This window comes from Emydura macquarii, unplaced genomic scaffold (genome assembly GCF_026122565.2).
Source record: "Emydura macquarii macquarii isolate MOO-44397 ecotype Brisbane River unplaced genomic scaffold, CSIRO-AGI_Emac_v2 contig_3062, whole genome shotgun sequence".
In the NCBI taxonomy this organism is placed as follows: Eukaryota; Metazoa; Chordata; order Testudines; family Chelidae; genus Emydura; species Emydura macquarii.
In genome coordinates this window covers 6154419-6709167 of record NW_027133199.1, presented here as the reverse complement: position 1 = coordinate 6709167, position 554749 = coordinate 6154419, and the positions used below count along the sequence as shown (strand labels likewise).

At 40.9% G+C, this 554749-nt stretch overlaps 5 protein-coding genes and 2 long non-coding RNA genes across 13 annotated transcripts; 4 read left to right on the top strand and 3 right to left on the bottom strand.

Moving 5' to 3' along the window:
- The first annotated feature begins 16658 nt into the window (after positions 1 to 16658).
- On the top strand, positions 16659 to 18705 carry DRD5 (dopamine receptor D5). The gene has a single exon (XM_067530308.1). It carries the CDS (start codon positions 16659 to 16661, stop codon positions 18126 to 18128), a length of 1470 nt encoding a protein of 489 aa, XP_067386409.1. The 3' UTR covers positions 18129 to 18705.
- A 61432-nt stretch (positions 18706 to 80137) lies between these two features.
- Positions 80138 to 303040, bottom strand: SLC2A9 (solute carrier family 2 member 9). 4 transcript variants are annotated; one of them, XM_067530346.1, is made up of 14 exons: positions 302990 to 303040; positions 302076 to 302134; positions 270381 to 270463; positions 261493 to 261591; positions 246981 to 247141; positions 230125 to 230249; positions 228080 to 228225; positions 204505 to 204637; positions 189758 to 189945; positions 180018 to 180128; positions 165449 to 165550; positions 162019 to 162094; positions 120492 to 120619; positions 80138 to 81806 (listed from the first exon to the last, which is right to left on the bottom strand). In XM_067530346.1, exons 3-14 carry the CDS (start codon positions 270441 to 270443, stop codon positions 81552 to 81554), a joined length of 1587 nt encoding a protein of 528 aa, XP_067386447.1. In that variant the 5' UTR covers positions 270444 to 270463; positions 302076 to 302134; positions 302990 to 303040; the 3' UTR covers positions 80138 to 81551. The 4 variants fall into 4 exon arrangements, with proteins under 4 accessions (XP_067386447.1, XP_067386448.1, XP_067386449.1 ...); XM_067530347.1 differs by lacking the exon at positions 302990 to 303040 and having other exon boundaries at positions 302076 to 302235; XM_067530348.1 differs by lacking the exons at positions 270381 to 270463; positions 302076 to 302134; positions 302990 to 303040 and adding an exon at positions 266021 to 266414.
- Positions 303041 to 332095: 29055 nt separating this feature from the next.
- Positions 332096 to 355293, bottom strand: WDR1 (WD repeat domain 1). 2 transcript variants are annotated; one of them, XM_067530366.1, is made up of 15 exons: positions 355259 to 355293; positions 354611 to 354732; positions 350136 to 350226; positions 347267 to 347414; positions 345211 to 345391; positions 342600 to 342677; positions 341649 to 341729; positions 341271 to 341504; positions 340318 to 340405; positions 339118 to 339274; positions 338129 to 338216; positions 336163 to 336273; positions 335517 to 335690; positions 333075 to 333219; positions 332096 to 332751 (listed from the first exon to the last, which is right to left on the bottom strand). In XM_067530366.1, exons 1-15 carry the CDS (start codon positions 355272 to 355274, stop codon positions 332642 to 332644), a joined length of 1824 nt encoding a protein of 607 aa, XP_067386467.1. In that variant the 5' UTR covers positions 355275 to 355293; the 3' UTR covers positions 332096 to 332641. The 2 variants fall into 2 exon arrangements, with proteins under 2 accessions (XP_067386467.1, XP_067386466.1); XM_067530365.1 differs by lacking the exons at positions 354611 to 354732; positions 355259 to 355293 and adding an exon at positions 352976 to 352994.
- A 964-nt stretch (positions 355294 to 356257) lies between these two features.
- Positions 356258 to 410210, top strand: LOC137141449 (uncharacterized). The gene is made up of 3 exons (XR_010916639.1): positions 356258 to 356354; positions 358586 to 358731; positions 410088 to 410210. It is a non-coding gene; the product is annotated as an uncharacterized lncRNA (long non-coding RNA).
- Positions 410211 to 432153: 21943 nt separating this feature from the next.
- ZNF518B (zinc finger protein 518B) lies at positions 432154 to 437834 on the top strand. The gene is made up of 2 exons (XM_067530333.1): positions 432154 to 435365; positions 435834 to 437834. Exons 1-2 carry the CDS (start codon positions 432273 to 432275, stop codon positions 435876 to 435878), a joined length of 3138 nt encoding a protein of 1045 aa, XP_067386434.1. The 5' UTR covers positions 432154 to 432272; the 3' UTR covers positions 435879 to 437834.
- A 1481-nt stretch (positions 437835 to 439315) lies between these two features.
- Positions 439316 to 481563, bottom strand: CLNK (cytokine dependent hematopoietic cell linker). Its single transcript, XM_067530336.1, has 12 exons — positions 481556 to 481563; positions 480613 to 480662; positions 476161 to 476201; positions 474555 to 474717; positions 470201 to 470304; positions 469658 to 469703; positions 460949 to 461018; positions 458750 to 458790; positions 454710 to 454843; positions 452954 to 453031; positions 442907 to 443062; positions 439316 to 439450 (listed from the first exon to the last, which is right to left on the bottom strand). Exons 1-12 carry the CDS (start codon positions 481561 to 481563, stop codon positions 439316 to 439318), a joined length of 1026 nt encoding a protein of 341 aa, XP_067386437.1.
- A 13809-nt stretch (positions 481564 to 495372) lies between these two features.
- LOC137141452 (uncharacterized) lies at positions 495373 to 548402 on the top strand. Of its 3 annotated transcripts, XR_010916641.1 has the most exons (4): positions 495373 to 495640; positions 499234 to 499353; positions 546005 to 546119; positions 547457 to 548402. It is a non-coding gene; the product is annotated as an uncharacterized lncRNA (long non-coding RNA). The 3 variants fall into 3 exon arrangements; XR_010916640.1 differs by lacking the exon at positions 499234 to 499353 and having other exon boundaries at positions 495545 to 495640; XR_010916642.1 differs by lacking the exons at positions 495373 to 495640; positions 499234 to 499353 and adding an exon at positions 544230 to 544442.
- The last annotated feature ends 6347 nt before the right edge of the window (positions 548403 to 554749 follow it).

The window sequence follows — 554749 nt, the reverse complement described above, 5'->3', positions numbered from 1 at the left end:
TTAGTCCAGTAGTTAAGGTACTCACCTGCAATGTGGGAGACCACCCAATTCCACTCCCAGGGTGGGAAGAAAAGGATTTGAGCCAGGAATCTGCCGCTTTCTAGGTGAGTGCTCTACCGCATGGGCTATGGGATATTCAGATAGAGGGCTCTCTCAGTCTCTCCTGTTGAAACAGTTCCACTGTGACTAAATCATGAAAGGGTAATTGGGTCAGAAAGCAAGAGTAAGCACAAGATTGACTCTGTCGCCTGGTGGTTAGTGCACTCCTGTGGGAGGTGAGAAACTCACAATCCAATCTCCCTGCTGCAATGATTTAGCACGCACCCTTTGGCTTGGTATCTCCCATGGGCTAATGTAGGTGAGGAGCTGCCTAACATGCTAGTTTTTGCAAGTCCCTTTTAGAAGCATCTCTCTCTTCCCATTCATTGTATAGGGAGGGTAGGCATCAAATGCAGGCATTATCAATCCCAGGGATTTCTAGATGCCCAAAAGTTACCTGTAGTGACACTCAACATCAACACATAATTTTCTTTGTTAATCTAGCACTATATATATTTTTTGCACCTTCCTCAGAAGCATCTGGTGCTGGCCATTGTTGGAGACAGGATACTGGACTAGATGGGCCACAGGTGTGATTGGGTCAAGTCCTTTGTTCTGCAAAATTCTTTTACTTGAACCACCAAAATGTACATGTTCTTAAAATGAGTCACCGCATGATCACATTGCTGTAACCTCTGTCCTTCCTTACCTCTCTGTCCTTCATCACATCTACATTTAAATTGTACGCTCTTCACGCCAGGGACCAAGCTTTTCTATTTCTTTCCTTTAAACATGTAACACACTTTTGGATGCTGTAAAAATAATCAATAATAACATGAACATTGTTTCATCCAGATAGGTTTCACATACAGTTACTTAGCCTTTTCTGCTTGCTGACAGTTGCTGTTGAAGTAAAAATGTTCCCACAGTCATAAATATAATTTTATGGTACTAAGGTTAAGTTTCTTCAGGAAAAGAAAATTAGGGGAACATTTTGCCATTAGTTATGTGCAACGCCCATTTAAATCAATGGGGTAAACACTGGTCTCAGTTATACTGGTGGAATTTAAATAACTTAAATGGGGATATTCTGGTGAAGCTGAGAGCAGAATTTGGCCTAAAAGGACCTGTGAGTCTCTGGTGCCAAGATCTGTTGTATTATTAATTATTTAATCCAGATACAAACTATCCCAAAGACTGGAGGTGAGAAGAGCAGAATTTTAATTTGGACCATTACAAAAATAGCAACCAGCCATGAAGTTTGGAAGAGTCACAGGTTTTAGATTGTATGGCCAGAAGTGGCCTTCAGATCATCTAGTCTGATGTGACCTTCATCTGCATGATCCACATCTAAACAGCCCTAAAGAACATTGTTTTTGGCCTCCTCTCTCTCTTTAATATAATTTTTATAATGGCAATTTAAAAAATTGGAATAAATGAAATAAAACTGAATAGAAGGGAAATTTGATACAGCACATGATCTTTCAGGTTTTTTTTTTTTTTAAAGTGAGCCAGATTACTTAAAGTTGCATGTTTGCCAGCTCAAGTGAAGATCTTATTTATGCTGTAGAAAACTGGAGCTGGAATTGTGGATGGTATGATGCTCAAGGTGCACAGCGTGGAGTGATAGTCATTATTAGAATTTCTAAAGCCCTGTAAAGGACATCTGTCCAGTTTGTCAAGGTTTGAGATCTGTGGACACTGTTTTTGATGTGTTACCATTGAACTTTTAAAGTCAGATACCAGTTCAATGACCAAGTATGTGATTTTTTTGGCCAATCCAAACAAGAAGTATTTGGTCTGGGAAGAGTCAGGAATTCTGAGAGGTGCATAAACTGTGAAATATTGCTGTTTAATTTTAATCTGAAAAACTGCCTAAAACTGTGATCATTTCTAGAAAGTCAGAGATGGACTCTGGTTAATTACTAAGAGTCAGTCTGAGTTCCCAGTTTCATACCAAATTGTTTGGCTGAGCAATTATTTGTTATTGTTAGTGGTTCCAGTGAAAGGTAAGTAATTTGGATCAGAGAGGGTTAAGACTGGTGAGATCTTCTACAGTATTTTAGACAAATTTTTAAAAATCTTATGAAGAAAATAATAAAAAAGCATGCAACCCGAATCCTTAATTGACCACCGTTTTGCCTCATTATTGCTGCTGAATTTACAAGAACGATGGGGACTATGTACAGTCTGAAAATTCAGTTGTTAAAAAAGACCATTTTTTAAAAAGAGATATAGAAAAATTATCAATTTAAAATCAGAGATATAAACATTCTTTGTAAAGGCAAAGAGTCAGATTCTGCAGTCAATCAAGTGCATAATTTTACTCACAGGAGCAGCTTGTTGATACCAGAGTACTCATGTGAATAAAGTTGCACATGTACTTAAGTGTTTGCAGGACCAGAGCTTAAAACAATGTCTTATCAGTAAGCTCTACAGATGCTGAAGAGCCCACAATTTTATGTGTTAAAAGGTGTCTTGCTTCTCCATAGTCAATAAATATTTGCCTTTTGTTATCTAATAAAAGCCAGCATAAAAATGCTTATTTTGCTCCTGTTTCTGTCATTTACTCCCTTAAATTTTCTCCATTTCCATCTTTCTCTATTACTGTCACTCACACCCGTAGTCTCCCTATCATCAGGCCTGCAATCTTCTCACTCTCCCGGCTTGCACCACACATCCAGGTCATGCCCAAATCCTGCTGCTTCTTCCCCCTCAGCATCCCCATGATCTGTCCCTTTCGTTGTAGCCCCATAGCCAAATCTCTCATTCAGACTCTCACTACAGCCTGCCTTAGCTTCTCTAGTATCCTCTTTTCTTGCCTCCATAACACACACACATTGCCCCCTTCAGCTTATTCAAAATGAAACCTTGAAACTCATTTTCCTTGCCTGTCCATTTGATCAGGTGAGCTCCCCCCAGGGTTGCATCAAATTAAAGCTTTTCGTAACTACCTTTGAAACTCTTCATAATTCTGCCCTCCCTACTCATCCTCCCTAGTCAAGTTTTGTGTTGCCCCACCCAAACCTACACTCCACCAGTGCTCCTACGCTTCTCCACCTGTCCCTCTATCCCTCCCCTTCTCTCCCCACATCCTTTGGGATGCCATGCTCCCACCCACAGGAGTTGTAAGGACAATCCCAACTGACTCTTATACAGGCTGCAGAAGAGTGAGTGACTCCTTTTTCTCCCCACTTGGAGCCCATGTAAGGGCCGAGCAAGATCTAGCTCTGCATGAAGGTATTGCCTGACACCTCATAAATTCAATTTTTTAACCAAAATTTATCAGAAGCCTGATCCTCCCTATTTTGCAGACCCAAAACTCCTTTTGCAGTTTCCCAGAACTTCAGGGGGGAGTTCTGGATGCATAACAAACGCAGAACTGAGCTTTGAGAAAGTTAGATAAATTCTCTCCTTCATCTTTGGAGAAATCCCTATATAGCTTGTCTTTTTATCTTAGGACATGTTCCTTTCTAAATCTTTCTCTTAGTCATATCTAAATAATACATCACCAACTTTAAAGAAAGTTCTGTTGGTGTTCTCAATAAAAGTGTTCTCTAATTACCCCACAGCTGTGGAAATTACTTTGAGCCAGAATTAACTATGGGATCTACACAAGTCACAGCAATTTTGCCTTGAAGAGCTCCTACATATTAATTCCCTGAGCTGAAAGGTTCATGTTCACTTTTGTTCTAATGTAGTTTTAGTGTCTGCCCATGCCCATCTGTTAGTAGATGTTCTAATATCTGCAATTTTTATAATGTTCCCTATAGCATTGTGAAATTAGAAATACATAAATAGCAGATCACATCTCTTTAATGGTATAATTTTACCAAGATTATGCCCCGTCAGGCTATGAAAAGTTTTTTGTGTGTGTAGATGTACATAACCTATTGGGAAGGATCTGACATCTTCACAGAGTCCTGCAGTGAATCACCATTACAAAGCAACTATTCTCTTGCAAATACAAGGGGCTAGATTTTTATATCTTTCCTCACATCACATAGTACTTCACTCCATAAGTAGCCCCACTGAGTTCTATGGAGAGCTATTTGGAGATAGGTACTATTGAACATGAGTAAAGATATCAGAATCTGGCACTAAGTAAAGGGCCCTGTATGGTTCACTTCCCTTTTAAAAGATTTTTGCCTTGGATTCATTCTGTTTATTTTGTAACCTTCTTTCTCAATTTTTAATCAAATGTGTGATAGTTCACATCTGTCCCATTCAATTGTATTCACTAGAAGCCACTGAAACCAAGACAGTGTTATTAGCTAAAACAACCAGGTCCTGATATTTCTCTCACCGGATATCAATAGCTCCCACTGAAGCCAATGGGAGTTTCTTGCATCAGCAAATAAACTTTCTTCACAGCATTCCTGGGTGTCACAGTTTTATTACTCTCAGAGCATGCAGGAAGAGTACTTCAAAACGGCTACCCCTCTGGAACAATTGAAATGATTGCAACTTAGATATACTACATATTATACACACCACCAGATTTCTCTCCTGCTCTCATTCTTAAGTGCAGACACACTCACTTGTCTCTCTATGCAGTTGTAAACATAGCTGAAAGCCACCAGAGGTAAGACACCCAGGGATACATTCCCCTCTCAGAGCAAATATAACTCCCATTAATTTAATGGGAGGTACGCAGCACATTTAGAGAAGACTTTACCGCTAGGCATCTATTTGAGCAAATGCAGTGCTGACAAGGAAAAGGAACAGCTCAGTTAGCGCCTATATTCCCCAGGCTAATATTGCAGTCCTGGAGTAAAGAGCTTTGCAGCGATTCTCTGAAGTTGTAACTAAGGAATCCATATACATTTTTGAAAATGTTACCTAATATTTCAGGGATGATTGAGCAAACATAGTTTACAAAATCCACAACCAAACAATATTGTCCAGCTTTGTCAGTATCACCAGGAGCAAGTTTATATACAGTTAATCTAGGAATACTTATTAACAAATTACAAGTAGTCTTTTTGAGTCTTGCTAAACTTGAATAAATCAGATTGAAATGTTTGGTTCATTCTCGCTCATTTCTTCACAGTCTTTTGGAAAACTTTTAAAAGACTGTAAAATTAGGAGGCAATATTCAGCTTTTAATAGGTCTCATGAGAAAGTTGGGAAAATATAACAAAGCAATTTTGTTTTTGTTCTTCAATATCAAGTTCCAAGATGGAAGAACATAGAAGACATCATTTAGAAATATTTAGAGATACCTGGTATTGTAGAATTGCTTAAGAGCTTTGCTGAATAGGCTGCTTTCCTAAATCATGGGCTTAAACTGTAAAGTCTTCTTGGACTCAGATTGTGAACTGTCAATGGGATTCATGAGCCTGAATCCTCCCACTACAACCCTTATTTGTTATTCTAGAGAAAATGTTGCTGGAGAACTATGGGGTTTGAGGTGTGCTTTGAAAATGGCCATTCTGTTAAGCACAGAGACATAGAGTTATTCGTGACAGTGGGGATAATGTGAGAGAAGCATCCACAAAAGCCCATTCTAAAGCATCCACAAAAGCCCATTCTACACTATAACTTAGAACGGAGTTTGTAACTAATTAGTGCTCTATGCATAGTTTGTGTCCACAAAAAACATGGCTAATACTGTTAGTAACTATAACAGCTCACTGTGCTTTCCTCTTGCCAGTAGCCTAGATGATTGTTTTACTCCGGCTTGTTCAGTATACTATTGTTTTGCTCTATGGATGTGTCCCTCTGTGATAGGGTGCACTCCCCACCCCAGCCCTGAGAGAGCTGAATGAAGCCAGGTGGGCCCAATCAGCCAATTAAGTAGCAAACAGAGAGAATTAGGCTAGGAGGAGGCCACTAATTGGAAGCAAGCTCACCTGTGAGGGAACAGGAACGGGATTGGGGGAGGGAGGGAGGGAAGCTTGCATAAAGCCAAGGGAGTGGTAACAGAAAAAGAGTTGTAGAGTGGTATTTGCTCTCCCTGAGGAAAGGAGGACTAGGAATCCCTGTGACCTAGCAGGCCCTGGAGGGGAACTCAGAGTAGAGGGCAGGCCTGGGTTCCCTTACCAACCCCTGTAGTGTGGCACTGTTTGGGGGCAGTGCAAGAGTGATTGGGTCAGGGTAGTGGGCATGAGGACTGCCTGATGCTATTTGAACAGAAGAGACTTTGAAGGATTTTCCCCTGAAAGGGAAACCACTTAGTGACCTGGCTGGAGGGCTGAGTCCTGAAGAGAAAGTTGCAGCTCCTGGAGGGCGGGGGCTGCAGTATGAATAAGAGACTCAGAGTGATGTAGTGCAGCTGTAGGATGGGACATCAGCAGATCACCAGAACTGTCAGGTGGAGGTGCAGTTTAGTGGTGAGTAGAAATGTGCCCTCTTTCTCCCCCCCCCCCCCCCCCCCCATCACACTGTGTAGCCAGTTTGGTGGGTTCTCCACCCTCTGAGGTCCCTGTGTGTCAGGACGTCTCAAAGTGTATTGCCTCATGTGCTGCTGGTACCATGCTATGTGCATGTCTTCAGGACGCTATCCTCCACTCAAGCCATAGGGTAGCAAAGTCAGACCCTGAAAAATCATGAGACTTGTTTAAGTGTCATATTATAGTCTTTAAATATAACTATGGTTTATTTGTTTTTATTGTATTTGCCTTCTTGTTTGAGTATTCAGAGTTTATCTTTCAAGCTTTCTCTTGCAACCTTGAAATCTAAAGCTTAAGTGGCAGCTGAGATTCTGATGGATTCACATGGCTCAAGGAACTGGGGATTTAAGACAAACACTAAAATTAGTGAGAGTTGTGAGTGAGAGTTGGCAACAACCAGGCTACAAAATCGTGGTGTACTTGCAGGGTAGCTGGGTCCAGATAGGGGGAAGAAAAAGACCTCTGGTATTTCAGCAGCATAAGGAACAGCTGGGGAACAGAAAGATTAGGTTAATGGATCTCTTGTAAACCCCTTCTTTTATAAATACTTCCTATTTTAAATTTACCTGTGTGACGATGATGGTAAGGTCAAGAAGACTAACAAATATTTCCTCCATAAACCTTCATCATATTCTATGTTAAAGCAGCTAAGCAAAGATGCAGATAGATGGCAATAGGTTTTCTTATCTTGACTAATCAGGCTAGAGATAATCAAAATGAACATTTGCCCTTGGATCATTTCCTTGCTGGAATTACTTCTCTAAGGATCTTGGCCTCATTCTACACATGCATGAATAAAACTAGATCTTAGTTTGTTAAAGCATCTGTGATTGTCACAAGGAATCTGAGGAAAAAAATGTGGTCGTGTCTACTGGACCTAAAGTCTGAATCCGATTTGAAGGTAATGGCAAAGTTCCCATTGACTAGACTGGTTCCTTATTTTTCTGTTATCTTGGCATGTCATTTTGTGGTAAAAATGATCCCCTGGTTCCCTTGATAATGCTACTTTGGTTTAAGATTAAAACAAATATTGCAGCTCCCTCTGAAATGCTTTCATACATTCCCCTGCCCATTGTATTGCATCTTCCGATCTTGTAAAAGCACTGAGATTTCGCCTTTGTATCAAGCGACTCTTAGTAAATCTCAATTTTTCCCAACTCACCTCTTCTAGTCCTCTGTTCTTGCCAGCAGAAAACAACCCATGATTCAGAATTAAGGATAAACGATTATATAAAGATGACTGTGATAGGTAAGGGTGCACTAAAGAACAGGAACATATTTCAGGAAAATAAATTGGCCTCCCCATCCTTCACTCACAACAACAAATGACTGCCTTCATGCCATCCTTCCTATCAAAAATAGCATAAAGAAATGAGCACTAATTGGTCATTTTCCAATAAATGATCATTAGAAGGTCCCTTCAGGAAATTTGGAACTAAACAGAAACACTTATAGATGGACTAACTCACGCCAGTAAATATTTAATCACCACCTTTAAGGAAAGTGGAATGAAGAATTGCTCATATCCACACAGATAAAGAAAGGGCCTAAGAATCTGTCAGTACATCAAGGATGCCTCTAGTTTCTTAGCCCCCTATATTTTTTCCAGAATAAAATACACGCTAGACATTATTGGAGTCCAGAATATTGGTTTAAAATACATTTAACAGTCCCCTGGAAAGTAACAACATTTTATACTTTTGCCGGAAAGTATGTAATCGCTGGAGCAATATCTTCAAAGGCCCTTCAGGTCTGAACAGACAGACAATATCACCAAGTCTGGGTATTAGGAGTGAAATTCTGGCCCTACTGAAAGCAATGGCAAAAATCTTATTCATTTCGAGTATGGCTAGGATTTCACCCTAGGCTCTTGGATTTCATTGGATAGTGTTAGCTTATTCAAAAATGACTCACACCACTTCCATTCTGTTAGCCAAAAGAGTCATTCCCATGAAAGGGAAAACAGGTTCTCCTCCTTCTGATGCATACTGCCTGAGCTAATTATCCACAATGGTGTGGGGGGAGGAGAGGAGAGGAGGACGACGATGACTATCTGGGGACATTCTAGGGAACTCCACTCTTATGTCCTTTCATCTCCATCAGAGACTGTCCCCTCGCTCCAAATTCTTAATTCTCAAATAGAAAAATGTTTCTCTGATATGTCTGGAAAGGCTCTTGAAATAATGAAGTGAGATCAGGGTCCGGTACCAAGGTCCTAATACAGCAAAATACTTAAGTATGTGACTTCAATGGGACTACTTATGCTTAAAATTAAGCATGTGCTTAAGTAGCTTGCTCAGCTGTGCCATGGGGTTACTTACTGAATATGGATTAAAACTGGTAGAAAATAGGCTTATTTGAAAACCACTAGATGGGGATATTACATTATTCAAAATAATTAAGTTAGTGGGACAGAGAAGATACAGCTAGCAGATTAAATAATTCAGGAAGGGTTTATGCCTTACTTCTGTATTATTCTGTCAGATAAAATGAATATTAAACATTTTCAGTATGATTAAGATTTGTACAATCCAGTAACCATTGTTTTTCTAAATCAGTGTTGAAACAGTCTGTCCTCTACTCATAAATATTTGTCCATAATGCTAAAATAAAGTTTGTGAACTGACAAGTAGTTATTTTTAGCTAATAAGTATATATGACAATAAAGTAACTAAGTTATTCTGAATCAAAAGGACATCAAGAGCTGGGTGGCATATATAATTGCTGCAATCAGAAGAGACTGTGTCACAAAGGATGACTTCACAAATACAGATGCTTTGATCTTCAATTGCCTTTTTTGCTAAATGCAGCTACACAATATGTGCATTGATAATGACTGGCTAAGATTTATGCAGCAAGTTTTATTCACCTGTGTTCACTCTCTCATCTGCTAGTCTGAGAACTAGCTAATCACATAGCCTATGTTGATCTGAAAAATGGAGTTGTCTAACATTAGATTAAAATTGGTTCATACCGTTTTCTGTATTGAAAGTCCATGGGTAAAAGTCTTTTTTTTTTTTTTTTTTTTTTTTTTTTTTATAATAGAATGTCTTGAAAAAGTCAATATTTTAGAGTCCAGTAAAGGCTCAGTTCTGCCATTGTACTGCAGTGAAAATTCTCACTCAATTAATTAGGGATCTTGTCTTCATAAAGATCATGGGGTCAGGAATTTAACTGGCAGCCTGTTCAGTAGTAGTCCCACTACTTAGGGCTCATTTGTGGCTTTTAAACAAAGCCCTTCTGTAAGGATAGTGCAAAGTCACACACAGATCTCGGATGTAAAGGGGAATGAATGTACATACCAGGAACACCACTTTGCTCCTTTGCAGTTCCACTGCACTCTTGGCTTGCTCTACTGGCTTGTACAGTGGCCCCACCTCTTCCCTGCTCATTCGCCTACAAGATGTGGCAAGGGCACCAAAGGTGGGTGGGTGTGGCTTGCACATCCAGACACACTGTTCAGTGAAATGCCCCAGCCTGCCTCTCTGCAGTACCCAAGTGGATATTCCTAACTCTAAATTACTACGCTGATGCTATTTTGGTGATGGCCAAGAGTATATGCATTAATTCTCCTTCATCACTTTAACACAATCGAATCCTGCCTTGCGGGGATGTCCAAAATCTTATGCCCAAAGTCCATCTTTTAAAAGAACAATTTGACTTGCATTCTGCTAGCAGTACTAAAAGAATTTCCTTAAATCAAAGTGGTGGCTGTCAAAGAATTTTCTAATCTGTTTTCATTCTGCTGTTTGAAGACAGACAAGCCCAGTTGATTTGAAAGGAACATTTGATTTTAAGTCTCAGTAGAGAGAGGTAAAGTAAAATGAAGAAACAGGAGTGTGATGCTGCTTGGTTTAGAGATGACAAGCCTGCTAATTCTTGAAACTAACCTTTTTTTTATTTGCAATGGGCTTAGAGTACAATAATACATCCTAAACTGTAAACTTTAATCCTGGAATAATCAGGCCCATGAAAAGTATAGCAACACTAAGGTAGCAGATCTAACTATTTAGACAATTATAAAAAGATTGTCACATTCTGATTCAGTACTCAAAACAGCCTAACTGCTCTAAATATGCCAGTTGCAAAGATATCATAGAGCAGCTGAAAATCAGGCAGAGCACTGTATGCTCTCTCCCCAACATCTTGCCCTCAATCTTGACTATGGCCTGCCTCTATCTTCGACAAGCTGCTGTGACCAAATGCACCCTGTATTCATACTCTACATATCATTGTAGTAATCTGTGTACAAAATATGCCTTGAAAACTAATAACTTGCTGGCTAATATCATAAAATGTATGTAGCAACATTATACTTAAAGTTATAAATGCCTCCAGAATGATTTTGGTAGCTCATAAAATATTAGAGTTGGAAGGGACCTGGAGATTATCAAATCCAACCCCTCCTTGTGCAGGACAAACTAGAGGTACTGGGGATTGAACCCAGAGCCCCATACGTGCAAAGCATGCTCTCAAACTACTGAGCTACGTTAAGGGTTAATATGCTTGAACCCATGTACCCCTGATTAAGCAGGAGTGGTTAAGCAAGTCTCTCTTTAACAAAGGAATGGATGTTTGTTTCAATTTACATTTTAACTAGTAAACAAGGTCCTTGAGATAGCAAGAAAACAAGGCAAACATGTATTTCAGCCTTCGGGGGAGAGGAGAGTGCAGGGGCATCTTTACTCTGTCTCCTGTTGCCTAATTTATAGTTTGAATAAACTTTTTGCTTTGAGGGATAATCCTCCAAAGAACCCACTTCAAAGGGGGACTGGATTATAGAAATGAGACAAAAACATCCCAGCTATTCTTTCTTTCTCTCTTGCTTTCTTTTTCACCTAAGACAAATGAAACCGGCCCTTTGGACTTTGGGGGCAGATCCTGACTTGAGAATTTGGTCAGCAATGTTGCAGGGAACGTGAGGTAAGGACTTCACCTTGAACCAAGTCTAATTAAAATTTTAGTACTAGAAAGCATTTTATCTTCTAACCATTTCTGACTTTAATGTCTTAGATTTGAAGTGAGAGCAAGTATCTCTTTGTAGTTAAACTTGTTTTATTTCTTAATCAAAACCAGTCCAGTATTGTAAATTGTTGGCTAACTCCAATTAAAGTAGCAAATGGTTGTATATGGTTCCATTACAGGGCAATGGACCTAAAATATCAGATGGTTAGACAGTGCAGAACACACGTTTGGGGGGGGGGGGGGGAAATTCAGGACTAAGTGTGTTGGGGGCCACCCTGTAAGTAGTAACTAAGACTGCTGAAAGCAGAGTGGCTAGTGTGCTGCTTACAGGCTGCTGTGGTCAGAGTTGCTGGACGAGGCTTGTGGCTATACAGATACTCGGGGCTTGTCTTTACTATGTGGCTCTGGTCAATGTAAGGTATGCAAGTTATGTTATGTAAGTACTGTAACTGAAGTTGACGTACCTTACATTGAGTAGCTATGCTGTCTCGCTACACTATATCGATGGGAGATGTTCTCTCATTGACACAGCTTACGCGTCTCGTTTTGCTGGAGTACCAGAGTCAATGGGAGAGTGCTCAGCAATTGACTGAGTGTCTTCGCCCCACCCGCTCAATCGATGCCACTGCATCGATGACTGCAGTGCCAACGGAGCAGCGTAGTGAAGACAAGCCCTCAGGGTGTGACCTGCAGGCTGGTTGTGAACAACCCAAGTTGGGAGTTACAACAGCGAAGCATTGTGAGGCACGAAAGGTTACAGGGCATGGGTAACAAAACACCTCACTGGTCTGGATTGCACCTCAGAATGCCCTGCTCCCTTCTTTGGAGGTGGTTATAAGGTATGGTGTAGAGCTGTCTATGTGGGCTTTATACCAACAAGGATTCTCCTTCACTGGGGTGATTCTTGACTGTCCCTTTAAGGCAACTTTATCTGCTCTGTGCTCCCGGAATAGTGCCAAGTGGCTGGACTGGGAACCAAGGACAGAGCCCATTGACTGCAAACTTAATAAAACATGGAACAATGAAGAGAACTTCCTTAAATCTCTGTAGTCTTCATTAAGACTTTATGAATCTTCAGTCTCTAGTCCATTTGTCCATGTTAAAAATTGAATCACTTCAGCTGTGTTTCAAATGTTTGTTACAAATATACATTCTAAACTGATTGCCTTCCATTATTCTTGGGAAATAGGGGGGGAAAATCAACACTGTTCTCACCTCTGAGATGGCACTTGTGCTGACACTGAAATAGAAGGCCCGGGGGAAGGAATATTTTATAGGGAGGTGAAGGGTTGTTTGCTTTGTTTGACATAGTCTGAGAAGTGGATGAACTAAACACTTACACTTGGGAACTCACATAAAATGACACTTCATCCTTCCTATCTTCTCCATTTCTATTAGACTAAGATCGTCAGACCATGAACTGTCTTCATTTTGTATCATGTACAGCCATTGGAGTAGATTGTTCATGAGATTCCATGAAGTCCACTAAGGACCTGGCATTGTGATACTAGGTGATGGGCTGCAGCATAAAACCCTCAGATCGATGAGAAATTGTTAGTGCACAAATAAAATAATTGTAATAGTCAGATTTTCACAGCTAATCTATGTAGTTCATTGTTATTTTATATATAGGGGATAGAAAGACCAATTAGGAAATTTAAGAGAATCTCTCTTCAAATTTGTGCCTAAGGGCAAATCCTTATCCTGGTGGAACCAGCAGCAAAACTTCCACTGAATTCTTTGAGATTTAGCTGTAAGTGTCTTTAATTTGTACACTGGTAAATGATTTGGTAACTGCCAAAATGTAAACTTTGAGAAACTTAGTACTAGAAACTTAAGTTTTTTGCTAGTCCTAGAATCTTTCCTAGTGACAAATGCTAATGTATGTCTGCCTGGGGTGTGGGCATGCACTTTGAGAGAAAAGTTAAATACATAATTCATTTAATACTCTTACCTCATTCTGCCTCAAGATTGATGAAAAGCTACAGAAAAGGAGTCAATCTCCATTCTTGTGCTATCTACACCATTCTAGTGCTTTTTTATAGAAAGCCAGTACACTGCATAGTAGTATAGAATTATAATAAGCAAAAACCAAGAACACCATTTTCTGGGAAATTCCATACTTACAAAAGCCATGTTCCCCTTTCTTATGGCTTCAACTGTTTCCTCCTCTGTTCCGTTACCATTATCCATTCTGTTCTCCATCTCATCTAGGATTCTATCCTGTGAGGGGCTGTGCTCCTCCTATGGACATTCTGGATAGTCAGCACTTAGTCTCCCATACGGAAATCACTCTCAGCTCATCAGAGGACCAGCAGCTTGCAGGAATCTGTCCTTTGGCTTTTATAAGCAATGACCATATTGGCTCATTTGTTTATAAAGTCATATGCACCTATGTCATAAATCCAATGCTGTACCAATGAAGTCAGTGAGTTTTGCCTTTTGCTTAAATTAGAGTAAGATCAGTCTCTATATGAATAACAAAACTCAAAGAAATCTCTTATGGTAGCAACAATAAACTAAAGACTTCACCTGCATCATAATCAACAGCTTTATGGAAGAGACCCCCATTACAGAATTAGGAATAAATGGAGATGCCAGGAGACACTTCTGTCTACTACAGTAAACTTAATTAAAGCTACTCCTCACAGGTCCAGGTCAGTACAAAATTAAATAGATTTTAAGGCCAATAGGGGACTGCTGTAAACATCTAGTGTCACATTCTGCATAACACTGGCCAAAGAATTTCATCCAGTAGTTCCTGCATCAAGGCTGTGTCTTGTGGTTGAGCTAAAGTACTTTTTTAGAAAGAAAACCAATCTTGATTTTTAAAAACTTCAGATGTAGATTCCACCACATCTCTAAGTAAGTTGTTTCAATGGCTAATTATCCTCACTGTTAAACTGCAAACATTTATCTCTAGACTGAATGTATTTAGCTTCAGTTTCCAGCCACTGGATCTTATCTTTGCTAGATTAAAGAGCCCTCTACTATTAAATCTTCTCCCTGTGTAGATACTTCAAGACTATGATCAAGTCTTAACCTTTTAACCTTCTCTTTGATAAACTAAAAAATTGAGCTTCCGAAATCTTGCTATAAGGCAGGTTTCCTCAGATCATTCCTGTAGCCGTTTTTTAATGTCCAGTTTTGAAGTGTGAAAAACAGAACTGGATGCAGTATTAAGGTACTTTTTTCACTCAGGCGTTTGAGAGGTAATATCACATCAACCACTCAATAGTCTCCTGCTTGCACATCCAAACGTGCTTTTGTCCATCCGTTTTCACTGACATGCTTTAGTGCTTTGAATCAATGGAATCTAAGAATATACTTAAAATTAAGCGTGTGCTTAAGTGCTATGCTGAAAAGAAGAAATGGATTTTAAGCATATGTTTAAATTAAGCACATGCCTAAAGGATTTGCTGAATTGGGGCCATAGACTAATGTACCATGACTCCCAACTGCTTTTCACCTTTTTTTCTTGCTTTGGAATGGATGCTAAAAAGTAAATCTCAAGCCTCTTATTCCTCAAGGGGAAGCAAAAAGGACTTCAAAAACATTTTTTCTATTGTCGGACAGCTCTAAAAATTCAGTGTGTTGAGTCACTGGTATTGGCTGAAAGTAAATGTATTGCAAAGCTCTAATCATGCCTTTAACCTTATTTCCTGTAATTATAATAGTAAATAAAATATTAGGAAGGGTGAAGTGCTAGGGCTAGATTGAGAAATGTATTTTTGGGTGATGTTTGATGGGTGATACCCTGTTTATGAATGCTGTTAGGAAGTTATGTAACTGGTTTTTTTTTTGTTTTTTTTCCCCAAAACATTCCAAAAAAGCAGAACTCTAGAAATCCCACGTGTGCATATGGCTAGAGCTATCAGCAGGGAAGAGTCACTTGAGATCAGCCAAAACATGTAGGGCAGAGGTCTTCCAGGGGATGCATCTGTTCACTTAGGTATTTGCCTAGTTTTACCACAAGCTACATAAAGAGCACTAGCGAAGTCAGTACCAACTAAAATGTCATACAATGATTCATTTATAAAGTTCTACATACTATAAACTGAAATGTAAGTACCACATTTATATTCCAGTTGATGTATTTTATAATATGGCAAAAATGAGGAAGTAAGCAATTGTTCAGCAGTAGTGTGCTGTGACACTTGTGTATCTTTGTCTGATTTTGTAAGCCAGTAGCTTGGGGTATACAAGACAAATCAGATTCCTGAAAGGGATACAGTTGTCTACTAAGGTTGAGTCATTGATGTAGGAATGATCCGTCCCATGTGTCTGTCAAAATATTTAGGGCTTGTCTGAATTAAGTCTCTTCCAACTAACTGTTCCTTGGCTCTGGAGACCCGAAATACAGATACCTGCAAAAGGGATATTGGTCACAGAGGGACTCCTATGCATTGTGCCAAACTCCTCTTTCTCCCCCCCCCCCCCCCCCCGTCTTCTGTTTCATGCCTTCACTCTGCATGCAACAGGGCACCGAGGGCAGATTTTCTCTTCCGCTCTTACCCATTGGCTTCCTAGAAGCCGCTAGCAGACGGGAGGCAGCCTGAACCCCACAGCCCCGCCTGGATGTGTTTAACCCACACCGGGTGCGTGTGCTGGGAAGAGGCTCCCGTGCACAGCGGCTGGCAGCCTTGCGTCTGACACAGGACCTGGCTCGTTCGGGCAGCGGGTGAGAATGTCCCGGACTAGCACCGCCCCGTGCAGGCAGCCGCACCGAGCCACGCCGGCCGAGGGGGCGCACAAGCCCCGGCCCCGTGCGCCCCCCTCGGAAAGATTTTTCTTTTTTGCCCCGTTTTGCTGAGGGGGCGCGGAGGCTCGGGACCGCGGCTCCCCTTGTTACTGAGCATGCTCCGCTCGCCGGAGCGCACGCAAGGTGGTGGGGAGTGAACGCGAGAGCGGCAGGACCCGCCGCTTGCCCACCGCAGGCGCGGAGCCCGGCAGCAGGCGCAGCGCGGCGGGGGGAGCGGGAGGGGACTGGCAGCTGCAGCAGGGGCAGTCCAAGCCCGGGTGCAGGAGGGGAGCCCGGCAGCCGCCCCAATGCGCCCGGGGCGATGCGGCAGCCGTCGCCACCTCGGAGCGGGATGCTAGCCGGAGGGAGCCCGGCCGCGCTCCGCGGCGCGCTGCGGCGGTGACTGGCTGGCGGAGTGAGCGCCCCCGAGGGGATCCAATGGGGCCGAGCGGCGGGCGCTCGGGAGCAGTGTCAGTGGCCCAGCGCGCGCCGGCGGGCCCGGAGGGAGAGACCCAGCCATGCTCCAGTCTGCAGGGGAGAACCGGACTCTGCTCTCCCAGCCTCTGTGGCAGCATCCTGGGCCGCCTGCAGTGGGCGCTGGGGACGGAGCAGAAGAGCCGCCTGTCGCCCCGGGGCCAGCGCGGGTAGTGGCTGGCAGCCTGCTGTCGCTGCTGATCCTCTGGACGCTGTTTGGCAACGTGCTGGTGTGTGTGGCCATCATCCGCTTCCGGCACCTGAGGAGCAAGGTCACCAACATCTTCATCGTGTCCTTGGCCGTCTCCGACCTCTTGGTGGCCCTGTTAGTGATGCCCTGGAAGGCAGTGGCCGAGGTGGCCGGCTACTGGCCCTTTGGGGCCTTCTGCAACATCTGGGTGGCCTTTGACATCATGTGCTCCACCGCCTCCATTCTGAACCTCTGTGTGATCAGCGTGGATCGGTACTGGGCCATCTCCAGCCCTTTCAGGTACGAGAGGAAGATGACCCAGAGGGTGGCTTTGGTGATGATCAGTGTGGCTTGGGCTTTGTCAGTACTCATCTCCTTCATCCCTGTCCAGCTAAATTGGCACAAAGGTGGGGATGCTGCTGCTCCTGGAGATGGACCTGGCACCAGCTGGGCAGCAGCAGGCACTGTCACCACCTGGGCAGAAGGGACTAACAACACCTGGACAGCAGTAATGAGACCCTCTGTGGGGACCCCCAGCAGCAATGAGACCCGTGAGGGAGAGGCAGAGAGCTGTGATTCCAGCCTCAACAGGACCTATGCAATCTCCTCCTCACTGATCAGCTTCTACATCCCTGTGGCCATCATGATAGTCACCTACACGCGGATCTACCGCATTGCCCAAGTGCAGATCCGCAGGATCTCCTCCCTGGAGAGGGCAGCTGAGCATGCACAGAGCTGCCGGAGTAACCGCACTGACTGCCGCCACCACACCAGCCTCAAGACTTCCATCAGAAAAGAGACCAAGGTCTTGAAGACACTCTCAGTTATCATGGGAGTCTTTGTCTGCTGCTGGCTGCCCTTCTTCATCCTTAACTGCATGGTTCCCTTCTGCGAAAGCCCCCCTAGTGATTCCCACTCTGGCCTTCCCTGTGTCAGCGAGACCACCTTTAATATATTTGTCTGGTTTGGCTGGGCTAACTCATCCCTCAATCCCATCATCTATGCTTTCAATGCGGACTTCAGGAAGGTTTTCTCCAACCTCTTGGGGTGCAGTGAGTTTTGCTCTAGCACTCCAGTGGAGACAGTCAATATAAGCAATGAACTCATATCCTACAATCAAGACACCCTTTTCCATAAGGAGATAGTGAGTGCTTATGTCAACATGATCCCTAATGTGGCTGATTGCGTGGATGATCCTTTTGACAGGATGTCCCAGATCTCCCCAGACCACGAGATCGCCACTGATTCTGTGTGTGAGCTGGACTGTGAGGGGGAGATCTCCCTAGACAAAATAACACCTTTCACCCCAAATGGTTTACATTAAATTGTATTGTGCCCTGTCTGCTTTTACTGGATGGTACAACAAATTACAAATACAGAATGAAAAGACTACTTGACTCTAAGCTGTAGTTTAGTCAGCCAGTTCACTTCAAATGTGTCTGTCTAGCACTTGCTGGGTTTAGAAATTGCCACACAGTTGTTAAAACAAACTTAATTCAATATCCTCAAAACTGAGAGAGGACCAGGAGGTGACTGGTTAGTGGAGGTTTAATTAGCCCTGGGGTGTGATACTGGGATATGATGACAATTAATGTTTGTGTATTTAAAAAAAAAAAAAAAAAAAAAAAAAGCTCCGAAGATGGAAATTACATTACACTTTGAGAGCATCAGACTTCTAAGAACAGGGACCAATGCTGAAATGACATGGGTTCTAAAAACAAAAATGCTTAGACTGCTCAGTTCTTGTGTGTTTGAATTTTATTTGGAGCTAAGGGTTGGGGTAGTGAATTGGGCAATTATTTAACTGTTTCCTTCAAAAGAGTTTCTCTGTAACGTTTTTTTCCCTAGGCAACGTTATTGCCTTTGATATCCTGCCTTGTCTTGAAGATAAATAAATGAGTTATTGATCAGGAGTTATTGTTCCTTTTATTAGCATGAATATTTACATGGTGTACTCAAACTTTAGCATTTCCATTTGAATGATTAGAGTAATTACAATATGCATTATTTCAAAAGCAAACTACAGTATGTGGAAATAGGATGTTTGAGTTGTTTTTCCTGTGTGCATGGCTTTATTTAAAATGATCTTTTTGATACTTCTACTCAGAGCTAGAATATTGCCCACAATTTTCATTCCCAGTTGTCACTGTTGCCCTTTATTAGTCATGATTTTCTGTAGCTAAAATAACATTTTGTAAGTATACATTAAATCTTAATTGTAAACCTTAATGGGCTTTTAAAATGATAGTGAGCAAAGAATAACCTCTTTTGATAGTATTAACTGTTTTTTCTACAATTTTAGAAAACTATAGCAATAACTAGTAATTCCTGGTGTTGCTGCTAGGTTTTATCGTTTACAGGGAGCTCACAAATGCCAAACTGCATGACAGTGCTGCTGTTGGATTTTAAACAAATCTCCTGTTTTGCTGGATCTCTAACTCAAACTTTTAAAATCTTAAAGGTATTTAAGATTTAGGATCTAGAAGATTTTAATACAGGTTTTGAAAAACATTACATTAAAGTGTTTTAAAGAAACATTAATTCTATTAAATCATTCAAAGTAAAAAGCAATGATAAGATTTTTAGAATATATTTAGGTATATTGTAGAAACATTTGAAAGCATTTCAGCTCAGAAAATGGAAGTGAATTATTACTTCCCAGGCAATTTATCAAAGGAAGTAAATGAAATATTAAAATGTGATTTTTTTTTTAAAGAGTTGGCTTTGTTTTATGAATAACTTTTGAGTTTTTTCTTTAAAAAAAAAAAAAAAAAAAAAAAAAGTCACTGCTCATTTACCAGCTCTTAAAATTAGAGCTGAAATAAGACTGAAATCAAATTATAAATGGCTTGATCCTGCAAACCTTATTCAGGCAGCACTTCCAATGAACACAGTAGGAGTTTTGATTAGTAAGGATCTAGTGATCAGACCTTATATATATGTGATAGTTTTTGCTGTACTGTTTGACATTCGATGGTTATGTAGATGTTTGTTTTCATTTTCTCCTTTGGTCACTGAAAGTGGATCTTCCTGTTGCTTTCAGGTTTCAATTCATATCCTCTATTGGCCTTTAGATTAAGGTATTGTGGATTTGATTTGGGACAGTTTTGGAAAGCGATGTTTTCTTGTGCATAATCAGGGTCAACCAACAGCTAGGTCCACCTTAAAAATCAAAGAATGCAATCAACAGGTCATGTTTGTAAGATAATACTTACCCAGAGTAAAATTCACTTTCTCCAACTAAGTCAGAGTAACTGGGTTTTCTGAGGATGGAATAGCCAGGATGTGGTGGTAGAGATAAGTATACTCCCAACTAGGAGCCAGTTCCCCATACCTTCTCAGCGGCTGCTGGAGTTCATGGACTTGCACAGTATTTGAGGGAGATTGGGTCAGCACAGATTAAGGAAAAAACAGGAATGTCTCTATACTCCCACATAATGATGGGGTCTCCACACAAGCCTTGCATAAATCAGTGGTGATGGGACAAGTAAAGAAGGGGGCCAAAACGTTCCTGTTTATGTGGATCCAATGTGGAGTTTGCATTGTGTCGAACCTCGTGCTGGCCCTTAACCCAGATGAATTTTTCTCTAAGGAAAGAGCTCCCTCGTGCTTATTTCCAGCCATTCCATCTCAAGCAAGTTTTATCTGTTTTCTCTATCAATCTTACTATTTCAAGGCAAACTTCAAAACATCAGCACACAAAATATGAACCCAAGGACCATAATAGTCTAAAATGCAGTGTAACAGTGACAATCCATCTGATTGTATATCTCACTGGTGCCTGCCAGACAGTGTTTGCCCACATCTCCAAATGCTCTGTCATGTGCCACCTTTGCTGGTTCCTCCATCCATTGATTTCTGCTTCATAAATAGCCCTGATTTCAATGGGAGTTAGACATCTAAATACCTGGGTCTTAGCCTTGCTGTGACTCCTCACTTAATTTGTACAATGAGGATAAATATTTTGCTACATCCCCAGGGTGGTATGAAGATAAATACAGGAATAGAAAATTAGGAATATAAGAATTGCCATTCTGGATCAAACCAGTAGTTCCTCTAGCCCACTATCCTATCTCCTGCCATGACTAGTATAAGCTACTTCAAATGAAGAAACCCTGCAGTGGGCAATTATGGGATAACCCACCTCAGAGAATGTTTCCTGATAGGTAGAGGTTGGCTTATTCTTCAAAACTTGAAGGTTTATATCCCTTCCAAAGCTTAGTAAGCTTTTAAAAAAATATACGGAACTCATTGCCACAAGTTATTGCTAAAGCCACAAGCTTAACAGGATTCCAAAAGGAATTGAGATTTATACAGATAATATCCAAAGTCTGAATCTTATCTGGACATATTATCTTTTATCAGTTTTGAATCTGCATCCCTTTATTCAATTGAAAGTGTTCTTATTATGAGAGAGTGATTGAAAGTTCTTAATCTCTGTGCTTTTTATATCTGTTAGTTCTCCTTATCCACTATCTTATTGACTTATTCAAAGAATTATAATAGATCAGTGCGGCTTGATATTCCTGTGCAGAAACTGTGCTGGTTAGTCCCTTTCATATTCTCTTCTAGGTGTTTTTTGTAACTTTAATTATGGTTGCAACCCATTTACTGGACTCTTTGGTCTGTAAGCAGTCACCTAATCACCCCAGTGCCTTTTTTAAATACTTGTGTGGTGCTAAAATACTATGGTAATGTGGGCCACAAAAATAGTTGTTAAAATAATCTCTCCGTTTTGCTTTTCAGCAAGGTGTCCATTTTTAGAGGGACAGCAGCTTTTATTTTTCATCTGATCATTTTCATATTAAGGGGAGGCTCTTTTGACCTTTAATACACTATGTGGAAGATGGGCATAATTTATGGTGATTCTACTTGAAACATTGAACTAAGTGTTTGTCTGGGAGTTGCTCACATGGACGTAATGTTCAGAGTTGATAGTTCTTATCAGAAACAAAATTCTACATCTTGCCTGTAACTATGAAAGTGACAGAGCAATTTGATCAGAACATTCCATAAAAGGGTTGGCTTAATTAGTTTCTCTCAGATGAACCTGCTGCCCTCCTATCAAGTGATCTTTTTTAGTTCTCCCAATTTTCCACCTGTGACAGTTTTACTGGAACAGCAAGTAAGGGGAGTGTTTCAGGCATGATATGATGCAATAATCAATCTCAAGAGTTTAGATCTTGTACCTATCAATATGATTATTCAGTGAACACCATCCTACCCTCATGTTTTTTGTTCCCTAATTAAATAGCAGACAGGGATAGCCTGATTCTGTTTTTAGCACTTTAAACATGGCTTTATGAAGTAATCTAAATGTATACTTTGGCTTTGAATCATTCTTGTTTACTAATCCCAGTTCAGTCTGACAGGTCAAGATCACAGGTTTATTTTCTGTTTCTATCTTATGTTATAGTTGTTTTGTAGAGTGGTAGTAAACCTTACATTGCAATATCTGTAGTAACTGTTAAATTATTAGTGCATCAGCTTCAATCAAGTGATCAGGCCTTCAATTATGGCCTGACCCAAAACCTAGTATGAGGTGCTCTTCAAAGCTGAGTAAATCCATCAGCAGTATAATTTCTGTTAATCTCCTTTAATTGAATTAAGACTATGCAAGGATCTCCTTGTTAATTTTTTTAAATTGTGTTTGAGGAGCAGTATAGGTGTGGAACATTTTATGTAAAAAATAGCAAACCACTGTAAACACTGCTTTAATATTCAAACCCCAAAAGAGCTGTTGCTAGTGTCAGTTTTTGTAATTGTTTCTTTTCTGAGAGCAAGAAACTCAGAAAACTTTCCTCAGGGTGGATGCAAACAGAATGCTTGTCAAAAGGGAGGAAAAGTGCTGTGATAAGTTCGGTGCTTTATCCTCAGCTTTTGTTGTGTTCTTTATTGTTGCTATCGAGCCACTTTCTACCCACCCGCATCTTGTGCATTCTTGTACTGAAAACTCTTGGTTAAAAAATTTAAACAATACTAAAAATTGCTTGGCTCCAAAATGGAGAGGGTCAATGATCACAATTACATACTTGGCATTTAGAGGGCTGAATCATGTATAAGCCCTGCATGCAAAAGGATGCAGAGTCTTAGAGCGCTGTCCAGAATACACACTACCAAATTGCAGATGCATAAGGGGAGCAAAATCCTTTCACTGTGTGCCTGCTTTTCTCTCGCCACTGTGGGTGAAATCCTGGCCCTGTGAAAGTTAATGGGAGTTTAGCCATTGACTTCAGTGGAGCCAGGATTTCAAATCCACCCCACAGTTTTAAGCTGTGATATGAAAGGGGGAGGGGGGGAAAAGGAGTGATTGTGGGAGTGATGATTGGGGGAAGGAGGTATGGAGTGTAGGGAGGTGTATGTGCAGTGGCTGTTCTGTTATTCCAGTAACTGCTGGAGTGTATGCTTTGGGCAGACAGTGCTGGGCAAGATACAACACAGTGCTGCTACTTGCTCTGATACATTTTTTTTCATTGTGCTCATGAGCACTTCTCTTCTCTGCATCCTGTTTTTTTACAAATGGCAGGATCTGGCCTCTTCATCTTCAGGACAATGTAAAAGCTTAACTGCTTAATCCTCATAACAGCCCTTTAAAGTGAGTAGAGGAGGAGAAAATGACTTTTTTTTTTTTTTTTTTTTTTAAAGGAAGCTCTTTAGATGGGCTGCGGGGGAGATAGGAAGGAGGTGGTTGAGGCTGAGAAGGGTAACGGGCTGTGGAATGGAGGGCAGATGGAGTGTTGAAGGGCTTCAGTGCTTATTCCATTTCTACTACTATTTATGGCTCAAAGTCCACAGCGTTTGTGGGGAATTCTGCATGATAATAAAATGTATCCGCACTGCCACGTACTATTCCCTGTATGCCTCCCCATCTGGATCCCCACTTCTCCTCCTGGCCCTGTGCAGAGCTGCACTCCTCTCCCATTTCCCTATTCTAATCCTCCAATTCTAATCCACACTGTGTGGAGTGCCACTGCTCTCCCTTCCATCTCATAATGCCTCCCATTTCTCTCCCATCTTCCATTACTTCTCTACCACACTCAGCTTTTAAGTAGGTTGCCATGTAGCAGTGTTGATAAATATCCGGTATCTTCTCCTCCTGTTCTTTAAATTGGTTCATAGGGACCTACAGAGGTGCATGCATCCATGCGCATGCAATCCAGGACCCACAGCATTTCTTCCCCAACCACGTCACAGGTCTTCACATAGATCTGTTTCAAAATGTGGGTTGTGTGCCCATTGTCCTGATAACTGCACACAGCAATACCTTATCGTGAGATTAAATGTTTCAGTAGACTCAGGCTCATATGGAAAACTTCATTTTTGGGAAAACTCCCAGATGCCTCATGTATGCATAAAGATCCCTATAAAGCAGGAGGACTTGCAAGGTATAAAGGGGCACTGTACTCATTATCTTTTGTTTTTAAGCAATGCAAAGACTGGTAGTGAGTACAATGAGATAATGGAATTATGGGATTAAAGGCTGGAAATATATATATCAACTCACTCAAGGCAGGTTGACTTCTAAATTCAGCAAAACCATATCAAGCTCTCCCAGGAGAGCTTAGTTTCCGTGGAGAATTTAATAGATAACATTATCTTGTAATCTACTTGGGTGGTAAATTTGATTATTAACTTGTATCACAGCCACCATGAAAATATTTGGGCAGATATACAAAACACATACATGTAACAAAAAAATAACATGTCCCTCCCACCCCTTACTACTTCCTGTCACTGACAAATATTCAACAATCTATTGTGCCAAATACCCTGAACTAAACAGATATGTCTTGTACTGTGTCCTAAAGATTGCCTGTTACTGCCCTGCTGGCTACCCTCAGGCTGTAAACTGTGTGGATAGAAGAGGTGAAATAGAACCATCCATATATGCGGTCTTTGATCAGATGCTTTCAATTTGGATCTTAAACTCATCATCTAGTCTAGTCTAAACCAGCCCATGCACGTCCAATGTGCCAATCTCTGCAATGTATATGCATGTGTCTCTAATGTTGGTGGGGTCCATCAATGTCTTCTACATCCCATCTCTCTTTTCAGTGGATGGGGAAGGGGTTTGGCTACCCAAGTTCATTCAAGATTGATAAGGGTCCCTCACAAAATAGAGCTGTTTGGGGAGAGGGGTAAAGAGTTAAAACGTTGGTAGCCATTTCTTGAAAATTTCCTCTTGGAATACTAAATGTATTCAGTTTTGAAACTGAAGAATTTCAACCAGCTCTCTAGGTGGTTAAAAAGTAAGCAAAAGTTCTGCAAATATTTGGTCAAACTTCCTGTTAATTGTTTTTGAACTTCAAAAATTAATTGAAATTTTGTATTTTAGAAAATTTAAACCAGGTTCACTTGCAAGTTTTTTTTACCCGAACAGCAATTGCTATAATCTTTTCTGCCTCTGGTGCTCCATTTATCTTCATTCAACCCCCTTTTTGATGCACTAGCATAGCTTTGGGTAACCTCACCTTGAGAGAGCTGCTCAGTTGTCATGAAGAGAAATACCTGGACTGAGTTTGGGCCCTGCATCTCTGCACCCATATCGTGCATATATTACTTATTTCTCTGAACTTGATGAAAAGGGCAACTGTAACACAAGTACTATAGTGTCTGATCCTCTTTTCTGACTCCTTTAGTCAGGCAAAACTCCTATGAAAGTAAAAAAAAAAAATAAATAAAATAAAATTAAGATGAAGACTCTATTTAGGTACTTATGGCCCCCATTGCTGTAGTATCTGAGCACATCACAATCTTAATTTAACCTCACAACACCTCTGAGATAGGGCAATACTATCATTTCTATTTTATAGTTTGTCTCTGTGCCTGTTCCCCAAGGTCCTCCAATGGGAGCTCCCATTGATTTCATGTTTGATCAGAGTTTAATAGTTTATCTCAGAACCCTCATTTAGACAGTTAAATCCTTTGAGGATCTGAGCCTAAAGGACTTGTACAGGGACACAGAGGAAGTCTCTGGCAGAGCAAGGGATTGAATTCAGTTCTCTTAAGTGGGCAGTGCCATAACCATTGGGTCATACTGCCACCCCAGAGATTTATGCAGTTAAAGGTCAAAATATGCCCTTCTTTTTCACCTGATTATGTCACAGTTGTGTCTTAATTAAAGCAGGGACCTTCCATGTCTGGATAATCTGAACTCTTCAGCAGTGAACACTCAGTGATCTGTATGGGTCTTGACCAATATGTGGAACTCTCATTGAGGTTATTGGCAAAGAACATGGCTATTAAATTGCTCAGAGGACATCCTAAATTGAAACTCTGCCTTTGGGACACATTGTACAACACTGTCTAGTAAATTTAGATTAGAGATGAGCTTAAACCAAAATCTAAATTCAAACACCTTCTTAGGACTCTGGGGAAGTTTGGATTTTGATGCAGACTCTGTCTATGCAGCTCAGGCCTATCTTCAGCCTAGACATGTAATTCCCATTACAAGTCCACTACTGCTCTGAAAAGTCATCTTTGTCTCAGGAGTAAAATATTAACGGCAAGGTTCAGAGTTCCCAGAATGGCATTTTGCTTTTACCCTTGGATCTCATTTTCCTGTCTGAAAGGTTTTTCTTAGTAAGAAATCAATATTTCTACCCTTTTGCTTTTTTGGTTACCTTACATGCTCATGTCTGCCAGGCATACAAGTTCACAGAAGGAGGCTAATTACAGGAAGTTATCTGGAAATATCTTGTCATGTGTAACCTAGTAGTCATTTAAACTACATTGTTTAAAAGATCCCCAAAGGATTGGCAGAAATAAAGTGTCAAAATTGATGCAGCCCTTTTTTTTTCTCACTCTTTGACATTTCACCAGGGACAAACTTCTTTAGAGAACAAGATTAAATAGCTAATTTCTTTGGGAGCACTTGGGAGTCTTGCTGGCATAAAGATAATGGTATTGGGAACATAACTGGCACTCAGATAAACTGTAAACCTACTTACTTAAGGCTCAGTTGTTGTCATGTCTTAAATTTGGTGTAACCACATCAAATGCAGAGTGGCCCTGATCCTAATTAGTGTGTCTAGGTACAATACAAATACAACCTGATTTATTCAAAGGAATTCTGAGGGAACAAGACCTGTATGCTCAAATCTTACAATTTTGCTAGTCTTGATCACAGAAATCAAAGACTATTACAGTCATCCCAAATACTTAAGAGCCTGTTATCAGTTAAGGACGGTAAATATTTGAAAATCCAAAAGTAGATTATTACATGACAGTGAAATGGAATACACAAAATTGTATTGCCCAATTTTCTTTCACTGGAAGAATTTTAGCAAGATTTGCCATGATCTTAAACTGTCCAGATTATTTTGAGACTTGCAAAAATGAAGCTAGATAATTTAGAAGCATCTTGTCTTTGAAAAATAAGTATTAGACAATATCAATGTCTTTCATATTCTGTTAAAAGAATCTGCAACCCCCTAGATAGGATACAATGAGGTTCTGTTTCATTGACAGACAATATGAATCCATCAGAGCTGACTTGGTGAGGGGGAACGAAATAAACCTTAGTAATGTCCTGCTTAACTTGATCTTTTAAATGTCTACCCATTTCTTACCTACAAACAGCCATGTTATCACATCAATACATAGCTCAGCTGCCTGGTTGGTTTTTGTCTTTGTTGAATACATTAAGCATCAGAGAAATACTGCCACATGCAGAGTTCATCATGGTAGTTGTACACTTATAAGACTACATGAAAGACTTAAGCTTTATTTTAGCAAATAAAGGCTGATGTAGAGGACAATCAGCTGTCAGCATCTTCAAGTGAACAGGAGATAGGGAAATCACTGGCTTAATATAAGCTGAGTTCTCTCTGGCCATTTTATGACTCACATGAAATACTTTAATTCTTTTAACTGATACTTTTCTCATAATGTTTAAGTGTAACTTAATGTTGGCATTATGACTGAATGTGCACTTTTAAATTTGTTTTAGGGGAATGTAGTTGTAAAACAGACCAAAAAAACCTATATGCTACAGACACTTACAGACTTAAAATTGGGGTGTTCCAGGGGTGGTTATTTCTTAGCTACTGTCTCTACTCCAAGAACTTTGCAATCTAAATGTAACAAACTATTGGTGGTCCTCCTCAGGACTGAATAATAGTGTCCATAGTACTAAAATTACACTAGGTGATAAACTTTACATAATTATTTTTTATGGCAATAGTGATTTGGCTTGGTATGGACTTATTTTTGTCAACAGCTAAAAATAGTATGTGTAAGTGTTGTGTACATAAACTGGATAACAACATAATTTAGACAGAAGTTATGATGGAGATCAAAATTAGAGTTTTATTTTTAAAAGCATCTTCAGAGCATGTGACTCATTAAACTGTTTACATAGATAACATCCTTGAATTGTGTGATATATTTAATTTGGCAGTTTTTCTATTTTAAAAAAGAAGCATTTAAAATGGCACAGCATGGTGCCATGTATAGTGACTGTCTCCACATCAAATCTGCCAGTATACAAAAATAGGTACACTTCTCCCCTCCCCACCCTACCCCAAACTGACAGCAATGCAAACTTGACCTGGAATCTCAAAATAAAGGTGTCTTCTGTCTTACGCATTTCCAGTAATAGAAATTCTGCAATCCAAATTTAATGATATTTTGGGAGGATGCATAAAATAGAATAGAATCTAGCTCACTCATCCATTTTTAGCTCTGCAGAGCCAGCAGGAGTAAAAAGTAACAACAATGTATGTTAGACCCCAACCCTGCACCAGCAGACCCTTGCATGCACCTGCACAGTCCCATTAGTCTGTAGGACCCACGTGGGTGGCAGTCTGCCCATGCGGAGCCAATTGCAGGATCAGAGCCTTAGTTGCTAGAGTAAGCATTACTACATCCATCCCATGCCAATGTAGGCACACGGCAGAAACTAGTCTCCTTTCCTTTAACAGTCTCAGAACTGGTAGGTAAGGGCCTATGGGAAGACAATCTAAGGGAAAAAGGAGTTCTGGAGGGTTGGCAGTTTCTTAAAGAGAAAATACTAAAGGCACAACAGCAAACTATCCAGATGTGAAGGAAAGACATGAAGAATAGTAAGAGGCCAAGATCGCTCCATCAGGAGCTCTTTAATGACCTGAAAATCAAAAAGGAATCCTACAAAAAGTAGAAACATGGACAAATTGCTAAAGATGAGTACAAATGAATAACACAAGCAGGTACAAACAAAATCAGAAAGGCTAATGCACAAAATGAGTTCTACCTAGTAAGGACATAAAAGGCACTAAGAGGTTTTATAAATACATTAGGAGCAAGAGAAAGATGAAGGAAAGTGTAGGTCCTCTCCTTAGTGGGAAGGAGAGCTGATAACATGACATCAAGAAGGCAGAGGTGTTTAATACCCATTTGCTTCAGTCTTCCTTAAAAAGGTTAAGGGTGACCTGATACTCAACACAATATTAACAAGAGGAAGGAAAGTAAGCCAAAATAAGAAAAACAGGCTAGAAATACTTAGATAAGTTAGATGTATTCAAGTCCATGTGGCCTGCTGAAATTCACCTTAGGGTACTTAAGGAAATAGCTGTAGCAATCTTGGAATGTTTGGAATGTTACTGATTATCTTGGAGAACTCCTGAAGGACTGTGGAGGTGTCCCAAAAGACTGGAGAAAGGCAAACATAGTACCTACCTTTTAAAAGGGGAACATAGAAGGCTTGGAGAAGTAGACGTATTCAGTCAGCCTAACATCCATACTTGGAAAGATACTGGAAAAAATGCTTATCAATTTGTAAGCACCTGGAGGATTATAGGGGTGTAAGAAGTAGCCAGCATGGATTTATCGAGAACAAATCATGCCAAGCCAAACCAATTTCATTCTTTGACTGTCCTACTGGATAGAGGGGTTACTGTCCTGCTGGATAGAGGGGAAGCAGTAGACATGATATATCTTGATTGTTAGTAAGGCTTCTAATGCAGTCCCACATGACATTCTCATAAGCAAACTGAGGAAAGTGGTCTAGATGAAATTACTATAAGATTGGTGCAAAACTGGTTGAAGACCATACTCAAAGAGCAGTCAGTGGTTCATTGTCAAACTTTGGGGAGGAGGGTAGGGATGTTATACTTGTAAAAGAAAGGACTAGCAGGATCTTATTCAGGGGGATAAGACAATATGCCACGTTTATTATACATATAAGAATATCAAAAGCAGTCTCTCACACATTCATAAAGTTCAGCAAGCTGGTGTGATATCATTACCAGTCCTTTTATGCATTGCTCGAGCCAGCCTAGGGACCAACTAGGCTGGGCACGAGGAGGGAGCCAGGCCTCTGTCAGATGCAAATCCAATGCTCCAAGATGACAATTGCAGAATGAGACCCAAAGTTTCCATGGTTTTACCCATCTTTTATACTTGCTGGCTTTCATGTAAGTTGATGGTCCTTGCTGTGTCATGCTGCCTCGTGGTTCAGTATAGTTGTTAATCATCAGCTAATTGAAAGCATGACTGTTCTCTTATTTCTGTACTTTTTGTTCCCAGGGTGGATCCTTCTGTACTTTAGGGTTGTTGATAGGTATTCTTCAGCCTTTCAGGATTAGGATGGCAGTTGGTATCTTTACTCCTCTTTCTGTTAAGCAGTTTAGGTTGATATCCTTTTATGCCCTGCACGTACACTCCTCACTCACGCAAAGAGAATTTTTTATGTTCAATAGTACAAGTTTTAGGGAAGAGCTTACTTCAAGGAACTAACAAGATGGAGTCCACGTATGCCACACTAAACAGTACTATACCATTCTCATAACAGTAAAGGAAAAAATTCTCTCTACCTTTATCTCACTTATACAATAAAACCGTCTACATCTGATTTGTTTGCACAACTCCTGGGGATGGCTCACAGGGAAGGATGTATCTAGTGAAGTTGCAGGGGGTATGTCCAAGGCCCAATACTAGTCAATATTTTCATTAATGACTTGGATAATGAAGTTGAGTGTGCTTATAAAATTTGCAGGTGACACAGCCTGAGAGGGGTTGCTACTGCTAATATTTTGGAGGACAGCATTAAAATTCACAATGACTATGATGAATTGGTCTGAACTTATCAAGATCAAATTCAACAAACATTAGTGAAGTACTTTTCACTTAAGAAGGAAAGGTCAAATACACAAGTACTAAATGGGGAATAACTGGGTAGGTGGTGGTACTGCTGAAAAGGATCTGAGGGTTATAGAGGGTCAGTAATGTGATGCAGCTGCAAAAAGGCTAATATCATTTTGGGGTGTATTAACGGGAGTGTCATATGTAAGATTTCCAGAGTCCGAAAGGTAAAAGGTGTTCTAAAGCCACTTTTGTCTCCATTTACCCTAGGCAGATAGTTTCATCTAACTGATTTTCTAATCTTTGAACTGGGGTTGTAATTCCTGGCTTGAAGACGTATACTCTCACTAGCTCTGGTCTAGCTAGCATGCTAAAAATAGAGTTGGAGGAAGGGACTAGCTGCCTTGAGTACATGCTGAGTGCCTTAGGTAGATACACAGGGTGCTTAGCTCCTTTCTTCACTGTTATACTATTTTTAATGTGTTAATTTAATCAGAGTTAGCATATATATGTCTCCTCGAGTTGGGAACCACCCCATCCCTCGGAAGTGTAGACTTTAAGAGGCACAGTACAAAAATCAAACCCTATGATCTGCTTTAAAATAAATGAAATATCTTTTGCAAAAGGTATAGTATGTAATTAAATAGTTCTAATACATCAGTGCTTTGTTTAAAAAAAAAGTGATTAATTTGGTGATGACATCAATACAGTCACTAACTTTAATACACCCATACAATTTGTTTATAGAAAAGATAATTTAAAAAGAGAGGAGTTTGTCACTGTAAAGTTGATACTTTTTGTTGGCTATTCTTTTCTGGTTCTTTCCAAGCATCTTGGATAAAGCATGAGAGAAAATCATTCACTATTTGATTAAACATAATGAACTATCCTATAAGTGTGTGAGATTCCCTTGAGGGAGTTTGTCCTATTCAGTGACTGAAGGGAGTCCTAGAGAGGAGCCACAATGGAATAACCTTTAATAAAATAGCTCAGATTGTGAATCTGCAACACTCAAAGATAACGACCCAAAACTGACATTACTTAGTCCCAGCTTGATCTCAGTTTTACTGCTTCTGCATCCAAACAAGCACCCAGAGGATCAAGATAGAGGAAAATAGCAAGCAATTATATTTAACCTGCTTGCAGGGGGGAAAAAGGATGTGAGAATCACTCTATAACACAATCAATTTCTACCATGTTTCTTTCTCCAGGTCTGTCTGCTATTAAAATCTTAATGTCTCTATAACCACATAACAATGAAACAGTTGGTCATATACATGTGCATGCACACGTGCTAGTTATTCAACGTGTGCTGTTTGGAGAGCTATGGCTATCCTATGTTTTTGCTGCACAACTGTGCAGTTTTGGCCATTTTTTTCCTATGGAAAATTTTAATTTTTGGCAGAAATTAAACCTGCAACGTTTCCAAAATCCAGCCAGGGAGCCTAGTCCATAGGGGAGATTGGAGACATGAGGCAACTGAACCACAACTCCCATGAGGCACTGTGGCAGCATTTCCATTTTACTTTTCAGTCATTTAATTTTTTCCTAGGGAGGGTGGGGGGCAGGAACGAGGCACTTTTTAAGAAAGATTTCACTTAATTGAAAACCACATTTTCTGTCAAACAATTTCAATGGAAAATTTTCAACCTGTTTTAGTGGGGCCTGATACCTCAGTGACTAACGTTTCTCGAAAGTAGATGCCTCATAGCCCTAGTGATCATGCAAAAGAACATGGATGGTTGAAATCCAATTTAAAATAACACATCTTGGTGATTTTCTGATGGAAATGTCAGATTTGGGATTTTTTCCTTGTACTCGGTGGTTGACAATGAATGATTGTACCGAGATGCAGTATTCTAGCTCTGCTGAAACATGGAAATTAATTGATCCTGATTACAAGTCAAGTTGTTCTATATACAGTTCAGGACCCAAGAAGGGATGGGGGTCAAAGATGGCATATCAACTTTGTAGTGTCTATCTTGGGGAGTCAATGTACATGCACGAGACTTGGGGCGAAGGGCTGACTCCACCCCCCACTAGAAGTTAAAATAGCCATCGTGTTCTGTTTGGGAGGATCTACTCAAACTGCATACAGAGTTAGGAGATTGCCCATTTACTTGGCAGTGTCATTTTGATATAGCATACTACACCAAATTGGTGACAAAACTGAGGAACTGTCTGAGAGTGGGGTGTCTGAGGAGGTTTAGGAACAAATTGATAAATTAAACAGTAAGTCACCAGGACCAGATGGTATTCACCCAAGAGTTCTGAAGAAACTAAAAAATGACACTGCAGAATTCTGTGGTATGTAAGCTATCACTTAAATCCGCCTCTGTACCAGATGACCAGAGGATAGCTTAATGTGATGCAGATCCTTTAAAAAGACTTCAGAGGCAATCCTGGCAATTACAAGCTGGTAAGCCTGACTTCAGTGCCAGGAAAATTTGGTTGAAACTATAGTAAAGAATAGAATTATCAGACACCTAGATGAACATAATACATTAGGGAAGATTGAACACAGCTATTGTAAAGAGAAATCATGCCTCACCAATATATTAAAATTGTTTGAGGGTTTCCACAAGCATAGGGACAAGGGTGGTCCAGTAGATATAGCATAGTTGGACTTTCAGAAAACCTTTGACAAGGTTCTTCACCAAATGCTCTGAAAGTAAGGAGTCATGGGGTAAGAGGGAATGTCCTCTTTTGGATCAATAACTGGTTGAAAGATACCAAGCAAAGGGTAGGAGGAATAAATGGCCAGTTTTCCACCATGGAGAGAGATGAATAGTGGGGGGACCTGCAGTGATCTGTATTGGGGCCTGTGCTGGTCAATGTTCATAAATGATTTGGAAAAGGGGATGAACACTGTGGTGGCAAAATTTGCAAATGATACAAAATTATTCAAGCTAGTTAAGTCTTAAACTGACTGTAAAGAATTAGGAAAGGATCTCACTAATCTGGGTGACAAAATAGAAGACGAAATTCTCTGCTAAGTGCAAAGTAATGCACATGGGGGGGGGGAAATAATCCCACCTATACATACAAATTGATGGGATCTAAATTAGCTGTTACTACTCAAAGAAATTTGGGGAAACATCATAGATAGTTCTCGAACATCTGCTCAGTGTGCAGGGGCAGTCAAAAAAGCTAACGATAGAAACCATACAGCATGGGACAGATAATAAAACAAAATATCATTGCCACTCTATGAATCCACTTACACCTGGGATATTGTATGCAATTCTGGTCGCCCCATCTAAAAAAAATCAGAATTGGAAAAAGTGCAGAAAAGGGCAATAAACATGATTAGGGGTAGGGAACAGCTTCCATACAAAGAGAGAATAAAAAGACGGACTTTTTCTTAGAAAAAAGATGACTATAAAGATATAATAGTGGTCTATAAAATCATAAATTGTATGGAGAAAAAGTGAATAGGGAAGTGTTATTTACCCCTTCACAATACAAGAATTAGGGGTCATTTGATGAAATTAATCGGCAACAGATTTAAAACAAACCAAGAAAGTACATCTCCACACAAATAGCAGTCAATGTGGAACTCAGTGCCAGGGGCTGCTGTGAAGTCCAAAAGTATAATTGGGTTCAAAAAAGAATTAGGTAAGTTCAAGGAGAATAGGTCCATTAATGGCTATTAGCCAAGATGGTCAGGGATGTCCCTAAACCTGCTAGAAGCTGGGACTGAACGATGGGGGATGGATCACTCTAAATTGCTTTGTTCTGTTCATGTCCTCTGAAATTTCTGGCACTGGAAGACAGGATAATGAGCTAGATGTACCATTGGTTTGACCCACTATGGCTGTTTCTATGCTCTTACCAGTCCTCCTGCAACTGTGTTGGCTTCTTGGTACAATTGGGTACAGTTTGCTTGGGTACAATTCCAGGCATTGAATTTGATCTATAAAGCTTTCTATTATGCCTCTCTTCCCAAGCATCATGACAGCTGCTGAATAGCAGTGGAGTGGCTCAGGGTAATAGTCCCCAGAGAGGACAGTGGCAGGATGTTCTCAGGGCAGAGCCCATGTCTTTGGAATTCACTTCCCCTGAGGTTTCAACATACAGAGTCAGACAATATTTAGGGTAGGGTAAAAAGCCAGTTTGTATCAGGCTTCTGGGTGTGGGATGGCTGGATTGTCTTTGACTGGGGAGAATTCTTGTTTTATTTGGACCCTTGATAGAAAAGACGTTCTGTACTTCTGAACAACTGAAACTGTTCCTTGTCTTGGAAGCTGGTTGTATACATGCTGGAAAGAATCCTATTGCTCAGGGACCTTTGAAGTAAAGCAGAAATACTTATTTTCACAATTTCTCTTTATCTGCCCAAGCAGTCAGCCTATAAACCCACCAGGGATTCACTTCTATAGGAGAGGGAGTAAAAAGAAATTGCTTTCAAAGATTTTAATGTGAATCTCCTGCTGTAAGGATTCCTTTTATTTGAATGGCCGTGGAATCAGAACCAGAGCTGTACTGCAACTTTGCTTCAAAATTATGGCCCAGAACCTGAGCTTTGGCTGAGGGGGGTTGCTATAGTTCAGGATGGGGACGTATGCAGAGGTGGTTTTAAGCCATCTTTGCTCCAGGATTGGAGGACCATGTCTGACTAGTCCATTGGCACACTTTATAGCAGCCTGAACATTATGCTAAGTTACAATAGCCTTAGGGAGCTTATGATACTGAGAGACTGCTGGAGCAAAAGGAAACTCCAGCTGTGTCCCCTTTCCTCCATTCATCCCTCCACATACAGGTGTGTGGTGAATGAGCTGCTATGGCAGACTGGATCCCTTGGCTTTAGGGCAGCCCACAGTATGGCCATATATTTGGCTACAATTTTTCAGTCCCCAGTTAACAGTTGTTCCTTTTCAAAGCAGATTAGTAAATGCAGAGCTATGGGATTACATGTCCTAGAATGCATTCTAGGATGACACTGCCATAACCTTCAGGGGAAAAAAAGTAAGTTTACCTGACCAGAAGTCTCCCAGGAGTGTATCCTAGAGTCAGGCAGCAGGAAGGATGCCAGCACAGCAAGCAGATCCCTCATTCTGGAAGACTGTACTGAAGGCACAGCAGTATAAAAAGTTGTTCTGGCTTGCTAGAAAACCCTAGGAATAAGTGAAGGGAAGCAATGGGAAATGGCAAAGGGATAGCATGAGAAGATTATGGAGCGGTGAGGCAATGGGGAAGTCATGGAATGCAGCAAAGTCAACCCGGAAGAACAGGAAATATGTAAAAAGTTAATGTGAGGAGAGGCATGAGGCTAGGTCAAAGAAAACGTGCGGGGAAGCAGGCAGGAGAGAAGAGAAAATGATCAGATGAAAAAGCAGAAGATACAAGTTGAAGGAGAAGAGAAAAGCTGGGTCAGCCATATGCACATGATCACATGAAGCCCCATTCTTTTAGAATCCCAGCATCCCATGAAACCCACATGCTGGCTACAGCTACATCCCCTCCCCCAGTAGCAAGATCAGAGCTGGAGGAATCAGCTCATTGATGGACCACAGTGAGGCAACTCTTGAGATAGTAATAAGCCAGCAGATGGCTGCTTGCACTTAGGCGCCAAGTCCTAACGGCTCAATGGTTTAGAGCAGGGGTTTTCACACAGGGGGTTGTGACCCCTCAAGGAGTTATGAGGTTATTATGGGGGGGGGGGGGGGCACGAGCTGTCAGCCCCTGCACATGCTGTGCATGGCTGACAGCCAGAACCCTGCAGAGATGCGTGGCCGCAGAGCAGCGGCTGCTGACCATAGAATCATAGAATATTAGAGTTGGAAGGGACCTCAGGAGGTCATCTAGTCCAACCCCCTGCTCAAAGCAGGACTAACCTCAGCTATATCATCCCAACCAGGGGCAGCACTGCCCCACTGCAGCAGTGCAGAAGTAAGAGTGGCATGGCATGGGGGGGATTGTCTTTTTTGGGGGGGTCATCACAACCTGAAATATTTTGGAAGGGAATCTCAGAAAAAAGTTTGAGAACCCCTGGTTTAGAGGGACAAGAAACCAGAGGAATTCAGGACAGTTGGGGGCTGGGAGTCATCTTGACAGGACTGAGTAGGTGGAGGGAGGAGGTGGACACATCGGGGAAAGGAAGGACTGTGTTGCTTTGGGTACAAGTGTGAGAGAGCCTGGGGAAAAGGACGGTGATGGAGACAGTTGGACTGAAACTGGGGGTGAGCATGCTGGACTTACACTCACGTGTGTCCTGTGGGAAGGTGAAGACTGAGCAGCAGCATCCACCAGGCCAGAGATCCAGACTGAGCAGTCACTGTGCAGCACATCTGACCAGGCTAGCACATCGCAGCTTTAGGATTAGAGGACTTGTGAGAGGTGGGGGCTAAAGATTTGGGGTATCTCCTGAGCTTGGGGAAGGAATTGTGCTATTGTTTTACTAGTGTTGATGAATTCCCTTAAATCCCATACCCTTTCAGCCCATTTGGTCTGTTCCCATTCCCTTGCTTAATACTCTTTTATATAGATGGTCAGAGAACTCCTCTGTGTGCAATTGGGCCTCTGGGTTAGGGGCTTCCAGATCCACATAAGCAAAGGGAGTCTATGTCTGACATGAAGAGAAATAGGTGCGCACACACTACCTTGGGAAATCTAACAGCACCTATGTGCAGCACAGGGAAGGGGTGGAGGTTTGGTACAATATGGTTCTCACCTCCAGCACTTTAGTCCCAAGATGACCTTATGATTTTCTGGCCTCCAAAGAATATATTTTTAAAAACAGGCTTAAATTGAAGTTTAACTCTATGCAAAGGGCCAGCCAAGTTAAGGCCTTCATAAAACTAGCCATGTGATTTTTGGCTTGCCTGATGGATTCCAAGAGTTGATCTGAGGAAGGGATAGTTTTGGATTGTTCAAAAATAGTGATTAAAAGCTTTAACAACTTTGTTTTACTTCCCCAGATTTTAAAATAGAGGGAGTCTTCAATGTGTTCTATGATCAATTACATGTAACTGTTTTATACTGTGTGCTTCACCACACTAGTCTCATTTTGCTGCTTGCCAATCAATACATCTTTAAAATCTTTTTATCTGAGATCTGAAAGGATTAGAGGCTTTAATGTTACTTACATTGCTACCCAACTTTATTTCAGAATCCAGAGGCTGCTTTATCGTTGCAGCGTCTCGCAAATATTTGGTACAGTACATTACTAAACATAATATAACCAGGGCACTGGATTACACAAAGCCTTTCCTTAGGTCACTAATTGGAATTCAGTCATGATTGGTAATGTCAAAATCAATGGTGACTGTTTGGTGACCTATGTGAGATGGAGTGTCACACTCAGCTGCCTCAAAACTCTAAACAATGGAGGGGAAATGGTGATGGTGATAGGACTGTGGAAAGGGACCTTTGGTTCCCTTGCAGAGCTGTCCTCAAACTATTCCTGTGCGGGCTGTTGGGGGTTAGATTTAATCACGTCTCTATAACACAAAGCTAAAGCTTAGTCCCTAAACCAAGATGACTGTAACCCATTCAAATGCTTTTTTAAAAAGGGTGCCTGGAATCTGCTGGGTCAGGGGTGAGGGGAAATAAAATGCTGCCAGGGTCTGCAAGAACAACTAGGCCATTAGAAATTTGAAACATAGAAACTGCCATCAGACCCAAGTCCATCTAGTGCAGTGTCCTGCTCTGAACAATGGCCAGCACCAGGTGCCCCAAATGAAGATGCAACCGTGGATAATCTGCCCCCATGAAAGGCTCATCCTAATCCTTAGGAGATAGATTTGATTCAACCCTGATGCAGGAAGTTTTATATCCCTTCCAATAATCTTTTTGTTAGCTTGACTATAACAATGCTGAATATTCCTGTTAACCATATAGATAGCCAGTCCCTCTTTGGATCTTGCTAAACTGCGTGTCTCAACATCCTGTGGTCTGGTCTAATCACATGTTGCATGAGAGAATTTTTCCTTTTATCAGTTTTGAATTTGATACTTGCCAATTTCATTGAACATCATCCCCTTGCTCTTGTTCTCCTGGCCCCATAACACAAAAGCTCCTGCTCTACCATCTCTTGACCGTTCATTATTTTGTACTCTTACTATGTGCCGTCTTGTCTGTCTCTTTTCTAAGGTAAACAATCCCAAGATTTTCAATCTCTCAAATTGAATTCTCATATGAGAATTTTCCTGTGATCCTACATGTTCTCATCAGGCCTCTCTGGATACTCTCTTTCTCAGTCTCTTTGAGATGGAGGGTTACTAGTGATTCACCCACTATTCTAGATGAGACTGTGCTGCTGATTTTTATATAATGGCACTTTGGCCCGATTTTACCACTACATTACTTCAATTTAACTCCATTGGTTTCAATAGAATCATACTGGTGTAAAATTGGAGTAACACAGCAGTGAATTACATTTGATACCTTAGTGGTAGAAACAAAGGTAAATGAAATCCAGGAACATTCTTCAGAAAGTGAGTTTGAATAGGTATTGAAATAGCCCTAAAAGCTACACAGCAATCCCTCCGTCATAACATGTCTTCCTCCAGGTATTTTCAGCAAGCTACTGGAAGTGCCTGCCCCAGATTAGCTGCTTATTCACATGCAAATTTTGGAACTTAATAAAGCTTTTTTCAGTTCTACAACTTAGTGTGGCAGGTTGGATAAAGAAAATACAGAAGTTTCACCTAATATTACTGTAGATCATTAACCAACTTGAGTTACAGCACTGTCACAGATAATACATTACTGGAAAGACCACATGAGTCACCATTCTTTCCTCCTGTGAAGGATAATAGTAATCATACATTAGATTTCACAAAAACATTAGGCTGGGTAGCAAATCAATTGCTCTGAAAAGAGAGAATGTTATTACTTCCTGATTATTATTATTAATAATTTGTATTATTGAAGTGCCTAGGGTCCTTATTCATGGACCATGACCCCATTGTGCTAGGTGCTGTACAAAAGCAGAACAAAAACTCTGCTGCAAGGGGCTTGCAATTTAAGTATAAGAGACAACCAATGGCTATAGACTGATGGGGGTGGTACAAGGAAACAATGAGACCATATTGGTCAGCATAATGGGCAGGGCTTGCTGCACACTACCAGCCTGATTGCTGTCAATTCTGTAATTTGTGGTGTGCAGGTGGACACTGTGCATGGGGGATTTCAGTGGGGCTTGTGCAGGGATGCAGCAGTCAGCTTGCGTGCAAAGAATTGCAGGACCACAGGCTTCGTTTTCTACCCCACAAATAAAAAGTGGAAATGTATATTTTTAATTTTAAAGCTTGAAAAATAAACCATAGCCATATTCTACACTAATATGCAAAACAAGTGGGATCTAAACTATGAGCTAACTCTGGAAGATGCAATGATTCTGAAGGATGAATTTCATTAACAAATTTAATGGTCTAGCATAGTGGGGTTGTTTAACATGGGTTTTTCTAGTAGCGTACAATTTTTTATGGTTAGAATAAGTTGGCGGGGTCTTTCCCCTAGTTCTTTAAATCATGGTATTTCTTGTGCTAGCTTAAAAATGTAAGTAATCTTCAGTACTTTCTAGCCTCTCCTCTCACTAATAGTCAGGGATGGCCTGCATAACCGAGCTATAAAAACCCAAAGGAAATCAGACTTGCTTTTTTTCCTAAGATAAGAAGCAGGTCTATGACTCAGATTGCTACAATTTTAAATCAGACCAAAACTAACCCTTATAAAAATCATTACAGATTTTCAGCAGCACAAGTCCCTTTGGGGTCTGCAAAATGGACAGGATGAGATGTACTCAGTTTACTTTGAAGATCAGAAACATGACATCTCACACAATAATAATAATAAAAAAAAAGTAGAGGAAAAAGAAACTCTCTTAGAAGGTTAATGCCAGGCCAGAAAAAAAAATTGTGGAATTTTTTTTTTAAGTTCATGTCCATCCTGCTGTAACTTTGCATCACCCATAATATTACTATAAGGGAGATCAAAATAAAATACAGGGAATTCATTATCCTTCTTTAATACTGAGTGAACACTGAAAAACTTTAATTACTCTTAAAAAGCATAACTGCACTTTACAGCTTATTCAGACAGTTACAGGGTCCTTCACACAAACAGATGCATATAAAAACTGACAGTTGATCTTTGGATGTTATTCCCTTGCCTCTACTTTGTGGGCTGAAGAGACCTCGGTGTGGTGGAAAGGGGTAGAGAGGCTATTTCTACACTGCAGGCAAAATTCGGCAGCAGTTGACGACAGATGTGCAAGCTACGTAGAGTAGCTTGTGTATCTCCCATTGACTTCCTACCTTTTACTTACCACAGCATCCTCACTACGCTGCGCTGATGGAAAATGCCCTACCGTCAACACAGTGATATTCTTCTGTGGCGGGGATGGATTAGCTGCGTCGACGTCCAGATCAATTTGAGCAGGTCTCCACTGCTGCTCAATCGATCCAGCAGCATTGACAGTGCCGCCGTCAATGTAGACATAGGCTTATGTGTGCTTTCAGCCACGAGGAGAGGCTGCTTTTTGCTGTGAGCACAAACATCCCCTGTCTATTTCAAAGTTAGAGGGGGTTCAGAGAAGGGTAATGAGAATGAACTTGGATGGCCCCCCACACTGTAAATATTTTGAGGTGCTCAGATACTAATATATATCCCCACAACACCCCTGTGAGGTAGGAAGTACTATTCCATTTTACAGATGGGGAACTGAGACAGAAGCTAAGTGACTTGCTTAGGTCACACAGGAAGTCTGTGGCAGAGCAGGAAATTAAATCTCCAAAGTCCCAAGCTAATGCCTTAACCACTGGACCGTTCTTCCTCTCAACCAGGGGTGTGTACCCCCCAAATCTTCATGTGTCCTTGCAGCCCAGGCAGCTGATCTCTTTCTCCTCACACCTCTACAACTGCAGCCTGCTGCTGGAGTCCCCTGGTGTCTTTGCCTCCACCCCCTGACTCACCAGCAGCAGGTAAGGAGAAGCAGCAGGCTGCAGCTGTAGGGGTGGGGGGAGGAGGAGCTCAGCCAGCTGCCCTGCTGCTTCCTCCCTTCCTGGGCTGCAGGGACACAGAACACCACTGTTAAGGTGAGCTGCTGCCTCCTTGCTGCTGGGTGTCCCCACCAGAGGTGTCCTGAGAAATCTGGGTGGGGTGGGGAAAGGTCACATGTATTTAATGTGTCCCTCCAAATATGTTCATGTTTAAATTCGTGGGCGCACTCCTGCTCTCAACCTACTTTGCTTCCTCCCTGCCTCTCATTGACCTTGTGTCGCTTAGTTTAGGCCTTCTGGCTCCGCACAGAGCAAGGGACACTAAAGTTTGTCTGTCTGTTACATATCAGTAGAGTTCCTTCTCTCTCTCTCCTGGGCTAAGGGTCGCTCAGATCCCCCTGATCATCTCTTTTTGCCTCTTCACTGGTTGGTGAAATGAGGACTCATCAGACAGGAAAACCTGCAGGAGGATCTGGTTTCTGGCTGGAGAATTGAAGGGAGTCAAGCTTTTCCTGCAAATAAGTGGAGCAGTAACATCTGATGGGAGAATAAAAATTGTCCAGTGGGGAATCTCGGTCAGCCTCTTTCCTCCTACAGGAAGGACTTGTCTACGTACAGAATATTGCCCCCATTTAGTTATGTTTAAATAAAAGTTGCATCAACTTAACTTCTGTCTGTTTTAGCTTACTCCCTTGAATGGGAGATCCTGCCACCGGCTTGTCCTTACCTACCCAGAGTCCAAGGGGAAACAGAATAGTCCTGTCAGTTCCCTGTACCCTCCTGGCACTTCATAGTGGGATGGGGAGGGTAGTTGAGAGCACCAGGAATGTTCCCCTATACAGTTCCACACCTGCTTTTGTTTGGTCACATATGGGTATGGGTGGGGCCATAAGCTCCTTTCAGATGCATTTATTCCATTGTCCCCATTGCATATGAGCACACCAGGTCTGATTGAGATCCAGAGACTATCACACTGATTTGTGGATGATTGTTATTGGATGTTCTGTATTCTGGCAGCATTGCCTGTTGCTTTTCTGGTTCTATCTCTTCTGCTGTTTTTCTTTTCATGTGATTGGGTAATTTGGATGCAGTTTGCATTTGCTGTAGAGGTTTTTTTGTTCTAGTATTGGATATTTTTCTCTAGTCCACGAAGCCCTGTTTCCTATTTTTTAGTTCTTACACAGCATCCAATTGAAATATGGCATCTGAGTGTTTTACCCTCAGCTGATTGTATTAGGTCTGAATGAGGAATTTTTTGCTGTTTCACAAAGCTAATTTTCATTTGCTCTCTAAATAATTCTGTAAACACTCATCTACATTTAACTGTGGGAGCACTTCTGTATATTTATCCTAGTACAACTTTTGGCTTAATCTTCATGCTTGAATTCAGTCACCATTTTCTAATGAGGCCTTACGTATCATTGATATTAGTAATGACTTTGAACAAGAATATTTACATTTTATTTAGCATGGAAGCTGGTGAGCCACATGTTCCTGTTAGAAGTTGACCTCTTGATGTTTGGTACTGTCTTCATAGGCAAACCATTTGTCTGTGGATTTCTGGGTGACAGAGTAATGTTTAGTGGCCATAAGGTTTACATGAAAGTGGGATTTAAATCATTTTTTCCACTGTCATCTTTTATTACAAAGGCTATTAGTCATCATGCTCAACAATAAACTGATCAGTTATGGGTAACACTGTTAAGCATTAGGGGAAAACTCCTTTGTAGCATTGGGGTAGGTTAATCTTGGAGGCAAACCAGGTTTGAAAGCTGGACCACTGATCTGTTAATGTAGGGAATTCTTATGCCTCTTGCATACCTGATCACTAGGTGGCAGTATGACAATATACATGACATTCCAGTGGCACCTTTCTATTTCCTCCAAATGGCAAAGAGAGAACAAGGACAATACACTTATGCACGGATTCAGAGTTAATGCTACAAGGGACCATTAGATCACCTAGCACAAGCCATTATATTTCACCCAGTTACCCCTGTATTGAATCCAGTAACTTGTATTTGGCTAAAGCGTAATATCCAGAAGGGCATCCAGTCTTGGTCAGAAGACATCAAGAGACAGAGAATGTGCTGCTTCCCTTGTCAGTTTGTTCCAGTAGCTAATCACCTTCACTGTTAAGTCTGTGCCTTATTTCCAGTTTCAATGTCTGGCTTCAGCGTCCAGCCATTGGTTCTTATGTCTTTCTTGGCTAGATTAAAAAGCTCGTTAGTACCCAGTGTATTTGCCCTGTGAAGGTACTCAAGTAATTTCTCCAGTCTTCTTTCAGATAAGCTAAACAGAGCTCTTTCAGTCTCTCACTCTAAGGCATTTTCTCCAGCCCTCAAGTCATTTTTGTGGCTCTTTTCTGCACCATCTCCAGTTTTTCAACATTCTTTTAAAATTGTTGTCATCAGAACTGCATGCAGTATTCCAGCATTGATGCCCCTATGCAGATATAAAATCACCTCCCTACTCCTACTCACTACTCCTGGTTTATACATCCAAGAATCACATTAGCTTTTTTTTTTTTTTGGACAAAATATCACCTTAGGAGCTTGTGCTCAGTTGCTTGTGCTCTGACCCCCTAGATCTTTATCAGTCACTGCTTTCCAGGATATACTCCTCCATTCTGTATGCATAGCCTGCGTGTAGAACTATGCATTTGGCTCCAATAATACCACCTAGCTCTCATACAGCCCTTTTCCTCAACAGATCTCCAAGGAGATAGGGCAATGAAGGCACAGAGAAGAGATGTTACATGCCCAAGTTCACAGAACAGGCTAATGGCTGAGCTGGGAATAGAATCTAGCTGCCCCCGGGTCCAGGTTGCTATCCATTAGGAAACACTGTCTTTGCCTGAATAGACCCAGGTTACTAAAAAACGCAGCTCTGTCTCTCATCATTATTGACCACCTAATCAATCTTTCTGGCACCTGCAAATTTTACCAGTAGTGCTTTTATATTTACTTCCATATCATTAAAAATTTTGAATTGCATCAGGCCTAGTACCAATCCCTGCAAAATCCCATGAGAAACACCCTCACTGAATGACTTCACCCTGACTGCTTTTCTAGATCTGTCAGCCAGTCCATAATCCATATAATCTATGCTTTTTGCTATTTTTTTTAAAAATCAGAAAGTCATGAAGTACACTTTTCTAAGATGTTTGACTTAGTAAGTATATTATGTCCACACACAGTTACCTTTACCAACCAAACTTGTAATCTAATTAAAAAATGAAATCAGGTCTGACAGTCATTTTGATTTCAATCCTTGAATTCTTATTGATTTAATCCTCCGGAGGACTAAGTCTTGATGGTAGCCTGTTCTGAGCAGGTATGGGGTATGTCAGGTACCGACACTTCCAGAAGGGGAAGATGGGCCAGATAGACCCATCACAAGTCTCGCATCAAATTTCCCATTTTTTTGCCCAGGATTGACATCAGGATAACCAGCCTATAGTTACCTGGGTCATCCCACTTGCCTTTTCTGTGAATATTGGCACAATGTTAGCACACTTGCAGTTTTCTAGAATTTTCATGATAGTCCAAGATTTAAAAAAAAAAAAAAAAAAAAAAGAAATCAGCTAGCCAGAGACCTTTTTGGCCAGTTCTTTTAGGACTCTTGGTTGCAAGTTGTATGGGCCTGCCGATTTAAAAGTGTTTGTTCCAAGTTGATGTTGCTTAACATCCTCCATGGTTACTAATGGACTGGAAAATATTTCATCATCATTATGCAATACAAGCATATCATTATGATTTTCATATAGGGATCTCAAAACACTTAAAAAGGCGAAGAATCATTATTATCCTTATTTTACAGGTGGTGAAACAGAGTGAAACGAAGTGTCTTACCCAGGATGACACATCAGATAAATGGCAAAGTTGGTAATAAAACCCAAGTCTCATGACTCCCCGTCAGATGCCCTATCGGCTGGACAGCACTAATATACAATTAATGGAAGATGGGAAAGTAACTGGAATAACACATTTGGATATTTGTAAAAACATGTAATAGATGATCTCACAAAATGTTATTTCCAGTCCGATGCCCTACATGCTGGAAATGCTGCCTCCCTATAGGCTACTCCAGTTCGGTAGGTTCAAAGAATGCAGCAGTGCAAGGACATTAGATTTCAATAAAGCAAATTTTTAGGAATAAATATTTTCAATAGGGTTGGGTGAGAGTGAAAACAGAGAAACAATAGAGTTCCAGAAAGGTTAAAATTAGGGACTTAGAGGTAATAGACAACAAATTCTTTGACAGTTAATGGCCTAGTGGATGAGGGGAAGCAGCAGAGGTGATCTGTCTTGATTTTAGTAAGGCTTTTGACAGTCACACATGATATTCTCATAAGCAAACTAGGGAAATATGGTCTAGATGAAATTCTGACATCACCCTTATCATAACATTAATATTAAACACTTTCAGTGAGCAGCACTCAAGCTACAGTAAATCTGCCCCAGAAACATATCTTCAATTGAAACGGAAGAGGGAATTTTGATTGGTAGGCTATATCTGAAATGTGGCCCCGAAACTGGCTAATAGTACTATTGGGTGTTCAATGACTCAACTGTTTATAGCCAGGGTTTTGCATCTCATCTGAAAGATAGCATCTCCAACAGCACAAAGGACTGGTTTAAAGTAAATAAGAGGATGGAGTAATACCCCTTAGATAGCTAAAAATTTTCAAGGTAGATGGTCTCTTGAACATCATATAAGATATAAAGAGAGAGACAAAAAGGATTAAAACAAGGAAAAAGAAGGCAATGCATGACATACAAGATGTCACAACACCAGATTAAATTGCAAGTCCTGATTTGGTCTTCCATGCCTTTTTTGATGCTAGTGCCTCCTCCACCATCATTCTAGGTTATAGATGCATCATAGACTCATTAGGAAGTTACACCAGCACCAATTTCTGCAGCAATTTCTGGGTTTCCCATCCAAATAGTGACTAGATCCAACCTTATTTAGCTAGCAAGATCGTAGCCAGTAGTAGCATAGTTGCATGCTAATGGTTAGAGGCATGCATTTGAAATGTCATGGACAAACATTTTCACCAGTTGCACACATTCTATTAAACCAGATCATTAGGTGGTGTAAACTGGCATAGATCCATTGAGTTCAGTGGAGCCTTGCTAATTTACACTGAGACTCTGGCCATTTATTTCTGTATTTGCTGACCTGTCAGAATAAAGTCAGAGGTACTGTATGTGAAGCTCATACATTAAAACATTGGTATTGATATAATATTGAAGGCAGAATATACTGTAATATCAATTACATATATGAAAGCTAATTTAATAATGGATTTATGGGATTTTGTTTAGATAGAAACTGGCTCAGCTACCTAATCAGTTTGCTGATCAGTTATTGATGCATATTATTTCAGGGCATATGGCTGGATGTATCTTAGCAATAAGGTGGGTGAGGTAATATCTATTATTGGACTAACTTCTATTGATGAAGAGACAAGCTTTCAAGCTACACAGCTCTTCAGATCTGGGAAAGGTATTCAGTGTCAAGGCTAAATAAAAGATGGAACATATTGACTAGCATAAGTAGTTTACATTTATTGTAAGAGCCTATTCAAGGTGAAGTGGCCAGTTATCACTCCTGCAGTCATAGGACAAAAAGGGGGAGAGTTGGGGTTGCAGATTGTTGTAATAAGCCATAAAGCCAGTGTTTTTATAAAGATCATGATTTTTAGTGTCTAGCAAAGTTATGAATTGAAGTTCCCAGGCTCATCTTCTGAAGGTTTAGTGCAGGTTTCTTTTGAGGATGAGGACTGAGAGGTCAGATCTGTAGTGATCACTTTCTGAAAGTGTTTTTCCATGGGGGATATGTTTTTGTCTTATTTTTCTGTGTGAGCTCATTCGAGTGGATAGCGGTTGTCTTGTTTCACCGCCATACTTGTTGTTGTGGCATTTAGTGCACAGGGTGAGGTACACCACATGGTGTGATAGGAATGTGTAGGACCCAGGGATCTTGAAAGGTATGTTCTGGGGAGTATTTATCACTGTGGCAGTGGAGATATGTCTTCAGGTTTTGCATCGGTTCTGGCAGAGTCTGGTGCCACTTTGAGTTGGTGTGTCCTGGTCTGTGGGGAAGCTTGCTTCTGATGAGCTTGGTGAGGTTGGTGCATTGTTTTAAAAGCCAGAAAAAGAGATTCTGGAAAGATTTTTCGGGAAGTACTCCCTATCAAGCATGGGTTGTAATTGTTTAATGATACCACACATTAGTTCCAGGGTGGGGTGATAGGTGACAACTAGAGTGTTGTGGTCAGAGGGCATTTTCCCCCCTGAATTGAATCAGGTTCTATCAGTGTTTGGACGGCCTGTTCCATGACGTGATCCACTTCTCTGGTGGAGTGTCCTTGTTTGGTGAAGGCAGTTTTAAGTGTGCTACAATGTGCATCCTGCACTTTGTCCATGGAGCATATTCTGTGGTATCTGAGTAACTGGCTGTAGATGAGAGATTTCTTGTTGTATTTAGAGTGGTTGCTGGATCTGTGAACGTGTACGGGTGGTGATCTGTGGGCTACTTGTGTATATAGCTGTCTGAAAGGTTCCATTGCTGAAGCTGATCATAGTGTCCAGGAAGGTTGGTGCTGGTGCGAGAGTGTTCTAGAGAGATTTTGATGGATGCGTAGTGGTTGTTGAAGTTGTGGTTGTGGTTTAGGTTGTCTGTACAGAGGATGAAGATATTATCCACGTGTCTCAGGTATATAATTAGTTTCATGGTGCATTTGTCCAGAAATTCTTCCTCAAGGTGGCCCATAAAGAGGCTGACACATTGGGGAGCCATCCTAGTACTCATGGCTGTTCCAATGGCTTGGACAAAGTGTTGCTGAATGTAAAATTGTTTGGGGTGGATATCTGAGTGTCCATTGTTTTTGTAGATATTTGAGGCAGGCAGCAATGCCAACATTGTGAGGGATAACAATGGGAGTTCTGTGGCATCTTAAAGACTAACACATTTATTTGGGCATAAGCTTTCATGGGTAGAAACCCGCTTTGTCAGATGCAACATTGTGAGGGATGTTGATTTTATAAGGATGGTGTTCTGAGGGAGGTTAAAGTTGTGGAGTTTCTAGAGGAAGTCAGTTGTCATGGAGGAAACTGACCCTTTGTGTGGTGAGTGGTTTGAGGATGGTTTCTAGGAGTCCTGATATTTCTTTGGTAAGAGTGCCATGGCCAGATGTGATGGGCCCACCTAGGTTCCTTTGTTTGTGTATCTTGGAAAGGATGTAGACAGTCCCTGGGATAAGCTCATAGGGGTGGCGCCGGGGAGGCGGGTAAGGTCATAGTTTCTCTTGGAGTTGTTTAGGGAAGGATTTAAGATCCTTAAATTCTTGGGTCAACTGTGGTCTGGGGTCTTCCCTGAGTTGTTTATAGGAGGTGGTGTCAGACTTCTCAGCTGGCCTTGTTAACTTAGTCATCATGGTTGAGAACTATGATGGCACTCCTTTGTCTGCTGCTTTGATCACTGTCTTGTGGATGGATTTCAGGGACTTCATAACTGTCCTCTCAGCAGAGGATATGATGTATGTTAAGGATTTCAGTCAATTTTTTTTCCTGAAGCAATCTTAGCATTTTTGTACATACTCTGTATTGTAAGAGGTTTTGGTGAATACCACTAAAATGCAATGATCATCAGGTTCTGTTATACTTGCTCAAGTGAAGAAAACTGTAAATGCTTCCTGTAACAAAGAGCTAATATTCATGTTTCAAATTTATCTTCCATTCATTGTTGGATAGGATAAAACAGGAATGACTGACTTAGAAAATAAAATACAAGTAAAACGAGGCCACTAAAGATTTTCTCAAACAGCAGAGTGAGAATAAAGATTATCATTTAAGAAATGTGTGTACCAGAGATGAATGCATTGAGAGGTGTATGTTAGTGACACTGATCCAATACATTTCAAAATCTGCATTGCACACTTTCAGCATTCAATTTGCTTACAAAACTTCCTTAACGAGGGAAATACCATGCGAGGACAAAACTCCCATTGATTCAGTGGTGCACAATCAGGTCATAGTATTCTCTGTAATGTATCATAGGCAATGTGAATCGGCACACCTTGAGCAGCCTAATGCAGTTAGCCCAGCCCAACACCTCTGTGATGGGCCTTTTCTAATTGGTGGGGTGCACTGGCTCCAGAGGGCAGCTTGCACTGTTGTAATGCCTCCCTCTCTCACACTCCCAATGGACTGGGCGCTAACGGGGGCCTGTGGTCTGCTAATGTAGGCATATTTGTTCCGATCAGTGTGGCTGTCAAGACAAAAAATCTCTGGCTTTAAAGAGAAACCTTAATTCCCTGCTAGTTTCATGCATCTTGTGCCACAAAGTGCAGGGAACTCAGTGAATTGAAACTCAAAATGTTTGTCTGTTCTGTTGGAAAAATCTTGCAGGGAAAATATAGAGCATTAATGATATTTCTGGGGCTTAGTACATATCCCTTTGGTTAGCATCTCCTATTGCCTAGCACAGGTGGGTCCCTGCATAGCCAACTGTCTTTTGTAAATCTCAATCTAAGAAGCCAATCTCTCCCCATTCATTATACAGGCACTTCAGTGCTTAACTGAGGCTTCGCAAATTGTTGAGATTTTCTGAACACCTAAAAGTTTGGCACTGTGATGTGCAGCATCACAACATCTAACTCGTGTGCATCCTGGCCTAAGTGCCTTGCCCAGGGTCACAGAGGAAGGCTGGGGCAGTGACACGAATTGAACCTAGATCCAAGTTCCAGCCCAGTAGTTTAATCACAAGACCACTTCTGTTAAAGTCACTATTTCTTCAGTAAATTTGTGTTTATATCATAACTTTAATCCCAAAGGTGCCCAATGTATATTAAGGGTATGTCTTCACTTACAGCGGCAAGTTGGTACAGCCAGATTAATTCCTCTGGAATCGATTGGGCAGAAGTGGAGACCCGTTCAATTGATCCGGAAGTCAACCGAATAAATCTACCCCCGGAAAAAGAGTAACGCTGCATCGATGGAAAGGCATTTCCTGTTGGCGCAGTGTAGTGGGGATGCCATGCTATTTAGAATTTAGGAAGTTGATGGGCGATACGCAAGCTACTCTATGTAGCTTGCGTATCTCCTGTCAACTGCCACCGAATTTCACGGTAAGTGTAGACCAGGCCTTAGTTATCCATAGAGGTAGAAATTACCTTGCCACTGAAAGAGAGCCAATTCTTGGTGTGGAAAGCAGCAACCAATTAGCAAAGACCTCAAGGCAGTCTGCCTGCACTTAGAAAGCACCATGTGCTCTGTAGTTTCCATGGAGAAATGGCAGGACCTAAATTCTAAAAGGTTCACCTTATTGCCTTCGGTTCCTGTGCCTGCTATCTCTCTTAGGCCATGATCTTGCAATCAGATCTCTGCAGGCAGATAGATGCTGGTGCTTTCACCCCCATTTATGTTTTTAACTGAAACCAGGAAAACTTTGATGGTTATAGCTGAGTTTTAGGGTTACTCGTGTGTCTGAGAACTAGTTTTTTCCCTCACTATGACTGCTGTCCTAGACTCTGAGACTCTCAGTTAACAGGGATTTAAACTGTTCCCTCCCACTTGTATTATTACACTAAATCTCTGACTGCTTTACCTAATCCAGAGTGTTGTAAAATGGCCACACTAGTTCTCTAAACTATGAATTAGTGCCTTAGGGGAATAATAAAGTTGGAGATTGTAAAGTACATGCTTTTATCATCTTGTGCCACAACTTTAAACTTATTTTACCATAGTTTTTCATTTTAGTTGAATTGGAAATAAAATTGTTGGATAGAAATATTACCTGGAGTTGCTTTGGAAATAGTTGAAAATAGCTTCAGAAATAAAGACAGTGTTTAATAGTGATGTTAGTCAAGCTCTTAAGTGATGGAGTAAAAAGATTTCTTTTTAAGACAATAACTGCTAATATGTGTGTCTCGCTGCAGGAGTGAAGATAATACAGACAAAAGACTTGATACACATTTGTAATGATCACAGATGGGGGAAGGGGGGAAGGAGAATATTATTTTAGATGTGAGCTATTCTAAAAGTTCAATTTCAGCAGGCACTCCAATCCTAACAGCAAATTAAATTCCTTAAGTCAATTTAAAGTTGTTCTATTTTTATTAGTGCTGCCAGAGAAGATGGAGCAACCAACAGTTCATAATCTGACTTTTCCAAGGCAAGTTTACTGGTGTAGAAGGCACTTTCCCAGTGACTATGGGATAATTTTAGAAGTGTTTATAGTGTAAATAATACACAGTACACTGGAACAGGGTTTGCCAGTACATTGACAAGTTACTGATTGGCTCAAACCTTACTCTAAAACAATGAGCATTCTCAGAAAGATGAAAACAAAGCTGCAGACTCAGACAAATCAGAGTTGTAACAAGAAGTATAATAAAAACATACCTGGTATGCTCATTCACAAATACGGGGACAGAAACCCAACCAAAACAAGTGCTTTTAGATGCTAGTTGTTTGGGGCCCAAGAAAAACCTATAGGACCGCGATACTGCAACTGAATTCTCATGGGTGGATTCCAGCACCTAGTCATATTTTCAGTCTGGGCTAGCCCGCCTGGCTGGTTGTGAAGGCTAGAGTCCAGGTTCTACTTTCACTCAAGCTGGTGACTCACCTGCTTTGCAGTTAGGACTCAAGCTAAGACACTCAAGTGCTGGTGGTCCTCCAGTGCCTTCCAACCATTCCTTCTGTGTGCTCAGCAGGACGGCTGAATTCTCCTACAATTCACTGGGAGAAAATTAGCATAAAGAACCATGGGATACGCTCTCAGAACCGCTAGTGATGTGGGAGGGGGACACAGTAACTCCGTGTGGACACAGTAACTCAGGTATGGCTTTGTAGTGTGTCTCCTCACACCTGGCCTAGGCTAACCCAGGTGCTGATCACCCAGGCTAAATTTGCAAGGAAGACCTGCCCCAAGAGAGAGCATGCATGATGCTGTGTGTTGCAGGGGACTGATGCTATATTCAGGAGTGATGAAGCCACACGTGAGAGATGCGGGTCATCTGACGCTGATGCAGATAAAAATGAGTTTGTGACTGGTCCCTATGCTGTAGTAGAGTAGAGAGAGAGAGTGGAGTCAGTGAGCTTTTTGCCTTCACATTCCCTATGCTCTTTTAGAAGCAGGGATTGGTACTTGCTAGTCAGTCACTACCTTGTAGTGCAAGCTACTCTAAAGAAGATGGGAAGGAAGTAGGACGATGGATCTACCCTCCCTCTGCACCAGCTAGCAAAGTTGGCCAGCTCCATATGAAAGAGTATACTGTAAGCATGTTTCCCACGTGCTCTAGGAAACTCTTAGGGGATGTCTACACTGCAATTAAAAACCCGTGGCTGGCCTGTGCCAACTGACTCAGGCTGGCGAGGCTCGGGCTGTGGGGCTGTTTCACTGAGGTGTAGCTGTTTTGAGTTCGGGGTGCAGCCCAAGCTCTGGGATCCTCCTAATCTGCAGGATCCCAAAGCTTACGCTGCAGTGCAAGCCTGAACAACTACACTGCAGTTAGACAGCCCTTAGCCTGAACCCTGTGAGCCCAAGTCAGCTGGCCTGGGTCAGCTGCAAGTTTTTAATTGCAGTGTAGACATCCCCTAAGAGGGTACTATACCTCCCAGTACTCCCCTTGACACAGTAAGGCTCTGTCCCACCCCAACTCCAGGCTAGAAGCCACAAGAGAGTCCAACACATTTAAACCATCACACCCCTTCCTCCTTGGGAGTCAGATTTCCTTCAGTAAATTATGAGAAGTCAATATTTCCCCTGACTTCTTTCTGCATAGTTGATCATTCTACATTCCTTTAAGTACTGCACTTATCTGAGAGAGCCACATTCAAGTCTCCTGTCTGCTTCCTTTAGCATTCAGATTTTTACAACAGAGACTGACAGTAACTAATTGCAAGACCTTCATCCTTAGGGAGAATTCCTGTCCCCAGTGCAAAGCCCAAATAACTAGGCTGTGCATTGAGGAAATCCTTGGGGATCTTCTTTAGTAATACCAAGGTCACAATGCTCTGCTTGTTCATGGAAGGCCTTTATAATGCCTTCCCAACTCTTTCTGGGTCTCCACATCCTTGCTTTAAAACACTCTCACTCTCTAGCAAAAAGGCTCAGATTTTTAAGAATGCCAGAACAATTCTTTTCTCCTTCCCCTGTGAGGCAAATGACTTGTATATATTTTCAGCTTCACTGCCCATTGCATAAGCTACTAAGCTAACCTGTACTTTGCCACTCTAAGAGTAAGCCTTGATGCAGCTGGGAATCTGATGAAGCTCTCTTTCCACTCAGCCTTATCAAACTGAAAGTCTTTAGGAGGGATGAACACTGACATTTTCTTTTCCTCTTATTTTTGTTAGCTCAAAATGAGTCATCTTCTGACTCCCCTGTCATTTGACAGTAACAATGAATTAGAGATTTATTTTCTTACAGTGAATAAGGCGTATACAGTGTTGCTGTAGTGTTGGTCCCAGGATATTAGAGAGATAAGGTGGGTGAGACAGTACCTCTTATTGGAACAATTTTCTGGTAAATAAAAAAAGTTGGTCCAATAAAAAATATATTACCTCATTCCCCTTGTCTCTGCAAATAAGGAGCTTTATTAGGAAACAAACAGTATTCACCTTAAAGCATCTCGCAAGGAGGGAGGGAATGTCTGCACTGCACACTCCTTCTGGTAGTGTGTGGAATAGATACTTTGTAGGCCACCCTAGCTCTGCTATAAATAGCAGTTTAGATGGTGAGGCATTGTTTAGGCATGTAAAGACACAACTTAACCCTGTGGACATGTACCCTACATGGCTCTCTACACACCCAAGTAGTGCCTCCCCTGTCTACACTACTATTTTTACCACTGTAGTGTCCTACTACTTCCCTGCTGACAAAGCCTTTCCCTGCTGCCTAACCCCTGCCAGGGCCTTTCATAGATACATGTAGCTACAAGCTACAATGTGGACGCAGATGGCTTTTCGCTGCAGTGTCTAGCTACACGTGCCCTGCATGCCATCACTAGTGGTGTACAGTGTAGATCAGTGGTTCCCAACCTTTTTGGCTCGAGGGCCACCAATATCGTTTTTACAACCCTGAGAGGTCACCAGTCTCTGTCAGCAGCTCCCTCCCCTGCAGCCAGACGGAAGGAGTTCAGTGAGGAGGCTGCCTCCTCGCTGATCTCCCATCCCCCTGGCTCCAGCAGGGACCCCAGGGCCTAGGGACCCAGGCAAAGCGCTTTGCCACGCTCCTTGTTACAGTCAGGGGAGAGGAGCGCTGATCTCCATCCCCTTGGCTGCAGCAAGGAGCCTGCACCGGTCTTGTAGCCCCAGGCCAACGCACTCCACCTGGGTCCTGAGGCAGCGGCTCCCTTCTGCAGCTAGCAGGAGGGGAGCAGCAGGCCACTTGGGACCCACTGGTGTAGTTGTACCCTGTCTTGCCTTCAGCTTTACTGGAAAGCTTTGTCTGGAACAGGGGCAGTCAATTTATTTTTTGTCACCGTCCAAATTTCTTTGTCACGGTGCAATCAAGGTCCAGATTCCAGAGAGAATAATTTTAAAAATTACAATGATAAAAAATTATGGGTTCCATTCAAGGGTCTGGATGTCCAGCTTTGGCCTGCGGTCTGCCTGTTGACTACCCCGGTCTAGAATCTTCCCCAACAGATTCACAGAAACACTAATATATCCCCTTATGGCAACACTTGACTGAGGACTAGACAGCATTTGCAGCCGTCCAGGGCCCCACTACTGCCAAATCTTAGCAAGCAGTTTCCAGTTAAACACAGACACCAAAAACGAGAGAGCTAAGATGTAATCAGGATGCATTACATCGCAACACTCCATCATGAGAGAGAGCGAATGTGGACTGAACTGGGATTGTCCCTGTTCAGGTACAGATGTGATCTACATTTGCAATCATCAAGATTAATCAGCATACTACCAGCAAATACTGCAGAGTGGGAGAATGCTAAAGCAGTAAAGGAGGGCTGGTCACGGATAGCACAGAGAAGGCAGGTGCTGTGGATTACACCCAGTGACAAGATAGAAATTTGGTTGAAAGATACAGTTTGGAAACCTTGGGGAACTTTATTCTCTTTCTAGTTAATATTAATCTATCACTAATTGACCCACAAGGAGTGGCATCAAACCAGGAGGGAATCAGATTCAAATACCTACCACCCTAGTGGAAATTCCAGCTGAAAAATTTCAGCTGGTTCTAACTGGCAACTAGGTTTGGAACAATTTAAAAGGGCCATTAGTTTACTGGTTCTTGTGGCAACTGGTCTTCCACTAGAAGTCAGTTGATTGATTCTAATGGAGCCTGTCAGAATTTCCACTGGGGGGAAACAGCCTGACCACAACTGTTCCAAATCGGAGTTAGACCAAGAAAAACACTGTGCCCCACTGACTGAGCCACTACAACAAAGTTTCACTAGTGTCAAGCCTCCGAAGAAGGCATATTAAACGCTTGAGTATTTATTAAGGATTTCTTACGTAACGGCTTAAGGCTTGGTCAGCTCTAGGGATTAAACCAGGGTCCCTCAGAGCTAAAAAGCAGGAGCTGCTATTGCTAAAGTTCCCAAGCTAAGATGTGTAGTAACTTCCCCCCTGCAGATCAGCACGGAGGGGGACCCAGTGCGTCCATTTAACCCATTGTCTAATATTGCAGCATGCAGGCCATGTAATGAAGTTGAATTTTGTTCTGTAGCAGTATAGTGACTCTAGGGATATATATCATGGGTGTGACACTTACTAGATGGTAGCTGTATGTTTTGGGAATTAAACTCAAGTCCTTTTTGAGTGAGAAGCCATGCAACCTGGTGCACATAGGGTTATGTAGCACAATGTATAATGCTTCTGTTTTTCTACCTCAGATCCTCAGCTGGTGTAACTGATATTGAACCATTGAGGGGAGTTGCGCTATGCCAGTTTACACCAGAGAAAACGTGTCCCAAAATCTCCCTGCATTCAAATATCTACTCACAGTATTACAGTATTGTCTCTTTACTATTGGTTATAGATTGGGAAAATGCTCATAACCAATGCTCACAATGGAAGACTAATTGTTCTAAGTGGAGAAAGGAACAATGATTATTTGTCAAATGATCTTAAAAGAACAATTTAATAGTGATCACAAAAAAGTACAATGATGAACCCCATACCTGCTAACTAGTCTGGTCCCTTTGTGCTGGTTGTGATGGTGATATAAATTCTAATACTAAATGTTCTTTTGGCACGCTGTATTACAAATTAGGAGAGAGATCTAGGAACAAAGAAATTAGATTCCCTACAGAGGCTGTAATTACTTGAAGAAAACGTCATTTTCATTTGTATTTTATCTAGTGTTTTTCATCCCGAAGGATTTCTAGACACTTCAGAAATTGAACACAGTGAATTTTCTAAACATGAGCTACAATCTAGCCTTGATATTTGCACATAATGTCCATTAACATGAGAGGAAACTGTGCACATGGATCAAGAGCACTTACACAGCATCTCAATTCACTGTACAAACACTAACTAAAGGTGAACTGCAAAGGGAGAAAGATTACGATTGTGCCCTTTTTCCAGTTTTGTGGTAACTCCACACTGTTAGCAATCCTCACAGGAAACATTTTGGTTAGCAAGCCCTAGAATGACACTTGAGAATCTGCAGCAGAGCATTCTCACTAGCAAGGATCATAGCTGTGGAATTTGGTCCCATTAGAATACATGAGAACTCCAATCCTGATTGTGTTGAGGACAAGATATGACGCATCCGTTTATATATAAATAGTACTAAGGACCCGCAACTACAGTCAGGGAGGGCTCTGTTATGTGAGTCACCTCTTTTTTTCAGGTTTATAAACACATCACTGAATGCAAAAAGCACAAGAGATGGATCCAACTCCAGCTCTGTCTAAAACTTCCCACTATTTAATTTATTGGATACTCTCTACGGCTTGGGTCTCTTCAAAGAAGTGGTGCTGAGTGTTGCAATTGGCTGAGTTACATCAATACAACCAATTCTGTCATGTTTAATTCTTTTTAAACAGTGTAGAATTCACCTTTATACCACAGCGGTGGACTGTATAAGCACTTGCAAAATACATAAATGTTTTCAGGTAGGGTGGATAATGACTAAGGAATCTTGGAACATAACTACTACGCTCCTGTTCTGCCCTCAGGGCTAATTACTGGTTTGTTGAACACTGATCATTTATTTGAGAAGTATGGCTGTAGGAAGCCCTCCTGCAATCAGATCTGCAACACAAGGAGCATAGTTTAGACAGGAGGAGTTGGATCCATCTCTTGTGCTTCTTGTTTATAATTAGGGCTGGTTTACACATAGTTTGTGGTGATTTAACTATAATGGTTAAATGGTTAATGGTTAAACAGATCTAGTTAAATCCATGCAACCTGCCATTGAAGATGCAGTTATACTGGTATAAAGGTCCTTATATAGGCGTAAGCCAAGGGGCCCTCCTCACCAGTTAGTGCCCCAAACAATAGTCTCAGCAACTGCAGGACTTCGCTCCCGTTTCTTCAGGGCTGAGTTTTACTTTTCCAAATCAAACAGTTCAGCATAAATCCACCACATAAATGAGGTTCTGTCCCAGTGTCTCCTGCAGGTCTCACTTAGCGCTCAGGCAGATGGCTGCGGAAGAAGGGCCTGTCTGCTCCCTTCCATCTCTCCCTGAATTGAGATGGCCCTCAATATCTTAGCAGGTCCAAGTCACAAACTTCTGACCCCAGGACTCATTCCCTTCACGTGGGGGAGGCTGGCTGAGTCTAATACAGGATGCAGCCATGCCCCAAGCCTTCTAGGGTATGTCTACACAGGGATTAAAAAAAAACCTGTGGCTGTCCCAGGTCAGCTGACTTGGGCTCACAGGACTCTGGGCTGAAAAATGGGTGTGTAGAAGTTCAGTCCTTGGGTGGACCATGCCCAGCCTGAGCCCAAACATCTACCCAGCAATTTTTCAGCCCTAGAGCCTGAGTCAGCTGCTGCAATGCCTCAAGTTTTTAGCCCTGTGTAAAGGCCATCTCATCCTGTGAAACTAAGTATAGCTTATTTCCATATGAACTATTTCAACATTTATACTGGCATAACTGCCTCCACATTGGAGACTTGCACCAATTTAATGATATTGGTTTCTAAACTGATATAGTTAAAAATCTGTGTTTACTCAAGTTCTCAGGAGCTCCTTTTATGAGTTTCCTTCCCAGTAGTGCTCAGTCTTTGCAAAGTTTCTTTATTTCACACCTTACCTTTGTGTGAAATTTACATTTCACTTTGTGAATTAGGAAGGGCTAGGTTCTCATCTCCGTTAGATTTGTGTAAATCCAGAACAACTGCATCCACAGTTGCATTGAAAATGATCTCTTCTTAGTCACTTACCTGACATTTCATGATAAATTATCTTCAACTCAAAGATCCACATCCTACCCCAGTAACCAGAAGATCTGGAATTCTAGGGGCTGTCCTCTTTTAGCAAGAAGGAGACTTATTTTCTATACGTCACTTCTGTGAGGATCTATGGGTTTACAGTAGCCACGTTTACTGGCTCCTGAGTGGCTACTGTGAGCCACACCACCAACTCGTGGAATAAGGAACAGCAACCTATGAGCCTGATAGGGTCCAGCACCACTAGATGTCTTGCCCACAGAGGTTCTGACGGGCAGAGCCTACTGTGTTCTTTGATTTGGCTCAGGCATGTTATTTAAGGCCTAGTGAAAACACCTGAAGGCTGACTGTGCCAACAGCTGGAACTCTGGCTTGCTGATGCAAACATCCTGCTTCACACTCCTGATATCTTGCCCTAATCCTGCTACCTGGCCTCATTCCTGGTCCCCTGCTCTGCTCCTGTCATCTCACCCTACCTCTGTTCCACTAACCCTACTTTGGCTCCTATGTGGTACAGCTCATTGACCTCATCTCTGACCTGAACCTGTGGTATGACACTGCTATGGACGGCTGCTTCTGACCTTGCTTTCCAGATTGAAGTTGGCCTATGTTCAAGTCCCCTCCAACCCAGGCCCTGGCCTTGACCCACATCCTGTAGCTGGGGTCCTGACAACTTATCATAGTATCTCAGTATCTTTTTTCGAACCACTCTGAAAATTACACCCATTTATCAACTGTGCAAACTGATCATCTTGGAATGAATGTGCTTAAAAACAGTAGTTCCAGCAATCATGATATTTCTGACAAGGGAGGCAATGTCAGAGAATAAAGGATGATTCTGCTGATGTATATCTTATGTCACATCTTCTATTTCATGTTAACTTGTTACATTAGGTAAGGTAGAAACGTTCTATTAGAGAAGAACTGAGTAGTTGAATGGAAATTTAAATGAGGTAATCTCAAGTTGAGGCCTTTAGATACTGCTGTAATATAAATAATACTAACAGCAACAGCTGACAATTGGAAGCAGGAGTAAGGATAATGGAGGAAGAAGAAAAACAAATCCTATAAATAAGACACATAAGCCAAATGTGTTATAGATGAAACCAGAATCCTTTACAGACTACTTTGGCTCAACTCTTACAGCATCTGGCACTTAATAGTGCACCTTCAGTAATGGATACATTAGCGACAGAGAATAGACTGTTTGTTTTATTTATTTTTAGTATGCCATTCAACACTCTGCTTTAGAGTGTGGTAGAGGTTTCTAAAATAATAAATCTACATAAATATATTGAAAACATACTGTAGTGCGTTAAATTAACACTTTAAATGTGTAAATATTTAGAGTAAAAATCCCTCTTCTGTTAGAAGTAAGTGTAAGACTCTTTAGTGAAGGGGACTACCTTAGCAAGTGAAAGTACATTCTGCAAACATGCAGCATATGCTTATTGTGGAGCAGATGTTAGGATTTGGAATGTATATATTGAACAACGTCCAGAAGAGATTTGTTTTCAGCATGCTGTTTGCTGCTTGAATCTACTACCATGACTTATTTAGGAAGATTAAATATGTGTCTATCAAATCACTAGCACACAGTGTGGTGCTTTCATAATTCTCAGAGGTTGATGGCTAGATTTCATGCATTCATTTTGCCAAGTTGACGTAATGAATAGCGGATTGACAGTACCCAGTGGTCCAATCCAGATAGAGGATTGGAAAGGAATTACAGATATCCATTCTAGAAAATCATCAAGGATTGTTTCTGCTACTAAGGGAATGAAATTATTCAGCAGTGCATTTTTGCCACGTTGCTTAATGTAAAGTTTTCACTTTAATTGAAATGCTGTAGATTTCAGATGTAATTACTGTCGGAGTTTCCAAATCAATGTTTGGCTTTTTATATTCTAGATGCTAATTAAGGGCCTGATCCTCTTCACATTGATTTCCATTGTGATTTTTTCCACTGAGGTTAGTAGCACAGTTGCTCATTCCACAGAGATAGGGCACAAGTTCCAGTCCAATTATCCACACTCTATGCATCACAAAATATAAGCAAATGCAACTGGCACAGTTGGTGTTTTCATCGCTTATTTTGTAATCCATGTTCCATGTTAAAATAAGTTTTAAAGCCTATATAATGATCATCATTTACTAGAGAAATAATGGTACCTCTTGTAGCAGACAAATAATTAGATTATTCAAAAAAAGGAGTCATTGATGGATGAAGTCACTAAAATTCAGGAATTTTCTGTTCCATCCTGTCCACAGAGAAAACTGCACCCAAAGGTCTTGATTAGTGTGGGATAAAAAATTAAGGCCCCTGCTTTGAGAAGGGGGTTGCACTGGATGACATCCTGAGGTCCCTTCCAACCCTAATCTTCTATGAAGGGAGTTGGAATGCAGGCTGTTCTTTCTGGAGAAAAATCTGTCTGGTATGTAGCTGGACTGTTCTTTGAAGTTTTTTTCTCTTCTAACCAGGGTTATTGGGATTCTGGGGTACATCAAGGGAATCTATATAGTCAAGGGAACAAAGAAGATGTTATTACATTGCACTGCTTGCTGCAGAATTCCAGGAACCCTGGTTGTTCACAATTGCATTGCTACATAGTTGGTTTTATCCTGACTTTATATTCTGTGCTCAAGGATTTACTCAGGAAATTTAGATGTGTGCACTGTTCCCATGTTATAGATGGGGAAACTGAGACAGTGAGAGGAAGTGACTTGCCCAAGATCACACAATAGTCAGTGTCAAAATCCGTAATAGAATCAAGCCCTTCTAAAAGGCTGGGTAGTGCCTTATCAAGAGTGTATAAAACTGGCTAACGGATAGGTCCCAAAATGTAATTGTAAATGGGGAATTATCAAAGGGGGTATGTTTCTGGGAGGTCCCGCAGGGATTAGTTCTTGGCCCTAGGCTATTTAATGTTTTATCAATGACCTGGATGAAAACATAAAATTATCATTAATAAAATATGCAGATGACCCAAGTTGGGGAGTGGTAAATAATGAAGAGTACAAGTCACTGATACAGAGCAATTTGGAATCCTTGGTAAGCTAAACGCAAGCAAATACACATTTTAATACGGCTAAATGTAAATGCATACATCTAGGAACAAAGAATCTAGGCCATATTTTCAGGATGGGGCAGTCTATTCTGGGAAGCAGTGACTTCAAAAAAGATGTAAGGGTCATGGTGAACAAACTGTTGAACATGAGTTCCCAGTGTGATGCTGTGGCCAAAAAGGCGAATGTGATTCTGGGATGCACAAAGGGGGGAAGTTTCAAGTAGGAGTAGAGAGGTTATTTTACCTCTGTATTTGGCACTAGTGCTACTCTGCTGGAATACTGTGTCCCATTCTGGCATGCACAGTTCAAAAAGGATGTTGTTAAATAGGAGAGGGTTCAGAGACGAGCCCTGAGAGTTATTAAAGTATTTGCAAACATGCCTTACACCATTAGATCGAAATAGTTCAATCAATTTAGCTCAAGAAACAGGCGATGGAGTGGCTCGATAAGTCTAGAAGTACCTACACGGGGAACAAATATTTGATAGTAGAGGGTTCTTCAGTCTAGCAGACAAAGGTATAACAAGTTCCAGTGGCTTGAAGTTGAAGCCAGACAAATTTAGACTGGAGATAAGGTGCAATTTTTTAACAGTGAAGGTAAGTAACCTTTGAAACAACTTACCAAAGGTTGTGATGGATTCTTCAACACTGGCAATTTTTTAAAATTAAGTTTAGATTAGAAATATGCTCTAGTTCAAACAGGAATTAATTCAGAGAAGTCGTGTAGCTTGTGTCCTACAGCAGGTCAGGCTAGATGATTATAGGCTTTATAAACATTTCATTATGCAAAAAATATTCAGTGTTAAAATATACTACAAAGCTCTACTTTAAATAAAGCTAGCATGACCTGAAGCGATAATGATCCATCCAGTGCTTGTTAGTCACCACATCATTTGACATTAAATGGTTTTTATTATGGACACAGACATTAGGATCAGACTAAATAACCACAAAATCCATTTTCACTTTGAACCGAAACTCAGTTCTCAAAGGTGTAATTATAGTGAAAATCTATTGTGCTACAATTTTTTTGCTTAAACAGGACATTAGTTTCAGATGTGTTGTATGCTCTTACTATACAGGTCAATTTGCATCTTATTGTGAACCCTAATGGATTTAACATCACGTTTTCTTGCTCATCAGATTTGAAACTTTTAAATCATAATTTGTATTGAGGTAGTATCTACAGACTGTGAAACTGGACAGCTGATTCCTCATTGCCTGGGAGTGGCTCTGTGGCACCCTTGCTTCACTTTTCCTGTCTGCTCAGAGCCCCTAAGAACTCCATACAATCCAAAAGGTATAAAACAAAATTCACCCTGCTGGGGTTTTACTTTAAATCCAAATAAATTCAGGTTAAGTCTCTTTTGCCCAGACTTCAGCTGGGCTCAGTTCCTCCTACCTGAGGACACCTTGTCTGTAGTTCTCCTCCTCCATCACTCCTCACCAAAGAATGTTAGTTTGTTCTCCCCCAAGTTGCGTTGATTGATATAGATTCCTGCTCTTGGATAGGAGCCTTCTTCACACCCAGCCTCAGGCTGGACCCGGTCCCAGCCCCTCCTCCCTGAGGAATTATCACTTCCTGCCTTGCCTTCTTTCTTTTCTCTGCGCCAGCTTCTGGGTGTCCCCTACTGGCTGTCCACAGGCCTGTTTTTCTTCTCCCAATCCCTGCAGCTTGGTTTAATCACATGAGTATAAGTCACATGACTTAATTCAGTCTCGCCACCTAGGGGGATGCAAATCAGCTGTGTCACAGGTGGGCTGATACCTAGCTCCTTTTAAAGGCCACTTGTGGTACATGGTGCTAGGTGCTATATAAAGACTTAGGAAAAAAATATGGTCTCCATCCTGAAATCCTTATAATTTCAAATAAGGTGAATACAACCAACAAATGGATGAAACACAAAATAACACAATACATGCAATTCCACCTCTCCAATGATTTCATGGTCATGGTCTCTTAGGATATGTCTACACTACAATAAAAAAAAAAACAACCCCACAGCAACGAGTCTCAGAACCCAGGACAACTTATTCAGGCTTGGGCAATGTAACTAAACATAACAGTGTAAATGTTCCTGCTCGGGTTGGAGCCTGAGCCCTGAAACCGTGCAAGGGGGGAGGGTCTCAGAGCCCAGACTCTGCCTGTGACCTGTCCGTGGCTAGAGTAGCCACCTGAAAATGCCAAGGTCATGGCAGGCTGTAAAAGGAGAGGAGATTCTCCCAGCACTGGTGGGTGACACCGAAGTCAGACTTCCCAACCAGTCACAAACAGTGTTTCTGATTCCCCCACAATAGTTATCAAGAAGCCAAAATACAAATATACACAACCCCTTTTACTGCATTTCAGTCTCTGGCTCCCAATTGGTCACTAGGTTCAGTACAGAGACCAGTTATTTAAAACTCTATGCTCTTTGGCAAAAAGGTTGCTCCTGACTCCAACGGGTCAGCCACAGCACCAGATCAATATAAGTTTAGATCTTACCCAAAATACTACGCTGCCAGCCAATCGTTTAGTAAATAAAACTAAAGGTTTATTATAAAAAGAAAGAAAGAAACAAACTATAAGAAATGTTAAAGGATTAAAGCAATCAGACACATACAATTGATTTGAAAGTCTATATATATCAGGTTTATAATAGAATTGTGGAGTTTGCAGGCTTGTATAGTCCCTCTGGTATACATCCAGTACTTGGATGGGTCTCATTCCTTTGTTTCACAGCTTCAGTTCAGTTGTAGATGAGTTGATCCAGAGGTATACTGAAGACAAAATGGATGTTGTGCAGCTGCTTTTTATGTCCTTTGGCCTTTGCCATGCTGCTGGTGGGAATCTTACAGGAATAAGATGGAGTCCAGGGTCATGTGAGTAAGTCCTGGTGACTCATCCGGTATATCCCTGGCTTCTCACCCTGGGCCCCCTGTACCTGTGAATTTCTTAATGGGCCATTAAGCAGGCTAGTGCTGCAGCCATCCTGTCTGGGGTGTTGCCCACACACAGCACAATTTGAAATGCAGATATATCAAACATATCCATAACTTCCATTACACACATAACACATGAACATAAGCATTATCATCTTACTTAGCACATTATAGCCTTTCTAATGGTATCTGACATGGCATATCGCACATGAATTATGATTTTGACATATTGATGTTAAATAATATAATACATGCCCGCCCCAATTCAGCCAGCATCACACCAACCATAGCCCGGGCATCTACACTGCTATTTTTAGCCCCACAGCTTAAGACCCAGGAACCCGAGTCAGTTGACGCAGGCTTAGAGACTCGCTGCTGAAGATTTAATTGCAGTGTAGACATTCTCTTATACTTCTAAAGAACTAAAGCATAATATAAAGCTAGTTTAAGATGTCACACTCAAGGTGGAAAAAAAGCTATAAAAATGCCTTATTCTTTAATGTAGGCTAAAGTCCTGTGGTGTTCTGGAAGAGGCCTTGTATGTAGGCTTGATTAATACACATCATCCTTCCATGCTAGTGCTTGTTAACGGTACCCTTAAAACTCTCTTTGTAGTAATGGGGCTGTTACTCATCAACTCACAGGCTACTGACCAGACACCAGATAAGAATGATATTTGGTCATTATAGGCCTGGATGCAGATTCAAACCTGGAAGTGCTTGTTTTGGAAGACTAGGTTACAAATCCTATTGCCATATCTAAGCCATCCAATTACATAGCTGGAAAGTTGGTGGTCAGCAACAAACCCCTAACCTGCACACCAGATTGTCCCTGGGTTCCTCCACCGCTAACATAGAGATCTTTATATAAAGGTCTTCCTAGTGTATATAAGGAGGTGCGGGAGTTAATAAAAATGAGAATTCCTTTCTATTCCACTGTCAGAATAAATCAGGTGCACTGCAGAAAGAACAATGCCAATTTAAATATAGAAGACATAAAAACTTATTCAGAGCTGTTAGTGAAGTTCTGTGAGAATATTTGAATATGTTTTATATACAATAATCCAGAGGATGTATAAGCAGATATAAAATAACTCATCTGGAATTCTTTCCAGTGCCTTTTTTTAAAATGGTGTTCTAAATATCAAGTTTGGAATAGTTACTCTTCCAGCTTGGACACAAAACACAAGTGTTTGGCCTTTTTGCTATGTGGTCCTTGATTTATGCAAACTGCTCTTGCAGAGAGTGAGTGGTATGCAAGTGGATTGAGGTTGATTACATAGTCCTTTGCATCAGTAACTGGGAATTCAGGTATAAACATGAGGGAATGATTGAACTCCCTTTCGTCAACCATGCACCATCATATTTTTAACTCACAGGAAGGAATCAATAGAGAAAAAAGAACGACACATTTCTTTAAGTACATATGAATAATTTAATATTAATAAACCTGAGGTGGGAAAAAGTGGGTCGGCTTATTAACGTAAATAATAAGGTAACGTCTAACCAAATACCTGAAAGCTGGTATAGCGTATTGGCTGGTTAGACTTTAGAGCCTGGCACTACTTTCATAAGTACAGACTTATAGAGCTCTAAGGGCCACAGTTTTAAAAATAAATGTTTAGACATATTGTATGTTCAAAATTTGTGCAACTAGGTTCCTCACCTGCACAAAATTCCAATGGTTATGTGAGCAATTCAGGTAACTGCATGCACATATGACTGGCTATTTCTATATTGCATTTACCATTTTTCTAGACACAATTTGCTACATATGCAAATTAGTCACATGTGCACCACTAACCCTATTACAGGCTGGGTTCTTACTGTTTTTGTCCAACACATGTATGTAGTACATGCACGTACAGAATGAGCCACATTTGAAAACAGCATGGCATTGGCTTTAATGAGGTTGCACAGGTCTCACGTGGTCTGAAGACAATGGAGTCTATCAGTCTAACTCAGAGGCCTGACTTGGCCTGTACAGAGGTGGGTTTTTTATTGATGTGTGAGGTGAGATGGACCCAGCTCCTCAGTCAGAGCCCTGAATGTGTGTGAGGGGCTGGCAGTTATAACTAAACAACATTGGACCTGCTTCATCTCTCATGTCGGTGCAAACCAGGAATAGTTCCACTGAGGCCACAGAGCCATTTTTGACAGTTCAGCCTATTGGGTTAGAACTGTACTTTGAATATCATGTTCACCAGCAGAGCTCCCACTGTTTTGAATGATCACTTAGGACACCTTAGACATGAGCATGCATGTGGGCGTGTGCATGGTTGGGGGGATGATGAGCTTGCTCAGTCTTAATACCTCGTATTGAATTTACTCAATATATAAAAAGTGTAGAAGCAGAGTATATATTCAGCATAGAATTCATTCCTATTTTTCCCACCAGTGCCTTTGAAATCATTATTAAGTCTTTCTGATCATGTTCCTGCTGTGTTGGGGCTACATAATACAGCATGGTTGCTTTGGGCAGGCTGTAGTTATTTATAATGTGGTTTTTGATAAATACGTTGCCAGAAAACCTCATTGAAAAGAGGTAATGCCCAGCTTTATAAATTCATTGAACCAGACTAGTGAAGAGAATTTTAATTTTTTGTTGGGGGGAGAGGAAAGCACTAGTTAGACCTCTCACTGCTTTTGGAGAAATGCCATTATAGCATTCAAATATTTAAGACTGGCAAAATCATTTCTATTTTATTAAAAATCTGAAGACTTTTTTCCCACAATTATGAATGTCCGGTCTTTCTGATAGCTTCCAAGGCAAGGCCGGGGGAATTGTCATTTTTCAAAACTTTCCTGGCAGAAGACCCTTGGACTCGCTTTCTCTAGCTCCCTCCTGCTGTGAGAATGGGATTCATATTTAGTTCCGTCCCTGGACATCTGTACCCCTTCACTCTGCCTCTCCTCACCATTCTATTTAGAAGCCTCTGCCCATTGTGGCATACCAGCATTCTGTATTTAAACCCCACAGAATTCAAAACATGTCCACATAGGATTCCAAGATTTAAATATTTTAGCGGGTGAGGCTAGATCTTCACTTCTAAAATAACTATACCACAGTAAAAGAACTATAAGACGACAGAATAGATGTACCCCTGTGTAGTAGCACAGCTGCCCTGCCATGTGGTTAGTACTTGCCAGTGAAGAGAGAGTGCAAAAACAAACGTCTTTTTTTTTTAAATAGATAAGCTACAGACAAAAATATGCAGGCACTTAAAGCAAATGCTGACCAGTGCTGGGGTCAATAACATTAAAAGGAAAATTGCCTTTGGGCAGTAGTTAAAGTAAACTAAAAATGAGAGAGCACAGTAGCCAAAAGAGAGGAGAAACTATAGGAGTGTAGGAATGTACTGTTCCTACAAGTGTACTTGTGGACTGGTTCTCAAGAGCGTTTCTAAAGAGAAACAAGTGAATACAAAAAACAAAGGGAATAAAAGAAGATGATGTAGTTGCTTCAGAACTTGACCTTGAGAAATGATGGGCTTTTGTTTGCTATATTGGCCTTTAAAAAAAATAAATATTAAAGGACTAAATGAAACTCTAACTTGTGCTGTTAGGGAAAAGGACAGTGAATGCTTGTGTGTGTGAGTCATTGAATAAATCCGTAGCCACCATAACTATATGGAGATACACAGTTTAACCTAATCAATTTGTCAGAAGGACACATTGGTATTGCATTGTTTTGAGTTGCAAATATGAGTCAGCGTGACGTTACTATGGAAATTAAAGAAATGGAATTCTATAGACAAAAGCCTTAGGCAAATCCTCTCATTGTACTAATTCCTGTAGAGTGGCTTTCTTAAAGTACAAAGGGAATGGTGGAGATGGGGCTAATTTACTCTGCTCAGGCGAGTGTTAACAATGTTCTGGTATCTTTAAAATAAACCCGCAAGATCTCACAAGAAGTGTTGGTAATTCATAGTGTGTAAAAGATTGGAATTGCAATTTGCTGATTAAGAGTTAAGTCCTGCATACTGATTTGACTAGCTTTTGCTGACCTGAGTAATCCCATGGGTGCTGACAGAACTCACATGACCGTGTGTAGGACTGGAACCTAAAGCTTCTGGGGAAATCCTGACCTCTACTGAAACTAATGGTAAAATTCCCCTAGACTTCAGGTGGGCTAGGATTTTACTCTATCATATCAGTATGATAACATAAAGTTCTTGTTTTTCACAAGAATAATCAAGATAGCAACTGCTATCTCACAGTATAATTTGTGACATATTTAAGGCTGTATTGAAGCTTTAGTTTGTTGTTGGAGCATTTTCTCTTTGCTTATGACCTGGAGGCAAATCTTCATAGATTCCAAATCCAGAAGGGACCACTGTGATCTCCTAGTCTGATCTCTTGTATAACACAGGCCATAGAACTTCCCCTAAATAATTCCTAGAGCATACGTTTTAGAAAAAAACATGAAATCTTGATTTAAAAATTGCCAGGGAAGGAGAATCTACCATGACCTTTGGTAAGTTGTTCCAATGGTTAATTACTTCCACTGTTAAAAATATGCCTTATTTCTAGTCTGAATTTGACTAGCTTCAACTTCCAGCCATTAGAACATGCTGTAACTTTCTCTGCTAGACTGAAGAGCTGATTGTCGAATATTTGTTCTCCAGAGGTACTCCCTTTAACCTTCTCCTTGTTAGAGTAAAGGAGCTCAGTCTATTTAGTTCATCACTATAAAGCACTTTTTCCAATCCTTTTTGTTCTCATGACACTTCTCTGAACTCTTTTCAATAACCTCTCTATTCCTATCAAGATGCCACAGTTAATGCATCCAAGGATCACACTAGTCCTTTTGGCTACAGTGTTGCACTCGGAGTTCATGTTCAGCTGTACATTTAGCTGTGTTAAAGCACATACTGTTTGCTTGTGCCCAGTTTACCGAGAGCTCCAGATCTCTCTCTATCAATGACCTGTCCTCTTCATTATTTACATTCCCCCCACCCCCCCAACTTTTTGGGTCATCTGCAAACTGTATCAGTTATAATTTTGTTTTCTTCCTGGTCTTTGATAAAAATGTTAAGTAACATAAGGCCAAGAACCTATCCCTGCAGAAACATACCTGCTTGATGAGTCCCCCTTTACAATTACATATCAGTTAGTCAGCTTTTAATCAATTTGTGTGCCATATTGATTTTGTATCATTCTAGTTTATTAATGAAAATGTCTTGTAGTGCCAATTCAAATGCCTTACAGAAGTTGAAGATAATATTGTTGATATAATATAATCAACCAAACTTGTAATCTCATCAAAAAATATTTAGTCTGAAATTATCTGTTTTCCATAAAACCTTGTTGACATTATTATATTGCCCTCCTTTAATTTTTTTAATCAAGTTCCAAATCAGCCACTCCAACATCTTGGCTGGGATCAATGTCACCTGGGTCATCCTGTTACCCAATATTGTCACAATCTTAGCTTTTTTCCCCCAGTCTTCTGGAACTTCCTCAGTGTCCCATGACTTATTGAAAAGCTTTTTAAAACCCCTGGATGCAAATTATCTGGACCTGCTGATTTTAAAAATGTCTAACTTTCTGTTTAACATTCTCCTGAGCTGTGGAATGGGAAGTGTTACATTATGACTACATCATCTGATTTCCCCGCCCCTTCCCCCCCCCCTGATACAGAACAGAAATATTTATTCTGCCTTTTTTAGGAATCATTATTGATAATTTTACCATTTCCACCTACTGAGGGACCAATACCACTGCTAGGATTATTTTTGTTCCTAATATACATAAAAATGCCTCCTTGACTTTGCTGGCTTTAGATTTATCCTAGTCCCTTTGCATCCCTTATCAATTTTCTAAATTCCTAGTTTCTGATTTATATTCATTACTATCAATTTCTCCTTTCTTCCATCTGTTATTTTTAATTTTTATAGCAGTCTTCACATCCCCTCTAAACCAGGTTGTTTTTAACCAATATAGCCTTCTTTGATTATGGGGTTGTTTTCTGGGCTTCTAGTAAAGTGTTCTTAAACAACTTCCTACCATTCACATTTTTCTAATTAAATTCCTCCTTGCACTTGATTTGGCTAATTGTTTTCAGCTTTGTGAAATTGGCCCTTTTAAAGCGCCAATATATATGTTACTTGACATTATAAATGTGATCAAGTCATGATCACTTGTACCTAAGCTACCATTACTTTTTAGTTCTGTGATCAGTTCCTCTTTCTCTGTCAAGATGAGGTCTAATATAGAATTCTCCCAGTGTTGGATGCACTGTCTTTTGAGTTAAGAAATTGTCATCTATAATATCTAGAAATTCCAGGGATGCTTTAGTACTAGAAGCATAAGACTTCCAGCACGTCACTGAAATTGAAGTCCTTCATGATCACGTAGCGTTTCCCCCCCCCACACACGATAGGTGTGTAACCCTTCTGCCAGACCCAGTCAGCTGCAGCAAGGGCCGGGTTCTATATATAAGGGTCACTGTAAACGATGCAACACCAACTGGCTCGAGCCCCCACCCAGTCACCTGGGAAATTACACACTACCCCCCTGGGCGCCCTCCAAAGAGCAATACTTCCCCTCTCGCAAGCACAGAGTCTGAGTGTGGAAAGAAACCTTTTAATAGCAAAACAGAGATAACACCGCACTGGTTTGGGAAACAGTGCGAACAGAGTTCATGAACTCAATGAGCCCAAACCCATCCCGGAGTACAGGGCGTGTCCTTCGCCTCTCCCTTCCTTCTTGCCCCTGTACTGACCGTTGTAGTTGCAATATCCACCTCTCAGGTGTGACTCCGCCCCATCAGCTGCAACGGTCCAACACAGGCCTGTCCAGGCCCCCACTGCCGCTGTCTCCTATCGCCTGTGGGCCTCACTGAGTCCCCCACCGCTGGCAACGACCACGCCGATCTCCCACCGACTGCTGGCTGGGCTGGCACCGACTGTGCCCGGCCCCTCCGCCGATCGCCTTGGGCTGGCACCGACTGTGCCTGGCCCCTCCGCCGACTGCCTTGGGCTGGCACCGACTGTGCCGGCCCCTCCGCCGACCACTGGCCGCCTTGGGCTGGCACCGACTGTGCCGGCTCCCCTTGTTGACTGGGCTGGCACCGACTGTGCTAGCCTCCCCCCAGAGTTGCCTGTTGCCCACTCAGCTCTGTTAGTGGTCAGGCAAGGTTCAGCTCTTAGTGATTTCAGCTCACAGGTAAACCTTCTACTGTCATACAGGAAATGTCCCTGCTTTCAAGAGACAAAAGACTCCAAGATGAGTCATTAAGTTTACCTTTTAACAATGGGAGGTGAGAGTCACTCCCTGCCTGGGTTAGCCCTCTCACTTGGCCCCTGCAATCTCAATAGGAGACTCCTCCACCTTTTTCAGGCTGAAACATCGGCCTGCCACCCTTGGGGAGCTCTGTTTAGTTTAGGGTGAAGTGTTCTATCATAATAGACTAAACCCAGTTTTGCTGACATCTGTTCATACAATTGCAGGACAACATTTCATTACCCCAGCAGTTAACACAAAGTGGTTTGTAACCCAAACCCAGCCATGCTAACCATTTCCCATTATGCTCCACACCTAGGTAAATTATGCTAAGTACTTAATTGTACTCATGCAGATACCAAGCCCATGCAAATGATGTGCCCCCCTTTATTCAGACACTCAGACCTTGCTTACAGGTGTATAAAGGCCAGTCAACCTATTCATTAGTGTGATCAGGTGGCCTGTAGGCCAGGGACCAATTACTTGCAGGTATCTTCCACAATTTCCATGTTGAGGACCTGATATCAATTAGCTGTATGGAATTCCTCCTGAGCCTCTTCTCCATGGTTGACGCATCCTGACCATCCTTGTCTGTCTCCAGCTACATAGAATGCTGCCATGACCTCTTGCCTTCGGTGATCCCATTTTATTGAAATAATTGGAGTTACACCAGAGATTAATTTGCCTCATATATCTATCATAGCTACAATATTTGATAGTATTTGCGAAGAACTATAGCCTGTAACTCCAAAGCAACACAGTTGTTCATGCTGTATCTATAGCAACATAATTTTGTTAGCATAAATTTGAAATACAGTGAGACATTTGTATAATTCAGTTCTAGATTGTATCTAGGATCGTAGTCAACATCCAACTGCTGCAGCTCAAATGCCTGTGCAAGGCCATGTATATCTGGAATATGGAAATCAAGTACATCTTTGATTGAATGTAGCCTTACAGCATGAGGCCCATAAGCTAACGTTCTGTACAGAGATCCAGAGGGGTAGCTATGTTAGGCTGTTTTTTAGCAAAACAGCGAGAGTTCTGTGGCACCTTAAAGACTAACAAATTTATTTGGGCATTAGCTTTGGTGGGCAGAAACCATGGATCCGACGATGTGGATTTCTGCCCATGAAAGCTTATGCTCAAATAAATTTGTTAGTCTTTAAGATGCCACAGAACTCTCGCTATTCTGTACAGAAGAGAATATTGCCAACATTGCAGAATCATCAGGAAACACCTTTTCATTTAATCTTATTTTTTTTAAAAAAGCAAAATTCTGGGTGGCATAATGACATTTAAAGAATCTATGATATTATAATTTTACATTTCCTCTAAATTCCTCTAAATATTCTAGAACTGTTAACAATTCTGCATTCAGAAGTGATCATCTCTCCATTACCACCCACATTCTCAGGTTAAAAATCAATTAATTTTTTTCCATTGACTACTTCTAATCCCCATTACTTTGCTTTACAAAGCTGAACTCACTTAGCAAGATGGTCTGAGACCATCTTAGTCACTGCTTAATATAATTTAAATAATATTAATTGTATCACTTCCAAGTTTTTCCCCTATGTAATGTACATGTAGATGTTGTCATATCTATAAACCCTTAATCTTTTCCTCTAAATTCTAAGTTCTTGATCTTAATGATATCTTGGGGCAATTAGTTCGAGGTTAATTAGGCATTTTGTATTTTAAAAAAATTCCTATCAATATTAAATTTGTTGCCTTCAATTCATTGCCTTGTTCATGTACCCTGAGAAAGGGTTAATAGCAGCACCCAGCTGACCTCTATTTATTGTTTTGTATACATCTAATGTCCCTTCTTATCTCTAACTCTCTCTACCGATGGAAATCATCTAATCATTTTCATTAACTGTCTGTAAATCTGCTCTATTTCTCTTTTATCCATTTTTTGAGATCGGGTAACCAGAACTGAGCCCAGTATTCCAGGTCACAGAATATCATTGAGTTATATAATGCCATAATAAATATTTTCTATGCCATTTATGCATCTTTACATTTTGTTTGCTTTTTTAACTGCCGTGGCATATTGAGCAGCAGTTCCAGTGACTTGTTCACGATACCTTGGTCTTCTCAATAAGTGATTGGTGTTAATTTAGAGTGAACCCAGCAGTATTCGAGTTGCACAAATTATTTATTACAAAAATACATAGTCTGAAACCATGAATTTCATCTGGCATCATGATGCTCACTCACCTAACTTTAGTAAGTCCTTCCAAAGTTCCTCAGTCGTCTTTGGATGATTTTTAATCACCTAATTGTTCACACCCTTCTCCAGATCACTGATAAACATATTAAAACACCTATCCATGACCAGACTTTGGGGAAACCAGTGTTACCATTTTGTCATCTTTAAAAGTATCCATTTATTCCTATTCTTTGTTTTGTAGCTCTTAGCCAATTTTAATCCACGACAGCACTTTACCTCTCACCCCATGAATACCAAGGCCATGTCTACACTGAAGAGTTTACAGCAGCACAGCTGTACCGATGAAGCTGAGCCTCTATAAGAATGCTTGTGCAACCTCTCTATACCAATGAGAGAGAGCTCTCCTGTTAGTTTTATTAGGCCATCTCCACGAGCATGGTAGCTATGACGGTGGGAGAAGCTCGCTCCAGCCAACATATTGCTATCCACACCAGCACGTCTGCTGGTGTAACTTATGTCGCTCAGGGGTGTGTTTTTTCACAGCCCCTAAGCGACATAAGGTTAAGATTGTGATGGTTTTTTAAGTAAAGTCAGGGATAGGTCATGGGCAATGAACAAAAATTCACAGAAGCCAGTGACCTGTCCCTGACATTTACTAAAAATAACAGTGACAAAATGGGGCTGACCCTTGCCGGGGAGGGAAATGAGGGGGATTCAGCATTCACTGCCACTGTGGCTGTCAGCTCTGGGACCCCCCTGTTGCCACAGACTAAGAGTTGTGGGTTTGTGGGGGCTCCTTGCAGCCTCTTGGAGCTCCAGGTCTGCGGGTGGGACTGCCAAGGGACCCCAGCTGCCCATGCCAACAGGGAGCTCTGGTATCTCCCCCTGCCGCCCCTAACAGCTCAGAGCTCTGGGGCTGGCTTGGGCCCCCTGTGGCAGCTGGGAGTGTAGGGTCTGTGGGGCTCCCCGTAGCAGCTGGGAGCTCCAGGTCGGCGGGGTTCCCCGCTGTCCACAGCAGCTGGGAGCTATGGTCCCCCGACCATCTGATAGCTCTGGCTCTGCCACCCCGGGGCTGAAGCAGAAAATGTCACTGAAGTCTCTGGAAGCCATTTGTGACATCCGTGCAACTTACGTCTACTCTAAGGATAAGATTATACCAACAAAAGTGGCAGTCCTTAGTTTCTATAGTAGCTTCTTGTTAAGAATTCCATTGCATGGGCATGCCTTTCCTTTACAGAAGCCCTGCTAGTTTGTCCTTGTCAAATTACAATCACCTATTTAAAAATTCTATTTAACGATAATGTCAACTAATTTACTTGGTACTGAATTAAGGCTCCCTACTTCATGCCCTAAACTATTTTTTTTGTGGGGGGGGGGAAAGATAAGTACAACATTTGCTACTCTCTAGTCCTCTGCTACGGTAGCTGACTTTAATGAGCAATTGCATATTTTTGTTAGCTACTTAATTCTTAAATTCCTTCCACGGAAAGCTTAGTGCTTTGCATAATCAGACCTTTAGTGGAAATAAATTCCTCTTCCAGCTCAGGGATGAAGGTTGAAATATAGTATGAATGCTACATGTACCATTCAAATTGCTCAAAGGTTTTTAAACATTTTAAAAATTTTTTGGTCACTTGAACGCTGGGGGGGTATGAGGGTTTTAAAGCAAAGATTTAAAAAAATGACTGGTAATTTTAGATGCCTCAACTTTTGGCTGCCCAACGTGCTGCGCCTTAAAGGGGCCTCATTGATAAGACCACCTGAGGATCACAGCCGCTCTAAAATTGAGGTCCCTCTGAGGTGTCCCAAGTTGCGGAACCAAATGTAAATCTGATGCCAGCTAAACAAAAAACAGATTTTTTTCGGTTGCTCGAAGACGTACACCCCTCCCACAAGCAAAAGATACCATTAAAGCTCACTCTTCTGATCATAAACTCTGCTTGATTCCTCTAAGTAAAATATAATCAAACCACTACCCTGACTAAAACTTCAAAAACTATTTTAATATCAGGAGGGGTAGTTATCCCTGAGAAAGCAAAATCTGATGGATTTTTTCCTATGATTTTGGATTAGTCATACCTGCTATTTACTTAGCATCAGACACCCCTTTTATCACTAAAAAGAAGCTGAAAAGGCTACATTTCAAACGTAGCTCTAAGGCAGGGGTGGCCAACCAGTCAGAGACTGAGAGTCAAAAAATAGATATTGCAAAGATCCAGGCGTCTCTTACCTTCCACCGAAATTTCACACTGATGCATCAATTTCGGCAGCAGCTGGTCAATTTCACTTAGTCTCAAAGAGACGCAAAGAGCCGCTTGTGGCTCGCGAGCTGCATTTATATAAGCCAAGAGCTTCATGCGGCTTACGAGCTGTGGGTTGGCCACCCCTGCTCTAAGATTTGGCCTTGAAAGGGATTAATCACTGCCATTAACACATCTTTGCAGATGTTGATTTTCAAAATAATTCATTTATCCACTTTTATATATCCTTTCACGTTTTTCCTCTAGCTAGCTGTTTTTTCACATTGCAAATAGGAAGATGATAGTTATTTATAAAATTGGGAAAAAGTGGAACAAATATGAGGAGCTCAGTATTGCACTTTCCTTGACTGGTCTTTAGAGAACAGAATTACTTTTTTCCCCCCTCTTTACATGGGCAATTGGCAACTTGTATGGCAATCTGCCTCATTCCACTTATAGTAATGTTGTCCTATCACACCCCAGAGCATTGTCAATTTGATCTGATAGGGATGTATTTAAGTTTTTGCCTTTGAGAATTATCTTTGCATAGGTTTCTTGAGGTCCCAGCTTTGTGTGTTTCCCTAGCACAGCAAACTGTTTGTTTGTTACTGCTTTCACTGCCTTTGTAACCTCTGACAACATGCATATTCTCTCATATTCAGCCTTGACAATATTGTTAATTCATTCTTTTATCTACCATCTAAAGAGGATATTGTTGGGTCAGTACAGGCCCCCTATACCTGGAACTCTTTCTGGTCCTGAGGGCCAAGGCCTCTACTCTCTCCATTTTTCTATGAGGAGACTAATAAAGCGTAGTCACAAAACAATATGTAAGTAACTCTTAAAATGTGTTCAGCAGGTGTGAGACTGTACTGACTATTGTTACAACCACTCTTGTCCTTCCCTCCCTCAAACCTACTCCCACTGAATTTGTCAACTCCTTCTGTAATTTCTTCTGGGCAGGGACTTCGGCTACGATTATATGGATTTATTGTACACTGTGTCTCCTCTTAAAAGTTCTGATCCAAAGTCTATTGAAGTCAATAGAAAACTCCCTTTGACTTCAATGGAATTTAGATCAAGGCCTCAAATGATTTGGGATCATCTGTTTTAAAATACAAATCCCTTCTTGAAAGAACACTGCTTTAGCAGAACTAGTAGCATAAATTTCTGGTCAATCAAATCTTATCCATTAAATTTACCTCTTATTATCTACCCTAATCCCCTAGTCTTTCCCTAGCCCCTTTTGCTTTTACTTCAAACAAATGAAATTACATCCAAAAATCCTGACATCCCTTCACAGCCAAGAATGCAAAATGGAACATCATATATAAATACTGCCTTGGGATTCACAATTGCACTTCTACAGCTGCTTTATAGTTTTGTGTCTAGACTGGGTCTCCAAAACCTATAGAGAACCTGTTTTCTAAAGCCAATCTAAAAGACACACACGATGAGGGGAATCCTACACAAACTCTGATTTTTATCCTCTCACCATTGTGCATACTAGTGGGGGTGGTCTAATAGCCATTGTTATAATTCAATTAAGTTGTGATAACTATTTTGTGTATGAAAGAGAACATGTTCTGTTATAAAATTAATCACAATGAAAAAGTTAAATGCAAACAATTTAAATTCAGAGTAATTTGCAAGACAAGTGGGGTGAATATTAAACATTTTTTCACTACACTATGGATCCTTCTAAATGAAAAGTGGCTTCAGAATTTTAAGTGTCACACTTAAGAATTTAAATTTGAGATAGCAAATTTTTGCACATCTTAGGTGAAGAAATAACCATTCAATTGAATTTCAGAGAAAGAAGAGAGTTAACAGCCAGAAAATAGCCCAAAACAATTTTTATGCAAAAATTTTTGGAAAAATTCTTAGTCTCACCCCTTGAGTGAATACCTATTTTTGAGCATTTATCTTCCATTAATGTATAGATTTATAGCTTTAATTCTAATCCAAACACATTTATTGACACTAAAAGTAGTGAAATCTCCACCATTCAGATTTGAGAAGCATATTGTAGCAAAGTAGGCAGTGTACAAACAAGTCCAAAAATGGCACACGGAGCGATGATGTTTGCAAAATGACAGACTATGCAGGCCTGACTGTACATAAAGACTTTAATCATAATACCCAGGTGGGTCACAACTGAAAACTGAGCAATTCAACCTTACATTCAGCTTTGGATAATCTCACATTATTTGCCAGAAATGAAACAGACCCTAGCATTGTGTTGGTTTAACTCTTACACTTTACCTGGCTCTCATCATGCATAGAAATCACTGATCAATCACACATTTAGTCCATTTTTAATATTCCTTTAAAAACAAAGAACTGTAGTCCAGCATTTCCCCATTTTTAATTCAGAATTTAGTCAAACAGAACATGGCACAAGTGGAACATTCATTGACAAATGTACAGGTGTGGCTGTGTAGACAGTTAAATACACCCAAAAAGAAAAATCAGTGGAAAAACTGTCAGAATATTACATTCCAGCCTTGGGTTGCTGAAGTTACTGCAGCATAAGAAGAGGAAAAAAATGTTGCTATACAACACTGAGAATGATTCAAAACCATCAGTGGGCTTGGCGATGCGGGAGTTATGCAGGTCCTGCCAATCTTCGGTGTTCCCAGAAACCAAGCTTGAATATACCATAACCACAGCCCCTCGCCAAGGAGTGGAACATTTGAACTAATTCTTGAATGCTGATGTAAGCTTTACTCTCTACCGCTCTCTTACAGAAATGTTTAGAACAAATCAGCTCGGAGCAAAATATGTGGGACAGGACCTGGGGGGGGAGGGGGGAGCAACACAAAGGGACTTTGCTCTTCTTATGTGCCATGGAGACTTTTCTATGATGTAACTGGCTGTGACAGTGCAGGTGTGCATATATAGGTTGTGGCAAGAGAAGAGCCAGTGGTGCCATATGTCACAGCATCTTCATATAGAAGGGTGTGTGGGGCTATTTAACTGTGATGTAGCTGCAACCTAACCTCTAGGATTCTTCCACTTTGCAGGGGCCTAGAGCCCAGGCTCCACCCAAGCCTGAACAGCTGCCCTGAAATTAAACAGCCCTTTAATCTAAGCCCAAGTCGGCTGTCAGGGGCCAGCTGCAGGTGTCTACGTGCCATGTAGATGTATCCTCTGCATACATTTCTCAGACCTGAAGAAGAGTTCTGAGTAAGCTAAAAAGCTCATGTCTCGCTCAGCAGATGTTGGTCAAATAAAAGACATTACCTCACTCATTTTGTCTCAAATATCCTGGGACCAACATGGCTACAACAACACAGCATACAGCAGTGGTCCCCAAACTGGGAGGGGAGGGGGCGCAGCAGGGCCCAGGCCAGCTCCTAGAGGGGGCAGAGAGGGAGCACTGCCCAGCCCTGCTCTGCCTGCACCTCTGCCCAGGCCCCAGCCCTGCCCTCATTCTCTTTCCTCCAGATTATCTCCAGGACTGCTAAATGCTTTAGATTTATTATTTTTATATAAAAGGATAGGATTTATTTTATTTAGAAAGTGCTTATAATACTGTACGTTGTTCCCTGATAATTCAAGGAAATCAACTGAAAAATACAAAAAGGTGAGCCCCACAACTTGCCTAGAACAATAAGAATCAGGAACAGTAAACACCAGAACCTATTGCTATTTTTCTATCATGAAATTAAATGGACATTGGATAACATTTTCAAAAGCACCTAAAAGACTTAGGAACCTCAGCCCTATTTTCAAAACTGATTTAGGCACTTCAGAGACATAGTCCCATAGACTTTCAGTAAGACTTAGACTCAAGTCACTTTTGGAAATTAGGTGCTTTTAAAAATGTTATTTTTAAAGTCTGGGCAGCTCACTGTTCGATTATTTTCCTTATGCTGTACTTATCCCCGCACCCCACTAATTCATATGTGGAGTTTTTGTTATCAAAACAATTGCTTTACCTGCTATTTGCTTTAAAAAATAGAAATGCAAGGCCAGCGACCCAGCCCTAGTGCTAGTTGGTCAATATTTGTGGGATGGAGGGAGACAGCATGTCAACAATTATGGAAACAAATTGCAGTTTGTCTTCTGGAGAGAGTGGGAGTGAGAGAGGTTCTTATAGAAGGAACAGCAGCTAAATGACAAAGGAAAAAATACCATGATAGTGTCCTTTTAACTCTTTCATATCAATGTGAAACTTTAATGGCATATTGGGAAAAGCTGAGAAATGAAACCAAGTGGTTCTCTCCTGTTGGCTCATCTCCTTCCCCTTCCTCTCCCCACTTGCCTCTCCTTCTCTTCCCTTCACCGCCACTGACTCACATATAATTTCTGCCACTAGCACATAGATCCACCTATGCCAGCTGGCATGCTGCTTCTGCTGCTGCATGAGGCTCAGTCCATCTCTGCTCAGATCCCTCCACCCAGGTCCCATTGCTAATCTAGTATCTTGCTCATATTCCTGGTCCCATCCACAGGGTCCCTGAAAACTTGGGGTTTTCTTCCCACCAGCTGCCACTATCCCTCATATGTCGGCTTCCCTCCAGAACTGTCCCAGCTGCCATTGATTTACCCTATGCTCATATTCCCTTGAATTAAAAAATCAAACTAACCAATCCTCCCCTCCCTCCACACAGGGATATTAATAACAGATACTGAACTGTTAGATCTATCACATCCAAACCAGAGGAGCATATGGGTATTTTTTTCTGTACAAAGAACATAGAAATTCCTAGACTATTCTGTTTTTAGTTTCAACATTGTCCAGTGTAGAAGAGAAGTTATGTTCATGTTCTTCACTTGATTTCATGTCTGATGAAACCTGGCTCATTTGCACTTCTAAAGTCACCTTATTCCTTTTGGCAAATGCCTGGCTGATTTCATTAATGGTCCTATTTTTTGTTTCGGGCAGGACAAAAAACAGGTAAATTGCTCCAGCAAGGCAGATGACAGCAAACACTAGGAAGCAAAATGTGTGCAGTCCAGCCTGTGAATAGAAAATAAAGGAAATCAGCATTACAGATATTAGAGGGGCAAGAATCTTATGAATAAGCGTAATAATTGCAAACGAGGTGCAGATGATGGAGTCACTCACATGACTTCAGTGGGACCTGAGTTTGTTCACCACCTCTCAGGCCAGTTATTTAGGTGCCTAAATATGTATTTAAACATCTAGGTTTGAAAATGTTGGTCAATATTTTAAGCAGCAACCATTTGTACTTAAGTTAGCACAGTATTAAGAATCTGTCACAGCCCAAAGGGAGTTGCATGAAAGTTTTCAGATTAAAAGCCCAACACAGATTTTTTTCCTGTTTCTTAAATTACAGGCGTATATAATATAGGAAAAGAAGTTACAATAAGATATACTTCTCTCATAAGGAAAGAGAGACTAGTGCAAGAATTACTAAGATTTAGTGATATGAAATACAATCCAAGTTTACATACTTCAGATTTTACTGCTGCAAATGGACTACTGTACAAAAAGTGACACACTAACTTTTAATAATTTATCATGAAAACGCTAGCTAGCTTGTAGGACTTGCATGTGACAATGATATGCAGAATGGCAGCGTTTCTATACTGCTGATTCTTAGGTAGTCAAACAAGGATCATTTAGGCTTTTATAACACAATTTTTCAAAATGTGCTGTAGTGTTTGATTCACAATTCACAAGGGACCGTTTCTTTAAATTGGGAACACAGATTGTGACATTCTGGCCGCATTGAAGTCAATGGCAAAACTGCCATTGGTACCATATGGTACCAAGAACAAATCTTTGACTTGGTTTTAAATTTTGCCCTGCTAATAAAAATAAGTCTTTGGTTGCAGACCTAGTAAAAGAACAGGTACACAAATATGGCAGTTTTTCCATGACATCTGTCATGAGTAGAAAATACAAGGGAAAACAGACATTTCACACTCTCTCTCTCTGCTTCTCAGTCTCCCAGCTCCCCAGTTGACGGTCAACACTCTAATCACCACACTTCAGAGTCATTCTCGCTCTTCAACAGAAGAAATGGAGGGAGCCCCACCTCAAAATATCCCATAGCTCAGTAGTTAGAACACTCTCCTGAGAGGTGGTAGATCCCTGTTCAAATCCTTTCCCGCCTGCTGAGAGGGTGCAATTGAAGCTGGGTCTCCCACATCCTAGTGCTCTAATCACGAAGCTAAAAGTTGTAAGATGGGCATCTCCTCCACCTGCTTTGTGGGGAGTGAGGCAGGTGCCTAACTCATTCTCAATAGATGTCTAAGCTGTCTGACTCCAGGAGAGGGGTTCCTGGTTGCGGATCACAAGCAGACTCTTCCCTGAAACCTGGTGTTAAGTGCCTGCCTCCTTTGGTGGGGTGGGGCTTAGTATGCACCCCTCTCGTCAGCATCTCCCATAGGCTGCTTTGAGTAGCTTGCTGCCTAGCCTGCTGGCTTTTGTGGATCAAATTAGGAGGTATCTATCCCTCGCCATTCAATGTAGAGAGAGCCTAGCCTAGCTTGGGCTTCCTGGATCACAATGATTCTTCTAGGCACCAAAAGTTAAGCATTGTGAAGCTCAGACTTCGCCTAAGTCCCATCTGTGTATCTGGGCCAAAGCCACTACCCTCTCTGCATTCAAATTCCTCCTAAAAAGTTATCTCTGATATGAAGCCTGCAAGAAGTGAGGTAACTAAGATCGCATGTTTGTATATATATGCACATACACATTTACAATTGCTATTAAGTGTACAGGAACTGATGAAAATGTTACACCATCTTTATGAAACCCTGACCTTCTCCAGCCTTGCAGGATATACTTTCCCTCGTTTGTTGGCTCATGTCTAAATTCTAGACTGCAAGCTCTTTGGGGCATAGGCCAGGTGTTTGTACAACGCCTAACACTATTTTATATGTCCTATTCAGTTACTCAATATTACATCAGCTAAATACGGGGTGTCACACCCGCTTCAAAACAAGACACACTCACTGGTGAAGGCTAAGTCCAATAAAAGAGATTTCCTACCTTGTCATTTTTAATATTGTGGCTGAATTACCAGTTTAGCTAATCCATAATTCAGCCACAATACTAAAAATGACAATATTTCCATGGATAATTTATCTGGCTAAGCCCTTTTATTCACTTGTAACACAAGGAAAGCTGGAAAGTGCATCCTCTCATATATTGACTAAGGAACCCTCAATGCATCAGCAATTTTCTCTCCAAATACAAATTAAATCCCAGCAGTTCAGTACACCTGAACAACCCAGCAATAACAAGCCAGTGTGCACATGCAATGAGGGAAAATGTTCTGGTAAGGAAGCAGATCTGGTTTTCAAGTTTATGAACAGACAAACGAATGGATTTAATAGCTATGAAAAATAACTTCACCGCGTCTCCATAAATTATCCTGTCATCTTGAGACCTGTTTAATAAGGTTCCAATTTTGTATTTGGCAGAGCCACCAGGTGGCCAGCCTAGGCAGAATGGAGTAGGGGCTGTCTAGCATGGAAACAGGCTTGGCTAGAGCAGCAAGAGGAGCAAAGGCTAACTGGAGCAGCAGCAGCAACGAGTTGAAGCTACTGGAAATGAGAGAGTGTCCAGCCAGGTAGTGATGTTGAGCAGGTTGGAGAGACTGCTTCTTTTAGGAGCCAGTATACCTTCCTTGGGATCACCTGGATCTTTGTCTGTGGATTGGCTAAATCCTGGTTGAATGGCATAGGGCCTATTACAAGACCTGCAGGTAATTGCCTCTGATGACTCATTGCACTTTGGCTCAGGGATGATTTATCAGGTTTAAGTAACCTGGGACTCAGAGGTAACTCAGGTTTAGGCAGGCTCAGGCTCCCAAGCATCACATAATTTACTCACCTATCATCCTCTTTTAAATCCCTTAATGAAACATACCTTTGCCATGGTGCCTACAAACTAATAATGTGTTGTGTTGATTAGGCTGGTAACCAAATACCTGGGACTAATTTCTACACATACTCTTCTTGCTACTGCTGCCTTGTCCTCTCACCCACATGCCTGCATTTGTTTATTCACCCATTGTGTATTGTTTAAATCTTAGACTGAGCTCTTTAGGGAAGGGACTGGCTTTGTGCTATTTGTTTACAGAAGGCCTACTACAATGGGGCCCTGATCCCTGACTGGAAACATCTAGCATTTTTGCAGCAGTAATAATGAGTACTATTTCATTGTTACATTTAATCATAATGGTTCTTTAAAACTAGCTGAACATTTAGGAAACACAGGATATATGAGAGTAATACCACTTTGTGAATATCTTAAATCTCATGTGATAGCTTGGCATTAAAAAAATGTTCTTATTTAAACGTCATGAAAACAAAAACCATTAATAGCTTCCGCGATACTGCAGAAGCTTTACTTAATATAATAGTATATCAAGTAGGAACTGAGTCCATTATAGTGAATTATAGTACTCATCTCAAGTATAAAACCATCCCTAGACTCTGCACTTTCATGGAGATATTTGGCAGAATACATTTCACAAACACTGTAATATATAAAGCAAGGGTCAAATTCTGAAATCCTTACTTAGGAAAACTCCCAAGGGGGACTTCAGGACTTGGCCCTAACTTTGTTTAATTAATTACCTAGTTTGTTTTTGTCTATTTCTGAAGCATGTGGTATTAGAATCATATCATCATAGAAATGTAGAGCTGGAACAAACTTCAAGAGGTCATCTAGTCTAGCCTCCTGCACTGAGGCAGGACCAAGTATATCTAGATCATCTCTCTCTCAAGGGGTTTGTATAACCGTTTCTCAAAAACCTCCAATGTTGGGGATTCCACAACCTCCCTTGGAAGCCTATTCCAGTGCTTAACGATTCTTAAAGTTAGAAAGTTTTTCCTAATATCTAACCTAAATCTCCCTTGCTGCAAATTAAACCCATTATTTCTTGTCCTTCCTTCAATGGACATAGAGAACAATTGATCACCATCGTCTTTATAACAGCTGTTAACATATCTGAAGACTTATCAAGTTTCCCCTATGTCTTCGTTTCATAAAAGATGGTTAGTAACCTTCTGTAACTTTTGTTCTTTGATGTGTTGCTCATGTCCATTCCAAGTAGGTATGTGCGTGCTGCGTGCATAGTTGCCGGAAGGTTTTTCCCTAGTGGTATCTGTAGGGTTGGCTCTGGAACCCCCTGGAGTCATGCTTTCATTGTGCCTTATATAGGGCTCTGCCAACCCCCCACCTCTTCAGTTCCTTCTTGCCGGCTTATTCCTACAGAGAGGTAGATGAACATATCTCAAAATGAACATATCTCAAAAAACAACAGTTACAGAAGGTTAGCAAACATCTTTTCTTCTTCAAGTGCTTGCTCATGTCAATTCCAAGTCGGTGACTCCCAAGCTGATCTGTAGGAGGAGAGGTTGGAAGTCATTGACCTGCAGATTTCAGTACCGGTCTACCATAGGCCGCATCATCTCTGGTTTGCTGAGTAATGGTGTAGTGTGCCATGAAGGTGTAGATAGACAACCATGTTGTGGCTCTATAATTGTCTTGGATCAGGGCCTGGATTAGAAACACTGCTGAGGACGCTTGTGCCCTTGTGGAATGAGCTGTCAGTGCTGGGGCCAGTATTTTCACCACATCATAACATGTCCTGATGCACGATGTGATCCAGTTTGAGATTCTTTGTGACGAAACCAAAAGGCCTTTCATCTTGTCTGCCATCACTACGAAGTGCTGTGTCGTTCTTCTAAAGGGTTTAGTCCCTTCAATATAGAAAGTCAGAGCCAGTCTAATGTCCAGCATCTGTAGCTTCTGTTCTTGGCTGTTGGCGTGCAGTTTTGAGTAGAAAACCAGAAGGAATATGTCCTGGTTTTAATGGAATTGTGATTTTACCTTTGGAAGGAAAGCCAGGTGAGGGCACAGCTGAACCTTATAGTTGAAAAAGACCATATAAGGAGGCTCAGATGTGAGGGCCTTGAGTTCTGAAACCCTCCTGGCAGAAGTTATGATCATTAGACAGGCTACCTTCCATGATAGGTAGAGGAGCGAGCATGTCACTATAGGTCTGAATGGAGGACCCTCAGTCTTGACAGTACAAGGTTAAGATCACGTTAGAATTGGCTGAGGCACTTGAGGGGATAGTCTGTCTAGACCTTTAAGGAAATGCCCCACCATAGGCTTGGCAAAGACTGAGCTGTTTGCCACGCAAGGGTGAAAAGTTGAGATTGCAGCCAGGTGGATCTTAAATCAATGATACCGACAGCCCCTATTGCTTGTTGATGTAACAAATAGTCCAAGATAAGAGGTATAGATGATAGCGTGAGTGGAGTACCTTTCTGCATTGACTAGGTAGAGTACTTAGCTAGATAAGTGGTCCTGGTGGAAGGTTTTCTGCTGCCAAGGAGGATCTCTGTGACCGGTTCTGAACATTCCAACTCCAGAGAGTTTAGCCATGCAGCTTCCACGCCGTGAGGTGGAGAGACTCTAGATTGGGGTGGTGAAGGTGGCCGTGATTCTGAGTGATTAAATCTGGCACCAATGGTAGACTGATAGGAGTTTCCACTGAGAGGTTGAGGAGCGTGATGTACCAGTGTTGGTGAGGCCATGCTGGAGCTACCAGAATTACAGAGGACTTTTCCTTCCTGATCTTGAGCAGGACCTTGTGAATTAGCAGGATTGGCGGAAACATGTAGAGCAAATGGTTTGTCCAAGGGATGAGGAATGCTTCTGCGATTAATCCCAGGCTGTGATTCTGGAAGGAGCAGAACTGTGTGCACTTCCTGTTGTGCCTCATCACAAACCAGGTTATTTGGGGAATTCCCCACCTTTGGAAGATGTCATTCACCACATTCAGGTGGAGAGACCACTCATGGTTGGAGAAAGACCTGCTGAGGTGGTCCGTCAACTTGTTCTGCGACCCAGGCAGATAGGATGCCTCTAGGTGAATCGAGTGGGCTATGCAGACGTCCCACAGTTCGAGGGCTTCCTGACACAGGAAAGAGGAGCGTGCTCCACCCTTTTTGCTTATACAGAACATCGCTATTGTATTGTCCATCCTTACTGATTTACATTGGTCTTCCAGGTGGGCTCAGTTCTCTCACATTGATATGGAGTGAGAACTCTGCCTGGGACCAGAAGCATTGGATCCTGAGACCTACATGAGCTCCCCAGTTCACCACTGAGGTGTCGCTGACCAGGAACAGTGAGGAGGAAGGTGTGGAAAAGGGGACTCCTGCGTAGATTGACCGTGGGTTCAGCTGCCAGTGGAGCATTTTTAACACAAGTGGGAGAGCAAGACTACCCTGTTGATGTGGTCTCGGGATGGATGATAAACTGAGGCTAGCCAAGCCTGTAATGATCTGAGATGTAGCCTGGCATGCTAGACAATGTATGTGTATGCAGCTAGGTGGCCCAGTAGTTTCAGGCAGTTTTGGGCCATGGTGGTGGGGAGTACTGCTTCCACTCTTCCATGATGGAGCATGTGGTCTGGAATCGAGTCCAGGAGATAGGCCCTGGCCTCGTTTGAATCTAGCATAGCTCCTATGAACTCTATTCTCTGAGTGGGGGCTCAAAGTCGATTTCCTGCATGTTGACCAGCAGACCCAACCTGGTGAAGGTTGACCTTATCAATTTTATGTCTGCTTCCATCTGTTCCCTGGATTGACTTTTTGATCAGTCAGTTGTCAAGGTATGGATAGACATGTACCTTCCGCTTTCTGTGGAATGTGGCTACGACTGCCATACACTTCGTAAAGACTCTGGAAGCCACCGAAAGGCCAAATGGAAGTACCGTGAACTGGTAATGGATCTGGTTGACCATGAACTGAAGAAATCTTCTGTGGCTTGGAATGATTGACACATGAAAATATGTCAATTCAAGTCGAGGGCAGAGTACCAATTTCCCAGATTCAAGGAGGGAATAATCAAGGCCAAAGAGACCACGCAGAACCCCATCTTCATGAATCTGTTGAGGTTTCATAAATCCAGAATGGGTCTGAGCGTGCCTTTGGCTTTCGGGATTAGGAAGTAGAAGGAGTAGAATCCCTTGCCCTTTAGCTCCCCAAGGAACCGCTTTCACCTCTTTAGGAGTGCCCGCACTTCTTGGACTAGAAGTTGTTCGTGAGAGGGGTCCCTGAAGGGGGATGTGGAGGGTGGGGGTGGGAGGGAGCTGAATTGGAGGGAGTATCCTAGTTTTACCGTGCGAAGCACCCAACGATCCGACATGCTTTGGGCCTACGCCTGGTAGAAGTGGGACTACTAACCTAAGAAGAATAGAGGTGGAGGATCCGACTCCTGGGTTGGTATGCCATACTCGTGCTCACCCTCAAAAGTTCTGCTTGGGGCTGAAGAATTGTCTTGCTGGAACCACCCTATAGCTGGTGGAAGGCTGAGTGGGTTTCCTTCTATAATTCCTGCCCCTCTTGCAGCTGTACTCCTGCCTCTGTTGGTAGGACTGAGGCTGGATCTGAGGTCTGAAATGCCTGCTTTGCGGTGCTGGAGTGTGGAGGCCTAGGGACTTGAGGGTGGCTTGAGAGTCCTTAATTTCGAGTCCATCTGCTCAGAAAACAAAGCTGGGCTTCAAAGGGGAGGTCCTGGATTGTTTGTTGGACCTTGTGGGGGAAGCCCGAGGCTTGTAGACATGAGCTCCACCGCTGAGGCCATTGTGCAGGCCACAGAAATTGCCAGATCCAGTGCCCCCTAAAGCGAGGCCCTTGCAACAGCTTTGCCTTTCTCAATCAAAGCTGTGAACTCGGTCCTGGAGTCTGTTGGAATAAAGTCCACGAACTTTGACATGGACTCCCAGGAGTTAAAGTTGTATCTATTCAACACTGCTTGCTGATTTGCAATGTGGAGTTGGAGCCCCCCAGAAGAATACACTTTCCTCCCAAAGAGGTCCAGTTTTTTTTGCATCTTTCACCCTATCCATGGGACTTTGCTGATCTTGCCTTTCATGCTCGTTGGCCACCACGAGAACAAGTGACCCTGGTGGGGGTGGCTATAAAGGTATTGGTGGTCCTTGGAAGGGACATATTTCCTTTCCACCCTTTTTGCAATTGGAGGCAGGGAGGCTGGACTTTGCCATAGTGATTTCGTCCTGTCCTGTATGATTTTTATTAGGGGCAATGCTACCCTGGATGGGCCTGCTCGGGCTAGGATGTCAACCATGGGGTTTGTATTGTCGGAGATTTCCTCGACCTGAAGCCCCAGGTTTTGTACCACTCTCCTTAAGTGCTCCTGGTGGGTCCTACTGTCCTCTGTGACTGCTGTCAGTGATGAACCTGTGACTGCCTCATCTGGAGATGATGATACTCTAACTGGAGTACTCTCTTGACCCTCAGTTCCCAGGGGGTCCTGTGGTGCTGGTTGTTCAAGGCTGGTGCCCTGGTTGAGGTCATACTCAGTGCCGAGTGGGGCACTGTATTCAGTGCCAGTGTTGGGGCCAAGCAGCAGCACATCCTCCGATTGGGGTGATTGGTATCTGCTCCCAGAGGCCAGTGACAATGATTGTCTCGATTGTGATCTCTGGGTTTGGTGGAATGCCTAAGAGGTCCAAAAAGGCCACTGGGCTGGCATTTGCCACTGTGGCGGCCAAGGCATGGGGAAGGGCTGAGCAGCCTTCAACCCCTGGTGTTACCTCCTTTCTTGGTGTTGGCTTTGCCTTAAGAAGTAGGACTCCGCCTCAGAGTTGGAGCCTGACAACTCGCTCCTCAAGGAGCGGGGTGGTGTGGGTCCCATCGGTGCCATTGACTGTGCTGGGGAGATGGTGGTTGAAGCATCATAGCTGGCTTCCCCTGGGATGGTACCAAACACTTCTTCAGCACTGGTGGTCTGGTGTCCAGAGCACTCTCACGCATTGCAGAGGATGAGAGTGTCGTGCTCGCAATAAGATCCCTGGCTGCCTCCAAGGTTTCTGGTGTGGAGGTGAGCTGCAAGTCTTCCTCGCAAATCTCCCTGGGCAGGGAGTCTAAAGGCACCAGACTTGACAAACCCCTTCCTGGGGCCATAGTCTCGGTACTGCAGCCGCAGGTGTGGCACTTGAGTGGCCTGATGTGGGTCACACTTTGCTTGAGCCCTTACACCCCACTGTTTTGGGCATTGGCAAGTGCCGCCTGTCCATCTTCTTCTGCTTCTTGTGTGGGACAAGGGAATGGGATCAATGCCATGCCTGCGAGGTGTCCCTCAGTGCCGGCGACCTGTGACGATGATGAAGGTCTCTAGTCACAGAGTCCTTCTTGGCACTCTCTCTCTCTCATGGACACCCGTGCACTCCACACTGAGACCAATGTACTTGGTACTGGCTCGGTCGGGCTCAGTGTTGGATGGAGAGCAGCCTCCATCACAATAAACTTTAGTCTTTGGCTCCTCTCTTTCTTCATCCTTGGGTGGAATTCCCTGCAGATCTTGCAGCGATCCCTCTGATGGATCTCCCCAAGACCCTTAAGATAAATGGTATGGGGATTGCTTCCGGGCATGGGCTTTTTACATGCCGCACAGGGTTTAAAACTGGGGAAACAAGGCATGCCCTGGCCCTGGAAAAAGGGGAAGGTGACCCTGATGGGGGTCCTACCTAACTAAACTAACAACTAACTCAGTGTATGTCTATGTTGACAGTGGCCCTGTCAGCGCCGCGGGATTGATTGAGCAGCAGTGGAGACCTGCTCAATCGATCCAGAAGTCAATGCTGTTAATCTATCCCTGCAAAAAGATTAATGCTGTGTTGACAGGAGGACATGTCCCATCAGCGCAGCATAGTGGGGTGTAACTCATTATGTGTCTTAGACGTTCTGATTTTTTTCCCTATATGTTTGTGCTAGTCTTTGTGTCACATAGTTTAAGGCCATAAGAAACCACTAGGTTTAGTCTGACTTCCTGTATATTACAAGACATCAACATTACCCAGCACCTACACACTAAACCCAAAAATCAAAGTTAGACCAAAGTATTATAGACCACAGGGGATTAGACTATTATGTGCCACAGGAAGCGAATAGGTGGGACCAAGGTACACTAGTGCTCAAGGTCCCTCACAATGGCAGGGAAATTACTGAAAGAGAGATACCCAGATAATCCTGGCAAGTTTCCCACAACCACATGCTGCAGAGGAAAGCAAAACAAACAAAAACAAAAAAACCAAAACCAACTCCTCCTCCTCTCCCCCCCAGCGCCAAGACCACTATCCACCGCCACCCAATCTAATCAAATGCTGAAAGAGACACTGAGTATTGATTTTTTGCCATTATCAAGTCATTTCTTTCAAATTGCAGCATCCACCCACATGGAACAAGTATTAGAGAGCTCATTTTCAAATCAAGAAAAGTGAATTGAGGTGAAAAAAGATCTGATATTAAAATAAATGTTGTTATGATTTTTGTATGTGCTGAAAGGTTTTTTTAAGTGTAAAGCTTTCAAAAGCTGTTAAAAAGAGGTATATCTACAGCTGTTTAGGTTAATAGGTTACATTCTGTAAGTACCCTAGCTTGGAAATGTGGAATTAGTTGAGTACAGTCCCTTGCTGGATCATTTAATAACGTGTCAATTGATTCCTTATTCAGTCCATTTTGCTGTAGGGCTCAGATACAAAGTGATGATGTGATAATTGTAAAGAGGATAAAACCACCACATGGCAGCAGGTATTCTCCGAACAGACTGAAGAATGAATGAAAGAATTGATTCCGGAGAGGTGCTTAAGAAATTTGAGCTTTTGAAATAGGCCTTTTAAAATAGTCTCATCTGGAAAAAGAAACTTTAATTATCTTGCTCTCTAATGTTGACCTGATGTTCTTTAACTGCTTTGTGAGCCTTTTTGAGATTATTCCCTACGGAAATGCAAACTAAGATGTACTTAGTATATTTTTATTTGCACCTGATCTGCCATCTCTAGAATAGCAATGTTGCATAATTATTATTGGATTACACCATTACTTGTTTGGGGAATTTTACCTGGAGACTGTTGCCCTTCTCCTCATTTTCTTAATCTGCTGTTGGATTTTACAGGGACAAAATTTATGACGTATAATCAAGACCCCATTTACTCTGCAACAACTGAAACTTATATTCACAGATTCATAGACTCCAAGGCCAAAACAGACCATTGTGATCATCTAATCTGGCCTCCTGTACAGCATAAACTTTAGAACTTCCGCACTATAATTCCAAGAGCAGATCTTTTAGAAAAACATCCAATCTTGATTTAAAAATGGCCAGTGATGGAGAATCTATCATGACACTTGGTAAACTGATCCAATGGTTAATTACTCTCACTGTTAAAAATCTACAGTTTATTTCCAGTCTGATTCTGTCTAGCTTCAATTTCCAGCCATTGGAACACGTTCTGCTTTTCTCTGCTAGAATGAAAAGACTGTTGTTAAATATTTGTTCCTCATGTAGGTAACTAATAGACCGATCAAGTCAGCCCTTAACTTTCTCTTTTTAAGCTAAATAGATTGAACTATTTGAGTCTATCCTAAGGCATGTTTTCTAATCCTTCAGCCATTCTTGTGGCTCTTCCCTGAACCCTCTCCAAATTCATCAACATTCTTCTTGAATTCTAGACACCAGAACTATGCAGTAGTTGCACCAGTGTCAAATACAGAGTTAAATAACCTCTGTATTCCACTTGAGATTTCCCAGTTTATGCATTCCCAGAATCACATTAGCTTTTCTAGCCACAGTGTCACACTGGAAGCTTATGTTCTGCTGATTAGCCATCACCAACCCCAAATCTTTTTCTAAGTCGCTGCTTCCCAGGATAGAGTCCACCATCCTGCAAATATGTCCTTTATTCTTTATTCCTACATGTATACATTTACAATTAGCTGTATTAAAAATGCCTATTGTTTGCTTGTACCTAGCTTACCAAGAGATCCAGATTGCTCTGTATCAGTACCCTGGCCGTCTTCATTATTTACAGTTCCCCCAACTTTTGTTTCACCTGGAAACTTTATCACAAATGATTTTATGTTTTCATCCAGGTCATTGATACAAACATTAAACAACATAGGGCAAGAACCAATCCCCAAGGGACTCAACTAGAAACATACCCACTTCACAATGAAATCTCAAAATGTAAATGCGAAATATCTCCATGTATCTCTTTGTTTCCCTTATCAATTTTCTATAATTCCTAGCTTCTGATTTATATTCATTACTATCAACTTTCCCTTGCTTTCTTTTGTTATAATTTTTTAAGTTCCCTTCACTTCACCTCTAAACAAACTTGTTTTTTTAACCAATATGACTTTCTTCCTTGATTGTGGGATATGGGTTTTTGGGCATCTCATAGTATTCTTAATTCCAAATGCTCATTCTTTTTTTTTTTTTTTTTTTTTTTCTGATTGAATTCTGTAGTAAGGCCCTTTGTTTTCTGAAACATTCACTGGAATATATCGGACATTCTGCTGCAGCTCCAGGTAGATTTAACAATTTGCTGAATTAAATATGAAAGTAACTAACACCATCAATGCAGTGTTCCTTTTGTTATTCAGATATTCAAATCATTTTAGTTTACTCTGCTCCTAAATTTGCACTTTTCAACGTCACAGATTTTGACTAGAGGTTGTGGTGGCTAAAGTTGAATCGGAGCTTCTAGTACATGAGAAGATATGTGACGAGATCTGATAAGCACACTGATAGGATGTTCCTACTAAAACGATCAGTAGTGAAATATGTACTCATTATGACATTTACATTTGTGCCTGTATGTTTCAGAGTCAACAACCAATGAATGCATTGGGGCAGAAACCTTGTAGAAACTCCTTGCATTTAACTTTAGACACCAGTAATGCTGTAGCTGCAGGAGGTTTAAAAAGGATAGTAAGTCTTCCAGTCTTGATTTAAAGACATCATGAGATGGAGAATCCACCACTTCCCCTTGGTAATTTGTTCCAGTAGTTAATCTCCTTCACTTCTTAGAAATTTGTCTGGCTTCAGCTTCCAGCCATTGGTTGTTGTTTTGCCTTTCTCAGCTAGACTACAAAGCCTATTAGTACTCAGTATTTTCTCCCCAGTCATCTCTAAGTCTTTTTGTTGATAAATAAAACAGATCGAATTCTTAAGTCTCCCACAAAAAGGTAATTTCTCCAGGGTAAGGCATTTTTGTGGCTTTTTTCTGCACCCTCTCCAATTTTCAATAGCCTTCTTAAAATGTGGACACCAGACCTATATGCAGTATTCCAGAAGAAACAGGGAGGAGATTCTGAAAGGCACAAATTGCAGTTAGATGCCTAACTCCCACTCATTTCATATTTCTCCCTTAATATATGTGATGCAGTGTTTTATTCTGTATGTGTAGTAGAATAGACCTAATGAGCTTTTCCTTGTCTAACCTTCACATAAGAAAATGAAAAGAAATGCTGATTACTGTTGTAAAAGATTTTGGTCATTTCTCTAACTACAAACATAATAATTTAAAGCACAATTTTAAATACCAAATACACTTATAAAAGCATAAAATAACTTGGTTGAGATAATGCCATTACATTTTGTCAGTACCCCTGTGACCCGTCCGTGCCTAGGGTAGCCACCTGAAAATGCCAAGGTCAGGGCAGGCTGTAAAAGGAGAGCAGATTCTCCCAACACTCGTGGGTGACACTGAAGTCAGACTTCCCAGCCAGCCACAAACAGTGCTTCTGATTCCCCACACTGGTTATCAAGAAGCCAAAATACAAATATACACAGCTCCCTTTACTGCATTTCAGTCTCTGGCTCCCAATCAGCCACTGGCTCCAGTAAAGAGATCAGTTATTTGAAACTCTATGCTATTTACCAAAAAGGTTTCTCCTGACCCCAATCCTTTAGTAACTAAAACTAAAGGTTTATTATAAAAAGAAAGAAACAAAATATAAGAGAAATGTTAAAGGATTAAAGCAATCACACACATCCAATTGATTTGAAAGTCCATATATATCAGGTTTCTAATAGAATTGTGGAGTTTGCAGGTTTGTATAGTCCCTCTGGTATACATCCAATAACTGGATGGGTCTCAGTCCTTTGTTTCACAACTTCAGTTTGGTTCAGTTGCAGATGAGATGATCCAGAGGTAGACGGTAGACTGAAGACAGACTAAAGACAAAATGCATGTGGGACAGCTGCCTTTTATGTCCTTTGGCCTTTGCCATGCTGCTTGTGGAAATTTACAGGAATAAAATGGAGTCCAGAGTCACATGAGTAAGTTCTGGTGACTCATCAGGTATATCCCTGGCTTCTCACCCTGGGCCCCTTGTAACTGTGAATTTCTAAATGGGCCATTAAGCAGGCTGTTGCTGCAGCCATCCTGTCTGGGCTGTCGCCCAGACACAGCACAATTTGAAATACAGAAATATCAACCATATCCATAACTTCCATTACACATATAACACATGAACATAAACATTATCATCTTACTTAGCACATTATAATGGTACCTGACATGGCCTACCTCATATGAATTACTATGATTTTGACATATTGATGTTAAACAACATAATACATTTCCCCCCCCCCTCCAAATCCAGCCAGCATGACAACCCCCCATTATTCAAATCATTGTACAGCATCACAGAAAAAAATTCAAAATGTATCATTACACATTTATGGAAATAATCAAAAGGATCCCTACTGAGTAAATGAATCCCAGGGACTAAAAAGGGGAATCTTGAGTGTAGAAAAACGAGGCAGAAACCATATGGAGGTGCATGCACAGTGCTAATGAAAAGTATAATGATGTGAAAGTGCCACTTCACCAGGAGAAGTTAAGACACACATGGGCTGAAAAGGGAAACAGAAGAAAATTAAACACATATCAAGCCTCACTGCATCTTAATAGCTGGAAGTCTGAACAGAATGACTAGCACTTCATGGTACAGGTAGTTTTTACTGTGCACTGATCCATCTGGATTATGATGTACAAAGCAGTTTTTTTTTTTTTAAAGACACTGCAGTGAATACCATGCTTAAAACTGGACAAAGAAATCAACATGTACCACATATTTCAGCATTCCAGCTAATACAGTAGTATCAGCAGGACAGTTGTTTCATCTACATTTATTTTTGTTTTTAATCAAAACGTCTTCGCCTTCCAGATCGAACCCTTGTACAAAGACCTAGGTATCCAAAGCACTAAACAAATATCATGCTGCCTCGGTCTTGCTGCAAGGGATGGTGTTAGGGAATCTGAGTAATCATTGAGGACAGGGATGTGCACAGGCCATGAAAGGTAGAAGGAAGGCTTCTCCCACTCCCTAACTGGCCCAGACTAATTAAACTTCACTTTTGCTCCACTGTTTTTCTAAGAACCTATAGCAAAAACCTCATTATCATGTATCAACATAATCCAGGGATACAGAAATTCAGAGGAGTGGGGTGGAGCTGCGTGAAACCGCAAAACAGTGTTTATGATCAGCCATACTGGGTCAGACCAACAATCCATCTAGCCCAGTATCCTGTCTTCCGACAGTGGCCAGTGCCAGGTGCTTCCATCCCATCACACATTCCCAACCTCTGGCAAACAGAAATCCCTGCCTAACTTGGCTAATAGCCATTGATGGACCTATCCTCCATGAACTTTCCTAGTTCTTTTTTGAACCCTGTTATAGTTTTGGTCTTCACAACATCCTCTGGCAAGGAGTTCCACAGGTTTACTGTGCATTGTGTGAAAAAATACTTCCTTTTGTTTGTTTTAAACCTGCTGCCTATTAATTTCATTTGAGGAGAGTGAGAAACATTTGCTTTTAAAAAGAGGTGTATTTCACTATATGATTCAATGCTGTGAGTGCACTAACAACCATGCCTCTGTTTATTGTTTCTTGTGCTTCTGCAGATGTGGCCTTCACAGTTCTCTCTCTTCTCAACAAACGTATTGTGTGTGTTGTAAATTGGTATTTAATAAAAACATACTCTCTGAAAGATAATCAATCTTTGTCTCCTACACACAGTGGTTGCTGCTGCAATTAATACATGGTGGCAACAGGGTCATTTGCTGACTACAAATCATGGTCAGGAATCATCAAAATTTTCATGCAAGGTGGCAAGTTAAAGCATGGCAGAGTGCTGTATAGAAAGACACACTACTGGAGCTCATTCTCAAGATGGTGCATCAAGGCTTTCCTGATTTCAAGATGGTCAGGGAAGGTGCATGAGGCACACATCTTCTGGAACACTGGCCTGTATAGAAAGCTGCAAGCAGGGACTTTCTTTCCAGACCAGTAGATTCCAATGGGGGATGCTGAAATGCCTGTAGTGATCCTGGGAGGCCCAGCGTACCCCTTACTCCCAGGGCTCATGAAACCTTATATGGAAAACCAAGAAAGCACCAAGGAGCGATTCAACAATAGGCTGAGCAGATGCAGAATGACTGTAGAAAACTCCTCCTTCAGTAGCCTCCTCAAGGGCCTCTGAACCCCCCGAATGAACAAGGGAGGAAACAATGGGCGAGCTAGAGGAGGGGAAAGAAGTCACTCCTTAGACTCAATTGTTGTCATCATCGTCAGACGAGACAGTCATGCCCCCTCCGCCATTTATGGCAGATGACTTCAAAACTTTTCAGGACTTGGCACAGATGGTGGCTGAGGCGCTGCAAATGACTTTCCAAGAAGTGAACAAGTCACACCATAAATTAATGGATTATTTTACACTCTTCCACAGCTTCAAAAGTCACCCTCCCAATTAATGAGGCCTTACTGGACCCTGCCAAAATAATATGGAAGACCCCTGCATCTGTCACTCCAACCTCCAAGAGGGCAGACAAGAAATATTATGTCCCAGCAAAGGGCATAAATTCCTTTTTTCACATCCATCCCCCAATTTGATCATTGTGGATGTAGTAAATTCCAGGGGATGCCAACACCACTTCAAGTCCCACCCCTTAGGTCCAAGACTGCAGGTGCGTGGATTTATTCAGCAGGAAAGCTTATTCGTCATCCACTCTCCAGTTCAGAGTGGCAAACTATCAAGCCCTATGTGCAAAATATCACTATCAGAATTATGTAAAATTAAATACCTTTATTGAACAGACGTCCCTTCCATCGGCCCATAATACAGCTGACATGGCAGCTCATTCCATATTGACTGCAATAGTAAAGAGATAGGCCTCATGGCTTCACCTCTCCAAGGAGGTGCAAGCAACGGTGGAAAACCTTCCATTTGAAGGAGTGACACTGTTTGCTGGAAAGACCGGCACCTCTCTCCATACATTAGAGGATTCAAGGGCTACTCTCAGATTCTTGGGTATATATACACACCTGGATACTAAAGGAAATACAATCCTCAGCCATCATTTAAGCTGTGGTCACAATATTCATACTTATATTCATCTCAGTACCCATCCCAATACACACAGAGGTCATATGAGCCTCAGAGAAAGAAACCTAGCTTCCTCAGATGCAAGACATTGGGATCCCAACAAGCCAAGGTTTTCAACCCTCTACATCAAAAAGACAATTTTGACGGGTTGGTTGAGGTTCCTATAGAACATTCTCCTTGCTGCCATTCCATACTGGAATAACCCCTCCATTCCTTTGGGGACCATTTTATTCAGTCCTGCAGCACCTGGGAATGGATAATCTCTGACAAGAGGGTATTGGAGATTGACCAAATGGGATACTCCATCCATTTCTCCTCTCTCCCTCTTCAGGGACCTTCTCATGACAGCTTGCTATGTCAGGAGGTAGATCACCTCGTCAGGGTAGGAGCAATAGAGCCAGTTCCTGATACTGAATAAAAAAGGGGGTTGGAGACCTGTACTGGACCCTCAGAGTGCTCAACAAATTCATCAAAGCTCAAAAGTTCAAGATCGTCACATTATTTACCATCATTCCAATGTTAGAAAAGGGGATTGGTTCTCAGCCCTCAACCTTCAAGATGCATATTTCCAAATCTCAATTATACTAAATCACAAGCGTTACCTCAAATTTATGCTAGGACAGAACCATTATCAATATAGAGTACTCCCATTTGGCCTCTCATTGCCCCCCAGAGTATTCTCCAAGGTCTTTTTGATGGTGACAGTCCACCTACATTTTCCAGGCATCATGATTTACCCTTACCTGGATGATTAGCTTCTCAAGGCTCAAGCTGTTTTAATGTTTCAGGATAAAAGGAACATTATGGAAGATGATCAGTGTTTTTTAGCATTGCATAGTTCCACAGTCGTTAGCTGAGAGAATACCTCTTATTATTACATTTGCAAAGATCAGCTTGGATGAGGATCTTGCTGTCATTTTTTGGCATTACAATCCCTGACCTAGTGGGAAGACTTTCCTTTAGAACACTCTCTCTTTGGAAATCTGCTAGGGGGTCTGTGTTTGGTGACTCTTAAGGCAGGATGCTAAGTGTATTAATTTGTTTCCCTTCTTCTGACTGCCAATATCATTTTGAGGGTGCCAGTAATAATGGTTCACTTACCATTGTTCATGGAGTTAGTATCATTTTCACGTGGAGCAGAATTATGACAATAATAAGCACTTTGGAAATCCCACAGTCTCTTTTTAATATTTGTGTGAACAGTGTCTAGCTCCTTTAATAGTAGGCACTTTATAAATTGAGCTGGATCTTCACTAGCAGTGTCCTATTCAAGTACAAATCCACACTCACTTGCTGAGCTTGTGATATCTAATGGGATCACAGCACAAGCTAGTCTAGTTCAAGTCCAGAGTCACATTCTCTATTGATGCAATTGCCTTGACTTCAATGGAATTACACTGACAGAGCAATTGGCCCCACATTGTTTTAGCCAATGAAATATGCAGAAGACAAGAGAAGGTGGAATGAACCCTATTTTTGCATGTATCTAAATCTTAGTGAGAGATCTTGTTCTACAGTATTTGAATATCCTGACTCTATGAGGTTAAATTTCATTTCATGCTGCTTGGCCTGGAATTAGAACACCACATTTGTTACTTGGCACAAGCTTGCTTTTTAGTCATTAGACTGTAGATATAATATGAGCCCTTTCAGGTTACTTGAAAACTTAATTCTTGATATGAATTAGTCTGACTAAAATCACCAATCACTTTAAATATTAAAAGTAAGCCATTTACATTGGGAGCAAAAAAAGTACATTTATAAAGCAAAATTGAAAATTGAGCCCATTCATTGTGTTATGAATACTTTCTTCCTAGCAGTGTACTTTTTGATCTAGACTGTCCTGCAAGCTTTTCAAAATTAGGCTAATTGAACGTAGTGGTAAAATGATAGCTTATGTGACTTCAGCATGCTGACTGATGTTCTAATGCTTAGAGCCCATCAGATAGGAAGCCTTATCTTTCACTCTTTGGAAGCTGCAAAAATGCAACTTTTTCTGTGTATAGCTGGTATAAGAATAAACACTATAATAAAGGCATAAATCAAAGCCCACCAAAGTACTTCTAGCAGTCTGAGGGTCATTTAGCTACTGTGTTCAGCCAACACTTTGGTTTCTCTTCCAAAGTTGTTGACAAGGATTACTCATGTGATATAGATAGCAGTCTGCTAAGATCCAGACAGAGATCTCCAAATTATCTATCACAAGGGACTAAAGAGCCATTAACAACTTTCAGTCTCTATCACCATGGGCTGTATTCAGACTCTTAGAAACATAGAAATTGAAGGTTGTGTACCAAGTTCACATAACCTAGTAATTCTCAATTTTTCCATACAAGAACTCCCACGGTTATCTAGCTAGAACTCTCTTCCCATTTAGATACACAATCCTACCCCACAGTACCCGGGGGTCACAACCCCCAAGTCTGGGCTGACCTAAGCTGTTCAATCCTTTAAATATGGTTAGAGTGAAAACTGCCCCTTTCAGTTTCTTGTTGCTTATACATAATAGAATGGTGCACAGACATCAATCGGGTGTATATTAACCTGTGTGAAGGGTTTTCACACGGCCCCTTTTCTATGTCAAGCTTCAGTGTAGAAGCATTTATGAAAAAAGGGCTTACTTCAGAAACACTAGCAAATCTTCTATTTTAGAAGAACTCTAGAATGTAGCTCTAACTACTACTACCAGAAAGAAAAATTAGAGAGGACGAAAGCATAAGTAATAAAGCAAACAAGAAATGGCCTGTAACAACAGGAAAAAGTAGTACAAATATAAACATAGTGACTTAACTTTAAGCCATAACACAACAAGAAAAACTAGAACTGCAGAAGTTGTTCAAGATACAGGACAATTTAGCTGTGATAAAACAGAATCCTAGTGATTTAAGAATAGCTGCTTGCAATTTTTCAGTTTTACAATGGCTAATAAAATAATAATCACATTTCAGCTTATGCTATGTCTTAAAATTAATTTGTACTCAGTGAAGTAAAAGCAGCAAAAATAAACCTCTATTTTTCATAATTATTTTTTCCTTTATTCGTTCTTAAAAATTCAACTAAATATTAGTTTTGAATTTAATGTGCAAAATGCTTTAGGCCAAAACTTTTAAACCTGTGCTGTTTACCTAAAGTTAGGCTTCTAAATACATATTTAAAGACTGTAGGTCTAATCATGCACCTATCAAAATCAACATCAAAGTTCCATTGACTTCAGCGGAACAGGATCACATCCAAAGTAACTAACTATATAGTCTTATTTTCAGAAGTGCTAAGCTTACCGCTGCTGACTTCTACAGATGCTGCTGGTTAAGTTAAAAACTAGAACTGGTTGGGAAATTTTCAACAAAATGTTTTTCATTAGAAAATACTGATTCATCCAAATCAAAACTGTTTGTGAGAAGGGGCTGGTTTTTATTAATTTCCTGTTTTGAAATTTTTTGGAAAAAAAACTTTCAAAATTGTTAAAACATCCCATTTCAACATTTTCTAAACAAAAACTCTAGGTTTTGGGTCAAAATAATTTTTTATTTTAAAATAAATTTATAGTTTTAAAAAAAGGTCAAAATTGAAATGAAACATTTTGAAATTATCAAACCAAAATGTTTCAATTGACCCAATCAAAAATTTTCACAAAGCTAAAATCTGAACAAATATTTTGAAAATTTCAACATTTTGTCCCAGTTCAAGATGGGAGGTTTTTTTTTTAAATCTCAAATTCTCATGGGATGGGAAAATTATACTCCTCAAAAGAGAAATATTTTAATAATGCTTAACTTTACATTGCTGTTTATTAAAGCATTGGTACAGTATAAAATGAACAATGTTGATTTATGGTGCTCCCAGAAGTTTGTCTAATTTGTACAAATACGTGGTGCTCTTGAATAAAATGTGGCTCTGAACGACCTAAGCATAGAAATGAAAGTTTTATAAATGAGCATAAAGAGAAGATAGAAAATTTATTCCCAGCGAAACCTTTTGCAACTGAAAAAATTCAAACAGAGCATGAAATCCTTCACACTCCTATTAGAATGCATTCCAGGAAAGTCAAAATCTCTTAAAATTTATCTGCTGCTGCCACTGTTAATGTTTTGCAACAATTACTCTGAGAACTACAGAATCAGGCTCATACTTTGTAACTATTATCTTCAAGGGCCCTTATAAAACTGTGGAATTTAAAATGCTCCCTTCGGCTATTCTATTTAATGCCTGAAAGTGGAAGTGGCATTAAGCCTCAAAGACTTTGAAGTCTATAAAATTGATTCGTCTTTGAAAAATTCATTTAATGAGATCTTGCAGATGAGCATTTATGCAACCTACAGAGTTAGGCATATCTCCTGGCTCTCAAAAGGCAATGGAAATTTGCCCACCTGTTGAGGAAATATCCCACCCTTATTTGAGGCAGAAAATGTATTAAGACATCAAATATAGATTAATGTTTAAAGGAAAAATTGTCCTACTTGTCAGTATTTTGTAACAATGTTGTTTTATTAGTAGACATCAGTATCTTCTTAAAATTCAATTTCCAACTACAATTCCTACTACACATCTGAAAATTAACCTTCATCTTAGTAAATCTTAATCAGGTTATAATATTGCAGTGCTTATTAGAGCATCAGAAGGATGGGTCAAGCTGTCTTGACACTTCGCTAAAAATTTACGTGTCAGTCTCAAGCAGTGGGCAAATAAATAATTATTTTAGTAATTAATGCTCTAGAGATAAAGGGACAGTTCTGCCATCCTTACTCATCCGGAGTAGCACTTTATTTAGCGAGTAGCTCCATTGATAGCAATGGAATTGTTGGTGGAATAAGATACTAATCCATATGAGTAAGAGAAGCAGAATTTGGCCCTCAGTTAGCAAATGAGAAGTTCAGTCTAGACTCTGCTGCGTGTGGGGATGATGTGTGAGGTACATTAACTAGAAACTGAAGTTGTGCTGGTAAAGGTTGGAATGTTTATCACATATCTGAAAGTCACCTTTAAATACGATTATGTATTATGGACCAAAATGTCCCTGTGAAGATGATTATGTTTGTTTGCTTGATAAGCACTGTTAAGTATTAGTGGCAGCTATTAAAATGCCTAATTTTAGTCTTATACCTTATTTGTGTTCCCATGAGCATTTTAGAATTTGACATAGAGGTGTAGGATTAAGCTCTGATCCCTCAATCTGATGCACAGTCAGACCTCTGTGTCCCCAGGGAGCCCCCTTTCCTTTTCATCCTTTCAGTTTCAGTGAAGTCAGTGGAGCTTTGCATACATCCATGAACCTACCCTGTGAGTCAGAATGCAGGGTCAGGGCTGTTGGGCCCTATTTCCCAAAGAAGGAGTTCAATATTGGGATCAGGCCCTAATGCTGGTTATTGAATTGCCAGAGATTTTCTGAGGTTTAATGACTGGCTCAAAAAAGATGGTGTCCTCAGATACAGCACAGAGCCATTAACCCCACACAGTTATCAATCCCTGGGGAGTGCTCTGTGTGAAGGTCATTGCAGTTGTTCATAAACTGAATATAAAATAAATAGAAGAGAGATGTGTGCGGGCTTTTTAGTGATAATGCAGTTTCACTGATGTACAAACAAAATTAATGACAGATTATTAACTCCTCCAGTTTTTCATTCATCTTCATTATTCAAAACAATAATATAGTCCAGAATGCGAGAAAAAAAATGTTTAAACTCCGTGCTTGGCTAGTTGCACTGAATGCTTGCTCAGCAGCACCTAGCCTATGGCACAGAATAGCATAACCATGGGGCCAGAAACAACACTTTCTTCAGCTTTCACAAGATTGCAAGAGAGGTTTTCAAAAACTTGAAAATCATCCTTTCCTGGCTCTGCATCTGGGGTATTTTTTTTTTTTTAAATATTATTATTGAGCTGAACAATTACATAAATTTCAGATTTCTATTACTCAGCATAAATTGACCAACTTGGAAATGTTGGTGTCATGGAATGGAACAGTCTGAGTGTTTCAGTTAGCGGTGCTCAGGATTTATTTAACTTTACCTCTACCTCCTAAATTGTAATGGTGGATAATGCCAGTCTTCAAAAAAATGTCACCTCTAATGGAATCTTAAGTAAGTGTGTATTTACGATGGGCAGTGGTGGTGTATAGTATGTATTTTTAACAGGTAATAGTTTCACTTACTATATAAAAATGGCAAAGATGGCATCATGCTACATAACCTGCTCTCAGATCAAGACTGGACACTAACGACAAAAGGGCAGAAGAGATCAAACCTCAGAAACTGTGTGGTCCCATCCTGGGTGGATTGTACTTGCTTCTGGATGATAGCAGAGGATCTTATTTTTTTCCTTGCACTTTGACAACACTTAGATAGCTTGTCATGCAAATGAAATCTCTTTGAAATGAATCGAGTCACTTATTGGTAGCTACAATAAGGGTAAAATTCACCCATAGAACAAAGTCCAACACAAGATCCTCTACATCATTTGAGCCATGCCTAGGGGATATACAAGCCCTGCCAGAGCTGTCCCACAGCAGTGCCATCACCCTCCCCCATATACTGCACAAAGCGTCTCTGCACCAGAACCCCTATAGGCTGGAACCAGAAGCCTGTGATGGGTTTATGCAAACTGAAGTACCTCAAAATCTATGGTTATGCAGCTCCAGTCATCTCAATACCCAGCACAACTGGCCCATAGGCTGCAATAGCAACTGCAGGGGAGAAGAGGAAGATAGATTTCACCATCCACCTTGCCTCCTCCCTGCCCCATCCCCAAATGCAATCTACCTACATAGCTCTGACCGTGTGTTGGTAAAGTGGATTTCACCTTGAGAGCTTATTGTTCTTTTCCCACATCTCCCATGTATGATGGTGGTAATGGGTTGAAATGCCAACGTGCCGTCATAAGATCAAAATTACTTTTGATTAAGACATGAAAATACAGAGAGGAAGCGATTAGAGATAGGAAAGGTTAAGGCTCTAGATTAGGATTCAGGAGTTCTGAGTTCATTTCCTGGCTTTCTCACAGGCTTCTTGGGTGAGTCATTTATGCTCTTTGCTGTCCCCCTTTAAAAAAAAAAAAAAAAAGCCTTAATGCTTTCTGTCCTCCATCCTTTGTTTGTCTTGTCTATTTAGATTGTAAGCTCTTCAGAACAGGAACAGTGCCTTGCTATGTGTATGTACAGCCCCATTGGGCCTAGGTCTCAGTTGCAGCCTTTGTGTTACTGTAATACAATTCATAAATAGTAACTGTGCTGTCGTCACAAGAAAGGCAAATGCTACACCACGTTGTGATAACAAGAGTATCCAGATGCTAAAGAAGTGAAACTCAGTAATTGTTCTACTCTGTTTTGGCACTGGGGAGGCCAAAGTTGGAACAGTGCATGGGCTTTTGGGTAAAATAATCTTTGAAAAGCACAAATTGTACAGAGGAAAGCAACAAAAATGATAGTTTGGAGAAAAGGGCAAGATCTGGAAAGTGATCATATTCAGTCCAGAGAAAAGACTTGGGAGACAGAAGACTACTACATATAAATAATAAATGGCCATTAGGGAGAAGACAGATGAATTATTCTCATTGATCAATTAGGAAGTGATGGGTTTAGGATGCAGCAGGGGAAGTTTAGGTTACATGCCAGATAAAACTTTGCCATTTTAAGAACAGTTTGGGAATGAAATAAGCTGCCAAGGAACCTGGGAAATTTCCATCACTGACGGTATTCAGAGTTAAACTAGTCACTCTTCTATAGGGAAAGGCCTAAGGACTATTAATATATCAATCCTGTCAAAATGCAATGGGAGGGAGTAGGTATCCCTCTGAACCCAAATGATTCTATCAGTTTTTTCCTAATTTCTCAATAGTTACTCACTACTAAAACTGATCACATTTAATAGTTCTTCTTTGAGTAGTCTCCCTATGGGCACGCCACTGTGGGTGTACTACAGCCTCTGCACCTCTAATTGGAAATTTTAGGTAGCAGTGTCCATTTGGCCCTCCTTCCCTCATGGTCTGCCTCAAGACTATGTAGCGCTGCATAAGTGAACCCCAAATCTCAACCGCTTCTGGTGTCGACTGGTGTGAACAGTAGTCTTTTCTTTCTTTGATAGTTTTTAGTATAAGTAATAGTGATTCCTGGAGTATTTTGTTTCCTTTTAGTAATTAGAGTTTTTCTGTTTAAAAAAAAAACAAACAAACAAAAAAAAAACCCAAACAAAATTTCCCCCCCTTTTTTGTGGGGAAGAAGATCACCCCATACGGAATTTAGAGTTTCCGTTATTCTTTCGGTTCTTAAAAAAAAAACTTTTTCATGTTTTTCCACCTCTTTTTTGGGGGGAGGACCACCCCTCAGGGGCATGCCCAGTTCACCCCGCTTCAAGAGGTGCCTCTCCTACAAGGAGGCAATTCCAGTAACGGATAGGCACTCTCGTTGTGTCCAGTGTTTTGGAGAGGCACATATACAACGGAAGTGCACCTTCTGTCAGCAGCTAAAGGTGAGATCGTGTATTAATTCCAGGCTCAAGTTAAAGCTTCTCCTCATAGAGGGTGCACTCCAACCACCGTCTGACCCCAGTCCTGAAACTTCTCCAAGATGGAGATTGTCCCTGGAGCCAATGGAGCGGTGGAATCATGAAAAAAAAAAAAGTCAGCTGATTCCCCCCGTAAAGTCGCTAGAAAAAGGGCTCCAAGCCTCCAACTGAGTCCTTGGCCAATCAGAGGGTATCCCCGACATGCTTGGCCACATGGATACCAACATCACCGACAGCTCCAAAGTACAGTACCCAGAAACATCAGGGACCCTCCAGTAGAGTTCTGCTGTAGCACTTAGGGATCCAATGGGCACAAGCTTGGAAGCAACGGCATCACCTTCGAGAGATAAAAAGAGAGACCATACCGCCTCAAAGAGATCAGCATGGACAAAGCCATCCTTTTCACTGAATGTGTCAAAGCAACCCTCATCAGAACATTTGTCCCATAAACAACTATTGGTACTGACATGACACCAGCACTACTTTATTGTGCAAAGTGTATCAAAGGTACCGCAGGAGTACCATTTCCCGAGGGATCTTGCAATTGCGGAAAAGACAGAATCTGCACTACTCAGTACTGGGGCCCCAGTATCAAGTACATCTATGTCCCTAGAATCACCACCAGCACTAGGCTATTTACCACCAGCACCTCGGTTGGCACCACCCTTCTCCAGCGAGGAGTTGGATAGTGACCAGGACGACAGTCTTTCCCTGGCTTCACACCGTGACCCATCATTACAACAATGAGGAAATTCTTCACCACATCCTTTCTCCAACCCTCAAGTTTGCTACAATCATCCAAGGGCACCAACACCCATTCCCTGACCCCCCAGTGGCCACATAGGAATCCACTGGCAATGTAGAAAGCCTACACTTCACGAGCATGAAGTGTGTTTCATACAAAGTCCATCAGACATTCCCTACAGCTTTAGTATCCAGAGTCCTCGAACCTGAAAGAGAAGCCTTAGGGGGGCAGGAAGCCAGGCTCGAAGTGGCCCCCAGCAAACATCTCCTCGTCCTCATCAGATAAGTCTGTAATATCCCCTCCTCCATCACTAGCTGATGACTTTAGGTTCTTTCAGGACCTTACTAAGAGGGTGGCAAATGAGCTTCAAATCCCCCTAAAGGACTCACACCACAAGCTGGTGGATATCCTCCACACTTCCTCCTCCTCCAGAAGTGCCCTCCCAATTAATGAGGTACTTCTAGACCCTGCCAAAGTCATCTGGCAGACACCAGCCTCCACTGCACCAATGTGCAACAGAACCAACAAGAAGTATTACGTCCCCCCTAATGAAGCAGATTTCCTTTTTATGCACCCTCCACCTAACTCTATTGTAGCAGATATGGTTAACGCACAGGGAAAGCAACATCATGCCAAGTCAACTGCATATGATAGAGATCAGAAGAGACTAGACCTTTTGGGGAGGAAGGCATACTCGTCAGTAACGTTACAATTCAGGATCACGAACTAGAAAGCCGTAATAGCTAAGTATAACTACATAAATTATGAGAAACAATGCATTTATTGACCACTTGCCAGAGGCACAAAAGGAACAATTTCAGACCATTCTCAAAGAGGGCCAGTTAGAAGTCAAAGCAATGCTGCAGACTGCACTGGATGTCACAGACATAGCAGTCCGCTGAATCTCAGTTGCAGTGGTAATGAGATGGGCATCCTGGTTCTCTCTTCAAGTGATTGCTCATATGCATTCCAATTTAGGTGTGTGCGCGCCCCGTGCACAGATTCCCGGAACCTTTTTCCCTAGCAAGCCCCGCAGGGCCAGCTCAGGCGCCCCCTGGAGTGCCGTGCTCATGTCGCGGTATAAAGGGCGCTGCTGGCCCCGTGGGCCCCCAGTTCCTTCTTTCCGCCTCTGACGGTTGCTGGAACTTCTGCCACTTGCTGTTGCAAGCAGCAGTCCCTAGCCTTTTCAATCTTCTAGAGTTACCACAGATCAGTTAAGTACAAGCTATTGTTATTCAAGACAAGGACAGTTAGTGAAGCCACTGAACTACATCCGCACCGTCCGTTGTGGCTACAGCAGAGGCGCTGGCACTGGGGTTGTCAACGCTGCCAGACCCAACAGGGCAGCAGGCTTCCCTGACGTGGTCGACGCCGTCCATGCCTCTGGCTCCTCTGGTGTCCCGACCGCTCTTGACCCAGATGTCGACTCCTGGACTTCAGGCACCGACTCTACTGACACCGGCACCGATGGCACCACCGGTACAGACCTTGTCGGCACCGTTGTATGTGGCACCGAGCCTACCGGCACCCAGGCACGCACCGCTCGCCCTGACGGCTTCGGCACCGAGCTCTGCGCTGGGACCAGCGCACCGTCCACGATCCGTTTTATCGACGCGTAGCCGCAGAAGCCATCGTTCCCGCTCTCGGGGCGGGAAACGCAGTCACAAGAGGTCAGGCCGCAGACGAAGGAGGTCCACTAGCTCGTCTAGCCGGTCTTCCTCCAGGAGGCGTCGTAGGCATCGACGCCACTCTTCCTCCTCGTCTCGGAGCCGCTCCCCGCAAAGGTGTCGTAAGAGACGGTCTTGGGACTCGGGGCGCCGAGGTCGCCAGGGGGACGCACTGCAGTTGCCTGTGCCAGGGTGGCAACAAGGACCATGGCACTGGCCGTACTGGGGTCCATGGGCAGCTCAGCCGGGTCAGGGGGCTGATTCGCTCCACTCTGGTGTGCTGCAGTCTCCACCCCTCCCTTCACAGTTGCCACCACACATTCCCTCTGAGGGGGAATCAGACCCGGAGGAAGGTCCCTCCACAGGGCCCCTCCCACTGTCCTCCTCTTCATCCCCTGATGAAGGGACTTCCAGGGATCATAAGATGCCCCTTTTTGATTTTAGGGCGCATCAAGAACTCCTTAAGCGAGTGGCTAATAATTTAGGGCTACCACTTAAGGGGATGTCCGAGGAGGACGATCCATTGTTTGGCCCTTCGGGGTCCTCAGGCCCTTCACGGGTGGCCCTCCTGGTCCATGACAGAGTCATGAGTATTGCCAAGGCCCTATGGCAAACCCCTTCCTCCGTTCCCGCTACATCCAAGGGAACGGAGAGGAAATATTATGTGCCCAAGGAAAACTTCGAATTCCTCTATAGCCATCCGGCCCCAGGAACTCTGGTGGTCGATGCGGCGAATCAGAGGGATCGCCAGGGTGGCCAGGGGAGTACCCCTAAAGATAAGGAGGGAAGGAAGTTAGATTTGTTTGGCCGCAAGGTTTATTATACTGCGGCATTACAATTGAGGGTAACTAACCACCAGGCCCTCTTGGGCAAATATAACCAAAATTTATGGGCCTCGCTACAGTGGTTGATTGCCGCCCTTCCCCCTGACAAGGCAGCAGACCTGGCCACGGTGGCACAGGAGGGAGAGGCCGTGGCTCAGGCAGTGTTACAGGCGGCCAGCGATGCAGCCGAAACCTCCAGCAGTGCGATGGCTTCGGCCATCATCATGCGCCGCTGTTCTTGGCTATAGGCGTCGGGGCTATCAGTGGAGGTACAGCAAGCCATCCAGGACCTCCCCTTTGAAGGCTCCGCCCTCTTTTTGGAGAGGACGGATGAGAAGCTGCATGCCCTTAAGGACTCGAGGTCCACCCTGAGGTCCTTAGGGCTGTATACCCCTCAGGCAGCAAGACGCCAGTCTCGCCCACAGCCTCAGCGGCAGCCACCTCCCCCACCCAGACCAGCCCCTAGACCCGCTCAGCAAAGAAGGGGGCGGGACCGCTTTCGAGGGCCTAACCACCGGGACCGGCAGGGCTCCTCAGCGCGGGTGCAGCAGGGTGGAAAAACCGGTGGAGCGACTGGTAATAAACGCTTTTGACAGCGATTATGAGGGTGGCGCTTTTTCTTCCCCCTGGGCCCTAACCAACCTTTTGCGAATAGGCTTCGGCCATTCTATCATGCTTGGGAAGCAATCACTATGGATCTTTGGGCCCTCGGAGTTGTCCTCAAGGGCTACGCCCTACAGCTTACAACTTCTCCTCCAGAGACGCCCCCCACCCCGTCCTATATGGGGGACCCCGCACACGAACAGCTCCTGATACAGGAGGTCCATTCACTCCTGGAGCTTGGAGCGGTGGAGGAGGTTCCGCAGGTGGAAAGGGGAAAGGGGTTTTATTTTAGATACTTCCTGATCCCCAAGGCCAAGGGAGGACTGAGACCGATCTTGGACCTCCGTCGTCTGAACAAATATATCAGACGTACTACGTTCCGTATGGTTTCCCTTGCTTCCATAATTCCTGCCCTAGACCCAGGGGACTGGTACGCTGCCCTCGACCTAAAAGATGCCTATTTCCATATCTCCATTTTACCCGGACATAGGAGGTTTTTGAGGTTCAGGATACAAGGAGGCCACTACCAATTTGCGGCACTCCCATTTGGCCTGTCCTCATCCCCGAGAGTTTTCACTAAGTGTATGGCGGTAGTGGCGGCCCACTTGCGCCGTAATGGGGTACAAATCTTTCCCTATTTCGATGACTGGCTCATCAAAGGTAGATCACGGGAGCATGTGCGGGACAGCCTGGAACTGGTTTGCGCCACATGCACCAGACTGGGGCTGCTCATTAATGAGCAGAAGTCTACACTCGCCCCGGTGCAACGCATAGACTTTATAGGGGCCACCCTGGATGCCATACAGGCCAGAGCCTTCCTACCTCTCCCACGGTTTGAGGCAATGGGATCCCTTATCACAGACTTACAGACGTCCCCGATGACGACAGCCAGACGCTGTCTGCAACTGTTGGGACATATGGCAGCCTCCACGTATGTGGTAAGGCTGGCCCGCCTTCAGCTAAGGCCCTTACAAGTATGGCTAGCTTCAGTCTATGCACCCTCTAGACACTCACTGACTAAGGTGGTTACGGTTCCCCCACAGGTGCTGTCCTCCCTCAATTGGTGGAGGAATCCGGGAGAGGTGCACAAGGGAGTTCCATTCAGAGACCTGACTCCGTCCATGACCCTTATCACAGATGCCTCGGATGTGGGATAGGGAGCCCACATCAGCGGAGATCTGAGCATCCAAGGGTTATGGTCACCGGAGGAGAGAGCTCTTCATATCAATGTTCGAGAGCTCAGAGCAGTCCGGTTGGCCTGCAAGACCTTCCTCAGATTCCTGAGGGGCAAGGGGCTTCGGGTCCTTACGGACAATACAGCAGCCATGTTCTACATGAACAGGCAGGGGGGGAGCGCGCGCGCCACGGCCTTGTGCCAGGAGGCTACGCGTCTGTGGGATTTTGCAGTGAAACACGATTTTCATTTATTTGCCTCTCACCTCCCGGGGATCAGGAACGACGAGGCAGCCCGCCTCAGCAGGTCGTTCTCTCCCCGACACGAGTGGTCCCTTCACCACGAGGTAGTGACTTCAATCTTCCGTGTGTGGGGCACTCCCCTTCTGGACCTCTTTGCGTCCGCATGCAACACAAAGTGCCCGAGATACTGCTCACTCAGAGGTCGCAAGCCGAGCTCTCTATCCGACGCATTCTTAATAGAATGGTCGGGGTCCCTGATGTGCCTTTCCCCCCATCCCACTCCTCCCTCAAGTCCTCCTCAAGATCAAGAGGGACAGGGCGGAGGTCATCTTGATCGCCCCAGCGTGGCCGAGGCAGTTTTGGTACAGTACGCTGCTCGACCTATCCATTGCCTCGCCGCTCACACTCCCCAACCGGTACGACTTGCTCTCCCAGGACCAGGGGCGCCTGCTGCACCCGGACCTGAACTCCCTCCATCTGACAGCTTGGAGACTCTCCGGCTAACAGAGGATGAAAGGGCCTGCTCCTTACAGGTCCAACAGATTCTGCTTGGTTGCAGAAAACCCTCCACGCAGGTTACATACCGGGCGAAGTGGAGGCACTTTATGTGTTGGGCGGAGACCAGGGATATATCTCCTAACTGCTCTCCCATACAGGTGATCCTAGAATACCTTCTATATCTTAAACTCCAAGGCCTGGCCTTGGCCTCCTTGAAGGTACACCTGGCGGCTATATCGGCGTTTCACCAGCCGATGGAAGGGAGGTCGTTGTTTTCCCACCCCATGTCGGTTAGATTCATGAAAGGGGTGGAGAGAGTGTTCCCACAGGTTCGAGACCCTGTCCCTCCCTGGGATTTAAACCTGGTACTCACCATGTTAACGGGACCCCCATTTGAGCCTATGGCTACATGCTCCCTGCTCTTCCTCTCTTGGAAGGTAGCATTCCTGGTGGCCATCACTTCAGCCAGAAGGGTCTCTGAGTTAAGAGCGCTAAGTTCGGAACCCCCTTATACGGTTTTTTACAAGGATAAGGTCAGGATGAGACCCCACCCAGCCTTCCTGCCCAAGGTAGTGTCCCAATTCCACTGTAACCAAGATATTTTCCTCCCCGTGTTCTTCCCAAAACTGCATGGTTCGGATGAGGAACGGAGATGGCATTCGCTGGATGTCAGAAGGGCCCTGGCACACTACGTGGAAAGAACCAGACCCTTCCGAAAGTCGACACAGCTATTCGTAGCAGTGGCAGAGCGTATGAAGGGCTCTCCCATCTCCACCCAGCGAATCTCTTTTTGGATCACGTCGTGTATTAAGGCGTGTTACGAGCAAGCGATGGTGCCATTACCAGGAGCGGTAACGGCACATTCGACCAGAGCTCAGGCCTCATCGGTGGCCTTCCTAGAGAACGTGCCACAGCAGGACATCTGCAGAGCAGCCACCTGGTCATCAGTTCACACTTTCACCCACTACGCCATTGTTCAACAGGCAAGAGACGACGCGGCGGTTGGCAGGGCCGTGCTGAGTAGAGCCGCTCGTCAGTGACTCCTACCCGCCTCCAAGGGTATGGCTACTTAATCACCTAAATTGGAATGCATATAAGCAATCACTCGAAGAGAGAAAAGAAGGTTACTTACAAGTAACTGTTGTTCTTCGAGATGTGTTGCTCATATTCATTCCAAACCCACCCCCCATCCCCGCTGTCGGAGTCGGCAGAAAGAAGGGACTGGGGGCCCACAGCGCCCTTTATACCGCAACATGAGCGCAGCACTTCAGGGGGTGCCTGAGCTGGCCCTGCAGGGCTTGCTAGGGAAAAAGGTTCCGGGAATCTGTGCACGGGGCGCGCACACACCTAAATTGGAATGGATATGAGCAACACATCTCGAAGAACAACAGTTACTGGTAAGTAACCTTGTTTTACTCCTTTTGTGGTTGCCCAAGGAAGTGCAAACGACAGTTGAGGATCTCCCATTCAAAGGGCCCAAACTCTTTGCCGATAAGACTGATGCATCACTCCACCCAATAAAGGATTCCGGGGCCACACTATGCTCACTGGGAATCTACACAGTTGGACAGAAGAGAAAATACGACTCTTACCCACCTCACAGAGCCTGAGCACCTCAATTCCCATTGTCACAGCAGTATTACGAGCCACAACATAAGAGACCCAAGATGCAAAAGCAGAAGCTGTCAGCCTGCCAATCTTCTAACTCTCAATCCCCATCCATTCCTCCAAGCACAGTTTTGATGCTTTGGTTGAGGCCCTGAACACCCAGTCCTTGCAACAATGGCAGCTGTTATCTATGGACCTTCCATGTCCCTTTGGAAATCGCCTGACTCTCTACAAGATTTGGGAGAGCATCAACTCTGACAAATAGGTCTGGGAGATTATTTCGATGTGTTATGCCATCAACACCTGAGGAAGTCCCCCAGATTGTGGTGTCAACAGAAGAGGTTCTGGAACAAATTGATAAATTAAACAGTAACAAGTCATCAGGACCAGATAGTATTCATCCAAGAGTTCTGACGGAATTCAAATATGAAATTAAAGAACTACTAACTGTGGTATGTAACCTATCACTTATATCAGCTTCTGTACCAGATGACTAGAGGATAACTAATGTGACAGCGATTGTTAAAGGTTCCAGAGGCAATCCTGACAATTATAGACTGGTACACTTAATTTCAGTACCAGGCAGACTAGTTGAAACTATACTAAAGAAGAGAATTATCAGACACAAAGATGAACATGATTTGCTAGGGAAGAATCAACATGGCTTTGGAAAAGGGAAATCATGCCTTACCACTCTACTAAAATTCTTTGAGGGGATCAACAAGCATGTGGACAAGGGTGATCCAGTGGAAATAATGTACTTAGATTTTCAGAAAGACTTTGACAAGGTCCCTCACAAAAGGCTCTTAAGCAAAGTAAGCAGTCATGGGATAAGAAGAAAGGTCCTCTCCAGGATCTGGTTAAAAGATAGGAAACAAAGTGTAGGAATAAATGGTCAGCTTTCAGAATGGAGAGAGGTAAATAGTGGTTTCCCCCAGGGGTCTTTCCTGGGATCAGTGCTGTTCAACATATCCATAAATGATCTGGAAAAAGGGGTAAATAGTGAGGTAGCAAAATTTACAGATGATACAAAACTACCCAAGATGTTTAAGTCCAAAGCTGACTAGTAAAAGTTATAAGAGGATCTCACAAAATTGGGTGACCATGCAACAAAATTGCAGATAAAATTCGATGTTGATAAATGCAAAGTAATTCACATTGGAAAACATAATCCCAACTATCCATATAAAATGATGGGCTCTATATTAGCTGTTACCACTCAAGAAAGAGATCTTAGATTCACTGTGGAAGTTTTCTGAAAACATCCACTGAATGTGCAGTGGCGTCAAAAAAGCTAACAATGTTGGGAATCATTAGGAAAGGGATAGATAATAAGACAGAAAATATCATATTGCCTCTTTATAAATTCATGGTATGCCCACATTTTGAATAGTGCATGCAGATCTGGTCATCCCATCTCAAAAAAGATATATTAGAATTGGAAAAGGTACAGAAAAGGACAACAAAATGATTAGGGGTATGGAAAAGCTTCCATATGAGGACAGATTAATAAAACAGACTTTTCAGTTTGGAAAAGAGATGACTATAGGGGGATATGATTGAGGTCTATAAAATCATGATTGGTGTGGAGAAAGTAAATAAGGAAGTGTTGTTTACTCCTCATAACACAAAAACTAGGTGTCATCTAATGAAATTAATAGGCAGCAGGTTTAAAACTAACAAAAGGAAGTATTTCTTCACACAACACACAGTCAATCTGTGGAACTCCTTGCTGGAGGATGTTGTGAAGGCCCAGATTATAACGGGGTTCAAAAGAGAACTAGATAAATTCATGGAGGATAGGTTTATCAATGGCTATTAGCCAGGATAGGCAGGGATTGCTGTTTGCCAGAAGCTGGGAATGGGCGACGGCATGGATCACTTGATGATTACCTGTTCTGTTCATTCCCTCTCAAGCACCTGCTGGCATTGGCCACTGTCAGAAGACAGAAAACTGGGCTAGATGTACCATTGGTATGATCCCGTATAGCTATTCTTATGTGCTTATGTAATAAATTTAATTCACAGAACAATGCATGTTTTTGACATCTGTTATTTAAAAGATATTATGGCTTTGTGACTTAATTTTCTTGTTGCAAATACTGTATATACCTAAACCTCACAGCTCAGTCTAAGCAGCTGGTCCCACAAACAAAGATATGAGCAGATAAACATAGACTTTTTCCATCTGTTAGTTGAAAAGGACAGTAAAGACATGTTAAAAGACCCTCAAGTTGCAGACTCCTAGAGAAGAGAATAAAAAAGTCTTGATTAGACCATAACATTTTCCAGTTTCTCATGGTAGGCAAAATACAGCCAGGGAAAAAAAAGTTGTAAAATGTTATTTAGAAATGGGTAGCTAATCCACAATGTTTGTGTAATACAGAGGGAGTGACAAATAAATGTTTTGAAAACATCAGAGCTACACTTATTTTGCACTGCAGTGATATAATTATAATGTAGTACACAGATGGGAAAACAAAATATGCTTTAGAATCTCAGGGTTAGAAGGGACCACAAGGGTCATCTAGTCTAACTCTCTGCCAAGATGCTTGCATATTTCCATATATATTTCCTTTTTAAGCTTAATTTTGACTTTCCCTCTAACTTTCAATTTTTAAAATAGTAATCACATCGAAATCAATTTAAGAAATCGATATAAACAAATTACTCTAATTTCAATATCCTACGGTGAGGACGGAAACCTATGTAACAATTTTAATTATATATTTGCTTTAGAATCTTAGTCCTAAATTTTAGTGCATGGGTCAGGCAAGTAGCTATTTTATGTTACTAAATTTAATTACAAGAGTTGATGGGGAAAATTTTTGACATTCAAACTAATTATTAGGTGACATTTTGGGGAATTGACTGCCAGTTAATTTTCAATAGCTATGAATACTTTACACATTTTTCCCCAAAAAAATTAACATAAAACTATTTAGAAAAAAGTATAAAATATGTATAAATAACTGTCTCTTCTTGTTGCTTAATAAAACAAGTTACTGAAAAAAATGCCTGGAACAATCATACTAAAACTTAAACAGATTGAAGGGATTATTCATTTTGTTAAGGTGTTTCAAGCATTGGTAAGGTTTTTTTTTAAGTCATGCCATAAGAACAAAATCACAACAGACTTAACCAGGAAATGGCTATTGCCTCTCTGTAATGAAGTATGTGACTTAGATGTTATAATTCATAGAACAAAGTTGACTGAAGGAGCTGGACAAAGAGAAAGTTAAGGAAGACTATTCTTAAATGTATGACTTATTCGCTCTAGCTTTGTTAATGAGAAAGGCATTACTGGTCTCAATTTTATGAAGAATCTCAGAAGAAAGTTAAAGCCTGATTAATTCTGTTTTCATGCATATACATATGATTTCAAATGATAAGGAAGCTCTATAAGCAAAAAACAAACAAAGACAGGCACAAAAACAGCATTACACTTTGCCTTCAGTATAACTAAAGATGTATTTTTGTCATTAAAAAGTAGAATTTTTCATTAAGCTAAATGATATATTTCACAAGACAACATCAAATTCCATAAGGCACTAGAAATATGTTAGTACATAAATGAAAACAAAGAATTTCAATCACTTTTTAGCCTGCTGAGACCTACTTAATGCCTTTTTAAACAATCAACACTCAGTATGTGACCTGTGATGAAGGATTAGCAGAAACGCAGGATTTTTCAGTTCAGTCACCAAACCAAAAGCATCAATTATTCACTCACCTCTAAGGAGTAAAAAAGGTTCAGAGGATTGGGATCTTTGTATTCAGTTTACATTTTGAAAGTGATTTTAGTAATCAAAAGGCTAAAGACCCTTCTTCCTCTCCACCCACCCTTTTAAATGCAAAATTAGATTAGCTAGGTCGGAGTCTATAACAGTTTCTAGATCTCTCAGATTAATTATAAACCATGCAGAGAAATTCAACCAGTGCTCATTGGTAAACGTTGTCCTGTGTGCTAGTTCTCACTGAGAATAAATGTCTAACAGAAACAATACACATTTTACATCAAGTATTTTTTCCAATTATAAGTAGACCAAAAAAAAGCAATTTTCAGAAATTAAAAAAAAAAAAACCACGCCGCTTATTCAAAACTCATTACCCAGAAAGGACTTGTCCAATTAGCCTCAGACTTTCCAGAACAATCCTCTAGACAATGATTAGATTTTGGAAACTTCTAATTTCTTTTCCCAAAAACAGTGTGCGTGTGTGTGCGTGCGTGCATGATTAAAATGGTAACAGGAAATTATGGAGTCATTGTAATTGTGAATTCTGCTTACGGGAGCTGGGTTTAGTCCCCACCTGTAACTAACTAGCTGCATCTCAGGTGGTGAGATAAAAGGCCAACAAGCCGATTGCTTACAAGGAGAAGATATGCTTTTACAGGAGATTCTGGATCTGGGAAAGAACCTGGTAAGGAGGGCTTGCCACACTGGCCAGATGAAAGGCCTGGGTGGGGTTACCTGATGTGTAGGCAGCAGCAAAAGACCTCTGAGGCAAGGGAGGGGCCGACTAACAGGACCTGATTTACCTATTTTGACTGACGTTGAGCTGTGTTTGAACAATAAATGTTTGCCTGGGGATAGGGACTGAAATATTGATGTTGGTGGAAAATTCAGTGAACTGGCCCACCAGCCTGTGTCAAAACGGGGAAACAGAAAGCAGAGTTCTTTGCCATCTTTGGGGAGACCTTGCTACACACTCATAGCACTGTAATAAGTATAGGGCTGACAAAGCGGACTATAGGCCTGATGGAGACAAACTGGAGAGAGTCCAGAGGAGAGCACCAAAAATGATAAAAGGTTTAGAAAACTTGACCTATGAAGAAAGGTTTAAACACATGGGCATGTTTAGTATTGAGAAAACAAGACTGAAGGGGGACCTTATAACAATCTTCGAGTATGTTAAGGGCTATTATAAAGAGGATGGCGATCAACTGTTCTCCATGTCCACTGAAGGTAGGACAAGAAGTAATGGGCTTAATCTGCAGCAAAAGAGATTTAGCTTAGACTTTAGGAAAAGCTTTCTAACTGTAAGGTAGTTAAATTCTGGACGAGGTTTTCAAGGGAAGTTGTGGAATCCCCATCATTGGAGATTTTTAAGAACAGGTTAGACAAACACCTGTCAGAGATGGTCTTCTAGATATACTTAGTATCAAAGTCCCTTTGAGCCCTACATTCTATGATTCTATCCCAAATCCTAATTGACTGAAGTCAATGGGAATCTTGGTATTGACTTTAATGGATATTGGATCAAGCCTGAAGTCCCCATTCACCCATGTTCATCATTTATTTGAAGGTTATCGTTCACCTTTTGGGGGAATAAAACTCTCCTTCTGTAAGTCCCCACCCTTCTCCATCAGAAATAAACTTTTGTTCACAAGCTCACAATGTAATAATATTTTCCTCTCCACTTTCCTTTAAGTGGAGCTTCATGATAACAGGCATTTACAATTGGCACACTGAACTGCATCAAAAGAAGGTGCAGGTTTCATTCTACTTCACAACAAAGAAAGTTTCACAACCACCTGATAACTGTATGATAGTTGAATTAATAATTTAATTGTGCATGGTACGTACCTGAATGAAAGGGAAAAGAAGTCCCACTGTGAAGTTGGAGAGCCAGTTGACTGTCCCAGCTATCATAAATGCGGCAGGCCTTTGAGATTGCTGAAAAAGCTCTCCAGTCAAGACAAATGGAATCCCACCTGAAATATAACAGCCAAGAAGTGGGTGGTTTAATAAACTCTGATGCCTAAAGCAGTGTTAGTAATCAATATGGAAATATCAGAAATTCACAAGCACCAAGATCTGTGACATCAATCAAGGTCTGGTGCAGCTCTCCATTTCTATTCTTCTGTGAAGTTATAACAGGGAGACCTTGAGCACTAAGATTTATTATTCCACTTGTTTTATTGAAACTTTAATTTTAAAGGGCTTGGCCTTCCCATCCATTATACCAGCCCTACGCTCATGTAACTCCTCTGTGGAGTTACAGTGGCATAAAACTGATAACAGAATGGAGCCCAAATTACCAATTTAATTTAAGGTTGATAACATGGGAGTGGTGTAACTCATGTTACTAAAACAGTCAAAATGCTGCAGATTGAGGGATATTCTATAACAGATTTTATGTTAAACATTAACATTTGGACAAGTGATTTAAAAATATATTTTAAAAAGAAAGAAGAGATTAAATAACATTCCTGCATAATTATTCGCATATTTTTGTAACAGTAAAGATGGAAATGATAAAAAGGCAAACAGTTACTACACTATTTAGTATACTTTCATTGTTATTTATTTATTACACACACACACACACACACACACAGAGTTTATATGAAAAATTCTTTTCATTCAAATCCCTTTTGAAAATCCATTTTTTCCATAACACCTACAAATTTTTAAAAAACCCCAAACCCTATTGTATGTTATATCCATTCTCTGTGCTGTGTCTCAGTATGCTGCTATTTGATCTATCTTTGTCCTTTAGATTGTTAACCCCTTGGGTGGAGACTGTGTCTTCATTTGGCTGTTGCAGAGCACTAAACACACTTGTCAGTGCTTAAAAATAATATACCAATATAGTGCTACAATATAGTAAGTAGTGTTTAACAGTACAACACTTAAAATACATATAGTACCAATCATACTATGAGCACCAAGACGCAAAACTTTGTAGACATATAAAGGAATGCATAGAAGACATAAAGGCATGTATCCTACTGAAATAGAGTAGGAAGACCTGCCTTTGCCCCAAAGAGCTTAAGTCTATGAAACAATGGATAAATGGAGAGAGGGGAATGGGATGCAACAAAGAGCCATATGACTTGTCTGTAAATTTCAGCATTCATCTTATTAACTATTATTATAATTTGTCTTACGACAATGCCTGAAAGCCACAACTGAAATTGAGGTCCTATTGAGCTATGCCTGTACATACATATAGTAAAAGACAGTCTCTGACCCAAAGAACTTACTGTCTAAATAGACAATACGAAGGGGATGGAAAGTTAGTATTGTTACCCCCATCTTACAGATGGGGAACTAAGGTACCAAGCTACTAAGTGTCATTACTTCAAAGCAATCCATCCTGTCCAAATTCAAAAATTGTATTCATCCTTCTGAGGAATTAGTAGAGAGCACAGGCTTCTTTGTACAGCACTTTGAAGATGTATAATGAAGTGCAATGTAATGGCTCAATAGGAGTCTCTTTTATAGTGTATATTATGAAGCACAGACAACACACTGTCTCTTAATCCTTGGTGGCTTGCACAGGGAAATTTCTGTACTCTTGGGACCTGAGTTCAACTTCTATGTTCTGGCAGGCAAGATAACAACTGCATCTGTTATGTTAGCATCTGTTTCAGATTTTGACATGTGAGGAAGTTGTTTGCCAGATCATTTGCCCCGTGGAGAGAGGAAGTGAAGCACTGCATACACAGAAACCATGGAATGAGAATTTATTTGTGATCATTTATTCTGTCATGCCTTTGCTGTAGGACAATCTACGGAGGTGTTGCTGTTCTTGTCAGCATAATCAAAATGTTATTCTAGACCCATTTGCGAAAATACACATTGTATAAGAGAGGAAAAAAGCCAAAGGCAAAAAGAAAGAGAACAGAAGGACAGCAACATATCATAAAGCATAAATGTTATGGAAATAAAAATGCATCTGTGCTATTTGAAAAAGTCTCTTGAAAAATTGTGTGTGCTTTCTGGATACATATTCAGCATCAGTAAGCTGGTGCTTTCCATTAGTCACCAGCATCACAGAGCTCTTGAATGTAATTAAAAAAGAATCTTAACTAATTTAGTTAAGATAAATCAGTGTCCGAGAGCTTTTCTAGAAGTCAAGCAAAGGGAGAATGGGCCTGTAGAGCCTTTCCAAAAGTTTTTTTTGGGAGGAGGAGGCGGCAAGAGGCAGGGTGCGAAATATCAGGGATGGCACAGACAAGCAGTTCCACACTTCAGGGTGGTATAGCCTAGTGTTTCTGGAGGGCACTGACTAGCCAACACAGGGAGGATATGCTAATGTAGTGGGATGATGTCAGAGATTGCATGAGAGACTGAATCAGCCTCTGAGCATGAAGGAAAGTCTGACTGAGCTAAGGATAGGGTAGTCCTGAGGAAAACCAGGAGACTGAGTTAAGACAGATTCCGAGATGCAAAGCCTGGAATTTCACCAGGCTTGTGCCGCTCTAGGACATGAAGCACAGGATGAAGGTGTCTTCCAGGAGCCAGTACAACAGTACATTGAACTGTGGTGAAGGGTCCACTGCAAAACAGAGTGAAATGAAGCAGAGATTGAACCACTGGACAGACCAGTGAACACCATGAAATAATAACCCTTGAAAAAGGGGTCTGCTCAGGATTCAGTGGCCTTGTACTATGGAACCTCTAATAATATAGCCTGAAAGGCAGGGAGATATAGGTAGACGCCAGGAGGTCATGATGTTAGAGGAGTGACGAAGATAATATATTGTACGTATAAGTAGGATTTAATGTACAAGTATAGGACTATAAATGGACAAAATGCACAATTTAGATATGTACATCATTAAATCGACAGTTTATTGTTGGTTTTATTTGGACTTTCAACAGCTTATTTGTATGAAACAATTTAGATGAAACACCACCGACATCTATAATAAACTTTAGAGCAGCATTTCCCAGACTTATGAAAACAGCCTCGCTTCAGGAAAATGAAACCTAACCTAACCTAAATAAGTGGTCTGTTGTGACAACTGTGACTCAGAGTAGGCTGCATAGATTTTCATAATATGCTTCCTCTCTTTTCGTGCATACTTTGGTAAACAGTGAAACAGTTAACAATGTTGACATTTAAGTATCATCTTTAGCCTGTGAATCTGCAGTACCCATTGAAATGAATGGGGCAGCATACAACTCAGATTTATTGTTTCAGACTCTCCGCAACCTCAGGAAGACATCACTGCATTGTTTACACTCGAATCACACTTTCCAAGTTTTCTCCACAGCAACAAGAAACAGACAGATTTTTAAAAGGAATTTAGGTGCCTATGAATGCAGCTAGGCACTTCTGAAAAATCCCACTGGGTGCTTATTTGTATCTGTAGACATCTCAATACCTTTTAAAATCTGGATTTTAATTTTTTTGAACAAAAGTAGAATCTCTGGAGAACCACTGAGAAACATGTCTTAGTCCCCCAACTGATCAGTTACACCTCCACTTTACAAAATGCTGCTTAGGGAATTTAATTCAGTTAAAAAAAAGAAGAAAAGAAAAAAAAAGGAGAACAACAATTTTCTTTGTTTACTATTTATGGTTTTATAGATCTGGGTACTAATCCTGGCTCTCTCATATCCTTGAGAAAGTTGTTTAACATCTCTGTACCTCAATTCTTCCATCTTAAAATGCAAAATGATCCTGTACATATTGTCAGTTTCAGGGTAACTGTCTCTGTACTCCCCCCTTCCGTGGTTCTCTCCAGGGGTGCTCAGTCAGGTCTCTAGCCATCACCTGTCTCTGGGCATGAAACTTTGTCCCCTTGCCTTTTGAGAGGAGGGTTTTAAGGCTTCACAACTCTCTGCCTTATAGTGGGATATGCACAGGAAGCCAGCCTGCCCAAAGACAGCGCCTGTGCGTTGCTTCCCCTCCAAGGGCTATGATCAGTGTATTGTTAGCTGTTACAAGTTACCACACAGCTCTTTCTAAGCCAGAAAATGTATTTTTAATAGGAAAAGCATTACAGAGAAAACATAATAAAAACAATAAATAAATGTAAACACAGACTAGACATACCAAGAATCACTCATCAGTCTTAAGGGGCCCTAGTAAACCAAAGTCTTTCCAACCCTTCCACAAGGGTTGAGTTCCTCGTTGGCAGAAGGTCCTGTCCGTTTGTTGATCAGAAAGGAGGCCCTGAGTCAGTTCAGCCTTTTCTTTTTTTTTTTTAATAGCAAAAGCTCTTTCTGCCATGTGACTGGGACATGAGCAGTCATGCCTAGTGGTCTGAGCAGGAATCAGGTCTAATGGTCAGAAGAAGATTCAGTAACCAGGAATCAGAGCACCGGGTCACCACTGGAGCCAGATGCCAGAGCCAAGCGCCACAGCCTGAGTTAGGAGTCGGAGCCCAGGGTCAACACCAGGTTACCCAGAGTGAGGCAAGGCTGGAACAAGGTAGAAGATATCACAGCTATGGGCAAATGCTTTCAGCAGTCACTCAACTGAACTGCTACAGCTGCTGGGCTTAAGAGCCAGTATGCTGACTTCTCCAACCATTCAGGCAGCATAGCCGACCAAGCAGCCTACTACAGGCCAGCTGCACTTGTTAGGTTGCCTAGAGACTAGCTCTCCAGCAGGCTTTGATTCTTGATACTTTGTCTTATGGTCTCTGGAAAACTCAGTTTGAACCAGCATATGCAAACCATCCTATGGAGTGATACAATCACTCCCCCACCTGTTTTTGGTTCCTGGCGGAGCTGTGATAACCCTCCCACCTGGAGTTGCAGACAGTTGCTGGCCCACAGTGATACATAAACTCAACCGTGCTGCATGTGGTTGCAATATCTGTCACAGCTTAATTAATCAGACTTAATTAATCAATGTTTGTAAAATATAATGAGATTTTTGGATGGAAGTTGCTATTAAATGCAAATGATTATTTCTGTGATATTTGCAACTACATTTCCCTACCAAAAGAGATTCAGCTTAGATTCTGTATTCAGACTTTGGAAGTTTATGTCAGCTGAAACTGCCAAGCTGACAGAAGTGCCAATGTGGTCTTCACACCAACCAGGTGAATCATCTTGACAAGCGTATCAATGAAAGAAAAAATGTGGGACAGCGTGGGCAAATTAAGTGTTAGAGTTTCCTTGGAGTGTTGTGATAAAGTTTGTCTTTATCTGCCATTCCATACAAACGAGTGAGTGCCCCCATTCCAGTGTCCCCTTCCCAATCTCTAATGTGAACTAACACTTTCTGGCCTGTGTTCAGATAAGATCTTTGTTATTATAAATAAATGATAAATAAAAGCAGCCACACTGACCAATTCACAGAGTTGCCACAGCTATCTTGAAATATACTATTATAGGATATTGCAAATTCCACTGTGTCTATTTACGGAATTCAGCACACACCTAAATTATGTATTTTCCCACTAAGAATGAGCCATACTTGAGCATCACCATCAGAAGTCTGTACACATGTTTTTCAGTAAGAGAACTATATTTTGGTACTGATCATAAAAAAAGAAAATGTACATTATGAAACTTTCTTGTAGGAGTTTTTCAGCAAAACCGCTTCTAACATGAATTTACAGAGCTAATGCACCAACCATAATTATTGTGGTGATTCATTTTTATTACTTTGTCCTTTTCAGAGTTGCAATGAATATAATAGAAGGTGGAACTCTTAACACACTGTACTGTCTTAATGAAAGACTAATATATTTATGCCTGCTGAAATTAAATTTGTTAGTCTTTAAAGTGCTACAGGACTCTCGTTGTTTTTACTAATATACTTGTTAGCCTGCTACCACCACTACAAATTACAAATCTCCTATTTCAGCTGTAATATATTAAGGGCCAGATTTTATAAAAACCCAAAATTCTGTGTGTACACAATTTGGCAGACAAAATTTGTGTATTTGTGTGCAATATTTATTTGCATACATAATTACAATTGCAGTCAATGTAATTCATTTGCAAATGCCCTCTTACTTATCTAAATAGTTGTTTGTGCAACTAATATGACAGCACAAATATAAATAATTAAAAATGGTAATTTCAAGAATTTATGCATGCCAAAAGAACATGAATTTTGCATATGCAACAGCATGCATTTTAAAAATATATATAATATGAATCTACGGTGAAAATGTATTATAAAAATAAAGATTGTGCAGTCTTTAATATTTAGTTGAATGGTACATTTTCAGATAAATGCTGCTTAGCAGGAGTTGGTGAATGTAATGTAAAACCTAAATCTCCCTTTCAAAGACTTTGAAATACAGAAGCATATTTTTTATTATAGAGAATATGCAAAATGAGAAAAATCCTGAAATCCTTACTCTATTTTTACTCAATCCTTACTGGGGCATTGAAGTCAGTGCAGGAAAAGTAATATTTATGGGATGAAATTAAGAAACGGAATAGTTAAACTGAGTATCAAGGAGATCTATTGCTTTGGTGAATAGTCTCCCAAGGGAAGTGGTAGAAATTCCTTCTGAATCACAAAAGAGAATGGTATTCTTTGAGATAAAATTTGCTACTTTTTAGTTGTGGCCCTGTATAGGGAGTATGAAATTATAGGGAGTTACAGACACTTGCCACTTTTTTCCGTGTCTGTCAGGACCAAGTGAGACAGTGTAAGCATAGGTCTACAGTGCAATAAAAAACTTACAGCACTAAGTCTCAGAGTCTGGGTCAACTGACTTGAGCCCAGGCTGTTGGGCTAGAAAAAAGAAGTGTAGACCTTCTGGCTTGGGCTGGAGTCTGGGTTCTCAGAACCACCTCCCTCCTGGGGTCTACACAGAGCCCAAACATCTACATTGCAATTTTACAGCCTCACAACCTGAGTCCCGTGAGCCTGAGTCAGCTGAGCTGGGGCAGCTGGGGCTGTGCTGTGGGTCTTTTATCACAATGTAGATATATCTTTAGAGTCTTCTGGGGATGGGATGCCAACTAGGAGACCACTGGGGGCGGAAGGTAAATGAATGGAATACCCATTGTAGATGATTTCTAGAACCCATTTGTTGGATATTAGCCACTCTCAGTTTCTGCGGAACAGAGCAAAGCAGCATCCATAGGGAGGCGATAGGTTGGCCAGTGTCAGATGGCGTTCAAAGGAGTGGTCTGTCGGTGCCCCAACCAATCCGTCCAAACTGGTGTTTTGAAGTGGATGGTTGGGAAAAAGGCAGCTGTGGGCCTGTTGGTTTACGCTTTGAGAACCTGAACTTTTTCCTTTATGGCTCATAAAAGCGCTGAGTTGGGTAGCATGCTGTATGAGATTTAAGTGAAGGCTAGGGACTGTATTCTCTCTTCTGTCCAGGTGTATAGATACCTAACAACCAAAGAGTAGCCCTGGAGTCTTTGAGTGTGTGGAGGGATGCTAGAGATGGTGGAGGGGGCATCACTGCCTCATCTGGTGAGGAAGATGAGATGTTGGTCTGTGGTATGACTTCTTCCTCAAGGCTGGCCTCCTGTTCCTCCCTCACTTTGTCAGGAGGCTCAGAGGGCTCTGGATGTGGAGGCTGAAGGAAGTCGCCTCATTGGATCATGGTGGGCCACGCTAGATGTTTGGGAGGCATGATATCTATACACTTCCCATGGGTCCTAATAGGGCCACTGGGATGGTGGGAAGGGTCTCAGTGGCTGGCACCATGGTTGTCTGTACCAGTGTTGTTGAGGGCCAGATGGATGGCACAGCTGTGCAGGCCCAAGTTGGTAATGGGCATTGTAAGGTGCCTGAAATGAACAATGGGAGACAACCTCCTCCTGCTCACTGTCAAACTCTTCATTGGAGAATGGAGGTGCATGGCATGGTGCCAGTGGATAATCTTGAGCTTGAAGTAAACTCAGTAAAGGAGTCCTGATACTGAGTAGGGGAGACTCAGGTACCTTAGATACTGTGAGATCTTTCGAGAATTTGAACTCCTAGTGGTGGCTGCCAGTGCTGGGACGGTGATACCGACAGGGTCAATGATAGAAATGAAATGCTGCAACGCTGTTTGGCGTACTGTTATTGGTACCGAAGCTCTTGCCCACACCAAGGGAGCCTTCCCCAATACTTGGTCTCTGTCCTTTTTTTCTCCCAGTCAGTACTGTTGCTTTGGTGCTTGTGCCCTTCAGGTCATTAGGCATATCAATGTGTTCCGTTGGAATAGTACTGTGCGAGCTCTGGGTACCACATTTGGATGGCTTCGGAGTCCAGGGGATCTTTTTTGGCTGGTTCAGGGCTTGCTTTGGGGACTCAGCTCTCTTTTTTGAAGCCTCATGTGAATGGTGAGTGGCTGTCTTCTTACGTTCACCACCTTTAGATGTTGAGGTCTGTAGTGAAGATTCCTGTCATCTGAGTGAATCTTGACACAGGTCTGAAGGCAGTTGAAGAGCTGCCTCCATTAAAAGGAGTTTTAGCCTCAGCTAAAACCATGGTTGTCCATGGCTTTAGCTGTTGACAAAAAACACACATCCGAGGAATGTGGTTTTCCCTGAGACAACGGACACAACAGGAATGTGTGTCTGTAACAGGGATGGCCTCTTTACAAGAGAGGCACGGCTTAACCTCAGCGAACCAGGCATACCCCGCACAGGGGTAGCCCCCAGAGACAGGGGATATAGTAAATAATGTGGATTTTTGGGGGGCGGGATTTGAAAAGAAAACCCAAAGGAAACTCTAAACTAACAGATAAAAAGAAAAATTAGCAACAAATTAAGTTTGAACAACAGCGTTAACGATCCGATGGATGGACTGCCAAAACCTCCGTCTCTAGCCAGGAATGGTTGAGAAGGAACTGGGGGGAAGGGGGAGAGGGAAGGGAGCTGCCCACACAAGGCTAGTTAGCTTCCAGCCAGACCATAAAGTAGGGCAGCACATGGGCTGAACTGACACGGCTACCAAAATTCTCCGATTAGCAGTGCAGGGATGCAAGTGGACTTACACTGGAGCATCCACAGGGACACTACTCAAAGAATAACCTGTGGTTAGCATTCAGTAAAGACATGGCCTAAGAGAAAACGGGATAAAGCACTGAAAAAGTATTTTGTAGGAAACAACACTGCCCCGGCAGCAGAGGGGCTAAATGACCTAATATGCCTTTTCCATCTCTGTTTTCTATTAATCTATACATGGAGCGAGAATTTAAAAAAATATTTATCTAGATCTTTGAGATAATCTGACAGGTTACAGAACGTCTCCTTAAAGAGTAAATTCCCTGTGACAGAATAATACTCATCAAATAACAGAGTAGCACATTCAAATGTAAAAGTTGTATTGCCTAGCTAATGCTGTTTAGGAAATTAGGAGCTGAATGTGTGACATGACGTAACAATGCTTGGTTTTATAAACAGAGACACTGGGGTCATTTTTGTGGATTGAATTTGAGACCTTCAGTCTGTACTGTTTGACTTTTTCAGAATTATCTATCTATCTAAAACGTGCCTAGTCAGTATTTTGGCTTAAAGTGTCATATTTATAATAAGTACAAATGACAATTAGGACACAATGTCCAAAATATAAGGACCCTCCTGAAGCTTTCCCATCACTCAACCCATCTACTTATCCTTGCCCCTTTCCTCTGTTGGTTAGAAGAACAGGAAGACTTTGTGCCATGACCTGAAGATCAACAAATTCAGGCTCTGATGAACTGCTAGTGGAAATGAATTCCACACTCAAGGGTCTTGTCTCCAGCCCACCATCAATAAATCAGGGGACATGTCAAATTATCTTATTTGCCACAGATTCAAAGAAAACAAAGCATAGAGCCAGATCCTCAACTAGTGTAAACTGATGTAGCTCCACTAATTACTGCAGTTTAAATCAGTTGAGGAGCTGGCCCCAGTGATCTTTATGAACCTGCCAAGCATTCTGAAGTGCATAATTACTACTAGTCACATATAGAACTATATTCCAGAAAAGAAAATGTAGTTAGAGCTGCTGAAATGGATAATCTTGCATTATTAGTTTTTAATCTGTCACAGGTCTGCTCTTTAACAAGATTTTATTTCAGAGAATCTTTTATTTAACAAATATATTTTTGTTTGGTAATCAGAAAATGTATTAATTTAACAGCATGTAGAAAGTCAGTCCTGGGAGCATTATTAATGTTGTTGGTGCATAAACCATATTAACAAAACTTGTCTCAGAGTGAATAAACTAAGCGATGGTGCAGAAAAAAGTACAAATTGATATCTTGTGCAACAACTCTATTAGTTTAAATTTTAGGTTTTAAATTCTCATGTACTTTACTCTTAGGTGGTTTAAACATATAATTAAGTACAGAAACAAAACTATTAGATGAGGAAAAAAATAGAATAATCTTTTAATGCCCATTAGGGTAATTAAAAAAAACCCAAAAACCCATATTCCTAGTACTTTCTTTTAATTTGCATAAATTAAGAATACCATTTATCTGAATCATCTGATGATTTGTTCTCCACTGAACAAAGTTCTTCCTTCCTTGAATACTAATTACTCTGTTTTGATATATGCTCAGAGGCAGCACTCTCAAGCAGAATTTATTAGAACCATAATTTACTGGCTGCATTTTTCTCTCTGCAAATTTTTTTTCATAAAAGCAAAATACACTCTGCAACAAAAGAACCTCAGGAATTCCAACTAATTTAAAACTTCACCTTTCTTGGTGATTATAATCCCCTTTTCCCATTAAATACATATGACCTCCTGGATACCTAACTATCATTTTAAACGTACCACGGTTCCTTATCTCCCTTCTTCCCCCATCCCCCTGCAACATTCTACAATCTCCTCATCTTCTGCCATTGTTGACAACACTAACTTCCATCAGTGTCATCCAAGCCTGTAATCTTTGGGGCAGAGGTCCATCTTTGACTTCGCCTTCTCCTTCACCCCATACTTTTAGGCCACGTCCAAATGTTGTTGCTTCTTCCTACACAACATTTAAAAGATCTGTTCTTTTCTCTTTTTCCATGCAGTTGAAACACTTTACATGATGATGACTTGGGTAAGACTCTCTCCCTGGTCTCCACAACAACCACATTGCTACCTCTAGTTAATTCAAAATGCAGGTGCTTAAATAGTCTTCCTTGCCAGTCATTTTGATCATGACACCTCCCATCCTCCTCTCTTTGGATCATTCTACTAGCTCCACTTTTACCATTACTTGAAATCCTAGCTCCTGGTTCTCACCTTCAGTACCTCTCATAAGTCTGCTGTTCCCTCTTTATCTACTCATCTCTTACCACATTGTTATGGACAAGTATTTCAGGCTGACAACTTGAAATAAAATCTCTTATCTGTTCTAATGTAGTGACAATCTAACAGTAAATTGTATTTCAGAACCAATGCCTGGTGATGTTGGAGGAGATAAAAATGTCTTAGACAGAGTTCCAAAGTCATGGTCTAAAGTGTAGAGGAGTAATCAAAGCAAAGACAACCTTTGAACACCACAACGTAAGTTTTACATCAGACTTAGTGAATGCCAGCATAAGACATTTGGTGGCTTAGGCTCAGGTCCAACTGCCAGTTAAATCAACTGGAATCTGTCCTTCAATTTCAGTTTTACTGGATCAAGCTCTTAGTACTTGGCATTGGCAGACCTGCAGTCTCACTGCACCGGAAAGGTAGTCATTCTTTACCAGAATACTCTCAAGACTGAAAATTCCTTATATTGTGGCATGCTGAACATACTAGAATGCGGAAACTTTTATTGTGCACCATGGGGACAGGGCTATTTCTGAATTTTAGGAGTCAATACAAAAACTAGTACACAGTTAAAAATCCAAATAACCTCAGTTGGAGTTTTGGGTGCATAGCCACTGTGTGATTGGTTCTTAGAGTAAAATTTAAAGTCTCCTAGTGCACAACAGATGGAGATTAGGAGGGGGTAACATGATATTTTTTAAAGCAACTTATTATTATTATTCTTTAGTATTTATATTGTGATAGCAACAAGGAACAGAAGTTATAGACCAGAATCCCATTGTACTAGGTGCTGTGCAAACACAGATCCTAAGTATATGGCTTCACTTTTAAAACAAACTGAAGCATTACCAAAAAAAACCAAACATGCAGTAGCCTAGTCAGGAGTTAATTGTAGTAGTCTCAACAACATCACAATGAAATGCCTGCAAATTTAACATCAAGATGACTGGGAAATCCACAGAAAGCTGGATCTAAATAATTATCCATTTTGGCGCTATTAATCAAGTGGAGATTGAGTTTTCCTTCACCATTGCTCCTACTAAGGCACAGAACAGTATTTAGCTACACACCCTTTTCTTGAACTACATGTAAAAACTCTATTTTAACCACCTTATCTATATTCCCTGACTTTGTATGCCATATCATCTAATTATAATTGGTCTGTCCATTCACCTGCTTGAACATACAGCAAATAATTTCTTTATGGAACTATAATGAATCATTATAAAAGTGGAATTACTTTTATACTTCTGAGCTTCAGAGCTTGATAATTACTTCAGCTAATCTTTAGTTTATTATGAACAAGTAGACTTTAAGGACTAAAGAACGTTCTTGAAACTCTATTAAACTGTTGGATTGTCTATTACATTTCTATCTTGCAACAGACTGCAGTACCATGAAAAATTATTTCCATTGGAATGAATGACATATCAGTGTGACAACATGTGGTGTAAATGCACAATATTCTTATAGTCATATCAGTATCACCACATTTCACAAATCCAGATAAATTAGGTTTACTATTTCCCTTAATAATGTACTCAAAGAAAAAACAACAAGGCATGATTTCCCTGTCATGAATTCATGATGATAATCCATTAGCAATAAATGCTGCTGGTTGTGAACAACATCTCATCCAAAACAGTCTTAAAAACTTGATGTGATATCTAAGGCTTTCCTGGTAAAATATATTAATAATAAATAATAATAATAATCAATGATATTGCCTTTTATTTATAATAGCCCCTTTCATCCTAAAGGATCCAAAAAGGTTTACAAACTCTGGGCCAAACTCTAATTGAAGATGAGATCATAGGATCTAGGTTTTCTATATATATTTAAAATAGGCAAGACACTGAGGCTTCCCTGTGAAAGACTGCTCAAAGGCATTAAAATTTTGTGGACTCCAGGAGTTCAGAGGTGCACAGTGAACTCTGGGGAGCAAGTAAGTGGAATGCCCAGAATGGCGCAAAGTTTGAATAGAGCAGCAAAGATGCTGGTGCTGTGTCCAATGGCCAGCTGAACACTGCCACAGGAGGGAGGAGTGAATGAACTTGAGCTTGAGGCCTCCAAATTCACGAAGATGTCCCATCCAGAAAATGGCTATCAGCAGCTCCAGGAAATGATGCAAGGGAAGGGGAAATGGCAGGTCTTCAGTAGAGGGGATAGCCTTATACATTTTGTATGTTCTGAAAAGGTTTGGATGGGAACTACATTCTGGCTGTAAATTCAAAGACTGAATCTTTTACTAGATCCCTGAGGAAATTTTGCTGGATGCATGTTCTATTGGGACATGACTGATCCCGATTCTATGAGTGAATATCAGTAGCATGGCCTAACCAAAAGTTAAACGCTCTGTAGACATACATAGGTCCCAAAGAGATGGGGTGGTGGCTGGGGTGTGGAAGGACAATGCAGCTTGCATATCGGTGTGTTGGCTCAATGGGACTATAGTTTTCTAAGAACTGAGAAGGCTACATAGACTTTAGTTGCCAATGTAGCTCTGTTTGCTTTAGGACATCCAGTCATTCCAAAAGTGAAGAGGTCAGCAGGAACTGGATGTGAATTCTCTAGATCTTAGAAGGGCTACTGATTGCTTGGTCAAACATACTCTGTCAATTCCTTGCCCATATACTCATATTTCTGGATGAGTGCTTGGCCTTCCCACCTGACTGATTCTACCCAGTGGATTTTTGCCACTCAACTCCTACTGGTGCTTATTTATTTGGTCTTCCTTGTAGGAAATAAGTTTCCAAGAAAACACATTCTTGTCCTTAAAACTCATTACATTTTAACCCTTAAGTCCTAGTATAGCTTATAGAGATGATGCTTGCTTATGTTAAATAGAAATGTGCTGAAAAGTAAGGAAAGAATAGTTTTCTTTACTTTATCAAGCCTAAATTTTGATTGATAACAATAAGGCCTAGTAAAATCTGAGTGAAGTGAAGTGAGATAATTTAGAGGCAAGTTAGAGATAACCTTGGGTTATATGGTAAATATATTATTGTTTTAACTGGTTTTAGCAAGTGTTGCAGGGGAATTTTCTATTATTTGGGATATTGGTAACCTCAGAATTTGTACTGATACAAATGATAATTAGATAATCAAATGATGTTTGATATTAATAGCCAATAAAGTAGAAGATATTTGGATTATGGAGTATAGAAGATTAAATATGGTAGCGGAAATATACATATGGTAAAAGGCAGACTTAATTAACAGGGTGTTGTTAATTGATTATAAAAAGGGTAGTACTCTAATTTTAGATTAGCATGCATCATTCATTAGAGAAAGGATTAAATACCCATTCTTCTCATCCAAGGACTGATCACCCCTCGATGTACCATTACACTTTGGAATGTGAGTTTAAATGCAATGTATAGTTATATTGTAATGTCTGTTTGCTTTAACTAATTATTTTATTTTAAATAAACTCTTTAATTTGATCACTTGTATCATTCACAATCCTCCACTAAATTAAATTATCTGTAACTATCCTGGAGGCTCAAACCTTAAAGAGTTCAGTTTGGTCCTATTAATTACCTTTAGACTATTTACTGGGAACACATAAATAAAGGTTACACAAGTGGACTGCCTTAAACAAATAGAGGAAGGATGGTCTTGTGGCTTTTCTTTAATGTTTGTGAGAGAAAGAGAATTACAGCCTGCTAATGTTATTAGTACAGTAATAATGTTGTGTGGCAAATATAAATATTTTGTATTTATTCATAGTCTACAAAAGAAAGCTATTCGTTGACCATACACATATACAAGTTGTAGGCTGTGGTTCCAAAGGTACCAACCTAATTTGAACACCCAATTCCCAATAGTTGTAATGGGACTAGGGAGTCCAAATTCCATAGGCAACTTTTCAAAATCTTAGCCATAATATTTTAGGGATATGCAAAATTTTAAAACTACACATGGCTGTATTTTTTTCTAACTTCAAAGTGGATTTCTAATGTCTCGGAGCTGTGAGTCATTAGCAAGCAATTAACCATCGTTCAGGAAAACATGTAGTTCAAGGCTAATGTTCTAAGCACGTATTCAAACCAAAATTAAAAATATATTAATTCTGACATGTCAGTGATAATATCCTATTTAATACTGTGAGGGGTCACAGTTTAGCTGAATATCTTCCACACTCTGATGGATAAAATGTATCAAAATCCAAACCAACCCTTAGTATTGTTTCTGCATAGCTCAAATCACCATAGGGTCCCCTAGGGAGACAAAGCAAGTGAAAACCCTTGAACTTTGCTGGTTCAGATCAAATGGAATCTGGACTCAAACCTCACCTGATATTCGTTATGCAAAACCAAAACCTGGCCATGCCCGCAGGCCATCTCTGTGGGTGTATATGCTATAGAAATTTCATTACTTGCAATTCCCATTGTGACTCAAATTGACATAATTAGATTGCAAGCTCTTATTTTGGTTATAAAATCTTCAAACCAGGAACTATGTCCGACATTTGTAACACACCTCAGACACCATGAGCCCTGTACAACTGATGAATATTAATACATTAGTAATGGGGTTCTAGAGTCTTAAGAAAACCCTCCCTCCCCCACAATTTTATGGTTTGGTTTATTCACATTTGAATAGCAAATCTCTGTCTTTAATTATTATGGGAGTTATTCCTGAATTAGACTATAACTCACTGTAAAATGTTTGGAATATTTTCTGTTTGACTGCTTGTGTGCCAACACATCTTTAGATCTAATGCTGAACCCACAAAAAGGCATTGTAATTACAAAAAAGCCCATTTATTTAATACTCCTTTATGTTAAATAAATAAAAGTTACTTCCTTCAAAGAGTTCTTAATCTGTCCTCTTATATCATATAAGAATGCCTACAGCCTGGGAGGATTTCATTATCTTCTAACTGAAAGGATTAAAGTCCCTGTTTGAAAATAAACAGAAGCTTTAAAATGAATGGCTTTTTAAGTAAACATGCAAAAAGTAACATAAGATTTGTTGAGAGATGGTGCAAATTTCTGTTGAAATGGGAGGTATATGCATTCAAGCCTGGATCGAACGCCTACTCACAGTGCACTCAAAAGAATGCCCCTAGGAAATGAGACTCAAAAATACATGCATCCTTGTAACTGGAGAAACTAGAATAACACACAATGCTTCTTTTAATTTAGGCTTCAGAAGGGAATCCTGATTTTGCATTTCATGTCAGACCTTTGTCTCTGGCTGCACATGAACAGATATGTGTAAATGTGAATGGTATAACCTTCTGCTTTTGTCATGGATCCAGTTAAGAACTTTTTATTTTACTGCACTTAAAGGTTGAACAAACCTCCTGACTTTCAAACTGACCCTTTTCTCACAACCAACTCCACCATCAATACAGCTTTGTGTTGACATTCAGAATAAGAATTGTGACTGATTTAAACTTTAAATACCAACCCATCCTTGGATACACCTCAGGGTACGGCAGCAATTTCCTCTGAATTTCCTCCTGTCTACAACATGCCACCAGTTTAACACATGCCAAATGTGCAGCTACCATAATTTACCATGTATACCTTGCATCTAAATTCAATCTCATTTGGGAAGCCTCGAATCACTTTCCATAAAGTTCCAGTAATCTTGGAACTAAATCGTTACAATACCATAAGCCAAGTCACAAGCTAAGAGAAAGAGACAAAAGATAAGTGAAATCTCCTTCTGAGACAGTCTAGTTTGCTAGTATGTCTGAACTCTGTGCACTAATGCAGTCAGCATGAGAAGTAACTGTTCGGAAACATTAAACCTGGTGCTATAGGACTATTTTTTAAAAATTAAACTGTTGGGTTTTTTTAATGGTTTCCTTTTTCTGTGACCACATTATTAGGATACATTTTATCTTTCCTATTGCCAGAACATCTAAATTAGTACTTCTGGGGCTGATGACCCGTGCCCAGGTTGAGTAATACTTACCTCACAAGTAGTTTCACCAGGCCAAATTCTGATACCCCAGTTCACACTGAGTGATGCCTTATGCTATATGAAGTCCCACTGAAGTCAATGAGATTACTTCTGGAGTAAGGTGCTACTCAACCTGAGGAAGGTTCACAGAATTTGGGCTACTGCAAACAGAATCAGTACTTGTGGAGAAAGGTACATAACATGAGTATAAAGGTGATAGAGTCAGGACCCTGAAACTACTGTATTAGTACTGCTTAGAGACTCTGCCACCCTTATAAACAATGAATAGTCTTTATGAGTAGTCCCATTGATTTCAATGAGGCAGTAGTCAATATCAGTAATGATGGCAGAATCTAGTCCTTGAATAAATTAATACAGTGACCACGCAGGGATCTCCCTACAAAAATGATCACTTCCCAGGAAGTGTGCAGGTTGGTTTAGAAGAGATCACTGTTAGAAACTGACTGTCATAGGGCAGACAGGGAGAAGGGGTATTCAGAGGGTCTATTTTGCTCATGTATTTCAAGGAGGAAAAGGGAAGAAATCCCACTATTATAACTGGCTCAGTTTTTTCTTATTTTGGAGAAAAGCATCCAAGGAAAGGAAGAAGAAAACAACATTTCAAAACTAGAATTGCTGCATGTCCTCAGCTATTTTGGGCCCTAACATGCAGAGCTGGGTCTTCTCCTCCACTCAGATTTTCTATATGACATTAGAAAGAGATAAGGACGTTACATTCATGAGATTACATGAAGTGCATGAAAGTAGCATCCAAGTAAATATAGTTAATTCTCCACAAATATCTGAACTTAAAGAAATGGATCAGAACAACGAGGTAAATGCCTACGTAGGAAGCTCACCCTCGGCCACTTATGAAGTATCTTTCTTGTTTTCTCCCTCAGTCAGTCAATATTTTAATACCTATATTACTCTAAGCATACAGTCACTGTGAACACTTAATATACTTCAGCTTCTTAGCCTGGTAGTAGACTTTTCTCTTCTACTGTCTGTAATTAAGCCTATGTCATCCTCCTAGATATGACTAAACAATCAAAGGTAAAGTGAGAAGTCATCAAAGTATTAATCTTATACTTGAACTGGATCCAAACTAGCACAATTTCCAGAGCAAAGATGGTTGGGATAAACTTCAAGTAATAGACAGAGAACCAACACTTCAAATCTCTGAAAGTTCACCAAACATTATTACTAAGGTTAAGATTCTGTCCTAGGTATTTTTAGTAAAAGTCAGGGACAGGTCGTAGCCAATAAACAAAAATTCACAGAAGCTCGCAACCTATCCCTGACTTTTACTAAAAATATCCTGGGGAAGGAGGGTAAAAGAGAGCTGCCGGAGCTTGCAGCTATTCCAGCCCTGTCCCAGAAGACACGAGGGTCCTGGAAAGCCACGAAATCCATGACCTCTGTGACCAAATCGTATCCTTAATTATTACTCACTGTTCCTCATTCAGAGGCAGACAGATTTTCGCTGTACTGTAGCAAACAACTTTTGATACCGTTCCACAAAACAAGGAATACTAATGTACATCTCTGCTTTTGTTCATCAAAGGTTCATATTTTTATTCTTAGTTTATATGCCATTTCAGTGGTCAAAGGACAGACAGCATAATTGTATCCATCTGTAATGTTCTCTCTGACTGCAACACAGTCTGGTCTTAGGTTAATACTGGTTGTTTCCGATGAAAAAATAAGCCTGTTTTTCAAGTTTGCGTTATATCTTCAGTAGCTAAAGTTGCAAGACTCTGCTCTAAAAGATATTTCTCTAATTTCATGATTTGGGAGAGAAAAAAACTACTAACAGGTTGTATTGGCTACATGGCAGTGGACATATAGCAGGCCTGCAACCAAATCACACACAAAAAATGCTAAACTATTTGGAATACTTAACAAAACTGGGTATAGGAACATTGCCATTTAATACAATCTTGGCTTTTGATTGGATTAAAACAATTATGTGCCAAGTCACTAAATATGTGGCCTGATATTTAAACTGAGCATCCATTTTTTCAAGGAGATTTTTCTACTTGTAATTCATTTACGCAATTTTTCTGGCAATTGATTGCAAACGTTGAATTGTGTGCGTAGTTCCTTGTAGACACAATCCTTGAGGCCATACTTAAAGCCATACTGCCTATTGCTTACCTTCTCATGGGCTAACAATATTGAGGTTTGGAATTACGTTAGCTAATTAGATTTAATATTCAAATAATTAGCCAGAGCAAGCACTAGAGCTGGCCGCAGGATGACAATTCTGTTTCTTAGCAACTTTCGACATTTAATTTCCTTCTGCAATGAGAGAAAACAAAATCTTTCCAATGTTTTTGTGAAAATGGAATGTGTGTCAAAATATCCATTTTCGTATCTAAATTGGATTTTTTGTATTCAGGAAGTCTCTCTCTCTCTCTCTCTGTCACATCTTCCCGACAAAAATTAGTCATAACTAACACTTCTTTGTGAAACATTCTAGCTTCAGCAGAACAACATAATCAGTTTAAATTTCATTTAGTTGGAAATGTTCTAACCAGCTCTACTCAAACATTGTTTCCACTGAACTCATGAATACATACAGTATCTTTGCCTTCTGATCAATTAATCAGAGGTCAATTTTTTTTCTGGACCTTTAGTGTCCTAGCCCTGTGGAATATTAATGTATTGAAAAAAAATTATGCAAGAAAATAAGTACAGATCCGCTCCTATGCTGAAGTTGCTTTCGGCTGCTCTGCTGGCACAAAGTTGTCTTAAAGTTGGCTTAGCCAGCCATTGGAGGATTTTTGTAGCTCAAGTGATCATTGAGTAACAGCATCTCCCTCCCTGTAGCTGGTGTACTAAGCAAGGGGCATAAGTAGGAAGAAACCTTGGCTATCTCATGATCCCTGGCTGTAGGAACAGTTTTTTGGGGCCACAGTTAACTGGAGTAAGTTAGAGCACTAACTTTACTGGTCTGATTTACACCAGGGACTAGACTGGCCATATCTTCACCCCCACCACCTGAGCTGGAGAAATGCAGCCAAAACCTTCTTCTAGAAGGTATGTTCCAACTCTTAATAAAAGTTTACCAAGTTAGCAAATAACACTCTCTGGAACAATCTCTCCATGTGAACAGACAAAATGAGACTAAAAATACACTATAGATTAATCATGGAATAAGATACACAGGAGAAACCACAGCAAAATACTAGCCGTATCTAATGTCAGGGGAAAATGTAGCCCACCAAAATTTCAAATTCCTTTTTTAATTAAAAATAAAATATAAACAAAAGAGCATCTGAACCAGTAACACCAATAATGTCCTTTACACAATGTAGGTAAATTCAGCGATAATGAGAGTGTGTGTGTGATGTGAAGTTTCAGAACATCTCAAAATCTCACAGCATGTCTAGAGATACATGACGAGGTCCCATGTCCTGTTTTTAATTTCATTAGAAGCCTCAATTAATTAGTTTTTTAGTTGCACTAATAAACATCATGCATCTGATCCACCAGGTTTTCCTTGATCAATCAGAACAGTATTGATAACCTAATACTATTAATAAACAACTTGCTTGATGTCTTGGAGGTTAGGGTAGAGGTGAGAGGGGAATGTGTGTAAAATTTCTTGTGTAGAGTCTGTTTCAAAGTTTGCAAAAAATAGAGAATTGTGTCACTATTCCTAACATCTCAGACACAGAGGGGATTAAAACAAAGATTTTGAACTCTACATACAGAGTAGAAAACTTCTAAGTGTAATAACCAATACAAATGAAACTCAGTTGAAATAATTCATTATATGGCTGTACCTTTCTAATTCTAGGTGTTGGGAGGCCTTGGGGTAGGACTTGGTTCCTTGATTAACTACCTCTTCCAGGCCCCAATGCTGCAGAACATTTAAGCACATGCTTAACTTTAAGCATGTGATTAACCTCAAAGGAATTACTTGGATGCTTAAATGTTAAGCATGTGCTTAAGTGGTTTGCTGGACTGGGGCCAGGCAGACGCACTTTAACAAATAACAAGGTCCTATACCAGAGTTTATATTTTAGACCTTAGTGGGATGAGGTCCTGTGATACACTGCACCGTCCATGAACACCCTTATAGTGTAATTGTGTAGTGTTTAATGCAAAATATAATATGTAAGGAGTTTCTAGAATGCTCATGAGGTACTGAACTTTGTTGTCATAGTAATATACTTGTTGCAATGTTGTATAGTTATGAGTCTTCGCTATGTGATATGCCCAAAGATGTGTCTCATGACTTAAAACATATCCAAGCAAGACTCTGAGCAGAAAGGCAGTTTGTACCTCAATAGGGCTTGCATAGAACAATCCAGCTCAACATTCTAGGACCAAGGACTGGCCTAGATGTCAACAAACGAATCCTCAAAGGACCTCAGTGACTCAGGGCAGAGGGAAGCATACATGGACATTGTTTGTCACCTGAGTCTGTAGGGAGGTGGGGGTGGAGGGGGGGCGCAAAGCCCCAGAAGGGAGAAGGAACATTTTTAAAAGGAGAGAGATTTTGCAATCTCTCTCTCTCTCTCTCCCACCTCCATCTACAAACACTGCCAATCAACTGAAGTGCTGATCACAGGGGAAGAGCCTGGCTGAAGGCAGACTAGCCAGTCTGTCGTGATAATCTGTACATCTTACATTTGTAAGGTTGCTGAAAGTGTTAAACCTAGTTTAGAATGCATTTTGCTTTTTGTTTTCTCTTGATCAAATCTGACTTGTTTTCCTCTGACTTATAATCACTTAAAATCTTTCTGTACTTAATAAATTTGTTTGTTTTATCTAAAACAATGCATTTCGTTCAAGGTGTGTTAAAGATTCCATCTGAAGAGACAAAGCTCATGCATATCAGTTTGTCAATTTAACAAAGACATTGATTATCAGCTTCCAGTGGGCAGCAATGAACACTGTAAGATGGAAGTTCCTAGGGTTGCATCTGGGACTGGGGGATATTAGCTGGGGTCATTCTGCTGCATGATCTAAAGAATGACTTGCCAGGAGCACTCGCTCACTCAATTGGGAGCAACTTGCTTGCTGGAGGCTGTGCATGATCTGCCCAGGAGTGGGAGCTCACATAGCAAAGCAGAGTAAGACAGGCTCCAGGACTGGGGGATTGGGGTGACACAGCGATTCACCAGTCCAGATTGCAAAAGGGAAACATCACAGGTCCCTACTGTGATACTACCTCAGTTATGATCAGGCAACAGTACCATCCCCATTTCCCCAGTTTAATCAGGAGGGGGCCAAATGGCCAGGCATTATCTGTGACATCTCCTTAGTGCAAGAGAGCTTAGATTTGTTAGCCTTCCAGAAATACTGCAAAGCCCATCCTTTTTCTGAGTGGCTGGGGAACGAGGATGGGCAGGTGGCGAGATATTGTTTATTGTGGAGTTTGTTTTTTATGTTTATAGTATTGACATATATTTGTATTTAACAATTTTTATTATTTTGTGCATTTTAATTGATGTACAAATGTCTACAGCCATGAATAGATGCTTTAAATTAAATGAAAATAAATGAAATTGTATGTGTTGACGTTTACTGAAGGTAATGCTAATAAAAAGTTTAAATAATTCTGTTTCTACTTTAAAGGGAAAATATATTGAGAGTTAAAACACTTGAATTCCATCTTTAATCTACCATCTAGATTCTAAATAGTATAGTGGTTTGAAGGATGCACACTGGTTTGAAATCCTCAGAGAAGACAAAGAGAATTAGACCCATATCTTCCATTCATTTTCATTGGAAAATACGTATCTAAATATCAACCAATGGTCTTATAGTCTGTAGTCTGTGTTACAACTACATAGGGAGGATGAGTTGAGGTTGGAAGAAGAGTCCTAACTTAGAATTTCTTGTTAAAGTCAGTTTTTAATATGGTTTTAATGACTGAAGCCCAAGATCTTGCAGTTGCATCTATATGGTGGTATCCTTTGTCCATGTATATTCCCAAAAGGGTCCACTCCTAAGCAGACCTAACTGCAGAATCAGGGCCTATTTTTGTGTCTAATTTGATTTGTCTTTAGTGGTTGTAATCAAAGAAAGAAAAGGTTAAAGGAATGAAAACATTTCTCCACATAGCTAGACCAATATATCAGTAATCCTACATTTCCAAAGTGTTGCATAGTATTCACCTGCATTACAAAAACAATTTTAACAAAAGTCAATACAATTTCTTCCATGCCTGTGGCACTTAACCCAAATGCTCAGAGGTTTGAGAGTGGTTTTTTTTTTTAAATGTTCTCTTGGCACTTCTTCTTTAATTTGTGTGATCCTATGAGACCCTCCATGCCAACTGGCAAAGGGTTCACTGTCATGTAACAGCAACTCCTATTAGATCTGACAAACTCATTACACCTAACACATTGCTGTCATAGTATTTATCAAATAAAAGCATATATCATGCTGGTCATCCTAAGCATTGCAAGATGTATGTATGGTTGTCATACAAGAAGTTTGTATGTATAGACTAAAAATATCTTCAAACTATGTAACCAGGCAGGGTTGATAAACAAGTTTTTCCTAAGCAAAGAAATGTTAATTTACCTCTCTGCCTAGATCTCTAATGTAAAGTAAGCAAGATAAGCCAACACAAAGAAAGCCCCATTTGCACATTATGTCAACAGGAAAAACAGGTTGATGAGGGGATGTGAATTCAGCATGGGAAGACACCAGACTAAAGCTACAGGAGGGGCTGTCTTGTCTCTGAGGTCAAAACAATGAGTTTTGGGGAAATGCATGTAGAAGCAAAAAGACATTTTGTTATCCATTTACTGAGGAGACCCGTGATAGGGCGTAGGGGAATCATGAAAATCTGGGTCCTGATTTGGTTGAAAAGAAATGGTTACATACTGTAACTGTAGTTCTTCAAGATGTGATGCAGACATGTATTCTACTTAGGTGCATGCATTCCCAGTGTGCTGGAGCTGGAGAATTTTGCCTAGCAGTACCTGCCCAGAGACTAAACTCCTATGCAAAAGGGACAGAGGGTGGGTCACGGAATACAAGTCTGAGTCACTCTCGAAGAATCAGTTGCAGTAAATAACCTTTTCTTTTTCTTCAAGTAGATGCTGCCATGTAGTCCACATAGGTGGAATATTCCACTTGATGCAGGATGTCATCCATTGAGAGATCATCTGTGAAAAGACCGCTTGCCCTTTCACACGATCTCCATATGACACAAACAAGCAAGGTAAAGCACTGAACAGGTTAGTCCTCTCCAGATAGAAGGCTAGGCATCGCCTGACTTCTACTGTAATGAGACACTGCTCCTCCAGAGATGAATGTAATTTAGGAAAGAACACAGGAAAATACACCACCCGGTTCAAATGAAACAGATAAAAACCAAAAAGGTTGGATGTGTCCTCAAAGTCACTTTGTCCTTAGAGAATTGTGTCAAAGGATAGCCAACAATTTGTGTGTATTACCCTGCAGGAGCGCCACTAAAATTCCCAGGGAAGAAGCCACATACCACAAAAGGTCCTGGTGTGCCTTGAAATCCTCCAGCACTGAACAGGAGGAAGAGCCTGGCACCGTGGAACTGTCCGGGGATGAAGATGAAGCAGTTAACTGTGCCAGAACCGGATCCTGCTCTAGGACTGGTGGACCTGGATGGGATGACTCTGGAGGTTCTGTGAGGGGAAAGTTAACCAGTCCCTGGGCCTGCGGCAGATCAATGTTCACTGCCATAGACCTGCCCAGTAATCTCGTCTTAGAGTGAAATGAGAAGTGGCACCACTCCGGCAGAGAAGCATCCCATGGATTCCATGGAGGCCACTGGTATGGATAGAGTATTGGTGGCCAGTAGGCACCAGTGCCCCGTCCTGACCATGAGATGAGACACATTCCTAATGCCAATAGGGACCCATGAACGACCCCCGATGTGGGTCAGGTGATGGACAGCAAAAGAAGAAAGATCCCTACCAGGATGCTTCAGGACATAAAGGTGGAGCCAGTCCTGAGGGAGCAAGCAACCGGTTTGATTCATCCATAGCCCGGAAGGAAGAGGGAATTGGCACCAATGGTTGAAACAGTACTGCCAGCACTGAGCATACCTTCATCGTTTCTGGTGCCAGAAGTGATGTCAACCCTAAAGTCAGCAGTGGTACCACAGTGACCGACAGTGTGTCCAAAGTGGAGTGAGATGACTGCTGCCATGGTAACCTTGGGAACGCCAATAGCACGGGTGCCCAAGAAATTCCTGGTGCCAAACAGATCCCTTGTGCTGAGCCTCGCACTGGCCCCACTTTTACAGATAGTGGAAAGGAAACCTCGTGGTCTGGTGCTGACAGACCTACAGGTTCAACAGCCTGACCAGCCCAGGGGCTATAAATGATGCAGCCATGGCAAAGTCCTGGACCAAGGGAGAGGCTGGGACAGAAAGGCAGCGGAGATCCATTGCCATCATCTGCCACCAGAGTGGAAACAGCTGGTGCCGACATCACCCTCATCGGTACCAGACTCAATGGATGCCCTGGGCCTGGAACTGGAGTTGAGGGTATGGGGTCTCTGACATTCCGGCATGGTATCTGGGAGTGGTTGACAGGACCTGCCCCACCCTGCATGCTGGCATTGACACTGTGCCAGTCCGTGCTCCTCTGGAGGAGGCAGATGAGTCCCCACATGACCTGAAGCGACCTCCATCAGTTTTATGCAACCTTTTCCTCAGCACACTTGATGGGGAATGGCTCCTCCATCTCTTTGGCGAGGCACCAGCTCTAGAATGGGAAATGGCAGCACTCTCAGAACCCGAGGGTGACCTCTGATCCAGTGGAGGCCTCAGTGCTGCATGGCCTGTTGGAGCAGGTGCTGCTTTAATTGAAGACCCCTGGCCATCTGAGTTCATTTTGTGAATGATTTGCCAATGGAACACCATTCCTTGATGTGGGCTTTGCCTAAGAACAGCAAGTATGGCGTGTGGGGATCATTGCTTGAGATTGCTCCCCCACATGACAGACAATGTTTAAACAGGGAAATACTTACACCAAAGCTAACTCACTAACTCTATACTAAGGGTACTAATTAACTATATACAACTAGAAAAAGTCACTAAGCAATAGTGAGATTGTAAGGTTAGGAACCAAACAGAGTTTCGACTCCAGCCATGGTTGGTAAGAAGGAACTGAGGGGTTGGAGCTGGTGCCACCTCATATAGTTGGGGAGGGGCTATGCGCGCGAGGCACCGAGTGCCGCCTCCTATTGGTACTGCTAGGCAAAATTTTCCAGCTCCGGTGTGCTGGGCATGCACACCCTTAAGTGGAATACATGGTTGCATCTATCTGAAGAATCAGCAAGCTATTCAGAAAAACTGTGGGTGAGAAAACTGCTTTAGCCAAAGGATTGTAGCTGGCTAAAGTTATGTTTACTCTCTTGGAATGTGTTATGCTTTTGTTTTATTTGTAACCAATTCAGTTTCTACTACCCTTACTCAGTATCACTTAAAACTCTGTCTTTGGTAATAAACTTCTCTTTGTTTTATCATAAGTAGATCCCAGGGCAGTAATATTAAGTCAAGTGTGGGATGTTGTCTCTTTGGAGATTGTCAAAAATTACCAAGTTGGCTATCTCCAGTGACAGGCTGGATATCCCAAGGAAACACTCTTCCAGGTGGCCTAGAAACTGGGGTGCACCAAGTGTTGTCTGCAAGGCAAAGGGCTGGCAGAGTCCTGAGAAATTTGTCTGGGGTGGCTAACAGACTTCAGTGATAAGGAGCTGTCATGCAGTTCAGCACCAGCAACTCTCTCATGAGGCAGTGGGGTCACGCTGATCTATGGTTTTGGATGCCCCAAAACAGCACCACAATTTGTTTTCTGTTTTGTTTTGTTTTTGACTCATCAGAACCAATCCCCTGGGTCTTCTGTGTCTATTTTTTTTAATCACATGACACTTATTTAGATCAAACGTATCATATATTCCAGCTGAAATGTGTGAGCAAGGGTCAATGACTTCCTGCAGCTCCTGCTTCTTGTGTGGGCTGCTCTTTAAAGCTACTTACTAACTTGTGTTTCCTTAGCGAGAAATAATCTTGCAACCAGCTACTGTTAGCTACATATGATAACTAGAAAAGATTGAAAAGAAATAAGTGCTTAGAAGCAGCATTTTCCCCCCCAATCTATAGAAGAATCCGTTATTTTTCAAAGGATATTTTTCTGTTTTAAGTTCACAAGCTACTGTTGAACCCCAGACTGTGGTCATTTAGAACCTAAAGGCACTTTTTGATATAATGTCATTGGAAAACATTAAGAAATACATTTTAGCTTTTTGTTTGGTCAGTCTTTTTGTTGTAAGCAGAGGGATATCAACAATCACCTATTCCTCAGTATTCCTGCAGTTAACATTACAGTTTCAATGCTTAGGATTTCTGCCTGGCACACATCTGCAAACTTGCATGCAGAAAGAGGGAAAAAAAAAACAAAAATAAAAACCAGTCTGTAAGTGACAGCTGATCCTAGCTGGCGAGGAGCAGATGGGACTCTGCCATATGCTTTTCTGAAAGTGATGGACAGCACACTACCGGGACAGCTATCAAGAAATCATCAGATGTTATAACAGGATAGAAAATACTATGTTCGAAAATGGAATATTATTAAACAGGAAGCTACATTAATTTATTTTCTCAAAGTGCCAATTTCTACACACTGGGCTGTATCCTCAGCTGGGATAAAAGAGCATAGTTCCACTGAAGTCAATGAAGCTATGCTGGATTTATCCCGGCCAAAGTTCTGTATCTCTAGACCCAATAGAAGCCACATATAACTCTTGTTGAAGTCAACAGGAAAGCTCCAATTAACTACAAAGGTAGTTAATTAGAATTTTGGGATCTGATTTATGTCACTATATCAGTCCCAGTTTGGCAAATATAGGCGACACTCAGCCTTCCACATAAGGTGAATCATAGAATCACAAAAGATTAGAGTTGGAAGGGACCTCAGGAGGTCATAGTCCAAGCCCCTGCTCAAAGCAGGGCCAACCCCAACTAACAACAATCACATATTTTTATTAAATCATAGTTCAATATCATTGTTCATTTTCCTGGGGAAAAACATTCATACAGATTTATGAAAAACAGAAAAAATTAAAAATAATTTTCAGACCTGTCCAGATAAATTATTATTGTAAGGCTTGAGATTGTGTTCAGCTAGCAAGCTGTACATCGAAACTCATGTAAATGGCTAATCCTCAAGGACAATGGCTAGTGTAAACATCCGATGACTCAGGTAGCCAGATGTCCTCTTAGTGATTTTAATTCCAATAAGAACAGCACATTTGCTTTTAGAATTTTTGTCTGTCTTCCACTTATCTGTAAAGATCCCCCCCCTTCTTCCTCTTCTCTACCCCCCACCGACTGTAACCCTAGCATCCTTGATGTAAGTAAAGTGATTAAAAGTGTCTCTGCATTTATGTAACGAACATTATCACTGTTGTCCTCTCCGGATGGGACAATGTCTGTATTTGTAAATTAATAGATAAAGAATTTAAAACATACTATGTAATCGATAAGAAAGAGTATATAATTGACCACTGTAATATCATGAAGTTGAAGCTGATTTATCAGACTTCCCGGTATCGTGAATAAACTTCTTCAGTATTGTTTATGCTGCCTGATTCTTGGAGAAAGAATCCTTTGTGCATTACAATATATAGGGCATTACTGTAATATAAATAATGTAAGTGTGAAATTGGACTATTTCTGCCTAACGATCATCACAGAACTACAACTACTCTCCTCACCATGACCATACCAGACATTTATTAACATTAATGTGACTCTTGTTGGTTACACTACAGCAGCGGCACAGGAGTCAGTAAACAGAACTGAAAACAGGGAGTTTGAGTGGGAGTTTGCAGGGAGAGTTTCGGGAGGGAGTGTGTGGTGTTCTGGTATTGTTGGGATGCTTGTTGAGGGTCGTTTTGGGTTTTTTTGTTTTTGTTTTTGTGTCTCTTACTGACAGGAAGTAGGGGGAAAAGCTATGACAGATACAGAGGTAGTAGTGGTAGTCACTCAAGCAGTGGAAGAGACAATGAAGATAACTAGATGTGGAAGCTGCAGTATGTACATGATCCTGGAGGGGGTACCTCAAAAGAGCTTTGCCTGTATGAAGTGCCGTCTCATTGAGCTGATGGAAGAGAAGATTCGAGGGTTGGAGATGCAGGAGGAAACTCTGGTTGAGTTTAGAAGGGGGTTTGAGCAGATGATGGAGCAAAGAAATGAGGAGGCTGAAGGGAAAAACCCAGACCTGCAGATGGAAGCAGGACCAATGAACTCCGAGGGGAGAATGCTGGGTGAGGAAAGTGGACAGTGGAAGCATGCAACTCCGAGAACCCAGCAGAGGAAAAGAGGGGCTAGTGAAAGAGAGAGTTCAGAAACAGGTTTGCAGAGTTGGAAAATGAAGAAGGGGCACAGCAGGTGGTTACTGAAGGTGGGAGGACAAGGAAGAAGAGAAGAGCAGATAGTCCTATACAAAGAGTGGATGAGCCAATGGAGATACCACCAAATAAGAGGGCCAGGAGGATACAGGAATGCTTGCAGAGGATTGCAAAGGAGAGTAGTAGACACGATGACTTGCAGCCAGAAAGAACAGGGGATAGGCTGGAGAATCGCATCGTCACCAGGAAAAGGCAGGTCTACATGACTGGGGACTTCCTCCTGAGAAAAACAGACAGGTCTGTAGCCAGACCTGATCCAGAGAACAGAAGGGTGTGCTGTCTGCCAGGTGCTAAAACACGGAATGTAGACCTGAGGCTGAAGAGGATCCTAATGGGAGAGGGAAAGAATCCACTGATTCCTTCATATGGGTAGAAATGATACAGATAGATTCTCACTGGAACGTATCAAAGAAGACTATGCCAGGCTGGGGAAGACTCTTAAGGAAATCAAGGCTCAGGTGATCTTCAGGGGGATTCTGCTTGTCCCTAGAGGAGGACAACAAAGACATGACAAGATTCTGATGATCAACAGATGGCTCAGGCAGTGGTGCTAAAAGGAGGGTTTTGGGATGTATGGTCACTGGGAGGCATCTATGGACAGAGGACTGTTCTCTTGGGATGGACTCAACCTGAGTAGGGAAGGAAATGCACTTCTTGGATGGAGGCTGGCACAACTGATTAAGAGAGCTTTAAACTAGGGAGTTGGGGGAGATACCCAGGTAATCTCCATGCCTGATTTTAGCATTGAAAGGGAGGAAAATGAAGTAAGAAAGGACACAGCAGTGGGGAGCAGAATGGACATTAAGAGGAAGGATAGTGTAGATACCAGTCTAATAGGCAATATTGGCAGTAAAATGACGGTGCCAAATCAGGTAAGCAACATGAGCGAAGCCAAACAGCAAAAATTAAGATGTTTGTATACCAATGCGAGGAGCCTGGGTAACAAGATGGAGTAACTAGAGCTACTGGTAGAGAAAGTGAAACCAGATATGATAGGGATAACAGAAACATAGTAGAATAGTAGTCACGACTGATGTACAAGTATTGAAGGGTATGTGCTGTTTAGGAAAGACATATAAAGACAAAGGTGGTGGAGTAGCATTGTATATCAATGATGAGATAGACTAAAGAATTTAGAGGTGATGGAATTGATAAGACATAATCTGTCTTGGTAAAAATCACATTGGGGAAGAAAACTATTAGAGCTTCCTCTGGGATAGTGCTTGGGGTGTGCTACAGACCACCAGGATCTGATCTGGATATGGAGAGAGACCTCTTTAAGGCTTTTAACGAAGTAAATACTACTGGGAACTGTGTGATTATGGGAGACTTTAACTTCCCAGATATAGGCTGGAGGATAAGTGCTAGTAGTAATAATAGGGCCAGATTTTCCTGGATGTGAGAGCTGACTGATTCCTTCACCAAATAGTTACTGGACCAACAAAAGGGGATGCCATTTTAGATCTGGTGAGTAGCGAGGACCTCATAGAAGAACAGTTTGTAGGGGACAACCTTGGTTCGAGTGACCATGAGCTAATTCAGTTCAAACTAAATGGAAGAATAAACAAAAATAGATCTGTGACTAGGGTCTTAGACTTCAAAAGGGCTAACTTTAAAAAATTAAGGGAATTAGTTGGGGAAGTGGACTGCACTAAAGAACTAAAGGTGGAGGGGGCTTGAAATTACTTCAAGTCAAAGTTGCAGGAACTATCTGAAGCCAGTATCCCAAGGAAGGGGAAAAAATTAATAGGCAAGAGTTGTAGACCAAGCTGGATGAGCAAGCATCTCTGACACGTGATTAAGAGAAAGCAGAAAACCTACAAGTAGTGGAAGATGGGAGTGATCAGCAAGGAAAGCTACCTCTTGGAGGTCAGAACATGTTGAGAAAAAGTGAGAAAGGCCAAAAGCCAAGTAGAGTTGGACCTTGCAAAGGGAATTAAAACCAATAGTAAAAGGTTCTATAGTCATATAAATAGGAAGAAAACAAAGAAAGAAGAAGTGGGACCACTAAGCAGTGAGGATGGGGTGGAGGTTAAGGATAATATAGGCATGGTCCAATATCTAAACAAATACTTTGCCTCTGTTTTTAATGAGGCTAATGGTGAGCTTGGATCCCCAAGTGGTAGGGTGGCTAATGGGAATGAGGATATGGAGGTAGAAATTACCACATCCGAGGTAGAAGCCAAACTCAAACAGCTTAATGAGACTAAACTGAGGGAAGGGATGTGGATAATCTCCATCCAAGAATATTAAAGGAACTAGCACATGAAATTGTAAATCCATTAGCAAGGATTTTTAATGAATCTGTAAACTCAGGGGTTGTACCATAAGACTGGAGAATTGCTAACATGGTTCCTATTTTTAAGAAAGGGAAAAAAAGTGATCCAGGTAACTACAGGCCTGATAGTTTGACCTCAGTAGTATGCAAGGACTTGGAAAAAATGTTGAAAGAGAAAGTAGTTAAGGAGACTGAGGTTAACAGTAATTGGGAAAAAATACAACATGGTTTTACAAAAGGTAGATCGTGCCAGACTAACCTGATCTCCTTTTTTGAGAAGATAACAGATTTTTTAGACAAAGGGAATGCAGTGGATCTAATTTACCTAGATTTCAGTAAGGCATTTGATATGGTTCCACATGGGGAATTAGTTAAATTGGAAAATATGGGGATTAGTATGAAAATTGGAAGGTGGATAAGGAACTGGTTAAAGGGAAGACTACAACGGGTCATACTGAAAGGTGAACTGTCTGGCTGGAGGGAGGTTACTAGTGGAGTTCCTCAAGGATCCGTCTTGGGACCAATCTTATTTAACCTTTTTATTACTGACCTTGGCACAAAAAGTGGGAATGTGCTTATAAAGTTTGCAGATGATACAAAGTTGGGAGATATTGCCAATACAGAGAAAGATGGGGATATCATACAGGAAGATCTGGATGACCTTGTAAACCGGAGTAATACAAATAGGATGAAATTTAATAGTGGAAAGTGCAAGGTCATGCATTTAGGGACTAATAAGAATTTTTGCTATAAGCTGGGGACGCATCAGTTGGAAGTGACAGAGGAGGAGAAGGACCTGGGCGTATTGGTTGATCACAGGATGACCATGAGCAGCCAATGTGATATGGCTGTGAAAAAAAGCTAATGTGGTCCTTGGATACATCAGACAAGGTATTTCCAGTAGAGATAAGGAGGTGTTAGTACCATTATGCAAGGCACTGGTGAGACCTCATCTGGAATACTGTGTGCAGTTCTGGTCCCCCATGCCTAAGAAAGATGAATTCAAACTGGAACAGGTGCAGAGAAGGGCTACTAGGATGATCCGCAGAATGGAAAACCTGCCTTATGGGAGGAGACTCAAAGAGCTTGGCTTATTTAGCCTAATCAAAAGAAGGCTGAGGGGAGATATGATTGTTCTCTATAAATACATCAGAGGGATAAATATCAGGGATGGAGAGGAATTATTTAAGTTCAGCACCAGTGTGGACACAAGAGCAAATGGATATAAACTGGCTATCAGGAAGTTTAGACTTGAAATTTAGATGAAAGTTTCTAACCATCAGGGGAGTGAAGTTCTGGAACAGCCTTCCAAGGGGAGCAGTGGGGACAAAAATCCTAGCTGGCTTCAAAACTAAGCTTGATAAATTTATGTAGGGGATGGTATGATGGGACAGCCTAGTTTGGCAATTGACTGATATTTGACTACTGGTGGTAAATATGCGAAATGGCCTGTGAAGGGATGTTAAGTGGAGGAGGTTCTGAGTTATTACAGAGAATTCTTTCTTGGGTGTCTGGCTGGTGAGTCTTGCCCACATGCTCAGGGTTTAAGTGATTGCCGTATTTGGGGTCAGGAAGGCATTTTCCCCCATGGCAGATTGGCAAAGGTTCTGGGGGCTTTTTGCCTTCCTCTATAGCATGGGGCATGGCTCACTTGCTGGTGGATTCTCTGTACCTTAAAGTCTTTAAGCCATGATTTGAGGACTTTAATAACTCAGTCATAGGTTAGGGATCTATTACAGGAGTGGATGGGTGAGATTTTGTGGCCTGCATTGTGCAGGCGGTCAGACTAGATGATCGTAATGGTCCCTTCTGACCTTTGAGTCTATGAGAGCCCACACAGGGATTTCCCTTTCAGGCTTTGGAGAGCAATAAATATAGCATCTGAAGAGGCTCTTAGAGGAAAGATAATATGGATAGTGAGCGATCAGCTGTTGTGACTTGCACAGGATGTGCCATATTTGTCTTTCTTTCAGAGGATAGAAGTGAATTCATCTGTATGAAGTGCAAGCTGGTCTCCATATTGGAATAAAAGGTTCAGGGCTAGAGACCCAACTATCAACCATGCGTTGCATCAGAGAAAATGAAGACTTTCTGGATAGAAGTCACGATTTGTTACTGCAAGCACAGCATGTGGAGGAATCAGAGAGGGCAGTGCATGGGAGACTAAAGAACGGGGAAGAAAATTGGCAGCATGGGACCTCCAGAATAAAGAGGAGAGCCCTTATACCCCCAATGACTTAGACAAATTGGAGGATTGGGCCAAAAGATATCTGATGAGGTTCAACAAGGACAAGTGCAGAGTCCTGCATTTGGGATGGAAGAATCCCATGCACTGTTACAGACTGGGGACCGACTGGAGGTTACAGTGGACAAGAAGATGGATGAGTCAACAGTGTGCCCTTATTGTCAAGAAGGCTAACGGAATATTGGGCTGCATTAGTAGGAGCACTGCCAGCAGATCGAGGGAAGTGATTATTTCCCTCTGTTCGGCACTGGTTGAGGCCACATTAGTATTGTGTCCACGTTTTGGCCCCCCACTACGAAAAGGATGTGGACAAATTGGAGAGAGTCCAGCAGAGGGGAACAAAAATAGATTGGGGGCTGGAGCACATGACTTATGAGGAGAGGCTGAGGGAACTAGGCTTGTTTAGACTGCAGAAGAGAAAAATGAGGGGGGATTTGATAGCAGCCTTTAACTACCTGAAAGGTGGTTCCAGGAAGGATGGAGATAGGTTGTTTTCAGTGGTAGTAGATGACAGAACTAGGAGAAATGGTCTCAAGTTGCAGTTGGGGAGGTCTAGGTTGGCTATTAGGAAAAGCTTTTTCACTAGGGGGATGGTGACGCACTGGAATGGGTTACCTAGGGAGGTGGCGGAATCTCCATCCTTAGAGGTTTTTAAGGTGCAGCTTGACAAAGCCCTGGCTGGGATGATTTAAGGTTGGTCCTGCTTTGGGACTAGATGACCTCCTGAGGTCCCTTCCAACCCTAATTTTTTATGATTCTATGATTTCCAGTGATCACAACAGTCTTCCTATTTGCATAATCAATCAATTATACACATTGTTTCCCTTCAGCGGCATTGCATAGATAACTGAAAAAAGAATTTGATCCACTAGTCAATAACATATCAGAGTAGTAAATTTAAGTTGACATATAGTTACTACTGTACATTATTACTTTTACCCACAAAGATCCAAAAATATAAATTTCCCTTAGAATTCTAAGTTAAGAGAATATAACTTCAAACTGCTGGATTTTGATGTTGAAGCAGCCATTTGACCAGTGGCTAGTAAATATTTAGGGGCCCAATCCTGTAATTCTTTACTCACATGAGTTGTTCCACCAGAGCCAATGGGACTACCCATTTAGATTTTTTGTGTGAGTAAGAGTTGCATGATTGGAGTATAAAATCTTTATGAACTTTTTGGAATTTCCTGGGTAAAATTTTGCTCGCCTAACTCACAGAAATAGTCCCACTGAACTCATTAAGCCCCAGAGGCAGAACACTCTAAGGAAACATCCAGTTATGCATTATTGCTCAAGTTTCTGCAAAACTGACTATATTTAGGTCTTTACTTAATTACACTAATCTACTGTATGGCTTGTTCCTCTGTCTTCATAGATCAATTAATTAAATTGTGACCTGTGGTTAATGAATGTTTCCTGTCTGTAAGCCCCATCTCAACTCATCTAATAAGGTCTCTTTAGATGGACTAAAATTTAATCCAACCCAATTCACTGATTTTTTTGGTTCCACTGTAAAATAATTAGATGTCTTGTCTGTTCATGTAAAATGAACTAAAGTAATTTGGCATGTAATTGTACATGAGTAATTAATAACTGAAAATGAAACACTGTCTCACTGGGGCAGGAACAAAGAGTGTGCAGGAGACAACTGGCCTGGTCTACAGTGCCATGTTGGGGCGACGGGAGATACGCAAGCTATGTGCTGTAGAATTTGTATCTCCCGTTGACTTAAGTATGCTCCCTTACCACTGCGTCTTCACTGCCCTGTGCTGACGGGAAATGCCCTCTGGTCAATACAGCATTACTCTTTTCCAGGGGGTGGAGTTACTGCGTCGAATGGAGAGCACTTCCAGGATCAACTGACCAGGTCTCCACTGGCCATTCAATAGATCCCGCTGCGTTGATCCATGGAGCCTGAGGCAGCAAAATCAGTATAGACATACCCACTGTTGAATATTACTGAAGCAGGAACACAATAATGGGATAGAACACCACCTAGCATAGTGAGATCCTGGTCCATGGCTAGGGCTCATAGGCTCTATGGTAATAATAATACCAACAACTAACAGAATGACTGTATGGAGTGTTATGCAACTGAAAGGCATTGCAAATATAGTAGACTGAAATTATATTTGTGCTGGAATTACTGTGTAACACTTTCATCTCATTTTATTGGAGGGAATTATTCTTTCATTTATACACTTGCTCAGGCCTTATGGAAAAACTTTCTATTAAAAAGCAATTCTGTATCCATCTCTTATTGTTTTCTTCTCCATTTAAAAAAAAAAAACAAAAAAAAAAAACGACATATGCATAAAGGCAGATTCTCTGTTTTCATGGAATTCATCTGCTCCTCCTGCTTATTTATTCTCTACCTGAAGCCACAATCCTCTCTTTATGACATCATCAAATCTACAGACACTAAAAAGGATCTCATATAAAAGGGACACTAATGCAATATGACAACAGATTTTATACTCAGAAAACAGGAAATACAGGACTAGAGAGGTCATGAAAATCAAAACGGATCCCCTTGCAAAAATGCATTATGGGGTAAATCCTTACCTGGCTGGTACTGCAGGGTGAACATAGTCACTTTCAGATGTGCCCATGCTTCAGAAATGCTGCCAGCCAGCACAGGATTCCATTGGATGGGCCAGAGTAGACATGCAGTGAGTTCCCCTTTCCTGTTGCTTTGACAATAAGCATCATCCACCCCTAGCTAGTGCCTGCTGCTGACATTAGTATATGTGCTAACAGTCTAGGGCTGGACAACCATTCCTAGCCACTAGACCATGTGTGTGCATCATCCCTGTAGCTTGGACCCTCTATTTTAATAGTTAAACACTGTTCCTTACGTGTGGAGAAGAAGCTTTCTCTTTATAAGCCTTTCTTCCTTGTGCGATAGCACAACAGAGGACAGGAAGCTGCCCCATCACAGGTTCTTTCATTATGCAGTTTGATCAAATAGCTCAGGGCAATGCGACATATGACTAAGCAAATATTTTGTAGTATAACAGTGTCCTGCTGTTTAATTGCTCTAAGCTTTAAATTATGTGAAGAAACTTCCTGCTTCCATGGACAGAATACAGAGACCATGGCTGACTCCATTTTAAAATAAAACTGCAAACTGAAAACTCTTCAGGACTTGACTGGGCTATCCTCACTGCCACAGAATAGTACCTTACTCAGTGAATAGTCCAGCTGATTTCAATGAGACTACTCACAGAGTTAGGATCCACTCAGTATATGGGCTGTACAATCAGGACATCTGTGTTGTTTTCTTCCTGTTTAGACAAACAGGTATAGATTCGATGTCACAAAAGCATGTACAACTGCCACTGAAGTTAATGGGAATCACGTACACTTAAACCAGGGATGACTTTGGTACACAGCAAGCAGTAGAGTTGGATTTAAACTATTAAGGGCTAAAGCAGGATAGTAAAGGGAGTTGGAATCTCCAGTCCACCTTCGCAAAGGCTACCCAGACTCAGATCTGGGCAAGCAGAGATAAAAGAATGCACTGCCTCATGCTTGCTTACCCACGTCATAGACTAAGAGGATGGGATCAGGGACCCTGAGCTCTATTTTCTAATACAGTGGCCAGCTGCACAGACATGCCAGAGCAGGGGTGCCATAACTTACCGTCGGTATAAACTGGCAGCAAACTGCTATTTCCCACCACCCCCAACTATACAGAGGGAAATCAGGGAGGGAATTGGCTGTGGCACAATCCCTCCCACAGCTTATGTGCCAGCTTTGCTCAGTGCTGTACTTCAGGGCACACTCAAGCCTAAGTTATTAGAACAGAAACCTCATTATTAGAACTGCAACCTCATTTTTCTTTCTCAAAGTAGATCGGATAATTGCATTAAAAATGTCAGAGTTATGCCTCTGTCTTGTGACATGGACAGATATGGATGTTCTATTTTTCAGTAATGCCTTTCTTAGGTTAACAATATATGCTCGGTTTTCTTTTATTATGAAATATGGCTAATAATGGAAGCTAGTTTCCATTTCTGAAAGAAAAATGGTCCCTGACAGAGACACCAAAGTACTGCAGTACAAAAATTCTGGGCCTGCCCAGATAGACTAAAAGGTAACTGATAATAGGGGCAGTTTCACTGTGGGTATATCTGGCCTCATTAAAGTCAGCTGAACTGCTGCCAATGACTTCAATGGCAACATCATATTTCTTGGGGCGGGATCCGCCAATTCATTCCCTACAGACTGGGGGTTTAAGCTGCAAACTCCTGCAATTCACTGTGATTATCTCCGCAGGTCTGACTTTAGTTCAGCACCTGCTGTCTTGTTCTCTCAGGAGCAATGACAGAATTAACCAATGACCAGCCAGTTCTCATGAAGCAAAGTATTATCAGTTCAGAACAAAACCACTTCAGAGAAAATAGTTCACACAAACAAATAGCTTATATGCATGTTTAGCTTAGCAGGAGTCACCCAACCTCCACATGGAGACTCTGGCAGGTTACAAAATATTTCATATCCTGTCATTCTTGATCAAAGTTTCATGTCAGTTCTTGGATCAAGTGGGACAATAACCTCGCTTCTCAGTCAGGGTGGTCACTTTAGATGGCTTTCAGTTCTTTATTTGCCTGGCCTTTTGAATCACATCAAAACAGTATATGTAATTTCCCCCAGGGGATGAAACTTCTCCTGACTTATTACCTGCCTTAGGGATGTGCATTAATGATCCCCCAGTGATTTTAGTTCCTGAGGAAACATTTTAGCACACCCATTGAGTCAGGAACACAATCCGTAGCCCATAAAGATACATATAACATTTATAAAATTGGAATAGTCTTAGATTATTGTATCATGTGTCAACAGCATGTATCACAGTCACCATGTCTTTACCAGTAATTAAAGTATTTGACTATATGGGAATGGTCAGTTGTACAGCAAACACAATATCATGATTTCTGCTTTTAAAAACAGAAACAGAACGCAACAGCAAGAATAGTGCCATAATTTTAAATATTTTCTGTAGGAAGCAGTCTCTGATAATGAACAGAAGAGGTTTCAGTCTTGCACATCTATAGATGTATTGCCTCAATACAAGTGCAAAATGCATTAGAAAATCTTGACTGGCAGCAATGAAGGGATAAAAGCTAAGTGAACAAAAATAGAATCCATCACAAAGAACAGAGAAAAAGAAAGGGGAAAAGAAAAAGAACAAGAGAAAAACGTGGAGGATTTATTTTAAATGTTTGAACTGTGATGTACATTTGAAGTTTTGAAAACTGGTGAAATATCTTTTAGGGTTGGACCAAATTACTCTGCAAATTTGTTTCTATGGGGCTTTTTGGAAGGAAAAAAAGTAGAGGTTACAAGTGTTCGGACTTATAGGAGTTTCTGTGTATTTAAAAGGGAAATTGGCAAGAAGTTTAAAGTTAGCACTTGACCTCTCAAGACTATCTGGTAGAGAACTAGCTCTGATTTCAAAATGCTTTTTTTTTTTTTTAAATCCAGCAATCTGTTGATGAGAATTTTGTTTTAAACGTCAGGAACTTGGGCAGAATTGAAACCTGTCCTTACAAAAGCACAAGGGGGTTGCAAAACTATTTGCATCACGGATTTTAGTGCCAGAGCTGGGTGTGGGTGGAAAGAGCAGACTTCACGAGGCTTCTACTCCCTGGCTCCCACACAGATAGGTGGACAAGGGGAGGAAATTTTCAGTTTGTTCAAGTTAGTTTGGCCCCAGCCAGTGAAGTTTAGCGAGCATGGAAGGGGACTGGCATAGATTAGTGACAGACTGCTTCCCTCAGGAGCCTGAGGAAATGGGGGAGGAACTTGTGAGTCAGTGTCATAGCTTCCTGGTTTTCTTTTGGAGTATCATGGCTATGCAACACCCCTCACTCGGAGCGGTAGGGGTGGGGTTAAATATTACAGATTAACCCTATTTTATTAGAGGATCTGCAAAAAAAATATGCTGCCTTTGCTGGCTGTTTTGACAGTAGTACAGTAGAACCTCAGAGTTACAAACATCTTGGGAATGGAGGCTGTTCGTAACTCTGAAATATTTGTAACTCTGAACAAAACGTTATTGTTGTTCTTTCAGAAGTTCACAACTGAACATTGACTTAATACAGCTTTGAAACTTAACTATGCAGAAGAAAAATGCTTCTTTTAACCATCTCAGTTTAAATGAAACAAGCACAGAAACAGTTTCCTTAGCTTGTCAAATCTTTTTTTAAACTTTCCCTTTATTTTTAGTAGATTATGTTTAACACTTTACTGTACTGTATTTGCTTTTCTTAAATTTTTCTTTTGTTTCTGCTGCTGCCTGATTGTGTACTTCTAGTTCCAAATGAGGTATGGTTGACCAGTCAGTTCATAACTCTGAGGTTCTACTGTAGTTAAATAATAAACACTATCACCAAAGACAAAAGTGGCCTAAGTAACAATAGTGATGATGACGACGACGATGATGATGTACAAGCAAGGAAGTGAATCAAAAGAATCACATTAAATTTCAGCTTCATTAAAAAGAAATGAGAAAAAAAATGTTGGATGAAACAATGGCAGAACTGATGGAGGCAGAAATCTTGTTTTCAGATTTATAATAGAACATACATGAAGGAAAACCACAAAAGCAGTTCATTCCTCCCCCCTCCTTTTGTGAAGAACAGTTTATTACAGAATCTTTGGAAAAAAACAACTTAGTTTTGGCACCACATATCGTACATGAATTATGCTCTGGTTAAATTCCTCTTTCTGTACATGCAAACAAACACTATCAAAATGAGCTATTTGCTAATTCATATGCCCAGATTCTGTTCTCAATTAAATTGATGTAATTCTGGAATAACATTGTTTAAATCAACAGAGTTGTTCCAAAGTTACACTGATGTAACTGGGTTCCAAATCTAACCCATTATGTGTCAGTGTTTCTTAATACTTCTACCCAAACCCCTGATCCAATGAGTACAAGAGTTCATTGTAATAAAGACTGGAAATTAAGACCACCACACAATACATAAAGTTGTATCTGTTGCCATGAACAAGCCTAATAATCTTGTCAGAAATCACACAGGTACACTGAGAATGAGTGAGATGTCATTATTGACAGACTATCAAAATACTCATCGAAGGGCATCAGATTCAAATTTGTGCAGTCAATATAGAATTGACATGCAATGGGGAACCAGAAGCATCATTAACAAGAGACTAACCTTTTTGATCATCTTCCTATACGAGGCACACACAAAACCCCTGCCACACACACATAGCAAAGTCTAATGTAGTGTCTCTTCAATGTGCATGTTTTAGTGTTTGGTGCATGGAGAAATGACATACAGAAACATGAAAAAAAAGTACTTACCTGGGCCAATGCAAAATGATGCAATTATTGCAAGAATGCAAAATATACTGAGATAGGGGAGCCAGTATGTATGATTCTGGAAAAAAACAACAAAAACCCACACTAACATTACTTATGTCAAATGCATAGTGAATAATAAGACATCACATGAAATACAAAATGTTCTTTACATTCTTTCCATAGACAAGGGTTTATGCCAAGAGTTTTTCTTAGAAATCAGTATTCCTGAAATATTTATTAGACAATTTGTATTAAAACTAAAATTTTGAATCTATCAGTGAAATATCAGGTCTGCTGAATTGAAGAAACCATGAATATTCAAAGCTCATAACTTCTTATTCTGCAATTCAGTCAAGCTGTGAGAGACTTTCCTTGTGTTGCACAAGTTCTGCTTAGTCACTTTTCCCAGATGTCTCTGCCATATTAATGAAGGTTTGAGTGGCTGCTTTTTTAAATGACAAAGCTAATGTGTGTGAAGGATGTACTGAAGACCATACATGGCTCTCAATGGGGCAAGGAGGTACTGAGCTTACAACAATATACAGTAGTTGTGGTCAGGCAGGTTGGGATATTCGACCACATCCTGAAATTGTAGACAAACAACCCAATGGGTCTGATTCTGCAGTCAAGGAAACTTTTGTATGGAAAAGGACAGCCACAGGATAAAGCCCATAGATTTTACATGGTTTTATAAGTCTTTGTGTATGTCTACACTTTGAGCTGGAAGTGTCAATTCTAGCTTGAGGAGATGTATCTGCATTAGCTTTGATCAAGCTAATGTGCTAAAAATATAATATAGACTCAGCAATGTGCGTGGTGAGAAGGGCTAGGTGCCCAGGGTACCTAACTAGCATCTTGCATGGGTAGCTCAAGGCAAAAAGCCACTCGTGCTGCTGCAGCTACACTTGACTTTAACACTTTAGCTTAATCAGATCTACTGTGGGTACATTTCCTTGAGCTGGAATTTATATCTCCAGTTTGCAGTGAATTCTTCCAAAGTTCCATATTTCTATTTCTAATATAGAGTATGTGATTTAGTGAAACAACAGCAACACAGGTAAAAAGTAATCAAAAGGAATTGACTAAGATTAAAAAGAAGAGCTTAAAGGAAGGTAACGTTTGATTCAACAGGATCTCTAACTGATATGACTTTTTCTTCTAGTTCAAATACTATCTGAATAATAAAATCTCGATTTTCCCCCACAATCCTGCGATCTCATTTTATTTCTCAGAAAAGTTTTAATAGCAGAAGGTTACAGTGAGACTGCATATTACTAAATCTTTGTTGCTTTTACAAAATATAAAGATATACTACTTAGAGTATTCTGAAGTATCATCATAAGTATACTTGTGAATATAAATAATTAAAGTACATGTTCAAACAGAAAAGAACTATACTGGTTTGTTTGTTTTTTTAACTTGTTTATTCACTTACTCACTAATTAACAAAATGTGATAAAATGTGAAGGATCTCCTTGGCATTAGTGTGCATACATAGAGTTGTATATTTATGAGAGATGACCTCAAGCTCCAAAGTTTGAATCCAAACACAAATCTAAAGTTCTCAACTCCAGAGACAGGTGCAAATTCAGAACCAGATACAATTTTCCTCTGAGTTCAAGGCTGTTTGCATCCTACTTATATCTAATACCTAATGCATAACAGACCAGTAAACTGACGTAGCTTCACTGAAATCTAACCTACAGTCAATGGAGCATCACAGATTTACAATAGTAAATCAATTAGTTTAAACATGTCACATTATTTATTACAGGATTTGGAAAAGCCTACTTTTCATTCAGTTCTTAACAAAACTTGCAACCTTATATCTTATGGAAACATGTGTCTTATAATTGCCCTAACAGCCTTGGTTTTATGACCTAGTCTGTAAAGCACAGTTTTATTGCATCATACAGTTGACAATATAGTAAGTGCTATTCAGATAGTTCACAGATTTGTAGAGTTTAAAGCCAGAAGGCACCATTAGATCTTCTAGTCTGACCTGTACAATACAGGCCCTTAAATTCCATCCATTTTCCCTTGTACTGAGCCCAATAACTTGTCTTTGGCTAAAGCATAGCCTCCAGAAAGGAACCCAGTCTTTTGAAGACATCAAGAGATGGAGAATCCACTGCTTCCCTTGGTACTTTGTTCCACTGGTTAATCACCCACACTATTAAAAATTTGTGCCTTATTTCCAATTTGAATTTGTCTGGCTTCAGTCTCCAGCCACTAGTTCTTGCTATGGCTTTATTATGTTCACATGCTATTCAGATTGACTCTGAGGACAAGTCCACACTACAAAGGTATAATTATAGTGCGAGTGGGCATAGCTGTGCTAGCCATAAGCTAGCTAGCGCAGGTAACATTAACAGTGAAGACACAGTGGCTTGGACCCTGGCATAGGACAACAACCCGAGTATGCACCTGGGTCCCCGGTGGGATTGTACTGAGGTAGCTAACCTGCACCGAAGCCTAGCTAGATGCTAGCTATATCAGGTATACCTACCCACAGTATAATTACACCTTGGTTTGCGGTGTAGACTTACCCTCAGTGGCTCCCTTCATATCAATTCAACCAAAGAAATAAGACCCGACAGTCAGATAAATGGTGAGGCTCATTTTAGCTGCTTTATCAAAGACATAGAGATCTTGACATAGCCAGCGGAAGAACAACTACAGAAAGATCACCAAAAACCAGCTGTTCCAACCTGTCAGAAGTCTACTTTTCAGGCCCGAGGAACAAAAGAAAGCTGTACATGAGTATGCATGTAACCACAGGATAAACAAGGCAGACATTAAACTGATTTCCTTTCAGTGTTACAATTTAATAACCTTCTTCTGACCATTTGACATTATCACTTGTGAAGTAAATGCTAACCCTGCATCTTCAAGCCAAGTGCTGCCTTCCAACAAATAATGAATCTTCACCTTTTGAGTCAAAATAGCTGAACTGAATTTCAAAGTCGCACTGGAATGTTTTCTCCTCTGGGAGTCTTTTGTTTGAATTTAACCTTTTTCCCTTTAAAAAAGAACCACCAATAAACAGAAGGCTAATAGAGAAAGCAAGAAATTTCAAGAAGATACACACTGTTTTATAGCAAAAGTATGAAGAGTTCAATATAGCATTTCTCAAACATGGGCAAGCTTATCCTCTCAGATCTGCATGCATGAAATGCTCACTTGGCAAGAAATGAATGAGATAATCTTTTAGAACACATTGTGACTAACAATCATACTTTGAAATAATTAAGTTTATAATTAAGCAGAAGATAGCCAATTCTGAAATGGGGATTTGAAGTTCTATCATATAAACTTAATGAAAAGTTGGAATAGCCCACAGAAGGAAGATGAAGCCAAGAAGTAAAATATACCTCACATTTAAAATAAAAAAATGAAATAAAATGGTTATGTAATGAATATACTGTACCTGTAAAGTCAAGGATACTGTAAGTATCGCAAAGAAGATGACCATCAAACCAAAACCTCCAATAAGAAGAGGTCTACGTCCAAGTCGTTCAATAGCTAAGCCCTGAAAAGAAGAAATGGTATTTTACTTTCCTGAAGAACCAGTAGAGCTTTGTTAATGAAAGAAATATTACAGTGAAGCACTATCGTGTGATAGGTGCTATGTAAAAACCACAGATAGTAACAATTAACTTCATTTTGTTAATTCTTAGTCACAGTGTGTTCATAATTAGTCAAATCACATCACTTGACATATTTTGGAAAACAGGTATTCAAGTACTGCTCATTAAAAATAGAGCCAATAGGCAATATTTGATTGGGTTAAAAAAAAAATGTCACTACAGAACCATAATGAGATTATAGATGGAAGAATGTGAAACTTGTGGTGTAGGCTCAGTTTCCATTAGTGCAATGGATATCAAATGAATATTACATTTAACTTCTTACATAACAATTACTTTAATTTATATGGTCAGATAAAAGGAATACCAAAGCATGAATCACAAAATTTCATTCAAATGCAGGATAGATACCTAGGTATCTGTGTATTCATGCATCTTTTCATTTATTTATGTTGACTATTTTGCAGACAAAGGAACTCAATATAAAAATCAATACAATCAGGGTATATATGCTAAAGAGGAATACAATAAAAAGATCTCTAAAAAGGGTTAGTATAAAAATAATTTGATTTTCTTAGATTCATACACTTTAAATAGATGAATGAAATACATTTTAGATCAGACACATCAGAACATTTTCTAACATACTATTCCCATCAGTAATTACTCTAATTATTAATTAAAATCGCTTTCTTATGAAGAAAGGGTAAAACTATTACTTGAAGTCTAAAAAGTATGTGTCAAATAACTGCTTCAGGTGATTTTAAAGTTAGAATCAAATATTTATTTGCCAGATAAATAGTTACCTTGGACTAAAAGCCCAAGGTGTTCAAGCATCACCCATGTGAAAGGTGAAATGCAGAAGTGAAATGAATCCTAGATTATATGGGACTCCATGGTGGTTTGCAGCCATAAGCTCTGGTACATGGGAGTTCCAGGAGGAGTTGTTTCATAGGCAGGCACGTGCCGGCATGTGTGGAAGGGGGAGAACAACACTTATGCAGTGATTGCTCCCTCCAAAAATGTCAGCTCTGCTAGTTGTTATGGAAGGAACATGGAGGTTGCAGCCACCTTTCTCCCTATTTCTCCTCATCCTCTTTCAGAGAGGCTAAAGCCAAAACAGGGGTTAACCTGCGGTATTCTTTGGATATGTCTACATAGCAAAGAAAGACCCATGGCTGGCCTGTGCCTGCTAACTTGGGCTTGCAGGGCTCGAGCTGCAGGGCTGTTTCACTGTTGTGTAGACTTCTAGTCTCAGGCTGGAGTCTCTCTATAAAATCTTAGGGTCCCAGAGCTCAGGCACCAGCCCAGACCCAGAAGCCTACATAGCAATGAAACAGCTCCACAGCCCAAGCCCTGCAAGCCCAAGCCGACTGGCACGGGCCAGACACGGGTTTTTCTTTGCTGTGTAGACATACCCTGAGTGGCCCAATATTTCACAGACTGACCATATGCTCCTTTGGTTCCCTCTCCTCATTGTTGTGCACCCACGCAAGATTGAGCATATACTACTACAGCACCTTCCATTTTAGGATTTCCAGGTTCTTTGCAAAGATGAATAGACTGAACTTGTGTAAGGAGCGGAAGAATACTGTAATGCGAGGTCAGCTTAGTATGGCAAGAGCTAGGCCCTAGAAGTGGCAGCAGGCTTATGAACAAGAGTTAGGCCTCTCAAGAGCCAGACTTGTAAGGGATAAGAGGGACTGTCTCCGGGTCTGGAAATATCCTTGAGATGAATATAGAAGCCAGCTGACCATAGGGTCAGCAGAAAATTAGCAGCTTTAGCAGCAAAATCAGCAACTTTAGTGATAAACAACTGACATCACCTTATTGCAAAAAGCCCTTAGCAAATGGCCAATAAAATAATGAAAAACAAGTGTTAAGGCCCAATCCCCATGTGGGTTGAGATACACGTCACCTGTTGCTGGGTAACGCTTATTGTAAGGCTTAAGGAAAGAAGAGTATATTAGGAGTTCCCAGGACCCACCCTGTTGAGACTCTCCATGGATCCGTTGAGGCACTAGCGGATGTCTCAGATGGGCCGGTTTCCTGGTTGCAACTCACTTCATAGGGCAAAGCATGGGTCTCCTTGCCCTCCTGCTGGTAAGCGCCTGAATCCCTGAATTGTACTCTTAACAGCTTAGCAGCAGCCCAAAATCTGTAACTTAAGTGCTGCGTGAATAAACTGCTGGTTGGGCACTTCCTGTCCGCCTGTCTCTTCACCACTGAGATCTAAAAATACGAAGCGCTCCGTCCCCAACGGAGCACAACTTGTGAGGCAGGTAATTCTAACATCCTCATTTTACAGCAGGGGGAAAAAATGAACAGAGAAGTTGAGGCTCAAATCTTCAAAAATGTCCACTAATTTTGGATGCCCACCTGAGACATTTATGGCCTGATTTTTCAGACACCGAGTACCCATTCATAGGTCCCAATTTTCCATTAAATATGAACTCTGCTGGAGCACCGGTGACAGTGGCAGAAGCTGCTTGCAGCTCCCTAATCACTAGCCCCAGCAGAAGACAAACTTTATCTTTGGCCACTGGAGCTCCCATACTGGCATAGTGGAGTCTGGCTCCATCACAGCCCCCTTTATGCTGGAAGCACGTGGGGTTAGCTGGTGTATGATATGCAGCACTAAGTGAACTTAGTGGACGAAAGAAACCAGCCCAAGTAGATTTTTGGGCCAGAAGGGACCACTACAATCACCTAGCCTAACCTCACAACATAGGCCACAGAACTTCACTAGTATGGAGAGAATTTTTCTTCCCTGTTGCACAAGTAAACACACTCAAGCCCAGTAACTATGGGTCAAAACAGAGGCACCCCATGTTAGTGGTATTTGGAAAAATTTGGCCCAAGAGACCTTCCCAATGCCACACTGCAAATCCTTGGCAGAGCTGGGAATAGAAGACAGATCTCTGTGCTCCAACTAGACCATGCCCTAGGGACTTGGTCCTGCAAAGTGCTGAGCGCTTTGGCCCTGATCTAGCAAAGCACAAGTTTCACAACGGGGGTACTCCTGTGATGTGCAAGTGCTTTGCTGGATCTGGGGCAGAGCACTCAGCCCCTTGCATGACCAAGCCCTATCTCCCTTATGCAGGGAAGTCCCCATAATATAGTCTGTGATGAACAAACAGGAGAGAGTTAATCACCTTTACATAATTTTCCGTGCCTCCATGTAATACTGATTGCAATAATGAAGTCATAGAATGACACCTTCTGGAATGCCTGTAGCTAAACAGAACATGTAAGGAAATTGCACAGAGGGAATAAAAGAATTTTAAAAGGTAAAGAAACTTATTTTTTTGTCTCCAAAAACATGATAGAAATATGTTCTGAATGTCCCTGCCCGAGAGTGGCTTGGGGCAGGTCTACACTAGAAAGTTTTGGTGTTTTAACTATACAGACAATACCAGCTTACTGTCGATAGCTATATCAGTATGAAAGTGTTTGTATCAGTGTAATTTATGTCAGTTTGGAAACCAGCATAAACTATACTGGTATAAAGCACAGTTATACCAGTATAACTACCTATATACTAGGGCTTTCACCAGCATTGTTATTTTGGTAAAAAATCATACCCCTAAATACGTAGCTATAGCAGTACAAACTTTTCACTGTGGACCAGGCCTAAGTTTTCATTTCAGCTTTGCAGTTCACCAAAATGTAAGTCGTTATTGTCTTGAAACTAGAACTTCCTACAAGTTCATATGGTAAGTCACAAATAGAAATAGAATGTTATGACGAACAATTAATTAATGAAGTAGGTTATGGAGCAAGTGAAAAGAAATGTTATTCATTTGTAAGAGTGCAAACAAACAGTGTTATTTTTAAAAACAGAATTCCTGTAGGACTCTTCTGTTAAACCATCATACAAACCATGCACAGAGTCTGTCTCTCGGCATAAGGTCGTCATCTATAAAGCACAATGGAAACTGATGCAATATAAGACACAAGACAGTTAAAAACTAGCTTCAGTTTTTCTGTACCTCTTTTTCCTTGAAAGCATTTAGAAATACTTCTCCTGCCATATGTCAGTCCAGGAGGTATATTTGTATTTTCAAGTTAAAGAAATTTCATGCTACTGTAGCTTCGGCTGTAAACTGTGCTTGATATTGTCATGCTTCAGAAATCATGTCTACAATGCAAGTTATTTTGGATTCATGCACTATTTTCATCCATTTTACTTTCAACTTTGGATTATTCTAGTTATTTCAAGTAATAAGTTGAAGAGATCTTCATTATTCTAAATAGGAATATAAGCATGATCTCTTTGTCTAGTTATACGGGTATAACTGTGCTGGATACTAAAATGTTATAATGAACAATTAATTAATGAAGCAGTCTATGGAGCAAGTGAAAAGAAGTGTTATTCATTTGTAAGAGTGTATTACAAGCAGTGTGAGAGTGCCACCACATCCTTACATCTGGTATGAAAAGTTTAACATTCTCTTAACTAAGAAATCATTTGACTCTTAAAATATTTCTTACTGGTTTTCAGTGAAAATAAAAACTATGGGAAGGAAGCAAAATGCAACTTCACCAAAGTATTCTTTTCACAGTCTGGGGTACGATTTACCGTGAGGTTTTTTCCATTACATATTTGTTGTTATTTGTATTTATGATATGGTAATACTTCCTGAGTTTACCATTTCCCTTCTCTTATTGATCCCAGTGCTCTACTGAAATTAAATAGAAAGCTAAAAAAGAAAAGAAAAGAAAAGTTCAACAAATAAATAAAAAGATAGTCATAAATGTCATTGATCTTGTAATGAGTTATTACATTTTTCACTGGTAAAGAATGTTACAGTTAAGATAACATATGACTGATTATAAGCCCCTCTTTTGACAGATCATAACTTGCTCAAATGTTGTTAATGAACAAAACCCACTTATATGTTTTGGAATTATTCAGTGTGAAAAATGTTTTTACCAGTTTTAAAGCATTTATTGGTTTGCATTCACCATTTATCTGTATTAGGAATATTTCTCAAACCAGTAAAAACTGGTAGAAATATTTTTGTAACTTAAGCTACTATATATGGCGTAAAAGGAAGTTCTGCATGTGTTCACCTATGATTACAGAAAAAGTGCAATTGCTTTCTACTATATTGGATTATGCTACCTGCCAAATAGTACAAAATATAGCACTTTGGTGTGAGATCATAAGCACACACACCTGGGAAGGAGGAGCTGTGGTTCCTGTGATTAACATAACGCTGAAATTCTTGACCTCTGTGCAAATAATATTGAAACCTTCAAATTCCACTGATGTCATTTTTTTTCAGGCAGCAATACAACTTCCTATACCACCAGTCAATGATAAGTGATCATACACAACTACCTTCTGACTGACAACTCCTTTGAATAAAAACAGAGTTAAAAACCCAATTGCTAATCACTTCCACTTCAGATAACTGGAGGAACTGGTGTTGACATAATGAAATCAGAGCATATTTAAAAATACTGAACATGTTTATGAGGTTAAAATGATTATATAAGGAAGTGGAATTGCTAACGGGTCCCAATTTTGCAATTCTTATGGTAGGTTCCTGAATAATTCATTTAAAAATTTCCCCAACTTCCAAGTTTGTTAAGAAACCTCCCAATTACACTCTCTTAATATCTTAAGCCCTGCTATTAAATATGCTCTACTACTTTTCAATATTAAAATTATCATTATTTATATTACTTTTTTCTCCTGATATACTTCTAACTGATACTGTCCTGAATAAAAGCTTCTTTTTAGATTCAGATGCATGTGATTAATGTGACATGCCACTTCTGTGCTATTTCCATTTTAAGCAATAGGATTAAGTGGATAATCAAATCTACATCACTCTCATGTCTATTCATCATCCGGGGTATGGTCATTTGCATACAAGAAAAGAAGAGTAATAGAGAAACCAGAGAGATGGATGGACTTTCTGATTTAAAGTTTTACTTATAGACCCTTTATTCACAGCATAGTCATTTCTTCTACAACATGAACCATGCTGTTGCAAAAAAGAAACAAAAGAATCAGGCCGCTTTTATTTAGGTGCCTAAATATGGATTTAGAAGTTTAGCCTGAAGCACTCAGTTTGGACACACCAACACAAACACACTTTAATTAATATATATATATATATATATATTATATATGTCTTGACTCTTGCATCAACTTGGGGGGAGTAAATTTTTATGCCCTCCTATGACAAGGTGTTGAGCATTTCCTTCATTCAGCACCCTTCATTCAGCTGTCAGCAAGAGATGGCATTGGTCTATAGGGTCTCTCTGGATCAGACTGTGGGCAGGGTCTTCTCAGTCAAAAGGTCCTCAGCAGGAGAACTCCTTCTGAAGGAGGTCCATTGGAATCCCCTTCTTTTAGGCATGCTGAAGTCCCCATCTATTCCAGCTGGTCTATCTTTGAAGTTTTTGGGACCTCTCTCTCTGACTTTCCGAGTCTCTATACATGCGCTATTTGTACTAGTAAATGGAGCACGATCCAATGAACTGGAACAAGACTTTGGAGATCTGAATTCTATTCCTGGTTCACGTACTGACTACCTGTATGACCTGGACAAGTCATTTAACCTCTTTTTGTCTCAGTTTCACCATCTGAGAAACTGGGATAATGATGCTTCCCTCCTATGAGATCTGCAGATGAAAAACACTGCATAAGAGCTAAGTGTTATTATAATACTCCCTTATTCTCATCCTGTTAAACTATGGTTTTGGGAAGTGACCCTTTTTGGTGATGAGGTGGTTAGAGGGAGGGCTGGGTTTTGCCTTGGACCAAATTACTTTCTTAGATAGACTAGAGCTTGAACTTGAACTGGTTGGCTCTTTGTGGTAGATTTTAGTGGTTGGTACTTTGTTTTTTAAGGGACAGTGCTTGGATGCTTCGTGATAGGTGACCTATATATGGGCTGAATAATAAACAAACATGCCTCTCTCAATGATTTTTCACATAATATGAGAAATAGTAAATATTTATTTAACACTTAGAAATTATCAATATAGTCCCACAAAACTTCATAGCATGTTTATGTGGTGAAAATGATTATATAAGTAGCACTATCCAAGCACGGCCAGTTATGTCTTGTATTTGATTTTAGCATTCAAGTTTCTGAGGCACGATCTGAGACACTATACCGCACAGCACTGAAGCATGCTAAATTCAAACACAAGAACCATGAGGGCAGCAAATGTAGCAAAGCAAAGAATGAGGTACCTGGACACTCCAGAGAATTACAACATAAAGTCGTGGCAGTGGTACTTCCGACTCTCATTATCAGAAGGGAAAAAAAGACCAGCCTTCTGAGCCCTAAAGGTGGTGGTAGTGCATAGGCACAGCATAACCCACCACTGCCAACCAAGACCACCATCCTATGCCTCTATTGTCACCTTTGCCTGGAGGCCATTACCTCATCTTTCCAATACTAGTAGTAATTGTTATAAAAAGTGACCCAAAGGCCCAGATTACTTTTATTCACACTGAGTAGTATCTTACTCCAGAAATAGTCACATTGACCTCAATGTACTTGTGGATTAAGGTACTACTCAGGGTGAATAAGGTGATCATAATCTGGCCCTACATTAATGAAGTCAGATTCCCCATGTAGTAAAACACAACCACTACGCACACATACACATAAAAGAATGTCAAATGCTCTTGAAACTTTCCTGGGACAGTAGCTGTGCTACAGCATTTCTAGATTTTACATTTGTATATGGTATGAAACAGGTCTAAGTATCTTTCAGCTCAAAAATTTGCTTCATAAGGATCACAGACAGTTACATTTGAAAACTGCAAAATGAGGATGAACTCATGAACAGAGATTAATTAGTAAATCCTTCTTTGTGTCCAAAAGAATACAGTGCTTTACACGGAACAAATCATTGAATATTTTTGACTACCACTTACCACACATACTCAGGACAGCTTTCATAGGATTAAGCAAGACATTAAAAGTTTAATCATCTAAAAATTCCTGCTATCAACATGTTATGTGGTCTGAACAAATTAGCATGGCAGTCAATTTAGAAAACCAAATGTTTGCTCACTGTTTGCATCCAAATAAATCCAAATGCTTCCTGTCTTTATTACATGGAGTTGTTTTAGTGTGGTGCTGTCTGCCACATTCATTTACAGCATTGACACCCAATGAAATTGGTGTAGGGTGGGAAAATAAAAAGTCTGTGCCCTTAGGGGGTACATAATACTTACAAGAGGAAAGACAAGAAGTGAGGCATATTTTTGCTGGTGTCTGCCAGATAGTTTTTGTTGCATCCATCAGTGCCTCATTAATGGGGTGTGCAATTTTCGCTGATACTGTTGTCTGGAATATGTCAAACAATTTATGTTGAGATTCTTTAACCTCGTCAAGTGGAATTTGCAGAGAATCCACTATTCTCTTGAAGAGATCCTGAAATTCCTTGAAATCATCTGCTGCTGTTGGTGGGGGAGGCATGACAGTTTCGTCAGGAGAAGACAAAGAAATACGGGTTCCAGAAGTAGCGGTCATGGAAAGGGCATGGGTGGGGCACCACGGGTGTCCATATCAACCTTTGGGTCAGGTCTACTCTGGTGGTATCTTGTATGAGCATATGTTTCGATTTGGGAGCTCCCTGCAGTGATGGGTAGCGCTGTGCTGAAACCAGATAAATCTCCTCTTCCTCCTCCTCGTCATCATCACTAGAGAGCTGGAGAGCAGTCCTGGATAGTGAGGTAGACTGGGTTGGTAATGCATGTAAGTAATGGGATGAGATGTGTACTGCAATTATGTCAGTGCCCTGCAGCGAAGACTCATGTGTGTTTCTGAGACCAGTAAGTCCTTTGGAAATCTAAATTCCTGCAGTACCAGAATCGTCATCAGTACTGTGGAAATCAGTGGCGTCGGTGCCACTATAATGGAAGTGGTCATTGGTGCCATGGGTATCCAGCAGGCACCACCGTAATCTTTTGCAGTATCAATCAACTCGATACTGAGTGCCTGAGCAGGTCTGTCACTGCTGTTTTTGAGGAGCTGTATTTATCTTTGCTACCACTTTCTCCTGGAGGTGCCGTTCTGTCCGAGCCTGCCCTCTTAGGGTCCTTGGTCTTACAAATGGTGATAGGTACTCAGCCATGCACTCGTTGATACTGAAGTTACCAACTGTGCCAGGGATTTCTTTTTGGCTGGTTCCCTGGTTGGGGAACTTGTGGCTGCTTCTTAGTCATTTTTTGTGAGGCACTCTCATGATTTCCTCTGCACAGCCAAGGGGGAGTGTTGTTCTGAGGCTGTTGTCAGAGAGGACTGCTGTCCGAGGAAGGAGGCCCAGAGTCAGGATCAGAAGCTGGCTAGAGTGAACTCTCCATCGTAAGGAGTCTTAGTTTGAGTTCAGGGCTTTTTCAGGTTCTTGCCTTGAGCTTAAGGCAACATGGAATTGGAAAGATACAGAAAAGGGTAACAAAAATGATTACGGGTATGAAAAACCTTCCATACGAGGAGAGATTAGTAAGACAGACTTTTCAGCTTGGAAAAGAGATGACTAATGGGGGGGTTTACAGAGGTCTATAGAATCATAACTGGTTTGGAGAAAGTAAAAAAGGAAGTGTTATTTACTCCTTCTCATAACACAAGAACTAGGCGGCACCAAATGAAATTAATAGGCAGCAGGTTTAAAATGAACAAAAGGAAGTATTTCTTCACACAATGCACGGGCAACCTGTGGAACTCCTTGCAAGAGGATGTTGTGAAGGCCAAGATTATAACGGGGCTCAAAAAAGAACTAGATAAATTAATGGAGGATAGGTCCATCAATGGCTATTAGCCAGGACTGGCAGGGATTGCTGTTTGCCAGAGGCTGGGAATGGCTGACAGGATGGATCACTTGATGATTACCTGTTCTATTCATTCCCTCTGAAGCAGCTGGCATTAGCCCCTGTTGGAAGACAATATACTGGGCTAGATGGACCCAAACATGGCTATTTTTATGTTCTTATGTGCACTTTTGAGGCACATGTGCCTCTCCGAGGCAGTGGATAAAATGTGACTGACCAACACTGATGGGAGTGGCTTCCCAGCAGGTGAGGCAATATTTGAACCCAAGGGAGTCAGGCATACCCCCTTTTTAGGGTTCACTTCCCTAATGGAAGAAGTAGGAAAGAGTAACTATGCTAACATAGGTAAGATTGAAAACAAAATTTTTAAAATTATTTTAAGAATAAGGAAAGGGTTGAGAGAGAAAGGGCTTTAACTCTAACTGAAACTCTACCCCTACAAACAAAAGGTATCACTAAGAAAGTCACTATGAACAGGCTTTGCTAATGGCTCTGTCTCAGGCCAAGGGTGGTTGAGAAGGTACTGAGAGTGGTTTGGCCACATAATACCATATAGCAGCTGAACAAGGCACATGGCAGGGAGGGCGCATGTGCGGCCCAAACACGCACTGCTACCAAAAATTTCCAATCATAGGTTCAGGAACGCAGACACACCTGGAGTGGAGCACCCTTAGGAACACTACTCAAAAAAGAACCTTCTGTGTGTCCAAAAGAATACAGTGCTTTATACACTGAATAAATCATTGAGTATTCTTTGGTTAACACTTACCACACATATCTGGGAGAGCTTTCATAGGATTAAGTGAAACACATTAAAGGTTTAATCATCTAAAAATCATACTATTGAAATGTTATGCAGTCTAAACAAATTAGCATGGCAGTCAATTTAGAAAACCAAATGCTGGCTCGCATGGGCAATTATTTATAGCTGGCTAAAGTTATAGATGATGTTCTGCATCAATATTGCTCTTGAATAAAATTAACAGTTTTTTGTTCCATGGTTAATTTTATTAAAGGGGAAAATGCTTTTAAAAGGCTGTAAATCTTTTCACAACCACTTTATGGGAAAAAAGCAATAGAGAATATTTTGGAGCTGCTGTAATTTTTTAAAAAAACAGTAATATTCACAGAAACTATTTTCTCATTACAATCTGTATTTATTAGTAAATAATAATTCTAAAAAAGCTACTTAGGTTTCACAGTACCTTTCATTCTGAAAGATTCCAAAGTGCTTCACAAACAAATTGAATTCAACTGAACCGCTCATATAAATGAAGTTACTAATATGAGCATGTGTTGCACAACTGGATCTTTGAATTGATTGATAAATAGTTCATCAAGTGAAGACTGCATACCTGACTAAAAATGTAAGGGAGAACATGACAACCATGAGTCTGGAGTTAGCACCCCTACTACTTTATTAAAAGTACCATGGGATCTTTAATAAGCACAAATGGCCAGAACCACTTTTTTTCCTACATCTCTAAAAAAGCAGCACCTTCAGCCGCACAGTCCTTCATAACACTGTACTAGGACACTGGCTCAGCAACGGCTTAGAAGAAAGAGTGCCATCTACTATACTGAATCACTGATCCCACTTCCTGCAGCATTTAAGTGTTCCTCTGGTCTTTCATTCAAATAATAAGCCTATACGTCCCCACTGAACTGGTGGGATCATAAGTGCTGGAGCACAAAGTGGTATGGCTGTAGATTTTTCATGAATCATACTAGACAAGAGTTTCAGTCTGGGCCTGAGCTTGGGAACAGTGGAGTTTACAGCAATATTTGCATTTCAGTTTTCAAGTTCTTGTTTGTTTATGTGACTGTTGGGATTTCTACTCTATAGAAAGAGTGAAGAGCTATAATTAAAGCTTGCGAATAGCAAGCAACCAAATAGATTAATGTAATGGCCATAGACTAACAAAATAATATTTGTAAAGTGCTTTGAAGAGACAGTGCTGTAAAGGGGCAAATTAATATTGTAATTATTGTATATTTGCTTTTCCTCTAGGATTGCATCTACCATTATTATTACTGGTTATTCCCAGGAGGTAAGTTAAAGGGACACTTGAATTTTCTATTACTGTTTTAAGGATTTATTGTGCATTGAATGTTTTTTAGATTCTTTGTCAAAAATATATAAAGTTTTTTCTTTTCTGCTATCTGTTGGGTAGACCCAAAACACTACTACCAAATACTCTGTTGTCTTTTTACACAACAGCATCCTGCCTGTATAACCTACTGCCTAATTGCATCATGGACCCTCTAATGGCTAGTCCACAAAGAGGAAAATAGTCTCCTGTTGGAGGTAATTCATTAGCTCATTTGGTAGGGGCCTGTGCTTTGTTCCTAGGTTCTATTCCTGATGATGAATTGGTTTCAGTTTCAGCTTGGTTGCTACTAGTAAACACCCTATTGCAGATTCCTGGGGAAGAGCTTATGAACTCCCCTGCAGAGCAGTACATCAGAGTGATGCAGTTTGCCATCAACAAAACAGTGAAACTGACTATACATAAAGGGCAAATGCACAAAGTAAACAAACTGGGGGCGGGGGCAGAAAAGAAAAACACTTCCCCTTCCAATCTCTTCTAATGATAGCAATCTTAGTAGTTACTTGTAACAAGAGAAGTACAACATTTTCAAATGGCAGTGTAAAATTCAAGTTGGTATCCCTTTAAACAGGAACAATAAAATGTGTCCAAGGAGTCTTGAAATAAAATTAAGGCTATAAAGCAATGTTTCAGTGCATCTCAGAGAACATGTTTAAAGAGGTGGGACATTTCTATACATCAGAATTTCCAGAGGAGAAGCAAACAGACAGAATATAAAAGAAAGGAATTAAAAATAACCTCTCAGGCATGAGAAACTTACTGAAAAAATCAGAGATACCAGGAACTAACCTAGACATATCCACTTCTTATTCAATCTAACAATGTGCTCTGACATGCCCTACAAACTGATGGTATGGAACCCACTGAAAAGACAACAGACTATTTATAGAATGGCTTTTATGCAATGGGGATATCTTCATGTAATTTTCAGTTCTTGCCAGAAAACAAAAATCAGCACCTTCCCCATAAAAATATCAGCCAGATCACTTTTCTATGTTTATCTTAAACAAAAAATATTACAATAATGTCCCATTTATTTGAAAGTGTGGCTATGCCTCTAAACTGAGAGCCTCACAAATCTAAAAATAGATGTTTGGAAAAGTACAAAGATCAGGAGAAGGCCTTTGTGACATTTAAGATCTCCTTATGTCCTGTACAATATGAAAATAATGTTGATAGCTTGGTTTAGTATAACATTTAAGAGGCCACAAAGCAGTTATTATCCCTATAGAATGGATTTTTGCCAAGACTGTTCCTCTGACATTTAAAAATGCTTTAAATCCCAACATGATTATGTAATATTAATGGTATTCATATATGCAGATAAAGATTTAATTAAAAAGTTCATAACAAAGTATGAAATTTACTTGTGCAGGCAATCTTTTGGTTTGCAACACTGCATTCCAAAAAACATTTTAATCTTTTTTTATTGTAATAGTGCAAACAAAAATATTCTTGCACTAGCAATGAGCAGTTTATTCAACTACTGAAAGTATCTTCAGTTTTAAATTTGTCACAATAGTGAATCACGTTGTCTAATCAAATTTGCTATTTTGGGGGTGGTGGGGCGGGGAGGGGAGGAAACTGTATGTGACTATTATTTCTCCATCAAAAACTTTATGAGGATTTCTAGCATTTGAATTCAGGGTACATTCATGGTGCATTATACATTCTGGTGCTAAAGAACTTTGTATTTGCTACTGAGGGGGCCAGTAGTCAGAACGTGGAAATTTGGAACCTCCATATCATCATTGTTGGTGTGGTTGTTTTGCTCAACTTTCCCATCACTGTTTAAAATGACAGGCTGGTTTACAAACAAACATTTGCATGTACACCATGAAAGGGGAAGAATTTTGCCTGATACTCATTAATCACTATGGAATAATTGTCACAGAACCACTTTTTGATAGCGAGTGAGAGAAGTCACAGTTTCTGAAGTACAAAATGACTTATCTTTTTTACTTAGCCCAACCCTGAGCCCAGGAACATCCACTCAGCCTCTGCTCTGCAGGCAAAGAAGTGGAAATACCCCTGTGAAGCAGCCATATGGGCAGCCTCTGAAGCTTCCTTCCTTCCAGGACAAAGTCAAGGATTCTTCCATAGAAAGCCAGGTGTCAGACATGGTAGTTGGAATCTTCAGGATGAACTTCTCTAAGTTCTGCTTCCTGCTCATTTACGTGAGAAGTTTCACAGCTCGCTATCTGGATAAACTGATAAATACTGAAGCAGTTGCTATGCAGTTTAAATGCCACTCTGGGATTTATACACCCTACACAACTATGGAATGTGGGTCTAGGATTGGATTCAACTATGGTATTTTCCAGCTGTTTAACTTAATCATCGATATACAGTTGATGATAAAGTATTTTAACATCAATAAAGAAATAATACATCAGTAACATTTATTTATTTCAACATTAAGTCAGTAATTTTAAGGGGTTATTTATAATTAAAATGTACACATCTCCAGTTTATTATTCAACTTACGGAAGAAACAGCAGACAAAACCTCAATAGCACCGGTACCCAAGGTAACATAAGGGATCATTTTATGACTTATCCCAGCTTCACTGAAGATGCTGTTTGTGTAGTACCAGATCTGTATTAAAGCAAAGTAAATGCATCATTAGTTGTCATGGTTTGAAAAAGGGGCCTTTACCATTTAATTCAAAATATATGAACAGAAAACATAAAAAAAAAAAACCCAAATAGCATTGCATGATGAGCTGCCTGAGTGTTAAAGTGACTATAAATCTTGAATTAGGGCACATGATGGATGTATAATTGTTTTGTTTCCTCACTCGCAAATCAAGAACTTTGAGCACAGAATGGATAAAACCTAAATGGCAAATTATAAAAGCTGAAATATGATATTGGGTTTAATTCTGTCGTTCCTTGCACCATGTGGGGTCACCTGTAATATTTACACCTGTGCATAATAGACTGCAAATGGGAAGCAAAACACTACCAAGTCAGAAAACTAGCATCTTACACCCACTCTGCACAAGTACAAATGACTACACAAGACGAATGGCAGTACAGAATATTTAGGGCCCAACCCTGCAAGGTACTGATGTGATGGCTGCCATATTGGCCAACACATTGCAAACTGAACTGGGGAACCTCCAGAGCTAAAAGCATGAGTGGCTACAGTTTAAGATAAAGAGCGTGGAGACTCTAATTAGGGGATGTATCAACTCATCTGCTCTGCAGATTGGCACAGAAGGGGACTTATAATACAACTGAGTGCCCGCAATTGTTAGCCAATCAAAGACACACAGGATTTTGATGGCTCTGGTCCTTGGCAAGTAAATGATAACACAGAAAAGTTGCACAATCTAATAACTCTACAGGCCAATAGATATTTGGGAAGGGGTGGATGAAGCTGATTTGTATTCTCCAAAGTTAATAAGCACAGCTTTCTACCTAGACCATAGTTTCTCAACCTGTAGTATGCGTACCCCTGGGGGTACACAAGACACAGGCAGGAGGTACCCGGGGGAAAAATGAATGAAGGGGAGGTGGGCGGCAGCTGCCGACTTCTGGGGAAGCCGGATGGCCGCAGCCCACTTTCCACCCGATCCCAGCTCCCAGCTAGGAGCGGGGCAGCAGCCGCCACAGTTCCAGGAAGCTGGGTTGCAGCCGCCCACTTCCCGCCCTGTCACAGCTCCCAGCTGGGAGGCAGGCGGCAGCCACTAGCTTCTGGGGGAGGCAGGCAGCAGCTCCTCACTTCCCGCCAGGTCCCAGCTCCCAGGTGGGAGCCCAGTGGCAGCCTCTTGAGTCTCGGGAGCTGGGGGACAGCCACCCGTGCCCCAGCTCCGAGCCAAGCGACAGCCTCCTGCGCCCCGGCTTGAAGACGGGCAGCAGTCCCCTGCTCACATCCCTGGGTCCCAGCTGGTGCGGAAGCCTCCACTGCCCCAGCTCAGATTGGGTGGCAGTTGCCCACCTCCCGGGCTGGCAGCCAGGTGGTAGCCACCTGCAACTTGCCCAAGTGGCAGCCCCCGACCCTGGCTCAAAGCCCAGTGCCCAGAAAACTTGTCAATTTCACTGCTCTAGCTGAGCAGTGAAATTGACAACTATGACAGCCCCAAATTTCACCAGTTACCCTCTCTTCCTGTCTCTCTCTCTCGCTCTCCTTCCCTGTCTCTCTCTCATCCCTTCCTCCTCTCAAATCTATGGCAAAAATTTTGGTGCGGCGCTTTATATTCCCCAGCATTGGCAAACCGCTCAAAGCCTCCTAGCTTTGGCCAACATCACCTCTACCCCAGGTACATACTTGAGTTGTGCAGCCCTGGTGTAAAGATGGTAACTCTACCCACACTAGATCTGACATCTGTCATATCATGGCCTTATATACTCAGCCCATCTTCCAACATATGGGTCACATTAGTCTGTAAATATAAAATCCCGTTGAATATTGAGTGTTGGGGTACCTATTAAAATTTTCAGAAATTAGGGGGTACTTGCTACTTGAAAGGTTGAGAAACACTGACCTAGACTGTCATACACCATATAATGTGTTTGTGCTTTAAAATAATGTGTGTGGCCAATACTGAAGCATCAATTACTGTTCAGAGAAGAAGTGAAAACTGTAAACTGTGTAATACTTATTAGAAACCTGAGATTATTGGAAAGAAGGAAATGAGACAAAGAAAATAAGATGCCAAAACATGCAATGTGATCAGAGATCCTAATGTAAAGCAGATCAATTGGCAGAGGGAGAGAGGATGTATTTGATTACCAGAGAAGGAAGAAAACAACTGATTGCTAGAAGGAAATGAAGTCTCTAAAATAAAGCCTGTCACCAGCCATATTGAAATTGAAAGCCATGAACAACAACATGGCACTCAAAAACCAAAATTTGGCCCACTCAGGTGCACTGAATGCGGTTAGTATTTTTTTTCCATACGCTGCACATATATAAAACCCAAGAGGTTAGACAGCGTGAGCGGGAACAGAGAAACTGCTATCTGGTAGAGCAATGGTTAAAGAAAACCTTTAGGTTCAGCCAGCCCCAACCTACTATATTTGCAGTCAATGCTAGGCCTGGAGGGGGGGAGAAAAGAAGGGGAGTCTGCAGGCTGATTGGCAAAGAGGCAGGAGCTCTCTGTCTACCTGCCCAAAGGGATGGACCAATGACCTGGCAGCCAGTGCAGCCACTTAAGGCAAGTAAGGGCTCCCTTCCCAAAGGGAGCCTGCAAATAAGCCCCAAACTGAAGAGACTTGTAAGAAATAGCCCAGGGAAGCAGGTCTTGACCACCCCCCCTCACCCACCCTCTGCCAGGAAAGAGACCTATCTCCCCTGTTTAAGGGTTGATCGGCCCTGCGCTGGGACCCAGTGGAGGAGTAGGGCCCATGTTCCCCTACCATCCCCTCTGGCCTTACAGACTGAAAGACCAGCGATCTAGCCATTAGGCTGCCCAGCCACAGAAGACTATCAGACGGTGCTAAAGAAAGGTGCGGTTTGATAAAGCCTTGGCTGGGATGATTTATTTGGAGTTGGTCCTACTTTGAGCAGGGGGTTAGACTAGACGACCTCCTGAGGTCTGACCTGACCCTAATCTTCTATGATTCTATGAAAGAGTTCAGTGGAGAATGGAACTATTTTGATTGCAAGATCAAACCCCACTGCTTTGCCAGCAGTTTACACGTGTGCTGCATCTGATCAAACCACCACCTAAAGAGCTTTTTAAAAAAGCAATAAAAAAACCTAAATTATTCCTCTGAATCACTCTGCTTGTCTCAGACAGAAGGAGAATCCAACACAAGCTGTATGAAATGAATAAAGAGATACCAAGGGCCAAAAGTCAAAGGAATTATGTCAATTTATACATCTGAGAATCTGTCTCAAGAATTTTATGCCCAGAGCGGGCATAATTTCCACCAGAATAGCCAGAGCAACAACACAGGAGAACAGCATACCACTGTTCTGGCAGTAATCTGTATTTGTGCAGTATGTATAAGTGACTACATTGTCGTTGTTTACATAATCTCAGTGTGCTTTGGACCAGTAAAGCCAATGAAAGGAAACAAACCCAGGAATCTTCTCTCAATTCCCTTTAAAAAAAATGCACTAATCAGATATTTGGGATCAAATTATGTGCTACCTTGCACACTATGCTACTCCCACAGCATTCAATAGGGGAAATAAAGTAGCACATAATTTGACTCATATTTAAAACACATGAGGCAGAGAATACATGTTTTTTAATTTGCTCTCAAAATCCATGCTGTGATATTTATCAGAATGGTGAAAAAACTATATGCAAGAAAATGGAAATCCTTGAGATTTAGGGATTTTACATTTCATTTCAATTTTGCAAAACGGGTCCAAATTGAAGAAAAAAAATCTATGAAATTGCAAGGTTTTCCCATCAAAAATATTAAAAGTATATAGATGTTGAAACAGAAAAAGGAAGTAAAAAAGCTTTCAGATGCCATTGGGCACAGAAATCAAAATCTCAAAAATACTTGCAAACCAAAACACTGACCTATATATATTTTGGTTTGGGTCAACTGAAACATTTAATTTCAATAATTGAGAAACACTGTTTCAATTTTGACATTTGAATGGAAGGACCTTTGAAGGGAAGGTCTTCAACTGTGGTCTGCATCTCCTTCGAGAATCCCAAGAGATGGAGCCACGATGCTCCATTTGTTGAAACCAAAATTTGTTGAAACCAAATCTGGTTTTGGGAACAGTTTCAGTGTTGAAGAACTGGCATTTTTTAAAGGAAAAAAAAAATCAGGTAGGCAAAAAATTCCCAACCCAGCTTTACTGAGAACATGCATTTCTAATCATATCTTATCTCAATACCACATTCATGCAATTAACTATAATATGGAGCCTATTCCCTTGAGGTGTCCTTGGCTTCCTGGGCAGAGCCTAAATTTACATCTGGCTATGCTGCATGGCCCATATATTTTCTTGGGCATCTGGGGAGTGGATGGATTGAGGTAGAGGAGGTGTGGTGGGGCAGGTGGCCCACCCCAGCAAAGAAGGGGTTAATAGAGCCCTGGAGTGGCTGCAGGGAAGCAGCCAATCGGGGCCAGACAAGCCCATATAAGAGGGCTGCCAGCCAGAGGGAGAAGGCAGTCACCCTCAGGAGCTCAAAGGGAGAAGGCTGGCTGGCCTGCAGGATGAAGCAGGCCAGCACCCTAGATAGAGCAGTCTGGCTCCAAGGAAGGAGCAGCTGTGGGTCCTGAAGCAAGGGCAGGAGTGGACTGCAAGGCTGGCTCCAGGGGAGGAGCAGCCACTGGGCCCTGGAGTAAGCGCCGGACAAAGACGAGGGCTGAATCCAGACAGGGAGCAGCCAGGCCCTGAAGTAAGGGCCTGACTCTGGACTGCTGTGGCCACTGATATAAGTGGCTAAGGACTAATGGATCCCCCTGCCGCCACCGGAAGGGAGAGGAGCAGAGACTGAGCCACAGGCGGAGGGATGTACCGTGAAGCGGACTTTGGGACTACGGGGAGACACAGGTCCGGGACTGGAGAAAGGATGGGTGCAGCAGCCACCAGAGTGATTCCCCAGGATGGCCAGCAGGAGGTGCCATGGTGGTGAGCAGGTACCCATAACAGGAGGTTTATTTGAAGGGAGAGCTTTAATATTGGGCATGTGCTTTATCCTCTTGATCATATGCCCTTATATTCTATAAAAAGTGCATAAAGTTTTGGGGCTTGATTTTTGAAAAGTGCTGAGTACTCTGGCCCTAACCACCCTCAAGCACCTGAGTAATCCCATGGAAGTCAATGGGACTGAAAGCACATGCTTTAAGTGCTTTATTGTATGAGCAATGTGAACGGTGTATAACTGATGCAGCTGCAAGTATAGCTCTTCTGCATGTCTGTGCAAAGCCTCAAACAATAGCTCTGAGAGGTGTGACCTGACCCATTCAACTCAGTGGAGACTAACTCAGATGCCCAGTGATGATGTTGACATGTAAAATTATTAAATATTCCATTGTTTATCAAAGCATGTAAGAAAGGAGACAAATGATCATATCATGAAGACAATCTACTGAGAGTGACTGGGCTTTGGAGATACTGCCAATCCTCCCACTCCAAACAAGAAGTAGCCTAGCAGACTACCGGAGCCCCTTCAAAGGGGAGCTGAGCTCAAAAAGTCCAGTGAGGCATATGTGCTTCGCTGAGTCGAAGCCAAGCCTGAGAAGCCCACCAAAGCACATGTGTCTTATTGGAGCCTAGTGAGAATGGCTGGGCCTACGGCTCCCAGAGACCACGTGACACCATATTTTGACAGCAATGCCTCATGTGAGCGGATCTTGGAAGCATACCATTTCCTTCCCCCCCCCCCCCCCATTCTGACCTGTAGCCAATATGATTCTATTAAATAGTTCAGTTCAACTAGACACTGCAGAAACATGGTGTATATTAAGCAATCTGCAATGAAACATGAAGCAAGTGAGAAAAGGAACAGATCAAATTCACCAGTGATGAGAAATTATATTCACTTCTTTGTAGTTATATATGTACTTTAGGGCTGAGATTTTATTATTAATTTGTATTTTGAAGTTAATTCCTTGTCCATGGTATACAGATTTATCATAGATAAACTTTTATTGAACCAAAAGGAACTAATATAACTTTCTTTTGAATATTGTGGCTGATTATTTAATGCTTCACCATAATTACATCTACTTGTATGATCATCAATGTCTTTGTTACAGTTTCTGGTACATTTAGAATGTACTTGCTGGAATTAAATGATGATGAGAATTTTTATTACAAGATAAAACCATAGAAGGAAATAATTGCCAGATATACTCCTCAAGATACCAGCTGGACAACTACAGAAGGCAGCCACTTGTAATTTCCTCTGGGAATTATCTGAAGCTCTTGGATAAATGTGGAAGGAGCAGTCCAACCTTTTCTGTGACAGCCATCTGGGCAAGACATATGGCAAGTCTTGGCCTGGCTAGTAGGCCACCATAGGCCAACTGGATCTTAGAGTTTAATATAATGAGGGATTTTCATATTGTAGAGAACTCTCAGATGTAATCAGAAAAATGTGAGTCCACTTAAAATATTGAGTCTGTGAGAGAATGGATTTGTGTGCTTGTGACTGAGCAGGCAAAATACTTGCTCATGCAAGATGACTGATTACGGGCCAAATCCTGATTGCCACATAGTCCTGCTGAAACCAATGAGATTCCTGTGTGAGTAAAACTAACACTGACTATATTTACAGAAGTTGTGTCAAGTGTAAGTGTAAGAACAATGGTTGCATGGTTGAGAAATAAAAGGCCATACTTATTCTAACTTTACTTCTCCTTCAAAATTAAAACAGTATTTCAAGAAACCTGCACCAGCTTAGGGTGTGCATGTGCAAGTGCACAATCTTTTCCTGCTAAAGGAATAGTAGCATCTTTCTCTCTGTCCCATTGTCTCTCACCTAGAGGCCTAATCCAAAATTCACTGAAATCAGTTGGAGTCCCCCCCCGCACTTGCTTCAGTGGGCTTTGGATCAGGCTCAATCTGAGAAAACAGTGTACGCCATGCAAAACACCATGATACTTGCACTGTTCTACTTTTATATCCTATAAGGAAGAAGGAGAACTCGCTTGCTTGTTGTGCCTTCCTACATTATGAATAGTCTGTAGATTCCAGTAGACATTAAAATGGCAATTTCCACTAGATACTGGGATTCCAATATATGCTTAGATGTGAGGACACCTGACATGTTATGGTCCTCTTGTGCTTTCTATGTACCAAGAGATTTTTTTTTTTTTTTTTAAGAAATGCTTAGCATTCCTCAAACTAAATATCTGCTTATGTTTTTCAAGATTGCAGTGGCTGCTTATACTGGTGGAGAATTAAAAACTAAGGTATGTGTGTGTACAGAAGTAACGTCCTAATTTAGCAAAGCATTTAAACATATTTATAACTTGAAGTAATCAATAGAACATGCTTAAATACCTTGCTGAATTCAGTCCTAAATGAGTTCAGGGGGAACTAATTTCCACAAAGAGTAGCAAATGTACTGGATAAGTTACTGGGGAATATGATACACTATTTTCTTCTAAGTTAAACTCTTGGGACAAAATTCTGTCATTGGACATGTGCATGATTTCTATTTACATCAGTAGGAGCCCAGTAAATATATTAGACAGCTGAATTTGGCTATGATTTGATTCTGGAGAAAGAGTAGGAGGGTTATGAAATTAATATCCACCAAAGAAAAGAAGCAGCAGGATTGTCCAGATACATTACCTTCTTCTCAGAACGTTTACGTTCTTGGCAGCATAATAAAGCAATTGAAACAGTAATTCAGTATATATAAGTTAGCCAGTTTCTGTTACACAGCACCTTTCTTGCAGGCATCTCAGAAGGCTTTTACAACAACAATTTAACTAGAAAATCAGTTTCAAATCATAATTCAAAAGTCAATGTATGTAACAAATTTTACATAATTGGCAGAATTACATGGGGAAGAAACTAAACAAAAGATAAAAATACCAAATTCCTAGGACTACAGGGCACTGCCAATTGATTCTTTTATATGGGTCATGGATTCAAAATATGCCTGCCTAAAATAAATGCTGTATTAGTTTTGGCATATGTACAATAGTTTTTAAAAAATTACACCTCGCCATCAAAGACATTGGTTTTGGATTTTTTTTTTTCTTTTTATTGCAAGTCATATTTCATTGGAGCAGGTCAATTTTAGTCTTTCAAATATGCCAAAAAATAACCAGTTTCTTTTTCTATCCCTGAAAATATACCTGTGGGGTTTCTTAAGCAAAGCAACCACATAACTTTAGTAGTCTGCATTACTTACTATAGGTGTCATTTATTTCACTTATAAGTTGAGTTGATAAATTGTAACAAAGAATGGGTGACAAGATAATTCCATTTCATTTCTTAGCAAAATACCCACAACAAGGAACAAAAAAGCCTGTCATTAGCACTGAAATCTTTCAGTCAAAAGAAAACAATACCTACTGTGCAATGTTTTTTCTAGTTTCCCCTACAAGTTGAAAAAAATCTTTTAGACTCCTTCCTAGTATATGTTGGAAAGGTTTTCCGTTACCTGGGTTACCTTTCTGGTTCTGTCATCACTCTGCAGCATAATCTTATACAAATCACTTTAGGTAACATTTTCAAAAGCACCTAACTGACTTTGAAGGTCGGTCTACACTGCAGCTAGGAGTGAGCCTCCCAGCCTGAGTAGACAGGCCTGCACTACCGTGCTAAACATAGCAGTGTCAGCACTAGGGGAGGCTTGCACAAGCCATCTGTGCTCAAGCCCACCCCACCTCTCAGATCCTAGCTCAGGTGGCTTAGCCTGAGCCTGTGCCAGGGCTGCAACAGCCACATTGCTATTTTACGCACCCTTGTGTGAGCCCGGCTAATGTGAGTCTGTCTACCTGGGCAGGAGATTCACTCTCAGCTGCAGAGTAGCCATACTGTTATGGGCTCACTTTTGAAAACTGGGACTTTGGCTCGTAGGAGCATGAGTCTCATTGAAAAATCCCAAGGGAACACAGTTAGTGGAGCAAATAGCTGATTTTTTTCAGTTCACTGGCAATTTAAAAAAAAAATTGGGTTGGGTTGAAACAAATCCAAAAATTGTGAATGTGAATTGCCACTCTGAATGACAATGAATAGTCACTGGCGGGGGAGGAGGAGGCGGGGGCAAAAAAGAAACAAATACCTTGGCGGTGGGAGAGCCAAGGTCAAGTTCCTGTTCCAATGACTAATTATTTATTCACAACAGCTCCAATCAGGGAGACCGAGAACCCAATGGCATAATACTCCATAGACTGGGGGTTAGGGCCCCTCCTGCATTATAAGAGAAGTTCAAGCCCCTGCTCTACATCAGGCAGAGGGGAGACATTGAACCTGTCGCCCATCTACTAGGTGAGTGCTCTAATCACTAGGCTAAAGGTTATGGGAAGGCTGCTACTGATGCCTGCTTTTCAGACAAACTGTTTGGCAAATTCATGGCAAATTCAGTAACAGTTTTGCGAAGACCTTAACTGCATTGTTCAGCAAATATACTATTTGTCCAAAAAGTTTGCCAGTTCTAACCCCATTGTTAGTTGGGCCTTTAAAATGCTACTCCAACACAAATAATGAATAAATAATCATAAGGAATAGCAGAGAATGAGAAAATTCTGAAGATTGTCAAGTATTAGAATATATAAATATTGATTAACAAAAGGCATGACCCATTAGCAGGCAGCATACTGAAGAGGAATACTTACAGCATTTAGCCCACATAACTGGTAGCAGGCCATGGTGATGATGACAGTAATGATCTGCCAGCGCACAGAGTGGTTTCTCAGAAGTTGAAGGACAGACACCAATTTAACATTTGTCTGTGCTTGTCTCTCTGCCAAAACTTCTTCTACTTCTTGAGACACATCATCTTTCCCCAGGAAGGTCTGGAATGCTGCAAATGTAAAATCACATATCTTAACAAGAAATTGAATATGCTTTATTTTAAAAGACATGCGAGTTTCACAGACGGTTGAACACATTTAAAAATACTGAACTTTTTCACCTCTTTGGTGGAACTATTCTGCTCTCTCCTCCCCTTCTCTGTTTATGTTCTAGAACAGTGGTTTCCAACCTGTGGCCCAGGACCAAAAGTGCCCTGCAGGGGCTTTCAAAGTGGCCCACGGCTCCCCTCCTGCTGGCTGCAGAAGGGAGCCGCTGCTTAAGGACCCAGGCGGAACGTGTTTTCGTGGGGCTAAAAGACCAGTGCAGGCTCCTTGCTGCAGCCAAGGGGACAGGAGATCAATGCTCCCCCTGGCTATAGCAGGGAACATGACAAAGTGCTCCGCCTAGGTCCATAGGCGCTGGGGTCCCTGCCGGAGCCAGTGGGAGGGGAGCACTGATTTACAGCATTGTAAAAATATCTGTGGCCCTCAAGCCAAAAAGGTTGGGAACCACTGTTCTAAAACAATACAATTCTTTACACTAAAGAAGAGAAAAAACTTAACGTTGATTGTAATAAAGATCTACATATCCACTGTGTCTATAGTATTTCTATTTCTATAGCACATATCACAACAATATCCAGAACAAAAGGAGGGATTTGCCTAAGCACTGGCCTAGCTCAGTTCCATGAAGGTTACTGGGAGTTTTTTACCACAGACTTCAAAGGGAGCAGGATTAGACCAGGCAAATCCCACCTAACTAATGCAAGTAGCAATGAAATCAATAGACTGTTTCTGAAGATGAAAAGGACTGAAAAGTAATGAGAAAAAGCAAAAAAGTGCAATTTATTATAAACCAACAAAGGATAGACATTTGGGACTGAAAGATTTTACCCTTTCTAAAACAAAACAACAACTTCTTTGTTATACAGACAGATTACAGTCAAGGATTCAACTCCTTGGTGTATTAAATGGTTGGAGAGAATTACCCAAAGCAGTTCGTATTTTCCCAGTTCCCATACACAGAAAGCTAGGAATCTAATTCACACAATTTTTCTTGTCAGTGGTTTGTACCTTATTAACATGCATCAGCAAAAAAACCAACCACCTAGGTGCAATAACATAATGGGTGAAATTTACTGCATTAACTTTTCACTGTGAGCCATAAAAGTTTTCTACCACACACACGTACAAAGCATTTCCAGAAGCATTAGTCACTTTTCAAAGAACCCTTAATTTTGAAGTCATCCTTATGGGTGTGCTATAAATTGCTGATATTTTCATTAAAATCTCCTGAACATATCCAGAGGGTTGGCTTCATAACATATATTTAAATGTTCAGCACTGTGGAATTATTTCTGCTACAGAGAATCAATTGCATTAGAAAGACTCCTGTAAGCAAGCTGTTCTGAACACTGTAGGAGGCTAGTCTCAAAAACAATTATTTACTCAGCAGGTCACTTAAAATCCCTCCTTTTAAGGAAATAATAGCAGTTATTATTTTATTAGGAAGAAAAGTGATAGTATTGCTTCGATTTTAAAAAAAAGAAAAAAAATTGTACTTTTGACTTATTCACAGCTTTGCAAAGTATTATCTACAGAAGTATAATGTGCACAGCCACTCTTTTAGACTGCACAAAGGACTTGGATATCTAATAAAGCCAGATACAATGAGTAATGATAATTGAAATGCCCACATTCCATTTAAAGACTGAAATTCCTGGATTGTAGCATTATCTAGCAAAGTAGCAGCCCATACTGTGGAATTTCAATGTTATTAGGGATAAGTCCCCCAAATCAAACCAAAACCACATAATATCAATGTTTCAGGACCTGCACTAGATGTGAATTCGATTCTCAGTGGAAGTAAAAAGGAGCTGGTCAAAATATTAAGAATTGTCTAGCAATTTTGGATGCCTCCCTTTGTTTCGTGCCCAAATTGAAACTTCTTATGGTCTGCCTAAACTGCAGTTAAACACCAGCAGATAACCAGTGTCAGCTGACACGGGATTGTGGGGCTTGAGCTATGGGGCTGTAAAACTAGGGTGTAGGCATTCTGGCTCAGGCTGGAGACCGGGCTCTGGGGGCCTCCCCCCTCGTGGGGTCCCAGAACCTGGAATCCAGCCTGACCATGAACATCTACACTGCAATTTTACAGCCCCATAGCCGAGCCCCAGAAGCCTGAGTCAGCTGCCATGGCCCAGGCATGGCTCTTTAACTGGAGTGGAGACAGACCCTTAAGGGAGCTGAATTTTCAAGGGTGGACGCTCATCACTTCTTGAAAATATGTGTCAAGTTGGGCACCTAAAATGGAGGCAACCAAAACCAGTAGTCACTTTTGAAAATCTTGGGTCATTAGCTTTAACATATAGCATCCTAGCTGCTTTGAGAGCTGTGTTCACAAGAGACCTCATCTCTCCATGTTCCATTCTACCACCACTGGTACCAAGAGGGGCATTCATACTGGAGCCCCCTTCATTCGGAAGCAAGGGGGTTGCAGGCAGAGCATTATACATAAAGAGCCTCTTACTCCGCAACCAGTTTTCCCTTTGGTCCAGCATAGCCCAAATAATTTTTATACCTTCTGGCACACTGCTTAGATTCAACTAATTATGCAGATTGTTGAGCAGAGGTAGGTTAATGAACTCAGATTTGAGACTCTTAGTAACGTTGTGGTTGGGGCCAAGCACGTGTCCTTTTTTCATAGACCAATTATTCTTCATTGAGTTACACTTTGTAAATGATGTAGTTAATTCTTGCTTAAATGACTGATGTATTTAGAGCTTGGTATAAGCTGCAAAAGTAGAAGTAAATATAGGTATAGTATATATAATGACCTACCTATCTTGATATTATATCCTTCATTATTAAGGATGTTGATATTGAATAACACCACATAAGCAAGGTAATAAAGAGTACAAAATCAAAGAGCTTTACTTTAAAATGATTCTCACATATTTTTAACGCATCTGTTTTATTTTTATCAGTGTTAATCAGGTCAGTGCACAATTTTCTTTATTTTTCCTCTCCTCAGAACCCTCAACATTCCTGTAGGGCGCACAGTCAAAATACAGGTGCAGTCAAGTAAAAAGGAAGCAATCTGGCCATTCACACATGGGGGTTGGTATACATGTAAAAAGAGGAGGAAGTCAAAAATTGTAAGTACAGAAAATGATTAATCGAGCACAAGGTAGGGGAAAAAAGTATCTATTTTCCTTGCCCTCCCTGAAGTTAAGACTAGAGATGTAATTGCCAATAGCAAAACTTCACAAATACTTGAAACACCAATAAATCAATGAATGCCAACAAACCACTGCTTCCCTGCATTAGTACATAGTAGAGAGTACACTTATACAATACTATATCCTTTCCAGCAGATTTAACAAGATTTTTTACTGCTCAGCACGTATACTAAAACTTCCTCCAAGTCCTTCTTCCAACAATGTCAGAAATATAATTTTATATAATTATATAATATAATTTTATAAGTTAATAACATTACTTGTTAGGATTTTTCAAGCATGCTTGACTAAGGAAGAATCTGCCTGAAGAAGTGGTAGAAAGCCCTGACACTTGCATCATTTACACTCAGCAAAGCACAAGGAAAATAAACTGAAGGAAATAAATTCTGCACTGGCAGGGAGATAGCCAGAGTGCAGTAATGGGGGCTTTTCAGTCTGTCTGATTTTATTAACTTTATTTTTTAATTTGAGCTATTGGAATTGAATGAAATGGCAATTTTTGTCCTGGCAAAAAGGAGTGATTTGTTTCACTTTTACTCCACCTGGAACGCTTACTTTTCCATTTGTGGCTAGCTGGCTTTTTATCTTTAGGGGAAGGCTTTATTTTCACTTCTTTCCTGTTCTGCCATAATGGCTAAGGGGTCATTTCTCTGGCATCTCTTAGACCTTTCCCTAGGACTTTCATCTCTCTCAGGCAACCATGTGCCAGATACATTGTACTCAAATGCTAGTATGCTGCCTATTCAAAAATAGCAGCAGAAGAAATGAATGGCTCCAGTGATTGCTAATAGGACAAGGAAACTTTCAACTCTAAACCACTAGTTCACATTCATCTCAGATCAGTGACGATGAAAGATCCTTAATATATGGCAACAGTTTAGTGGCCTGTGAGAAATGAGTTGATGTCTTAATCTAGTTAGTCTTCACATGTTCATACCACAAAGCTCACCACCACAAATTCTCAGCTTTGTTGCCAGTCTCAGACAAGGTTTGCATCCGCACAGAATGGGCTATCTTCAGAAAACTAGTAGAGGCAAAGTGTCTGAGTGGCACAGGTATGCTGTGTTGCAGTGTTGCTGAGCACCCAGCCTCCAACAATCATACCCGTTTAAGACGGCTCAAGCTGAGCACTCAAAAATCGAGACACTTCAAATTGCTAATTGCTTTTGAAAATTTTGGCTGTAACGTTTCTAAGATTGTGAAGGAGCGAGAATCATTGCTCTGGAAGCCCAAGAAAGAGGTGAATTTTGAGAAGGGACTTAAAAGAAGAAAGTGTTGTTGTGTGGCATAGGAGATTGGGGACAATGTTACAAACAGAGGGGCTGTGTGGAAGAAGGTGGCAAGGGGCTTGAGAGAGAAATAAACAAAGGAGACATGAGGAGAAGTGGCAAATAGGGATAGTAGTGGGGATAAACACACTCAGGTCCTCAAAAGGAAACATATATATAAGTATTATTATTGTCTACTGCACTGTGGAATGGCTAGGTACAATTCATTAATGTTTGTAAAACAGTATGTGTATCTTGGACAGAAGGTGCTACATTAAGCGCAAATTATTATTAAGTTAATTTTGAATAACATTAGGGTTCTCTTCCATGCAGTAGCAGACATATCGGATGCCTCATTGTTTCCTCACTTATTGTACACCTTGTTCCATACAAGTTCATCCAATTTCACAGACTTTTGAATCTGGAATGTAAAGTTATTTCCTCCCGCAGTTATGTGAACCTTGTTACCATTTCAGCTTTGCATCAAAATATTTGGCAAAATGAAAATTAGTATTTTCACAGACCACTGACTTTATTAGAGTAGCTAGTAGCCAAAAAGGATAATTTGAATGTACCTTAGTGACTTAGATGTACATACCTATTAAAACAGGAGCAAGAGATTAAATATTTATTGAGGGTGCAGGGGACTATTAATATGTTTCTAAGAAAACTGTGGCAAAGTTTAAGAATACATCTAGGACTTGCTATTTTGATTTATTAAACATAACTGAAGTTAAAAGCTAAGGCAGTCTCAATTCATTCTGTATTCCTCCCACACACCCGGGACCTGTGTCTGCATGAAGCTCTTTGCAGGATCGGGGTCATAAGTTATTGCACTGAGTTTTCACTTAGAATTTGTAGTTCGACCTTCACCTGGTTTTGTCTCCAGTTTCTCATGATGTCCACACAAGATCATAATTCTAGCCTGAATCATTTGAAATTAGATCTAGGAAAGATTTGCAAACCAGGGTCATATGGTCTATAGGTTTCATAATGAAATTTCCACATGTAACACTAAATAGCTGCCCTTACAGTATATCTTATTTTCTGCTAACACAAATTTAGAGTGCCTAAAATGAATACAAGTCCGGATGAAAGGTAACAACTCCTTGTGGATGTTTAGTTGCCACCTCAAGCTAAATGTGGCTAAAACAGAGCTCCAAATTTCCCCCCAAGCCCTCCTGTTACCTCCTTTCTCCATCACTGTGGACACCACCACCACATCTGCCTGTCACTCAATCCCCTAATCTGGGATTCATTTTCACCCCTTTCTAGGTCCTCACATCTAGGCTATGTCTAAATCTTGCTGATTCTTTCCTCATAACATCTCTAAGATATGGCCTCTTTTATCCATCCACACAACTAAAAGCCTCATCCAAGCTTTCAACATTTCGTATCTTGACTGCTACAACATCCTTTTCTCTGGTGTTGATAAATGCAGCCTTGTCCTGCTCATTTAATTGAATCATAGAAATGTAAGGCTGGAAGGGACCTCAAAAGGTCATGCAGGCCAACCTCCTGCACCGAGGGAGGACCAAGTATATCTAGACTAACCCTAATATCTAACCTAAAACCTACCTTGCTGCAGATTAAGCTGATAACTTCTTGTCCATTCAGAATGCTGCTGCAAAGATCATTTTCCTAGCCTGGTGCTATGACCATGTCTCCCACCCCACTCTTTGAATCCCTCCTCTATCACATCAAACTGCTTGTATTCACTTTCAAGGTCCTTCATAGCCAGTCCCCACTCTACTTCTCATCTTTTATTCGCTATCAAGATGATAATGCCATCTCCAATCAGCCCATGATGTCATCTTCCACACCCCACTTACTATGTTTTCAAACAAACACTTTTGTGTTTTCTTCTTGCTGCCCCCACATGCTTGGGAGGTGCTCTCCATAAACATCCACAAAATTACATCACTACCCACATTCAAATCTCTCCTTAGCTGTGATGCCTCCAAAAACTTGACAACGGCTAGTCTGCTGTTGTACAGAGCCCACTACCCATCATCCTGATCAATAGTCTCATTGTTTCTCTGTACTCCCCTGATTGTATCCATTTGTTGTCTCTTGTCTTATACGTCAATTGTAAACTTTTCTTTTGGTCTCTGTTTGTACAGTGCCTATCACAATAAGGTCCTGGTCCATAACTAGGGCTTCTAGGAGCCAGGATAATACAAATAATAAATAATCTAATAATAATTCACCATAGATGTAACCAGTAGCAACTCCATTTAAATCAATAGATTTGTAGCCATTTGGGCCAGCTTGAATTTGGTGTAACAATGTCTCGCACCCAAATAGCTTCAGTGGCTTTGTCCAAAAATAGCCACTTTTTGTTTTGTCAGAAACAGATTTGTTCCTTCACCACATCAAACAATATCAACTCAAATTCATCCTTTTAAACATTCAAAAATACATGTATTACATCTCTTACCCAGGAAATCAGGCAATGCTACAGCACTGAAGCAGTTTTAAGTACTTGCTGTATCCCTCCTTTCATAAGTGTGGGAGTTTTAATGTATGACTGAACGTATTAGAGAATCAGTTTTATATGTTACCAGTAGGTGCTAATGTGACACAATGTGTAAAGCTATTTGACACTTAAACACACAGTAATATTTTTTTCTTGTAAGTTAGAATGCTCATTGAATTCCTTTACCCATTTATGTGCCACATTATCACAGCTGCACTGAAACTAATTATTTGCTAGGGGCTACTCTTTCCCAATTAAAGAGGGCATACTTAGAGAGATTTCTTTAATTGTTCAGCTAAAGAATACTCCAATTTCTAGAGAGGGAAAAAATTTTCCCTATCACATTACAATTACTATTATTATTTATTTGTATTGCAGCACTGCATAAGGAACCCAGTTGTAGCTCAGGATCCCATTGTGCTAGGTGCTGTACAAACAAAGAACAAAAAAAGATGGTCACTGCCTCCAGGATTTTACAATCTAAGTTGTAAGACAATTACTAAGACAGTAAGTTCCTCTCATCCCTCTTTCTACCCCCGTCATTCTGTTCCCCACTGCTATCCTCTATTCCAACCTTTCCATTTTTTCATATGGTTATCACATGCATCTCCAGAGCTTCCATTACTGAAGTATCCATCCACCTTTCCCCAGTCACTGGAGTATCTTAGTGTTAACAATAGAAATTGAATAGGTGGCTCATTGCCAGGGGCTTTCTCTCTCTTCTCTAGTTGTTCATCTGTCAGCTCCCTCCAGATTTCCCTTCCATTTACACCTCTTCTCTCTGTCTCCATTTGCCACTCCTCTCTGTTACACTCACAGGTGCCACTCCTCATTTACATCAATGTAAGGGAGAAGAGAAATGGGCCCTCTGTCTTTTTGCGGCTGCAGTCTGGTTACTTAAGACAGCTCAGAGAAAGGTGGAAGGAATGGCATAAAAAAGAAGAGTAGAATTTGTGGTACCCATTATCTATAGCATCCTATTGGACTTCTACCATTATAAAAGAATTTGGAACATTAACTTTCCCCTTTCCCATGCTCTGACCTTTAAAATAGCTTTTTTATGTATTTTATGTAGACTAATACACTCATCTGCCTTAAAAACTGCACTTCTTTCACAGATAGGCTTTTGAATTTCTCTGACAAGCCCTAAGCCAGAATAAAATGTATAATAGTTACATAGTATGTGTTTATCTGGTAGAAAAAGGATCTAGTCGTAAGTAAGAGTCACCCATTCCTGAAATGAATACATTCTGTGCACATCTCAAGGAGGAAACTTAAAAGTTAAATGATTCAAACACATTACTATGGTCACTTTTAAAATGGACAATACCCCAGTAATGATAGATACTTTCAAATAAGTAGCTATTTTAATGGCAGCCATACATTTCTCTCATCTCCCCGTATATATCTATACTGTATTGTAAACCCAGGTATCAGAGACCCAGGCTTCTGGACTCAGTGTTTCTTTTTCCACATTCAAGTTCCTGCTCTTGACCCACCAAAACATGTGGACATTGGTAAAGGAATTGCTAGTATATAATAATACTTATTATATAGTAGCATGATGTGACCTACTTTAATTAAACATGTGCTTCATACTGATTTACAAACAAACTGTATGGACCACACTTTCCAAATGACTCCTAAAATTGTGCTTGCCTGTTTTGCACCTGCAATTGTTTGTCCGAGCTACCGTATGTCAGGGCGTCCAACACAAGAACCCTGATGTGTGAATCAAAACTGTTGGGCTGGAATTTCCCAAGGAATTGAAGGAGTGATCACGCAAAATCCCACTGAATTTCAAGGAGATTTGGGTGCCTTAAGCTCCTTTGGAAATCCCAGTCTAAGAGAACAGTATTAATTCCTTCTGTCCTTAGAAGGCACGGATTCCAAAAACATTTCCAAATAAATTTGGCCCTCTCTGTACTAGAACATACTTTGATATTGCTGTTTGATTGAAAAGGGAGTCAGGTCTAAAATGTTAACAAAAGCTAGTAGTGTCCTCTTTCTGCTTTAGAAGTTGTTTGAAAGCTTTAAAAGTATAAGACTTGTGTTTCAAAAAAGGTTCTAAATTTAGAAGAACAGTTAATAAGGCTGCCCATTGTCATCACTTTTTGTACTCAGGAAAGTAGCCTCCACTAAGTTTGTAACTAAAACTCATTTCATTTCAACAATTAAATCACTGGTAATCAGGTGTTGGTAATGCTGCTTTCATGATGAAAGGTTATCTGGATACTTAATCCAAAGGCCTAGGAAGTGGCTGGCAAACTGGAGGAGGATTAGCAATCAAGTCATTCTCATACTAGATATACTAAAAATATGACACAAGAGCTGTCAAACTGTTATAGGCAATTGTCACTGGCACTGGCATTAGATACAAGGCAGGTGAATTATTTTAAAGCCCAGATTCTGCGATGGCTTTTTAAAGAGCCTATTTTGTCAAATCTGTCAGGTTTTATTCAGTATGTGCCGGTCTCAGAAGTCTACAGATTTTTCCTTCCCCTCTCCCTCCTTCTTTGATAAATGAATGGGCCAAATTCAATCCTCTTTCTACATGAGAAACCACTGACATCATCAGTGGGACTCCTACAATAAATCCTAAAAGTATTCTAAAGTATTTACACAGCAGCATGTACATCCAAAAAAAATCATAACAAAACAAAACCCTACTAAAACCAAAACGTACACTGCATGCACAGTTCTTCCCTGGAGACAGGATGAGAGAGAGAATGAACCACACATAACAAATGTTAGTCATGTCACTTAATGAACTACTGAAAGGCACTTAGATGTTACAGCAACAAGGGTGGTATAAGGTAAATTTATATAAAATGGAACAGAATATAAAAAGTATTCACACCAAAAACAAAGTTAGTTCCTAAGTTTGTTATAAATTAATTACTATAACTTGCACTGTATGTTGATCATTTCTCCATCTCGTGGTGTGGATTGTTAATTCTAAGTGTGTTGATTTGTTCTGAAAGTTTGATCCAACCAAAAGGAAAGCAAAAATTCACTTGAAGACATTTCACAAAATGATCAAATATCTGACAGCAACAAAGCTGGAGTCCTGAGTTGAAAGACTAGGATTCTTCCCTCAGACAAAATTATGACATGCCTCAAAATTCGGCATTTTCCATGGAAATAGGTTAAAAAAATAATCATGAGATAATTAACTGTTTGAATAATGGATTAATTTATTATTCAAAAAGCACACACATACCAGCTTTGTTCAGTACAATTATCATAGTCATCTGTGGCATTTTTTAAACAGATCTAGGACTTCAGAAAAGCAGACTGACTCCCTCAGGATGGATAGGATCCCCTGGGAGGCTAATATGAGGGGGAAAAGGAGTCCAGGAGAGCTGGCTGTATTTTAAAGAAATCTTATTGAGGGCACAGGGACAAACCATCCTGATGTGCAGAAAGAATAGCAAATATGGCAGGCGACATAGCGTGGCTTAACAAAGAAATCTCTGGTGAGCTTAAACACAAAAAGGAAGCTTACAAGAAGTGGAAGCTTAATCAGATGATGAGAGAGAATTATAAAAATCCTGCTCGAGCATGCAAGAGTGAAATCAGGAAGGCAAAGCACAATTGGAGTGGCAGCTAGCAAAGGACGTGAAATGTAACAAGAAGGGTATCTACAGGTATGTTAGCAATAAGAAGGTGGTCAGGGAAAGTGTGAGCCCCTTCCTGAATGGGGGAGGCTACCTAATCACAGATGATGTGGATAAAGCTGAAGTACTCAATGCTTTTTTTTGCCTCTATCTTCACTGACAAGGTCAGCTCCCAGACTACTGCACTGGACAGCACAGAATGGGGAGGAGATGAGGAGCCCTTAGTGGTGAAAGAACAGGTTCAGGACTATTTAGAAAAGCTGGATATGCACAAGTCCAGGCGGCCGGATGTAATGAATCAGAGGATGCGGAGGGAGTTGGCTCATGGGATAGCAAAGACATTGGCCATTATCTCTGAAAACTCGTGGCGACTGGGGGAAGTCCCGGATGTTTGGAAAAGGCAAATATAGTGGCCATCTTCAAAAAAGGGAAGGAGGAAGATCCAGGAAACTACAGACCAGTCAGCTTCACCTCAGTCCCCAGAAAAATCATGACGCAGGTCCTTAAAGAATCCATTTTGAGGTACTTGGAAGAGAGGAAGGAGATCAGTCAGCATGAATTCACTAAGTCATGTCTGACCAAACTGATTGCCTTCTACGATGAGGTGACTCGCTCTGTGGATATGGGGAAAGCAGTGGACGTGATATATGTCGACTTTAACAAAGTATTTGATATCTCCCACAGTATTCTTGCCAGCAAGTTAAAGAAGTATAGGTTGGATGAATGGACCAAAAGGTGGACAGAAAAAACTGACTAGATCATCGGGTAGTAATCAAAGGCTCAATGTCTAGTTAGCCGGTAAGAAGCAAAGTGCCCCAGGGGTCGATCCTGCAACCAGTTTTGAGGATGGGGTGGATTGCACTTCAGCAAGTTTGCGGATAACACTAAGCTGGGTGGAGTGGTAGGGATCGGATACAGAGTGACCTAGACAAATTAAGAGGATTGGACTAAAAAAAAAATCTGAGGTTCATCAAGGACAAATGCAGAGTCCTGCACTTCAGATGGAAGAATCCATGCACTGTTATAGACTGGGGACCAACTGGCTAGGCAGCAGTTCTGCAGAAAAGGACCTGGGGGTTACAGTGGACAAGAAGCTGGATGAGAGTCAATACTGTACCCTTATTGCCAAGAAGGCTAATGGCATATTGGGCTGCATTGGTAGGAACATTGCCAGCAGACAGAGGGAAGTGATTATTCCCCTCTATTCGGCATTGGTGAGGCCGCATTTGGAGTACTGGGTCCAGTTTTGGGCCCCCCACTACAGAAAGGATGGGGAAAAATGGGAGAGAGTCCAACAGAGGGCAACAAAAATTATTAGAGGGTTTGAGCACATGACTTCTGAGAAGAGGCTGAGGGAACCAGGTTTGTTTAGGCTGCAGAAGAGAAAAATGAGGGGGGATTTCATAACAGCCTTTAACTACCTGAAGGGGGGTTTCAGGGAGGATGGAGCTAGGCTGTTCTCAGTGGTAGTACATGACAGAACAAGGAGCAACGGTCTCAAGTTGCAGTGGGGGAGGTCTCAGTTAGATATTAGTGAAAAAGTTTTTCACTAGGAGGGTGATAAAGCACTGGAATGGGTTACCAAGGGAAGTGGTGGAATCTCCATCCTCAGAGGTTTTTAAAGCCCAGTTTGACAAAGCCCTGGCTGGGATGATTTAGTTGGGGTCCCTTCCAACCCTAATCTTCTTTTATTCTATGGTTCTTCTGGAACAAGATAGTTATAGTACATGAGTCACCTTAAAAACCAACACTTTTAAATATAATTAGGAGAGTTACTGCAACACCCTCACAAACAGATCACCAGATTCCTTTTCAGACCTCATTAAAAACCTCTCTCTCAGTTTAAAATTCTCCATGAACCTACTCGAGCCTGCTTCAAAAGACCCTGGCCAAGACTTTCAAAACCAGGAGTCTAAAGCGAGGCATCTATGTCCATATCTATGTCCACCTACCACGTGACTGGATTTTCAGGAAGTGGAGAGCACCTCGCAGCTTTGACAGAAATCAACCATCACTGATTCAGTTCAATTACTTAAGAGTTTAAATGAGAACTTAGGATCACAACTTCAGGCACTCGGGTTTGATAATCTTGGTCCTTCTCTCCAATCTTTTCCTCATCCTCTTGGCTCGTTACAACCTACCTCCTTCCTGTCCCCGTCACCCAGTCAGACTACTACTGGTAGGCAGGCCGCCTGTAGCTCTTTCTAGCTGGAAAGGCATTTTCCATATAACAATCTCCAATCTCTTTTCAAATCTGAGCTAAGAATTGTCCATTAACCCTCTCTCTCACTTCCTTTGCTATTAATTATTTAATCTTATAACTGTCTCATTAGAGCATTCGGGGATCCAGTTTGTATGAAAGACTATTCAAAAACAGAACTATGCAATGTATTAGCATTCACAATCACTTGCCATTGTAATTTCAGACTCTTGACCAAAGTAAAGGCCAGTTGCTTGTTCTTACTACAAATGAAAGGAGAGACAGTCATCTGAATGTTTTGATGTTAGATTTTTTTTTTTAATATTAAACTTCAGTGGTTGGTTTATAATTTTTTAAAGCAAGTTAGGGATTGTGAAAAATGTAAGGGATACTTTCAAATGAGATGTTTGGGAACATGTTTTCTGTCACGTTCTGTGGGTCCCTTGGTGCTGGAAACAACATGTATACTTCCTTCAGTCCCTGCAAGGTTTCAGAGTCTGTGAGCCCCTTCTATTTGGCAAGTGCTTCTACCTTAGGCTAGGACAGATGTTCTACATAGTTGCATATGTCATCCCAGCTATGCTGTCACCATATGTTGAATTTTCAAATTGATTTGTCGAGCTAATGGTAATTTTAAGGGGAAAAAAGACAATGATAAATCTTAGCATTGAACTGGCCCAAAACTGGGCACACTCTTCTGACCACAGATCTCCCACATGAACAGTTTTGTTTATATGTCAATAAGGATGACTACTTTTGAGTGTGCAGAGCGATAATTCCAGGAAGTGGTAAGAGGGTATTGAAGCTTTTTACCTTTAAAGAAATATGGCCTAAATTTGACCTACCATCCAGCAGCTATACAATTATATAAATGTATGGATTCAATCCTCCTACCACTGGACAAACCCTGCATCATAATCAGTGCCCCTCTTGGCAATGTTGGTTGAGAGTCTAGGTAGTGAACAGCCACCTTCACCCCTAAAGATAAATCCTGCCAGGTAAAGGGTGAGACACAGTGGCAGGGCAGCGTGGAAGAGCTTCCACCACCATTCTCCATGCTGTACTTGTTCTGTGGATAATTAAAAGTCTCCAGTTATAAATCAAAGTTGGCAGCTACTTCATGTACACAAAAAAAAAGGTGAAGGGAAGAAACCAGTAAGATAATATTTAGCTTTTAGACTACGGAAAGCATGATGTTCAAAGTTCCTTGCCAGCGAGTATCCCTTTAATATAAGCATTACGGCTGTCAGTCACAACTACTGCATGCGATTAGCACAAAAGAAATTAACTACATTAAAAAAAATAGTTGTGCTTAATCAGTTTTAATCACACTGTTAAACAATAACAGAATACCAATTTAAATGTATTATAAATATTTGTGGATGTTTTTCTACATTTTCAAATACATTGTTTTCAATTACAACAGAATACAAAGTGTACAGTGCTCACTTTATATTTTATTACAAATATTTGTACTGTAAAAAAGAAACAAAAGAAATAGTATTGCACTCAAAAACAAAATGTAAAACTTTGTATTCTGTGCTGTAACTGAAACCAATATATTTGAAAAATATAAAAAAACATCCAAAAATATTTATAATAAATTTAAATTAGCATTCTATTGTTTAACAGTGTGATTAAAACTGAAATTAATCATGACTATTTTTTAAATCTCATGATTAATTGAAATCTTCTTAAATTGTTTGACAGCCCTAACAAAAATTAATACTGTGTGGCAAATGATTAAACAATACCCCATACCTTTTTCTGCTCCATGTTTGTCATGCTTTTCAAGTAGGAGGTAGCGAGGACTTTCAGGGAGGAAAGGCAAAATTCCAACTTGGACCAGTGAAGGAACAACAATCACCGCAAATAAGCAGGGCCAGAGAGATTCCTACAAACAGATGCAAACATGACATTTAATAAGATTTCCCTTTCGTGAAGCCAAGATGAAAAATAGCTTTGAGGGAGCAAGCTACGCCTTTAGAGATAACTTTATGAAATGGACATTGTAATATTTCCTCCATTTCAGTTTAGCCAGTGATTTGAGCAGCCTCTCTGTGAGGGGGAAAAGAAAAGGAGGGCAAAAAGAGGGAGAGAGAATATAAGAAATCAATTGACTGAGCATCAGTGAAAAAGGAGTGGGGAGGGGAGCTCGGAAAGGGCTTCAGACAGGTCAAATATGTGGCATGCTTTTACTTTCCTTTAATATCACAAACCACAAACAAGATGATTCAATATTAACAGAGTCAAAATGGCCACAATCAGCCCCAATCACCATACCACTTATCAGCTTTAGGAAGCAATACAGTATTACAGTGGTGATATAGTTACAGATGGCTGCTTATGGCATCACAGTTCATCTGCTTGTTCAAAAGGCATTTAGACTGGTTACAACATATTCAATACCTCATGGAAAAAAATGACAAATTATATTTAGGAAAAATTCTACATCTCTAATACATTTTCTTTATTTCTAGCAATCAGAGCATAAGGCTCAGAATAGGGCACTTCTGGGTTTGATTTTAGACATTGGACTCAATCACAATCTCTGCACTGTAGCAAATTGGTGGATGACCAGAATTTTATGGTTGCCACTATTCTGCACATTGTGACCATTCTGAACTTCATCGACCCTAGCAGCAGACCTTACATCCTCCTTCCCCAAAACACCAAGATGCCCATAGGCTTCAATGGGGTCCAGATTTCACCCTAAGCCTATATTTTAGCTAAAAGGAAATTTTGCCTCAGCAGCATCTGCCACCCATATACAGTTGAGCAGTTCTAATTCCATCCAGTAGAGGGCACACAAACACAATTTATCAAAATCCTTACCCTTCTATTCAGTTACCTTGGAGCCATGACCTGGCTACATCTGATAAATATTTATTATTATGACCTAGCTCTAGCACAAGAACACAGCATTAAATCAGCAGATTTTTGAATTATGAAAATAATAGAAATAGAGGATATTATTTATTTAATATTGTAGATTTTTTTGCATTTAGAAAACATTCTTTTCTAAAAGAAATGGTTCAAGCAGTAGGAGCACAGGGTCACTGTTCTCTCTCTTTGACCTAAAATTGTTCAAGGGAAAATGAAGCCATCAATAAAATAGAATTTCTCTCTGCAATTGAATATAACCTGTTTTGATTTTTTAAAATAATTTCCTTACTTTCTTTTGTTAAAAGCCAGTAAAGGGATTACATTTTTCCTTTTCTCTCTCTCTCTAAAACCCAGGGGGGGAAAACAGAGCAGAAAAAGTAATTGAAAACCTTTTAATCTAACTTGCACTTCCCAGTTTATTTATAACTCGGCAGAGTGAATAAGAAATGTGCCTTAATTCTAACATTATGATTTTATTACAACATTTAAACAGCATTATGCATGCATGACATTCACCAAGAATTAGAAAAATGACCACATGCTACTTTATATTGGACTTTCCCTAGTAATAAGGCTCATAATTTCATACTGTGTTACATAAGCTATTATGAACTGACAGTCTGTGACTATTAAACAGCTGCAGCTATTAAAATATATTTGTTACAGTCAGTTACATTATTTCAAAGGCATTTTTACTGTAGTTTCAATTACATTCTTTAAAGATTTCTTGACAGTAAACAATAGAACAGGAATAACATTACATCAAATGGAAGATTCCTATATTAAACTGCACTTGGAGAAACAACTAAAGGAACATGAATAAAGAAAGGTTTTCCTTTCATCATCAGTCTAGCTATTTTATTTGTCTAGATAGTTATGACACTCATCACAATAGTATCTAAGCACCTCCATATTATCAATGGGAATCTCATTGCCTCAAGAAATCACTGAAACCAGAACCTTACCAAGGTTCAAATAGAGACTGGACATCTATATGGATAAGAAGAGTATTCAGAGTGATCATCATTGATGTTACCTAAACATTTTGGAAGGATTATTAAACCTCATGCTTCAGGGATTAAACCAATCTCTAACTATTAGAAACCAGGATGAGACTACGTGGAAGGCAGATTACCCTACAGCTGCCTACTGCATTGTTCCTACACCTTGTTCTGAAGCATCCGGTGCCAGCCATTGTCAGAGGCAGGGTATTGAACCAGGTGGACCTCAGGTCTGATCCAGTCTGGCAATTCCTATATTCTTATCTGAGCACCAGTGCAAGGGCAGAATTGTCTAAATCAGCTGATCGCAACCTTTCCAAACTACCTTACCCCTTTCAAGAGTCTGATTTGTCTTGTGTACTCCCAAGTTTTACCTCACTTAAAAACTACTTGTTTGCAAAAATCAGACATAAAATACAAAAGGATCACAGCACACTTGCTTACTTTCTCATTTTTATCATATAATTATAAATCAATTGGAATACAAATATTGCAATTACATTTCAGTGTATAGCATATACAGCAGTATAAACAATTCATTGTCTCTATGAAATTTTAGTTTGTGCTGACTTCGCTGGTGCTTTTTATGAAGCCTGGTGGAAAACTAGGCAAATATCTAGAGGGGTCGATGTATCCCTTGGAAGACCTCTGCATACCTCCAGGGATATGCGTACCCTTGGTTGTGAACCACTGGTCTAAATTGATCTGAGGAGATGGGAAGGAATAATTAGTAATAATGGAATGAAATTTAGTAAAGGAAAATGTAAACTGGCTATTGGGGAGGTAGGAATCCTAAAAATGATGTCTATTAGACTGGACTAGTGTCACAAGAGAAGCATCCCATCAGTAGGATCACTTAAACTCGGACATGCCAAAGCATTTGAGAGAACAATCTGCACAGGGACAGCGATATGGAAAAATCCTATATTGGCAAGCAGTTAGACAGCCTTCGCATCTGTAATTTCTATCAGTGTAATCAGGAATTCATTGCTGTTGTGCATAACATTTACTAGAAGTATAATTTTTTTAAAAGTGGAAACCTTGCATACCAGACTCAGGTCTTCTGGATTCAATATTAGCTTCTTTCTCTACATAGATATATGTATATACTGACATTCAGTCAAGGGGAAAAAAATTAGCTGTGAGAGTATATTCTATGGCGCTACCTAGGAGCCATCATGAAAAGTTACTGCCTTAATTGATTTTAGATTTAACTTTTCTTTCATAATAATCTTTGAAATTCACTGAACTTTGATCACAACACTGAATATGCTCATTATCTAAAATTAGAAGCAGATCAGGAACCCAGGGAAAAGTATTTCAGGGGATTTCTGGGGAAGACAGCTAAAAAAATGTACGAGGGGAAATCTGGGTTTGCCTTTGAAGAAAGAATGGAAATATTTAGAAAAAGCAAGAAAACAGGATTAACATTAATTAAGAAAAGCAAAATAGCCTTTTGCAGTCTTTCTGTTCCTAAAATGTTTTATGTTCTAATTCTATAATTAGCATTGGGATAAAAATCTTACCAGTTGTCTTATTTTAAGATTAACAGAGTATGATTTCCACTCTGCCCATCACTGGTGATTTCATTTCATTCATTCTAATTAGAGACTTGATCCAAAAAGGTGCTGAGTAGACTTTTCAGACTTCAGTAGGATTACTTGTGCTTGAGCAGGTGTTTTTATGTGCTTTGTTGGATTGGGGCAGAGTCCTCAGCACCTTGCATAATCAAGACCTAATGGCACTTCTCCAAGTGCTTTGGAATTGATTTCTCCATCAAAACCAGAGTCCACATCTTTCAAAAAGAGCCTGCTGCAGTTCTTCTAGAAAATTTCTTTTGGAATGGAAAATTAGGTTTTCAACAAAACACATTTTTTAGTGAAAAATGTCTGCTTTCTGGGGAAAATTTTGACCTTTCATAAAAAACTGAACACACATCCCCCCCAAAATATTTACTTTGGAATGCTGTCAGAGTGCTGGCCTCATGCCTGCATTCCCCTGTATGGATCAGGTTCCCAGAAGGACCGCATCTCCCATAATGCACTGTGGCCATGGGTCTAGCAAGAGGGGAGATCATGATGCATCCTGAGAGATGTAGCCCAGCCCACAGAGAATGGGAACATGGGACACCCAAGCGACTCTCTTGAGGCCCTGCAGTGGCATTTCTGAGTCAAAGATTTTGGTTTTGGATTTTTCACTGAAAAGTCAAATTTCCATTGGGGGGGGGGGCGGCGGCGAGGGGATATTCCAACTAGCTCTACGCTCAACAATTGAGGCTGTTCATCTCAATATTTTTCTGCAACAGCACCCCTCACTATACATGCTGCAAGGCCTATTTTTTCCTCTCAAGCATTTAGAAAGAGAGGAGTTTGAGGGGGAAGCTTTTTATTTAGATTGGGAACACTAGGAGTTGTTAGCCATCTATGGCTATCTCTACACTATGAGCTAGGGACGGGATTCCTTTGCTCACGTACAGATACTAGCGCAAGATCTCATTGAGCTAGCAGGAGTATAAAGAGCAGAGAAGCACAGCAAGCAGTAGCAGAGGCACAGCTGAGCCCTGCCATGTACCTACCCACCAGTTTCAGGTAGTTTGTGTGCATGACTTTTTACTGCTGCTACCATAGCTACACTACTTGTGCGAGCTTGGTGAGAGCTAGTGCGTATGTGTATACAAGCAGAGGAAATCACACCCCTAGCTTGAAGTGTAGACATAAACTGAGATGGAATGAGCAGTAGTCCATTATTTGTTGTACTAATAATGAAATGAGACAGACATTTTAATTGGTATAGAGAAGACTGAGTACAAGATGGGCCCTTGTTAATGGAATAACAAACCTTTATAAAAAACGACAACATAGCTATTGTAACTAGCTGTTTTGCTTTGTGGAGGGCTAGAAGCAGATGATAATTTCTTTATTTTTTAATTGTCAAAAACCTAGCTCATTTCCATTTCAAGTCCATCGTGACTTCCCAAAACACTGTAAAAAGTAAAACAATAACAAAATTTTTCTAAAGTTATATTCAGTCTGTGAAAGTGATGTATAAAAATCTGACACTTGATTAGGGCCTCAGATTTCTTGTACATTTTATCACAGTGCCAAGGACACTATGCAAAGGAGAAAAAACTGAATTGCTTTTGTAGATTATTATTAATATTCTGCCAAGTTATTATCTGCAATAAACCTTTACCCTTTACTAAATCTGTACTCCATAGGTTCAGTTTTTCACTTTTCTTCAAATAAATCTTTTAAAACTTTAATACTATTATTGTGAAAAGCTATAAAAGAGAATGAACACAGTCCTTATAATAAATTTCAGGCTAGCACAGTACAATAAAAAAATCTATTTTTATAGTACAAGACATTGATCTTCCTTTGGTTCCTCTATAGAAGAATTGTACTTTTTATTATTGTAATTTACACAACGAGAAAAAAAAAAGACTTGATAGTCCTTATCTAAAACAATAATAAAAGGTGCTCTCACCTGCTAAGAATGCATTTTAATGCACATTGACTTTGTAGTTCATACAGACCTGCCACGTCTACTGTTTTCCCCTCTAGGCTTAAGATTTTTAGCCCTTTTTACAGGGAAATTGAGCAATCTGTTGCTTTCTTCTTGTGTATGTGTTGAGAAATATTCTTGGCATTACAGGCCTGTGAACCTTTTAATTGATTTCAATGAGCTTTGAGTTAAGCCCTAGAATACTTCAAAATCACATTCTGTTTCCATTCACTTCTCTCATGATTTACACTATCCAAATCCAGGTTCCTCATATCAACTTAAGACATTCTAGAAAAATGTTTTTCTCGTTTTTTGTTTTTTGTTGTTTTTTTTTTGGGGGTGGGGGGGGGGGGGGGGGAAAAGGGGGATGTCGTTATATCTCAGGGTTCTCTCTTCATCCCAGTCAGTTTCCTGAAACCACTTTGGAATTCTTTAAGTTCTTCCATGGAACCAGAGAAAAAAATTATTTTGCCGAAAAACAAAAACAAACTGACAAGGTGTTCTGGAAATCTCAGTTTGCACATGCTCAATAGAGATTTGTTGGTTTGACAGCTAAATTCTCTGAATATTCCATAAGTAGTGAGCATGCTCTGGTCCCACAATGCAGGGACTGAGCAGGACTTCCAAGCAATTGTTCCTCCCTGCCGCCACAGTCCACTAAGGCATTGGATACAAGAGCTGAAATTAGAGATTCTCTTCTGTATAACTCAGTGTTCCTCCTGCTGGTGCCCTGTGTATCTGACTTTTGTTTTCAGCCTGAGCATTCCAAAGTGTTAACAGTTTCTATAAAGACAATTGCTGACAGAAGGATACCAAGATTTTGGTGACACCACAATCTTCAATCAAAACTCACAAAATTCAATAGAAATCTTTCTATTGACTTCAACAGGTTTTAGATTAGGCACCACAGAAGTGCAACAGAAAGATAGGTGCAAAATACAACCACATTAAAAGCAGCACCCAGATTCCGACACATTTTACTCACTAGTAGAGCTGTCTGAATAATGCATTTTTTTTATTTGGTGGCAATTCAAAAAAAAAAAAAAAATTGACTTCAAGTCTAATCAAAACAAACAAAATGTGATGCAATTTCAAAGTATTTTTTTAAATAAAAATGAAAGCTAATTTCAAAACAGTCATTTTGAACTGAAAAATTGAAGCGCTTCATTTAAAAAAAGTCAAAATGTTTAGACTTTTTCCTGTATCTCCCCTCCCTCCCACCCCAACACAAACAATTTGACAAAACAAACAAAAAACTGAAAAATGTTTTGGTGTCGCTGAATCTGCATTTTTCACCAAAATAGTTTTGAATCAAAAATTTCACCCAGTTCTACTCACTAGATCATAATGTGCAGGGTACAGAGAATTAATCAGCTTATCATTCAGTTTCACAGACTTTATTCTGAACCTAACTTCACTTCACATTTAAAGATGCAGAACTCCACAAGTGATCACAGCATCATTTCTGTTAACTTTCATTTATTTAGTCCTATCTTACTAAAAGAGTGTTTGTGTTTTGGGAGGGGAAGGAACCTATTTTCAGCAGCTAATGTATAAATGAAAAATATTTGAAATAAATGCACTCTTATGGAAAGTAATATTAGAAAATATATCCCATCACTCAACAGAATAACTGTCTGCTAGTCCGCGCAGGATGACCAATTTACTGAAATATTGGTAGGCAGATTGCAAACACATACATCAGGGAGAAAGCGAATAGTCTTTGTAACTGAAATTCTAAAATCTCCAGGATCATGGAATGATTAAAGGGTGGTTATTTTTACTGAGTGTGAAAGGAAGTTTCAAATCAAAACATTTTTTAAGACTCACTGCTGTCTAAAGGACTTGTAAGGATTAGCAGATGCTCTGGCACCAACAAGAGAGACAAATCAGTATCAGAGTTTTACCTTCACACTGACAGTATGAGCAGTGCCAAATTAAAGCTCGATCATACTTCATATACAGAGCTCAGTCCCCCACACAGCCAAGCCATCTGCACTAGAGTTATTTAGGCTTAAAGAATGCAGCACTTGGTCAAGAATTGGAGCATGTGTTACAAAGGACTGGTCAGCCATGAATTACTCCCAAACTCTTCAGAACTGAGTCTTGCACCACTTTCAATTTTTAAAGTATTTTAAAAAAATCTGAGCTTTTATTTGCAAATGTAGAGATTTGCTGCTGCAATATCATGTTATTAAATTAATTAACTAACTGCACACAGGTAACAGGCAAATACAGACAATTTTGTCATGTTACTTCTAATCTTTTGGAATACTCATTTATGGACAAACTAGGTGAGACTAAGCAAAGAACCATGGGTAAATTTCTTACTATTCGTGGCTACCTCAAACAAAGCCAGCACCCAAAGGGCTAGTTGCAGAGAAGCCTTGCTAGTCTTCCCACTGGTAGTTTTACCCCGGTAGCCCTCCGAAGCAGCTTTTAAAATTCCTGTGTACAATTTCAGTGCTGTAAAATACAGAGAGAAATGCATATGGTTCTTGATTTAATATCCTACACCAACATGAGCTCACTCACAGGCTCCTGGAAGGGTGCCAGGGTGTTTCAGTGTTGCCAGGTCATGCACCAGTGGCTGCTTCAGTTATTGTACTGGGTGGCTTCCGAGTTCCAGTTCAGCAACTTACAGCTTGTAATTAGGTAGAAATGCTTAGCTGTATGACAAGAAAACTGCTTACGATAAACTGCATCTTCTGCCTTATCTGCCACTGGGAGGAGGTATATCACATGCCTCGCTGCTAGATAAATAAAATGGGAAGCACTCAAAGATGCGTCTGAGGGAACTGTGCTCTTAATAATTGTTACTCTGCATCCAGCTCTCTTACATCTGGAAAGGGTAGAGTTGGGCATCAGTCAATAGGAGGGCAGCATAATCACCCATAATGCAATGTCGACAGAGCTATGCAAAGCTGGGCCCTCTGTTCAGAAAAGCACCTACGTATGTGCTTAAATCCATTCCAATTCAAGTAAGCACTGAAGCGTAGGCTGACAGTTAATGAGGTCTGTAATGATCAGTGGGCCAAAAAAAGCAGTTTAAAGCCACCTTAGTCCCCATTCATCGCTCCAGGCTGTGAATTCTGTGCTGTGTTTTTTAGAAGCACAGCACAAAGCCTCACCCTCTATTTTCTACTGGTGTCTTTTTCTAAGCCTAGTATAAAATGCCTCCCCCAAATTCTTCAGGATCACCCACAACTATTCTTTGACTCATTCTACTGACTATTTGAAGTGACATAGGATTTTAATGTCTTGCTGATAGCTGGGGATTTAGGTGCACTTGAATACAGTCACTAAGGCCATGCTTCAGGAAGATAATCCTACTGAAGTCAATGGAACTATTATTCACGTACTTAAAGTCAGGTACACATGCAAGTAATTTGCTGAATTAGGGCCTTGATTTGACTTGATCACTCTTTAAAATTTTCAATATGAGTAGAGAGGCTAGGATGGTTCTTTGTGCAGCACTCAGAAACTATCTATATGTTAAGGTCACTTTTTTGACGTAAGATCTTGACAGAATGCCAGGGTTATATTTTCCTGCACATGGTTTCTTTAAAGGTTGAAATTGTGCTAAAGAAATAAAAGGGACGTAGCTTTGGGGAGCAGAGTGTGATGCTCCTGAAAGAGGCTCCCGCAGTGGGTTTTAGGCAACCCTGTGTGTGTTTGTTGGATTCTAACAAAAGCTTTAATAAAATACTCCAATTTAAAACAGCACTCTGATCTGAAAATGTAATATTCACATGTAATTAGTATGCATCCATGTGGCCAGTCCTCTGTGTAGAGCCCCATTGACATAAATGAGGGGGTCAGGAATCCCTCCAGGCAGGTTCCATTGCAGGATTGGAGCCGAACATCTTTTAATCCTATATTATAAAGTAATGGCAGAACAATTCCCTCACAGAGAAATCTTTGACTACTTTCCTAAGTAGTTCAATGACAAGATTTATTATATATAACTACACATACACATAGTGAAAGGACTCATAGCACTAGAAATGGATGGATTTCTCCTCATCTTATCACGCTAACATTTAACAGTCATTCAGCCACAATATCTCAGCAAGATCATGTAGTCCTAAGTCTCTACCTGCAGGCTATGGCCCCCCAGAAACAATTTTTTATAGCTTTCTTTACTAAATTTTGAAGGTACCATTAGTTACCAGGCGACCTTTGAGTCTAAGTCAAGTATAAAGTCATAGGGAGAAGCAGTTTTAAAAGCAGATCAAACAAACAATGAGGCTTTGAGAAGCGATGGAGCTTAGTTTTTGGGACTGTACCTTCAATGATATAGAAAATTATAAAGTAGCTGGTTGTACAACATATTTCAGTGCATCTGAAGCAGCAAAATACAAAAAGTTAACATGTAAAAGGTTTTTAAAATCATCATCTCACTACTTCTAATATGTATTTATTTGGGGGTTAGTAAATAAGTAAGTCTAGAAAGGGAACTACTAAAGTTCTCCTGGTATTTGGATATAAAATATATGCCTGAGTAAAATCCATTTGATTTAAGATCCCATTTGATGCAAAACAATTTTCACCTGTCACAAAGGCTTAGTCTACACTAGAACGTGCTTGCTGATACAGCTATACTGGCAAATCGCCCCAGGGAAGACGCAACATATACCAGAAAAAGAATTCATTGGTCAGTATAGTTTATACTAGTTCCCTGAATGAACATCATATTGGCAACAGGACTCTTTTTCCAGTATAAACTGCAGCTACACTAGTGCTTTTTGCCAGTATAAGAATGTAGTAAAGAATCACATTCCCTACCAAACATTATTATACTGGCAAAAGTTTCTAGTGTAGGCCTGGCCAAAGACTGCTGCCTATTCTTCAAATATTGGATGGAGCATTACTGTTCTTTAAAGGAAAAAAACAAAACAGCGACAAAAAGTTGATTTGCTCATATTATTTCGGTGACAACTGCAAAGCACAACACAGCCACAGCAAAATTAGTATGTTGATATTTAAAAACAAAAACAAAAAAAAAAAACCCAAAATCTGAAACCCAAGTCTGATGCTGCTCTTGCCTACTCTGGTTTTGTACTGGTGTAATTCCATTTCCCAAAATGGGATTACTCCTCATTTATGCAAGTGCCAATCAAAGAAGAACAAACCATCCCTGTTGCAAGTGCAAACATGTATGCACACTTATTTGAATTCCCTGGAGTCTATCCCATCTATGCACAGGGGTATGCACATGTAACTCTGATTTTAACTGTAAATGAGAGCGACTCACATAAATTTTATGTATACTGCTGAAAGAAGAGATTCTCCAGTATGTCCACTACATAAAGAATAAGCAGATTTCCTTATAGTGTAAAGATTCATTAGAGATCAAAATAAACATGGATAAATACAAAAGTGAACAGTTAAAGAATAATGCACTCCCAAGTCTAAAAATTAATTTTTTAACTCCATACTGGTGTTCAGGTGACACTGTGGAAGCAAATTACAGCTAGTTTTATCGAGCTCATCAAAGCCCCTATATGGCACTGTAGATAAGCACTGCACGCACTCTGTGTGTGTCATTCCTTACTAGAAAAGGATGAAAAAAACCTTCTCAATTAAAAATCCTCACCAACTGCTTATACTCTTCTCCGTGCTGTGCCCTGGAGATTCTGATGCAGCACAGCATAGCAAGACAGAGCAGGAAAGTCTGACAGCAAAGCAGTGTTGATGTAACTACAAATTTAGTTCTGAAGCAGACCTTTTTGATATTTATATTGAACACCTTCATGACAAACAGACATAAATGAGAAAGAAAATACTGTATCATTAGACATAAGTGATCAGTTACAAGAGTTACAACTCTTCATGCAGTGACATCAGCTAATTGTTGTCCCTGTCAAATATGTGCTGATGTACTAAACTAGGGACTACCACCAACAAAAGCACAGGCTTCTACTTCTTGAACTGCATGTGTAAATCTATTTGCACCAAACAGTCCAGGGAAACAGAATATGAACATTGAGTGTGTTACATTTAGGTCAACTAAACTATCCCTTCTGGTTTAGTTATGTCATAAGCTTTTTTGCAGTTTTTTTAAATGAACTACACTCTTAATTGATTTTCTAGCTTAATACAATTATATAGTACACACAAACACTACACTTAGGAAATGACAGAATTGAGGTTGTCTGTGCAACTTTAATCACCTCTTTTGTATGTATTCATTATGATACAATCTTTAATTACATGATCACAAACTGTTTTCCACAGGCCAGGTTGTCAGAATTTTTTTACATAGGCAAAACAATGTATTTTTCCCCTGCCTCGTTCTCTGAAATGGCTGAAATTTTCCACAAAAACATTGCTTGAGGCAGACACCTGGCATGCAAAATTTTAGGGCAAACGATTAAATTTTGCAAACCATATAATCACTAAAAACAGGGTTGTATAATTTGAAATGTTGGCCAACCTTAGTTATAGACAGCTCTAGCATCCCTCCCTATAAATATACACATACATACAAACATAAATCCAACAATGGGATGTACCAATATTAGATCATGGAATAGTCTCCCAAGAGAAGTAGTGTAAGCTTGGACTTTTAAAAATAGACTTGATGAAATGCTACCAAATGTTCTGTAAGGAACAATCCTACCAGGAAAATGAACTGGATGATCTAAGGACAGAATTATAGAAGCTAGAGCATAAAAAGGTCTGATGGGCAGTGCTTTAAGAAGAAGTGACAGATCTGAAATATGCTTTCCTATATAAAATATCCATATCCTCAAAAGAACATATTAAAAGTTGCACTTGCTACAAAGCCAAGAATGCTCAAAATTAAATAATTTTCGAGCCAGTGGCAATATTTTCTCCCCCACATTACTGAAGATAACACAATTACATTCTTGTGGGCCAGCATAAGTTGATATTTGCAGTTGCTATGGCTTCCTGAAGAAATAATGGCTTCAGGTTACAGAAGGTTGAAGCAGGGTGGATAAAAATCAATTTTTTTTTAAAATAACTTTTTTTAAAAATCAGTTTTTAAATTTTTTTTAAATCACTAAAATACTAAATTTCTGTCATTTAAAAAAGGAACAGTTACAATTAAATCTCATCACAAACATGCTAAACCTACACTTACAGTCTCATAAAAATGAATTAAACTGTGAACAAAAATTCAACTGTCACGTGCGTAGTTTTGTCACAGAATGCTGCAAACGTGGCAAAGATGAGAAGATACTTAGAAGAGGAAACAGAAGGGTGCTCCTTAATAACATATGGCTGCAGTGCCCATTTAATGCATCTTTTAGCCAAAGACTTAAGTACGTCTTCTCCAGGAATAAAAAAAATATTGAAGTCACAAAATACTTCCGTAACAACCATTTTGCTTCAGCTTTACTGGAGAGAGCAGGATCCAAACTAATTCTCCCTCAAGATGTTCAATGGAATTCTATGGTTGATTGTTTTGAACAATTTATTAAGAATTGGCCTATTCTCATAAAACTTTGTGAAGAAAAGCAGTAATAAAATAGATGGAAGTATCTCATCCAAAGTATCTTACATTGGATTAGAGAGAAATGTACAGGATATGCTCAGTATACTGAAGCCTATATTCATAGCCTTAAACAAACTTCAGAGAAATTGTTGCTGCATTGCTGATGCTGTCAAAATTTGGAAGGCACTTCTACAGACATTGAAGAAAGAAATACCTCACCAGGAAGTTAAACTGCAGGCAATAAAGAAGCAAATGGATCAAGCACTAACTCCACCTCATTTTCTTGCAAACATTCTCGACCTCAGATATAAAGATAGATGCCTACCTTCAGAAGAAGATGATGCTGCCATGGAATGGGCATCTCAAAATCACTCGTAAGTTATGCCAGTCATAATAAATTTCAAGGCTGGAGTTTTAAACAGTACATGTTTACTGATGATGTTTTGAACAAAGTAACTCTCCTGAATTGGTGGAAATCATTAGCCAGGCACCTTGAAACAGAGTTCCTTCAAGTTGCTAAGCCAACTTTTCACAGTAATAGCTTCCTCTGCAGGCAGAGAGAGAATATTTTCATCGTTTGGTATAATTCACTTTCAGTTAAGAAATCGACTGGGAGTAGAAAAAGCAGGAAAACTCATATTTCTGTTTCAGTCTATGAATAAAAAGGAAGGTGGGAGTGGGGAAGATGAGAGATAGTTGTAGAAGTTTAAAGGATAGTGTACGTTTAGTCTTGTGATGGCTTTTCTGTTAGAGTTAATAAAATGTGAAAATTAAAAAAAAAAAAAAAAAAAAAAAGTTTAAGGACAGCCGTCAGCCGGCAACTCAAGAGACTGCTGCAATTTCAAATGTGAAACATTTATGTAACATTTAATATTTAGTTTAATAAAATACAAGTGCTATTGTGTGTGTGCGCGCGCGCACTATGACATAGCAACCGGGATTGATACAGAGAAGTAGATCACCAGAATATAACTATTTTTAGCTAATTATGTTGTGTCCAATTCTGGTCTCAAAACAGCTTAACACTCATGTATCTCCACTGGCTTCCATGGAGATACAGTAGACTATTATTTGCATTACATGGTGTAGCCTAGGGCAAGGGAGGTCATAATCAGAGCCTTGTAGTTCAAACTAGTGTTTCATAGAGTCATAGAAGATTAGAGATGGAAGGGACCTCAGAAGATCATCTAGTCCAAACCCCTGCTCAAAGCCGGGCCAACCCCAACTAATTCATCCCAGCCAGGGCTTTGTCAATCCGGGTTCCACCACCTTCCTAGGTAACCCATTCCAGTGCTTCACCACTCTCCTAGAGAAAAAAGTTTTTCCCTAATATCCAAGCAAGACCTCCCCCATTGCAACTTGAGACCATTGCTCCTTGTTCTATCATCTGTCACCACTAAGAACAGCCTAGCTCCATCCTCCGTGGAACCCCCCTTACAGGTAGTTGAAAGCTGCTATCAAATCTCCCCTCACTCTTCTCTTCTGCAGAGTGAATGAGCCTAGTTTCTTCAGCCTCTCCTCATAAGTCACGTGCAGTCATAATGCAGCCCAATGTGCAGTTAGCCTACTTGGCAATAAGGGCACACTGACTCATATCCAGCTTCTTGTCCACTGTAACCCCCAGGTCCTTTTCTGCAGAACTGTTGCTTAGCCAGTCGGTCCCCAGTCTGTAGCAGTGTATGGGATTCTTCCATCCGAAGTGCAGGACTGCGCACTTGTCCTTGTTGAATCTCATCAGATTTCTTTTAGCCCAATCCCACAATTTGTCTAGGTCACTCTGTATCCTATCCCGACCCTCCAGCATATCCACCACTCCCCCCAGCTGAATGTCATCTGTAAACTTACTGGGGGTGCAATCCACTCCACCCTCCAAATCATTAATGAAAATGTTGAACAAAACTGTCCCCAGGACTGACACTCTGCTTGATACCAGCTGCCAACTACACATTGAGCTCTTGATCAGTGAGCCCAATGATCTAGCCAGCTTTCTGTCTACCTTTTAGTCCATTCATCCAACCCATACTTCTGTAACTTGCTGGCAAGAATACTGTGACTGTATCAAAAGCTTTGCTAAAGTCAAGATATATCACATCCACCACTTTCTTCGCATCCACAAAGCAAGTCATCATAGAAAACAATCAGGTTGGTCAGGCATTACTTGCCATTGGTGAATCCATGCTGACTGTTCACAATCATCTTCCTCTCCTGCAAGTGCTTCAGAATGGATTCCTGCAAGACCTGCTACATGATTTTTCAGAGACTGAGATGATGCTGACTAGTCTGTAGTTGCCCCCGGGTTCCTCCTCCTCTTTTTTAAAGATGGGCACTAAATTTGCCTTTTACCAATCATCCAGGACTTCCCGCGATCACCAGGAGTTTTCAAAGATAATGGCCAATGGCTCAACAATCACTTCAGCCAACTCCCTCAGCACCCTTGGATGCATTGCATCCGGCCCTATGGACATGTACATGTTCAGCCTTTCTAAATAGTCCTGAACCTGTTCTTTCCTCACTGAGGGCTGCTCTGTATGACATTAAAAATACATGTTCAGGCTCACATAGCACCAACCTGGTCAAACAGACCTGTCTTGAACAAAGGAGTGTGTGTTTACCTGAATTTGCATTTAAGCAATAAACAGAGTCATCAAGCAGAAAGGGGGATGGGAAGGAACAAAAGGAAACCTGCATGTGAGCATATACAGGTGAAAAATCCTAATAGGGAATATCCTTCCACACAGACTGTCTTCTGGTTCTCAGATGAAAATGCCTTTCAAGTGTGACTGAAATTATAAATAGTAGGGGTAAACACCCCTAAAAGAACCCTCTCTCTCTCTCTCTGCCCATCTCATTCTCCATCACATGGTCTGGAGTGGCTCATGACCGTGAGTGCCTACATGAGGGCAGACTGTCAAAGACAGGTCAGGTACCTCAAACTGGTGGTATGTTCTATAATTAGATTTTACCAAGCCAGTAACAAATGTGAACTCCTGGATCACTATAACAGTCTTAACATGGAGTCACAGACAGTCCCCTTAAGCCCTCCAATCTATCTTACCACCAGACAAATTGGACTTAGTGATAACCGGTCACTTACACCAAAAAAAAAAAATCACAAAATATTCAAGTTGCCTCCAGTCTGAAGAGACCAGTCACTTACTACAGATCAATCAGTACCCTAAATCTTACAGCAAAGACAGACAATTCCTGTAGCCAGTCCCGTAATAAACTATGTAAAGGTTTATTAACTATAAAAGAGAAATAATAATGTTATTTACAGATTAAAACAAGTAAACATATACACACAAATGAGTTACCATCTAAATCCTAAGAGGGACAGAGTTGTAGAGATCTCTCAATCCAAAGTGTCTTTCAGAGCAAACCCAGGAGATAACCCCTGGGAATTTCTGGCTATAGTTTGGTTTATCTGGTGTTGTGAGAGTTCAAAAAGCACAGAGATGAAAAACCTTCACGTCAACAATTTTTATTTTCCTCTTCCAGCAATCAAAGTGATGGGATGAGACCTTCTGCACATACTTCTCGCTTGGTGGATGGGGAAATTATCAAAGATTGTGTCTGACATCCCTTAAATTTTGATAGTCCGCCTGGATGGGCAGGGGAGACTATTCCCATACCTGGGTTCACAAGTTCAGAGCAAACATTTTCAAAGCTATAAAGCAAAATGTACATATTTCCTGATGGCATGGAATACAGCCCTTACAAGTGAAGTTAATGCATGCAGCAATTTACAAACATTTCATAGAGTCTAAATACATTCTTATAAGACTAATACCTATTTTGAGCAAAACTAACATACAGGTGAGCTGGTCTGCTCTCCAGCTATCTGTTTGTCAGTTCTTTGCTAATGCTTGCAGCGTTGGCAAGAGCTGGCAACTGGCCTGCCAGCATCACACCCTTCTCCTTCCCCCTGCCCATCTCATTTTCTTCACTTGAGAAGACAAAGGAAACCACCTTTCACAAGAGAGGGGGACTGTTTGTTTACTGGATGTCAGAGGCCCCTGAGAGCAGGGGCATGTCTGCATTTCCAGCGAGGGGTGTGACTCCCAGGTCAAGGTGGCAAATCCATACCAACTCTGATTGAGCTAGTGCACTAAAAACAGAATGTAGCCACAGCAGTGCAGATGGTGGGAGGGGCTAGCCACCCTGTGTACATGCCTACGGTATCAGACGGGTAACATACTCAGGATGGCTAGCACCTCCCGCTGCTCATGAGACTGTGGCTACACTGCTGATAGCGTGCTTGCTCATTTAGAACGACCACTGATACGTCTCGTCAAGATGGGAATCATCCCTCTAGTTCAAAGTGTAGACATACCCCAAACAGCAGAGAGTTCCTATGTGATGCCAGGCAAGCCACCTAAACCACAATTTTCACAGATAGCCACCATAGTCCTCATTTTCTCGTTGCCCAACATGAGACACCTGCGGTCTGATTTGCAGAGACACTGAGCACTCCAAGATGCAAATAAAGTTAGAGAGGGCTGTACTGTTAACATATAAAGTGCTCTAAATTATTGAGTTCTCTACAAAATTATGCCATAGGCCATGCAAATTAGGCACCCAAAATTAGCAGACACTTTTGACGTTAAATGTCTGTATGCCTCAGTTCCTCATCTATAAAATGGAATAATAACGCCCCTTTATTTTACAAGGGTGTTGTGAAAATAAACTCATTAATGTCGTGAGGTACTCAGGCACTATGATGATGAATGTCATAGAAAAGCTCATAAGGAAATTAATAATTCTGTATTCAGAGAAGGATTTGAATACTGTGCAGAAAATAAGGCCTGGGGACACACATTGAACAATGAATAGAAAACCAACTATTGAATAGCTGCTCACTGAGTGAGCACCATCCATAGTGTGCACTGAATGATGCAAGAGTCTCGTGAAAAAAATAGGATGTGATCATGTAATTAAAGACTGCATCACTCTGGCTCTTAACTTCTGAGTGCTTGACTCTGCAACCTTAATGTTCTTTGAATGTAGTTTATATACATATAAAGTTCCACTATATACAAACATTTTATATATTTACACACACACACACACACACACACACACACACACACACACAATCTTACTCTATACTGCACGTTTAAATGCAACTATGTAACCGTAACCTGTACATGCATACTCCAATCATCGAAGGATTTATCCCTTGCATAGTCTGTAAATCATATTACATTAATAAACTCTTTAAATGTTTTCAAAATGTAATCTTCATATCTTATGCAAGAAAGGACCCTTTACTGTCCCTTCATTTATTTCAATTCTAGTTTGCCTTTATCTATTTTGTGTACTATGTGTTCATTTTAAATGGATTTTCTTGGTTTTAAGTTATTCATATTAATGAACAGAAAACCTATCTAATTTTATTTATATTTTCTTTCATTTTGCCTCCTTTTATTGAAAAGTATTTTTGTTACCTAAAATAAAATGTTTGGTTTTTCTTCTTCATTTACTTTAAGTTATTCTTCGGCTTCCTCTTACTTCTCCCAGTGTTCTAATTTTAATTTTATGGTATTTTATTTACTTTCTCCCTATTGTCTAACTTTCTGCCTATTCACGTGGTAATGTATCTCTCTCCAAAAATTCAAACTGGAACTTCAACCAGAACTCTGATCAGGTGACAAGATGGATCTCAGATATTCTGACTTTAAAAAAAAAAAAAAAAAAAAAAAAAAGATACTCAAGCAGTTACCAGCTCTTTCAAGATAAATGAACAAGGAGTTAATGAAACAAAAGAGGAGAAAATGGCAGTTTCTGTTCATTAGAGGGCTCAATATCAGATGATTAAACTGGTTCAAACATTTCACACATGATAGTTCTGAGTGGCATTTGCTAGTTTTATATTGTATTACACTTCTACCTACCTTATTTGAGAATATAGATGAAATCTTGGGCCACACGGAAGTCAATGACAAAACTCCCATTGACTACAATGGGGCCAGCATTTCACCTGATTTCTCAACCCACAGAACCCAGAGAATATAAATGCAATGCAGTGAAAAGATTTTACCAGTGAGAGTCTGTAATAGCTACAAGTATCATTCCAGTTGAGTGGCCCTTTGCAGGCTATCACAGCCAAGTTCTGATAAAATCTTAAACCACACCAGTGTATTTTGAAGGCTTCCCTTAATTGAACCCCGCCTTTGCCTGTTCAATGCACCTATTCACAGCCACCCAAATATGTGTATGAGGACACAAACATTTTGCACTTATTTAAGGATCATACCCACAACCATCCTACCAGATCTAAAAACATGTAAAAATAAAAATCTGTTCAGCTCTAAACTGCATAAATAAAAGATCACTTAAAGCACTTTGATGCTATCTAAAGTACTTGGCACATATGGCATAATTCACTTCCAGCAGGGCCTCATATATTAGGCATTGCAACTTCATAGTTTCAATGTCCATTGGCATTTCCACATTTAAAAGGACAGTGCCATACTCTGCTCAGAGGAAGTTGGCAATTAAGGTGATAATCAAGACTCCTATTGATTTCAATGGGTTTTGGATCAAGTCCACATAGCACAGAGTTACTGAAATATCTGATCGGCAAATCCAAGCCCTTATTCTATTCACTCCAGTTTTTCATTATAACAAGTGTTCAGACAACCACTGACTTAATTAAAATTCCTGAAACTTTTATGGATTTTAGTATGAATGATTATTGATCTGAAAGTTCATACTGGATGCCTGGCATTTCCTTATTTAAAAAGTTCCAATCATCCAATCAGGGAACAGAAACAATGCTATCTGATGTAGCTGACCAACAATGCAACACAAATGAGGAGCAGATAAAACAATGTATGAAGCTATTGTTTAAAAGTTATTTTTTCAAGTTGTTCAGTGAATAATTATGAACAAGAAATGCATTTGAAGAAATCAGGATCTGTTTGTTAAGAATTCATGAATAGAAAAAGGAGCTACATTTGTAACAAATAATTATTTTCAACCATCTCTGATAGAAACTGACAATCCAACATGCAACAATAGTGTGTGTCAGTTTTTTAAACAATTATGAGAGTAAACAAGGCCAATTAATCTTAGATTAACTGAACAAAGGATTTAGTTTTTCTATTTTAGTACAATCAGCTACAAGGGATATAACCCTTGGTGAGGTTTGCTGGTTTCATCAAGATACTGTTCATTGGGGTTTCTTTGTCGGTTTGGTTTATAAGTAGCTTGTAGATCTTGCACTTGCAAATTTCTGCACATTTATTTAAGTTCTCCACATTTCAGAGTCAATGACACCATCAGTTAGGATGTTATTAAACTCAGACATTGGCAGGTGGCAGAATTTGCTTTGCAGTGACAATAAGATCCATTAATAACCCACCATGAATGCTCGATTTTCTCCAAAACACAATGTACAGTCTGTGGGAAATATTGAACACATTTCAAATGCTTTGTGAAATACTTCACAATTAAATAAAAGGGAAAAAATAAAGCAAGATGGCAATCATTTGATAGGCATCTGTCACATCATAATGAACAGACTCATAATGTGAAACTATTGGGAAACTGAGGTCTTTAAAGTAGAGTAGGCTAGCAAATGTCTTGCACCTGCTTTTGAGAGGCAACTTGATCAAACAACAGTACTTTAAGCATACTGTTTAAGAGGCTTTATGCTGCAAAACATGTTGCTTTAGATAAATGGATATGAAGCACTTTTGAAAAATACAAAAAAAGACTCAAAAGGAACACACAGTAATATGTTTGACACTTCATAACTTCTACAGAAAGGAATTCATAACACAATACAAGCAAATACGTGCAAAACTCCCATTGAGTTCAACGGGAACAGCACACATGTAAATACTCGGAGAATGAAATCTTGACCCCTCTGAAGTCAGTGGGAGTTTTGACACAGACCTCAATAGGTATGTCTACACTACAGCCGGGAGCATATCTCCCGGGCTGGAGTGATTCTCAAACCTTTTGTATTGTTGTCTCCTTTCCCACAGCAAGCCTCTGAGTGCGACCCCCGGACCCCCATGGGCGCCCCCTCTCCCTTCACCCCTGGCTCCTTTGGGCTCCCTACTCCCCCTTCGCCCCTAACTCCTGTACTCCTCCCCCCTTCGCCCCTAATCCCTGCGCGCACACCCCCGCGCCCATCTGGGGAAATTAACCTGCCTGCTGGCTGGTATTGTGGCTTGCTCCTCTGTCTAATGCTGCTCCTCCACGACCCCCCGAGGGGACTGTGGGGCGTAGAGGGAGCGAGGAGCAACGTCAGGGCTCCCTGCATTCAGGTCACTTCCTCCCCAGGCTGCATAAGGGAAGGGCAGAGAGCAGCAACTCCTGATGCTCACCTCACAGCACAGCTCAGGGGGGGAAGTGACTTAGATGCAGGAAGCCCTGGCATTGCTCCTCACTCCCCTCTTACAGCCCCCTGGGGGTGGCACGGAGGAACGTTGCAGGGTGAGTGAGCAGTATCTAGGTATCACCACTACCCCTTCCCCTGCCCTCATGTTCCTCCCCCATGAGGAAGCAGGGAGGCTCACAGCACCATGCCCAGCCAGAGCCGGTGCCGCTCACAGCTCCCCACATAACCACATTATGACTCCCGAGGGGTCGTGACCCCCAGTTTGAGAACCAATGCATGCCAAGTCCACTTGAGCTAGCATGCTAAAAATAGCAATGTGGACATTACAACATACCCAAAACTTGTCACCTCAAATCTGGTCTTTAACTTAAGGGCAAACAGAATCACAGTATTATCCTTAGGAGGTATTTAAATGATAACTTAAGACGAGGATGAAGAAGTGGTAAAGGAGTGCTGCCCAGAAGTGCAACCACATAAAAGAAGTGAGGCATGAGTCCTGCAGTGGATCAAAAAGGAGACATTTACAGGGCATTTGAAATCAGTACACAGAGCCATCCCTAGGAGAGTGCAGGGCCCAGGGCAAACCACACTGTGTGGGCCCACACACAGAGGATCGGGGCTCCCCAAAGCACAGGGCCCAGGGCGGTCGCCCGATTCGCCTTACCCTAGGAATGTCTCTGTCAGTATGTGAGGGACACGTTCCTCTCATTCCTCAAGTGATTACTGCTATGGATCTGTCTGTCAGAGGGTTTCTAGTTCAGGTATCACTGTAACAGGAGTGCTGTGTGCATTTTCAACACACCATTTTGAAAGAAAATTTCTGTATGAAAACCATTGCCAGGTGCTGACCAGCGTGTCAGCTTTCTGTGTTCAGAATAATGGTGACATCCAGTGGCCATGAGGATAATTTCAGCTACTCAAGGAGTTATTCTGGCTGTAACAGTTCAGAGGGGATTCTCTCATTCCACTAGTCCATCAGAAGTAGCCATGCCTTTTATTTTAGTAGTCTATGAGCATGGCTATATTACAAGCAACATTAAAACCACCCCATAAGAAAATTTATATTAGAAACATTGTCACTCTATTCAAAGTCATATGGTATCCTCTTTGTCAACTTATCTAATTTTTCAGAAGTCATTTAGAAAGCAGCTATGGAAAAGTGCTAGGCATCTGTGTCATATCTTAAGGAACAACAAACAATGTAAACAATTCTAGGAACACCCAGCAATTTCCCATCAGGAAAAGGGAGAAAGGGAACCGTTACTCCAGTCACTTGGGCTGTTTAATCTGCTTTTGCCAGACTGAAGACCTCTTTTGTAACTACTTTCTTCACAATGACTCCTGCATACCCAAAATGACCGACTACCTAAGGCCACACTCTTCCACCATATTAGTAACTGCTTTAAATGCAGACCCCTCCAAGTCAGGAGTGGGACATCAGCAGGGCTGCACAGATCTGCTGCTGCTGCCCATGCTGTAGCTGTTCTGAGAATTATTTTTGAGATTTAAACATCAAAAATAAGCCTACACAAGGCTCTATAGGAACTATAACATATAAATTAGTAATACAACAAAAACCCAGTAGCATTATAATAAACATTCAAACAGCAACTTCGCCAGGCAACCTCCTACAAACAAACAAAACCACTCTTACCCCTTCATCACCCTGGTAAGTATATCATCAGCCCTTCCTGAAAACCTTATTCAATAGAATACCCTCTTTTGCAGCATGGCGGGTAGGTCACCAAAGTTGGGCTGTTTCAGATCAACACAGGGAACAAGTTACAGAGTCCTGAAGTCCTCTCCGAGAATGCTACGTCAGCTGCCTCTTTTTGTATAGCAAGGGGTATCCAGCTCAAATAACTTTGCTGCCTACAACTGTGGCAGTAATACACAGGCTCCAGTCTTGAACCAGGGCTGCCATACCTGCTTCTCTCAGGATAATTAAGTACATACATATCTCACACACAAACTTAAAAAAAAAAAAAAAATTCAAGACATTGCTTTTTAAAATGGTTCTACATATACCAAAACTGTGGTTTTCTATCTTCAAAAGGAACAGTTACAACCCTCAATGTAACTCTTTAAATGCAATTCACAGTAGGACAAGATCCACCAAGTACATACATTTCCAAATATTTCCGGCAGCCCCAACATCTGACCAGTGAAGACTCCAATACAGATGAAGATTGCTGTGACCTGCCCCAGAGAACCCCTGATCTCCTTAGGTGAAATTTCACTCAAATACATGGGCAGGGCACTGAGAGAGACACCTGTAAAAGAAGGGAACAGCAGAGAAATTGCTGTTAAGTACAATTGACTTTACACTGAACCAATAAATGAGCAAGAGTTTATGCAGAAAAGTTTGAATACCAATCAGACACCAGCATGATGAGGGTGGCATAAGAACCTATACAGAGCAGAACAGAATCTATGCATGCTGTGTGTGTGTCTGTACATGCATGTGTACGGTATCCTCGTACCATCTAATCATGACGGGGGCCAACAGTTTCGATTACATATATGAAATGATGCATGCAGGTCAGGGTTCCACTGCTGCAATATGGGGAGGGCTGAAATTACCACTAATTTAATTACTAATTTACCACTAATTTAATTACCACTAATCTGTTGAAGTGGGGGGTTGTCTTACTCATCCAGACACCCAAATAAGCAGGATGGGGAAACTGTCCTTTTGGCTGCCCCCAAAAGAACTGGCAGAAAGGAAAGGGCTAGTGGAATATGTGCGCACTAAGAAGGAATGGGTTAAAACAGCACTGACCGTTCTTTCAAGAAGGCAACTCCAGGAATGGGGAGCATGGAAGAGTAATAGCGGGATGCCTGTCTAGCCTGAGTTTTCCTTTCTCAATTCTCTGGGTATCAAGGGGCCATGGAGATTGTCTGCTCCCTGCCAAAGGAGGGCAAGGGAGAGGATGCTGATACAGAACTGGTTACACCCTCCTTTCAGGCTGTGTTTTATAGCCAAAGTGTGTGTTATGAAGGAGATTTTTGCAAGCAGTGTAGCAAAAAAGCGAACCCTCAAATCTAGATATTCCAGTGGAAACCACACACACTGCTATGTCTGAACCTTTTGCTCTTCCATTATTAATGGTATTAATGGAGTGAATGGTATTGGAGATTCTGATGTCTGAAAGACATCAAAATCTGCAATATTCCCTAGACTGATTCCAGCACCACCAAAGCAACAACCATCCAGCCTCGCTGGAAGAGAGAGGAGGAGGAGGAATGTGTAACCATACACAATGAAGTCTCTTGTCACTTTATCAATTGCCTGGACACAGGTAAATAAGAAAAACCCAACAACCTGATTAAGCAATATGTCAACCCCCCAACTAGACAATATTAAATACAATATTTTACACTAAAGAATGCATCCTTTTTATATCAGCAGAGATATGGTCTCCTTAAACATGCTTACAATTCTGATGGACTTATAAGAGCATGTATGAATTAGAGAAGAGAACATCCCACAAAATGTGGGGAAATAAAAAATGGCTGTGGTTAGTGCACTGACAATGCTGCTTTGATCATCCAAGACAAATGTCAGCAGCCCAAAGTCTAAACACCAATAGGCTACCAATTTGTACGTGAACACCACACGCATCTTCCAACTGCTGTGATTAGTTCTTACGGAAAAAGACAGCCGTAGCATCCAAAAAGATGGGCTTAGTGATATAGAAGTCCAAATAAATATCCTGTACTAACACATTACACAGTCAGAAGTGCATTGACAGGGTAGAAACATTTGTAATGCCTCCAAAGGGGTCTCTCTCAATGTAAGTAAATTTTCCAGCAGCACAGTAAGACCTTGTGTCTCTACTGGGCATAGAGTAACCTGCTAGATTATTTTCACCAAAATGCAAAATACTAAGCAGCTTTAACAGACAAGTCATGTTCTCCTACCCAAAGGGTTTCTATTTTGTGAAGACAGACATCCTGTACAAAAGGGAATGCATTAAAAAATGCTATGCTGTCATGGTTAATATCCATTTACGTTTCTTCACAAAGGAGCAGATTCTGCCATCCTTATTCAAGCTGATTGTACCCATTGAAATCAGTGGGATTATGCATAGAAATTACTCCTCAATGTAAAAGTGGGAGAGGATGCACATTATGAACTGTAAATGTATGTACAGCGTAACAAAGCTTACCTGCATCAATACCCATCACAATACGGCCCAATATGAGCATTTCAAATGATTCTGCTAATTGACAGAGAGCCATCAACAACGCAGCCACAACTGCAAATACATTATTGATCAGCAATGTACGTTTTCTGAAAGGAAAATATATACGTGTGTTACATTTATATCAAAGTTGTACGGAACAACATTTTAAAGTCATTAACATACATATATTAAAATAGCTAAATTGTATATAAAATTTCAAATCATTAAAAACACAGTTCTTAACAAACATAGGCTCATACATGTTAAGCATTACAAAAAGAATTTCAAAATATTGCAGCTAAAGACATGTGCTGTAGAAGAAATACAACCACTGTCACAAAATAAAGGTCCAAATCTCAATGACATGAAGATTTGTTTTCTTATGCTTCCCAAGAAAAAGACAAGCTATATCTAAGATTAGCATGTTCTGGATAACTGGACATATGTAGCAGTGTAACTGTTTTGAATTGTAAAAGAAATAGAATATACTTCAGATTTCAATTAGTTGAAAAAAAATGGTAGAATCCTGCATGGTATTTACAAAGTTTTCAACAGATCAGTATTTAGAAAACCTCAGTGTGTACTAGATGCAACATGGCCAAACTGCATTCTTGATTATAGAATGGAAATCTGGAAAAAACTCCATGGACATCATTAGATTTACACACTGTTGTAACGGAGAGCAACACTTGTCCCTAATTCACAATATTATTAGTATACAAAATGAAAGTGGCCTCATGCACAGCTGGGCAAAACATCTGGGTTTTAGTTCATTGGTAAAACCAACTTTTCACACACAAAAAAGTGGAAATTCTCCATAATTTTAAATGTATTACCCAATTCCATCTGTTTTTCCAAATTCTCTATCACTGGATGAAATAATTAAATAGTAGTTAAAATGAAAAACTACCTTTCTACCAAACCAAGTCGAAAAAACCCCACTCTCTCTACCCTTCCTGTAGCACAACAACAACAAAAGTCGTATATTGTTATAAATTAAATACAGTTTGATCCATATTATTCTTTGCTGCCCATGCTTGGGACTCTCTCTTTCCATATCTTTTCAGCTATAAATCAAAATACTGTTGATTTCTCACAGCCTATAGAAGTGGTAGCAGGAAGAATTTAATGGATCTTTTGACGTTTTGCTTCACTTACTTCCCTGTGTACAAAGACAGATTTTGTCAAGCATGTGTTACAAGAATGTTAAAGATATGAAATCAATAGCTCTACTGAGATAAATTCTGCAATGATTATTCCCTGCTCAAGGATTAAATATAAAAGCTCTCCCAATGCTGAGAGTCACTCCCACTGGACTGGATGTCTCCATCACCTACTGTCTCAAAGAAAAAGGCTGCAAATGGCTTCTTTTTCTTACACATAAATACATGGGCAATGGGTTGGCAGGGTTCACTAACCTTTATGATAGTGGCTGATTGAAAGGGTTTCAGGGTACATCTCCACTGCAAGGAGAAACCTCCGGTGCCAAGTCTCAGACCGCAGGGCAATGGACTTGAGCTTGCTCAGGCTGGGGGACTAAAAACAGCAGTGTAGATATTCTGGCTCAGGCTGGAGCCTGGGTTCTGAAACGTGGTAAACTAATCAGAGCCCGGGCTCCAGCCCGAGCCCAAATATCTACACTGCTATTTTTAGCCATGCAGCCCGAGTCCCATGAGCCCGAGTCAATTGACCTGGGCTCCAAGACTCAGCACTGTAGGTTTTTCTTTGCAGTGTAGACGTAACTCTAACCAAGCCACTCTAAGGGTAAGACACAGGCTAGGGTTTTACAACCAAAAAGATGAGGCATTTTTGGGTTACGGTTTTTCACAACAAGAAAACTAATCCATGTCAGCTCTCTAGTTGTTAAATCCTTGTGGAGAAAATTCACAAGCTGTGTTTAAGCCAATGTAACTAAGTGAGATCAGCCCTAACTCCCCCCACCCATAATTGACCTCACCTAGCAACGCTGCAGTAAAAAACTCCAGAATAGAGCAGTGCAAATAACTGATTTTTCAGTTTGCGGGCAGTTTAAAAAAAAAAAAAAAAAAAAAAACCCACCCACAAATCCCAAAACACAACGAAAGGTCAGAAAAAATATTGGTTCAGGTCAAATCGAAACTGATTTTTTTCAGAATTTTTCCATGAATCGAAAAATAGGAAAAAAATTCATTTTGGGTCAAATGAAATGTTTTGTTTCAGGTATTTTTAATAAAAGCAAAGGAAAAGAATAGATTCACAAAACCAAGGAATAGAAGGAGCCCCTGCCTTACAGTTTTTAGACCACTGTTTAAGGCACTCACACAGGATATGGGAAACCCAGCTTGTAATCCCCTTCTAGAGGATGGACTTGAACTCTGGTCTCAGCCCCCTCAAGATGACTGTGCCTTAATCCCTCAGCTATAGGGTATTTTGGTTGGGGTCTCTAGGTTTAGGTCTATTTTGTATAAAATACTTGCATATCAATGAGGCAGAGAGCAAGAATGAGACTATAGCCTGGTAGTTAGGGCATTCACCTAAGAAGAGGGGAGATAGATTCACATTCCTATTCTAGTGCAGGGATTCAAACCTAGTCTCCCAGGTGAGTACCATGACCACTGGGTTAAAGGTTATAAGATTCCTCCTCTTCCAACTTTGTTAACGGTGCCTTCTGAATGTAGCCTGAAAAAAAATCCCAATGTTCCATTTTGATCATTCTGACATTTCAGAAATTCTTTTATTTTTCTTTTTTTTCCTGAAACAAATTTGTCAATCAACACAAATTCATGAAATGTTTGGGTCGACTAGAATCTTCTTTTTTCCAAGAAAAACAGTTTTGTCTGGAAAATTTCACACAGCTCTACTACAGTGCCTTTCCTCCACTAGGATTTTACAGTGAGATAGTTAATGTTTGATAGTTATCTCCCTGTTAGCATACACCTTTCTGGCAGTGAACACAGACACAGAATCACGTACAACAGTTGGAAACAGTTTGGTGGTATGTGTGAAGCAAATGGCTGGACAAGGAATCTAGTTGGAAAGCTGGGCAGATCCTCAGCTGATGTAAATTGTCAAAGCTATTTCGATGGAGTCTTCAATGACACCAACTGAGGATCTGTTTTGTTAAAGTTCTGAAACTGATGTTATATCTGTAAGTATTGCTGCTGTTTTCCCATTTTTGCTGAAGGTAAGAACAGGGACTATGTCACAACTGTATACAAAGAAAGAATAGGAAAGATTATCTCTGCAACTACTCTTTTCTCCCCAAGCAACGTAATAACCCACACCAGAAATCCAAATTCTACTTGACTGATCAAAACACAGAACATATGAAACTCAAACAAACATTTCCCACTATTAAATGGGCATTTTTCACATATGGAAAAAAACCAAGCAAAGCTGCCTAATTCACTTCACCATGAAACCTTTTACATGTTATTATTTTCTCTCATAGATCCAAAATGATATCTGACAGTAAGAGACTCTCAGAGATCATTTCTGAAGCATCTCTTTCTACTCCCCAGGTGCAAATTTTTCCACTGGAGGAAGATCAGCAAAGAAAGGAGATTAGAATTCGATAGTACCCTGTCATCATCGGTATTTTAGGTTAGACCATGGGGAAATAAAGACTGGATTTCTTTCAACGGTGGCAGTAGAGATGAGAAAGGGAGGAAATGAAAGTCAAAGTGCCAAAGCAAAGTCTCATGCCTTTGGGTGTTGTTGGTTTTTTTAATTAATAACTACAATAAAACAGGCCAAATGAGATAAAATTTAATAAAAACAAACATTGCTCTAACTTCTCCAAAAATGATACATTTACCTATTTTAAATCATAACTTAATCTGTATCCCTTTGTTTGTCATCCCTTCTTTCAATGCTCACGAGTCACACAAGGTTTCTTCCAGTATGAAGCATTCAACCACTTTGAAAAATATTCCCGTACTTAAAATAGGGAAAATTCAATATACTTAAAGTGGGGAGAACGTCTAACCTCTGACAAACCGGTAGAAATCTTTGAGGTGGGACCAATGCACGTAAGCAAGTAATTTGTACTGTCAACAACTCTGTTTATCTTTAACAAACATTAATAACTGAGGCCTGGACTAAACAACACAGGTCAACATAAGACAGTTTATGTCGACCTAATTGTGTCAGTGTATATACAACAGCCTTGGCCCACCAATATAAGTGCCCTACTACACGAACATAATAACTCCACCTCCATGAGAGGTGTAGGACTTAACGCAGTGTCTACATAGACACTGCATGGCTACTTACATTGGCTGTTGGTTATCTTGTCAATTTCTTGGCTTGAAGGGGAGCTGCCCCAGCTGGGAGCAGGGAGCTGATGATGGTGGCAGCTGGTCTTCCAGTGGGGATCTGCACAGAGCTGAGAGCCCTGGCTCTCAGCCCCCTAAACTACCCCTCTTCAGTCAGTGGAAGCGCACCTGGTGAGGATGCTGACAGGAGGAGAGTAGTGTGGACAGCAGCCACCGCAGTAATTATTGCAGTGGCTGTAATCGACCTAACATAGGTCGACTTAGGGCTTTAGTGTAGACATGCCCTAAAAGTACCCAATACTTCCCAACATTATTATAATTCAGGTCCTACTTGAATTGAAGGATGATTGTCAAAAAATTGCAGCTGAGTTGCAGACAAATCATGGAAAATTGCAGAAAAGTAATAAGGTCCATTATTACATTACTGCAAATAATAAAGTCCATTAATACTTTTCCGCAGTTTTCCACAGTTGGCCACCTAGGGCTGAGACCGGGAGCCTGGGGCTGACCGTGGCTGCCCAGGGCTCCCATGGAGTAGGAATCCAGTAGAAATCCCCCAGTCAAAATAGTGGTGGAAGCCGAATATTGCAAAATCCTCAATTTTTGCAATATCTCAAGTTAAGTCGGACCTTAATTGTAATGCATACTTGGAAAGCAGAAGGGCATTGCTCCTTACCTCAGTGGACATAGAACAATTGATCACTGTCATCTTTATAACAGACCTTGCCATATTCGAAGCCTGTTATTAGGTCTCCCTTCAATGTTCTTTTCTCAAAGCTAACCATGCCCAGGTTATTAACCTTCCTTCATAGGTCAGGTTTTCTACACTTATCATTTTTGTGGACCTTCTCCAATGTGTCCACATCTTTCTTAAAGCATGGAGCCCAGAACTGGACCCAGTACTCCAGCCTCATCAATGCAGATTAGAAAGGGATAATTACCTCCCATGTCTTACAAATGACATTTCCATTAATAAACCCCAGAATGATATTAGCCTTTTTTGCAAAAGCATCACATTGTTGAGAGATAAAAGGTAGGTGAGGTAATATCTTTCACTGGATCAACTTCTGTTGGTTGAAGGGACAAGCTTTTGAGCTTCACAGAGCTCTTCCTCAGGTCTGGGGAAAGTAATCATAGCATCCAAGCTAAATACAAGGTAGGACAGATTGTTAAGTACATGGCTTTCACACATGCTGTAGGAGATCACTTAAAATGAAGTGGGCAATTAAGGGGTAGCAATCAGTAGGGCATGTTGCAAATTGTTACACTGAGCCATAAAACCTGAGTCTGTTAAGTCTGTGGGTTTTAGTGTCCAGCACAATTATGAATATGTTTTCCCAGGCTTCTCATTTGAAGATGTTGTGCAGCTTACCTTTGAGAATGAGGACTGAGAGGTTAGATATGGAGTGATCACTTTGTGGAAAAAAGTGTTCACCCACAGGTGATGGGTTGTTACCCCACGTAAATTGTGTCTCTCAAATCTTAGGACCAATACAACTACAAACAAACAATCACATTGTTGATTCATATTCAATTTGTGATCAACTATAACCCCCAGATCCTTTTACCACTGCCTACCCAGTTACTACATTTTATAGTTGTGCATTTGATTTTTCCTTCTTAAGCATAGTAGTTTGCACCCGTCTTTACTGAATTTCAAACCAATTCTCCAATTTATCAATGTCATTTTGAATGCTAATCCTGTCCTCCAAAGTGTTAATTCCTCCTATCTTGGTGTCATCTGCAAATATAAGCATGTTCTCCACTCCATCATCCAAGTCTTTAATGAAAATGTTATAGAGTACCTAGCCCAGGCCAGACTGCTGCAGGAATCTCAGTTGGACAGTGAAGCACTGATAACCCTTGAAGTATGGTCTTTTAACTGCTTTTGCACACTCCTTCTAGTAATTTAATCTAGACCACATTTCCTTAGTTTGCTTATAAGAATGTCATGTGGGACTGTGTCAAAAGCCTTACTAAAATCAAGATATAACGTCTTCAGCTTCTCCTCCATCCATTAGGTTAGTAAATCTGTCAAAGGAGGAAATTCAGTTGATTTGGCATGAATTGTTCTTGCTAGCTATTCCTTATAACTCTATTACCCTCTGGGTGCGTACAAATTGATGGTTTAATAAGTTGTTCCAGTATCTTTCCAGGTATTGAAGTTAGGCTGACTGGTCTGTAATTCCCCAGGTTCTCTTTGTTCTTTTTTAAGAGGTACTATGTTTGCCCTTCTTCAGTCCCCTGGGACCACACTCATCCGCCATGAGTTCTCAAAGATAATTGCTAATGGTTCCAAGATTATGCAAGGCATAATTAGCAAGGCATGAATTAGCCTCAGTCCTCACATGTGTTTATAAAGTAATATTGCAAATGGTAAGAATTCCCATAAACGTCCACAAAGCCACCTTATTGACTTCCTTCAAGTACTTCTTTAAAACTCTCCTTTGCTGTTACGCTGTGATACAAAAAACTTGACAGTGGTTAGGATGGTTAAGTAGCTGGGGTGCTGAGAAAATACATATCAATACCATCCATTGTTTCTTCATGTTCCCCCTGTCAGTCTGGTGCATCTATGGCTACATTTATATTATGAGCTAGGGGCATGATTACCAGCTCACATACTCATACTCACACAGTAGCACCATCCCAGCTCAGCAGGAAGACATTTCAAAGCTAATAATTGAAAGCTCTAGCATACTACATGGCGGATTTTTTTAAGTCATGCCTCAAGGCGACAAATTTGACAAGATGTTTGCAATTGTTTACAGTCATTTAATTTTTAAGTAAGTTGATCTTCAACACAATTATTAATTGGAGAAAATCACTGCATGCATGTCATTATCCGTTCTTCCCAGAGCTGATGCCATTGAGCAGCTTGTCTGATCTCTTAGCTTACTTTAGCAATTGGTTCAAGTAAGTACTGATGACAACAAAAATGTGTCTCAGTGAAATCTGATTGCACAAATTAGATATATCCCATATGTAAAAAGTTAATTTGGACTATTAAAGCTTTATAATCACTCTTGATGTAACCTACACTTCTTGTGGTAAGGTGTAAAGAGACAGGAAGTCAGAATAGTCATTAAAGTGCAAAGTAATGTATACGTCTTGTGCTTCTACCTATGTGCTATCAGCTCTCAGTTGAGCAATTATTAGTCAATCCACCATTTTGTGGAATATTCAAATAGTAGTATTTCAGACTTTTCTTAATTATTGGCCTTGAGTTCCTCCATGTATCTTTTCCATCTGTGCTACCTCACCAACTTCCAACAGAGAAGCTGCAATTATAAATTTCCTCATATAGCTCTGTGTCCCTACCTAACTTTTGCTTTGATAGAATCAAGGCAAGGGGTTGAGGTTAAGTCCTTGTTTACAAGAATTGGAACATGGTTCACTGAGACATTTCTCCCCATATAGACCTATATACTCTTTCTATTAAAACATGCCCCCAATGGTTCTCCTATACATTGAAATGCTCCCTCATGCCCATATATCTCGTTGTGAACCTTAAACCTAACACCACCAACCCCGATCCGGGATACTGCAGCCCACCTCACCATTGTCCTCCCCAGACCTCCACTCCCACTCCCGCACATGGACTCACCTGCCTTCCTTGGCAAATGCCTCCCTGGGACCCTCTCCCCATGCTGGATAGCGTCCCCCTCTCCCCACATACCGCACTGCAACCCTCAAGTCCCGCACTTCCAGCCCCTCCTACGGGGCCACAGCTCATCGTGCTGCTGCCACCTCCTGTTCCCCGATCACCCCCCAACCCCCCCCCACTGCATATCATCCCTGGATATTGTATTACTGTGCCTTGTAAACCCTGACCATTGCTTTTTTGTTTTTTCCTTAAACATTTCCTAATAAAATGTTTACCCTGGCGAGAGTACCAGAGATATAAAAACAAAAGACTCTTCAAATCAGTTGTTTTCCAGATCAAGGAAATACTTAATATTTGAACAGCAAGTCAATACACCGGTTAGCCCAGGTCACAATTTAATACAACAAGGAGGACAAAGACATACTTTGTCAGTCAACATAAAAGTCAAAGGGATGTCTACCAAAGTCATTTCAAGGTTAATAAGTACAAATGCAAGAACTTGATATGAAAAATCAGTTGCTCATGGAACTGTAATATCATGATTTACATAGTGGTTTGGCAATGAAATAAAGACCTCAAATTTTCTCAAAAACAGAATGCAGGAAAACATCTTCTCAGCAGAGAAAATGAAAGAGAAAAAAATGCACCTTGTCTTTATTTAGTTAACCTACAAAGGGTTGATCTTATTCTCAGAATTGGTACAAAAGAGACCACACTCTTCCAGTCAATAAGTCAAGATCCTAACCGTAAAACACAGGAAAGGAGCAAAAATATAAATAATAATGATTAAAAGCTATACTGACGTCACTTAGATACTGCACCTTAAGCAGTTCCAATCAATCCAGTCAAATGACAGTGCTCATTGTTGCTTTAATACCTAAATACAAACTCTATAAATCTCCCTATAAAGAGGAACATGTCTGGGTTTGCTGGTCTGTTCAATCATTTTTTTTGTCATCCCAGATCACAGACTAGTAGAGAATAGCCCAAACTCTATATCACACTCCTCGATGAGAAAATACTGCTATTACTGACATCAGGAGTTTCAATTATCTAAGCCACCACTCTGTTCTCTGTTGGGTTTCCTGGAGTGGAGGAGGTGATTAATTGTTAAGTTGAGAAATGGGGTGGATGTGGGGGAGAAGTTTGTTTGGAGCACTTAGGAGACTTTCAGAAGCTTTCTAGACAATTTGTATATTATTTGTTTAGATTTACACAAACACAATGAGAGCAGCTAACTCTGTGTTCGAGGCACCTGTGCCATTACACAGCCACCCGGATAGCCAAACAATCAAAGTGAAGCAGTACAATTCAGTACAACCTTTTGCCTACAAACCAGTCTACTCAGAAGCTCAAATCTCTCTCTTTCACCTATAATCTCCCACTCCGGTACCATCCTCCCACCTCTCTTTTTAAACGTCTCGGTGAAATGATAAGCTTTGCATCATGTGTCCAGTTCTGGGTGCTACATTTCAGGAAAGTGAAAGAAATTGGAGAAAGTCCAAGGATAGCAACAAAAATGATTAAAGGTCTAAAAAACATGACCTATGAGGAAAGATTAAACAAGCACAATTTTTTCAGTCTGCAGGCAAGACGACCTGGGGGGACATGATAACAGTTTCCAAGTATATAAAAGGTTGTTACAAGAAGGAGCGAAAAAAATTGTTCTCGTTAACTTTTGAGAGTAGGACAAGAAGCAATGGGCTTAAATTGCCACAAGGGCAGTTTGGGCTGGACGTTAGGAAAACATTCCTAATTGTCAGGGTAGTTAAGCACAGGAATAAATTGCCTAATGCGGCTGTGGAATCTCCGTCATTGAAGGTTTTTAAGAACAGGTTAGACAAACACCCATCCAGGATGGTCTAGATAATACTTAGTCCTGCCTTGAGTTCAGGAGACTGGACTAGAAGACCTCTTATGTCCTGAAACCCATTAGATTTGAACTATTTTGCACTAAGGTGAGCAGTGAATTTAAAAACCAGGAGGAAATGCCTACCCAAAAAGCCTTTTCTCATAGGGGTATGCACAAGGGAGGGCAAGTAGGGGCACACCCCCCGATAATTGGCAGACACACAGAATTCCTCCAGCCCCAGGGAGAGTGAGCTCCTCCGGCCCCCTTCTGTCTCCACCAATCAGCAGCTAAGACAATATGGAATGACAATCTCCTAGCCAATAGTAGCGAGACAGTGAGCAGAGCCTCTGGCAGTGGAGTAGGCAAGTAAGGGGTCAGTGGAGTGGGGAGCACAGGGTCCCGGTGGTGTGGGAGCACAGGTTATCTTGCGGTGAGGGTGGGCAGGAGTGGGGAGCACAGCATTCCCAGTGGGGCCGCACAGGGAGAGTGAGCTCCTCCAGACCCAAAGCCACACCGGGAGCAGAGATCATGTCTTTCCAAAAGGGGTCAAATTTTTATTCCTGTGCACGCCCCCATTTTCTCATATATACAAGCGTGGCTTCAGCTCAAATTCCTCAATTTCAACTGATCTAATTTGGCACAGGGAGAAAGACAAACTCTCAGGTGGGTAGGTTCTTAGCCATTTAGGGCTTATACGAACATCTAAAGCTTATAAGCTTCAAGAGCAGTTGGTGAATGAGATTAGAGTGGATAAAGGTTGATGGGCACAGGAATTTCAATAAAACTGACTCTTATATGGACCAAATTTGATGACTTTCCTCTTACAGAGCCAGCCAAAGGCACAAACATCTTCTTTTGTTGACTTTCAGCCTATCTTTCTAATGGAACTTCTGGAGCTACCTGTAAGATGGCCCATGCCTCTCATAGCTGCTCTAAGTCATTAAGAGTGTGGGAGAAGGGATTGGATCAATTACAATGATTGTTACAGATTGTCAGTGACTCCATGAAAGAGGGCAAGGTACCAGCTTCTCTCAAGCAAGGGGAGATCAGCATCACATTCAACAGTTCCTCCATTGGGTAGTGTTTTACTCTTCGGAAAAAAAAAAAAAAAGGTGTTTCTTGAAAGCGGCTGGCAGGAGCAACTGTTTCTAGGTTTCCCTCCTGCTTTCTCTTGTCAAGGCAAGCTGAGTCAGAAAGCAGGAGGGATGAGTGCAAGGAAACAAAGAAGGAAAGCAGCCTTATTCTAGAAGGAAGAGAGAAAGGACAGAGCTGCGGCTCCTGATTTAACCTGATGGCTCTCCAGCCAGTACTACCTCCTTGCATTTAATTTCCTATTCAAAAATATGGGGCTTTCTGTTCCTACAATCAGAACTGAAATAGAGAATATTCTTTGATGCAGTCAACTGTTGGGAATATAAATACACAACTAAAATGAATGTCCTGATGTAAATGAAGGTGTAAGAAATTGGAGACTGCTGGAGACACTGCTGCTGGAGAGGTCATGGCAAGTCTCTCAACTCAACTTTGCTCTGGCTACATGGGTAAAGCCAAACCAAGCAGTTTGGAGCCAGGCCAGGAGGACTTATATAATAAAGAAGAAGAAAAACACCACCACCACTAATACCATCTAGCTCTTGTATAGCACTTCTCATCTTTAGATCTCAAAGCACTTGACAATAGAGGATAGAATTACTGCCCCTATTTTTACAGATGGGGAAACTGAGGAATAGATACAGAAATGACTTGCCCAAGGTCACCCAACAGTCTAATAGCAGAGCTTGGAATTGAACTTATGTATCTTGAGTCCCACTTTAGTGCCCTACCATTAGGCTATAATAAAACCAGAGAAAAGTGGCCTCTTCTCCCCCTCTCCACAAGCAGCACTTAGAAAACCTGACTCATCCCCCAGCATTGCACTGAGCTGTGGCAACGAAATTAAAGATGGCTGCTGCAAGTTCTCTGTGCCCCAAACTACTCCTCATTGAAAGGGAGAAGTCATTTTTGCTGCAACCATCACTAAAAAAATGTGGAATTAGAATGCATTTAAAATATGTAAACTCTGCTTTATTCACCCTTGCCCAGCACAAACCACTCAATTTTTCACATAAAAAAATCATTTTGGATATCAAACATCAGGAATTTCAACTCAAAGAATTTCGTTCAGAAAGTTATGAGCATCTGAACATAGGGGATTTGAAAGAAAATGTTTTGTGCGAACACACACACCCACACACACACAGTTTGAGAAAAAACACTTTGCAATCTGATAAAATCACCACTCTGAGCTTTTTTCTAATTCAGAAATGAAACTAGTGATCTTGGTTTTGCCTCAAAATTATTCATTCATTCATTAAGAAAAAGGAATTATCTCAGTTGAAACTATGGTTTTTGTTAACACCTTGCTTAAATACAGACTCCACCCCTCCATTAGATGGAAAGCTACAGTCCTAAACTTCAAGAATTTGTTTTTAAAAGCTCATGGAAAACTTGAGCTTCTTTCTGCTCCTGAATATAGCTGAATAGCTTGGTAATAGCAACCATAATATAATTAAATTTCACATCCTCGTGGGGAGGGAAAACATCAAAGAAGCCCACCAAAGTAGCAATTAACTTCAGAAAGGACAACTACACAAAAATGAGGAAGCTAGTTAAACAGAAATTAAAAGATACAGTGCCAAAGGTTAAATCCCTTCAACCTGCATAGAAACTTTTTAAAAACACCATAATAGGGGTTCAAATTAAATGTATGCCCCAAATGAAAAAACAAAGGATAAGAAAGTGCCATCATGGCTGAACAACAAAGTAAAAAGTGGTCAGAGGCAAAAAGGCATCCTTTAAAAATTGGAAATTAAATCCTACTGAGGAAAACAGAAAGGAGCATAAACTCTTGTCAAGGGTAAAAGTATAAATAGGCAGGCCAAAAAAGAAGTTGAAGAGCAACTATCCAAAGACTCAAAAACAAACAGTGAAAAAATGTTTAAATGTTGGAAGCCTGCCAAGCAAGTAGGGGGCCACTGGATGATCCAGGTGCTAAAGGAGCACTCAAGAAAGACAAGACCATGAAGCTAAATAAATTCTTAGCATAAGTCTTCACTGAAGAAGATGTGAGGGAGATTCCTACACCTGAGCCTTTTTGTAGGTGATAAATTGAGGAATTGTCCCAGATTGAGGTGTCACTAGAGGTGGTTTTGGAACACACAGATAAATTAAATAATAAAAAGTCCCCAAAACCAAATGGTATTCACCCAAGAGTTCTGAAGTCATTGGGTGACTGAACAACAAAATGACAAATGAAATTCAAGGTTGATAAATGCAAAGTAATACACATCAGAAAATAAAATCCCAAGTATACATACAAAATGGATGGGGTCTAAATTAGCTGTTACCACTCAGAAAGAGATCTTGAAGTCACTGTGGATAGTTCTCTGAAAACATCTGCTCCACATGCAGTGGCAATCAAAATAGCTAACAAAGTCAGGAACCATTAGGAAAGGGCTAGATAACCAGACAGTAAATATCAAAATGCCACTCTATATAGGTTGTAAAAAGCCAAAACTGTAACTGGATTCAGAAAAGAACTAGATAGGTTCATCTTGGCGAATAGTCCTCCATGGTTAGGGATGCAACCCCAGGCTCTGAGTGTCCCAAGACTTTGAATGCCAGAAGCTGGGAGTGGATGACAGGATGGATAGCTCCATGATTGCCTGTTATTTTCATTCCCTTTGAAGCACCTGGCATTGGCCATTTCTGGAAGACAGGATACTGGGCTAGATGGACCATTGGTTTAACCCACTATAGCCATTCCTATGTTCTTTCTGATATTGGCTTTTTTTTTTTTAAACACCTATTTAGCTTGTGAGCCACTATAATCCCAGATCCCTTTCCACAGTACTCCTTCCTAGGCAGTCATTTCTCAGTTTGTATGTGTGCAATTGATTGTTTCTTCCTAAATGGAGTACTTCAGACCATCTCTCCAGTTTGTCCAGATCATTTTGAATTTTAATCCTAGCCTCCAAAGCACTTGCAACCCCATCTAGCTTAGTACCATCCACAAACTTTATAAGTGTACTCTCTATGCTATTATCTAAATCATTTATGAAGATACTGAACAGAATTGGACTCAGGACCGATCCCTGCAGGATCCCATTCAATATGCCCTGTAAGCTTGATTCTGAACCATTGATGATTACTGTCTGGGAATGGTTTTCCAACCCGTGATGCACCTCCTCCCCCTTATATAATAGCTCCATCTAGGCTATATTTCTCTAGTTCATTTCTGAGGAGGTCATGAGGGACAATATCAAAAGCCTTCCTAAAGTCAAGATATATCACATCTACTGCTTTCCTCCCCCATCCACAAAATTTATCATCCTGTCAAAGAAAGCCACTAGGTTGATTTGACATGATTTCTTCTTGAAAAAACCATGGTGACTGTTACTTATATCCTTATTTTCTTCTAGGTATTTGCAAATTGATTGCTTGATTATTTATTCCATTATCTTTCTGGGTACTGAAGTTAAACTGAGTGGTCTGTAATTCCCCAGGTTGTCCTTATTCCCCTTTTATTAGCTTATCTCTATATTTGCCCTCTCCCAGTCCTCTGAAACCTTTCCAGTTTTTAATGAGCTTTTTAATATAATGCTAATGGCTCAGATATTTGCTCAGTCAGCTCCCTGAGTATTCTAGGATGTATTTCATCAGGCCCCACCAATTTGAAGACATTTAACTTATCTCAGTCATTTTTAACTTATTCTTTCCCTATTCTAGCCTCATAGCCAACCTCATTTTCACTGGCGTTTACTATGTTAGACGTCTGATTGCTACTAACGTTTGTGGTACAAACTGAACAAAAGACATTTAGCACTTCCGCCATTTCCACATTTTGTGAGATTATTTTTCCCTCCTCATTGAGTAATGGGCCTACCCTGTTCTTGATCTTCCTATTGCTTCTAATGTATTTGTAGAATTTTTTTTATCGTTACCTAGTTTCATCTAATTTTGTGCCTTGCCCTATACAATTTTGTTCCTATGTGGTTTTGTTGGTTTTTTATAGTCATCCACTGTAATTTGACCTGATTTCCACTAGGTCTCTTTTTCGAAAATCATTGAAGATCTCCTGGTTATGGTAGGGTGGTCTCTTGCCATACTTATCTTTCCTATGCAGTGGGATACTTTGCTCTTGTGCCCTTAATACGGTCTCTGAAAAACTGCCAAATCTCAAACTGTTTCCTCCCTGAGGTTTGCTTCCAGTCCTCTCCACTTCTCAGCAAAAAAAATGTAAGACTTACTGTACTAAGCTCTCACATTTGACATTTTTAAAAATACATGGCAGAACATTCACTGAGACGTTATGAATCAAGTTATTGATTGTGAGATGAAGAATTCGATTTGGGAAGGGTGTGAATTGATTAATTAGGGGAGGAAGCAGAGAACTGAGTAGATGTATTGGGGGAAATGGATATTGAGAACTGATGAAAGGGAAGGCATAGAATTGGTGAACTATTGAAGAGGGAAAGGAAAAACAGTGGACAAAGGATTTGGAGGGCCAGAGAATGGATTTTTATTGCATGAACATAGGAATAAGCACAGAACATACTGTGTGAAGTGAAAAATGAGGAAGAAAAAGGAGGAGAAACACAGATTGGGCGTAGAAAAGGAAGTATAGAAGACTGAAGATTTGAGATAAGTGGAAATTGGATTTTAGGGCAATAAGGGGTAGAACAAGACACGGGAAAAGTCAGAAGCAAGAAGGAGAGAGCAAAAAAAGGTGGGAAATAAAGGCTAAAAGACACAAGGAAGTAGAATGATAGGAGTGCAGATGTTTTATACATGTCTATGTATTTGAGCTTTTGTGGTGACATTTAGTAGAACCTACTTTGCCAATAGCAAATAAATCTGCGAGTCATCTTAAAGAAATACTCAGGAGCTTTCTTTTAAAAACACATTCTAAAGTTAAAAAAAACTAACCCTTAAAACCTTCTTGAATGTGAGAAATTGCACATCATGTTTCAAAATAACATTTTGGTGGAGGGACACCCCACCCAAATCCTCTCCTTTAAGATTTTACTGCCTCCACTCAGTTTCCCAAAGCTCCCCATTTCTCTGTGGCTAACTTCAGACCTGAAGCCATGGATATTACTGTGGTGTGAGCTGCATAGCAGAGCACTAAAGCAGAAATCTGCCAATGCATTGCAAAGGCAAATACCACAAAACAAAAATGTTACACATTCTTGGCTATTCTTCAACTAATCCAGCTTCATGACAAGATCATGAGGCAAACCACTTTCCCTCCATCATCCATGTCCTGTTAAAATTGGCATGTACTAAGCACTTCACCAGGGTATCATCATTAAACCACACAAGCATGGGCAATATTTACCACTGTACTCTCATCTAGTAGCCTGATGTTACCTTCGGTTAGTCTGTAGAGAGGAGAGCAAGGACCCCCAAACTGGTATTTTTAAGATTGAAGAAAGATATTTTTCTTTATGGGGGGGGAGGGGGGAGAGGAGTAATTAGAGCTAATTGGGATACTTCCAGGATTAAAAAAAATTGAGAGAAACTACTTTTTTGGCATATTTTCATCAAAAGTTTTCTACATTTGGGGGGTAGAAGGGTCATTGGAAACCCAAAATCCTGACTTTTTTTTTTTTTAAAAGCAACCAAAAACTTTTCAAAAGAAAATTATTGACCAGCTCTAATAAGAAGTGATCTGAGGTTGGGTCTCCATTTCCTCCCCTGAAATACACCCAGAAATGAATGAAGTATTCTGTTTTATGGTAGCAATGGAAATTAGGTATACATGTTACACTTTGTTCAGAGTTGTCTCTGGGTAAACACTGACAATGGCCCTAGGAAGCTCACTCTGTGAATACTACTCCAAAAAGACAGCCCCTTGATTCAACTAACACCTCTGGTGAATGTTACAAATTTTGGAGTTATAAGCAATAGCAATTGTAAACTTTTCCCTTCCTCTTTTGGGACAGCACCACCACATCATATAAAATTTAGAAACTATCCAATGTAGTTTTCCTAATGTGAAGGTCTTTAACATAATAAATTTTTGTTGATGCAATAAAAGGGTAAATAAAATGCCTAATCCAGAGCTTTGTAGTGTACATACCGGCCAAAGAACTTCACAGTTGGCGTGGCAATTATCGCACCCACCAGTCCACCAATGGAGAAAATCGATACAGTTATAGACCAGACGAGTGTAAGAGTTGCTTCATCTATTACGTAGCCATATCTTCTTTCCCAACTTTGATTGTAAAACCTCTTGATATACTGAAAGAGACAATAATGGTAAGTGTGAAAGCAGCTTACTTGAGGAGCAAAGACACTGAAATAATCATGATTTACACAATCATAGAAAATGACAAAAATAGTAGCTTCCTGTATAGAAGCTTCTTGTACAGACATGCATCTTGAATTTTTTTACCCTAATCCTGAATGATTTGGAATAAATTAAAAATATGTAAATTTAATTGTTAGTGTTATAGGTTGAGTTATACATTGTTATGAGTCAGGTGTAGCTGCTGCCTTACATTCAGGATAAATATTAAGTAGGACTGTCAATCGCAGTTAAAGCACGTGATTAACTCAAAACTGATTAACACTTTTCTTTTTTTTTTTAAATGAGCATTAATCCCACACCAAGGCATCTTACTCAAGGGGGCATTCCTGAGTGCCTCCAGGGCAGGAGTGCCCCTCCGCCCGCCACCCTGATCTACTGCTCCCCACTCCCCCTCCAATGGAGCCGCCAACGGCCAAGCTGCTCTGGACCAGGAGCCTGCCTCCCGTCTGCTCTGCAAAGCAGAGACAGAGGAGATGTTCCTGTTCCTCACTTTCCACCCATGTAGTTGTAAGATTCCCCGCTATGGTGTTAACACATGTTCCAAACCCTGCCGAAACAGAAGCTGGCAAACTGGTCTGTCCTAAACAAAGGAATGTGTGCTCTGCTTAATTTGCATGTAAGCAGTAAACAGAGTCATCAAGCAGGAAGGGAAGACAAAGGAAGTTCAAAGAGGTGAAAAATCTAGCAGGGAACTTCCTTCCACATAGACTCTTTCTCCTGGTACTCAGCTGGAAATGTTTTTCAAGCTGGGAAGTGAAACTATGAAAAGGAAGAACAAACTCTCTCTGCCCATTGATTCACTGTACCTAAAGGTACAAAGTCAGCAACTGTTGGACTGAAGAAGGAATTCTGACCAAAGATGTTTGGTCAGCTGAAAGCATATGGTGACAAAACTTTACTTTGAATTTAACATAGGTTGTTAAGTTAGGCACCAGTTGTGCTTTACCTTTATTTTTCTGGTAACCATTTCTGACTTTTATGACTCATTACTTGTACTTACTTAAAATTTCTTAGTAGTTAATAAACTTTTTATATAATTTTATCTAGTCCAGTGTGTTTAAATTGAAGTGTTCAGGAAACTCCACTTGGGGTGGCAACTTGTGTACATATTGTTTCTATAAAAGAAATAACAGACTTCATAGAATTTGATTGTCCAGGAGAAGGCTGGGCAGTATAGGACATACATTTCTGGGTGGAAATCTAGGACTGGAGGTGTGTTGGTCACCCTGAAGTATAACCAAGGCTGGTGAGAACCAGAGTGTAACCCAAGTATGGCTGGCAGGCTGCAATTACACACAAACACTCAGGGTGTGTCTTGAATACTGAAAAGCAGTTTGTGAGCAGCCCAAGTGGAAGCTGCTTCAACCAAAGCATTGTAAGGCACCCAAGATTGCTAGGCAGGAGGTCATTGGTCTGGACTGTACCGTGGTACGTCACAACAAGAGCCCAGCATCTCCCAGGGTCAGGATATTTGTGAGTGCTGATTGTGTCTAAAAAGAAGTGCATTTTGAACCTGGATCAAAGCCCACTGACTTAAATGGGAATTGTTACATTAACTTTAACGGGATTTGCAGCAAATACAACAAATGAAAAGCATCGTAAATATCTGAATAATAATGGGTTGGTTTGCTAGACCTTGCGATGGTAAGAGTAAGAGCAATAGCAGTTGCCAGCTCTGGGGGCAGTTATTGCAGGGACAGCAGAAGCTAATCTAATGGAATAGAAATAAATTATGTAAATGAAAAAAAAAGTGACTGAAGAAGAAAGTATGCTGTATTTATTTATTGGAACTTCAGCATACCTCGCGACTCTGCATCTGCAAAAATGATAGCATGAGCCCTAAGGCACAGTAGCTGTAAGGAAAGCTGAAATGTATTTCTTGTTCATCCTTGTTAAAAGGATATTCAGAACAGTGAGGAAACATTTATAATTATGCAATAAATTAACAATTTTCAAAGGATTTTAAACAGATGATCCATTTACTACCTTATACCACATAATATAATCCTAATGCTTACCCTGAAAATTAATTAAATGCCAAATCTCATGCACAGAGAATGTATGGGGAATGCTTTCTATCTCTTAGCATGAAAGCTAACTGTTATTTCCACTACTTGAAGGATGTATTTTAAAAAAAAAAACCCATGAAATGACACCAAGAAATTGCTACATAGTTGGAATCCAATTACCCTGTGGCATTCTTACTATTTCAGTGTTCCATTCTGACTCATACATAACTTGTCATAAAATTTGCCTCAATTTTTTTGAGAGACTATAAAAGTTACAGATAGTACATTTTCTGAGTGAAGGCCTATCTTACATTCACCATGAGATAAGCATCATTACTGTCACACTTTACAATTTGAAGTTCAGACTGAATTATAGGTCATGGCCTATTTTTCATTATTTTTAAGGTCAATCTTTTAAAGTGTGGATGAGAAATCAAGCCTCTCAAGCCATATTTAAGTGCCTAAGTAAGTGCTCTGATTGTCAGAGGCGCTGGGCACTCACCAATTATCATGGTAAATTCTACCAGTATAGTTAAATCAATGTAGTTATATCAGTAAAACTCCCCATAGAGACATTCTTATTCCAGAACTAGTAAGTAAAGGCCCATGTTGTTGCATGGGGTGGTAGTTGGACCAAGTAATCCACCATCTGTGCAGTCTCCCTCACACAACCAATGAAACAGTTGCATGCAAATTAGCCACAGACTAAGGGTGGCGAATGGTTGAGTTACTTCTGATATCAATGTTCTAGCACTCTTCATAGCGTAGCTACATGCCTTACTGTAGCTGTACAACACACAGTTGTAATTCATGAGGTCAAAATGGTCAAGAATTTAAAAGCTGGACAGTAACAGACCGCAAATCCCGGTGATGATTCAACCTGCTAATATGATAAACAAAAAGAGCTCTCAATCACGTTTATAGCAGTTTCCATTGCACTGACTCTACAGACATTCTCTACTTCTGAATGACACGCAGAGTGACAACCCTGAAATTTTATCTTCTACAAAAGAATGGCTTTTTTTTTTTTTTGGAGGGGGGGGGTTAACCTAAACCCCTTGCAAAGTGTCATAAGCTACACTTATGCCTCCATTGTAAGAGATTATTTGGTCTTAAACATTAGAGCTTTTAATAGAGTCTTCATAGATTCACATAAAGAAATAGCAGCTTTATCTTTCCAGGATGCTAAAATGTATTCAGAGACAAAGACAGAGTCAAACTACCTGATATCCACTCTTTACTCTGCAGTGGATAGCTCTGAGCCAAAGATGGCAAAGATTTTACTCTAGTGCAATAGGGACCTCAACCTTTTCTCTATCATGATTCCACAATAAAACAGAGAAAGATTGGCAGATCCCCCCTCCCATTTATTATAAAAAAAGGAGAGTCTCAGAACCACTGTTGGACCTGTTTGTAGGGCCCAGGTTGAGAACCCATGTTTCAAAGTAACTTCTCCACTGCTAAAGGATAGTTCCATAGAAAAACTGATTCTATGGATCAGATGGGAGTGTTATTTTCTAGTTATGCAGGCAGGGGGGAGGGAGAAATCAGACATTTAATAAATGCTACTATTTGAGAGAAGAGCTAAAATTTGAAAGCAACAACAGGGGTCAACTTTCGCCCCCTAAACTAAACATCTATCTGCCTAGATATTCATAGATTAATAGAGTTTAAGGCCAGAAGGGACCATTAGATCATTCTAATCCGACCACCTGTATAACAGAGCATTAAATTTCACCCAGGCACCTGTGTATTGATACACAGTTATTGAACACAATAACTTGTGTTAGGCATCCAGGCTTGATCTGAAGACATCAAGAGATGGAGAAAATACACTTTCACCCCCAGAAGGGACTTGAAACCACTATCTCCATTTTAGGAGGCCACTGCCTTACCCATTAGGCCCATATGAACCTCATCACCATTGTTATCTGACAGTCTCATGATCATTAATGGATTCTAATACCATCCTACCTCACAGGAGGAATAGTTTCCCATCTGTAAAATGGAGATGAGGCAGAGGGTAGATTAGATGATTGCCCAAGGTCACACTGGCAGTCAGTAGTTAAGCTGGAAACTGAAGCCTGGTCTTCTCCAATCCTGCAGAATGTCTTAATCACAAGTCTATCATCCTCCCTTGAAGCATGGTGCCAGATTTTAGTCTGACACAAATTGAAGTGCCCAAGCATGAAATTCTACATATAAATAGAATTTATAATAGAAATGCCAACAAACACTTAATTTTGCAGAGTTACCAGATGCCAACTGTTGCTCTGACAGGCATTCATAACAAACCCGCACAACAGGATTAGGGATATTTTGCTGATCACATTAAAATGATCTCTATAAACTGGATACTATACATTGAGTGAAGGTTGAAATTAATATGAGAGCCTATCAATTCACATCCCTTATTACTAGGGCTGTTTGGGCTGGAAGGTAATGGATTCTGTGACTTTCCCCGTTTTCTGAGAGACCTGTGACCCTTCTTCCTACTGCTCTGAATCCCTGCTGAGGAGCAAAGAAAACCATCTTTTCCTTCCAAGAAACACAATGGGGGAGGGGAGGTGGCAAAGAGGATGACAACAACCAACTGCAAATTTCCTGAGCCTCCTAAAGAGAAACAGAAGAGACCCATTGCTCCTGCTCATGATACCATTGCAGTGGCAAAAACAGACTTTCTGCCCTTGGTAGTTCTACAGAGTGGGTGAAGATATATGCCACTTCCACCCTGGGATATACCACCTTAGGAGATGTCAGCTGATCAAGATAGGACTGAAAGCATTCTGCAGTAATAATGGGGGAGTCACAAATCCAGGATTGAACCAAAATTTGCCATGGCTTTAAAAAAGACAAAACAAAGACCCCTGTTCCATGACAAAATAATAGCCCTTAACAAAACGTTAACAGCCCAAGAGATGCTAAACATTAGTATCTGATATTTATATAATCAGACTTTAAACAGCATCAGGGCCCTGTTGTGCTTGGCACTGTACAAATGTAAAATAAAAATCACAGTCCCTGCCTCAAAGAATTTACATGAGAAAGATTCATTTCAACCTTAGGAAAACATAAAAAGCTTCAAAAGTTTGAAATTGTTGGTCACATACTGGTCAATAACAAAGCAAAACCAATTTCTCCCACCTCCCAACCTCCTCCGGTCTGTTTGACTTAATGCTAAAATCAAGATCTATTTGTCACCTGTATGACTGAGTTACAAGTATTTCCTTCTATTCTAGGGCTAAACTTAGAAAACTGCTTTATTAAGTAAATCAGCAATGCTGAATGGGGCAGGAAATTTCTCATTTAATAATTAAAGTGTATATTATTTCATGTGTGATAGAGCCACAGTTCAAATATAAATCACTTTACCACTTTGTTAAATGAGCAGAGACTCATAAGAAATGAATTCTTGAGATAAGCACTAAAGCATTTAAGTTAGTTCTAAAGGAATCAGCTACTTACTGTTCCATACAAGTACAGCCGCATTTCATGACATTTGAATCATATGCCTGTTGTTTTAGCAACTTACAGTGGTTAAAACAAAAACAAAACAAAAAAGATATTAGGCATGCTCCTGTCATAAAATATGCTGTGTCTAAAGAAGTAAGGTTGGTGAATATTATGGACTGCTATTGCTGATGTAATTTGGAGGCTGGAAAGAGCTGTATGAAACACAATTGATTAGAGGAGTTATGTGAAACTTGTTAGCAAGCATCACATCACTTTAAAAAAATGTGATCCTTGAGGACATGAAAATCATTTGGCTTGTATTGCAAAGATCCTTCCTGAAAATATACAAGTTGGAGCTTGTGTGCGTGACAGGAGCTGTTATGCTATATGAAAATGGGGTAAAAAGCATCAGATATTCATGCCAACTGAGAATAAAGAATTCAAATCAGCTGTTGCCAGTAGGCTAGCAAGGAAAGAGACTAGGAGGTATGTAATAAAATGCAAAGTAACCTGAAATTGTACTTGTGCAGTAGTTTAGATCAGTTCAATTTTGGAAATATCATGTAATTTAATAAAACCAAGTTAGTTCAGTCTCAGAGTTCTCCAGCAAGACCAATTCAACCTATGATTTCATTTGAAGTTTGCCACATTTCAAAGTATCTTCCACCACCTTGGAAAGGAATAAAAACCACATGACTAAATGCTCATCATGGTTTAAATAATATTAAGATAGAGTGGGTGGGAACAACTAGCAGTAAAAAGTGTTCAAAGTGATGATTCATCTGGCAAGTTGGGTAATCAAATGGCACAGTCGTTCTCAACTTAAACATTCTAATCATTGTGTTTAATAAACAAGTTTTTTTTAAAAATGGAGCTTATTACTCCGACTACGCAGAACAGAAAAATCCTGTGGCAGTATGCATTGACTGCTAATTAAAAATGCTAAATATTTTTTATTAAGGAAAGAAAGTGATAACACTACTTTATATTTTATACTTTATACTTTAAATTCCTCCTATTGAAGACTTGGGCCCAGAGCAAAGACAAGAGGAAGGGAAGAAAAACATATAGTAGACAAAAATAAAAAGCAGAAGGAATGCATTAGAAAGGAGGAGGGAAATAGCAGTCAAGAGGACTGAAACAGGGTAATGAAGATGCAGGAGACAGGAAAGGGGGAAATAATCCTAAATAGCTGGGAGTAAAGACAAGATATTGTCAACAATATACAGTGTAGAGCCATGAGTCTATTGCTGGAATCCATTTTTGTAGAAGGTTATTTGAAAGGTGTCCACCTATTTTTTATAGGTAGGGGATTTGCATCCTTTAACTGAGAGTATATCAGTTTGCTTGCCTATTAACCTCTTCATGCAATTACTGCTTTTAAAACATACGTACACTTAGGAGCTGCGATTAAACATATTTATAATTGTAATGAAAAAATTACTATAGCTAGTTAAGAACTTGGTCAATTCTCACAGAATTCACAAAATGATACTCGTTCATGTCCTTGCAAACCAAATCTCAAAATAAATCTGACATTAGACAAGGTCACTTGTCATTTGTTTCTTATATAGCATCACACACACAAGTGAAGAACTGGAACACAATCATTCTCTTACTCTGAAAATCATTTCTTATACCAATATTAAGCTTGAGGATACATTTTATAAGGCGTTGTATTAGCATTTTTCTTAATGTTGATTACTTGAAATATGCAAATTATATTTTATAGTAATTTTCATGTAAAACTAGTTCTCAGTATGCTCTGTTGTTTACAAGGATATATGCAGAGTATCTGAAAAAGTCCAAATTGAAACAATAGAAAGAACAAACAACATAATTAAATGTGTCCATGGATATTTGCACATCACCTCTTACTATAAATGGAAACCCTTCAGAAAATGGAAAACTGTTAGGATAATTATGCATTAAAAAAACAAAAACAACAAAAAACAGCTTTGTTTTAGAGAGCTGTACATCAAGTATCTATTCCAATGAGAGCCTGACCCAAAGTCTATTGAAGTCAGTGGAAAGACCCCCCATGGACTTCAATGGACTTTGGATCAGGGCCTTAAATAATGACAAACAGCATAGACAATATGCCCATCCTCATGCTCGGCTCCTCAAAATAAAAGGTTAAAAATAATCTTTAGCTTGTTTGCTCTTACCACCACCACCACTCATATTCTTCTGCTGTACTCGATTGTGGCTCCTGCATAGAGAATGGCTGCCAACTTCCAGGGCTGGGGGGAAGTCTTTATGAGGAATTTTTCCTTGGCTCCAGAACAATAAGCAAGTGGCATAAACCAATGGAAGGGAGAAACGTTCTCTCTCACAGAAGGTAAATGGCTGTGGCTGGCCACACTTGCCCCACACTGGCTCTCTAAGGGTTCTCTCTACACTGTGAGCTGAGGAGGCCACACCCCCTCGACCCTGCTGGGCATGCTCCAGCTGGAGACTGGGTATGAGAGAGAGAGAGAGAGCCAAACAGCTCAGTCAAGGCTGGCTGCCGAAGGGGCAGGATGCAGACTGCCAGCTCTCTCCAGGGAGCTGAGATAGGCTCTGAATCTAGAGCTAGAGCACGCAGAGCCCCAGACGGATTCCATGTTGTCGGATGAACCCGGAGAAGGAACTGAACCGCCAGGGGCTGCATTGACTGAGGACCCTGAAGGCCCTGGGGAATCGTGGATCATTGCCACAGAAGACAGGGTGGGAAGTAGTTCAGGTCCTCTGGGCATCACTACGGGGGAGAATCAGGGAACTGGTCAGCATGTTTTGGGAGGAGCCCCGCTGACTCGGTGGCAAGTACCCCCACCACTACCAGGGCTCTGGGCTGGGGCTCAAAGGAGCAGGGAGGGCCCAAGTCCTCTTACCCTTGGTGCCACACACCCCTAAGTGGGGCCCCGCTTCCCCAACAGGCCACATTATCCCACAGACGTGTCGGTCTGTTAGGTCACACCACCCTGATGGGAAGGGCTGCTTTACTGACTCCAGCTAATAGGCCATGCTGCCCGGACTAAGAGGGCCACTTTATTGACTCTAGCTATCAAACCAGCTGCCCTGACCAAAAGTGTTACTTTATGGACTCCGGCTATTAGGCCACCCTGCCCTAACCAAAGGGGTTGCTTCATTGACTCCAGCCACTAGGCCTTGCTACCCTGCGAATCAGGGCCACCTACTGACTCCAGCTACTAGGCCTTTCAGCCCTGCAGAACCGGGCCAACATGTTGACTCTGGCCATTAGACCATACAGATGAGAGAGAGAACAGCCACGGGGCTATCGTGACCCCTACCCACCCCAAACAGGGGACAGGCATTCTTGTCCTGCAACAATGTGGTAAAGAATCTGGGTATCGATCATGAGCTACTAAAGAGGTCCATAGGAGGGGAGAACTGTGACCCACCGCCTCCCTGTTTCTTGTTTCTCCTTCCTTCCTGTGTTTTTTTGTTGTTGTTTCAACTGCCCCAAGGCCAAGAAAGATGGAGATAAGGAAGGTCCTGAAATGGCTGTTGGATAACCAGCAGATGGTGGCCCACCTATAACAGCAGCAGCAGCAGTTGTGGCGGGAAGTGTTGGCACTACGCCAGGCCCTGCAGGAGCGCCTCGTTCAGCAGGGGGTGACACTGATACAGCCCACCATCCCTCTGGCCCGGCATGCCTGCAGGCCCAGGCCCATGGGCAGCTTGATGGAACCCCTGGCACTGCAATCCAAGATAGGACACATCAACAACCCCAAAGATGCAGGCCGGATGCAAGAGCGCAACGCTCGCAGGCCCAAGGTGGGGAGTCCGGAACCACAAACCAGACCAACAACGACTGGGGAAACGATGACCAGGAGACACCCAGTAGGTCCACCCCTAGTCAAGGGAAGAGCGGCCCACAAGGCAGACCAGAGGTCACGGATACAAGGCAGACCAGAGGTTACGGATCCGGAGTTACTGGTGAGAGCAGGTGAAGGGAGCTGCGATGGAGTGTGCGATTATCCTTTTGTGGACTGTAGCTGGAGCCAAGCCTTAGCTACAGGCTCCAGGGCAAGGCAGAGGGGCCCCTCTAAGCTCGTGGCAACCATGTGGATGGAGAGCACCCTGGTGACAGCCCTCGTTGACTCTGGGTATAGCCAAACACTGATCCAGGCTGACCTGGTAGAATCCCCCAACCCGGCAGTGGTCCCCATTCTCCTGCACTGCATCCAGGGGGAACATCCAAGCATAACCATGTATAGCACTTGTAAGATACACAGTCTGCTCAAAAGTGGTAATTATTAACAAGAACATGGAAATCATTCAGGGCCCTTTACTCACCCTGAGTAGCACCTTACCGCTCAGGAAGTCCCAGTTCAAGCTGGCTGAAACTCAGGAACTGGAATTTAGAACATTTTTCATTTTGGAAACACTGACATATGGGAAGGGAATCCATGAAGAGACATAGGAGTTGCAATGCTGAGTGTCACCGCGCCTAACCTTTAGGCACTTACAAAAATCCAGGAACACAACAATTCATGAAGCCAACATATACATCTAGGTTCCCTATGCAATAAATGAAGAGAGACAGGCATCTAAGAATGCCATGCACAGAAGCCAACATGCTAGGGGGGGACAGGGGTAAGACAGCCAATGGGAGATGCAATGCCAGAGGTGTATGCTAAGCCCCATCCCTTCTCAGAGATAGGTGCCTAAGTCCAGGCTGCAGAGAGGCCATCCAGGTCCACTAGCAATCTACAACCCAGTGCCTGGAGTCAGGGTGTTTCTTACTGGGATGAGTTGGGCACCTGCCTCGCTCCACACAAAGGAGATGGAGGAGGTGGTGGTGCTGCCACCTACTTTACAACGTTCAGCCCAGTGATTAGAGCAATCGCCCGAGCTGTGGAAGACCCAGAGTCATTTCTCCCTGCTCTGACAAAGAGGGAGAAAGGTTCTGAATAGGAGCCTTCCACCCCTCAGGAGAGTGCTCTAACCACTAAAATATGGGATATTCTCACGTACAGCTCCCTCAATCTCTTCGACTCACAGGTGGGTTCCCTAACTACGAGGCTCCACTCATTCCAATTCTCTTGGTCTCTGGCCCAATGGCTATTTAAGTATTTATCCACAGTGGAACAGCTTCAATAGGAGAAACTGAGGGAGCTGCATAATGGCATAGCCCAGTGGTTAGAACACTCCTGAGAGGTATGTTCAAATCCTCTCTCCATCTCTGCCAGGGAGTGGGGAATTCAATCTAGGTCTCCCAGATCTCCAATGGGCTAAAAGTTATAAAGGAGGGCACCATCTCCTCTGGTTGGATTTTGAACGGGACCCAATCCAGTTGGTGTGCTGAGAGGGCATCAGCTGTACCAGGCCATGCACATGATTTTGGTGTCTAATACCTGTCTTTCCCTGGTTTGTGAATTGCTCTTGGGCTTAGGTGGGAAATAGGTCTCCAGACACCTAGAGTGAGGCAGCAGTTTCATGACCCAGATGCAGAAACTTAGATGCTGGGGGAACTTTTACTCAGGAAAAAAAAAAGTTGGTGTTGAGTGAGTTTAGGCCTGTACACAGCTCTGTGGAAGTTTTGTGGATCACAATGAAACCAAAACTGGGACATAGGCACCTAAGTCTGGGGTTTAGTTGCCTAAGTACTGTTATGGAGCCCACCCATGGATGTTTCCTAAATTAAATATACTCTCAGACCCCAGTGGCTGCTGGATAGCCAGCTCAGGGGTCTAGAAGTCCTGTTCCCTGGCCCAAGGCAGTCTGCATGGCAAGACTGAGGTGGAAAGGGCAGACCTGGAAGCCCTGACAAGCCACAACATGAGCCTCTGTTTTCATTGGAAAATTCCCAGCTGGTTCTAGTTCCAAAGGGTCTACTCAGAGAATCATGAGCATGCTACACATCCATGCAAGGGAATAATGGGGCATAAGATGTCTCCTTCCCTTGTGCAGGGTGGAGACCAGCTTCTGTGGGGCTGTTAATCCCCTTCCCATGCATACATGTGAAAAGTGAACAGTGAGGGCAGGGCTTGGGCAAAGCCTTGACTTTGCCTCCTCTCCCAAAGACTTGACCTGATCTGTTCTAGGGATTGTTTCCCACCCCAGAGTGAGAAAGGAACCAGAAGGCAGGTTGTGGTTCTTCTCCTGGGGCACCACACCTATATATTGACACCCTGAGTAAGGGTGTGTGGTAAATCTGTGTAGCCCATACTAAGGTACAACAGTGTGAATAAGAATGGCACAATCTTGCTGTAAATAAGCAGGAACAGTAGTAGCATCTGCTCTTGAACCATGTAATAGATTGCACTGCAGAGCAGAGTACAAGAGAGGAAGTCAAAGCTGCATAGTAAATATAACTCCACCATGACTAATTCTAACATTCCCAGCCTACTATGTGTGCAGTTATCAAACAGCAGCCGCTCTCGTGCGCTCTCACTCACACACCTACTCTTGCAAAAACGATCTGTAATTATTACGCCACCTGTTTTGTGCCTCAGCTGAAAGTTAGCACTCCTAAACTCAGATTGTCCCCTTACATGATTTTAGGACAATATTAACTCAGAGGAGGGGAAAAAAAGTATCAGCAACACCATTACTCAGTTTCCTAAGTCAATTCCTATCCAAGTACTGAACATTCCTGAAGTTGTTCATCTTATGAGACCTAACAAGATCACAAACTGAAGCAGTACATAGGAAATGCCCTAATGGATCAAACATGAAGATCATAATGGATCAGACGTAATCTATCTAGTCCTCTTTCTGACAGGGCCAGTGCTTGCTGTTTCAGAGGAAGTTCCTAGAAACTCTGTAGTGGACAGTTATGATGAAGAAGAAGAAGAAGAAGAAGAAGAAAAAAGCTTTCCCACAATGGAAGTTTCTTCCCAACCCTATGAGTTAATGATTGGCTTATGCTGTAAAGCATAAGGGTTTATATTCTTTGTTTTTTACCCTATCCAGTGTAACAGAGGACATTCTCATTATACATGTAAATATCACATCCATTGAATATGATTAAGATCTTGGGATGAAAACCACGTCCCACTGAATTAAGTAGAAAAACTCCCAGTAATTTCAGTATGAGTAGGATTCATTGGTGTCAATGACCTCTTCCGGCAATGAATTCCACTGGCTAATTATACAAAAGGTCTTTAAAATTTGTCACTTTCAATTTCATTGACTGTCCCTTGTTTTGTGATAGGAAAAAGATAAATAAATAAGAGCACAGGCCAATTGTGTACTTTGAAAAAATCATTTAAACCTTAATTTGTAATAGTATTCGGAACAAAATTCCAAAAAATACTATCCGTCATTTCATAATATTCCATTCATCTCATCTATTCCATTAGCAGAACTTGCTGTCACAGTTGATAATGGCCAACATAGCAGTTTCACTACATGGACCATAAACAAGGTACCAGTAAGAAATGAAATAGAACGGTCCCACTAGTTAAAAGAAGAACAAGAGCAAATTATATTATCCGATTGTGAGAACAGAATAAATCTTGCAAAATATGCCATGTAAGGTATCATTGGAAAAGTTATGATTTACTGAATATGATAAGATCATCTAGCTGTGTGTAGCATATTTGTATTAAACTATGAATGCATCATATTTCTGTATCTAAAACTTGTGCTATGCTACTTGATGACTTCTCCAACAGATTAACTTCAACACTGGCCAGTCTGATTGAGGGCCAATCAAGAGCCATCAACTATACAATGAGCCCAGGGAAAGAACCCAGGAGCTATATCTTATGAGTCATCAGGACATGTAGGAACATGCCTATGGACAGGGGACTCTCTGAGGCTTTTCCATGCCATATGCTGTGTTTGGGATAAAGGAAGTACAAGCCTCATGGCAGAAACTATAAAATGCAGCTTCACTATCTCCATTTTGTTTTCATTCCTGCTTCCTACCTCTGGAATCTCAACTCATCTACGACTGAATCGGTGAAACAAAGGACAGACTCATCCAGGTACTGGATGTACACCAGAGGGATTGTATAAGCCTGCAAACTCCAATACTGCTAAGAATGTGATATACATGGACTTTGAAGTCATTTGTATGTATCTGATTGCCAGCCAATCCTTTAGTATCTAAAGCTAAAGGTTTATTATAAAAGGAAAGAAACAAACAAGATGAGAGTTGCAAATGGTCAAAGCAATGATATTTTGGGTAAGATTCAAACCAATATTAATCTGATAATGTGGCTTACCTTTTGGGGATCAGGAGACGTTTTGGTAAAGCTAACATATTTTTTTAAATAACTTGTCTCTTTACCGGACCTAGTTGCTGATTGGGAGCCAGAGACTGAAATTCAATAAAGTGGGCAGTGTGTTTCTTTTTTGGGGCTTCTTGATAACCAGTGTGGGGAATCAGAAACACTGTGTGACTGGTTGGTGAATCTAACTTCAGTGTTAGCCACCAGTGCTGGGAGAATCTGCTCTCCTTTTGCAGCCTGCTCTGACCTTGGCATTTTCAGGTGAGCTACCCTAGGCACAGACAGGTCACAATAGTCAATAGCTGTACATACTCAGTACTTAAAAGTGCTACTGGAATTACTTTATCATACAGAATGAAGTCATATAAAATAAAATTACTCAATTCAAAAGGAAAAAACTTAGTTTTCATGACAAACATTTGAACTACACTGACTTCATTACAGAAAGAAAAGAGATTTTATAAAAACCTAGTTATAGGGAACAAAAGCTTTTCATAAGTTATAGCATTCTCTCTTTTCTCTCCCACTATACAAAAAATCTTACAAACAAGAATTTCAAATAGTTTGTGTAATTTTTGGACAACATCACCCTCTACTGGAATTAGATTTTAAAAGCTTTCGGTCACTTACCACTGTTGGTGCATTCACTACAGAGAGATTGTAGCCATAAAGAAAGGAAGACCCAAAAGCTCCAGCTAAAGAGGCAATAATAAGGCTGCCAGACCAGTCCTGAAAAGAAAATAATTTAGGAATTATCAGTTCATTTTTCAAGATAAAGCTATAATTATTGATCACAGTGTCTTGCAGACAACCAAGTACATCTCAAGACAAAGGGTAACAGCTTGGAAACATTCTCTGTTTTATAATTCAGCCAAAATGAATGTTGATATTGAGTGGTGACATTTGTATATATTTATAAATCAGATTAATTCAAAAGTCATGCAGTGTACAAGTTTTCACTGAACCTGTTATTTTACTATTTACAATAGTCTTTCTGAAAATGGGACTTCGGAACTTTTTTACCCTGTATATGGAATTCCAGATGCAGACTCATCTATTTAAGCCCAGTCTGATTTATTTCCCAAGGACAATCATCAGTCTCTATCCCTCTCAGAAATGGACGGGTCTATTAAAATGGAACCACTTTAAAAATAATCCACTGGCTCCAGAGCATTTCCAGGGGATTTTAAGGACTTTATAGCTGACTCATGCTGGGAGTCATAGCTGCAACTGGTTAGTGTATCGGTATACCTTGTCTGTTGTCTATTGAAGTTGACAGAGAGGCTTTTAAATATCCTTTACCTTTATATTGTCACAGCCAGGCCTGATTTACTAACAAATTGAGGGAGATTAATGTGTGAGGGCAAAGGCAGCAGCATGAGGGTACAATGCAGCTAATCAACGCACACATGCAGTGGGCGTGGTGGAGCCACCAGGCGGACATGTTAACTGCGGTTTTCTGATAACAGCCTTAAAGTGTATTGCAGGGAAAGGAAATCTGTGAAGAGGTGTGGATAGTGGCAGCTGCCCCTGATTACAGGACTGCAGGGAATCCAGAGAGGTTCGGCAGGCAGCAATCCAGCACGGCTGTCCATGTTAGGCAGGTGGAAGAAGTCAGTCATGGAAATAAGGGGGGCATAGGTGCTGACTTTTGGTTTTGCTGGGCAGGGAGGGGAGCTACCCGGCTCCCAAGGCCCCACACCTGCTCCATGCCAAGGCCCTGCCCCTGATGAGGTGAGTTCAGGGTGTGAACTGCACATCAACCCCAGAGACAGCCCAGTGGACGTGGCCCTATTGTCACAGCCCTGATGCTGGTGGAGTCACTCCTTATTTACACCAGGCAGGAGCAAGATCAGAATTATGCTGGATTCTGCATTAATCCCTGCCTTGCATCTAAAGCCTAAAGCCATCATTTACCTCCAGCAAGGTGTGTGTATCAGGGTGCTCCCGCTCTGGCTCCAGATTCTCCCCACATGGCCAGGGGCTTCCCCCCACCCTGCTCGGCACTTCTGTCTGGTCGGGGCCACCAATGCAGCGCACCCACCCTTTCTAGCTCTGTCCTGGCTCTGCTGCTGGGTGTCAAAAGTAACTCACTCACCTGGTCAGACTGGTAGGGAGAGGAAGGGAACTGCTGCAACCACACACACAACAGGGTCACTCTCACTGTCTGCTGCCCAGTGCTCCCCCTCAGATGTAGTAGCCCTAGCACTGACACGAGGGGACTGGTGGACTTTGCGGTGGGACTCAGGGAGGGAGAGGCACTGCAGTTGGGGTGGCCCCAGGTCAGCGGGGAGGGGATGAACAACATCCCACCCAGCCAGGGCCAGTGCTTCTGTCACACACCCTCCCTATCCCTTGTTGCAAACAAAGGAGCATGTTAGCACCTGAAAAGCCACCCTGCCCCACTGACTGGCAGGGCAGCAGCCCCAGGGGTGACTCAGCCCTTATGGAGCAGGGAGGCGTGGTTGAACAGCTGATAAAAACTGATCAGGGCAGCAGGCTGCCTGACTCTCCAAGCCATCTGCAACTGTTTGGGGGGGGGAAATTAGCTGATTGGAGAATGCCAACAGGTAATCACCCCGGTGGGTGCAGGGCAGCTATAATTTTTTTTTCAGAGGGTGCCTTAGCCCCCCAGCACCCATGGAGTTGGCGCCTATGAATGGGATGATTTCAGTTTGCTGCGTTATCAGCAGCTTGGACTTGTTGAAATCCCAGAGCACGTTTGCGGGGCTCTTGTACAGCGTTTCTGCAAACTGTCTGCTTTGCTGAGGTCAGTCACTTCCTGTATTTGAAGTCACCAAAAGCTCACAAATATTGTGTTGGAAGGCCTAGAGTTTAACTTCTGCTGCACACTATGGCAAATTTTCAGAGAATTACACAGCTTGTTTGCCCTGACTGGGAGAAGAATAGCTGTGAGAATTGCGTGCATATAGTCCTGGGTAGGACATGCATTCTATTGTGTTTATCGCTTACTACAAGATGGTTTTCCAGAGGGAAACAACCAACCAAAAGTGTGTCATTCAGTTTTGATGCTAAGAAATGGCAATTTTGGAAATGCAGGCTCTTTAGACCCATCAATAGAAACATCTAAGTACTTGCCACTCTTCATACCAGTGTTCCTGCATCCCTAGATCTGCTTCAAATACTGTGTTCAAGGCAGACTGGAAGGTGAATAGCAAAGAAGCAATTAAAGGATCAGATCCAGCTGGTCATTCCCACACCATGGTCAGGGACACACACTTGAGGCATTCCAAAAACCTCAATGAATGAATAAGGTTTGCAGCACCAATAGTCTAGATGTATATGCCTACGGGGTTAAAATGTAAGTGGAGGACCCAGACTACAAGTCACAGAAATGCTGCCAATTAGAAGTACCCCTCTACCTCATCATCACACACTGTCACTTCTGAACAGGGTTTATACATCAGTTTGTGTGCCAGGCAACCTCTTACCCAGGATACAAACCACAATAGGAAGTTCTCCAAAACTCAGAATTGCTAGCTCCAGAGTTTTAGAACAGCATGTTTCACTTTTGTTTGTGACCTGCCTCTCCACTCCCACTATTCCTGATTTGCTCAAGTTTCAGGAGACCAAGACACAGATGAAAGCAGAATTACTCTGCCCTACACCTCTTAACAATATTTTTTCCTCTCAACAGGTATCTCTTGTCCACAAATTAACAGAATATTTATCCAATAACTGCTGCAACTCTTAAACTCAGTCTTTTATGTTGAATGGCAACATTAGCAGCCCGGTTGTTTAAAGCCCAATTCAAACTTTTCGTTTTACAGAGCTAACGTCCCTTCCTAAGATTACAATTAAACAGCAAGTTGTAAAAATGTAGTATTTCACCAGTACCTGGGTGATTTAAAGAGATACTGTCTAGGTTTTCCAATGTGACTTGATTTTAGGTGCCTGGATTTCTGAGTGTCCAACCTGAAACACCTGAAAGGGGCCCAATTTTAAGAAAGTGCTAAGCAAAACTCTCAAAACTGGGCCTTTTTCAGGTGTCTCAAGATGGACACTCACACGGAGGCACCCAAAAATCAAGTTATTTTTGCAAATTTTGACCAGAATTTCTTTGCACAAGCTAGTATCTTGGTTCCTCAGCTTATTTTGTTCTTTTGGAATCTGGGACAGGAAGAAAGTCCAAATCCCCCATTTCTAGTCCCGTTCTTGTTCTGATAGGCTTGTCATTGACACAGGAGATCTTAGGAAGAAATAAAAAGTAGGTCATGTAGTCCAGCTCCTTGCGCTGAGGCAGGATAGAGTACACCTAGACCATCCCTGACAGGTGATTATCTGACCTGTTTTTAAAAACTTCTAATGGCTTGGATTCCACAACTTCCCTTGGAAGCCTATTCCAAAGTGCTGAAGTAGCAATCTTTGTCTTGCTCCTGTATTGGTAATTCTTCTCCTCCTGCTCTTACATTCAGTAGCTTCAGATAGGGCAACCTTTCCTAGGGTACCTCTGGATTCTACTTGTTGTGGTACTCTGCCAATGGTGGTATTTTTAGCTCTGCAGTCTCACACGTGTGTTTCAGACAACCTCGGTCTACTAAAACAACAGCACCACAACTTCTCTTAAGGAGGGAGAACTAAACTGAGGTTTTTTTGCTCCACTCTCAATTATAGTGGAGATAGAGTTACCTGTGCCACCTGCTGTGCATCTCTACTCACTCTTCCACCAAGATGGAACAAAAAGTTTTAAATCCCTTTCCCCTCCCCCTTTTATTTTTCACTTTCAAGAGACTTTGATCCAATTGCCCTCTGGTCACAAAAGCCCTTAAGTCAGCATTTCTCAAACTGGGCATCCCGACCCAAAAGGGGGTTACAAGGCTGGGGTGGGGGAGTCGTGGTATTACCACCCTTACGTCTGGGCTCCCTTCACAGCTGGGCTCCCAGCCAGCAGCCGCCCTTCTGTGGCCAGCCCGCTGTGCAGGCAGTGCAGACGGCAGGGTGTCAATCCCGTGCCCCATGCAAGGGTCCGGTTTCACGGCGGTGGAGGAACCAGATTTCCTGGTCCCCGACCTGCTTTTCACAGCCCTGACTTTGGTAGGGCCCCACCCACGGGTGAAGCAGGACCATGTTCATCTGGTCGCACCTTTCCCAGCCACCCGGCAGGAGTTACCGTTAGCAGCCACACGATGCAACTTACGATTCTCCGTCTGCGGCCAGGACTCCGCACCAGGGGCACTAGACTGGCCATTGGGGGAGGCGGTTTTGGTCCTGCGGCGCTGCCTGCCCTCAGCACGGCTGGGGGTGAGGGGATTGCTGCAGCTCAGGGCGCCCCATTTGCACAGCGCCGGTGGCGAAAAGCCCCGGGTGGAAACGTGAGCGTCCGACACCGCTCCGCCGCGCCTTGCTTTGCTTTGGCTTTGCTGCACTTTGCTTTCCTCTCCTCTCCTCTCCTCTCGCGCCCCGGCCGGGCTGAGCCAGCGCGTTGTGTAACCGCGCGAGCGCGGCGCCCAGGGGCGAGCCAGCAGCCACGCTGTCTCCTTTCATTTTCCCGCCGGCCTGGCAGAAACCACCGCGAGCGGCCACGTGGCGCTACCTACGTTCCTCCCGCCGGTGCCGCTGCGGGCGGTGGCACTTTGTATCAGGGGCACTAGACTGGCCATTCTGGGAGGAGCCTTAGCACAGCTGTGTGTCCGGACCCGAGCCAGCTGTGCGCACGGGCAGGGGGCGGAGCGGCTCCGTGGACATGTTCAGTGTGGCTTGCTGCAGACAGCTGAGACGTAGCGCGGAGGAAGGGCAGGAGACCGGCGGTGGACGGCTGCCGCTGCGCCTGACTAGGGGCGTTTGCCAGGCGCGGGCGGAAGGAAGGAAGGAGTCAGCTGTGGGAACCGGGATGATTTCAAAGTTCGCGGCGCCGGCAGCAGCGTGGACTGGTTGAGATGCCGGGGCACGTCGGCGGGGCCCCAGCGCGGCGTTTCTGCAAACCGAGCTGCCGCTATTGCTGTGGCATTGTTACGGGAACGGGGTACTGCAGCAGGAGCGGATGTTCGGCACCTGCTCTGAGGGGGAGCCCGCCTGACTCAGACTATTTTATGTTCCTGGGTGTGTGTTTGTTTTATCAACTACAGGTGGAACCAATAGGCGACATTTCCCGTGAAGGTGCATTTGAGTAAGGGACACCTCGGCTCTCCCAGGGTCAGTGAGGATCTAGGAGCAGTTCAAGGGGAAATACCTCTGTGAAATCAGCTCGTTCCGTTTTCGTTATTGTCAGGTTCGCCACTGCATAAAACAGTCTGGCGGGTGTGGGCAACAGATGTGGTGCTTAAGCATCGCCTGCTGCTCAGTAGATGTTATTTTTGGGTGGGGGGGCTGATAGTCATTAGAGTTGTCCTTTATCATCCAGACAGAACAGAAACGATGTTATCACATCCCAAAACATGCAATCCGCTGTACTGATACACGTTACTTGCATTATGTCTACGCTCTGTCCTATTACTCAAATGTCTCATTTCTGTTATTCTCCCGGTCACTGCAGTAATTACAGAGGTACTGAGTTGCTGCCTTGTTAAAGGTTACAAGCAATTTAACCCTTTGAGAGATGTATAACCCCTGAAGTTTGCAGGGCGTTCTGTGGTTGTGAGAGGGTTTACCTGAGGAATTTCAGAGGTCAGATTTGTCGGGTGATACTGGGACACCATGTAGCAGTAGGTGTTTTTCTTTCTGTAAAGTAGAAACTTGGTACAGTTCCTCTGTGGACTTTAAGGCTATATTTTAGTGGCTGTATTTTTGATTGGTATCGCACTTTGAGATGGGATAATGGACTTGGTTTATAATACAGTAAAATTATTAAACTGCATACAGATTTAGGTTAGATATTGGGAAAAGCTTTCCAACTGTGAAAATAGTTAAGCACTGGAACTAGATAGCTAGTTAGGGAGGTTGTGGAATCACCATCATTGAATGTTGTTAGGGTTAGACAAACTTCTCTCAGGGATGGTGTAGGTACAATAATCCTGCCTTGGCATGGGGGGATGGACTAGATGACCTCTTGAGTTCCCTTTCAGCCCTAAATTTCTGAGATTCTGTGATACACACTGTTGCATGTGCACATCTATTGATTGAGCCTTTGGCTCAGTAATCATTTAAACACAGCTGCATATGTGAATTAAGCATGAAATTGCATGACTGGCTTTTTTAGTTCTTAAATATCAAATCAGTATGTTCCCATAGCAGGGATTTGCAAATTACAAAACTATCCACATATGAAAAAACTACCATGGCTGAACAATCAGCTTTGTTAGGAGTTTACAAGTGCTTTAGTTAGAGTCCAAACACTTCACAATATCTGAATTGGCAATTAACTGCTTTGGAATTGTATAATCTGATACTATTGATGTGGTGCACCAGATTGTGTGAGGTACATTCACTGTGGGTGAAATCCTGCTGTCCAGATCCGTTCTCACTTGGGCAATGAGAGTTCTGTCTGACTAAGACCAACTGGATTTTATCCAATGCACTAAATTTCCATTTGGCAGGTCACACAAAGAGTATAATATGGAACAAGGCTTAGATGTACCAAGATTTGTGAGCCATTAGCTATGCTGCAGTTAAATGTTTTCACAGGCCTACGGGCAAATAGACATAACATGCCTACATTAGTATTATATAACAGAGAGTAGTTAGACATGTGACCAGGGGAAAAACTCAAGTTAGAACTGCTTTTTTAACGTGTCCACCCTAAACTAGTGGATTGTGAATTGGAAATAATGAAAAGTATGTTTCAGAACTGTTCCCAACCACCTGCACTTATTAGTGCCATACAGCTGTACTGTTTCCACTTCTGACAGACTATACAGTTACAGTCTTTCATTTCATAAGTCAAAATTGCCTAGCTAGTTGTAGCAATAAAATATTGTGAATGTGAAAGGAGCTATAATGTGGCAACTTTTGATGTGTCCTGATTTCAGACAATCTAAGGAGTATTTGGATTTCTGGGATTTCTTTTTTCCGTTGACATGTACCTTGTGTACTCATTTATACGTGAGTGTAAATACTGTCATTATTTGTAACATTTTACATTTGCTTTCACAGGTGTTAGCGATGATGCAAGATTCAAATTTGAAAAATCTGGTCTCTGGAGTAGGATAATTCCTTTTTAGGATAGAAAGAAGTAAACAAACACCCTGATATACTTTTCTGGTTCATTTTATTCACAAGTTTTTCATTCTTACTGGCAAAAGCAGCAGTGCTGGTGTAATCTCACACACACACACACCTACCCACACACCCACCCTGTACATCTATTTCTCAGTTCAATATTACTTCTCCCACCCCTCCAGCCAGACACACTCCGCTACTATGGAGTGTGTGTCTGTCAGACAGGGAAATTTCCTGCAATATCCTTGAAAGACCTTTTTGTATCAAGTCTATATAGTTTTTGTGAGCCAGGGTTGTGTGTGACCTCTCTGGTGAGAGATGCAACTGATTTCCAAGATAAAGTAGTTCAAAAAGACTATACTGAAAATGTGCCAGACAAGTATGGACTTCCGGGACAATAAGTGTTAAGTGGATTTCCTGGGGAATCCCTAGGTAGAAGTTAATGCAAATTACTCCATTCCAGTTATTTAAAAATAAAAACCTTTTGAAGCGATGACTGTGTGTATGAATGTTTGTATAAGCCTTACCTGGACACACTAAACTCCTTTGGCCTCGTATCACTCATAATAGACTAACAACAACCAAACAAAATACACTGCCATGCATCTTAAAATGTACAGCCATCAAATCATCATTCCCTCGCACAACTCCCCCGCATCCTTATTCAAGGACAACTCCCCTTGCTCTCTTCTTAAATAGCAGTGAGAAAAGGGTTGTGCAACATTTATAGAAGGTTGACAAACCTAGGCTATGGCACAGCAAGGGGAGGGGGGAAACTGAGGGGTTTCCACAAGAAGGATCCTATCAGCAGCTCCCCTTCAAGCATCCTAAAACATTTAGTTTGCCCCAAGCAGCATTTGGGTTGTTCTAAAATCTGTATAATGGTAGCAACTCAGAGTTCAGGGCCTCAGGGTGCTAGGCACTGTGCAGATACACGGTAAGAGACAGTCCACACCCCAGAAAGCTTACAGTCTAAATAAACAGGACCAACAAAGATTGATAGATATTATCCCAGAAACATAACCCCAGTCTCCTAAATCCCATGCCTGTGGCTGAACCTCAAGAATCTTCTTCTACTCAAAAGAAATCATAAAGCAATTAGACCCTGATTTGTATTTAGACACTTCTGCACTTACCACTTCAATGTCTAAATTTAGGAGCCTAAATCTCATTATCAAAAGGGGATTTAGGCTCTTAAAATAGACTGTCAAGGGGATCTGGGCTCCTAAGTGCCTAGATACCTTTCTAAAAATGAGTGCTGCAATGCCAACTACCTTTACAAATCTGGTCATTAACGATAGCAGTCTGCTCATTGTCAACTATCTTCTGTGTCTTTATTCCCAAATGAATGTTTGTCTTGATAAAAGATTTAGGAGACAGAAGCAGAAAAACTCCAAACTCACCACTTTCTTTTTCACTCCCTGTTTTTCTTTAATCTCACAATTGCTTTTCTCTTTATTCTCCATCCTGTTGTCGTCTTGTTACTCTGTTAATAGTGGGGGAAAAGAAGTTTTTTTTGTAATTAGTGATCATTCATTTATATATTGTGGCATCTTTCATCTGAAATCACTTTAAAAAAAACCACAGTGCCTGATCCAGCAAGCACTTGAGAAAATCTTACTTCAAGAAGGATGTTGATAAATTGGAGAGGGTTCAGAGAAGTGCCATGAGAATGATTAAAGGGTTGGAAAAATATGCCTTAATATGACTCAAGAAGTTCAGTCTGTTTCACTTAACAAAGAGAAGTTTAAGGAATGACTTGATCACAGTCTATAACTACCTAGATGAAGAACAAATATTTGATAATGGGCTCTTCAGTCTAGCAGGCAAAGGTATAATGAGATCCAATGGCTGGAAGGTGAAGTTAGACAAATTCAGAATGGAAATAAGGCATAATTTTTTAAACAGTGAGGGTAATTAATCATTGGAACAATTTACCAAGGTAGTGGTGGATTCTCCTTCACTAGAAATGTTTAAATAAAATTTAGATGCTTTTTCTAAAAGGTATGCTCTAGTTCAAAGAAGAATTAATTCAGGGGAAGTTCTGTGGCGTCTGTTATACAGAAGGTCAGACTAGAAGATCACAATGGTCTCTTTGTTACCAGGGTTCTCTGAATCCAAAGCTCGGGGTAACTGTACACTTTGCAAGGTGGTCTCAGGAGAAAATGAAAGGGAGATACAGCACATCTGTCTGATTAAAGACTGGCACTAACCCACAGTGCTTTCATCCAAACTTACTATTTTATTAGATCACAAGCACACACAGATATGTAAAAGATTAGAGCGGCCCCAAACAATAGTTATCCATAGTCTAGAGGTGTCTTTAGTGCTCAAACGATAAGGTTTAAGTGGCCAGCTATCCTCTTGTCACTGGGGATTCCAAGAGATGTCCAGAAGGTCAAATCCGAATTCCTCACACCTGTCTACGCCTTTTATGTTAGTAAGTGCTACAATTACATCAACAACATGTCAATCAAAGAAAAACCATTAAGCAAGCACTTTTAAGCAGTTAGTTCTGCAGCTGAATTTCCACACCAGAGCAGTCCAAAGATAGAGCAAGATTTCCTGGCTTTTTTAAACACACAGACTTCAGCAGTTTCAAAGAAAGCATTAACAAGAAAGGCAACAGGATCATGCTCACTTCTTATGGGTAACCCTCTTCTCTCCTGGCCTGCCTGGTTATGCTAAGGCTGCCACAAAGGCCTACTAGCTTAGTTGGTTTTAGCAATCAGTATGGTAATTGGTGTTCCAGTTACTGGAAGTGGCCTGGGCAGTTTGCTACGCTGGCAATGTCTCCCCTAACATCTTTCAGCCCTAGATCTGTGAAACTACTCCTAGGAGTAGTGCTACTGACTTGAGTTACTCATCTCAGTCTAGTTCAGGACAACATTCCTAGTAAAGGCAGCACTAAACTGACTGAAGTTACTTGGACTTAAGCATGTGTTTAATGTTAAGCCACGGGGACCATATTTTCCCAAAGGGATAATGGGATGCTGCGTGGGACTGGACTGAGCCCCCCCACGGCCCCGCACGGGGCTGGGCCAAGCTGCTCACCTGAACCCTCCCTCCCATGCAGGGCTAGCACAGCTACTTGACCCCCTTAACATTCCTCCATACACCACTAGGGGTTGCACCCTACTTTTATGGCAAAACTGGGTATTTGTCCCATTTGCTGTTAACAACTGATCATCAGTTGGCAAGAGCAAATGGGATAAATGTCCAGTTTTGCTAAAAATGTCGGGACGGCCGGGACAGGGTTTAAAAAAATAGACTGTCCCGGCCAAAATGGTCACCTTAAGTTAAGCACACATGCTTAAGTGATATGCAGAATAGGATGGACATAAGCACATGTTTTCCTTTAAAACTGTAAGGGCAGGGACTGTATTTTACTATCTGTTCACACAGCACCTAGTACCAGGAGGTTCTGGTCTAGGTGGGACCTCTAGGCACTACTATTAACAAATAAAGAGCAGTCCCAGGAGGAAGTTCAGGCCCTAAAGTAAAAATTGCAGACAAGGATAATTTAATCCACTTCTAGAGTAGAATGCAGCAGCTGTTCAGCAATGCACAGTAAAACACGCTGCAGAATTTTCAGACAGGAAATGAATATCCATTGAAACCACAGGAGGAAGTTAAGTAGGCAGATGTAATGACAATACTAGTGTTGGGATGTAGCCAGGACACTAGGCTTGCTACCGCACAGCTAATCGCTGATCTCTGCTATCCAGCTCCTCAAGAAGACACTACCTCCAACAGCAGTGTCTCATAATACCATGCTGAGGCATTAGATCAAAACTGACACAGAGGAAAGAATAGTAAGTTAGTGATTCTCTAAGTTTTCTATTAACTCATGTTCTGAGATACCCAATCATTATGTGTTCTAATGTTACACATTTTAGCTACTGTTTATTTGCACGCTAACAATTAGTAGAGGGCCTTTCAGAGAAAGGATGGATGGGATGATACAGTGGTTAAGGATGTTCTAGAGACTCAGAAGACCCAGTTTCAAGTCCCTGCTCTCCCTCAGATTTCCTGTATGACCTCAGATAAGTCACTCAGGCTTTGTCTACACTAGCACTTTTGTTGGTAAAACTTTTGTCGATCAGGGATGTAAAAAACCACACCCCTGACCAACATAAGTTTCACCGACAAAAGCGCCAATGTGGACAGTGCTATGTTGGCAGGAAACGCTTTCCCACTGCCATAGCAACTGCTGCTCATTGGGGGTGGTTTAATTATGTCGGTGGGAGAGCTCTCTCCCATCAGCGTAGAGCAACTACGCGGGAGATCTTACAGCGGCACAGCTTCAGTGATACAGCTGTGCCGATGTAAAGTCTGTAGTGTAGATATAGCCTCAGTATCTCTGTGCCTCAGCTTCCCATCTGTAAAATGGAGATAATAGCACTTCCCCACTTCATGCAGCACCCCCAACGGACTGTGAGGTACACAGATACCACAGTAATGGAGACCATGTTAGTGCCTATGATATTAGGGTTGCCAACCCCTCTAATGTAAACCTCTAAAATGATAAAAATCTACACAATACAACTCTGCTGGGTTCTGGATTGCTTACTACATTTAGCCCATGTTTATTGAAATTTGGCTCAGGATTGGCCACCGCTGGGTTTAAGGAAACAATTTATAGTTTGAAGTGAACGCCATTCTAAGCTCAGTAGTTGGAGCTGTTTTACTTCAAGGGTGAAATCCTGTCCCCATTGAAGTAGTGGTGCTGGAACCATTTTTATAGTGGGGGCACTGAGAGCCATTGAATCAAACTGTCAACCCTGTTTATAATGGAAACCACTTCAAGCTGGAAGTGCAGCAGCACCTCCCGCACTCATGTCCCAGCACCTATGCACTGAAGTTTTGCCACTGACTTCAGTGGGGCCAGGATTTCAACCTAATGTTTGGGTTCATCTGAACACAAAACTCTGAGTGGAACTCAAAGGGGTGCAAACATTTGAGCACCAGAAACCAAAGAAAATTACTGTCCTTTCCCTCCACTCTTCTTTCCTCCAAGCCCATTTATTTTATCCGTCTTTATTATATTGCTGCTGCTGCTGCTGCTGCTGCTGCTGCTGCTGCTGGAAGGAGACAAACCACTTCCTCACCCCCCCAGAACATTTTGTTGTTCCTTTTAAAAGGGCTTTCTCTCACTGCAGCAGGTTCCATAGCATTCACACCTGTATGATAGCCCTTTTTAAAAATAAAATTGGAATTGTCTTTATTGAAAGGCAAACATGGAATCAGTAAATGGATTCATGATCCCAGGGTCAAAGGTCTGCTAAGTTCACAAACGTATTAAAAATCAATCTGATAGGGCTTGTGTTTCATTATGGCATTACCAATATAATAGGAAGTATGCTATGTGATAAACTTAGATCCAGGGGCGTGCACAGCCCCTTTGCACATGCCCCTGCTTAGATCTTTATCACTATGCATCAGGCAAATTTAATTACTGCTGAGATTTCAAATCAGACTTCAGCCAGCAAGTTCATACATTCCTGAATATGCAAAAGTGTTATAACGGTGATAAAACATAGACCAAAATAAATAAGTGTTGCCAAGATGGTATCCCACACAGTTTACATGACAAGAATACTACTAAGCTAGACATTTTCCACTTGTGTTGCAAGCACTTACTTGTAGTTATTTATTTAAACAAACAAAAAAACACGTGCACACATAGTGGGCTGAATCCTTCTTGGACTTCTACAGGACCTGACTGTGAGAGAAAGTGAACAGCCACCGCTAGAATGGAAATCAATGGGAGGTTCCCAGTGACTCTGAAAATGAAGCCCCTGGTATTCTATGAAGCAGGATGCTGACAGTTTCCTGTGAGTTACCCTGACCTCAACCATGAGAGTACACAACAAGTCACATGATCTGGCTCATGACTAGTCTAGTTGACTTGAATGGGGAGAGAGGGGGAATGTTAATGTGAGTAAAGCAAACAGGAATAGGGTCCCTACATCTAGTCATTGGTCAAAAAATATTAAAAACCTTTCATTCAGGTTTATGTCAAGGAAGTCAAAGGCTGGGATTTCTAATTTTGTTGTTAACTATTTCATTCATCACTTTTACATATACATTTTTAATCTCTCCTGAAGGCTTGGGTGGATTACACCAGGGAAAAATATTTATTTTAAGACAGGATTTTAAGAACATTTTATTCCAACTGACATATGATTGGGCAGAAACAATTCAAAATGACCAGTCACATCATCAACAGCAAATACTCAAATCGAACTGAATAACACATAGTTTTAAAATTCTTCATCTCATCGAGTAAGTAAATTGCCCAAGGGATCCTCACAAAGACACTTTCCAAGTTAAGGATTGTTTATGGCACAGTGGCCACATCTCTTTTTAACAAACACACACAAATGTAAACACATGCAGGAGGGACATGAATGTAGTCTTGTTGCAAAAGGTGGTTGTAGCTACTCAGCCTGCACATGAACCACCCTTTGTCCTGACAGACAGATCCCAAAGTCAAAATGGTTACCTGGCTAGAAATCCCATCAGGCCCACCCATCCTAGACATGTGGCTTTCACCAAGCTATACTTCACTCCCACCAAAAGCCACTGCTGGAACAGACTCCAGGAAATCTCAGCCTGGGAACCTTTCAGTCCCAGCTACCTATGGATCCCACAGTTGTGGGAAATACATAGCCCTCCTTGCTTTCCTTGCCTGTGCAAACAGCTGAATAAATTTACCCTCTTGCAAAAACTATATCCTCCCCCAAAGTTGTGACGTGATGTCGAGGAAAATATGGAACCTGAATGCAATTCTGGTTTAGCATGAACAAAAAAGGAAACCAATAGTTAGCATCACATCAAGAAGCACTCAGCAATTATATGCCAATATAATCTTCCAAGGATGAGAACCAACTGCTTGGCCTAATCCCTGGCCCCCAGTGCACAGGCTGGTGCAAAGGAAAAATCTTCCTGCCATAGCAGAAGAGTCTGAATGACCCTTTGTCCCCTCTCCCAACCCAGCCTAAGTGTGTGCACAAGGAGACAGCTCCCTCCCTTGTGACTGATAAAGAGGGCTCTTCAGAGCCAGATTGTATGATTGGTCTGGTGGGCATCTAGCCAAGGAAAGCCACAGCAAACCCTGTCCAACCAGCCATCACCCCACCACACTGTGAGTCTGTGTGGAGGGCAATAGGGTTAAGGGGAGGAAGGTGAGCTGAATAGTCATGAATACCAAAAACATTAGCAGCTAATGTGACAGACTCACAAATGGTTTGCAAACCAAAACCGGGGGGGGGACATCACATTTTGTCTGACAAGCATTATTTGACTAACTCTCTTCTAAAAGCACTTGTCCACTTCCTCTGCATATAGCAATATGAGACTAGCCAGGCAAAGCATGTTTCACAGTCACCAGGAAAAAGCATTTGCCATTTGTGTCAACAGTGTGCCCTTGTTGCCAAGAAGGCAAACAGCATATTGGGCTGCATTAGTAGAAGCATTGCCATCAGATGGAGGGAAGTGATTATTCCCCTCTATTCAGCACTGGTGAGGCCACATTTGGAGTATTGGGTCCAATTTTGGACCCCCTACTACAGAAAGGATGTGGACAAATTGGAAAGAGTCCAGCAGAGGGCAACAAAAACGATTAGGGGGCTGGAGCACAGGACTTGTGAGGAGAGGCTGAGGGAACTAGGCTTGTTTAGTCTGCAGAAGAGAAGAATGAGGGGGGATTTAATAGCAGCCTTTAACTATCTGAAAGGAGGTTCCAGGGAGGATGGAACTAGGCTGTTCTAGAATCATAGAATCATAGAATATTAGAGTTGGAAGGGACCTCAGGAGGTCATCTAGTCCAACCCCCTGCTCAAAGCAGGACTAACCTCTGCTATATCATCCCAACCAGGGCTTTGTCAAGCCTCAGCTTAAAAACGTCTAAGGATGGAGATTCCACCACCTCCCTAGGTAACCCATTCCAGTGCTTCACCACCCTCCTAGTAAAAAACTTTTTCCTAATGTCCAACCTAGACCTCCCTCCCTGCAACTTGAGACCGTTGCTCCTTGTTCTGTCATCTGCCACCACCGAGAACATCCTAGCCCCATCCTCCCTAGAACCCCCTTTCAGGTAGTTAAAGGCTGCTATCAAATCCCCCCTCACTCTTCTCTTTTGCAGACTAAACAAGCCCAGTTCCCTCAGCCTCTCCTCATAAGTCCTGTGCTCCAGCCCCCTAATCATTTTTGTTGCCCTCCGCTGGACTCTCTCCAACTTGTCCACATCCTTTTTGTATTGGGGGGCCCAAAACTGGACACAATATTCTAAATGCGGCCTCACCAATGCCGAATAGAGGGGAATAATCACTTCCCGTGACCTGCTAGCAATGCCCCTCCTAATGCAGCCCAATATGCCATTGGCCTTCTTGCCAACCAGGGCACACTGCTGACTCATCCAGCTTTTTATCCACTGTTACCCCCAGGTCCTTTTCTGCAGAGCTGCTGCCCAGCTCGTCGGTCCCCAGTCTATAGCTGTGCATGGGATTCTTTCTTCCTAAGTGGAGGACTCTGCACTTTTCTTTGTTGAACCTCATTAGATTTCTTTTGGCCCAATCCTCCAGTTTGTTTAGGTCACTCTGTATCCTATCCCTACCTTGCAGGGTATCTACCACTCCCCCAGCTTAGTGTCGTCCGCAAACTTGCTGAGGGTGCAATCTACCCCATCCTCCAGATCATTAATAAAGATGTTGAACAAAACCGGCCCCAGGACCGACCCCTGGGGAACTCCGCTTGTGACCGGTTGCCAGCTAGACAGTGGTAGTCTAGTGGTAGTAGATGACACAACAAGGAGCAACGGTCTCAAGTTGCAGTGGGGGAGGTCTAGGTTGGATATTAGGAAAAACTTTTTCACCAGGAGGGTGGTGAAGCACTGGAATGGGTTACCTAGGGAGGTGATGGAATCTCCATCTTTAGAGGTTTTTAAGGTGTGGCTTGACAAAGCCCTGGCTGGGACAATTTATTTGGGGTTGGTCCTGCTTTGAGTAAGGGGTTGGACTAGATGACTTCCTGAGGTCCCTTTCAACCCTAATCCGGTATGGTTCTATGATTGTCTCTGGACTGGCTTTTACTGGATCTTGGCTTCTTTCCCCAGAATTAGTTTTTATTTTAATAAGTTATTGGGCTCTAAAAGTTTGGTATGCAGCTTTGTAATTTGAATATGAACAATCTATAAAAATGCAGTGTAGTTGTAGCCATGTCAGTCCCAGGATGTTAGAGAAATAAGGTGGGTGAGGTAATATCTCTTATTGGACCAACCTCTGTTGGTGAGAGAGACACTAGAGCTCTTCTTCAGGACTGGGAAAAGAACTCTCAGCATCACAGCAACGTGTAAAATGGAATAGATTGCTATTTATGCCAAACAGTCTGTTCCACCTTGCATTTTGCTGTGATGCTGGGTGTTCCTTTCCCAGACCTAAAGAAGAGCTCTCTTTGGCTTGAAAGCTTGTCTCTCTCATCAACAGAAGTTGCTCCAATAACAGACATTACCCCTCCCCCCCTTGAATCTGTTAAAATGAAAGTTTTGTTTGTGTGTCTAGTAAGATTTGGTTGAATAATAAGAATATAATTTGCAGCTGCACTATCTGAGATAGCAATTTGTGTAATCCACAGATGCCCTCATGCTTCAGTCTATAAGCCAGCCACTATCTGAGGTCATGAGGAAACTTCTGCACAGATGCTATTGCACTCTGCATTTTATTTGGGGGAAGTGAGTACACATTCTGAAGCACTTGCTACTTGCCACTGAAAGAGATAGGATCAACATGTTCAATATCCTATCTAGCAATTCCTATGTTCCCATCATAGACCTTGTGCCTCTCCCTCTGCCTGAATATAAAATGTAATAGCTTCAATTCTTTTAATGGAAAAAGAATCACTCAAAGAAGCAGTATTGAAAAAGCCTGTGAATTATGGAACTTCTTCAAAATACATTCATGATTCAGCAAAAGATCTTAATGGATACTTCCATTTATTCAAGAGGCTGCTAAATCATCTCCCACTGAGGCATCGAAATGCTGTGTTTATGAACACCATATCTAACAATTACAGCTCTCACTTGGCAGTGTACCCCACTCCATCCCATCATCTCTTTTCTGTCACTGTATTCATTCCCATCCCTAATCCACATCTCTGCTTTCCTTCTTTTATTTCTGTCTCCATAATTTCTGACCCAAGCAAGATTTCACTCTTCATTTTCTAACTGGTGCAAGAGGAGTGGTCTGAGAATGAAAATGCAGATTGGCATTCTCAGACTCCAAAAGGGGTCTTGTGATTGGGATGATGATACTATTGGAAGGAAAAAGGCAAGGCAAAATCTCCTTTTACTTTTAGAGAACTGCAGCAAAACTATTCTATCTCTAAACTGCCTAGTCAAAGTTGAAGTTTCTTTGGGACCTGAAGAATAGAGCATGTGGTCAGAAAAAGCTGGCCCAGTAGGGTCACTTCTTCCATTCAGACCTGAAGGTACAGCAGGTGCTATGATAAACGGATATAAATATAACCATCAGTGGAAGTGGTCAGAGTTCTGTTTTTGTGGAAGTGGAAGAGGTCAGGTGGTGACATGTTCTCATTCATTCACTTTGCAGGGTACTCACTCCCATGTGTTTGATAGAAAACCGATAGAGATGATCCAAGAACTGTAGTTCATGGGATTGTTCATTTACTCACATTCAGAGAACAAAGCAGCAGCCAAGAAAGGCTAACTTTCAAATACATTTTTAGCGATAATGAAAATAAGAGCTTCCCTGGGACCTTTCCCCTCAAAATATTCTTAGTTTATGAAGGAATTCAGAACAAGGGTAAATAAGACAGAGCCAGGAAATGAACCCAGATTTATTGTGACCTGGTCCAATGCAATAACCTTCCCTAATTCCATGTCTTGTTTCAGTCTAAACACCCCTTCTCCTTTGTGTACAGTGCCCAGAATAATGACAATATGGAAAAAACTGAATGTTTGTTTTCTTTGTTAATGAAAATGTTGCTTGTGAAAAGTGCTAGATTAATAGTTCTGTTTATCCACAGAACAGAGTCCAGTACTATAGGTACAGCCCAAGCGGAAGCAGTTCAGACTTCTCCTGCCCTACCAAGGAAATGTTGTTCTTGAAGTCTGACCCAGAGAAACCTCTTATGAGTAATTCATTCTCCATGTAAAATTAACTCTCCTTGTCAATTTTCTACTCCATGCCCAGAAGCATAAGAATACTCACTGCCAGGAAGTATAATCATGTTATGCTCTAACAACTTTTACAATGCTTTGTTAAGTACCCTCATCTACTAGTTGGTCTTAAATATCAAAAATAATTGTGAGCATCTTTGTACAAGAATCTGGAATGTGTCTAAATGCATCTCTTTCAGTGAAATCTGCTCAAAATGAAGCAGTTATTAAGTATCCATGTTTGAATCAGATACAGCCTGATCTTTACTGCTGCTGTAATTTGGCTCTAAGCACTCCTATATGTCAGTTTTGCTCACTTAGGGATCAAAATTTGCTAGTCTCCACACAGATCCAGTAAATGCACGGCTTCTCTCTCACAGACTTCCTGAGTGACTTTGGAAGTTACTCAGTTTCTGTGCCTCAATTCCCAATCTGCACAATTAAGATAATAGTATTTTCCTATAAAGACAAATACATTAAGACTGTGGGGCTTTTAGATGCTATGGTAATGGGGGACCATAGGAAGTACTTTAGATAGCTTGGCTAAAGACAAATAAAAAACCTCATACAAACTATTCATCCATAACATAAACTAATTTTCAATTCAGGAAAGTCTGGGGACTTCATTTCTGATTACAGATTTTATTTTTAAAGATTTAAAAAAAAAAACCCTCAAGGACATTATTTTATTCCCTTTAACATAAAGCCACAGCTGATGCAGAAGAATATAAAGGCATAATCAACCTGTCCATCAGGGGCCACCTGCATTTAAAGGAAGGCTCATGTCATTGTCTCAAAACTAATTCAAATGATGAAGATGATTAGGTGATGCCAGGTTAGCAATTCAAAGGGAAGAAGCAGTCTCAGTAATTCTCCGCCTGATGTCATAAAGCATTTAGCTCTTAGCTTGTCCTCTTATTGGCCCAGATTTTGCAAGGCATATGATCTAGTGTCCTTCAGAGGTTCTATTATATACCACTTACTAAGATTAAAATTATAGTTTTGTTTAATCTGAAAGGATTAACTAGTGTGAACAAAAATGCTGCTCTTGAAGAACTATAGTCTGACTCACACCTTTAAAAGGTGGCATTTCTTCCTGAGAGTTATGCAACAATTTCACAGCTTTACTACAGTATTTCTTATATATTAGTTCCTCTTGATATGGGCCAAAGTATACATTGTATTAGTTTTGTTAAAGAAAATGACAACTATTTCCAACAAGAGATACTATGCAGTAAAGCAGGCCTTATTGCAATTTGAAAACCTCAGAGACCAATGAACACAGCTGCTGCCAAGAAACATGATAAAGCCAAACAAATAAAGCAAAAGTAACTCTTTTGTGAGTTAGCATGAGAGAGAGAAAGAGAAAATAATGAAGGCACTGAATGGCAGAATTCCAGAGTGATCTCTCTGGGGTTCATGGGTTTTCAGTGAGCGTTGGGATGCTAAGTCCCCTTTGTGCCTTTGAAAAGCTCTTCAATGTCTATATTCAATACTCTATATTGATCTCTTGGCTAGTTACTTAAAGTGCTGTAATGATGTACCACCTCTCAAGCAGAATGCAAACAAGAATACCAAAAGGGACAACTTATTTAAAAAGTAACTTTTAACTATATATTTAATTGCTGAGCCAGCACCACTGAAATTAGTGTAGGTTTTGCCATTGACATCAATGGGAGCAGAATCTGTCTCGTGCTGCACAGAGTGCACAGGAAATTTGTGACAAGTCAGCTAGTTGGCAAGCCAGTTAATATCTAAGTTCACACTAGTACTTGTTTGCAGATACAAATGTTGCTGTTGCATGTGCATCTAGCCTCTTTGGAAATCTGGCCTCTGATTGATAAATCCAATGTTGATCCTGCAGTTGCTAAGCATTCTGGTGTGAAGCCAATCAAGCATTTAAGAATGTGCTTAGTTTTAAACATGAGCAGTAAACCCATGGAAATCAATGGAACTACCTGCTTGCTTAAAATTAAACGTGCTTAAATGCTTTGCTAGATTAAGACTAGAGCACTTTAGCACCTTGCTTGATTGAGTCCTTAAACCACAGAATAGAGTATCTTTCCTGACAGCAACCTGTGAACCAGAAATCCTGAGAAGTCAATGTAAAGTTTACTAGGTCAGATGCAGAAAGTTTAAAATGGTGAATATGGAAAAAATGACAATGGTATCACATCCAGGGGCTCCATTTGTCGAGCATGATTTGACCCATCAAATACTTATATTCATTTCCTGTGCACCCTGTAACCATAACTATTCAGAGGAAACAAGCTATGACTACATCCTGCAAGCTCTTTCACAGCAGCCAGAGTAGATCTATGTCTGAGCAGTGTTATTTGGCTCCTGTCATTACTACAGTTGCCCAAAAATGTCAGTGGAAAACTGAAAAAAAATTGCACTAAAGGACCCACTCCTGTATGGTGTTGAGCACTTTCAACTTTCATTCATTTCACTGAGAGTTGAGGTTGCTCCGAGATGCTCAAGCTTTTTATATACAGTGCATTCCTGCATTCATTGTAAAGCCGTGGGTAGAGCTGATCAGTGAACAAAAAGGAAGATTCATTAAATATTTTTAAAACAGTTATTTTCTGTTTTCCATTGATATTTTTGGCCAGCCATAGTAAAGGACAGGCAGGTTGTAGTCGAGGTATTTTCAGAGCACGTTGCCTCTAAACAGTGATGGTTAATAATTTATCCTTCACTACCTTGACAATTAGTGTTGCTTAATCATTTCCCTCCTCATTTACACACACAAATGTGTCATTGCCTAGAAAAATCCTAGCAATTGCCCTTGTAATTCTCCTACATATCTGGAGACCATGTTGTTCCCAATGTAGGTAAAAGATTAATATAACCCCTATCTCTAGAGTAGCCTTTACACACTGCCCATGGCAGAAGCAGCAGTAGTCATTTCAAATGAAAACAGCGTAACATCTAGTTTCAACAGGCTATTTTATTCAACAGTTATTGAAATATGGGAATTACAGCAGGGCAGCTAGCAACAATAGCTGCTCTCCACCCTTCCTTTTTCAAGGAGGCAAAAGACCTACAGGAGGAGTATTTCCCAAATTACTCTTGTCATTAGAGGGAACTCCCACTGATTTTAACCAGGCAACTGGAATTAGGTGTAAAAACTGTGTGGGGGCAGATTCTCTCCTGTTTCCGAGGTCCATGTAGCACAGAAGAGGGTTACAGCTCCCTGATTCTGAATGCCAGTATGCCCTAGCATGAGTTAGAGCAGCGCTTAGAGTGCTCTAGTGTCTACACTGCAGTTAAGACACCCAGGGCTGGCTTGGACCAGTTGACTCAGGCTCACGGGGCTCGGGCTAAGGGGCTGTTTAATTGAGGTGTAGATGTTCTGTCTTGGGCTGCAGGCCGAGATCTGGGACCCTGTCGGAGCCAGAATGTTTACACTACAATTAAATAACACTCTAGCCCGAACCTGAGTCAGTGGGCATGGGGTAGCTGTGAGTGCCTAACTGCAGTGTAAACATACCCTAACTTACTCCCTTTAGAAACTGTATGCCATGGAACTATATAGCAGCTCACAGTTCTCCCTCCACCAAGGGAATTCTCAGCTAGCCAGTTACAGCCAGCATCCGGCTGTTTTGCTGCATGAGTGGTGATAATGATCCTATTAAGTCTCTGCCCCTGACTGAGTTCTGATTTTTTTAAAGCTACATCCAGTTGAGGGCTGCTGTGGCCAGACCATAGATTAACTATGTTTGTTTTTCAGAGTAATATAATTTACTGAAAGGGTTTATGACACACTCCCTCACCCTGCTAAATCTAAATGTAAAAATATAATAAAGGAGCCAACACAGTGTCACTCTCTTTATGTTGTATGAAATCTCCCTCCCCCTGACTGATTTTGTCTCTCTTTGTGTCATGTTGAGACTAACCTAGAGCATGATCCTGTAGAGATCCCACACACAGGGCTCCCACAAGAGGGGGAAGGGTACACTTTACCAGGACCTGGAAGCCCTGGGGTGCCTGGCCCAGGCTGCAACCCCCATTACCATTAGGAAAACATTTTTCGTGGCTCATGAGATTGCATGTATGGGATGAGGGATTGTGGTATGTGTGTGGGAGGGGGCCCATGTTACAAGTTTGTACTGGGCCCGAAAAAATGATGCTTGGGTCCTGCCCACACAGAGTCCTTTCTACCAGGAGCCACACTGAAAGCAACTCCGGATAGAAAGAACTACACCCAGTAATACAAAGTTTGCAGGAGGAGAATCCTAGGGAATGGCTCCCACAAGGTGTTGAGTGCATTACTCCAACTTAGCAAAGCACAAGTTCTTTGTTGAACTGGGGGCAGCACACTCAGCACCTGGAGAGTTGAGTCCCCTAGATAGCAAGCTTCTCAGGGCAGGGACAATGTCTTTATTCTCTCCAGTCAGCATGATGCTCTGGACACGATGTTAAATAATTTTTAAATGGCTTGTATAGCCTCATGTTTGGATAAGGGATCTCTACTATAAAGGACAGCTCATAAGCACACAGCAGTTTTCTACAGGCTCACAAAAACTGATTTTCCAAATAAGCCCATTACACTTTATTGTTTTTAGAATGTTCATACAGAATTCCCCTCTATTCCATCTCTTGCTATTTTCATATCAAGACTGGATGCCTTTCTGGAAGATATGCTTTAGTCAAACATGTCAGTGGGCTCAGTACAAGGATAGCTGAGTGAAATTCTACGGTATATAGAAACTCAGGCTAGTTGGTCTAATGGTCCCTGCTGGCTTTAAAGCTATGAATCTATGAACTACACATAAAAGTACACACACAACAAGCACTACCCATCCACTGCAATCTCATGTACCTCTAGCTTGTACCATACCTCTGTGCTTTCATTTTATGTGGGTATAAGGGAGAGCATGTATGTAGAATACATAGAGTTGATTGCAGAAAAAGGTGAGACTTTTTCCATGAAAATTTTCAGTAAGAAAATTCTGAATGAAGTGAAAAGTTTTCATGGAATGTTCCGATACCCTCCATCCCCCCAGTAATATTCCTTTGTTTTTATTTTTAAGAAATGGGATGTGGACTGTGTGTTTCATCCATCCTTTTCTATCCCCAAGGGGGTGGAAGTGGGGAGTAAGATTTTCACTTAATTGAAAAACACTGATACAGATTTTGACCACCTCTAACCTTATAAAATTCCTCATCTTTCCTCATTCATTGCAGCAGTCTGGGCATCTCACCCCACTTCCAGCCCAGAGACAGGGTCCAGCTGCTCACCTCTCCCAGGGGCTTTCTTATCAATTTCACCGCTCTGACAGTGGTCAGTGCCAGGTTATTTCAGAGGGAATGAATAGAACAGTCAATCATCAAGTAATCAATAGAGATTTTTCACCTCTTTGAACTTCCTTTGTCTTCCTTTCCTGCTTGATAACTGTTTATTGCTTAAATGCAAATTAAACTGCGCACATATTTATTTGTTTAGGACAGTTCTGCGTGCCAACTTCTGTTTGGGCAGGGTTGGAGGATTTGGAACATGCATTAATAACACCATAGAGGGGAATCTTATAACTCCACATTCAATGTTGTCACACATATTTTACCGGAACATTACTGACCAGCAACTTATGAATTTTCATATGGTCCCTTACAAGGCATACTTTGTACAATAGTGTGTACTCTGTCATACCTCCCACTTTACAAAGCTGCAGTAGGGTTAGCCACTGGATGACCTTGAAGCAGCTGGTCAGGCCTTGTCTTTATACATAGGTCTGTGATTGCAGATACAATGTCACTGAACCCACACACAAATCTTCTGTAATAGTTTACCAGACCTGTGCAAGATTGGACCTGTTTTTTGGTTTTGGGTACGGGCCAATTTACAATGGCTTCAACTTTTAAGGGATTAGGGAATATTTGACCTCCCTCTACTCAGTCTTATAAATAAGGAGCTCTGGATGCTCCAATTTTACACTCACAGGCTTTTATGATTAGGCTTGCCACTTTGAGCTTTGACAGCACAATCTTAAGTGTTCGGTGTGACCAGCCCAAGTGTTGCTAAACATTGCGATGTCGCCGCATACGCCCTTGCAAAGCTCTGTAAACCATTTAATACTTGCTTGACCAGCCTCTAAAAAGTGGTTCCTGCATTAATGAACCCAAATGGTAACATTGTGAGCTCATAGGGTCCCACATCAATGATGAAAGCGGATTATTTTCTGTGCATCCTTATCTAAGTGAACTTGCCACTATCCTCTAGTTAAATCAAAAGAGCTGAGATATTTAACTTTGCTTAAAATGCTCAGCATAACATCAGTTCTAGACATGGGATACACATCTAGTACTGTGACAACACTGATTTTTCTATGATCAACACTAAATCTTACAGTGTTTTCTTTCTTAGGGACCGAGACCACAGGTGATGCCCAAGAGCTTTCAGACACTTTAATTACTCCCAGGTCTAACATGCTTTTTATTTCTATACGAGTTTGTTTCTGTACCTTGCCATTGGATCTGGAGGGTCTGCTGGGAGGTGGCTATATTCCTTCCATAATGATTTTATGAGTCATCAAGAATGTCTTTTCTGGCTTGTTAGAAAACACTTCTTTGTGTTCTTGCAGCACAAACACCACCTCTGCTCTTTCAACAGGTGTCAACACACTGCAGATATCAGTGCTTTCCAGAGATGAGTCAATTTGGCATTCACCCATCAAATCAATGAGGTGGTGTGCCACTTCTATACAGCAGATAATGTTTACCATGGCTTCCTGGCTCTGATATGCTTTAGGTCTGTTTACATATGCTAGCTATGGGACAGCATTACCATGAGGCTTTTTAACATGATATGTATCTTCATTTACCACTTTTATTACCTCAAAGAGTCCTTTCCCAAGAATTTTGCATTTTATACTTTTCCACAGGGCATAATACCAACACTAAGTTTATTTCAAAAGAGCATTTACAAGCATGTTTACCAACTATGCCTTTTGTTCGTAATGTCTTTGAGATTAGTTTGCACAATACCCATCATGTCTTTTAATTCTCTCCTGAATGTATACATATGTTTGTACATATTCAGTTACTGGCTCTTCCCCTGCCTCAATGTCCCCTTCCTAGGAGTGTCTGATGAGATCTAAGGGTCTCTTCACTTTCCTTCCATATGAGATCAAATGGTGAGAACCTCTTTGATTCTTGAGGTTACATCCCTATAAGTAAACAGAAAATATGGTAATAATAAATCCCACCCTTGAACCTTTTATTTGCATACATTTCCAGCATAGATTTTAAAGTCCCATTGAATCTCTTCTTCAAACTGCTTGTTACTGCGTGATATGAGATAGCCCTTAGTTGTTTCACCCCACTTAACTTCCATAGCTCAGTTCATAGAGAAGGAATAACCATTTTTGAGGGAAATAGCCTCACCTTGATCTCAGAAAAATGCCAGAAAAGAAAGAACAGACAACTGTCATGTAGCAGTCGGGGCCCACCCCTGCCTTCCAACACAATCTGCAATCTCTGCCAACGAGTCTGCGGGTCAAGAATCGGACTTCTCAGTCACCAAAGGACCCACATAAAATGAAACCTGTGAAAGAGATCATCCTGGATCATGAGAGATTGCCTCCACCAACAACAGCTGAGACATGAAGTTTGATCTACAGTCACATAAAGTCTCTTTAGGGAAACCCACTCTGTTAAAGATAGTGAAAAGGGCTCTTGCCACAAATTCTGCTTCAGGATATCTAGTGGCAAAATCCACCACCACCAAGATATATTTCTTCCTCCTTCAAGTGGGACATGGCATAGGGCCCACAATGACCATTGCTACCCTCAGAAATGCCTTTTGTATTACAGGCAAGGGAACTTTCTGGGGTCCTGTGTGTCTTTTCCTTATTTGACATAATTCACAAGACCTGCAATAATTCCTCACATCATTCTGCATTCTGGCCAGTAGAAATTTTTCTTTAACCTGTCATAGGTTCTCTGTGCCACCAAGTAACCAGCAAAAGGACAGTCATGGGCTAACAACACGGTGCTGGATGGGCACAACCAACTGCTTATAGGGTTATTCAGAGCTTTGTTTTTTTCCCCCATAGGAGCCTCCCTATACAATCTCCATCTTCTTCAAAACCTCTCCCCATTTTCCCTTCTTGGGCCCTCTTCTAGTCTAGGACACACTCTCTTATGCTTTCTAGAGTGGGATCTGTCCTTTGTTCAAATGCAAAATGCTGGCAGCCGGTATGGAGGACTGCTTCTTCAGTCACAGGAGTCATCTCCTCCCCCCTGATCCTGAGGGCAGGCTGCTTTTCTCTGCCATGCAGGAGCTAGCCTCAGCCCCTCCCACACACTTTTTCTTCTGCTGCAGAAGGGTTAGAGAGGCCTTCCCTTCCTCCCTCAGCAGTTTCTGGGACTTTACTACTCCTGACTGGGATTCCAGCACAATATTCCCTTTTGCTACAGGTTGCCACTTTAATAGCCTTAGCCATATGCAAGATATCATTCCCAACAAGCATTTCAATGAGGCTTCTACCCAGCACCCATCCTGTCAAGACCCCTTCTAAACCTTCCCATTCCACAGACACCTTGGCTAATGGTACAGGAATTTTATGTCCTCACACTGCCGGAAGCTGAATTCCATATCTTCCCTCTTAGGCTCAGTTCTCACCAAAGTCATCATATAACCTGGGGGTGTTAGGAGCAGCTGCATTAATATGGGTTGGATGGGGCTTAGTTTCTTTTAGCTCAGGACATTGATTTTCTTAGGTGTTCAGAGGAGTTACACTGGAAAAACCTTCATGGACACTCCTCCTTCACAGGAGGTTTGTGCTCATTGGACATCTGGACTTGCACAAAAGAATCAGCAAGGGTGGCCATTTCTTGCACAGATTTGAAAGATTTATTTCATAAAATATTCCTAACATCTTCAATGCATATACTTAGGAAATGTTCTTGAACAAAGAGAGAAAAAAATTGGTGAAAATCCTCAGCCCTCCCTTCCCCTTTCTCCATTTTCTCATTAGGTCACACATTTTATAGACATATTTGCTGTGACTCACACCAGTACTTTTCTTGAGATTTCTAAATTTCAATGTATACACTTCAGGAGTGATTTGAACCCTTTGCAAAACAGCATTTTTAAATTCAGAATATCAAAGCTTCCTCAGTCAGCATTTCATTAAATACATTCAGAGCTTTACCAGAGAGATTTGCAATCAGAGTGGGGACTTTCTTGTCCTCAGAAATATTACGAGCCTCACATAGCCTTTCAGAAGTGGTAAGGCAATCTTCAGTGCAGTCTGATTCGTTCTATCCAGGACCCAACTTGTCCTAGCTGAGAGTTCCTTGAATGGAGAGAGAGACTGGTGACTCTGGGATCTGTCCATTTTTTTCTGTCATGTCCAGATTATACTTCTGCTCCTTCTCCAAGGCCTCCTTCTCTTTCAGCTCCATGGCTTGCTTGTGGGCAGCTGCTTCCCTCTCCATTGTTTACTTCTCAGTTTCTAGGGCTCAGTGGTGGGCAGCTACCCACTGCTGCTGTTCTGCTCGCCACCTTTGGTATTTATGTTCTTTGTCTCTTTCTTCTTTCTCTAGACTGGCCAGCTCTAGCTTCGCAGTTGTTTTGCTGGTGCTCATATTTTTGCTTTACTGTAGCTATTTCCCTTAACCAAAATAAGCAAACAGAAAACAAACTGTAACTTCTCTTTGGCTGTTTCCAGTCACCACACTTGGGACTCACGTAAAACTGCTAGATCAGTGATTAAAGTGTAAACCCCACTGACAAAAACAAGCTCTACATAAACTCTACTCACAGGACCACTGTGACATACCAGTGTACAATCCAGACTAATGAGTAGCTGTGTCACTCCTGCCCTGTAACCAGGGGGGCCCTTTACAATCCTTTGCTGCTGTAGTTTCCAACCTGGACTGCTCACAAACAGCCTCCAGCATATAAGTCTCTCCCAGCTATGTGTGTGTGTGTGTTGCAGCCAGCCAGCCTTAAAAATCACTACAGGATGAGCCCAACACACTCCCGGTCTCAGATTTGCCCCCCAGAAACTTATGTCGTGTATTACCTAGCCCTCTCCTGGACAGTATGCATTTATTAAGGGAATAATATGCTACCCTAAATGGAGCTATCCACACACTTCAACTTGAACACACTGGAGTAGATAAAACAAAAAAACAAATTTATTAACTACAGAGAGAGAGATTTTAAGTGAGTGAAAGTAATGAGGCATAAAAGTCAGAAATGATTACAAGAAAAATCAAGATAAGATGTTTACTAATGCCTAACTTAACAAACTATATCAGAGTCAAGCACAGTTTCTCACCACATGCTTCAGCCCACTACTGAACAAATTCTCAGGTCAGGACACCTCCCCCAGAGCCCAATGACTGATTCCATTGTCTCTTCAGGTGCAGTGAATACAACAGGCAGGGAGAGAGAGAGAGAGAAGTGCCTTGGAGTGTTTGTCCCTCTTGTTTACAGTTTCATTCCCCCTCCTGAAAAACATTTCCAGCTGTGAAGTGCAGGAGCCAAGATGTCTATGTGGAAGGATATTCCCTGCTGTTTTTTCACATCTTGGAACTTCTTTTGTCTTCCCTTCCTGCTTGCTGACTCTATTTACTGCTTAAATGCAAACTAAACAGAGTGTGTTTAGGACAGACCTGTTTGCCAGCTTCTGTTTGGGCAGGATTCTGGGTTTTGGAACATGTGTTAACACCACCATAGAGGGGAATCTTATAACTTCACATACAAAGTTGCCACACATATTTTACCAGGACAATACTGACCAGAAACTTATGAGTTTTCATATGGCACCTTACAAGATATACTTTGTACGAAGATTATTATAACAGTGCATAGGGTGTGAACACAGGGATGTATTCTGTCACACACTCCCATAACTCATACCTGCCCAATGCTCCTATGCCTGGGTAGGCAACTGGGTAGGTTCAGTGCTATAGAGAGGGGTCATGGAATGAACAGTGAGTTTAGAACACATGTGAACTTGCTGCATGAGTTCAGAGAATAGTGGATGGAGATTTCCAGTTAAATATGTAAAAAAACCCCAAAAACATAAAAAAACAACCCAAAACCCCCGAATTGTGCTCTATCAAGGCTTCAATTCTGGGATAAACTTCTTATTACTCAGGGGGCTCCAGTTATCACCACCGGAGCTCTCTCTGCAGGACACAGCTCATTCTCCACATTATGCAGTAAGAGAGTATGAGCAGCAAACATCACACTGGAATCAGTGGGCTCTACAGCTGCAGGTGGGGGCACCTTTGGCTGCTGTTTTATCAGCATTGTCTGAACTACTCAGTTTGCTGACCTGTGCTTCAATGAATTACAAAGTTGGAAGCCTGCTTCAGCAGGAATATTAGTTATCTAGAGCACGTTCTATACAGCCAGGAATTCTACACCCACCATCTAATACATAAGGGTTTTCTTACTCACCCCTCATTTTGCTCAGCCCTGTGCATTATGGAGAAAGCCCACATTTTGTTCTGAACCTTTCCCATACTTCCAGAATTGCCACCAATTCTCAGAGCTGGTGAAAGGTTTAGTTGTTATATCTCACAGCACATGTGGCCGTCATTTCTAGTATATCTTACTGATCCTGGTGGTCAGTGTCTTACAGTGTCCTTCAGTACTCCATAGACTCATAGAAGTGTAGGACTGGAAGGAATCTCAATAGGTCATCTACTCCACTCCCCCGCACTCAAGGCAGGACTAAATAATAACTAGATCATTCCTGATAGGTGTTTGTCTAACCTGGCCTTAAAAACCTCCAATGAGGGAGATTTCACAACCTCCCTAGGCAATTTGTTCCAGTGCTTAACTACTCCTACAGTTAGGAAGTTTTTCCTAATGTCCAACTGAAACCTCCCTTGCTGCAATTTAAGCCCATTGCTTCTTGTCTTAGCCTCAGAGGTTAAGGAAAACAATTTTTCACTCTCCTCCTTATAACAACCTTTAATGTACTTAAAAACTATTATCGTGTCCCCCCTTCCCTCTCCCCAGTCTTCTCTTCTTCAGACTAAATAAACCCAATTTTTTCAATCTTTCCTGATAGTTCATGTTTTCTAGACCTTTAATCATTTTTGTTGCTCTCCTCTGGACTTTCTCCAGTTTGTCCACATCTTTCCTGAAATGTGGCACCCAGAACTGGACACAGTACTCCTGCTGAGGCCTTATCAGCACAGAGTAGAGGGGAAGTATTACTTCTAGGGTCTTGCTTACAACACTTCTGCTAATACATCCCAGAATGATGTTCACTTTTTTGCAACTGTGGATTCATATTTATCTTGTGATCCACTATACCCCCCAGATCCCTTTCTGCAGCACTCCTTCTTAGGCAGTCATTTCCCATTTTGTATGTGTGCAATTGATTGTTCCTTCCTAAGTAGAGTACTTTGCATTTGTCCTTATTGAATTTCATCCTATTTACTTCATATCATTTCTCCAGTTTGTCCAGATCATTTTGAATTTTAATCCTATCCTCCAAAGCACTTGAAACCCCTTCCAGTTTGGTAACATCTGCAAACATTATGAGTGTACTCTCTATGCCACTTTCTAAATAATTTATGAACGGAACCAGACCCAGGACCAATCCTTTTTATCTAAAGCAGTGCATGTGGTCTGAGTATATGTAGAGACCTCATTTAAAGTGACAGAGCTGGTGCATATCAATTTCTTTGATAAATTGACTAACCAATGAGCTTGCAGAATCCAGTGGGCAGCACGGAACTCTGTAAGACGGCAGTTCCTAGGGTTGCACCTGGGACTGGGGCTAGTGGCTGGAGGGTCACACCATTGCATAATCCCATGAGTGGCTGGCCAGAAGAGCTCATTCACTAAAACAGGGACCACTTGTTTGCAGGAGGCTGTGCGTGGGCTGACCCAGCAGTGGGGGGTTCACACAGTGGGGCAAGGGAAAGACAGGCCAAGGAGTGGGGGGATTGGGGTGACACAGCGATATTCTAGTCCAGAGGGGAACGTCACACCTGTCAGAGGGCCAAGTCATGAAAAGGGAGCTGCAGCTCCTGGAGTGAGAGGGGCCACAGGATGAGAGAAGAAGATGGATGGAGAGACTGCCAGAGGAGGGTGCAGCACCTGGAAGTGACCAGGAGGAGGTGTCACTTGTGGTGAGTGCACCCTGTGACATCCCCTTTTTATAGATTGGCATATGTTTGCCATTTTCCCATCCCCTGGAACCTCTCCTGTCTTCCATGAGTTTTTGAAAATAATTGCTAATGGCTGATTCAGATCCCTGAGTGTGATAGGATGTATTCATCCATGCCTTCCACCAGAGGCACCATGTGTTATTTTCACGGAGGAATGAGGCTGGGTTTAGGCTAACCAATTTGTTTAGCCAATATAAATTCTGGTAAGCTATTTATTGCCTGCATTATAGCATCTAATTAGCCACACAACTGCTAATTCCAGTTTTCAGTAAGGAACATGAAGTATAGTGAGTGATTGCATAGTGCCTTAAGTGTGACAACTTTTAACTTCCTGATGACCTTTTACTCTTCATAGCACAACCCTTTTCCAAAACATAGGTGAGTCAGTGGTTACCTTTGTAAGTCCATATTCAGCAGCCATTACCACACAATAGTATTTAACCTGGTATCTTAAATGTAGAACAGGAAATAACTGTGGTTACTATTCGCAAATGTTTTCCTTTTGAATGGTGAGACCTGTACCTCATTCAGGAGTGACTCAGTGAAACAACTGCTTGTAAAAGTTATGGTTATTAGCCTCCTATCTATAATTAGCCAGTCAACTAAAGTTTACTTTAGTTAATAGCTTTCACACAGTCTATTTGGTTTTACAATAACAATGAAAAACACTCAGGCCTCAATCCTGCAACTAGTTCCATGGGGATTCTCAATGATTTCATTGGGATTCCCCAGAGGACCACATGCAAAGGGCCAGCTGCAGAATAAGGGCTTTATATGACATACTTGTTCTGTAGATCTCAAAGTACTTTTGACAGGGGACTTCTCAATCATATCCCTATTTTACAGACGGGGAAACTGAGATAAGTCACTCCGGGGGCTGGATGGGGCTCCACCTCAGCTGCCTGACACTGAGCACCACCTTGCAGCTCCTCTTCCCAATCTCAAAGATGCCTCCCTAACTCACCTCACCGGGCGGTCTGCAAAGCAGGCAGCGGGGAAGGAGAAGCAGCCCCATGTAGTGGGGGGCAGCTCAGCCCGCAGCCAGCCAATCTGCTGCTTCCTCCCTCACTACACTGCACAGACACATGGTGAGTGCCACCACCAGAGGGAGTTGCTACCTCCTCGCTGCTGAGTGTCCTGCCAAGAGGTGGCCAGAGATATCTGGCAGGGGAGGGCACAGGATGTCCCCACATGTCATGTCTGTCTTTATGACATCCTTTTAAATATTCTTATTTCTTCAGCTGTCAACTCACTATTTCCTTCAACATTTTCATATGCATTATAACCCTATAAACACAGGTGTAAAATATAACCAGGATTCCTGCAGTTAATTCTGTGCCCAATCAAGCAATTGAACATTATATCCGATTTGTTTACAGCCTGAAAATGTGCAGTGATTTAGTAGTATAAGTTAATAGGCCAAACCCAGAACAAAACAATGAAACCATTGATATCCTATAATGGAAGTAAGGCATTAAAATCACCAAGAGTGACGTTATTAAACATGTGCCTGAAACTGTGCAGCCATGATGACAAGATTTTTATGTTAAAAGGCATTTCTGCTCTAGCTACATGCCAAACTGTACTAGTCTCTAAGTCTCTTTATCTTGTTACGAGTTTATTGCAGACTTCACCCAGGGCACATGACCATAACTTGATTACATCTAATTGTAAAGCTAATGTCAATTTTTCAACAAACCTATAAAGAATCCAACTTTAATTCATTTTTCATTTAGTTCAGGGGAAGGGACAGAGAACTGGTTGTACCCCCAAATCATTAAGATGCCAGTAGCTTGAAAGGAAAGTCTGAACAACCTCCAGAGTTAGGATGGGGAACAGATTAATGGAGGAGCTTCTAATCTTGAGAGATGATGGGTTCAAAGTCTCATGGGTTCGTTAGTCCTACTTGTCCATATCATGAAAGTATTGCAACAACCTGAAACAGCAAGTAATTGGCTAGTGATAGACCTCAGACTTACGAAATATATCATGACTGAGGCACATTGGCCCTCTCAGTATCTGATTGAAAGCAATGCTAATAGAACCTAAATCTGCATTGATCTGAGATTGCCCTTATCTTCCACTGGCTTTAGTGAAAGTTGAGCGTGCTCAGCACATCAGAGGAGGTCTCAAGGACATGCAGGGGTCAACCTTAAGGCTCTGATTCAGTAAAGAAGTTAAGCATATGCTTAACATTTGCACATGCTTCTTAAGTCAAATGTTAAGTATGTGCTTAAATGCTTTACTGATACAGGGCCTTCATCTTTCATTAGAAAGAAATTCACACAGAAATACTTATTAGGTTTGGTTTTTTTTTAAAGAAAGATTGCATCATAAAGTTGGTAAAAGTATCATACAACAATAGGCTGAAAGTCAATTATAGTAACCCAGGTAAGTGTCAGGGGGCTACTACAAAGTTTAGGTTACAGTGTTATCCCAGTATACACAAGAACATCTCACACACAATTTCAGCTTCAAAATATAATAATGAAAACATGGAACATGTCTGTTCCTGATGGACTGAAGCCATAAGATGTGGCATATCTCAACTAAGATTAAACTGATAAGCCTACAAAACAAACTAAATATACTATGTGCTAACTTATACAGATTCTTATACTTCTCCCATCAATAGAGTATCTGAGCACCTTCCAGTAGGGCATTAGGGGATGTGACTAATGTCTGACGTGTGGTTTTTTTCTCTCTCATCCTCTCCCCAGTTAAAAAATAGTGCATGCACAACATGCACAACAGTGTTTTGTTTTTTGGTTGTATGACCATTGCACACTGCTTTTATCTTAGCAAAGGCAAGGTCAAAGAATTATGCCTTGCTCATAGAGTGTAAGGTGTTGCGGTTTGCAGTAGAACTTGTTGGAAAATGGTTTTCTTGTCCCATGAAAACTTTTCACAATTTCAAAGTTTTCCCCATTCTGCATCAGCTCTCCTCAATTCAGAATGGGGCGTTGAACCTGGGTATCCTACCTCCCAGGTCACTGGCTCTTCTGTGGTGGGCCTCTCTCACTCTCTTTTGGAGCTGTTCATCTTTGCATAAAGAATTATGTATTTATTGGAGCACGGATATATAATCAAATGCATTTCCTAACTCTTATGCTGTTTGTGTGTGGGCTATAAGATAAAGTAGTGAACACAACACAGAATAAAGAAAATTACAGCTTCATGAAACTGAACGCAGCCAAGATCAGGGACTAGAATATCCGAACTCTAAGAACACTCCATACACACAAGCTTTCTTTCTTTCTTATATGACCATATTAAGGAAAGATCACGAACATATTTCCTTAAGACATAGAATCATAGAAGATTAGGACTGGAAGGGACGTCAGGAGGTCATCTAGTCCAACCCCCTGCTCAAAGCAGGACTAACCCCAACTAAACCATCCCAGCCAGGGCTTTGTCAAGCCAAATCTTAAAAACCTGTAAGGATGGAGATTCCCAAGTAGCCCATTCCAGTGCTTCACCACCGTCCTAGTGAAAAAGATTTTCCCTAATATCCAATCTAGACCTCACCACTGCAACTTGAGAGCATTGCTCCGAGTTCTGTCAACGACTACCACTGAGAACAGCCTAGTTCCATCCTTCCTGGAACCCCCTTTCAGATAGTTAAAGGCTGTTATCAAATACCCCCTCATTCTTCTCTTCTGCAGACTAAACAAACCTAGTTCCCTCAGCTTCGATTCAAAAGTCTTGTGCTCCAGCCCCCTAATCATTTCTGTTGCCCTCCGCTGGACTCTTTCCAATTTGTCCACATCCTTTCTGTAGTAGAGGGTCAAAAACTGGACACAGTACTCCAAATAAGGCCTCACCAGTGCTGAATAGAAGGGACTAATCACTTCCCTCCATCTGCTGGCAATGCTTCTACTAATGCAGCCCAATATGCCATTGGCCTTCTAGGAAATAAGGGCACACTGATGACTCATATCCAGCTTCTCGTCTACTGTAACCCCCAGGTCCTTTTCTGCCAAACTGCTGCCTAGCCAGTCGGTCTCCAGTCTGTAGCTGTGCATGGGATTCTTCTGTCCTAAGTGCAGGACTCTGCACTTGTCCTTGTTGCACCGCATCAAATTTCTTTTGGCCCAATTCTCTAATTTATATAAATCACTCTGTAACCTATCCCTACCCTCCAGTGTATCTACCACTCCCCCCAGCTTAATGTCGTCTGCAAACTTGCTGCGGGTGCAATACACCCCATCCTCCAGATCATTGATGAAGATGTTCAGTGAACAGTCTTCAACTCTGTCCTCTCTCCCGTAGCTGGTTCACATTATTTCATACAGAAAGGTTTGTAATTTGTGAAAACTGTTTTGAAGTACAGATAATTAAACAGATGTAACATTTCTTAAAGAGGCATTTTTCACACAAAAGGACTGCTACAAGGCTTTTCCATTTGCAGTATAAAATCTGTTGTTTCAGCAAGTCTTATATCTGAATACAGAACTGACATCAGTCCTCTTCCACATGCTGCCAGAACATCCTGAATTTATGGCACGATCATAACATATATATAATAATGTCCTCTTCATTTGCTCAAGAGTTTCAGCCAGGCCCGCCAACACCAATTCCAGGCCCCAGGGCAGAACCATCTATGGCTCTCCCCCTAGAAAGGGAGGGCTGAGGTTTACAACCATGGGCCATGGGGGAAGCTTCCCCTCGGGGAGACTAGCTCCCTGCCCTTCCGCCCACAGCCCCGCCAACACTCCACCCCGCTCCACCCCAGGCCCCATCTCCCTCCCTGCTTGGCCCACTTGCCACCACATTCTTCCCCCACACTAGGTCCCCCTCCTCTCTTTCACACTCCTCCTTCCTCTGAAGGCAAAGAGTGATGGTGGGGGGAAGAGGACGGACATGGCGGTGAGCGACAATGTGTGGGGGCTGAACGGGGAGGGAGTGGGGCCTGGATGGAGCAGGGGTGGGGCCTTGCCATAGGTGGAAGGGGCAGGATGGAGAGCTAGCTTCCTCGAGGAGAAGCTTCCCCTGCTGCCCATGGATCTATCCCATCTGCCTGGGCCATTTTAGATCATTGGGCTCCTTGGCAATTGATCCCTTTGTCCCCTCTCCCTCCCTGCACTGGCAGGCCTGGTTTCAGCAAAAGTCACCATTAACAATCCTTTCTGAAACATCTTGGAGTTAAAAAGATTGGAATAATTTCAAATTATAGAAATTAAATCTTGCTTCTTTAGCAGAGCACTGAAAAATCACCAGTATCCTCTCTCAATTTACCATTCTTAATTTCTTCCTGTAAAATATTTTCCCCACCCCTCTTAAAGTCATTTAATAATGCCTACTTGTTCTGACTATGCTTTAAGTACAGAGACCACAAAAAGAACCTTCCTCATCTTGGATATTAAGAAAACAGCTAGTAATGGTAAAATTCTATTTTACTCACAGATGTTATGTTTTTCTAGCTGGCAGATAACTCCCTCTCTCTGTGCATGGTGCAGTTGGATATAGTCTTGCAATTGTATAAGATGTTTTGAGAGCTCCCTAGTTAAACAGATCTCCAGTATTTTTTAATCTCTACTGATTGTGATTATGACCAAATAAAACATCTTCTTTTCAGTCTAAATTTGGGATTAGCCAAAAAACACACTGGGGTATGACTATGTAACTTCAGGGTTAGTGAAGGGGGCACTATGCTGCAATAAAGAAGGGATTTTTGCCATTAATGTAGAGCAGATCAGGTTTCTTGGTGGAATTATTCTACCATGCCCTTTCTCCTTGAGTTGCCCTCCAAACATGATTTTCATGTGTTATTTCCCAACTAGTCTGTTGGGGTCAGAACCAGCAATGGGGAGGTTTGTTACCTCCCCACTAACCATCTGATGTAAGTCTGGTAGCAGAGGTAAAAAGTATGTACCTGGGGCTGGAAATCATCTAAGGTGGGGAAGATGCCATATACCTCCTCTGTCATTTGTGGAATTATTTTCAGAATAAAAGAAGGAAGAGAAACTGAAGATGGGAAGAACAATACTACTCATCTTCAGTGATTTAACATAGAACTGTCTGGGACATTTTTGCTAAAATATGCTCTTTTATCAAAGCCAAAACATTTTGTGGTGACATTTCTTTCCACTAACCTTCAGTTGGGAAAGTTTTTGGGTCAGGGGCATCAAGAAAAAACAAAATAGGTGGGTGGTTAAAGTACTGGCCTGGAATGTGGGAACCCCTGGGTCTCATCCTAGTATCCTAACTCTCAGGCCAGGGAGTAACACACACACACACACACACACATGCAATCCACCTGAGAGCTTCCTCCTCCTTCCCCGACACAATGCCATTTTTTGTGAAAGTGCTTAAAAGGTTTTGCTTTTGTTCCAATGCAACTTCTCAAACCTCAGAAGTTGCCATGAAATGGAATTGTCATCTTGTGGTCAGTTCCAGTTTAGTTGTTGGAAAAGAGCACAGGCTTTTTTATACTTATGTTACTAGAATAAAAGCAACTTTTAAAATTCTAAGGTGTTGTTCAATATATTTTTACATAGAGAAACTGTGAAATGTAACCACAACAATTAAATACAATAGACAACTCCACATTGGCTCAATATTGGAAGGTCTCTGGTAGCTTATTATAGGTGAAGCTGGTAGTGCTGCCTATTTTTAAGGTTGCTTAAGACTTCCTATTAACTTTGCCAAACTCTGATCATTCGGGCTGAAATTTTCCATTTTTGGTGGTGTCTGCCTTAAACTGTTTTGTTTAATTTCAGCCAAAACAGTTCAGCCATTTCTGAGCAGGAGGCTAGAGAAAATTACTAGTGTTGACCAGACTGCATATATGCTATTCCCACAAAGCAACTGAGCATGCTCCAGCCCAGGACTAAAGGGCATAACTGGGCATAGCCTATAATAGCTGCTGGGCCAGGATGGGACTGGGGCTCTGGAACTGAGGGCAGGGTGCCTGTCTCTCCTGTGCTCTCAGTGGCCTTCCCCACCAACGCGCAATGGCACCCAGGCAGCATCAAAGGGGAAGCTCTCTAATTCAAATGCAAGGAGGACAAAGCTGAGCCCAGGAGGAGGTAAAGGAATATGCAGGGACAAAGAGTCTGGTGAGACTGAGACTGGAGGGTGGAATGGAGAGAGAAACTGACTGGAACTGGCTGGGCAAGAATACTGGAAGTTTGAGTCAGGGGAAATAGCACTGTTTGGGCAAGAAGACTGGGACACAGAGCTGTGGGTGGGCATGGGAAACTGGGAGCCAATGGGAGAAGTGGGGACTGGGAGCCAGTTGGCTGGAGGTGGAGGGGCAGGAAATACACTGAAATTGGAGGGAGAGTTGGGAGGTGTCTGTCTACTAAACCACTCTTCCTCCACAGCCTCAATGAAACCCAAGATTCTTGAGTCTCACTGTTCCTCTGCTGCCAGCAAATATCTGTGAAACTCACTGGCAAAGTGTCCCATTCATCTCTAGTGCTGGTCCACACAGAAGATGACAACCTACTACTGCTATCAGTTACTCTATTAACTCAAGTGGCAGAGGTCTGTGCAGTAGGTCTAAAGGTTCCAACCCCATGGAGGTGAGTATCAATATGATGCCACAGGATAGAACTTTTGTTTTTCAATTTTATTTACAAACAAACCAACCAACCTAGGAAGTTACACGCACACAAGTTAGGTATTAAGGCTGTAAAGTCAGACACAAAAAGTTAGGCAACCTTAATTCAGGTATTTCCTGTGCAACCTTAATTCAGCCCATTGTGCATGCACATTATGATGGCCTTTAATTCCAGACCCACATACTATTTTTCTAGAGGAGCCCTGCTTCATTCAGTGCACAGAATGGACGTGCTCTGGGGATGAATCAGGATTGTATACTGAAGGAGGTTATAAGATCTCTGCTTCCTTTGTTGTAGAAGTTGCAAGTGTGTAGTGAATGCAGGGAGTTGAAGGAAGAAAGAGGATGATTTCGTTGTTAATATTTCTACTGTTTTTCTCTTCCCAAAAGCATTTTAGTCCATAGCCAGCTGACTGAACCATAGGTAGCACTCATTTCAACAGAGAATCAGAACTTACATGGATCAGTTCAGGGATCTCTTTTATCGTTGCATCCTATCTATCCCTCTAGCAAACCAGATGGTTCCTACTTTACGTGCTTGTCTTCTAGCTTAGTAGGAAGAAATTCATGCAGCAAGCAACTATTCGATCTGCACCCAAGAATCAGCCTTTAGAATTCTTTCTTGGATTTAGGGTCAGATCTAGTGCCCATTAAAGCAAATGGAAAGACTCCCACTGGCTTAAGTGAGCACTGAATCAGAGCCTGTGTCTACAGCAGGTGAAAAGACATCCAGGCACCATCAGTTTTTGCCCATATGGTAGCACATATCTTAGGGGCTCAGTTCTACCGGTGCATGAGGCAGAAATCCTCTTATCCTTCCTATCCCTCCTTTACAGCTTCACTTCATTTATTAGTCAATACACAATTAGCATTTAAAGACACACAGAAACTTTGGCTTGAAAAGAAGTTTCAGCTCATGTTCCACCCTGTATGTTTTTTTCCCCTTATAAACAAGGAGCACATGGCTATTATAAAAATATTCTATTTTCAGACACAATTTAGAAAGAAGCTGTTTTCTAAGACAGCATATGATTTATCTTGGAGTGATGCCATTTATCTGTCCCTATGTCCATGAAAGAAATAATTTGTTGACTCTTCACAGAACACACTGACAGAACATTTACTTCAGGAGATAAATATCTATATAACAGACAGATCTCTGGGGATCGTCATAGTATTTCTTTAAACAAAACAAACCTTTTGTAGATCAATGAATAGAGGGACAGCTGCAGGGTAAGGGTTAAATCCTCTGGCACCTAAGGGGAGAGATGAGAAAGTGGGAGCGCCTCTTTGTTTCCTCTCACTCCCAATCAAGCAGCAGAACAGAAAATGTTCAAGACAACTTTAGGAAAGAAAGCCAGACACTAACTGCAAACTAAATTCCAATCAGCATATTACCTATGGATGAGGAGGTGTGTCCACTGCACAGCTAACTAATAATCTTTAAGTAGGACGTCACTCTGCTCCTGCCTACAGGAGCAGCTAAATGTGCAGCACAGCATATCCCTCAGCCCACTCAGAGGAGTCTTGCGAGGGACACTGTGTTCATGGGGAACAGCAGGATTTAGCGATTTAGCCCCAAGTCTTTAGACCATGAGCAGAAATAGAATGTGAATGAACAGAGTCACTTGTCACTTCCCAGAGATACTTCATGAAATATTTGGAAGATGAAAATAAAATCAGTTGGCAGGAAAGGGGTTGAAAAGAACTCAAAAAACTCCATAACAGATCTTTAACTACTCACTTTACAAGTACAAATAAATGGTGTTACAAACAACAGCTATGATTACTGCATTTGAAAGCTAAGGGGAAGAAAAATTACTGTAACTGAATAGGACTAGAGGAAAAAAGTCTGTTTATCTAATTTATTACATTGACATTATTGACCTAGTCAGATTTCCCTCTTTGTGGATCTGCCACAAAGCAAGAAAGAAATTGAACTATACAACCACAAAAAATGGGAGGACTCAGGGCAGGTTTAATATATGAAACTAATTTCAACTCACTTTTTTAATGAACAGGATTTTAAACTCTCAGTAACCTTGTAATAGAAAAAAAGTCCCATTTAATTTCTATATTCCAAGATTTTAAAAATTTCTGATTGTTCCTACCTTGTAGGGTCAAGAGCTGAAACATGAGCTGAATAAGTCTTCAAGAGTAAATACTGTCTGAGAAACCCTGACTTTTATAATTCCAGTCACATGAATGTTACTAATAAAATTTGAATAAGGGGATGGATATATCCTAATAGGTTCTTTTTGCTTTCTGACTTTCAGAAATCTTTTCAAATATTTTTTTCCCCTCCTACATAAGAACTTTACTGAAACTTAGCCCTATACTTCCACATTCCCTGTCACCTCCCACTGAGGCAGTACTATCCAGCCAGAGGATTAATGTCTACACTTTTTGAAGTAGGCACTGGAATATAGAACACACTGTAGTAGATTCATCAATGCGTTTCTTAATAGTCTGAGTAAATTACCTCCAACATCTGCCAGATATGCTGGCTTGGATCCTAGGCACTTTAATAGCAATGTAGGTGACACACTTAATTTCCCTGTGCCCTATTATTAATACTATTTATTATTTGCATTGCAGTAGTGCCTAGAGGTTCCAATCAGGACTGAAGCCCACTGTGTTATGTGCTCTATAGACATAGATGATGAGAATGAGTCCCTGCCCAGAAGAGTTCACATTCCATTTTGAGAACAAGACACAGCAATTAATGTGATAAACAAAAGGAGGAAAAGAGGACAAGATTAATGAAAGTAAGATCATGTGGTGTGTCTATCCAACAGCCTTATGGTTTCTAATTTGCCAGTTTGTCACAGTGAAGTTTTTTTCCTGATCAATCCCAAATCTGTATGAAGTACCTAGAAAGAGGGCTTAATGTAGAAAACCCATCTTTCAGAAAGTACTATGCAACTATGGTGGTCTTCAATATCATTGATCAGCCAAGGAGAGTTTGTGCTGATGACGTAATGCCTGTCACTTAGTATCCTGCTGCTGAAGCTTTTGAGAAAACCTGTGTTGCATTGAGAATACTCCAGCCTGATTGCGGCATTGAATTAGGTTCTTTATTAGTAATTCAGTCCTTGCTTCATTGTCTCTGTACTCTTCACTAGTATTCTGAACACAGCAGTGCTGCACACCCAGGATTGAGGTGCCTAGATTCCACTCAGACGTATGCAAATTAGGTTATTACTTAGGTATGTGCATATGCAAGCCCACCCCGTGAATATACAAGAGGGAGGAAGGGAGAAGGACTGTGCACATCAATTGGGCTTCCAAAACCATTTGAATATGTGGCATACTTTTTAGAAATCTGTCTTTCAAGCCCTGGAAGGCTGTGCAAGTCCCTTCCATAGAATCATAGAAGTTCAGTGTTGAAAGGGACCTCAGGATGTTATCTAGGCCAACCCTCTGCCCAAAGTAGGACCAACCCAACTAAATCAAAGCCAGACCTTAAAAACCTCTAAGGATGGAGATTCCACCACCTCCCCAAGTAACCCATTCCAGTGCTTCACCACCCTCCTAGTGAAAAAGCTTTTCCTAATATCCAACCTAGACCTTCCCCACTGCAACTTGAGACCATTGCTCCTAGTTCTGTCATCTGCCACCATTGAGAACAGCCTAGCTCCATCCTCTTTGGAACCCCCTCTTCAGGTAGTTGAAGGCAGATATCAAATACTCCCCTCATTCTTCTCTTCTGCAGACTAAATAAGCCCAGTTCCCTCAGCCTCTCTTCACAAACTATAGCTCAGGTGTTTTTGTGGGACTGAGAGAGTGAGAGGCATGAGCGGCCTTGTGTGGTAGCCAGACAGAGGCCCACAATTCAGTTGCTTTATGCACAAGAGAATAAGCGATCCATTGACATCATCGGCTCTACTGGTATGAGTTAGGCAAGCAGGATATGGCCCTGAACTTAATATTAGTGATTGTGTGCTCAGCTCTGTACAAAATAGAGCCAAAGCCAAATGGGCTGATGGCATGGGGTGTATATACCCCATGCTGGCCTGGCAACCACAGGGTTAATGCAGCAACCACCAGCCGGTGCTCACTGGCAGCCTCACAACAGCTGGGAGAATAAAAGAACTGAGAAGCACAAGGTGGCTGCCAGAGGAGCGAGCATGCTGGAGAAGGAAAGTGCGGCTGGCAAGCCGGTAAAAAGCTGCCCAGAGACAGCATCCAGAGAAGGGACAACTGGATCTCCAGGCTGGAGAAGCCTACAGAAGGTGGGTGGGTAGGAAGGAAGGCGCTCAGGGCACAGCAAGAGTTGTTGTTGAGACCTGATTCCACCTGCCTGGTTTAGGGACCCTGAACTGGAGCCCAGTGGAATGGGTGGGCCTGGGTTCCCCCTGCTGAGCCCTCAGAGACCTAAGGACCAAAGAGATTTCCATACTCCATGAGCACCAGACCAGCTGACCTTGCCAAATGTAAGGGGAAAACCTGTACACCCCAGCCAGCAGGACTAAAACTAACACACTGCGTAGCCCAGAGTGGAACTCCCAAAGAGACTTAGGTAAGAGGAGCTGACTGAACATCCTGCTAGACTGAGAGGACTCCGTGCAATGCTCCATCTGACCAATGGGGTGCTGCTGCATTAACACACCAGTTCACAACTGACAAATAAACAGTGGCTATCTCCTGCTGACTCTTTTTCCTAAATATGCATTTCAATTCTTCTTACTGGAGGTAGATGAAGTTCCTAAATGCACAAGAGCATTTTTGAAAAAGACTCCTCAAAGTGGAAAGGCCCATTATGCAAAGTAAAACCATTTCATTCAGTTCATCTCCCACCATCGTTTTGCATTCATTCTATCCTACATGGCAAGAAGATGCAGGAAGACCAAATGAGCACCAGTAGTCTCTCTCAAAGAGAAGATGAAAAACAAAAACCAACCAGATATGCTAAGTGTACACAATAAATTTCACAAGAGATTTGACCTCATTTCACGTGCACAAATTAACTCTGTTACTTGGCAACATACCAAAGACAATAAAAATTAGAAAGAACCCTAAAACACTTGGAGCAAAATCCAAGTCTTGGGCTGGGTCTAGGCACAGGTCTGAAAAGCTGTAGCTGAAAGCAGGAAAGCTGGCTGCAGAATTCATACTCTATTGTACCTCCATGGCCACAACCACGAAGTGGTCATTCTGCAAAAGACTTGGTCCACACACTGAAGTCCTGATCCTGTTTTTGTTAAAGTCAGTGGAAGAAGTCTCACTGAATTCAGTAGCACAAGATCAGGCCTTCAGCATATGTGGAGCCCAGTTGAACAACCACTGTTTTCAAAGGGAATCCTTGCTTTGACTGCAGTGAGCATTGATAAGGCTCAGGTCTGCTAACTCAGGAATATTCCACTGAACCAAAGGGGACTTTGCTTAATCTAAAATTTTAAATATTAAATGATTTAGAATTATATGGGTTATTTATACAACACTATTAGTGTACCAGGTACTTGAGAGCAGAAAAAAAGAAACGTGGTCCCTCTTCCAAAGAGCCTACAATGCACATTTAGCTATAAACGCTGTGACGGACAACAGACAAAAAGGGACTAAGGGCACATGTGTTATAGACACTAATACAGACTGGAAATCTGACTTTCAACCCAAGGTTCAGGAGATTTAACATGTTATAGAGACATCACAGAAATCTGAAAAGGTTTATATATTTTATATAAATACTCCACTTTTTAGCTTTTCCTCTGAGGCCAAAAAAAGTAATAGTTGGATTTGATAAGCATTAGAGATGTATTATTCAAAATAGTACACCGCCTCTAAGTCTAAAGGGTATCAAGTTCAGGTTTCTCATAATCTTTTAAACAGTTTTTACATGAACTGGGACTGAGACAGAAGATTACAAGGGTGTGTTTTTAACTAACCAGTGAGTCACGCTTAAGATTTCAAAATACAAGCTTAACATAGCATTCTGTTTTTGTCTTTTGAGGTGCTTGAGTTTGATGTTTTAAAAAGTGGAAGAAAACAAAGAGATTAGAGAAGTGGGTCTAGCAGGGACAGAGGAGTAGAGGGGAGGACTCCATTAGCAACAGCATGTTGTACAGCCTGGCAGGGGAAAGGAGAAAGGCCAAAGAAGCAGGAGGTTATCAAATCAAGGGCAGCAAAATCAGCCCCAATTACTTCCTGTGAAGTTTATACAGAGCTGCTTATTACTGAGTCCAGTGAGTGTGTTGTTATTCCTTTCATGATCAGCATGACTGGGGTACTAGTTGCCCATGCATGCTGGAATTGTATAGACTATAACAACATAGACTGACACCAGTGGTTTGGTTATTTTTGTAGGAGCATTTGGCAGGAAGGAAGAGGGGGGAATTCTGCCATACCTAAATTTTGAAAAAGCCTAGACTATCACATGTAGGAGGTACTATTTGTTGGTTAGAGAGAAAAAAACTGCAGCACCTAAGATAATTGTTTGAAGTCTCCATAAATGTGCTGTTTACTCAGTAACGCAGCACTGGGAAGTTCCAATGTGTTGTTGTTGTTGTTGTTATGTTTCTCCACAAAAACACCAAAAAAGAAAGATATACCAGGGAATAAAGCTGTAATTTAGCTTTCTACCTTTGAGTATTCATCTAGCCCTTAAAGACCTCTAAGACAATATCTTTAAACCAGCATTAGGCCAACACAAAGCTTTTAACCCAACATCAGGTGAGAGCTCCCAGTTCGTCTCATCAAAATGCTTGCCAGCTTCCATGAGCTGATTTTCACTCTGGGGATGGGTTCATTCTGCCCCCTCATAGGCTATCACTGCCACAGAGTAGTGTTTCCCCAAAGACTCAGGAAAGAAACCATGACAGAGCCAATGGCCAGTATGGCCATAATAATCTCAATCACGTGAAGAAATACAGACTGTGCCAAGCACGGTTGTAGAGCTGAGACTATGATAGCCAACCTCTTTCTTCTGGGGCAAATGTCTATGGAGGGATTCTACCCTGAGCCCAGAGATATTCCACATTGTTTCTACATTAAGGAATTAATTCAGCATTCATTACCAATTCTCAGAGTCACAAGCCTTAAGGTTTTCCTCTAGGTGCATAGTTGTGGGAGGGTAGAGAAGGAACACATTATCAGTTCACATGCCAGCAGCTCCCATAGTCTTTGATTTGATTTGTTTACATAACTATCAAGACTTGGATGTAAAATGCCAGTATGGCCAAATTAATCCCCCATCTAAACTCACTGAAGCTGGTGCATTCATATAGGAATGGATTTGGCACAATGAACAGGCAGTAGGGAATCTGGCTCAGCCTAAAAATAAATAAATAAATAAATGTACCTTTACCAATTTCCTGGTCTATGCCCATATCAAGATTTCAAAAAGGGTTTGAAAGGAGGCATATTAAATTTTTAAGAACAGCACAAAGCAGAGTAGGAAACATGGAGAGAGTGGATACAAGTCTATCTAGCAAGACGAAAGTATTAACTACTGTAAGAGCAATTAACCATTTAAGTTACGTAGTGAGTTCTGCCCTCCAAATGTAAAATGAATATTAACTTGATGGGAGAAAGTCAGCAGACTTTATGAACTAAACACAGGGAAACTAACTCAGAATTAAAGGTAACAGGAAAAGTGATTGAGAAAACTGCGTGTAGAACTTTTTTTTTTTTTAAGAATACAGTTTAACAATTACGCATTCCTGCTGTTTGTTGATATATCTTGGACAGTGCTATGTTTGATTAGGTAGACACCCCTGGGACAATATATTTTACTCTTAATCTTCTTGAAAAGCTGATTGGTGTAAATTATTATTTGTAGTGCAGTAGCACCGAGGAGCTCCAGTCATAGACCAGGACCCCATTGCGCCAGGCGCTGTGCCAACACAGATCAAAAAGACAGATTAGTAAGCTCTTTTGGGTAGGGTCTAAGTATAAGACAAAAGAAAACAGATGTCTACAGGCAGACAGAGGAGTACAAGGAAACAATATGGTCTAACTAGACAAACTAGACTCAGTGTGGAGCGAAGGGGTAGGACACACAGAGCAAATGATGTGATGGCAGCAAATATCATGTTAGTTCCATGATTTCTGGCAATATTCCCTTGGCTCTAGGTGGTCTTTAGGACCTGAAGGACCTTTGGAATAACAAAATGAAAAATACTGTCAGAGGAAAAGCGGTAACTATATATGGGAAAGTGAGAGAAAGACAGCTTCTTGGAACTTGCAGTGAGAAAATATTAAAGGAAGTTTGAATATGAAACCGAGTGTTGACTTAAGATCACATATAAAAACAGAAATTAGCTGGGCAATGAAAGAAGAACTTATTCAAACTCAGGGCCACTTGCCAGTATTTATAGCTGCTCTTTATAAAGCTGCTTTGCAAAGGAGTAGGTGGAGAAGAAGGTTATGGGGTGTTGCAATATTGCACATGGCATAATAGCCAAAGAGCCATTTTCTAGATTCAGAACAAGCTGTTGCAATATGCTGCTGGGTCACTCTTCACAGTGCCTCTGAGAAAGAAGGACTTGACTGCTTCTGCTGATGGTAGGATGCATGCTGGCTAATTGGCAAATTGAACTCACCACACAGCCTTCGGACAACACTGTGGTAGCACAGTGTTTTGAGGCCTTTCCTAGCAGTCTCAGGAGAAAAAAATTTTGCTTTACCGTGTGCACATATCACAGAAGTGATAATAGGTTCTCTGTGATCTCTCCCACCTCCCCCAGCAGCCCTTGTCCACAGCACAGAGAAGGATTTAGCTCTTTCAATTTTCTACTTTTCCTGCGTGATTAATAAAAATATTTAAATACTGATATAGAATATTATACTTGCCTTTGCTAGGGAAGATACTCCCATGCCAGCAAATATCTGTTTACTTTAAAAGTGATATAAGTGATTTTGGGTAGATAATCCCCCCAAAGAAATTTGGGAAGCCATCTGAAAAGGATAGCCTACTGCTTGTGGTTATGATGAGCAGTAATGACCATTAGATATGTATTTAACTATGCAGAACTCAAAACAAAGTTTGTTTAACACCAACTTTCCACAAGAAATTGAACCCATCCCACTGCCTGTGTATCTAAGTCATTTTGAGGAACAGATAAGGAAAATGGACTAGATGACAGGTGAGAAGGAGAAAGGAATGAAAGAACATACATCAAGCTGATCCATTCAGAGAAGGCTGGCCTGGCATAAAGGGCCAATTAATCCCCCAAATTAAAAAACATCATCTGTGTGGCTCCCACCGATACCATTTTGCTAGTTCTCCAGTTGCCATAGAATCAGTCAAGCTACAGAGAACCTCAAATTCTAAAGTAAAAAGAGAAAACAAGCACTAAAAAAAGAGAGTTAGGCTCTGCCTGTGTGCTAATACATTTGTTAGTTTTTTCCTTCCTTCCACATTTTTTCCCAATAATTCAACTCACACAGTCCTGTTCCTTGATCTTGAAATTAATTGAGGCAACTTAATTCTGTAGTTGAGAGGAAAAAGCAACTTCCCTTTTTCCAGATACCTAAGGTGGGATCTATTAAGAGACTTAGGTGTTGCAAGTTGAGCATCATTGGGAGGGGGTCTATTTTGTAAGTGCCTACAAATCTAGCAACAACACTGCTATCCACACAACTGATTTAGGTTGCTGGGCTCCTTACACAATGAATGGGGAAAGATAGGCACCTTACAGTGCAATCCACAAAAGCTAGCACAGTAGGTGAGGCCACTTAAATTAGCCATTGGTAGATGTCAGCCAGAGGGATGTGTTCTAAGCCCCACCCTTCTTTTGGAGGTAGGCTGCAGAGAGGTGTCTCTCCCTGCTTAGCAATCCACAAACAGGAGCTCTGAGCACGCTTATTTGAGCTTTTGCTTGACTTAGGCAGCCAGCTGCCTCTCTTTCCCTGGTTTGTGAATCGCCTGGGACATAGGTGGGAGATAGATGTCTGAATATGTAGAGTGTGAGGCAGCCGTGCGTATGCCCAGAGGCTGAAACATAGGTGCCTATAGAACTTTCAGCCTGAAAAGCATAGGCACTGAGCGAGTTTAGGAACCCACAGGGCTCAATGAGAGTTTTGTGAGTTTGATAGTGGAACCATAACTAAAACTTAGGCGCATAAAATATGGACATAGGTGCCTAAATCTGGGGATGAGCGTAAGTATGTTAGTGGATCTCACCCTTACTTCAAAATGGGCTGGGTGGGACTCTCTTCTATGCTGGCGTGTAGGACAAGATTTTATGTACAGCTTCACAGTTTGGGGAAATTGGCTACGGTTTTCCTCTCTTGAATGTTCACTTTTGAACCCTCTTTTCTCAAGTTTTCAGAGATCCCATTTTCTAACCTAACGAGTGACCTCCCTAGCCATGTTAAAGGAGAGCCGTCTTATCAAAGACCATCACCGAGCAATTCTCTGTTCCCAACCATTTCTAGCTCTAGGAAGTTTCTAGGAAGTTCTAGGCAATACCCCTAGCTATCATTCATTCTCAGGACATACGTTTTGTTTAAAGTGACAGGATATCAGGACCTCCCATGCACCTCCAAAAGCCATTTCCATCCCAGCAATGGTATTCTTTTACCATCTTTTAAATAAAATGTCAGTGACATGACAACGTATAGGTGGATTCAAAGACTGTGCAACTTTAAAATAAGCGCCTAGTTAAACCCTGAATCTTCTTTCTCCCTGAGACAATGTTCAACCCATTTCACCTGCTGAGATGATAAGCTCCTTGTTGGGTGGCTGCTAGACTTCTAGGGCTAGATTCACAAAGGGATTTAGGTGCCTAAAGCCAAAATTTAGATTCTCAAAACCTCCACTTAATTAACTGCATAACCTGTGAGTGCCTAAATTCCCTAGGCACCTACATTTCCATTGGTAAAGTCTCCTAGGTGCCTAAATTTCTGCTGGTGGACATATACACAGCCATCCCAGTCCTGACACCCAGCACCTAGCTCACACCTAAACTCTGATGAGATTCACAAACTAGGTATTCCCGCACCTATTTTGCCTGTGGGGACTGATCCGGATTGGGCCCCATGTAAAACACCGCAGGAGGAGGTGGTTCCAGTGCACTTTTACCCATTAGCCAGAGCACTCATCCAGGATGTGGGATATCCAAATTCAAAACCGTCTTCTGCCTCATATGGAGTAAAGATTTGAACCCAGAACTCCCACATCCTGGGTGAGTGCTCTAAACATAGTGTACAATGCATGGAGATGTAAGTGCGGAGGTGGCATCCTCCTCAGCATTCCTAAAGATGGACTTTAATAGGCCTTTTAGACTCAGGAGGCCTCACTTGCCATGGAGATTGTGAGGTTATACATTACATCACTGATTTACTGCTGGTTTAAACATGGCATTACTCATGTGAGGCAGGTTAGCTTTATTATCATCCCCATTTTACAGATGGGAAAACTGAGGCACAGTAAGGTTAAAGTCCAAATTTTCAAATGTCCACTAATTTGGGGCACCTCCATTGAGGGCACAATTTTCAGAGATGCTGAGCACCAAAAGCTTCAACTGAAATCCAGGTGTTTAAAGTTTGGCATCCAAAGTTTGGTGGATACATTTGAAAATTTTGGATATGGGCCTGCTCCATATCACACCGTCAGACAGCTGCAGTGTTAGAAGCAGAATCCAGGAGTCCTAATTCCCAGCCTGCTCCATTCACCACGGTACAATGCCTCTTTCTTGAATGTGTGAATAGAACAGAATTAGGGTTCTACGTAGCACCTTTCGTATTTAAGTCAAGGTGTCCCCCCATAAAAAGAACTGCAGAAGGTAATGTATTAGATAATGGCAAGGAGTGACTATGTAATGAAATAGGACAGGCTTTACAAGAGTCGTGTAGCTTTAAATAGTTTGTTTTACTGAGATGGGTGAAGTTGGTTGGTCAGGATGCCAGGGCTGTCTCTCACTACTCTTCAGAGAGCACTGTGGGATCTTTGACTTGTACCTAGATAGTTATCTGACACTGGCAAAGGCACCCTGACTTAATGCCTCCTCCACCTACAAGACAGCATGATCGCAGTGCAGCATTGCCTTCCAAATGCACCACTGAAATGCCAGTAATGGTTCTAAGCCCAAGTCCTGGTTTTGGGAGCAGATCTGTGCCAATGCCTGTCTGACCCCATTCATGTGGGTCATATGAACTGGATTCCTTGTGGTCCATTTGCAGGGGTTAGGAGTGGGTCGAGCTTGGCAGGTTCACTTGAAGGCTTGGGATCTATGCAAATCCAGGCTTCCAAGAAAACTCCCCTCCATTCTTTCTCAGACCCTCAGGATTCCTTACCTGAGGTATTTTCAGGAAAGCCCCCAGTGCCCTGAGGTTGCTCCCCTCCAGGTAGGCTCTTCTTAGAGTCAGGCGTCTCTTCCCTTTGAATCATTCAGAAGTAGACTTCTCCAGAGAGAAATTGTCACTGGGCAGCCTGGAGGGCTTCCACCACCTCTTTACTCCATATAAGATCGTCAGAGGGATATGATGTGCCTGCCCTTCCCTCTGATAGAACTGTAGGAGCAGCTAGTGCAGAGCTACTAAGAGGAGCTTTTCTTTTCTAAGAATAGATGGTTTCAGTACTCTGTTTTCAGGACCCTTTGTTGACCATGTGGAGGCGGTTTGTTCAAAATGCAGCACTCCTTTACTAGCACTTCCCTTTTTGAGCCAATTAGGCTTGTCTAAGTCTTTATGCTGGTTTATGTTAAATTATGTATTCATTCCAGTCTTTACGTATATTCAAGGTTATGAATGGCTGTGATCTGTCCAGTCTAGCTGACCTCTATGCTCACAGACAAATTTTAATTGGGATCTGTAGGTGACTATTTGCTTTGCCCCAGTTATAAATGTGATCAGTGGGAGTCACAGCATTTTGTAATACCTGACTCAACCATGGAATTCACTTCCTATTTTAAATGAAGTTGCTTAATCAACCTTGTCATTCACAGAAAGGCTAAAGAAATAGGTTTATTGTTATTAATTGCTAATAATTCTATTATGGGTAATTATGCTGCACCCTCAGAAGTGGCCAGGAAGAATGCTACGTAAATACAAGTTATTAATGTCGGTAGGCTGGAAACACACAGGATAGATACACTATCACCTACATGCTAAAGATTATGGGACATCTATGCCTCCGGCTTAGTAGAGCCTTCAGCTGGCAGTATAAGTGGGTGTGTCCCCTTGCTCTAACTACACAATTTGGAGAAGGTGGGGGAAACTGGACAGCATGTCCCATCCATCGTCTTTCTACCAAAGATGCTGTGAGAATGTTGGGGTAATATCCCATTCCAGAGACCCCCTTTCTTGAAGAGCCTACTAAAAAGGACCAGTCACTGAGCACCTTCCTCTGAGGAACTGTTGAGTCTTCTGGAGTAGTGAGATTGTGAGTTATTCACCTTATGTCTCCCAGGGAGAATTGAAGTAAGTTTGGTCATGATGTGTGAAGAATATCACCCCTTCCCAAACCTAGACTAAGGTTCACCCTGAGGAATAGAATACAAACCCATCATGATTTCTTGTGGGTTCTATGCAAATACTTCTTCCAGACCAATGTGGGGCTTGAATCTATACAGTTTTGACTAAAAGGTGAAAGTGCTACCATGTGAACCATACCGACACTGTAAGAAAACTGTGTTCATATCAACTACTTTTATATCAAGACTTTTGTTGTTCAAGTGGCATTCTCCATAACCCATTTTAAGAGTTAGATTCAATATTCTGGAGATGACTTTGGTAGGGGTTAGTGTAACAAAATATGACCATTTGTTTATAAATGTTGGTAGTTTGACTGTTGGTAATTAAATTAATTAATAATGATTATTTTTGGCCTGGTGGTGTCAAGTTATCCTAAGTAAGGAAAGGTGTTGTTATTCAAGTGATCAAACTTTTAACTTAATTCCCAAACAAAAAATTGATATGAATACATTAAAGTTGCACAGAAAAACAATCATATATATGGACATGCAGAAGTTAATGCTGAATGCACATCTTTCACTCTGCATCCTTGCGCATGTGCATTTTACCATAGTTGTAATTATATGATCACATGCTGTTTTTCAATTATGATGATATAGGTTCTCGAAAACTTCTCATAGCATGGATTATATCTTGATATATTGCACTGTAGACAACCTCCCTTCCTATTCATGACTGCATATCAACCATGTGATAATGTTGGCAATTGTTTACATGAAAGTCAAATTAAGGAAGTATTTAATGCATTTTCATTTAATGTGATTAAACAGCTAGATAGGAGGAGGAGTCTGTATCATGTGACCAGTCAGCTCTCCACAGACCTTCAGCCAGTGCTCCATGTCACCACAGCTGGAGAACTCCTGATCAAATGTTTCATATAGTGTCTGCAAACAGAATTCCCAGCATTAATTTGGGAAAACACCACAGCCAAATACAAAAGGATCTCACAAAACCGGGTGAGTGGGCAAGAAAATGACAGATGTAATTCAATGTTGATAAATGCAAAGTAATGAACATCAGAAAATATAATCCCAACTATATATACAAAATGATGGGGTCTAATTTAGCTGTTGCCACTCAGGAAAGATCTTGGAGTCGTGGATAGTTCCCTGAAAACATCAGCTCAATGTCCAGTTGCAGTCAAAAAAAACTAACAGAATGTTAGGAATCATTAGGAAAGTGATAGATGATAAGATAGAAAATATCATAATGCCACTATATAAATCCATAGTACACCAACACCTTGAATACTGGGTGTAGCTTTAATTGCCCCTCTAAAAAAAGATATATTAGAACTGGAAAAAGTACAAAAATGATTAGGGTCAGCTTCCATATGAGGAGAAATTAAAAAGACTGGGCTATCTTAGCTTAGAAAAGACACTACGAAGAAGGAATATGATAGAGGTCTATAAAATCATGAATTGTGTGGAGAAAGCGAATAGGGAAGTGTTATTTACCATTTGACATAACACAAGAACCAGGGGTCACCCAATGAAATTAAGAGGAAGTAGGTTTAAAACAAATACAAGGAAGTACTTCTTCCCACAATGCACAGTCAACCTGTGGAACTCATTGACAGGGGATGTTGTGAAGGCCAAAAATGTAATAGGGTTTAAAAAAGAATTGGATAAGTTCATGTAGGATAGGTCAAGATGATCAGGGATGCGACACCACGCTCTAGGTGTCCCTAAACCTCTGGTTATGCTATCCTTGGCACCATTTCTGAGATACAAAGTGTCTGTCAGGATTGCTCTTGGAAGATTTTCTCTGCCATTTGCCTCAGGTACAAATCATGTAAGGGCTATGTTGGCTTCTGCCAGCACCGATTGGTCTGAGAGCCCAGAATGATAACTAGTCCGCTGAGTGAGGAACTGCAATACAACAAGAAGCAGGCAATCTCCCCTCCACTGACAGGCCCACATTCAGCCATCCCACCGCAAGAGTGGTTAGCATTGATTTGGAGGTGGAAAAGAGGCATAGGCAGTGAGGCTGGGGATGTGCTGACTCACCATATCCACAGGTAATGTGCACCAGTGACGCTTCTCTGGAGCACTTAGCAAAGATTAAATCTGCTCTCACATCAGAAACTACAAGGGATAGCAGGTTGTACTGCTCCTTGCCTTTCCTCTGGAGAAGTCCCTCTGGGGCACACCAGATTAGCCTCATGAAGGAAGGTCCAATTTACAGCTGCCCACATTACAGGGGGTTGAATTTGACCTTTGATTTATGGGCTTGCTGGATAGTTAATTAATTTGAATCTACAGTTAGTTTCCAAAAAAAGATCGTGATTTGGCTCCTTTTTATTCCAAAAAGTGCCTTTTAGAATACGTCTTCTAGAAGGGTACCTTGATGTAGCCTTGCTTTGGAAGGACTTCAACCGGGGAGAAAATTACACATCCTTCTGTGTGTCGCAGTGTTATTCCTATGAAACAGAGACAAGTGCTTGCTTTCCATGATATAGAAGTTGAGAAATAATTGTGAAACCCTTATGAGGTCAGGTCTAACCTCAGATGTACTCATGCAAATCCCATTTACTTTAATGGGAGTTTCACAGGCATGAGGGGAGTTTCAAGGGTGTATCTGAGGTCAGAATGGGGCCTCAAGTGTCTATTAAGCCACTGAGTCATGCTATTTGTAGTTTTTCATTTGTATAGATTTATATGATCTTACAGGTAGTTATAAAGAATGATGTTAGGGAGCAAGAGAAAAAAAGAAGATAAGTACTGTGTTTCTACAGCACCTCACACAATGGGCTCTGGTCTATGACTAGGTACAAGACAAATAAATGAAATAAATAAATACCTAGGGTGAAATCCTAGATCCAATGAAATCAATGGGAGTTTTGCCATTGACTTCAATGACGTCAAGATCTCCCTACTTATTTTTAAATAGCAGCGAAAGTGCTAAATGTGCTCTTTTAGTTAAACATTAAACAAAATAGTGGAAAAGTAAATCAATAGATAAATAGCAAGGAACTGAATTTTTATTTTTCCTTCCTCTAGTTAAACAAAATTAGACAACTCGTTTAAAATTCAAATTGGTAGTAGCAGGGGGTGGGATGAGGAAGGATAGCCCAGTGGTTAGGCGTAGGATTTGGGAACCTGAGCTCAATTCCCTGCTCTTCCACACAGAAGTGCTGGAACAATGTTTATAGGGGGGTTGCTGAGAGCCATTGAACTGAACTGTAAACTCTGTAAACACTTCAAGGCAGGGGATACGGCAGCATGCTCAGCATTTCTAGTTTCAACACCTATGCTTCCACAGACTTCCTGTGTGACCGTCGGAAAGTCACTTAGCCTCACAGTTCCCATCTATAAAATGGGGCTAATAAAACGTCCATACTTCTCAAGGGTGTTGTGAGGTTAAATACATTAAAGATTATGAGTATTTCGGATACTGTAGTGATGGGGGCTGTATAAGTAACTAAGATAGCTTTATATTTAGAGGAATATAAATCTGAAAGGAAATGGGATAAGAAAATAAGCATTCAGTGCAAATTTCTTTTGTAGTTGTTTCCAAATAGTAAGGTATTTTGAAAATGCTGCCTGCTTATTGTTTTACAGTATATAAACTTGATGCCTGTTCAGGCATGCTGAGGTGGAGAGGTGTTTAACCTGTCACACACCTGTGTGTGTGTGTAGATGATTCCAGGGAACCGAACTTATCCCTGCTAGGACTGACTTGAGTGCTCCAGCCTCTGTGGTTATTTTTTATGCATTTTATCATCAACCTGGCAGTTCCGAGGGAAGGGGGGTGGAGGGGTGCGGAGGGGAGCAGAGATTCTGTCAGTGATTCCTTAAGGAACAGATTTATTCATGTGTCTCAGTAATTAGGGTTGCCAACATTGTATTCCAAAAATAAGGGACTTTTTTCTTAGCCTCCCCGCCCACCCATCCTCCTGATATTATATTAATAAAATAAAATAAAAATAATAATAATAAGCAGTACTCACCTATGTTCACCAAGGGTATTTCCTGCTGCTTTTTGCAGCATTCAGCAACTCCCTATCTTGCTCTACAGAGACGGATAAAAAAGGGACATTCCTTGTAATAAGGGACTGTTGGCAACTCTACTTAGTTTCCTTATCTATAAAATAGGAAAGAATAATATTGACCAACCTCACGGGGTTGCTGTGAAGTTTATTTTTGATGTATATAAAAAACCTTGAGATCCTTAAGTGAACAGTGATATCAAAGTGTAGTGTTATATATTGAATTAATGAATGCGCCAAACCTTATGGCCGGTGCAAGAGTCCAGACTTCTGTGGAGTCCAGACTTCTGTCCAGACTTCTGGAAATGTGGTGAGCCTCAAAGAGCCCTTGAGAGAGTGGGGAGCTTAGCTGTATGATTACCCTACTTCCTCCATGGACCCCTCGGAATCCCTCCTTTTCCCCACACAGGGCAGGGACCCCTGAGAAAACCACCTGCCAAGACAGAAAGGGGAAGGGAGACTGGAGGATGGGAGAGGGATGTTTCAGGGTGCCAGTGCTAATCCAATCCCTCATGTACATACACCCCTTTTCCCAGACAACATGGCCCAAAGGGCCCATTATCAGTGCTGTCAGACACGCTGTTGTCCGTGTTAGGAAAGGAGGGTGGGGATCGCTCAGCCTCCCACTCCTCAGCTGGGGGGCCTCAACATCCCATGCAGGGATATTGGAGGAGGCATCACCTCACTTCCTGGTGACCCCACTACCAGACCATATATGGCAGTGGAGGTGGAGTATTGCATTCAACTTCTGGGGATAGGGAGAGAGGCTGGGAGGCTGCAGAGAAGCTTTGCCATCCCTAGGACTCCGGTACTGCTCCTTGTGGAGAGAGCCCAATCAGGGCACAGAGCTGCCATGGATATGGTGAATTAGAATTTGGCTTATTATTACCGGGCCATATGACATAAAGCTGCCTCACAGCCTATGCTAATCATCTCTGTTCTAACAAACTTTTTGTATGATAATTATAAGTCTGTGAGCCAAATTCTCCTGTCAGTTGTACCCAGGCAACCCCAGTGAGGTCAACAGTGTCACACAAGTGTAACTGGGAACAGAACAGCAAAGCCATAAACAGTCAAGCTAAGTGACAAAGGGTTCCATCCTATTTCACAAGTCATGCAGTTAACTTCCTGGTGATACAAGAGACCACCCCTCCTCTGTCCACCACCCTGCTATTTAAGGAGAGAGAAGACAACTTAAAAATAGAACTTGGGTGCAGGAAGTTCCTTATTCAGCCTTCCAGTTTAAATCTCAACATCAGTTGGCAAACTTTTAATATTTCAACACAAAAATTCATAAAAGGTGCATTTTGACTGCACAAATAATAAAGTATATACTCTAACAAACCCTTTTGTTTAATCATGCAGTTTATTAGGAAAAGTCAAGGGCTGACCATAGTAAAAAAGACAAATGTCATATGTTTACAAAAGTCATACCTTTCCCTTCTGTCATATAAGGAAGGAATTTCAAAACTATAGCAGTAAAACAACACACAAGCTCATTTGTTTTTGACGTTGGACATTTGTACAGTCCTGCATCTGGTGGTTTTATTCATTCATGGTTTCATTCAAAGGGATTTTGGTACATTAGGATTGGAGTCAAGTCTGCCAATATCATTTAATATAGCATGTGTAGTCTGATGGTGTAAAAGGGCAGAGTCTCTCTAAAAAGACGTAACTTAAAAAGCTATTTTAAGATAGACCAACCTACAAGTTATCTGATAGAAAGAGCCTGGAAAGAGGCCTGATAGCAGCTAAAGAGGCCAAAAATAGACCTCCACACACATAAAAATAAGCCTACAGAGATGTTTTCAGAGATGCTGAGCACCAGTGTTTCTGATGGTCTTCAGTTGGAGTTGTGAATGCTAAGCACTACTGCAATCAGGATGTTGTAATCAGAGCTCTGAAGAGAAGAAGAAAGGTTTTGTAAATGTTGGGACTACCACAGGAGAACCAAGGACTGGAAGGGACCTCCTGGGTCATCACGCCCACTCTCCTGCTGTCACAGGCAACCCTGTCATGTAATTCCATTAATAAATTTATCAAGCTCCATTTTCACAATAGGGGACTGCAGAGCAGGAGAAAGAAGAAAAAAAAAAAGTTGCAAGGACCAAAGCTCCAATTCCTGCTCCTGGCCAAATCAAGACAGTGGGAGAGACACAATGTGAACAGAGAGTGAAAGAATAATGACATAGGAGCTCCACCATCTTACACAGTCACATGCCTGTGTCACCGTCCATTGATGTTAATGGCATATCTCCCATTGTCTTCAATGGTGAAGGATCAAGGCCTGGATGCATTTTGGAGCTTTCAGCATTAAGTCCCTTTTTAGGGCATGTGCTCACTCTGTGACTGACTGAGACCCATAGAGACCTCAACACTGAGAGTTGAGGCGGCTCTTTGCATGTATCTTATCTCTGCAACATCATTTCCGAGAGCACAGGGAGAGTGGACTTTGCCCCTTGAGCAAGAGAAGGAGCTTTGATGTCTCATAGAAAATATCCAGCTACCTCTAAAAGGTGGAACCCCTTCCAGAAAAGAGTAGGATTTTGTAGATTGGCTGGACTATGCAATTCTGCCTGATCTCTGTGTTACATAGTAAACAGGGCTAGAATTTGATCCTGTATCTCTAAAGAGTGATATATTTTTTCCTTCATTCATATTCTCATCATCATGAAGGCCCACACAGATGAGACAGATTCATTTAATTACCAAGGCTTCCTCTGCTCCATGGCAAGCTGGACTTAAATTCAGTGGTAAGGTCCCCAGATTCCATGGCAGTCAGAGTGGACATTCTGCAACAGTTCTATTTAAACTAAAATTAATGAATGAATGAACTATATGAAAATGACGAGAGTCCTGTAGCACCTTAAAGACTAACAAATTTCTGCGGGCATAAGCTTTCGTGCAACCCACTTCCTCAGATGCATGAAGTGGAAATCAGAGATAGGAAGCATATATATATATATATATCTCCAAGGGTAAGAAACAACAGTGGGGAGGGCAAGTGCTAACAAAGTCAATTCAGTTAGCGTAGATGATGCCTATTCACAACCGTTGATTAGAGGGTGAGAATGTGTAAACAGTGACAATTACTTCTTGTAATGAGAGAACCATTCCAAGTCCCTATTCAGACCCAGTCTGATTGTGTCAAGTTTGCATATGAGTTCCAGCTCTGCAGTTTCTCACTGAAGTCTGTTTTTGAAGTTTTTTTGTTGAAGTATGGCAACTTTCAAGTCAGCTACAGAGTGTCCTGGGAGACTGAAGTGCTCTCCTATTGGTTTATGGATGTTACCATTTTTTAAGTCTGATTTGTGTCCATTTATTCTTTTGTGTAGTGACAGTCCGGTTTGGCCAATGTACATGGCAGAGGGGCATTGCTGGCACATGATGGCATATATAACATTAGTAGATGTGCAGGTGAATGAGCTCCTGATGATGTGGCTGATATGGTTAGGACCTGTGATGGTGTCACTAGAGTCGATGTGCAGGCAGAGCTGGCAATGGAGTTTGTTACAGGGATAGGTTCCTGGGTTAGTGTTCTTGTTATATGGTGTACAGTTGTTGGTGAGTATTTGCTTCAGGTTGGGGGGCTGTCTGTAAGCAAGGATAGGCCTGCCTCCCTTTCTATATGAAAATGAGTAACAGTAAGTACAGCGCTCCTGGGTTATTTATTTTGATAGTAAATTCTATTTGTTATAGTGTCCCAACATTTTTCAGTTTTCAGGGTGCCAACAAATATAAGAAGAGTGAACTGCCCTGTCCATCCTAGTAGGCTGTTTCAGAGTTAAAAATATTGCATGGTCTACCATTTCATTGCTCCAGGTTAATATAAGTGTAACTCCACTGACATCAGTGGAATTACACCAATGGAGTAACACAATGATGAATTAGGGCCAAAATATATAAGAAAAGAAAGAAATGTTGCTATCATTGAGCAAGAGCTTAACATTTCAGCATAAATACATATAAAGAATTATATTTTAATTATATTAGAAACTACTTTAATTGCACTTCTATTTAAATGTATATTATATGAAGAACTTCGAAATAGTACCTTGTGTAACATTAGCACCCAGTGCGTTTTTTTAAACCCTTGTTTATATTGAGCTTTCATGACTGAAGGAAATGTAAAACCAAATTGTGCATACAAAATAAAACAAGGACCTGTGTAGTGGACTGCAGTCGAAAATGACTTTTTGGAGATGTTTCTGCAGTGCTGTGTGAGAACTGTAAACAATAGAGAATTAAAATGATCCATATAGTATTACGTTACTATCTTAAATTGGGTGAAAATTGACAGGAAGGTCACATTAATCTACAAACATGTTATGTGGAATTATTTTTTAAAGAAAGCACAGATAGAGTCAAAGAGATGAAATAAGAGGTGAGATGGTTCAAAAAGATGCTCTAGTGCATAAAGAAAGGAGCTGGGTATTGGGACACACAGGTTCTGACGCTAGCTTAGCTACTGGCCTACTTGTATGGAACAAATCATTTTGCTTCTCTATGCCTTACTTTCCCTATCTATAAAACAGGCATAATGAAATTTATCTTCTTTCTTAAGCACTTTGAGATCTACTGATGAAAAACACTATAGAAAAACTGGGTATTATTTGTAAATTGTCTTATGTGAATCTCTAACTGTTAAAGATCTGGCTGAGACTTTATGTGGGGGACTCACCTCTGCCTTCTGGTGCTGGCCACTGTGAGAGTCAGGATACTGAACTAGACAGACCTTGAGTCTGTTCCAGTCTGGCAAGTCCTCTGTTGCTAAATAATTAAGAAGGCAGTACTACCCCATAAAATTTCTTGCCAAGTGGTGTTAGCACAATCCACTTTAACACATCACACAGGGAATTATGTCTACATGGGTCATTTGCAGGCCACAAATCACGCTGTTTTCACGGTTTTGTTTTCATAGTTCCTTTAGAAATTTGTTCCGCATCACAAATCACTATAGTCAGATATCACAATAGTCAGATATTGCTTTGTCACCTACTTCTGCATGTCCTCTGCTAGGAAAAAAAAGTTTACAGCTTTATGAGAAAAGTAGGACCACTAACACTGTGCTGTGATAAATAAGCTAACAGCAGGATATTATTAGGAGCAATTATCCTGGCCACACACACAGCATGTAGCAGGGATTGTAATTATTAACATAATTTATACCATATGTCTGATGCTGAAAGATTGCTGAAGGGAGAGTGGAAATGATTAGATAAATAAGGTCATGTGATTGTGCTGAATGTTAGCAAACAGTAAAGTATTACATTGCTTGGGCATGCCAAAATAGAATTCTATGCTATATTGGAACAAGACTGATTAAGTCATCAGGATATAGCCAATTACAGTGCACGTGGCAAAGGGCCAATTATACCATACAGGACAAAATATTGGTAAACCATAGCAGCACCAGCCCTCTCTGTGTTTAAGAGGCAGGTATACACAGCTGGGTAGCGAAACACGCTGGGACACACTGGTTGAGCAATACAATGATCATCTCACCCTGTAACTATTAGAACATTCCAAGCTGTTACAGTTGGTGTTGTGAATGGAAGAATGGCTATGTGACACTGTGTCAACATATGATCATCTTTGAAGTGTAAACTCAGAAACCTCCATAAGTAGCTTCCTGAGGCTACTCTATTGCCCTTCCTATATGCATTGTTAAGAGGACAAACATTCACAATGGAAGAGGAGGACAAGAAACAGGAAATAGATTGTGGAAAAACAAGACAACCAACTGAAACCAGATCTACATAAATACAGTAAGGTTAGACACATATTATACCAGCATTCTGATGGTAATAAAGAACATCATTTGGATATTTGATTAATGATATGTTAACAAACCAATACACACCCACCATATAAAAATACACAAAGGAATTTATTAAGTACCGATTCTAATATAACTCCAAATTGCAATAGACTAGACAGGACATTAATTGTGTTGTTATTATAAAGGGTTGTCACATTGGTCATATTGTGAGAGTTTATTAACACAAAAGGAGGCCAGCTGCATGGAGAAAGATCCATGTACTTGCAGGGTAGATCCCTGTCGGAGCCTGGCACAGAATGACTATGAAGGATAATTCATTTCTTGAAAAGTATGGGACTGTGGAGAAACCAAACAGCTGTACATTGTGTGAATACAACGATTATAGCTATGGATTTAAATTATTATTATTACCACATTTATATAGCATCATATTTATACAGCATTTTACAATCATACTTAAAATACTCACTGTCTTCAAAACCTTAGTCTAACATATCAGATTTAGTGAGAAAATTCATAAATGCCGTATGCCAATACAAATAGGCATAGTCTGATCATTCAAACAGCTAAGGATGAAGAAAACAGAATCTATTATTATGCAGCTGTAGAAGGTACAAGGTAGATAACCAGACACTCAGATTCCCAAGATCCAGACTTGACCTCTCTATCCCTAAAAAAATTCTCAACTGATAAAGAAATACTGGGCAGAAACTTCTTCACTACTAAGAGACTGGTACACTATATTCCAAGGCCTCAGCCTTGAGAGCATGGCACTTAATGAACGGTGTCATTGTTCTGAAGATCTTATTTACATTGGTTTTACGCCAGTATTTTCCATGAAGTTACTTGATTTAGCCCTGTAAAAGCGGGAGCAGAATCATGTCTCTGTGAGAGACAGTATCTAATTACTCTAATCTATCCATCCCTATATAAACACAGGATATACCACTATTTAAAAAAAATGTGAAGGCATTTTCAACATGTGGCAAAAACACACGTTATCTGATGTATAAATGTAAGTAGATAGATAATAACTGCCTGGTGCTGGTCTACTAGACGCTATAAATTCAACAAAACAATAGTAGGCTATTGAGAACCAGGGAAGTCAGCAGTGTCTCAGTTCCAGCTATACCCTCTTCCTATTGTTGTTTTCCTTTCGTAAACATTAATATGACCACTTGTACAGGATTGGGTGAGTCAATCTTCTGCCTGCCCCTTCTTCCACAAGAGGAGACACAGTCAGCTCTGGATGCCAATCTGCTACCATGTCCAATGGTACCATGCAGACATAAATAAAAGTATCACTATCCTGGCAGCACCAAGGGGCACGTTCCCACCACCCTGAAAGTCCTTGCTGACATCACTCCTCTGCTGGCCCATCTAATCGCTGGCTGCTGCACACTCCAGTCTTCACATTCTCTGCACATTTATAGTTATCTGCTTAAAGTTATTACCTTCCCCATTGCATAATTATTACTAATTATTACTTATTGCAGGTTTGATTTACCCTGTCATTGATGCTCTGTTAAATATGATCTATTAATAACTATTTTTTCAATTGCAATAGCTAATTAATCAGTTTTCTGTCCAGTCAGTTCATTGCTGAGCAGTTCCATGGTTAATTCAATCCATTAATTCAATGCATTGCCCTTTACTTCAGTGCCATACCCACTTCACAGACTTCCACTGCTGTCACCAGTGACTGCTCCTAACTGATTTGCCACCTAATCTACTCCACTAATCCTGGTTTGCCCCTATTAGTGACTCAGAACACTCCTCTCTGTCATCATTTCTTTCTAGAGTAAAAATTGGCTAACTGATAATTCTCAAAAGAAATAGGGACTCATCATCGAACGGGTGTGTTTCTAGTGGAGTTCAGCAGGGATTGGTTCTTAGCTCTGTGCTATTTAACATTTTTATTAAGGACTTGAAGAAAACATAAAATAATCACCAATAAGATTTGCAGATGGCAGAAAAATTGGGGGAGTGATAAAAAATGAAGAGGATAGTCACTGACAGAGTGATCTGAGGTAAGCAATATATTTTAATAAAGTTAGATGTAAATGTATACATCTGGGAACAAAGCATGTAGCCATACTTACAGGATGGGGGATTCTATCACGGGAAGCAGTAACTCTGAAAAAGATTTGGGGGTCATGGTGGATAATCAGCTGAACATGAGCTCCCAGTGCAACACTGTGGCCAAAAGGGCTAACACGGTCCTGGGATGCATAAACAGGAGAACAGGGGAGAATAAAAGAGATTATCTTACCTTTGTATTTGGCACTGGTATGACAGCTGCTGGATTTCTGAGTCCAGTTGTGGTGCACACAATTAAAAATGATGCTGATAATTTGGAGAGTGCTCAGAGAAGAGCTGTGAGAATGATTAAAGGTTCAGAAAACATGCCATATAGTGAGAGACTTAAGGAGCTCAATCTATTTAGTTTAACTAAGAGAAGGTCAAGGGGTGATTTGATCATAGTCTATAAGTACCTACATGGAGAACAAACATTTCTCTTCCATCTAGCAGAGAAAGGTATAATGTGATCCAATGGCTGGAAGCTGAAGATAGACATACATTTCTAACAGACAGAGTAATTAACCATTGGAACAATTTTATCAAGGGTTGTGGTGGATTCTCCATCACTGACAATTTTTAAATCCCGGTTGGATGTTTCTCTAAAACAGGGGTGGGGAACCTTTTTTATGTCAAGGGCCTGATGGTGGCCCTGGCGGCGGGGCAGAATTCGGCGGCGGCGCGGTTTCACGGTGGCGGCGGGGTTCCATGGGAGGCGGGGGGCAATGCCCGCCGCCGAAGTCCCCCCGCCGCCGAAAAGGGGCAAACAGCAGCAGGGTTTCGGCGGCGGGCACTGGCCCCCCCCCCGGACCCGCGCCGCCGCCAAATTCCCCCCGTCGCCAGGTTCAGACCAAATCATTTCGCAGGCCGTATACGGCCCATGGGCCGGACGTTCCCCACCCCTGCTCTAAAAGATAGGCTTTGGGAATTATTTTGGGAGAAGCTCTATGTCTTATATTGTACAGAAAGTCAGACTAGATTATCACTGTCCCCCTTCTGGCCTTGAAATCTATGAATCTCTCCCCCCACTATCTCCAATTCCCCTTTCCTTTCATCTTTTCTCTTCTGCTGTTCCCATCAGCTAGATCTTTTCCTCTTTTTCCCATTATTATTTATTATTTGCATTTCTGCAGCAATTAGGAGACCAAGTCATGGACCAGGACCACATTGTGCTAGGTATTGTACAAACACAGAACATAAAGAGGGTCCCTGCCCCAAGGAGCTTATGTATAAGACTAAAGACAACAGATGGATACAGACAGATGGAGGAGTGCAATGAAACACCACAGGTCAGCATGATAAGGCTATGGTCTCAGTATATCCGCAGCCTAACCTTGTCTTTTGTAGGCCTCAGAATAAAATAGAGTTTTAAGGAGGGCTTTTAAGAAGAATAATGAGTTAGTTTTGCAAGTGTTTATGGAGAACTTCTTTCACGCATGAGAGAAAGCATGTCCTCTTCCCTTCTTCATCCCAAAAATCCTCATCTTTGATTTCAAGCAATATCAACCTTAACCCCTTTTATCCCCATCAGATGAGATTAGTTGACACTTACACTTTATGTATATTTGCATAACAATGAATGTATCTATTTGATTGTATCCCATTCCTCCCACCTTTCAATTATTTGTTTTTTCAAATTGTAATCTCTTTGGGGTAGATTACTGTCTTTGTACATTATATACAGAGTCTCATAAAATGGGACCCTGATCAGGGCATATAGGCATTACTGAATTGTAAACACTAATTAAATAATAATAGTAACATCAACCCCAGTGCATCACTCATAGTAAATACAAGGAAATCTAGCATATTACTGCAATGATTAACTGCAATGATGTGGGAATTTCCATCAGTGAATGTGGCTCTGGCTGAGAAGTGAATTTGTTTTCTGCATAAAACTCTGCTGTTGATGTGTACTGATCTGACTTAGGGCACTGACCTGGTCTTGGAAGCCCCTTGTTGCAGGGTGCTGTTACTTGTTTGGCACACTTCAACTATTCTACTGGGCTTTGTTCACTGGTGGTGCTGTATAAACAACATAACAAAACCTGTCTAATAAGTACATGTGAGCATAGCAGGGAAAGGAGCTGAGATATTACCAGGCTGAAAGTAGTTGACCATAGTTGTAGGATCTCAAAATACTTTCCTTCCCCTCATTCATTTCACTCCTGCTAAAGTTACATATGCCCCACCACTTGAAATCACACATACAAACAAGTAAATCTATGCAGTGACAGAATCACTAAAACACAATATCGAAGTGTCATTTTAGATGCAAGTACCCATCTGCTTAAACTGCTGGAAGATGAAAGGGAAACATACACACACCAGACAGTACTGCTATGCCATCTAGTGTTAAAACCACACCTCTGCAGCTCACTGTATGTACATATTCTGGCATAAAATTCACTTGTGACATGTGGGAATCCTGGAAGCTAAATCTGACAGCAAAGAGCATATCATATTACTGGCCCCCATCCTAAACTTGGCAATTTAGTCTATCCTAGTCTCTTATTGGGCATATGAAATACATAGGTCATCCTTTCTAAATAGCAGCCACTGACACACATCCTTTTTCATAAAAGGGTGATACACACCCCAGAACATGGTAGCCACCAGGTCCAGGCTGTAACTATTGGTTTATCCCATTGCGGATATTTATAATTATCTTCATTGTTTTCCCTCTACCAGCTGATTCTAAAATAGTGACAACTGTTATGTGAATGATCTGATGTTGCATTCCTTATCCCCTTTCTTAGCTTGGTCTGTATATACATTTAAAGCGATTTAGGAGGTTGTGTTCTGCGGAGTTTGTGCAGTGTTCAAATCAGGCCAAATTTTTCCAAGTGCTCAGCATTCAGTTGGGTCTGGCTTTTTGACAGAGCCCAGTATCTTACCTACAGGGTCAGTGTTTCAAAAATGCTCAGCTATGGAGATAATCTGGCCCCTTCCGTTACATATTTAAATGGCAGCAAAAAGTGCACAGGTTTTTTTAAATCTGGCCCTAAATAAATTAGAGTTTAAAGGCAGAGGGCCAAGCACTTTTAAAGAAGTAATTTACATCTACCTTGAATTCCTTCCTTTCCTTGGACCCTATCATGTAAGAAAAAACAAGAGTTCTGTAGCACTTTAAAAACTAACAAATTTAATTTCTTCAGGCATAAGCTTTCATGGGCTGTAACCCAGATGTTACAGCCCACAAAAGCTTATGCCTGCAGAAATTAAATTTATTAGTCTTTAAAGTGCTACAGGACTCTCATTGTTTTTGCTGTATACAGATTAACACTGCTATCCCACTGGAACTTTTTATTATGTAAGAGGAGCTGGTTGCAGAGTTGTTTTTGGCGCATAGCTGGTACCTCACCTGTGTCTCCAAACACTGTTAAAGTTATAACATGCTGGAAGCAGATTTGTTGTTTTGTGTGGGGGTATATAAAGAAACCCCAGCCAAACTAACAGGCTTTTGGTCTCTATGGTATCTGCTTTTGCAGTAATCTAGTTAGTTTATATGACTCCTGCTAGCTAAGTACTAGGTATTTGAAATATCTCATCATGTGAAAACATGCAAAACATAACTCATTCTTGGATCCTACTTCTAGATCAAACTCATTCCCAGAGCTTCTATAGACTGTCTCCCTCTACTTCATTCCCAGCAAGCATCTGCATTTCCTGAAGGAATAGGTCCCTACACCTTGTTCTCATCTCAGCTGCTTGGAGAGCCTCATAGCACTCTCTCTCCAGGGAGGCAGTGGGCACTCTCTGCTGGATGCTAACAGTTCATTTAGATTAGACAAACTCTATTGGCAGCCAATCTACAGCCCACAGCAGGCCTTGATCTTTGCTTTCACCAAAGCACTATCATTAGACAGCAGAAGAAATCATTGCTTTATTTTTTGATGTATATGTGCCTCTTTGAAAAACAGGGCCTAAATTACCAAGAATGCTTAATTCCCATACTGCCATCCTAAAGGAACTCCCATTCTCAGCTGAAAGATCCTTTTCCTTGAACATATGAAATACTTGTAACCATTATTACATTGTTTTCACCACACCTCCTTAACAGCTCTTAAAGGACACTGGCACCTACCATTTTAGAGTGGTAGAAGAGTATCCTGCAAAGTATTAATGGAAAGCACCACACTGAAGAATTCTGATAAAAATTTTCATACTTTGCTTTTTTACTTACTAGAGAACTGTAGATCACAAATGTTCTTAGTATAATAGTGTTAATCAGTTGGATCTCTTAATATTTTATTCGGTAGGTTCTGCCTCTAGGCTGGTAGCCCAGTTTACTGTATTTTAGAATTTTCTGTCAGACATTTCTAGCCAGAAAAGCCATCTGAGTCTAAGATACCAGATTAGAAACCCCTCATTAATGCCAATATTGAGTCCCATGGAAGTTGAAACCCAGAGTATTCCCAGAGCCTGCTACTCAAAGTTTAGTCAATCACCACAAGGGTCTCTGGCTAACAAGCACTTACTAGTACTAAACTGAATCTGGCAACACTAATTTCTGTGGGCAGTAAACAATCACTTTCAGCTAGACTAGGGAACAGCTGCCCTCCCCCAGCTACCAGAACACTGCTCCTCTCTGCACCCATTTCCCTCACCTGTCCTGTAGGTCACACCTTCCAACAGAGATAAGGAACTACTAGAAGTGGCTTATTTACTGGATGGCAGGGTACCTCACTAACTGGTGACATTTCCATAAAAAAATTTCACCACCACCAAACAGTAGAACCACCTTTAGTTGTCTCAAGTAGTTCTTTCATTATAACAGTGGATCCAATTGATGTCACATTTGCTTGTTTATAGAGATGAAAGACTTGACTACCACAGAAAATATAGGATAGATTCAATGCTATAGTAATTCCTCCAGGTCAGCTTGGAGGAACAGTGCTCGGGTACTGTAGAGGAAGCTTGCATTGCTGTTGCCTGCACTGTAAGTGAGGCTGGACAACTGTATAGAAGTTGTTAGCTTGGCACTTGCTCACAACTTCACTTAAGTTACGCACACTCCCCTGCCCCTACCATTCTTGTCTTAAAAAAATTCAGTGTACAAAGATAGGGGATAATGCAAAAGGCCAAATAAAGAATAGCGGATACAAAATAAATATCCCAGTTTTTCCAGTGAAAGTTACCTAAGTTGTTGAAATCTGCAGGTTGTTTTTTAATTGTAACTTCCAGACACTCAATATCTTTCCTTTAAAAAGCCTCACAGTGAACCATTTGACAGTGAAAAGTTTCCATGAAGGTAATTAATGAGCAGAGGCCAGAAAGTAGCCATCAGGAACAGAAATCAGAAATGCTCTCTGCTGCTTCACAATAGCCATTAGTAACAGCGCGAAAACCAGAAAAACTGGAAGATTTCTACAAGCAAAGGGAGTATCAAGGCTTGGGACAAAAAAAAAAAAAAAAAAAAAGAGGACTGAATACTACCATATGAACAAGATTTAAACACTGCATACCAACAGGCCACAGATAACAACCGAGTCTTTTCCTGTGCCCCTCCAACCCTTAGAACTTCAAGTCACTTATTAATGCAAACTTGACAGTGAATTGTGCAGTGAGGAAAAAATGAGTGGTATCTAATCTGCATAAGTTAATAACTCTGCTGTAACAATTTGTGTTTCTGGAAAGTGCAAATATGACAATCAGAAAACATTTAAATTGGTTTGCAAAAATCACCTCAAGTCATAACAGTGATTCACTTTAAGTTTAATTCCTGTATTTAAACAGGAGTTATAGTTACTGCAGGTTTGTTTACATCAAAGTAATTCTTCTCTTTAGGAAATTGAAATGACCAGACATTCTCAGTTGTTCATAAGGTAACAAAGATGTTTCTGGAGTGAGAAAATGCCAGATAGTTATTTGTAAACATTAAACTGACAACAGTAAGTACATCAAAATCCCACATTTCCATCCTAAAATAACCACAAAACTTTGACATGAAATACATAAAGAGTTTATTATGTGTACACCCCATTTCATGATGTGGAGGAGGAAATAGGAGGCAACAGTTTGGTGCAGTACAGGCAAGCAAAGTAATATACAGTAGCTGCACACAGCTTGATTTGTTTTGGATCGCAACTAAATATTCTTACTATGACCATTAGTACAGAAATGTTCTGTAATTAGAAAAAATGAGAAGTATTTCTCTCATGCTGTACAATCTCACAAGTACTCTGTTAGAAAAGAAGAGCTGATCAGGTTTGATTTTTTCATGCCAACTTGTTCGGCTGTTGCCTATGGAATGTTCAGCACAAAAGGTTAAGTTCCAGACATAATTTAAGTGCTTTTTATGTGCAAACTGTTACTGGCTAAAGCTTTCAAAATACATTTAATTACAGATATGAACACCCTGTGAAGATATGAGGATATGATAGAAGACCCAGATGCCATTAGAATTTTTTTTTTTTTTTTAAAAAGAGAAATGCTATGTTCCACTGCAGTAGTTCTAGTCCCTGATGAGGTCATTCCAAGTAGAAGGACTGTTCATTTGTAGGAGATAGACCATTCTTTGACAGAAGCATCATGGGATGTTGTTACCAGGGTACGTTCATCCAGCCACGCCAAGCTGCTTACATGATGTAGTCTATGAGCATCTGTACCGAGGGAAGGAGATATATTTTGTTTTTTAAAATGCAGTAAGAATTGATAGGTTATTACAGTCATCTTATGCTAATTTTTACTTTGAACAAAATTTGAATTGTAGTGCATTTTACAAGTACTTTATGCAGTCGCCTGCAAAGTGCACGTATTGAATGGCAGTCATAATCCATACAAGTTAGAAGGTTAAAATTATATTACAATGGGTAGGTTAGATGTCTCCACCCTATTTAAAGGAGAAGATAATTGCATATTTTGAGAGAGAGACTTGTAATTCTCGAAACTAACCCTCTCTCTAGCAAACAAGTGTACAACATACCTGGTATCTTGATTCTGGTCTCTGGGTCACTTAAGGTCCAAACATAAACCATCATGTCCATGCCTCCAGAAGCAAAGTGTTCATTGTCTGGAGACCATGCAATGCAAACAATTTTTGCATGATGTCCATAGAAGAGGTTATGTTCCTATTTGGGAGTTATTGGGAAAATGGTGTTATTTTAGAGGCTATTTTTTTTTAAATGACTTCACGTAGCTGTTCTGCCAACTGTGCTACTGCCTTTCAATAGGCAATAATTTTAACACGTTGCTGGACCAGTTTCAATACATCTGTATATCCCAGGTACAGAGCAACATTCTAAACAATGCCTTTTATATTTGAAAAGCATGGTTATTGCACCACTGTTATGGGAGCCATTTAAAATGTCCATTTTATGCTATTTATATAAACATCTGAGTGCAGCCAACAGAATTCAAACCAAATTGTTCATTAAAAACGGTAGGACTGGGGGTTCAAATGTCAATAAAAACACAAACTGGAGATCCTAGGACTCCAAAATGTCCTGCTCAGCTTCAGCTGTAGCACACAATAGGCTAAATGAAGCCTTTGGAAGTAGCTATACAGTAGGTGTTTTGAGAACAACTAATCCATACTTGATGGGGACTACATCCTGAATGAAATCTTTATCCTAAACTCCCTATTCTGGTCCTTCAAATCACACTCAAGTTCCCCACAGACCAGGGTACACCAACTCAAAATGGCACCAGCCCGACATAACAGATACAAAACCTGCAGACATATCTCCACAACTTTCCAGATCCATGGGTCCCCATGCATGCAGTGTACCTCAATCAGTGCACTGTGTGTGAATGACACACGTGTGAGACACTCACAACTTTCTCAAAAGAACTCAGAGAAAAATGATAAAAGAAGGACAATGCCCTATTACTCATGGGCGAGCACTTCTGACAAAATGATCACTCCATGTCTGACCTGTCAGTCCTGGGCCTCAAAAGGAACCTGCACAAAACCTCCAAAAGACTATCCTGGGAACTTAAATTCATAACTTTGCTAGACACTAAGGGCCAGCCTTTAATCAAGACACTGGATTTATGGCTCATTAGTTATCTGTAACCCACTAACCCTCCTTTGTCCTACGAGAGTAGAGATGTTAACTGCCCACTTGAATGGTCTCTTGAACATGCATTAAATACATGAGTGGAATAGATAAGGAGTTAACTGAGATACAGGTAGATCTACACTAAAATATTACAGTGGCACACCTACACATACCACTGTAGCACTTCAGCGTAGCCACTATTTATGCCAATAGGAGAGGTTCTCTTCTCAGTGTAGGTAATCCAAGTCCCCAAGAGGTGGTAGCTAGGTCAACAAAAGAATTCTTCAGTCAACCTACCACTGTCCTGGGGATAGGTCAGTTTAACTACATCACTCAGTGTGGATTTTCACACCTCTGAGCAACGTAGTTAAACTGACAATTCTGTAGGCTAGGCCAAGCCTGTACATCTTTCCCAGACCTGAAGAGCCATGAGTGCAAGAAAAGTGTGTGGAGGAGGAGGGAGCAAGAAAGCCTATCCAACACCCTCTGGGATGTTGCAGGGCAATTTCACTCAAAGCCAGCTACTTTAAAGGCTTCATCTTCAGACCTTGCTTTTCTCTCTCTCTCTTTTTTTTTTTTTTTAAAAGAAAGGACAGCATGGATTAGGATGTACAGCTAGATCCCCAATTCCTCCTCTGCCCATTTCAATGTATGGTCTCAACCAGAGTTAAGCACTGTGGCTAACAAGTTCTTATTGTAAAGTCCATCTTACAGTTCTGCATAGGTTGCAGTCTAATCAGCTGATCAGATTGCTCCCTCAGGCCAGCCCAGTTTATGGAAGTTATGGAAATCTTTGCAGACACACACGGATGTACAGGGAAAGGCTTGTTCAAATTCACTGTGTACTAGTTGTGACTGAAGCTTCCATTATAGACATACAACAATGCAGGTCACATAAGGAACTTGTGAAATCCTAGATCATTTGTGTTCAATAGCAGGAAGCCTGCCACTGATCTGCTGGATTTCCCCCCCTTCGATCCTCAATTCATACCCCACCAAGTGATTTTTAAAAAGGCACCTTTGTTTGGAAAGTACTTGTTTTCTCTATTTCTCTTGTTCTCCACTATTAAGGTTTGGATGAAGTTAGGATCTTGTTTTTGTAGTAGCCAACCTATGCTGCTCTTTCCCTTCCAATATCTACAGTCACAATTTTGTTTGAGACTTCAAAACTGGCCATTGTGAAACAACCTCAACAGAAGGCAACTACAGAATTATACACAAGTAGGCATTAGTGGCCTCTGACTTTTTACCCCCTACTACAGACAAATTCACACCTGGCTGTGCTTTTGTTTCTACACATGCAATTTTAGGACTAGTAATTCCAACAAAAAAAGTATTTACAAGTCAGATACAGTAATTCTTACCGCATAGCCATCAGCAACACTAAAGACAGTGACAACTTTGTTTGCATCACAAACTGCAAGAAAGGCACCATCATGAGAATATGCCAGGTCAGTCACAGGACCTTTAGCTTCCAAGAGCATCTCATCATTTTTCAGAGAGGTTCCTTGAATTGAATATAGACGGACGTTCCCATCCTGCAAATTAATTAAAGTCAAAGCTTTACAACAAAATCAGAAAGGCTTATATTGAATTAGAAAATATCTGTAATTGCAGAAGATCCTCTTCCTTTGAGAAATATCCTAAAAATACTGATTATGTATATTGGCTGTATGCCATCATATTTAAAAACATGCAATAGCTTTAAGACATGGGCAGAGAGTTTTGATAAAAACTTACTTGATAACTAACTAGGGAGAAGACATTGGGAAGTGTATACTAACCACAGAAGTGGGATAATCTAGTGGAAGGAGGCAAGAAGATAGTAGCTTAACAAAAACACCACGTTAAAAATTGAGAGCAAAAACATTAGTACACTACCAACTTTGTAATCTTGGGGCAGCAATAGCCGAGTGGTGTTTAAAAAAAAAAAGAAAAGAAAAAAAAAAAGCCCACAACCACGGAATACGGCCATTTTTAGTTCAAGTGTTCACTAGAATGTATCCTTACCAGTCCTCCCACTGCAACAGTACCACCTCCTGGGTGAATAGCCACCACTTCTGGTTCATAGCCAGGGTCATCAATTGCAAAACACTTCTTCTTATTCTTCATCAAGATGATCTATAAATGCAGAGCAACATACCATAGAAACTACTGGTTCAAAATGCTTGACAGCCTATATTGTCTCCCCATAAATACTAGTGCACTATGCCAGTCAGCCACAATAGGAGTTACTACTTCATTGGTTCAGAGGGAGTATTGAGATTCATTCTAATCTATATAGATTAGAAGTGTATGAGACACACATACCTGCTACTAAACTTTTTCTCCCATGAGCATTTAAGAGTGATGCAGATGCTGGTACAGACCACCTTCAACCTATTAACTGTAAGAAGTCAGGACATGCTCTTGGCCTACTGTTAGCTGAAATTCATTTGGTTATAATACAAGAGTGCATGAACAAATTTAGCATTTCAAGCAATGCCTACTATCTTTCATAGAGGCAAGCATAACTAAAAATCAAACAATTTGGATGATTAAGTTGAGATCATGAAAGTTCCACCTACGTCCTTATTAGTCAAAAGCATTACAAAGGAATACAAGAGTGGTTTTAATCAGACATCTGTGAAGAAGAAACAAGTATCTTTGGTTCTGCTTCATTTGAATCATGCTGAGAGCTTGAGTAATCCGCAAACTACACTAGAGAAGTACTCTAACAGTAGCCAAGAGATCCATTCTATGATGCCAGGAGGTGGTAAGCAAGCTGTATACCAAAGACAGATACAACAGCATAAACTGACTAGCCAGCCAAGATAACGAATGTTCAAGATTAAAAAGGAAGAGAGTGAGGAGACCTGGTTCCTGTTTCTGTGTCTTTACTACTGACCAACGTCCTAAGATTGTCATACTGACCATATCCAATATAGTTATCAGCCACTAACAATTTTAACGTTTCTTGTAGTATATTAGCTGTAGTCTTCCTTCCATCAAAGCAATTTTTTAAAAAACAAGATGTTAAATATCTTTTGGGATTTTGGTTTTAAAGAGATGTCCTTACATAAGGACATCATGTAACCACTCTATGAGCTAGAAGATTAGATATGCATTTGCTCCTGCTCCTTAGCAGAAAAGTTACCTTCCATGTTTAAAATGTTAACCCCCCAACTCCGCCCCCTCCACACACACACACACACACACACACACACACACACACACAGAGGAGAAAAACAAATTAAAGAAAAATCACATAGTGCTGTAATCAATACTGGATTCAAAAGTGTCAGGTAGATTTTTTGTTGACTCAGCCTCTTTAGGCCAGTAAATCCACTAGCATTATTAGATGAGTATGACAACACATAGTTCAGGCACTGATTTAACAAAATTAGGTTTTCCTGCCCATTTTTGAGTTTAGAGCAATCCTATAGCATGGTTCCAGGTAAACCTTTATACTGGTATAATGCAGCCACACTTGAAGGCGGCGCCAATTTAAAATAGACAACAAGCTAAATTAAAAAAAAAAAAATCAGTGCCAAAGCTGTATTTAGACAAGTCTTACGCAAGCAGATTCTTTGATTTAGTTATGTTTGTACAGAACTTAAAAATAGTAAGGTGCTATATAAGTGCTAACTGCTACCCTGAGCCAATATTAACAGCTGATCCACATTAACAGCTGCCTCTACCAACATTGACAAATTTCTAAGTAACTTATTTCAGTGGAGTAGTCTGTGTACTAATGATACACACTCAGAGTATAAAATACTGTATAGGTTACACAGAGCATGTCTACACAGCAACCAGACACCACGGCTGGCCTGAAACAGCCGACTCTGGCATGCAGGGCTCTGAAGTCTACACAGCAAACGGCTCTGCAGCCTGAGCCCTGTCAGCCCTAGTTGGCCGGCTTCTGGGGCTCGGGCTGTGGATGTCAAGTTCCTTTGTAGATAGATACCCAGAGACCATTTATTTTCATACTTACTTGTCCAATGCATATAATTGCTGTATATCCACCAGGGCCAACAGCTAAACATTTTGGTTGAACATCCATTTTTACAACATCCTGGCCACTGAAAAGAAAAATACAAATTGCTTTTCCGTGTCTCCTCTATTCACATACAAGTCTCAATTCAATCGTCATCCATTGAGAGCCCCTTGAAAAGTAATCATAAAATAGGCCTTCAGGGCTGCAATATGCAGATAATTTCATTTCCCTTGGTTAGCTACTAGACCTATCATGTAATATCTCTTCAACGTATGAAGTCACAAGCACGATCTAAAGTTGGATTCCAGTCTTAGAAGTTTGGGCTTGTCTACATGGGGGTCACACTGTAAAATTAACCTGAATTAACTTTTGAAGTGGATTACTTTACCCACATAAAATCCTTGTGTGGATGCTCTAATTCAGAATTTAAAAAAGTGACCTTAATTCATCTTAATGCACTTCAGAGCTAGACTGAGTAATCTTAAAAGGACCCATCTCTTGAGGAGGCAGGACTGTAGTAACTGCAGGAGAAATAATGGTTTCCAAAAAGAATCTTAGAGCTTGTTTTCTCCTGATACAATGTACTATGCAGCCACGTAAGAGTTGAAGCACTTATATATAGGGGAGACACCAAAAAACCCCATACAAGTTATCCAATAAAAAGCAACAGATGCATCTGGCCGCCTAAGAAATAAAAGTCAAAACAGAAAATACTGTCTAAGAAAGTCTTATGTAAGTGGAAGAAAAAGTTAACACTGATGTTGTCTGAATACACTGAGCAACTGTTTTCTAGAGTTTCACAGATAAAGCAAGTTTGTTATTGCAACCATTCCTAGGATTTCCATGGTAACTTGAAAAATTTGCACAAAGCTGTGTGATGAAGCTATTCAACATCCCACACTATACTAGAGAAATTCTCTTAGTGCAATCAACACTCCTCCTGCCCCACACACACACTGAAGTACAAATATGGTAGCTGCACTAACCTGTAGTCTCTCTTGGTTAGGCTAGTATAACGCACAGTGTCATCCATACTGCAACTGACCAGCTGATCCAATTCATCCACAGCCATTCTAGAAACCTGATTTGTATGCCCTTTTCCAGAAAAGGCATCATTCTCCCCCGTTTCAGAATCCCAATAATGTGCAAAGTAGAATTAAGGAAATATTTTGGGGGCAGGGGAAGGGATAAGCAGGGTTTTATAGAAAAACTAGAGTTCCATCTTCCAAATTCCAGCTAATGAAAACAAAACACTGACAAGTATTCCATAAAGAACTAAATAAAGTTATTTAAATAAACAGTTTAGAACAGTAGAAAGGTATTGGCAAATAACAAAACATTTAGTGTTGGTCTCAATGCCTAAGGAATACTTCCCGAGAGGAATATGGACATAAAACACTCTTTACTTTTCCTGAAGTGTTACCACCACATCAGTTTCTTCAAGTTTATTTGCCAAAAAGGCAATGCACACTCTAAATGCGTTATGTTCACAATCAGCATACGTGTATTATACATCACATCATGTTGTTTAAGGGAATGTATAAACAGATTGTTTAAGCTCACATTTGCCTGCGACAGAAAAGCTAATAGTATTCAGCTAAAAAACCTCAAGGTTGGCCCTCTGACAATGCCTCATGGGATATCTTGATTGCACTTTTAGTTTCTTGCTACAAAGGTCAGTGAGGACTGGGATATTATATTGTTAATAGACATGTAAATTCTCTGCGGGTTGGGGTCCTGACTATGCTTGAGACACTGGCTAGACAAGAAACAGTACTAGGACATTGTCTCCCACTCATGACAAGAGCAATAAAATTAAGGCCATGATAAGGTGGTGAGAAACTTGCAGTTCTGAGAGCAAGGCAGAAAGCTATGTTTATTAGTAAACCCAGAGGCACAGCAGCAAAGAGGTCATAATCCTTTCAGTTTAGGACTTTTAATGGGGATTCAGGTAAAACTGTATTGTGGTCTCAGGAAAGCAAGTTACTACAGAAAATGATAAATTACAGACAAGTGCCATGTATAGTAAAATTTGGTTCAGCAATACTATTTTATTCAGGAATGTCACAGGAAGTTATCCTGTCTTCAGTAAAACTGTTTTTAAAGAATAGCTAGAAAGTGGAATACCCATCTTAAAAAGAGACATGGGACTAGAAAAACCACCATTTGATCACCAGAAAGGATATTAATGTGTCCATCATGACTTCCGGAGTAAATATAGGATTTCCCACCATTTTTATGCACTGTCAGACACTGAATTGATTTACTATGACCCTGTGAAGAATATAAATTAGTAGACAATTCATTTCTCAGTTATTCAAACTAACACAAAGCCAATCTGTTCACAAAGAGCTACTGGTGATTTAGAAAGTAACATCACATTTTGTTTTTGGTCACTGTCATTTGAACTTGGATGAGATTGAACTAGTTGTGTAGGTCTGTCTCAAGGAGGCAATACATTAAAAAAAAGTGTTATAGCACTGATATTTCCATACACATTCTCAAGACTCAAATATTCTTTCATATGAATAGGAACACACATTTTTGGACCGAGATCCCCCTTTGGTACCCTTTCCATGCATAAGTGTTATGTTCCATCATAAGAAAGGTGGCCATATTTAACTCCTAAAAATTGTGGCAACCACTACACATAGTGCACAATTACTGTAACGATCTGGGACATTAGTTTCTAGTTCAGGTAAAAACAAGCTCCCATGGGATTGCTTTGTTACCTAGCCACATAATTCCAAATATTAGAGCTTGACTGCATAGTGAACCATATCTCCTTGTTCATAAGGATTTAGCACTTGCAGGATGATGAAATAAGATCCCCATAGGTGGTATTCTAACTCTGACTCTTTCAGTGTCATCTTAAGCATATTTAAGAACTAGTGTGGAAGGTTAAGGTATATTATTAGCATAGCTAAGACCATTACTCACCTACAAATTTGAATTACTATATTTGACTGCTATGACTCAGGTGTTATTGATATGCTCAGCAATATGGAAGCTTATTGGTTCGAAGAGATTCTTTATTGCCACATTTTAATGGAATGGTTACTATTCCCAAACAGATTATTTTTAAAACAAAATGATGCATAGTAAAAGCTTTGCTGCAGCAAGATCAAGCTCAACATACCTTTATGACACGTAGAGGCTTATTTGGATTGTTCTTATCCAAATAGTTAATGTAACCAGAGAGGGAGAGGCTCAGTAAGTGGTCCTTCTGCCACAAGCAACCCAACTGCTGATCCAGAACATCCGATCCCATGTTAAATGTACTGACAACAGAGTTAGCACCAACATCCCAGATTTTCGCAGTTTTATCTCCAGAAGCAGAAAGCAAGTGACTGCTGTCAGGGCTCCAACTAATCTGTTTAAAAAAAAAAAAACAACAAAAAAACAACCACCTGCCTTAATACACTAAGTGCACTTACTATTGCAAGATTTTATACGGTTGTTAATGGAAAGTTAAATATTTGTTGTGCTGCAGTTCTGAAACACAAAGAGTACTTACAGCATAAATGCCTCCATCATGAGCCTTATTTCCACCCAGCGCACAAACCTTCTCTCCGGTCTTCCCATCATAGACAAAAATCTTCAAAAAAAACCACACAAGCATATTACACAAAGTGACAGACAATTAAGGAAAGCTTACATTCTGGAGATTGCATAATGTGCATTATACAGCTAACTTTGCTGCAGGCATAAAGTAACTTTGTAAATTTCAAGTTAAGTCTTCAAGACAAAGGCATATATGTATTAAATATTTAGGGTACCAGAGGATGTTAAGGAATTCTAAATAAAAGCAGCAAGATGTTCATGCAGGAATCCTGACATCTGATACATCGGAAAGTATTATGTTTATGGATCCTACTGTGATTGTAGCCGCTCCCTGTTATAGTCATGGGAATCTGACTACATGCAGGGAGCTATCCATGGCAACAGTGCTGTTGTCATTCTAGACCTCCTAAGCAGATAAAAAAAAGTGTAGAAGTAGGATCTTCCCTAATCATTTATATTGCATCCACCTTCTCAGCCAGTGCAAGGAGTCCAGCAGTGGAAGCAACAGCACGGCTACATGGTGGTGCACCATCAAGCCCTTCCATTGGGAATTTGAAAATTCTTGGACATTTTCCTTTGAGTCCGAAGAAAGCCTTGCCATAAAAAGCTGTAGGCTGGGGTGTCATCTCCCAAGCAGATAGGCAGCCTACATTGGGGAGGCATCTCAGGAAAAGATAAATAGGTGCAGCCTGATAGGACCAGCACCAGGTTTTTGTAGAACAGTTGCTGATGCAGCAGTATCATGGGAGGATAATGACAGTTCTTAAACCTGTTTTCTCATAGTAAAAAGAATCAGTGTGTAGGTTTTGGAATTGATTCTCTTCCCCTCCCGCCCCCCCAAAGAGTAACCCACAATTATTCCCCTTCCCCACAAGTGGATATCAAGGCGGAAGCTCATTTTTACCTGGCCATCTGCACTAGATGTAGCAAATCTGTTCCCATCAGGAGAGAACCTCACGCAGTTAACAAAACGGCTGTGGTCCTGCAGAAGACAGCAATTAGCACCCAGCCAAAAAGAGACCCATTCATTTACAGTGAAGTTCTCCAGTAAGAGGCTCTCTGCACCACTCAGGCCAGAGACTGGCTGTGAGGGAGAGTCCAAAGGAGGAAATTTCTGCACCAGTCCAGCATAGGTAAGCACGTAAGGTGATTGAGGTGGGTCAAGAGCAGCCATGGGATCCATGGTTCTGCATTCAAATAGCTTGAATGCATGATACAAGTCAGATTAGGAGTAACCACCAAAGCTTTGGTTAGGAGGCCAGAGGGCTGAACTGCAGCCCCCATCCCAATGCAGGATTATTATTTTGCCTCCATCCACCCCATTTGTCACTTCACATGCATAAACCCTTAGGAATCAGGCGTACGCAGGCGAGCTGAATTCCATTCAAAGTAATCAGAAAAATGCATCCATTTCATGTCCAATGCTTACAATACCTTTACTCATTGATTTTGATTTTGCTAAAATAGCTGTTACTGAAAGCTGAACAGCCTGAGACAGAGTTGCCCATAAGCAGTTTAGCCACAATTCAGGGGGGAGCACAGGAATAAAAACGTGACCGATTTTGGAAGAGCTTGCTCTCCGTCCCTGCTACAGCCCCCGCAGCAGCTCTGTGCCATCATCATTTATTTGGGGGAGCCATACCCCTGCTTGCCTTCCCTCGTGCATGCCCCTGACACTATTAGTAACCATTTAAACCTTCAGAAGTTTGTTCTCTAAGAGAATTGCCTATGCTACAAAAAAAATCCAACAACTCTGGTAGAGTGTCTCAGAGCCTGGCTCAGCAGTGTAGATGTTTCCACTCAGGCTCCGAGACCCTCCCCCACTTTGTCCAGTCTCAGAGACCAACCTCCAGCCTGACTGGGAATGTCTGAACTGCTATTTTTAGCTCTGTAGCACAAGCCTGGGGTCAATTGATTCAGGCTCCAAGACCCTGCCTCCCCCCCCTTTTTTTTTTTTTTTTACAGTGTAGATATACTTTTAGAGCCAAAAAATAAAAAGTAGTTATTTAAATTCAAATGTATATTCAGCAGTGATGCCGCTTAACTGGATTGTGGCACTCAAAATGGTCCCTCTGCTATGTCTGGAAAGGAAAACGACTAAGATGTTTTAAAAAGCACTTAAGTTGACTTTAAACCCTTAGTTAAGGCACATGCAAACAGGTTTCTAATTTCCTTAAAACTAGTCACCAAGTTCAATTCTTTCAAGAAATGAAGAGACCTAGTATTATGGCAGGGACTTCATTTGCAATAGGGATGTAAATGGCTAAACATTTATATGGTAAGCAGCAGTCTTACCATTCACTAATTAGTTTAAACGTTGTCCAGGACAGAGAGGGAGGAGATAATGAGCTCAGCGCGGCTCCCCGCCAAGCAAGAGCTGCCCAGCTGCGGCTCTGAATGCGCAGGATAGGGTGGGGAAGCAACACTGGGCTCAGCTCCCCCCGGCCGAGCATGAGCTGCCGGCATGGTTCCCCACACATGCTCAGCCACAGCTGGGTAGCTCTCGCTCAGCCGGGGGGAGCCGAGCCCAGCAGGAGAACTGCCTAGCTGTGGCTCAGTAAGCATGCGCCTTGGGCAAGCCGTGCTGGGCTCAGCACCTCTCCACACGTTTAACTGATTAAACGTTCTATTCTTAGAACGTTTAATAATTAGAGGAATTTGCAACAGCAGTGTATGGCAAGCCCGACCCAGAAACAGATATTCCTTGGGGCCTAAGGCCAAGAGACTCCTTAAGGGGTGATATAAGAAATGTGAATGGTTTGGATATAGTCATTCCAGTGTTTGGTTTGTGTTTTGGAGGTTTTCACACTGCACTAGTGCAATACAAACCAGAAATTAAAGCAGACTTGTTATTTTCACTGTTCAGATGGAAAAATGAAAGGAGAAAGTTAGGAGGAAATCAGATTTTTAATTTTAATTTCAGGTTTAATAACCAGTAGTGATTTTTAGAGATTTAGGCCAACATTTTCAAAGCTTCCTCAAGGCATCTGGACACCTAAATTCCTGTTTAGGACTGAGAATCCAAATCCCTTAATGAGATATGAAGATTCCAACTGCATTTCTTAAACTGGGCACTGCTGAAAGAAGCATGGTAGAACATTTTGAGATTGCTCTAAATGAAGGAAAAAACTGCTCCCCAAAAGACACTACTGAAAACTTTGTTTCTAGTTACGCTGCCTACAAATCCACAAGAGTAATGAAAGCCAGCAGAGACAGATCTGAGATGACACTAGACTTAAAATTATACGGTTTCAGAAAGCTAGCCTAGTTTCCTTTTTTTTCCAGAGCTTGCAATAGACCTTCAATTATCCTCAAACATGGGTTTTAAACAAGCTACTCAATGCTAAGCAGATTTTAAAATGGAAACTCAGATCTTTTGTTATGGCAATGAGTTATATCACAAGAACTAAGAGTGTACTGGAGAACTGTTAGACTTTTTAGCATACACCCATATGACTTAATACACATCCATAACAGAATTTATGTGCAGAAGGAGAAATGTATTTTAGACTCACACTTATTGTAAACTTGAATTTGAATGGCGGTCCCTCAAAGAAAGCACCACAGTTGTCATCACTGCCAGTTACTATACGATAGGGCCTTGTTTGTTTTATATCCACGCTGTTGATCACCTTGTTGTGCCCAGAGATCTCTCCTACTGAAGAGCCAGTATCCCACAGGAACACTGCTCCGAATCTATTTAAAGATGACACAATACAGTCCATAAAATAAAAGTTACATGAAGGCTAACTCCTTGAGCATAAGTAATTGGCATACCGAGTACACTCAGACAATAGAAATTGGGTCAGCTAGTTAATCTCATGCAAGTGCAGCATTCTTCCCTAAAGAATATTCAAATCCTTTGTCTAGGAGACAGAGACCAAAAACTCAGAAAAGGATGACATCTGCCACATGTACCAAGCAGAGAAGCTAATATACAAAGCTTTTTAAAATTAAAAATATCCTTTGGATCTCATTTTAAAGGACCAACTACTTAAAGCTTACTAAGAAAAGCAAGTTTTGTCCCAGGTGAATAGTTGCTACAAAAAGATAATGGGTAGCATGGAAGGCTGGAATATAAAATAGCATCAGGTCCATCATATGATTAAAGCAATAATCAACTGTTCTGGCCTAAAACTCCTGTAGGTATACACTTGCATTCCAACTGCAAGACATCAGTGAAGAGAAGTGAAGTAATTAGTACTGCACCTATGCTGGACATCACATAGAAATCTCCAAAATAGCTCATTGTAACTTCTTATGGCAACACAGTAGTGAATGCCAGGAGAGAGGACAAGAACTGCTCAGTCACTACACAAATCTTAGCATATTAAAATGTTTGCAGTTACTATTTCATGGGTATTTAAAAGAACACCAAAGAGTCTGTAATGCATTAACAAAATAAGTTGTTAGAACAAAAACATAAAAAACCCTTTGTCAGCTCTTGTTTTAAAAACACTAAAAAACCTCACTCAGAGTAATGTAGTTAAACAAGCAACAGACAATTATTTCACAAGTTTCTAAAATGAAACTAGATTTGCTGGAAACAACAATTTATTAAGCTCTGGAAACCTTAATAACATCGTTATATTATTTTTAAAGTTTTTTACTTCTGGGCATTTTGGAAAAAAGATCCACAAGAAACTGAAGAAATGGTGTGTGGTATCAGTGCTTGAGATGTTAGCAAACAAACTAATGCAAGAGTGTCTCCCCAAAGCTTTAAGTCAGGAGTCAATATATCACCAACTTTATAGAAAAGTAATTTATTTTAAAACACAGTATGTGGCCTATGCCTGGAGACCACACTTTCTGGATTGGTCCCCAACTTCACAGGTCTGCCAATCTTTTGTACTGGCAAGTATACACATGTACTTGATTGAAGGTATATAATGGGCACTTCTAGTCTGATACAGAAGATGGCAATTGGTGGTGAATTGTGTTCTTATTGCAATTAAACCCAAGAATCTAGTTGTGCTCATGTGGAAGATGTAACTATAAGTGGGATTCTTTAACGTTTTACAAAATGTGTGGTTGGAAAAGTTTAAGACCCCTGCCGTTCTCCCTGCTATACAAGAACTCTACAACCTCTGAACAAAATGGTCTATCTTGAATTGATTCTATGCAGGATTGCAGTAGCCATGTCGGTCCCAGAAATAGAGACAAGGTGAGTGAGGTATTTTTTTTTTTAATTGGACCAACTTCTGTGGCTTTTGAGCTCAAGAAGAGCTCAGTGTAAGCTCAAAAGCTTGTGTCTCTCACCAACAGAAGTTGGTCTAATAAATGATATCATCTCACCCACCTTGTCTCTCTAATCTTGAATTGATGCCATTTAAGAAGAAAGTGTAGAACTGCTCTAAAAAAGTCTATTTTAACAGCATTGTACTTTCCCAGTGAATAAGCTACTCAGTTCTGCAGCTATCAAATGCCATGTAAAGAATTCTGCTACTCAACAGTAAACCTAGAAGTCTAAACAAGGAGCGCATGCCACACATTTGGAGCTCAGAGCTTTCTACATCACTGATTTTGTTTTGTTAGGACACAATAGGACACAGTAGGTAGAGAATTACTCACTTCTCCCTGCCTTCCCCCACAACGGCAAGCCTCTTGCTATCTTCAGTCCAGGAAATATCCTTTATTTTTCCTGCAAATGGCTGATATTCATACTTCAGTAGGTGTTCCTTCTGTGTGGTATCCCAAATTCTAAGCTTTCCAGAGACATCTGCCATAACACAATAATACATAACTATCACTGTTCCAGCAAGTATCAAATGGTCACATGTCTGAGCAATCTGTCACAGTAAAAAATTTTCAGCCATACTGATTGCTAGTGCTAAAACCTATCATACGCCATTATACAAAGATTCCTAAATAAAACTGAATCCAATATAAACATTAGAAACTGTAGCTCTTTAAAATCATATATTCAAAGTTCAGCATGCAGAATCTAGGATTACAGGTGTGTCCGATATAGGCACAGATCTGCTCTGTGCATGAGCGTCAGGCATTTGTGCATGTATGACCTTTTAGGTCTCCAACCAGCAATGCACAAGCATAAATACTTGGCCTGCTCTGTGCATACAGAGCTTAAACGCACATGTATAAAGTTTAAAAGATGGATTGCTACCCAAAAGGTCAAATAAGTGTATTCAACAACAGGGATGTCATGACAGGCAACAAATAAAAGTTTATCCTTTTTACACCACAGGTTTCATATTTATGCTTAATATTCTAAGCATGCAGTGTCAATAGCCTTGAATCAGTTACCACTTCTTCAGAAAACTATAAAGCAGGGGTTCTCAAACTGGGGGTTGGGACCCCTCAACAGGTCATGAGGTTATTATCCTTGAGGGGGAGTCGCAAGCTGTCAGCCCCCATGCATGCCATTGCTGCAGCTGTCAGCCCTGTGCATGGCTGACAGCCAGAGGCCCTTCAGAGTTGGGTGGCAGGAGAGCAGCAGCTGCTGGCCAGGCTCTCTGAAGGCAGCCCCGCCCCAAGCAGCAGCGCAGAAGTGAGGATGGTATGGCATGGGTGAAGTGGGAAGTCATCACAGCCAGAAATGTTTTCAAAGGGGATCCCAGAAAAAAAGTTTGAGAATCTGTTTATTTGTTATTTCCCCAAATCATTTCATTACTGCTGTGGTAGCAATGGTGGGAACACTAGCATAAGAAGAGTGCAGGCCTCTTTGCCACTGGGTTAATCTAATTCAGCTCAGCAATATGAGGGAGAAAATGCAGGCACAGATACCACTTTTAGTGACACTTAAAACAATGCACAGTTGCCTCAAATATAAGTGTTCTGTATCGGCGCCGGGGGGGAGGGGGGGGGGGGCGACGACAACGACGACGACAGTCTGACGAAACTTAAAAAGGTTAAATGTATGCTTTTGATCTGTGCTCAGTGGAATTACTTACAGCTCGCTCGCTTGCTCGCTCGCACGCGCAAAAAGGGGTTTCCAAGGGAAAAGTTTGGGATATGCATAGAAAGGTCAACAAAAGAAAATAACTGAAACTTCCCACAAATTTAAGACAGCCATTTTGCAGGATAAAATGGAGAGAGAGGATTAGATGGCCCCATTCTGAGACTAATGCTGTAAGGAGCCCGCTCATAGCAGGGCCACACTGGCTCTTCTATTTAGGAGTTGAGTATGTATAAAGGATATGCACCTCCAACGTGCTGTGAAACCTGGATCCATGGAACCTCCCTGTGCATAGCCCCACTTTGAGGAAGAAGCTGATAGAACCTAAATGGAGGTGAAGGACGTGGAGATCTGAGACTAGATCCAAAGCGATGGCATAGTTTTACAGCCATGGCCTGGCCCATGAGAGAATTCCTTCTCATTCCTGGAGATCTTAGCAGTGCTGTGTGGCTACTCAGGGCATTAACTAGAGCAGATTTCATCTTGCAGGCACAGGAAGTCAATTTGGCTGGGGTTCACATTTGGAAGGTTTTATTCTCAAAACCATAAGAGTTGGGAACTTATTTAGAAATAAAGATGAAAACAAGTTAGGGGCTTGAATTCAAGTAAGAATTTTTCTACTTATCAATATAACCGCCAAGAAAGTATTGCATAATTTTCTTTAAAATATTACTTATAATTGATTAGTCTCCAACACTTACCATCTTTAAGGTTTTCCTTATTGATTTTGTCCTTTCATCTCACAAAGATCAATTCTCTAATGGAGCATTAATGTAGGTTTACTTCCTTGTTTAATACATCAGTATTAAAAATGGCAAACTTTTTACTGCCAAGAAGCCTGATGAGGCAGGAAAGGCCTGTTTTCTCAAAGTTTGGGTTCATACTCACTGTTTTCATAGACTCTCTTAACAAAACAGTCAGAGAATCAGCATCCTTTCCCTGCTAAGTTGCTGTAGTGAAAGCTGCAGTTCAGGTTACAGCCCTGAATGAGATCATCCCAGCAACAAGAAAAATAAGGACTTTTTTTGAAAGACAACCTACATAAGCAGTGGCAGAATTTCATTTTAAAGATAGAGAATGATACCATATGTTGACAACAGCATAGAGAACTTGTAAAGGGCAAAACCCAATTATTTCACTCCACAGTTCACCTCTAGTGCTGATGCACATACAAGGCATTCACTAGAGCTAAAGGACAATTTAAAGTTAATTTTGTATGTCTATTATGTACACACAAGTTTATTAAGTTTAGAGCAGAGTATATTTAATTAAGTTTTGGATTTAAACTAAGGAGTATCACTTCAAAAAGAACAAACTAATACACTACACTCCCTCCTCCATGAGGAGACAAGTTTAACATTGAAGGCACAATGTTAGGAAAACTACTTATTTTTGTTACAGCATTGTATCATGTAGTCCACACATGTTCCAGCTGTATACTTAATCTGCGCCACTAAGTTCTACCTAAGCATTTTAACAGCCCTGTCCACATAGCTCATACCAGAATGTGTACTGATACTTTACCTCCAGATGCTATGTAGAATCCACTGGGAGCATACTTGGCAACCACAACTTGATGGGCATGCTCAGTGTAGATATCAGCAATTGCAGGATTCTACAGATAAAATAGAATTAAAGTTACAAAATGACATTTGTGGATTTCAAAGAAAAAAGAATCATTGCTTCCAAACAGCATCAAAATGGTTTTAAAGCTGAGGCAACGGAGACAATTAAGTCACCCCTATAATGAAGGGGAGGGGAGAAGAGAAAAACAGAAGTCATACTGCTGATCAGTGGGGAAGTCACTACAGTAGAACCTCAGAATTACGAACAACCTCCATTCCTGAGGTAACTCTGAAATGTTCGTAACTCTGAACAAAATGTTATGGTTGTTCTTTTAAAAGTTTACAACTGAACACTGAATTAATACAGCTTTAAAACACGACTATGCAGAAAAAAATGCTGTTTTCTTTTTTTTAAAATAGTTTACACGTTTAACACAGTACTGTACTGTATTTGCTTTCCCCCCTCCCTCTCTGCAGCTGCCTGGTTGCATGCTTCTGGTTCCAGATGAGGTGTGTGGTTGACTGGTCAGCTCGTAACTTTGGTGTTCGTAACTCTGAGGTTCTACTGTATTCAGTGTGACAAAGACAATACAGGGTCTAACATGGCTGCTGTAGTGAGAAGTAATATCCCCATTGGCCAATCACACATTAGTGTAATTCCCAAGATACCCTGTACTCAATACTGGACACTGGGAACTCACTGAATGATAAAGACTAAGTTGCACTGGAATGCAAAGGGAGAGGGGGTTCCAGAATAGGAAGCTAGATAAAAGCACTTACATATACACAACTGTGTATTAAGAAGATAGGTAGATGAGAGGAGAAAGTAATGAAGTTCTACTTTGTAGAGTACTAAACGTGTAAAAGTTACTTCAGAAAAACATGCCTAGTAAGCCTAGAACAAAAAAACGTTAGACAAACCCTTGCTTAGCAGGACGTATGCATCTGTAGTCTCTGACACATTCATTCCGTAAATCTTCACAGCTAGACCTAGAGACATTTTACAGAAGTTGCCTCAGCAGGCACAGGAGATTACTTAATAAGTCAATGTGGATCATAATGCCCTTGTCTTTTGGGGAAGTTAGTTTATAAGACGCTTTCCCCAAACAGATTTCAACGGAATGGCTAGCATAGAGAAAGTTATCCCTATGATTAACAGGGAAATTGGAATCCAGAAGTTCCATCATTGATTGTCAAGACATTTCAATTATAGCTTTTATGCTTCTCTTTGGAGAGGTCTTCAAACTCCATAGCAGAAGAGACACTTAGGACATTCAGCATGTGCTCAGATGCCTCAAGTTTAACCACAAAACTGATTTAGTGTTATTGACTGAGTTGCCCTATCATTCACACCACATCAAGAAGAGTGTTATAAAAATACAAGAAATAATAGCTACTTGTCTATATTTGTTATTGGATGCCAACTATGGTATAAATATATTTATATGACTGTTCAAGTGCAGCATGCACTTTTTTATTGGCTGATTGTTCTACAATTTATTAGTTCACCTTTCATCTCCAGAAAGACTTGGGTTATCTGGTCAAAGGGGAAGAAGTGGGTTGAAATTGTTTTGGCTGCTGTAATTCAAACAGAAACATTTGTTCAACTTATCATAAAACCATTAAGTAATATGGTATGTTTCGATCATTTACTCAGGAGAAACTGGGCTGTTATCGAGTCCTTATTCTGTATTAGGAAGCTTGCAGACTTTTTATCAGCATAAGATCTTGTTCTTGCCAGTACTATCAGTCTCTCAGAGATGTAATGTAGCTTACTCATAAGCTTTTCTATTCCTGGTCTAGGATACATTTATACTGGTTGAATGCACTTCTAGCCCCCGTAAGTCAGAAATTATTGCACCTTAAAGAGTCACCCAATTCCCCGCTACTCTCCATTTTTCTGGATGACTGAATTTTAAGGGCACAAGATATGTCAGTAGATCTACAAGACAAATGAGTTAATATTTTCTCTCTGCTGTAGTTTCATCTGCTAGTTCAGGAGGGTCTCTATTCACTGCATTCTATTGCCAACACCATGAGTGGATCCTGTTTTATAGCAGAGTTACAACAGCTCACTGAAGGTAAGTGAATAAAAACTGGTCTTAAGGGACAATGAATTTAAGACAGTCAAGCTTCTGAATGTTTTTTAAGCCTACTGCTGTTAAAGATTATGAATGCCAAACACAAACTGGAAAAAAGGTTTTTCTTTAAGTTTTGGGGGTATTTAATAGCACTATTTCCCCTCACTTCAGCCAGTTCCTTCGACAGGGGAGAGAAAAACATGTGTTTAAAATTAAAAGATGTGACAGGACCATAAAAATTAGGAGCAGAAACTCAGGGGCAAGCACAGTATCTAGCACTACCATTAACTTTTATTTTGAAGAGGACCAGCTAGCAAGAAAAGAAAGGAGGGACACAGCCAACAAGACAAAAAATAGAATTCAGGTAATTCATTGAGCTTATGTGGCTCCTTCTGAACACTGAAACCAGAGCTGCTTATGATAGCTTGGAACTCAAACTGCCTCAGACTTTGCAGGAAGAGGGACCCATAAGGTAGGTAAAATATTCATGAGATATCAAACTTTGCAAGTACCACTGGTCCCTCCTGCCTTAACAATATTTTTCCAACACACATCCAGAACTTTAATGTATTAAATCAAGTTTTGGATTTATCTGTTGTATCTTAGAGACTATCCTCATTAGCCCCTTTATTCAGGGCAATGGATATGTAATACCTCAATGAACTGCCTGCTTTGTTAGCTAGGATGAAGCAGTCACAGGTGGAATTGGGAGAGTTACCATTATATTGTACAGGTGCTCTTCAAGGGTTTGTCGCCTGTTCTTGTTGACATGAGGTAGAGTTATTTGTCTAGGCCTCCCTATTTTTGATGGGGCGTGGTTTCAGAGGCAAGGCCGATATGTAGTACAGGTATGGTCCTTTACTAGGGAGAGGATTATTTTGATTTAATAACACTATTAAATTGGAACATTCTGACCCAAAGACTATGATGCATGCTTTTAAAACTTACTATTACTACAAATTTTATAACAGGCTGCAGTCGGCTGATAACTATCAGAACACTCTCCCTACCTGTCAGTTTACTCTTTGCTATATAGCATACAAAAAGACTTCGGTATTAGTTTTAACATTATGACTAAGCCAACTGGTTCCCACATCTTTCTGTACTTCTGTCATTCTATGTATCATTTTACCTTCTTAGCTGAAATTTTTGGTTTCAGAAAGACTGGGACATTTTTATTGTTGTAGTCATTTATCCAAGATTTGGGATCACAACACTATGTTGAAACATTAAAACTAAAGTTCAAAGAAGGTTTCTTATTTATAAAGAAGAAATCTGAGATAACATTTTAAAAACAAAAAAACTTGCAAACAATCTAATATTTGGTTCTATGTCATGGAAGGCACTTTTATCAAACTGGCAGCTAGATAAGAGATCTGAAGATTACCCAACAAGTGGGGAGGGAGGACACACAAATCCTGGAGAAACACTGTCAGACAAACATATTGTCATGGAAAGCTGGAAATTCCAAAGATAATCACCCCACTTACAATGCTTTACCCCCCCCAAGTTTACATTAGAGAGAAAAAAAGAAAGGCGTATAGGGTGAGGAGTTTCATTTTTCAGTAGTGAAAACTCATTTATCATTTTAAAGACTACATTTAACTTGGAGCCTAACAGAACGGAACAGCACTAAAACAAGTATGCTTCCCCCATACATTTCAACAGAATGTAATCTTTGCAGACTGATTACTACTATTACCATTTAAATGGCACATTGTTAACAATTCACTGCTCATCACCATATAAGAAACAACCTACCCTGACATGTCATTCATATGTAGTGATTTTTACTAAGATTGCCACTGAAAGCTTTGCATATGCAGATATTTGATAAACTTTCAAAGACTCAGTCATTTGACAACCTAGACAACTGCTTTGAGTTTGATTTCTAGAACGCAATGAACAGAGTAAGCTACACAGTACTGGATTCCAGTAGTGCAATTTATAAGATTGTGTTTTCTCCAAGACGAGAGTTTAGCCCAGCAAGTGAGAGTATTTATTAACTTAATAAATCCATGTTAATAGATTCATAGGCCCCATAAAACCGATATTTGTATTACTATATTAATAGGGCCAAGCAGATCATTAAATATCAATCCAATCCTACAGAAAGGGAGGAGAGGAGGAGACTATGCAGATTTTGAAGAGATTTTCTACAGATTTCTATAGTCCCTGCCCACAATTTTACGACTGAGTCATAGATCCCTTCCTATTCATCACAGATATATCTGACCTTAATTGGATTTCCAGAGTATCAGAAACAAGCTACTACAGAAGATTAGCTAGAACAAGCAAATAAAGCTTAGAAGAACTATGTAATGAAACGAACAAAAACTACAGGATACATTACATCGATGTTTCTGATGATGACACATTTTCCATTGGTATACAGAAAGTTATTGCCCTTGGGATCCCCTCCAATTATCTTGGAGACACCTCTTTCAACCTGTGGGAGACTGGCAAACACTTTTTCTGTAAAAAAAAAAAAGAGAGATACATCGGTGTTGATTTCAGACATCCCCAGCAAAACGTCTCTCAGAAGCCAGGGAAACCCGCCCCAGCGCGGGCTGGCGGACAGTCACTTGTTGCTCTCCCCAGAGCCCGTGCCCGCGAAACGCTCCGCACCCAGCACAACCCTGGAGGTCCACCCTGCGCTCCGCTCCGCTCGGAGCCGTGCTGGGCAAGAGGGGTGGGGTGCGGGGGGACTCTAGAGAGCCAGTCCCGCGCAGCCCCAGACACCGCCCGGGGCAGCTGCGGCGCAGGCACGGCTGGAGCCAGGCGGCACCGGAGCCATTGACTCGGCACGTCGGTTCCGGGCGCGCCGTTCCCTGCCGGGCGGGGGGAAGGTGGAGGCAGCAGCGCTGCCTGCATCAGTCCCCCCCCGCCGCCGAGCGATCGCGGGCAGCAGCAGCAGCCGCCGCCGCCGCCGAGCGACCCTCCAGGGCGGGCTCCGGCCAGGCAGGCAGGCAGGCGCCCCCGGCCCGCTCCCGGCACTTACTGCTCTCGAACGGCATCGTCGCGCGCCCACTTGTTCCCGCGGCCGGAGGGAAGCGACGCGCTCGGTGCCTAGTCGGCGGCAGCGGCCCAACCTCTCCCTGCTCCGGCCTCGGCTCGGCCCCAACCAAGCCGCAGAGCAGGATCAGGAAGCGCCCGCCGAGCTCTCGGAGTGGGCGCTCCTCGCTCCCCTGCTTTGACCATATATAGTCAACTCTGTGCTCGCCGCGCCGCCGACTGGAGCGGCGGCAGTTACCCTTTCGCGCGCGCGCGCGCGCGCGCCCCCCAACGCCCTGCGCCGCTGTCGGAAACGCCGCTGCAGCTCGAGTGAGTCGCCAACCGCGGCCGGCCCCGCCCCAACCTGCGCGCGCCCGCGAGAGGGTGGGGGTGGGATGGGAGAGCTTTTGCCCGGTCTCGGCAACGGGCCTTGGACCCGCCTCGGCGTCTGCGCATGCTCGCTCCCGCCAAGCGGCCCTCTGGAGCATGCGTAAAAGGAAGACTTGAAGCCATACGGGGAATAGGTGCCCTCACCTTACCCTGCTGTCCCGCCTTCCCGAGCCATCCAGGGCACGGAGACGAGGAAGCGATTGCAACTTGGCAAGCGGGCAGCAGAGGGTAGGGTAGGGAGGGCGAGTGGTGTGGGCTGGGAGGAGGAGGAGCGGCGGGGGCTGAGAGGGGTGGGAGGAGAGACGCAGACAGTGGGGTGGAGCTGAGCAGTGGAGTGAGGAGGAGGAGGCGGGATGTGGCAGCTGAGGGTGGGGGATGGGGCCATGGGGGGGGGGAGGGGCTGAGTGTGGGAAGATGGGGGAGAGCGTCGGCAGGGATTGATGGGAGCGTCTGGTAATGTGCGGGAGGAGCAGATCAAGGCGGGTGGGCCTGAGAAGCCGGTTGTGGGAGGGGATGGAGGGTAGCACAGATCAGGAGTGGGGAGGGCGGAGGAGCCAGTCAGGAGTGGGGCTAGGGAGCTGGCAGAGCTGGCGAGAAGCGTGGCTGCAGGGACACAGTGGAACAGGGCCGGTGTGGCTGCAGACAGGGCGGAGCTGGGCAGGCTTGAGTGTGGAGACTGAGAGGCGGCAGCGCACGGGCAGAGCTGATCACTAGTGAGTACAAGCAGATGGAGGAGCAGATTTTGCATGGGTGCGAGGAGCAGACTTGAGCAGGATGAGAGTCGTGTGATGAAGGAGAAGGTTGGGTAGATGGTGAAGCAGTTCAGTATGGCGTATGAGACTGGCAGAGAGGAGATTGAGGAGACAAGGAGCTACTATTAGCAGATACTTTGGCTGTTCTTCAGGTCTGGTCTGCTAGGGTGACCAGATAGCAAGTGTGAAAAATCAAGACAGGAAGTGGGAGAAGGGGGAATTGGCACCTATATAAGACAAAGCCCTGAATATCAGAACTGTCCCTATAAAATCAGGACATCTGGTCACCTTAGGCTCTGCTCACTCCTGTCCTCCATATATTGGTGCACTGGGAGCCAATGCTGAGTTACACAACATAGTTGATGCATGGATTTTGTTCTGAAAATAACTACTGTGTGGGCACAGCCATGCTTGTTATGACTTAGTCAGAAGAAAGAGTCAGCACACAAACACAGTTATATTTGTAGTGAATACAAGAATTGAATTGCTTGAATTTCCTCCTGCCAGTGTACCGCAGATCACTGATGAAATGCTACGTAGCTGAATCATAGAAGATTAGGAATGGAAGAGACCTCAGGAGGTCACCTAGTCCAAACCCCTGCTCAAAGCCTGTCCAACCCCAACTAAATCATCCTGCTGTTAGCCAAATCCTAAAATCCATCAGACTTCAGTGCAGTTCTCATTTCTGAAGGTTAAAACTGTTGCTGTCTCCAGTTTTTATCTATGTATATTTATGGCCTCCATCATGGTAGTATTTGAGCACCTCACAACCAATGAAGTTTTCTTCAGAATATTCCTGTGATTTAGGGAAGCAGCATTATCCATTTATTTTATAAATAGATGGAGAACGGGCCCAGAGAGAGCTGACGGCCCAGAGATAGACAGGAAGGCTGTAGTAGAGGCAGACATCGAACACAGAACTGAGCCCTAGTCCAGTGCCTTCAGCACAAGACCATTCTTCCTCTCATTTTGAGAGTAGACGTGTGGGAGGAGACATAGGAAATGGACTGAACTTTGGCCAGGGTGGAGGGGTGGTGAGGAAGGGAACAAAGCAAAATGTATGCTGGGGAATGTCAAAAGCGAAAAGAATCAGCATTTCTGTGATATATGAAGCAGGGAGTTTTGTAGCAACCACACCTAATTAGATAATTTGGCTATTAGCATGGTCTCACTCATATCCATGAAGCATTATTTATTCTTTTTGGAGATTCATATGTTATCTTGCATGTATATGGCAGACTGGTCTCTTGGATGAGTCTAAAATACAGATTGTTATAAGAAATCTAGCCAGGATGCTTTACTCATGCTTCCACTTGCCATGAGACATGCAGAATATGGTTTACATAAGATGTGATATGATTTTCAGTGCCAACTGGCTTCATTTGGAGTTGTGGAAATGATTTTTTCCCCCTGAAAATCTTTAATGTTGTTTGTCTAAGTTTTTCTTCACAATTTTTCAAATTTTGAGAAAACTTGATAAAATCTCTCCCTCCTGCCCCAATTTTTTCCATTGTTAGTCATTTTTTACTTGGCTCGAGATGTGGGTGCTCAGTACCTCTGAGAAGGAAAAAACTTAGACACCCCTAACTTTTTGAATGTTCTGAGAAGATATGCCTTAATATCTCTCAGAGCTGTGGGCACATGGAGCTGTAGCATTTAATTCATTATTAAAAGCACAGTTATACAGTAACAATTTTAACATCAGTGAAGTATTTTTAGAGGAAAAATTGAGCATTATTATTCATTTATTTTTGACTACAGATGTGCATGGTGTTTTGCAAAGCAGATAGTGATGCATTCCCTACAATAGAAAGCTTAGGCCTGGTCTATACTAGAGACTTTTGTCAACCAAAATAGTGGTGCCAAAACAATGTTGGTGTATACATTGCAATCCCCCATGCCGCCAGCCCAAGTCCTCTGATTTGCAACAAAATAAAACCACCTCAACGAGAGGTGTAGAACTTTTTGCGCCAAACTTTTAGCAACAAAGCATCAGTGTAGACACTGTGCTTGGTTCTGTTGCAGTAAATGGCCTCCAGGAAGTGTCCAACAGTGCCCATTCTGACCGCTCTGGCCATCAGTTTGAACTCCGCTGCCCTGCAATCATCCACCCCTCCCCATTTAAAGTCCTGGGAATTTTTGAACTTCCACTTCCTTCTTGGTTGTGGAGAACTCACATCTCATCTTCTCAGCTGACCATGGTGGCTGCACGCAACAAATGCTCTCCCGCTTGGAGCATACTGGAGCTTCTGGATCTGATCAGCCTTTGGGGAGAAGAGGCTGTGCCAGTCCCGGCCCTCCAGCTTTGGTGTGCAGGATGCAGGAGAGGAGAGCTCAGGTAATTGATTTATTTGAGCTGATGCTGCTAGGTTACAAGAAGTACAGCGGTCCTTTGCTTTGTTGCATTATACAGCTGGTTGAAGACATAGAAATGCGCTTCTGCGCTTTCCAGGGAACGGTGAGAAAGAAGTGTATTTTACAGCAATGAATCAATGCTGTCGTTGCATTCACAATCATGCTTCTGTTCATTTTTTATTGTGCTTCTGCTGATGTGCCCTTGAGGGGAAACCCCTCCACACCTGCCGAGCGCTTACGGCTGATAAAAACACGACCATGGAGAAACTAAAGAGGAGATGTTCCCAGAACTCCTCTGAGGCAGAAAAAAAGAAAGAAAGGCATGGAGACACGCTGTCTGAAAATCAGAAAATTGATAGGCAGGAGAGGAGGGAAAACCAGGAGCGAGGGATAGCAGGTCGCGAGCACATGATAAAAGCCATGGAGGAGCAAACGGAGCCGCTAAAGTCACTAATAACACTGTAGACTGAATTCATGCTGCTCGCCCGTCCCTTACACCCAGTACAGAACTGCTTTCCATGCCCTGCCCAAACTCCACCCACACATTCCTACCAAACTTCTGGCCTGTCTCGGTATCCCGTTCACTCCACCCCTTCAAACAGCTTCCAGAATGATAGCTGGACTATACCCAGCGGTCATAGCTCACACTGCCCCCCTCAATGCTTTCTCCCCTCCAGCCCAGCTTTTTGTGTGTGTTGTGAATAACGATTATTTAATAAAGACATACACTGTGAAGAATAAGCAATCTTTATTTGTCTCTTGTACATGGTGATTGCGGCTCACGTTGATACACAGTGCAAGCTGAACAGCAGTCATAGCGTGGCACAACATTGTTTACAAAGACACTATATTGTTGCTCATTGTCAAAATGGCTCCTCAAGGCCTCCATGATTCAAATGGCCCCCAGTTGTGCCCCTCTAATAGCCCTGACATCTGGTTGTTCATAGTCAGCCGCAAAGCGATCCGCCTCTGTGCTCCACCCAGGGGAAACTTTTCACCCTTAGCTTCACAAATATTATGGAGTGCACACCAGGTGGCTATAATCAGGGGAATATATTTCTCGTTTAGGTCTAACCTACCATAAAATATCTTGACCAAGATGTCTAGTTCTAATCTGTCATGTCTAAACCATGCTGTACTGAAATATAGTGTAGCATTTTAATCATGTTGTTTTTAAATAAAGCCTCACTTCTATGTATATTTGGATCAATGTGCATCGCTCTAGCTGGTCTATTAGTAATGTAATGATAGGTTCTAGCTGTAGCACACATTGATGGGTACAAAATTAGTTATAGTCTCTCAGGAGAAAGATCTAGGTGTCATTGTCAACAGCAGCTTAATTAAGACCTCTATAAGACTCTAGGCTATATTAAGAAAAGGAAAGTATATGGATAATGTAGAAAACCTAACACCGTTGGATAAATTAAGGGCATGTTTTCACCAGAATCACTGCATTTGGTTTTGGACATCTCAAGAAATTTAGCAGAAATAATAGTCCATAAAAAGATGATAACAGTAATTCAAAGCATGGGAAGGAGTTTAAATACAAGTCTAGATTAAAATGCATAGGACTACGAGAAAACAAGTTATGTTCCTCTAGAATTTAAGATAATACATGGTCCTATAATTCAGTGACTGTTCCCTTGTTTTTGAACTTTTAAAGGCAATTGATTTTAAAATGATAAAAGGAGGGTTGTATAATTCACCCAGAGAATTCCCTGCCATAAGCTGATATTGAGCCAAATGGCTTAATAAGATTCAGCAATTATGAAGATTAGACATAATACATATGCATAAAAATAGTGTCTGATGTTACTCTAGATAAACGGTCAATTCTCATTCAGGGCATAAACTAAATGCCCTCTAGAGTTCAGAAGAAATTTACCCCATAGCCAAGTGTTATGGTTAGGTGTAGTGTGGAGGTTTTATGCTTTTCTCTGAAGTACTGAGGTTTGATCAGTGTCTCTGATTGGTTATTAGTGTAAATGGACCATAGACCATTGGTCTGTTCTGTGTTATTTAAAATCATACTCATGGGAACAGAGTTATGAAATACAGATCTTATTTCTGTGATGGTCCAAGACATATATATTTATACTGAATTATGTAGTGAATTATGTTATGTATGTGTTCTTAGGGAACCAGGGCACAGTACCCGGCCTGCCTGACTCACAAAGAATCTCTCCCCCTCCCCCTCCCAGCCTCTGCTTGAAACAGAACTGATTAGAAGAAAGACTTACAAAAAGCAATAAAAAGCAATAAAAAGGCAGTGGGAGACACACCTAAATCCCTCCAGACAAGGGTGACAGGATTAAGGTAACTCTCCTAGCCTCATCTACATTGAAGATGTGAGAAGGAAACATCTCTATTAGCATACTGAATGGAGAACCAAGCTTCAAGGCAGTGACTGCACTGAATTCTGGGATCAGTAAAGCAAGGAAGGCCAGCATAATGCTAGCCAGCATCTGCTCCAGCTGTTAATGAAACCACCCCTGCCCATGCCCAGCTCAGCAGTTATCAGATCAATTCTAGTCACAGATCCTTTATTGATATCCAGAACACTGAATCTGCCTGATTGCACTGTGAACTCCCTTGAAGAAACACTGCCCATAGCCAGGAATGATCAGTTCCTATTGTCCAGCCTAAACAAACCAACTCTGGTATACTCCTTTGAGTCATCGTTTACCCATAAACAAATCTAGTGTTCTCCCTTGAACCATTGTTTCTTCCCTACAAAACCCCCTACCCATGTTCAAAATTCTGTTCTGATGCCTGGATCCAAAAGTTTTATCAGTTCCACTTGGACTTTACCTTTTCCTGACTGATCATGTTGGGGGCTCTGCCTGTCCAAGCACTCCGGACCCTAAGCTGAACAGCCTGTCTCCTGGGAACATTTGACCAGTTCAAGCTGCGCTGAGTGGTGAGACCCCCCAACTCTCTTTCTCTCTCTCTCTCCCTCTCCTCTGGTTAAGCCCACTTTTTCCCTCAAACCTAATTTGATCTCTCTCTCTCTCTCACTCCAGGTATAACTTTCTAAACCTGACTAGTAATCAAACTTGGTCTAGATTTCCTCAAAACCCAATTGAAACCATGTAATATTGTAACTGTTTTGTTTATTGGTCTCTCCTCGTATGGCTATTACTTTATATACCTGGCAATAAAATAACTTTTATAATCAAGCTGGTTGCCAGACTCTCTCCAAACTTCATTTACTCCACCGTGTTTTCAGCTTCCCTATCTTGTTCTGCAGCAATGCTTCTTTTACCTAAGCCAAAGACCCTGTAATGCCCAAAAATCCTGTGGGGTATGCTCATTAAGGGGGTTACTACCAGAATAATTGTAAAGTAAAATTGGGAATAGTGACATGCTGAACCTGTGGCATATAAGGGTGGAAGCTTGAAAGTGCTGCTCTGCCCAGCCTGTGGATTCCAGGGGCATGTAAGGGTGGCAGCTGAAAAGTGCTGTTTGACCCAGCCTGGTGAGTTCAGGGGCACATAAGGGTGTCAGCTTAAAAGTGCTGTTTTGACCCAGTCCACTAAGATGCGCTCTGTTAATCTGTGAATGTGTATGTGTGAATGTGGGTGTTTATTTGAGTCTGGGACTGAAGGAACCCAGCCCTGGGAAACTTAGGTCCTGCAGGGTAGCTCCATTGAGAGGGGACTTGCAGAAGGAAGAAGTAAAGCTTCATATAAAAACACAAGTGACACAAGCAGTATATTAATAAAATTACAACACGCCCCCCCCCAAGGAAATTAACCCTAATAAAGGAGCATACCCCAAGGTGACAGGCAAATCTGATAACAGTAGGACCGCGTACAATTGTCAATAATATTGAGCATTACAGTTTCTCTCTTCCTAACTACCAACAAAAAAGGGGTTTTGTTGCATTTTGGGTTGTGTGTTACTTTTGCCATAGAATGTGGGATATTTCTTTGACAGGGTAACAAGCTTTGTGGATAGGGGAAGTGGTGGATGTGGTACATCTTGACTTTAGTAAGGCTTTTGATACTGCTGTCTTGCATGACAATCTCATAAACAAACTAGGAAAATATAGCCTAGATGGAGCTACTATACAGTGGATGTATAACTGATTGGAAAACCATTCCCAGAGAATAGTTATATTAGTGGTTCACAGTCAAGCTAGAAGGTCATATCAAGTGGGACCCCGCAGGGACTGGAACTGGGTCCAGTTCTATTCAATATCTTCATAAATGATTTAGATAATGGCATAGAGAGTACACTTACAAAGTTTGCAGATAATAGCAAGATGGGAGGAGTTGCAAGTGCTTTGAAGGATAGGATTAAAATTCAAAATGATCTGGACAAATTAGTGAAATGGTCTGAAGTAAATAGGATGAAATTCAATAAGGACAAATTCAAAGCACTCCATTTAGGAAGGAACAATCAATTGAATATATACAACATGGGCAATGACTGCTTGGGAAGGAGTACTGTGGAAAGGGATCTGCGGTTATAATGGTACACAATCTCAATATGAGTCCACAGTGTAACATTGCTGGAAAAAAAAAAGGCGAACATCATTCTGAGATGTATTAGCAGGAGTGTTGTAAGCAAGACACAATAAGTAATTCTTCTACTCTATTTTGTGCTGATAAGGCCTCAACTGGAGTATTGTGTCTGGTTCTAGGCATCACATTTCAGAAAACGTGGACAAATTGGAGAAAGTCCAGAGGAGAGCAACAAAAATGATTATAGGTCAAGAAAACAAACCTGTGAGGAAAGATTTAAAAAACTGGAACAAATTGCCTAGGGAGGTTGTGGAATCTCCATCATTGACAGTTTTTAAAAACAGGTTAGACAAACACCTGTCTTAGATAATGCTTCTGCCTCAATGCAGGGGACTGGACTACATGACCTATTGAGGTCCCTTCCAGTCCTAAACTTCTATCATTATACATTAGTCATTTTTACTGTTATGCTGCAGATTTCCAGCATTAGCATTGTTTCCATGTCTATTACATATTAGATGTGGTATTAAAATAGTTGTTTGTAATAACAGAAGAAATATCTAGCTTCCAAAACATCTCTAGACTTTTGTTCTTTCCAGAGATATTTTGAAACAGGGTGGCCTGCACCTTTAGGGGCTCTGTAGCCTGGTCTCAGTCAGTCCTGTTCAATTATCCAACTCAGCTGGGAAGAGGTCAGGGGATGCCTATGAAGGGTTAACAGGTTACTTGGAGAGGAAGTGCATACTGCAAGAGGCAGAGAGAAGTGCAGACTGAAAGACTTCTATGTCCCTGCAGCCTGTGTTTGCTAGGGAAATAACTATGTTTAAAAATAAATATCAGAAAGGAACACCAATTTGAATTAATAAAACATGCCCTAAGGGATGGCCTGAAAGAGCTGGCTGTGATGTTTAATCCTTTCTGGGCTAGGGAAACAGGCCAGTAGCCCAACACCTTCATATGAGAAAGCAAAAACCAGACAAGACATACCCCACTCTAAATGGTTATTCTTGATCTGGCCTGATGAGAAAAGCTGCATTATTTCATAATAATTATTTTGTAAGAAAGAAATGGAAATACAGAGGTGACAAAAAAACAAGACCCGAGATTCAGGTCTTAACTATTTTCAATAAGAAAATGGAATATTACAGTCAGACACTTAAAGGTATGCTAGTGACAGCTGGAGGCCAGCATGCCTTATAAGTGTTCTGAGGTAATAGGCTAGGCCAGTGGCTCTCAACCAGGGGTACGTGTACCCTTAGGGGTACACGGCGGGCTTCCAGGGCTATATCAACTCCTCTAAATATTTGCCTTGTTTTACAACAGGCTCTAAAGCCCTGCAGCAAGACTGGGATCCCCCGGATCCTGCAGGCCCCGCTGACATAATAGCGGGAGTGGAATAAAAATTCAACAAACAATGTGGGAGTGGGTATTGTGGGGTGGGACAGGAGCGGGATTACAAAACTAGTCCTCTTGTGCCACAAACAACATGAATGCCCCGGCCAGCGGCTCTCCAGCTGCCCGGCTCTGAAGACCTTGCTGTTGCCAGCAGCGGCACAGAAATAAGAGTGGCAATATTGTACCATGCCAGCCTTACTTCTGCACTGCTGCTGATGGCAGTGCTGCCTTCTGAGCTGGGCATTTGGCCAGCAGCTGCTGCTCTGCGACTATCGAATGACATGGCTCACAAGTGAAGAAACAAGTTCAAGTATCACACTGAAATGTAAGTACAATGTTTGTATTCCAATGGATTTATTTTATAATTACATGGTAAAAATGAGGAAGTGAGCCATTTTTCAGAAATAGTGTGCTCTGACCCTTTTGTATTTTTAGGTCTGATGTAAGCAAGTAGTTTTTAAGTGAGGTGAAACTTGGGGTACACAAAACAAATCAGACTCCTGAAAGGGGTACAGTAGTCTGGAAAGGTTGAGAACCCCTGGGCTAGGCAGTATCCTTTATAGCAGGCTGTTTGACATCAGCATTTTATTTTGAATCCTGGTGCTCTGTTGCATGCTGGCTTTGCTATTGGTACCATGCCCCACATTCCATTAGCATGAGTCATATTTTGCCCTGGTGTTTGACATAGCTTCTGCTTCCACTAGCACTGATGTTACTAGTAATAGCCAAATTCATTTTGAATACCATGTGACACATCTCAGTGTATTCTCACTGGCACTTTTAATTTTTGATTTTTGCAACTGGAATTCAAAGCTAAAATTGTCAAAGTTGGGAGCCTAGAGTTATGCAATTAAATCCACATTTAGGCATCTAAAGAAAGTGGCCTGCTTTCCAGAAGTAGTGAGCACCTGCAACACCCATTGAATTTAGTAAGAGTTCTGGGTGCAAAACACCACTGAAATTCCACAGTACAGAGAGAGACCGGATAGGCAAAGACAGAAGCTAGCTACACCAGCAAATGCAGCAGGATAAAACTTGTGTCACAGAATATTACATCTCACCTTGGGGAGTTGTTGAGATAAGCTATACGTGAGCAAAGCCACCCTTTGCCCCAGAGACCTTAAGTAAGAGCTCTGAAACAGAGAGAGCTGCATTTTATTCAGAAGTACGCCATGTCTAGTCTGCAGTATGTAAAGCAGCAAAAGGTTTGTTTGTACTCCAGGGGTTTATTCAGTCCAACAGAGGAAACTCCAATTATGCAGTATTCAAGAGGATATCACTGCAGTGAATTACATGTAGGATGTTATCACTTTTCCATCTAGTGAGGATCTGATTCTGAAGTACTTACGTGGATTTTAGAAACCACTGTTTTCCATGGGGGTCCAAGCTCAGTAATCAAGTTGTCTTCCAGCATGACCCCACTCAAAAGAAAGCAAAACTCTGTAAATAAGATTAGATTAATTCTGTTTGTAAGATGTTTCTTGAAGAGCTATATCTTGTGGCTTTCCCATAGGAAATATTCCATGGAATCTGTTTGGTTGATTTGTTTGCTACACATTTTTATTTTTTCTTTTGGGTGGGGTGATTGTGATGCTGTCTGGGGGGCACCCAGTGTTGTGAGGCACCTCTCTACCACAGGCCCTTAGTCTGAGGAAGCCTGGTCTGTATCTGCCAGAGTTCAGTTCCCTGACTCCACCTGCTATAGGCAACACAAGCACTCCCCTCTTAGCCTACACCTGCTCTGCTGTCCTTTGCATAGCGATAGGCACACACAACCCTTGGGCCCTCTAAGATTTCCCTGGAGCCTCCATCTGCTGTACCACTGGACACTGTCAGTACTCTCAGATTTGCTGCTTCCAAAGGAACAGTATCACCCAGTTTACCAGTTACAGCCTAGATGACAGGTCTACTTAACACAGCACTTAGATATGTTTACAGTGAAAACAAGCAAGAGTTTATTTAACAAAGAAGAGATTCAAATGAAATATTGGAAACAAAGGATTACATATAAAATAAAACCATAATTTGCATTCTAAAGCCTAGATTTATTTAACTAGTTCCTTTCATGTCTTAGAGCAAATGCGCACCCCAAAGTCCTTCTAGCGTTTTACAGCCAGGCTCAGCTGTGACCTTTCATTTATGAGACAAGTCTCACTGATCATTTACTTCCTTGGTGAAAGATGCAGAGGAAACCTCTGCTCCACATATACATGCCAGCAATCCAGAGTCTTTTCTCATAAACAGGATCCCTTCCAGCTGTTTTATTTCTTCCTATACATTTCCTTTCTTGAAGATTTCACAATCTCTTGATTAGCATTTTGACTCCACATGCAAGTAGACCTATATTGTGAAGCAGACAATGAACAATGGACCTCCTGCTGATCTGCCTTACCATAAGAACATAATTTTCTGTATAGATACATAACTTCAATATTATCTGTACATACTTTTTGAAATGATTATGATAATCAGTGGGCGACTGGCTCTCAGTAGAGACCTCACATGCCACCCTTCATTGAATTACTATGCATATACCTGACCCAGGGGATCCCTGTAAAACTCTGTGCATCTTTTGTGTATTCTGCCAATTGGCATCAAGGGATCCGTGGATCACAGGGATGTATTGCTAAGGATAGTTCTCCACTGTTAATAAGTAATCTCCCATCAGAAATATTGAACCAAAATAATTTTAAGCCTGTATTTGGCTTCTTCTAGACTGAGCATATTGTATAGGTTAGAAACAAGGCACTCTGATTAGGTTGAAAGCAGTAGGGGATTCAAGTATGGATGGACTGAGGGAAGCTACCTGGAGAGTTCTTACTTCCATCTTGCAACTTTTAGTTGCAAGTGTCATAATATTATTTATTTATTTTATAGGCTCTGATCCAAAGTTTATTGTAGTCAATTAGAATCTTTCCTTTGTCTCAATAGGCTTTGGATAGGCTCTCAGAACTAAAAATGTGTTAGTTCAGTGTTTCTCAACCTGGGGGTTTAGAGGGGTCGCAAGTGCAGAGCTGGTATTGGGGGTGGCAAGAAAGGCAATTGCCTGGAGCCACAGGGGCGCCATGAAACTAAGTTACATGCCTCAGCCCCGTGGGGGTGGGACTCAGGCTTCAGGGGTACAGTAGTTTGGAAAGGTTAAGAACCACTGTGTTAGTTGCTTCCACGCTAAGGACGAGTCAAGCTCTCCACTTCATGGGGGCTATAGTATATAAACATAAAAATCAAAGTGAAATGAATGAAGTGGTGAAATTTAGCATGGTTGTTAGTTCCATTAATCTGTGTTAAGAATTTACATTACATTTGTAATGTCCAGTTTTTAATACTTCCAAGCAGAGACAGGCTAAGCTCCATACATGGTTGACAACTGTCCAAACGCTCCCTGGAGTTTTTGGAACAATTTTAGTTCATTAACTTCACAGCACTACAAGTATGATAAAAGCCAATATTTTCAAGGTTGAAGAAAATGAGCACTGTTAGAAACACATGGGACTTTAAAAACCATGTAAAGAAAATCAGAGGCTCCTACAGTCTAATATGAATATTTAGTTAGTTGGATTTACCATTTGCTTTGTCAAAAAAGCTATTGAGTGGTATGTATAGCATCATGGATGTATAGGAGGTAAAATAAACTACCATTTTAAGTACTTTTGGGGTATGTAGCAAGTAGGAATGGAGGAAAATGGGTTTGAAGGGATACGATAGCATGTGAAAGACTAAAAAAAATTATGGGCATTTTCTAGTAATAGCAATTGCATGATGTTTACATGACACTAAGAAAATGTAAACATATAATGGAAAGCAATGCCATTTGAATTACCTAGCTGAAAGAAAGCACAGTTATGCTATTGAGGGCTTTGGCATGTCTCTAAATGATGATGTGTTTTCAGGATTAATGTTTGGCACTGGAGAAAAGGCATATCACCTCTCACTGACATGTATACCAGTTTGTTACATAGACTAGTAGTATGCTAGATAATATCTGACTGAAAAGGGAAAATTCCAAAACAATTGTGACTATGGCACACAGTATATACTGAAGAATAGTAATGTCTTCATTTTTGGCACTGCAAAAAGATTGCAAAAGGAACAGTATTGTAAAGGGATCTTCTCTTGTAATTTAAATATCTTTAAACCAGCTGATTATTTTGGCTGAAAATTCAAACAAAGAATAAAATTGCTTAACTTAGTTTGTCTGCTGGTTTCAGGAATTAATTAAGAGTTAGCTCAGTCACATGCAATGTTTCTAGGGGCATGTCTATATAACAAAAAACACCACTGTAGTGAATCCCAGAGGCCAGGTCATCGGAACTGGACTGCTGAGGCTCAAGGTAAAGGGCTAAAAATAGCCATGTAAATACTCCAGCTCGGACTCTGAAACCTGGCATGGGGAGTGGGTCTCAGAACCCAGGCTACAGCCCTAGCCTGAACGTCTACACTGCTATTCTGAAACTCGCTGCCATGTTTTTGGTTTTTGGTTTTTTTTTGCTGTGTAGATGTATCTTGAGGGTTAGATGTTTAGTCCAGTAATGCCTTTCCAAATGCATGTACTTCCTGTTAAATGATCCTGTAAAATGAACTATACCTTATCATACAGTCATCTTCTAAGGGTAAAATTCCCCCCTGGGCAGAGACACAGCACAAGGCCTATGCACCTTTTAAATCTTAGTTAACCTGTTTCGCAGGTTTAAGTTGTGCACAGGCCATGCACCTTTGCTTGGCAAAGAGAGGAGGTTCACTTTATATATCCAGCATTTCTGACCACTTCCAATAGTAAGTGGGAAAACAGCAGATCTTTGAGATTCAAGTAAATGTTGAGTTTACTATGTTTAGTAACTGGTAATAAGAGAGAGTTAAAGAGTGTACATGTATTCTAAGGAGGTAGTTTAGTCTAGTGATGAAACAGTGGACAGGGAGTCAGGAAACATGGGTTCTATTCATGACAAACTATATAATAGACATACATACCCATATCTTGTAAAGAACTGTGAGATCACCACGTGAAAGACCCTACTTAAATGCAAAGAATTATAGTGTGGCGTAAGCTGTCAAGAAAAATTGTCATGCAAGAGAGATCGCAGGCATTCTGTGAGAGAAAACGTGACGTGACATGTCATTCTGAGGCCCTTATTGACTTGATAGAAAGGCACTGCTTTAAACAGTCTTGGGGCAGACTGTGACATTTTCGATTTCCTTCGAACTGGCCAGTTCCCTTGCCTCATAGTGCATTGGTTCCTCCAAGGATTCTGTATCGGGGAGAGCGAGACCATCTACAAAGGCTGCTAGTTCAGTATTTTTGATGCAGCCACCCTACCTCCACTTCCTGTTTTATCTTTTTTTTAAATACACTGGTTCCTGTTCTAGCTTCTGTCCCCTGTTTCTTTTTGAAAATATGCTTATTGCATTTTTAAAACACATGCGATTAACAAATAAGTAATGATGTCTAATCTGATGGCTGTTCTAATTTATGCTGACCACTCTCAGCACTGAGGAATCAAAATCACAGCCAGGGATTGTCCCATCTGCCATACCGGCGTTAGTAAGAAAGGTGGCATAGGAGCCTTTTTGGAACGTATGAGCCACTGGAGGATTTTCCTTTGCATTGGGGGATGATTCCCCAGTGTCAGAAAGAAAGTACACAAAGAGTCCACAGTGTACCGGAGTGTCTTTACTTATGAATTCAACATATTCAGAAAGTAATTTGTGAAGGAAAAATGAATTACTTTCTGACCAGACCAGACCCTGATTTTTTATTTTATTTATTTATTTTTGAAGGTCTGATTTCAAGCTAAAAGTCTGATAGGATACAAAATTGTCCCTTTTAAACATATACCAGCCAACTGCATTCACAGGATACTTGTAAAATATAGAAATATAACAAAAGTTGCACTGTCAGCACCAAACATATTCATATACTTACTCAAATGTAAACTTCACATTTTTTAAAGCTTGTCAGTGTTAACAGCAGAGGTCTAAAGACTAAATGCTATTTTACAGACAAGGTGGGAGAGGCAATATCTTTTATTGGACCAACGTCTGCTGGTGAGAGACACAAGCTTTTATCACAGAGGCTATGTCTACACTACAGTGTATGTGGCATAAATTATGTCGCTCAGCGGGATGAATAAATCACTCCCCCCTGAGTGACAAAAGTTAAACCGGCGTGGTTACAGTGGCGCAGTTGCATTGGTTTACTGAGCTGCTGTAAACTCTCTAGTGTACCCAGGCCCATTGCTCTTCAGGTCTAGGTAAACTAACTTGAACTATTACTGCTAAATATCAGATTTGAATACACTGCTTAGCATAAGTTGTTAACACATATTTCAAGGCACTATTCAAGGTGAAGTGGCCAGTTAACACCCCTCCAGTCATAGGGAGAAAAGGAAGGGGAGGGAAAGAAGCAGTTGGGAGGTGTTGTCAATGGGTTACAGGTTGTTGTAATGAGCCAAACATCCAGTGTCTCTCTTCAGTCCATGAACTCACACAGGAAAGTGATAAAAGACAAACAACACTATTATCACCTGTGGGTGAACATGTTTCACAAAGCCATCCCTCTGTAGCTGACCTGTCATTCCTATCCTCAAAGGGAACCTTCAGAACACCTTCAAATGACGAGCCTGGGAGCTTAAATTCATAACTTTGGTAGGCACTAAATATCATGTGGACTGATAATAGAAATAAAATATTTTAACCTTGATTAATAATGTGATCTTGTCACTGCCTCCCCAACATCCCTCAGGAAGCAGTATAAAAGATTCTAGCAGAAATAGATGCTTTATGATTTTAGAAATAAAATCACAAGTCACAATCTCCAAAAAGGCTGAATTTTGTAACAGGTCTATACCGTGTTAACTTAGTCTGTGCATCTGACAATTCTGTGCTAGTTTAAAATAACACTATTTTAATGGTAATGGAGTGTGATAATTGGTGTAGATTCTCACGTTCAAAATGCTTGTATTTACAACTGAAATCTTTGATTGACTTTTTTCCACAGGGACCTTCTTCCATAAAAGCTGTAAGTTTTCCCAAAGTGAATATCATCTATGTATTTTCAAAGATAAACTTAAGTCCCCCCATTCAAGAAATATCTCCAGAACAAAGAAGAATATTATTTTTACAGGATGCAAATTTTCCAAATTAAAATGATAAGGGATGATAAATTTGCCCATCCAAGCAGGTTATTTAGAATAGCTCAGGTTTATAAACACACTAAGACTAAGGATTATTTGTGAAATAAGAGTTTGAACCAACCCTCATTAAAATCAATCAACTTAAATAGGACTGTTCATAAAATAAGGTATTACTCCACATGACTCAATGAATTACAGTGTATGACCATCCAAACTATAGTTATTTACCCTTTTCCATTTTTTAGAACAGCATTGGCCTCCTCCCTGCTAATCTCCTTATTTAATACATTTTTGCTTTGTTGATCTAAAGATCATTATAGGCCACAATGGAGCTATGCCAGTTTACATCTGCCAAAATTCTGGCTCCATAGTTCTGATTGAATATATTGTAATTCTGGACAAATTTAGGATGTGGTCTCCCAAAAAGATCAGCATTAGCTTAAATGTGTTTCCAAAGTCAATGGGAGTTTTACCTTAGTTTAGGAAGAGATTTAGGTCAATGCTGAGTGCTTTTGAAAATCCCATCTAATTTACTTTAATTGTGAGTTCCCTACTAGATCTCATATTTTTGTTCCAAAAGCTTATTTTGTCATTTTCTCCAAAATTCACAAGAGGTGCATCTTGTATACAAAGGAACATTTTTAGGTTGATATTATAATCTGTTCTTTTAATTAATTTTTATGCCTTTAGACCCAAATTTATTTTTGCATATCTGCCCAAGCTTTTAAAATGAAAACAAAAGATAAATCTCTTGTAAGAGATGTCTCTTTAATTAAGGGATGACATCCTGAGGTTTATGAATGTTGGGAGCATGCAGGGAATCAAGAATTTCCTGCAGTGACTTTGCTTTTAGTCTTTAATTTTTGAAGTTAAGTGGGATATCATCCCCATTTAAATATTTTGCTGAAGAATATCATTTGTAAAGGAACTGAAGAGAAACAAACAGCCCTAACTGTTCTATTTTAACAGACCCTGAGTAGTCAAAATGTCAATGTGAGTAGACATCATATGAATATTTCAGATGGAAGAATAAGCTTGAGTGCTTGAATATTAGTTGCTTCATTTAAACTAGAGTAGCTGGTTCTGAAATGACCTATTTGATACAGTAACTAGCAATGACAATCATCTCAGAAAAGTTTGTGAGCTGTTCCTCCCTACTCTTCATCAGATGAAGAAGCAACGTTTTGTAGCCTCATGAACACTTAGAGCCTGATCCAAAATCCATTGAAGTCAATGGAAAGATACCCATTGATTCCAATAGGATTTTGATCAGGCCCTTAGCAGATATGGAGTAAGAAAGTAATATGAGTATGAGTATAAAAATGAGTAATATGGAGTATGAAAGTAATATGATGTATGCTATGCCACATTTAAATATCAATGTCCACCAAAGACCCTTTTTTTCTCCTGAAGAAATTATCTGCACTTTTATTGGGAAGTTATTCATAATCATAGCCACTCTGAACACAAGAATTAATGAGGCTAAGTACACCTGCTTCAACCTAACATGCCATCTTGTATGTAATTCTCTCAAATTCAGTTAAACTTTGAGTTACTGTGGGATGAATACATTGCCCTATTAGTCTATAGCATGTTGTAATATATTGGTATCTCAGCTCCATTCACAAATATTAACTAAACCTCATGACAACTTTTGTGACATAAGTGAATAGCTATAACCACCATTTTACAAATGGGCAAATCTGAGATTGAGAGGTTAAGTAATTTTGTGCAAGGTCACAATGCAAGTCAGTGAAAGGGCTGGGGAAAGAATTGAGTTGCTTACCAATTCACTGCTCTAACCAATAAATGATGTGGTTATAAAGTGTGGGCTGATCTATCTAGATAGTTGTGTGGCCCATCACCGTAATGTTTGAGTGCCTGCCAGGTGATTATCTTCAAAACATAATGTGAGGTAGGGAATTATTATAGTTTTTTAAAAAAAATATGGAGAAATGAGGCAGAGAGAGATTAATTGGCTTCCGTAACATCAGACAGGAAGTCAGCAGCATAGCTGGGAATTGAAATCAGATTTGTGGAGTCTTAAATTAGAGTTTCAAGCACAAGACCATCCTTCCTGCTTGCTAAGGGAGCCAACATTTGCCCTTCTAGAAACAGGTAGCTTTGTGCTCCAACAGAGGGAAAAGAGTTACCACTAAATACTATCATCTTCTGAAATGACATTTCTTCATTAAAATCCCGTTAAAGATAATGTTACAGGACAGAGCAGGTTCTGAGAAGCAAGAAACTCAATTATTGGGGCTATCAGACCAGATTGAAGTGAAGGAAGCTATTGGTAGGATTCTTAAGGAAACAGTTTGGGCATAAATACTATCTTCCTCCTAGTGCTGCCCAAGAAGGTTCCTGAGTTTTCTGCTGCAGGTGGCATATAGAAAGTCCAATAGGTGGTGGCTTTCATGGACCACCAAATCTGGAGACTTGTTAGCCAGAACCTAGGAGACAGCCAGTAGGGAGTGCATAACAAAGTCCTCTTTTACAGGAAACTGCTGGATGTTTTGTTCTTTTTAGAATCACAGCAATGACTATGGTGGGATCTTTAAAAGTGCCCAGGGAATGAGGTGCCAATCATACTCTACTTATTTGAGCAGTGGACTAACATTAAAGGCCTGTTGGTTTAAATATCAGTGAGTCTGCTCATCACTAGCCAGAGGAATTAAATGACACTAGAGCTTCAAGAGTACTGGTCTGGGACAAATGGAAGCTGGAGCAGCTCAGCACTCATTTTAAGAAAATTATTTTGTTTGTTTCACTGAAGCCCAACTTCTTATAGTAGGTACCCATGCTTCTTGGGACTGGATTACAGTCTGCTTTTCTGAAGACCCTGTTCTCTTCATCTGGATCCTTTTAACAGTTCTAAAGAGCTTTGTTTAGAGATTCTCACCTGAAGGTTCCCTCTCCTTCCCAAGCAACAGTTGTTGTGGCCAGCTTCAACAGACCTTGACAAAAGCCTTGACAGTTGTAGGGTCATTAAGCACCTGTGATTGGGCTATCTAAAGTCATTGACACTGGTTCCTGCAGACATGCCAAACTACATACAACTGACTTAACCCTTAGTTACCCTTTAAGAAGCCACACATAATCAACACACACTCAGAGGGTCACAAAACTATTACAGATATCTTTCACATTCTTCATATCCATGAGGACCATATATGTTTTCAGTGCAAGGGGCAAGTGAATACATATGTCACACTACTGCACATAAAATAGGCATATAAAATCAAAGATTCTCCACACTCCTGCTGCTTTGTGCCCTTCATGTGATGCAAATCAGCTAATTGCAAAAAACTTTAGAGGCTGGAACAGAATAGGTGAAGAAATAGACTGCAGTGAGCTTTTGATCAGGCCCAAAATGAGACAGCTAAAAATCTCACTTGTTGATGTAACAAAAAAAAAGAAGCAACATTTTGTTAATGTAATAATAAAAAAGCAGCAACAATTATTGAATAGATGCCCAGAAAATTTAGTTGTTTTGCTCTGTCTTAGCCTTTGCAGCACTAGAGAATTTACAAGATCAGCCTTTCAGTGGGGCTATTGTTACCTGTAGAAAGGAAATATCCTCTTCATCAGCACAAAAAACACAGCTGCAGAGCCGAGACTGAAATCCTGGTCCTGTGGATCGAAAACTGTAGGCCTCTATCACTTGAACTAAAGGAAGAGCTCTTACCTGTCAGCTATAAAGGGACCCTTGTGTGTGTATATGTGTGCGCGTGCGCATAGATATGTTCTTATCAAAGTCAAGTAATATAATGGGAACAGGATAGACTTCTACCATCCACAACAAAAATGTGTTAATTTGCTTGATTACAACCTATTTTCTTCAACTATAGCTGATATAAAAATATTTCAAGGAGATTTAACTATGTAGAAATGTTGTCAAAGTGTCAGATCAAGGTTAGGTTTTAATGACCTGTGATGCACATTTTTTGTTGCAAACTTTGCAGAAATATTCTTTTTCACATTTAGATTTAATCTTGCAATTTTCAGACCAAATCAATTGATCAAACCAAAGTTATAGGGAGGTTATGCAGAGCTTTATAATAGAACCAAGTTGCAACCTTAAACTATGTAGATGCTAGTGTAGTCGTCCATAATGCCAATTTTATAGCTTTTAATCTAGAGTGCTTTAGAATTATATTCTAGTTAATACAAATGGAGAGGCTCCGCATAGTTCTGATTCACATACATGTATTTCTATAATTGCAGTTGTTTTTAAACACACACAAAAACATTTTTTTTATTTAAGCACTTGCTACCGGGAGTATAATGTATTTTACTATTTCTCACTTTGGTTATCTGCAAATCCAGTGGGTCTCAAAAATATCTGGCACTCATTTTACTTTTCAGCAAAGATTTAGGAGCAGAGTACTGTGAGATCCTACGTTACTGAGACTTCATTAATTTTACATAAGTAATTTACAATCCCTTCCCTATTAAAGCTAAAACGACATGTCAGTATAAAATAAAGTAAGTCTGTGATGTGACATTAAAATCATGGTTTGTCACTTTCTGAGGTAATTTACAAAACTGAATCATCTGCCCCTTATCTCCCAGTCATTATTACAAATTATCAAGGTTGTATTAGAAATATGTAAGATTGTCACTGAGCCTTAAGAGTGATAGAGAAATTACCTGAATACTGTCATGGGAAGATGTTTCTTTTTTTGCAGCTTGTATCTCCCCTTATTGGGGATGCAGCTTCTCTTTGGGATCACCAGAATATTGTTGGACTATTCAAGTTGTCTTTGTGAGAGTGAACCATGTGCAGTATTTAGGGAAATTAAAGTAAGTTTCCGTACGATGCCTTATTTTTATTAGAAAAAATACTGTACTCTCGAAATAGTCTCCTATATGAAAATAGGATAAAATCAAGTCATCTATACAAAGGAACTGTGTTGAGTCAAAAGAAAATATTCTGGAACCCATTTAGGATGAAGTCAGATGAAAGTCTCCAACTTCTAAGTTTTTGTTTTAAAACACTGACTGCCCTTCAAAAAATTTTAATGAATACTATTACAATCACAGGGATTGAACATAGATCTATTGACCTCTAAAGCTCAACATGGAAAAGCAGGGCAGATAATAAATTCAGCACACAGGCATTCCAGAAACAAGCTTGAAGTAGCTTCATAATCTAGAGTATCCCAATACTAAATGTAAACATCTATGATAAATCATTAATTTTATCAGTCTCAATTTAACACAGTATACTATACGCAGGAAGCCTTACAAAAACTCAGTGTTACTATGTGGAAACCATGAGGTTTTACGGTTAAGTCCATTTCAAATAGGTAAAATTGTCATTCAAAGCCTGGTCATCTGACCTACCAAGCTCCTCCATGCAGGAGGATGACATAAGTTTTGATCAGCATATGGGCATGATTTGCATTCAGCTATGGACAGTAATGCCCAGGATTGCTCTTTAGAACTTTTGGTCCCCTTCAAGGGAGGGAAGTGGCATGGCCCACTCACTACCAATTCAGATTATCACTGGACCTCAAAGTCTGAAATCAGATTTCCCGCTGTCCTGACATGCATTGTACTTACCAGACCGACCTGAATGTGAGGCGTACTCAAGTTTTCAGGACAGTTACTGGCGAGTGGCATTTTTTGGTGAGGCAGAGAAAGGCACACTGCCAGCAAAGTGATTCCAGTTATCTTAAGGAAGATTGTCTGGTGACAATGGATCTTCCAGGGCACAGATTGTTAACCCACTGGCACAAAATTCTGTTGGGGGGATTCTAAGGTTTGCAGACAGATCAGCAGTTGCCGACAACTTAGGGTTAAATTTTGACTCAGGCCAGCAGCAAATTACTACTTCTCTAGAGCAAGGTGGGAACTGTGGCTGTCTGAACCACAATTGCTTACTTGGAAACTCCTTGGATGGTGCATACACATCATGCCTTGTTATTGGTTGTGTCCTTACGGCACAATCTGATTTTTATACTCTACAGTGGTAAGTGCTTTATAAATGCCTGTGGACAGGCAGATTCTGTCACTCTATTGGCCTTTCTTCTCTGGATGCTGTGGGGCATCAGATGACTGAGTCAGTTTAGGTATTTCTGCACTGCATCTGGGAGGAAGTCCCCACCCCCGGCATGGATCCATGATTTGAGTTAGAGGGGCTTGTGCTAGCATGCTAAAAATAGGTGTGTAAATGGAGCTTTGACATTGCGGCTTGGGCTGGAGCTCGGTTTCTGAAGCCCACCCTCAGACGTCAGATCCCAAGCTGCAACATCTACACAGATATTTTTAGAGTGCTAGCACAAGCCCTTTGAGCACAGGTCTGTGGACTCGGGCTGGGAGGCTCACTCCCTGATGCAATGTAGACATACTCTTTGAGAGCAGGAACCAGATTTCTGAGTGCCAGGGCTCAGCATAAAAACTGTTTTTCCTCCTTACAGGACTCTTCCACCTGCTTTTGAAATCAATGGTGAGTCTTTCTCTTGACTTTGATGGGAGTTGGATTGGGCCCTAGGATCATGCCTCTTTTCCCACTCTCTCATTTTGTCATGCCCCATGCTGACATGTATCCCACCTTCCTCTCTAATTGGCCACAAATGAATCAGAAAAGGGCTAGGAGTGCTGGCAAAAAGTTTCATCAGCTGGTGGGCAGCATCCTTGGAAAGGCTGAGGTATGTTTGTGACATTAATTTTGAAGGGCACACAATTTAAAAATATCAAGTATATTTTGGGAAGAAAATCTTCTGGAGTATGGAGCAGGAGCCCAGCCATCAATGACTACCTCAGGACCTCCTGGGGCTGCAGGCAGTGGAGAGAGATGCAGTTCAATACAAATGACATCTAACATTAGTTAATGCATGAGTGGGCTTTTGTCTTCCCCTCTTCCTGCGCTTTGTTGATTCTTCTTTTGTTTTCCTGTTTTACATGTGTGTCATTTTCATGCAGACATCTTATAGTAATTCTAAAGGACATCCTAATGGTTTATAGCCAGACTATTTTTAATACAGTATCTTGTTCACAGCCGTTGAAGAAGCAGGAAATCATCAGTGATGATAAATGTTTATACTTACAGCCATTGTTATTACAGTGTGTCTTGCATGTATCAGAATTAATTGCTGTGCATATTCAGTGCAGTTGCACACAATTCTACTGATTTGAATAGCGTAGGCGTCTGTGCGTACATACATATTTGTATATACTAAATAAATACATATTAAGGTGTCCTTTGATTTATGACGTATGTAGAAGGGTCTTTGAGATTTCTATTAGCATTTGTGCATCAAAAGTTTTACTGTGACAAGCATTTGCACATGCTCATAGTTTTCAATAGCAGTGCAGTGGGGAGGGGGCTCTACTCTCCACAGGTGGTGCTACCTTCTGGCAGTTCTAGGGATTAGCTTTGCATGGCCACCACCCCTTCCTACAGTCACAGTCCACCTCTCTTTCTCTCCCCCACAGTCGCTCTTCAGCTCCTCTCTTGCTCCAGGAGCTGCAGCTACCTCTTCATGACTTGGTCATCTGGCCAGGTCACTCAGCTTCCCCTCCTTCCCGGGTATCAAAGTCAGTTCTTGTGAACAGGCTCTGGCATTCTTCCCATTCCCTGCCCAGCTGGTGCCACTCCCCCCAGTGGGTGGTAGGGGAACCTAGGCCCATTCTCTAATCTGGATTTCAGCTCTAGTCAGCAGCCATAGTCTGTTCCCTCCTTAATCTTGCTGCCTTTTCCTGAGCCTCGTCTGTACTTTCTGGCTCTCCCTATTCCACTGGCTTTACCAACCCAACTCCTGCCTCCCTGAGAGTAACCATAGGCTATCTGCCTCTATATCCCTCAAATATATCTCCCTTCTCCCAGGCGGTAATTGCAGACTACTTCCCTGTAGCCTTCCATGCTACTTCCAGCCTCCTGGATTTATAAAAACCCTGCCTGTTCCCTCACAGGTGAGCCTCCTTTTGATTAGGTTCCTCCAACCTAAAGGTATGTCTGTACTGACGGTGGCAAAGTTGCCACCACCGGATCGATCTTCCTGGATCGATTGAGTGGTCAGTGTAGACCCGCTCAATCGATCACGAAGTCGACTGAGTAAAACCACCCCCTCAAGTGGTGTAGCGCTGCGTTGATGGGAAACTGTTCCCGTTGGCGCAGTGCAGTGAAGACGGTGTGCAGAAGGGAAGCACAGCAGTTGACAGGAGTTATGCAAGCTACTCGGCGTAGTTTGCGTAACTCCCGTCGACTGCCGCTGAATCGCCAGGTCAGTGTAGACCAGGGCTAAATCACCCTCCTTTTATACCCCCTAGTGTGAGGCGTATGCCCCATCACAAAGAGATTTTAAAATTTGAGAATCACAGAGAAGAAAAGCACTTTTGAGGTCACTTTATCCATCCATCCTCAGCCAACACAGATAGTTTCTTAAAGTATGTTTTCATTGCTTTGTTCATATTAAGATGAATGTATGTGAAACAAGCCAGTCAGAACTGTGCAAGTCCAGGGGAGCATGTATGCACTAGGGACCAGTGGGATATTATTTACTGAACAGTAAAGAGAGATGTCTTGCCCTGTAAAGGACAAAACACAATCACTTTTCAGCTTTCCTAAGCCTAAATCCCAAAAGCAAAATTATGAACTGTAGCTTGCTTCAGCCAAGTCCCCAAGCCACAAATTACAGTGTGGCTCATCTCCTTCAGTATTGAGAGAATGGGAAAAAATGGTTCATTTCTTATTTACTTAGATTTAAATAATAATCTTTTCAAACAAACAAACAAAGAAACAAACAAAACCTATTCAAGGCTTTAGGCACCCTAACACATCATCAATAGTTCAATAAAATCCCAGCAGGATTAATCTCTTCAATGGGAATTCAGCCAGACACCTATGGAAACTCTTCTCCATGCTTTCATTGTTCTGGAAAGCATATTCTTAACCTTCTCAAAAAAGCCTATCAAACAGATATTTTTGTGGCATGCCCAGAAGGTCTTAGCTCCACCCCTCTTATTATAGGTGTTTCTTCCCTGAGTCTTGTTCCCAGACTCAACTACCAATTGTCAACATTATATTTTAGGGCTGAATCCTGATCCAAGCATGGAAGGAAATCAATGTATTTCCGTGCAGCTGGATCAGTACCATGGTATTCTGTAGGAAGTTAGGGGTGGGTCCACAAAGGGAACTTGGACTCAGCAATGCAGCATTAAATGTTTATGTGCCCTGCTGCCTAATGGAATTCACAGCCCTGAGTTAGGCACCCAGGTTCCTTATAGAATGCACACGGTGTTTTAGGCACCTAAAAATGAAATCCAAAAAGCCAGCAAGCAGAGCTGGGAGCCCCCTAAACTAGCCAATAAGAAATGCCCAGGAAAGGGATGGGGCATAACCCTGGCCCAGTAAAGTGACTTAGGCACCTAACTGCAGGCCAGAGGAAGGAGCCTCTCTCTGTTTGGGTTTCACAGCAATGAAAACTCTGCTGGAGTTAGGTGCCTAAGTCCTTTCTTGCCAAAACAGGAAGAGGTGATGGTGCCCCCCTACTTACACAAAATGGAATAACTTCAGCAGGAAAGACTGAGAAAGCCCTGCCCCAACAATGTAATGAATAGGGCACTGTCCTGGATAGTGGGAGTGGTGGATTTGAATCCCTGCTCCACATCAGGCAGAGGAGGGAATTGAACCCATGTCTCCCACCTTCTGGGTGAATGGTATAACCACTGGATGAAAACTTTTGGGGTTATGGAGAAGGGAACTTGCTCCTCTGGCATTTTGTGCAGGGCATGCTCTGTTAGGCTGCCTCTGAGAACGTCTACCAGATCAGGCCCAGTAGGCAAGACAGACTGAGGAATGTCTAGTTTGAGGATCTCACTAGGGCTTACACATGGGCTAGGCACCCAGCTGCCTCGACTGAGGTGGCTGTGAGTATGCCCAATGGCAGATTTTTAGTCACCTATGGGACTTTTCAGGAGAAAATTAGGTACCTATAGAACATTAGGCAGCTATAGAATTAGGCAGCAGCTGAGCAGGGGGTTTAAGGATCTAAATTTTGGATTTCTAACTCTTAATTCCCCCCATCTAGCCCAACTCTGCTATCGTACAAGACTGCACTCACAACAGTCAAATGGCTGTAGTCCTTCTGCCTAAGGGACAGATGGTTATTTTACATTTTCCCCTCAAATAAAACTATTAAAGTTATGGCAATGTTTACTCTACTTTTTTCTGATGTGTAAAGTATGACCAAATTCAAGATTAAGATTAAGATGCAGCCACTCCGACTCCCATCTATCCCGCCTTTTTGTTCTACTCGTTCCCTCTTTTCATTTACCCTTCCATTCACTCTCCTTCCTTCCTCTTGATTCACTCTCCCTCATTCATTTCCATATCCTGCTTTTATATACCCTCCTCTCCCCCTCTACCTTTAAACAAACAGAACAATAATAGCTGAGGCTGTTTTCTCCTCTTCTATTTATAAGTATCTATAGTCAGAGGATGAGAAAGATATAGAAAAACCTTGGGGGAGGGAGAGAGAAAGAAAGGGGAGGGGGTTGCCCTCCCCTAATGCCAGGGACAGTAAAGAAGTTGCTGTTATACATCTCCCCACTCATCAGAGTGCATGGCAGGCAGCTGCAGAGTTCAGGCAGAACACCTCTACCCAGCTGTTTTGAATTCTGTAAAAGTGTAATTGGAAAGTAGAGCCTGATTCATCACTTTCACCTGTGCAAAGTGGGTGTCACTAGCTATCAGATTAGAACAGGATAGCATTTTGCCTTTAAAATATATGTAAATGATTGCACAAGATGTAGGTTAGCAGGCAATTGGGCTCTAAGGATCAGATTTTAAAGGTATTTCTGCACTTAATATCTACTGAAATAATGGGAGTTAGGTATCTAGTAGGATTTTCAAAAGGTGCCTAGCAACCTATCTGCAGCTATAGGTACTTAAATACCTTTAAAAACTTAGCTTTATACCTTTATAGTACTGTTATCAGACTGAGCCTATAGACTGGGACTTCAATATGTAGGTGGGGGCATGTATTTGCTGATTGTGTGTATCTCTGTTATGTATCCCTTTTAACTTGTAGGGAGAGGTCAGTTGCGGGGGGCAGAGAATATATTTGCAGAGCATACGAAAGGAGGTTTTTTCCCTTTGAGATTGGGGGTTGCTGCTTAATGTGTTAGGTTCTATCCAGAGTTCATTTTATTTGTCATCCATACTTAGTTTGCTTGTGAAAACAATTGGATTATTTGGGACATAAATATCCATAATAATATCTACATGCATACTTTTAAATAGCTGGGTCTATTTTTTCCTTCTCTGCTGGCATTGTTTTGTTTAAGCTTCATTCATTTTTAATGTACTTGGTGGTGTGTCCTTTTATGCCTGATGGTTTTTATGCCTCAGGGTGAAGCACCATATTCTGGTCTGTTAGTCCCCTTGTACATGAATTCTTTCCTGGGACTCTGTAATATGTATTTTTCTGGAGCAGGGAGAGCAAGGTAACATGATTTCACCACTAAATGTAGGCATTAGAGCTCCTTCAGGGGTTGTTAAGTCACTGCAGCTCTGATTCAACTACATAGTTGCTTTACAAACTCTGAATACTGGAAACTGTTTTCTCTCTCCCCACTTAAGAAACAATATACTTAGAAAGCAGGGTGTCACTGTAGTGTCTTAGCCCCTTGAAATATTTGATTTCACTTCAAAATTTAAGAAGCTTTTTCTTAGTTAGAACAACACTTCCCAGAAGGAAGGAAAACAACGGAGTGTCTGGGTCTCTGCAGGGGGCTAGACAAGCTTTAGGAAAGAGAAGCTTATAAAAAGTACACTCCTCCTGTGAAACTCTCATTCTATACTGAAGTCACTAAAACAGATCAATGTATACACTTTGGTGTTTATTTAGTCTTTGCTGTGGACAGTTACAAGTCTTACACAGTATGTTACCCCTGTTACAGTGAACACTGATACACAGTCGCATGCTCCAGAAAGAGCTTGTAACTTCACTAGAGGGAGAGGTGTTACTGACAAGTCAAACACAAGGGGAGGTATGACTTCTGACCTCTGACTTGTACCCTCCAAGATAGCTTGCTTCAGAAGCCTAACCAGCTCTTTTATCAGAGATAACAGGATATGCTGAATTCTTAATGGGAAATTACCTCCTTAGAGTAGCTAATATTTCCACAGGAAATTTGGATAACTCAGATGTTGAGATTAGTGGCAAATGCCAATACACATAGAATTAGTTCATGAAATGTTAAAGGTATTCCAAGGTTTAAGTAAACTGAAGTTTTTGTTCAGACAGCAGCCATATGTCTAATCCCTGGCTCAGAAGGCAGTTGTATTTGGGTCCAAAGGGTGGGAAGGCTTTTGGGATTCACCCATCATTTTGCATAAGCATGCCTGGGCCCAGAGGAAAGATTTGAGTGAATTGTTTGGAAAGCATGAATCTGCCAGATCTGAGGAAGCTAGCTCCCGTCAGTGCATAACGGAGTATATATGTATCTTCCCCACCTCATCTAGTCTCTTATAAACATAAGATGGCATGCTATATTACAGAGACTGACACAAGAAAATGCAAGCCAATATTCTGCTTTATTGGACTGTTTATGATGCCTACCTGGGTATATGCCTTGCCAGATAAAGTGGAAGAACACGCCCTCTAATATGCTTACTAAATCTTGAGTAGGGGGAAGGGAAGCACTCATAATAAGCATAGCTATATTTTAGGGAAATTAATTATTTCAATTAGGCTAATTCTTTCTACTAAAGGGACAGACACCTTTACAGGTCCTCTTAAGATTTTTTTTTTTTTTTTAAAAAAGATGCTTAAAAGTTGCAGGCATGCAGGTCCCAAAACATATTAGGGATGGAGACATGTACTGTGCATTACAAAGTGAACAAAGGATATATAAAACTGTTTATGTTTCAGATTTGTCAGAATTAATATTAATAGAACAAACATTGTCTCTTTCAGTCAGATTTGGATATCACTTTGGAGATCATGCATTTATATGGACCCACTTTGAAACCTGTATAATCGTCATAGGGAGACTTAAGGAGACTTAATGTCCCTTTTAGGATCCACTTAATTGCAGAATAATGTACATGAGGATTCAAGCAGTACTTGGAGATTAATAATATGCCTGAAATAACTAAAGATGTAATTTGACATGTAGCCATAATAGTTCCAACAGACTGCTCTATCAGCACTGAATGTGGACAAGAGAACATTAACAAACTGAGGAAAGAATTAATTTTGGGGGTGGATATTAGCACAGGATGTCACCATTTTTTAAAAAAGTAATCAATTAAAAGGGGAAAATTAGTATTATATTCACTGTTGCAATTGAAAAATCCATGCTTGATATTTGCACAATCTCTGAAAATGGAGCTAAGATTAATAGATTATGGTTGGTATATAGATTATGAATGATATGGGATTTCATTACGAGTAGGTACAGCAATAGCTGGGAATGAAAGCCACATGTGACAGATGACTTGTGAAAATCCCAGTGGCTGAAAGTACAGCTAGGCAGGTACAGCTAGCTCGGCTGCTCAGGCACCCAGAGCAAGGTCTGCATTTTCAAAACTCCAGCACTGTTCTCCCTCACCTTTTGAAAAATCTTAGTGTTTTCTAGGGATTTAACTAAGTGCTCAGATGATGATGATGATTTATTTATCTGTATAACAACAGTGCCTAGAAGCCATGACTAAGATCAGGGTCCATTGTGCTAAATGCGGTTCAAATACATAGTGAGAGACAGTTCCTGCCCCCAAAGAATATACAGTCTAAAAAGACAAAAAGTGAGAAAAAATAATAGTTAGTAGTGTTCCTGTTTTATAGAGCAGGGATTGAGGCACGGAGAGATTAAACAATTTGCCCACAACCACACAAATAGTTTGTGTCACACCTAGTAAAACCCCAGAAAACATACCCAAATTGCCACCTCTGAAGATTCTTCTGTATAACTTTATATGACAGAGTGTATAAAGATCAACTTCAAACATATGACAATGAAATGTCAAACTACACTGTGACTTTTATCATAGTGCTAATTGAGTATTTTTGTACCAAAATACAGTGTCCTATATACGCTATAGAAACTCTGAAGAATAGTTTTAAAACTTTGTATTTTAGTAATATATATAACAAGACTATTTAAATACTTTTTCAAAATTGTAATTGTCTATTAATATGAACATGGCCTCTATGCTTTACTGGAATAGAAATAAGAACATTCTAAAACTGCATTGCAATTTACATACGTTTGTTGTGTATATTCAACATCAGGAGGAAGTCAGAAGGAATAGAGAAAATTCCTTTTCAGGGGAAGAATTTTTCTTAAAGTGGATTATACAAAATTAATTATTTTAAGCAGAAATCTTAGAAGATTAGCAACTCAGGTTTTTCTTAAGAATATGTATTTTGGCATGGCTTGAATATGAGCAAAAATAAGGTGAAGTGGGCAAAAGTAGGGTGGTAAAGTTTGGAAGGTTGTCATATTGGGCTTATTCTTAAATTTCTTTTTGGTTCAGAAATATTCCAGGGAAGTCTGTCTAGTACAACAGTCTTCAAAGGGGAGCTATTCAGGCCATAGCCCAACCTCTAATTGTGGGTTCAAAGGAAACATTTCCTGGATGCAGGTTTTCCCATAACTGCCCAGTGCAGGATTTCTTGCACTTTCCTATGAAGCATCTGATACTGGTCACTGCTGGTGATGGGATACTGGACTAGATAGACTACTGATTTGATCCAGTATAACAATTCCTATGTTCCCGGATCATCTACTTTATCTCCCTATAAACGTAGGATTGTTCCCTACATTACATTTGCTAGTGTTTGGTCCAGGCTAGTGTTAGTTTACTCCAGTGTTCCTGGCTACAGTTAAGCTAATGTGTGTTTGGGGGATGGGGGAGGCAGGGAAGAGAGAGGTTTTTTTCCCACTGTAACAAGAGACATGAATTCTACTGCCTTGTACACTGGGCTGAACGAGAATCGGTGAAATTCTGGATCTCTGAAAAAGTGCCTCTCTACCCCCAAAGAGAAGCACAAGGCCTGCTCAATGCTAAATGGGATTCTGCTTAACTCATTTTGGTATAAGGTGCAGCCCTGTGGTGCCTGAGCAACAGCATGTGAAAAAATTTAGCACTGTGAAGTTGTACCAACCTGTTGCTAGCAAGATGCATATATGTATATATATGCATGATCCAGGATTGTGTAGGTATATGTCACCCATCCAAGGGTTGGGGACCCTCCAAAGGGGTTGGATAATTCCCAGTAGCTGGAGGAATCTCTACCCCTGGCCAATAGACCCTTTCTATTAGGTCTCAAATACTCCCGGAACACACCAAGCCAAGTCTGAAGCAATAGTATCAAATGCAGGCACAATAAAACATCTAGTTTAGATTTGCAACAAGAAAAATGGCATTTTTAAATATTGTCAAGCAACTTAACATGGGAATCTCGTGGGGAACCCACAGGATCCCTTTAACTCCCAAAATAACTGACCACTCCCAACAAGACCCATTTGTCATGTGGCAGGATTAAGTTAGTGAAACTGTCCTATGGGAATGTGCAACAACAGCGACATCTGGTGTCCAGAGCTCAAATGGCAAGCTCCAAATCATCCTGTTATGTTGTTTATGTATAGACTCACTGGCAGACATACTGAGACAATTCTAATCAGGATGTGGCCCCTAAGCTCTTCCCAGATAGACCTACTTTATTTAGGCGTCACTTTCTGTCAGTACCAGGCACTATACCAAGGGCCTTAAAACACCTTCCTCTGCAGGATAATGGAGTTTAGGTAACTCTCATTACTAGTAGTAATATTTTATTTTATTACTTGTGTTACTGTAGTGCCTAGGAACCCAAGTCATGGACCAGGACCCCATAGTGCTAGGTCTTGCAGAACAAAAGATGGTCGTTGCCACATGGAGATTACCATGCCACAATGGCATGGGTCCCATCATGCCACATCGATTTAGTCATATTACAGTGCTAGAATCATTGTTGAACAGGCAGACAGCAGTACACAGTGCCTGCGCCAACAGTCAGAATGATGATTGGTATGTGTTTTGTTAGCGCCATGTTTACCTCCCACTGCACCTTTAGCCACCCCTTGTTAGTTTCTGTTGCTCTTTCCATAAAAAGTGAAATGGAAGCCAGCATTAATTAGGGAAAACACCACAGCCGCAATTCGAAAGCACATGTACGGCTTTGGAAGTGAGCAACATCAAATGCCAAACTCCAGGTCAGAGATCCAAGCCTAGCACTCTGACACGGAATGGAACTCCAAAATGCTGCTCTGTACTTGATTAAGAGAGCAGTGCTGCATGCTGTGATTCACAGTCCGTGATGAATGATCACAAATTATATTAAAAAAATTTAAAATAAATAACAAAAAAAACCTTAATGAGACGTCTGAGCTTGTCTTGATGTGCAAAGTCATTTAATCCTGGGAGGAAATGTTGACAGTGCCACTCTAAGACCACAGATGCTCTCTTCGTTTGTTCTTGATGTAAGTCATTCTTGAAAATCTTAACTTGCATAGGTATGTTGTTGAAAAGGGCAATAGAATGGAGATAGCATGGTCGGAGATTACAGGATGTTCACCTCCCACCTTCAACCAGAAAGAGACCAATGATGTATCTTCAAACTTTATTTTCTAAGTGCAGCCCATCCTAAATTCAGTAAGCTCACCTTGAGCTGTTATTGTAACATTCTTAGCACTTTGCATTGCAGAGGAACTCCAAGGATCTCAGACCCAGTCAAAATCTTCTATATTAATTGAAGGAGAATATGAACTGAATTTTTCTTCCAGACTTTCCAAATGCTCAGAAAAGATGTTGACCAAAATACTGCCAGCAGGATCTGCTGCATTTGCCAAGGGGAACATTTCTATTGTTCCTTTTGTTACTTTTTCATGCCCAAAGGCTAACTTAGATCTAAACTCATTCAGTTTATCAGTGCTGGAGAGAAGATGCTCATTTCTACCTTGCATTTTCCTGTTCAGTTCATTGAGATGGCAGAATATATCAGCCAGGTAGGCAAGCTCTGCGCACCATGTCACATCAGCAATCAAGTCCATGTACATTGATTTCTCTGAAGTTAAGAACATTTTGATCTCCTTTCAGCTCATAAAAACATGAGAGAACATTTCCATGGGAAAGCCAGTGTATTTTAGAGTGCAAAAGTAAACTGTGGTGCTCTGCTCCCATTTCCTTAGACTGTATGGAGAAAAGGAGTGATTTTAAGAGCCGTGATTTTAAAAAGTTAACTATCTTTACTGCTCCACCTAACACTAAAGACAGTTCTTCTGGCAGTGTTTTGGCAACGAGCGCTTCATGGTGCATGAAATAATGGGTCATCAACATGTCAGAGTTTTGTTCCCTGATCTTGCTTACAAAACCCTTCACTTTTTCCAGTCATAAAGGCTGCCTCATCGGTGCAAACACTGATACAATTTTCCCAGTGAAGTTCTCCTTCCTCAAGGTAGGCTGTTGTAACACTGAATATTTCCTCAATAGTAGTGTGATCTGACAGTTCTTTCAAAACAAAAAATTTTCTTTGAAACTATCTCCGTCAATGTACCTTACAGTAGCATGGCCACTGGTATCTGTCAATCGTCAAGCTGCAATGCAAATTTTCTACTTGATTTTAATGTTTCTCAGAGCACCATCTCAATATCATCTGACATGTCATCAGTGTGGTGACTTATCTGAAAGGGGAACTTTTTTAATTTCCTTGACTGCATGTACACCTAACATTACTCTCACGATTTCTTTGCATGCTGGTAAAATTAATGTCTCTGTGATTGTATGTGGCTTTTTTTTTTGGCTTTTGCTACAAGCTCTGCAACCACGTAGCTTGCTTCCAGTGCTTTGTCAGAAACAGTTGCACAGTATCATTGTCTATCATCAATCACACCTACTTTTCATTCTGATCCATAAAATGCTTAAAAAAATGATGTCCTTCTTGGCAAGGGATGATGTTTGCTTGTAAACTTACTTGGCACCGTAGCATGGTTTAAGAGTTTCTCCCCACACATGAAGCATTGTGGAAGAGGGCAAAATGATTCCCCTGTAAATGAAAATCCATATTGCAAATAGCTGTCTCAGAACTGTCGGATCACCACTTTCACTTTCTTAGTTTAATGTTCAGCTTCATCACTGCAAGTAGATGTGGAACTGCCAAATTTTTTCTTCAAATATTTGTCCATTTTTGGGTCATAAATTCATAATTCACCACGGTCACTTTTGAGAGTTGTAAGATTTGAAAAACACACTGACCACCATGTGACTCCCGTAAAGTCATGTTCATTTGAGCATAGGATAATGTTGTGTCTATCATAGGCCACTCTTAATTTTGTATCATGGATAGTCATGAGCCAATCAGTAGGATTAAAAATCAAAACCAACCATGATGGTTAACATTAGATTGCAATCTGTCTTTTGTACCAGAACTAAAATTTTCAGCACTGGAAACTAACATTAAAGCTCAATATAAGAACTCTGGACAAAAGCGTGCTCAGTGAGGAAAACGATACGCACTTGAGAATAATATTTTAGGGATGACAAGCAAATAATAATTAATTGTTCCTTCTCATTCCCAAAAGAGGCTTCCCAAGTGTGTGTAACTGTTACCGCTGACTCCAGGGTTGAGAGTGGAGCGGAAAGATGCACCTATGAGTACTGGACCCACCCTGCTGGCCAGGCCCCCCACTGACTCCAGCCCTTGAGCGTGGCCCTGTCTGCTTTCTCTGTGCAGGCTCTGTCTGGCAGGGCAAGTGGATGGAGCTGTCTTCCCTAGAGCTGCACTGAAGGGTCAGGTGTCTCTCTCTCCTCCGGCTCCTAGGCACCTGCCACTTCCAGCCTGGGCAGGCAGCGGGGAGCGGAGGGGTCACTCCTGCCCAGTCCAGTGCACCCACGTGAACCCAGCTATGGACAGCACTGAGCTTGCCTGAAGCAGGATGCCTGAGTCCCAGCCAGTCTGAAGCACCTAGGAGGCTCTGCACACGCCGGCACAGTCATGGGAGGAGGCTGTCAGGGCAGCGGGCGGCGCTGGATTGATTGGGACAGCATGGTGTCCAGGTGGAGAAGAGGTGGCAGGGGCCCATCCTGGCTCGGCTCTGGGGCTTCTGCTGCCTGGTGCTGGGCTCCTGGCAGGTTTTACTACCCTCCCCCACACCCTGCCCATTCAGCGATGCGCAGATCTGGTGCAGTGAGCCCGTGCTGGGCATCGTGTCCTTCCCTATCCTGGAGAGGAGCGCCAAATGTGAACATCACGAATGCGTGAGTAGGGCAGGGGCTGAACATTGGCTGCTCCTGTGGGGAGAGCCCGGAGCTAGCGGGAGGGGAACCCCCTGGGCACCAGGGATCTAAGCAGAAACGAGGAGAAACCCAGCAAACATGGAGGGCTCTCTCTGTCTGTCCAGACACCTGAGGTCTGTCCCATTTTTTAAAAATACAATGTTGGTACCCTAGAGTGTAAAGATGCAGTTTTGGAGGGTAATACCCCCACATGCTCCCCCAGTTCCCCAATCCCTGACTTCTTCCAGTTTTTATCCCAAGTCAAGTGTAAATATAAAACTTAGGCTTGAATTGAATGTCTTTTTTATGTGCATCATCATCAAAGGCTCATTGTAGCGCATTGCATTCTTAGCCTCGCTTTGGGGAATGGAATGTGACACATACATAATATTTGAAAGGATGAAAGGGTCTGAAATCACGATGCCCTCTGAAAGGCAGTTCCTGACATTTGCAAACACTCAACTGTCTTGAAGATCTGGACAAGATGTTCTCGGTTTGCTACAACTGCCTTTTGCCTGCTGCTTTCAGTAAAATTTCAAACACTAGTAGTATTCTTAATCCACTGATTACTTTAAGGAAGTCATTGGCCTTTTGTGTGGTGTTCTGATGATACTAAATATTGTCTTGGTGACTGAAGACTTTTTTGGCATCTTTAAGATTTGTAAAGGAACATGTAGCAAGCTACTCAGGTTTCTGCTCTCTTCTCATAATGGTAGCCGGCACAAATGCCATGTGGAATTCACAAGATCTAACCAGCTGTACAGCACTGTACACCAACCAGGGATATTGCAGTAACCATTTGTATTAAAAAGCGTGTTTCTTTTGCTTTCAGTGTCAGGAACAGGATACTTGTAAATGGATGATGGTATCCAACAGTCTTTCACTAATCATTCAAACACTGTCACTTAATGGATGCTCACAAACAAAAAATATTATATTCTCATTGTTTCTTTCATTATTCTCCTGAGTGAAGAGTCTGATTTATCTCCCCATGGCCCTTCATTTAATTCTGCTGTTTCTGATGATGAAGATTGAGCCCGTTTCCACAACAGTGCTGGCGCTGAAAAAGAGACTGTTCTTCATATTGTCTTTGACTTGTGAATGCAATTATCTAATTCCTTCCAGCTGTGGATTCTCTAAATATGGAAAAGATGTTTCCATGCATTCCTATGCTCTAAAACATAGATAAGTACCTTACCGGATTTTGTCAGATATGTATGTGCATGTTTTTAGTGGTTGGAAACAATGTTTACTTTGCATTGCTTATGTACATATAAATGCAAATGTACAATCGTGGCAGACATATGTTGGCAAAACGTCTGTTTATGACTTTTAGCATCTTTGTGTGCACGCTTGATTTTCATTTCTTGGATGTGAGGCTAGCTCACATTGCACAACAATATATGGTATGTAAGTGAAAGTGTAGGGTCGGGATATACATCAGCAAAATAGTGTGCTTGTAACATTCTTTCAGTATGGAAATATAGATAAGTATTTAGACAGCTAAGTATGTGCATGGTTTTCATTGCTTGGTAGCAATGTTTGCTTTACACTGTTGAAGTACATATAAATGCATGTGTACAACTGTGAATTTAGTAGCATTTAGGGCAATGGCAGAGAGGGGCTGGGCCCCCTGCACTGTCCCCTTTTTTGTGTCCTTGGTACTGTGTCATCTCAAATTGAAAGACTTTTGTGTGGACTCAGGGCATGTTAGAAGGCACACTTGATGTCCACCATGACCAAAACTTCTAGTTAGACAACGTTTTAGTGTTTGATGTTAACCAGAGTTCTGTGCACTTTAGCAAGCTGTTCTCTGTGCAGTAAGCTTGTATAGCCTCAGCACATCTGCACTTACAAATATGGACACAAGAATGTGGGTAGAGTGGGCTTTATCTTTTGTTGCTTTCTCTGGCATAGGCAAATGGTCACTAACATGAAGGCCAGAGAGAGTTGTCGGGTCTCCATTGCTCTCCTTTCCCTTTGCCTACTACAGGTTGCCTGCCTATCTCATCTGCAGTATACTTTTTTGTGGAAATGATTTTGTAATGGGAGCATCTTCCTCCATCTAAATTATACTTGATCTGTTGCTGCGGGCCATTAATCTCTGGCCCACTGATATGTGGATGGTGGAAGGGGAGAAGTAGTGCCATTTTAGTATTGGCCTGTAATGAAGAGAGAAATAACAATTTTACCAAAAAGAACAGACCTCACATGTCCTCTTCGACGTAATATTACTTTTTAATTCTACATTAATACAGATTATTTCTAAATTAGGCTGAAAGACATGCAGTGTATCTCTTAGCTGTTATTACAGGAATAAATGTCAGGATTACATTCACTAGTACCAAGTTATTTGCTGTATGTTTCAAAAGCTACCCTTCTAGAAGGCAGATTAAGAGACATAAATGCTACTAATCATATGTCATAATGTAAGAGAAAAGACTGTTGAACCAAATCCTCAGCCCAGCCAGGCTCAGCAGGCTGCCTCTTTCTCACAGAGATGCCTCAACTGCTATAACCTTTCCCTATCCCTAATCCCGTGCACCTGTGCCTCCAACAACCCTACTGTCCTAGGGCTGGCACACTCTTCCCCTCGGGGTCAGGCTGGCTGCAGCTCATCAGGTTTCCTGTCTCTAGCCTGTCTACTCTTCTCCCATTTCTGCTTTACAGCCTGAAAGAAGGCTGCTTCCCAGAGAAAGGGCATTTCCTACTTCCTCTTCCCTGGGTCTCATCTCCAACTGGGTTCACCCAGCACTTTATGGAAATCTTCAGCTCTCCTCTAGCTGGATCTGATAATTAAGTTGAGTCTCCTGATCTTAGGCCAATCAGAATCAGCTGTTGGGAGAGGTGGGGGTCATCTGATCCATCAAGGCTGAACCTTAAAGGGCCAGCCATGCATTAAATAAAAGTTAATTTTTGCTTTGGCAGAAGAGGTGGAGAAGCTTGATTGAAATGTCTGAAAGAGATAATGGAATCCAATGGCCCAGGAAGCATGATTCAAATAGAATAACCAACAGGGTTTCTGTTGCCATATTTCTGCTGCTCAGTGCACAAGCAATTGCACTTTTGCGCATTTCCTCTCTGCCTTCTCTTTTAAGTTCTTTTCTGGCTGCTCAAAAGACTTGCTATTGTGCTTTATTCCTCTCTCCGTTCTCTGCACCACAAACCACTGGCTGGCGTATGCTGTAGAAAACTCATGTTTCACATGGAACACAGGGAAGTATAACTTGCTTGCGTGTTTTAGGATTTCTGTTGTGACACTGCACACAAGCAAGTCCCACAGTGGAAAATTTTCAAATCATCCTAGCATCTGAGAATCCATGCTAAAAAATAGAGCTGAGAGAGATGGTCGTTTGTGGATTTGTGCTTGATCTACTTCTTTTCTCCCTCTTCATCTTAATCTCTGGGTAATCTCATCCACTCACATGGTTTCCGGTATAATTTCTATGCCGATGATTCACAAATCCACACCTCCTGGCCTTTGTCCAATCCTGCATTTCAGACCTTCACTGATACACCTTCGTGGATGACTCACCAGCAGTACAAGTTTAACATAGATTAAGCTGAGCTCTTTATTTTTCCTCCTTAATTCTCTCCACTGCTGCCTTTCTTCGTTGCTTTTCACAACACTACCATCCTGCCGTTCAGGCTCATAGTCAGTCAGCATCAACTCTTCCCTCACACTCCATTCAGGCTGTGACTAAATCTTCCTAGCATCTTCTCTCCCCTGCAGCAATATCAGTCTTTCACTTTGACCCGACGGATAAAACACTTGCCCTCATGCTTGTCTCCATCCTCAATTGCTGAAACTTCCTTCTCTGCAGCCAACCGATATCCTAAAAGAGTTGCATTTTGGATGGATGGGACAGAAGTGAGATGGGTATCTTCCTCACCACATTGTTCTTTTATTGAGTCCCTCCACTGGTTTCCCCTTGACCACCATATGTTTTAACCCAGAAGTTATATTCATAGGGTTTATCTGCCCTGCTGTGAACTGGGGGACATCTGGACTCTGCATATAATAATAATAAATATCAATAGTGATAAAAGTTTTAGGTACTTTTTAGCACCAGTTTTTCTGTTTTATTCCTTTAAATAAACATACACACTACATTTGTCATGCTATTTATGCAATTACGCTATTTACGCTATTTTATATGTTTCCACTGCCTTGCAAAGTATTTTTTGATGGTCAGGGCAACACCCACCTTGCTTTGCTAATGATGCTGATTCATCACAGGATCTTCTTCTTCTTCCATTTCCACCTGTATTCCTTTTTCCGTGCTGTCCTTATATACATCGCATGGCTTCCCAATCTGAGTATGCCAGAACCCTTCCATCTACTTACTCAAGTCCCTTTTAAAGACTGACTATTTCTGGGAAGCCCCTGGGCACTAACTCACACCAAATGAACTTCCCAGCTCTGCTTTTCATAAAAAGATACAAACCTAGCTTGACTTGCTCCTTTGAGTCTCCCTGTTTCCTGTGTCTCTCATTCAGATGGTAAGATCTTTTGGACAAGGGCTAGTCCAGTTTTTTTATTTTGTGTAGAGCCAAACATATTGTCGACATTTAACAAATAGGTGAGAAACCCGGTAAGATTTTACTGTAGATGTTAAGGTTGATACAGTATTTTGGGTTTGTCAGGGGCTGTGGCCATCCTGAAACATCCTCTGCTGACCAAGGTCTGGTGCGCCCACACTGAAATTACCTTAATAATGTCTTAATAATTATAATTAATTAATCCTTAATAATTACTTCACAGACACCTTTTAGCATGTTAAACAACTCAGTAGCTGGTCTTTTTATTTTATCAATCCCATTCTTCTGCACTAGGCTCTTTAGGCCTTTTCTTGTGGTGCAGTCCTCAACTTCCCCTCACTTAGGGTATGTCTACACTGCCAAGGGAAGTCGACTTCCACCCATCGATTTTTAGAAGTCGCAGCAGCATGTACACACCACGCTGTTTACGCAGGTCTCGTGTGTCCACACTCACCACGCTTATTTTGACTTTCAAAGCAGTGCACTGTGGGTAGCTATTCCATAATGCAACTAGTGGCTGTTGGGATGAGTGTCATCATCCCATGATGCAGCACTGCTTCCTCCTCTCTTCTTCCCCCAAACAAACAGGAAAACTATTTTCATGCTCTGAGCTCTGTCTCTGCGCCTGTGGAGGCGTTCATGATCTCACCAAACATGTCATCTCTTGGTTTTTTTTTTCCTCTTTCTAATCTGCAATAGTCTTTCCGCAGCATTTCTTGAAGGTTGGGCCAAGGCAGAGGTGTCTACAGAATGAAAAGAAAGTAACAAGGTAGCTGTTGTTAGCAGACTGAAGAAAATGATAAAACTGCAACAATGTAGACAATACTCCCCATGCAGTGCACAGGGCAAATACAGACCCTCATTCCATTCCTGACATCCCAGAAGGGTCGACTTACTGTGCCCCTACAGAGGGGATCTGCGGACAGCCGGGGGAGGGGCGGTAATATAGTCTCTGCCTAAACCAAATAAAAGTAACCAATGTGACTTGCTAGAACACTGCAATGAGGAATACAAAGGCACAGGGCATCTGCTGTATAGCTCTGGTATTTTAAACATGCACCATCATCCCTAGGTGACCATGAGCGATATCAATCTCCTGAGGATCACGCAGGAGGAAAGGGAAGATTTGCTGCATGCAGCGGGGTACCAGCTGTGTTCAGCCATGATGCAGGCTCCCTTGATTGCAGCATGGCGCGGCAAAGTATCCTACCGTGGAGGGGGGGATAAGGCAGCCCTCCCCAGAAAACTTTTGCAAAGGATAACAGATTACCTACACTAAAGTTTCTGTGAGATATCAACTGATGATTATCAGAGCATATCTCATCACATAAATCAACTGTTCCCTGGGTACCCCACTACAGTCACTGAAATGCCTGAAATCCCCTTCCTGCCCCCCACCCCCCAATGTAAAAGGACAGAACTGCTAAGAAGAAAAAAAACCCTCACCAGATGTGCCTTCCCCGGGATCATTAGTAATGTCCTGTGTGCTGCTGGACTGCTCTGGGGTCAGAAATAGGTCCTGACTTTCAGGGAGAACAGACACCCCACTCTCCTGCACCCTGCTCTCCTCAGCCTCCTCCTCCTCGTCCACGGAGTCCTCATCATTGTCCATGGACTGTCACCTAGCGGAGGTATCAATGCTGCAGGGCGGCACTGTGGTGGGATCGCCACCGAGAATTGCATGCACCTCATCGTAGAAGTGGCATGTTTTAGGCGAGGTGCCAGAATGACTGTTAGCTTCTCTGGCTTTCTGATATGACTGACACAGCTCCTTGATCTTCACGCGGCATTGTGCTGCGCATCCCTCTTGTGTCCCTTCTCCAGCATGCCCTGGGATATCTTCCCATAAATGTCCAGATTCTTTTTGCTGGCTCTGAGCTGAGCCAGAATGGACTCCTTGCCCCACAGACCGATGAGATCTAAGACCTCTAGTCGACTTCATGCTGGAGCATGTTGGGGATTTGCAGTAGCCATGAGGAATACAGCGACAAAGCTCTCTACACACTGGCAGCACAGGAAATGAAAATTCAAATGTTGGTGGGGCTTGAGGGCAGGGGACATTTCCAGGTAGCATGACCACAGTACAGCACAGCGTGAATGTCCAGAGCGGTCACAATGGGGCATTGTGGGATACCTCCCGGAGGCCAATAAAGTCGATTTAAGTGAAGTTGGGTCTACACTTACACTAAATCAAACCAATAAATTCGAATTAGGAGCTACGCCACTTGCAGAGGTGGTCTTACTAAGTCGACTTTTGCTGTGACTTAAATCGACTTAACTGTAGTGCCAGTGTAGACGCAGGTGTTCAGAGATCGACTTAAGTGTTTACGTCGACCTCCATCACCAGTGTAGACCAGGCATTAGACAACCCAAATTAATGTCCTCCCCTTCTGGGATAATTGTAGTCTTTCAGAGTTCATTTAAATGCCCTCCTTGGTCCACCTTCTCCTGAAAGGTTTTTATGCAGTTCCCATTGTTCTTTACCGGGCCTCCTCTCAGGGCCAACTGCTGTTTAGAGTTCAAATCTCTGTCATTCCTCAGCTTACCTTCTATTTGGAGGTTTATGCTACGTCTTACTCTTGGTAACTGTTTTTGTTACTTCGCTTCCCAGACCTACCTTCTGCCGGTAGGGTTTTCATGCAGCTTTCGACATCTGGATATAATTCAAGACTTCTGCCCTTCTCAGCCTATCTTCTCTTGGAAGGTTTTTCATGCAGCTTCTCAGGATAGAGCTTTTCTCAGGCTCCCTTCCCAGCCCACTGTGAGCTGTCTTCATGTAACCTTCTCTTTCCCCTCTGCAAGTCCCCGCTTATACTCAAAGCCAGATGGTGTTATGCCCCTCATCAGGCCTCAACTGAGGACACCTGCCTAGTCATCAGGACGCTGGACCTACTTCATTTGAAAGGGCCAGTCACACTATGACAGGGTTGTATCAAACATGTTAGCAACTTCCTTCGGAGTATGAGTGGAAAAATTGTGAGGCTGTGCTTTGCAAACGATATACAGACTAAAGTCAGGAATAATCTTTAAAATGAGTATCTTCACCCTCGCTGAATTTTCTCTCATATTGCTTGTAATTTGGTCATGCTCTTGTTCTCTCAGGCTTTCTTCTGAATGGCCCATAAAAAGACCCATTATTTAAATGCCTCTAAATTCAGTGAAATACTTCCAGGTTTCCTGACCACTGTTCTCACTCTATTCATATCAAGAAGCTAATGTTATCTGGCCCTTAGGAGAGAGACAGTGGTCCCATCTGCAATTAAAGCACAAAAGTGATTTAACTCAACTTGTAAAATCTTTCTTTTCAACTGCATGTAAATCAGTTTATGGTGTGATATATATATATATATACACGTATTTCTTGGTGACAATTGGAGTACAATATCCAGTTGTACTCTGCAATCTAGGAAAGTATTAACATTAACATTGCCACCATCTGTTTTCATCCTGATTGCAACATTTTGCCTGTCACATAATTCTAAAATGCCGACAATCTAATACAAGGCATGCATTGAATGTTTGCTCCTGTTCTTATCATGCTCACACAGACTCAGATGCAGTTCTTAGTTTACCATCACAATGTGAAATGAAAGAGTCTGATTTAGCAACATCATTTTCATGTTCCAGTGAATCTCAGAAATTGTTTTCATTCGAACAGTTCCTCACCACTCTACATACTAAAACAACACTTGGATTGATGAAAATAAAACAAATTGTACAAAATACTACATCCACATGCTTTGTTTGTCACAAATATGAATTTTAGTAATAGGTGTGTATACAAACATCACACATGGGTATGGAGAGGAATTCAAACCCAGTAAATGGAAGCCACTGTATATTTAACATTTTTTTGCATCAGAGTGCATATCAGTCCACCAACTCGTAGTGCTCTGATTTCTAATATATCAGTATAATATTACTTATTACTTGATTAGATCTGTGCCAGTTTTCTTCATTGGGAACAGTTTCATAAAACCCATAATCGTTTCTCAATCTCAGTGGTCTCATTTTCAGCACTCTGATGGATATCTAGTTATTAATTAAGTACAAACAGTAAGGTCAGTGGCATGCAAGACACACAAAATGAAGATTGCCTGCTCTGAAGAGTACAGTTTAAATCAGAGCTTTTTTAAGAACTTTGTCATATTTCCAATTTAAAATTTTCTCCAGTCTTTCTTTTAACCTTTCTTAGCTATGTCCTGCCTTCATATTTCTACATGAAAACAAAAGGCAAAGAACATATGACCATTGGGAATTGTATCCTGCTGCTGCTCAAAATGAAAGATCTAACAATCTGAAAAGTTAAAGATGTGTGGGTGTGTATTTATGTATCTCTGTTTAATACATTGACCAAGTTTGTGTTTGTATCCCACTCGTGACTGGACACTTAGAGTTGAACCTGAACTGCATCCAAGCAGTACTACCACTGCTGATGAAAAAGCCACTACTCAGAGTTGTTTTCATAGATAAGTGACATAGTGAACACTATCCCAAAGATAAGTGGCCAAAAATAAGCCTGGCCAAAAAACCTGGCCAAAAATAAGTGGGTTTCATGTTAGCACTGATTGCTGGATGTCAGTTGGTTAGGCCATTCAAGAATCAGGGCACTCTCAGATCACTAAGGATGGAGACTTCCTCTGCAGCAGGAGGGTGATAGACCAAATTACACCCAGTGGCATACCAAGGGGTGAGGCGCTGGCCAGGCCTTGCTTGGAGGAGCTGCCCCGTACTGTCGCAGGTGGCCAAGGCCCTGCAGCCGCACCAACCTCAGATCAGGTCTGCTGGCGGCTGAGGGCTCCTGCTGTGAGGGGAGCAAGCATCCTCCTGGCTCCTCCGCCCCCGCACTGGGCGCAACAAGGGAGCTGCAGGGACAAGAGCTCGTCATGCCCCCGCCATTGGGCGGCCCGGGGCACCTGCCCCCGTCACTCCCACTCCCAGCTGCACCCGCTGTCCCCACAGTGGGGGGAGAGGGGTGGAAATAGGGGGAGAGCAGGAAACAGGCCCACAGGCCCTGCCCCCCCCGCAGGGAGCTGCTGTCAATGGGAGAGGTGGGGGAGAGTGGGCAATAGGCTCACAGACTGCTCCCCCTCTGGGGTGCTGCCACTGCTACCACTAACGGGGGAATGTGAGGGAGCAGACCCCCCCCATGGGGCATTGTTGCTGCTGCCGCCAACAGGGAGGAGAGTAGGGGAGAGCGGGAAACAGGCCCACAGGCCCACTGCCGCTGCCACTGCCTCCAATGGGGTGGGGGGCAAATGTAAGTGTTGGCCCCTGGGTGCCAGAGACCGACAGCACGCCACTGATTTCACCCAAGTGCTATCTGATAGATGCCAGAGAAAATCCTGGGCTTTCAAGATATAATAAGTAATCCAGTATAGATGTGATTAAAGCAAACCCTAGTGATAATTTTTTGTTAGCTACCAATATGGCAAAGCTCTTGAATTTGAAATATTTAAAAGTGGTGTCTTTTTGCAAGTGTGTGAGGACTAGATGTAAAAATTCCTTTAATTAATAATCCATTTAAACATTCTAAAAATAACACCTCCCCCTCTTCCCCAGGGCAACGTTTAAACTAATTAATAAACGGTAAGCAGCTGTCTTACTGTTTAACCCTTTAGCTGCTTATCTCGCTAATGAAGACATTCTGCATCTGAGGAGAGCAGTACATGACATTTGTGGTGAGAGTCGAAAAGCCCAGACAGCCAGACACAAGGACTGTGGATCAAATTGCAATATCTTCTCTTTCTTCTGTGAGAGGCAATCTTGTAATGCTGGATGGCATAACATAAACTGACTAGTCAGCTTCAGCAGCTCTGTGTACCAGACCTGACTGGTCCGTACTGGGGCTACCATGAATCATCTAATCTCTGTCCTGTCCAAACTTTCTGAGTATGCAAGGAATTAATGAGATATTAGGAAAGGTATAAAGAAACCCTTTGCTCCAATCCACATGACCCCTGCTCTAGAGCCAATTTATTTGGTGTTGGTTTTGGTGGTGAACAGAACTATTGAGGGGAGGGAGCAGATGATCCCACTTGTTGACTGTGAAATCTATTACACACTGCTTCAGGAACCATTTCTGGGTTGGCTATCTGCTTGTATATTGTCTTCCATGAGATGCAGAGTTACTGGAGAAGTGTGGGGCTCTATGCACCCAGTCAATATGACTGTTGTCCTTCTATGAAGGGGCTGGAAGTGAGCCCCTCCTTACCCTATGTAAGTAGGGTAGTCAATTAGTACCTGTATACTTTTCCCTGTACTGGTAGCAAAATGAATTTTAAAACCCACAGAGTGGCTCTCAGTTCCAGCAGATTTGTGTATAGTCTGGACTCTTGGTGGCGGCAAAGTCCTCTGCCCAGTTTGGATGTATCTGTGTGATTACTATTGTTGAAGACATGGATGAGGTGAAGGAGACTCCTCACAAGGTATTTTCTGTGGAGGCCTATCAGTTGAGGTGCCTGAGAACTTGTAGAGGGACATGGAACATAAGACTAGGTCATCCAAATTGGGCCTGTAATTTTGAGCAACCCAGTTTTGTAGGGGTCTCATCCTGAACAGGACGAAGCCTCAACCAGGATTACCAGGCCCCTTACTCTTAGGAATTATTTTACTCATCTGTGACAACTTTGGAGTAAGGTTGGAATCATCTAGGAGATTGCTATCAGTCTGTCGTCTGGAAGAAATGCTCTGCTCTGCATGGAGTCCAGAACTGCCTCTATGAATATCTTCTGGAAGGGACCAGAGTGGTCTTTTCCTGGTTGATCGGCAACCCCAGGGTTCTGAAGAGTGTTGTATGTTGTCCCTACAGATATCTCCAGCAGCTGACTGAACCTATCCCTTGATTAACCAGTCATCCAGGTAAGGGTAGTTCAACAGAATCATGTTTATCTTCAATTCACATTCATATTCTGGTTTGCTTAAAATAACCCATATGTTGAGAACATATTTGTTGTCTGCATCTAGGGTGACCAGATAGCAAGTGTGAAAAATCAGGACAAAGTGTGGGGAGTAATAGGCACCTATATAAGAAAAAGCCCAAATATCGGGACTATCGCTATAAAATCGGGACATTTCGTCACCCTATCCACAGCCAAGGTCTCTCCAGTGACAATACTAATCCTGTCACAGTCTTCAGCTGCTTTTTAATTTTGTTTACATGATTTTCATATTTTCCTGGCAAATAGAGTTTCCATAAACAGCTTGAACTTGGTATGATTCCAGTATTTTCAGGGTTACATTCTAAATACTCCTTTTGGGTAATGTCATAGAAAGAAAGAGCCTGAAGCATGAGGCCTGGTAAAACGCCTTAGGCCTGAACTAAAATCAGAAAAAAATCAGGCTGTGAGTAAAAGTCAGGGCCTGCTACAAAGCAAAAGTCTACTTACAAATTCACTGTCCAGTACATGAACTTGGCAAGAATATGGCTGGCTTTGCTAAAATTCAGACACTCCTAAGAGGTACTAGGCACTAGGTATTCATGTAAACACATTGTAGAGGGGCAGTACCAGAACACCCTGCTACAAGTTGTGATATAAACACATTCCCTGAAAATGGAACAGGGACACACTGACCCCTCCTACAGATAAGATCAGGATGATGGATGGAGATGTTTTGATCGAAGCAACAGGTACAAGGTGTAGGGTGGTAACTAACCATGTGAGAGGGATAATATGTAACTTGCTTGTATCAGTGTATAAAAGTGGGATCACAGAAGGGATGTCTTTGTCCAGTTGATGGGGCCATGGTAAGTCCTGCCACTGAGTGAGCTGAGTCCATTATCACAGGCGTACATGTATTAGTGGCCACATAGAGTCTGCTGGGTGCTAGTACCGTGCTTTGTTGGCAATAAACCTAGCCGAACGCCTTTGTCACCGAACCGAGTCTGTGGTCCTTCTGGCAATTTGATTGAGGTTTGCTGTGCCAGCTACCTGGCCAGAGCCGGAACAGCACACACAGAACACGCTCATGCAGCCAACAGCTGACAACAGGTTATATTGTTTAGGGCTTTTAGTGGCAGATTTGCCTCAGTAAACCTAAAAAAGCTCTATCTGTTTAAGAAGTTGTTCATCAGTTTTCACCTCAAATATCTCTGACAGAGTTTTTTGAACTGTTTGTTCTCTGCGCTTTACAGATTTCAAGGCCTTTGCTTTAAGTCTGTGGAACTCTGTCTCCAGATGCTTATCACAGCTTGCCTTAAGACTGTAATATACTGGCATGTTGAAGAAAATAATAAACCTCCACTTTCATGGAAGATATTTTTGAGATATTGTGCAGATTGTCCCTTTGCACTTCTACTTGATATTTTAGTAATCATCAAAGGTGTAGCCTAAATCCTTTGCATTTGCAATGTAGCAACGTGCTCACAATAGCAAGGCAGCTGATTGGTCAAAATAATGCAACACATTTTTAATAGTTACACAGTTATGTAACTTGATTTGTTACATAATTTGTGCAACTATTAAAAATGCATTTTTCAAGTAGTCGAGTTCAATGCACTTTATTAAAATCCTGAACACAAAGAAAAGTTACAGACAAACAGAAAAATTACGGTATCTTTGAAGTTTTTACCACAGTGACTAACCTCCAGCCCTAACTATAATATATATATTTGAGGAACATTCCTTTTTTCTGCTAATTATCTTGTTCTAGGCTAATTGAGGGAATGAGTTTAGCAAAAGGGGAATTCTTCAGCTAAGAAAGTACATCACTCTGCCTTGATATTAAATATATGGACAAGCATTCTGCCTCAAGATAGCCATCTCACCTCTAGGCGTGAGCAAAGAATGGAGCATTGCACCCACTTCCTCACAAAATGCAGCAAAACACCTGGAGTTTGTTGCTCTGGATTTAATCAAAATTAATGAGTATTACTGCTGTTTTCAGAACACTGTGAAGACCTAACTCAATATCTTTCGCAGCAAGTGTTTCTCAGTGTAAAAAGCAGTGTGTCTAATAGCGTGAGGTGCAATGGCTTTTTCTTTTTTCTTTTTTTTTTGCAAAGCACCAGAATGCTTTCTGATCATTGCTGCAGCTCCATCAGCTGGCTCTGTGGATGTAGGGAAGGTGGTGGATGTGATATACCTTGACTTTAGCAAAGCTTTTGATACTGTCTCTCACAGTATTCTTATCAGCAAGTTGAAGTATGGGTTGGATGAATGGACTATAAAATGGATAGAGAACTGGCTAGAGCATAGGGCCAACGAGTAGTGATTAATGGCTCCATGTCTAGCTGGCAACCGGTCACAAGCAGAGTGCCCCAGGGGTCGGTCCTGGGGCTGGTTTTGTTCAACATCTTCATTAATGATCTGGAAGATGGGGTAGATTGCACCCTCAGCAAGTTTGCGGATGACACTAAGCTGGGGGGAGTGGTAGATACCCTGGAAGGTAGGGATAGGATACAGAAGTACCTAAACAAACTGGAGGATTGGGCCAAAAGAAATCTGATGAGGTTCAACAAGGACAAGTGCAGAGTCCTCCACTTAGGAAGGAAGAATCCCATGCACAGCTATAGACTGGGGACCGACGAGCTAGGCAGCAGCTCTGCAGAAAAGGACCTGGGGGTTACAGTGGATAAAAAGCTGGATATGAGTCAGCAGTGTGCCCTGGTTGTCAAGAAAGCTAATGGCATATTGGGCTGCATTAGGAGGAGCATTGCCAGCAGGTCGCGAGAAGTGATTATTCCCCTCTACTCTAAATGCGGCCTTACCAATGCCGAATATTGTGTCCAGTTTTGGGTCCCCCACTACAAAAAGGATGTAGACAAGTTGGAGAGAGTACAACGGAGGGCAACAAAAATGATTAGGGGGTTGGAGCACAGGACTTATGAGGAGAGGCTAAGGAAACTGGGCTTGTTTAGTCCGCAAAAGAGAAGAATGAGGGGGGATTTGATAGTAGCCTTTAACTACCTGTAGGATGATTTAGCTGAGGTTAGTCCTGCTTTGAGCAGGGGGTTGGACTAGATGACCTCCTGAGGTCCCTTTGAACTCTAATATTCTATGATTATATGATTCTAACTAAACCCAGTAAAATAAATAGAACACATGGCATTAACATGCCGTTTGCTGCCACTGCATTGATCACTCTGCTTTTGTGTCCTATGCCTTTCCCCACACTTTTTTGTCTAATAGACTGTAAGCTCTTTGGGGCAGGGACTGTTTACTGCTGTGTTGTACAGCGCCTAGAACTTGGTTGGTCCTTAGGAACTATCAGAATAAATTATGTTATTATGTAGTTGTCTTTTTATTTTTATATCTTCTCAATCATCCTTTGATTCACTTCCCTGGTTACTCTTTTAGAGCAATTCTTCCCCTCTCCAAAGCACCGAGACTAAATGTACAAAAGAGATTTTTAATAAAAAGCAGAAAAGTAACCCGGCATTAACTTGGGAAATGCCACAAGCAGGAGTCATATATAAAACCAGGAACAAAACACCCGCCCCAGAGTACGCTGGTCACTTTTCTTTTACTTCAGGTTCTTAAATCCAGCAACAAGAAGTTCTTTTAATGTGCCCCTCCTTTCACAGCACCCACTAATAGATATTGTCCTTAGTCAGAGCAGACCCAGACTCTAGAAGTGCAGCTGCCCAGTTCACCTGCCACCTTGGTAGGAGAGAGGGGGAAAGAAGGCACCTTGCTTACTGTGCTGTGCAGCCACCCTGCCAGCTGTTTGCCATTCCACTGGCCACCTGCTGCTCTGCCAGTTGCCCTGCTGGCCGCTTTTTGCTCCACAGGCTGCTCTGTCAGTCACCCACTAGTCACCCTACCAACCACTCTGCTAGCCACCCTTCGCCATCTGCTCTGCTAGCCAATCAGCCAGCCATTCTGCTGCAAATCATCACCTTCTGCTACCACCTGCTTCTCCACTGTGACCTCTGCAGGTCAGTCTCTTGAGGTTCCACCCAGCTCTAAAGGATTGTCAGCTCTAAGTGGATGAACCTCAGCGCTGAAGCTGGGCAGGAGTGCTGTCCTACAGTAGATGAGTTCAGCTCTAGTGAGCATTTCACAAAACAACAGACTCCTAATAGAACCTTAATTAGCTCTATCTTTGAACAGTGGGGGGAGCAGAGGAAGTTAAACCATGCCTGGGGTTCTTGGGCAGAGCTCACACTTCTAGGCAGGAATACCTGTCCCCACACCTTGTCAACCTTCACAGGACTCTGAACTCTGAGCCCCTTGCTTAGCCAGTTCTGTTCAGATGATAATGACCCTTCAATCAGAACAGGCTACACACAGTTCTGCGGCCCTTTACTCATACAATAAGGGGACAACATTTCATCACCCCTGCATTTAACACTAAAGTGATTTGTAACCCAACACCAGCCAAAGGGAACATCCTGAGGAATTGCTTACAGGAAAATGCTTTCACATCCCGAGACATGAAAAAAGTAAAATAAAAAAATAATTGTTCAGTGTAAATCCCAGGCTATGTCTACTGACGGCGGCAAAGTCACCACCGTCAGATCGTCTCATCTGGATCGACTGAACGGTCAGTGAAGCCCCACTCAGTCGATCCAGAAGTTGATGTTATTAATCCACCCCCACAAGTGGCGTAGCGCTGCATCGACGGGAATGTGATTCCCGTCGGTGCAGTGAAGACGGCACGCAAAAGAGAAGCACAGCAGTCAACGGGAGTTATGCGAGTTCTTTGTGTGCTTTGCATAACTCCCATCAACTGCTGCCGAATCGCGGAGGTAAGTATAGACCAAGCCTCTGTCTATGTTCAGTAAGTCTGACATTCTAGCTCTTCAAAGGCATTTTTCCTCCTGATTAGTATATTAGTTGTTATGATAGATTTGTCACACTGCTACTGTCCTTTAAGGAGAATCAGTGCCAAGTGTGTCCTTCGAAGATCCATCTGGGGTTTACTGACTGCCTGGGTGGCCACTTAATGGTTAATTGGTAAATGAGCACCTGGTCTTAATAAAAAAGTTAGCTAGGGTTAGTTAAGGAGGCACTCCCATGGAGACAAGAAGCTTCTGAGGAGAGGAGCTCCCAGGAGGGCTAATCAAGAATGGTCACCAGAGCAGGGAGCCTGGAAGGGGTACTTCTAGAACAGGGAGCCTAGAAGGTGCACTCTTGGAAACAGGGAACTCTGGAAAGCCCACCACAGCAGGGAGCCTAGGAGATGCTCTTAGAGATAGGAGACTCCCTAAGAAACAGGTACAGAAGGCAGAGATCCAGGGATGGTTGGTTCCAGCAAAAGGATCTCCCAAACTGTGGCAGGGAGCCCAGCCTGCCAGGAAGCTACTTCCAGGAAGCAGATGCTTCTGGAGAGAAGGGGCTGATGGAGAAAGGAGCAATCCCAGTGAATAAGTGCTCCCAGAGAAGGAATAGGAGCAGCCCAGGAGACCAAACTTGGTGCTAAACCTACCAGGGAGCTACTAGAGACTTATTCAGCAAAGAGTAATGCACTGTCAGGGGAGGAGGTAAAGCCAGCAGGTCACCCCACAAAGTTCCAAGCTCCAAATAAGGAATTCAGCCTGAGCGTGCTCTGTGGCTAAAGGCCCAAATGTAAGACTGATTAACCCTGAGTCAGAGGTTTTCCCAGTGGAGTAGCTGACTGAAATGTTACATTGATGTTTTGTCTTGTCCTTTTCTATTAAATAAAGGAGATCCTCTGAATAGGGTGCTCTTTAGTACCTGAAGGCCTGCTTGAACTTATTTATAGCCAGGGTGAGGGCATTAAGGGGTGAGAGATTTGACTACAAAATTCCTGTACTTTTTCTGAGAGCCTGACTGGGTCTTCAATCCTTTGGTTCCTCTACGCAAGGAGAGTCTTAACTCATATCTCCTCTCCAAAAAGTGTAGTCAGTTGTACAGTTGACAGGAACTTCTTGCCCACATCCAAGGAAAAAATATAATTAAATGTACCATGTATGTCCAGTGATGCTCAGTGAAGGAGTAGGGATGTTGAACCAAGTGCCAATCTGCAATTCTGCCAATGATTTAAGAGGGCATAAGATCTGTGACTATTATCTGTGACTATCCATTACTGTACTGTATCAGTTTGTTCATCGTACCAAATATGTAAGCACTCTGGAATTGTCACTTGAAATTAAATTTAACTGGCTCAGTTTTTTTCCCCATCCCACATTGATTCAGCCATGTATTTTATTCTTCAGTGTGTACACTGTATTTAGATGGCAGCTCCATCTGAAATAATGTGTAACAACAAGGTTAAGTTTGCTTTTATATTCCTTGTATCATATCAGTTTAAGTACACTGTGGAAGAGCTGTCACTGAACATTAAGTGTAACAAGTATTGTGTCTACATTCCAATTCCATAGTCATCTTTATGTTGAAGTGTATTATTGTAATTTTACTCTCTATTTATTAAACTAGAATATTAGATCAAGTATTGGAACCAGTATTTACATTGGTTTGGTTCAGGATTGTGTTTGGTTCTGTATGATGTGTTTGGGTTCAGTTCTGGTTCAAGTCAAAACAAAACAAAATAAAAACAAACAAACAAACAAAAACAGTTCCATTATCAGTTAGCACTGATTCAAATCAAATTTCAATTTTAGTGGAAGTAAATTCAAAAAAAGGTAATTGAGAGTTAACATTGAAACTATTTTGATTTTTGACCACTTATATTTTTAACTTTAACTTTGTGAGTTTTCCTAGTGTTTTTGTGTTGTCAATAAATGATTTTCTTATGAACAATTTATTTGAGCGAATTAAAATAACATCTTCTAATAATTAGACTTCTGTGTGAAAGGATAAATGTGAGTTCTGACAATGCTTTTTCAACACTCACTTGTGTTGCTAGAGCTGCCAGTACAACTTTTGCTAGTTGATACGTGTCAGGCATGACATTTTAAATATGTTTTTGTTATTAGCAAGTGTGGCTCATCTGCAAATGAATCAAGAATTGGCTCAATCCTTTTTTTGGACTTTCCTTCATCCAGATACCTCTTCCTTTTTGGACATGTCACACACTTTAAGAAATTGTTCTAATTCATCATCTGATCTTTCAATTTCAGATGTGTCTGATATTGATTCTATCACATTATTATTTTTAACTTCTGACCTGAAGCATTTCCATTTTCATCCACATTTTGGTTAAATGAAATTTTTCCTTGACTTTGTGCTCTTCTGTCAATAAGAGTTTATATTTAGGATCAAGGTATATACATGAGAGAATGATATCATTTTCAAACAGATTTTTTTCTCGCTTTTTCATTGAAGACAGAAGGATTCAGTAATCAGAGAAGACATTTTTGATGTTTCCAGTTGGCATTTTAACCAAGCACAACAAAAGTCACCCATGACCAGTTGTTCATACTGAAGAATATTTGTTCCAATTTAGCATAGTTCAGTGCAATTGTGATGCCTTCTGTGGCACTCCATTCTGCTTTGTCAGGTGAAGTTTATGGTTTGAGGTGGCCATGTCCTGGCTGGCAGAAATCCCTGAGCTCCAAGAGTTGCTCAAGCATGTCATAAATTGAATGCCAACTAGTAGGACAATTTAAGATTGGGTATTTTAATTTTCTAATGACTACCAATGTTGTTTTGTTTCTCATTTTTTACAGACATATCAGCTTTATGTCAGAGATTGTATATTCCTTCAAAGAGTCTACAACTGCAAGCTGCACTGTAAGGGCACAACAGTGAACTCCTTTTAATGTTACACCCATTGCCTCAGCAGATACACTAACTCCAGCTTCTTCGACCATATGAATCAAATCATTTCAATCCTGGTCCACATCATCTTCTTGATCACCTTCCCCAGAGACTAAATTGTGTTTCCCCTTCATTCTGAATTTGTTGTTCTGCTTCTTTAGTTTTCTAATCCTCAATCATTAACTTCTCTCCTTTCACTGTGTTTGCTACATTATGTACTGTGATACAATATATATACCTTGGAGTGCTTGTATAGATACCAACAACTTTAAGACTAATTGATTTAAAATATTCAGAGGTGTTTCTTTGCTCGAATCCAAAGAGCAATTTGTCCTGCAATAACATACTGAATATTAATCCCTAAAAGGAATCAGCCAAATCGTGTGGCTCAATCCATTTTCAATTAAATTAGTCTTCCCGTGATTTCTTTTTTGATCCCTTCCTGAATGGTGGCTGCTACAGCACCAACTTTGTCTCATACATTGGATGCTAAAAATGTAAGTTTCATCTCCAGGCCTTCCAGAATGTGGTCAACAATTTTGTGAAATCCTGAATCCTCCAATAGCTTAAATGATCTTCCATTTACAGTGACTAATTTTAAGCAATCATTCAGTAAGGTATTTTCATCAATTGTTATTGTAATTGCTTTAGTTGTGAACCTAGAGTCCAAATTACCTTCTGTTGTAATAGATTCCTTAGATGTGGGTTCATCAGGATTATGTGCATGTTGTGGTTGTTTATTATTTTTATTCTGTAAGTTTTTTTCTGAACAAAGTGCAGCATACTCCTCAGAGTGGTGTATTTGAATGTGTCTTTCCAAGTGGGTGACATGCTTCCCTGACATGACTGTGTATTTCCCAGTATTTCTTTCAATATCGCATGTCTTTAATTTTTATATAATTTGTACTGGTACCTAACAGGAAACAAACCATCCATAATGTGTTTTGTTTTAATTCAACACTCAGATGCCTCACTATGGAGGAACTCAGAGCCCAAAACCAGTTCTTATATTCTGTCACTCCCCAATCTTCCCCTGATCTGCCTTGTGTATTTAGATTGTAAGCTCTTCGGGGCAGGGAATGTCTATTGCTATGTGTATGTGTATACCTAGAACAATCTCATTTGGGGCATATAGACTCTACTTTAATAAAAAGAAATCATTCTTTCTTCTGATCACCAGACTAAGGATTATACTGTATCAATTTAGTAGATGCTGCAGCAAAAGTATTTTCCCAGTTCCTGATGCCTTCCCTGGTGACAATCAAATCCTGTCCCCAAAACAGGAGACCCGTTATGAACTGGATTGTGGTGGTCCATTATACCTGAAGACTCTGTTAGGGGAAGCAGCCTTTCAGCATCCTTTGAAGCCCTAGAGGACAGTGATGGGATGGGTGGAGAAAACAGCAAAAGTAGAAGTGGTACTTCCCTTTCAGGTGGTAGGGAATTTAGGATAGAACAGTTTCAGAATGTTTGTCTGAAAGCGGGCTAAGGTTCATGTAACAAATGTACAGAGCTCCGGGCTTTTGAATTGGTTTTAGTTGCTTTACGAATCATTCACGCACCTCCAGTAGCAATAACTCAGTTTACATTTATAGCAGTTAGACCAATCTAGTATATTTTTCAGTTTGTTTAGTAGTTCATCAGTATCTCAGATTAGTATGAGTGTAGTCTTCTACAGCTGAAGCAGAACTAATTTTGCTTTCCATTAACTCAGTTTTTCTTCTTTCTGTTTTTGTCACCACTCAGAGGAAATGGCTCTGATATATTTCTGTCTTGTATAGAAGCCTTGTTCTGCATCAGCAAATCTAACTAAATTGCATTCATCCAGACATACAATTGCCAACTCCAGCAATCTAGTTGGATCCCCTTTTACATACTGCAGCAAACCATATGATAGTAGATAAAACAGCAAAACATGACACTTCAAATGACATTTAAGGATTCTCAAAATTTTCCTTAACAAATCTTGTGCTAAATTCTAAGGGCAAAGGTATGTGTAGTAACTGATGGTACAAAGGAATGGTTAGCACTTCCTGTTTTGGTTGACAAATGTGACAGCTGATGTGGCAGAATCCATTCTCTGAGTTAAAAACATTTGGATTCTATGGTGATGGGGGCCACATATACAGCAGAGATAGAAAATCATATAGTGAACCTAAAACCAAATATAATATACAATTTGCTCATATAAAAGATAATTGTCTGCAAGAGAAATTTACCTACTTTAGTTTTAGATTACATTTCAGGCCTGAGGGGCAGATTCTCAGCTGGTATAAAGTGTCATAGCTCTAATGATTTCTAAGGGAGCTCGGACACTTTACACCAGCTGAGAATCTACTCCTGAAACTCTGTCCAGATTTGTGAACCTGGGCTGAGTTCATTGAAACTTCTGTCTTCATGAGTGCTGAGAGGGGAATTAAGGTTTCAGCTGTGCACACATTGGATAGTTTGACATTTACTTGCAGACTTTGAGTTATTTAGTTAAAAAATAGTGAAACTGAGGGGTGTGAACACCATGTAAATGAGATTGAAGTCCTGCACAGCTTTGTTTCACTCCTTCTGCTAGCTGGTCACTTTGCTAACTTTGGACACAGATGAGTCTACCTGCCTTTGGTAAGGCCTAGAATTATCAGTTTCACTGAAATGAACATAACCCTTGATATAATGAAGATCAATGACTGTTTTCTAGGCATGTTGCTTAAGGCACTGTGATTAAATCAAGATTTACCAGGCTAACCCACTTCCAGGCAGTGACATAGTAACCTGTATAGCCAAAAATGCCAAAACTAGACGCATTGAAAGCCACTTGCCAGTGAATAAGCACCATTGTGACCATATAAACAATGGAAGATTCTAAGCAAATCTAGTGTTTCCAATTTGTAGCAGTTATTTTCTCAATTCAGAGATTATAGCAAGGACCAATTAAACAAGCTTTGTGCTGCCAAATATTGTTTCAAGTTTGTTTCTTAAAGCTGTCTTTACTGGCTTGCTGTGCTTCAGATTAAATGAGAGTTCTTTGAGCTGCAGCTGCATCTGTCTTACAAGTGGCTTCCGTAAATAACTCAGCTTGCTGATGAAGATAATTACTTAGGCCAGCTTTAAATGATTGCTTCCGTGTTCATTTGGGGAATGATCCAAAGCCCATTAAAAATCAATGGAAAGACTATGAGCTTCAGTGGGCTTTAAATCAAGCTGTTGGAGCTCTGAATGAAGATTTTATATGAGGGAACCCTCCTGTAATATAGGAAGAGTTTAGTCACAAATCCAATAGTTTATGTTTGATCATCTGACAATTATATTCAAACCCTCTGTGACTTTGGGCTGAATTTAGTCCTTATGATTTTTCTAATTCAGTATATGGAAATATCTCAATTATAAATAAAATAAAGTGTAATACAAGCGAAATACATTTGGTAGGATAGCAGTGATCCACCAGTTAAGAGAGAAATGTAGAAATGTATACCAAACAAGTCAGCTATTCTCACCAACTGAGCATGAGGTTTACCACTTGAAGGCTGATTTAAAAAAATACTTTGAAATTTAGTTGTAGGCTGTTTGTAAATAATTTAACAGGCAGCATTTTTAACAAATCAGAATGATATGTGCCGAGGGCCAGCTTTTAAAATGTATTTAGGTGTCTAAAGATGAAGATATGTACCTAATGGAATTTTCAAAATTGCCCAATGAGAGTTAGGTGCCTAGGTGTTTTTGAAAATCCCACTGGGTGCCTATCTGAATCTCTATGTGCCTAAACCCCTTTACAAATTTGGTCCTGAGAACTTAGTAGACAAAAATGGCAATTGCTTAGGCAAATTTGATTATAAAGTGGGTACTATTCCAGAGCTTTGGCACAAAAGTCTTCTTTTTTCAGGGAAGTATCTCGCTGATTTCAAATAATGAAGACTATAAGGTTTGTGCCTCTATCTCTACAAGAAGACCAAAATGTACAAAGCTGTATGCCTAAAGTTAATCTCTTAGATCCACATTTGTGAACTAAATGAAGATGGCCTAATTTTCAGAGGTGCTTAGCACTGGAAACTCATTAGAGTCAATGCATGATTTTAACTGAGGGCAAACTTTTAGCAATAGTGAGGCAGAACAGAATGTAGGACTGACGTGAAGAATGCTTCTAAAGTATTTGCTTTAAAAATGAATCTCTTTTTTGCAAAGAGTTGTTAGTTTAATTGAAGATTTAATAAGTTAGAAATAACCAAGAAAAGATAATTCTGGAAAAAAACAATGAGAGAATTGGAGGATTGTTTTCTTATTAAAATGAGGGCAGTATTGAGAAGCCAAAAAAGTTTACAAATAGCTGAAGGGAGAGAAAGTAATTGTTTAGGCTGGTCCATGAAATTAAGCAGTGGAAGGAACATTGAAATTAACCAGTTCTAATTGGAAACAATAATGAAAAGGAAGGGGAATTCTAATGGTGAACACTATTCAACCATGGAATTGTTTCATATGAGAGAGTGGAAGCCTCATTGTTAACGTCATTCAAAGTGGGAGTGGAAAATATAGGGAACAATCCTGCCCTGGCCATAGAAGAATTGTTCATTTAGCCCTTATAGCCTGATCCTGCAAAAAGTCATGCATATGCTTAATTTTATGCACTGTGAACAGTCCCATTGATTTCAGTGAGACAACACAGTGTATAAAGTTAAGCATGTGCATAAGTATTTGCAAGATCAGGGCCTAGATCTTTCTCAACTCTAATTTCTTTGATTGTTCTTGAACTCTGATTACTGATGCTGCTTCTCTTGATATCAGATGGAAATTATAGGCTGAAGATGGAAGACTTTTTTCCTTGAAAGAAATAACAACTTGCAACTGACAGGAAATGTGTTCTAATCTTGGAATCACATGATTTGACTGGAGATTTCCCTGTTGCTAGCCTCACTATTTTAAAAAACAATTTATCGCAACTACAAATATTTCTACATGTGCCTATTGAAACATCAGATTGACTTCAAGAAGCCAAATAAGATCATTAGGCATAATTCAAAAAATTAATTGCATCCATTATTGGCTAGAAGCCAATTAATTGGTATTTCAGATAAAAACAAAAATCCTTTCTACAATTTCACACATTTTTCCAGTGATAATTACAAAACTAAAATTAATACCTAGAAAAATTAAACCATTCACTCTAAAATACATTTTAGAAATTCTAAAAGACAAGCAGTTTTTATCCAACTCCCACAAAAGAAGCTGTTAATTTAAAATTAAAGTTGCTCAAGCATATTTCCATTCAACATAATCAGTAAGGAGTAGGCTTCTCACTTCCATCGAAATCACTAGAAGTTAGGAGCTGAAATACAATTGTGGATATGGGCCTAGGGCTCTGATTCTACAACCACTTGAACACATGATTAACTTTGAAGGCAATGGGACTACTTGTGTGCACAAAATTAAGCAAATGCGTGTTTGCCGGACTGGAGTCTAAAATCCAGGAAATCATTATTTCAAGTAACATTAAGAATCCCACCCATCCATATGCTGCCAACTTCGCTATTGAACAATACATACACTATCACAACCTTTTCCCTTCCATACAAACCTACATCGCCCACAGTCCATGCTCCCAGTTTTTCAAAATCAACATAGACTACTTTAATTGTCACCATATAATTTTTCTAAGTATATACATTCTGACATTAATATATGATTTATCAGTCTCTGAAATATTTTCATATGCTTTAAACATCCATCGGTTACTACACTTTTTTGCATCATTTCACACATTCTCAAGAAACAAACTTCTACTTTTTCTTAAAAAAACCAAACATATTTGTTGCCTCTTCAAAACACCATTTACTCTTATCTATTATCTGTATTTTTTTTTAAACTGGCATTTTTCAAAGTCAGATTTATTGCCTAGAGAACTAAGTACTTCAGATCAGAGTTAAGGCTGTGCATTTAATGCGTATGTACTTTTAAAAAATCACTTCAGAGCTCTGCAGAACATATATTAAAAGATGGTGGTTTTATTAAGAAGGCTCTCGTACATTGGCTTTTCTTGACATAATTAAAAGTAGAGTTGGGTAAAAAAATTCCAGACAAATACTTTGTTCCCTGAAAACTACAATTTCAGTTGACTCAAAACTATTTGTGAATTTGATATGAATTTACCAAATAGTTTTGGCAAAATAAATAAAATTAAAAATAGAACCAGGACTTAGGCACCATTCACAAAATGAGAAGGAGGAACTTACCTTATAACCTGTAGACACCATGCTATGGATTACTATGTTGGACATGCTAAGGGAAGGGAGGAAAGGGTCTCAATCTTTCCTACTGACGTTGTTCCACTGTGTGTAAATAAATAGTCATTGACACAGGGATTTGAATTTGACTCACCTACATTGCAGTAGACTGCCCTAATCCATGGGCTAGAATGCAGTCTGGTCTGGGTCTTTTTTCCACTCTCTCTTATTGAAGCTGTTCCACTTTGTATAAAAATACTTGAATAGTCATTTGCTCAGAGTGTGAGACTGACAATGACACTGCAGTCTAGTGGTTAAAGCACTCAGTGGGGAAGGGAGAGATCCAAATTAATGTCTCTGCTCCAATGCGTATTTAACTACGCATACATAGTGGAACTGGCTCAGCAGGAGATACTGAGAGAGAACCACAGCAAACTATCCGAGTGCCCAGCTAGCTTTGTTCAGAGACAGTTTCAAACTTATGCCTCACTTGGCTAATTTTTAAAAGAAATCTGCAGTCAAAAAGATTGACTAACGAAAAATGATACAGATCAGTTAAATAAAAAAAATAACTGCAGCGTACATTCACAGGCACAACTGCAAAGTGCATGGTTTACACTGACTTACTTATATAACTGTGTTTGGGGACTGGCACTGTACCAAGTAACATTGCCAGAAAAGAAAGTGTTCTTCTACTGCTGAATTCTAGATAAGTCACAAATGAACAGCTCTCATTTGCTTTCCTTGCTTGTTTCTTTTTCTTGGTTTAATAACTTCTGAAAATATCTAAGACTCCTAGAATAGATTTAATGGGTCTGTCTTGGCTGGAACAACTGCATTTGCATGCATGCACAAGGTACAGATGTGTCCCATAGACTCACATGACAAGAGAGTAATATGATACACATAATTTTATATGGAAATCAATGCCTTATACTTTGACTATCAATAATATATCTTAACCGTATTTTCATCCTTTGCTATGTCTGGTTTGCAGGCTCGAAGGGAGCACCATAGAAGTAATATATTGGAATTTTAGTACAGTAATGGATACTGTGTGTCTCAAAGACTCACTTGAAATATTAAGTCATTTAGTTTGGATAAGTACACTCTCAGGGGGTTAAATGACCATAAACCTGTATCAAGTATCAAGGACAAAGTATCAAGGAGGCGGAAGGCTAGGATTAAGTTTCATTTTAATTAAAGGTGACCAGCACAGTAGGAAAAATTAGTTTGTGCACTTTTTTTGCCATCTCTATAATTAACAGAGAAGATATGAAAGAATTTTTAAGGCTTCTTTTAACTTACATTCAAGTAATCATGGATCCTTCAGAAAGGTATAAGAACCTGTATCAAATTGAGTATTCTCTATTAAAGATCATTAAATATGTTGTTAAAGGGAATATGCAAATATCGGAAAACAAAATCAGATTGGTGCCTCTTTTTTTTCTTATGATGAATACAGAAGGCTTGAAAGGAAGATTTTTTTATTATTATTTTCTTAAAACAATAAAAATTCTGATTAGGGAAATCTAGGGAAATCTATGCATTATGACATCCCAAATACCAAGGAAGATATAAGTGATCAAGGGGAAAATTATTTTTATACAGTTTGTTAAAACTCTAGAGTCTTAGATTTTTTGTTATTTAATTAAAATGTTTGATAAACACTTGGGAGAAAACATTTGTTAGAGATTCCATACCAATACTCTGTTGTTCTGGAACCCCACCTCTTGAAGTGAACAATTCTGAGTACTGAATTCGCTCACTAGATAGATGGAATGAGTCAGAGCTCCTTCAGGCTTTGCCTCATTCCATACACACCTTTACATGTAGTATGGAATTCGGAAGGGAACAAAAGCCATGCATCATTCCAAAGTCACCTTCACAAATCAGATTCAGCAGATATCTTTGTCATGTCTTCCCTTCATAAAGGCCTTGATCTTGTCAATATGAATAGTCCTACTGGAGTTCTTCAGATGAATAAAGTTACTGACACATAATAAAGTTACTGACGTGTGCAGGATCAATCCCTTTGATTAGTACTAGAAGTAGTACTAGAAGTAGTAGTAGCAGCAGTTCATGTTTATTTAGGTACTCTTTCAGTAACAGAGTGATGAGGTAAATTATATACAACCAACACCACGCTCCCCTTTCCTGAACCTCAACTTAATTCTTTGTTGAAGCACAGGCCAATAATTCTATCTTTTCAGAAAGCATTACCCAGAGTTCTACCTCAGGCTATTGCATTCAAAATATTAAATATAAGTATTAGTAACAGCTTCATAGAATCATAGAATTGGAAGGGACCTCAGGAGGTCATCTAGTACAACCCCCTGCAGGTCCGTATCCTGCTGTTCTCCTTTCTTCCTTTTGTCAGGATCCTGAATTCGAGCATCTCATGGTCACTGCTGCCTAGGTTGCCACCCACTTCTACTTCCCCTACCAAATCTTCCCTGTTTGTGAGCAGCAGGTCAAGAGAAACACAGCCCCTAGTTGGTTGCTCCAGCACTTGCACTAGGAAGTTGTCTGCAACACTAACCAAAAACTTCCTGGATTGTTTGTATTCTGCTGTATTGCTCTTCCAGCAGATGTAAGGATGATTGAAGTCCCCCATGAGAATCAGGTCCTGTGAACTGGAAACTTTCCCTAGTTGACTGAAGAAAGCCTCATCTACCTCGTCCTCCTGATCTGGTGGTCTGTAACAGACACCCACCACGATATCACCCTTATTGTTCTTGCTTCTAAGCTTAACCCAGAGACTCTCAACTGGCTTATCTCCAGTTTCATACTGGAGCTCAGAGCAATCATAGAGCTCTCTTACATACAATGCAACTCCTCCTCCCTTTTGCCCCTGCCTGTCCTTCCCGAACAGTTTATACCCATCCGTGACAGTGCTCCAGTTGTGTGAGTTACTCCACCAAGTCTCAGTTATTCCAATCATGTCGTAGTTTCTTGACTGTGCCAGAACTTCCAATTCCTCCTGCTTGTTTCCCAGGCTTCTTTCATTTGTGTATAGGCACTTGAGATAACTAGCCGATTACCCTACTTTCTCATTATGAATCAGGAGGCCTCCCCTGCTGCATCCTCCCTCTGCTTCCTTGTGGTATCCCACTTCCCCACTTACCTTCAGGCTTAGGTCCCCATCCCCCGTCGAAACTAGTTTAAAGCCCTCCTCACTAGGTTAGCCAGCCTGTCCGCAAAGATACTCTTCCCTCTCTTCATTAGGTGAATCCCGTCTCCTCCTAGTAATCCTTCTTCCTGGAACAACATTCCATGATCGAAGAATCCAAAGCCCTCTCTTCGACACCACCTGCGTAACCATGCATTTACTTCCACAATGCAACGGTCTCTACCTGGGCCTTTTCCCTGAACAGGGAGGATGGATGAGAACACCACTTGCGCTTCAAACTCCTTTATCCTTCTTCCCAGAGCCACATAGTCCACAGTGATCCACTCAAGATTGTTCTTGGCAGTGTCATTGGTGCCCACATGGAGAAGTAGGAAGGAGTTCTTCAAAGAGAGAACATCACACAATTGCTTATTACAAACATTAAATAAAAAAATTAAAAATTGTAAACCATATTTTAAAAACTTGTGAATAACTTTTAAATAAAAGTTCCTTATATAGACTTCTACCAATTCACTGCTGTTTCATATGTTTCAATGTAACATTTCAACAAAACATTTACACTTCTGTAATTTAACACACACATTCTTTCCCTTTAACTTTCAAAGGTTATTTCTGAGTCTCTAGACATTGGCCTTAAAATGTAGTGTGTGCTACTTAGATTTCTTCAGATCTTGAGAAGAACTGGAGCATCACTTCTTTCTATTCAAAACACTTGTCAGTAAAAAAAATCTAGGGTTCCTTCCAGCTAGCATCATTCCAGTTCTTGGATCAATAGTCAATTGGCCTCTTGGTGAGATAGGATATCTGTAGCCTATATCCAGAGTGGTACAGGTATTGAGATCAGCATATAAAAATATCTGTTCCCTAGATCTCTAAGGCTCTCACTGCGTAGGAGTATCCTTCCCCTATGAATCCACATAAATCGGATAATCTACAAACTCTCACCTCACTGAGCTCTGCTTCTATTCTGTAATTAACTAATACAAAATTTCAAATTTAAAGCATCTAGCTAACAGCAAAATGTAAATTCTGTAGACTCTGTACCTGAGGGGTGACAAATGCTATCTTCCCAACTTTCCCTCTAGATCCATAAAATAGACCACAATGGACCATATGGACCAAATGCTATTCTAATTGAGGGATTCCCTAATAAGTAAAAGCTGATTTAGCACTCAAATGTATCCAATATAGTACAAGTATTGGGACAAACCTTGATAGTAGACATATCTCTTGGTCCTACATCCATCAGCCATTGAGTCCAGTAGGACTTTAATTCCTATGTTTACAAGCTCCCCCTTGCTTTGTTTGGGACATGCAAGACTGCTTGCTTTTAAAGAAAGCTTCCTGTACAGCTTCAGAACAGTTACTGAGAATGCCTGGTAATTGCCACACCCTGCTTTTGGATGTTTGAATCCTTCTAGCTGGGTTACACTCTCTTTGCTTTTGTGCATAGACATAAAAGATTCAAATAAAAATTCATGTATCTTTCCTACTGCTAATCTCCCTGTCTTGGACTTAAAAAATCACATGCTGCAGTATAAAGCATGTGAGTTATATTAGCTCTTCTAGGCAGAGACCATGGGTGAAATCCTGGCCCCACTGAAGTCAATGGCAAAACTCCCAAGCCTCCAAAACAGTCTAGGATTATAACAAGATGAAGCAGATACATAAGTAGGCAAATAGGAGCAGGGTGGGTAACCGTAAAGAAAATTATGTTTGCATTAATTAGTAGTCTTGATGGCCAAAGTACCCAAAATGACCACTAGCCTAACCAAAGTGGTTTTACTTCTGAAAACTGTATGTTAGGCTACACTGAATTGGGAATACTCTTATATTAATGCTTGTTTGTTACACATTACACAAAATGCTGTCAAACTCATTAATGGTGTATAGTGACTAAAGTTTGTAATCAAAATGAACTGATTATCTAAACATCAGATTAAGGGGTCATTCAGTGACCTATTGGCAATGTTAATGTGGTTTTTGTATGTTATTAGCATGTTCTTTGTTTGTTAGTCCTTGCCCAAAATGGTTATGGAACTGCTTATGATTTGTGATTCTATTATACATAAGATATCTAATTTTCTGTAAAATATATATAAAATCCAACAAACTGATGGATGACAAATGTTACTAACAATGCAAATTAAATAGTTGATAAAAACTTATGTTTGCAGCTAAATGTTCATAAAAACTAACAGAAACAGATGATAATCCCATAATATAGCCATTTAGTGTCCTTAGAGTAGGACAGCAGGTTAAAAAATAAACAAAATCAGGAGACTGAGAGCTCCTCTGGATCTTGTTAATTTTGTTTTTAAATACATTAGTGAGATTCTGGATACAAAAAGGAGGAAGAGTATTTAAGCAGAGAGGTAGTGAAGACCTGTCAAGGATTAGAGACACAAGAAAGGGGAAATAAGATTGTTCAACCATGACCACAGCACAGCTGAAGGAAGAGGACAAACTTAAACTGGAGGAAAATAGCAATGTCACCGGACTTCTTCCAAAGAAGTTCAGCAAAAGGTGAGAGTGGAGAGCAGGAGTGGAAACAAGAAAGTTGAGGAGAATGCCATGTCTAAAGTTTGGTGCACATTAGAGCAACAATAGCACAACAGAACAAAAGGTGAAAGAAGCAGAGCTGATGATGGCAATTACTGAGTCAAAAGAGTGAAGGGGAACAGGTTGTCAGCAAAATAGTCAAAAGAGTGAAGGGGTTGACAGTAGCAGACTGATGGATGGAAGTCGTGGAAGGAGCACAGACAATGGTGGAGATAGAGAGAATGATATATCATGGAAATCACTGCAAAGAATATTTCTCTCTCTGATGATCCAAATAGGTCAAGAGCTGGAAACCAAAGAAGGAAGTGAAAAATAGGAGCTAGGAGGCAACTGAATGTGACTCCATCTGAAGGTTGAAGTCACACAGAAGAATGAGAGAAATAGAGATAGCCAGGCACCATAACTTACAGGAAGGTGGAAAAAAGCTGGATTGGATGCAGCTGGAAGGTAGCAAGAAAGACACAATGACCTCCAAACTAGGGTTGGGTGAATAATTGAATAGCCATTGGAGCAGATAAAAAAGTGAGACTGACTCTATAGCCTGGAAGTCAGGGCATGCATCCAGGATGTCTTGGAGTTTAAAACCAGAAGGGACCACCAGATCATCTAGTTTGACCTCCTGTACAAGTCCCTGCTGCAATGACTATTTAATTATTTATATACAGTGGAACAGCTTCCTCAGGAAAAATTGAAACAGCCCCACACCAGAATATCCAAAAGCTTAGTGACTCTTCTGTAATATGGGAAACACAAGTTCAAATCCTTTCTCCACAGCAGATAAAAAGGGAGACTGAACCTCTGTCTCTCACATCACAGCTGAGTGCCCTAACCATTGGGCTCTAAAAGTAATAAAAAGGGCTCCTCTTCCAGACATTTCCTGACCCCAGGACAAAAAATCAAAATGTTTCAGCGATTCCAAAATGAACTGTTTTGTGTTGACATTACTGAAACATTTCAGTTTTTCAGATAAATCAAAACTATTTGGCGAACTTAGCATGAATTTGTGAATAGTTTTGGGTTGACTGAAAGTGCATTTTTCAGCAAATACATTTTGAAAAATATATATATATATCCCCCAGCTCTACTCTAAACTTTCTATGTCAGTGGTCATTTTGATTCCAACATTTCTGAGTTTAGTTTGATTTTATTTAAATACTAAGGGGAATATATTGCCTTTGATACAGAAAATTGTCTCATTAATTCCACTGTGAGTTAGATATGCATATCCTGGCAAGAAACATGTTTAATCATCATTTTGATATCAGATAAATGACTCAATTTCTTTTATATGAAACATGTTTTTTTCATTTTGCATCTTATCAGATTTATCTAGATTAGTTTAATTTTTCATCATCCTTATGAGTAACAGGGCTTTAATTATGTGAACTATTGCTAGCATGTTGTCCAGAATCTCAGCTTTTGTTTAAAAAATACGTCTAATCCTTCTTGTTGTGAAGAAAACCTTGAAACTGTCAACCACATGTAACCAATGCAGTGATGTTTACAGAGAAATTGAAACAATATCTCTGAGAGGTGTGAACTGCCCCTACTCATCTACCTCTGTTGGCACACCTACACTGCAAAAATCAAAACAAAACAAAACCATGGCAGCAAATGTCAGAGCCTGGGTCAACTGACTCAGGTTTGGGGGCTAACACTGCCATGTCTCAGAGTCCAGGCTCCAATCCAAGCCCAAGCATCTACAGTGTTATTTTTAGCCCCATAGCACAAGCCCCGCAATCCGGAATCAGTTAACCTGGACTCTGAGACTCACACTAAAAAAAAATGGAGCAGCATCTGTATACTATGACATCAGCAATGGCAGTTCCCACAATGATTATTTATCAACATTGTTACTATTTCACATCAAAATGATACGAGGGAAACTCCATTTTGAAGTCCTCAGACTCCATTTTGTACCCCAGGTTTCCATTTTGAATAAGCAGCAGTCATTTTACCATTAGATGGAAGATGCAGGTCATTAAATATAGAATTAGTGGAAAAACCAAACTGGGAGAAAAAGGTGGTAAATAAAGAGTCAGCAGGTCAAATAATGGTTGCAAGTCTAAAAATAGAACTGACAGTTAGAAGGAGAAGGTAAACAAGTAGAATGATGTCATGCATCTAGAAAGTTCTGAGGGAATGGTATAAAAGTCAGCCGACAGTTGAGAGCCAGACAGTTCTGACAGAGAGGAGAGACAATGTAGAGCGAAAGAGAGGGTTGAGAGAGGAGTCCCAGGGAGAGAAGCAGAGACCTGAGAAGATAGAGTGTGAGGGGAAGACAGAGAGTACGCAGACAGTGCAGCATAGTCAGCAGAGTAAGTTTGTCAGACACGGTTATAGTGATAGCTATAGTGTAGAATAGTGTTAGTATATGTGTTTGGGTGGGGAGTTAATAATGATATATGTGTATGTTCTGTTAATTGTGAAAGGAATGTATATGTGTAAGACCTAACAAACATTTAAGAACTGCTGTCAATGACCTGTGAAGGACTTGTAATCCAAAGCAGGGTATGGCCACATAGCATAATTTTAAACTATATGGCACTATGGTTTGGGGTGCTCTTTAACTTATTGTTAAGGATTTGTGTTTTAGAGTGTTGTTGTGCTAAGGATTTGTGTTTGCACCAATAAAGGGTGCCTTGTTTGGAACACTGCTTGTGTCAATCATTAATCGGAGGGCTGTATCTGTACCCTTTGGGAGGCAACAGGTCTGAGCTGTTCTGGGGAGTTTCTGAAACAGGGAACCCCTGGCAAGCCTAAGATATTCCTTAGTTATCCTGGAGACCCATATCTTAGCAGAACAGATTGGTGAAAAGGTGGTCTGTTTTGAGGGAACCCGTGGTAAGGGGGCAATAGGTGAGCTATTCTGTGGGGTACCTAAATTCTGTTTTTGTGGTAACAAAAGTATATGTAAGAAAGGTCAAGGAGAGTGACCTCTCATTTTGGTATTGCCAGTAGGTAGCAGTTGGGAGGGTATCACCATTTCTCTTTGTCTTGCCTGTAGAGCCAAAAAGCCCAGTGAGCCCAGAAGAATTAGTGTGTACACCTGGATCCTGCTGTGGGTCAGCTAAGTCGTTGGTTCCCAAGGAAGTCAATGGGAACTGAAGGACATTTTGTCCCTCACAAGATACAACTCCCTTTGAGTCCCAGTCATCACATAGGACCCATTCAACCAAAACAGATTTTTGCTAAATTGAATATAAAATTGGCCAGGCGTATGTGAGCTTAAATAGTGACAGACTCTATTTTAAGGTGAAAATTCTGGAAAAGGACTATATAGCCCAAGTGAAAATTGGCTTAGTCTTGAAGTAGGGCAGGGGGATACCCAAATTTATACAGTACCAGAGTTATAATGTGTTGCAGGAGAAAATGTGTTGCATTTTTACAAAACCCACATTTTTGTGCCAAATTTGACTTATTGTCCTTTTAAATGAAATTTAGATTTGGTGGAAAATGCTTGAGAATAACCTATCAAAACAGTTATTCTTATAAAGTTTCCACTACAAATAAAAAGTAAAAGCATTACATCATTCTGGTATTAATTAAAGGGCAAATCCTGCTCACTCTACTGAGTGTCCCATAAAAATGCATGTTGATCAGTGTTGTGTGTGAGTCAATGGCAGTGACTTCAATGGAAGCATAATGAGATATTTCAAAGAGCAATTGCAATAACATACTATTGTAATATGTTACAAGCGCATGTGAAAGACACATTGTAGACTTTAATTGCAACACATGCCATGACGTTATCAATCCCTAGTGCCCGGCTGGGCCTCGCCTGAGTGACGCGCATGCAGACAGAGCTCTGAGCCTGTACGTACGCGCTCAAGCAGCGTAGGGGGCACCCAGAGAGATGCCCAGCGGTCCCCGTGCAGCTGGCCCTTGTGCAGCGCAGCCTGTACTGCAGGGAGGGGGCTGATAAACTGCATCAGACCCGGGCCTGGCCCTGGGTAGCCCCACGTGGCAGCCATTCCCGGGCCTTCCCGCTCCGCATTTGGCCAGCTCGTGCTGCGCCCTGCACGGCCGCCCGCCCCGCCCCCCAGTCCCGGCGGCTCAGTGTAGAGCTCTACTCTACTCTCTCGCAGCCGGGGCGGCGGCGCTGGCCAATGGGGCGGCGCGGCGCCTGGCGGGGAGCTGAGGTCAGTTCCGCTGCACGCTCGCGGGCGGCTGCGGCACTCGGCGCACAGCTGGGCGTGGAGCCGAGCCGGCGGTGGCGCGCGGGCTCACCCCACGGCGGTAAGTAGCTGGCACCGGGGCGTTGCACCCCCTCCCCCTCCGAGAGCGCAGGCGGGGGGATGGGGAGGCCGCTGACAGCTCCCCGGAAGGAGGAGGGGGCACATGAGTTGCTGGCTGAGCTGTGGGTGTTAAAGGTCTCCAGTAACCCTTGGCGGGGGCAGTCCTAGCCCCCCTTCTGTCCCTCCCCGGGGAGAGGCATCCCCTTGACCATGCCCCAACGGGCACCTTCCCCATCCCGCCGTGGGGGGAGTCCCGAGCAGCGGGACTTGGCGCTCCAGCTCTTTGTCCTGCTGTTCCAGCACTCCCCCCCCCCCCCATTTCCCCGTCACCCGGGACGGTGGAATGGGGAAGGGGTCCCCCTGGCTGCGCTCTAGGCGGCGGCTGGCTGCACGTTGAAGCTGGGGGAGCTGTAGGTCTGCGGCAGCCGCCGAACTGTGTGCTGGCTGTGCTGCCCTCCCTGGGCCGCTCGGAGCATTGCCGGGATTTGCGGGGAAAATCTCTTCCTCCCCCACTTTGTTCTATTGTAGTTACAAACAGTGAGAAATGTCTCCTTCTCCCAAGCAAGCGGTAAGGGAGGGACCCTGCCACGAGCCTTGCAAAGTGCAGGGAGCAGGACTCCACCCTCAAGAGATGGGCACAAAGCAAGGGGATGGCTGTCTAGTCTAGAAAGTGGCTCTAGTCAGATACTGTAACATTGTTACTGGGAGTCGGGGATGCATTTCCTTTCTTGCTATTCAACAGTTTTGTATGGTCTGGGTTTAGGCTTTTGCAGGTCATTTCAGATTTCCATTGATACTTGCTCTGTTGCCTCAAGTTTACAATTGGGTCTTTTGTACTTTGGATAGTAGTATTGCTGAGGAAAGTTTAGTATATGGCATTAATATACAAATTAACATTCAAATACTGTCGGGGAAGAGCTGGACTAGATTATCTAAATGAAATCTTTTCTATCTGTACTTAGTTTCAAAAGAAACTCCCCCAAGACAGTAGTACAATGAATATATTTCCTTAGAGGATTTGAACACAAATAGTGATTTATAATTAATATGCTGTAGGGAATAATCCTGCATTATCTCAGATTTGAGCTAAATGTCTTGCAATATATTTTCAATATCAAATTTCCATGTTGCTATTAAGACTATCAGTGGGACTATCTAGGGTAGTAAAGTTAGGCACATGCATGTTTCCAGGATCAGGGTCGGAGAGAGAGAGAGATCTTTTTAAACGGGATATCCTTCACCATATGTTTTCTTCATTGCCATGCCTCATTACTGTATTCTTATTAGCCCATAAGTATAGAATAGTATAATACTAAACCATGATGAACCAAGCTTATAATATTAAGCAGGATTTTTTTAAAATGGGTATAAAATGTGTGCGAGAGAAAACTCTATCTGATTTTAAAGGCTGGCAATTATACATCTAGTCATAAACAAGTGTAGGTATCTCTTGAATATCTTTTACCAAAGGTAACAATAGATGGAGTAAATATGTAGCATCTCAGGATGTCTGTCTCAGGTTATTGCAAAGAACTACTCTCTAGTTCAGTGGTTCTTAACCTTTCCAAACTACTGTACCCCTGAAGCCTGAGTCCCACCCCCACGGGGCTGAGGCATGTAACTTAGTTTCATGGCGCCCCTGTTGCTCCAGGCAATTGCCTTTCTTGCCACCCCCAATACCAGATCTGAACTTGCGACCCCTCTAAACCCCCAGGTTAAGAAACACTGCTCTAGTTGTCTTCTGGGATTGATAGCAGAATTTTGTATATGTAAGTAAATTGAGGGCCCTGGTTCTTCACTGAGTAATGTGGGTAGATTGCTGTAGTTCTCAGTACAGGAAACCGGGCCCTAGAATGCTGTACAGCGCGTTTACAACATTCTTCTTGTTTTCACTCGACAAAAGATGTTTGAGCTATGCTTTAAAAATATCCAGTTTGTTTTTCACCTAATATTTTGTATAATTCATATTCTAGGAAGTCAGAGTAAATTGTTTAATATATAATTAAAATGAAGATTTTTTTACAAGAGGGCAGGATGTGAAATAATATTAAATGTGTATATTATAATAAACGGAAGCTTTAAAAAAACTGGTGCATGGTCTTTGCTTTTTTAAAAACCCTGTGTATTGATATTTCTATTTGTTTTGAAAGAGAAGAACTTTGAACTTCAGATACAGTAAGTGTTGTGACTACATGACTAGAAATTAATTTGGAAACAAAATATCTTTACAAGAAATAATGGTTTAGAAAGTTCTATTGGCATAATTTGATGGCTCGCTTGCTTTTTAGTACAATATCATTTCTTTTAAATTTATTAATACTCTTTTACATCTTTAGAAGATAGCAACTAGTATTGAAAACAGTCTTCCAAGAGATTTATATAACAACATTACAACATTTTTAGTATTATTTTCTATTCCATTCTTTACATATTTAAATATTTTGTTTGTTATATTGGCTGCTGCTGGACATGAGCAGAGGTCCAAAATGATATCTTTGGAATGTATAGTCATCTATACTATTCTGTGTTTGTTTGGGTTGTGTTGCACTTTGAAAAAACTGTTTCTTTTAGTCAACCTTCCGCAACGTATCTCGGTTAACATTTTAAAGATTATAACGGTAAGCTTCAAAGTGTCCAATTTTTCTACATACTATGTCTTGCTGGTGTGGAGTAAATGGATAGTATGTTGCCTCATGAGACTGTGGGTTTGCACAATTCATGGTCAGTGTCTTCTGAAATATTCTCACATCTGTAGTAAAACATCTATATTTATCTTGTTCTCACTCATTGTAATCCACCCAATGACAAAATGGAACCCTTCACACCAAAACCTTCATAATTGGACACTCTGCACTGAAGAACAACCAGTGGTGGAACTGGCAAAGAAAATCAGGCATGTCATTAAGACAAGAGATTGCTATACGTTCCTTTTTTCCTTCCAGAGTACTATCTGATTTATTTCAATTATATTCACTCTCTGGATTCTAATGCAAATCTGGTATGAACATGGGATTTGTCACATGCTTAAATACAGTATTTCTTCTAAATGTAAGGTCTGTTTAGTTAGGAAAGCTCAATAGGGACAGTGAACTATTGTCTTAAAATATCACAGTTTAGTTTCTACTGTATCAAACTTTCTGCTTTTGAAGTAGATAGGCCTGTTGCACTGTCTAATAGATCAAAATTTTACTAAAATTTTTTTGTTGTAAGCAAACTTCAAAAGCATTTTATGTGCTCTGCTAAGGCCTGCCTCTTTGATATGTGGAAAAATGAACAAAAGAGTATTTTCTGAAATTTGCCTTATTTTTTTTTTAAATAGTATCAGAACATACTTGAGCTTACAGTTCTCATTTTTGTGATCAAGTAACTGGCAGCTGAAGCGCTGTACATTTTGTTCCCCTGTTATGTAAGGTGCAATTTTATGGTCTATGATGATTGTACATAGTTTATTTAAAAAAGCTTAGAATTGGCAACAAGAACATTTATGTTCATTTCATTCTTGCCTTTGAGATGCAATTTCACTAAAATCTCAATGCTGCAGACAGCATCAAAACAGTTGTGGTGTTGATGCAACACTTACGTTTTGAAGAAAATCAATTTTAAAGTTTTAAAAACAGCATTATAAATATCAAGTAAAACTTGGTATCTTCTTGATCGCAGATATAGTAGTAGGCCTGCCGTATTTAGGCCCATAGGAAATGAAGACTTGGATGGAAAGTAGCTCGCTCATCTTCAACTTCGATGAGACACAGGTGATACTAGTAGGAAGAGAGAAGAACCTGGTTGGGACAAATAGAATTTTTCACCCAGTTCTCTAAAGAGGGTATATACCCTCCAATTGTGAAGATGGTCAAAGCATTGGAGTAATAAAAACTAATCATAGATATCCAGATGGCTCAACAGCAGCCAGCCTTTGGGTGCACGGGAGTCTGCCATTGCTTCCAGATGTGGATTTAACTAAAATCATTATCATATGAAACTGGGTATAGTTGGCATCATCCTATAAGGCCATCAGCAAACTACAGTTTTATTCAGCACATAGCAGCTAATTTGCTAAGTGGAGTGAACCAATAAAAGTACATAACACAATATTATCAATTACATTGGTTGTCATTTGAATTTGATAAAAATTGAGGTACTTCTTCAAAGTTCTGAATGGACTTTGAGTCTCAGAGATACCTTGTTTCCTAGGAACACTAGTTGATGGAACACAGATTCCAGATGAAAGGAGCTGACAGCACTGCATTCACAGGGAAGGTCTCAAACTCATTCTCACCGAAGTTGAAGACTTATAATGTAAAAGTGTCTTCTTTCAAGTGAGTATTGCCTTCATGTGATGTTACAAAATAATCCCAGCGCCATGCTCTTACGGCAGCTGCCCAAACCTTAACTACCTATATGTAAGCAAGGAGGAGGAGAGAGGCAGAGAGGGGGAAGGGTGGCTCCTGCTGGATATGTTATGCAACATCTTCTAGAAATGCCTCCATGACTAGATATGCATTATGCAATGGCATCTACATATATAGAAATGTTTGCACAGGGAAGCTGCTTGGATAGGCACTACACAGAAGGAGGATCAATATCACTAACCATTATTTAGTTTTGTGCATGCTTTGAAGGCAAAACGTTTTATTTTTTAACATATATTAACTTTCTCACAATCTAGGCAACAGCTGTTGAGGATCAGATTCTATCTATGTGAAGTATGAAACCATAGGAAAAAAACTCCCTTGCTTATTGTTTTTCTTCAAAGAAATTTGGAGCTATCAGGTTGTGAAATACATTGTGCATAGGCTAATGATGCATGGTTTACCATTGTCCTCCATCTTCTCTCCCACTGTTTGTGTGGGTTTTTTTGTTTTTTTTTGGCATACTTGTTGCATCTTGTGTACTCAAAACTAGATTATAATCTTTTCAGGGCAGTCATCCTATGCCTATATATCAACCTGCACAATGAGGCTTTCATCCTGATTAGTCTTTGTGCACCACTGCAGTACAAATAACAAACATTTTTTGTACATCAGATAAATTTGGTTTGTCCTTATCAGTGGTAGGATTGTCAAACTGTAAGCTATCTGCTTTTTATGATTGTGCACATTTAGTTTGATCAGAAACATTGGCACTGACTATAAAAGATCATTGCTTTAGTGAGATTGCATATTTAAAGGATTTCCAAAGAATTTAAAAATCCGGTTGGCTTAGACAAACATATGGTAATTAGGAATGTGATCTTGATGGACAACAAATACAAAGACTAGTGAGATAGATTTGAATGAGTTAAGGGCGGTCAATTTTAAACCTACCTGTTCTTTATCCTCAGCATAAACAAGACATAGGAGCATATTCTAGTGTCCACATGATGATGATTTGGCTTTTGGTCTCAAATGACAGAGAAGTTTCTCCTCTGCTTCAGTAATCTTATGTCAACTTTCATTAGTTTTAAAGAATTAAAAAAAAAAAAAAAAACATAGGAGAAAATACCATAGAATACTATCATGTGAATTTTATATAATACAGATCACAGCTGCAGGATATAAGTACCAGTGAAATAATACATTGAGTATGCTTTAATGGTTGTATATTCAATATGCCTAATAAAACCAGAAAAAATATAGATTTGCAAATTGTATTTCAACAGTCAATTAAAATTTTTTAATTTTAATGCAAATATTTAGTTACCAAGTACCAACAATTTTTGGAAGTGTTTTTCACTAACTGACCCAGTTTTTTGCTTTTATTTTTTTAGTGCTGCAAGTTGAGAGAATCCAGTAGAGAACTGAAAATAGAGTTTTATGGATTCAGAACTTGAAGCAAAACACATATGCTAAAACACATATGCAGCAGAGCAGTTGCCTGAATGATTGCTAAGCAAAACATTTAAGAGACCGTCACTAAGAAAGTTGTTGTATCCATTGCCAGTTATATTAAAAAACAGCAGCAAAGAGCCATTGTTTTGAAATGCAGCTAAAGAAAATGAGGGAAATTTTACCAAAACTGTATACAAGCCAAGTTAACGACATAAATAATTCTTTGACTACATCCCCAAAGCAAGCCAATGAGGATAAAACAAATCAACCAAAAGGGACTGAAGGCCAGAACTGCTTCTATCAAGGGGCTGAAGCTGAGGATAAGCTTTCATTGGCCCTTTGTATAAAGTGCCGAAGTGTGCAAAAACTTCCAGGGCATGAACTACAAAAGCACAACAAACCCAGACAGACTGAAGACAAAAACTTTATTTGCAGCAACTGCAGTCTGAATACATCTCCAGCTTTCCATTTTGTAGCTGACAGTGTCACTTGCATTGATTTAGAAAATCAAGAAAAAACATCCCTAAGTAAAACTCAAAAAACATTTAAAGTAAAAAACTTCCAACCAGACAAATATTACTGTGATAAATGTCGATTTTCAACAAAGGATCCTTTGCAGTATAAAAAGCATGTATTTCAACATGAGGAGATTAAGTTTGTTTGTTCCCACTGTAACTGTGTATCCTACACCAAAGGAGAATTCCAACGGCATTTGGTGAAACACACCGGAACTTTTCCATATCAATGTGAATACTGTGAATATGGTGCTGTTAGACATGATTATATAGTAAAACATACCAGAAGAGTACATGAAACAGTTACTGAGAAGGGGCTAACGAATATGGCTACAAAACATGTGCAAAAGAGATCTTGCTTGCCAAAGCCAAGCATTTTGTTTTCTGAAAAACAGAAATGTGATCCAAAAGTTCCTCTTCAGAATGAGCCTTCAGATTTATCAAGTACAACTTGCAGCAAAATCCAAGATGAAATTACTAAAACAGTTTGTTTGTCTGGTGATATAGAATGTAACGTACATACAGCATCAGTCCAACATAAAACTGTATTGGAACCAGCGGAAGTAAACATATATGAGAACCAAAATGTGGAAGTTGAAGTTTATTCTCCAAAAAAAGAGCCCGTGCAGCCTGGTATGCCATTAACAGTGATTGCACCTTCAGAACTTGTAGTTCCGTCTAACTGCTTAGCTCAGCTATTAGAGATAAAAGTAGTGAATGGCACACAACAGTTAGTTCTTAAACTTATTCCTTTGAAAGAAACAAGTAATGAACCTATAAACTGTGAAGAAGAGGAACTTGGGAATCAAGGTACAGAACAAACAGACAAAGGAGAAAGAATAACTTCTATTGCTCAAAATGAAGTAACCACAGAAGTGACTGTAGATAAATTATCTAGTGTTAGTAACCTGCCTGCTTCAGATCATAAATACAAGAACTCTGAATGTCTTAGTTCCTCCAATTCTCATACTTCAGACTGTAACTCAAATGTACATAGTCAGGATAAGTCAAAGATAAGTTGTCCTAATTCCTCCTCAAATAAAGAAAAATATGCAAAAAATTATTTAAATGATAATTTATACTGTTATAAAGATACTCTGGATGTGTCTACCTGTGCACATGCTACTTCCTCTGAAGGTGATAGATCCCAGAATGTTTTGTTGCAGGCGGCTCAGGAGAACAGTAGTTCCTCTTCATCTTCTGCCCTTGGAGAAAAGGACATATTGCCTTTAAATGGTGATGACAAAGAATATAGGAGCCAGTTCAGTAGCTCTCTGGAAACACATTTATTTGATGCCTGTTTGGTTAAAGAATCTTTTAAAACTTCTCAAGGAGGAGGAGAGTCCTCTTTAAATAAAAGAGCATCTTTAGAGACTTCAAGTGTTGGCTTAAGTAAATTAAACAGCGAGAACTCGAATTGTCAAAATAATAATCTTTTAGAAGCTTTGGAATTGCAGAATGTAGAAAATAAGGAGAGTCCTCTTGAGGGTCCTGTCATTTCATCTGTATTTTCCCTTAGCTTGGGGGCTGAAAACATCCCAGAGGGCATCAAGTGGGATAATACTGCATACAATAAGAAGTCAACAACAATGCTGTGTAGAAAGATTGCTCAGTTGATGTCTGCTGCTGAGTCTAATGTGAAATCTACATTGGTTGCTTCATCTATGCCTGTTAGAAGTTGTGCTTCTAATAAGAAACCTCAGGAAACTTCAGCAAACTATGAAAGAAATACCCCAGCGCCTGAATTGGAACAATCTGCATCTTCACTTCAAACGCCACAGAATGGTGGGATTAGTAATGAACAGTGTAATAAAGAACAACCACAATCAGTAGCAGCTACAACAAAAACTAAAAGTAGAGTGACTAAAAACACTCACATTGCTACCCCAGTGTTCATTCCAAAAGGGACAGTGCTGAGAGTCCTGAATGCCACTAGGAGTGAGAACACAGAAAAAGCAGGAGATAAAAATGAAATGTTAGCTACTTCAATGTGTTGCAATGAAATGTTTCTACCACGACCAGTTCCTTTCAGCATTTCTGAGAAACTAAGCAGTAATTTATCTTTGCCAAATGAGAGTGAACTTAATGAGCAGTCAAGAAATCAAAACATATCACTGAGGCATAGACCAAAAAGAGAGGCTAATGTGAAAAGTAATAGCAAACAAAATGGTGTGCTACTACATCAAAAAAGCGATGAGCTAAATAAACAGAGCAAACTTACTTCAAAGGGTCAACTTGCACCTAAAAATAAGGTAAAACAAGCAAGTTCCAAGAAGAAAACAAGAATTCACTCAGAAACCAATGGTATTTCTGAGGCGATGCCTCTTTTGACAGCAAGGCGTCTTAGGCTCGTACCTCTTAGGACAAACCAATTGATAATATGTCCTCGTCGTAACCAGCCTGTAGTTGTGTTAAATCATCCTGATGTTGATTCACCAGAGATAATTAATGTAATGAAAATTATCAACAAGTATAAAGGCAATGTACTGAAAGTAGTTTTATCAGAAAGAACGAGTAGTTATCTTGCTGTGAAACAGTATAATAAACGGCTTACATTTCAGAACTTTGAAACAACAAGCCAAGTGAAAAAGCAGAATATGCTAAAAATGAAATTAAAAAAGACCCATAAGAACAACTACCGGGTAGTGGAAACTTCACCAGCTAAAACACTGAAGTGCATGTTTAAATGTTGGTTTTGTGGAAGGATATATGTAGACCAGGAAGAATGGGTAAGTCATGGACAAAGACATTTGATAGAAGCAACCAAAGGCTGGGATGTTCTTTCTCTTCCTCTAGAAAGCCACAAGTGAGAAACTGTCAGTTTACTACTCTTATTTTAATATGAGTGCCATTAATTTGTTTGGAAAGGAAGACAGATGAAAATATTTTACCACAGGGTTTTTATGTGTAGTAGGGGGCGAGAGTGGTAATAGAGATTACAAACTATATGAGAAGCCAATCTTGAGCATTAAGCACTACATAGCACATCTGTGCCTGAAATAAGTGTCGTTATGGCCATCTCTTGCTTTTTTGAGAGAAACCTGGAAATGATTTTGTATGAAAACATTCTAGTGTAATTCTCTTCTCTAGGGCAGTATATGCAGTGACATTCTTTTGCTAGATGAATAGGGATTAAAATATCAAACTATATGACCTGTGTGAAATTAATTGAATTCAGTATGATTTTATTACTACAGATTATTGATTGGATCAGGCATATGTCTAATGAAGAGTATCTTTGACCCCTCTATGAAGAAAAAGGTGTGCATCATAATTTAGTAGCAAATTAAGACAAATACCATAGTGGAAAAAACTCATCCTGAATCTGATTGAAACTCCAATTTTATGGAACAGAAGTTACTTCATTGACTTCAGTGGAGCTACACCAGTGTAAATGAGGAATTGGTGAAATCAGAATCAGATCCACTCTGTGGAATGGCAATGAAAGGTTAGTCCTGTATAGTACAGTCAGGGACCAAGTCCTGTCTTGTGCCACACAGGTGTGAGAAGGGGGAAAAGGACAGAGGTGGCTAATTACACCACCTTCATGCTGTGCAAGCAAGCAGGAGCTCAATTTAAAGTACTGGGAGTGAGGCCTGGCAATGCTATGTGTAATCCCATTAGAAAGGTACACTTTCAGGATAGAGCCTTTAAACAGGATCCCAGCCAGCCTGGCAGCTAGTGCATAGATAGGAAGAACTAGCTGGAGAAGCAAACTGCTGTTTGAAAAAGAGAAATTATGTTGCAGACCTTTACTGTGCCAATACCCATCCACATTTTCAGTAGAATCTTTCTTTTTTCATCCTAAATTTGAAGTATTTGCATGTTGTTAGAATCTACATATGTAGATTCTCAATTCAGCAAGCTACTTAATAATAATAATTAATAGGCACATGCCTAATTAGGGCATGTGCATACTCCCTTGACTGCAATGGGACTACTCAGTGAAGTTATTGGGATGATTCATGTGCAAAGTGTTTTGCTCAATGAGGGCCATATTTTGAGTTTTTAATGGGGAAGGAGGATGGATGATAGTGAAGTTCAATAATTGGCCACTGAACATGTATAGAATTTTCTTGGTTATCTTGCCACAAATTGCAAACATTTTTTTTTTTTTAAATTTCATGTACAGCAAGTGGTGATTAAGTACATATTTGCAATCAGTCTCATTTCTACATGTAAAAAATAAATAATTTTGATGCTGGGGATATACTATACATTCGAACTTTTTGTATAAATGCCTGTAGTTCCTATTTGTTTTTCACAAACATATTTTGTTTAAAAAAAAGAAGAAAAAATCCAACAACAAAAAAACCCCTCAAACTAGTCTGGGAATAATTTTGTTTTGTTTTTTATACTCTAGAAAATGAAATATGGTTTTGATAACATGTACTAATCTGTATTGAAATGTAAATGCTTTGAAACTATAAAGCACATCTTGTGACTTAGGTCTATTTTAAAAAACAGTTATGTGAAACTTTTCTGTCAGACCATTTCGCAATACAATATTAAAATCCTTCAGATATTTGGTGCTTTTGGAAATGAGATAATATATGATTTTGCAACTTTTTGTATGGTAGTAAAAGGCTAAACTGTTCTGCAGATCAAATTTCCTACTCTCTGTTTTTTCAGTAATTAAATGACAAATCTCATTTTGTATTGAAATGGGAATTTATATTTTTTTAGACAGATACAGTAGAGATTTTCACTTTGTGTTCTTTGAAGCCAAACCTGACAATATTGTTTCAATTTTAAATTGTGAAAATAGTTTTCATTTCTGGCATATCAGATTACAATAAATATTGAAACTGCTAACATATGAAAAACCATTTATGGCCAAATTCCTCCTTCACTTACGCTCATCAACCCAGGCAGATCTTTGAACCTACTTTAGTTTCTATAGAAGTTATTAAGGAAATATTTTTGAATCCTTTGTTTGTTTAAGAAGTGTTGACAAAATATGAATATCTTTACTCAACCTGGTATTGTAAAAAGTTTTGCTGCGCACAGATTGTAGATGGTTTTAGTAATGGTTCTGTCTTTGCCTATTTTACCAAACAAAGAAGAGTCTTTGAATCTAAATTGTTAAACTATTTGTAACTTGTTCTCCCTGCATTAAATTTATAAAAAATAAGTGTTTTTATTTTAACATGAAAACTTCTTGTAAATTGAATTGTATGGTAGCTATAAAATCTGAAAGTAGATCTCCTGCCTTTTTCTTTTGCCAAGGACATCCAAACTGTGCCCAGATGGGTCTCTCTCAGTTTTTGTTTTTCGATGTAGTATTGTATTTGGTTAGTTTTCCTTCTGGGACTTTAATAATTTGTGGCTTGAGAGGAAAATGTTTGACCCAGATTCTGTCCTGTGCTGAGGTTCCATTTGACACAGTATGCTCAAGGAAGGAGGCTGTCTGGGAGTTGGTTATGGCTTTCTGAATCTCAGAGCAGATCCGCACCTTAATGAACCCAGTAGAAATTAGAACAGGGCTGGAATACCCTGTTTGGACTCCATAATTTTTTTTCCTGCATCCTGCCAGACAAGATACTGTTTCTTGTTCCTGATTTGTTAAAGGATCCCATGACTGATGCTGTTTTCTACTATATTTTAATCATTTCATAAATCCGGTGGGAAATACTTGAGAACCAACCGATGGTTGGGAAACAGAAACAAGGTTTCCCCTATACATTCAAGCTGAATTTAAACTACAGAAACTTTATAAAGCTCAAATTATGTGTATTTTTTATATATATAGAGGGAGAGAGAACATGCACGCCTTTTTATACAAACTTCTTAGTGTGTATTTTTAAAGAAGCTAGAATCATTCTTTACTGTTACTAATGACTATTATTTCCTCTCCAATTTGCATAGGATATTAATTAATTCAGCTGGACTAATTGCATGAATAATCCTACCTGCATAAGTGTTTGAAGAATTGGAAATGAAATGCAAGCCTCTGTTGCTTGAGCTAAGGAATGATTGCTGTTAGTCTTCCCCAGTAGTAAGACTTAAGTTATGGAGACCAGCCCTAAAGTTTGATCCAGTGGTTATTGAAGTCAGTTGAAAGACTCTCATTGACTTCATGGATATTGGATTGGGCCCTTCCTGAGCAGGTGCTTGGTTTGTTTAAACACCCATCTACAGTATGCACCAACAGAAATGGTAAAACAATAAACACCAAGTTAGATGCAACTTTTATGATTTTAAATGCAGGAATATTTTGTAATACAACTATAATGTATTGTTCCTTTGTTTCATGATATTATTTTGTGTTCCTAATTGCTGTTCATTTTAGTGATAGATTTTGGTAATATAAGCGATTTAAACAATTTATCAGTTATCAGCAAGATAGGGAAATATTGCTTAGAAGTTAATTGCTCACTGTTTATACCTTTTTCTGCAGTTGTACTATGGCATTTATTTTTACATGCAGCAACACCCTCTATTTGAAGTTTCACTTTTGTATATTACATAATTTTAATTGTTCACACTCAGAGTACAATTTGATCTAGTTTCACATATAAGAAACCACATTTCATAGAAGTATCCCAAGAGTTAGGACTCTTTCATTGCATTCATATTGAACTCAGTCTAATCTCTTAATTTCTACACAGATTTTAAATATTGAATTATTCTTATTTTTACATTAATACAAACAGATTGGAATCACTTAGGGTAAGAATCATCTTCTGTTGAACTTAAAATGGTGTGTTAGGTAGCATTGTTCTCTCTGGACTCCAGACTTATCCTTTCCATCAATAAGTGTGATGGGAACATATTTGTAGAAGTCAATGATTTCTTGCACAGAATCAAACTTCTGAAAAACATTAAACAATTGAACACTGAAATATTGAAAGTCCTTACATCTTCTGATATGAAACCATTATGAAGAAACAAAGCAATGACCATGTATAAAAATAGCTCCCCTCACCCTTCCCCACACACTCCCACCCCATTTCATCCCCTTTGTGCCTCCTTTGTACAGTGGTTGTCCCTGTTTAATAATACATTGGGATACAGTAGCTTTCTTTTTTAGAGGCAGAGAAGTTTTAAACCTTTGAAATGGAACCTAAAATCCAGCAACCAGCAAGCATTTTTAAAAAAAGTGGGGCATTGCCCATAAGTGATTAAAGTAAGTATTAACCACTGATATCACCAATCCTCTTTTCCTATCCTCCTCAGAGAGAGAGAGATGCATGTGCACACACACTCCTTATCTATTATTTACTGAACTATCCTTTCCAAAGAACTAAAAAGAAAACAAACTGACATTCAGTGCAGGATACTTTGTTTTTTTAATATGCTTCCTTCCTGAAATTGACTTCTTCCAGTGAATTTATTGAGGCTTTAATAGCATTTACCTCCCAGCTGTTATGAGGAAAATAAAATCAAAACATACTTTTTTCTTTTTTAAACTAACCAGTTGGGAATATCTCATGCGGTGCTGAGCATCCCCCACCCTCATTATCTTTAATGAGATTTGAAAGTCCTTAGTAACTCCCAAAAGATGCTTAGCTCATAGTATGATCAGACCCTCAGTGAGCTCAAATTTAACATATAAAATATGTATGTAAATGTGTACAACTGTGGCTTACTTGGCAGCAAAAAGCACCAACGAAATTACGATTTTAAATTGCTTTTTCTTTTTTGCTTGTATTCATTGCATTATGGCTTTATACTAATTTAACTGCATGAGGTTTTAGACACATGCTGTTGGTCACCATGATACTAATAGGTAACCGTTTTCTAGCATAAATGCAAACTCTAGTCCGTACACTTCTTTTTCATAAAGACACACAGAGCCTAATGCTGTCCTTGGATAGATGCTTAACTGGAATCGATTACTTCTCAGAAAACTTCTCAAGGAAAAGTATGAAAAAGAACATACATGATAAAACCTACATGCATTAACAACTAACAATGTGCATGAAAGATCAAAACCAGTAGTTGGGATGGAAAATGCTAGATTACATTGTTTTTTAGAAAAAGGTAAAATTAATCCAAAAGTGAAAGCATGCTGCAGAAAATTTTCATCAGAAGAGACTTATATTTTAAAGAAGTGAAGATGAGAAATTGGAGAGAGGATGGCAAAGTACAGATCTTGAATACTAGGTCTGCATCTTTTTTTTTTTTTTTTTTTTTCCCCCCCCTGTCTCCCAGATGCGAAGATGGACTTCACATACTCTTAATGTATTAATGTATACTAAATACCTCATAGTGTGGTATAACAAAGGGCTTTCCTAGAGAAAATAGGAATAACGACACATTTTGAAAAGCATTTAACGAGCAGAAGGAAATTGCAGACTGCAATTTTATTCTAATTGTTGAAGAAGCCTTATAAATTGTTTTAATCCCTTTGAGACAAAGTGAGAAGAGAAGAATAAACAAGGAAGAGCAGCTTTGGAATCCTGCTTACTACATCTGAAATGCTGATGCAGCTCTGCTGATGAGTACATGGTGCTTCTGATCCTTCACTGTACCTACAGCCCCTACTCCAGTGCATCAGTCCCCCTTCCACCCCCCCACCTCCTCTCCCCCGTCAGGTGCTGATGTGATAGAAAGAAATGATTCTCTTGGGAGTCTCTATTCTCTGGGGATTCCCGATAGTGCAGAGAAACTCTGTTTAATCGGAGACTTCAATCAATCTTCATGGTTGGTTTCTGGGGAAAGTTATTTTTCTTTAAGTTCAAAAAGAAAATGTATACAGCCAACATTAAAAGAATGGAGGATTGAAAACATTTCTCATCATTATAGATTTACTCTGTTAAAACCAACCAGTCTTATACACTATGGTGATAAGAATTGAGAGAGAGGTTATTAATATGCTCATTTTTGAAAATGGAACAGTATGGTAATCAGAGTATTTTGAGTGCAGATCCATAATCTAAGGTGTGCGTATGCATGTGCTCGCTGTGCACAGATTAGAACCTGCTTATAAATTCTGACTTTTGGGTCCTTCCATCAACTGAGATAACAAGGTTGGTATATCTATCTTCCCACTTCTTTCAAATCATTGTAAGATTTTTTTCTCAAAGTTGTTTGCATTTGTAAGACCATGTAAGTCTTTTCTTGTCCAATTGTCTGAACTGTTACATGTGCTAAAATGTCCAAAACTTGGTAGCACTGTGTGCAATTGTGTAGTAGTGCTCTGTACTGCCAGTTTCATTCCATTTTTTCTGAGAGTTGTCTTCTGTTTGGAAGCCTTTTTATTTTGGCTGAATCCATTAAAAAAGAAATCTTGTATATGCATCTTGCAAAAGTCAAGATGTCATTCACCAGCCTCCACTCCTGCTGCTGGTGTTGCCTGGAAGAGGGTCACCCAAAACCATGATGCTCAGTTTACTGATTTTTACCTCAGTGCTCACGAGTGAATGTGTGTGCTTTTTTTTTTTTTTTTTTTTTTTTTTTGATAGAAGAGTCTTTGAAAACTTGGCAAAGTCTAGCCACAGTGCCAAGTGAAGGCCAGGCCCTTCTCCCTTATGAGAGCAGAGACAAATCAGAAGCCATATACAAGGAGTCCTTGGTTCCAAGAGATTCTAGGAAGTCTCAACAGTTGAAGAATCATACAAGCTTGAATATATTTCCACCATTCCCTGGATCATACTGGAATCTCAGGAAAAGATTTAGAGACTCAGATCTGAAAGAGTCAGCACTTTAGAGTGCCTCAGAACCAAGACAAGTGGGCTCCAGCAACACCTTGGTGATGAGCCCTTTGAATCTGAGAGATGAAACATCTACATTCTTGGTGTGGATAGTCCATTAAAATCTGAGTGCCAACTGGAATATACCCTGTGGTTCTTAAGTTGTTCTACCCTCCTACTTCCAAGTCTAGCTCATTGTGTCTGAGTTGGGGTTCCTCCCTCAGTGCTAAACCTGAGCTCACTGAAGGGAATTTGCCATTGGAACTCAAACCTCAAAAGTGCTGTCAAATGCATAAAGTAAATACTGAAATAATAAAAATATTTTTTAAAAATTGTAGATGTCATTTGGAACCATATGCGCACAACTATACAGGCAGAACTATTTTTACTCAGGCAAAATTCCTGCTGATTATAAATGGGAATTTGTGCATGTAAGATTAGGCCTTTAAATTATTCCTGTGACCTAGTAACTGCTTGAAATGCTAACAATTATTTGAAATGAAAAGATTTGAAGTGAAACAAGTTAGGCTTCTTTATGCAAGTTATTGTATAATTTATCCCCTATAGTATTTAGAGCTGTTAAGTGCAACTGATAAACAATAAAGAAAACTATCAGATGGTGTTTCACTCACATCATCTCCTCTGAGTCCTGTTCCCAATGCATACATCTGGCTGTCTTCCAGAAAGCGTATTTTAATATTGTATACCTTCTTTCCATAATATATGACCAAAACATACGGTTCAGCACTTGATTTTGTTGAACAATCTCTGACCAAGAATGTCTCATCCTGCATGACAAATTATAACATTAGTTATACCTGTAAATTCCAGTAATGTTTACATAAAGCCTATTGTTGCAGCCTAGGAGTTTTGGGTAAATTTCACAGGATTAGTTAATGTGTGAACTATATAACAGAATATTATTATCAAAATAGATTTTGTAGCATACTATATTTGTAAACAAGGTGTCTTCTGACAATATAACATAGATGATGTTTTATTAAGTTATATGTAATTCATTAATTAAATTTAATAGTATACTTACTGTATATATACAATAGTGAAAAGTCTAGGGTGATGTATATTGCAGTATTATAAAATTTTCTAATATGGAAGTATCTTTTTCAGATTACAATTCTGGAAAAATTGATAAGGAGAAAATATTGTATGCAAAGAAAGAAGAGTAAAAAGAAGATGGAGATAGTGGGAGTGTGATACCCAAGTTATTGCATCTAAAAATAAAGTTTTGGTTCGTGCACCTTAATTAAACCTGGATGTATAGTAAAGTAATGACATGGACTATCTGTAATGGAATCTGACACCACCATAAATTCTGTATGTTGTATTGAACCTCTTAATTTAATTTGATTTAGTTTTATGGATCTCTAGAAGGAAGAATACTTTAAAATTTGTGATTTTTTTTACATCATATTACTGTATTTGCACATTTTAAAGATATGAAAAATTCAGTGCTATCTATCAGACTTAATACTTATAGAATTACACAGTAAGAAAATTGTGTAGGCCTCAGTCCTCCTTACACATAACATTGCACACTTGAGTAGCCCCGTTTGTGTTAATGGGACTATTCATGCACATAAATTTAAGCTTGTGCTTAAGTGTTTGCAGGATTAGGGCCTTTAGCAGTTCCAATGAATTCAATAGGGTTGCTAACATGCATAAAGTGACTCATAAGCCTAAGCATTTGCAAGATAATGGCCTCAGATTGTCTGGTCTTCAGGGCAGGGACGCTTCCTTCTGTGATTGGGAAGTGCCTGTCACATTTTGGGTGATACCTTGATATAACAGTACAATAAAGATATTAAGATATTTACTCGATTTTGCATTTAATTAGCCATGTGTCTAATTAGAATAATAGAATCATAGGACTGGAAGGGACCTCGAGAGGTCATCTAGTTCAGTCCCCTGCACTTATGGCAGGACCAAGCTTTATTAGGATCTGAACATTCCTGTAATTCGTTTTAGCCACGCTAATAGTTTACCCACCTTGTACAATAATTGAGGCTCTTTGAGATGTGTCCCCCTGTGGCTGCTCCACTCTACGTGACTAGTGCAGTGGCCCTCACTGGATGGAGAGACTTCAGAGTTGGTAGGGTTAATACATGACAATACTGTCAAGCCTATTGAGGCATCAGATCTGGACGCCTGATCAACGATGTAATATTTCATGAACATATGTGTCGAGACCCAAGTACCTGCTCTGCATATATCTAGTATGGGAACGTTATTGAGGAATGCTATGGATGTGGATATTGCCCTGGTAGAATGTGTTTTAATCCCTTGTGGGGCTTATGCATTTTTTAAACTGTAGCTTGAATGGATATAACATGATATCCATTTTGACAATCTCTGAGTAGAAATGGCTTACCATTTTGATCATTCTGACATGAAGAGTTTTGAGGCCTTTCTGAAAAGTTTTGTTCTGTCTAGATAAAAGGGTGTTGCACATCTGACATCCAGTGGGTGTGCAATGTTGCATTTTATGCATTACTGAGTGGTTTTGGGCAGAATGTGTTAAGTGAATTGGTTGGTTTATATGAAAAGCTGAATTAATTTTTGGTAGAAATTTTGGATGGGGTCTTAGAGTAACTTTGTCTTTGTGGAAAAACTGTGTCTGGTGGTTAGGCAATTAGTACCCCAATTTCACCCACATGTAGAGGCAATGTGGAAGCTATCATTATTACTTTTGCCTGTGTGTATTTTGTGGATGACTTTGAGTATCATTGAGATGGGTGGGAATATGTACAGGAGGTCTACATTACAGTTGAGGAGGAAGGTGTCTCCCATCGATCGGTTCCCTAGACCTGCTCTCGAGCAGAAGTGGGGACATTTGCGATTCTGTGGTGTCGCAAAGAGGTTGATGGTTGGGTGATCCCATTGTTGAAAAATATTTTGCAGAATTGTGTCATTCAGTTCCCACTCGCGCTTTTGTCCGAATTGTCTGTTGTGAATATTTGCAGTTGTATTCTGACATCCCGGTAAGTATGCGGCTGATATATTGATGTTGTGATGGATGCATCAGTTCCATCATACCATTGCTTTGGTGCAGAGGGAGTGGGATCGTGCTCATCTGTTGGTTTATATAGAACATGCATGCGATGTTCTGCCATGATCTTTATAGTTTTGTTCTTCATAAAGGGGAGTAAGTTGGAGCATGCGTTGCATACCGCTCGGAACTCTAGCAAATTTGTGGGCGTATTTCGGTCATTGACCATTTGCCCTGTATGATATGGTTAATAGGTGTGCTCCCCATCCTATTAGGGATGAGCCTGTAGAGATTATAACTGAGAGTGAAAACGGAATCCCTGTCATGATGTTAGTGGGTTTTGTCCACCATAGTAGGCAGGTTTTGACTCTGTTGGGGATCGCAAGTATCTTGTTTAGTTCATGCTTGTGTGGCTTGTAGAAAGTTGTCAGCCACGCCTGTAGGCAGCGCATGTGTAAGCGCATATGTTGCACTATGAAAGTAGTGGCTGCCATGTGCCCTAGTAGCTGGAGTCATGTGCAAGCGGTTAAGGTCGGGCTGTTTCTTATTAGTGCCATTAGGTTTGTTATGGCTAGGAACCTGTTTTTCGGTAGTGATGCCCTGACTGATAGTGAATCCAAGTGTGCTCCTATAAATTCTAGTTGTTATACTGGATTCAAGATGGATTTTTGATTGTTTATCACGAGTCCTAATTCCTGGAACAGTGATCTTGTTTGTTGGCTGGCTTGTATGGCTTGTATTTGACTGTGTGCTTTATCAAGCAGTTGTCTAAATACGGGAATGATATTATGGCCTGCCTGCATAGGTGTGCTGCCACCCTGGCGAGCAATTATGATAAGACCCTTGGTTCAGTAGAAAGACCAAAGGGCAGTACTTTGTACTGGTCGTGATTGTCTCCCAGCACAAATCTGAGAAACAGTCTGTGTGCTGGGTGTATAATGACCTGGAAATAGGCATCTTGCAGGTCGAAGGCTGAAAACCAATCCCCCCCTTCTAGTGCTGGTATTATGGTGGATAATATGACTATCCTGAATCTTTATACTTCTACAAACTTGTTCAGTCTGCTGAGGTCCAAAATGGGTCTCCATCCTCTGTTTTCCTTCTGGGTCAGGAAGTATTGGGAGTAGAAACCCTTCCGTCTGTATTGTTGTGATACATGTTCTACGGCACCTAGACGTAAGAGATGGTTTACTTCTTGTTGTAACAGATACTCATGGGATGGGTGAATGAGGAAAGGGGTTGGGTAGTGGGGATGGAAGTGAAGGGTATGGAGTATCCTGGTTGTATGATCTCTGATGTAGTGGATGCCCAGATGTGTTGGAAAGGGCGTAGACGATGACTGAATTGAATGATAGATGATGATAGCATTGGGTGGTGGGTGAGGCTGTTCAGACCCTTAACCAAACTTTCAAAATTGTTGCTTGGAGGATGATGGTTGTGATGTTGATGGTGGTTGTTGGTTTTTGTCATTTCCTTTGTGATATCTCTCTCTCATGTTGTGTATCATATTGTCTTTGATGGTGAGTGTATTGATGGTATCTGTGCTGGTATGGCTAATATCTAAATTGTCTTCTCCTTGTTGCAGGGGTGTATATGCCAAGTGTGCATAATGTGGCCTGTGAGTCTTTCATGGTGTGTACAAACTCATCGGTCTTTGCGGTGAACAACTTGGTCTTATTGAAGGGGAGGTCTTCTGCAGTTGACTGCAAGTCCCTCAGTAAGGCTGCTGATTAGAGCCACGAAGCCCTATGCATTACGACCGCCGTAGCTGTTGTTCTCACTGCTGTGTCAGCGAAATTGAGGGAAGGCTGTAGGGTAGTCCTAGCAATGAGCTGGCCTTCATTGACAAGTGACCTGAATTGCTCTCGCCTCTCTTCTGGGATTACATCAATAAAGTCCTTTATTCTCATGTAATTGTTATGGTTGTAATCTGAGTGGCCTAATTGGCTACATGTAATTGCAGCATGGCTGATGAATATACTTTGTGATCAAACAAGTCCATTCTTTTCCATTCCTTGTCTTGGGGCGCAGACTTGTATTGAGAGTGTTTATCCTGTTGGTAAGCCGCCTCTATAACGAAGGAGTTAGGAGGAGGGTGAGTAAAAAGAAACTCCATTACCTTTGAAGGAATGTAATATTTTTTGGTGGGATCATGGAGATTGCCAGATGTTGTTGGCGGGCTCCATCGTTTTTGACAAAGCAGTGGTGTGCAGAATTCTTAGGACCTTGTGGTGCGTTTCTGAGACTTCCTCGAGTGGTATTTCGAGGTCTTGTGCCACTCTCTTGAATCGCTACCGAAACTGTTTGAAATCATCCACCGTCGTAGGCGGAGGTGGTATTATCACTTCGTCAGATGATGACGAAGGGTTATGAATGGCCGGTGATGTCTCCTACTCTATTGTGTCCCCAAAATTTCAGAGGAAATGGAGAAGTGGCTCCAACATAGGTGGGGCAGAGTGAGATGGGGATCTGGTTCTATCTCTACGAGAGGTGGGAGGTTTGCTGTAACCCCTTGTGTTCCAATTGGGCCATTGCATAGGGTACAGCATGAGTGGTCCAAACGCTGGTGGTCCATTCCATGATTGTCTGTGGTACCTGGTACATGCTCTATGTTCTGGAGAGCTGGGAGCTGGTCTGTGAGGTGAGGAGTATTGGGATGAAAAGACTCCTTCCTCTTCATCATCCTCTTTGCTAGAGAATGATACTGGAGAAAGGGCTTTGTCTGTAGTTATGTGGGGTCGTGAGGTGTTTGTGCTAAGCAGTAGTGACTGAGGTGTAAAAGTCACTCATGTAGTTCCCTGGTGGCAATAGCATAGCTTAGTCTTGTTTTTTTCCAGTTACCAATGTCGTTTCCGTGGTTTCACTCTGCACCATGGTTATGATTGGTACCATTGATGGAAACAGTGCCAATGTAGTGGTCAGTTCCGTTGCTTTCAGTGCTAAACTTGGGGTTGGTGCCGTCCTTTGAGCTGGTGCCGCCCTCAGAATTGGTGCCATCTCTGGGATCGGTGCCTTAGCCACTGGTGGTGCTGGTTATTTCATCAGTGCCATAATGGAGGAGATCTTTATGGTCTTGACCTTCGACTCTACACCATAACATTGTGTTCTTCAGTGCCGTTGATCGGACGGTACCAGAAGAACCTGGTGCCTCATAGGTGCTCAATCTAGGCACTGTTGACCTAGCTGGTGAACTCTTTTTTTTGGGTGGGCTCTGAGGAGGAGTTAAAGCTCTTTTCTGTGATGACTTTTCAGCCGGTTGAGGTTAAGTTACCTGGCCAGGATCAAAGGTGGGTCTCAACGACTTGTCCATTAGAATCCATTTAAGTCAGAGATTCCTGTCTCTTCTGGCTTTAGCCTTCAAGTTTTTACAATGGGTGCACTTTTGGGTTGTGTCCATTTCTCAGGCATTGGACACATGGAGAGTGTCCATCCAATGCTGGGATGGCATTCCTACAGGACATACATCTCTTGAAGCCTGGTCAGTAAACCATAATGGTCAGTTCCCTGAAGGAAAGAACTATTCTACTCTATGAGGGTAAGGGAAATAAATTAAAAAAAAAATTTTTTTTAAAGAAAAGAAGTCTAAACTGGGTAAGGAAATTAACTGCTGACTAAAACTAATGCTATACATACACTGTCTAAGTAATTAAGATGAGCTGAAATTGCAACTGCTGCAGGCTCCGTCTCGGACTGTGGACGGTTGAGAAGGAACCGAGGGGGTTGGGTCGGGTAGCTCAAGAGACAGGGCTGTGCATGTGCAACCCAGATGGGCACTGCTGATGGAAATCTCCAATCCAGGACATGAGGACAAGCCGAACACATAGGGTGCAGCATCCACAGGGACACAACTCGAAGAACTGCTGTTCAACGTGTTTTATTTGTTGTACTGAGCATTACAGTCTCGGATGTGGATTATCTGTAGCCTATTTTGTGTGTATAATGTTTTTTACCTTCTCAGAGTGTGAGGGCAACACTGAAAGTACAGTAAGAAAGTACAATATGTTGCTAAGTAGATACTGTGATAAGTCTAGACATCACACAAGTTGTTTTGAGACACTGCTTGCTTGATAATTAAGATAATAGCTTTAATAAGATATTTCAGGAATAGCTTAGTACCAGGCAAACTACATAACAGTTAAATGTGCTATGTATCCTGAGCTTCATTTTTCCTGTTCAAGAAATGATGTTAGCTTTTATGGGTCTGATTCTGCACCTATTGAAATCAATAACAAAATTCTTCTTGATTTCTATAATGCAAGATTAAATGCTTTTTCTCTGGCCAAGTTAACCTGAGAGAGCGAAACCCCATCAATATGGGTTTTAAGAGAGTTGTTTTATTATTGAAGGGGAATATTATCAAAATATATTTCAATATATTTCGACATTAATGGAATTTTTATTTCGCCCTCACCATGAGAACATTAAAAGACAAAAGAGGATTCTCTTCTTGTGGTGAAGTCATAATGTTTTGGGATGAACATTGGGTGGGATTTTCACAGTTGTCTAAGGGAGTTACATTCCCAACTCCTATTAACTTTCAAATACCTGAAAGGAGGGTGGGTGTGCCTTTCCCTCTCATGATAGCAGGGGCACGCTCTCAGCTCTGAATAATGTCCTTATTTTGAAGTCTGAAACACATCCCCATAAATACAATCCACAACTGCAGCCACTCCTTGCTGAAGTTATCCCTCCCTAGTACCAAGGTAGGTTTTGGCTGTGATCCAATTTATAGTACTGGAAAACCATGTTCTGGTGAGATATCTTCTGCAGTCAAGTTGTGACAAATAGCATGCTTTTGTTAGCTGCTTTTCCTTTATACCACTGTCTTGTACTAAAAAAACAAAACAAAACAAAACATCTCCCTCTTGCTTTCCAAACCAGCCATTGTAAACATAGCCAGTACAATTTTAGTACTTTCAAATATTCCAATGCAGGGGGCCCTCAGCTCTTGCAAATTGCTTCATGCTGAATGAGCATTCTTTGGGGAAAAGTTGAGCCCTCTGGGAAACCATGTCTCCCACTTACCTTGGTTTGAAAATATTATACATAAAATGACCAGAAATAATATTGCAGATTCCTTTGTTTACCTATTTAACAGGAACTCTGTCCGCAATATTGAAATGATGAATGCGGCTGGTTTCAGGATAACTTATTTATTTACCAAGCAGTAGCACAGTACTGATGCTGCTGTAATCTAGCCATGTCGGAGAAAGAAGGTGTTGAGGCAATATCTTTTATTGGACCAACTTCTGTCGGTGAGAGAGAAACTTTCAAAGTTACCAAGCGTTCTTCTTCAGGACTGGGAAACTAACTCAGAATGTCACAGCTAACTACAAAGGGGAACAGATTGTTTAGCATAAGTAGTTAATACACAATTCAAGGGATTGTGATGGTGGTGTTGGGACATTTCTCTGAGATCTTTTCCAGTTTGTTCTCAAGAAATGAGCTTGAATCTGGGTTTGTCACTTAGGTGTTCTGTTGTGGGTTTGTTTGTTTTTTTTTAAATTGGCATAGAACAACACTACACTGAGGTGATGAAGCTCAAATTCAGTGAGGGTGGTTATAGGGGTTTACTACAATTCCAAAAGCACATAATAATTTTGATTTTATACATAGAGTAATGTGTGTGCATTACATAAATTCTAAACTGTCCACAAATTATAAAATATGCTAGTAAAGCAAACTGCAAACTTATCACACATTATTTTATTTTTTTTACACTATTTATTTACTAACTACCTGTTATTGACAAGGCCATGCTTTGTCCATTGGTAACCTCTGTTTCCTTATTTCTGTTTTCTTTCTTGTTCATGCAAGGCCTAGTTGTATTTTTGGTCTCCATATCTTTGTCTGCTGGAGAATCTGGGACAGCCAACAGGAAATATGGCAATGCATAATGTCTTGCAAGACTCTGGCAATTTTAAACTTCCTGCTGAGATTAACCCTTTAACTCCTTCCACAAATACACAGTCCTGAGACACTATATGAATAATATTTTGGCAACAGTACTCTTTTTTTTGTTTTTTTTTGGAGTACAACTGTATTTATTTCTAGAAGGACTGCTTTAAGTATAGTATATCCACATACAGAGATGTGTGCAATGCAGTACTAGTGCCTTTGCCTTTCAGTTTTACAGCAATGATTTCAGTTCCTGCTTTTGGTTGCAGGTTATGATTAATTTAGTGTTTATTTTCTCACAAAACCACACCACCATCTGGTATGTTTTGACTTGGTTTAAGAGCGCTTCTAGCAGTAGGGATCATGTAAGGTAGGATTGGGCGACATTTACTATTTGAGGAATCTTGCACAATGTTGACTTTATGGTGCATATTTTAAGACTATGCAGAGGCAGGAGAGGGAGGAGGAGAGCAACCAAGCTAATGATAGGGGACTCAAACCTAACAGCAAAGAATTTCACTAAAGAAATTATTACTCTTTGCTCTTGGGATTGGGTCCTGGGTAACAGGATGGTCTGACCTTTTATGGGCCATGAAGGCTGGGGAGCAGACAGCCCTGTTCTAGCAAGGAGTCAGGAAGTCAGATACTGGGAATCATCCAACCCAGCTAGGCAGCATCAGGGGATTGGGTCTGATGACTTCCAGCTAAGGGATATAAAGGAGGTCCTGAGCTCCATGAGGTAGCCTGGGACCATGAGACGGTGGAGAGAAGATTCTCCTGGAAATGCAGTAGACTGCAAGGTGGACCTACATAGGCTGAGTGGAGGTTCTGGCCAAAAAGTTGCTGAAGGCCAGTAGGGCCCACAATCTGGTCTGAGACTGGGGCTGTTACTTTATGTTGTCACTTCATATTTCCTTTGTTGACCAATGAACAGAGCCCTGAGACAATGGGTGTGAATGGAGCATTGCTGATTATTTTTCCTATGCTGGTGATTGAGTCCACCAGCTTACATCCTCTTTCTTAGCTTCTCTCCCCTGCCCTTCCACATTGCTAATTCTGATTCTTGGTCCTTAGTCTGTCAAAAAGTGTAAGAAGTGCCTCCTCTGAGGAGCTACCAATAGGCAGGAGCCTCCTGTGTGATACAAATTAACTAGGGCCATCTCTCAAAATTGGGGTCCCTTCCTGACCAAGGCCCATAAAGCTTGCCCTGGGAGCAGCACACTCTGTTACTGTTATACTGTTATATTTAAAGGAAAATGTTGGGTTGCCTAGAAATAAATAATGTTGCTAAAATAAGCATATTTAATTCAGGGGAAAATATGGCAGTGCATTATGGCATTAGTCTTTCTTTAGTCCTGATCCAGCAAAGCATTTAAGCACATTAATGTACTACAAAACTGCAAGATGTGTGTGTATTTTTAGGACTATCCATACCTTTAAAAAAAAAAAAAAAAAAAAAAAAAAAAAAAAAGACAAAAATAGACCCAATGCTGCCCTGAGGGAACAGTGTGCCTCCCATTAATATTGCCTGGGTTGTAAATCAACAAAGAATTTGGCCATATACGTTTCTTTGACTGATTAGTGTGTAAATTATACCTTCTGAAATAAACATAATTAACAGCTGCAAAACTCAACAATGAAAAACAAGCCAGAAGTGATTTTGAAAGAAATGTTGCCAACCCTGTTCATATATTCTGTACCAAACTAGAATGCTGCATAATAAAACCTTTCTCCAAAAGTTAAACCTATTGCTTTAAAGATTAGTGATACTCACCGTGTTCTCCTGTATCAAAGCTTCCTCTGCTTTCTGACGATCAAATTCTCCAATATACCAGTCATATTTATTTAAATCCTGAAATGTGAGATATTATACTTCATATATAGAAATGAAGTACAGTTTGCAGAAGCAAAAGCCAGTGAAAATATACTAATTAGATACAGTTTGCATTTAAAGGAGAATTGTGTTCATGACACAAGCTGTGACCAAAATAATTACCAAGGTAAGTATAGTTACATTAAGGGAAACATTTAAAAAAAATCTGTGCTTAAAGTTAGGCAATAAATCCATAATACCTCTGATTTTTCAGAGGTATTAATTGTATCACTGGCAGGCCAGGTACCAAAGTCCTGCATCTCAATTAAACACTGACAAATATGTAGCTGGAATTAGTCTGGTTCACCTGTGTTAGTATTGTTAAAATAAGTAGTAGAATTATAAGGATGTGTTTAGACTATTGAATGCTTGTGAGTTGCTGCATGGAGTAATCTCACTTATAACACTTGTATCCCATATTGTAAGATAATATTTGAATGGTTGTATTGAGAACTTCTGTGACTGTGTAAATCACCAGACAGGAGAGAGACATTAACTAGTGTGAAGTGCTGATTTTCAGCAAAAGGTGTTATATCCTGCCCAACAGGAAAGATCCATTAACACCCAACCGACTATTGTGGAACATTAAAGAGAATAAAGGACTTTGTTACTCTGCCGTCTCCTCTGTGAAGATGTCATATAAATGGTTACTTCCCATCAACTGAGTTTGCAGCTCAGAACACAAGGGCGAAAGAAGATTAAAAACCCCTAACAAGAAGAAACTGTATGTCAGTGCTACGTGGACTCTGGGTGCAAGGTTTTCTAGGCATAAACCTCAGGCTGAAGCCTGAGTCTTGCACCTGGGCCAAAGCCCAACCCCCTCTGGGCTTACAATGAGTAAGTAAAACAAAAATAATATTCAGTTTTTTTATTTTTGTACTTATCCTTTTGTTTTTTTATATTATATATCTGGGTGTGTTTAAGTGTATAACTATCAATTTAATACAGCTTTTAATCTACTGGATATGCAGAAAATCAGTTGTGGCACAGGTGGGCTGTGGCGTTTTTATAGCGTGTTGTAGGGGTCTCAGGAAGAGAGAGGCTGAAAACCCCTGATATGGAGCTTGCTTATTATATATGCTTCCATTACCTTTTGAAACTTAAGCATAAGATTATAACTCGCATATCTATCTGCGTTAACCTTGTAAATAGCTCTCATTTCCTTTTACTATTTAATTTTTATACAGTTTATTATAGGATTGGCTACAAGCGTTGTCTTCGGTGCCAGATATAAGGTGCAACTGACCTGGGGTAAGTGTCTGGTCCTTTGGGACTAGGACTCTGTTTAGGCTGTTATAGTACCTGAGGAGTTTACACTTGATTATTGCTTGGTGAAATCTTAATATAGAATTCAAAACCAATTTGTGGTTTGTGCCCTGATTCTTAACAGTCTGCTCTGAGGTTGGTATTCATGGTCATGAGTCCCTGCAGGCAGCATTACACTAAGCATTCACAGTTTCCAGGCCTCTTAGGTTCCTAGATAGAGTTAGTATATAATTGTTGTGAATATGTCATTGTGTACACATGCAGAATATAAAGGGATAAAATCATGGTCCATAAGTGGGGCACCATTGTAATACAAACAAGAAATATTACTACTACTAATACATCCCTTTGGTAAGAAATTGACTTTTTGATGTATCAGAGGGTTGTTTACCTTTTCAACAGGCTTGGTAAGATGCTGTGTTTGCAGATTTACATATACATGTTCTGATCTACGTTCTGAAGGATTGTGCTTTACTGGAGATGGTGACCTCTCAATTGAACAGTTTTGTATGTTTAATCTGGACCCTATAAACATAAATTAATGGGAGAAAAATTACATCATTCTGCACTTCAACCTTACCTCACTTTGCCAGCAAAGGTGCCTTATTGCTTTAAAGTGTAGTGTTTATTACTTGAAAATATAGTTTTGTGATGGTAACATTTTAAAATAAAGGGGCCTGATTCTGATCTGGTTCATATGGTATAACTCCACTGATTTCAGATTTCATTCGCTTCTTCATTCCAGATTTTCCAAGGATTCCTTTAGTTCACTTGAGGCTCATGCACAATGAAAGTCACTTGCAAATATTAAATATATAATATTTATTTACAACAGAATTTTTAAGGGCCCCATGGTCAAAACAGTGCTTTATGGTTATCTGTGTGCTATAAGGGTAACAAAACCTTCTACCATATTTTATATCGTTTGACTTCCATGGATCTATGTTTGTAGCCTTAGCAGTGCTTGGTCCGGGGTACATTAGAACCACTTACAATCCCACTGTTTGGGGATGCCACTTCTGTCCACCCATCCACGGAATCTCTAAACGTTCAGAAGCTCTGTTTCTCTACTGAATATGGGTCTGCCCACTGAAGTCTTTGAGCTTTGGCTCAGGTCCTGTAGTGTGTGTTCAGAGAAGTGATATCTGCTACTTGTTGCACAGGTGGAAGGTTTGAAAGCAGTCATACATTTCTAATTCTTGCTAGTCAGACAGCAGTTAATGTATAAACAATACTGGAATAAAACTGGGTTATTTTAACAATATTTAAAAGCATGTCATGAGCATGTCACTTACATAACAGAATATTTTGTTTGTTTTGAAAAATGCCATGGAGAAAAGAGTACAATAAATTATTATAAGACAGGAAAAGAAAAATGTGATTATCTAGGTCTTCTATCTTTTCTTGCTAGGGTCTATCACATGGGCCTGCTCTGTTTATCCAAACTGTATTTCATTATGTTTTATCTGTCTTTCTTGCACTATCAGTTTTATTGTTATGACCATAGTGCATTCTGGAATAATGAAGATTCCCAATCTTGAAAACAAGTTATTTGACAGAAAAGTAATAGTTTTCATGTGTTTAAAATTAATGCATATTTTGTGCACATGTGTACTGCATTCTGGTTTCTAACAGTATTAAATTTATTTTTAAAGACATTAAACAATGCCTATTGAAGTGAGTCAGAAGTCTCCTATTGTCTTCATTGGGTGTTGGATCAGTTCCTAAATGAAGGCTGTGAACCAAAGTTTAAAGGATCTGGAACCCTGGCTCTTATTTTGTGTCTGCAATCAATTTTGTGTGTCAAATTGTGGTTATGTGTACATATCCAGTTTGCAGATGCAAATCAGGTCACTAGATACCAAAGTTCTGTTATTTGCATCCACAGTTGATTGTAGATACAGAACTAGTTGCTGCTTTCGAGGGGGTGGGGGGAAGGGGGAGGAGAGGGGAGAGGGAGGGAAAAGGGAAGGGAAGAGGGTGGAAAGGCAGCCATATAAGCAAGATTTCATATGCTTTACAGCAAGTTGGGCATAAATTCAATGTAACGGTCCCTGCTTTGTGTAGAACTGTGGTGCAGCCGCCTCGAAATTTTGTTCAAGCCTTGAGTAAATTTTTTTTTAAAATGGAGATTTTGATTGATTTAAATATAAAAATTAGAGCTGGTATTTAAAATAATTATTTTAAAAAACATTTTAGTTTAATTTTTATTTCCCACAAGAAAATCTTGTTTTTCACTGAAAATGTCCCCCAAATTCCTTGAAAAAAGTTCCCTTTTTTTTTTAATTAACACTCAGAAAATTTCAACCAAAATGACATTTTCCGTGGGAATTAGATGCCTAACCTACTTGGGAGCTTTTGAAAATCCCACTAGGGTCCAGATTTTTAAAGGTATTCAGGTACCTAGTGAAATCAATGGGAATTAGTCATTTGGGAGGCTTTGAAAATCCCCGTAGGTGCCTGTCTGCATCTTTAGATACCTAAAAACTTTAAAAACCTGGCCCTTTGGTCTGTTAAATATGGGACTTAGGAGCTTAAGTCACTTAGCACTTCTGAATATTTGATCCCAGGTCTAATAAAAATACATGAAATCATTGCATTTTTTCCTGATGGTGTTTATAGTAACTTTATCTTATACAGCCCTTAAATTCAGTGCGGCTCAGATTTTTGTGTTGGCAATACATAAATGCATTTGCAAAAGTAGTCAAAGGAGATGATAAAGGTTTTGGGAGCTGGGTAAAGGTTGGCTGGAGCATTAATGCAATGAAAAGAAAAAAAAATCAAAGATACTTTATTTATATTTATATTTATAAGTACTATATGTTCTAGTTCTTATTCGTTAACACAGACTGTTCATACATCAACCTATACAAGGAGATATTCCCTTCAGTGAGTGTTTATGCTTGAAACACTGTCTACATTCCACTAATTACAAACTGATAGTAAAATCTTCTGCTTATATAGTAGATGTCCCATTCTTTCATAACTAACACTGGAGAAGCAAGTAATAACTAACAATAACCCTGCTCACATTCTATCTTGATACCTAATTAGATAACTATATGGCTCCTATCGCCATAATATCTGATTGCTTCCCTAAGGTTAAAAGAAAACAAAATCTCTGTCTCTTTCTTCTTTCCTGTGTTAAATTTGGTTAGTGGAGGGTTTTGTTTTTGTTTTCTTTTATTTATGAGCTCGTGTGGTGTTATGGGAACATTACTGTAAACAGCAATTTGTATAACCAATAACTAGGAATGAGCCAAATAAATTTTTTGTCAACTAAAAATTGTTTTGGGTAAAATGAAGACCAGATTACTCAGGAGTGATAAAGGACAGCAGATTTGATATGTTTGCAATGTGATTTGGCAGTAAAAAGGCCAATGCTTATAGCAGCATATACTGAAGCCTCATTTTCTGATTGGAGAGATGAGTATTTTTCTCTATATGACTCTGGGGAGACTGCTCTTGAATACTGGTAATCAGAACCAGAAAGATGCAGATCAAATTAGTAGAATTGAACAAAGCTGTCATGGTTACTGTGCCAGACACACCTTAGACCACTCTTTGTCCCTCTTGTGTGTACCCTCAGGTGACATGCCTGACTTCCTGCACCTCATTCTGAGTTGAACCATGCAGTTCATCTACTTAGACTGGATCTCTGGGCTATAGCTTCCCTGTTCCCCAGCCATGTTAGCTTGACAGGCACAGCTGAATTTGGCTTTTTCCTCTGGGAGCCTGTGTCAGTGGCTGATAAGTGACTCAAAAACAGCTTCTTCAAAACAAAGCATTATTTATTCTTTCATACAAAGGTTTATAGCATGCAGTGCAAAGGGTTACAATAACAGAGTCCTATATGCATATTTCCCCTTACCTACACCTTAATCTTTCCTTAAAAGCTTCTGTAAGTTCCTCTCAGCCCAACTAATTCCTCTCTGTGGCTGGGAGGAGCAGATTGTACTACTCTCTGCATGCTCCCTCTGACTTTGTGTGTTGCCTTGTGTGACTGCCATCTCTCACTGACACTCCTTGGGCAGCCTCAGTTAGCTTATCCCCACCCTCTCCTTTTTGTAGTCCCAGAGCCCTGTAATAAATTAGTATCTCCTCTGTCCTGAGCTTAGTCTGAGAAAGAGTAAAATATTCTTAAACTGGATGGAGCTATGTAGGGAGCATTCCCCAATAAACAGCTTCCCAGTGTTTCCCCAAGAACTCTTATCTGTATCACTGTTTTACTTCAACAACCCTTTTTGATCCAACTCCATAGCAAGTAACTCAAACAAACACGCAGGCACACACTGTAGCTGTATTATTTTTAACTAATATTTTCTAGTTCATCATAGAAGTATTTGCACAGATACGTACTTGTGACACTAGGACTTATCCATTCCTGTTTTATAGGGGTTTTTTGTATGGAATCTTGTAAAGGATTCTTACCCGCACCTTGAAAACCTTTAATACTCCGCATACAAGGAAGTCTAGAAGAAAGTAGTAAATAATGAAAATAATGTTACATAAATGCAAATACTGGATCTGTTATTGATTATGATATTGCATATATGCAGAGAAAAATATGGAAAAATCTAAACTCCATTGAGTTCCATCAGGGATGAATTTGGATCAGAATCATCTATTAAAAATTAAGAATGAAGACAAGAAAAATGTGGGATGAATGTAACATGAAAAAATTTCTATGCTTGGGCTCTAATGACCACAAAGGGAATAGTGTTAAAGGTTGGTGCATAGGAACTACAGTAATAGAATCCTAGAAGTGTAAGACTGGAAGGGACCTCAATAGGTTATCTAGTCCAGTCTCCTGCCCTGAGGCAGGACTTATATAATAACTAGACCATTCCTGACAACTGTTTGTCTAACCTGTTCTTAAAAACCTCTAATGATAGAGATTCCACAATCTTGCTAGTTACGCCTTATAGTTTAGGAAGTTTTTCCTTATGTATAACCTAAATATCCCTTGCTGCAATTTAAGCCCTTTACTTCTTGTCCTGTCCTCAATATATGAGAGCAATTTATCACTCTCTTCTTTACAACTTTTTATGTATTTGAAGACTTATGTACCTCCGCAGTCTTCTCTTCTCCAGACTAAACAAAACCATTTTTCAATCTTTCCTCATAGGTCATGTTTTCTAGACCTTTTGTCCTTTTTGTTGCTCTCCTCTTTATATGTGATAGTTGCTTATCTCACATTGCAGGGGTTCATAAAACTGTCCCATCAGTTTTTGCTTCTTATGGATTCATATCCCCTGAGTTTTGCTCTGAGTTTGAGTTGCATTTTGGATTTGAGGTAATTCAAACTTAAATCAAGTTTTACTTGGATTCACACAAGTCACAAAGGATGACTATATATCAAATAAAAAGAAAGCCACAGCTTGATTTTTCAGAAATCATGTTAAGCTTGAAATGTTGGCAGGTAAAGTCACTGTCCCAAATTCAATCCTAATGTAAACAACCTCAGTGACATTACTGAAGGATATTACTTCTGTAATATAGGGGGAAAACATTATGGATTCACTTACCTTTGCATGATTCTACTTTACAGAACTACTCTTTGTGTCTCTCTTAACAGGAAAGTTTCCTTAAACCAACATTTCTGCACTGATTAAGGTTTCCCCGGGACTGGTTTTACTCCTTTGTAACTTGAATTTTAGCCATAAATCTCAAATAATGCTATTTAAATAAAATATTAATGTGTTTTGAGTTTCTTGTCCATGTGTATTCAGTGCTTGGAAGACTCCTTAATTAAATAAAGCTTGCTCTTTGCTAGTATCTGGGAAATCTATGGGCTGATTCTCGTGGCAATAGGAATCTTTTTATTGACTTCAGTTGGCATTGGATCATATGTCTTTTACATTCTTTAGTTTGAAAGGACTTTGACTGCATAATTGCATGTTACAGGACCACTAATTCACAAACCAAGAATCTAGTCACAAACAATTAAGGGCCATTTTCTGCCACACTTACTCACACTGTGAAATACCTTCCTTCTCAAGTAGCTGAAAAGAAAAATAGGATCCGTTTTGCCAACCATTAACAGTCTGTCACTACAAAATGCTAGTATGGTATCTTTCAAAGGACAAAAGTTAAATCATTATATACTTCAAATTTCCTTACCCTGTCTTTTTGTTTAAAAAATAATTTAGGAAGGGGGTGTGAATGACATTGAAAGAGAGAGAGTGAAAAGGGGGGTTAAAATGGAGAAAAGACAGAAAAATTATGACAGACCTATATAACAGTGAATGGTCTAGAAAAACTTAATAAGATGTTCCTTATTAATAAGAAAAACAAGGGAGCACCTAATGAAAGGAACAGGAAACAAAATACAAAGCATATATAGAAGAAAACACTTCTTTATGTAATCTATGGAACTCACTGCTATAGACTATTACTGAGGAACTCAATGTAGTAAGACTATAAATAGGAAGAGTATCTGCAGTTATAATAGCTTGAATGAAAATTACAATGACCATCTGTCATGCTTCAGGATATAACATAATTACTGAATGGTATTAGAAAAAAATCATGCCTTCATAGTATGGGACTGCACAGTTTTCCATGTGCAGGGTTTTTAACTTTCTCTGCAGAATCTAGTACTAGCCCATGTGATTCCTATATTCCTACCTGGGTGCAGGATGATATTTTGGGTTTTGCTGTTGTGTTCGGAAAGATAATTCAACTTCCCTGTTGAAATCTGGAATTTCATTAAGAACATATTATTTCTTCTTGCATGTAAATTGCACAGCACTAAATACAAATAAGAATGCACCTAATCATGATAATGAAAGGAAATTATTCTATATATTCATGTATACTGCAAAATGATTCAGTAACAAGCTAATGGGCCAAATTTAGCCCTGACATAAATGGGCTAAACTATTGATGTCAGTGGAAATAATTTATGCCAGAGCTGAATGCCATTTGTCATATAGTTTACAAGGTAACATTTGACATCACAAGCTTTCCTGATGTCTAACATCGAATAATATAAAGGTAAGTAATGCAGAAAGCTCCCTAGAAGAATACAAAATATCCTTCTCTCTCTTTAACAGATGTGTGGAATTAATCATATTAATGGGATCAGTGATGTTTTCTATTGAATTCAATGGGAATTATGCCATTGACCTCAAAAGGAACAGAATCAGACCCCAAAAAAGTAAGGAACTCTGTCATATGCAAATGAAAATGGCAGGGAATGAACAATATATCTTGTTGTTTTGAATTATTTATGTTTTTTAGGTAGGAATTTCAAAGCAATCTAAAGAAAAGGGGCATTCAGATCCATTAGAATTCAATACAAGTTGGGCACCTGGGGGAAAATTTGTAAAGGTATATAGGGGCCTAGAGAGACAGACAGACCCTAGTGTGATTATCCACTGAAATCAATGTAAGTTAGTGGGATTTACAGAAGTGTCTAGGCAGCTATGTGTCCATCTACATCTTTAGGCATCTAAATGTCTTTGAAAATCTGGCTTTTGGCTCCTTCAAAAATCCAAGATTTAAGTTAACGTGAAAGACGGTTACTTACTTTGTAACTGTTTTTCTTCAAGATGTGTTGCTCATGTCCATTCCATTGTAGGTGTGTGCACACCTCTGTTCATGGTTACTGGAACTCTTTTTCCCTTTAGTAGTACCTGTAGGCCTGGCTCTGGAGCCCCGCGCACATGCTGCGGTATATGAGGTGCTGCCGGCCCTATGCCCCCTCAGTTTCTTCTTGCCCCCAACTCCGGTAGCGGGGACGGGGGGTGGGTCATGGAATGGACATGAGCAACACATTTCGAAAAACAACAGTTACAAGGTAAGTAACCATCTTTTCTTCCTCGAGTGCTTGCTCATGTCAATTCCATTGTAGGTGACTCGCAAGCAATACCTTGGAAGTGGCCTGGAGTTACAGATGAGCTGCCTGTAGCAGTGCTCTGCCAAAGCCCACATCTGCTGTACGATAGCATAGTGGGACGTGAAGGTGTGTACAGGTGACCAGGTGGCAGCCCTGCAGATGTCTTGCACAGGCACTCTTGCTAGGAAGACTGTAGATGAAGCTTGAGTAGGTTGTAATTATCCCCAGAAGCAGCACCTTCACTTGTTCATAGCAGAACTTGATGCAGGAAGTTATCCATGATGAGTTGCACTGGGTGGAAACAGGTAAGCCCTGCATTTGATCAGCCACTGTGATGAAGAGTTGTGTAGATCTCCAGAACGGTTTCATGCGCTCGATGTAGAATGCTAGTGCCTGCCTAACATCCAGTGTGTGCCACCTCCTCTCATCCTCCAAACCATGCAGTTTGGGGAAAAAACATAGGGAGAAAAAGTCTTGGTTATAATGAAATTGGGAAATCACCTTAGGCAGGAAGGCTGGGTGTGGCCACAACTGAACCGTATCTTTGTAGAACAGAGTATAAGGAGGCTCCAAGGTCAACATCCTAATCTCAGAGCCCCACTGTTGGAAAATCATAGAGACCACAGCTAGATGCAGTGACAAGTTGTGGCAGGGTAAAAATGACCACCTGAGGTGGTCTGCCTCGTCGTTCCTTTCTCCTGGGAGGTGAGAGGCTATTATGTGAAAATTGTGCCTCACTGCCAGGTCCCACAGACAAATGGCTTCCCTGCAGAGGGCTGAGGAACGAGCTCCCCCCTGGCTGTTGGTGTAATACATTGTCACTGTAGTGTCTGTCAGTACCTGCACCACTTTGCCCGCAATAAAGTGGAGGAACACTCCACATGCTAGTCAAGTAGCCCATAACTCTCTCTCATTGATATGCATGCACCTCTCCTCCCTCGACCAGACCCCCTGTGTGCCGAGGTTGGTGCTGATATGGGCCCCCCACCCAAAATCCGAGGCATCCGCCACCAGTCTAGCGTAGCTAAGATCTGTGGGGGCACTGTGACCACCCAGTCCAGGGAATGTCTATTTGGGGCATAAACTGAGGCCATCCACGACTGAAGTGGTCTGAGTCTTAGGCGAGCCAGCCTCGTTAGGTAAGTGCAGGCCACCATATGGTCTAACAGCTGCAGACAGTGCCTGGCGAACGATGATGGCGGACATCTCCTCGAAGCGTGGCTGGGGTAGGAAAGCTCTGGTTTGGAAAGCGTCCAGGACTGCCCCGATGAACTCTATCCACTGCACCAGAGTTAATGTAGGCTTCCATTAGTTTATTAGCAGGCCCACCTGGCAGCAGGTGGCGCATGTCAGATCTATACTGTTTTTGGACCTGGGCCCTGGATCTGTCCCTGATTAGCCAGTTGTCCAGGCAATGGAATATTTGGACCCCTTTGTGCCTCAGGTGTGCCGCCACCACCACCACTGTTCATTTTGTAAACACCCTCAGGGCTGAGGAAAGACCAAAGAAGAGCGCTGCAAACTGGTAGTGGGAGCCAGCTACTGTGAAATGGAGGAAACGCCTGTGGCTGGGGAAGTATGTGTCCTTTAGGTCAAAGGTGGCATACCAGTCTCCTGGATCCAGGGAGAGAATGATGGAGGCAAGGGAGACCATGCAAAATTTCAGCCTCTTGAGATATGATGCAGGTCTAGTATGGGTCTCAGATCCCCTTTTGCTTTGTGGGTGAGTGTCCCTGGGTGACTGCCTCGTCTGGGGAAGAGGAGGAGGACTGGAAGGGTACGGTGGGTAGTGGTATCACTTCCCTCTGACAAGAGGCCCCACCGAGGTCCCTTCCTCGGGGTCCGACTTGTCATCAGAGGTCGAACGATGGTCCTTCTCTGGTGCCTGTGGCACAGACTGCACCCCAGATGACCTGAAGGACTATGGACCTGGCCCGACAGGAAACCCCAAGGGTCTCCAATATGGTACATGGTACAGGTGCCCTTGAGGCCATCCTGGGGCCGCCTGAGCTGAAGGGTGTTCTGGCAACTTATGCTGGTGGCGCCAACTCACCCGGTGGCCGTCCTCTTGAGAGAACACCAACTCACTGTCCGATAACCATGGTGGGGCTGAGTGTCAGGGGAGTGATGGCCTGTTCTGTGGGTGCTTTGGAGCTCTGGAGAATGGCCTCTCGACCTCGTCAATTGTGATGACGATGAGACCTAGTGCTGGTGCCGCGACCGGTGCCGACCTGGGAAACAATGCTCTGACTGGGAACTAGAACACCTAGAGCGGCGCCTGGGCACTGATGACTTACGGTGCCGCTTCCCTCTCAGTGCCAAGTCAGGCTCCAGCGACCGGGTCCTGCACCGCACCAGTGCGGGTGAACTTCTCGGTACTGGGGAGCAGGAGAGGTGCTGACTTCCTTCTGGGGAGTGGCCTCTTGCAGGCGACCCCAATAGGTGCCGCCTCCTGGGATGAACCTTGCCCAGTGCCAGGGATCGTGATGGTGCCGGGAAGGCGACCTCGCTCCATGTCCCACCAAAGTGGAGTGCTCCAGTGACCGCAACCTGGAGTGACTTCTGGGGGAGTGTCACCACATCAACCCCTCCACCTGGGGCGACCGGGCTGTTGGGGATCTTCCTCCCTGCTCTGGGGATTGCCTGGGCCAACCAGGTTGTCCCAATGTGGGCTTCCCCTGCAACACTGGCCCCTTCGATGGGCAGAGGCCAGGGCAGGGGCAGCGCGGGCAAGGTCAACAAGGTTCTCGACACCTGAAACACCTCAGAGTTGGGGGTGGCTCTCTGATTGGAGATAGGCTCCAGCAGTGGTGAGCGAGTCTCTCATGCCTGGCTTTAGTGCGCCCCTGTGCTTGATCCTGCTTTCTTGGACGGTGCAGGGGAGCGTCCCCACTTTGTGCGCTTTTTATGCTGCTTCTTCCTCAACGGCAATGAGAGAGTCCGGTGCTGGGGCGGGGCCACCCTCGGTACCAAAGTAGAGTGGGTTGATTCAGAGGCCAGTCTGAGTGCTGCCTCCATCAGTGAGGCTTTCAAACAGATTTCTCTGTCCTTTTGAGTCCGAGGTCTGAAAGCCTTACAAATCTTGCATTTGTCCTTACAATGAGCTTCCTCAGGCACTTTAGGCAACTATCATGGGGATCACTCAGCAAAAAGGCCATCCCACAGGAGGCACACAGTTTGAAGCCCAGTGACCGGGGCATAACCCGCTCCCGGCAAAGTTCCAGCCGGGACTATCCTAAGTGACTACCTACCACTATTAACAACACTTAAATTATAATCTACCTAACTAAGACAAACAACATATGATTAAGGAGAACAAAAGGGATTGAGCGCTTGTGCAAGTCGAAGCAGTTCCAGCAACCATCATGGGCAGAAAAAAGGAACTGAAGGGGCATAGGGCTGGCAGCATCTCATATATTGCAGCATATGTGTGGGGCTCCAGGGGGTGCCGGAGCCAGCCTTATGGATACTGCTAAAGGGAAAATAGTTCTGATAACTATGCATGGAGGCGTGCACACACGTGCAGTGGAATAGACATGAGCAAGCACTCGAAGAAGGGTAGTGTTACAGTTTAGATTCCTTCTCCAGATAAGCTCTTACAATCAGAAGGAAAAAACAGGGAATTTACAATATACTGTTAGGTAGTAACCTCTTCTTTTTCCAGGTGCCGGTACAGAATGATAAAATAGATAGTGAATGTTGGAAGCTTTCAGTGACAACAATATACTGTTTTTTATATTTGTTTGCTCCACCTGCTTCTTGCCACAGGACAGATGTGATTTTAGCAAAAGTGGCTTAATACCTCACTTGGGCCAAATATACTTGGTGAGTCAGATGCATGCCTGGTGCAACTACACTGGAGCTACACTAACCATGAATTTGGCCCAGTGGGCGTTTATTCAGTGAAGTGATTGGGGAATTTTGCCATTTCTTCAATGAGAGCAAGATCAGAAGCAATATTTCAAATCTTGCTCAATGGGCACTGATCCCGATGCCCATTGAAATAATTGAAAGTCTTCCCATTGACTTCAGTAGAGCTGGATTAGGCTCTTAGTATCAGTAACTATATAACTTGTATTTACCCAATATATATAAGCCTTATGTGATGAACTTCATACTCATAGATTCATGATTAAGCCTTAACCCAGAAGGGACAATGGTTATCATTTAGTCTGAGCTCCTGCATAACACAGGCCATAGAACTTTCCTATTTGAACTACAGCAGATCTTCTTAGAAAAACATCCAGTCTTGATTTAATAATTGGCAGTGATGGATATATCCATATATGGATATGGATGTATATATATAAATGACCTGTTTACTTTGATATAAACACAAGCTAAATTCTGATCTTAATTCCACTGACATCTCACTGAGCTTTATATTTATATAGTGTTGGAAGTAAGAGCATAGTTTGTACCACTAATGGGCTCACTGAAACAGTGGATCAAATTCTGCTCACTGTACCAACATTACAACCTTTCTGAAGGCAATGGTGTTGCAGCTGTGTAACTGAGAGTAACATTTAGCTAGGTGTTTTTCTTTAATTAATGTTCTGTTAATTGGGTTTTTCTTTTGAGCCAACTCATTGGTAGCACAATTATATTTTCTGCAATGGTATTATATTTCATTCAAAATGTATTGTATGAGCAATATTAACCAGGACATACTGTGTTACAAAATGTGAAACAAGAATAATTATTATAATAAACATAATAGATCAAATTAATCCTTGGAGTAATTCCACTGAAGTCAGTTAAATGGCACCTGAGGGAATTTGGCTCAATCACCTTTATTCGATTTTGATGTCACTTTCATCTGCTAACTATACAGGAATATCTTCAATAACATACATTAATAGTAAAGAAAAGGTAAAACACTCTACACTTAGGATACACCTTGCACTATGAATCTTAATTAAAAAGTATTTCCTAAGTACATTTTTCATCGCTTGTAAAGGGTTAGTGTGATTATATACCCTTATCTGTGTCATAGAGGCTATATTAATAGAAAGTGATCTAACTGGAAACCTCTTCTTTTCATGTTGTGAGACACTCAACATTTATCCTGAAAATCTGGACTTCTCTTCATGTCCAGTGCGGCTGTGCCACTGTAATGTTTTAGTGAAGATGCTACTATGCCGTCAGGATAGTTAATCCAGTTCCCTGAGCGGCGGTAGCTATGTCGACGGGAGAAGCTCTCCTATTGACATAGATCTGTCTACATGGGGGGGGGGGGGTGTTAGGTCAGTATAACTATGTCGTGCAGGGGTGTGGATTTTTCACACCACTGAGCCACATAGTTATACCAATATACAACATAGACCTGACCTCTGCTTTTTAAGCTTACATATGAATTGGGGTTTTTTTAAACAAGATTTGTGTGGCTGTCAAGGGTGCAAATAGAGTAGGCTAATTGCTCGAATTTTTTTGTTTAAAAATATATTCATTACCAATTTCTGTAATGAGTCAAAATGTCAAAGAAAAGCCAAAAATATTAATACGTTTTTCTTTCTTGTTAACATGTCAATTCTGAATGTTAGATGTCAGTAAACTACTATAAAAAGTAACTGTATTGTAACCTGGTTTGTAATAATTCAACAAATAGAAGTGGAGTCCATTAAAAATATATTAGCTACTTTTAAAATTTAATCCTATAGGTAATTGGGGTTGGGTGAACCCATACGGATAAAATAAAAAATGGTCATTTCCCCCCAAGTTGATCTTTTTGGAAGTTTATTATTTGTTTAATCTTTTATGTATGGATAGTAGAGGATATAATGGCAAAACCCTAGACAGAGGATATTTTCAAGGTATTTTTGCCTGGGTTGGAGCTAGAAAATTTTGGCTCTCATACCACAATTTGAATTCTTGATAATTTCTAGCCCAATTTCTACATCAAATTTTTATAAAAAGTTGAGTGTTGCACTATTGAGCCTTCAAATTACATCATTCTTATCTGAGAATGTTAATAAGGACATTTATTTATCGAATAGGATAGTGGAGAAATCCAAGACAGATGTGATTCTGTGGCAGTGGGCACTATTAGTACAGCAGGGTAGCAGTAAATGCCCAAAGTCTGACACTCCCAGGGCAGTATAGGCTACAATTGTCCCTAATTTCCCCTCTTTTAAATAAGACCATTATTAGACAGGTGTCAATTTTGCCAAACATAGGATAACTGAACATTTTGAAGAATCAACACAATACAGAACATTTAAGAACCTTTATGGAAAAATCCTATAAAACATAATTTTATAGAAATGTAATAGTATAATGTAGAAATTACTGTAAAAACCTATAAAATAGAGTAGAGAATAATAACCTTTCTATATGGATTTTCTACATGAATTTGAACCATTCATAGAATTTTACAGAACTGTGGGTATTAGGTTTTCTATTAAATTCTATTGGATGGTTAAAAATACCAATAGCTATAGAGAAGTTGTCATTTGCTATTGATTTATATAATATTTGTTAATGCAATTTTCTATTATTTTAAGCTCTTAGCCTTGTGTTTTCAGTTTTTTGTCTTTCAGAATATATGTTGAACAAGGGTACAGTTTGTTTTTTCTGAAATAAGATTTCTAATTTTTATGTGTACGTGCTGCTGAACCTTCATAGACGTCTATAGCATTATGCTTTTGAGATATATTCTTATCTAAATGCTTGGGAAGATAACTTAAATTGAGTACAAATCTCATTTATGCAAGTAACTTTACAAGTAACTACCCTATAGAAAAGAAATAATTGGAGGATGTATTTATAACTATCTTAAAATTATGGGATTTTGAAATAAGATACAGATAGAATTAGTGTTAAACTGGAAGCCATTGAAAAGTCAATATATGACAAGGGTTGTCACACTATTAGCACAACTATTACATTCTAAACTGGGGGAACAGTTTAGAATTCTGATATCCTCTGACACCAGTGTACAGTAAATATTGACAAACGGTGAGTTTTTAATAGCAGCCACTTTTGGTGACATTACAATTAAAAGAAAATTATCAGAGTATGTAGTGGAATGGATGCAGTTGGCTAGGTAACCAAGCATAGAGCCAGATTCTGTTCCTAGCTGCTCCTGCTGAAGTCAGAAGCGACTCCAGTGCACTCTATAATTGCTCAAAAGCTGAATGTAGCAGACCTGCCACTTCTCTCTCGCTATTATATTTCCCGCCCTCCTTTTTCTTCTTTATAATTAGAGAGAGAATGAGAAAAAAAATCTGATTTTTACACAGGGCTGGCCTGTCCCTGAGGAATGGAGAGCTAACTGACGCATGTTCCTGCTTGAAAGTGATTACTTCAGGGTTGTTACTGAGCTGAAGCTGGATTCTAAATTGTAATATGCTGAATTTTTAAAGTGACTGATATTTTGAAAAATATAGGCCTTTTATTCTTTCTTCCCCGACTTATATTGTTCATCCCCATATGTACAGTGAATAAGAAAATGGCATTTTCATAGTATAATTGCAAAACAAGTGTTTTTATTGTACCTTTAACATTTGGGACTCTTCTCTCCTCTGAAACATATCTGCATTTCTGTAAATAATATAAAATGTTTAGCTGTGATATTGGTCAGTAATAATGGAAGTACAGCTGATATAATTCTGCTGTTCCTGACACAGCAAGATTACTTGCCAGTTAATGAATTTCTCCACATATATTTCCTCCACCAATATGCACTCTTGGAGTCTTTATACCATAAAATATTTAACAGTTGCAAACTGCTAATCTAGGCTTTAATCTATTCCATAATTGTTGTTATCCCCCAGAAATCTCTTCTTGACATGACATTAATATGGCTGACACATCTCCATTCAGTAGAACAAGTTACAAAAACAATGAGAACAATATTACATGTGGCAAACTGAATGAAAAGCACAGACTAAAAGGTGGGTTTTAACACTGAATCCTATTAATTCAAAAAAGTGTCCAAGGATTTAGCCATGCAAGTCCCATGGCTTTGCACAGCATTAAGTGATACACGAAAAAGAAAGGAAGTATATTTGTGGATAATGTGTATGATCTTTACTTACGCGTAAGTCTTGAGGGTAGTCAGAGGATTTTTGTTGGATGGTGATAGAGGATTTAGAGTTTATAGAAATGTGAGTAGTAGCTGAAACTCCTAAATACCGTTTATCTGTTACAAAGGAAAAAAATAGAGTACATAAGAATATAAGAGCTGCCTTACTGGGGTCAAACCATGGTCCATCTTATCCAGTATTCCATGTCTGATAGTGGCCCATACCAGAGCTTCAGGTAAAGTGATCCACCTGTCTTCCACTCCTGGCTTCTGGTAGTTGGAGGTTTAGGATTGCTCCAAGGACGTGGTTGTGTCCCTGACCATCTTGGTTGATAGCCATTGCTAAACCTCGCCTCTATGAACTTATCAAGTTCTTTTTTGAACCAATCATATTTTTGGCCATCATAACCTCCCATGGCAATGAGTTCCATAAGTTAGTTGTGCATTATGTAAAAAAGTACTTTCTCATTTGTATTAAATCAATTGCTTATTAATTTCATCAGGTGACCTCTGGTTATTGTATTGTGTGAAAGGGTAATAACATTTTTCTATTCACCTTTTCCACAATATTCATGATTTTATAGACCTCTATCATATACACCCCCCAAGTTGTCTCTTTTCTGAGCTGAACAGCCCTAATCTCTTTAATCTGTCCTTGTATAGAAATCATTCCATACCCTTGATCATCTTTGTTGCCCTTCTCTGGACCTTTTCCAGTTGTACTATATCCTTTTTGAGGTGGAGCTATCAGAACTGGACATAGTATGCAAGGTGTGGTGTAGAACTCCTCAATGGTGATCTAAGATCTCTTTCAGGGGTGGTAATAGCTAATTGAGAACCTATCATTGTACTTCATTGCCTAGTCACCTAGTTTTGTGAGGTCTCTCTCTAACTCCTCACAATCTGTTTTGGATTTAACTATCTTGAATAATTTTGTACCATCTACAGACTTTACCGCTTCACTGTTCACGCTTTGTTCCAGATTATTAATATTGAATAGCATAGGTCTCAGTACAGATCCTACTGTTGCCATCTTTCCATTGTGAAAACTGATAATTTATTCCTACCCTTTGTTTCAACCAGTTACTGATTCATGAGAGGACCACTTAGTTTGCTTAAGAGCCTTTGGTGAGGACCTTGTCAAGGACTTTGTGAAAATCCAAGTACACAATGAGTTTGTCTACACCTAAAACACTACCGTGGCACAACTGTGCCACTGCAGGTGTGCTGCTATAGCACTTCAGTGTACACACTACCTACATCGACAGGAGGGATTCTCCCATCGGCATAGCTATTCTGCCTGTCTGAGAGATGGTAGCTAGGTTGATGGAAGAATTCTTCTGTTGACCTAGCACTATCTACAAAGGGACTTAGGTTGGATTATCTATGCCGCTCAGGGGGTATGGATTTTCTTGTGTAGACGAGGCCACTATTGTCTGGATCACCTTTATCCCACATGCTAGTTGACGCCCTCAGAGAATTCTAATAGAATGGCAAAGCATGATTTCCCTTTACAAAAGCTATGTTGTGTGTTCCCCAACAAATCACTTATCAGTTTGTCTGACAATTCTACTTTTTACTATAGTTTCTATCAATTTTGATGATAATAAAGTTAGGCTCACCAGCTTTTAATTGTCAGGATCACTTCTGCAGCCCTTTTTAAAAATCAACATTACACAAGCAATTTAATATTACTGTGCTTTGATTGATCTGAACCTATCCCAACCTATCGTAGTCAAGTCCCACATCCATTTATATAGCACTGCCACCTGATCATTGCAAAACATCACTGGTAGTATACCCCCTACAGCTGTGAAATAGTGTTTGTTTACCACTTCACAGTGCTGAGTGCCCCAAGTATATTTGGCAGATCTACACATCTTAAGTTGCCAAATGTTTAAGCCATGTCTGAGGCATTTCATTGAATTCAATGGAACAATCATTTGAAACATCAGCAGAGGACATGAGAAGATCGAACAATACAGAAGTTAACTGTTGGTTCAAAAACAATAAATGATGTGCAAACCCGTCAGATTTTCCTGCTCATCTTATTTATGCAATTAGTCCCAACTATACTCCCGTGATATCTGCACATGGAGGCAGACCCTCCTATGTTGAAGAAGGGTGTCAGCTACCTCTGTGGCTCTACACCTTTACTTTTCTAGGGCTCTACAGAGGAATCTCCATGGGGTGGGATCTGTACAGGGGCAGGGAGTGGGCAATCCAAGTTGGGTGTGGTCAGGGTTGTGGAGGATGCATATAATTCTCTTGTGGCTTCCCAGAAATGATCTGGGAAAGGTGATAAATCCTCAGGCCATATCTTTCCCATTGTACAATCTCCACATTGGGGAATTCCCCTGAAAGTCGGGGTTCCTTGGGCTACATAACAGTGGCCAGTAGAGTCCCTGCAAGTCTGGCTCCACTGCTGGGGGTTGAGCGTGGTGCCTCTCTGGCCCAAAGCTGGTGTGGAGGGAAAAAAGCCTCCAAAATAGTCCAGGCTCATGGCAAATCCTGGGAGATCTGTGGAGTTTATAGGCCGACTCATTAGGGAAGCGAAGGCAAGCCTTAGCTTCTGCCCTTTGGGAGGAATTCCACCAGGGTGTCTTTGTGGAATCTCCCTTCCTTACCTCAGGAGGGGGCAATCTTGGCCTATTTTCTTAAAAGCTTCTACAATAGAGTAGTAATAATTTAAAAAGTGGTTAGAAACCCTCTCTCTACCAGACAGTTATTTTCAGGAAATTTCCTGCCTAAACTGCTGTCCTTGACAATATCCCCTGCACCCCATATTCTTGGTTTTTATCATTTATCCAGAGGTATAACAGGAAGTCTTCCCAATATCTACATTTGATTCTATTGCACAGACTTATGCTTGGATAACGTGTGCCTACATGTTCATACACAGCCAGGCACATTAGCATGCTTTTCAGAGTCATTACATTTTCTGAGTCATTAACTTTGGATGTATATTTTTATTAGCCTATAAAAGATTGCAGAATGGGACATGAACACAAAAGTTTGTCTTTCTGAAGTGCATTTTTAGACTCTTTTCTGGTACCTTACAGATTATAAATGAACTAAAAATAGCTGTCCATTTGTTTAATACGCTTTTCTTTGGAGCCATCAGTCAAAATTTGCACTGTTTTCCCCAGGCAGTCACTGTACTCTAGGGTGTTCTTAGATAAGCACCAGAGGATGGTTACCGTAGGGTTACTAAGAGAAATGTCCCCATTGGCAAGCAGGAAAAAAAAATTTAATCAAGCGTTTGAGTGCTGCTACTTCAGATTTCCAAATAAAGCCTGGAAATAAGTTTTTAGAACACAGCATGGCCCATCCCTGAGTTCAGCCCATATTGTGTTCACACACACTGAGGAATCTAAGGAAAAAAGAGCTCAGTAAGTTGATTAGGCTCCAATCTAACTCCCTTTGAAAACCATGGAAAAACTTTGTTTGGCTTTGTGGGAATTTAATCAGGCCTTTGCTTTATACAAACCTCTCCCATTTGCTGCTATGGATTTTATTTTATTTTTTAAAATTTAATTAAATAAATTAATTTATTTGCTATTTGTTGGGTGCATTTTATGTACATATTTATTAAGATATTTCTGCCTATGGCTCTTTTTTTTTTTTTTTTTTTTTTTTTTTTTTTTGGAGGGGATTAAAATCTCTAGAAAGTAGTTATCAGGGTTGACTACTATGACCAGTAAGGTGTACCTTTCTTTACCCCAAATTTGACAGTGGCTTGTGTCAAATAATGTATTATATGTAGGTGCTGAAATAAAATGAGAATTGCATAGGGCCTTCTCTAAAACAAAGCACTGGCTTGATTAAAATACAGCATTTTTCTATAGACAATCCTTGGGAAATGTATTTAAAAACAAAATGCCCATTCCTGAAAGGTACAGTGGGTGCCCTTAAAAATTTTACATTCATTCATATGCAAATTGATTATCCTGGCAATCAATATCTTTCTTTGTATGTCTTACACCGAGTGCAGCACTTAGTTTAACTCCTTTTCTCATGACTGATAGATGGCTCTTGAGAACAGGCTGTATGCTCAACTGGGAGATGTCAAGTACAAATAGGATCATGGATTATACCATACTAGAGACACCGAGGCAGGAGAGCAGCGTGTAGTTTAGCACCATGAAAACGTTAATTCAGCATACTCCTCTGACTGAAACAGAGGTAATGGTGGTATAACACTGTCGTCTTATGTGATGAGGTAAATGAGGCCCTCCTTCCAGCCAGGTTTTTACTTCAAAATCGAAACATTTCATCTTTAAAAATAACCAGACAGCATAATCTGGTCCTGGATTTCCCCACTTAGCCCAAGGACTCAGTTCTGTTTTAGCACAGAAGTAGGTTACCTGCATACTCGGATTCTTGTATAGGTTTGGCAGGCAAAATTTTCAACACATGCATTGCCTCCATGCTGGAAGTTTTTACAGTATCATAAAGATACTGTTCTTCATCAGCTACATCGCATGAGGGTTCTGATTCATCCTGACCCACTTTTGCAAAATGTTTATCCTAGGCAGAAGAAAGAAATGTAGGTAAACACAATGAACCTGTAGATGCAAGGCTAACTTCAGGCCTGGCCAAAGTGGATGCAACTCATGACTTGAATGACTCTACTGACTTTAGTGACCCAACTGACTCTGATGGAGTTAGGGTGACTCATACCATTTCATGCCTGCAGACTGAGAACTGGGAGTTATGTTCAGCTGTTGAAGGGGAGAAGATGAAAGATTGCACATGGTATACTGGTGCAGCAGAGTTTCTGGATACAAATGTGAAAGTGACTTTTTACTTTGAAAATTAGTGGGACTCAGGCTCCTAAGAGGGAGATTTTCAAAGGCACAATAGCAGTTAGGAATCTAATTTCTATCAACTTTTGCTGAGGGTCATTTGTACCTTTGAAAATCTCCCCCCTAAGTGCCTAAGTCACTTTGGAAATGGGAATCTGGTTCCCAAATCACTTAGAGACTTTTGAAAATGTTATACAATGTAACTGCACCTGCAAAACACATTTTTAAAATTGTAAATTTCACTGTAATATTTCAATGCGTCATTTGTACTATGCTGTTCAGTTACATAAATCATCAAGCTAGGGAACAGAACTAACATTGTCACAGAGGTTATAGCTTAATGGTAGAGCATTTTTGGCCTTGTAGTCTGTGAATCTGAACATTAGTGTTTTATGTAATTAACCAGGTCATCACAAATTGCAAATTTTAAAATAGAAATATAATATTCAAAAGTCACTTTTGGTTAATAAATATGCACGTATTTGAGTCCTGAGTTCTTGCACAAGCAAATCTTCGGTGTCTACGCAAACAAGACAGGGCTGTGAATATTACTGAATGGTAGAATTGAAATCAGCTGCTTAGGTACTAATTCTCAGTTCATAGCACATGTTCTTGCAAGTCTTGTTTACCCCAGCTGCTACTGACTTCAGAGTGATTTTTGAGGTTCAGAAGTAAAGCAGGATTAGGCCATAGATAAGTAAAGGCTGCTGAGTAGTCTGTTCCTATAACTCAGTTTCAGAGGTTCCCAGCCTGTGTGGAAATAATCATTTCCCATGTTCATCTGAATACAAAATTACACACTACAAAACATATGCATCTTATACTTTTGTAGATTTGATATGAATGATTATTCTAAATACAATGATGCTGTAGTTCACACAGAACGTAGCTATAAACAGAAAATGAACCCTATTGATGGTATTTTCAAAAACAATCATTGGCTTACTCCTGCTCCCACTGAAGTCAATTTAGAGCTCTCATTGGCTCCAAGAGGAGCAGAGTTATGCCAACACTAAGCACTTTTCAAAATCACAATCTGCATTCCATGTGTGCAGGCAGAAAGGGTGGTCTTCCCACTACAGCAGTACAGCCAGTGACCATTTTAAACTTCAAATCTATGTGAAAGTAAAGCAAAATTTTAGAAAGGAAGGGAAAAAATACTTACAAAATTAGATGTTTTTTCAGGAATATTTCTGCTCTTGCCTTCTAAATAAAGAAGTCAAAAACATTACGGTAAGTAAGTATTATATATTCTGTATAGAAGAATGATACGTTATTTACTACTTTTATCAAAGGGAACAGAACTCAGTTAACTGTATAATATACGGAAAATTTTCACATAGCGCACGAAGTGAAAAAATGCTGGCTGCCCCTGTGTAGGTACATTGTAGGGATAGTGTCTGCATGGAACCTCATACCCACCTTTAGTTCATCTGCACAGAAGCTATTTAGGCCAAGATTTTCTCAGATGGGAGCCTAAAGATAAGTGCCTAATTAATAAATAAAAAGGTCATAGGTAGTTTTATGGTCCCCATCACGATAGCATCTGAGCACCTCACAGTTAGAGCTTAGAAAAAATGGTTTTCCTGCCCCACAGATATTTTTGTGGCTCAAAATTTCTTCCTATCTCAAATCTGGACAAAAAGTTGAAATCACAACTATTCATGAACTGAAAAAAATAATTTGTTTGCTTCAGGGCATTCAAAATGTTTCATTTTGATAACCTTGTAGTGTTTCATTTTGATTTCAACTATTTTTTAACCTCATCATACTTTGGCTTGAATTTCTAAAGTAAACATAATTTCAAGTCAGAAAAAATGAATTTTTCTTTTTGAATATGTCGAGATAAAATGTTTGACACCTACAGAACTTATCTTAACATTTCATTAAAATGGCCCCGTTTTGCAACCAGTTTTGGATGCAACAAATCAGTATTTTTGGTGAAAAAATATTTAGTTGAAAAATTCCCAACCAGCTCTATTCAGTCCTTGTGAGGTAGGGAAGAAGCATAATTCCCATTACCAATGGGGCACTGAATCACTGAGGGACGGACTTGGAAGTCTGGGGAAGAGCAAGGAATCACATCTAGGACTCCTGAGTCCTAGGCTAGTATCTTAACCACTGGAATATCCTTCCTCTTCTATGTATCTGAAGTTTCAGAATTTTTTGCAGCTGGCCCTCCCACCTGAGTCACTGGAAAGGAGCAATATAATCAAAGAAGTCAATATAGTTTTGATTTTTACACATAGCTTGTTACATGTGTATGCTACCATTTGATGTATATTGTGGTATGTAGCTCCTTTGGTCATTCTAGTTAAAATTGACCACAAAACAAAAGAAACACATCCTTTTTATGTGACATTGTTCTTCTGTAAGTTAGATGCAGTACGTGATCTCAGCAAGAAAATATTGCACAGTTTTGTATGGCCCAGCAGATGGCATTAAATGTTCATTTGTACTATACTTGTAGTACTGTTATCTCGGTTCATACAGTCATCCATGGGAGAGGGGAAACAGACACCTGCAAACTATGGGCCTGACTCTCCTCTGACTCTCACCAGTTTACTATTATAGCTCCATTGACTTCACTGGAGTTACTCCTGATTTACACCAGTGCAGGTGAGAGGAGAATCAGGCCCTATAAACAAAATGATGAAAACAAACCAGTGCTTTAAAGTTTCATTCTTTTGTTTTCTCTTTCAAGTTATAAAAAAATTACTCTATATTCCTTGAGTTGTAAGTTCAACACCCTCAACATGACAGAAAAATGTGTCACACAGATCAACATTACGAGCCACATTCTCTAGTATAACTAAGTGGAATTTGGAACAGGACCAGGCAATGATGGCCTGGCTCCCAGGATAAATTAGAACAGCTCAAAGGCTGCAGTAACTTAAATTTAGACCTGTATGCCCAGAGTCCCAAGTCATTCTGATAGTAAAGTGGGTGAGGTTTTTTGGCCTGCAATGTGCAGGAGGTCAGACTAGATTATCATGATAGTCCCTTCTGGCCTTAAACTCTATGAGTCTATGATCCAGGGATCACTGGAGCTCAGAGGCACCCCAGCCATATCTCCTTTCTTCTAGGAACACTTCTTCTGCCAAAGGGCTGTGTGGATGATCACATAGAGCCACAGCACTGGCACTGTTCCATCTAGGGATTCCCTTTATGTAAGGGGAACCCTCAGGTTTCTGGTTAAGTTATCTGTCCAGCTCCTGTGTGCCGACTGAGTAGTGCAAACCAGCCAGAACGGGGGCCAGAATCTTCCTTTTATATCATGATGGACTTTCAGTTCAATACTTTTTCTATAGTGGTGACAAACTTTAAATACAGTAATGTAACATAACCAACACAAGGTGTATTAAGGCATGATCTTGCAAAATACTGAGCACCATCTGGAAAGTGCATGGCAGTTGAGGGCACTCAACACTTTTCAGGATGGTGTTCATTTATTTATTATTTGTATTGTGCTCATACCCTCAGGACCCAAACAGGATCAAGGCCCCATTGTGCTGGTGTTATACAAGCACATGTAGGAGACAGTCTTTGTACCAAAGAGTCTACAATCTAATTGACCTCTTCTTATCATAGTTATTTTCATTAGAAACTAAAGATTTAGAGTTGGTGTAGACTGTTTCTCAGCATTTTCAGGTTGGTGATCCCTTATTCAAAGTCAAACGTTTTCACAGCTGCCTTCCATTTACTATAAAAGTAAATGTGCATCAATGATAACATATTTGTGTGTCTGTGGGTGTATATTCAAAAGGGTTGATAGAGAATTTATGAATTTGAAGGGTAAAGGCTGCAGGGATTTTGGGGGGGGGGGGAGCGGGGAACAAGATTTTCTTTGCTTTAGATTAGAATAAAATTTTCAACACTTAGTGGCCTCCCATGGAACTTGTGACCCCCTGGCTGAGAAACACTGATGTAGACCAAAGTGCCACGGGTTACCACATTGCACATTAGTATCAAGTATCAAAAATGTCTCTTTACTTTAAATGAGAAAGCAGGGAAAAATTTGATTCTATGTTTACACTAGTTAAAATAGGAGTTTATAGGGTTTGAATCTGCATCTATGGTCTTCAATGCAAGAAGGCCTTTGAAAGGTCAGTGCTTTCATTATGTTTCTAAGAGTGACATCAGACATTCTCATGTAGGAGGTTGTGTTTTAATAAACAGCCCAGCCTTCAGATGTTTAGCCAATCTCTCCAAACCTCTTTAAAATACAAAATTGTGCTGGAAATTTTGCAAGGGAAGGCGCTCTCAGGCAGTTAACAAGGGCACCTCTTTCTAGTTTGTCTGGAAATACCAGGAAAAAACCACGTCTCATGGTATTTAGGCATCTCTGTTTCAGGCCCTAATGAAGATATACAGGATCCCCAAAAATTACGTGGGTTCAGTTCAAGGAATGAGGAGGAGGGGAAGGAAGTTGCCAATAAGTGCCGGCTGTGGTGAGATTTTGATGTGATATGGCCACTTGGCCACTAAGAACTGAATCGAAAAGAGAACATGTCACAGAAATCACCAGACAGGTTGGTTGTATTTTATCTGAGTTGGTTCTTTTCACCACAAAATCTAGTTTCTTCTGTGATGGTTGGACGCATCACCTAGTGTGAGGGGGTCACTTCCTTCTTAATGCGGTAGGAGTTGGTCGGAGAACCCGGGGCCTTCCCACTCCACCAGGCTCTGGACCAGGGCCCAGTTACAGTTACCAAAGGTCTGGCACCAAAGAGCACCTTAAGGCTGCCCTCCCTGAGCCACATCCTACCCCCTTCTCTATGGGCCATGCAGCAAAAGCACTGACACACATTCTTTACATTAAGCATGTTCCATTAAGGTCAAGGGATGAAATCCTGGGTCCACTGATATCAGTGGGAATTTTCCCCACTGATTACAGTGAAGCCAAGATTTTACCCATGAAGTCAATGTGAGTTAAGTACATGCTTAATGTTAAACACATGCTTAAATGCTTTATGGAATTGGGACTAGAGAGCACCTTATATTTAGGACCAGGGCCTTATAAATAGGAGATATTTACTTTTTCCCCTAAATTAAAATGGGTGGTTTTTTTTGTTTTTTTTGCAAAAAGCTAAACCCCCAATTGTGTTAGAAGCAATCAACTATTTTATTAATTTTGATCAGATTTGTCCATGCTAGCAGAGGTCCATGCTAGCAGATCTGATTGCATGACAAGTCTAAACTAGGCAAGATACATAGAGCTAATAATGCACTTTTAAAAAAAACCTTTATACATGCTTCCCTCCCATTGTTTTTAGAAGCAATGAGTCATTTTATTTAACAATTCAGTATTTGATGTTTTAAATCTCCATTTTATATGCAGCAGGATATCTTGTTCCATGTGATGTGAACTTTTTAATGCACGAGGCCACAAAATCAGTGTTCTTCTTGTGTCCTGGTAGCTTTTGGCCTCTTTCATTAGTTGATCCCTGAGCTTTGTATATTTCTTATAATACATCAACACACCAGGTTCTGATTCTATATTCCTTGCACATCCCAAACGATTGCTGACACCAAGGGTAAGAAGCACGGTAAAAAGAAAACAATGAAAAATACTATTAAGAAGAAACACGATATAAATGGAAACATGGTATTTTACCTCTGTGGTTTATCTCCCATTTACTTGCTGCATTTATGTTTGACCAAGATCTAAAGAAGTAAAAGAGAACAATTTTAGTAAGTTTATCAGGACCTCATTGAAGGATTAGCATAACAGAATGAAGGAACGGCTAATAATTTAAGCGAGAAAAATATTTTGGTAACTGTGGAAAATTTGACAATTTTGGGGCCTCCTTATCTGTCTCTATTCTATTGCCAGAAATATGTTGCAGTTACATAGGACCTATCTTTCCTATGCAAGAATCTCAAATAATTTTACAAATATTAATTAATGAAGCCTTATATTAATGATTCAGTAGGTGGCACTGTTCCCTCTGAATCTGTACTGATCCAGTATTTCAACATGCACCCAGATGAACCACCAAGATGTGAGCATGGAGAATACATATGCATGGATCTTCTCCTTCCCTGCTGGAAGGTTGGCTCTGTCCCCATCATCCCTCCTCACCCTTTGTACCTCAGGATCTATTTACCTGCCCCAATACTTAGATGGCTCTGTCACGGTAGTATGTGAGCACCTACCAACTATTAAAAAACAGAAAAATAACTATGTTTTTTAATGTAGATGTAGCCAGAATTAGAAATAAATGTACCCCCCCCCCCCCCCCCCCGCATCACCCTAATATCTGAGCAGCTACTCTAGGAAGTGCTCAGGGTGAGCAAAATATCAGCTCTAAATCTTTGGGCTCCAAACTCCCCCCTGTACTTAGAGCTGTCCTATATATTCTGTTCTTGTTGTCTTATCTCTAGTAGCAGCTATTGAACAAAAAATGCAGCTGAGTGGTTTCCTGTTTAGTGAGCTCTCTTCAAACCACATTGGATTCATCTGACCTTTAGCTGGCCAGTGCTTGAAGCAGCTATACATCAATAATAAAATTCTTATGATTATTTATCAGTGCTTTAAAAACAATAAGTTTACTTACCTATTCATTGGCAAAGTTAGCTTCTTGTTTTTCAAAGCTGTTGGTTGTTCTGCTATAGTTTTCCTGTTGACTCTGGTGCAGTAGAAAATAACTTAATTAGAAAATAGCAATAAGTTAGAAACAAGCTTCAATAGCAGTAAAATTAGGCCCATGCATCTTAAAAGTTTTTGAAATCTGGGAAACTATATGTATAGATGAATGCCATTTCTTCTCCCCATGTCTTTTTGCCCTCCCCCATATTGGGAGGATTTGACTTTGCTAGTTCTTGTTTTTGACTATTTAGAACCAAATTGTTCCCTGTGCAAAAAGAAAGAGGGAGAAAAACCCACTGGTGACAGGAAACTCTGAATTCCAGCTCCCATTATTCCAACATCATTCCATTAAGGTGGGGATGTATTAACTTCTTGTGCAAAGGAAAGGGAATTAAGCTACTAAGCTACTAAAACCTTTGGCTGCCCAGCCACAAATTCCATGTCAGAAGCTGCAACTAGAGAACAGGGAATAGATCACTCAAAATTGTCCTGTTCTGTTCATTCCTTTTGAAGCAGCTGGCACTGGCCACTGTCAGAAGACAGGACACTGGGGTAGATGGACCATTGGTTTGACCTGGTATGGCTGTTTTTATGGACAATAGGACACTTGCTGACCTGCCGGGCCCTGTCCACTTGTGGTTGCTCATGAGACCCCTATAGAATGGGGTTCTATCTTTGAGTGATTGCTCATATCCATTCCAATATAGGTGAGTGAGCACCCGGTGCACTAGTTTCCGGAACTTTTTTCCCCTTAGCAATCCCTGTAGGGTTGGCTCAGGCAACCCCTGGAGTACTGCACTCATGCTGCGGTACATAGGGCGCTGCTGACCCCACGGGCCCTGAGTTCCTTCTTTCCGCCTGTGACGGTTGCTGGAACGTCTGCCTCTTGCTTCAGCAAGTAGCATCCCCTTTGTGCATAGACTGTTGTTGTTTAAGTAGACTGTTAGCATTAAGTATAGTGTTTTAGTAGTGTTAAGTAGTTAATTAGTTAGATAGTAGCCCTCAGGGGCTTCAGGTCGGGCCATGCCTGGCTCAACCGGCTTCAAAGCCTGCACCGTGTGTGCGAAGGCTTTCCCTGTGAGTGACCCTCACAACCGCTGCCTCGGAGAGCAGCACAGAAGAGATAAGTGCAGGATTTGTAAGGCCTTCAAGCCCCAAAAGCAAAAGGAAAGAGATGCGCGCTTGAAGGCCATCCTTATAGAGTCGGCACTTCGGCCAGACTCGGAACTGGCGCGTTCCCCTGCGGCACCGAGCATCTCCTTGATGCGGAGTGCTCCATCAAGTTTTGCAGGAAAAGGATTTTACAACTATCTCACCACATAATCCTCATAGATTTCAAGGCTGACAATCCCTTGAGGATCGGATTTTCCCTAGCCTAACTCCTAACCGCTCATTCCCGATCCACAGAGCCCAACAGTGCAGGTTTCCTATGTAGGGTTTTGCTGTGGTCTCTGATTCATGCTACAGAGGCACTGCTCCCTCCTTTTGCATGATGGAGAATTTTTCCATGCCATTTAGCAGCCTTTCACTTTTGTTGCGAAAGGGAGTATGTGGCTTTTAAGTTAGCATTTTCCAGCCTTTGCCATCAATGATATTCATTCTCTAGCTAGAGCATGTTTGGAGCTCTTAATTTCATATTTGTGACAGTGCCCTTTGTTAACACAAAGTACCATGATGCTCATTTCAATTCATGATTCAAGTGACATTATTTATGGCCATAAAGATATTAAGGAAGAGGAAATCTAAGGTAACATTAATTTTAAGTGTCCGTTGACTAATATTTAATTGCTGACAAAATGCAATGAAACACCTACAGAAATACATTTGACATTTACACTAATGCCAGCTGAATTCAGCATGATGGATTCTATTATAATAGATTATGATTAATTCATGATGAAATGGATACATAAAAGTTTCTGCTCCAAAATATGAAATTTGCCAAGAATCATAATAGTAAGGGCATTATTCTGGTACACTTATTCAAATTCAGGGGTATCTTACTTCACACAGTTCCACTGACTTCAATGGAATTACATTTAGTACATAAATTGTACTTTACCCTGAGTGAGAATATCAGAATACGGTCCTAAGCAATAAGAGGATCAATGCACAATTTACAGAGTTAAAGAGATTCATATTCATTTCTTGACCTTTGTCCTAATTCCTCACTCTCCATACATTTTTTGTGTTGTGTGAACAATGACACAAAGGAAAACTGGTAGTATCCCATTCAATATTTTTACACCCAACTGCAGCACTTTAAATGATGGAGTCCAATACTGGACATTTACTTTTTCATTAGATTGCTAATTTCCAGTGATCATGCATGTGAGTGATCCTTATTCACAAGAGATTGCATGTTTCTGCTCCAATCTGGCCCCAAATGTTCACAAGCACTTTCTGATGGTGAACCAGAAACATTACTATTATTGCCAGTCATAGATCAGGGCCCCATTGTTCTAGGCACTGTGCAAACACATAATAAAGCAATTCCTGTCCCCTGGAGGTTATAATCTAAAATAAAGGACAAGAGAAAACAGACAGATAAACTAAACAGGTAGGATGAGCACAAGGTGGTAACAATGACACAAAACTGGGTCAGCATTTAGGAGTGAAACATGGAACATGTTTAGGCTGTGGGAATCAGTATATTGAGATGCAATTATACTCCCAAAAATCAATGGGATTAATCATGGGATTAGGATTACTTATGTGAGTAATGCCTGCAGGATCAGACTACTTGACAGAAATATTATATCATCCTTAAAAGAAACACAAGCCCATTATTTCTGCAGGAAAAAGTTTGTTTTAAACTTTAGAACGGTGCTAGATGTGACCAAAGGATCCTGCTTCATATCTCAGTGCTGCTTACCCCACTCCATAGCTCAAAATTGTGTTCAGCATAAGTGTTTACCAGGACAATTGTTAATGAATTTCACTTTTAAGGCACTAATTAAATAAATATCTTAGTTTCTGAACTGTCACATGGTCCACATAGCAGTGTGATTAAAATTTGAGTAGACTTAGAACTCACAAGTCATGTTGTTATATCGTGGTTTAGCAAGCACTGTGTTGCTCGTTTCCTTTTCTGATGATATTTTTTTTTCTCAAACACTATAGCTAAGCACTAAAATTCTGGTCAGCAGAAGCACCAGTAACAGGCTTTATGACCTTGATTAAGCAAAGCTGAAATCAGTGGAGCTTAAGCCAAATAGACATGCTTGAAGTTAACCATAGGTAAAATTCTCAAATGCATCTAATTCTCTCTTTCAAAAGTGAAGTAGGTATGATGACTACCATCTTGACTGACCCACTAGAGTCAGAACCAGAGACTTTCAGAGCTAAAGTATAGGATGCTATAGTTTGAGCTAAAGAGCCAAGACTCTGTAGCAAGGGGCTGTAAAGACACATATCTTCTCTAATGCACACTGTGACACCTTGTGTCTGAGAACAACACCCCAGAAACTCCATATTCACTAAGATCATATAATTATGGTATGTTCTGTACAAAGGATGCCTTATTTGGTATTATTTTTAAAATGTTGAGCTGCTAAACATGAATATCCTGTTGGATAATATGTGCTACTATAATATGTGAAGTTATAAAATATTGTTGTAAATGTTACTAGAAGATGTTGCAAGGCGGGAAACTCCCACAAACAGCCTTTCAGGCACAACATTACAGTGGCCAGATGATATTAATGGCGGTCTCTCACCCATTCAAGAATAGACTCCACTAACAGGAATTATTTACAGTGAAGACTTCACTGTACGAAGCACGTTCACAATGGAGCTGGACCGATCAGTGAGGACAACCACACAGGTCACAAACGCAATTGTTCTAGCAAGCTGAAACAGACCATAAAAGTGAGAGCGTGGCATCATCACTTGGCTTCGCTCTCTCCCCAACTCATCACCTGAAGGATCAGCTGGAAGGTAAAAGGACTTTGAAGGGGGGGAGGGGAGTCCCAGGAAGGGAAAGTTGTCCAACCTGCATTTAAGAAACTGCTTATACCAGATAACAAGGGTGACACATGGCTAATTCAAGAACTTGTGAGTGTGTAGAAGTTAGGGTATGTCTACATTGCAGCACTAATTCGAATCAACTTTCAGCAGCCAATTTATAGAAATCGCAGCAGAGTGTACACACTATGCTGTTTGCGCTGGTCTCTTGCGTTCACACTGACCAGCCTTAATTCAAATTAGAAAGCAGTGCGATGTGGGTAGCTATCCCACAGTGCAACTAGCCACGATGGCTGTTGGGATGAGTGTCATCGTCCCAGCGCTGCTTCCCCTATCCTCCCCCCCCAAACAAACAGGAAAAGGATTTTCATGCTTTTTTTTTTTACTCCCTATGATCGCCATTGCTGCAGAGACATGGAGCAGCTCTACTCTGCACTATAATTGTGACCGTGACAAATACATCATGGCTTATCATGGAGTACTTTAGAAATAGAGCAAGAAGGCGAAGCAGATACTACATCTATACCACCGAGGCTGCCCTGCTACAAGCCATCAAGCAGAACAGTTCCTGCAGTCCATGGAGCTCAGGTTCTGGTGCAGGGTAACAAGCACAGACTGGTGGGACCGCATTGTTATGCAGCTGTGGGATAATGATCAGTGGCTGTAAAACGTTCAGATGCAAAAGGCAACTTTCCTTGAACTGTGCTCAGAGCTGGCACTGTCCCTGAAGCGCATGAACACTCGCTTGAGACGAGCTCTGACAGTGGAGAAGAGAGTCACCATCGCTCTCTGGAAGCTGGCAACCCCCGACTGTTACCGCTTGGTTGGGAATCAATTTGGAGTCGGTAAATCCACAGTGGGCATAGCTGTGCACCATGTGTGCAGTGCCATAAATAGAGTTCTGCTATGAAGGATAGTGACTTTGGGAAATGTGCAGGACATAGCGGAGGGGTTTGCTGCGATGGGCTTCCCAAACTGCGGGGGAGCCATTGACGGGACGCACAGCCCCATCTTAGCACCTGCACACCTCGCAACCTAGTACATAAACCGCAAGGAGTACTTTTCCATGGTCCTGCAGGGGCTTGTGGATCATAGGGGTCGTTTCACAGACATCTATGTGGGGTGGTCTGGGAAGGTGCATGACACTCGTGTATTTCGTAACTTGGGACTGTTCTGTAAGATGCAGATGGGAACTTTCTTCCCCAACTAAAAAATTCAGATCGGGGGTGTGGAAATGCCCACAGTGATCCTGGGGGATTCTGCTTACCCCCTGCTCCCTTGGTTAATGAAGCCATTCACTGGTCACCTTGACAGTGACAAGCAATGTTTTAATAAGAAGTTAAGCAGTTGCAGAATGGTTGTAGAATGTGCCTTTGGGCATTTAAAGGGTAGATGGAGGAGTCTCCTCACTAGGTTGGACATGAGTGAGAAGTACCTCCCTTCTGTGATATCTGCTTGCTGTGTTCTTCATAATGTGTGTGAAGCAAAGGGGGAAAGGTTCCCCCAGGGTTGGGCTGTGGAGGCAGAAAGACTGGCCACCAATTATGAGCAGCCAGATGCCAGCACTACGGTGAGAACTAACCACAGAGCACTTTGCATTAGGGAAGCTTTGAAAACCAGGTTCTGCAATGAGATGCAGGAGTGATTTCTGTTCCTGTATGTTGCTTGTCTTTTATGACGCCCCCACCCCTCACCCCCCTTCAATATCTGTTCCTGAAAAATCCCTCATGAACAAGATATGATTTAACAAAGAAACGTTTTGGAAAGATGCAAAACTTTATTTTTTAACATTCAAGTCTTGGGTGGGGTGGTGGTAGGGTGGGGGGGGGACGGTTCATTCACTGTCTCCAGGGTAGGGTGGTGGCTTGGTGGCCCGCAGTCAACATGGCTGCCACAGCTTTCTGCTCCCCTCCACCGGGGTGGAGGAGAGCAAGTACTGCATCCTGGCCAATCTTCTCTGAGACCTGTTTGCGGCGGGGAAGGGGGAGGGCGGCATAGCACTCCGTCGAGGAGCATTATGAAGGGACTCTGTCCACAAGAAGATGGAGCAAGTCTGTCTGGTCCCGCAGTAGTCGCAGTATCTCCTGCGTGGTGCTGCGATCATGTTCCTGCATTTGTCCCATGTTCTGGGACAAGGTCAGCCTCCGCACTCTTTGCTCTGTCTCTGCAGCTGCCGAGGCGTTCATGAGCTCTGAAAACATGTGATCTCTGCTTTTTTTTTTTTTTTTTTTTTTTTTTTTTACTTTTTCTAATCTGAGACAGCCTGTCTGCAGCACTGCTCAATGGTCTGTCCACTGTCGAGGTGTCTACTGAATGAAAGAAAAATAACAAGATAGCCTCAGTTAGCATAGTGAAGAACAAGATACATATGTAACAATTTCAATAATGATGCCATGATAAAATGTAGCCACAGTTTGCATTGTGAGGAATATGAAACAAATGTAACAGTTTCAATAATGATGCCATAATAAAATGTAGCAAATGATTTTCTCTCTGTGCTTGTATTTAAAACCCTTACAGAGAGGAACTGCGGAGGGCGTGGGGAGGAGGATAGAGGGGGAGAGGTCTCTGCTTGCATTCCAAACCCTTACAGAGAGCAATTGCGGAGGGCGTGGTGAGTGGGGGGATTCTCTATTTGTATTCCAAACCCTTACAGAGAGGAACTGCAGACCGTGTGGTGTGTGTGGGGGGAGGCTATGCTTAAAACACATGAAGCCATGATGCTGGCTACCTTGGTTGCAGAGAAGAATCCTACCATGGAGGGAGGAACAAGGCAGCCCTCCCTGAAAATTTTTTTTGAGGGATAACAGATTACATACATAAAATTTTCCATCTGATATCAACTGATGATAAAGGTAGCATTTCTCATCACATAAAAAACTGGATCCCTGGGTAACCCCCAGTAGAGTCAACGAAATGCTTGAGATCCCCTTCGTGCCCCCCACACCCAATGTACAAGGACAGAAATGCTAATAGGGAAGAAAACTCACCAGATGTGCTTTCCCCGTGATCATTTGTGTTGTCCTGTTTGTTGGAAGACTGCTCAGGGGTCAGGAATCAGTCCTGACTTTCTGGGAGAACAGACACCCCCTCTCCTGCACCCTGCTCTCCACAGCTTCTTCCTCCTCTTCCTTATCCACAGAGTCCTCCTCATTGTTCATGGACTGTGAACTAGCGGAGGTATTGATGCTGCAGGGAGGCTCCATGGTAGGATCACCCCCCAGGATAGCATGCACCTCATCATAGAACCTGCATGTTTTGGGAGAGGAGCCCGAGCGGCTGTTAGCTTCCCTTGCTTTCTGATACTTCTGGCGCAGCTCCTTGATCTTCACGCGGCACTGCTGAGCATCCCTCTGGTGTCCCTTCTCCAGCATGCCCTGTGATATCTTCCCATATATGTCCAGATTCCTTTTACTGGCTCTGAGCTGAGCCAGAACAGACTCCTCTCCCCACAGCCCAGTGAGGTCTAACACCTCTGGTCAACTCCATGCTGGAGCATGTTTGGGTTTTGAAGTAGACATGCTGAGAACAGTGGCAAAGCTCTCCCGACGCTGACAGCAAGCACAGGAAATGGAAATTCAAATGTTCCTGGGGCTTGAGGGGAGGGGATTTTTCCTGCTTCCGTGACCACAGAGTAGCACAGCACGACTGTGCAGAGCGGTCAAAGTGGGGCATTTTGGGATACATTCCGGAGGTCAATTAATTTGATTTAAGCCCCTTTGCATCTACACTGATGCTAAATTGATTTAACTAATTCAAATTAGGCGCTACGCCACTTGCAGAGCTGGTCTTATTAGGTCGATTTTACAGGCACCTTAATTTTATTTAACAGTGGTGCCAATGTAGATGTGGGTGTAATTAATTCGAATTAAGGGACTTTAAGTCGACCTAAGTCACCAGTGTAGACCAGAGACTGCAATCTTATGTTTATTTCATTTGGTAACTACTTTTAATCTCTTTACACTTGCCATTTATAATCTATTAAAATCTCTTTTCCTGTAGTTAATAAACTTGTTTAATGTTTTATCTCAACCAATGTGGTCTTCAATTGAAACATCTAGAAATCTTAGCTCAGTAACAAAAGCTGTTGCATGTTTTCCCCACAATGAGGGAAGAGTGGACTTATTAATATAATTTTGGGAATAGTGTCCTTTTGGTGCAGTTCTTACAAAATGTGTGTGGGGTGGGTAATTGGCTGGTGCCTCTCTTGTTGGTTTGTGAGAGGCTAGGCAAGGCCTATAACTCAGTATAGGTATATATATAACATGTAGCTCAGTTGGGTGTGTCTCTGCCTGTAGATAGCTGTGTAAATGTAGCTTGCGGACAGCATCAGAGTGAGAGGCAACCCAGGTTAACATTTATGCGATCTAGCTGGGAGTGGTGCTCTGCATGCTGTTGGGCTACATGATAACAGTGCCTGGAGGGGTTTGCTGCTTATCACTAGCAAGGCATTGTGAGGTACAGCCCAGACTGGAGAGCGAAGACGGCACAGCATTCCCACAGTTTTGAGATTACAACCTGGGGGGATGTGGTCACACATACTCACTGGTAGGCCACATAGGCCCTTAGGTCCACATGCTGAAAGGTATTTAGGTGACTACCTAAATGGGAATTCAACATCTTAATACTTTTGGGAAAGTGGCCATTAACTGCCTATCTCTTTTTTGAAAACAAGACTTAGGTTCCTAAGTCACTTAGGTGCATTTTGAAAATTTTACTGCATGTGCTTAAATACTTTGCTGAATTGGAGCCTATATTATTTTTAACTAAAAAAAAAAAAAAAAAAGAAAAGCTCTTTTTCCCCAATACATCAGTACTAGGATGATCAGTGGAAAAAAATATACAGAAGACATTCAATGTTGTGAGTGTTAGAGAATATTGAACAAAACTGATGCTCAGATAAATTATAAAATACAGTTAGAACATTGCAGCCATCAAGCTGCAAGTGGTTCCACATGGGCAGGCCCCAGCTTCCATACAGAACCGTGCTTTGTGTTTAACTTTGTGTTTAACTAAGGTGAATGTCAGTACCAAGACTGATAAATATTAACAATTTATCTTTTTTTTTTAAACTGTGATAAATTACTTTAAAAAAAAGAAAAAGAAAAAGAAACCCAAATAAACACGTGGAACAGCTGCTCTCATTGTCACCTACTTAGCAGATTTATGTAACTGATCATGAGCAAAAATTTTAAAATGGTGAATGATATGTATGTATTTATTTAAATTATTAGCACTCTACAATAAAAGAGTTGGGGGTAGGTCTACACCACAATAAAAATATGTGTGTATGTATTATATATATATATAATGCAGTTAACTGACCCAGGCTCATGCTACATGGCTAACAATAGCAGTGTAGACATTTGGGCTTGAGCTGGAGTCTGGACTCCAAGACTGTGCCCCATCACCGGGTTTCAAAGCCTCAGCTGCCGGTTGAGCCCATTCGTCTACACGGCTCTTTTTAACCAGATAGCGCAAGCACGAGTCCGTTGATGCAGGCTTGTGTGTCTTTTTTTTTTTTTTTTTTTTTTTTTACAGTGTAGATGTACCCTGGATGTGCTTGATAACATTTTAAAAGGACACACAAAAATGAACAGGCTCACCAATTACTCCAAGATCAAATCAAATAACACAAGAACATAAATATAACAAAAATTAACCACCATGTTGATTAAATGAAGATTTCAGAAGTACCAAAAGGAACATTTCCTTACTGTTTTCCTATAAAGAATACCCTGGTGCTGAATAGCATTAACAAGCTGCTTAGCTACAAGCACTATTTTTACACTCAGGACACAAAAAATTAGAAAAAATTAAAGCTGCTGCTTTCAGGGAAACAAATTCCCTAGTATGAATCCTGCTCCTATAATCCTTTGACAATACAGGTATCCAAAACTGACAATTTAAGATATATAGTATGTACTTATATCTATATTATAGCCTAATCTTCTGATTTGGAATTCCTGCAGTGAATCCAAGTCTGGCTATTTGGCACTGGATAAAAGAGATTTTAAAAAAATCATTATGGCTGAAGAAAAGCACAGAATTATGATAAGGCATGTTTCACCAACCATTTTGTCATCCTGTAGGAGATGGAAATATTTTACTTAACCTTTCTTCTTGTTTCCAAATAGTTACTGAAACTAGTCTTTTAAAAAAACTCTACTGCTACTAAACACAGATTATATTATATTATATTTATTTTTCTAAAAGTGATACAGTACTGTACTTTGAAACTCTTGAAAGGTATTTGGCAGTACAAAGAAGGGTCAGTTTCTCTTTAAGACCTCCTTCTGTCAGCACAGACTAAGCTTGTTCAGACAGCAAGGAAGTGTTTCTGGACAAGTGAGGCCAGATCGTATACTATAATTTAGATTCATGGAGAGCATTGCAAAACTTCCTCAGGGAGAGCTTTGGGTGGGATTGTATCTCAAGAGGGGAGAGCATGCACTGCATGCTGTCGTATGCCTTTCAGTGATGTAGTCAGGTTGGGTTTGCTTCCTTCTTGCCTTACTTCCTTTGCACAGGGGTACATTACACAGAACAAAGAGCAGTGCCAAATTTCTCCATTAAATTAATTTTATGTTGTGTACTGGTTTTTTCTTAACAACCCATATCGCTTCCTCAGTCCAAGACATTCTGTGACACCCAATAACCTACACATAATGTACTCAAATACTTGGCATTGTTATTACCAGCCAAGTTTCAAGCAGTGGCTTTCTGGCTGAACCCTTTTTGTGAGGAATAGTATGGACCATAGGAACCTGAAAGGTAACCAGACACACATGAAAAAAATGAAGGTTGGGGGTTTGTGGTATGTTATTACTCCTATAACTGTCTTTGTGCCAGGTGTTTTCTTATCTGCAATAGCAATTCTGCTACAGGCACAGCATAGAGAAAGGAGTTATGAGAATGGTGGGGAGAAATATAAATACTTAACTGTGATAAAAACTGTGTCTCTGCACTGGATCTCTGCTAAACTCACCCTAAGCCATGGATTCTGCAGAAGAATCAGCAGAGGTATAAAACGAAGCACAGCTATAATAGATTTGCAGGTTTTCTGCCCAACTAGCTAGCAGCAAAATATTTGTTTGTGTATAAGAGTGGGAGGAGGGAGGATTAGGAAGGGAATGTGGATAGTAGACACAACAGCAATTAAAAGAGAAAGTGGACCAAATTCAGCCCTGCCCCGACACCACTGAAGTCAATGGGAATTGCCTACTTTCTATGCCAGGGCTGAATCCAGTCCAATATTGTTGTGTCCCGTGGACCAAGTTATAATATTGTTAATCCATGTCCTTCCCACTAAGGTGCTCCCTCATTCCAGAACGCAGCACTGCAGGGGACTGTGCCTCTTACACAGTCTCTGGTGGCCACTTGCTCAGCCACAGTGACCACTTCCAGCTTATCTCTTCCCCGAATTTCCTTGCTAATTTTCTGTGTCTTAACCCTCTGGGCAAGTCAGACAACTGTTCAGTCCCCTTCTGGGCTTTTAGCTCTACCAAAGGTCCTTCACCCCTCTTGGGCTTGACTCTAAACAAAAGGTCTTTTCACTCCTCTGGGGCTTGATTTCCATTCTTTCCCCTTGTTAGGGTATTGACCCCCAGGCTTCTCAATGCTGGGAGTCTAAGTGCCACTTAAACTGGCTTCTGCTCCTCATGGGCTTCTATCTAATTCACTGGTCCTCACACACCCTTACTCAGGCCTCCTCTCCTGTCTAGGGTTCCACCATAGGCATTAACCCTGATCCTGCAGCTCTGCTTTCTGGTCACAGCCACTCACAGTTACTGGACCTTCCTGTAGAGGGAAAACTCTCCCTAGCTCTTTAGGAGTAGTACCATATGACTGGAGAATAGCTAACAACATACCTATATTTAAGAAAGGAAAAAAAAGTGATCCAGGCAATTGCAGACCTGTTAGACTGACCTCAGCACTATGCAAGGTTTCTGAACAAATTGTGAAGGAAAAAGTAACTAAATTCATAGAGGTAAATGGTAAAGGGGACGCAATGCAACATGGGTTTACCAAAGGTAGATCATGCCAGACTAACTTGATTTCTTTCTTTGAGAAAATAATTGATGTTTTTAAATAAGGGAAATGTAATAGATCTAATATAGTTGGACATTAGTAAAGCATTTGATATAATGCCACTCAAGAATTTATTAGTTAAATTAGAGAAGAGGGGGATCACATTGTAAGGTGGATAAGGCATTAGGTCAAGGAGAGAAGGCAACAGGTTGTGCTAAAGGAAAACTATTGGACTGGAGGGAGGTTTACTAGTAGAATTCCTCAAGGATCAGTCTTGGGCCAATCTCATTCAATAGGCTCAAAAAGCAGTATAAAATTTGTTGATGACACTAAGTTGAGAAGCATTGTCAATACAGAGGAGGATCAGAACATTAAATGGGAAGATCTGGATGATCTTGAAGAGTGGAGTCACAGAAATGGGATGAAATTCAATAGTACAAAGCACCAGGTAATACACTTAGGATCTAATAATAAGAATTTCTGCTATACGCTGGGGGCTCATCAGTTGGAAGTGACAGAGGAGGAGAGAGATCTGGATGTGTTGGTCAGTCACAGAATAACTATGAGCCACCAATATAATTTTGCTGTGAAAAGGCAAATATGATCTTAGGATGTATCTGGCAAGGCATTTCCAGCAGAGAGAGAGGACTATTAATGCCTTTGTACAAGGCATTGGTAAGATCTTGCTTGGAATACTGCGTACAGTTCTGGTCACCCATGTTCAAGAGAGATGAATTTAAACTGGAACAGGTGCAGAGAAGATGGATGATCAGGGGAATGGAGGGCCTATCTTATGAGAGGAGACTGAAGAGGTTGGCTTGTTTAGTCTAACAAAGAGGAGACTGAGGTGGGATCTGATTGCTTTCTATAAATACATTGGTGGGGGTGGTAAATACCAGAGAGGGTGAAGAGCTCTAAAGGACAATACTGGCACAAGAACAAATAGGTAGAAACTGGCCATGAACAATTCATAAATTGGAAGAAGGTTTCTAACCATCAGAGTAATGAGATTCTGGAACAGCCTCCCAATAGGAGTTGTGGGGGCAAACAACTTAATTAGTTTGATGAGAGAGCTGGAAAAATGTGTGCATGCAGTTGTATAACAGGATTGTTTGTGATGGTAGGGGGCAAGACTCAGCAGTTCTGGGGCTCCCTTCCCGTTTGTCATATGTTCCTAAAGCTCATGCTTGAGGGTTTCAGTCAGCCACCAGCAGGGGTGAGGAAGGGATTGCCCCTTCCCTCCATGTATTCTGGGCAGGTTTTTTATCTGCTTGCTCTCAAGCAGCAGGGAGGGCCACAGATGGAGCTGGGACATTGGGTGGGGTGGGTTAGGGTTCTGAGGTGGCACTGAGCATTCTCTCTCTGTCTCTCTCTCAGGTGCTTGGCTGGTTGGTTCTTGCTCACATGCTCAGGATCTAACTGATCACCATATGTGGCATCAAGAAGGGATTTTCCCCTGATCAGATTGGTAGCTGGCTGCTTTTTTTAACCTTCATCCACAGTGTGTGGCTGCAGCTCATCCACCAGATTTATCTGCATATATCTCACTCAATTATTTCCCTGCCATTGCGGGGTCCTCAGGCACTGGTGCACCTTAGTCTCTCCTAATCTCTGCCTAGGTCGCATGATGATAGTTTAATTTCCTATGGGCTGTAATACTTGGATCTCATTTCACTTGTTAAGTTAGCATGCAGGTGCTGGGTGATCTGTGATATAGAGCAGGTTAGCGTGGGTGATCTAGTATCTTCTGGCCTTAAACTTCATAACTCTGTCCCACTCCACCGAGTTCCCAGTTCTATTTAAATAGTGCTCATGCTCCTTCACCATCACAGCTGGGGTCAGTTTCTAAATAAGCCCTGTTATACCCAAGAGCCGGGCTGAGCCCAGGTTGCCTTAAAGGGCCAGCCAGCTTGTGACCAATATTAATAGTTCTCCTCTACCAATGATTGTGAGCTTGAGTCAGTGCTACTGTTCCTACTGCCCCTGTTTCTTAGCGTCCATCCAGCTTCCCCCAGAACTGATTAGTAAAGAGCTTGATTCAGAATGAAGAACTGAGGTGAGAATGGGAACTGTATGGGTTTTAGTTCTTTATGACATTGCAGCAACTTTGGTATCACACATTCATTATTAGCTCATGCGAAAACTTGAACAACATTCCTTCTAGAAACAATTCTGCCTCAGTCAGATATCTTCTTCTTGTGTTGTAATGTTCAAAAACACATTTTAACTTCTTTTCTATTTTGTTTTTATCTCACAAATGTTGATTTCCTGACTTGTGTTGAGTAGCTTCCTAACAAGCTGCTTTCACTGACTTTTTGTCAGTGTGTTAAGATGTTTTGCTTAGCATTGTGCCTACTGTATTTTGACATCTTGAACTCAACCCTCCAAATCCTTATTCATGTGAGGGAGCTGGAGGGCTACTCACATGTGGAAGAGTTTGCAGGCTTCTTAGCTCTAGAATTCCAGAGTCAGAGTTAAGTAGGCCCAGATGGGGTTTCTCCATTTGTGGGAAGAAGGGCAAAGTCTTAGCCTCTATTTCTATGCCCTGCAAAAAGGCTAAGTAGGAGTTCAGTCTCTGTTCTCAAAGAAGTACAAGGGCTACTTTTTCCCTCTCCACCAAGACACCTGTGGTCTCTCAAAAGTGAGCAAAGGGGCAAGGTAGGTAATATGCTTCACTCTATAAATGGTTCTGGCCAAGACAGAACAGATCGAATTAATCTCGAGAGAAAAAACAACAGACAGTAGAGCATTCGACTTCTATTCACCCTATAGTGTCATGGGGCTCTTATCTAACTATTTTCTTATGCTTAATATCTGCAACTCAGAAAATAATACTGTACTGTGGGGAAAGGGATCAGTACCTTGAGTTTCATCATGTATCTGTGTTCATAGGTAGATGCAAATGCCTGAGCCACCTATGATGATTTTACTTAACTATCACAATATCTGCAAAGGCAGATAGGAGACCTTTCACACCAAATTAGAGCTAAGAATAGTAATCATTCTTTCCAAAACCAATTCTTTCTCAATCAGATATTTTCCTTTGTTATAATGTTCAAAAATATATTTCAATTTCTTTTCTATTTTGGGTACTTCAGTTTTATATAACTGCTGGAATCTCTGAACAATTCCCCGCGGCCCCCCCTCCCCCCCAAAAAAACAAAACAAAAACCAAACACAAAAAATCCAGCACTCATAATTACCCGAAGATGAAAAGACTATAGTCACCTGAATCAATAAATATTTTGGTAAAACTAGAATACTTAAGTTCACAAATTCTTACACAGAGAGAAAGTCATACACAGAAGTAAGTAAGTGGTAAAATAGTAGTTACATTCCAGCCCTGCATCTGTAGTAACAACCTGCTAATTATTTGCAAGTTTTACATGGGGCTTTGGTATTGCACCATACTATCCATAAAACTCATAATGAAATGTAAGTTGTCATTCTGGCTGGATTGGGGGAAGAGGGGGGCATTTGTTATATTGTTTAACATCAATATGTCAAAATCATAATAATTCGTATGAGATATGCCATGTCAGGTACTGTTAGAAAAGCTATAATGTGCTAAGTAAGATGATGTTTATGTTCATATATTATATGTGAGATGGAAGTTATGGATATGTTTGATATATCAGCATTTCAAATTGTGCTGTCTGGGTAACGACTCAGACAGGAGGGCTGCAGAACAATAGCCTGCTTAATGGCCCATTAAGACATTCCCAGGTGCAAGGGGCCCAGGGGGAGAAGCAAGGCATATACCTGATGAGTCACCAAGATTGGCCCATGTGTCTCTGGACTCCATCTTAGTTCCTGTAGAACTCCACAAACAGCATGGCCAGGGCCAGATGGTATATAAGGCAGAGGCCTGGGGAATCCATTTTGTCTTGTATTCAGGATTCAGCTTCAGGTACTAACTTACCTCTGGATCAGCTCATCTACAACTGAACTGAAGCTGTGAAACAAAGGACTGAGACCCATCCAATTACTGGATGTATACCAGAGAAACTGAACAAGCCTGCAACCTCCATAATTCTTCTAGAAACCTGATGTATATGGACTTTTAATCATTTGTATGTATCTGATTGCTCTAACCCTTTAACATTTCTCTTATGGTTTTTTTCTTTCTTTTTTACAATAAACTTTTAGTTTTAGTTACTAAAGGATTGGCTGGCAGTGTGGTATTTTGGGTAAGATCCAAACTTATATTGATCTGGTACTGTGGCTGACCCTTTGGGGTCAGAGGGAACCTTTTTAGTGAAAAGCATAGAGTTTAAATAACTGGTTTCTTTACTGGACCTAGTGGCTGATTGGGAGCCAGAGACTGGAATGCAGTAAAGGGGGCTGTGTGTATTAGTGTACTGGCTTCTTGATAACCAGTTTGGAGGAATCAGAAGCACAGTTTGTGGCTGGTTGGGAAGTCTGACTTCAGTGCCACCCACCAGTGCTGGGAGAATCTGCTCCCTTTTTACAGCCTGCCCTGACCTTGGCATTCTCAGGTAGCTGCCCTAGGCACGGACGGGTCACATAAGTATCTAAGAAACTTCCCATTTTTGGAGTGGGTGAGACTTCACTATATGTTGAAATATCTATGCATTTTATTTATACATTCATTCATGTGTAAAGAAAGATCTTGTCATTTAGGCTAGGATCTTGAAACACAGGTACCTATAGTTCGGTGCTTGAATCCACTTTAGGGGCCTAGAGGCTTCCAAGTTTGAAAATGCTGCCCTTCGTCTAGGTGTTAATATGGTCAGCATTATAAAAGTAGCTGACTGCCTCCCAAGTGTTAAAATAGTGCTAACAATACCAAGCTTTTTCACTCTCCATCCCATTGCCTGTAGAAGTAAATTTGAAGTTAGCAGACTTTGTATGTGTCTATAGGTATGTCTATGGTGATGTCATAGTCATGGGGTGTGATGGCAGCCTGTGTAGACATACCTGAGCAAACATGAATTTAGCATGTTCAAATACTGGAGCAGTGAAGCTGTGTCAGCACAGGCTAGCCTCTGAGTAATTATCCAGGGTTCCAGGCAGGCTGGTATGTTCTACCCTGAAACCCATGCTTCTCCAGCTTCACTGCTTCAGTATTCGAGCCGGGTAGATTAAAGCCTAAATGAGCTGCAGCCACAAGTGCAACCCGGGGATTGCAGCATAATCAGACCTTGCGTGAAGAGTGTACTGAGGGAAAATTAAATCAAAGATGAGCTTTGCATTTTAGTATGAAAGTGGTGAAATTGTTGAGAGAATGAGTTCTGCAGGCTAGATCCAGCCTCTGTGAAAGTTCTGTCCCTTGTGCTTATGGGCCTCCTCTTATGGGCTGATCATACTATTGCTCCGGTGGAGTGCAGCTGCCATGTGCAGTCTTGGTAGTGGAGGGAGAGGTGATCTCCCAGGTTAGTAGAACTGATCCTATGGCTGGCTCTGAATATCAGAATAGAGAATTTGAATTTGCCTCTGTATTCAATGGGGGAACCAGTGTAGAATGAGGGTGACCTGTACCATGCACTGCCTGAAGCCTGAATGAGAGAGAGACAATTCTGGTAGCTGAAGGTGGTGAAGAGCAGATGTGCTTCACAAGCAAGGTAAACATTTATTTCAGAAAGTCTTCTGAAATCATCATCTCTCTTTATTTGATTTATATTGCAGCCCAGTTGTCAGCCATAAGCCCAATATGACTCTCATTGAAGACAACTGGACTTCAGTGTGGAAGCAGGTCAGGTGCCACTTGACCCCAGAGCCACAGGCAAGAAATGAACAATTCTGAGGGTAATTGAACACTCTGCAAATTTTCACAATGAATCAGTACAACTTACTTTACTCAGGTGGATCTGTGATTGATACATATGGTATATTCATGGAGTTAGATGATTTTCCAAATCACACTTTTATCTGTACAGTGCTGTGCTCTAGTATTAGTGCACTGGGCTAGGAAACAAAACCAGGAGGGAGTTGGCTGGCTCCACACCAAAGCAATTTACTTTCTTGTGGTCTGTGCTTCTTGGTTGATCTCTGTGTATTTCTTTGTTTCTGCAATTACATCTAGCAACATTTGGCATTTTCCAGACTGCTAGCCAAACCATTCTTAGGAGGGCATATGAAGCATATACTGCAGTGTTTAGTAAGAACAAAGGGGACAGATGGCCTAGAGAGATGGCCTAGTACTTTAACTGCACAAACATGCAGCTCAGTCTGAGTCCCCTCAGTCTCCTGGAAACATCTAGTTCACATCTGATATGCTCAGAGTCTAAACGCAGGCTTTAGCCCAGTCACTCTAATACTATCATTACATCATAAGAACACAAGAATGGCCATACTGGGTCAGACCAGTGATCCATCTAGCCCAATCTTCTGTCTTCCAACTGTGGCAAATGCCAGGTCCTTCAGAGGGGCATGAATAGAACAGGTATTCATCAAGTGATCCATCCCGTCACCCATTCCCAGCTTCTGGCAAACAGCAATCCCTGCCCATCTGGCTAATAGCCATTGATGGACCTATCCTGTATGAACTTATTTAAGTTTTTTTTTTTGAACTTCTTTATAGTCTTGGCCTTCATAATATCCTCTGGCAAGGAGTTCCACAGGCTGATTGTGCATTGTGAAGAAATACTTCCTTTTGTTTATTTGAAATCTGCTGCATATTAATTTCATTTGGTGACCCCTAGTTCTTGTGTTACGAGCAGAAGTAAACAACACTTCCTTATTAACTTTCTCCACACCAGTCATGATTTTATAGACCTCTATCATATCTCCCCTGAATTGTCCCTTTTTCAAGCTGAATAGTCTGTTTTATTAATCTCTCCTCATATGGAAGCTTTTCCCTACCCCTAATAATTTTTGTTGCCCTTTTCTGTACCTTTTCCAATTCCAATATATCTTTGACCAGATCTGCATGCACTATTCAAGATGTGGGCATACCATAGATTTATAAAGAGGCAATATGATATTTTCTGTCTTATTATCTATCCCTTTTCTAATGATTCCCAACATTCTGTTAGCTTTTTTGACTGCCAATGCATATGAGTGGATGTTTTCAGAGAACTATCTACAATGATTCCAAGATCTTTCTTGAGTGGTAATTTAGACCCCATCATTTTATACGTATAGTTGGGATTACGTTTTCCAATGTGCATTACTTTGCATTTATCAACATCAAATTTCATCTTCCATTTTGTTGCTCAGTTACCCAGTTTTGTGAGATCCCTTTTGTAACTCTTCACAGTCTGCTTTGCACTTAACTATCTTGATAGTTTTGTATCATCTGCAAATTTGCCACCTCACTGTTTATCCCTTTTTCCAGATCATTTTATGAATATGTTGAACAGTACTGGCCCCAGTTCAGACCCCTGGGGGACACCACTATTTACCTCTTTCCATTCTGAAAACTGACCCTTTATTCCTACCTTTTTTGTTTTCTATCTTTTAACCAGTAACTGATCCAAGAGAGGAACTCCCTCTTATCCCATGACTGCTTACTTTGCTTAAGAGCCTTTGGCAAGGGACCTTGTCAAGGCTTTCTGAAAATCTAAGTACACTATTTCCACTGGATAACCCTTGTCCACATGCTTGCTGACTGCCTCAAAGAATTTTAATAGATTGGTGGGGCATGATTTCCCTTTACAAAAACCATGTTGACTGTTCCCCAACAAATCATGTTTGCCTATGTGTCTGATAATTCTGTTCTTTAGTATAGCTTCAACCATTTTGCTTGGTACTAAAGTTAGGCTTACCAGCCTGTAACTGCCAGGATTGCCTCAGGAGCCTTTTAAAAAAAATTGGCGTCATATTATCTATCCTCCAGTCATCTGGTACAGAAGCTGATTATATGATTGGTTACATACCACAGTTAGTAGTTCTTCAATTTCACATTTGAGTTCCTTCAGAACTCTTGGGTTTATACCAGCTGGTCCTGGTGATTTATTACTGTTTAATTTATCAATTTGTTCCAAAACCTACTCTGACACCTCAATCTGGGACAGTTCCTCAGATTTGTCACCTAAAATCATCTGCCACGGTCATTCCTAATATAGGGGATGATCTGAAGTCCATTGAGATCAGTGAAAAGACTCCTATTGTCTTCAAAGGGTTTTGGATCAGTCTCCTAGTGAGGTAATATCTATGTTTACATATGTATGACTGCAGAATACCAAGATTACCCTGATACTGTGGTATTCTACAATAATGGTTCCAAACATTTTAGCTTACAATAATGGTTCCGTTGTTAAGAACTATTACTGTAACATACTGTAGTATATTTTATAAGGGTATGATATGTACAGTTATGCACATTAAGGACAAAAACATTAGGGACATTAAGAACAAAGACAAAACTCTCCGAACGGTAATACAAGAGTAAGGCAATATAATGTGCCTTCTGCTTTTCTTGGATAAACAACACTATAAACATTGGACTAAACCCTGACCTTTCTGAGACAGGAGTAAGGGATATGGAAAGTCTACATCTAAGCAGGTTTGAAATATGGAAAAAGGGGGGGAAACAAACCTGGACAGACAGTTCAATGCATGCAAGTAGAATCAAATGCAGAAAAATAAACACAATGGCCAGATCTTCAGCTGGTATAAATAAAAGTAATTCTGTGAAATTTACAAGTGGCGCTTTACTGATTTACACCAATTGAGACTCTCACCCAATAATGTGCACAGATCTAAAAGATGACCTTTTGACCCCCTTATCTCTGTCAATAGAACAGGAGAGAGAGCGGGGATGGGAAGGGGCAGGTGGATATAGTGGGCAGATATATTTGTTTGACTTGATTATCAATCCAGAGAAGCTATCCAATGAGCTTTTCTGTGTCTTGATTTATGCTTCTCTTGCAACTTGTGCATTATCTTTTTTTCAAATGAGATGCTTTCTGTTAACAACTATCCATGCTTATGATACTGGCTTCACACTTGTATTTGTGTGCATCAGTAAACAATTATTGCTGTCAAGATGCCAATGATAACCCAAGATATTTTTTTTTTCTTCTGACAGTGATGGAAGCCTAGAAATATCATATGGGTGCAGGACTGCAGAGAATCTCATACATTTCTCTGATTATGATGTCACTGAATGTGGATTTAGACAGTCCTATTTTTGATACACAGCTTCAGCACAGAGCCTGCACTTCATTGCTGATTTCTGGCTTGCAATAAACTGAGATTTTTATTATGATTATTTTTGGAAGGCCGAGAAGATCCTGCGCCTAATGTGTAGTAGCACAGCACGGGAGAAAGAAAAACTTCAGCAATTGAAATGTGGGGCAGAGGGAGAGTGGGGGAAGAGGAGGCTGTGTAACTTTTTAAATTAAATACAAATAAGGCAAAAAGAGAAAAGGTAGATCCTCATCTGGTGTAAACTGCAGTAGCTCCACTGACTTTAATGGACCTGGACCAATTTACACCAGCCGATGGTCTGGCCCATTTTTGCATTTAATTAGTATGAATTAAAAACTGACAAATTTTTTTTAAAACCTGGATTATAGCTATCTTAGGTGCTTATGGTCCCCATTACTGTAATATTTGAGCAATTCACAATCATTAATGCATTTATCCTCACAACACCTCTATGGAGTACTATTATCCCCATTTTACAGATGGGGAACTGAGGCACAGAGAAACTAAGGGTACATCTACACTGAATTTTAAAACATGGGACAACAAGTCTTAGAGTTACAGGTTCTGGTTTGTGCAGTCTGTATTACGGTGCTAAAAGCAACCAGTAGACATTTGGACTCAGGCTGGAGCTTGGACTCTGAAGTGCAGGGACAGGGGAGAACTTCAGAGCCCAAGCCAAAATTTCTACGCAGTAGAACCCTGCAAGAGCAAGCCCTGTGAGCCCGAGTTCGTCAACCCAGCTCTGAGACTTGCTGCCACGGGTTTTAAAATGCAGTGTAGATGTAGCTTTAATGAGTTACTGGAGGTCACACAGGAAGTCTGTGCGGGGCAGGCAATTAATGCTAGGTCTGCTGAGGCCTAGGTTAGTGCTCTAATCATTGGACCAAGCTTTCCCCTAAATGAAAGAATCTGAGTGAGGGGGAAAAAATGGGGGGTGAAAGAAGCACCATTTTGCTTTTAATAGGAGTTTTTGCACAATCAGTCCTTTATGGTCACTTCAAAGTTACTTGTGGGTTGAAAAAAATGCTTTAAAAGCAGCTTTATTGGCTATGTGGGATACAGACATTCTCTACTTATCCACAGCAAAGCTACCGCCGAGGCAGTACCTCTAGTGCAGGCTTCACTACATCCCCCTGCCAGTGTGCCTCAAAATCAATCCAATGGAGCCACCTCTACAGGTAAAATGGGCAATACTGTCTCCAAACCTTCTCTGCTGAGGTTGGAAACAGGGGCACCAATGATGTGAACTGCTGCACAATGTGAGACCAGCACCTCCTTTCATATTAACTGGGGTGGCTGGCTCTCCATCTAGGCCAATAAAATACTGGGCATAACAAAGTCTGGGTTTTAAAGTCTTTTCAGCATGAAACACCACACTTGGAAAACCCAGCAGTTCCACAACCATCATGATGCACGCTAAGATGCTCAGTCTGTGATCCTTGGTGGGTCTCTTTTCAATATCCGTCCAAGCTCAGCAGAAGCCTGGCTCCCCAAACCATCTCCCCTAACCATCTCCCCTCCTGAGGGGCCTGAGCCAAAGCTGGTTGCAGATCATGAAACCGCTCCCACTGATTTGATCCAAAGCCTGTTCAGGTCCACAAAGCCTTCATTTATAAACCAGTTATTTCTAAACCATGTAGCCAAGGACTTCAGTAAGGCCACACCATGATGCTATTTCATCATGGATATGTTTAGCGATAGTTAGAACTTTGGGGCCATAAAGGGATCTATATAGCATATTATTATTATTATTTTTTTTTTTGGGGGGGGGGGGGGGAGGAGGAAAATGCCTTTGTTCTCCATGTTGCCTAATACAGGTTTTTGTTGTATTTTGTGCCTTGGTTCACTTGAGCGATTAACTTCTTAGTGTGACCTATTTATATTTTATCACATTTTGCACTTATAGATTGTCCATGCAATGAAGTTAGCCTTAAGGCAACACTAAGATGGATAGATAAAGCATTACAAAAATCAGAAAATGCAGGTTTAAAATTAAGAGCTGGTGCCTCCTGTGGCTCTCCTATCCAGGGATAGAGATCAAGCACTGCTCTCACTGAAGTCAATGGCTGCTGCTGAGGCTCAGCGCCTTACAAAAATAGGCTGTTTATGTAAGTATTTAAATATGGATTGAGGGCCTAGTTCCACAAAGGAGTTAGGGACCTCAATCCCAGATTCAGGGGCCATTGTGATCCACAAAACTGTTGCTCAGCTACTGCCTACTCACTCAGTGCCTACATTGTTGCTGTAAAAGTCCCCAAGCTGCCTAAGTTTCTGCCTCTGGACAAGTGCACTGCAGCCTCAGGCAGGTGTCTAGGTGCCTATCTTCTGCCTGTGCAATCCTCAACCCAGATGTTTCCCCAACTATCTTCCAGGGGGTCTATTCCAGTAGGTGTACTCTGAGCCTGCCTAATTCCACACAAAATAATGGAGGTAGGAAGAAGGGGATCTCCTTTAGCCCAGTGGTTTAGGGCATTCCCCTAGCATATAGGAGACCCTGATTCAATTCCCAACCGTGCTGGCTGAGGAGAAGGGATTTGAACAGCCAGGTCCAGGTGCACTGAGCTATACAATCATTCTAGTGCACTCTTTGGCTAAGAACATAAAATTGGCCATGCTTGGTCAGACCAATGGTCCATCTAGCCCAGTATCCTGTCCTCTGACAGTGGCCAATGCCAGGTGGTTCTGAGGGAATGAACAGAACAGGTAATCAAGTGATCCATTCTGTTACCTATTCCCAGTTTATTTAATTACTTATAAAAATGGAATGTCTTCAACAAGACAGATTGTGATATTCTGATGTGGGTCTCCTTTAATCTCTCCAGTTGAAGCTATTCCATTTTGTATAAATAATTAACTAAGCATTGAGGCAAAGAGAGAGTGAATAACTATATAGGCTAGTGATTAGGGCACGTACCTAAGAGAAAGGAAACCACTGTTCAAATCCCTTCTCCTTAGCAGGCAGCAGGGGAATTGAACCAGGCTCTCCCACAACCTGGATGAATTTCTTAACAACTGGGCTAAAGGTTATAAGGGAGGGGTATTCCTCGGCATCTACTATTGGTTAGCTAAGGCAGCTCCCAACCTATCATGTGTCCTTTGTGGATCCCATTGTGTCTCTCCTTGAGCATTGTTTAAGGAGCCTCAGCTCCTGACTGGGGTGTTTGAATTCCATGAGTGGCCAGGGTCCTACAAGTTAGGTGTTGCAGCACCTAAGTCTGTTTGTGGATGTGGGCTGAGGAGCCTAACTTTAAGCACCCCTTTTTAAAAAAAATCTTGGTAAAAAACGTTTAGGGATCAGGGGACATTATTAGGGGGCAGTCGAGGGGGGTGTGTGCATATCAGACATAACAAGTGAGAATTTGCCCCTATAGATTGTTATAGCTCCAAAATGTTATAGCTCCACCTTAATGGAGCCTGACCATTTACAGCAGCGGAAGTTCTGCCACCCAGACCATAGAAAACAAGGGGGTCATGGAACTGTATTTTTAGCCTTCCTCCCAAGTGGCTGCTAATGTCACACTAGTTGTATATCGGTTACACGATACAGAGAATTAGAACAAAATGGATGTCAAATGGGGAAAACAGCCTGTCAATCAGCACTGTAAACACGTCTTTGCCATGTCACAGTTAAATAAACAACACTTTAGTGTCAGAACATTATCATTTTCCCCAACTTTCCCCATTCATCCACTTTCCTGAAGAGCACTGGCAAATGACTCATGGTGATGTTTACATTAAAACTTTCAAAATTAAGCAGAAATTCAACATACTTTACATAATAAATGATGGCAGTGGAGTGGCTGGATTTCACTCTTGGGGCATCGCTGCAGTTCATAAGCCACTTAGGCTACTCTCTCATGGTTAATGATATCAGTGGAGCCACTCAAGTTAATTACAATATTATATTTACTCCAGAGTTCTCTATTATGGTGTAAGAAAGAGGGCAAGCAGATAATGCCCCTGAAGAGATTATTTTGCCCTTGTCAAAAGGACTGACAGAGCTTTACAGCTGTAGATGAAATGTTTTGCTCCATCATGAAATCAGAGATTCAATGTCTGTTGAATGGAGTAGCTTAATTGACAGCAATTGCAGGCTGGCCAGGCAACAAAACAGAGTGCTAGAAACCATAGACAACCAGTAAGAGGGGATATTGCTGCTTTGCTGGAGGAGATAGGAAATGAAAGACTAAGTATGAAAGAATAGATTCATAGCGAGTTTGCAACTGTCCTCAATGCTTCCTTGACAGTAAGTAATAAAATAAAAATAGAGAGCATTTACAGAGAACTGGGGAATGGGACGGGATGCCGCTGAAAAAGGGAGAGAATGGGGGAGGGGGAAATACCTGAAAATATTTAATCAAAATAACAGAAAAATTTAAAAAATATTCATACATTTTCTTTTTAATAGAACAAGGCTATTTTACTTTTTTTTTAATGAAAAATGTTGACCAAGTACATTCATAAATAAGAAAGGACTCAAGTATGAAGCTAGATAACTGGAAAAGAAAAAGTTATCACTAAAAAGGCTAAATTACAAGAAGAACAATAAATACTTCTTTGTTTGTTTTTAAAGTCTTGTCTCTCATTCTGTGGTCTTAGGGACCCTTGAAAGTACCAGATCCAGAACAAGTCTTTTCCCTACTCCTTATGCCTTGCACACTAATTCCTGGAAAATTCTATAGCAAGGGTTGCTCAGGTCATGCTTGCCCATTGCTTCTGTGTTTTTATCAGCTTTGCTGATCACTAAGTCATCTTAAGTCTACCTTGAGTACGGTTTCTCTGGGAGTAGCTGCTGGTGCAGAACTCCTTCATACACTCTTCCCCAGATTACAAGAAGTGGCTTAAAGACACACTCTTGGCCCAACATCACCCCCACCCCTCGTTACCATACTGTAATATATGAGGTATCATGGGTTGTTTCCTGTCCAAAGTTAGGGAAGTACTGCTACATCTCAGATAGCAATGTATGCTAAGTGTTGGTAAGAGCTGAGTTTTTCATAGTACTGTACTAGATACATGTGATGGGTGGATGAAATGATACCTAACTATTACACTGGTCCTAACTGACATTAGGAGCTCATTGTGTTAGGCACTCTACAAACACATGTTAAGAGACAGTCCCTGCCACAAAGACCTTACAATCTACAGGTACATATTTAGGGTCCTTAGGTATGAAAGGTTCTATATAAATGTAAAAAAATTAAAAAAAAATGTAATGGATTAATTCCTTTAAAAATAATGTAGAGTGTAGCTGTATTTCCAATGCAAAACTTGTTTCTAAAACTGCATATGGAAGTTGTAGATGATTTCTAATTGATTAAAATATGTACATTTCTGTAATTGATTTAAAATGGAAGTCCCTGGATCCTAAAACCTCCAGTGTGTGCTTGAAGCCTGTATTTCCAATTCCATCTACAGTCCCAACTGGGGCATCTCTGCCTTTGAAGTACTCACAGCTGGGGTTGACACTCCTCTCTGCAGGCAGAGATGCCTGCTGTTTTAAAACCTAGGCTCTAAATCTACTAGTAGTTTAGCTGAAAGTCGACTTAAAGCCCATTTTCTCATTCCTGAGAATTACCTCTGCATGTACTTCAAAGACAGAAGATGCCACGGCATCTTCGGCCTTTGATGTGCCCACCCTAGGATCAGCTCCCACAGCAAAGGGAAACCAGCAGCTTTAAAACACAAGTTTTAAAACTGTTTACAGCTCGGTGACCATTAGAATTAAAGATTGTGGTCTAATTCTCAGCCCCTTTCTCAGTTAAAACGTCCTTTAATCTAATCTGTTTTACATATTTCTAATTCATCCAGGATCCTAGTGTGCAAGTGCTGACTCCCATTCATTGTGAGTTTTGCCTGAGCAAGGAGTGAGAGAGCAATCCAGGCTCAGGCCTGCATTTAAAAACATTAGGGCCATCTCTTCTAAGAGTACCTGTGAGTACTTCAAAAGGAGAAGCCACAGCTGCGGTTGTAGCTGAAACAGCAAGTGCTGGTTTTGTCTTACACAGGAGGTTTTAGGCTTCCACTACCTCAAGAGATTTTTGTTCATTTGAAATGAGTTTTAATAAGAAATATTTGTTTAATATATTTGTTGAGTGTTATAGGGACACAGGAAGATAATGGCTACAAATTCTGATCCATGTCCCTGTTTCCCTATGGTAATTTTTATTACAAAATGGAACAGGAAAAAAAAAGAAGCAAAAATGTACTATTGCAGAAACTGTGTATTGATCCCATTTTTACAATACACCCAGGGAGTGACATAATGCTTATAGATAAATTGCAAAGCTTGGATGGTCTCTTTAATGCTCTTTTAAGATGTAGAAAAGAAGCCTATACTTTTTAAAAAATGTTTTGTTTTCCAATTTTGTGTTAGATATATCACGAATAGCAAGTTCGGTCTTCAAGCTTTATGCTGGAGGACTGACTCTGGCAATGTTTAGAGGGACATTGGCGATATCTTTGGTGGAGGGTGGGAGGGAATATTGAATTTTATGCTGTTTCGGCCCCAATTTTAAAAGGTATTTAGGCATGACTCCATTCAACACTGCAAGGCCTAAGTCTCATTTTCAAAGCTGACTTAGGTGCCAAAAATCAATCCGACTTAGGCCTGGTCAACACTTAAGAACTTTATTATTATAATTTGTTGTTGTTATTACTATTACAGCTTTACCTCACCACCTTGTCTCCCTTAATATCTTTTATTGAACCAACTTCTGTTGGTGAGAGACAAGCTTTTGAGTTTACACAGAGCTCTTCCTCGGGTCTGGGAAAGGTACTCCAAGTGTCACAGCTAATACAAGATCAAACAGATAGAATATGCAGTAAGGGGCCATTCAAGGTGAAGTGCCTGTTAACATCCCAGTACTCATAGGGAAAAGAGGGGGGTTAGTAGGTTACATATTGTTGTAATAAGCCATAAATATAATGTCTTTATTAAGACCATGATTTTTATTGTCTAGCAAAGTTTTGAATTTAAACTCCAAGGCTTGTTTTGTGAAAGTATTGTACAGGTTTCCTTTGAGGATGAGGACTGATAGGTCAGATATAGAGTGATCGCTTTGTGAAAAGGGTTCACCTATAGATGATGTGGTGGTCTTTCTTTTATCACTTTTCTGTAAGAGTTCATTTGAGAGCATAGAGATTGTCTGGTTTCACCCACATAGCTTTTAGTTGGGCATTTAGTGCACTGGATGAGGTATGCCACATGTTGTGATAAGCCATGGACCTATGGATCTTGAAAGGTGTGTTGTGGGAGATGTTGATCATTATAGCAGTGGAGATATGTCTGCAGGTTTTGCATCTGTTGTTCTGGCAGGGTCTGGTGCCACTTTGAGTTGGTGTGTCCTGGTCTGTCGGGAGCTTGCTTCTGATGATGAGCTTAGAGATTTGCAGTGGGGGTTGCTTGAAGGCCAGAAGAGGGGAAAGGAAAGATTTTTAAAGGCACAAGGGGCCGCCAGGCACTTCGCACCCATTGAAAGTCCATTTGAATTTGGTGCCTAACTCCCATTTGTGTTTTTCAAGATCTTTCCTTTAAATATTAACACAACAATGAAGAGGATTTTTGTTAAGTTTCCATTCTCTGTCATGAGAACAAAACCAAATATGAAAAATATTACTAGATCAAACAAGCTAATTCTCAGTGGATTGAATTATTTTGCCTAAAGTGGACCTCACCACAAAGGGTTTTGTTGTTCTAATTGCAAATGGGGGTGACAGGAAAAATACTTGTATCATTTATCTATTTTTGTATTATTTCATTGACTATGGCCCTGCTCCAGCACACACTGCATTACTTTACGCATGTGAGCAATTTTCAAGGGACTACTCAGTTGAGTGAAGTTATATGCATAGTAAAGTGATTGCAGGGCTGGGTTCTACAGTAGCTCATGTAATAATCACCAAATTTTATAGTTCTAAAAACTGGTATTTATAATGGCCCAAATTAATATTTGAGATGCAGAAATATTCAGAAATGGGAATTTTTACTGAAATGCAAAATTAGAAAAATACGAAGTGTAGGATCAGTCAGAGAACTGTCAGCTTCAGACATTATTAGCTAAGCAGAACTGAGATTTTTGTCACATACACACATACACAGCCCATAACTAGGTTTGGAAGGATTTGATTTTATCAATAAATGTCAGTAAATGATTTCACAGTACATGCGCAAACTGTCGAAAAATATTTCCATCAATGATAATCAAAATAATCAATAGACAAGGTAAAAAAAAATGCTTCTTGAGGACTTATTAGAGTTTGATTTAAGGATATTTACTTTGTATATTTTGACATGATCTTGACAATTTGTGTTTTAATGGTTCTAAAACTTTAACTTTTTGAATCTGTGTCTACTGTCACTAAATAGTTGTCTGATATCCCCATAATTTCCCACAGCTATGAAAATTTAAAATCAATAAAATAGAAAAACCCACAATTCTGTACAACCATGAAAATTCAAATTGATAAAAACAAAAAAATGCTTAAAATTAAACATAAATATTATTTGCTGAGACTAAAGGAAAAAAAAAAAGATTTTGGCCAAGTCTACCCATACCCTAGCTCAAGTGTTGACAGCTTTTCTAACTCCCTGACATCACATTTCCCCCTCACTATCCCCTAGGTACAGTGACGTGAGCAGAACTTATTGTCTAGAGTAGGAATTCTATTTTTGTGACAGCTCAGAAAATGAATATTCTGTATCCTTTTGATTAAGCTAGGATTATGCCATGAGAATTGGCACGTTTCCTCCCCACACACATACTCCCCACAAAAAATATCAGCAGTATAGAGTATCACTTTTCAGACCGAGTTGACAGTAAACAGCTATTATAACCAATTTTTTCTCATTTACCACAGAATTCAGTGAGCATTCAGAGGTACCTCCTAGCATACAGGTTTCTGTTAGTTTGTTACTTTAGTGTTTTTGTGCACGCACGTGCGCTCCCTCTCTCTTTTACTTACACTTACACACACTTACACACACACACACCTGATATGAATTTTGCTTTCTGTATTTTTGTTGTAAAATGCCAAAATAAAAATAAAATAAAAGCTTGCAAATTTACAATTTTAAATAAAAATTACACAATGCAAATGTTGTAGCAATGATAATTCACCCAAATTAAACTGAAGCTAACCTGAAAGATCTGCAAAATATTTTACTGAATATCAAATCCATTTGCATGGAGTCTTTGGTCAAGAAGTTCAGTAGGTTTGTGAACTTTAGCCCCTGCTTTAAAAGTTTGGTGAAATATGGGCTGTTTTTTTCCACAGAAAACTTTCTCTTTCTTCAGATGATTGTTATAGTGTGGTGCCACTCCAAGGCACCAACCCCACTGTGTTCTGTACAAATGGGGTGACTGCAATCTTGACTGACATACTGGGGTTTAAATCAAGGAATTGCAAAGCAGAGGTGGGCAACTTTTTTTTATTTTTGACAAATTGGTTTGATTTGGTTTGGTTTGCTGAAAAATGTATTTTTCAGGGTCCAAAACTATTTGCTACATTTGGGCCAACTTTGACAAATGGTTTCAGCTGGATAAAAGAAATGTCATAAGAGTCAAAAGATTTCATTCTGACTATTTCAAAAGGTTCTGATGTGCAGGGGGAGGGGCAGGCAGGCAGGCACTGAGGGGCACCTGCCCCCACCTGTTGCGATGGGCCAGCCTGGTGCACCTCCTGCACTTATCCACAGCTCCAGCCCTGGCTTGGATGGGAGGCAGGCTCACCCCCTGGCCTGTGGGGGGGCCGGGTTGGCCCTTAAATGGGTGGAGGGCGGGGGTCGCAGGAAGCTGAGAGGCTGCTGCTCCTACTTTCACTCCTGCATGCCCCCCAACCCACTGCGGGGCAGGAGTGGCGGATAAGTGTGTTCTGGGCCAACTCTTTCACAGAGGGCAGGGGGCACAGGAGGCTCTGCACTGCTCAGAGCCTCCTGCACTCCCTGCCCTCTGCGTGTGTCGTGAAGGGCCAGCCCGGCGCTCCCTGACAGGCTGGCACCTGGGGGCTTGGCGCCCCCCCTCGATATGCCCCTGTTTTCAAGGAAGCTAGCAGATGCTTGATTGCTGCTTCCAACTTCATGAACCAAATTCAGTGTGTGAATCTCTCTCCATCATTTCACCCACAGAGACCATTCTGGTAAAGGTGCCTCCTAGTGAATGTGCATTACATTTGCACACTTTCAAGGCCCTTTTACACTGCAAGTGTGGTCTGAAGGGACCTCAGTATAAAAGAGAGAGGGCCTACACATATACAATATGTCCATAGAATATACTGAAAAACATTCAAAAGCTTTAAACAACATTTATGTGCTTGTAGTAGCAGCAGTTTTTCTTTCTAGAACAGCAACAGTTTGCTTAGTGGTAGGCTTTTCTAGGTGTCTGTAACGCTTCCAACACATGGATGCAGCAAGAGAAGGGAAATCCCAGGCCTCAGGGGAAGTAGGAAGAGAGGGAAGAAGGGAAAAATGGGAGAAGGAAGCAAAGTAAAGGGAAAAGATACATAAGGAGAGTTTTTGATTTTCTGAAAAGTGGAAGGCCAGTTATTTTCAGTCTTGGGGGACTCCCTCAGTTCAGTGTGCAGGGATTAATGACTGGAGTTATATTCATAGCCCCCATCGCCCTGGGGTAAAAACAAATGCATTTCTTTAGGCCAGAGATCCCCAAACTGTGAAGTTCCCAAACAGAGGAATGTTCAGGGGGTTGCGGCTGGGTGTAGGCCAGCACCCAGATGGATGGGGAGGGAATGCCACCCAGCCCTGCTCTGCTTCGGGACCAGCCGCAGACTCTGAACCCCGGCTGTGATCCTGACTCCCAGCCCCCAGTCGCAGTACCTGGGCCCCTGCTGTGGTGCCTGGCCTTGCCCACAGTAGCCCCACTTCCCGCCACCGCTGAGGGGAGCAATGGGCGCGGACAGGGGTAAGGAGGAGCATGGAGTAAAAAGTTTAGGAACCCCTGCTTTGGGCATTTGGGGCATTCAGTTATATGTTCATTTGTCAATTTGGTGAAATATAAAACTAGGGTGCTATATACTTTCTCCCTGCGTGCTGCTGAATCCTGATGCAGGATGAGGTATCTTTAACCTGCAAATAGAAATAAATTGAGCTAACAGCAAGCACAGAAAACACAGGGGATCATTTAAGGCACTGAATGATCTGTGACTTTGTGACACTTGGTAGTGAGTGAAACCATCATAAATTGGAGGCCTAGAGATGCAGCACTGATATGATTGAGGCAGCCCCAGGGGATGCTCGGATATACCGTCCATAGCCACTAATCATCACGACTGGATCAAATGATAGATGGCTCTCTCTACAGTAGAAATAACGATGGGTCAGTTTGTTAGGAAAATGGCTGGTCTTTGGGAAGACGCAACAAGAACAAACATAAAAATAAAACCACCCATGTGTCTCTGAAAATAATAAACTTCTAAAAAGTAGCATAAAGGCCAAGAGAATGGCAGTGAAATTATGGCCCTATTGCAGTCATTGGCAAAACTCCCATCGATTACAATGGGGCCAGGATTTCTTTTGACATTTTTGGACAGGGATAGAGAAGACTGCAAGGGATTTCTTGCATCTTTGTCTCCTCCACTTGAATAAATGACTAAACAAAAATAGCAGAGGCAAGAGAGAGGGCTCCCAGCTGCATTACTGTCTGTGGCTGCAGGTGAAGAGATCTATTTTCAGATATTAGAGAGACAATGTGGTAATCTCTTTTATTGGACAAACTTCTGTGCATGAAAGAGACTAGCTTCTGAGTCATGCAGAGCTCTTCTTCAGGTCAGGGGAAGGCACTCCCAGACTTCTCTGCTAACTTTGGGTGTCCTAATTGAGCCACCACTATTAGTGAGAAAGGTGTACTCAGCACTGCTGAAAACCAGGGCCCATGTGTCTTAGCTGAGAAGTAGACATGTTACCAAGACTTTTTTTTAATTTAATTGATGCTCAGTTGAGATTACAGCTGGCTTCGGTTTGTTATTCATATTTTTAGAACTGTGCCCCTAATTCAGAGTGAAAAAAATTATCTCTAAGCATGTTTAACCTTTACTGTCTCCAAATAAAAAATGAACATGAGGCGGTGCAGATCAGTGGATTGGCACTCAGGAGACCTGGCTTCTGTTTCTGGTTCTGCCACTGATTTGCTGTATGGCCTTGGACAAATCACTTTGTCTCTGTTTTCCCTCTCATTCTTTGTGTATCTTGTCTATTTAGATTGTATCCTGCTATGTATGTGCACAGTGCCTAGCATAGTAGCACTCTGACCCTTGCTTAGGGCCTTTACATGCTACCACAATACAAATAAATACTAATAATAACAAAGATTCAGACCAAATACTGTTTTTTCTTAAGCAAAACATCCCCCAATTATACACTTTTATCACTTCAAATTTCAATTGATTTTATCTAACATTTTTTTTAAGTGTTCAGATTATAGCCATCTACCTTTGTATCATGTTCATCGCCATCACCTAACAAGAATTACATAAAGCCAACAAGGTAACATCTCAGAATGGTAGAACTAGAACAAGAACAAGAAGTCTACTGGATAAATAGAAGGAACTATACAAACAACTCCTTTTTCTGAGTCCGTGGAAGTTTTGACATTAATATCAATGGAAACCAGATCAGGCCATAAATTTACAATAAGAAAAATATTGTACTCCATGAACTTTAGTACAATTATCATTTCATGCAATGTGTATAGTATTTTAGAAAACATATGGCAAAATTTCTTTTGGACTTTAGAGCCCAGTATCAGCCTACACAGTAAATAAAAGCTGGGGTGATTTTAAAAAGAAGCCTTCTTGTAGGGCCAAATTCAGCATTTCTTGCTCACAAAAAGCATCCTGCTGAAGTGAAAGAGAGTTTGGGGAGAACTGGGAATGCAGGACCACTCAGAATGCTACTCATTTACAGAAGAGTTTACTTTTTAAAAAGTTTTTTGTTGCGGGGGAGGCGGGGGGCGGAATAAACCTTGCAGCAAAAGTAAAACTAATAATTACCTCTCAAGCTTTGGTTACCACAACAACCTATCTTTTCCAGGAAAGTCAGAAAAGGTTTGTGCTGCTGCTATACAGTCACCGTATTATCACTACAGAGATCAGACTTGTACATGAAATAAAGACAACACAAGCATTAGGATGAGAGATTGTGGGGACAGGAAGAATGGAATGGAGAATATATTTCTGGCCGCCTCTAGACCCCAAGGAGACAGAGAGAAAGTAGCAGTGACTGAAAGAGCAGTCTAGGCTGGACCCTCCCCACCCATTTCCCACTTGATTGGCTCTAGGTCCCCAGTGGCTTCCATCTCCAGAATCACATGAGGGTGGAGTGTCTCCTTCCATATGTCCAGGAGGTAGGGTGAGAACAGCAGTGAGCAGAAAAGTGAGCCCCTCTCTTAAGGGCTGATCCTGCAAATACTTCTGACTGAGCATCATACCTTTTTCCATTTCATCCCCTATGCATGGAACACTCTTTCTGAGCTAGTCCACAAAGCCATTGCCTTCTATTATGATACCCACAACAAGTGAGTCAAAGACATTTATTATTTCATTTTTTTTATATTTAAAAACCTCCCTACTTCACTACGATGCACGTGTCTTTGCTAAATAGCCATATAATCTTACTGCCCTATCCCCAGTTTCTCTTTCTCTTTCCCCAGCTACTCCCTACTGCTTTGTGTCATTAGGCTCCAGCCCTGTTGTAAACCATACTCTACTGAGGACACTTACTCAGATGCTTAAGAGTTTGCAGGAAGGGGGCCTTTGATTGTAAGCTCTTCTAGAGAGATTCCATATCACCTTAACCTCTATTGTGATGCATTTAGTACCATGAAATGATTACTAATGAATGCAATGACAACGACAGGATGATAAATGTCACATTACAGTACTTACTCTCTATTCATGATTCTTGGCACCCGGTTAATACAAAATCTTCAGGTCAGCCTGTGAAGAGAAAATCAGGTTTGAAAACGAGGAAATTATTTATCCGGGTTGTCATGCTGGGTAGATGGGGGGGACAGCATTTGTTATATTGTTTGACATCAATATGTCAAAGTCATATTAATTCATGTGAGATACGCCATGTCAGGTACTGTTAGAAAGGTTGTAATATGCTAAGTAAGATGATAATACTTATGTTCACGTGTAATATGTGAAATGGAAGTTATAGATATATTTGCTATATCTGTATTTCAAATGGTGCTGTCTGAGTAATGACTCAGACAGGATGGCCGCAGAACAATAGCCTGCTTAATGGCCCATTAAGACATTCCCAGGTGCAAGGGTCCCAGGGGGAGAAGCCGGAGATATACCTGGTGAGGCACCAGGAGTTGCCCATGTGACCCTGAACTCCATTTTGGTTCCTGTAAAATTCCACGAGCAGCATGCCTGATGAGGCACCAGGACTGGCCCATGCGACTCTGGACTCCATTTTAGTTCCTGTAAAACTCTACAAACCACATGGCCAGAGCCAGAGGGTATATAAGGCAGAGGCCTTGGGAATCCATTTTGTCTTCAGTCACCAGTCGTTCATTCGGGACTCCGCTTCAAACACCTACCTACCTCTGAATCAAATCATCTGCAACTGCAGCTGTGAACAAAGGACTGAGACCGACCCAGAGATTGAGTGCACACCAGAGGAAACTATATAAGCCTGCAACTCCACAATTCTTCTAGAAACCTGATGTATATGGACTTTTAATCATTTGTATGTATCTGATTACTTTAAGCCTTTAACATTTCTTTGTTTCTTTCTTTTATAATAAACCTTTAGTTTTAGTTATTAAAAGATTGGCTGGCAGAGTGGTATTTTGGGGAAGATCCAAACTTATATTGATCTGGTACTGTGGCTGACCCTTTGGGGTCAGAGGGAACCTTTTTAGTGAAGAGCATAGAGTTTAAATAACTTGTTTCTTTACTGGACCTAGTGGCTGACTGGGAGCCAGAGGCTGAAATGCAGTAAAGGGGGCTGTGTGCATTTGTATACTGGCTTCTGTGGGGATTCAGAAGTGTAGTTTGTGGCTGGTTGGGAAGTCTGGCTTCAGTGCCACCCACCAGTGCTGGGAGAATCTGCTCTCCGTTTGCAGCTTGCCCTGACCTTGGCATTATCAATTGGCTACCCTGGGCATGGGACGGGTCACATGGGTCTTTAAAAATATCATGCTAGCTGACATATTCCCATTGCACGTTGTTTTAACTCAGTCAAGGGGCCAATTGTACAGCTGTTTTGTAAGCAGAAGTCCTATTGAAATCAGTGGGAGTTTAGGGTAAGCAAAGGCCGCAGCACTGGACCTAAATTATGCTAGAATACAGCTTTTTATTAAACTAGATAGGGACTTCATTCAAAATGCCATCTATTTTTAAGGCAAAAGGAATTATTTTGTTTTTCAGTGAGCATCTGCTTCTGGGATGTTCTGATTATTACTGCAGGGAGCAGCAGATGGGCGTTCAGGGCCATGTTTTCAAAGATGGCCTTAATAAGTTCCCCATTTGTGTTTATGAATCTTAGTACACATGCACTCATTGTACTGGTATTACCATTTGTGTGCACAGGTGAGGAGGATCACATGTGCAATTCCCCATGGATCCACTTGGATTTTTGGATGTTTGAAGTTTACAAGTACCTTTCAAAACTGCACAGATGTAAGTGCTCCTAAATTACGTGTGCAGGTGTATGTGTCTGTGAAGTTGCTCACTCATAAAGGGGAGCCCCCCCCCCTTTTTTTTGTGAACATTTGGCTCAAAATATTTGCTGCATTTTTTCACCGTTAAATGTGCTGATTCTAAAAACCACTTGGAAGTTGTCAGTCAGCTATTAAACTGTAATCTCCTTTATGCTGGTGGCTCTCAGTATAGTTTTGCATCCCACTCATCTCTTCCTGGCTCACTGATATTTCCTCATGGCTGCCTTGCTAGTTCCTTAATCTTAACACAGCCCCCAAAGTGAAGTTGTAATCTATCCATCTCACCCCCACTCAGCTTCACAACCTGGTCTTATCTGCAACTCTCTCTTTTCTTCTCTCTTCAGGGCTCTTGTTAAATTGTTGCTTCTCCCTCTGTAACATTCTAAAACTCATTCTACCTTGCTCAGTTCCTCTCCTGTAGTTCTGAACATGTCAACAGGCTCCTCTAGCTCACTGTCTTTTTCCACAGAATACCTTTAAAATGCTGAAGAGCTCTACCCTTCCCAGTTCTCATCTCTAATCACTCCATGTCTGCATTGCGCTCTGTCTTTCCTCCACCCATTTTCTCCATCCTGGTGTGTTGAGGACTTGTGTTGGAATTGTAAGCTATCACAGTAAGAGTGGGTGGTTTCCTGATCCTGCTGGTACACTAGGTGGTTTTATACGGAAGTGTTCAATCAGAGTCATTATGGGGAAAAAACCTATGGGAAGGTAGGGTGAGTTGTGCTTCTGTTTCGGGGAGAAGCCTGCTTTGTGTTTCTCTGTTTTGGGGGTTCTTGTGTGTTATTGATCTAAGAAATAGTGTTATGTTACAACCTTCCATCAAGAGTATTTATGTTTTTATCTTGCTTCTGTGTGTATGCTATGAACATAACTTTCTCCGAATGCCTGGAATGATATTCCTTTTCCCATTCCCATTCTCCTCCTCCATATCCCTGCTCAAAGCACACTTGTTTTCTATCATGGACTTCCATGGGCTACATAACATGAGTCAGAGTTTAATTTTGGGATTATGATTGTCAGGTTGCAGCTGAGCCTGCACAATCTCCAGACAGCCGTGGAGAACAACTGAACTATAGCACGGTTGCCTGATTGGCCGAGGATGTCAGCAAGCCTGGTCTTAGCCCAACAGCAACAACTGATCTCTGGCTGTTCAATGCACACACCCACAGGCGAGATCTTTCCAGTGCCTGCCTTGTTCCCAACCTTGCTCTTGTCCTGCTTAGTTTGCTTCAGCCCTACTGGCTTCCTGACTCCAGCACCAACCAATAGACCTGACAGCTCACATCCCAGTTTGTGACAATGATAAGGCCATTGAAGTACCTGGATGGATGGATGGAGGTACTGACTATTGCTATTCTTCGGGTACATAACCCCTTTAAATTTCCACAAGAAACCTGCCTCCATACAGTTAGAGATACATTGCACATGCACGGTACTGCATTGTTTTTGCTACAAGGCCATGGGGCAGGGTCATGAATGAAAAGGAGGTGGAATCTGGCAGTCGTGTACATATTAATGGTGTATCTCTAAGTTGTCTGCCTTTATTATATAGTTTCTTGACTTTTTTCATTTTAAATCAGCCTTAAAAACATTCTGGTACCTCCCCATAAAAATTACTAAGATTTTAATTCAGAAAGAAAATGGTTCATCTGCTTTTTTTTTTTTCTTAATTTTAATTACAGCCCATTGTTTATTTGTATGGAAGCAAGAGTTTTGATTCTGTAAAGTCCACCCTCTTCTGCTGTTTTCTCTGTGCTGATTAATTTAGTTAATGTTTGTACAGTTCTTGGTAGATTTAAAGCATTATTATTCCTTTCCTGAAGTCGCAATTATCTATTTGTGACAGCACAACTAGTTGGCTCTGGCTTGTGATTCACTGTTAGTGCATCAAGAGCAGATGAACCTTTGGTTAGGAAAGCTCATGGTTTCATGTACAACTTTTATAATGAAGATAGAATGAAGAAGACAATCCAGGAAATATATAATATACCAACATATATGTGTATAAATGAAATGTTTTTCAAAGTTTCTCTCTAATAATAATTAAGCAAGACTTACATTTTCAAAAAAGACTAATTTTTTGGGGGTGTCTCTGTTTGAAACACCTTATAGGGGACTGATTTTGAGAAGGCAGATAGTCTGCTCAGCACTTTCTGAAAATCAGGCCCCTTCAAGTCACATACGAGGGGCCCCAAATCATTAGTCACTTAAAAAAATGTAGGCCTATATTTCTTCTGTGAAAGATATTTTTCACTTTTAATCTGATGCTGAGAATATTAAAGGGACAACAGCAAGGATGGAGCAACTCGTACCATATAGACAACATATAGAAATGCAGTTTTGCAAATGCTGATGACTTATCACATGCCTCATGGTATTGGGTATTCTTAAAGCTCCAGCTTCTGCAGCCATATAATTACAGCCATATAATGTTAAAGTAAGTTTCTAGCCCCCATGGTTGCAGGAAAAAAAACTTGAAATGTGAACTGTAAAACCTCAGAAGGCAGAGGAGAAATCAAAGGACCCCCAAATGTCATGATTTTTGAGGCTAGAGAATTGTGATTTTTGAATGCTTGGTGTTGGTAGTTCTAGATATGATATCTCAGATAGGGAGAAAGATATGGAAACACCAGCAGAACTCCATTGAGAAAGCTGAGCAGATAGTTCAGCAGAACTGAGCTGATATATGCAGCCAAATCCTACTCACTATATTCATAGAAATAATGCCACTGAAGTCAATAGAATTACTCATGTGAATAAACTGAGCAGGAATTGTCCCATAGTGGAGAACTGGCACAATGCAAACTTCCCCAGGGCTCTAATAAACCATACCTCTGGCATTCCAGCCACACTAAGTTCAGACTGCTACCATTACTGCATCATATCAGGCACTTAGATACTATGGTGATAGATGTCTTTTGAAATTACATAGAAGAAATTATTTGACTTAATGTCTTTTATCTGGCAATTTTATAATTTGGAGACATATCTGGAACTGGGACTAGGAAGAGATCATTGGATTATTTTTACTAGTGATTTAATCCAAATTGTAAATTTAGATCCTCAATTGAGTGGAATAACCCACTGCACCAACTAGTCCTCTCCATCTTTGCTTGCTAGTGAGAAATGAGAGAGAGAGAAGGAAGAGGACAGGTTACAAGTCAGATAAAGCTGTAAGTAGCTATTTAGCTTACTTATGTTAATGAAAATGGGAAGATCCAGAGTCTGATAAATTCTTCACCAGGAGAAAAATAAAAAATATCAAGAGAGAAAAAAATGTTATTACAACTTTTGCCCTTGTTCTTGCACACCTTCCTGTTTTCTGAGTAATAGTTAAGTCCAAAGATGGTTTTATTGCTCTGTTGTGATTCACACCTGGAATCGACTTGTTTTATGAAGGTCACCTAGCTGAAACTTCATTCCCTAAAATGTTAATTCTATGGGAATGAATGGGTGTCACATCAGTAGAGCACCACCCACACAGCTGAAGCTGAAAAGCAAGATAAGCCTCTAATAAGATGGGAGAAAAACCTTCTTTAATTAAAAAACTGCAACATTCTTATTACTATTGGAGTAGCTTTAGGAGCCCCAACCAAGAGAAATGTCCCATTGTACTAGGTACTATATAAACACGTAGTGAGAGAGAGAGAGAGACCCTGCTCTGACGGGTGCACAGTCTTAGCCTTAGTACACACTTACTGGGAAATTTGGCAGCAGTCAATGGGAGTTATGCAAGCTACTCTATTGACTCCAGTCGACTTCCTAACTTCCCTTTAGCACGCCGTCTCCACTGCGCTGCGCCAAGGGGAAATGTGTTCCCATCGACGCAGTGCTATGCCTTTTGAGGAAGTGGTTTAATTGAATTGACTTCTGGATCAATTGAGCGGGTCTTAACTGCCGCTCAATTGATTCGGATAGATCGATCTGATGGTGGCGAATTTGCCGCCATCAGTGTGCACATACCCTAAATAATCAGCAAAATCTTATTAATCCTTGAGCAACGTAATAATTCCCCCATAAAAACCTCATGACCTCTTGAGGGGTCCCAACCCCCAGTTGAGAAACCTTGGTATAAGCAATACTGAGAAATCGCTTTTGGAGAATCTTACTTTGCATGTTGTCTGGTTTCCTGTAAAGTGTTGCCACAGGCACAACCACTAATCAGCAGTATGATCTTTGACCAGTGAATACCCATTATTTCCCTTCGCTGAGTCTCCCTTGAATAGAGAGAAAACTAAGCACGCAACTCTTGCCTCCTTTGTGCTGCATTTAACAATTCTACCCCACTGTCTGCTGTTCAAAGAGCAGTTCTAAGTCTTAGCATGAAAGGGACGAACTTCTTTTGCCAGATATTTGCTTCACTTTAAGAAAGAAAAATCATTATTACCCCCTGAGTTTAAACTTTCTCCTACCTTCTCTTGATGATCAAAGGGTTTATAAAATTGTTTTAAAATGTCTAAATATTTTAATCACTTTGTTCTCAAAGGATTTGAGTACATTGGGGAAAATGAATTAATTCTGCTCTCAAACTACATGGGATCTCAATAGATTTTTGTAGCAATGTGTGAGAGGAGAATTTGGCTGCATGTGTTTAACTAGGAAATATTTTGCTTTATCTTAGCAACTGTTTTAAGACCAATATAGGAAAAGAAGCAAATATTGTTTTTGATGAGAGCTGGTTTGGAAAAAAAAATTTCCACAAAAAATTTGGTTGTTTTGGGAAGGGAAAGCACTTCATCATGAGAGTTCCTGGCCACGTAGAAGATATGTAGTCCAGCTAGGTAACCCACCGCATTGCCATCTCTGATATAAACACATAGCAACAGGCATAGATATAAAAAAACAAAACAAACAAAGCCATACTAAAACGAGACTCTCCACCGCACATGCTTCTACTTGGGGGGGAGAGGATGAGAGAATCAACAATATGTGACCGATTATTTATTCACATTGGTTAATGCACTATGGGAAGGCACTCAGATAACTATGCTGATGAATGCTGTATTAAAATCTATATAGACAAGAATAGAGAATGGGAGCATATGGAACCATGATAAGATGACCAGATAGCAAGTGTGAAAAATCAGGACAAGGGGTGGGAGATAATAGGTATCTATATAAGACAAAGCCCCAGATATCTGGACTGTTCCTATAAAATTGGGACATCTGGTCACCCTATACCATGACATCATTTCTAAATTGAAATATTTATGGTTTTGGCCAAAAAACCTGAAGTTTTTGGTTTTGGGGTCTTAATTTTTTTAATGAAAAGCAGATACTGCAAAAATAATTAAACAAAATAATTGTCAGCCAGCTCTAGTTAAGGCTGTCATATAGGTGCTTTACTATAGCTTTTTTATGTAAATTGTTGGAAGTCATATTGCACATAGTGCTATGTGTGCGACACAGAAAATCATGCCCATCACTGTGGATTCTTTGTAACCCACATACTTAACAGGGAGATAGATCTCTTAAAGAGCTATGTGGGACAGGTAGGAATGAGTTGTGTGTGTGGTAAATCATGGTTGCGACACAGATGCACAATTAGTACTCCACACTCATAAGTTTATGGCATTGGGATTAGGGCCTTAAATTGGATCTTGCGTTGGCCAATGCAATGTGAGGAACACTGAGTGCTGACTACTCGTTGCCCTTTGTTAGTTAAATGGCAGGATGCTGCATCTTGTACCATCTGGATCTCCATCATAGCATTCTCAGACAGGTATAGAGCATTCCAGACATTGATTCTGGATGTGATGCACGTGACCATATCTGTATTGAACAGGAAGGGATGAGGTCTCCTGCCCAGTCAAAGATAGTTGTATTTCTGGCTAGCCATATGAGTATCCAAAAGCAATGAAGAGTTCGGAGGGGTCCCAAGACTGTTCTCAGAGCGCAGATGCCTTTGAATGAAAGTGATGTGGTATAGGTCAGTTCTTCAAACCTTTCCCCTATTCTCCAACATTACCTTCCACTTCCTCATTGTAATTTCAGCCAGCTGCTGATTTCACTCGGACACTGGGCGAGTCATGAAATAGCGCTCTCTGTGTTCAATGTGAAGGAGATGTAGAGCTGGGCAGCACCTGAGGATTTAATGCTTGAGACAAGGCGACGTCTAGTATAAATGTTGACAAGGTTGGGGAATCCTTGAAGGGCTCCACGAATGAATGCTTATGAGGCATAAAAGCAGTCATTCCTCTGTGAATCTTTCTGAGAGGAAGTATTAGAACACCTAAGTGTCAGTCTATCCACTCCTGCTAGGGCTCCGTGGAATCAGTAACCCCTCATGTTCAACTGTGTCAAAAACCGCTGACAGACCTATCGGTATGAGCATGGATGTTGATCTCCTGACTAAAGATAAAGGAATCTTGCCATTCAAAGGGACCGTTTCCTGTGTTGATATGAGAATATGTGCAGAATGGCAAACAAGTTACCATTGGCAAGATCGTCTTTGTTTTGTATGAAGAATCTTGCTAAGGTGTTGGTCTGACTGTCTGGCTACTCACTTCCCCCTCCCCCTCCAATATATAACATGCATATTCTCCAACATTCTCCAACGTTAATGTGATATGACTACTGTGGCAGGGTGGGCCTATTCCACCCTGTGGGTCCTGCACTTTTCCGGCCATGCCGGTGGTGCGGCTGGGAGGGGAGCAGGGGGGGGAGGCCCAGTCCCACCCTCTACCCCGTGCCCCGACCCAGGGTCCCTGCAAGGAGTGATCTCACATTGCTTATTCCCCGAGACCGACTCCCTTCCCTGGGTCCCTTCCCTGCTTGTGGCCCGCTCCCTGGTACTGGTGTGAAGGTTTGTTCTGCCTTCCCCGGCTGGAACCTCTCTGTCTCTGGTATGGTGGTAGCAACGGATGATAGTCCCAAGTGCTGCGGTGCGGCGCGGCACAGCGCGGCAGGGCAGGGCTGCGCCGCACTGCGCCGTGCCGTGCTGCTCCGGCTGTCAACTCCCTTTCAGCCCTCTTGGGCTGCCTGAAAAGGAGGCTTTTAACTGCTGGGGCAGTTTCTTTGTTAGGCCCCAGGTGGCCTAATTGGCCCAATTGCCTTGAAATAGCCCTAGCTGGATTACCTAGGGAATAGGGCTTTACGGAGCCTGGGGCTAATATACATGCCTTCCAGCACCCTTCCATAGCCGGCCGGTCTGGCTCTGTCACACTACACATACATACACTGCACATAGAACTCCCCAGAACGTGGAATTAATGTAGCCCAATAGATAGTCAAGTATTTTAAAATAAGTAGCAGGTACATTAACAGTTATGAAAATCTGGGTGCTTGCTAGTACAGTATTAAAATTCCTCTAAGCAGCCAGCATCTCAAAGCAACATATACTGACTATATAGCTTGATCTTGCAATGTGCTAATCTCCCATTTAAATCAACAGGCATTGAGAGCACTTAGTTCTTCACTGGAATTGCTTAGCACCTTGTAGGACTCAGCTTTTAATATCCCCAAAGTACATTTTAACAAGCAAATGTTTCTGCAGCATTGGGACCTTCATAATTCTTTCTTGGTTTTTATTAAGCTGATCAGTACTGTCTTAAAATTTAAGCTATTCTGCAGAAGGGAATGCCATTTTAACAGGGACTCAATGTTACTCACTGCCAGACAGGGGGGTTTTAGGACTTCACAACTGGATCGTATACTAGGCTTTTCTCTTTTGAGGGGATGTCATTTAAGATTGAGTCCTTGCAGCTTTTAATTATTCTCTTCAGTTCTGGGATAAAGAGCTAAATCTCCCCTGTTCAAATGTATTTTTTAATTTACCTTTCATTTCCATATCTCTTATCTTTCTTTATAATGATCAATTCACTTGCTAGTCATGACAACACAGGGAAATTACTCTCACTTCAAACTACCCCAGGCATCCAGCAACAACACTGAATGAAATGCCCAAAATCACAAATCTGAACTTCTAAAAACTTAATTATTTTAGTACACGAGTACTACATAACATTGACAGGAAGTTAAACATGATGAGACAATTTTTATAACGCAGTCCAATGTGGTGTGGAGCTAGACTTAAACCTTTTTTGGCACATGGAATGAAATGCTGGCCTCCCTTTCCAGAGTGGGAAAGGGCTGAAATACAGTGGACTATATGGAGGTTGGAGAAGGAAGAGACATATCTTGTCTGTTATACATCCAAGCTCTGTGTTGACCTGCTCTGTAGTAGTACAAAGGGGTGGATGGGATGAGGGCCATGTCCAGTATATTTGTGAATTGCATGTTTGCACATGCTGCAGGCCCCATGTACCTACTACTCAGATTCCCCAGCCAGTGCTCTACTCTGGGCTGTGAAAACTACTCCATCCATCATCCCCCGTGTTGTTTCTATTCAGGTTTTGTATGGTGGACATACATTTTACCAGCAGTTTGAAGTTAACACTAATGAGAGTTATCGATATACATGATCTGTTCATTGAGTGGATAATTGATGATCTATAGCATTGCAGTGTTACATTTAGAAGGCCCTCTTTGTCTGAAGGGTATTTCCATGGATAGTTTGATCATTTATATTTTTTCACTCCATGGTTTGTAATACCCCCTTGGAAGCCAAAAAAATAGCATTTATTTTCCTATGTTGGCAAAGATTGATCCTCATGAACTTTGGAATTTGTTTGTTTTCTCAGTTTAGTTTCTTGTTCATCCCTCAGCTTCAGTTATGAGGTCAACACAGCTGTGGTAATTAGATGTGTGAAGTGCGAGCACTGACCGCACAAGAGCAAACAGTGTTTTCGTGCAGGTCCCGCATAGTCTCTCCAAAACAATGCTCAATTAAAAAAAAAATAGGATATCTAAGGTCAAATCCTGATGTCTGATATACTGGTGTCAATTCTTATTTTGTGAAAGTGAGATCAGAACCTGATCCTTACAATCTAGAGGTGTTCTCCATTAAATGATAAATTGTAAGTATTTCTTTCCAAAGGCCACAGTGGGAGTCTTTGATAGTTTAATTTCTGGTGAGAATACTGTACACTATCCTTAATTTATTTAATGGTTACAGAAATTGAGATATATTTCATGGTTGTTATGAACACACAAAGTATTGCATAGATAGTACATGTATATTTTAAAATACATATCGGCATTAGAGCTGACATACTCCTCAAAAGTGTCCAAAATTGTGTGAGATACAAAAAACTACTCAAACACAAAAGACATAATTTTAACTGGCAGCTTACCAAGATCCCACTGATATCAAACCAATTAACTCAACAATGGAATTCTCAGAGAGGCTGCACTTGTGATCTACACAGTGTGCTGCCAGGAAGTCTGACTTGAATCAGATGAAAGTTTCTAATACTGATTATGAAAGGAATTATTAGAACTAGGTGAACAACAATAATAACGATACTTTATTTTAATTCAACCAGCTCTGGAAAATGTTTGAAAATATGACCCATATGTTTGTGAATTAAGAATGATAGAAATAGAATATGCCTTGCATGAACAAAACATGCTTTTCTGATCATTAGATATGACATACTACAGCACAAGTAACTTATGGGTTAGCCCCTTTTGTATTATGTGATCATCCCTACCCAACTCATGCTATTAAAAGGCATAGACACTGTCTACACATGGAATATGTATTTGTGTGCTGACAGTTTTTGATTTAGGTAAGTAAAGCCCATTGAACTCAATGGAAACTCCCATTCACATGAGGGGAGTTTGGATTAGTCCCATAGAGTGTAATACTGATACCGCTAACTCATTAATGACTAAAAGAGTGCCATCTTTGCCCCACTGGGATTGGTGAAAATTAATACCACAACTAGCTTGTTTTAATAAGAAGGCAGTGGGACAATACCTTAGATACTGGAGAAAATAGAAACTGTAAAAGTTTAATGATCACTTCACGTACATGCGGAGAGAAGCATCCTGGAGAGAAGCATTGAGCAATCAATTGCTCATTTGCCCCAGGTTTTCTCTCAGAAGCAGGTGGGGTTTTGCAGTGATATGTTCTGTCACACTTCTGTTCAGTGCTAAGAGGATCAGGGAGAAATTATTGGTTGCAGTGCCATTAGTATGCTGATGAAAACTAGGTCTATATTTCTGTCTTTTTTCCAATCCAGCTAATGTGATGAAAAAACGTATCCCATGTCTAATGAGGAAGAAGGCATGGATAAGGGTGGGCTGGTTGACACTAGTAAGACTGAGATAATGGGGGAACAACTTGAAGAAAAGAGAAATTATATCTGCAATTCCAACTGAGATTGTATGTCTTTTTTACCCATTTGTGTTGCAACAAGAAGCTCTCAGCCTTGCTTTGCAATGTATGTATAACCTCTCACCAGCCTTTGCAGTTCTTCCCACTTAAAGTCTCCCTGGACACCAGTTCCCAAAGATCACATGTTTTTTGTACTGAGCATATAATAGTTTCCCACTCTGGGGCTCCAACCAGTCTAAATAGTTTAATACCTGCTTCTGTGTGCTAGTCCAGTGGTTCCCAACCTTTTCTCTGCCGTGGCGCACCTTGATAACTTTAATTATTTTGAGGCACACGACCATATAGTCTCCAAATGAACTCATGAATATTCATGAGCCAATCCAGAACTCTTCAAGTAGTTCTTCAAAAAATTCCATGACACACCGGCTCAGGACTGACGGCCCACCAGTGTGCTGTGGCGCACTGGTTGGGAAACCCTGTGCTAGTCTATCAGCACCTGACACACCTCAGCATCTGACAGTCAGAAAAGGAATATGTACAAAATTTGGAATGTAACATTGGTTGGCAGGCTGCTAATCAGGAGCAGGATATACATAAGAACAGCCACGCTGGGTCCAAATGGTCTATCTAGCCCAGTATCCTGTCTTCCGACAGTGACCAAGGCTATGTGCTTCAGAGGGAATGAATAGAACAGTTAATCATCAAGTGATCCATCCCCTGTCTCACATTCCCAGCTTCTGGCAAAACATACACATTCAGTTCATGAGAGCCACAGATATCCTTTATTCACTCCCAGACAAGGCAGTAGCAGGGCAGACCTTCCGATTCAGTCCACCCAGTATGCCTCAACTCTGACATGTAGGGCCAAACAAAGTATTTCAGTTTCTATGCCTATTCAGCCCATGATTGCTCTGTCAACCAATTAGTGCCTAATAGAATGTTTGTATCTGTGCTATAGATACCACAAAGAGCTCTTTATAAGAACCTCTATGTCTCTTTGAATGAACTTTAAAATTCTTGATTTTTTGTGTTTTGAGACATGTGCGCACATTTTAGTCTGACAGAAGATAGTTTCAAATGTTCAGTCCTCAGAAGTTTTAAAAGTTCAAAGTACCTTTTAGTTCTTAAAATCCTTTGTCACCTTAAACATCATCGACAGTGTTGCCACACAAACCTATTATTACACTTTGAAATGAATCTTATTAAACACATGTAACACTATGTAGTATGAATAACTGGGACTTCTTTTCAGAAGTTTTAATCTTAAGAGCTTTAACATCTAAATAAACCATATAAACAGATCGACCGTATTTGCAAATTTGATTTGTGGCAATTTAACCAAAAACGAGAGAACAATTCAAAGTGGTCACATTGATCTTGACCAGTTTCAGAGGATTAATCAAAAGCAAATCAGACAAAGGTAAAATAGCCCAGTTTTCTTTTTTTTAAAAACACTGTACTGCAGAAGTTAGTATAAAATATATTACATACCTGTGACCATTCAGACACCAGTATTTTCTGCTTATGTGCATTGTTTCTAATTTAAGCTTCATAGCAGAGGTTTGTCATACTTCCTGGAACACGTCTGAAACAATTTTTTGGTTAACAAAACTGCTTGTTGAATGGTCACTCAGCTACAGAGTGGGTTCCTTGGTCATGATTTAACCAAATCAATATATAAAGACACACTCTTACCTTAAAGAATATTCTTGATGTTGCAAAGTCGAGTACTCAAAAGTTAGGACGTGCCAGAATTAAGGTTGCCTGTGCAACATTCATTTGGCCTCTCTGGTGCGTATGCATTATGATCCAATCTTCAGTTATACTATCATGTTGTTTTCCCACAAAACGTCTGCCTCATTCAGGATGGATATTGCTCACTTAATGAACTGCTATTCAATATATTTTCTCCTCATTGTTCAATGTGTGGCCCAGGCCTTATTTACTCAAACCCTATTCTGAAGACAGAATTAATTTTTCCTCATAGATTTTATTATGGGGCTCATCTTTTTTGTAACTGAGTGGTTCACAATGAATTCTTTGATCTTCACAACACTCCCCTGTAAAGAAGGGGTGGCATTTTCTCTCATTTTACAGATGGGAAATTTAATTATGGCATTTCCTATCTTTTTGGTGCTTGACTTTGTAACCTTAATTATGTTCTTTTTTTAATGTAGTTTTTTATGGTGTAAAAAAAAAATCAAACTTAAAAGAACGAATTCCATCACGTGCCAGCATATTGACATTCACATGGTTTGTCAGTAGCATTGGAACCTTTAGATCGACCACACAGACTTCTGCCATTTGATCCAATGGAGTAACTGATAGTAATAGTAATAGGTTATCATCTATGAAGACCGGCACAAAAGGGGAATGAGACACACTTTGCCAATGGGTTTCACAGATATTTGCTGACAGCGGAGGAGTGGTGAGAGGAGTGGTGAGACTCAGGAATCTCAGGTTATGTCTGCACTGCATACCACTTTTGGTGGTGTGCAGTGTTTATATAGCTACACACCTCTGTGGAAAACACACCATGTCCATATTGCGGTGTGTAGCTACAAGCATCAGTGAAAGGCTTTGGCAGAGGCAAGGCAGTAGGGAAAGATTTCAGCAGCTCCCCACTGCTGGTGTGTTTCGCTGCAGCAAAGAAAGGCTCTGGCAGGGAGGATGTAGCAGGGAAAGGTTGAGCCTTCTCCATCTCCAACTGCTTTTCCTCATCTCCTTGCCCAGTCGGTTTCAGTTTCCCCTTATAGGATCCTTGTCAGGTTTGTGTCTTCCCTCTCCCTTCCCCCGACCCACTAGCTCCCAGTCTTTCTCTTCTTCATAGAATCCTAGAAGATTAGGGGTGAAGGGACCTCAGGAGGTCATTTAGTCCAACACCCTGCTCAAAGCAGGACCAACCCCAACTAAATCATCCCAGGCAGGGATTTGTCAAGCCACACTTTAAAACCTCCTAAGGATCGAGATTCCACCACCTCCCTAGGTAACGCATTCCAGCGCTTCACCACCCTCCTAGTGAAAATGTTTTCCCTAATATCCAACATAGACCTCCTCCACTGCAACTTGAGACCATTGCTCCTTCTTCTGTCATCTGCCACCACTGAGAACAGCCTAGTTCCATCCTCCCTGGAATCCTCTTTCAGGTAGTTAAAGGCTGCTATCAAATCCCCCCTCACTCTTCTCTTCTGCAGACTAAACAAGCCTAGTTCCCTCAGCCTCTCCTCATAAGTCATGTGCTCCAGCCTCATGGGCTTCTCATCCTGTATTACTTCCTCTCCCTCACCCTTCCTGGCTCCTTTCCACAACTCACCACTCTTTTTCCAGTCATTCGCAGTTCTCATCCTTATCAGATCTGTCTCCCTTCTCTCCCCCTCAGCTCCTCATCCAGTCTCCATGTTTCCCACCAGTCAGGTGGCTACCAGTCCATCATCAATCCAGCTTCCCTTCCTGGATCCAAATCCCTGTCCATGCCCCCCACCCTTGGCTTCCGACCCCAGTCTCTTTATCCAAACAGTTCCAGCCTTTCTTCCCTCTACCCCCGTTCCAAGTTCCAGTCTCTTTGCCTAGCCAATCAGTTTCTATCTCCACCCGCCATCCAGTCCCAGTCTCACCAGACTTCTTGGCCCAGTCTCCTGCACTGGGGCTGTTCTCTCTGCATTTGAATCAGATTACTTCCTTCTCCATGCTGCCAGCAAAGGGATCTTTGAGTGCGAATGACAGACAGGCTTCCTGCTCTCATTTCTGGTGACTGGCCCCACCCTGGCTCAGAGCAACTATTACTGGGAAAGTCCAGCTTCCTCCCTTTAGCAGAGGGCTTGGAGGAGCATGCTTAGTTTTTTGCGGGATGGCACATGCACAGTCTAATCACGCATAAGAGTTGTCAGGGGATGGAGCATGCTCAGTGGCTGTGCATGCTCCAGCTCCACAGAGACTTGGCAACATTAGGAACTGCGAGGGGGTGGAGCAGGCTCAGTGGGGATGGAATCTTCTGAGATTTTAGTTGTTAAAAGCAGAGACGTGTCTACTGACCTACAGTTTAGTTGTGTCCTGATCGTGGTGAATACTATGACGCCTCACATTGTTACTTCCGTTTCCACAAACAGAGGATGTAAGGATACATCAGGTCTTGATCATGGAAGGTGGAGATCTGCTTCCATGGCATCTTTTCTCCTTTTCCACCAATCGCAATGATACCCTTCTGTACAGACTCTGCGGGTTTAGGATTCATATGTGAGAAGGATTCAGGATGGGGAAGGATGGAGACGTGGTGGCATCACCTCCCACTTGCTCCATGGAACTTCAGGGGAGTAAGCATTAGCAAACCAACCTTCCTCCTCCATGCTGTCGAGTCCATCTGTTTAAAAGGGTTTCTGGATGCTGTGACTGATAGAGGAGTGAATGAGATTAGGAGAAGCTGAAGATGGCCCTGCTTTCCAGTTATATCTGCATGGATCCTGGAGATCTCCTGTTTTGTGAGATGCAGGCTCCCTACTTCAGTATGTAAGTGCCTATACGTGGATACAAGCAAATCTCAAGTCCCAGAGGAAGAACATGGTGAAAATTCTGCATGAGAAATGCACTGCAGGGACAATATTGCCCTTTATTGAGTACTGTGGAACATTTGTTAACCTTAATTCAAAGTCACATCCAAAATACATCAATTCTTGACTTGTCCAGTGCTGCTTATTATTGTGGGGGTAATTTTTTATGTAGGTTCTAGGAAACAAGCTAATCAAAATGTTATGTTCAGAAATAATATCTCTTACAGGGTCCAAAACTTCTATAGATTTCAATGAGCCTAGAGGTTGGCCCACAGCAAATAATGCAGATAAAAGGTGTTTTGGAAACTATTTTAAAGAACTGAACAAAGTTAACATTGCCTCCCATGAAAACTGTAAGGAGACATCTCAGCAGCTAACCTTTTTTGGTTTTCTATTTTTCAGCTAATTAAATCCCACTGAAGAGTAACCACCTGGTGCTGGTTTCTGCTCAGTGTGACCTTCTAGCCTACACCCTGCAGGAACTGGAATAAGCATGGAATCTGACCAATATTATTACATTGTGCTCCTCCATCTGCCTGTCTGTGTTCACATGTTGTCTCTTGATTTATATTTAGATTGTAAGCTTTTACCACAATACAAATAATAATAATTTAATAAAGCACAAATAGCCCAGCAATGGCATGTGCAAAAACCTGGTTACGATTTGTTCCATTAAAAAGGAAACTTTCAAAAGGCTCAGATAATACTTTTATTTAGGTCCCTTGGCATATTTACTAACTTACTTCTATTCAAAATCATATTAGTCCGTGGGCAAATTCCTTCAGTCCTCACTCAGACAAATCTCCCATTGAGCTCAGTGGGAACTTTGCCTGAGGAACATCATCATGTGAGGTGCTGAGCACCCTTAACTCTCATAGAATTTCTGAGTCCTGAGTAAGAATTGCAACATTTTTATATGATACGTCCTCTAAATGTAGGTATTTTTCACTTCTCCTGCTGATACAGGATATTGTAAACCTGTATTAACTGTGCACATAGTGATTGTGGTTTTACACAGGCAACTACAAAGATCAAAATTAAAACTAACGGGTGATAATAGTCGGAGTATAGATTGCTAATATGTGCTAGAGGTGAGATCGTATTTTTTGAAGATTTACTAGCATGAAGAGCTGTAAAAGACTGCTTTAATGAAAGCACTCAACAAAAGCCAAGCTCTTCAGCAGTAAAACCCAGCATGGTAATTTAGGTCACCGTCTTGTGTGTGGGACACAGCAGTGGTTTGAACTTTATATTTGGTTGTTGAGTTTGGGATTTTTTTTTTAATGGCAGGGTGATTTTCTCTTTAAAATGTTTTGAGCAAACTTAAAGCTTGTGAAATCAAGGGACTTTTCACTAGCTGGGCCAAATTCTACCTTGATTCACCTGCTGTATCAGTTCTTATCATAGCTCTCGCTTCCCTATGCACATGCAGCTCTCATCAGACACTTTGAATTCAGCAGCACCCTGCAGGTAGGTCCCATTACCAGGTGTCTGTAAAGGGAGAGTTGTGTCCACTTTCAATTCTTGCAGCCTCCCTCTGCTGTACTTTCTGCCATGGGGAGCCTGCGTTTGGATTTACACAAGGGTTGTAATGTGAGGAACACCTCTTCCTAAGAGAGATGTGCTGCCAGAAGAGAGAGGAAGGTCAGACAGCATTGTGTAGGGCCAGCACACTATGAGGATGGATCTTTCTTTTTCCATGGATCCATGAGTTCTGCAGAGTATGGAGGCTGCACCAGGTGACCCCTTCTTTGTCCCCAAAGACCTCCCCCTTCATGGGTGCATTAGTTTTTATCCAGTGGATTTTATCATGGAGGGTAGGATATAATATGTGGTGCTAATTAGAGTGTGACAGCTGCAACCGTGGCTGACACACCAGGGATTGAACTGGGGGATTCCAGAGCTAAAAGCATGAGCTGCTACAGCTTGCACTAAAATTCTCTTGCTGGTGCTGTAACAAACTCATATCCTCTGTGGATCAGGCACCAAAAGGCGACTTGTAACACATGCTAACTATTGGGTTGCAACAGCATAAGAAGTATGTGTAACGCAAGTCATTATTTCAAACATGGGTTTTCAGAGTAGAGTCCATGGAACCATTCCTGGTGGCCCATAGAATGAGGTTGTTTGAGGGCTCAACAGCTGAAGAATTGGGGTTTTTGAAAGGAAGATGATTCTGTGAGAGGATGTCTCTTTCAAGAAGTAACCTGGAGAATGAGAACCCCTAATTTGATACAATGAACAATATTACTGGAGGGAGGCTGATCATAGCCCAAATTCAGTTAAATAATTCATTCCACACTATTGCATATGTGTAGAGGACTAATGTGTATAATACCCATTTCTTCAATATAGATTTCAAACAATTATTAGAGCTTCTGGGCACACATAGGTATTGTATCTTTGTTCCTTTCTTGGGTAGTTAGAATTTCTGTAAGAACATACACATATGGTTCAAATATCACAAGAAATCCTGATTTAGGACCTGATCCAAGCCCATTGAAGTCACTGGAAAGATTCATTGACTTATATGGCTTTTGATCAGGCCTCATGTGGATAGCTGCTGTATACTATACCACAGTATAACTTCAGAGTCACACTTTCCACCACTCTACCTTGGAAGAATGGAGAGAAACTTCTTTGTACGGTGGGATTTTATTTTCCTTAATTTTGTGTAGTGTTGAGGTACCACAATGTTAGGCACTAAAATAAAATTGTAAATTGACAGACCTGTAGGTAGGTAGAGTACTTCTATCTCCCAGTGTCTGAGAAGTTCATTAGGCCTACATTACAAATGATAAAATATTGTTTAAACTCTGATAATGTAACAGTTTGTGACTATGACAAGAAGCAAGTGTTTGAACCCCACATTTCTTTATTTGTTAATATTTCACATGTTCATGTTTTTCTTTAAAAATAATCCCCTACAGCTTCTAAAATGTTCCCTGTCTGGGAACAGGCCAAGGCAGACGCTGGTCCCAATCGCCCAGTGCGCTGGGCCACAAAGGAAAAACACTCTGTGTAGAGAGTTATGTGCCTTCAGGTGGCAGGACATAGTATATAGATTTTTTTTCTCTTTCTATAGTTTTTTGTCTATCTTATTACCTGTGGCTATGGCCAGGTCACACTAGTAAAAAGACTGTTTTCTCACCTATAACAGAGTAATGATTTAAAATGATTTCAAAATGTAGATAAATCAATCTGCTACTCCAGGAATGGTTGGAGTTTGGTGGTAGGAGCTGGAGGAATGGGATAATTTGCATTTACAGCTGTCTCTGTATTTTTAAATGCAACCTACTTCACAGCATTTTCTAAACAACAGTACCTAAGGAATTTTAGAAAAATAATGAGCCATTGTTGAGCCAACCATGGAAGTGAGCTCAGAGTTCCTGGGGCTGAAAAGTCTGTTTGTAATTCTGCCTGCAATCATTTCTCAGTGGGAAGCTGAATTGAGGAGAATATCTAATAGACGAGAAGAAAAAAGTACAGAAAGAAAGTGCATGGAATAGTAAAAGTGAAATAGCAGAAGTTTTAAATATTGTGGTCCAGAGATTTTATTGGTGCTGAAATGTTACTTAAGTGCATATGAAGTGAACAATAGAGATGGAAATTATCGGTTCCCTTCAAAAATGACAAGAGAGAAACTTTGGGAGGAGGGGGGAAGATCAGGGAATAAGAATGATGTAATATAAAATTTTAATATTCTTATTTTCTGCATTCTTGTAGGGCCCACAATGTGCTAGGGGCTGTCAGCACTCACAGTTCCTGTCCTGAAGGGTTTACGATCTAAGGTCCCAATCCTGTAATCAGCTCTGTTTGAGCAGATCCTTATGACTTTGATGGGTCTCCATGCAGTGGCATAGGAGTCCACTGTTTGGGAAATGAAACAATTGGCATTGTACAAGCCAGTTAATAATTTATTATCTAGTCCAATAGGCCCCAATTCAGCAAAGCAGTAAGAATATGCTTAAATGAATGGGTTTTAAGTATGTTCCTAAAGTCAAGCAGGTACTGAAATGTTTTTCTGGGAGGGGGACAGAGCTGAATCGAGGCCATTGGAAGGTAGAGACGAGCATGTGCCTCAATTAGTTGGAAGCATTTTTAGAAGGTTCCTTTAGAACAAATTTTAAATGTATGGCCTGCAGATTTACTAAAATCTTCACTTTCTTCTGGGAAACTGAGGATAATGATTTCATTGTTCCAGAAGACATACTGTTTGGCTAGATACAACAACGCATATTTTGTGCCACAGCTTACCAGGGAATTAACTTTGCCAAACTTCTGTCTCCTCTTTGCTAGTTTGTTACTAAAATCTTGGAAAAAGTAAATCTAGTAGTGTTTGTACTGTGCTTGATGTCTGTGTGGCCTTTGGGCAGCCTCAATCTGTTCCCTTTCCTCTGAAATTAAAAAAACCCTCTAAAAACCAGTAATAGCCAATAGCTTCCCTCATGACTTGGTTTGCTAGCAGGGTTTTTATATACACATACACGTGGGTTGTCTGGGGAAACAAGTGCCACTTGTTTTCCTCAAAAGTTTGAACAAAAGTAATATTTTTAAGACTGAATGAAAAGCAGGAAAAGAAATTAGCAAACAAAGTCCCCCTTTTACTTTTATCAACATCTAGAAAATTTCAACCCACTTGTTTTCAAATTCATGATGGACTCCAAATGTTTTCTAGTAGCTGAGCATTGATTTTCTATTGTCAATGGTGTCTATTTTTTTCTGGTAAAAAGATCAAATTTTCTTTTGTGGTTCATTTTCAAATACTAATTTACCTGTATTGTTCCCTGCAGAGCCAATCCTAAATTCAGCAGCTGAGCACAGTGAGGTAGGACCAGTCTTTATACAAGGCTTCTGTTTGTTGGGTCAACTTATATTGGCTGTTCTTATTTCCCATGCACCTTCTCTTCACCAGCCATTTTTCTCTCAAATTTCACTCTACTGATAACCCATTGCAATTCCATTAGTGGCAGCAATGGTGTGCCCGTTTGTGCACACACAGTACTGTCAGAAGCCAGTAATTTAAGCCCCTTGGGGCAGGGACTATCTGTTTGCATTTGTACAGCACTTAGCACAATGTGGCTCTGGTCTATGACTATGACCCCTAGGTCCTATGAAAATAAAAATAAATAATAATAAGACTTGCTCTGAGCTCATTCGGAATAATCTTTGAAGTGAAACCCTTTCAAGGTTTGCACCTGCTTTTTATTGTGAGAATTGATAAGATCACAGCTGAAAAGGATGTGGCTACAGACTATCAAAAGGCATATTCAGTATAGATTTAGTGTTGTGGACAATTTGAACTAGTGTCAGGAGATGAACTCAGTGACATACTGGAAGATGTTCCCAGCCTTTTTGAGAATAATGTTCTATTTTTACAAACTTTAAGGCCAGATTCTCTGATCCAAGGTGTTAAAAAGCTCACTGCTACTAAAGTACTTCACTGCTTCTACAATTTCCAAAACTTCTTTCAAGTCCCATATTTTGCCAACTAGAGTAGGTGCCCCTTTACCATTGTATAATTTAGTTAAGCTATTACTAAACCAAAAAAGCTTTCAGGTGAGGTGAAGATTGCAATAGCATATCAATGTTTTTGAATCCATGTAATTTTTCAAGAACTATTATTTTGTATTGTCTTTATTACAGTAGTGAGATTTGGATCCCATTATATAAATGTACACTAAGAGCCACTTTCTGCTCCAAAGGTCCTAAAATCTAAAGAGAAAAGACAAAGAAATGGTGGAAGAGAAACAGAGGTGAAGTGACTTGCCCAAGTTACATACCAGTTCAGTAGTAGAGCAGGAAAGGGAACACAGGCCTCCCGACTCCCAGTCCAGTGCCCTATCCATGGATCACACTGCTTCCTTTCTAAAGCGTCATCTCTAGAAGAATGATGATTAAAATAAAATATTAGAACAACAGAAATTCCAAATTAAGGTTAATGCTCAAAGAACACCAAGGCTCAGCACCTGGAAGTCATAGCTGGATCATCAGGACTTCCCCCAGAGCTTTAGGATGCTCATCAAGGCCCCTGTGCACCACCAAGTAGCAGTCTATAGGCTCTGGGCCCTTTGGCAGGGGCAGGGTCAACCAGCAGTCTGTAGCCCAGACCCAAGCAGGGTAGGGCAAGAGAGCGAACAGCCGTCTATAGCTTTGGGCCCTTAGGCAGGGGCAGAGCAAAGAGCTGTCTCGGGGCTCAGGTAGAGGGCCAAGCACCAAAGCAATATAGGAGCTCAAGGGGGAGCTGCCACCCCAGGGGTGGGATGGTAGGGCAATGCGGGCCCACCTGACTCCACTGTGTCCCAGTCCCGGGCCCTGAAAATAGGTCAGCGGAGAATCCAGCTGCAATGAATCCAGCTGCTGAGTCAGCAGGGAATCCAGTCGCAATGTGCTGACCATGTCTCCGGTAGTCCAACTGGCGTCTGCTTCCCCTGGGCTATTTCCCACTCTCCCCTTGGGATATACCTCGTTCCAAAGGGCATCCTCAGTCTCCTTGAGGTAGGTGGCCAGCAGCAATTCTCGTGGTTCTCCTGCAGGCACAGGCTCCCTGGCAGGCAGGGAGTCCCGGGACTCGGTGGCAAAGTCAGCAGCCTGGAGTGAGCAGGTTGCATCAGTCTCCCTTGCTGACTCGCTTCCAATTGACCTGGAGGCCCTGCCTTTTATATTTCCTATGCTGCTTTGGGAGGGGCGCGGTTGGTCTGGCTCCGCCCACCTGGGCATGAAGTGTGATTCCTCCCGCTTCCACACTGCCTCGCTACACAGTAGGAGGGGGACTAGATGGAAACAGGAGAGAGCAGAAGTGGATCCTTATAAGAGATTTGAAATGTAGACAGGGTTTCGGGTTTTTTTATATGAAATCACACTGTTACTTACAGCTGGTACAGTAATTTCTGACAGACCAGTTTTCCATCGGAACATGCAGTTTTGCAAGAATGTATTGATTTTTGTAAACATTTTATATGAGGAAAAATCTAAATTAACCATTCTGACTCAAAATCTAAATGAAGTATTTTTGACATTCTGATTTGCTAAAATTAAAAAAAAAAATGTTGTTGTTAGTTAAACCCAAAACATTTTTTTGGATTGCCAGTGAACAAACAAACAAAACAAAAAAATCATTATTTGCAGAGCTCTACTCGTAAGTCACTTAGATACTTTTGAAATTTTACCCAATGTCTATAGATCAGATATTTTTGTGTCATATGGGATATGTCATATATATATATAGAATGACCAAAATAAATAAAAATTCCATATTTTAACAGTAATTACTAATGGTAAGTGAAATGTACAGTAACAGAATCACTAACCCTTATTTTGTTGAATTATACAGCTCAGAATTAAGATTTTACTCCTTGATCATTCTGGTATGATACATTACAGTGTTTCAAAGCTGGTGACAGAAGATTCCTGTGTTCTGTGTTTAATTATACTGTTCCTTAAAATTATGATCCACAGACAAACTGTGGGAAAGTGAAATGGGTTTATTAACCATTTCCTGGGAGGCATGGTAGCCTGCAACTCCTACCCTGGTTTTTTCTCTTTGAGCTTTAAAGCGTTGCTTTAACTCATCTTCAACAGCTGCCTTTTGTTTTGGTGTGACATAGGGGAATCTTGAGATATGCAGGTTTAACCAAGAGAGAAAAGATATTGGCGTAAAAAGGATGTGTTAACGTATTTTAAGGGAAAGTTAATACTTTAAAAAGATCAGTTATGCATATTGCCAGAGAGAACAGGTGAGCAACGTATTGATTGTTAACTTATTTTCTTGTTCATTGTAAATGTGAGTTTTCTGTTTTTTTTGCTATAGCACAAATGAGGTATAGATGGGGTAGTGCATGGAAAGCCTAATTCATGAATCATACAAATGGTAAACTGAGTATAGAGAGACAAAATAATTTGCTCAATGTCACACACTGAGTCAATGGGAAAGTTTGGGAATAAAGCCTGAGAGTCCTGACTTCTACGCTAACTGCTAGTCAGTTCTGCCACCAGTACAGGATTTAGGCTTGCCATGATGTTAGCCTGATACCTTTTTATAATCAGTTAAATTCCCCTTTAAAACAAAGTCTCCTGAAAACCTTTCTAGTATTCAGTCCACTTCTCGTGTTGGAACAGGGTGGTTTTTTGGTGGCAAATCAGACTGTTGGCTAGATCAATGGCTGTACAGCTATGGCCATAAAACATCTGGAAGCTGTTAATGCAGAGGGGGGAAAAAATCTCCTTTTGTCCTAGGTAATTAAAAGCCCTTAAAATTTCAAAAGATAATTTGTATTCCAGTTTGGCATTCATTCCTTGGAAGCAAAAGCTTTTATGCTTTTTATATCATACTGAGGTAGTGTCTGAGTGACTACAATCCTTTCCCATTCATTCCTGTCCTCTGAATGTCCTTTTCACAAGATGCCTTAAACTGTGTATTTTTCTCACCATGGTAGTTACTTTGGTTTATCATAAACTCCATTTGTTATTTAATCACTGCTTCTAGTCTTGGAAGACTGGGTTCTGAAAGCCCCTAGGACATCTTGATCCTTGCTGTATCATTTTCAGTGAAATGTGAAATAGTTTATGGATGGGACTTGTAAAGGAAAAAAGACAGAACCACAAATTTGGATGCAAACATAACATTATAATGGGTGGAAATACAGTTCCAGCATTGGCTATTTTCTTTTTAAAAACTGGTCTTAAGAAAACTTGGATAATTGACAGTCCTTTCATGCTCTCAGCACTGACCAGCAAAAAGCATAAGGCTTACATTATTTCCATTAGCAACCTGGCATTGGTAAAAAGAAAAACCAAGGTACAGTAGTAAACAAGGTTGTCAAAATATTGGAAAATATCAGTGTAGGGTTTTTAAAAAATTATTTAATTTTTAAGGCCAGAGCTACCGTTAGTAGATCAGTTAGTATAGTATAGTACAGTTAGTATATCACTAAAGGGGAGGACACCTGGGACCTATGCATAGGTGACTCTGGAATCCCACAGATCTCTTGGGATCCATATGGTTTGGGAGTGAGTCTCATGTGGCTGCTTCTGTTGTCTTGTCCTGCAATCATCGTATTAGGCCATAAAGTTTGAGAGTGAATTCAGCAACATGTACAGGGCCCTTTGTAAGGGCATGATATAAGGGGTTCAAGCTAAAAAGCTTCATTTGCCTTACAATGCTACATTCAACAATACGGGCAAGTGACTGCTTTCAACACATCTTGCCGAGTGGATATATTTGGTCCCATCTCTATTGATTTTCATTTCTGCAACGTTCCCCATCCATGGTCTTGTGATAATGGATGTCGTTTTCTGATAAGCTTTGATATGAGAGGATCTTTCATCTTTTGATCATTTATTTCAGCTAATATTTCCCGTGATAGGACATCAATACCTCAACCATTGTGATTCCAACCCGAGTTTCCACTAGATCATCTGCTACCTCACTCCTGTGTGTGATGGAATCCACTGAAAAGTCAGTTTATTGCCTCACTTTACAATTCTCTGAGCCTCCTTATGAATTGGATAATTGATAGCATTCTCGTTTCTTCAAAAGGAACCCCAAGGATTGCTGTCTGGGAGTCAACAGACATCACAGCCTCCACCTCTGTTTCTGCTCTGCTTGTTTCTTGCAGTGCAGTGAGAACAGCTTTCAGTTTGGCTGACTGACTGGTGAAGGAGGGACTCTTTGGAGGATCCTTGTGTAGATTTGCTCCCCCAAAGCCCCCCTGGACGGGTTTTTCCCACATGGGGCGACCCAGCCCTGTGCTTGTATCCTCGGCTGCACAGCTGACCAGATATTGTATCGAGTCTATCAGAACTAACTACAAATGCTGCCTCTGTATATGGGTGTGGTTCAAATCTGGACGCAGTAGTCACATGCTACAGGGCCAATTTGACTGCAAAGAGATGCCCCAAACAATCTCAGCAGCATCAATGCACAGCCCCACCTCTGAAGCTGCTCAAGGCATTGGTCTGGGAGACAGTGAAGGAGAAGGGCTTAGTAACACTGTCCTTTGAATTTGAAGAACAGAAGCAGGAAAAGGGGGTTCTGCTGGTGTAAGTGGGAATTCAGGGGGCTCTGCAGGGATCTGTTGTCTGGTCGGGTGCTGCTGTTGCTCAGCAGTGCCTCACAAAGTTTCCATGCTTAACAAACTCTGTGCCCCTTTCCCGCTGTCAGTCCTTGCACTTTTCCTGTGGGAAACCCCGAATCCAAAGTTGCTCATGGAGACCACATAGTATGGAAAGTCGAGCCAGGGCATTTAGCTTCCTTTTATGCAGCTGCTCTGCAATTCAAAGGCCATCTCTAGACTAGGGCATTACAATGGCATAGCTTCAGTGCTGTAGCTATACTGCTATAAACTGGTAATGCAGACTCAGACTCCAGCAACAGAGAGGTTTTTTCCATCACTGTATGAATTCCACCTCCCTGAGAGATGGCACTAGATTGACGGAAGCATTCTTCCATTGATCTAGCTGCATGTGTGCCAGGGTTTACGTTGGCACGGCTATCGTGCTCAGGGTTGTGGATTTTTCACACATCATAGCTATGTCAACCTACATTTTCCTTGTAGACTAGGCCAAAGGAACCTCACACAACTGAGAATGTTTTTAACCACACATTGACTCTCTGGGTGTGATTACTTCATGGCTTCTTTAACTCCTCTGTGCAGTATTTCAGTAGTGCTTATACATCAGTGATCTCCCATGTGCAAACCATTAGCATCTTTCACCATTACACTATAATAATTGTGTCATCACATGAATGGTTTACAAAAGTAATTCACCAGTCGTCACCTGTTCTGAATTTCTCGGCACTGGTATGTCTTTGCTATTGAGTTAACTCAGGTGTATGGCACTGGGGCCTGATTATCTTTGTTTGCCTAGCCCAGTTGGAGCAGCCACAGAGCACAGCCATACCCAAGTTACCATCCTCACTGGTTCTGCAGTTACCCACGTGTGATGCTAAAACTCCTGGGGGCATAGCCTGTTGTTCTTTGTGCTGCAGTAAGCTGAACTGTGCTGTGTTTCTTTCCCGGTGAATTGTGGGAGAACTTATCTGTCCTTCTGGGCACATAGGTGGAGTTGTGGGAAAGCACTGGAGTGGTTTACGCTGCGTCCTTGCTGTAAAGAGGGTGGAGTATTCCCCTGAGTGAAAGCAGCACCCGAGCTTTAGCCTGGGTTTAGGCTGGGTTAGTCTGGGTTGAAAGCACCACTAGACTCATATCAGAGGTTTTTGTGTGTGGACAGAGGGGATGTTAGGAGCACCACCCAAGTTAAAAGCCAGTGTTAACTCTCCAGTGAAGACGTGACAAAAGAGGCTTCTGGAACCTGGAACAGCTGGTAGTGTATGACTTATAATGAGCATGTTTATCCAGAGCATATCATCACATTCTAAAATGTGTATTCATTTCATTCTATTTTTAATCATGTTAACTTTAATTAGGAGCAGGATTTCATTGTGTTGAGTCATTCTTTAAAAAAATGTGAAATTCAGTTATATATTCAGGATTAAAGGTACCTGTATTTATTCAGAGATTTAAGAACAATCACAATAGATTAATATTTGTGTAGGGAATAAGGAATAACATTGGCAAAGCTTTTAATTAATTACAAATGTTTAAAGGATTTTTTTATAGGCAATTTAATTGAATCACACTGAAGTAATGAACTGTGAAGAGCCAGGTTTTTAATGTAAATCAGGAGCATTTGGGTATTAAAATTTTGTCCCAACTGAATATTCATTTGTTCATTCCCCCCATTTTTTAAATACTTAATTTTTTATCCATACAAGGATATTCCTATCCTTGATTTTCAGTGGTAGGGGATTTGATGATATTCAGAAGACTTACTCACAGTCAACTGCTATTTCAGTCTCCTCGAAACTGAGATGCCTTTTAAATGCTATCACTAGAAGCTCATTTCTTTCTTTGGCAAACTGCACAGACAAAATGAAAGCCAGATCATTGCATTGGTCTAATTTAATACAGGTATAGTGAATGAATGCTGAGATTCTGGTGATGGGTGCTATACAAAATTCTAAGATAAACAGATGAATGTAACATAAGATAAGGCTTGTCTACACTACATCTGACTCACTTGCATATTGTAATGGGTTTCCCCTTGTCGACTCTCTGGGTTTCAGGTTGGAGGAGGGGCTGGGATGATAGAAAGTGAAGAAGCGTGTTTGTGGAAGTAATACTTCTTGCAGCAAGCTCAAGGGAAGATGGGTGTTGCTTTGGGAAGACTGTGGCTGCATCAAATAATCACTGAATTTTTAAGACAATGTGATTTTTGCCTTCACTTGGGTATGCCTGAGGCTACAATATCTTCCAAAATTAATTTAAAAAGGGAAAAAAAATCCAAGTGTGCCCCAAACCCACCGTGAATAGAACTGGTTCTAACTGTGATTGTCACCATTGCTGGGGACGCCAAGAACAATTCAAACTCTCTTATTTTATGGTCAGGGCTGACAAGAGGAGGTTGCACAGTTTGGATTGCTGCTGCTTCTGATAAACCTATTGTCAACAAATAGAGGGCGTTAGCCCTACGTTCAGCTTAAACACTTATTTATCCAAGAAATATAAAAAATAATAATAAAAAACATTTATGATTTGTCTTTTAATAATTTGGCAGATGAGAAATTGAAATGCATTAATAAGCCAGATCCTTAGCTGCTGTAAAATTGCGAAGTGAAGGAGAATACTGCATCCAGAACATTTACAGGGGAAATGTAAATAAGCATAATTTGGCCAGGTCACCTAGATTGCCGTCCTTACTTTTTCAACAACAGCCTGTGCCCCTCCCCCCCCCAAAAAAACATGGGATCTGTTGTATTTGTGTGGTGAGGAACTCATAATCATCCATAGTCAGCAGCAACAATGATTTTTACTTTATTTTGTCAGAAACAGAAAAACTACAGATGAAGTGCCAGCTGGCAAGGAGGAAGCTGAACTGAACCTTGAGCAAATCCCTTCCTCTCTAGAAAAAAACTTGTGGGTACTAACAGCAGTGCCCCTGGTGAGCCTGTTCCCCTACATAAAACTACTGCACCCTCTATGCATGCATAACAGGATGTTTAATGATCACAAAAGCAGCTCATGTTGATTTATTTTCCACAGCTGTGGAATGTGGGGAAAGCAGTGGACATGATATACCTTGACTTTAGCAAAGCTCTTTAGCAAAGCTTTTGATACAGTCTCCCATATTATTCTTATCATCAAGTTAAAGAAGTATAGGTTGGATGAATGGACTTTAAGATAGACAGAAAGCTGGCTAGATCATCAGACTCAATAGATAGTCTAATGGGCAGCAGCTAACAAGTGGAGAGCCCCCAGGACTGGTGCTGGGGCCGGTTTTGTTCAACAACTTCATTAAAGATCTGGAGGATAGGGTGGATTGCACCCTCAACAAGTTTGCAGAAGACACTAAATTGGGAGGAGTGGTAGATATGCTGGAGGGCAGGGATAGGATACAGAGTGACCTAGACAAATTGGAGGATTGGGCCAAAAAATCTGATGAGGTTCAAAAAGGACAAGTGCATAGTCCTGCACTTAGGATGGAAGAATCCCATGCACTGCTACAGACTGGGGACCAACTGGCTAGGCAGCATTTCTGCAGAAAAGGACCTGGGATTACAGTGGACAAGAAGCTGGATATGCGTCAACAGCGTGCCTTTATTGTCAAAAAGGCTAATGGCATATTGGGCTGCACTAGTAGGAGCACTGCCAGCAGATCGAGGGAAGTGATTATTCCCCTCTATTCGGCACTGGTGAGGCCACATTTGGGCTATTGTGTCCAATTTTGGGCGCCCCACTACAGGAAGGCTATGGACAAATTGGAGAGAGTCCAGCAGAGGGCAATAAAAATGATTAGTGGGCTGGAGCACATGACTTAGGAGGAGAGGCTGAGGAAAATAGGCTTGTTTAGTCTGCAGAAGAGAATAATGAGGGGGGATTTGATAGTAGTCTTTAACTACCTGAAGGGGTTCCAGGGAGGATGGAACTAGGCTGTTCTCAATGGTAGTAGATGACAGAACTAGGAGCAATGGTCTCAAGTTGCAGTGGGGGAGGTCTAGGTTGGATATTAGGAAAACATTTTCACTAGGAAGGTGGTGAAGCACTGGAGTGGGTTACCTGGGGAGGTGGTAGAATCTCTGTCCTTAGAGGTTTTTAAGGTGTGGCTTGACAAAGCCCTGGCTGGGATGATTTAGTTGGGGTTGGTCCTGCTTTAAGCAGGGTGTTGGACTAGATGACCTCCTGAGGCCCCTTCCAACCCTCATCCTCTATGATTAAACTCAGCATCACATCCAACAGTACAGTGCCCCCCAGTGCTGTGTTGATTTATTACTATTACAGAGAGAAGAGTCTAACCCAATGAATCAGCAAGAGCATTACATGCAGCACGTGAGTTTTCCTGGACTGCCTCCTTCCCAAGAAAGGTGCAGCACCTCTGCTTGTGAGACCCAAGAAGGGCACAACCTGAGGTGATATGGCTGCAAGTGACCAACCATAAAACATCAAGTTATCAGGAGTATCGTCTCAGCCATGCAGAGGATGACTGTTTGTTTATAGTCATAAGTGTACTATAGATGGATGAACTTTCAGGTTAGGGAAGATACTGAGAACATTAAATAAAGCATTTGCCTGTGAGAAGTACTGTTTTCTTTTAAGAAATTGGCCTGCAATATTGCAGGTGAGAAGATACAATGATTCCAGAGCTTTTATTCTTTTTGATAAAGAAATAATTCCATATATATAGACCGGATCTACCTCTTTACTAAACACCATGCCCAAGCCCATTTCATCAGACAGGTGGCTCATAAGAATATTATTCATATACTGCAGTTATTACCTGGAATGATATTCACATGCACAGATTATAAACCCCTGTATTAATAAGCCAAACACATGAACTTATTACTAATAAACAAAGTTGTATATGGCTGCAATTTGGTTGTGTAAGAGAAAGGTAGAGATATGAGGACTATAAAAAGCGAGGTGTTTGAGGAGAAGAACAGATAAGTGTAGATGGGGTGTTGAATGAGTCATTTGTTTATTTCCTTTGTTTTCACAGTTTACCTTGGTTGCACCACAGTCTAGCAGTCCAAAGCTCACAAAGTTAACAAAGTCTTAACATCTGTATATATAGGACGTGGTGCTGTTTCCCCTTGAAGTAAATGATCCAATTCAGTTTATTTCTCTGGGTGCAGGATTAGCCTTTAGTAATGTGTATTATACGGTATATTTTGTCTCTAGAATTTATAGATTCTCAGATGAAAAGCAATTACTAAAATAAAGTGTAGCCTTGCTTTACATAGTTTGGTGTTCTGAAAATGGTGTGAATAGATTGCAGTGATTTCCTCTTGATTTCTGCTTCAAGCAAACTTTAATTCTATGAGGTCTTTCCAAAGTAAAAGAATGCAATGTGCACCCAAGATTAAAGGTGCGTGTATAATTTACCCTAATTATAAAAGACTGTATTTTCTCTCTCTAGCACAGAATGCAGATTTTGCAGATGGCTGCCACAGCCAGATACCCAAACTATTACTCACATGCTCTTCTTTAAAATGATTCTATATCACTAGTCTCACAGTGTTAAAAAAATGTTCCCTTGATTTCATTTGCAGAGTAAGTTAAGTGTATAGCAGTGCAGGAAAGCAATACAGGGAATCTACTAAGCATACTGAAGTTACAAATATATTTGTTGGTACAATGAGTGAATGACCCCACTGTCTTTTACACTGACTTATTTTGCAGGACAACTCACCACATGCTCTCACTGAGGGATTGTTAAAGTAGCCATCATCATATATAATACCCTCTGGATGAATTAATCTTTTACATGTTCATATTAAGCACATGATGATTTCCAAAACTGCTAATGTTTCCTTGCTGTCCTGCAGGTATTTTATCCACAGTATTATCCCTTGTAAGTATAGTGAGCCAGATTTATAGGATACATTCCAGCAGATTTGTGCCTTTCCCCTGTTGACCATGCTAGGATTTTGTTTTGTGATACCAAAACGCTGCCTTCTCAACCAAACTACTCTTTGGCCCAAATTAAGTAGTGACATGAATGGGGTAAAAGTAAGTAAATTGGTGACACTGTATGCTTGTTTAATTTACACCCTGATGGGGCAGAACGATGTGAATATAGCAAGTTTGTAAGAGAGTGTCAGTTTCTGAATAAGGGCTTGTCAACACATGGAATTGGGAATAGCTGTTCCAGAATAACTCCATATGTGGACACTCTTATTCCAGAATTAAGTGCCTCTTTCTGAATTAGTTTAACCTGTGGAAGTGGATTAAGTGAAAACAACAAAGGCACTCTAATTCCAGAATAAAAGTGTTTGCACATGGAATTGTTCAAGAAGAGCTATTCCACTTTAAATTCATACCCTACCTTATTCCAGAATAACTTTTATCAATTTACATCAATTTGCACCAACATACAGTTGCTTACACTGATCTGGAGTACTGATATGCAATATGTACTATCAAAAATCGCCTCTGAAGTTATAAATCCAATTTTATGTGTCTAATTGTAAATTTTTGGCAAATGCTGCATACGACAATGAGAGAAAAGAATATAATGGGCAGGATTTCCAAGCAATGTATTGTTATTATTTATTATTTGTACTGTGGTGCTGTCTAAAGACACCAGTCATACTGTGTTAGGCACTGTATGTATATATCACACAAAAGATAGAGTATTGCCTCCAACTTGATTACAATCTAAGAATAAGATGAGAGACAGCATGTATATTCAACAAACTGGTGTTGGGAGCATGAGCTAACAGTGACATGACTCTGATCAGCATGATAAACAGTAGTTGCAGCACATTGGCTGCATAGCCAGTTTATGTGTAGACTGATATGCTCATGGTATGTCTAGTTGCTAAAGGCAAATACCACAGGCATAAGCACAAATCCAATAACTGCGTATTCAGTCATGGTACGCATGTATACATATGGGCCCCTATGTTTTTTGAAAACCTGGTCCTATAATCCAACGGCTCCCAACCCGGGGTGCAGGACCCCCATGGGGGTGGTGCCAAAGATTACCGGTGGTCCATGAGACTTCAGTAATATTAAGGTCATTTAGCCCCTTGAGTCCCACACTAGCTGGACGCAGCAGCCTTGAGCCCCACACCGGCTGGAGTGAAGCGGAAGAGCAGCCCCCCTGAGGGAGCAGCAGCTGGAGCGGAAGAGCAGCCATCCCCACCGGCACCAGGCCAGAGCAGAGGAGCAGCCCCCCCCAAGCCCAGTGCTGGCAGAATTAGAGGTGCAGCCGCCCTAGCCCCCAAGTCGTCTGGGCACCTGGCTGGAGTGGAGCAGCCCTGCATTGGTGGGGGCCTGGAGCAGCCCACCGGCGCCTGCCGCCTCCATTACCCTCAGTCCATGAGGAGTGGGAAGAGGTGGGGCCACATGCGGAGTGCAGTGTCGGCTGCGCCAGGGAAAGCTTAGCTTCTTACTCAGGTAAGAGTTATTTATTATTATTATTATTATTAACTGATGTAATTTAGTGGTGGTATTATTTTCATGATATGTGTTTATAGGGGTTATATGTGTTTATGGCTGGATCGGGGGGTGCGATGGGGAGCCGTGTTTTATCTAGTGGGGCTTTCTCTCAAAAAGGTTGGGAAACACTGCTATAATCACATCACTGACATAGGTTAACAAATGTAGATATTTTTCTCTTCCTTTAAAAGATGGGAAGTAAGGATCAGCTAGTTCAGAAGCCATGTTACCTGTGAATTAAACAAGACGAGGCGCCATTAGAAATTCCATTAGGAATTCAGCCTGAGGTTCAAAGCCTTTGGAGTTGAGGATTCAGGCCAATATATATTGACTTTCTCCAGCGCACAATACTCTCTTTAATTAATCATATGTTGCTGTCATGTCATTAGTGCAGTACTATAAAGCAATGTTTGTGAGTCCAAATGCTGAGGCCTTTACACAGTCCTTAGGTCTCTTACTAAATTCCTTTCTGAGACAAAATTCCAGTGCGTAAGTAAAAATGGAGTGAAGCCATCAATATTTTTTTTACTATCTGTAATATTCTCCAAGAAGATTGAAAATAATTTTCCATTTGACTTTGTTGATTTTGCCCCCAGTGAAATTGGAATTAACGTAGCTTATTTTGTTGCAGGACCACAACTTCAGCTGAAATAACACTTTATCTTGCCAAAGCACATTTGCTTGTGCAGTCCACCTGCTTCATCAATGATGTCAGCACAGTTCTGAGAATCCTGATTTCCAGATAAATGCTGCTGCAGAATCAGTAGCGGGATGAGAAAATCTAGGGCCAAATGCTCCTTTTCTATCGGAATACCACAGAAACCACAGTAAGCACTAACTCAGTGGTTCCCAACCTTTTCTCTGCCGTGGCACACCTTGATACCTTTAATTATTTTGAGGCACACCACATATAGTCTCCAAATGAACTCATGAATATTTATGAGCCAATTCAGACCAATTCAGAATTTTCAAAAAAATTCTGTGGTACACTTGCTCGGGCCTGACGACACACCAGTGTGGTGCGACAACCGGTTGGGAAACACTGCACTAACTGGGTGAGCTAATTGGTGTAGTATCTAACAGAATCTCCCCTTATGGAGGAAGTGCGAGCAGTGTTACATATGAGCCTGAGGGTGTTGCCGGCAAGTTGCAGAGGCACCAAGAAGCTATTAGAAATCTCTTCCCCAGTCCTGCAAACCTCAGGGCATCTGTGTATGTCAGCACCCAGTGAGAATTTCAGGGGCCTGACCTACTTATCTGTAGAATGATTGAATCACAGTCTGAGGTGTCTGAGCATGATCATGCCATGTGTGTGTTTATAAATATATATCTGCTACATCCAAAAAACTACATTAAAAATAATGTTTAGGTCCCAAAGTCAAGCACTCAAAAGTTAGGAAATGCCAGTATTATGACAGTCTTTAATTACATGTTCACATACTAATTTTTGCTCAAGACTCCTGCCTCAATATTTCTTCTTATCCTCTTTTATCCAAGGTGTGGGCCCTGAGCCTTGTTTACTGCACACCATTCAAAACCTGAAACAAACACAAAGTTAATCATTTCCTTCTGGGCATTTCTATGGTGCTCTCATCATAGTGTCTGTCTGCTTCATAGACATTAATGAAGTTATTTTCACTATACCCTGGTGAACTGAGGCACAGAGACATTAAGGAGAAAATCATCAAGTGTCCGCTAACTTAGGGTGCCTAACTTGAGGTACCTACGGGACCTGCATAAGATCTGTGGAACCATGTTGACCTCAGCTTGGGTCATCAGCATGGTTTGGACCTTTAGATTCATTGTATAGCTTTCTACTACACTAGCCTATTGGAGTAACTAGCAGCTGTAGTAGTTTGGGCATATGGACGGGGAAAGATTTGAAAGCGTGAATGATCTAGCAAAAGGGGCTTTTTTTTTTTCATTATTTTCAATATTTTCAAAAAACTGCACCTCTCCTGAAACTTGGCAGAATTGCTACATTTCAGGGGGCACAAAATCTTCCAGAACCAAATGCTTGTTGAATAATTTGGAGACATGTTTCCAAAATATTTGATTGCTATGACACAACTCTCTTCTCTCTGTAGTGTGTTTATTACATGTGTTTATTCTTTTCTACTGTTAGATCTTCCAGGTCCATGCCTGCGGAAGAACGATGGATGGATCCCTGGCCTCAGTGTACTCTATGAAGGCACAGCGCTCTCCACAGAACCTCTTGCAGGATAAGGGCCTAAGTCATGATATTCAAACTTCATGTCAGTGCTTTATACCTAGCATGTTATTTCCAACGGTAATTATTTCAGCTGCTGAATTTTTCTGTAGCATCAAAGTGTCATTTATTACAAGTGATTTTTATTTTTATCAGGAAGTAGGACACCTATTAACTGTAGCTTCCCTTATCAGGAGAATTTGTTTCAATAATAATTTAGCTGCAAAGTAGTCATTGATTTGTTACATGAATATGTCTTAGTGAATATAAATGAAATACTAAGAAATGATCATCCTGAATGGGCTGTGCTGCAAAATACTTGCAATTCTTGAGAAGCATTTTCCAATTGCTTTTACTCAGCAACATTGATTAGAGATCACAAAGTGCATGCCTGGCTGGCTGGAGATAATATTTAACATGATATCATTTGTTTCAGAAACCACCTCTGCACTAAGAATAATGAGGTGTGATGCATCTGGAAATGGATGTACCAGCTATATTATGCCTATAATTTCTTATTTCATCATGTGGAAGTGTCATGTAATGGTAGTAATAAGATGAGGAAAATGGGACTTTTTACTAAGCTTCTGTCTCTCCTTTCAGGATGCGGGTTCTGAATAGTGATGAGTTTCTAGCTAGCTCTTCAAATTCTTTCTGTGGTGCAAGGTAGAAAGATTTGTCCTTCTGTTTATTTTCCCAGTTCATGTATTAAAGACATGTCATGCCATACGCTGACATGAACAAGTTCTGCCCCTTTACAAATATTGACATATTTTAACATAACAGTGGAGTTTAGTCTGGGCCTCTGGAACTTGCTTAAGGCTGAGATTTCTTTTCATAAAGTCGGTTGCCTCTTGCCATTTTTTTTTAAAACAAGGTTTTGATAAATGTGTGTAATATTTTTAAGCTGTTGCCCTGCATCTTGAGAGCTTTGATAGGCAAAAAGGGGAAAAAATTGAATAAATAAAATGGCTTCACACTCTTGGGGGTAAGGAGCTCTCTGCTCCCATCTGTTGGTAAATAGGGGGAAAAACAGCCACAGAGCTGCTTCATCTGTATAAACTAGTTCCCCAGAATTCAGTGGACAGAAGCTTTGGAGGGTAAGAAGCTCTCTGCTCCCATCTGTTGGTGAACCAGATGAAATATGGCTACAGAGAGTGTTTTGTTTGCATAAGCTTTCTACCTGTAATTCTTCCAGTAACACTTTGGAAGCCACCATAACTGTACACAAACTCAGAATTAGCTGGGTAGTGGAACTGAACTAAGGGGAAAAGAAATGTATCCTTGGTTGCCAGGAGTTTGTTCAAGGGTCTGATAGGCTATTGTCCCCGTTTCTGGTGGTCTTGTGTTATTGGGAGAGTCTTATGGTGAGAGATGATGCAGAAGAAAGAACTTTGTGACTGTAGGTGATGCAGTGGTGGCAGGGCTGGCATTAGGGGGTAACAAGCAGGACAATTGCCTGGACCCTCAGTTGGTGGGGCTCAGGCTTCAGTCCTGAGCAGTGGGCCTCGGGCTTTGACAAACATCCAATGTGTGAGCAAGTGTTCTCTGCCCTGGTAAGTCTAATGCTGGCCCTGAATGGTGGCTCCTTGACAGGGTACAATGCAGGGAGGGTTCTTCATTGAAACCACAGGTGGCAGCAGTAGAACTCTGAGAGAACCTCCTATCCAGCCATTAAATAAAGATGAAATCACTTGATCTGGGCTAGGTGTTGGAATCTCAAGATAGGACCGGATCTGACACCACTTCCCAAAGAACTGGAGACAGGCCTTCCTGCATGCACCTCAGGACCCTGACTATGCTACTCACTGACACCAAACTATGAGTGGAGTTTAGTGGATGGGGAAGGAGGAAGTAACATGGTAAAGGGACATTTGTCTTTTGGATGTACCCACTGGCAGATGGGGAACTGAGTTAAC

Coding starts and splice junctions, on each gene's coding strand:
- DRD5 (XM_067530308.1), top strand. CDS start 16,659: ATGCTCCAGTCTGCAGGGGAGAACCGGACTCTGCTCTCCCAGCCTCTG.
- SLC2A9 (XM_067530346.1), bottom strand. CDS start 270,443: ATGGAGAATAAAGAGAAAAGCAATTGTGAGATTAAAGAAAAACAGGGA. Junction 165,551..180,017: donor TTTTGTCTGCTGTTTCTTCC/GTAAGTTGAATA, acceptor TCTTCTTTTCAG/GGCTTAGCTATTGAACGACT. Junction 162,095..165,448: donor CAGTATCCTTGACTTTACAG/GTACAGTATATT, acceptor GTTTTTTTCCAG/AATCATACATACTGGCTCCC.
- WDR1 (XM_067530366.1), bottom strand. Junction 350,227..354,610: donor TCATCATCAGAAACATCGAT/GTAATGTATCCT, acceptor TTTTATCTGTAG/AATCCTGCAATTGCTGATAT. Junction 335,691..336,162: donor CTGTTGCAGTGGGAGGACTG/GTAAGGATACAT, acceptor ATTAATTTGCAG/GATGGGAACGTCCGTCTATA.
- ZNF518B (XM_067530333.1), top strand. CDS start 432,273: ATGCAGCTAAAGAAAATGAGGGAAATTTTACCAAAACTGTATACAAGC. Junction 435,366..435,833: donor ATGTAGACCAGGAAGAATGG/GTAAGTCATGGA, acceptor TTATTACTACAG/ATTATTGATTGGATCAGGCA.
- CLNK (XM_067530336.1), bottom strand. Junction 469,704..470,200: donor ACTACCCTCAAGACTTACGC/GTAAGTAAAGAT, acceptor TATTATTTACAG/AAATGCAGATATGTTTCAGA. Junction 454,844..458,749: donor TAAAGGTTTTCAAGGTGCGG/GTAAGAATCCTT, acceptor TTATGTTTATAG/GGTCCAGATTAAACATACAA.